This window comes from Drosophila elegans, unplaced genomic scaffold, assembly GCF_018152505.1.
Source record: "Drosophila elegans isolate 14027-0461.03 unplaced genomic scaffold, ASM1815250v1 contig_520, whole genome shotgun sequence".
Classification (NCBI taxonomy): domain Eukaryota; kingdom Metazoa; phylum Arthropoda; class Insecta; order Diptera; family Drosophilidae; genus Drosophila; species Drosophila elegans.
In genome coordinates, this window is record NW_024545903.1 from 2661700 (window position 1) to 3226220 (window position 564521).

Here is a 564521-nt window from a genome sequence, read left to right on the forward strand (position 1 = left end):
CAGCGCGGCTCTTGTTTATTAGTTGGAAATCAAAAGTACATCGACACCGCAGGATTGTAGTGGCCACACTGTGGTGGATCTAGCTGCTACACTTTTTGGCCTAAAGAGTCGGGCAACCTGTTTGCCCAACTATATGTGCCCGCAACAACCATCGATAACCAGGCCGGTTTCTGGCGCTAATGACAGTGAAATGTCTTCGATCTGCCGAGGCGCCAGCGAGATTACAGCAAGCGGGGGCGTACGGTACAGTAAGGCTAATGTTTACATTAACACGCGGGCACCGAAACAAACTTAAGTAAAATTATTTTTGTTTTTAATAAATAAAATATATGATCTCCTTTAAGTAATGATAATTTTTAAATGATTACAAATACTTTAAATTTAATAAGAGGCAATGAATAATATTTAACATACTATTTGTATTAACCTTGCAGCAACTCTATAACTATTAAATATAAAGCAAAATAATAATTATATAACTATAATATAAAACAATGCAAAATCGTTTATTCAGAATAACGAGTATAACATACGGACGGTCATCAAAGCTTAATTCAATTTTCCTAGTAAAAGCATTGCTTATAATAATAATAATTTATATACCAGGTAAAAATTTCTTCAGATTTCTTGCATATAATCATAAATTTTGTATAGAACTCTGGAGATCGTTGATGATTGTTTAATTGAGACTTACGTTAGGTGCATAATTATTTATCTTAATTTGTGAGAATCCGTATAAAAAATTTAAGTTGCAGATAATTTCCAAACTTTTCAATTCGCCAGTACCAGTTTGTTATACTCAATCATTGACGCCGATAAATAGCAGTTTCACTGCCATCATTCTTACAGTGTAATTTATCAATCAAAATTCCCGAACAGTGATCGAGTGTAATAAACTTGTAATGACGCAGAGGCAATGTTGGTGACTGTTACTGCGATGCTGACTTTGCAGCTAGTGTCGACGCACGCGGTACAGCGAAAGGTGCTCCAACTAATGGGTGTTCGTACACCCCGTCCACATCCAAACAGCCCGTCGCCTTTACTGGACCAGTCTGCAGATATCCGCAATCGCCAATTGGCATTACTGTGCGCATTTCGTTTTAATTGTTGCCTCGGCCAAAGTCAAATACAAATACAAATACAAAACACCCAAAACCGGCTGCGAAAACTGGCAATTGGAGTCCCCGCCCAGCCCCGCCCCGCTCCACTCCCCTCAGAGCTGGAGCCACACACACACACATTATTCAATTTGCTTATGATAGGCGCCATCGTTGAGGAACCCAAATCCAGAGCCTGGCTCTGACCATAAAATTGCGGGCTTAATGCAGTCGCAAAATGGGCAAGTCGACTGATAACTTTATGTATGGACAGATGTTAATGCTGCCTGATAAGTGGGTTTTGCCTGCGATTGGGCGAGGATTGTGTTTTCCTCTTGCAGTGCAGCCCAGGCTATCGCAAGTGGTTGGAGAAATCTACTAATTGGGCTTTGGGGGAAGTGCAAGTGGCTTTCAAGTTGCACAATGGCGAGCAGCTGGCCCAACACCTGTCATCTATGTATATATTTTTCGGCTTGGCATGATTTAACATTTTTAAAGCTCACAAAGAATGGTATAACTATGGAACAACTGGCAGTCATATTCCCTTTGCCATTTGTGCCAAGTTATCGCTGACGACTTTAAACGCTTAAAACGCTGACAATTAAAATCGTTTTCATTGCACATCGTTGGGCGCCAATAATTCCTCCCAATACGCGTGCATGAAATTTCACAGTTCAATTAATGCATTTTAATTTTAACTTTATTTTCCAATTTACTTCACACAGAAAAAAAATGGACGCAAGGAAGGCCAACAACGCGGCGAAAAGCGTGCAAAAGTATGAAAGAAAAAAACAGATCAGCCTGAAAATTGTAAACGCAAAATTAAAAATTGTTTTTGATTGATTGTTGCATGAAATTGGCTTTTGGTCTGAGGCACCACCGCACCGATTGGTCCCATTGATTGTAATTACCTTTTTTCCTCTTTTGCTTGTATATTTCATTTGCCCTGCGCACTTAATTAGCCGACTGCCACGCCCCCACCGACACCGCCTTATCCGGCTGACTGCGCTTTTTGGAGAAGTACAATAAGTAAATATGAGCGATGACGGCAACGAAATTAAGTGAATTGCTTTTAATAGATTTTTCCGCAATTTCTGTGATTTCCTTTTTGATTTTATTTCATTGTCCCATTTCATTTGCGGTCAAGGAATCCCCATGATTTCCTTTGCCAATTTTTCGACAATTTTGTAATGCTGCAGCGACAAGTTTTTCCAGGCGGAAGGAAGTCGACTTCAGGCGACTTCTGTTACACTTTTACCAAATGCTGATCCGGCGAAAATTAGCCAAGTAAGTTGCTGGTCACGGCAATTTATGGCTCGCATTTCCTCGGACTTCGGTTGGGAATTTTTCGGATTTCCTCGCCTCGCTTATGCAATCTCGCTCCCTGGCCTTTCATCATAATTGTCTCTGAGGTTTGGTGCGACTGGTGCGGAAAACGCCGGAGGAAATGCCAACCGAAAAAGCGATTTCGGCCCCAGTTCCAGTTTCAATTTTTCCATTCGAGCGTCATTGGTGAAAGTTAGATGTGTGTGCATGAGGCATGCAACATTTCTTTAATGAGATGCAGGCAGATAAAGAAGCTAACCGATTATGGAAGGCATAAATCGAGCCTAAATGATGGCTGGATCTATATCTGTGTTTAATAGGGGTATTAGCTTCGGAAGAACACCCACTTTCCCCAATTTTATCGTTGACAGATATTTTGTGGCTGAACTTGTTTGGTTTATATTCAAGAAAACTCTTCTTGAAATGCTTTATTTATGTGGAATATTTTGTTCTGTTTACTTATTTTTGAGATTTTATATACATTTATCGATCGGACATTTTCATTGGCAAGAAACACAAAAATTTAACTCAATAGTTTTAAAATACATTTTATATTTCTTTAACATAATTGTCTCTGAGGTTTGGCTCTTAGTAAAACAAGTGTTCGTTTTACCATAAATATTTTTGCTCAATAAATTTGAAGTGTAACAGCTTTTAAGCAAATTTAATAAAAAAGACACGTGTTTTTGATTTTCTCCTCCTTTTCTGTAAAACAAAATAAATTTCACTTATTGTAAAATATTTCTTTGGTTATATGTAACTTTGAAATACCAATCGATTTACTGCCATTTAAATATATATCTAGGCCTTTAAAACAGTTGCAATAGTTGCATTGTGAAATTCAAATGTATTCCCATTAAAATTCATGAAATATCTCAATTCAAACAATTTCCTCATAAAAATAAATATCTTCAAAACGCCAGTGGAAAAAAATAAAAGCGATATCATTAAATATGCAATAAATAAAATGAATTACCAAAGCATAAATAAAAAAGACGCATTTTAATAAATCAGAGAGAAATAAAAAACAAGTGCACCGCCGTCCGCAAACCGCATCCACATTAATCAATCAGCCGAAAACGTCAAACGCTCCACAACAACAGCGGCCTCATTAAAAATTAATGAAAATGCCTGGAAAAGCGGAGTAAAGCGGAGGAAAAGCGTATGAAAACAATGCGTTCGAAGGTGATCGAACCGACAGGTGTAAAATGAATGCGATAATTGCATCAGGTGTTATGGTGCAAGGAAATGCGGCAAGAAATTGTATGTCAACGAGCGGGATAGCTGGTAAAAACAGGTGGCAAAGGGCGTTTAGGTCATGACAAGGGCTTTCACAGGGGATTTCGCCATATGCCTTATGCCTTTGTCATTGGCTGGCAAAACCAGTTATAAAGTTTTCCCGCGCCTGCTTTTTTTTTTGTTTTTTTGGCAGGGTCAATGCTGCCGCCGTAGAAAGCCATAAAAACAAAAATGTCACTGCTCCAAAGGAGCGACAGAGACAGAGATTCGCTTGCGCAATCGCCGGCTGGACAAGTTTTGTGCTACACTTTAAGGATCGTAGCAGCAGCAGCAGCAACATCAGCAGCAGCAACATCAGCAGCAGCAACATCAGCAGCAACATCAGCAACGGCAGCAACTTGCAACCCACGACGATGAAAAGAAAACGAAATGTTCAGTGCCCGACGGTTTCACTTTCATTCGCAACGCGCACGCGCAGCTGGCAGGGTCGCAAAAAGAGCACCTGAAAACACTCGCCGAAATACACCTTTGTGCCATCCGCAGCTCAGAGAATTACAATTGTTTTAATCGAATAGAAAAGTGATTATAAGTGCGCTTTAATTGGACGGCAATCAATATAAATAATTGAGTGTTTTCATTTTATTCCGCTGCATCCAATCGAACCTACGGCACAATATATATATAAAAACTCCGTCGCGCAATACTTGATGGATGCAGGTAAATGAAAAAGCGAGGAAAATATTTTAAATGACCATTTAAATGTGCCAATTAATATTTCCTCTGTGGGCGTAATGCAAAAAAAAAAAAAACAATTTAAATGTGCAAATCGAGTTAGAAACGGATGAAATTGGTTTGTGACTCTATGTTCGATGAACAGGACTTTTGCATTTAAATTCAATGATTTTCAGTGAGGCCAAAGAAAGGTCAAATTCCCGACTAAACCGAACGTACATACGAAATGTCTTCCATTTAATAGCACAGTTCAGATCATTATCCATACCCAATTAAGGCCACAATTTCCCTAACGAAAGCTCCACTTTCTTGTGTTATTTGGCCAACAAGATAGCTAGACAGCCAGTTAGCCCGATAGCCAGATAGCCAGGCAGGGGACCTGCTCAAAAGAGCCCCGGGCCACTTAGCCATGAATATTGCAGGTGAAATATGTTTTGGCATGCATATTTAATGCCTATCAAAATACAGGCAGCGGCCAAACTATGTGAAAACCCGTACGAACCATTTTAAACGCCATCAATTTCAATTTTCCAAATTAAATGCGTGGTGCAGGCGGTGGGGGTAATTAATAATTCATTACGTTGCCAGTAGCAATGACATAAGCCGCAAGCAAACGCAGCCCCAAGTTCAACAACTTGCCAAGAAAAGCGACAAACGTTTTAGGGAAAATCTCTCGGCGAAAGAGAAAGAAAAGCGCCATCCGCCAAAAGTGCCAAGGCAGCCACTTAGGAAAAATCATCATCCAGCGACGTATCGGTTAAAATCAAACAGCCCGACAAGTGAGTGGCTATAATAGTCAGGAGTGTAGTGGATTCGATTCGAGTCGAGTGGAGTGGAGTGGAGTGCAGTAGAGGCTAGTGGATGGCCTTTGAAGCGGGCCCAAACAGGCTTGACGACTCCTCCATTTGTCGCTTGGAATTCGTCGTGGTCGCCGGGGTTATTCACACCACCACCAGCAGCACCAGCAACACCACCAGCACCACCATTCGCACACCAAAAGCCCAGCTAACTCTTTCTACTTTTGGCCATTTCCGCAACAGCTCCATGCGGCCCCACCGCCACCAACGACATCTGCTAGCGGCGGCAGCCACGCTCTGCTGTCTGTTGGCCATCATCGTCCAGCCGGTCCTCTCGGATGATCCCCCACCCCCACTCGCATTCGGACCCACAATTCCCACCCAGAACTCCACGGAACAGGCAGCCGAGTCAGCCCTGAGCGACAGCGGCCCCAAGGAGGTGAGTCCGAGTTTAGTGAAAGATTTTGACAGGCAATGAGCGTCGCTTTTGACAGCTTAATAAGCAGGCAGCCGGCCAACTCATCCGCGAGGTCATCGAAGGCACCAGTACCAGCACTAGCACTAGCCTGGGAAGGGAACTGCTGGAGGACACAGATCCGGAGAGGGAACTGGAGGCGTCAGTTACAGAAAAAGAAGACGAGTTCGTGGGGTAAGCCAAAGATCAAAGCAGAAAGTAAAGTTCGTTGAATATTCACATTCAAGGTACATTCATAATACTTTTCTTCATTGTGATCCTTTAGTCGAATTTCGGTGTACTGAAAGTACTTTAAATAACCAATTCGAATTCAAGTGGTTAATAATTCACCCGTAAACCATTATTTTTTGATGAATTGATGTCAAATCGGATTATAATCCGCATATATATAATCGCAGGGGCGAGATCATCCTAAGAAAAGAATTAAACAAATTAGACGAAAATGAACGAATTTAACTTAATTTTAAGTTTATTAAACCTCAGAAGCTGTGTTTTAAAATATAAAATATATACCTAATAACACTGAATAAAATTTAATAGTTTAATGTATCTGGCCTTTTAATTCAAAATTATATATTTCCTATTGAAAATAAATATGAAATCATACTTTTAACTATGTATAATATAAAGTGCGTGGTTATATATTCAAATATAGGAATATAAAATTGTATATTTGAAATTTAAATTAAATATAAAATCATACTTTAAGACCTTTATAATGCATATTAAAATGCATGATTTCATATTAATATATTGGAACAAAATATTTGAATGTTTTACATTAAGATGGGTCTTACGTCTTTTAAATACATTATATTTAAATAATTATACATTTAGTTAAATAATTAGTATAGTTATTTATAGTTATTTAAATAATTATAAATTAGTTAAGTTAAATTTCGAAATTCTAAATAACTAGAACAGCAATGGATAAAAATCAAATCGAAAAATATTTAAATTCCGTTTCTTTTTACAAGTGACTTAAACACAACTAATGGGTTCTTCCTGTTTCCAGTGTCCCAGGCTTTCTGCCCACCGTGCTGCCTCCGAGGGATTCGGATACTCCCGCCAATGGGCATGGCTACATCCAGTTCGACATCAACGATGAGCTGCCGGTGGAGGTGGCCCGTCGCCAAAGGCCCATTGAGCAGATTGTGACTCGCTCGCGAACGGACACCGTCAACGAGGTGCTGTCCAATCTGTTCCCCAAGGGATTCTCCGACATTTTCCGCTTTAGTGGAAACACGGAAGCATCTACATCCACCACGACGACCACTACCACCACTACCACCGATAAAGCGGTGGCGCGACCCACAGTGGTGGATGTGGTCAGCACCACCCAGGCCGTCACCACTGAAAAAGCTACAGAGGCTCCAGCTCCAGCTACAGCCCCAAATGCCACTTACTACAGCTACCAGACCACCGTGACGAAGGAGTACCGTCGGGAGCTGGGGCCGGGCCACACGGAGATCGTGGTGGAGCAGATCCGGGATCCGGGATTCCGGGACGGCAGCAACCACATTTCACGCGATGAGCTGCTAAGGATCAACCGGGCTGCAGTGGCTGCTCCCGTGTTGCCCAGTGTGCTACTCCAACCGGAGGGCGATGACAATGAGACGCTGGTGGCGGCAGAAAGTTCTCCCATCGTGATCCTGGGCGAGCACGAGGTGGAGCTGGAGGAGGGCCAGGAGATCGACGACAACCAGATTGCGGAGACGCGCCACGTGGGCAGAGAGGCGTACCAACAGCGCCTGCCAGCTCCGACCTTCAATGGCGTCGAGAGCTATGCCAACCAGAAGGGTCCTGGTCAGGATCAGGAGATCAATGTGCACATCGTGCACGACGACACTGTGGAGAAATCGCAGAAGGGACAGGGAAAGGTAGGAGCTTACTTTGGGATGATAACGGTTATTATACCCATAGCTATCAGAAGTTTGTAACGCAGTGAAGGACATATATATATTGTGGATCAGTATGACAATATATTGATATAGCCATTTCCGTCTGCCCGTCTGTTTCAATAGTACGCCAGCTCTGTTTAAAATCTAGAGATTTGAAACTTAATCAACTGTATTTTTTTTGTGTGTACGCAGAGCAAGTTGAAACACGGCAAAGAAAGGACGTCTATATATGCTTTATATGTTAAATTTTGCTGTTCTTTTTTTTATAATTTGAGTATAAATAGTCTGGTTTTTTTTTCCCTAAACTATATTTTTGTAGTTTTTATAACCTAATTATAGATATTAGATCAAAGTCGGTTGAATTTATCATATAGCAATGAGTAATTAGATTTTTGAAACCATCGAAATCATATTTAAATGTATGTCCAATGATCATTTTAAAGCTTAAAGCTTCTTAAGCTGCCATAGAAACAGTAAGGTAGCATTTTTTTAAATTTCGTTGTTTTTGAAGAACTCAGCTTATATCACGCTTTTTTGCTTTATATGGTTTTATATAATTTCGGGTCCATTTCTTGACTGCAAGCGCTTAAAACTTCGGCTGGTTGAAGATAACTTCCGATTCGTTCTGTAATTAAATGCAATGTATTTTTTAGGTACTTCAAGAGGAGGTCAAGTTGCAGGCGCCCCAGCACTCGCTTGACCACTTCCAGGTGCACAGTGAGCAGCGATTCCAGCAGCATCACCCCAGCCCCGAGGCTCCTTCGCGCCAGTTCCTCAAGAGCTTCAATCCCATCGTCCAGGGCAGTGGTGTTGGACCCCTGCCGAAGGGCAGTTTCCACTACGAGGGGCAGAGTCCTCCGCAGCGGCCAAATCTTCGCCAGCCAAAGGAGGAAGACTATGGAAAGCTTGTGAGACCTGCTGCCCAGTTGGCCTACCAACAGGAGTTCAGCCAGGTGACTCCACAGGTTCAAAAACAGCCGGAGCAGCAGAAGCCGGAATCGCTGCACACCAAGGCGATTTCCTCGCCCTTGCCGGCGGTGCCGCAATACTCCGGCTATGCAGGTCCCACTCCCGCGTCCGCCACACCCAATAGCCTGGTTTTTGTCACCTTGAACACGCCATCGCCACCTCATTCCTCGCCAGCTCCTCAGGTGGCTCATTCTCACACCCTCGAGCCAGGTGTCCAGATCACAGTCAATCATCCGTCTCCACATACGTACGTGGCGGAGGCAGCCGCCGAGCAATCCCAGCAACATGTCGTTCAAGCTCCAGTTCCCAAGAAATCAAGTCCCTACACCTTCGTGGAAGTGCAGAAATCCGTGAACATCCACAACAAACTGATCACGGAGAAGGATGGACGTCTGGTGGAACAGCACGAGACCATCTACCACCAGCCCTATCTGCTCAACCACCTGCCGTCGCCTGCTCCGGCTGATCCGACCAAGAGTTACTCATCTCTGGCCAAAAATCCCATCCACGTAGAGTACGACAGTTCGCCCCAAGAGGTGGCCATTTCGCATGCAGCCATTCATCTGGACACCGGCCATTCGGATCACTCTGCTCCAGGTCCCGTTCAGCAAACGGTTCATCCGGGTCCCATTTACACTCCGACTGAGCAGGAGCAGCAGGTGCATCATCAGGAGAATCATGTGCAACAGGTTCCTCAAGATCATCAGGTGCATCAAGATCATCAGGTGCTCCATGAGCCGCAGCTGAACCATGAACCTCAGATTCATCTTGAACATCTTGAACATCTTGAACACCATGACCACCATGATCACCATGACCACCACAACCACCATGACCACCATGAGCACCCTGCTCCACAACCATATCACGACCACGACCACGACCACAACCACCATGCGCAGCAGGTGGTGGAGAAGCATATACCGATTCCCTATGCCGTGCCACAGCCTGTGCCCGTGCCCGTCCACGTGGAGCACTACGTGGATCGTCCCTATCCGGTGGAGACGATTGTGGAGCACCCCGTGCCCTATCCCGTCGAGCGGGTGGTGGAGAAGATCGTGGAGAAGCACGTGCCCGTGGAGGTGGAGCGCATTGTAGAGAGGCCCGTGCATGTGGAGAAGATTGTGGAGAAGTTCGTGGACCGCCCGATGGCCATTCCGATTCACGTGCCCGTGGCCATACACATGCCCATGCCACCCGGTCACTCCTCCCTGGCCTTCGCCCACCACGGCCATCCCAATGCCCTGACTCCCTGGGCCCACTCCGTGGCCCACATTCCGCCGAAGGTGCTGCAGAACTACTACACGCGGATGCTCAAGAAGCTGTTGCCCCAACTGACGGCCAAGGCCCCAGCTGCCCCGCAATCCCCCAAGGCGGTGAAATTGAGCAAGCCGGTGGCAGCCATTAAGCAGCCGGTGAAGCCCGTGAGGGGAGAGGCGCCCAAGGTGGCCACCTTCAGTTTGGCCGACATGAAGTTCGACCTTCGCCCACCGCCGCCGCCGCAGGGTTCGCCTTGGCTGCAGGGTGCCCGCTACATCTACAACACCCTGCCCGTCGACCTGGCCACCGCCGCCGCCTCCTCGGCTCCCGTCCAGATGGTCAAATCCTACATTGGCCCCGTTCCAGCCACCACCTCCTCCGTTTCGGGCCCCGGCGATGCCCCGCTGACCAGCGAGTTCGATGAGTTCCAGCGATGGCGCAACGGGCACTCACTGAAACGCAGTCCCGACTTCGGGCGCAACCTTCAACTGGAGTACGGATTCAAGCCCCCTTTGGTGCCGTCCATGGAAATCGACGATAAGGGGAATCCCCTCAAGCAGGCGGAACAATCGGAGACGCAGTGATGGAATATGAGTGAAGAGCAAAGAGTGCGGAGACAAAAGCGTGCCAAAATATAAAGATATAGTATCTATTTATGTAACATATTTAAAACAAAGCATTTAATAAAATTATATTACACTTTATAATGCCAAGCCACTCTATTTTACACAAATTACAAACAGTTGATGAAAACCATTTGTATCACTGTTTTTATATTCTTGCAGAGGGTATTGTAATTTCAGTCAGAACTTTGCAACGCAGTGAAGGTGACGTGTTCAAACCTTTAAAGTAACATATACCTTCCATAAGAACAATCGAAATATTTCAAAAAATATTTTAAAAAATGTAACTTCTCAATTTTTTAATTTTTTTAAGTAGTAATTTGATAGTGCAGAACTACGTTTTTTATATTATTAATTTATCTGTCATAGAAACAACCGATGTTTTAGTTTTTGCAATACCTACAAGGGAAAATAAACATCGGCTTACCAAACTTTACTTCTCTTCTTGTTAAAAGTAAATTTTATTTAATTTCTTAAATTTAATCTTAATTTCTCAATTTAGTGAAACAATTTTCAGACGTCTTATATACTGTAAGCTGCGGATAACATCACAATTTAAAGCCTGAATTGTAAAACATGTTTATAAATATACGGGATAATCATTTTATTCATAAATAAATAATCGTGAATTATCTGCTCAGCAATTCAGTTCACTTCCAAGTAGTACAACTGTTTCTAGAATCCTTTTTTATATTTTTGTGATTATAAAACTCCTACCTAACTGTGGAGAACAAATCTCAGTCGAAGCCCACGCAGCACTTTGCAAATTGCCGACGAGACCCCAAGAAAAGTACACATGTGGCAGTCTGCATGTAAATGCTTAACTTAAATACATATATATGGCCCCTGCTTAGGGGAAATATTAATTAAACAAATGACAGTGAGAGCCCTGACATTTAGCCGGAGACGAGACTGTACCCAATTAGGGGCTGGGCCTCGCATAAAAATTATGAATTTCCTTAAGTAACATTCATGCAAATGAAAAATGCCCCCAAGAAAGTAAAAAGGGGTTCTCCTTAATCTCCCTTATCTACCCATGAACAGGCGCCACGCCCCTCCAATTTGGGGGCGCACACGTTTCGCATTCGGGTGCCCAAGTGCAAAGATTTATATGACAGCTAATAAATTTACAACACATGTAGCGCCCAGCAGATATTAGGAGATACGAGTCTTTTTCGGTGACAAGCCAAGGCCTCGCACGTCTCGAGTTTTGAATGTTATTGAAGCGTGTTTTCGCAGGGCCAAAAATAACAGCCTTGCAAATGTTTGCGCAGCCAGTCGAAGAGCACGTCTGTGCGAAATGCGAACTACGAACTGAGAACTGAGAACTGCGAAGCTGCAGTTGACATTTGACATTTGGGAGGCGCCGGGCGGGACAATGAGTGGGTGGGACCATTGGTGGGAGCGGGGGACAATTGGTGGGAGGGAGGTGCAGAAAAACCGTTTAGCACACGTGTCGAACGGCAACGGAAGCCAAAACTCTGCAGACAATTGGAAACTGCAAGGAGCCGAGTGGCTAAAAAAATGTATTAGTTTTTTTTTTTTTGAGGCCAGTACGCCTGCTTCTTAAACTAATAAACTTTTTGCGACTAAATAAATTGAAGTTTTTAGTGTGATCTCAGGAACAAAAAATTAAACACTTCGATGTTTTGTAGTATCAGAAACAAAAATTTTATTTAAATTGTCTTGGGACATATAAACAGGTTTATTGTATTCGTTAAAAAATATATAACAAGTAAAAGGAAGCCTTTCTGACCCTATTAAGTATACAAATTCTTGATCGGATTGTAATTTTGAAATTGGTTAGCTGAGTAACGGATATCTCGTCTATAGCTTGTATTCTTATTATTTTGTAATTATCTTAAAAGTTCTTAAAAGTCGGGCAATACATTTTAGATCACAATGTCTGTTTTGTTTATTTGCAAGCATGGTATGAGTGTACACGTTGGATAAGTTAACTTCTTTTGAGCATTAGCTCAAGTATAAAATCTTGATTTCCTAATTAGCCGTTTGATAGGAGCTTAAATAGTTTGAGCAGCTTCTTCAATGCAATAATTAATTTTAATCGTTGCAGCAAATATTGTATATTTTAAGCCAAATTAATTTAACAAATATATTCAAAGCAGCTATTCAGAATATCATTTGTTATTTATTTATTGATTGTACGAACTTCTTTGAGTCATAAATAAATCATGTTTAATTAGTGAGCACAGCAATATTCTTAAATGCGAATTAATCAACAGCATATCGAACTCTGCTTAAACTCCTTTCATTTTTGCACTGCCAAAAGTTCAGTAAATTCTGGACAACATTTGCCGAATTCGGAATCGTAAATCAAAAATTGTTTAATGCCACGCCCACAGATATCAAAAATCAATTGCGATTGCAATTGCAAATGCATTCTCGGCACTTGATAGACTCCCCGCCGGGGGGTCAGAAACGGAAGCCAGCCAACAAGAAAGATAAGCAAGGGAACAATTGAATAATTTATATGCAAATAAATAAAAGTACTTTCGGGCACAAAGAGCTTTGGCAGAAAGCGAGCAAAAAGCGTGTGAATATATATTCTCCGATCTGGCCACAAAAGGCGTGACACACGCTACAGCGGCCGATTCCAGGAGTTGGCTTTTTTTGGCGGCCTTCGGAGGCCTCCACCTATTGGCCCAACCCCCAACCACCACCCACCAACTACCACCCACCATCCAACACCCCCAAAAAGCTGTCGGCCTTTTCTGGTTTGGCTGAACGCTCGCTGCATGTCATTGTCAGGGGCTGCCAACTCTGCATTTGATATACGATGTGTTGGCAAGCCGCCCAAGTTGGCGGCATACCGCGGGCAGGGGGCGTGGCACTGCGAGACAAATGCAGCTGAACCGAAAATTGCATTTCCGCTTTGGAAATTGCGCAAACTTCCGCAAGCGAGCGGGGGGACAAAAAAAAAATGCGAACGTCGCCAGACAATTGGCAAAAATTGTCTATAAAAGTGTGAAATAGGCCGTCACCCCTTGGCCCACAAAAGTGGGGTTGGTGGGTGCTGGAAGGTGGAAGCTGGAAGCTGACAAGCCGTAAAGTGGCCCCACTGAACCACAGAAAACTTGTCACACAAAAGTGAACGCCAAAAATGTCAAAAGCACACAAAGATAAGGCGTGAAAAGCAGGAAACTCTAAAGGGAAATGGCATAAGAACGAATGAATGCAGTCGCAATTGCACAGAGATGTCTGGGGTACCACAAAAAAAAAAAACGATTCTAAGCCAATTCCCTTTTTTAGTAGTTCTAGAACCATTTTGCTAATTTATACTATTGCTGCCATATAAAAAATTCCTATAGCCCACTAGCCATTACAAATCCCAGGGTAAAAACGCAGGTTTCACTTGACAAGGGTGTTAGTTTCCGTGTCGCTTAGCTCGCTAATGGGCGGAAATTCCTGCGGCTGGCAAATCGATCCCCGTACAAAAAACCTCAAATAGGTAAAGGTGTGGCTAAGAGACCAGCAAATATTTGCGCAAGCACTTCGTCTAGACTGGGATTTCTACTTGCCATTGGCAGGCCAACAAACAAATAAATTCTAACACTTACCAGGCGACAACCGCAAGCAAACAGGAAACCAGTAGAAATTCTATTCAATCAGGAAAGATTCAAGTCGCCTGCACGTACATACAGGGCAAACAATCATAACTTTGCCGCATTGGAAAAACTAAGCAGCGGCCAACAATAGTCGTCTGGGGAAAAACGTGAAAACATGGATCTCAAACGAATAGTTTAAATGTGAAATCAAATAAGTTTTTTTGAGCTTTGGTTAGTTTGAAAACGATCCAAAGTCTGTTAACAGAGCCACACGAGCTGTTAACGGATGGTTGGCCTAAAAGTATTCAACACAAAAATAAAACTCGGTACTTTTAAATGTAAAAAGTAAATAGAGTTACAAAAAACTTAAGTCATTGACATAAAACTGAAAAATAATTCTCTCCGCAGCGCATAAACACTTTTGTTACAAATATTTGGGTTTTAAAATATATTAATCAAATATGTGAGCCAAATAACTTTAAAAATTCATAAAAATAAGCACAGTGGGATCAGCTATAGACCCTCTTAAAATAAACAACCATGGCCAAAAGTGATGCACACGATTAATTCAAATTTGCGAGACATGCTGTAGAGCCCTTTAAATTAAACACCCATGTATCATATGTTATAATTTGATTGAACATTTGTATTCACCTATTTAAGAAAGATACCTTTGTGAAATTAATAAACACAAAAACTAATAACGTAGTTTGCTTTGTAAGCTTTGGCTTCTCATCATTGCTTTTTTCACCCTAATCCTCTGTTGAAGTGAATGCAACACATCGTCGAGATATTAAATGGGGAAATATTTCATTCCGACCCAGCTCACAACACGGCAACAATAAGAATACGCAATCAATGGCTCCCCATTGCAATGAGGAGGTAAAAACTAATCAAAAACCTCAATTGCAGTGCTGAAATAAATGCAGAAGCAAAATATTGGCAAGTCTGTGGGAGAAAGCTCCGAAGAAGCAGACTTTATTGTATCCACAGCAGCAGCAACAACAATTAGAGCAAGTTGCATTGTAGTTTAAGGAAGTAGAAGCAATAAATACCCTTCTAAACTCATGTTTTCTGAGTGATACAAACGTTTAGTGAAAATCTAAATATTTGTGTTGTACAAGAGCTTTACCAAACTTTTCCAGAGAGTTTAGCAGGCTTTACATATTTACAGCCCTCTGAGCTCTTTACCCAAATGGCCATCTTATAAATAATAACTTTAGGGTATATTAAGAAGACATGGAAACGGACTTCCAGCTGGGATTGAAAAAGTAGTCTGATGCTGATGATAATAATCATAGCCCCAATAAAAACCATCCCGGTTGCCGAGAAAATTATTATAGGCAGCCAACGCAAAGCTGGCCGAGGAATTTCAATCAGTGGCTAAGACGATGGCAGCAGCAACTTTGTGATTGCATAACTGCGTTGCGGCCAAGCGAAGTGGTTCCTGGTATCTTGGCTCTCAGCAGGAGATTCTACGCACCGCACCGCACCGCACCGCACCGCACCGCACCGTACCGCACCGGCTTTTCCTGCAATTTCTGTCAAAAACAACGGCCGAGAACAACAAACTCCGGGCCGGAACTTTTGGCTGGGCCACAAAGTCACCGGAGCACCACCACCGAGCCACACCTTTTTGGGAGGTGCAACCACACTTTTAGCATGCGTGCGGTCAGCAGGTCGAGCATCGAGGGGTATTAGTTTTGGGGGGGGAGGAGGGGGAGGCACTGAAAGCTGAAAGCTGAAAACTGCAAACTGCAAACTGCAAACTGTAAACTGTTAACTGTGAACTGCAAACTGGCAACTGGAACTGCTGTCAGTATATTGGCAAAGTTTTCGTGTTCGACGGGGGGCCAAGGGGGTGAAGTCCAAGTGTTTATTTTGTACCATAAGAGTAGAGTGCTTGTTTGCTTGTGGCAAATTATTTAGATTGCGAAATCTCGGCCAGAGAAGCTACAGCGAGAAAATATTGAATACAATTTGTTCACGCCCCCCAAGGCGACACTAATCAGAGCTGCCAGCATCCAATTTTATAAACAGAAAACAACAACATCTTGGTCGACACCACAATAAATGCATTTAATTCATTAGTTTGTCAGTGATTTTAAGATTTATTTTATTCCAAGAAGCAAAGCATCACAAATCAATCTTTAAGAAAAACGTATTTAGAAAGGAATTAAATGCAGACATTATTTAACGTTTTTCTATTATTTAATGGCTTTGTCAACCAATTTTAAAAACAGGAAATATAGAAAAACACAAAAGAGAAAACTGAAAAAAACTGAAAAAACTTGTTGTTTTTATACCCTTGCAGAGGGTATTATAATTTCAGTCAGAAGTTTGCAACGCAGTGAAGGAGACGTTTCCGACCCTATAAAGTATATATATTCTTGATCAGCATCACTAGTAGAGTCGATCTAGCCATGCCCGTCTGTCCGTCTGTCCGTCCGTCTGTCCGTCTGTCCGTCCGTTTATATGCAAACTAGTCTCTCAGTTTTAAAGCTATCTGCATGAAACTTTCCCAAAAGTTGTCTTTCTATTGCAGGTAGTATATAAGTCGGAACGAGCCGGATCGGACGACTATAGCATATAGCTCCCATAGGAACAATCGGAAAAATAAATGAAAAAAATTATAACTTTGCTGTTTTTATACCCTTGCAGAGGGTATTATAATTTCAGTCAGAAGTTTGCAACGCAGTGAAGGAGACGTTTCCGACCCTATAAAGTATATATATTCTTGATCAGCATCACTAGTAGAGTCGATCTAGCCATGTCCGTCTGTCCGTCCGTCTGTCCGTCTGTCCGTCTGTCCGTCCGTTTATATGCAAACTAGTCTCTCAGTTTTAAAGCTATCTGCATGAAACTTTCCCAAAAGTTGTCTTTCTATTGCAGGTAGTATATAAGTCGGAACGAGCCGGATCGGACGACTATAGCATATAGCTCCCATAGGAACAATCGGAAAAATAATTGAAAAAATTATAACTTTGCTATTTTTTAATTTTTTGTTTAGTTCTTCGTCATATAGCAATGGTTAAATAATTCAGAATTATGGTTTAAATTTCATCAAAATCGGACGACTATAGCATATAGCTCCCATAGGAACAATCGGAAAAATAATTGAAAAAAAATTATAACTTTGCTGTTTTTTAATTTTTTGTTTTGTTCTTCGACATAAAGCAATGGTTAAATATTTCAGAGTTATGGTTAAAATTTCATCAAAATCGGACGACTATAGCATATAGCTCCCATAGGAACAATCGAAAAAATTATAACTTTGCTGTTTTTTAATTTGTTTTTTAGTTCTTCGACATATAGCAATGGTTAAATATTTCAGAATTATGGTTTAAATTTCATCAAAATCGGACGACTATATCCTATAGCTCCCATACAAATAATAAAAATATATAAAAGAAAAATCAAATAATTAAGCTGCAAATCTTCATAGCTTCAATGTTTTTAAACATATACGCAAGTAAATCATAATTTTAATGTTTTCAAAAATATTTAATTCTTGCGATAGCTGCAAGGGTATATGAACTTCGGCTTGCCGAAGTTTGCTTTCTTTCTTGTTTAATTTTTTGTTTAGTTCTTCGATATATAGCAATGTTTAATTATTTCAGAATTATGGTTTAAATTTTATCAAAATCGGACGTCTATAGCATATAGCTCCCATAGAAATATTAAAAATATATAAAATAACTATCTAATAATTGAGCTGCAAATCATCATAGTTTCAATGTTTTTCAGCATATACTCAAGTTAATCATAATTTAAATGTTTTCAAAAGTATTTAATTCATGCAATAGCTGCAAGGGTATATGAACTTCGGCTTGCCGAAGTTTGCTTTCTTTCTTCTTTTTTAAATAATATTTTTGACAAAGTCAAAATTAAATTAGTCTCCACTTCAACAGTTAACCAAGTCAATATATTTTCTCAATAGGAATAATGTTGCAAAGCTATTGCATAATTTTAGATTTATGTTGTTAGTACCACTTATTCAGCTAAGAGCAGTAGCAGCACTGTCACCAATTCACTTTACGGGTTCCCAGAGACACAAATCCTAACTTAATTTGCACAAACTCCCCGACTTCCATGGAGCGCATTATCTGGATTCTCATTACCGGAATAATCTTCTTTGTGCGGCGAAAACCCCAAACGACTCACGCAATAGTTAAGTATTTAACGACCCTTCTCAAGTCGGGCGTGTCAAGTGCAGTGCTCCCCTAATCCCGGCAGGAACTCCACTCCGAGCCAGCAATTGCTTTAAACTGTTTACACTTTACGTCGCCGAACAGCGTTGGTGCAAAGGAAAGCTTCGCTTTACTTGGGCCAAGCAATTTTCACGAAAAATCATTTCCATTTCCGCCCTGGCCCCACTCCATGTGAGTGGGCGCCATTTTGACACTTAATTATTTCAATTGGGCCTGAAAGGGAGGTTATCTCCCAACTCTCTCTTTGTGCGTCCTTTGTTTTTCAGGCCGTTTACCTTTTTTGCCCCCTTTTGAGGGTCTCGTTAACAGCTTTTTACAATATATATATGCAGATATTTATTCGTGTGTAGGGAGCGCAGGGCTTTGTTCCATTGCCGCCTTTGTCTGATGATTTTGTCGCAGTCTCATTTACAATATTTGCCACCCTGCCAGCAGAGGGCACAACAAATGAAATCAGCATTAGCTGCATTGGCCGTTTGTTTGGGTTCGTCCCAAATCCAAATCCATACCCAGATCCAGACTCAGATTCAGTGCCGACCCAAGAGCAGGACCAAAATCCCGCCCAGACGACAGCCGACAGACGACACATTGTACAATGCCCGAGGACCGCAAATGATAAAGAAAATCACTGCAAACCTTTCCCATTCCAGCAAACTAATGACGAATTGCGGCATTGCACGAAGGATGAATACACTAACAGAAAATAGAACAGTAAGCATAATAACAGTAATGTTTACTTAACCTCAATTGTGTACAATAATAACATGCTTAACTTAACATACTTAACGCTTATTTTAATAATGATGTTCTAAAGTCTAAATCCGGAAGAGAATAGAGGAAAAACATTAAATAGAAAACAAAATAAATTTGATTTGTTTGAGGTTACAAGGAATGATTCGGTAAAGTGTTACGGCATTTAATAATATTTAAGATATTTTAATATTATAAGAGAGATAATTGAACCGTAGATCTTGATCTTCATATTCTTAAAAATGCTTTAATAAGATAAGTAAAGATATCCAGAACATAATTTTTTTTTTGAAATTTTTTCAGTTTTTTTATGATAAAAATGTTATCTTTAAAGAAGTTATTTTCTGGAAATACCTATAACAAAAGTAAGTATTCACTTCACAATTCAAAAACTATAATAAAATAGGTTATGAATACTTAACTCAATTACTAAAGCATCAACAAAAAATAGATATATAATATTTTTAATTCAAATTTCTTTAAATTATCCAGCTAACGCCAAAAAAATAAAAATGCCTAAGAAAAAGTAAGCTAGTTTTAGGATACATGACTATTTCAGTATAAGGTTTTCAAAAATAAAGAAAATTGACTATAGTCGGAGATGCCCTGCCCCTGAAACAGAGTATATATCCACCGATGCTTTCGCCTCTTTGTCGGTGAGTAAAGGAAACGGCGACTTAACAATTTTAAATAAAATTGGATGTGATTCCGTTGGATTACACTTTACCGCCGATCGGAATGAAGCTAGGTGAAGGCCTAAAGTTGAGTGCCATGTTAGAGGGCCCCAAAATAGAAGCCAAAATGCCATTTGGATAACCATTTCTCGAATTGTCAAGGCGAATTTACAAGAACTCCAGCCAAATTGTGGGCGTGGTCGCAGACAAAAGACAATCGAAGTTAATGTGAGCCCAAAAACACTTGCCACGCCCACCGGCGTCCATCCACAACCACGCCCACGCCCACGTCCGATTGCAAGGGGGGCGGGGGTGGGGCCAGAGGCAGCTGGCCATTTGGATTCGGTATTTTACTTTGGGATTATTTTGTGATTTATGCGGTCTTCGAGTTGACATGCAGATTTAGATTAGGAGCCGGGCGAAGGACATCTCTCTGGGAGATGGAATGCAGCACGCGCATAAATCTGCTTTTGGCCAGGCCAAAACGAGGGGCGCTCGGTGGCGTATGAGTGATATTTTAGTTTTGTCGTTTGTCGTTTTGCGGCTGCCATTTTGTGTGCGGCATTAAAAGATTTCCGAATTCAGATTCTCGTTCTTGGCCCGCTCTGGTGTGCCCTATTACAGAACAAGGATTTGCCATTAAAGCAAATTAAATGTTTCCCAGCTCAACCGGGTTTGGGGCGTTCGCTTGGCTAGTGCCGATAAAAGTTTAATTAATTATATGGTCACTGGCCACTGAGTGATTTTGGTTTATTGTATCCGCATTTGATTAGCCACGGGGCAACTGTATATTTATCATTTGGCCATTGGCTTATTAATTTGGAGCCAACTTTGAGAGGATTTGGCCATGCAGTGGATTTGGCCTGAAGAATAAACAAAGTTATTAATGAACCGAGTGACAATTTTGGCCCATTAAATCATGAATTGTTGGCATGTATTTCTCGTAAAATTTCTTAGCTTTGCGATTCCACCTCTGACTCATGAAAAGCAATCATTTGAACAATTAGAGATTGTACTTAATATCAAATTGCTTGCAATTACAAAGCATTTAAGTGCGAACCGGAGGACACAGACAATAATGGAACGACACATGAGGCCAACACACATCACACACATACACACACAAATGACACCCTTTTGGCCAACATCGACCACAACAGCAATAACAACAACGATAACAACAGAGTGGAGGGCCCAGATCGTACGGTTCGGACCAAGTCGAGTGAATTTGACTTAAAAATGGGCAAAAAATTGCGGCAATTAAAGTGGCAAATTGTCTCGAAGAGGCAATGTTCGAACGGTTCTCCGACATTGTCATGAGCAGCCCCCTTTTCCCATTTCCCCTGCTGCTGTGTTCACATTGTGAAATGGAGCCTTAAATGAGTTTTCAGTTGACTTCGTACGGGCTGTTGTCTTTGGTCTCTCCACTCTCGACTCTCGCCCTCTAGTTCATCTCCATTTGGGTTTTGATTGAAAACCCCTTAAATGCCCTGAACACAGTCATTAACAGAAAATTGGGGGAAATACAAATAATAAAAATAAAGGGAACCTCATTTATGTGGGTTATTTATAAGGGGAGGCCCTGACTCTCGAAAGCATTTAGTTCTGGCAATAAAAGAACTCCTCGACAGCGACAATTTATGCATTCGTGCTTGGCCCAATCGAATCCAGACCACAGATTAGCCCTTTTGCATTTGCCAGGACAACTCTTTCTGGCCATCTTATCTCCGTCCGACTGGAATTCGATTTTTATGTGCATCTCAGGCCCAGATAAGCCCTGAAATATGGCCCGAACGGGCCTGGTCAGTGTCTTAAAGGCAATCGATTCGAAGTGGGACGCAGCTGCAGCTCCTGCCCGGGCTATCAGCCACCGAATCTCAATTAACATAATTCACCTAGACCAACGTGGAAGTGGGGGCCCTGACTGGCATTCCCGCTCATAAACTAACAGTTTCGGTAGGAATTGTCGCTCCCAGATAGCAGCTTCCCTAAACAGGAGCACAGTTCCATCCCGGACATGAGTTTGGCTCGAGGAGAAGGGGAGCGGCTCATCTGCCTGGAAGCTACACAGAGAAAATTGTAAGTTTATTGTATTATGCATTAAAATGCAGATTACAATTTCTTTAATTTAAATTGTATTAACTGTATGGGATATGCCTCACTGTATCAGATTTTTTGCTACTTTACCTAATTGAAACTAAGGCCTTGAAAACTAGTTGTTGCCAAAACAACAGACAGAAAATTATTTTATATTTCACATTTTATGTTTTATTTTTTATATATAACAATAAAACTTTTAAAAAGAAGATAATAAGTTTTAATAATGGTTTAGAAAAACTAAAATAAAAATCAAGCAATATTGTAGTGAAATCTTGAAATAACTCGATGTATAAGAACCTTTAAAATTACTTTGTACAATACAAATTATACACATTTTTCCATGAAAAGTATTTACGTTTAAAAAGTGATTATCCTTTATAAATTAAAATTAAATTATTGTCAATACATATACATATTTCAATAAAAACTATTTTAATTTGATGTTGAACTATACCTTTTAAGTTTTTTTAAAAAAATTTGATCATCAATTTCCGGAGTTCTGTACTACTATAAAGATTTAGTCAAAACAAAAATGGACAAATGTTTTTTTATGGTAACTTAATTGTATGAGGTAAAAGGGAAGTGTACTTCATATTTATTTATTTTTGTCTCTGCAGCCAGCGGCGAAGTGCTATAGAGTTAGAGAACTCGCTCATTGTCAAAGTGGAAATTGTGTTCATAAATCAGAAACTGTCGCACATGTGTGACACCCGAAACCTCCGAAACTCCCTTTACCACTTTGACTACCACTTCCACTCCCATTCGCACTCCCCTTTTGGCCTCCTGTTTATTGTGTTGTCAATTTGCTGCGCTCGTTGGCTTTCTGGCTGCGATGGCGTAATTAGATTTCGGCCTGGCCCAGTCGCTTCGGTTTGGTTAGCTTAGGTTGGGTTGGGTTGGGCTTGGCCAGGATAGATGGTGGTCGGAGGATGGGCTGATGGGAAGCAAACCACGAAAACGGGAAGTGTCGGACAATTAAGGCAGCGCTGGAGTCCAGCAGGGAGATCCTGATCTGGCGAATGAAGGAAGCTGCGAGCGAGTCAATTAAAACGTTCGATACGATCGCAATCGATGCTGCAATTTCCTCAAAACCAAATGACCAACTGTCCAAGTTTTAAACAAAACAATTTGATGGCAATTAAGTGGCGGTCTTTGCCATTGTCAAAACTGGACCAACGAATCCATCGGCTCAACCAGTCGATTAGTTGAGCGGGATGAGCGGGATGAGCGGCTGGAAGCGTCAACAGAGCCACACATTTGGCCAACAATTGTTGCCCCTGATTCAGGCTCGGAGTCACTTTGTTAGTTGGTTAAACTTCCGCACCACAGCGATGGCGTCTGGAGGAGATGGCGATGGAGCCGGGAGATGGCGACGACGACTGCATCCGCAATGCAACTTTCTGTGTGAGATTTCCGCCTGTCGCAGCTGCAACTGGCGACGCATCTGGCGACCGAAGGGGGTTCCCAGCGAGGGAGGAGCTCCTCCGACTTCTGGCGCATCTTCAGTGTCTGAATTTATTACGAGATTGCAAATCTCCACCGCGATTACAGCAATTATGTGGCTTTCGGAAGGAGGTTGGCACATTGCCCGAGGAACGTGGCAGTGGCGAAGCGTTAGAAAGTGTCAGAGGGGGTCGAAAAATGCTAAAGCCATGCGTGAAATCTGTATTTTTTGATTTGAAAAATAGCAGTGAGGAAACCTGATTTATTAAATATTATAACTATGCTGTTTTTTAATTTTTTCAAGATATGGTTTATTATTCTAGATTTAAATCTAGAAAATCGGACGACTATAGCATAATCTCCCATGGAAACAATCGAAATATAAAAAAAATAAATGAAACAAAATTGTAACTTCTCTAATTTTCAATTTTTGTTTGTATTTCTTTTGGACATATAAATAGTTTAATAATTCAGCATTACGTTTTTAATTTTATTCAAATCGGAAAACAATATCAAATATATCATATAGAATAATTGGGGTAAAAATCTTTATAGCTTCAATGTGTTTTTATTCGAAATTTGGATGTCTTAAAGATGTTTTTTTTATTTTTGCAATTGCTGCAAGGGTATTGAAACTAATATTTTGAATAAAAATTGTACATACAACTGTTAAATCTTACTATTTTTTGGGTGCAATAAAGGATGCTCGCCTCCCCCGTTAATAAATTTAGTTTACGCCCCTGCCCGCTTACATGGCTTTCCTCTAATAACTCAATTTCAACACTAGCAAAAACAAATGTGAAAGTGCCAAAAGCCGCCTCCTCCGGTAACCACCAATCATAGCCAAAAATACCCCAATCGGCTCAGCATCTGGCTCAGGTTTGATGCACTCTACCAGATAGCGATAGCCCGACCTCGGCGGCACTTGGAGTGCCGCTATAAAGTCCCACCATGGGCCGCAATAAAATAAAATGAAATAAAGATAATTTGTCAGCTACTTCATCAGCGGCAGCGCGTGCGTGACTTGTGGCATCGAGGAGAGCGTGCTTGAGTCGCGGTTGCCTGTTGCATAACTTCTGCTGTTGAACTTTCCCAGGGGTTAAGACCCCTCTCTGGGACGCCCCCTTTAAGGGGATAAGTTCTTCCTATAAATCACATAATCATCAGGGGCCGGGCCTCATAGGAAATGCGTGGCTATGCATTTCACTGGTTGCCATTAATAAATTAATTATACAACCATGACGCGACTGAGCTCAGTTTTATCCACAGTCGCACGCACACAATACGTAAAAAACAAAAAACAAAAAACAAAAATAAAAAACAAAAAAATGCACACTGATATAAGAAAAACTTGAACATTTTTGTCATCAGCGCAACAACAGCAAATATTGTGCAAATGTTGATGGTCAAAAGTTGGCTCACGCCTTGTCCAAAGCCATGGCCAAAAAAGCAGCTCGAAATGCAGTCAGCTAAAAGGCAAATAGCAAGTGAGTGGTGACGATGTTTTCCAATTTAAATAGTCGAAAATGGGATGCTCTTTATGGCAAAGCATCAAAATCAACGCAAATTTATATTAAGAAAAATTCTTGTAGACTGAAACATTTAAATTTATCAAGTCGCCAGTAAGTTGACAAATAAAAGTTAGTACAAGCTACTAATGGGGTCTTCAATTTGCATTTCTCCTAAGAGTTAGGAATGCAAATGCATTTCCCCGAACAAATCCCAAATTCGACTTCCTTCTGAGCGTTGCAAATTTAATTACCAGCATATTATGCCGCACACAAAAAAAAACAAAAAAAAAGAAGAAATATGGAAAATGCAACAGCCCCACACCACACCAGACCGGGCCAAGTCTACTGCTGACTGGCAAAGGAAAATGGGAAAATGGTAAAAGCGAAACAACAACAAACCGGGCGTCTCTGTGAAAACTGCGCGGCCCCGAACACACACAAAACTCAAGTGGCGCGAAAATTCGAGGCACAGTTGCAGCAGCAGCGCGCAAGCGTGCGGTTTTCCTCCACAGTTTTTCCAGCCAAAAGTAAACAAGGCAAAACGAAACGAAAACTCAAATTAAAAGTCGCATTAAATAAATGAGAAACGAACGAGGACTGCGACGGGCAAGTTTAAACAAAGCTCAAAGACAAAGTTAAATGATATAGCCAAAGTTTGCTTTTTTCCGCAAAGGATATGAGAATATTATTTTGCAAAAAAGACTTGTATTACATTTTTCACAAGTGCTGGCTAACAAGAATGTTAAATACCTGATAACAAGTGCAATACAAGGAAGATAAACGATAAAAGAAAAGTTGAACATTAAACTATTACAGGATTGTTGAGTTAAAGTGGCAAAAGCGAAAACTTATGAGTGGAGCACTTTGTGAATTTAAACCATTTAGGGAACACATTTTTTAAGGCTTAGCCAAAATAAGAGAACTGTATTTGTAGTGCATAAAAATATTGTGACAATTTTGGTAAAAAAAATTGAAATAAATGAATGCAAGGCTAAACATATTAAGGGATGTAATGTTTAGTTTTGATTCACTTTCTCAGTATCATGTTAGAGTTATTCGAACTGAAAACTCTTTAAAAAGAAAGGGAAAAGCTAACTTTTTTGCTTTTCGAGGTTGAGAAGTACAAGTATTCAAACGTTGAGTGTGGCAAGACAAAATGTTAACCTCACATTAAGAAGACGAATTTTTGGTTTCCGTTCATAATTATTTCCAGGAATCTTTTTCCACAGATTACAACCTTAACAAGACATTGAAAAACGGCCCTTAATTGTTTAGTTTCATTAATTGTTTTTCCTGTAAAAATATTGTTTAACAACAAACCAGATTGAAAATACACATTAGGTTAAAGAAAATGATATTTGAATTTGAAATGGTGTCGAAACCAAGCTTGTTAAGTTGCAAAACTAATATTTATATTTATTTTACACTCAGAAAACTAGATTCCTTGAATTCAGGAGAACATGGCCTAATTTTGGAAATAATTGCCGTAAATTTGTGCTTTTCATACAACATTTGGAAACATATGAGATAAAACTAAGTTTAAGGCCATAATGGCCTTGGGTGTCGTTTAAGGTCATGTTTTACTTAATTGAATCTTTAAAACTATTGCAGCATAAATATTAAGCTTAAAGAAATTAAGTTGAGATCTTACAAACAAAACTTTTTACCCCACAACACTTATGCAATATTTCCAGGCAAGACATTAAAAAAATTGTATTATTTTTTTTACCGCTGAGCACAATTGAAAAGTTATGCATTCACATTACCAGTTTAAAGATAATGACGTGAGGGGTCTGAAAAATAAGACGAGAGCTTAAAAAGCATTTTTCGCAATTAACTCCTGACATTGCCTGTTATATTCAACAAATACTTTTTGCAACATTTTCAGGCTATACAAACGAAATAGTTCAACGGTGAAAAACTCATTTACAATTTGCATTAAAAATACCAAGATAAAGAAAAGCAACGTGGGAGAATAACAGAAATTTAAACAACAATTACAAATTGAGCTGCCACTTTTGTGGAATCCGCGAGAAGAGCAACGTGCAACGTGCAACGCGCAACGTGCAACGTGCAACTTGACGCCTCATTTGGCCGAACTTCCGCCGACGTCCGACACGACCCAAGGAAAATGGCTATCTGCGGCGCCGGCCCCACCTTAATGGTAAGTGCACGGGGTTCATCATTCTGAAATTTTAATATAAATAACCGACAACTGCGAGGGCCATCGAGGCGTGAAAACAACAAGCGCCAGTGGAGAGTCTTCAGGCGAAAATGGCCAGGGCCTGGGAAAAGTGTCGGCCGTTGCTGCGATTTTGTGGACAGGAAATGGACGATCCACTCAGACCATGTGGAATGGTCTCGGTCTCCCCTTCCTGGCACGCACATTTTGCGAATAATTTATTTTCATTGCACTTGAACTTCAATTAGCCAGGAAACAACAGTGGCGCTTGGGGTCTGGGGCCGCAACTTTTTGAGCATCCATTTAATTACCAGCCATAAAAATCATACACCGTATGCGAATATTTCAAAGTCTTTTGGCCAAATTCGTTACGCAATTGGCATTGATTGTTTCGCTTTGTGGAAAACTCTGTTGATTTTATGACCTCGGCTTTATGGAAGGCCCGCTGTGGTTATCTAACCGAATCGCAATCGGAATCCATATCCAACTGCCCGGACGAAAGGAAAATGCAGCAACATTTGCAATCGAAACTGGAAATTTGCAATTTAAGTGGATGGAAAAAAGTTTGCGGCCATTTCTGGCATTTCTTTTGAGCCAAGTTTCCTTGTGGCCCAGGAAGTACCATCTCCCCATGCTCCCCGTTCTCCATACACGCCCCTCTAGACCAGTCAAGTCTTTTATGTGCATTGAACTTGACTTTGCCTTGGGTTTTGGCCAAAGAAAAAGACCAAACTGGTTCTAACTGCCGCCGTTGCAGCTGCAGCCACAAGCAGTTGGTAACACCCATCTCCCAACTCCCACTGCCAATGCCATAGCCAACAATTAGCCCAAGCTGTGCCTTTTGCCTGCTCCGCTCCGATTTCTTCTGGTGTCTCGACTTGGTCTTGGCCCACTCTCCTGCTCGTCTGAGCCACGTTTTTCCGCCTTGTTGCATACAACAAGAGGCGATGCCGTAAGCGCATATTGCAGCCAACAATTATACAAACTTGTGGCCAAACAGCAATTACAGAAGCCATTTAATGAAGCAACCTACTCGACATGGAAGAAAGCGAGAAGGAACAACGAAGTCCAGAGGGAGAAATGGATACATCGATTGGGTGTCCAGGAGCTTACATATATTTCACTTTAAGGAATAACATAATATTAAATCCATTTTCACCAGGAGTTTCATATCTTAGTTAGCCACCAATTTCTAGGTGCTGATTTTGACATTTAAATTATTTAATCGTTTGAAAATCGGAAAAACCCGCAGAAAATGAATTTAAATTTTGAGTATGACCCACAATAAAAGTCAAAAGCCACTCAACTAGGAAACGATCAAATTCCCTTAAACTCAAAAGTAATAAGGCCATAAAAAAAAAACATTAAAATCACTTTACAACTTTATCACCTCGGTGCAGAACAAATGCAATTTGTTTTCATTTAACTGAACAAGTCTTTTATTATTGGTTGTCTTGTAAAATAAACCGTACCAAATGCAACAATAAAAGTAGTTTAAAATTGTCAGCACAATAAATATATATATATTGTTGTCAGTTGTAAAACACAAAAGCCAATGGGAAAAACGTAATTTAATCAAAGTTTAGCTTTCACTGCAAATATTAAAGTTTCAATTCCAAACTAATGTCAAAACAAACGAAAACGAAAACTTTTTAAAACGGAATGCAGATGAACGAAGAAGTCCTGTGAGTGGAGTTGTTCCTTTGCCTCTTAGCGGGTCGTAAAAGAATTGTTAACTAGTTTTCGCAGCTCTTTTAAGGCCATAAAATCCAACTGAGCAAACAGAAACGAACGCAAATAGCAACAATTTTTATCGCTCTTTTCTATTGAATTTTAAAACGAATCCAGCGCATGTTCCAACTGTAATGAAAAGACACTTTTCCGGGGAAGGAAAATAAACCGAAAAGTGTTAAATAGAAAGCACATAAAATTTTATGCAACCCAACTGAGGTTGAGTAAATGTTCTACTCTCTGTGGAAAGACGAGAGTGGGCCGGATGCAGTGGCCAGGTTACTAGGCTCAAAGGGTGGGCGTATGGGGGCGTGGCACATGGTATAAATGGGGGCACAAGGGGCGTGGCTATATGACGCTGCCCGTTGACTGTGCCAACTTCATAAAAATTCACTCAGGCGCAGTTTTAACGGCCGTTAAATGTTTACGCGGTTGCATTTTTTACGACCGTTGACAGTTCATTTGGATTTAGCTCGATGAGCTTAGTTAAAGGACTGCTGGAAAGAGAGATAAGTCCCCTGGGTGCAGTTTTTTTTTTTTTTTTTTTTGGCTTAAAGGCCTTTTAAAACTTACCTAATATACAGCTGACTGGGTGGATTTAATTTATTTCCTGTTGATTCGCCAACATATTTCCACCACTTCTTATCGCAGTCCATCGCGAAATGTAAGTTAATGATACAGCTGGTGGCATTGCATCACAGCCGAACCAATTCGAATACCATAATTGGTCTTACGTAAAACGAGAGTGTAAGAAAAGCAATTGAAATCGAACATCGATGAGTTTAATGGCCATAAAAGCCAAGTTCAACATGTTGACGTGAAAGTGGCGGCGGCCAGGCGAACACCCAACTTCATTTGCGGAGAGCTCGTGCGCAACCCGTTTTATTTGTTGATTTTTTTTTAGAGTCCAAATCCGAGCCGAGAATCGAGCTGAGCCAGAGCCAGAGCCAGGTTCCAGTTGAAGCTGGAGCTGGAGCTGGAGCTCCAGCTTCCGTCCAAATGCGGCTTGGTGGAAAGTGAAAGTGGGCAGACGACCAAAAAGCAGGTGGACGGGTGGACATATACGGATTATTTATGGGTCTGGGCGGCCGCATATATAAACCAAAGTTGGTTCAACCCTCGCAGATGACCATAAATTACTATTTTTCTTGGCTCCATTGAGAAATTATCGCCATAAATGATTTATCGATTTTACTTACATCTGAGCGAATCTTAACCTCAAAATAAATCATTTTTATTTCTATAAATTTCTTTCTTATTTAAGTGCATTGTTTCTTAAAAACAAGCTAGATCGTATTTGACACAACCTAAAAACTTATAAGAAAGCTTAAAATCCAAATTTTTTTTAAAGGGTATGTTTCACGAACTAATTGTACTTTTCCATAATATCTGTGTGCTCCACGGTATTGCTTAAAATACTGAAATCCAATGTTTGACGACATTAAACTAATTATGTAGTCCATATAAATGCAGTTACCTAATTTTTTTGCTGACAAACACTCTAAGTACACCACCGTATTATAAAATAAAGGTCTCCGGCTTATATATATATGTATCATTTTTTTTGGAAATTTTTCCAATCTTTAAGTGCCACAAAAAAATATATCTTTAATGAATTCCATTTTAATTTCTTTTGAAATCTTGTAATTTTTAGTTGGATTATAAGTATATTTAGTTTTATTTTTTAAAGCATTTTTTATTTTTAACTACTACTTATTTTCTCTAATTATAAAAAAGGCATGGCACCCTTTAGCAAGTCTTAAAAAATGTAAGATAACTATTTTTACACATTTCAGATGATGATATCAATAAATTATAAGTTAAACTTAAAAGCACAGCTCGAGGTGGCAATATTTTTATAACTTAATTATTTTTCTTGTTCAGATACTGCTTCTAACTGTGATCTTGACTCTCGGCCAAGCAACGGATACTTGGCATCGTCTGCCCTCTCTGGAAACCTTTTCAACATATGAGGTAAGAATTGAAAGGCCAAACTTAAAAAAGGATCTAAATTTGAACCTAATGATTTTCAGGACATGCAGCGTTACTTCGATCAACGTAATTTCCGCGGCATGAGGCAAATTGATAACCCCACAGGGGACACATATTTGGCTGCCTTTAATCAGTATAACGAACAGCAGGAGGATAAGACTCCGAGGCGGGTGACCCAGTCCCACTCCAGGATAAAACGGGAGCAGCGCCAACTTCCCACCGCCCCGAGAATGCTACGTTTTGAATTGGCAGATGCCGTGGAACCTAGCCCAGAACTTAAGCAAATAATGAGGCAATATCATGCCAGGGCCTTGAAGGAAAATCCCACATCTGTGACTCCTCATAGTACAACTCAGGCACCCTTACCAGCTGTAAGCAGCACCAAGGGCCCAAAGATTAAGTCCCGGAAACCACGTCGTCAGAGAAGATCAGTCATTGGCGCCCAGCAACCAGCGGACTTTAAGGTCCAGATGATTCCCTTTCAAGAAACGGATGCGAGGGAGCCCGATGCCCTGACCGCTCAGCTGATTAAGAGGGGCCGCACCCTGGATCTGCAAAGTCAGGCCACGAGATCTGCTCCAGAGCTCCGCCAGTTAAAGCCCCAAGGGGCTAGAAATCAGCCTTTCCAGGTGCGGATTCGCAAGACGAAGCGCTCCAAACGCTCAGCTCCGCAAATGATCAAGTTTGAGTTGGCGGACGCCAAGCCATTGCCTCAAAGGGTCGGAAAACAGCTGTCATCCGAAGCGGTGCCCACGCTGCTGACCATGGAAGCCCAGCCACGGAACCAAACCCAATCTCCCCAGTTGACCACACCCTCTTCTCGGATGGAGGACAATGACATCCTGACGGGTGAGGCCACGGCGGAAACCAAGCGGATGTATGTTTACAAGGAGTCACCTTTGACCTCTGGACATGTGAAGACCAAGAAATCCCTCAGTGCCCTGCCCCACGAAGTTCAAAAGGTCATCGGCCAGCTGATGAAGGATGGATTGGGTGGCAAGGCGTATGTGAAGTATCTTCCCGCCCAGAAGACCGATTACGAGCACTACAAGACCAAGTCCGTAGCCTATGGGGCCAAGCCTCTGGGCAACTATGTGAAGTACATCAACAAGCCATTGGAGGCATCGGTAGCTCCGGCTCCTGTCCAGGTGCACATCCAACCCGTTCCAGTGGTGGAGCAACTGCGGTATGTCTACAAGCCCGCCTATGTGGCAGCTGCTCCCACAATAGCGCAGCCCATTGTGGTCCAGGAGGCACCAGTGCCCACTGCGGCAGTGGAGGAAGTGCACCACACCTACACCGCCGAGCTGGCACCACCGCCCACCCAGACTCTGGATGTGGTTGTGCCGCAATTCAGGCCCTCCAAGCCAGATCCCCTGCTGGCCGAAGCCCCCGCCATCTATGGCAAGCCCCTGGAGGCCTACAACTACGCAATCCAGCCGGAGGAACCCTCTCCTCTGATCAAGATCGAGTACCATGCCCAGCCGGATGGCATTAAGGAGCACTACAAGCAGCTGCCCGAGTTCCAGCAGCTGTCCACGCTCATTGGCAAGTCACCGGATGACCAGATTCACGGCCTAACCTATCTCCTGGCCAAGGAGATGCAGGCCAAGTTGCAGAGGCAGGGCAAGCAGCTGGTGGATCGGCCGCAGGACAGCACGGCACCGATCCTGTTCCACCCGGCCCAGGCTCCAGCTCCAGTTGCACCCACTCTAAAAACCCTTTTGGACCATGGATCGCTGGGCATCCAGCCGGGTCGCCTGATCGGCATGGCCAAGACTAAGCAGTATGTGCCCATCATCGAGCCGGGCAACAACGATGTCAAGGAGCTGCCGACGGTGGCCTCCAAGGTGCCCACACCCAGTTCCTACATCGACTACACCCACGGACATGGCCTGTCCAACGGATATGAGGGCGTGGCCCAAGTGCATGAGGAGCCGGTGACAACGGTGGAGCACGTGGTGCACCATCCCACGGTGGCCACTCACAGCCAGCACCTCAATCCGCACCAGCTAAACCAAATTCAGCAGCAGCATCATCTCCAGCAGCAGCAGCACCACCACCACGGACTGGTGGCCACTGTCCTGCCGGCGGAACTGGATGCGGACAAGGGCGAGAATGGCCTGCACTTTGCGCACAGCCAGGAGGACAAGTCGGTGAGTGAAGATTGCAGCCTTAAGGGCCTTGGGTTTAATCACCCTTCAAAACTTGGGCTTAGATTGCAGGCGAACTTCTCTAAGTTGTATTGCCACAACCAGAAGTAATTCCATGAGATTTCACCCAAAAAAAACATTATTCAATAATTTCTAGTAACATTTCCATCAGTGGATTAGTTTTAATAGTACCCAAGTTGATAATGAAGATGAAAAGGCAATTTCACAACCATAGTTGTAGAAATAAGTTATAAAATCGGAAATATGAGACACATTTATTCGCATTTTAAAACTTTGAAGCATTGAATTTCCCTCACAAACGCAAATAAAAGCTAAGGCTATAGTTTCATTAAAAACAAGAAAGAAAGCAAACTTCGGCAAGCCGAAGTTCATATACCCTTGCAGCTATTGCATGAATTAAATACTTTTGAAAATATTTAAATTATGATTTACTTGAGTATATGCTGAAAAACATTGAAACTATGATGATTTGCAGCTCAATTATAAGATAGTTATTTTATATATTTTTATTATTTCTATGGGAGCTATATGATATAGACGTCCGATTTTGATAAAATTTAAACCATAATTCTGAAATAATTAAACATTGCTATATGTCGAAGAACTAAACAAAAAATTAAAAAACAGAAAAGTTATAATTTTTTTTCATTTATTTTTCCGATTGTTCCTATGGGAGCTATATGCTATAGTCGTCCGATTTTGATGAAAATTAAAACAAAATTCTGAAATACTTAACCATTACTATATCTCGAAGAACTAAGCAAAAAATTAAAAAACAGCAAAATTATAATTTTTTTTCATTTATTTTTCCGATTGTTCCTATGGGAGCTATATGCTATAGTCGTCCGATCCGGCTCGTTCCGACTTATATACTACCTGCAATAGAAAGACAACTTTTGGGAAAGTTTCATGCAGATAGCTTTAAAACTGAGAGACTAGTTTGCATATAAACGGACGGACAGACGGACAGACGGACAGACGGACAGACGGACATGGCTAGATCGACTCGCCTAGTGATGCTGATCAAGAATATATATACTTTATAGGGTCGGAGATGTCTCCTTCACTGCGTTGCAAACTTCTGGCTGAAATTATAATACCCTCTGCAAGGGTATAAAAATGTACAAATGTACAAAATGTACAAATTTGTAGGTAAATAAGCTTAAATGGTAGAATATATATGACTGAACGCCTGCCTTCGTTGTTTTCTTTAATAATATATATATTTTTTTTAAACCAAACAAAATCGAAAAGTTTTCTCAAATCTGTTATGCTTATGCCAAAGCATTTGAATAGCAAAATATGTTAATATCGTAAAGTGGCGGTTGGACTTGTGGAAGTTTCACTGTGAATCCGGGGAGTTAGGCCCCCCCCAAATGCATTAAATTAAGGCATACCTTGGGGCGCTCAACAAAAGGCTTAGCGCTCTCCCGAAAGCGTGCCCCATTGATTGGCATAGGCAAAAACACAATCAGCATAAATAAGACGAGCTGGGGCGGCCACAGACAAACAAACACGGTGCCAGACGGATAGACACTCCACTGCACGACACTGCGGCAGTCACAACAATGGAATTCCCTGCAGCAGGGACCTTCACTTCCACACCAACATCCTCATCCTCATTCTCATCCACATCCACTTTCACAACCCTGCTACCTGCTCCACTGTGCATCCTTTTAAGGCCACCTTACCCCCGAGTAACCGCTCTGTGTGCAATTCAGTTTGATTGCCGATCCATGTCTCGCCGGTAATGCACTTAATCGAATAATTTTCAAGTTCGACAAGCATTTTCAATGTCGTTAGCCAGTGTTCCCCCCCATTTCTCCTTCAATCCATCGTCTACTACCTGGCAACACAGCCACAAAAGCAATGCAAACGACTTCGTCTTTCATTACTATATAGTACTAACCATTCGACTGCAGCTTGCCAATACACTTGGGAAAAATACTGAAATATATCAGTTCATTTATAAATTTATAAATATTAATTAAATATTTTCAATTATCATTTCACCTGATACAACTTACAATATTTTATTTAAATATAAATTTCAAATAAATATAAAAATAAATAAATTTAATTTGATATTTGTCCAAAAACCAAATAAGTTAAACTCATTAAAATCAACTATTTAATTTTTATTGATTTATATTGATCAAGATCGAATTTTACATCATAAAATGTAACTCATTAATTGAAACCCGTACTCGTTTCTAAGTGTATGTGTACCGGCCCGACATTTTGGGGCGCTGTCTGGACCAATTGATATAGATATATGGCAGCTGATACGGTATATATTCATTTGGCCAACCTCAAGCACTTGAAGCGTGTGCCAGGGAAATGCACTCCACTCTACATGCGTCTCGGAATTAACATTTTTCTTTCACTGGCGGAAAAACTTTCGCGCAGCTTGGGGTTTCCTGAATTTAATTTATCTGTATTTCTTTGGCGAACCAGAAGGTAAAGTCCCGGGCAATGGAGCGTCTTTGTGCGCAGCCAGGCAAAAGGCCACGAAAAGTGTCTTGGAAATGCGAAATGAGCAGAGAGTGTGTGCACAGCCACCAGACACACCTGAGTTGGGGGAATGAAAGGAAAGTACAGCAGGTGCGGGTAACCCCGCAAAATAGCGAGTTTAAGGACACCAAAGACATCGATACGTACATATTTGTATTAAAAGCGCACTTAAAAGGAACGAGCGGTGTAATCAATTTAAAGAAGAAATTTGGGTTTTAATTTTTTGACTTTTGATGATATTTTAAGTCGAAATAAGTTTGATATAAAACTCCCAAGTCGAAATACCGCTGCTACCAGATTATCAATAGAAATTTTGTATTTTACCAAATTTAATTTATTTAATTTATAAATATTTAATTTTGAAAGTGGTCAACCCGACAACGGCGTCTTTAGAAATGAAAATTTTTTTTTTATTTATTTTTGTTTTGTATTCTTAAAATGTCATACATTTCATTTCATTTTTATATTGAAAAACCCATCAAATTCAGACTTCTAGCCAAGAATACCCCCTTAATACTACTATGCTAAGATCCCCCTAAAAAAATTATCCACAACTTGACGCCGAAAAGTTTGATTTACTTGGAAAATATCAAAACAATATATAACACTTGGTCGCACATTGCGTCGGCCAGTCGTCCAGCACTGATCACCACACTAGTCCACCAGCCTCACTTCATTTCGGGACAGGCCATTTGGTAGACGAACTGCACGAGGGTGCGGGTGGGGCGTCCGGTCATGCGCTTTTTGGTGAGGTAGGGCACCAGACCGTACTTGGTAAGCAGTCCGGTGCCGCGGGTGTCCAGATGCGCCCAGTCCACGCAGGGCACCAGTTCGTGGAGGATGGCGGCCGCCAGGCAGGAGCTGGCCAGTCCCCGTCCGTTGTTGCTCAGATCGTAGGACCGCTCGTCGGTGACCTGCTTCTTGTAGTACTGCCACAGGGGCAGGCGCCACACGCGGTCCCCGGAGATGGAGCCGGCCCGCTGGAACTGCTTCCAGATGTAGTGCGAGTTGGACCAAATGCCGGTGGCGCCACCGCCGAAGGCCTTCTTCACGCCAGTGTTCAGGGTGGCTATGTCCACAACCAGGCGCGGCAGATAGGTCTTCTGGCCATAGAGCAGCGAATCGGCGAGCACCACCACGCCGGCCTTGTCCAGATCCCGCACAGCCATCGACTTGCCATTGAGCAGTGTGACCACGTCGCCGGGCTTGGCGCTCATGCCCGAGGGCATGTTCTCGCACAGCGGGATGATGCACGTAACGTTGATGGGCAGCGACAGGGCGGCGATGCAGCGCATCATGGCCACACAACAGGCGCCCGCCGACATGCTGCCACGGTACTCGTCCATGCCCTTGCAGGGTCGCAGGTTGAGGGCGCCCGAGTTGAAGGTGATGCCCTTGCCCACGAACAGGATGGGCTTGTCGTCGGGTGCCGCGCCGCAGTAGCTCAGCTCGAGGAGCACGGGCGGCTCACAGCTACCCTTGGCGATCATCAGGAAGGCGTTCAGCCGCTGGGCCTCGATCCAGTCCATGGTGCGTACCTCCACGGTGATGCCACAGGGACACAGGGCGTCCACAGCGGCCTGGGCAAACATGGTGGGCGTCATGCAGTTGGCCGGAGCATCGCTCAGACGCCTCGCCAGATTCTGGGCCTCCGCCTTGAAGATGCCACGCGTCCAGCCCTCGTGGTCCGGGGATTCGAAGAGCTCCAGCGTTGGCACATTTGGCATGTTCTTCTTGGACAGATTGTCCGGGTAACGCCACACAGCCAGTTGAGAACCCTCGGCCGCTTGCTCCGCATAGTCCATGCCGTCGACCAGCACATTGGTGATGCCCTGCTGCTGCAGCGAACGGGCGCCCACGCCGGCGGCCACTCGCACGAACTCCATGCCCTCGTCCAGCATCTCCAGTTCGTTGAAGCCGATACCCTCCAGGCCCACGCCCACAACGGCCACGGCAGCGAACTCCGTGTCGATGTTGTGGAACACCTTGCCGCGACCCAGACGGCCATCCAATTTGGTCTCGCAGATGGCCTTCATCAGCTTGCCGTGCACCCGCTGATCGATCTTCTGGCCCGCCGGCGTCAGTTTGGGGTCCTTGTCGCCCTCCTTCTGGTACAGGCCGACGACCACGCCCCTCGTTAACGCCCTGCCCTCGCCGCAGGAGAATCGCACTCCGGCGCTGGACAGGATTCGCGGCTTGCACAGGCCACTCGCGACTTTCAACGAACATTGGAACTGACGAAGCTTGTTCATGGTGACTTTGGCTTTGCTTTAATTGACTATATGGATATTATGATACTCCGAAAATCGGTTTAGGGTTTCCAAAAATCCCCTCCAACGAACGCTACTAATACTACGAATTTGGGCGATTAAAAAGTCCGTCTGGTTCCACACTCAAATTTTTTCAGGAAAACCGGGAAAATATGTTTAGAAAACAGAACAAAACTAACTCGGAAAGCAAAAACGGAAAATTTTTTCTGGGGACTTTTAAAACGAACGATCTGTTCTCTACCGGCGTACGAATTAAAATGATTCTGAGCATATTGAGGCCTCAGAGCTGGGAAGGCACCTGTCATACGGATTCCAAGGAGAACTTGATCCCAAATTTTTATATATTTATTTTTATAAAGTTGCTGAAAAGTACATTTAATCAAATTACCAAATTAACTAAGGAAAGAGAATTTTTACAAAGAAAAATGGTCTATTATTTTTATCATTAACAGTAATAAAAATTTAGGAACAAATTTATATTATTACATATATACACTGATTAAAAAAATAGAAAAGTAAAAATAAATACATTACTATTGGATTGCAATTTTTTTTAAATTATAATATTAAGTACAATTGCATATAAAATTACATGAATTAATATTACAAATTTCAATAAATGTGGAAAATATTAATTTTTAAGTAGTTCCTATTTTTTTAAATAACATTTTCAGATATTTAAATCACATAAAAAAAACTAAAAACTAAAAAATTCAAAAATATTTTAATATTTTCATATTCAAAATATCTAATAGCCGCAATGGATGAAAATCAAAGGGAAAGTATTTTAATAAAATACACGATATTTTGATTTACCACGTTTCTTTTAACAGTGTACTAAGGTCAACATTTTTATTAAAGTCTTCAAAATGACATGAGTTAAAAATGTAAACATAAACCATTATTTTTCCGAAATTCTTAGTGATTACATAATTGACCTAACATTTTGAATAGATATACATAGATATCTTAAAGGAATGGAAACAAATTTATACTTATTCATATTTTTTATTATTAATCATATTTTTGTAAATCTAATAAGGCAATAACAAGCCATTTGCAAGTGTTGAAAAAACCCAAAGTATATATAATAGTGCCATTGAAAAGCTTTTCGTCTAAGTAGAGAGTTGACGTGCAGTATACAAAATGCAATTGCCACAAAGAGGCCAAAAGGACCACTTTCCAAGCAAGTCGACAACAACTTCCCTCTCCTTAACTCCATTCAGTCGCTGCCAATCTACTTAAAATTGTTTTCGAGCTGAATTTTATTTTGCAGCGGGCAGCACTTTTATTTGACTCTCAATCGACAGAGTCGGAGGGTGCAAAAGCTGATTACATTTTATTTATTGGCATTGCCAAATTGCAATGGGGATATCTTGCATCTCTCGGCTCTCGACTTTGGCGTTAATGCGTATTAAGCCGGGTTGGCCAAGGCATCTCCATGCAGCTCCAATAAACAAGGAGTCAAAACTGGCCGAGAACTGGGCAACTGGGAAACTGGGAAACTGGTGCTGAAACACACATTGTTTTACTGCCGTTTAGCATGATTTTTAATAGGCTTTTGCCTTGTTCCTGTACGAGTTGTCATCGTACTAAGCCCCATTGCCCGGTCTGGTTGTTAAACCCCAAAAACGCCGCCTGATGGTCATGATGGGCTAGCAAAGGGATGCCCAGACATTGTCCTGCTCCTGCTACTCCTTCTGCTACTGCTCCTGGTTTTCGTCCGTCCAATACGTCCAATCCGTCCGTATCTGACAGGCAAACGACACTTGTTAGGCTCAAGTTTGGGTGGAGTTTAGGCCGCTCTGGGGCGGATTGGCCAAAAGGGGTGGGAGGGAGGAGGTGGCCGTGCCAACATGCCGTTGCAATGCTCGTCATGGGACTTGTTTGACGGCATCTGCTGCTCCTTCTAACGTGTGCGAACATGGTCAGATTTTTCGGGCATTTGTCATTTTATTGTGGTCGAAATGGTCGGTAATGGTCGTCACTCAGTCTTTCAAGCCCTTTACAGGGCAACTTCCAAAGGACGAGCTTTGGGTTTTACCATTTAGCACAAAGTAAAAACGTTCAATACTACGAAGAGTGTCAACCTGATACTAGCTGTCTATTTTTTCAACAAAAAATCAATTTATTTAAATTTAAAAATCCAGCATTAAGAATTTAAATTTTTAATTGATTTATTTTCTTACCCTAACTGTAAGCATAAAGCAAGCTTTAATTAATGTAAACTCATATGAAAGATTAATATGACTTTACTAACAAATAGTTAAATTGGCTTAAATTGCCCGATGTCTTTGTTTTGGGATAAACTGAACACAGACTTTGCTTCGAAATACTCTCCTCAACCAGTACAAGTAACCAAAATTTTGGCAAACCTAATTAAATTAAAACAAAGCAGTCACAGGATGAAACAAACCAGTAAATCAAATTAGGAATGAAATATTGACAGAAGCCTTTGAAGAAAATTTGATAAATTAAGGGTGTAAATTAACAATTAATGTATATTAATGGATGTCATGTTTGATTTGTATCATTTTAAAAAGTTTCATGATCTTTTTAATAAGTATGCTATACATAGCCTTCATTCTATACATAGCCTTTATTACCTCTTCATTAAAATGCCGTTTAATGCCATGCGGTCGACTGCAATTTTTATCATTATCGTGTTAAGTGTTAAAAATAAAAAAAATAAAAAAAAAAAAAATTTAAGTATGTAAACTATACAAAAAATTTAATTATATAAGGTATTAGCTATTCAAGCTCTACTGTAGAATGTTTGCGTTTGTTCGTGTGCTCGCTTGCCATCTGCAGGTGCAATATTTTCTAGCTCCCACTCACATATTTTAATTTCATTTTTATTTCAACCCCTTTGCTGTTGCTTGTTTTCTTTGGCCTTCTTCTTTTTGTTGCCAAATGTGGGGGCACAACATATTTTTGCAAGTGTTGAAAGAAGGATGCCTGGGATTTAAGTTTTATTTAATGGAGCCCTGCACAACATATGTTTTTGGGGATTATAAGTTCGGTTCAAGCATTGCGAATCACTCGACAAAAGGGTTTTCCACACAGCAAAAGGTTGGCTCCCAAGAAATCCCCTTGGCATGTGTTTCTAATGTGCTCCGAGTGCCTTTGTCCTGCAATTGATGGGTTTCCAGTGTGCTTTCCTTTTTAAGAAATTTGCAACTGAAAGAACCTTAAACAAGGCATCCAAAATTGGTGTCGATTTCCCCCAGCCTGCCTCAGCACATCTGACCCGATGGTTGACTTTAAATTAGCTTCACTTCATCCGCTACCCATAATAAACCACAGCCACCCGACTGCAACTACAGGGATGGCTAATATTCCGGCCCTCCCAGAAAGGGAAAAACTATATGTAGCCCATGTAGCTCCATGCCATTGCTCCTGCTATTCCTACTCCTATTCCTATTCCTATTCCTATTCCAATGATGTTTGCAACGTATTGACAGTCACATTCGCATAAAAATCACGTAGTTTGACATTTTTCTTGCTGCTCTGCCATTTCGTTAGATGGTTTTCTTTTTTTTTTTTTTTTTTTTTGTCAGCTGCCGCTCCTGCAGGTCCGATGTGGAGGAGCAGGAGTTCCAGGAGCAGCAGCTGTCACGCAATCAGTCCGAGCGCAGAGCCAACAAACTGATAACTCAATTTTGGTTAGAGACGCCTCCCCCGCCCCCTGGCTGGAAAAATGAAAATTGCTAACAAGCGAGCCATAAAAACTGTGGCCAGCGGTGGTGGTTGCATTTAAAATTTTTCACCATTTTCCGGCACTCTCCTGAAAATTATACAACAATTTTCGCAAAAAGGTCCGCCGGTCCGTCTAATCATCGCCCAGTGCTCTTTTCGGATCTGAAGCTGGAGCTGTAGCTGTAGGGGTCATAATTGCGTGGCCCAAAAGTTTCGTTGGAAGGCGGTGGCAATTGTGTCAATGGCTGCCGTGTGGCATCAACGAGCCCAGGACATCCATTTGCCTGACGAACGCTGTTGAACACGTTCCACTTGATGGGGCTTTTCACACTCCCACTCCACCGCAAAGTGGAGCGCCCAGCTCACCATTCAGATATCCACACCCACAAGCACATGGCAATGGAGCAGCTCCGAACGCATTACATTGTAAAATTGGTTTTTGTAAATTGTTTGGACACAACATTTATTTCCATTTAAATGCGATTTGGCCCGACTCGGTTGCTGACCATCCTCGGTTCCAACTCTTGTTCAATTTTAAATGAGCATGCAGCTGCAACTGCCACTGCCACTGCCACTGCCGCTGCCACTGCCACTGCCACATGCCACATTCCTGCCCCCAACACCCAATCCTTCCTCCTGGCCAGGAATCTCTGCCTCTGCCTGTGTCCCTTGAGGTTTTCGAGCTTCAGTACGAGGTGTTTGCAGCGCTTAAACGAATTGTGTGAATAATAAACGCAACACACTGGGGGCACAACCATCGGAAGGGGATTCTGGGCGACTTTAGTTACCCAACAAGGATTAGTGTTATGGCACTGAGGGGGGGTCGGGGAACGGAGTTCGGAATCCTTTCCGGCTGAGTGCAAATCATGAGCTAATTGAAGAGGGTAGCTAACGCAACGATTTGAATGGCTAAGAACGAGATTAAGTGGGGTCTCACCAGACTGGAGTCATGTGGAAATTTAATACCATAAAATCTAATGCTGTCTGCTATCCAATTTAATTTCTTGTAATTTATCTTACTGATTGGTGTTCCTAATATATGCAAAACAGATTCTATTAGGCAGTTGGTATACCATTCTTTACTTTTGTATCATTTAAATTATATTTATTTATTCAACCTTTATTAAAATAAATATAATTTAATTTTTTTTCTACACAATCCTTTGAAGTTAAAGAGACAATTATTTTAAATATCTTAAAAATAATTAGTTGTTAATGATAGAAATGAAAATTTTCAATAACTGGTAAAAAAATTAGTAAGCCCAAATATTTTTTATTCAATTTTTATATATTCCCTTTAATTTTTATCCATTGCGGTTTTTAGTTATTTTAAATATGAAAATATTACAAAATTGTTTCATTTTTTATTTGACTATTTTCGGATTTTATTTAAGTATACGAAAATTTAATTAATATGTAAACCATATTTAAATTAAATAAAATGCATTTATATCAAATAGGAGCAACAATTTTGAATCTAATAATATTCACATTAATTTAAATTTTCAATATTATGATTTCATATTTAATTTACAATTTTAGATTCAATAGTCAGATATTTCTCTTTACTATTCCGTTTTTATATCAATATATCAAGTTAACAAGCTACAGTTGTCAGTCGTTTGTGTTATTATTTTTTTAAACTTTTATTCGCTTACGTTTTATATTGATGGTCTCAGCTATTGTTATTTTTTATTGACAGCCCCAGGGGCTTAATAATTGTCAGTGGTTGGTCAACTTTTCTTGATGTTCCAACCGCAAAAACCTGACAGGCAAACAACAAATCGAATTAAGTGGAAAATCACAATGAAATCCAGTCGCACAATGATTTGGGCCACACCCACGGATAATGAACATCCTGGCCCCTCCGGCCGCAAGGGTTAACCACAAGGACAGCGATGGGTGGTTGGGTGGTGGGCTGGTGGGATGGTGGGGCTAAGGTTAAGGCCAGGCCAATGCCGCTGGGCAAACAAAAGGCAAAAACATTTTAATGAGCGCAGATGAAATGACAAAGCCACGGGGTTTTCGGGGAAAAAAGGCGGGGACAGGGCCAGGCAGTAACAATGCTGATTACATGCAAATTAAAAGAAATAAAAGTCAGCCAACGCCTTGGATGTCCGATGTCAAAGCATTCTCATTTTGGCCAAAAGGAAGTGGGTGGCGGCGGCTCGGAAGTGCGCATTAAGTTACCAGCGGAGCCGGGGCGATGGCTTATTGCTTTTCGCCATGAAAGAAAGTTGGAGCTGCTCGGCATGTCAATTTGGACATACTTTGGCCATCTGATCGCTCACTCGCAACTAAACGAACTCACGTAGTTTGGGCTGCAATTGCATTTTGCACTCGACTCGCTGCACAATTCGCTAAAAGCCAGCGCCAACAGAGACGTGTTAAATGCAAAAAAGTGTCCGTGGAATTCAGCAATAAACTTGGCTCGCAGAGGCACTTTTGTCATATTTGGCCAGCCATCTATCTATTTATCCATCCCATCCTTGGCAATCTCATGGCGACGGGGCGCAAAAAATTGGCCACGTCATCGGGAAAAGGGTCCAGTTCAATATGGCACGTGATCTGATTCGGATTCCACTTCGCTGGGCCCAACATTTTTTCCAGACAAACATTCGGACTCACCCCCCACCCGACATGTTTCATCTGCAATGTAATTATGTTCAATGTAATGAAACCAACTGGTAGTGAAATTCCAAACTGCAGAGCCGTGCAGTACAATGTTAAATCTTGTCTGGACTCTAGCCACAAATTTGCATACTCATCCGCTGTTGCGGTTTATTTTCACTTATTTTCACTTATTTTTTCCTCCAGACACATAGAAATCTATTAACATTTTTGCCGTGCTTCTAATGAAGCCCTTACCAGCACAGAAATACTTTTTTGCATTTCATTAGGAGATGAAGGAGATTGCAAATGTTGGCAAATTGCTGGAGCAGAGAATTTATTAATTATGTTTAACGCGTTGGCGGTAAAAAGTTGAAAACGAAGAGGGCAGACTGCAATCAAATCGAGTCCTTTCTTGAGGGGAAAACTCCGTAGAACAAATGTCAATCAGGCTTGCAATCAAAGGAAAACACTTCTGCTAGGTCTATACATTTTCTAAAGCCACGAGAAACTTTTGTTCTGTCACACGAAATAACATTTCCCCTTCGTAAGTTAAATCTAGTCAACAATGTAACTTAATTAAACTTAATTTACAACTCATTAACATATCAAAAAGTTTGCCACGCCCCCTTCTCAGCGCACAAATCTTATGGCCTGGCCATAAAAACCGCAGAGGCAGCCCAAAACATGTAGCGAAAGTTGCCAGCAATTGTCGTTGTCGTCGGGATCCCGAAAACATTTGAATGAGCGGAAACGGAAACGCACACTCACACCCGCGAACACACATCCACTTGCATATTTTATTCTATTTTCATCTGGCTGAAATGCGAAGTACTTACAAATAAAAGGCAAAGCCAAAATTGTTCAGGAAACAGCAAAACGACAGCCATGCTGCATACAGAATGCCACAGATTTTGAGGGGATTCAGATTCGGATTCAGATTCAGATTCGGATTCGATCGGGGACTCGGGGACTGGTCTCGTATATTGTTGCAAATTTCATTACGATACAATTTACAATCGCATGCATAACAAACCGAGCCGTGCGAGTGACAGACAACCTCATGTCCCCCACTCCCACTCAAAACCCCCCATCCCAATCCCAATCCCAATTCTCACCACCTCCAGCCGCCCCCGAAATCGGCTAAGACCCAATTCTGCTTTTGCACTCAATTGGGATATACCCTTGCTATCCTTTCAGCCTTTGCATTACCACAATTGGATTGCATTTCCGAAAAGTATCTTAATAAAGTAATCCTTTTTGACACTCTACATGTTACTTGAAAAGTAATTAAATTATATAATTTACATTTTGATTTTCCCATGTCGTTTGTACTTAATGCCTGAGAAAATTCCTAAAATTAAAGCTCCAAATTAAACTTCGTCCCTTGTTACTTAAATCTATAATTAAAGCCTTCGCGATACAGAGCGATGCTGTTGAATATAATTTCTATCAACATTTTATTTAATTGTGTTAAATTTCAAGTCGATAGGATAAATGCTTTCAGGAAACTAGGCCTTGGAAGGCTCCTTCTCAAATAAATTACGACTTAAACACTCACTTAAAATGTATTAAACCAATTTTATTCTTATTTCTTTTCATTTCACAAGTTCAATTTAAGATAATACTATATCTGTAATAGAGTATACTAAAATTGGGTTACAAAAAAAATTATTGAAAATATATATTAATAAAATGTTAAACAAGCAATTGCTTTCGGCATGAGAAACCATTGTAACCCCTTTATAAAGTGTGCACAATCTTGTAATCACGAAATGTTCTTATATATTCGCTTTTTTTTTAAGTAACAATTGTCACAGCGCGTCTTCCAGTTGTCGCTTTCAGTCTTCACTGTACATGACAGTGTGCTTAATGCATTTTGCATTTTGCATCGCATACTTTTTAGCATGCGCACGAATTCGCCACTGCAGCAGTGTTGAATGTGCATATGGGCGGGACTGGTGGCAGTCACTCCCTTTTGGTGAATGCGAATGCAACTTATCGGTTTACTGAACAATCTACGCAAATACATAACTAACTTATTTCCCGCCCCGCCCCCCATGTCCCTTTGTGCTTTCGTTGCAGCTGCAGCAGTACGCCTCAAAGTATGCGTTCGGTTATCGCATACGTGATTTCCATACCGGCAACGATTTTGGCCACAAGCAGAATCGTGATCTGCACGGAGTGACACGCGGCCAGTACCATATCCTCTTGCCGGACGGAAGGATCCAGAATGTAATCTACCACGCCGACGATACGGGCTTCCATGCGGACGTCAGCTTCGAAAGCGGCGCGAAACATTGAATCTGGTCTACACCAAGCGGCCTAATGTGCAATCTAGGTTAAGTTAGCCATAAGATCTTCTACCTTAACAAAGGAAGTACCCATGTCAGTTAATTGAAGACTCTTTATCGATAAAACGAGCCTTTTTCATTGACTCATTGACAAGGTTTTAAATTGGCTTATTGTTTTCGCACGCTATGCGAAAGAATTAAGTAGCCAAAATAAGCCAAGGAAAAAAATTTCAACATTTAAAGTCTCTTATTTTAATAGAAACAAACAGATCCGAATTAATACAGATAAAAACAATTTTAATAACCATAACTCAATTCAATTATATTTATACCTGGTTTAGGAACAAAAAAAAGGTGCAAAATTAGTTTAAATCAAAAATGTTTTTAAGCATACGTGTTTCTGTGTCTAAGATAAATTTGTTACTAAAAAAAATAATCTAAAAATGTATGTCTCCAATATTGTCATTTTTTAATAGAATGTAATATGTTGACTCTTTTTAAGGTAGAGTTATCTCACACCAAAAATGCAAGCATTAAATTTTCGCGCATTTAAGCATAGACTATTGCATTCAAAGTATGATAACAAAAAACACCATTTACAATTAAATATTCAAAATTCCACACAGAACACACGCCTCGAAATGGTCATTCATTGTTTTATTGTTCAACTAAATACCAAATAATGACATTACGATTGTTCTATTCTTGTGCAAATGCTATCATAGATGTTAAGTGATTTCCATCTCATTTATATTTACTTGAGCACTGCTCAAATTAGTTTAAGCTCATGAAAAATGTATTTTAAATTAAGAAGCCAGTGCAATAATGCAGGCAAACAATGCCAACCAATGTGTTTAATCGATGTGCAATAAAGTGAAATCAATAAATTAATGACAACATGCGTGAACGGAGGTCTCTGACAAATTGAGCAGCTTTCAGCAAGGCAACTGCGAAATGCCTGACGGAATCGATTCGAGGCAAACCTTCGAATATTGAATTGGCAGATGCGCTCTGCTTCGTTCGCCTTTTCTTCCATAATTGACTTTTAAATGTTCGTTATTGTGCGTTTAACGCACAACCTGAGCAATTATTCAAGCCTTGCCAGTGACCTTTCGCTTCCGCTTGGCCTTTTATGGTTTTGGCTTTTGTTTCCCACACTCAGAATAATATTTTAGATTAATTAAATTTAGCAATGCGGCCTTGAGTTTGCTAAGAAAGTCTTTGTTAAAGGTATATTAAAACATTTACACCAATCGATTAACCAAGATTCCAGTTTTATCTCACAATTTTAACTACCATTTTTATAAGCTAGCTGTGTTTTTAAAAAAGCTTAAGCTATTTAATGAGGATATTTGTTCCTTCGCTTTTATTTTGTCAATTAAAATTTTGAACATTTAGTTGAACTTGTATTTTTATGAACATTTATTACGTTCTTTATTAAATTTACTTTTATTTAGCCTTTACAACACTTAATTATAGGTTTGTCAGATTTTTATCTTCATCAGAATTTATTTCGTATTTTTTATTGCCCTTTTTTATAAATAAATGACTGCTTGAGAAAAAAACTGTTTCAAGCAAAGGTGAGCACCACCATTAGAGTAAATTAATTCCAGTCTTTATAAGTTAATGGTAGACAATTAGTTTTTTTTTCTAAGTGCAGTCACCTTTGCGGTACGAGTACTAACCAATTTTGATCCGCTCGCCGTCTTGTTTGGCTTTAATTAAAATTGTAGCAAAATTTCTTCTTGCGATCTTCGCCCATCCATTAACCATTTATCATCCGCCGAAGGTCAAGGTGTTTCTGCTGGGTGCTCTCAGCAATTTGTATTGCTTGTACTCCAAAAATTGTAGTTTAATTAATTTGCCTGCTTGGAAAATCGATCGATCGCAATGGCTTTTATGCCCCATCATCAACATCATCATCATCGCCGTGACGTACTTGGCCCGAGAGTCCGGGCCAATGGCTTCCAGTTTCGATGTCATCGCAGATACAGAAATATGTATGAAAAACATAAAAAACAAAAACAAAAACAAAACACAGATCGAGAATCGGAATCACATGTGGCTCTGCTACCATTTAAAGTTCAATGTTGCCAACAATTGTAGAAACAAATTTCAGTCTCGCTTACTTCTGTTGTTGGCTTGTTTCTGTCTTTGGCCAATTTGTTTGCCACTTTCCGACTCCGCACCTTTAAATTGCTTTTGGCATTATTCTTTGTATTTGTTCTGCTGACTTTGGCTTTGCATTTTTGAGTTTCATATATTTTTGTTTTTAAGGTTCCTCGGTTTTTCATGACGAACTCATGCAGAGCTCATTAACTAATTTAAGTGGCTGGCCCAGACAGTCAAGCAGATAAGTCTTCACATGGAACGGAAAAGCTTAAAATATTTATGGTTTCATCGGAAAAATTTCAGTTGCTCATTCTTCTTCCTTCTGCTGAATAATTTATTAAGCTTTGGAAAAATACCCGCAAAAGAATTTCAAATTATATCTCTTGGAGAGGAGTGGCAATACATTGCATTCACCAGTTTTTTGGTTGCCACTGTTTGGTACATGATCTTTTTATGTTTTTAATTTTCAATAGTTTAATTGTTTTGACATTAAAATGTATGAAAATGATTTATTTCGGCTTTCAAAACTGTACGTTCTCCTTCTTGGCTATTATGGCTTGAATGGCCTGCCGAAGTTGGTACCCGTATCTCACCAACTTGATTGACATTAATTGCCAACGCGACCGGGCCAAGAGATGCACACGTCACTCATATCGCTGCACTTCTTATGAGTTTTATGAGCAATTTTTTTGTAAGGTTTCTGGTTTTTTTCTCTGGGTAATTAAGCAATTCTTGAGTTAATTAAAACAAAAGTATGAAAGAATGCACAATTTTGACAAGATTTATGTGGGCTGACCTCAAAAGTTGTGGTATGAATTCTGTGGGGCAATCCATGAGAACCAAGTGCATTATAATTATGGTATTATATATAAATCAGCGCATTAGGCGTGGCCACAAAAAAAAAGAAGAAAAATTATATTCCACGCCCTCGCAACTCGAAAACCCTGAGACCAAGCCCATTCTCAGGCTGCATGTGAAGGCCCCCAAAAAAAAAAAAAAGATGCCGAAGGAGCAGCGAAGTTGAAGTTTTCGGCGACGATAATAAAATCCCATTTAAGTTTGACGATAAGTTTTGACCATTAGTCGCTTGCCAGCGGCTGTGAGGGGGCTGTCATTGGAAGTTAAATGCCTTAGATTTACCCTCCCATCTTGGTTATTTTTTCGTCGCCAACAAGTTATGGAGCCAACTTCGGTGGGCTCACATTGCAATTGATAAGCAACTTAGGGGCGTGGCTAATGCCCTGCCAGAACTTGGCCAAAATGCTGTTGCCCACTGTATTTGATATATAAATTCGGTGGAATTTATCTGCAGCTGATCAAAACGTGTGGAATTTTGGCAGCGAGAATTTGGCAGAGCTTTTTGGAGAATTTCCTTAATTTGAGGGTGTGAGGCATCTGATTTAGTTTGCGGCTTTCCTTAATTTGATGTCGTTAATTTCAGTGTTATTCAGGGAAATTATCCATGGAAAAGTGGTTTAGTTACCAATGAAGAAGATTTTAGATGGAATCTTATATTAATCCAAGGTGATTTAATGATTAAAGACCAGTTTAAAAATTAAAACTTGGCTTAAGTAATTTAATGTTATACAAAAGATTAAGTTTAACTTAAAACATTTAAAATTAATAATTATGCCTTAACTTTCTTTAGTTTTTTGTAATTTTCACAATTTTTAATTTAATTCGAAAGGTCTTAGTAAAAGTAAACACATTTTGGCTTTTTTAATGGCTAAGATGATTGTATATACTATTTGAAAAAGCAAAATACTTTAAATGTAATTTATAGTGAATTGAACCAGTTGATAAACTTGATTCAGAGCGCATTTAATTGACTACAGGTTAATACCCGTCTGCATTGGACGTGTGTCTCAATCAGATTTGTCCTTTGTCCCTCGTTTCCGCTTTACTTGTTCGCCGTCTGTTGCAGTCGGTTATTTGCCGGATGGACTACAACAGGTGCCACCCACAGAGAGCCGGAGTGAATCCGGGTACCCGGGCATCTGTATCTGTGCTTTTGTATCCGTGCTTCAGAGAAAACACGTAAACAAGTCAGCGCTGGGTTACGGCTCAATCGCTCAAGATCCTGAGATGAATCCTGGAGGGTAACGAGAGCTGAGGGATTTTTTCTTTAGCTGGCTAAATAAAAATTAACAAGGATAAATGATGCGAGCAGGCAGGAGATGTCAGGGAATGCGGGTAATTGACTAGCTGCCAGAGTTGCCATCCTCCACTATTTTGCAGTGTTTTTGCGTGGGTGGGTGTAAATTGATTAAATGCAAAATTGGAATATGCAAATGCACCCACACACACTGCGAATGGGCGTGGCCGAAGGGCGTGTAGAGTGGTCTGAGATGTGATTTATGTTAGGTGCAAAGTTTTCCACAACTTTTTCCTCCACTTGGCCTGCCTCGAATTCATTCTTCTTTCTTATTATTTTTTTTTTTTTTTGGGTGCAATGAACGCAAGTGCAGAAGATGACGATGACAATGAGGATGCACAAGTTGGGGAAGGTGTGAACGCAGAAAAAATTCGCTTAATTTGTCTAAAGAAAAGCCAAGAGCATGAAAATTTCCATTAAGAAAAATGGTGGCAAGTGTGGCAAGTGACAGGGAAAGCTCGACTTTAGCCCGAAGATTGTTGCAGCAGCGCTGGAAAAACTTATCACAGTTGCTGGCTGGAATAATGAGAGCAATCAACAGGAAACTCCGGCAAAGAGATCAAATCAAATCAGAAGGAAGGAGATGGCCGTAATGAAAGCAATCAAAGGAGCCTTTAGCAACTTTAAATGATCATTATCCTATAAGTTTTTAATGAGAATAGCTGGGCATCGTGATTCCTTAGAACTGAAAACCTCAAGAAAAGAACAACAAAATTGAGTTTACAAAATGTGTTAGTGGTCTTTATGAAACTAAACTCGATTCGAATCTCCAAAATTCGATATGTGATCTTGCAAGATGTCTTAAAATAAGCAAATTATTAAGAAATCCCATTTATTATTAAAAATTTTTCTAATTCATTTTATATTCTTAGTTTGAACATGAAAAGATTTTATAAGTGTTATTTTAGATATTATCTATAAATTATAATTTAATTTCGAACATTACCCTAATTATTTTCTGTAGAGCAGATATGATCATGTGAAAATGCCAAGCAAATCGAACGACATTTGATGCGCCTTCACCTAGAGACTATCGGAAACTCCATTTATTCCATCAAATGTCCAAGACATTTAGTCTATAAATAGCAAATGGTAAAAACGCGCCTCTGCGCCGAAAAAAATGCAAATCATTCGTCTGGACTTATAACAAAAATAAAACAAAGATCGCCGCGACTTCGACCACTTCTCACACCAAATTCAGAGGGCCACAGCGGCAACAACAGTTGAAAACACAGCAGCAACATTAAGCCACCACAGCAACAACAGAAGCTACAGCAGCAACAAAAACATTAGGCTTTGTTGCAACAATCGAGTCGAGGCAACAATAACAATGCCAGCCATGACAGCAGCAACAACAACAGCAAAAACAGCAGCAGCAACATCAGCTACAACAGCAACATCCATTGCTGGTGGCAATAAAATGCGGCAATTACATAGTTGGCTATTCTAATTCACTCATTTTTAGCTTGAAAAAGGTGCGCCTTGCAGAGGATTGGAATGTTTTTGGTTCTACAGCCAAAGCAACGGTATCAGCAACAACAACGTTACTTGCGGCAGCAACAACAAATCCAGCAACAACTATTAACAGGTGATTCGCCTGAATCTTGCACGAAATGGGTAAAACAAATTCGAGGAAAAATCATTTTAAATGCTTCTGCTGCAGAACTTGAGTCGATTCTTTTAAATGTTAATTTTTTGTTTCTTTTTCTTCTTGCCACAACAATTCAATAAACTTTAAAATGTCAACAGCTGGGCGACAAAAACAAAACAGAAATTGTTTTTTGAAGCCCACGAAATGTTTGACTAAGTTTTGCTTCCGTTTGGCTTGGGGCTCTCAAGTGTCCACTTGATGAATTAAGCGGGAAATTTGCAAAACTTTATTACTTTGGACATTTTGAAAAATGATCGAAAACCGAAGAGACCGAAACTGCAACGGCGGCAGCAGCTGCCAAGGCAATGACAGCGAAACAAAAGTTGCCCAATTGATGTCAAGTTATTGTTGAACGAATCAAAGGGGAATTTTCAAAACACAACTTGCACTTGGCGCCATTATATAAAATTCGCCCCATCACACTGCTCTAATTACATTTTAAGTCGAATCTTTTCGTAATCACAGCTACCACAAAATGCACTTCATTGAAGAGCCGCTCAAAGAAATTTCAGTGTGGCCGGGAGTGTGGGACATGAAACAATCGCCTGGTTGGCCCCGATTGTTAGCGGGTATTATGTTGTTAAGACAGTTTTGACAGTACGTTCGCCTCCACGTGAAGAAGTGCGTTCGAGGCTCACACACATGCCCGCAGCTCAAGTGTCACGGAAATCAAAAGTTAAAAGTAACCAAAAGTTGTTCAATTACTTTTCATAGCGGTCCATTGGACCATGGCAGCAGGTGTCTGAGGTGATGCGAGAGGTACACTGGTTCTATTCAGCAAATGGGGTACATGGTAAACGACTTTCAGTTACAAATTTATTGTAAATAAAATTTCAGTTCATTCTGAAAATATAAAATAGACTACAAGTTCAGGAAATTATATTAACTTGTTTTTTTAACTATTTCTTTTAGAAGGTTCAAAACCATCCCATCCTAGTTTTGAAATTTTAACATTTTGACTGCGGTCTTTGTTAAACGATTTTGGCTTAAGTTTTATAGACGTGCATTGCAAGTTTCTTTATTTTTTCTATAATAAAATAAATGTATAAAGCCTGATTTATAAAAAATTGCAAAGTCATTTAAAGATTATATTTGGTGACCCTGATTTTTATATGTTCAGAATTTTCTTACGTCAATTAATATAAATGTTAAAAGTTCATAATTAAGCCAAGGCAAATTCTTATTTTTGCAACTTAACTATTGGTGTTTTGTACTATCCTCACCATCCATAATAATACATTTTTATCATTCGTTTATTATAACTTCACACTTAAATAAAAATTATTTAAAATGTTAATATAGCTCTTGGTACCTAGGTACTCATATTTTTACAGCACTGACTGTAAGATGAGCTGTTTGAATGTGTAGTTATTTTTCAGTTGCTTGCTTCCCATAGTAATTTCAATATCTTTCTGCAATATCTATTTTAATGCCGTACGCACGCACACATCATCACCTCACAAGTGGTCAATAAAAATGTGAAGACACTCTGAAATCAGTCATCGAAAATAGATTGCTTTTAATTGTTATTTAATCTCGGCTCGTACTGAAAAGTACGATGATACATTCAAGGTTAATTGCTTATGGGATTTGATGTCTGACGGAAGGAAGGAAGGAGGAAGTCGGCTCGAATCTCTCGACACGTCTTCGAGCCTTGTGCAATGATGGCCAATGGATAAGTTTCGGGCCCTCGACTCTTTGGCATGAGCCTCACGTCATAGATTGCATTTTGGCTGAAGTAGAGGTGCTGCGGGAAATTGGGACGCCACATGAACACGTTTGCAGCTTGTGCAATTTTCCCCAGGCAGCCGCATCACGTATTTCTCACCAAACTTATTCTATGTTCTGCTTCTGCTGCTTCTGCCGCTTTCCCAAAAGGCAAACATACAAAAAAGAACAAGAAAAAAAAAAAAAAAAACAGAAAGGGCGACTGTATCTTTGGAAGCTAAGCCGCCGAAACCTATCATCTGACATTCCCAGTGACATTTTCGTCTCGTCTCGATTTCAACTGCAGCGCCCGAGGACCAGACTTCATAAAAGCTTAAATATCAAATTTGGCCGAGTATTTAATGGCCAAGTATTTAATGAAGTCATTTGGGGCGTTGCAGGCTCTAGCTCCAGCTCCATCTCCAGCTCCGACTTGTTATACATCCGCCCCGGCGGCTTCATCATCGTCTGGCCCATTCATTTATCAACGAGCTCCCCAGCAACGAAATGATCGTGCCTCGGCAATGCGATGATCTGCAACATTTTTCACCATCTCAACACTTGGCCAACAGAGAGCAGCGCTCTCTTGGCCATTCTGAGAGATCCATAGACCAGAGCCAGAGCGACTGGGGCAGATGATCTAGAAGTTAGGCGCTAGACTTGCCTCAATTGTTCAAACCGCTTTTTCGTTACTTTTAGGTGCAGTTGGCAACGCGGACGCCGCTGCTTCCGTCGCTGCCGCAGTCGCCGTCGCAGTCGACGCCGCTGCCAGCGTCTCGAGCGTTTATTATAAAAAGCAAGCGCATCTCCATTGTCTAACCTAATTCAAAACGTTCGTGTACTTCGTGCGGTTGACTAGAAAAATCAAACCAGCCGAACTTAAAAAACTCCTTCTAAATAGATTTTCATTTCTAAGACATTTACCCTCCAAAAAAAAACTAAACACCCCCCACCGCCCAGTGAAAGTAAGAGTCAAAGTTTTTTAATAAAACTAAAGTGCCAAAAGGACTGCAGATTAAATTACGTGCAATAAACAAAATATAAATAAATATAAAACCAAGCTCTGCTCTTAATTCCAAGACTCTAATAAAATTTAATTCAATTTCAACTTTAGCCAGCGGCGTTGTGGATACATTATTTTTTGCCATTGTTTGAACACAAATTCGAAACTCAACTAACAACATGATGTCCTTCAAGTCGTTCGTGCTGCTTGTAAGTATTTATAAACAAAACAAGGCCATCTATATTTTAAGAGAAAAATGCTAAGCCTACATAAATCAGTTGGTCAAACAAATCATATGAGATTTTGCAGACGAGTCCTTTGGCTAAAGCAAAACTATGTGGAAAGGCCAGCAAGCTAAGCTCGTTATATGTCAAATTTGTTTATCGCTGGCAGGAAAACGACTAGTGGCTAGTGGTGGTCACTCAGTGTCCTTTTTCGGCCACAATGTCATTTTTCTGCTGCGGCTTTGGTGGAACTTTAAATGGGATTTGCCAGGGAAACTGAAGGAAACTGAGGGAAACTACCCATCAAACTGGTAGTTTCAAGTGCCTGGCAAACAGTTCGGTTTTTTTTTTGTAACACTTGCCGTCAATGGCAACGAAAACGATTGCATAACTTGCCACACGTCATCATCATCAACTTAAGCCCAATCCAAATCCACATGCGAATGTCAAGTGGCGAAGGGGACAAAGTAACCCCGCCGATTGGAACAAATTGCAAATAATCGAAGACACTTAAGTGTACCACTCCGCTCTGGTTAATATATGTACTTCTCTGAGCGGATACAAATACAATATTTGGCAACATCTGTGCGTGCCAAGAGCCACGTAAAATACGCCCCAAATCTAAGCAATATTCCTTGATTGTTCCCAACTAAACACTTGACTCGAGGAGGCAAAAAGGTTAGCAGACGGGGGACACATGTTTGTAATATTTTTCCCCTTCTTATTTAGGTCCCATCTGAAGAAAATTGCAAACCTTTTTTCTACTTCCAACAAATGTAAATATAGCCTTGGCAATCTGAAGTTTTCTAACTCGAAATTTGGTTAGCAAAACTTACCCTTGCTCCAAGTAGAAATGCAAAAGTATCGTAACCAAATTATCAATCTATTACTGCGAATTTACACTTTACTTACTAGAATATCCTCAACACACAGTTTTAAAACATTAAATAGAGGGAAAAGTGAAAACAGTTTATTGATATTGATTTGTTTACATCCTTAATTCCAAGGACCATGGGTTTGCAATTACAAAAAAAAAACTTTTACATTTTTTCGGTTTTTTTCTAAGCTAGAAATTTTAAATCCACTACGACTTAGTAGAAAAGTTCCTCGCTATATTGAAAGTGATATTCTTGCACAATAACAAATTTGAATACGTTTTCAGGGAGGACGAACCTTTCAGTTATCACGAACTTAACCCGCAATCAACTCCACATTTACAAAACCCAAGATACTTTCGCTTTTGTTAAAGCGTTTTGAACCGCGTTGAGGGACGACGCCCTTAAGCAGGCAACAAAATAAAACAGACTCGAGTTTCGCCGGCTGCTCTTTTTGTTGTAACTGGGGCGTGTTAAATTGTTGGTGCGACACTTGGATGCAATGCAGGTCCAGACATAAGACCACACTGTCTGGGATCCATCCAAAGTCCCAGCCCTCTGCCCACACAACGTAACGCGAACACTAAGGAAAAAATATAAAAAAAAACAAACAAATTTATATCAGTTAAAAATAACAAACATAACTTATGCTTACCGTATTTCAAAGGGGATTAAAACAGTAGGCATAAATTAATTATTAAAGGATACGAAAAATATTATTTCTGCTTTAACGTTTTTATATTCAAAAAGCTCATCTAAAATAAGGAAATGAAGTGAAATTATTTTCAATGTAGTATTTCTGAATAAATAAGGGCCCATTTCTGCCAGTGTACTTCTCCAGCACTGGGCGTCTGGTCTTCCAAGCAGATAACTGCCAAAAGGTAACGCAGACGGTAGAAAAGAAATAGAGTTTGAGAGAAGAGAGTAGAACTCCAGCCAGACGCGTGTAATTTGCCGCTTGTAACTTTTTGACTTTTCACCAGCGATTCCGTTTCCCCAAAGCCCCGTTTTTTTTTTTTTTTTGCATTTTTGTTTTGGCCTGGCCGAGGCCAAAAACAGCAGACAAGGACCCGAACCAAAAATAAAAACCAGGAGCCCAACTTCCGCCCACCAGCGGCAGACACTCGATAGACAAATGGCCGCTGGCCAGTCGAGTGCACGGTCTTTTGAGAACATCATGGCGAGCATGTTTTACATGTTAATTTCAGCAGCTCCCCGGCAGCTGGAAAAGCCAACTACTCGCACAACCAGCCATACACCCATACACCCATACACCCAAACACCCACTCACCCAAGTGCTGCATATTAATGCCCATGATCCAGCTGCTCATTTTCGCACGCGAAATTCGAAGAGCCGGCAACTAAGAATCCCAGAAACGATTGGTGGCGATGGCAATGGCGATTGGCAGCCACCGAGTGCCGTTTGGGCACGCTTTTGAATTTCAAATGACAAAGCTAAAATATTCACAGTTTGATATTTGAGTCCGTTTGTTGATGAGCTGGCAAGCCGAAAGTCGAAGCTGCATTCTGCATTCTGCATTCTGCACTCTGCATGCCGCATTCTGCAAATGCTGCATTCGAATTGTTGTAATTTGGCCACAACGAATGGGGAATTGTGAATGCAGCCGGGTCAATGCTGCCTAGCGATTCTGATTAGAGCCGCCTGATTATGGCCAATATATCGCATGCCTGCTCAAAACCCTTTTATCGGCGTCGCTCGACTGCTGACGATTCGAGTGTGAGCAATTGCCCAATGAATGATGGAAATGTAAAGGGTATACGAAAATGGATAGATGCGTTATGGTAGGCTTTTCAAACATCGATAAATAAAAGCTGGTATTAGCTTTTTTATTTCATTTGAATATAAATTATATTTTGTTGATAAGAAGAAATTATAAATCTTCCCTCATCAAAAAATCAGGAATTAATAATCTTTACTAAATGTGAAATGAGAAAAGTGATATAACATCAACCACAAAATATGCTACTTAAGTGAAAAAGTAAAGCAATTATGTAATAAATCCCATTTTAGAGTAGCGTATTCCCCCTTCGATCATTTAGTATCATCGCTCCGTTGCATTACAAATTCAATTTTAATTGAAATAATTTGGCAGATTTGCCAGATTTTGCCTGATGCCGATTGGCATTGCCTCAAAGCTGATCTGTGCTTAGGTAATTGAGCCCGGGGGTCGTCGACGGGCGCTCAGACCCATTCTTCTGCATTCTGCCTTGGGAGTATGCAATTTTGCGGCTTCACCGATATTTGCTACATCTTTGTGCGGTTTTTATTGTCTTTGGCAATGGCTTGAATGCCGGGGGAAAAAAAATCCAACCGAAGTAAACCCAAATAGCAAAAAATTAATGACGCTTGAGCAAGCGGCAAGTGCAGCAGAATTGCCAGAAATTCAAGTGAGGGGCTTTGTAGGGAAAATGGTAACCAGCCAACCATCTGCGCCTTTGTGTGTGTGTGTGTGTGGTAATCTAATTAAATCGAAATTTCAGCTGATTACAAAAGCCCAGCCTCCGCCTCCGAATCCGCTAATTGCCCAACCAAAACCAGGGCGTCCAACGCGGCGTATGCGCAATGTGGATAAGAGGCACTATCTCCTCTATCCCTTGGGCGAGGAATTTTTAATTGCACTATTCGGGCTGCAAGTAGTATTTGGTCGGCGTTTTTGCGGGTCCACAACAGCTGGCAATTGGAAAATTAGTTCACTGGGGTTTTGACTAAAATGTTAACATTTAAATGGCGGAGAAATAACTTTCAGGCGGATGTGCGAAAAACTTGTCCAGTTTTGGGGAATTTCTTCTTTAAAATTAATTAAATTAAGTCATTCCAATTTAAAAAATTAAACTAAATAGTTAGGAAATAAAAATGAAATCAGTTCCAAATTTATTCTTGTTGTTTTGTTCCTATATAATAACAATAATAACATTTTATCTGTCAAGAAAAGTTTATACTTTTGAATAAACAATTCTTGTTAACTTAAATTAAAGAGAATAGATGAATTACATCGTAAACTCAAAATTAAATAACCATTTTTTAAAATTTGAGCGATCTCTTCAAGAAGCTCCCACATAGCTTGTTATAACATTTTAAGTAATTGCGTTTGAAGCTTAACAATTTGCAAATGCATAGTGGGCCATAAACAACTACTTGAAGTATTCGATCGTAGCATATAATTTATCCATTTTTTTCTCGCCCGTTTTTTGGTTATTTAAAAGGTTAATATCTTTATGCACTGGCGGGCTGGCGGCTTTGTTGTGTCGATGTGGGTGTGTTATTTAACTCGGGTTAAATAGGGTTAATGTGGTGTATGAGTGGGACCTTATAATTAATTAGCAAACTACCAAGATGCAGAGAACTTTCGGCTGAAGAAATTGACTTATCATTAACGAATCCCCAAGGAGCCGGAGTCGTGAGACAAGCTGGCCAACCTTTGATCTTTGGCATTGTCCTTGTGGCCGCCGAGCACGTGACTTGATGGCAAACAGCTGGGAACACTGCGCTCATTGCACAAGGAAGGAAAAAAGAAAATGAGTTGATTGAAATCGGCTGGCAAGTTGCTACAAAAGACTCAAGCAGCAAACTGCAATAAAAGTCATTTCCCATTGCAAGCTCTCTTCTCCCGCCGCCTGCCATTCACATGGCCCATTAACTTTTATTTTTGCCAAATTTGCATTTCAATGCCCCAAACTGGGGGAGAGCAGCGACAAAGAGGCGAAAAACCGCACAGCAATAGCAACATGCAACATGCAACAGAGCAACAGAGCAACGGAGCAACAGAGCGATGCAGATGCAGATGGAGATGATGATGGCGATGGCGATGGCGATGAAAAGGTCAACCAAATGTTTGTTGTTCTACTGAACGAGTCGCAACGCGACGCGACGCGACGCGAAGTCGTGTCGTGTGTTGCAAGTGCATGTTAATCTAACATCTATGTAGGGGACTTTTTTCGGTTGTTACTCTGGTAATTGCTGGGAAACAGCTGCGGTGAGATACAGTAAAAAATGTACGAAAATTCCATAAATTAAGAGAACATGGCATCCATAAGTAGGAAGCTTCAAGCCAAACCTCATCGTCGAGCAAGTGTGGGCGTTGCAGAATGCTGCTGGAGTTGTCTAAGGTGCCGCCGCTCCAAAATGATGCAATCATTGTAAAATCCATACGCTTCCAGACCCGATGACGTCTTAATAGCAGGCCCAGAAACAAACAAACAAAATGCCATGGTATAGTTCGAAAAACTAAGACCTCAAACAAAAGTGTAAACTCCTTTCCCACACGGGGGCCAATTAAATGAAATAAAATAAATGCAATGGCAGCATCTCCGTCTAGATTTTTATGAAGACGTTTTGGCGTAAACTTTTTTATTGCCACCATAAACTTCTTGACTTGGCCAATCGGCTTAAGCATATTAAATGCTAACCGCCCATAAATCAACTCGGCTTCAAACACTCGAGTTTGCCATTTAAGCCGCACTCAAAAGGCGATTGTCATAAATAAATGCATCTAAGCGGATCTCTGTAATTCGGCATCCGACTGTGTAAACTGGGTCGTGATCTAATGTGAGCGGGGAGTCCGACAAATGTGAAGATTTCCACAACTATTTTGTATTTATGGTATGCAAAACTCAACCGGAGGTGGGCTGACCTATAAGTTTAATGGAAAAAATCTACATCTTATTTAAAGTTTAATTTACTCAGCTTATCGCTTGCACATGGCGCTCACCTATAATTAATTTAAACAATATTCACTTTATGTTCTGGGTGGCCCTCAACTTGAGTGTCCAGTGGGCGGACACAATATTCTGTCTAGAACTGAAGTACAAGCTCATGCGAAAACATGGCTGAACATATTTCAACTTTTTGACAGACTTCCGCACATACACTTCCATTCTCAATGATTAATTATGGAACCGCTCGAACACAACTTGTTGATTTAATAAAACAAATTATTTGCAAAGAGCTCATTGATGTAATTAACAACTCAGCCTGGCCAACGGCAGCAGCATAGCAGCCATGTAGCATAATAGCTATTTAATAATTCCCGGACAAAGGCAAACAATTGTTAATTTATTGGATTGTGCACGATTAATGATGCTTCAATGCGAGCCGGCTCGTGCCTTTTGGAGTGGGGGAAACCTGCGTGCGATGAGCAATAAGAGTGCGGCCACTTGGCTGAAAATCTTAATCGTAGACTGCTATTTTGGTAGCAACACCGGGGCAAGATCAATGCCAGCCGTTCCAACGATTCAATGTGGTGCTTTTCTGCTGGCCACCGACCATGGCAAATGGGAAACTCACATACCATGGCAACCCAGGGAAAACCTTCAATCTAATAAACACTTTTCTACAATGAGACCAGAACTTGAACCACATAATGGTAGAAGACGTAATTATCACGGTTGCTGAGATTAAAGGAACATTTTCATTAACTGAATAGTCTTGCTGAGCTATAAATATATGCATTCTTTAATAAATATATGTAGCTAGAACTCCAATTATATTTTTCTATAATAATGGTTGGCTTATTTATATTTTTATTTCTTATACAAATTTAGAAAGTATAGGTTCAAGATTTCGACTAATAAAAAAATATATTCTGAACTTGAACTTGCTATTTAGTCTTAAAATAAAATAAGAAACTTTTTACAAATTTTTCAGTCAGGCTGTTGTCTCGATTCCTCCGCGTCTACCAACTTTACCTGTATCTTCTGTTGCACCTTGGTAATCCACAGTTTTTGGCAACTCTATCTCCCTCTTGTCCATTACATTTCCGCTGTCGTCAAGCTGCCGCAATTTATTTCGCGGCTCTATTGTCTCTTATTTAATTAACACGCAAATTATTTGCCGTTATTTTATTGAAGTCAACTGCACTGAGCGTTTTTTTGTTGTACTTGCTGGGCTACAGATAATTACATTTGTTTTACATGCAAAATTGCCGTTGACGTGCTTATTGGCCAGGTTTTTTTGCGCCTGTTGCCGTTTCCAGTTTTGTACTTGAAGAACTTGAAGGTTAGTACCACCCAGCACGGTAATTGCGGAAACTTTAGTGAAGTTAATTAATTTAAATTTAAATTCAGTGGATGGGTGAACAAAATGTAAAAAAAGCCGGAGGAAATTGTTTGATATACAGTGTTAATTTTAAGGATAATAATTAACAAAATAGATAGGAAAAGAAAACAAGGTTTTAGGAATATGGGATATCTTATTTATGAGATTTTAGGTATAATTTTTGAAGATTGTATAACAAAAATCACGTACAAAGAAAATAATTAATATTTTTAACAGGTTTTATATGCAATAGAAAAACCTCATCAAATATAAATAACGTTAAAATGCTCATTTTCGTTAAGTTAATGCATTTTAAGGTATTAAGCGCCTGAATAATAGATTAAAATTAAATTATTAAAATACCTGAGAAGGTAAACTGCAAATGGTTTCGTGATAAAATATATTTTAAGCATCGATAAAAACTCGAACTCGCCTGAAATGCGGTATATACAAAATTCAATTAAATTTATTTATATTTTCGCGAAAATAGCTTCCCCATCGCGATTAAACGATTCAAGTGAGTTTATCCATGGGAAAGCCTCGTGCGAAGCGGAATCCCACTTTCCTTGACCAAACAGATTCCCAAGCGGCTGAAGTTACACGTTTGGCCCACACGTCGTATGTGCAATTAAGCGATATGCACACACAACTAATCAGCAAACAATGTGAAGCAGTTCCCACCTGGGATGCTAATGATAATAATGATCAATGCCCCAGCAATGACCGCTTAGAATATATTCGCGGTCTGTGAGTAATTTAGTGCCAGTGCAGCATTTCCGCAATCCGTTGCAGCATGTAAATTGAAAAGTTGGCAGGCAGCAGCAAAAAAACAAAAAAAAAAACAAATAACAGGCATTAGATGACAGACAGAAGCCCCGCAGCTTGGCCAAGTGGTTATGGCAACTGGTTGACCGGTGGCTGTCAGCCAGCTGATGGATGGCTGCAATCTGCAATGTGGGGCTGCGTTGACGAGCTGCCGTCGTCACCAGCACCAACCATGTGATGTGCATGTGTCAATTAGCCGTGTTTAAAGAGCGGAATCAGCGGCAGATCGCCACCAACCACCAACCACCAACCTCCGCCATTTGTTGCCCTTTTGCGGGCGATGAGCAAACGCTAAACGCAAACGCCTTTTGGGCACGTTCTAAATAAATTGCAGCCGCTTTGGCTTTGGCTTTGGCTTTCGATGCACCTGCTCGGTGACTGAAGCTGAATGTCAGACGCGATCTTATCGCCACTTCTACATCCATTTGCAACCGTTCACTTTTCAATTCGCCCTCTTAATTTAACCTTTAAGTCACTGATATAATGTCGCACCACCTTCTTACACAGGAAAAAATATTAATAGTATTAGTATTAGTAATATTATTAGTATTGTAAGAGTACCAAAAACAGAAACAAATTTAATATTTTATTTGTATTATTATTTAGTATAATAATTTTAAATGCTTTTAAGGTACAAAAGAATCTACTATTTTTGAAATCGTTTTAAATAACTGATTTAAGCGGTCTGCATAATATAAAATATTAATCTAATTTATGACGAGAGAGACAATTTTTTTAGGATTGCAAACCTATAAAAATGTAAGATGTTCGAATAGTAATTATAGTTTGAAGACTTTGGTGGGAAAAGAAAAATGTATACAACACGAATTACAATACATTTTAAGAAAAGTTTTAAGTGTACAATTGTTTAGTAAATTGTATTTTATATTGTTTTGCAGAGTTTATCCCTCGCTGCCATCAGTGCCTTTGCCTACGCCCAGATCGCCCCTGGATCCAACGCATACCTCCCGCCCACCAAGAACGGCTACGACTACTCGGAGCCCAAAACCCCATTCGTGAGTACAGAAACAGATACAGATCCAATCTGAGTTATCTGGCCGTGTGGCCTGGTCAACCGCTCCAAATTGAATCCCAGTCAACGGACTAATTACGCCCATCATTCTGGGAGCAGTTGCAGAGGCAGCCAACTCCAGTCGGCAGAGGCAGTCGAGATTTGTCACCGCATTTATCACCCAGAGTGCTGTGGCTCAACTCAATAAATGCTGCATGTCATGCTGCTGAATGTCGGCCCAAAATGATGGCAACTTTTCGAATCGGTCGGTGAAGGGTTTTAGCTTTGGCAGTTGAAAATGACTGGAAGTTAACCTTTAGAGATCTCAATACCGAACGGCAGATCGTTGCGAAAATAACACAATGCAGGTGAACTTCCATAATGCGAAGTTCAGCCAATCAAGTTTCCTTTAGCTTACAAAAAATTGTGTGGCAAAATAAACTAGGTTTCGTTTGGAGTTATAAATCAGTCAGACAGCCATAATTTTTCAACTATAAATGGGTAGTTAGGCAAGTTTTCTTTGCCTTATGAGTTTTTTTTATTTTTTTACCTTATGTGTACCATTTCCGATTTTCATATTTTCTTGGACCATTTTTATAGTCTTCCATTTACTAAAATTTATGAAAATCCACAGAAGCCCGGCCCACCTGGCAGACCAGCAGCGCCCGGACCTCGGCCACCAGCACCACCCGGCACTCCTCGCAACATTCCCGGGCAGCCAGCCGATGTGAGTATACCCCCCATAATCATAAGACATTAAAAAAAGATCAAAGAGCACTTGTTTGTGTACTTACCAGTGTAATTGATTTTTCAAAGATCAATATTTATATCAATTTAATGTTCATCGCAATGTTCACTCATAATAGTCACTCAAAGATCAAAAATTTAAATGATATTTTAATGATCTTAGTAAAATTATATGTTTCAAACCTATCAAATAAGCATTTAAAATGATCTACCAACAAATCTCAAAGTTCAGTTATCTGTTTAAAAAAAATTGTTATGTAAGTTTGAAGACAAAAATCAGTAGTGCATTTAAATTTTTTAACCATAAATTGTCTGCTCTTTAAAAATAAGCAATAATATTTATGGTTTTATTCATTAACTTAGGACCATGTCCATGTGCCTGGCATGCCTTACGATTTCGCGTACGCCGTTCAGGACCCGGAGACCGCCAACGACTATGCGCACAAGGCGTCCAGCGATGGCGACGTGGTGACCGGCGAGTACCGCGTCCAGATGCCCGACGGACGGACCCAGATCGTCCGCTACACCGCCGACTGGAAGACGGGCTACCACGCCGACGTGACCTACGAGGGCGAGGCCACGTTCCCGCAGGGTCCCCAGCCAGGAGCACGAGGAGGCGGCGGCGGTGGTGCCGGTGGTGCCGGCGGGTACAAGTACTAGGCTTGGGTGTTGCTTCGACTGGGTCAGCTGGCGTCACATATCTTGCGAAACGTGTAAGCCTTACGATATACCAATAAAAAGTATTGATAAACTAAAGCGACCACTGGTGTTTGAATTCCTGGATTATAGTTTACTCCTCGAGCTTTACGATATAGAACAGCACGCCCTCTAGAGTTCATCATTGCTGAAGCTTTCGTTGAACCCCTTTTAGAAAAAACTTCAACCCCAACTTACAAGTATAAATTATTTAAAGAAATTGTACAGATTTAGATAAGTAGTATGTCTGCTATGGTCATGGTTATGAGAGCTTTGAAGCCATTCTACAACTTATTCATAATATTTATAATAGAACATTAAAGTATCTGAATCTGTTTATGATGTTTGTAGCCGTTTTTTATAAATTTTGAAAATGATTCCTATTTATTTGTTTTTTGATTTTTAGAAAGTCAAAATATTTTTATATTAAACTGGTCTTTGTAGCCCAACTGAAATATTTTATCATCTTGACTTAATATGTTATTGAAATTATTACAGCATATATGAGTATTTTGTAATTATGTTCCTAATAATATGCAATATGTGAAAATTGCTTCATTTTGCCTTACTCAAAAATGCATTAACAAAATAAAAACTACTTTTAAGTTCATAATTAAAGGGAAAATTTTATAGATAAACCATCTTAATCTATAAAGAATAAGTTATATTCCAAGATCCATATCCAAAATATATATATATATTATAGATAAACAATCTTAATCTATAAAGAATAAGTTATATTTCAAGATCCATATCCAAAAAATATATGTATATATATACGACTTTAAAATGGGCTAATAATAATATTTGCATTTCAGTTTGCTAGTATTAATACACTTTCCTTGGCTCAGTACAACAAACAAAAAATCCCTATCTTCCTACTTTTCAATAACCTCATTTGCAAGTCGCCCTCTGTTGGGCACTTGGGAAAGCTCAATTCGAATGTCACATTTGGCCAACGGCATCTGGTCTCCTCCCGCGCAAAATTCTCCGGACCGAAAGCTCCGGCTCCTGCCAACTGTCACCATTTGCCAGCTGGAGCAACAGATGCTCGGCCAGCTGCCAGGACACGCACGTCAACTTGGCCCAAACGCAGGCGCGCTGGCAGGTAAACAAACACCTGTGGGACGCATTCCGTGGATTCGTGAGGTAAACAAGTGAATGGCGCAGAATCGCTAAATGTCAGGGCAGGCGCACAGCGTCGCTAGAAGAGTGCAGCGAATGGCCAGGGTGGCCACTCAGGGGTCGTCCCTTTCTGGCCAACGGACTTCACGTTGGGGAGCTTTAAGCTAACCCAGAAACGTCAAAGAAACGTCAAAACGGGCCACGACAGTGTAGAGAGAAAAGTTTTCGCTGGCCAACAACACACACACACCGAAAGTAGCAGGGTCGCGCGAGAAAATTGCTGGAAAAAATTCATTGAAAAATCGTGAAAAGTGCCACAAAGAAAATGTTCTGTGCCTGAGGGACTGTGAGAGATATAGAGCCGCATCTGAAGTGGATCCAGTGACGCCGCGGGTGTTATGCTACCGGATGGCCAGTTCAGGTGGCCAAAACCGAGCTAACGGGATATGTGGTGCAAGCGAGTGCGTGTATGCGATAGCGAGTGTGTGAGTGTGAGTGCAGCTGCAAAGTAGGCTAAGAAAATCGCATCGCAGCCTGGTATTTATGTCGCGCTCCCGCTCGATCGACCTCCATCAATCAGCAGTTAGTGGATCATTGGAATCAGAGAAGGATCATCGGCATCGCGGGGAATCATGGCCTGGTCGCGACTCCTGGCCTGGTGGCGCCTCTGTTTGGGCCTGCTCTCCGTCCTGGTCTGTTTGGCCCCGTGCGTCAATCTGCAGCCAGCCGAGAACATCAACTACAATCTGTGAGTGCCCGCGGCAATTTTCCATTTTCCGGGCCTTTCCCCACTCAACCATAATACCCGTTTCGACTTTTCCAACTCCAGCGTTCATTCGTGGGCCGACAAACTGGGCACGGAGCTGTTTCATCTGGGCGATTTCATCACCAGGCGCAAGGAGGTGCAAGAGGTGAGACGAGAGCATTTTATCGATTTTTCCGCCGCTCCGTTTTTCCCCATTTTCCGTTTCCCATTTACCACCCTCCCCCCTCTCTATTGCCCCCCCGCTGTGTGTGTTTTCGGTTCTGTTTTTGTGCGCTCCTTGTTGACGTCTCTCTGAGGCTGAGACTTCGGCTCCGAATTTGGGTTAAAGGCTGCCCGAGCGGCAATTATAAAAAATGTAAAGCAGAAGCCAGATGGCAAGCTGTAAGGCAGTAGGTCGAAGACCCAATGCTCTAAAAATCTAGGCAGTAGACAGTAAATTAGTTATTTCAAACTCTATTTAAATGGTTTATAAACCAGTGAGGTTGTTTAAGTTGAATTAAACCGTAGTGACACATGATTAAAGAGCTTTTTAATTGAAATTAGTATTAGTATCTACTGGCTGATTTGTAATTTACTCAAGTCGGTAAACGTTATCATATAGCTGCCATAGGAACGATCGAGTTATAAAGCTGAATGTCATAATAGCTCAATGTTTGTTAAACATATACGCATATAAATCGAAGATGTTTTAAGAAATATTTAATTTTGCAATAGCTGATAAGGTATATAAACTTTGGCTGGCCAAAGTTTTCTTTTTTTCTTGTTTTTAAAAAACCAAGTTTAGTTTCAAAAGGTTTACATATAATTAAATATTCTGCAATGCTCAGTTAAAAATGAATATTAAACAAATATAAGTGCTTAATAGATGGTTTTATATTAAGTTGCCGTTTTATGAGCAAGGGTATCCATGTAAGCACTGAACCAGTAAATCATAATGTGTAGGCGACTTTCGGTCGCCATTATCTCCATTTGATGTCAGTTGCTGTCCGGCACAGCTGGTAATTTATTTTTAGGCATCGCAATTGGATTACAAATTAAATGTTTGTGCCTCATGAGTTATAACCGCATGTGCGCCAACTGTTTATAATATTCTATATGCATGTACATATATGTGTTAGCCGATGGGCCCTTTGGGACCTCTAAATGGGCCTTACGGGGTGGTTCCGCTTACGCTGCGTATACGTACTTTTGGTATGACAATGGTATGGGGAAATAATGAAATAATGCTTTTCTTCTTGTAACATTTGGCTAATATATTATTGATGTTCACACAGAGTTTCAAGGATGCGAAAGTCGTTTCGCGCAATGGCGCCTCCATCGTCGATTCGATGGCCAAGGAAATCGAAATGATGATGGACCTAAAAGTCAGTGCAGTGAGGGTAAGTACACCCCCCATAACTTGTCATATAATGTCTATTTAAATACTGTGTTACCTTTAGCGCATTATGGACACGGCTGAGAACACGGCTCTGTCGCATCAGAACGATATGGCGGACAAGATGTTCTCCTACTACAGTGCCAAGGAGATGCTGGAGCCCGGCGATCCCGTACCCCCCATTCCCACCCCGGCGCCAGATATGGATAAGGATATAGGCGAGCCGCTTATCTATGTCCAGCCGAAGGTGGTGGTGCTGGAACCGCGTCCCGAATTCCACAACACTCCGGTCAACTTCAGCGTCAGCTCGGTCCACGTGCCGGTCAATGTGTTCGATCGAGGTTTGGAATAATACTCATCACTATAATCCGTATACCTCTTCTCTCCGCTCTCCACCTATCTCTTTCTCTCTGTATTTCTCTCTCTTTCGCTCTACGTAATTGTAACCGTATTTGTCGCCTGTGTGTGTTATCTTTATTTGACGACCCTGTTTTTTATTCTGTTGCGGTCGAGTTTGGGGTACTGAGATTGTATTTCAATTTCAAAAAATATATTGGCGTTTCCCAAACGAAATTAACATTCTGGCAGATCATCAATTTTGTTTTACGTTGAGTTAAGAAAAATCATTCATTGGTATATAATTGTTAATACAAAAAATATTAACAGATAATAAATTAAACCTTAAATCTTCAATTATAATATATATAAGCACCCCAAACTCGATCAAACAGGGTTGTATTTAATGCTTTTAAGTCAAACACGAGCTGTAAACTAACGAAACACTCTTCGTCTCTGTCTAGCTGCCAGAAAGTAGAATTTTAAAATCGCCTCTAGCTAGCTCGCTCTCTATCTATCTCGCTCACTCGCTCCTTAGCTTTTGCTAGATCGCTTGACCGTAAAATTTCATTTTTTCGTATGCCATATAAACTTTATATTATAATACAAAATGTATAATATAAAGTCGTACGCTGCGCCTCCTTTATATTTGTTTTTGTTTCGATTTTCAAACCGCTTGCGTCAATGCGTGCGAGGGACGCGTGCACACGTCAAGCAGCGCATTGCGCCGCCCGGCCCACCCACAACTGTACCTAATGACCCGCCGACATTGGCAATCCTGCGATAGCTAACAACCGATAGACCGATCTTACCGATAGACCGATCATCCGCCGGGGCCGCTGGCGGTGCAATGCGCACGTTGACGACGCGCTCGCGTTTTGCGCCGGGGAATGCAAAATTGCGAATGCGAATGCTCCACTGCCGACACACGCGGAATGCTTGCCAAAAACCGTATAACACCCAACTTGAGCCACCAGAACACGTACCCAGAAAAACACCTGAGAGCCCGTAAAATAGACTCAACTAGGATTAAGTGCGCGAGCGCAGATCGCAGAGGAGAACTAATCGTGTTTCTTGCTAAATTCTTTCCATTTCTTTTGACATGATCCACACACACACACACACACACCCACACAAAACAACTAAACGATTATCATCATTACATACCCAATTAATACCAATCATACCGATCACACGACACAGCACCGGATGTGATTAAGGCAATTCAGTGGTCGGAGAATTTGGATCAGATATTCCGCGACAATTACAAAAACGATCCCACGTTGTCGTGGCAATTCTTTGGCAGTTCGACTGGCTTTATGCGTCAATTCCCTGCATCGAAGTGGCGCAAGGACGTACCGGTCGATCTATACGATTGCCGACTACGCTCCTGGTACATGGAGGCGGCGACGAGTCCAAAGGATATTGTTATCCTGATGGATGGATCCGGTTCAATGTTGGGACAGAGGCTAGATATCGCAAAGCATGTTGTCAATACAATACTCGATACATTAGGTACAAATGACTTTGTGAACATCTTCACCTTTGATAAGGAAGTGAGCCCAGTGGTCGGATGTTTCGAGGAGACACTGATTCAAGTATATATCGATTTTCTTTTATGCCTCATTTCTCTCCTGATTTTATGATTAACGCCAATTTGATTTCTATCTATCCCCACAACAACAACAAAACAACTAAAACATCACCACCAAATCTGAAATCTCAAACAACACACCCAATTGATGCAATCGAATACGAATACGAATACAAAACACGAACTACCAATAACCAATAACCAACAACCAACTACCAAAATCCCAAACACTTCCGAAATTCATCCAGGCGAATCTGGGCAACATACGTGAACTGAAAGAAGGGATTGAATCGTTTAAACCCAAATCGATTGCCAATTATACCGCTGCATTGACAAAGGCATTCGAGCTATTGGAAGATACCAAGTTGAGTTCGCGCGGGGCGCAGTGCAATCAGGCGATCATGATCATTGGCGACGGGGCGCCCGAGAACAATCGCGAGGTCTTCGAGTTGCACAATTGGCGGGACCCGCCGTACAAGCCGGTCCGCGTGTTCACCTACCTGATTGGCAAGGAGGTGGCCAATTGGGATGATATACGGTGGATGGCGTGCGAGAATCAGGGCTACTACGTCCACCTCAGCGACACCGCCGAGGTGCGCGAGATGGTCTTGAATTACATACCGGTTATGGCCAGGCCGCTCGTCCTGGGCAGGCACGATCACCCGGTGATTTGGTCGCAGGTCTATGCGGACATCGAGGTGGGTAGCGCCCCCCAAGGGGATGCCAAACTATATATATATATCCCCCCAACATTCGGTTAGCAATGTTTTTCCCCAAAAAATACCCATCTTATGTATGTGCGTAGGACACAAAGCTCTCCGACTATCTGTGGGACATCAACCAGTGCGAGTACCAGAAGGCAGACGTCCTCGAGTACTGGCAGGTGCACGACCGGATGCTGGAGCCCAACGAAATGCACCGCCGAAAATACAGACGGATGAAGGAGGTGAGTAACGATTAGTGGTAGGTATACCTATAACATGGATACCCAAAAAAAAGCGTCAGGTTCAAAGTAAATTGGATCGGGTGTAGTAAATTGAAACATGTGCTTTAGATTAAGGTAATTTACTTAACTGAAAAATAAAATTCAATGCTTAAAATTTAACTAAAACTTTTCCAACTCAAATCATAGTGTTTGATTTTATTTTTTTTTTTAACAGAGCAAAGCTTAGACTGAGGAAGTTTGTGTTCATTATCATGCTCTTTTGTAATTGACGGTCTTTAAAAATTTAAAACTGCAAGCAATTGAATCGTTTAGCTCAAAATTTAATTTTAGTTTAAGAAATACACATAGTTAATACAAGTTTAACGTCGAACTTTCTGTAAAAATTATAATAATTACTTATAAGCTCATAGATCAATGTCAAATGTCTTGTTTATCTTTTCAGACCTGGAACCAGCCGGTGGACTCGAATGTATACCAGTTTATGACCACCGTATCGATGCCCATCTACGATCGGCGCGAGAATGCGGTAAGTGAAATTGACCAGAAATCGATCGTGTCCCCTGGCACGGGGGAAAACCTATCGAATGAAACTCTATCAAGCGAGTTAGCACTGCCAAATTCTTAGCGGAAATGAAAGAAAGAAAACTGAAATCAGAATCAGCAGCCGCCGAAGCAGCGACGAATTCATTTTGCCCCCAACTCATTAACGATCGAAGCAAGAAATCGAAATACAGCAAACCAATCTGAACCTATCTATGTAACAACTCACTTTATACTACTACTACTACTACTACTATTACTACTGTATTAATAATTTATGCGTTATATATATAACACACAACTACCTACTACTACTACCAAACTATACACAACTATACCACAGAATATCACCGAAGAAGTTTTAATAAATGAAGCACTCTGGGAATTGCAAACACGTGAGGTACAAACTATAATGCCAAATTCTAACAAATAACAACCAAATCCAAACTTAATAAATTTCGAACGAAATTTTTGCGTATAACGTATTTACTGCTCTTGATGAAAGTTTTATATACGCCAATTAATTGCATATCGTATTGAGCTCTACCTATATACTCGTATATACATTATCCGTATATAAATATCAAAATAAAGTAAACGATTTGTTATACTTTGCGCTACATACATGCATACCTAATCCATATTTAACCGATATATACTATAACTAACTATACTATAACTCGTATATAAATCTAGCTAATATGGTCTAGGACCATGGCATTCTTTAGCAACCTTTTGACATTATAGTTGACCACGTATTGGGTTCAACGCCCAAAATCGAAACCAAATCCAAAAGTATTCTCATGTAATAACGAATTCAATTCGAATTGGTCCAGTATTTAACGATATCTAGATATTGATTTTCTTTATATAACCGTACTTGTAACATTATAATTAATATTATAACAAATTATAAAATTATAGCTATGCCTAGTTGATTACTTAACGTATAAATAGAACATTTTATATAGCATTTTGAGTAGTAGAATTTTCCATTTGTTGTTTTAACTAAGAAAGATTGGGTTGAGCCGCGATCGCCTAGAATCTATACTATACTATATATATAGTGCTAATTGGTAGTCCCACCCTGTCCAAAACAAAAAACCCCCGCCCCCTCCCCTAACGAATAAATGTTAGCAACCATTGATGTTTAGTAAGTACAATCATTGACAAAGCAAAAGCGAAAAGCAAGCAAAAATCGGAGAAATCCTAGGCTACTACTGAGGACCTATAGAGCACACACTATAGAGAACAACCACAACAAATCAATTTCTATATATAAATATAAACCAAAGACACATCTCAGCACCTCCCAAGCGAGGGGGCCCGATTCCGCTGGAGTTTTTATACCCTTCTGCTGGACAGGATGTACACACATACATGGTAGGGCCCAGATCAGATAGGACCAGGATAGGACCTTATACGCACCCCGCCGCGCTTCCCGCCCACCGACACCGCCACGCCTCCAACTCAACCTCCCCCTTTAATAACCCTATTTAAGTTGCTTTCGTTCCTAGAGATTGATTTATTAAATACTACAAATACAAATTCACAGCTCATTAATCTTACGACCGATATAAATCCGGCTGCGAAAATAAACCTTCAAGTTGTGAGTAAATTGTATCTAAATCAAAATCAAAAAAAAAACAACAGCAAAATCTAATAAAATGCAAAAGCCCATCCTAAATTTATCACTTTCGTTTGTCTAAGCCGCATGCGTGACTTGATCGAAATTGTTTGTTGCCTTTTGATTTCCGCCTGAGTTCTTGAAGCACTGAAGAGATTTGATTTTTATTTTCCTCCGTTTTGTGTAATGCCTACTTTAATCCATGCCACCAAACCCCCGCCCACAGCCAAGATGCAATAAATTATGATTTCTTAGCCAGTCCGATCAAGTGCTTGGTACTAACCCGAATGATTTATTTCTGCAATCCTAGACTAAGATCTCTACGGCACTTTCTCTCTCTGTATCTCTGTGTGTAAAGCTTCGCCAAAACTGATCGATCGGTGATCGAATCCTTTGTCTGTGCTCCTCCCTGTAACTCCTAATCTCTCTCTGGCAACTGGTATCTTGTAGATTCCCTGCCACCACCCAAAATGTTTATGTGAAGGGTATAAAAACTGTGAAAATATACACACTGCCAACACCGAAACACCAACAACGCAAACAGACACGCACAACTGTACTTTCTTCGAAACGAAGGTGCCCTCAACACGTGTAAACAGCTTCTTTCACACATTTTGAGTTAAATCTTTAAACCCTTCCGAAAACCTACCTTTAAAAAAAAAAAGAAAATTTGTAAAATACACTTTCTATTCTCAATTGTTTTTACTACATTCCAAAGCCTCTATCTTAACACTTAAGTTCCACATTTTGTTTCACACTGCCTTCCAAAACTCAACGCTCTCATACGCTCTTAGTACTACTCTGCTAGCCATGTAATTAGCCGCTAAAAACAGAAAAAACGCTTAACTAAATTCTTTGTAAACATCAATACAAGAAAAACAAAAAGCAAAAAAAAAAAATACAAATCTTTGAAACCGACTTTCTTGACTGTACTCGTAAGTTCTTGCGTAGTAAACGATGCTTCTCATATTTGCATTCGACATTGTTTCCGTTTTTATTTACATCTTTGTATTTTTCTTTGAGATGCCTTTAGGCGTTTTGTACTAGCAATGCCATTTATCGAATTCAAATTTCAAATTCATTTTTCAGTATTTGATTATCATGCAAAACCAAAAAAATTTACCTACCAATTCTCTGTACTTGTACAATTTAAAGTCCAATTTGTGTAAATGTTTCGTTTCCACTCACTTGACCCGACATTCCTCTAAATATATCTTAAAACATCTCACGCACAGACTAAAATTGCGAATATACTGGGCGTGGCTGGCACGGATGTGCCCATCAATGAAATCAAAAAGCTGCTATCGCCGTTTACGGTAAGTTAGAAAAAGTTATAAGCCTTACAAGTAATACCCATTTAATCTTTATATCCATTTCTTCGCACAGCTTGGCGTGAATGGCTATGCGTTTATAGTAACCAACAATGGTTATGTACTATTCCATCCAGACTTTCGTCCAATTGTAAGAAATCTTTGTATATGCTCTTTAAAAATATTTGGAATAACCCATGGCTTTTCGTTTGCAGTTCCAGGGCTACATATTAAAGCCATCATACAATAGCGTTGACATGATTGAAGTCGAGCTGTTGGATGACGATCGACCCGCCAGAGACTTTAATCCAGTGCTGATGACGGTATGTACTTTATTGAGCACCCTTAAACTGCGCAAAAAACTTAGCTAACGTATTGAAATATATCCAACAGATAAGAGATTCCATAATCAACCAATCGACTGGCAGCAAATGGATGTTGGTCAAGAATCATTTCGATGAAATGGTAAGTAAAAAATGGAGAAAAAGGAATATTATGGCAACAGTTCAGATACAAAAATGTTCTTTAATCTGAAATATTTTTTTTTTTACGCGACCGTTTTAGCTTAAAAAAAAATACAGAGTAACACATGCCCTCAATTAAAAACGGCAATTTAATAACGTAAAGCTTTTTCCTCATCTCCTCTTTTTGTTGTTTTATCAATTTTAAAAATTCTTGTGATATAAATATTTTTTTACTTACGAAACGTTTTCTTAAAATTGTAAAATATTCATTTTTGATTTTATTTAATTTAAAGAAACGGGTGGCTCGTATAAAGAGACAATACTATTGGACGGCCATCAAGAAGACCCCTTTCACTCTGGTAATTTCCTATCCGGAGCAATATGGCGTGAGTCACATGGACATACGAGCCGACCAAGAGATCCATAGAATAAGCATCAAGGGCACAAACTTACGCAGCGTCTTCAGTGGCAAGAGATGGAAAATACATCCCGATTGGTAAGCTTGGGGAGACTCTTCATAATTCTAGTTTTAGAGCAAGAAGATAAACCGGATACTTGCAGGCTATATTGCAAGCACAGCAACAGGACATTCAAAACGCCAGAGATCGAACTGCTGTACTTTCTCGAGCGAATGTCTGAGCCTGGCTGGCGATGGCCGGGAAGTCGAAGCGCTATGCCCCCGGAGCACGCGGCTGCCATGTTCTGTAAGTATATACATAGTTGCAACCCAGTTTCGGTTAGATCTATTTGCGAAAACTCGACTCGATCGCTTCGATAAGCCGCCGCTTTCCCAGACTCTGTTATGTGTTTTTGTGTTCGATGTGCCAAAAATTATGATTGCGATTTCAATGTTCATGCAAATTCACAGCTAACAACTCATCAACTGGCCGTTATCCATCAATCAATGAAAAAGAAAGCTACTATTGTGAGTAACGAATATTAAAAGTCATCACAGTCACAGTTGTGCACCCACCAAAAAACACACACGCACACAGTAGCACCGTTCTCAATTTTGACCTGCACTTGCACATCCGGCGGAAACGTCCGGTAAACGTAGTCTGATCCTAACTCAACTTAAATATAATAATTCGAAATACACCTGTGAACGGTCTGTACTTTTCGAGAATATCGTATTAAACTTGATCTTAACTGTTGCTTTAAGCCAAAGCACCTAAAAACCTTTAGCAATGGGAATTCTATAGTTCCCCAGCTTTGTCTTCATTGAAGACAATTACTAATAAATTTTACCAAATTAATTGGGCCAGTTTAAGAATCCCATTTGTTTTGAAAACTTTAAATTGGGTTTTCTAATTGAGTAATTATAGTTTAAATAAGCTAGTGTTTAAAATATACTGTAGTTAGCTGCGGAATTTGCACAGTCAAATCGATGCATGTCACACAAAACTTTGTCTTTAAATTTATATTATATACTGCTGCTCACATCAGGCCAGAAATTTTGTGTAATGGTTTCAGAAAACAAAATTTACTAGAGCCAGTAATGCTGCTGCAACCATTACCTTACCATTTTTAATCCATCTTGGATTGTTTTGACCCTTTAAATTTGATTTTCAGGCGATCGGCAGCTCATGCAGGCTCTGGTCTTTGATGCCCGAGTCACCGCGGGCTTCTCTAACACAACCAGTTTCAACTCCAAGGACGACAAGGGGTAAGTGTTGAGGATGGAGGACTTGGGGGACCTCTACAAATGCTAGGCTTGACTCGTCAGACACCCTCAGTACAGTCAACGCCATGCACTCGTGTTAACGCACCGGAAAAGCAGCACATATTAACCGTTTTTTATTTCTGTGTACGCCCTTCTTTTCTCACTTTTATTTGCATTTTATACCGATTTCTTTGTGTCGTCCTTGTCGCTGTCGTTTAATGTATATCTCATAATGAATTTTTGCACCCACCAACCACTCTAATACTACTACTATGTCTATATAAATATGAACTCTTGAATGTCTTCTGAACTTGATACCATAAAACATAATGCCTCTCCATTATGAAATACTAAACCATTCACAATCTAGCACAAGCGCATCAAGCCCAATAGCTGTTCTAATGGGTTTGCTGCCAAGGTAAACAACGATACTCAGTCCTGTTAACTAGTCTTAGTCGCAACTCTATTGTTATTTGAAATATTATGTTGTCTAGTTGTATAACTTAATACATCTGTTTGCACAGAAACGAATTCAAGCAGCGATTTGGAGTCACCGTCGCCTTTTTGGCCACCCACAGTGGCCTCACCCGCTGGCATGAGTTCCATTCGAATGCTGCCGAAGAATCTGGAGTTGGGTAAGTCTGGGGAACTGGGAAGCTGGCAATTTCAGGGGTATTAAACCAATTGGGGCTTGCCACATGCAGCGAGACTTTTAGCCAGAACAACACACGGGCCATAGATGAGATTTGGTATAAGCGTGCCGTGGACCAACATTTTGTGCGGGAGGAGAGCTTCGTTTACTCAGTGCCCTTCGATGCGGGTGGTAAGTTGACAAAAGCTTATTTGTTTAACAAATTTTATAATGAATTTATTCCGTAGAGAGCAACTCAGAGATCCTAGTGACGGCCAGTCATGCCGTTTTCCACAATGAAGGCGGCAAAACTGCCCCGGCGGCAGTTGTGGGCTTCCAGTTTCAACACTCGGCGCTCTACAAACTCTTCCACAACATCACCGGCAATGTGAGTTAATCGATCTAATAGTCAACTCACTATTTACTTACAAAATGTTTATTTAGGCCTGTGCGGTAGATGACAAAGACTGCTATATACTGGACAACAATGGCTATGTGGTCATTTCGACGCGAGTCCACGAGACGGGGAGATTCTTCGGGGAGGTCAACGGAGCGATCATGAAGCGTCTGCTGGAGGAGAATGTCTACAAACAGGTCACCGTCTACGATTACCAGGCGGTGTGCTTCGAGTCCAAGAACGATAACAATGCCTCCAGCATGCTGCTTTCGGTAGGATTGGTTTAATTGATTCACTTGGTAGATACAGTCAAAACTCTATAACTTCAAAACTTACTTGTAGATATTTATATTTTTAGGAAACATTTTTTAGAGAATTAATTATTTTAATTTAGTCATGTCATTTTCTAACTTTGTATTTAAAGAAAATGATTTTGGTCTTTAAAAAAAAGCATTGATCTTATCATTTCTTTACACTCTTTGGATCGATAGAGAACTTTTTAAGATGAGTTAGTTTAATAAACCTTTTCTTAAATCCCCATTTACCTACAGATCACAATGTTTATTTAATTATTATTCAACCAAATTGAATACTTAGTTCGAGTTATAGAGGTTTGACTGTACTTTTTAAGAAGAAGTGCTAATAACCGCATACTTTTTAGCCGATATTCCATCTACTGCGCGTGGGCAAATGGCTGCTGCATACGGCGCTGTGGTATATTGTACAACTGTTGCAGTGGGCGCCCGGAGTGTCCAGCCATTATGCGGACATGTACGGCGACTCCAACGACACGGAGCCACCGCCGCCGGAGCCTCATCCGGAGCACCATGCCCGCAACGGCAATGGGCACGGTAAGAAGGACGAAGACCACTGGCTGCGCTACTTGACGCTCCATCGCACCAGGCTCAAGCCGTGCGACATGAAGCGCGAACTTTACACGCTGTTCAAGGAGAAGGACAACGTTGTCTACAATATGACAGCCCATGCATGTGAGCGGCCATTTGTCGTCCTGCCCATACCGTTCAGCAACCTCATCCTGCTGGTCATCGACCAGCTGTGTCCCAGGGACGGCACCGTCGTCCTCACGGTCAATCCGCAGCCGATCGACTACCACTTTTCGGTCAACGACTCGCTGGCCTGCTACAAGCAGGCGCGCGAGTTCAACCGCATGCGACCCCACAGCTGCATCAGTCGACACGCAAACGTAAGTCCTTGGGGGTTCAGTCCATGGGAGCTACATAGGTAATGGGCGGCAGGGTCTACAAGTGCTAATGAGGTTGCCTCAGTGACACATATAATTAGTAATCTATTTTTAACGAAGCAGGAATTCTTGGCCTAAGTTCAAATGTTATAGCGGCGTTCATTTCGATTTATTTTAATAGGTATTAAAATTGTAGCTCAAATAAAAGGGAAATGGATGTCAAGAAAAGCTCCTTTTCAGCTGAAAATATCTTATTTATAAATGCCCAAAATTAATCAATTTTAAAGGCAAAACCTTTTTTATATTATGTATATTACTGTTTTGTAAATTATCAAAGCTATGCATTTATTGAAATGATTTATTATTTTTAATGCAATTTTCAAAACGTTACTGAATTCAGCTATAATAAATAAATATGTCTTTTAACCAGGACGCAGCTAAGTTTAGCCTTAACTCATTAGTTAAATAAAATCAGTAAGACTTTAAAAAAAAAAAGAATTAACTAACAAAGTTCTACATCAATGTTCTACCATTTTCAAAAGCGCTGGTTTTTCAGCTTAGGCGACCCCAACCAATCTAGCTTCAGCTTTAAACTTATAAACTTTACATTAAAAGAATATATATAGTTGAAATATTAGTTTGGTTTTAGCTACCAATAATCTCTTAAAGAGACTGTAATGCACCTCACTATTTCTCCTCCCGACTTTGGTGAAATCACAATCATCTGACCATATAGTTACTATATTATTATTAAATTAGTATAAACAACAATTTTCTATTCCAGGAAAGCGGCATCAAGCTGTGCGGAAAGGCGTGCTCGATCTACGTGAATCTGGGGCTGCTGCTCCTCTGCCACATACTGAGTCGTTGGCTGTAACGGCGGTCGATTGGTTTAGCTTAGATCTAGGCAATATGTTTTTGTATTATATACGAAGGGCAATCCAGGAGGTGGGAAATTTTTTACTCTAATGCTTGAGCGCAGTTCAATATTTTTGGTCACCTAGAGAAACTTTTCCAAATTAGTTCTTAAGTAGCTAAATACGAGTGTATCCGTATCCGATTCGACCTCTGCGTTTGCTGTCGAGCGGAACGAGCGGACACAGTGAACGCGGACAGTGTGTGCCGCCTATAAGGGACGGGGCGCTGGCTTATTGTAGACCTTCCAATAGACAGGACAAACATATATTTATTGCATACATATATATTATATATACTTAATACGTATAACTGAAAATTCCAACAACGGCCTTAAACGACTTGCAAACCTTCAAATAAGCTGAATGCAAAGCGCCCTCATCTTGGCGACAAAACTTATGGCACACACTGTACCAAATGCCGACTACTGCCCATGGTTATGTGTGTGAGTGAGTGTGCGAGTGTGTGGGTGCGTGTGTCCAGGTGTGCGTGGTGTGTGTGACTGTTAATCCTAATCTAAGAAGGCCACATTTGTAAGTAACAACTAGCTACGAGTTTATGTTTAAAGAACGGATCAAGAAACCTATCGGTAAAGGCGAATAATGGAACCATTTAATTATATATATACACACACACACACACACACACATATATATATACGATAATACGATATATACCTACGAGTACGCCCGGTACATGCTAACTAATTTAAGTAGCTTTTGTATATTTGCTTAGCCTAGCCCAGAGAAAAACTAAACAGAAGTTCAGCCTCGGAGCCTTGGAACACTACATACTTTTATAGACATTCGTTAAAAAATGATGTAAACCACTAAACAGAAACCAAAACCAAATGAAACAAGAAATGAAAAATTAAAAAAAAAGCGAGGAAACCGGATCTAAAGGCATTGTTTTTATATACACTGATGATGACGATACCTAGCATTACCCACAAGTACCTACATATATGAGAAATACTTTTTATTACTAACTACTTGATACGAGCCACAGAACTGAGCCGATGTCAGAGACGATTGAGTAAAAGCAACAGCATCTAGTGACTAAATTATTAATAAAATTACACATTAACATTGACTAGTTGAAATTTACCAAGACAAACTATCGTACATCTAGACAAATTCTCAGCCGAGAGGATATCTCCTCCGATCTCGGAACAGAAATTGCTAAGCTTTAGCCCCACATGTTCCCCATGGTAGTGTAATCAACGTGTGCCATTCGAACTGCCTAGAATTTGTTATTAACTATTTAATACTGAACTCATAAGCGCCGTTTTAGATGCGACTCCCCTCGCAGGTTGTTTCCATTCCTTATTCATTTTGTACATCCCGATTGAGCCCACAAGAATTGAATGTAGGGTAAAGCAATTATCAAACTAATACCAAGCTTGCAGGCCTTTTCACCAGGACACTAAGCCCGATCTCAAGTTAAAACTCTCCTCACCAACAAACAAACGAAACAAAAGAAACAAGAAACAACACACTCGCTGGCAGCCACAATTGTACTACATACATAAACATATTTCGAATTCAATCAAATACAAGTAAAACCTTTGTCTAATGTGCTAAAAGAAGAAACTGATAATAAACACAAAATAATTTCGAAAATCAAAATGATTGTTTTATTTGGCCTTCCAAGGTTATGCTTTAGACAAAATTGGTGATAAGGAATTCAATCCAGTACCAATTTGGTAAGCACTTTTCCAACCCATACAGCAAAAAGGTATGCGGATATTTGAAATGTTTGTTATACTTAACAATTTATTTTAACACAAGTTTATATTATTTTACACAACTTTCATCGTATTACAAAAATGCCTTAAGTTGATAATTAAAATCTAATTTAGCTAAATGACGAGTTTTGTTTTGTCAAAGTTTTCTTTTTTCAGCTTTTCAGTAGTTGCCGTGGTTTTAAAAAAACATAAATAGGTAATCAGTTTTAGCATTATCGTTTAGCTCGACAATATGTTTTGTAAATATGTGTGCTGAAGTGGTACACAGTTCTACATAATGTATTTCGTATGTATAGCAGTGACTTCTAATTAATTTGCGTATAATGTATGCCTATGTTGCATGCAAACAGAATAATAAACGTATTATACAAGACGATGTGTTAAAAAAATAAAAGAAACTAATATGATAGGTTACAGTTATTATAAGAAGTCTCTCTCTGTTTTGAAATCTCAATTCACAAAAGTAAACGTCAGGAATTAACGATCAATATGATGAAATCATAAAGAGTGCACCGTCCGTGATCCTCTTTTTGAAAAAGGAACGCCAGCGCTTAGGTTGAGTAGTCGACCGCTCCGCTGCCGTTCTGCTGCATCCGGACCGACCGACGACGCGTCAGGATGCGGGCGGGTGCCGTCGAAGCAGACGCGTCGTTGGCCTCGTTGGGAGCTCCTGCTCCTGCTGCCAGTCCTAGACCCGTTTCCGCGTTGTTGTTGATCAGTGACGCTGCAGCGGACGCCTCTTCACTGGCCATTCCGGCAACAGCGTTGTCCAGGAGCAGCGGCACGGCCACTGGCGTCGTCACAGGCTGATGCTCCTCCTCCAGCTGCGAGCTGCGTCTCGAAGCAATGGCTCGCAACTTGGATTTTTTGGGCGGCAGGGTTCGTGGGGCAATAACTTCCCTAATTGGCGCCGTTTCCTGGACGTTGTTGACCCCTGGCGTGGGCATGGGCACCACCGCCACCGCTGGCGTGTTCTCCTCCTCCAGGTAATTTCGTTTGCGCGCCAATCGCGCTGCATTCCCGTTGCTATTGCTGCCCTCATCCAGCGGCGGCGGCACCTGTTGCACAGCCATGCTCTGTTCGTTGTTAGTGCTGCCATTGTAACTGTCTGGATTGGATTGGTTGTTGTTCGCCAGGCAGGCGTTTTCATCGATGGTTTCCAGCTTGCTTATCGTCTTGTTGGTGCCCCCATTGGTGGCCGGCGGTGTCAGGAGCTCATCTTTGGCGCTAACCTGCTTTAGCTGGGCGTTCTCCTTCTCCAGCGATTGAATGCGATCGCGCGTGGTCTTCAGTTCTTGCTGCAGAAAAAGAATGGTGCTCTGCATGCCCTCCACATCCTCGTCTAGTTCTTGCAGGAAATCATCCAATTCTGTGAATCAAAGAGTTTACATTAGGTAATCTTTCTTATGGTATAGGTATGGGTTAACATCTAACAAGATTGAACTTTGAAGTTAATTGGAATGTTTTTAAACTTATACTACTTTTAATTTTAATCGGATCTACTTTAGAAATATTTAAAATCAAATTCTTATTCAAAACTAAGAAGAAGTATAGTTTTTTTTATAGATCTTAATAACGAAATGAACCTACCCGACTGCGACTTCTTGACCTCCTCGCTGAAGCTCTTTTGCATGGCCAGCTCGGTCTCCAGCTTGGCCAGTCTGCCGTTGGAGGTCATTTTACCCAGCTCCTCGTTCTCCTGGTAGAGCAGCCGGCACTTGGCCATCAGGCGCTTGCCGGTGTTCGAGTCTGGTGTGAACTTCCAGGCGGACAGCTCGTTCTGGGTCTCCTCCAGCTTGGCCTTGGTGGCCTTTAGCTCTTTCTTGAGCCTTTCGAAGAGCAGATTGACCGCAGGATCGAGGAGGGCGGTGCGCAAGGCCAAGGCAGTTGGCGCCTGCTGGGCCTTGTACTCTGCAATTTGGCTCTGGAAGGCATGGGACAAGCATTAATATTTAAGTATTTAAGCGGAATCAAAGGTCTACTCACCACATAGTCCTGGAATTCCTGTTCCTTGTTGGCCAGCCGCCGCATGAGGATCTTCTCACGACGCTGGGCATCCGCGCATTGCTGACCCATGCGGACCTGCTCCAGCTTGAGATTTTCGATCTCATCTGCGAAACGAAGGATAAGATTAGCTATTGAGGTCTAAGTGCGGGCGTTCCAAGCTGAGAGAGCCACTCTGTTTTTGGTTTGCACGAGTCATTACAATAGATATTTTACAAGTTCTTAATGGGCAAGGCAAAGTGTTTGATTTTTAGGTGGAACTTAATACGAAATCATACCAATGCGTTGCAATCATTCGTGTAAGTTCGTGACATGGTCGGTGGAAAAGGCCGCATCCCGTCGTCAATCTCTGGCTGATAATGATATTGATTTTGATTCGATGCGAGGGTCACAACCACTTGAACTTGAACACGATTTCGATATAGATATCGTTGGCATTATCTCTGGCACTTGAACAACCACACCTGCCAATCTTCTCATTTCTTGCATTTCCATATGCATTAGCATCGAACTCAATTGGCGATTGAAATTGAATCTTCGCGGCATTTTTTCATACACTGTGGGAAACAACGACTGATTCATACATTTTCTGTGGCAAAACTGAAAATATTTTTGAAAAACACTTGCAAAAAACTCGACGCACACACATTGGGCTCTCGAAAGCTTTTTCGTATACATATGGATTTGAAAAGCTTTTCCCCTTCTCTTTTTTGTGGCATTTTCGAACACTCTTTTGTCATACAAAAAGTTTATTGACTTCGCATTTGTTGTATTTGTTGTGCAAACACGTATTCTTTGTATTTGTATTTATTTAGTCGAGTATATTATTTTTGTATTTATATTTTGCTGAGGCAAACAGATGTGTGTGCGTGTGTCCCACATTACATGTTAATTGATTAATAGGCGGCCAATTGAGCGTTTAAAAATCAATTAAGTAATCTTATCTTAAGGCAAAACACACGCACCCACACATTCACCGCTTTTTGGCGCCATTTATTTAAATATTTCGCATTAAACACACGGGGTAAAGTTTTTGGCAATCACTTTTTCACCACAATTTCAAATGAAAAATAATTATACTTTATTTTCTTTTTCGTTATGCACTAGCACTTGTTTACTTCATTATTTATTATTTTTTAGGCTTAACAAAAGTAAGCGAGAGGGGCATCAAGAGGGAGAGAGATGAAACTAGTGGGTGTGGTGGGGGGCGCAGACACGTTGGCTCTCTCCTCTTCTCCTCCTCTCTTTTTCTTCTTCGGGCACGTAGGCAAACGAAAAGTGGTCGCAAAACGAAAACTGTACACCGCAAAGAAGACGACGAAAACAGCGAGAAAACGAGGAAATTGGATAACTTCGTTTCAGATTCTTTAATTATTTAAATTTATGTTATGGTTGTTACTAGGCTACTCCAGGCTTATTGGGAATCATGATTTCATTAGATTTGATTAAAGATTGTGGAAAATCTTGATTTGTTATGTTAATTTTTCTTTACATTATATTGGAAACTTTAGCTTTTTTTCAGTTCTATATTACTTTTAATTTAAAGCCTTAGCAAGTTTGATTTTTTCATTTCAAACCTTTGGGGGTTAACATATTTTTATTTTTGTTATTTTTTTAGTTATAATTATAATTTTATGATTATTATTATTATTTGATTATTTAACTCATATTTTAGACAGTTCTTTTGCACAACACTTCGTAAACACTTGTTAACTATTTAGGCTTTCGTTTGCCCTTTAGTTCGTATTAGGCATTATTTTATTTTTTATTCGTAGTCCTTTTAAAGCACTTTCACTATTTAGAAGATTTTTTGGGGTGGTATGTAAAAAAATAACTTAAAAATTAACCAAAACGCCGCTGAAAGAATGTTCTTTAAAAGAGTGTTCGCTTCGATTCGATTCACATAATATACGTTGAGTTCTTTTCCGAGTGTTTTTCATAAACAAATTCAATGGCACAAAAAAACCCAAAGGTGTGTGGGGACAGTAATAAACTAATTAAACTAAGACTTTTTGATTTTCGTTTTATACAATTTACACAGAGTTAACACTTTCGATCGTGGGTTTTTGAAACGAGTATGTATGTATATAGGGGGGTATTATATAGATCAGATCTCTGATAGCAGTGTACCAAAATGTGCAAAATACCTTCGAGCAAGCGTTGACGCTGTTCGGCGGCTGCAACAGCCTCTGCAACAGCTGCTGCGTGTTGCTGCTGCTGTTGCTGCTGCTGCTGATGCTGCTGCTGTTGTTGTTGCTGCTGCTGCTGCTGTTGCTGCTGCAAATGTTGCTGCTCCTGATGATGATGATGGTGCGGATGCGGATGGTGATGATGGTGATGGTGCGACGAATCCTCGAGACCCGAGGGCGTTGGGGAGGCGGGGCCGCCACTGGCTCCACTATTTTGGCTGCTGTTTATGATATTTAAATTTTGCTCGTATTTGGTCGGGGGCATTTTGTCGTAACTGTTCATCAAGGGTCTCTGATCGTCCATAGTCATTGCAGCGACACTCATTATTTGCTAATTAAAATGCTGTTGCGGTTCTTGTTGTTGTTGTTGTTGTTGTTGTTGTGGGTCCTTGCTGGCGTTGTTGTTGCTTTTCATAGGGGCCGCTCGCTCACACACACACACACACGCTCTCACCAATACTCCCTCACTCACACACACACTGGCACACACCAATGGCGACGCGGATGGCAAAGGTTTTGCAAAACCTCGATTTCGCGTACTTTTCGCGCTTGCTCAACGCTCAATTAATGACTTATCGCTGGATTGTCCTTTGATTCACACTTTATGTATGTTTGCGGGCGGTTGGGAACACTTTTACGGCGTTATTTCTTAATTTTTCAACGCTGCGTGAAATTTCTCGATTGGGGGCTGTTAACTGTTGTGCGGAATCCAACATGGCGGCGCTGAAAAATACTAAATTTGCCAGCATTTATGAATGCAGCTCTGGGTTCGAAACACGGCTTAAACTCATCCATTGACTCAAACCAAATTACTGGCACTATGTTAAGTGCTGGCATTCACAGAACTGTTAAGTGAACAAAATTAAAATTTGTAATTTATTATGTTGTATAATTTATTATTTTTCAAAACTTATTATGTTTCAAAATGTTTTTCAGTAATACTTATTTTAAATTTTGTTTATAATTTTCTTGTTGCAATGTTGAAATTCTTTGGCAATGATACCATATATCATGTTATATTTGAAGACTTCAAAAGTGGTCACACTTGACCAATGTTTTGGAAATTGTTTTGGTTTTAAGCACGCAAAAAACATGGCAGAATCCCCTCAGATACAGATAAAACTTGAGCAGCAAAATATCAAGGAGCGATTAAATCTTCACGTCAAGCGACGCCTTCAACAGGACACAGATAACCCCATCGAGAGTCCTGATTTGTTGCCAAGTGAACAAAATCTAAAACGCAACAAGGGAAAAGAAGTTCCCAAACCTCGAAAACCCTATCAAAAACGCACAGAAAAACCCAAAACAGAAGCCACAAAGTGCAAGAAAGGTGGGTGTTTGTGTTTACATATGTAGGGATAATGATTAATATGCGATATTTTAAAGTTGGACAACTTGGTAGTCCGGCGGGGGAAACGGATCCCTTGGACGATCAGGAACCGGAGGGCTTTTCCCCTGAGGCGGCGGACGGAAAATCGTCCAGCCGAGATCGCTATAAGAACGCCGACATACTCAACATGGTGTTGAACGTTAAAAAACGTATTTTAATGCAGGATCCCGAGGTCCAGGCCTTCTGGACCGAAATAATGTCTGCCATCAAGAGCTAAGGTCATAATAATCTATTCAGGTTATTCTTTAAGTTCTTATTATAGCTATTTTTAGTTTGTTTTTATATTTATACGTAGTATAAGATTTTTTATTAATGATGTGTAAATAAAACATAAGAATATTTTTTAAAACCGTGCTTTTAGAGGTCTAATAATCCGTGTCTTACAATATGAATTGTTGCATTTAATGTTAAAATTATAAGATTAAAATGGGTATTTTTCAAAATAACACTTGGCCTTTTTTAATATTTAAGCAATAAAAAATGACTTTTGGTACAAACCAATTTTATATTCAGTTAGAATTCCAACATATAATGAAGTCTTAATGAACTCATCATTAAAATACTTTAAAGTAGAAAACGCTTTTATATGATCGCTTTAGACATTGCTTGGAAACATCTTTGCCAGTCCCCCAAAACAAATGAGGTATATTAAAAAATCTTGATGAGATAATGTTGAATTTTGAGTCGCTTTATAACAATTTTAAAACGACATTTAAACCGTCGATTTTGAAATGGTGAAAACAAGAGTTATAAACTTATTTTTCACGAATGAGGAACGCCGAAATAGTAATTGATATGTTTTTACATCTAACTCTGATTTAGTTTAGAAAATTAAAAAAAATATATGAAGTGTCTTGGTCTTTACTGCGCAGACTCTCTCTGGGCGAACTCTTTCTCTATCGAGATTTCTCTCGGGAATCTCGCCGGCCGCCGAAGAAGCGGCCTGCGGACAGCTGCGGATTTGACGGAGCGCTCAGAAAGAATTTCACCGTGTTTGGGGTTGCATCGCGTCGCGTGACCGCAGAAAAGTCCACAAAAAAGTCCAAGTCCAATATCGACCATTTTGAGTCCGAATTCGATTGTGTGACCACTCAAAAGGTAGCCAAAAGTTCGAGTGCGACCGTAAATTGGCGAAATTACGCGATTCTGAGCTCATCGGGCCATTAAGCCGTGTTAGATAATCCCGCTTCAGTGGCGCGGTTCGCTATCGATTTAACTTTTTTCGCTTGGTTTCTCAAAAGGGCGCTCGCGCCCCCTCTCTTTCTATTGAAGACCACCCCCCTCTCTTTCTCTTTCTCAGGGTGACTGACGCTCTCTCCCTCTCTCGCAGTCCCGCTTTCTCTGTTTCTCTCGGTCGCTTTGACTTTGTGCTTCGTCCTTGCGAGAGAATTTGCACTGAAATCGCACTTAAATCAGCCCACCCCCGAGAACCCTTCGCCCACAACCAGTCAACATTTCACCCACGAGCCACCCCCTTTGCCCAACTTTTCCCAACCCCCGCTTAGCCCTTTCCCCGTTTTCCCTGGCATCCGCTTTTCTTTTCGCTTTTCATTTCGGGGCCCTTTCATTTCCACTCTGGTGTCATCAGCTTGAAATACTTCAAGAGCCAGGGAAATTCCAAATATCTCCACTCTTACGTAAATAAATAAAAGAGAATTGTTTCCGAAAGGAAAACGAAAACTTTTTGAAAAACTATCGAAAGTACTCGTGGGGGTCTGGCATTATATAACTGCCAAAGTAAAAGTGAAAAGTGACTTCAAAATAAAGGAGAACCAAAGTGCATAAGTGATTACAAAACAAGTGGGAACAGTTGGTGGTTCGGATGGAAAACGGACAATAAATAAGTGAAAATAGTATTAAAAGGATAAGAATTGCTATCGAAAACTGTACAATACCTAACCTTAAAGTGGCTAATTAACTGATAGCCAAGTCTATAAGCACCCTCCAACGACCACGGCCACGACAACGAATCCTTTAATCCTCGAGGTCTTCAACGGCATTACACAACAAAAGTGCAAAAACCCATCCCTGATAATTTTACCTGTGCCACCTGAGTGACTTTCTTCTCATGCCACTTGTTCTCCTCAATTTTTTGTTCGTTCTAGTTTTATTTTTTTAATGGCTAAATCGATATGCCAGATTCGTGCTTCTGCCAATTGTCTGGCTATTACATAACAACAAGAGGAACGAGCTCGAAGAAAAGCCCACGATTGGCAGGAAGGACACTGAAACTATTTCCCGCAGGAAATGCCAGAAGACGGAGACAGTTGATGGCAAAAATGAAATGAAGAGGGGGTTTTTGAAGAAAAGTGGGCTAAAACAGGACCTGAACTGGGTCAGTTATTGAATTTTCCGAGTAGAAAACCGGGGGAATGGGCAATGTCCTGCTAAATTCAACTGAACATCAAATGTTGATGGGAAACTAACATGAAATGGTTCCACTCAATCAAGGTACCCCCTCATATACATATTGGCTATATATATGCCCATCTAGCCTTTCGATTGAAACTCTTCCTGTTTCGCCTGTCAGTTGGCCAACAACAATCCAATTTTGTTGTGATTGAGTGGCCGACATGACAACGGCCCCTTGACTACCATATTGATTGGCTTTTCATTCGTCTTGCATATATGAAAAGGACCTGTGTTTGTGTGCCAGAAACCCGAATTTGTTGGCAAGAACGGGGCGTATGCGTAATATTTCTTACTCTGATCTGTCTACCCACTTTGCTTTCTCCCCCATCCTTTTGGGTCTGGACAATTTGGAGTGGGCCCAACTGCAGTGCTCTAGAATCAAGCACTATGGCTATGGCTTCAGTGCATTGCACTTTTTCCGATTACGTGCCATAAGGGGTTGGCACATAAGTGGGGCTTGCCTTGCTTGTTTGTGGTTAGATTTGGAGCGAAATGGCCAAGCCAACAGCAGGAAGTCTAGGAAATGGGCGGAAAAAGTAATTACTTGAGTGGCCCGGAAATTGGTTATTTAAATGCAAAATGAAGTCACTGTAGGGGTCATCAAATGAGTCATGTGGGGTCAATTATGTCTTATTTAACATTTCAATGTATTTCAAGGAATAAGAAATGCGAATTTAATACTTTGATACTGAATTTAAAATTATAAATATATATATATACATAAATATATATGTGAAGAGCCAATTTAATTTTATAATTATTTTAAAGATTTTTAAAACGAATATTTTAAATTTATAAAGTAGGTAAAAATGGTTTGGTAGAAGTAAAGTTTTTTACTAAAATCAATGTTCTTACTTTTTGTAATATTAAATAATTTTTAAGCTTAAAAATAGGTTTGCACAAAATAAAACTCTAAAAATCGTTTTAAATTAAAAAAAAATGGAGGGTTCTTGCGATCTAGCACAGTTTTTCTACAAATATAAAAATCATTGAATAATTTAAAATACTTCACTATTATAAAAAAAACCGTAAGTCTTAGCAAATGTACTATAAAAAAGGAAAATAGATTGAGCCATCAACTGGGAGGCCTATAAAGCCACTTGGCCACAAACCGCAAACGATGGCAAAACTATTAAAAGCCCCAAGAGACAGGGAAATCGAAGGGTTTTGCAGGGGAGGTACATATTGGTAATTTGTTACCTAGCTACCGAGAACCGTTAGCAATTACCCACCATCCACAAAACTGGTAGTGCTGGCTGGGAAAATCAATTGGCTGTTGGGCAGAAAAGGGGAGGAGTGCTGGGTCTGCGTTTGAGCAATCATTGCAATCCAATTAAATGGACAGTCAGTTCCAAGACAAGAAATACAAAAAAAAAATTGGGTAAAAAATGGAAAAAAACAGTCGAGAATGGGTTCCACTTGGGATCCACCAGCTCACTAATTGGGTCGCTAGAGGGCGCGCGTCATCGGGGAGAAAGAAAAAGAGATTGTGTGGGCAAGAGAGAGTGGGGGTAAAAGAGAGAGCTCTCTACTTGCATTGCGCCGTCGCCTTGCCGTCCCTTTCCCCCGCTTTCCAAACTGCAGTTTCTGCGTCCCACTTTGTGTTTTTGCCTCTTTCTTCTTCTTTTCCTTTGGATTTATTTTTGTAACGGCGATTTTCACTTTTCATTGCAGTCGTATTATATACAACATATATTTCGCTAATCTTCCACGGGCTATTAAGCAATCTATATACATATAGGTTTTTAAATTACTTTACACATTTTCCGGTTTTTTTACTTCGTCGCTTTCAGCCTAACATGCTAATGTAGCATCGAATCAGTTCGCAAATTGTTCAACGAAAGCGAAATCAAAACAAATTGTTGCTCCAGCCGCCGAGCGAAAAAGCGTGGACCCATTAAAAGAAAGGAGCATAAATAATTCATTTCAATAAACACCAATACATAATAAAATGTCGCCATTCATGGAGAAGATGTTGTTGTTGTTAGGCGTGCTCTGCTGCATACAAGGTAAGCCCCAAAGTTTATGCAATGCAAAAAAAACACACAAGCCACACACATACACACACTCGCCCGCTCGCACACTGACGCAATACCGAACCCTGACATTTGGCTATGTACATACATACATATGTACTATGCCATAATTCCACGGATCGGAGAAAGTGGTCCTAATGCTGCACAAAAATACGCTTAAAGCTCCAGGACCTTTAAGTTGTACATCATTAAAACCTTTGCTTTTCGATAAACTTATTAAATTATATCATTTTTTAATTAACAACCAAATGGTTTTCCTTCAAAATGTTGTTCTACTTTAAGGGGTTTTTTAAATTGAAGATTTTTAAAACAAGCCATACCATTCATCATTATTTTAATTTTTTTCCGGTTGGATTTCCGCCTTACAAAATCTTAAAGTATTTTTAGTTATTTATGTTTATAAACTTGAAATATATATTGAATTCCAATTTAGTTTACAGCTTTATGTTTTAAGAGGGTTTTCTGGTCTAGAAATTTGAAAAATAGTTTTTTTTGAGCATATTTTGAGCATAGGCTTCACAAAAAATACATATATACCACCACTAAGGCTTAGGTCATGTCGTTTAAAACAAACATATTTTTAAAAAGATTATAAGTACAATTTTAAAAATACTCAATAAACCGAAATAGTAATTCAAAAATACTTCTATCTTTAGTCTCCATAGGAAAATCTTAGAATAAATAAAGCTCAGACAACTGCAAAAATAGCTATTAACATAACATCATTTATTATAAATTGGTAAAGTCTGCAAAAGCAAACACCTTTATAGCTAAATATAATCCGCTCTTATCCAATTTAAGCTGAATACAAAATTCAGCTTTAAGTCAAAGCAAATTTCAAACATTTAAATCACCAGACGTGTGTTTTTATCCAATTAGTAAATTAAAAGATAACGAAATTTAAATCGCAACTTAAAACGATTAATAAATATCTAGATAGATTGGTAAGCAAACAAACATTAAGGGTTTCATAGCATTTACATATTTAATAAATAATAATAATCTTAGCTTATAAAATAATAAAAGGCTAAACATTAATAATCACATATTAAAAACGATGCTGTATTAAAATACTGATCATTATTTATTTTTGTTTTAATTTGTAGTGACCACTGCCCTGATGTGCTATGACTGTAATAGCGAGTTCGATCCCCGCTGCGGCGATCCCTTCGAGCCGTACTCCATTGGCGAGGTGAACTGCAGCAAACAGGAGCCACTGGAGCACCTCAAGGACAAGTACAAGCCCACCCTGTGCCGCAAAACCGTTCAAAAGAGTGAGTTAATGCCAGGCAGAGTCAGAAGGCCACATGATTACCATAACTTCCTCGTTCACAGTTTACGGGAAAACCCGGATCGTACGTGGCTGCGGATATATTCCTGACGAACACACCGACACCAAGTGCATTAGGCGCTCGGGAACCCACGACGTGGCCGCCATCTACTGCGCCTGCACCAAGGATCTGTGCAACGGAGCCAACTCGCCTGTTGCCAAGTGGATGATGCTGCCCCTCGTCTTCGCCGCCGGATTGGCGCTCCTGCTGAACTCGAGGCACACAATACGATTCCAGAGCTCGTAAATTGAGCTCAATTTAGCATTTCACTGAGTTCACTTGTACTTATCGTTTTCGACTTTGGTTTTAGTGGTTTTTCGATTCAGATCTGCAGTTAATGCTCATTTAGTTGCATAATTTACTTTAATGTTTAATTTAATGTGTTCGTAAGCGTAATAACAATAAGAATAATACGGAAATTATCTTACCTTATGGGTTTACATACATTACATAGAGGACAAGAGGACTTAAATAAGAAGGTAAACATACTTTTGGGGCAGTTATCAATCCACATTTTTTTAAGCCTTTGTTCGAAAGTTATTTTAAAATACAGAAAAACTGCCAGTAAATGTCTCCGCCTAATAAATTTCAACCTTTGACCCCTGAAACTAAATAAATAAACTATGCAGTACGCTGACCTATAACATAACTCCAAATAATATAAATTCGATTTTTATTTTGTTGCACTTTAACCATCTTTGCCTGAGATCAGAATAATCTCTATTTATTTTCTCTATCTGTTGTTTTGCCAATAATTTTATTGACCCAACACCTTTTATATATTCAATTTATAAATGGGGTGCGGCAAACCAAAAAGACAAGCCTAAATAAAATCTGTTAGTGCAAATTCTAAAGATAGAAAATATCTATCTTTACGGCAAAGAATTTGTAATAATTAGGATTCGGAACTTTTGCTGAGGCCAATAGCCCCAAAACGCAATACTTTATCAGTTTTTATGTAATTTAAACCAATAATTGGGGAAGGAAAACCTCAAAGGCAAACCCTTCATGAGCCTATTAGTGCAAACACTGAAGATGAACATCTATCTTTATGGCAAAGAATTTGCAACAATTAGGACTTTCATTAGTAACCAAAAAATTTCCATAGAGATCAAATTAATAAAATCGTATACAAATTTATACGAAGTAAATAAATGAATAAAAACTATCTGCAAAACAAAAGAGAATCCATTAAATATTGAATACAAAAAGAGGAAAATAAATTTTGTCCATTATAAGCTTCATGCGAACTAAACCAATGCATACTACACAGCCATGATCCCGATGCCATTTCCAAGGGATTTCTAAAGAAGTCTGGAGGAATTGAAATTGCTAACATGGCTGGTATAAATAAATCTTCCTAATACTTTAGACGGAAAGTGCATAAATATTTTGATTTGTGTCCCCAATACAAACACAAACCAAGGTACAGTCAACACAAAGCATGGCAAGATATTAATAAACAGAAACACTAGCCAACATATAAAAACCAGTTACAAACACATCATTTTGTGTAGAAAAAAAAAAGATATATATACATACATGAAAATTTGCATAAATTATAAAACATTATATTTGTTTAGTTATATATTATTAAGAATTATATGGAAAGATAATAAGATAAAAACAGAAAGGAAGCGTGAGCATATGTAGATAAACCTAACTAATTTTAATTTATAAAATGAATAACAAACACTAGCCGTTGTATCGTAATAGAAAAACAAAATAAGAAAAAAAAACTAATAAAGCGAAAATGAAAAATTTGAAATCCAGAATCCATTAAATAGTCAGAGTACTTAAGATTCCATAACAAAACCTCTTATGATGGATAATTATTTCAACTTTATTGTTTTCATTGGAAAGTTTGTTTTAAGAAAGTATCGCAAAAATATTGCAACTCAAGCACATCCAAACAAAAACAAAATAAACACAAGATCACGCAAACTTTATAAACTGAACAACAAGTATTTAAATAATAAAGAAGATATTAAAACACACCTTTCTGCGTGAATCATATCATTGAGCTTTGCTTCGTAAGTGACGGGAAGACATTCTAAATTAAAAACTGAACTAAAACAAAATGCAAACACAACGTACATACATATATTTGAAATTATTAAATACAATTGAAATATAATAATGAAAAAGTATGAATAATGACATGTTTTCAAGCAAGTTACTGAAACTTAAAAAAAAATTATCGAATAAGTAAACAATCTACAGAAAGAAGAACACAACACACCAAACAAACAAGCTTTTGTCTGCGCTGGCTGAGTCGAATATTCTATAACCATAAATATAATACCTAAATATATATCAATATTATTTCTTTTCGTTTTTATATCACAGCAACACGAATAGCAACAAAATGGGAAACTTATTTATTATGCAAGAAAACTATAACAGAAAAAAAACACAGCAGAAATAATAGAATAAAATTCATGGGCAGAATAAAGATGCGAAAAACAAGAAAGAAAATAATGTGAACTTGTTAATTTTTAGCATTTAAGTCTGTAAAGCTCCGCTTGTAGATGAAAAATCAATAAATAAACTAAATAAAATGGTAAATTCAATAAATGGAGACAAAAAGCTATAAGCTTTCACAACAAAAAACCAAACGAGACTTAATAGAACGATACAATTTTTTCAGCATTTTAAAAAGTAAGGGTGACAAAGGGTGGAAAGTTTTCCCAAAGTTTGTCTTGGAACTATAAATTGCTGAATTCCCGTAACCCTGCGAGGAAATATGAATTGTAAAGATTAGTTTTAGACCATATTCATGAGGCTAACATTAACTAGCAGTTAATGACTCTGGATGATCACTTCATTTTTGGTAAGACCTCTCCTGTTTATACCGCCTTAAGATTATGTATTATTTTAAGTCAAAGTCATTTATTTGAAATATGATTAGAAAGTAGTTATTTTTAGGCAAGGGCACTGGGGAAAACTGCATTCTTGGCAATGGGCTGGTTGGACCTGCGCACGATCCTAATGTAGCCGTCCTCGCCCCACGTTTCGCCAAACGAGTTCAGGCACCGCCAGTAGTCCAGATTGGAGTCCACGTCGTGGTCGTAGCCCACGACCACCAGGAACTGCGAGCTCTTCGCATTGGTGAGGGCCCTCGTCTCCTGCACATACACTCCACTGGAGTACTGCATGAAGCCAAAGGTGGCCGGATTGTACTCCACTATCACGGGGAATCCGTTCGACACGTAGCGCATGATGGCGTCATCATCGTTATCGGCCACCGACACATAGCTGGCCAACTTAACGCCCACGGCCACCGAGGAGGGTGGCTGGCACATGCCCGGAGTTTTCAGGCTATTGTCGTTGACGTAATCCACCTCCGGATACAGATAGGACTCGGCCATCTGGGTGAGGTAGTTGAGGGCGGCCAGGGGAGACTGAGTGCTGCATCCGGAGGCCATTCCCGCACAGTCGATTAGTTCTTGGGCGGACAGCGAGGCGGGCGTCGGATTGGCCGTCTGCACGGCATTCAGAATCTCCACGGCCTTGGCGGTGGCATAGGCCCAACTACTGCTGCAATTAACGCCCTGATCCTCCACCGCTACGGTTAGTCCAAAGTCCTTGATGATGTCGTAGGCTGTGGCTGTCATCTGGGTGGTGGGTGGATCACTGGCCGCCGCAGTCACCGTGGAAACGGCCTTGGGAAGCAGGGCCGCGAATTGGATCAGCCGGATGTCCGAAAACTGATTGACCTCCTCGCGAAAACTGCTGCGATTCCGATCCGCTTGGGCATTGTGCTGAGCCACCTGGTTGCGGTTGTAGATGAAGTAATAGTTGGCAAAGTTGCTGGCCGAAGTTGACGCATACGTCTTGTTGAAGGTTTTCTGAAAACAATTCATTTTTTTAGGACTTGTATCAATATAAAGTTTAAAGGTTAGTTATATAAAATATGAAATCAAAAATAATCTTTCTGACAAATGACTCTTTTAGAAGTCACTTTTCAATCGTAAGTTCTTGGTATAAAACTCAATAGAAGGTGTGGTTATCATTATAAGTTGCATATTGGTTACCAGTTTCTGACTACAGCTGAAAACTAAGCTTATATGTATGTATTCGTGACCAAAGGGCAGAGATTTAGGTGCCTTCTGACCTATTATTCTGCTGCCAAACTCACCACGTAAGATTGGAAATCCTTTAAATCCTGGCCATGATTAAAGGCCCATCCAGTGCCGGCGGCCAGCAGAAGACAGCAAAACAGCAACTTGGACATGACGAAACCCGAAAAGCGAACCAACTGATGCCCATAGAACCATGGAACGGTCTTTTATAGGCACTGGCAACTCTCCTTCTGATTGCAAAAGCAAATAGAAGTTTACCATATATGTAGTGCCATACAGACTTACATACTTTCGCAAGAAAAGTGCAAATAGATTTCTATGGGGCCTTGAATTCGCACTTGGCCTACAGCACTTACGAGCGTAGTATAAAGTAGTATCCATATTCCGGGCGGGTCTTCTCGATAAGCCCCCGTTAGAAGAAAAAGTCGGGGTGCGCTTTGTTTGCCCAATAAACTTGTCAAATGCGCTCTGGTTCGTATCGTTGCCATTCGCTGGGTTCTCGTATCTCTGTTAATTCGAAATCCCCACTGGCCCAGTTCAGATATACCCATACCCAAACCCATACCCATAGACATAGGCATCGTAAAAGCGACTCTAGTTCCAACAACTTGTCGTCACTTGTCTAGGTTTTGTCTTCTCCGCAAGCATGATTAATCACATTCATACTTTTATGGCGCCCATAAATATTGCAACACCGTTGGCAGGTCCGTTTGAAGTCTTGGCTAAATTGTTGTAAGCCAAGTGTTCAACGAGTTGCTTGGCAATTCCAATCGCGGAAGAATAAGCCCTTTAGCAGTCAATGAACTCTTTAGCAGCCAAACTAAAATATTTGGTTAATAAACGACCACAAATTTGTTAATTGAAATGCAAATAAAATTGACTAGGTTTTCTGTATCAGCTTGCTAACAAATGACTAATCTGTAAAAGTAATACGTACTGAAATGTTGATATACATATATACAAACATTTTTAATTTAATTTTTAAATATTTTTTATTCTGGTAATATAAACATTATAATTTAGACAGTGTCTTACTTCTTATCGCTTTTAATCAAATATGTATATTTTCGGGAATTAGTTTCCGAAGACATATTTTTAAGTCTTAAACAATTATTTAGTAGGCACTAATGGCACATAATAATATTTAATTACCTTAAAAATATAAATATTTTGTAAGCTTTCCTAGTTATGTGGCTATTGGCTTGTTATAGGCTGATAAGTAATTTATTAATCACTTTTTCATTTGTTTGCATATTATATTGGCTATTTGCTTGTTATAGGCTGAAAAGTAATTTATTAATCACTTTTTCACTTGTTTGCATATTATACACATGTTTGACCCTTTTTTTTGGTTTCAAATGAGTCAATATACATATGTCGTTAAAGCCACCTTCATATTGACCAATAAACAATTTCTAAACATGCATACAATTAAGATAGTTATGGACCCGTAAACCAGAAAGCCAGTCGGTTTTCGGTCTTCGAATAGTTTCAAACTGGGGCCCATCTGGTTTGGGCTGGATGTCCCACGGGCCAGGTTCGAACCATGGACCCTATAAAACCGAGGTGTGCGTCTCGAGCTCCGCTTATAACCTCGCCGGTCTTCGAGTCTGCGCCATCTTCGCTCAGATCTGTGAACGCGGACGATATTGCTCCCAGATATTCATAAAAGGTGATTAAGCCGGGCTTTCAACATATTGTGTGTCGTGTGTGTTTCTTCGGCTATTGTGTTCCATTTCGAGGAGCATCATTACAGGCAAATCAAAAATCGGACAAGAGAACTGCAATTGCAATTAAAGCTTACATTTGAATAGAAATCGGGACTTACGAGAGGAATCCATCGCCTTTCACCAGGCCCAGCATGTGATCAGTATTTATGCCATCGAAAGTGAAATTTTGGTCGGCGGTTGCCTAATCTAGATTTGATTTATTTGGCCCTCGGCCAGGCCAATCTTGGCGAAAGAAATAAAAGGAGAGGCCAATACACAATATGATAACCATTTCTTACTTCGAGCGAATCAAAAGCTTACACACACGTAATTATGTTAATCATATGCAAATGAACCTATTCATGCAATAATTATGCATATGTCATCAGTGATCGAACTAACCGGAAAAGTGAATTTCAAATGCTCTGATAATTTCAAAAGTCCACGAGCTAAGCCAAATAAGCATTGAATGAAGATGAGAAATTGAGACATGGTTAAAGCCAGTGTGTGATTAATTACCAATTAAGGCGATTGCGGGCAGAAGTGGATAGTCTGCGGGATAGGAAATTAAAATAATATGTTGTTTTTTCGCTAAACCGATCATTAAGTTGTTTTCATCTAAGAAACCATTAGCTTTTAACCACAAGGTGGTTAACACAAATCAAATTTACTGATTTGTTTGGGATATATGGTTTGAAAATTGATCGTTGAAATATTGTTAGTTATTTTTTTAGTTTTGTGAGAAACTGATGTCGTTTAAACCATTTAAAATCGTACGACTCGTAAAGCTACCATGGAAAAAATAAAAAAAAAACAAAAAAAAAATTCAATGTTTTTAAAAATATACGAAAGTAAATCATAATTTTAATGTTTTCAAGAATATTTAATTTTTGCAAAAGCTGCAAGGGTATATGAACTTCGGCTTGTCGAAGCTTGCTTCCTTTCTTGTGTTCAGTATATTAATAAACCTTGTTATCAAATTACGACCTGAAAAAGTATTTATAGACATTTGAGGCATATTTACCTTCTCCACACTGTATAATTTGGAAGTTTCATAATCGGCTTTATTAGCTAATAAATTAATATTAATAGCTGAATTTCCCTAAATAGTTGCAGATGTATTAGATATTCCACGAGACCCACGACATGTTAGTTCGGTTCGAGGTGAATGGACCGGCCAAATTTGCCTGCGATTAACGTTGACAGATGTGGCGGAAAAGAGGTCGAGGGACGGGGTTACTGTGTATTGGCCAAGTGGTTACTTAACACTTTCCACTCTTTCTGTTTTCCCCCGTTCCAGATGCGGATCGTGTGCTCATCGATGTGGCTGCAGTTGGCTCTGGGACTGGCCCTCCTGGGTGCTGCGTCATTGCAGCAGCTGCAGTCGTTCCCCAAGCTCTGCGATGTCCAAAACTTCGACGACTTCCTCCGCCAGACGGGAAAGGTGTACTCGGACGAGGAGCGCGTCTATCGCGAGAGTATCTTTGCGGCCAAAATGTCGCTGATCACGCTGAGCAACAAGAATGCGGACAGCGGCATATCCGGATTCCGGCTTAGTGTCAATCCGCTGGCCGACATGACCAAGAAGGAAATCGCCACCTTGCTGGGCTCAAAGGTCTCCGAATTTGGCGAGTGAGTAGCACCTGATTTTCTGACGCAATTCCCACCCAGCATAAGCATAAGGGCATGTTTCTCAAGCATAAAAGAAATTATCACCTGTCTCATAAATTTTAAACGGGTTTTGAATCTTCTGGTGGACGCTAGCCAAATGGACGCTAGTAAATTTACGTGATCGGTATTTCTTTGTGAATGCCATACTAGTTCAGCAAAATTCCCAAAAAAATCTCATTCATAGGTTTGCCATTTCCGAATAAAATTATTTCGGCGCAAGTAAACAAAAGCCATTCAATATAATGTAAATGTATATTTATTACTCACAATATATGAACGAGAGCCGTTTACCAAATCTTTATTATCTACTTGTTCAGATAATAAAATCATTATATATTTCACAATTTGTCACTGGAAACTATTTATTACTCATTAACATTTAATAAATACCTACCCATATTATTATGAAGTACTTTTTTTCAAAGCTCCAATTTCAGTGTTACACATTTTTTTTTTACCTTGGAGATGTTCATGACTAATAACCTATATGTCTGTATCTATACATATAAATATTGTATTTATATATATGGATATAAAGTATTGTTTGTATTTTATACAAGTTAATCTTTAATGTACCGACATATAAGGCTAAAATTTTCTTCAATTAGTTTTCTTGCATTACAAAATGAATAATACTTTATTTTATAAATTGTGTTTAACAAAGGTTGATTAATTTAACCTTAATTAACACCCACATTCATCTTAAATGTTTTGCCTTGCAGGAGATACACTAATGGCCACATAAACTTTGTGACTGCCAAGAGTCCGGCAAGTGCCAAACTTCCGGAGAAGTTCGACTGGCGTGAGAAGGGAGGAGTGACGCCGCCCGGATTCCAGGGCGTGGGATGCGGTGCCTGCTGGTCGTTCGCCACCACGGGTGCTTTGGAGGGTCACCTCTTCCGGCGCACGGGAGTGCTGGTTTCGCTGTCGCAACAGGATCTGGTGGACTGTGCCGATGACTACGGCAACATGGGATGCGATGGTGGCTTCCAGGAGTACGGTTTCGAGTATATCCGCGATCACGGCGTCACGCTGGCCAACAAATATCCGTACACGCAGACGGAGATGCAGTGCCGCCAAAACGAGACGGCCGGTCGTCCGCCCAGGGAGAGTCTGGTGAAGATCCGTGACTATGCCACGATCACGCCGGGAGACGAGGAGAAGATGAAGGAGGTGATCGCCACACTGGGCCCACTGGCCTGCTCCATGAACGCGGACACCATTGCCTTCGAGCAGTACAGCGGCGGGATCTACGAGGACGAGGAGTGCAACCAGGGCGAGGTGAACCACTCGGTCACGGTGGTGGGCTACGGCTCGGAGAACGGACGCGACTACTGGATCATCAAGAACTCGTACTCCCAGAATTGGGGCGAGGGTGGCTTTATGCGCCTTCCACGTAATGCCGGCGGATTCTGCGGCATCGCCAGCGAGTGCAGTTACCCGATTCTGTAGACAGCCAACTATGAAACTCAATTAGATAGGTAGTATAGCCAATTACAAACCACGAATTTATAACTTTGTTACTGTAGTATGTAGCGTTGCGGTGACGTCATGCTGTCCATGAGTCACCCGACTATTCAATAAAAAAGTGCCTTATCAGTGTAAATTTAAGTTGAGCTTTTCCCTACAACTGTGTAATGGAAATGGATCGCATAGAAACTTTACAAGACGTGAGTATCACACGTTTCAGCTTTTGAACTCTTTTAATTGTAAGTTACTAGTTACTGAATGAATGAAAGAGTTACTGAAAGAGAAAGTTTAGGATACCCTTGCAAATTAAACCTGATAATGGACATATAACATTTGAGTAAAACAACACCAGATCAAATGTCGGCTTAAACTTAATATTAAACTTTTTAAAGGAAACCTCTAAAAGAGTATGCAAAAAACACTTGAAGATCTCTTGTGAACTCATGCAATAAATAAACACAGGTAATTGCATCCGCTTCTCTTAACTGATTTATACCAAAGAGAAAAGAGAACGTTAATTCAAGGTATTCGAATCAATGGTTCTCGCGAGAGGTATTCCGCTCTTTTTCTCACAATGCAACTGACTTTATACATATAATTAGCAGTGCTCGCAGTTTGCAGTTCAGTACGAGAAAAGTTTTTGAGATGGGATCAGCTCTTCTTACCGCTGGCGTCCCACTGTTCCTGATTTTGATGGGCGTGGCTTGGGGCCTACCCACAATAACACCCAAAATCGAATCGGGAACAGAGGCGAATAGCACCATTGAAACCACAGCTCCACCAGGCGGATCAGAAGTGGAGAGTCAATGCCACTCTGCCTGGCAAAAGTTCTTGGTAAGCTCTGATTACCCATTTCCAAGAAATGATCGCTGAGAAAAATCTTTTGCTTATAGACCGATTTCGATGTGCACTACGAGAGCGAATCCGAAGCGGAGAAACGTCGGAATATCTTCTGCGAGAATTGGCGAAAGATTCAGAATCACAACTTACTATATGAATCGGGAGTCGAGTCCTTCAAGAAGGGTATAAATCAGTTTAGTGATCTTACCTTTGAAGAGTGGAAGCAAAAACAACGACCTCGTCTCAAGGTTGAAACCACTACAGAAGCATCTAAGGACGAGATAAATAAAACTAAATGCCAGGCTGCCTGGGAAAAATTTTTGGTGAGATAAGGTAAGGAGTACAATCAAATTTCGAATTTAACTATTGGCATTATAGACTGACTTTGGAGTAAAATACAAAGATCATGCTGAAACCGAGAAACGTCATAGTATATTCTGCGATAATTGGCGAAAGATTCAAGATCACAACTTACAATACGAATCGGGAGTAGAGTCTTTCAAAAAGGGTATAAATCAGTTTAGTGATCTAACCTTTGAAGAGTGGAAAGAGAAACAAAGACCTATTGTTGCCTCAGAGTTTTCTAAGCTTGAGAACACTACCAAAGATGATCCGGACACGGTTAAATGTCAGGCTGCCTGGAATAAGTTTTTGGTAAGATATGATAGAAACTATTAAGAATGTTTATATATGTTTAATGAATTGAATTACAGATTGACTTTGAAGCAAAATATAAAGATCAAGCTGAAACCGAGAAACGTCGCAAAATTTTCTGCGATAATTGGCAAAAGATTCAGAAACACAACTTACAATACGAATCGGGTATCGAGTCTTTCCAGATGGGTATAAATCAGTTTAGTGATCTTAACTTTGAAGAGTGGAAGATAAAACAACGACCTAGCATTAACCCAGAGCTTACAAAGGACAAGATGCAAACGAACCAAAGAATTTAACTGGATGGAGAATTTTTAAAAGTGGAATAAACTATTTTAGTGTAAGGGGAAACAAAAATATTTTCATAAACATTCCAGTCTCTTATTAAACCTTCCCCATATTTATAAATATACGTGTATACCAGGCAAAAAAACACTTCACAGGTTTTCAGGTTGGTTTTTAAAAATATTTATTTATATTTATTTGAGGGATTTCCAGTTGAGAATCTTGTTTGAGGAGTTTCTCTGTTACAATAGTGTTCGCAAATGTTCAAGCCGATTTCGGGCTGGGTTCGCTATTCTTTTCGATCTTAATTTTTGAAATGAGTAAATTTGGTTTTTTTGTTTCTTTGCCTACCATTTTAACGCACACAAATTCTACATGATTAATTTATACTTGTATATTTGCTGAGATCCCTATCTCCTTGTTGCATTTAACAGGGCGTTTCGTATTACACGTACAATCCGTAAATATATATAATATATATGTATATAGTTTTTAATTTAACAAATACATTATTAGGTTATCGCAAGTTGCTGCACTAAGTGAACATTTATGTAATCAATATGTTTACATTCATTGATATTTGAGTATATTAAAGGGGCCATTACACCCAGTTTTTCTATTTTTTTTTTTGCTTGGGTGAAACCGCCACTTTACAATGCATTATGGGTATTGTACACATAAGTATAATTCCATTTGTTTTGGGTATTTATAGTTACTATACAAATCGTTGGTAGGGAGGGGCAACAACAAGCCTTGAACAAGCCCTATACCATTTTCAGCGTGTTTGCGAACCATAACTAGAAATATTCCTTCAGTAACATCCCGAAAACTTATTCCCGCAAAACAATTCTACGGTTTAAAGATCGCTTACTGTTTAGAATTTACATATTGTTTGGCGTTTATTACTGTGGCTGCTTTTGCTGCTCATCTAACCAAGCTTCGACCCTGGCCGCAGGTCTATTTGTGGGTCTATTTGTGTCCAGATGGATATTGGATATGTGGTTTGAGCAGTGGTTCGTCTGTCCTTCCGGTGGCCAAATTGCTTCGTTTTTTTTTTTCAACTATGTGTTTGCACTGAACGTGTGTAAATTTATCTAAAAAACATCATGCTTCCCTCCGTCGCAAGCTAATGCCATCGTTAACAGGCTGATCGGAGGACCAGGGTCTGGCACAAATCAAAATCATATAATACGTACACGTAAACACTAAATAACTAACAACGTTGAAAGCGCGGGTAGCATGTATACATATGGGATATATAACTAGTTGTATATCTGTATAATATATTGCAACAAATGCCCACTACAAAAACTGCACACTCAACTTAAAGGGCTAGCTTAAGAGTTACTCGAACTACTCCGACATATCGCCTGATATATCTTTTTGGTAGCTTAAGCCAGTGCGTCGATCTGGATTGGTTTCTGTTGGTTTCTGTTGGTTTCTGCTGCTGCTGCTGCTTGCTTGTATCAACTGTTATTGTTTCGGTTACTCTTGTTATATGTTCGACATCGGTGTATATGGTAAAGCCAACTTGTGAGTTGCTGTTTAGTCGTGTAAAACCTTTGCCAGTTGCACTACAAAATCGAAGTGAGTGTGTGCGGACAACGGAGGAGCAATTGTGTGGAAATTCCTTAGTAGGTGTGCTGCGCGTACTCCATACCTGCGGCCTGCTGCTGATCCATGCCTCCTGCGAAAATGTACCAGAATAAATAGATGATTTGCGGGAGAAAATCTATTAACTAGTCAATTATGGAAACAAATTTTCTACATAATAGAAGAACTCCTGAGACATATTGCAATGTTTTGTTTGTTGTATAGAGCAATTGAGAATATAGTCGTGATATAAATAGTTATTTAGATATATCAATATTTAAATCATAAATTTTTGAATTATCGTAGTGCTGATTGTATTTGGCTTAATGGAAATACTTTACTGTAGGTAGAGAATTTCTAGTTGTGTTCCAAACTTTATATACAAATATATCAGTTAATTTAGTTAAATCGATATATCAATAGTTAAATTACACATTTATTAATTAGTGCTGATATTTTGTTATCTATGTACATGGAAATACTTTTCTGTATAGAATTTCTAGCTATGGAAGTTAACTTAAGTTCCTAACACTAATTACTAATATATCATATGATGTTACAGTCAAATTTCATTGAGTTGAATTTCCCTCGACATATTTTAAAGAAATTATTTCTTAATGCCATCTTACTCCAAATTTTATAGAATCGATCAGAAATCGTTACGAAATTTGGACTGTCAAACCTGAAATGGCCAAACTTTTTTTTTTGTCGTTTTAGCTAAGCCATTGCGTCTTTATAAAAGTTTTAACTCTGACATGATATTGATCCTTTAAATTTTTCCGAAACGAATATTCGACTCAATGTCAAAACCTAAAATGACATTGAGAAATCGGCTCTAAGAAAGTGTTAATAAAGAGATAATCTAATCTATAAATTATTTTTGGTAAAACTTTTGAGTTACGGACTCTTACTTCTTTAGGTAAATAAGGGTAGATGATTCCTAACCGATAACACTCTTGACACCTATTTACAAATTTATTAGACCTATGGACTTACCCTGCTGGGGCTGGCTAAACGGTGAGGCGCTGTACTGGTCGTTGTCGTTGTCCATCGAATAGCCGTAGGCCTGCTGGTGCACCACGTTGGCCGGGTCCGTTTCGAAGGCTGAGGTGAACTCATCGCCGGCGCCGATCAGGAAACGCTTGTAGGCCATCAGGGCGCAGAGGGCCTGAAGAAAGGAATGCCTTGATGGAAGGACACTAGGATAGAAGTCTTTGGCTACCCACCCAGCTGACAATCGAGAAGAGGCAGAACCAAATGGCGGTCTTCATGCTGCCAGCTCCGATTCCCAGGGGCGGCGGGGGTGAGGAGCTCCATTGGGACCACAAGTAGAGGAAGGCCACAAAATACATGAAGGTCCAGCCAGCTGCAATAAAATATTGCCATCAGAACTGGGACGTAAGCTACGGAACGGAATGCACTGCAGCTTACCAGAAAAACCCATGTCGGCCATGACGTAACGCTTTCTGCTCTTCACCGACGACATCCGCTCGAACAGGAACTCGCCGGCCATGAAACCCATGGAGGCCAGGAACCCAAAGACGCCCACCATGTTGCCATACTTGCAGGCCATGCCGTCACCATTATAAAGGCAATACTCCTTGCCGTCCTTCTCCGTCCAGCCCTCCGAGGATATGCAGCCAAAGACCACGACCGAAAAGAGCTGCAAAATCGAGAAAATTCCTTATGAGTTGGGATATACATTAAGATTTAATGTCGCTCTTATACGAACGCCGTACTGCCAAAGAATAAGCAGTTTTGTATGTGATGTTAAAAACCCCTACTTAGTGGTTACTTTTTAGCCCCGTAGTTGATTTAAAATCACCTTAAAATGTACCTAAAAGTATGCAGTAAAATGTATTTTTTTGTATCACGCTTCACTAAAATGCAATTTATAAATAAATTCTATAAATTTTGAAATTTATTTTAATATCCAATCATAAATTTGTAAGGGTCTTCTAAAGTATATTCTAAATTAAGATACTTTTTAAAATATATATGAACATATTATAAACACATCTTAGTTCTCTCTTTAATTTTTTTACATTTTCTTATATAGAAGGTAGCCAATTATAGTAGTAAGTAGGACATTTTTATACAATCCATAATCTGTTAAGTAAAAAGTAAGTAAGTATAGTAATATTTTATGATCGTAGAACTCCCACTCCACATTCGATTTCCTTAAGCAGGTGCAACAAACCAAAAGTTCAAGTACACAGACAACGAGGCAGACACGTACTTATGCTGTGACCCAATTTGCGGAATGAAGGCCAAGTTTAGTTTGTTTGGCCAGGAGAGCGGGAGCAAATCTTCAATCGCAAGACAGAGTCCTTGGTCAACAGAGTGGGAAAATATTACGTATACACAAATGGAAGGCAAACAGGCGCCAAACCTCGGCTATCGCATTTTTCCCACTTCGACCGCAATGGTGACGCACATCAAGACGGTGGTAAAATAAAGACCTAAGCCTGGTGGCCAATTGCCAGGACACTTTCCGACATTCAATAATAAAGCATTCATGGGCGTGAGAGTCTATATGGCCGTTCCACAGCTGAGCACTACTACTACTCCCCCCTTTGCGGGGCAAATCCCATGCGCCCCTGCGCAACTGGGGTAAACAAATCGGACAAAGCGCTACTCGGATATTTGAGTGGCACAGCGTTTATGTGGCGACATTCATGGTTTACTTATATTGCAACACACATATACGGTTTATGCAACATTTACGAGCACACACCATCGACAGGGAAAATGGCACATAAAGGTCACATTTACGGCCTCAATTTAAAAACAATATTAACTAGATTAAATTGGTAATTCCACAAAAATTAGGTTTATTATAAGAAAAAAAGAGTAAAAATCGCACCCTTATTCCTTAAAAAAATTATAATTTCTCTCCTCAAAGATTTCTAATAAATAAATTGCCAAGAGTTCTAGGTATAATTTAAGTGTTTCATTTAAAAATCTCCAAAAACATAACTAACTGAACTGCGAAAAAATAATACCTTTAAATAACTAAGCTTTAACTTTATTTTTGGAATGCTTTAACAATTAAGTGACTTGTCTCTAAAGTTTAGATTTCTCTTAAATTACGAAAACATTGCTTTATTCTATGAAGTACTATTATTGAGTTAAGAATATAAAAACACATCAATTGACTCTTTAAACTGAACTGCAGACGAAGAAATAATACCTCAAATTGAACTTAGCTTAAACATTATTTTTATAAAGTTATGAAAATCAAGTTATTTGTGATTTTGTGTGTTCTATGTTTCTAAAGTTTTGATTTTTTTGATTTTAAAAGTAAGCCTAATAAAGTTTTAAAGAAATATTCCATTGAGAACATTTTTTTATAACATTTTTGAATGCGGACATAGTTTACCTAATACTTTATTATGATTTTAGACAAATCTATATTTAATATAAAAGTTTAAAGTGTTATTTGATTCAGTTATAAGTTATGCAGTATAAAAGCTCTGTAAGAAATAAATGCTTTTAAAAAAGTTAAAAATAAATTGGAAAATAGAAAATTGTCTAAAATATCTAATCAAATATTATATAATATCGAGAATTCAGATGAGCTAGTGCTCAAGGTTTGTTGACCGTATATAAACGGTCTGTAGGGACTTGTTTCCTCCATTACTTCATCAACAATGCGTGTGCGTCGTCGTGTAAACAGTGTGACAATCGAGTCGTGTGAGTGGGGTGTGTGTGTGTCTTAAATCCCAGCCACTCCGATTCCGATTCCGATTTAGAATCCCCGAGCGGAGCTTGTGGCAACTCACCCAGCAGAGGGCCCTGATGACCACTTGGGGCTTCATGGCGAACGTGAGCGGGTCGAAGGCGCCGCCCGCCTTCCCGCCCCCGTAGGCGCCCCCATTATTGATGCTGAGTATTTGGTTGAGCATGTCCATGATGATGGGTGTAGATGGGTCTTCTGTCTCGGGTCCGTCGCGGTTCCACTGGCGATTTCACTGGCGATTTCACTTGCGACTATTGTGAAAAATCGAACGCTTCTTGGGTCCGTGGGGCCAAGGGCAATGTGGGGGCGGCTCACCCACAACTGTGTGTGTATATACCGTGCGTGGTGTGGGTGGTGAGTGCGCTCGAGTGCTTCTGCTTTCGCGCAATTATGGATTACGGAACGCAAAGAAAAATATATGTGTGTATATACGCCAATCCCTTTTTCGAATTCACTTTCTGTTAACCGCGCGCTCTCGCAATTCAATCCACATTCACTGTTCTCGCTCGCTTGCGTTAATCAATGCATAATTGATGAACAATTTTCAAGGGCCTGATTTTCACTTTTACTTTTTGCCAGCTTCGCTCTCAACGGAATTTCGACTGTCAGCGCGCAGGACTCTTGCCAAATACTATATATATGTCGAGGTGGTTGGAATCGAGCAGCGTTATCTTACGGCTCTGCTAGACGCACGTTTACAGCGTGCTGTTAGCCGCAGCCAGTGTGGCCATCCTTGATTTTTAATTCAAATTCTGATTTCGCTTAGGCAGTGTACAATAAATTGTTCGTTTTCAGGAGGATATTTGCATTTGGAATTGATACTATGGCTGCGTTCAAGAAATCCAACATCTGCTGGTGTAACTTTCAACCAAATTCCTATAGAGATATAGAGAAGAAGATGCAAAATTATTGTCCATTAAATGCCAAAAATGAATTCAAGCTTAGCTGTCCCCAGGTGAAAATTAAAGTCCTTACAACTTTTACTATTAATATAACTACAAAAAATTGGTATAAACACATATTCCAGAACAATTGGTTAAATATAAAATAGGGACAAATATACATACCTTTGGAATAAAAGATGCAGGAAATAAGTAACCAAAATATATTGCATTATTATTAATTATAAACATAAAACATATTACTAAACATGTGGTTTAATACAAAAACTAAAACAGAAAATAGGTTACCAAAATATATTAAATTATTATGTATTATTTTATATCTAAATATTAGTTTTGACTTAGCTAATTTGACACTTATCCGAATGTTATAGAGCTCCCGAGATCTACTGGTTGAAATCAAACCGAAGAAGCCTCAAGTTGGTGATAAAGACGTCTACGAAATTTGCTGTAGGCGCAGAAAAAGAAAGCCAGAGTATATTCAAGAGGTGAAAAAGTTTACCGGAAGAGAAAGTCGATCTATTCTGCCTGAATTAAAATCCCATTCGTACGACAAACCTACATTTATAGCCCAAAGAAGTCTGACTTTCGCCCAAGGACCAGCAATAGTTAAAAGAGAAAAACCCAAATGGCACGAGGAGCACGAAAAAAAGCTTAAAGAAAGAGCCAATGAGCAGGATTTGGAAAAGCAGAAAATCCTTATGCAGAATCTTACCAATAAAAGAGAAGGGCTGGACAAGTTTCAGCGTCACTTTGACTTTAACAAAACTCAGAACGTTCGTCGATACCTGCAATGGGAACAGAAGAAAGATAGTCCTTATCGTACCTCAACCGGAAATACTTCAAGAACAGTGAAACCGGAAAATATAAAGGATCAGAAACTTGATAAGCAGAATATGATGAAGAAACGTGAAGGGCTGGACCAGTTTCAGCGTCTATTTGACTTTAACAAAGCTCAGAACGTTCGTCGAAACCTGCAATGGAAACAGAAGAAAGATAGTCCTTATCAAACCTCTTCAAAAACAGTGAAACCGGAAGCGAAATTGGAAAAGGAAAATGAGCAGAAACTTGATAAGCAGAATATGATCAAGAAACGTGAAGGTCTGGACAAGTTTCAGCGTCTATTTGACTTTAACAAAGCTCAGTACGTTCGTCGAAATCTGCAATGGGAACAGCAGAAGGTTAGTCCTTATTATAACACTTCGGAAGCAGTAAAGACTAAGTCTGCTCACGAAAAGAAACAACCAAAATCATCTTCCGTAATTTCGGAGCGAGCCTTTGTTAAACAACTTACCAACCAACCACGACCTAGCAAGAATCGAGAAAAGATTAGATTTCAAACGACATTAGACAAATACCAGGAAAGCAAAAAGAAGCAGGGAAGTACAGATCTATTTGGCCCAATGCTTGATGAAGCAGCTGCTGTGGTGCCAGAAGTGCAGTCTACTTTAGGGAGCAGACACAACCTGGAAGTGCCCACGTTTGACCCTCGTAAAAGTTTAAATAGCAATTCTTTTGAAGGGAGTCAAAAATCAGACCAACACACACACCCATTTGATAAAATGCTTAAGGGTAACGCCGCCAAAGTACCCGAGCTTCAGCCACTACTAAAATCAAATAATCGTCCTAAGGTTTTAACATCAAAGTTTAATAGCAATGCCTTTGAGCAGAGTCAAAAATCAGACCAACACACACACCAATTTGATAAAATGCTTAAGGGTAACGCCGCCAAAGTACCCGAGCTTCAGCCACTACTAAAATCAAATAATCGTCCTAAGGTTTTAACACCAAAGTTTAATAGCAATGCCCTTGAGCAGAGCCAAATACCAGTCCAACATACAAAGCCATTAGGTGAAATGCTTAAGGGTAACGCCGCCAAAGTACCCGAGCTTCATCCACTACTAAAATCAAATAATCGTCTTAAGGTTTTAACACCAAAGTTTAATAGCAATGCCCTTGAGCAGAGCCAAATACCAGTCCAACATACAAAGCCATTAGGTGAAATGCTTAAGGGTAACGCCGCCAAAGTACCCGAGCTTCATCCACTACTAAAATCAAATAATCGTCTTAAGGTTTTAACACCAAAGTTTAATAGCAATGCCCTTGAGCAGAGCCAAATACCAGTCCAATATACAAAGCCATTAGGTGAAATGCTTAAGGGTAATGCCGCCAAAGTACCCGAGCTTCATCCACTACTAAAATCAAATAATCGTCTTAAGGTTTTAACACCAAAGTTTAATAGCAATGCCCTTGAGCAGAGCCAAATACCAGTCCAACATACAAAGCCATTAGGTGAAATGCTTAAGGGTAACGCCGCCAAAGTATCCGAGCTTCATCCTCTTCTTAAATCAAGTAATCATTTAAAAGTTTTATCATCAAAGGATATTAAAAAGATCAGAACGTCGCCCAAAAGGACATCAACTAAGGTGGGAGCAAAATTTTCATGGGCTTTTAAGAAAATTCTTAAGAAAAGACAACCTCCCGTATCAAAATTCTTTAAAGATTTAATAAAAAGCAGCGATGTCGATATGCCCGAACGTGTTTCTAATCTGAGAAGTGTTACTAGTTTGGCTGTAGCTCAAAAACATAAGAAAAATCAGATCGCAAAGATGGCTGAAGAAATGCCTTCTAGTCCTAAGAAGACCCATTCGACAAAAAAGGTAGAGCCAAATTACGGTCTTCGCGCTGCGGGAACTTATAGAAGAATGAATATAGGCTTGACAAAACCATTCCATAAAAAACTGAAGGGCAAAGAAATCACAATGCCAGAACTCAATCCGGCTTTGACAAGCAATTATCGAATAAAAACAATAAGTAAAACACTTAAAAAATCTTCTGCATCATCCATCGAGGCGGATTCTATAATTTCCGAACAAACTTTAAAAGACTTTAGTTTCTCAAAACTCAGGCCCGACGTTTCGAAACCTTTTAAGAATCGACAAAGCTCCAAAGATCGCAGTGTTTCGCGACCTTCTCACAAAATTCCGGTGGTCAAAGAGTCCCAAGCAAGTCTACTAAAGCGTAAAAAAAAGCCGCCCGGTGATCCACCGCAAAAAAACTCCATCCGAAACAGTAATTTTGATCAGATATCGGTTCAGTCCGGCATTCGAAAGATAAAGCTAAAAAAGTTCTATCACTACATAAAAAACTCCAAGCCGGATCAGAAAATATGGAGTAAAATGAACTCCAAGGATCCGATTTCATACCTGAAAAGCGATAAGAGTTTTTTCTATCACAAGTCATTTAGTCAAACCTCATCGGATAAGAACTTGCATATTTCCAGGTCTGTGATCAGCACAACGAATATTTCCAACTCTACGCATGGGAAGATGAGGGAGTCGAAGGAGGAGGAGGTGCCCCGAGATACGGACGCGTACTTATTTGACACCAATTTGGAGGAAAATTATGCGCAAAGTGGCAAGATCGGTGAGAGTCAGGCGCTCAGCTTTCAGAACTTGAGGGATGAGGTGCGTCAGAATTTCCTCAAGGAGGAGCGGGCTGCGGTGCAGGCACGTATACAAGAGCTGATGAAAGAGGTGGCCATACGTGAGGACTATCGCCCCCCAAAACCACCGAAGAATTTTGTGATGGAGAACATTCTCAGGCTTCAAAACATACGGGTCACGAAAACACCTCACGTAGTAGAGAAAATAAATCACCGAGGAAAGTTCCCCACTTTGAGAGAGACACTAACCGTGCCCGAGGACTCTGTAAATCTTTCAAGATTATCCCAAGGAGTGTACAACACGCAACCCCTAAGAATTCGTCGATATTCCGATAAATTGGGGAAGAGCCAGCTGGATAATAAACAACCTGAGGTTAAGGAAACACCCATGGCAGATAATGTTTGTAAGATGACTGAACGGAGAAAATGTGACTGCTATGTGTGCAGTTTGTTTTCACAAGGTAAATTCAAGCTGTTGTTTTCTTGATCTCCACTAATATATTATCCTCACTTAGGCAAAGAAGAAAAGGACTCGGATTTCATCCAGAAAGCAAAGGCCCAAAGGCGTCGAAGTGAACTCCGTGCTTATTACCATAAATTGCGAAGAAGGGAACGTGAAGAGGGGATATTGTGCCCAACAAAATGCTTAAATTTTGATTATAAGACCGAAGTTCCAAGAGCGGAAATCAATCTAGGGAATGTCATAAGGGAAGAACCAGGCACCTTATGATAATCCTTAGATTAATTAACGATGCCGGACTTTTTATGCTTCTCAAGACCATAAAATGTAATGTGCCTTCTTATTGGTGGGTGTCAATCCACATGCCTTAGAAAAACTAGGTAATTTTTTTAATTTTTTTTAGGTTTTATCAACAAAATTGCCTTTCAGCGATGAATGTTTTAAGTGCTCTGAAGACAAAGAAGCTGAACCTGCAGAACACCTGCACTTCCTACTACGACTTCTTGACCTGTGGCAACAACTGTCTGGATTCGTTGAGTTGCTCCACTCTGCATTCGGATCCTCCTGCCCAGCAAAAGTTGGAGAGGCCTCCACGCATAACCAGGCGTGGATTGAAGTACTTCGATGTGGAGGACAGGGCGGCAGAGTGGTATCTTCATACCCGAAGATCCACAGTCGAGCGGAAGCCGGGCAAACGGAAGTTCTGCTTCAGATTTCAGGTGCCCATAAGGCATGCCCTGCGGCTGAAGGACAAAGCGGCTTCTTATGTCCTTCCAGGACGAAGGGTCTCACCTGAATTCCTGGGCCTGCTCAAGCAGCACCACGCCAGGATGCAGCTGCAGCGTAAGTACCGGTTGTGTAGGCCAAACTTCGCCTATTACAAGTACGATGCGGCGGCCAAGAGACGGCACATGCGTCCGGGCATCGATACGGCGGCTCCTCTGGAGTTCCCCTGCACCAATGTGGCTTGCTTCCGTCACCGAGAGCGACCCATCTGCCCTTGTCCTCGAAAGCTGGATACTCCTGCTCCTACAGAGAAGATCAGAGTTCCCAAAAGCAAGCCATCTAGGTTGAGCTTTAAACTGTTTGCCAAATACCAAGGTAGTTCGGTCAAAAAAGAAAGTAATCAAAAGGATTTAGGGAAGAAAGATAACCATAAGACTAGGAAAGCTGATTCAAAGAATGAGAATAAGATGCAGTCAAAGGAAAGTCATTTGGAAGGGAATACCCTACATCGAATTTATGTCAGTAATCCATTGTTAGTTCCTCAGCCGATAAGCCAGCAACCTTCTAACCAGCCACCTGTTGCCAGATCCCAGAACAGTTTGGAGCCTAGTTGTCGATCCAAACCCATGATATCCAGATCCCAGGGAAGTTTAAAGCCCAGTGAAAAAATAATCGACTGTCCTTGTCCCATTGTTAATCCTAAATGGATTCCAAAGTCCTGCAATATTCAAATTTGTCCCAGTAAAAAGGCTCGATTGAGAAAGAGCCGAGATCCTCGCTTCATCGAATACGAAAATCGTCCTTTCTTTAAAGCCATTCAGGGAACTAGTTATGTAAGTGGTGCCCTTAAAAGTAACAAAAACCCCAGGAGCGGTAGTCAAACTAGATCAACCAGGGATAATAGGAAATGTTCTATTATATCCAGAAAAGAGTGCTCGAACATTTACCCAGATCAAGATCATTCAAAAGTTCAGGCAAATACTGAGGTACCACCTGATCCAGATTCAGAGCATGCCTTCTACGCCTCCATCTCCAATCATTGGCAACTAAGTGTGGAACGCTCTCATCAACCTGGCCTTAAAGATAAGTATGACATAGAAAATCCCCAGGGAGTAAGCACTGGATACAAAGGTTTCGTACACCACTCCGAAAAACAGAAAATAATTGATCAGTGCGGAGGTCCGATCCCTAAATGCAAAAGAAAGAAGCCACCACCGTATTGTTATCTGTGGTCAGCCGTCGATCCGGACATTCGGGGGGCGGAGAAGCGGCGTCTGGCGGAGCACAAGTCTTGCCAACGGCAAATGTTTCCGGACAGTAGGCCATACTCCTACTACTGGTCCAAAACGAATCCAGATGTAAGAGGGCAGGTGAAACGCAGATTGAGGGAGACTGATAGTCAACGCACTTATGGCTTGCCACAAACTCAATTATATATAGATTCTAATGAGGAAGCTTGTACGTGCAGCAGATCCACAATTACTCAGTCCGTTGGTAAAATCAGCTCCGATTTTGAAGAGCCTTGCAATTCTTTATCCATTTGGAATGCTTCGAATCGAAAGGAGGCCAAAGGTGGTTCCGTTTTTTGGGAGGACGATGACATTCCCACCAAAAAAAGAAAGCTCAAGTGGTCGGGAACCCTTTCTAGAAAGCTAACAACAGATTCAGATGGTCACATGCCAAAGAAGCCAAGCCTGCTGCCCCGACTACACGCCTTTGCCAAGCGATTCTTTTGGTCCAGCTTTAAAGATCTTCAGTTTAAATCCAATCAATCAGGGAGTGAAGAACCAAGGCATTCTCCCAGATCCAGAGATTCCAGTGCAGATGGTCATAGAAAAAGGGAAGGATCCTTTAAGCAAGAGCCTCGAAGTATAATTTGTAAAGAAACAAAGCCTTCTGTCAACAAAGGAATAACCTTCAGAGAACAACCTAGAATACAGGATATACGAGGACCAAGAGATCTTAGGCTATGGACAAAACAGAGTTGGAGTAATGAATCCAGTCCAAGACGACTCAACAAATCACCGCTTTCCTCCGCATCCGAAAGACAAAGATACAGTGAGGAACCATCTTATTCAAGGAGAGCACCAAAAGTCAGAAGGACCCAACATAAACAGATCAGAACTGAGTCCTATGGCAGCTGCAAGTGGAACAACACGTCAAGTGACCATTGTTTACTCACCCATCAACCGCAGCAGTATTCCTGTCGAGCTCCTCAGCCGCTGGTATCTCGTGCCCAGCGGGAGTGGGAGGAACGACGTGAACGAAAAAGGGCCAGAAGTCACAGAGACAAATGCAGGTACTGCACTGATTACTTACTTACCTCACGCCAGACTGAGCCACAAAACAAGGACATACGTCAGGGAATTGTCACATATCGCAACAAGGAGTTCTCTATTAAACTCAGTGATCCATGTTTGATTGAACCAAGGAGCACAGAACACTGTCCCTTGAGATCTAGAAATCGTCGACATCAGGCTGAAAGTTGCGATAATTCCGATGGCTCTAGTTACACCAAATGCCCTTCAAGATCCGGAAGAATGCGTGGAGGAATAGATTTCCGTGAGAATGCCTTCTCTCCACGAAGGCATCGCTACTCAGCGCACAGCTTTCCAACCTACTTGTCTTCCAAACTGCATGGCAATCAGCGATTGCATCATCAAAATCCATCGAAGACGCCTATGCACTTATTTTGTTTTGATTAGGAGACGGTCAGTGGAGCATGCTGTCCGACTGTCAAGTGGATATACCACCATACTGCCACCTGACAGCCGGGCTAGCATGCTGCAAATTGTGCCGTGGACATTTTCAAATTATCACGATAAAAGTTTTAATTGCGTACAAACAACTGATTTTGTAAGGAGAATATAAATGCATTGCTGGCTGGTAGGGATCTCTGGTTGAAGTCGTCCGACCTTACTCGTTGGTGAACTTGGCCGGGCGCTTCTCGGCAAAGGCAGTCATGCCCTCCTTGCGATCAGCCTATTAAGAGTCAAGAATCCAAAGATTAGATAGGGCAACACAGAGAGTTAAAAACCAAAACTCACCGTGGAGAAGGTGGCGTGGAAGGTGCGACGCTCGAACTTGAGGCCCTCCTGGAGCGTGGTCTCGTAGGCCGTGTTCACCGCCTCCTTGCACAGCTGCACGATCAGATTCGAGTGGGTGCCGATCTTCTCGCCCAGCTTGACGGCCTCGCCCAGCAGCTGGTCGGCGGGCACCACCTTGCTGGCCAGACCCAGTTTCTCGGCCTCCTGGGCGCCGATCATGTTGCCGGTTAGGCACATCTCCATGGCCTTGGACTTGCCCACGACGCGGGTCAGACGCTGGGTGCCACCGGCTCCGGGAATGGTGCCCAATGCAATCTCCGGCTGGCCGAACTTGGCCTTGTCTCCCGCATAGATGATGTCGCACATCATGGCCAGCTCACAGCCACCGCCCAAGGCGTAGCCGTTCACGGCGGCAATGATGGGCTTCTGGGTGCGTGCCACCTCGGTCCAGTCGTTCAGGAAGTTGCCCTGGATGCACTGCGAGTAGGTGTTGCCCACCATCTCCTTGATGTCGGCACCGGCGGCGAAGGCCTTCTCGCTGCCCGTCAAAACGATGGCGGCGATGCTCGAATCCCTGCCATACTGCTGCAATGCGGTGGACAACTCCTTCATCAGGCCATTGCACAGGGCATTCAGTGCCTTGGGACGATTCAGGGTGATCACGGCCACGTTCTTGCCCTCGCCCGCGACTTCGGTCTTGATGTACTCCCAGTTGTTGTTGGTGCCTATCAGGGGGGCGGGCGAAAAAGAGATGGCATCATGAGGTGATCGTGTGTGTATGTGTGTGTGTGTGTGTGTGGATATTACGCAACCAGTGTTTGGCTGGAAAAGTACCAAGTTCTTGTTGATGCAAACCGGCACTTCACATCTCGATTTTCCAGCTTAGGTTACAGCTGGGCTCCTCTGACCGGGAGTGGACTTTGATCCCCCATTTAAATTGCTAATATACTTACAGGAGCTGCTGAACCGGGTGGCCACCTGTGGCTGGCGGGCAGCTGCCTGCAGGACATTCTGGGCACGGGAGGCGAAGATCTTAGCAATGTTGGCCATTTTCAATGGGGAATCTGAGCCGGCTGCAAGTGCAATGCGTTATCTAATCAAGTGGGGGATCTGATATGGAGCCACTTCCAGAACAAGGTACTTACGCTGCGGAGCACTGGAGCAATATTGGCGCACTCGAGGCAAAAGTGTGACCGTTTGCTCGTTGCGGAGAAATATCACGGTTCCCGGTCACGGTTTTAGTCAAAGCAACAAGTGGTTCTCACTTCGTTGATTTTAAAAAAATCAAAAAATTATTAAGTGCAAATATATTTTTTTTTTAAATTTTTTATTGTATGTAAAGTGTTTTATAACTTAAATGTTGAGGTATAAAATGTGATGTTCTAAGGGATACAAAATACAAAATTAAGTTTAGAGCTATGTAATAGGGCTTGCAGGTACATATGTATGTATCTTACTTATTGATCTGGTAACTTCACTTTTTACTTTTAAAGAATTTTAAACTTAAAACGCTTTGAATTACTGTACTATAATTGTAAGTTATTAAAAAAAAAAAAGCCCATCAAGGTAAATGGGTTTATAAATGTTATTCTACTTGGTTTACTCTAACATTCGTTTATATTTTAATGGGATGTCTAATCCATTAAACTTACAACTAAAATACATAAATATAACTTACAATTACCTATCTTACTTTTCATTTTACTAATTTCTGAGTAATTTTAAACTTTAAAGCGCTTTTGATCACTGATTGTACAGACTTTTCAAACACTAAAACGGTTGCAATTTAAAACTTGAAAGCATTTAATACTCAGAGCATCAGAGAACTATTAACTGGATTACAAGTAGTCCCTAAACCTTTGGTATGTCAGATTGCTGGGCACGATTGGTGCTGGTCTCCACCAGCCAAATGTGCTCCTCACGTTCCCTTCTGTGGTCATTATCCCGACGAACCCGCCAAATTAGGATTAGCAGAACTACGATCAGGAAGGAGAATAATGATATCACCAGACTGAAGACAAAGGCTGTGGGTGCTAAAAGTAAAATAAGTAAATTAAATAAAATTAAGGGGTTCCTTGAAGTATACAACTTACTTTCACAGTAGGGAAATTTGTTAATCCACAAAGAGTCTTCACAAATGTTCTGGTGCTCTCCTTTGAGTGAGTGTTCCGCTGGGCACTCGTAGTAGATACGCGTGCCATTGGCTACTCTTGATCCCGCTGGAAGGATTGCATCGGTGAAGTGCTTAACTATCACATTTGGCAGCTGGGGAATCACGCATTCCCCGTTCTTCTGAATAGGATTGGCTGGTGGTCTCCTCGTCGTGGTCAATGTGGGTGTTATCATTATGACATCGCTTTCCTTGGCTGCAGTGGTGGTGGATCTGACCGTTGTGGTTGGTATGACGACACCTTCGCAAAGAGACTCCTGTTCGTCATCGCCGTCCCGGCAATCTCGGATGCCATCGCAAAGCTTGGAGTAGGGCATGCACTGTCCGGAGGAGCAGTACATCTCCCAGTTGTCGCAGTTGGCCTGCTGCATTTGAGCCCGGCACAGCCATCCCTGCTCATCCGATCCGTCCACACAGTCGCGCACACCATCGCAAACCGCCGTGCTGGCTATGCACGCTCCGTAGCTGCAGCGGAATCCATAGCCCGGACACCAGACCTTTTCGCACATGGCGGACGTCTCGTCGGTGGCATCCAAGCAGTCGGCTCTGCCATCGCAAAGCTGGTCCAGTTCGATGCAGTCGCCTCCTCCGCACCGATGGCCGCAGCTCGTGGCGTTCCACGATCCAGAGCAACTGGCGAACGCCAAGGATAGAACGACCAGCAACAGCAGAGATCGATTCCGATGCGCTTCAAACATTTCGAATGGCTTGCAATTGACAGACTGGCTGCTTTACGTCGTGGTTAAAGGGTATTATTAGGGAAGCCTACGAAACCAGTTTATTGATGACATGACGATAGCTGTGTAAATGTGTAAAGTCATGGGCTTTTCTGAGCGGCGATGATAATTATTTTGCATGTATCAATGGCCCAGCTCGTTTTATTTTCTGATAAAACTTATCTGGTGTACTTCCCATAATTTATTCCATTTAATTATTACTTTAATGGTAAATACACATGAACTATTCCCCCTTTCTCCGTATTACAAAAATATTGTAAAATTATCCAAAACACTCTAATGCGGAAATGGTTGACATATTTATGATCATGATAATAAAGACAATCAGTCTGCTTTAAAAACTACATATAAAAAGTAGGATAGAATTATTAGGCCCTTTAAGCAAAAAAAAAAAAAAAACAAACAAAAATCAGTTTCAGGGATTAAAAACCCTTATATTGTGTTCATTTATTAATCTAGTTGTTCATTGTTCTCTCATTGCTTTTCAAATGCATATTTTACTTTAGTTCTCAAAGTGAGTATACTTATGTTAGTACGAATAAAGTGCTTTAGCTTATAATCGAGCGAATTAATTATAAAGAAAAACGTTGTTAGTTGGGTACAAATATAAATACAGCTGGGGGATAGCTGGCCGGAAACAAAAAACTGCAAATACTTGAAGTAAATTTAAGTAACACGTCAAATGCTTTTCGACAAGAAAAGTCTACTTATTTCTTGTGGGCGGATGCCGGTGGTGTGCCCAAAAACTTTCGCTTTTTAATGGTGCCTCCTTTGAAGGGAGTGGCTGCAGGGGCAGATACATAGTTTAGAAAGAGAATCGTATAGATGGTGTATCACCTACCATATAGCGAGAGTAGATCATGTTTGCTGCTGGGCACCCGCTTGATCACTGTTCCCGGCGTCCGCGTCGTATCTATGACGATGTACTGCTCCCAGAACGAAACGGGCAACTCGAGCAGCGCCTTCATCACCTGCTTCTGTGTGAAGACCTCTGTGTAAATAGCGTGCTGATCGGGATCCGGCGTGGAATAGCCCACAATGGTGGGACCAAAGATGAGCGCGATATTATCGATCGGCATGAGCACCACTGGGCACTGAGCGATGCGCTGGAAATGCAGTATAAGGAAGGCCAGCGTATCCCGATTTGCCTGCGGCAACTGCTTCACCGACTTGTACAGCATCTCTTGGGCCGTTTTGGGATCGGGATTCTGCACTGCGTTTGCGAAATCCTTCCACTGGCTGGTCGGAATAAGCGGCTCTGTAAGAGACCGCAGAAAGTCCTTCACACAACAGCACAGCACATAGATATCTGTGTTGCCCAGATGCGGAGTGGCCTTGCCGCGCAGGAACTGCTCCTTGAGGGCCTTGTACTCCCGCTCCGACGAGGATACCCGATAGAGGCCCACCTCGCTGAGGCCACGGGCCTCAATCTCGTTTACACAGTGCACAATAAGGGCCGGAATCATGGGTGCAATGGACGGGGCAAAGTCGGTCACGTAGCCGGTCATGGTCTTGGTTGTGGGCGTTCCCGTCTGCGGCACACAGCTGACGGTAAGCAGATAGCGACAATCGATGTGACAGCGTACCGGGCAATCCCGACATCTCAGGCCAACGGCCCCGAACCGAATGCTGGAAAAAGTATAATATATTTAATCAATGAAGACTATAGGTACATCAAAACATGCTCCATACCGTTTCTGGCACTGAACACAATTGTCGCCGCGCAAAAAGGTCTTCTGGCTGAAAGTGTGGCTCCTCATCAGCGGACGGTGCTGCAGAGGAGTGCCGGATTCGGCGGCCACATGCGGCGCCATTGCATTCACCGGCGTCAGAGGCGGAGCGGTGGCCTCCTTCAGGACCGATCGACGTGGCGTCGAGGATAGACCCTCACAGATCCTCTCGTGACCGCCAATCACCGGCAGTGACTCAATGGTCGACTCCGCCCGGATCACGCCCTGCCCGTCCTGTGGTATGGTGACCTTGGTGGTGGCACAAAAGCGCTCAGCGCCCTGACCCACGTCCACCGTGTGCTGCTCCACTCCGATGCCGACGCCAGAGCGCCGTGACTTACTGGTGGTTGGGGTATTCCCGGACACACTGCCGTTGAGACCCGTACTCAGGCGCGATCTCTTATTGCCCACGCAAGGAATCGGGTTCTTGGGCAGCGAGGGTCGGTGCTCCCGCCAGGACTTCGATGTGCGCACGTCGAGGAAGTCGTCCTCGGAGTGGGTGATGGACAGATCGGACAGCAGCGAGCCGGTGGAGTTGATGTCGCCATAGGACTTGTCCTCACGCACGGCGTTCAGGGATTTGCGCTTCCTCGACGAGGGCAGTGTGTGTAGGAAGGCCAGCTTGTCGCGGGTCTCGTTGTTCAGATTGCGCTCGTGGCGCAGCAAATCGGCCACAGCCATTATCTTGCCCTCCATGGCGTCCCGTTCGTGCTCCGCCTGGCGACGCGCCTTGATCTCCATGTCGATGATGCGACGGGCGTGAAAGAGCTTGCCCTCCAGGTCGCCCATCTTGGTCAGCGACTTGTCCAGCTCGTTCTGGATCCTGGCCGTCTCGGCCGCATAGCCCGCGCACTTTTCGTGGTACTGCTCGAACATGCGCAGGAACCGCAGGAACTCTGTGTTGGAAACGCAGTTGTAGGGATTCCACCGCACCAATCACTACTGAGGCTACTTTACTCACCCTCTTCGGCAGTTCCATCGGTTAGCACTTGCATGCAGCGTCGCAGATCATCAAAGGACGCCAAGGCGGATAGCGCCATTTTCGGTTTGCTCCTTGTATCTCTGGATAGAATTTCACGTGCAGGGACTGCCTGCGCTGTGGATCCCTTGATTCAACACAAATTTCTATTGAAAATACGTTATGTTTTTTCAATAAATGAGATGCGAACGGAGCACGCTGCAAAGGACGCGATGATTTTTTTCAAGTTCCGTTGTTTTCAAATTGACGCCATACCCGCAGTGTGACCGTCTCGCGATAGCGCAAAGAAGGGTTGTCAAATAAAAATAAAATATCGGTATAAGGTTGTGTGCTATAGCTGGATATAAAATTAGTTAATCGATATAAATTTTTGTAACTGAAAAGATTTTACCACATTTGAGAGGACATTTAAGAAATCATTTAGAATAATCTTGGACAGAATGCCATCCGTTCAGTCAGTCAAAATAATCAGGCTGTTGCTTATCATCAAAAATCAAATTCGCAGTTTGATAATTGGCATTTCTCGGACCCGAGTAAATTGTCTTTTTAGTTATCTTCATCTTGGAGCCAAAGAGCAAAACAAGTTTCGGGAAATAAATCCACCATTCGCTGTAGAGAGATGAATGATTCCTTTTTCCCTTCGAAAATATTAAACATGTTATGATAGTGATTGATTAGATATTCACTAAAACTTATATTTACTTTCTTCCGTTTGGTTCGAAAGACATTCTCATATTGGGCACAACTTTTTATTTGTATTATAGAATTATATTAAAATTTCGTTGTATATTAGTACAATACTTAAACAACTTTCACTTATTGAAAAGTATCCATTTAATAGATACATTGCGAAATTAAGTATCGCCTCAAAATATCGCTACATTGTCGATAGGCAAGTGGTTGCGACAACTGGTCTCTCTTTTTGTGTACCATGTATTGTCTGGTATTTAAAGAGATTTTTTGAGAGCTTAAATGCATAATTTTAGTATATTTCTATGCCCGATGGTATTTTTCACCTTCCCAAGACGGTCACATTGTCTCTTTGCAACGCGATGGGAAAAGAGGGCGATAACTAAGTTAAAAATGTAAACGCGGATGCTAGGCCTGCTGAATAATAGTGCACGCGCGAGTCACCCGTTTAATCGCCGATTTTCAACTGTTTTCGCGGCCCACGTCGACGTCATCCTGCAGCTTTTGTTGTTTGCCAGCAGCTCCAGCATCACACACACCCACACAGCCACAAAACGCACTCACCTACACGAGCGAATGTAGATAAAAGTGAGAAAACACTCACGCACGCACACACACAGGGACACGCTTGGTCGTGGGCAAGCATTTAATTTAGTTGGTAGTTGGTGCTCATTGAAACACAGAGAGTTGAGCGAAAACGCGACATCAACTTGCACAAATTGTAAGAGGAGTGGGAGCGAGCGGTAGCGGGAGCGGGGATCGAGTGAGAGCGCCGATTAGTGCCAACACCCAAGCGCCGATCTCGGAGCGAGCAAACAATAAACAAACAGTGAAAGTAACAGTAAACGCAATCGCTGCAATTTGGCTTGCATTGATTGCATTTAACTCTCGGTCCGCCAGCAGAAGTCACTCATCCAACCAACAACAATGGGCAACTGCCTCACCACTCAGAAGGGCGAGCAAGCCGACAAGCCCGCCGATCGTGTCAAGCTGGACGACCCGCCCACCAACAGCGGCAGCGTGGGCGTGCCCCAGATCCCCATGCCCTTGCACCCCGGACAGCCGCCGGAGCAGATCCGTCCGGTTCCACAGATCCCGGAGGGCGACACGGCCAGCGCCAACGCCAAGATATTCGTGGCCCTCTACGACTACGACGCCCGAACCGACGAAGACTTGAGCTTCCGCAAGGGAGAGCACCTGGAAATATTGAATGACACACAGGTGAGTGCCACTTCGTTTACACGGACGCCCAATTCGCAAACCATTATGAATTCCAATTTGTAAATAAAGAGCGAACTCCTCGTAAAAGTAAACAAATAATTATGTTAACTGACAAAGATGTAAAAAGATTGAGGAGCTCAAAGAATTCCCATTGGAAACAGTAAAAATATCACTTAATTATAAATATAATCATTTAAAAGCTGCTTATTTATGGCAATTTAAAAATGTTAATCATTGTTAAATACTTATCTGGCAATGATAAACGAATCTGAATATATCGTTTAGGCAGTAGCTCTCGTATAAACATATTTTGAGCGAGTAAGTGATTCAGTTAGCCGGGAGGGAAGGTGTATAATGTAGGTGTGTAGGTGTGAGCGGAAGAATGCGGGAGAGAGCGCCTGATAAAGAGTGCAAAATTCTTGATAACAGCGCTTGCTTGATTGTTTGCTGTGTGAATTAAAAGAACACCTATCCATTTCTAATCATATTGATATGGTCACTTAAGAGTGAGTTAATTTGTATATACTTATTTCCTAATTGTACAGGAAATAATAACAATAACAATAAAACCCGTCATTTTTGGCAGTCATCATTTATAAATTACGTTTTAATCACTTCACAGATAGCCTTTACTCTTCAAAAAAAAAATACGCATAGAAACAATAATAATGACTTATATTTTTAATTTATTTCTGGGTCCAAAGCGTTATAAAAACATCATCAAATTTCCCCAAGAACATCGAAATTTAACAATTGTTTTTATGGTATCTTTCGGGTGTTCACTACTTCGCAAACATTAGAAAAAAGGAAAACTATAGCTGTACGGATTTTCCCTGTGATGAAGATCTAAAAAGATAAAACATGACATTTAAGAAAAGGAAACTCTTATCAAAAGCTCATTGTTTTGTTATTGTTCAAAATTAATTTTAAAATTAATAGAATTTTTTTTATTAATTTAAGAGCGATTTTGTAATGATTACAATCGAATTTTACGAGTGTAAACGGTATTTTAGCTAAAAATATCTCTACTGGTAATTACCTTTGTACATATTTGAAAACTTTTTAATTATGGCCTTAAACAATTTGCGTGTGTTTTAATTGCTCAATTCATTGAACGCGAAATGCGGCCCATGCAATGCACTATCGAGGATGAGATTACTTTTCAAACTGGCATTTAAAGTTGGTGAGCATTTCTTTCAAAATCTTTAATCGTGAGAATACCGTGCCGCAAAAGATAGAGTTTCTAAAAATTAAAAAGTGTGTATATATATCTATTTAACTATATGATAACCCATCCGGTTGACTTTTTTTTTAAAGCCGTTTACGGGGAAATTTTTACTAGATAGATTTTAATTGATAACATTCCAGCCAAATGATATTACAAATGTTTCAGACTATACATAGCTATACAAAATTCACAAAAATGTCAGACTATACATAGCTATACAAAAGAGGATGCAACAATTATAATATCGGCTACCAAAGTCGTAAAGCAAAAGAATTGTGTTTTCCACCCTTTCAAGTGTATGCATGTATTCTTGATTAAGATATTTAGCCCAGTTGACCCAGCAAAATTTGTTTGTCTGTCCGTCTGAACTTTAAGATCTCGTAAACCACGTATAAAGCTAGAGCGTTGGGAAACCATTATTTTGTGGCACACATGGTTGCTCCAAGTTTTTGATGGAATAGGAATATCCACCCCAAGCATGTTCCAAATAAAAAAGAAAAAATATTTTAGATGTTATTTAGAAATCAGGGTCATCTCCGGCAGATACATTTGCCTTCATCTACGTTTTTCAAATTCACATGCACCTATATTGTGGCGTTGTTGCTTATTTGCCATTGATTTTGTACATTGAGTAATGGGAATCACCCGACTATTGTTCACTGAGCAAGCTGTGCTTAAATGCTCAATTATTTATTGGTTATAATCATTATTTTTATACTGCATGATTTTCAGAGCTTATCGGTTATTTTCCAAACTCAAGTTCCACAGCACCAGTGCCCAACGGCTGCTACTTTCGCCCCACATCGATGCGTCATGTTGAATGTGCTGTCCAACCATAGCTCCATACTTTCCTCTTTGCTTACTTCGTTTCAATGTCGCCAACTTTTAAGAACACAATAAGTAAATGCTTTTTTGAGACGGTTTGTGCAGAACCGGACGCCGTAATTGCGGCCAACGGCGTCACATGCCAATTGAACCAACTCGAAAGCAGCAGCAATAGGAATCCCGGACTGCAGTTTGTTTAATTCCCTCACTAAGGTACTTTGAATTGATAGAACTTTTAGTTTCTATTAAAGTTTTTACTTTTTAAAGCGTTTTTGATTATGGAAAATCCAGTACAAAAGTTCTCAAATGCACTTTTAAGATTTTTTGCCATTTATGTGACTGTAAACTCTTAATCGAGAATGGTCTGGCTTATCGTTTATGCAGAAATTTATGGTGTGCCATTTAATGCATTCGAGATGTGCGAAATCGACACGTTTCTTTGCTATCTTTCGGTAGGGTATTCGTTGTTCGCTATTGAGTGCATAACATTCTGGGCAGCAGCATCTTTTCATTAATACAGATGAAGCTGTGTATACATTGTAAAACATAAACAATTAACCCAACTGCAACTCCTCTTGAAACCATAAACAGACGTCGACACATCTGCACTGGTTAAAGTAAATAAAACTCGGATAGTTTGACTGCTAAAAGAGTTCTATAATTAGCCAGCCATCGGAGGTCACCGCCCACAGCGGCCACCCATCCTAACTGACTATGTTGTGACATAAGTGGCAAGTGGGCAACCAACGCCCCTCCTCGCCGCCCAGGAATTTGTATTTAAAGACTTTACGTCAACATAGCCATGACCACCTTACAGTGGCAGACGGCGCTAGAACCATGACGTCTGCCATTGGCTGCTGGCCAAAAGTTGCGCACTCCCCGCATATTTGGATTTGAGTGGCAATCGGACTTATTAATTCAAAAGCAACGCGCAAGAGTTCTTATGATTTGTTGAGGCAATTCAAGGTGCATCTTAAAGCTTTTCACCGCTTTCCCCCCCAAACAAGCGGCAGTCATTACCCATGGTCAGTACTTGAGTGGCAGTTCCGTGGCTAGTGTTTCCGGTGAGGCAGTGTTTAATTAAGGTACGACACACACACACAGACACGCAAGACTTTCGACGTTGTGTATTTTGTACACTTTTATATACACGCTACCCGGCTTCCCCTTTTTATGGAAGCCTTTCGTTCGTCTTTCGCTTCTTGAGCGGTACACGCCAGGCATAGAAATCAAAATTGTATGTAAAATAATAAAAATATTTTATGGGAGTGCCTCCTGTGTGCTGTCAATGAATGTCTCTTCATTGTCATTGGACTCCCTCGACTGGAGCAGCGTTTTTTTTTTTTTTTTTTTGTGCCTGTACTCGTTTTTAGCACTCCTCCAGTTATGCGGCGGTTGAACATCCAGTCCCATCCCCTCTGGGGTCTGCAGGAGCAGGGAAATGAAACCCTTCAAGGATTCACTCGGCTTTGCCGGCCGTCGCCCCAGAAAAATGCATGCAAAACCTACTTTGTTTAGTTTTGCATGCCTCCTTAGTCGTAGATTATGCATTGCGTTGTGTTGTGTGGCTTGTGGCTCTCCAGAGAGTGCGACCTGCATAAAAGTTTCCGGCGTCAAGGGTTTCGCCTGCATCCATATACTTGTTGCAGTGACGTAGAGAGCATGTTCCCGGGTATTAAGGGAGAATATCTATACTTTTTGCAGATCTAAAAAATTGTGAAAAGATTTCGAGGGAAAATTTTTAAAAGTTTTTAAATATTTGTATATGTTTATACAGAATTTTAAAAATCTGTTTATAATAGGCAAAGCAGCTTTTTAATTTGGTAATGTTAGTTTTAAACATTTCACTGGTTTGTGGTGTTCCATTAAATCACAATCAAATGTATATGTACTATTTTTAAAACACCATATTAAAACTGAATTACACATGAAAATCTTTAAGCAATTTCTAAGTTTGTAGATTCACTTTTCTTTAGCATTTCAGCGATATTTTAATTTTAAAAATTGCGAAAAATTTTTACTAAGAAGCGTAGAAAGTATATGCAAGGGTGACACAGAAATCTTTTCTGTTGAAATTTCTATGTTCATTCTTCCAATCAAAAATATTTCTGTATATATTTCATAGAACACATTTATCGTTGTTATACTTAGTTATTTAAAATATGTTTTATCGAAGTCACTGTTTCAGAAGTGACACAGAAAGCTCTTCAGTTCTTCAGTTTAAATTCGCGTGAAATTTTGTATGCACATTTTATGTACATTCCAACCAAGCATTAACATTCTTTCCGAGGGTAGAATGTCAAACAATGTACTAGTTTTTACGACTAAAGCATGGTAGTATTTTAAACGCAAGTTGCCAACATACCTACATAATATTTCCAATAATATTACTACATTTCTTTGAGATATATGTACAATACAAAACGGCCAATGCTCGGTCTGCCGGAGCGTTGTCACAGTTAACTTCTATTTCACTTTCAAACTCTAAACCACAAAGAAAGCGTAGCTACGAGAATGAGTTGACGACCGAGCGGCGGCAGCAGAAATCACTTAACTTTTCATTGGAATCAAGGCAGTAGATTGGACGCTCGAAAAGCAGACAAAGCACGCGATTATGAAATGCACTTGTAAGAAAGAAGCGCTGTACACAGAAGAAGAGCATCCAAAATCCAACGGGGAATATAATAGATATGAGGGGAGGGGCTGGAAGCCAAAGCAGCTCGCCCATGAAATCAAAATCACAGCAACAAATAAACAATGAACCCTAAAATGTGTGTTCATTGACCTTACGCCACAGACTAAACACAATTACCATCGTAGCGGGCCAAGTGGTCTAATCATAGACATAGACCAGCATTATTAGGATGTACATGGGCGGATAGTGAGCGAGCACTCTTGATGCTTATCGCAGAGATAGCAGCAGTAAGCTATCAACGACTTTCCACGAACCGCTACTGAGATACTACTAGCTGGCCGCTCGATATCTGCTCTGCCATGGGTGAATAGCAGTATGAATATTCAGACACCTGAAGCAACAAACACAAACTGCTGCACAAATTCGGCAAAAGCGGGTTTCTGCTTCTGTTGTTTCGGCTTTGGCCAAAACCAGACACACTTGGAAAGCGCGTAACCACATGTCGAGCCGCAACCACGCGAGCAAATGTATAAACTTTAATTTCATTTTCGTTTCTTTTTTCCTTTACGCTCTTTTTGCAACGAGGATGCCTGTGTTCGTGGGCTTCATGAAAGTCTGTGCAAAATCGAAACCAATAAAAAGAAAAAACCTTACACATCGTATATCGTAATATGCATTTTTTCTGGGTGATATAACCATAAAAATACTGTACTAGAGTCCAGCAAGAGCATACTCAAAGAGCCCTTTGATTCCCTTTTTAGCTCGAGGTAATCAGCTCTTAAAAATGGTCGTTTCAAATAGCTCAGCTCCCAGCTTTTTACAATGATTCAATGATTTTCGATTCGATTATAATAAAGGGGTCATTGGAATCACAAACTTATGGTTTGCATGGGCTCAAGTAAATCAATCGAAGCTGAAAAATGTCATGTTGGAAATCAGTTTAAAAGCACAGCCAATAAGAATTAAAATACCTTGCAGACAACGTAATCTGTACCTACTTTTTATTCTGAATTTAAACAAATGTCTTGCGTTGTTTTAAAAAAAAAACACTATAAAATATATGATTAAAATGTTAAAGATGCCAACAAAACACATCTGTGGGTGTTGTGAAACTGATATCTATTTTTTTTTTTTAATTTTCAGCATTAAAGCTTATTAAATAATATTTGTAGGATTTCGATTAGAAAAATATAATAAGCGTTTTTCGTCTTTTATTATATTAACAGGGCGACTGGTGGCTGGCGCGAAGCAAGAAGACACGTTCGGAGGGCTACATTCCATCCAACTATGTGGCCAAATTGAAATCCATTGAAGCAGAACCGTAAGTCCGATTATTGCATATTTATAACCGAAACAATCTGTTGTTTTCTTACTTATTAATTTAATGTTTTTCTTTTTTAAATTAAATTCAAAGGCGCAGAAGAAGTATAACATTTAAATATTCTACCCTAAAACTATGGGATAATACAAAACAAAACATTTTTATACAAAGCACTTCTAAAGTGTAGATTAGTTTATCTACATGGGTTCAATTCGACATCAACTCAACTCAATGTCAATTCAAAAACATTTTTTTGTAGCATACTTTCAGATGTCTTGATATATAAATTGTCCTAAAACCACTGTAGATCCCAAGTGCTCTGTACATGCAATTTTAGGTATTGTTTGCCTTTCTAAGTGCAAACATTTTAGTTAAATCCATTTATTGGCTTTAATAATGGTTAACTGCACCGACTTCTGAGCTCATAGATTTAAAAACGAAAATTTCAATATTTGAGTTAAGTTTAGACGGATAAAATATTGTTTTTTAGCATTCTTAAGGCTAAATACCTTTTCCAAGAACAAGTATAAAAATGATAGATAGCTGGTACACTTCTTATTACAGCTAAAATTAATATCTTAAAAATATACAAACAGATTTTTTTATAAGGAACTTTAATCTCACCATTTTAAATAATGAATATTGGTATATTCAATTTTTTCATACAAAAAAAAACCACCCAAATGTTCATATGAGAACATTTCATTTTATTAATATTTGTATCCCAAAATGCTGATGCCTTACCTTGATTGAAAGTGGTCATTTATCAAAGCCTTAAGCGCTTTTAGTTTTAGTTAAAATCTAACTGAGATCACCTTGTTTGTTTTTAGCGCTGAGAGATAAGATAAATAAGATATAACCGTACAAATATATTCTTTATTGCATATCACTGTCTATTTTTATTTGGACAACCCAAATTAGGAAACTCACAGTCGCCGTAATTGGACAAGATGTCAGGTCTTTTTATTAGGGTTCCCTAGCCTTTAGCGTGAGCCCTTGCCAGAAACAATTAAAATTTTAACGAGCTACTTCATGGATAAATTTACGTATGTGAGCGAGCACTTACATTCCGTTTGTTTACACAGACTTCGATTACAATCGCAGTCAAATTACGATTTCTGTTCGGAGCGTAATATACTCACTCATGTTTTATTTTTGTTTGCGGCTTGGACAAATGTTCTGTTTCATTATTGTTATGTTTAATTGACAATTAAACTGCGGCTCTGAGGCTCGTGAGTGGCTAGGCTTTGCTTTGCTTTGGTCTGGCTCAGTATTAGTGTCAAGTTCATTAAACTTGACCCGATTCCGAGACAAGACTCTTAATTGTCTAGGAAGTTTTTTTTTTTTTTTTAATTTGGGCCTCGATTTTGTTGGCGGGGAACACACATTTCAATCAGCCAGCAAACCTTCGAAATATCGATATGCCGGAGAAATGCATTTCACATATTCGGAATGAAACTCAATGGAAAAATTTGAAAGAAAAAAGATCCAGCTGCATAAATTAAGAGAGAGACTGGACTCGATCGAAGCTGCGATCGGAGCTGCTGGCCTGCTGATCTGGTCTGGGCGTAGGGAAAAGTTCAAAAACCGGTAAATCGGACGAAAACAAAAATAAATATCATTGAAGCCGATGTCGATGCTGAAGCCAAAGGCAGAGCCATTAATTACATTCATCTCGCCGTGGTCGCGTGTAACTGTAAATGTATAGCATTGGAGATAGCTTTTGGCATCCATCGATCGGGAGCTGGTCGGGATGTTTGTTTTTTTGTGGCCAAGACTCAAGTGCATAAAAATGCATTTCATGTTTCGTTTCCTAATGCCCGTGCTTCCCAAATTAAACCAAACCAAACCAAACTAAACTTAACCCAACCCAAACCAGTGCGGTTTCAAGGGCACTCCAATTGGAGCAGCGCCCAGGTTTTGGGCTTAAGCCGAATGCCCTTCCACCCACAATCGCTGATATTATTTGAACCTAATTGAGGCCAGTTTTTGTCCGTTGCCTTGGACACTTAACCAAAATTCATAAATCAGCATTTACCGGCACAGGCGCATTGAGCACAAGCTGCGAACAATAATCAGCTCTCGTTCAATTTCTTTAATTTATTTGCAATGCAATAAACATTCACGCTCATTTAACTGTGCTTTCTTCTTTCTTCGCTTTAAGGATCTCCCCACTTTAACAATATTAATTTTTCTGAGAAGCCTTTCTGTCGTTGTGCGTTGATTTGGTTTTCGCTTTTCGATTTTCGTTGGTCATTGCCCAATTTAAGCCGCTTTTAGCCCTCTTCCGTATGGGTGTTTATTTTATACTTTTTTATAGCCGTTACTTGTAGGATAAATATTGGTGAAATATTTTATTTGCGAAAGCAGTTTCGATCGGCTTCGATCCAATACTAAATCTAGCGATTTTCCTTTTTTTTTTATTCCGTTTGAAAATCAATGTATTATAGTAAAAGGGATAATTTCTTTTTAATACACATCTGACTATATCTTTTCATTTAGTGTCTTACTACCTTTTGCAAAGTTTCACATTCTGTAGCGATGTTTTTAATTACTTAATCTTTTATTTACACTCTTATGTATTTTGTAAACATTTGAATTAATCAGCTATCATATTTTTGATATATGCTGTCAAAACGTATACAAGTTGCAAAGTTTCATCACTTCCGCATTAACACGCGACCAAAGAAAACTTTCCCATGTATAAATTGCATATTTATGGATATTCGTTTTGATTAAATCTGCCCGATTGCCACACGATTTTCATCTGAGGGCGCTGACCAATCTGCTCCAGAGTATTTCTGTGCAGCTCGGAATGTAGGTCAAACGAGATGTAAGAGTGCGTCAGGAGGTTCAATGACGTCAACTTACGACGGTAATGGCTAAGCGTTTTCACAGAATTCGCCCGAGACGAGGCTGAATCTTGAATTAATTCAAGTGAATTTTTTTTTGGGGGAAATACCTGAGGCTTGGACTTTTCGTTTTTGTCGTCTCGTCTTGTTTAACTTGCTTAACTTCCGTTGATGGGAAAAATGCGAATGAGTCGAACTATCATAGTTGGCAAAGTGCTAAACGTTTTAGCCGTAAATTCGCAATTGACCATTACCCAGCCACATAAATTGCTAATAATAAGCTGGCCCGCCCGACTACCAATGAGCCAACGGAATCAAATCAAATCACATCCCATTCCATTCCATTCCCAACGAGATTATGCGAGAAGCATTCGCGTCCACTCGGAAGCTCTCCTGGCTCATTGACCCGAAACGTGGAATTTTACAGTGTGTGCGCATCCGTGGACAATTCATAATTCCCAGCGCAAAGCAAAATGAGCAAGAACGTCTAGACCAGAGCCACCTACAGACACCGAAATCCATATAACCAATTTTTATTCGTTTCCAGTTCAGATCGTAAATCACTCGCCCAATAGAAACACATCAAAATCAGCAAACTCGCGAAAATATATTAATTGTTTTTTTGTTTGGTTTTTGCTTTATTTTGTTTTGTTTTGACTTGGAGCATTAGGCAATCGAAAGGCGTAGCGATTGAAATGCAAAGCCAAAGCGGTTGCAATCGTAAATCGAAATTAAAATTAAAATTTATAATGGAACAATTGTGATTTTGTTGATAGTCTCGCGTTGATTTGATAGCTGTCTATACTATATGTCCACTGTTTGTTTGTCCTACTGTTTTTGTTGCTCGTGCGTTTGTTTATTTCCATTTGATTTGTTTCATCTTCCGATACGGAAGACGACACCTGACTCAACGAGGCTTAGCTCCACTCAGCTCAGATCCGCTCTGCTCTGCTCTGCTCCTCTCCTGTTTGTTGTTGGCTTGAAATTGTCGCAGCGAAATTGATCGGTTTATGAGGTTTTCGTTTTTGGCAAATTTCAATGTCACTGGCACTAATTCGCTGTATGCATATTGATTTGCCTCGTTCGATTAATTAAAATGTATCAAAAGATGATCACTGAGTGCGATTTGAGCGGCAAATCATTCTCGTTAAAATCTGATAGAATGTGAAATATTAGTGGAAACTTGTCTTTTAAGTTTGCTTTTTGAAAATAAATCATTTTTTTAAATTAAATTCACTGCACTTTATTTTATTAAATAGTTTTTACAGTATCCCATTTTGTTTTGTTTTGTTTTGAATCACAAATTTTGCACCAAGGATTAAGTGTTTTTAAACCTCCTCCATTTATATATTTCCATAAATGCATTATTTGGCTTGGTTTTTTTTTTTTTTTTGTTACCGGCTGCAATTGTTATTGAACATGGCACCAGAAAATGTCGTTGAACCCGAAAAAGAGGAGGCAATTGTTATACCGGGCCACATGCAAGGCGCCGTGTCGGCCTTTTTTCATATTCCCCTATATGCATGAGGTACCGATTTAATTCAGCGTTCTTCTTTCGATTCATGTGACGTGTATGAGTAGGCAAAACACTCAATTATGTGGCATGTTAAACAATGCTCTCCATAGAAGTCGATTGTTTTAATAATTTGTCAGTAGCAGTAGCGGCAAAAACAAAACCGCCAGAAGCCTCGGGCAACGCACTTCGTGAAGGTCGACCGACTATAATATTTACTTGAATTAGTCAAATAAGTTTCAAATATTTAACTGACATATCCGATAAAGACTACAGTAATTAACGGTGGATATTTGTTTTTCGAACGAATTTGACACAGGAAGCGAACATTCAATTAGTTTAGCCAGTCATTAATTGGCAACTAGAGTGCGTATAATTTATTCACTGGTATTGCACATATTTCAATCGGGTTAGGCTAATTGAAGGAGACGTCGAAATTTAGTTGAATCGTTACGGTTACTTGCTGTCCATAATTTGATTTCTATTCTAGGACTAGTGATGAGCTTAATCGATTAAAGTGCTGATATAGTAGCAAGTATTTCCCATTTAAACAAGGAAATATTTTAAAATTAACATTTTTTTATAAGTTTAAAGTAATATAACAACTTGGAACTATTAACAGTAGTAACCGTGTTTAAAGAGGATATTTTAATATAAGCTTATCTTTTAAATTTTCATATTTTTATCACTATTTGTAATTCTTTATTTCTGTTTACTTTCTATTTCCAGGTAAGTCCCGATGTCTTAGTATTTAAAGAGTTTTGGAGACTGGAAAAAGTAATAAGTGCGGGTAATCTGATCTATCGGGGCAAACACCTGTGTTTATGTGTGGATTCCTATTTACACAAGATGTCGCAGGAACTATATTTGGTCAACAGCTGGAGCCCAGTGAATCTAATCATTTTGTTTATGGAATACGGTTAATACGAATTTTCACAGAATTTTCCCCTGAAATTCCTAGGTGCATGTAATTTAGGTCACAATCTTAGACACATTCCCTTTTCTGGGTCATAGTTTGCCATTTTCCATTTCCCTTAAAGGATTATAATCATTGTTTTTCAGCGGGTAAACATTCCGTATCAATGACGGGTTCAATATCGTTCACAAGAACTTAAGCGGAGACATTTAGAAACGCATAATTTGATTTCCAGCGACGCGACAACGACGAAGTTATTTTGGTTACGTGAACAAATTAATACAACCTGACATTTTGTCAGTAACAGCGACGAGATAATTGTTTTTAACTCGATTTGATCTTTGCAATCAACGCACTTTGTGACTAATTGTTGTCGTAATTGCTAAACTCTGTGCAGTACATCTCGGAGCGATCTAAGAGAGCATGATTTAAGGCCGAAGAGTGAGCCTGCTCTTCGCGATCAGCTGTTGGACTTCTTGGCAAAGTTATAAGAGACTAAGACTGAGACTGAGCTGGGCACACTCTTAAGACGGCTCAGAGAGTCAGAGAGAGAGAGCAACGGCAGCGAGCTTGACTTAAATGGTAAATGGCAAACACAGTGTGCGAGTGTGTTGGTGCGCTGGCAAGCCAAGCCAAGCGGTTAAAACCTTTCTATAAAAATTTCATAAACGTATCAGTTGTCTGCGAAGCGGTGCACAAAACGGACGTGTAAACGGAAGCCGCGCGAAAACGGTTCGGAAGACGGAATTGCGCCTGTACACGACGGCGCAGCAGGAAATCGAATTGATTTTGAATCCGAATCCAAATCGGCTAAAGCTCACCGACAGCGCGCTTACTAATTGTGTTTCGTTCAACGGATTATCCACTATCCAACTATTACACTATCTAAAAACTCGCTGCACGCTGCGGCGCATGCGCGACCTGTCTGTGTTGGTGGCATACTTCTAACAACAACCAGTGTTTCCTTTGTTCAAAAGTGCCTTGACTAGAGCAGCAGCAGCAACAGCAGCAGCAGCAGCCCCACTTTGATATGGCCAAGTGGCAACGAGAGCCGCAGCAGTAGCAGCAAAACTGGAAAAGGTACATGCCCGGGAAAGCTGCCATATGCGCACCATTCCCCAAGTGGATCCGAGATCCGAAAGAGATGGGAGCAGAACTTTCTATTTTCTTTACTGTTTCGCGTGTGCTTCGCTGGTCAAGTTAGACCCAAGTCAAACATATTCATATTTTCTTTGCCCATGGCACACGCTTCTGGAATTAGAATGGCCGCTTTCCGTGCGGAATACAAAGTGTAGCTTATTTCGTAAGAGAATTCCTGGGAGTCGCCGCGACACGTTATGGCTTGATCGGCGGAGGGGTTATGCAACGTCGCCACAGTGTCGTCCTCAAGTTTTTCGCGAACTTTATCGTTCGATATGTGCTAAAATGCACATGCTGGCCAGCCAAACGGGGGCGATACATTTGTGGGAGTACGGGTTACGGGTTGCGGGTTACGGGTTACGGGTTACGGGTTACGGGTGCGCCGAGTTCCGTGCACATGCTCAGTTTTTCCACAACGACTGCAGTTCAGTTTGTCGGTGATTTTTTTTTTTTTTTTTTTTTTTTTTCGAGCCACCATCCCGGGCCGCTGAAACCATATCAATTTTGACTTACGTGACTCGGACAGACTGCACCATTTCGCACATATTCTGTGCGTTCGAGCTAAGGTCTAAATTACGGTTCGAGATTGATATTAGCAAGCTGTAGGGCCTAGAGCCCATTCTTTTCCTGCCTTCTCTCCTTCTACCATGGTCATAAATTTCCTGCACGATGAGTCACAACCATCAGTCGGAGTCGGTTAACAACAACAGTGGCAGACAGCATACAGCAGACAGCAACAACAACAGCAGCAGCAGAAAAAAACGATAAAAATACAGATACAAAATGTTCAGTTGAAAACACATGAAAATTGCTTTCAAAGGTATTGAGTGCGGAGTGCCCAGAAGAGCAAAAGAGCAAAAGAGAGACGAAAAAGCTCATTGTTAATGGTGTATATTCGCTGAGTTGGTATCTGTGGTCCGCTCATTGTTGTTGGCAAAGCGAGCGGTAACCTCTGCCAGCGTTCCCCGATTATTATCGCTGACATTTTGCCATAAGTGCTGGAGTAATTTGCAGTCAAACTGTTCCTCATACCAATTGAATGGCTTCGCTCTGCATGTCCAGCCACTTCAGGCTCACAAAGATTTCCATGAACTTGGTGGGAAGTTCCCCGCAAAGATTGCAGTTCTTCGCGGAAACATCTCATGGCAAACATGGTTTCTACTCGAAATTTAGTCATCGATTTTTCGTTTAACAAAATTAAGTTAGTCATCTCTCTAAGACTGTTGGGTTTTTTTTTTTTTAAATGACGTGGTGCTCAAAGAGTTTTTAAATAAACTAGGAGGACTTCTAAACTATTTTTTCCAAAATGAATTATTATTCATAAATTGAAAACAGTGAAAAGTCCAAGATATTTTGATTGCACTTACGCTTCAACAAGTTTCGGCTTAAAACGTTTAGGGTTAGATAAATATAAGTTAGATCTTCGAAATTTTGAAAGTTAAAGATTTTGTTCATACTTTGCTAAGGTAACGTTTATTTAGCACAGGGCATACCAGTTCATTACTAAGTAACCACCTCGGGCTTTAAAATAGAAGTGTAAAATAGGGAGAGCACTGAATCTAGTGGAATGCCATGGGTGGAATGAAATGGCTGCTACTAAATTTAGTCAGTGGTCTCGTTACCATTGTGCAATGACCTAAATCATGGACACAAAATCAAAGCCAAACTCATTTTTGGCCATCAGTTGGTCGTTTTTTTGTTGTTTTTGTTGTTTTTTTTTTTTTGCTGGCTGGTGGTTGTTGGCTATGTTTTTGGCTTACTATTCATTTGCACATAAATGGGCAGCAGCTTGCGGACGACCAACTGATTTGCTGGCTGGCTTCGCGCTTCGACTTCAGTTGACCAGTGGTTGTTTTTTTTTTTTTTCGGAATAAAGTTGATTTAATTTGTGGATGCGCGGAGAAAGTACGGGCCGATGCTTGACTTTAGTCTGCATCGATCCCCTGCTTACTTCCTGCTGTCCGCTTGTACTAATTAACTGCTCATTAGTTTGGCCCTGCCATCTTTCACTGTCAGGTTCACAGCTTAATCACCTTATTTTGATTTCATAAGTGATTTCTGGAAGTGAGTGATACACACTCGCATCAAAGTCAATAAACAGCAGACTACCTAGCAACATATGCTTGAGCACAAATGTTGCAGCAAACAATCAAACATTCCGTTGGCAACAAGCGAAAGAGTTTGTGTTTGATTTTCGAGGTTTGCTACTTTTTTTTTTGGATTGGCGCACTAGAAGGAAACAAGAAAGAAGCAGACAAGCAGCAACAACAACAACAAAAAAACCACTAAACCGGTTCAAATTGGGTCGTAGTACTTTTGAGTGCAATTGTTACCTTTCCACTAACAACAGCAGCAGCAATGGCAACAACTCAACGCCAATCGCACTCGATCCACTCGCTGTGCAGCTCATTATGTCCGTTATTATTATTATGTTGGTGTCTTGTTCAGTTTTCTTGGCACGCGCTGCCAGCGAAAAAACCAACTCCCACACAAACAAACGAAAAAAAAAAAACCAAACCGAGCGATATTTTGTAATGACCATGTTTCGATTCGGTTAGCATAGGTCAGTCAGTTAGCTTGGCTGTGAGTTGAGCTTCTCTTCACTTCGAAATAAATTTAGTGACGAATATATTATTATATTATATTGTTATTAAAACATACAGTTTTGATTGGGTCAAATGTAGCCCTTCTGTAAGTTGTTGAAACTAAAAACCAACTCTTATAGTTCCTAAGTTCCCCATTAGTTCAATCAAACGAACATGACTAGCTCATCATTGCACGTGTCAATATTTACAACCTGTTATAATATTTCACTCTACAAGGATTGTTTGCATTTGGCTAACTTACTGTTAAGCGCATAAACATTAGAATAACGACAGCTAAACCACTTCTATAGCTACGCTGGGGTTAAAAAGGTACGCAGTACTCGACCAGACTAGTTTGTTGGCGTCTGGCGCTTGACAAAAACCAGCTGAAAGGAACACATTACCATGACCAGAGGAGCTTTCAATCTCCTTTCAAGAATGTCAGAGAAACCGAGACGGGTTCAACAGGTTTTGTACGTCGCCGTTGTTATTATGGTTATTATTGTTGGTGTTAATCATCAAAGCAGCTGTTTAATTTTAATACTATTAAACACTTGTTTGTATTAAAATATATACCCCACTTGAATGTGATGTTTATTGGGATAAAATATCGATTTGCATTTTAAGATTGTTGGTATACAAACCTCATTGATATGCAAACAAATTGAGTTACTTGCTTTAGTTCCCCGAAGTCATTTAGTATTCGCAAATGATTCACATATATATTTGGCTGTTAGGAAAATGAGTTCTTTTTTGTCAATTTGTAACTAAATGTAAATTTAGTGTAATGTAGCGGGTAACTTATAGTCGAATCACCAGCGTAACCTTTTTCATTTCGGTTTGTATTGCGGTTTTCTGTTGACATTGACATTTGCTGATGCTGACAGTATTGTGACGATCTACGATTCAGTGCAGGCCCACTTCATTGTTTCCGATGGCGAGATCAAAAGGGATTTCTCTGCAGGATGTCCAGCTGAATGCCCTCTTGGCCACTCCGTCTCAAGAGGCTCTTTGTCGGCTCGCCAGCAATCTGTTGCCTTGCCACCGAGCGTAACTCTCGAGTCAGAGTCGCTGCCTTGAAATCAGATTCCATCTCGAGGCAGATATACAATCTTGATTACGTGGTGCATACTCTACACATAAAAGAAGTTCAATGATCAGCTGAAAGACACCTTCATTCATTTTTTTAACCGTTGATCTGTCTGCCAGGGGTCAATGAATAAGCTACCTCGTGACATAATCACTGGCAATCAATTCAGACTCATCTGCCCACAACGAAATGGCAGCCAAATTTTCCACCGTTAAGTATTCTGTGTGAATCATGCTGTTAAAGTAGTTAATAGATTTATAATATAGATATGAACACACGTTCATCGGTTTATTTTAAAGGTTTATTCTGCTCATCTCAAGGATCATTACACTGGAAACTCAATGAAGACGACATTGTGGTCTCAGGCAGTAGATTTTGCTTATATTTGTCACGTTCGGTTCTTGCGTGTTTCTCTCGAAACGATCCCTGAATTTCGAGTGGCTTGCAATTCGCTCCAAATCATTCCATCACATTCAATTCGCATAAAACATTTCTAACGGCTCAAGTGTGTTCCATGCACACGCCTCAAAGTGTTTGAATATGTTTAAGGAGTTTTGCATGCTTGGCGAACCCTCAAAACAAAAATCCAAGGCTGTCGTAACCAGAATTAAAACAAACTAAAAACACACGATGGTGGAACTCATCGTCGTAATTTACATAAATATTTTCGGCCACGCATAATACGCATTGCTGTAGGTCTGAATTAAAAACAAGAGCCGGAATCGAATTTCTAGCCAATGATCTTGCCTACTTGTTTGTATCAATCAGCGGAGCATAGAAAAACAGTAAAGAAATCCCAAGAAGGCGACCCAATCTTTCCCAGTTTTGCCAGTACTCAAACGTTTTCTCTCCACACAGCCGCTAAAATCAGCAGTACCCGTTCACCAGAGGAAGCCATCATCATGACGGCCATGCCCGTGGTTTGGTGCACCGATCCCAACTCGGTGAACAACAAGCCCACGGCCTTCGCCCTGCACGGAATCCAGCTGCAGGGCAATGTGACCGAGAAGCAGGTCCATGCCCTCCGCGAGCTGGTCAACGCCGCCGCCGAGGGTCGCCTCATCCTGCCCTCGGACGGCACCTTTACGCTGCTGGACAGCGGGCTCAGCATCGAGAGTTCAATCGTGGAGCAGGAGTCGGGCAACTCGATGCCCATCAGTGCGAATGGTGAGCCAGGTCAGTTGGCCCAGGCGAAGAGTGCCAAGAACACGTACATCCTGATGCCCGTGAGCAAGGCGGAGGGTTCTTCGCGGCAGGGAGGAGTAGCAGGAGGAGTAGGACCATCGGGACAGGCCATTGCAGCCGCTGCCGCCCAACTGGAGTTCCTGCTGGAGCCCAAGTACTCCCCAAGTACGCCCCCCGAGACCCACTCCGATGAGGAGGCCAATGCGGAGGAGGGTGAGGCTGGAGGAACAGAAGAGATACTGTACGAGTTCCTGTGCTGCGCCAAGTGCATGAACGAGCAGCGCACCGGACCCACATGCGCCGGGCGTCGACTGCAGCGCTATTTGAGGACCAGCGTCGGTGCCAGCGGCAGAGGCAGCGACTACGAGCCGGTCAACGACCCGGCTACGTGGCAACTGCAACTGGATCCTGTCAGCAGCATTGCCAGCAAGTACGCCCGCCGACAGCAGCGTCACAGGCAGCACGGCACCGTCTCCATGGGCATTGCACGTAATCGAAGCCATCGCCATCACAAATTACCCATGCACAGTGTTAAAATCTTTCATAATCGCAGCACTTACACGCCAGCAACTGCAACTACAATGGCTACAGCAACAGGAGCAATGCCAATCGCTGTGGGCGGAGGCCGAGTGGTGTCGTCAGTTTCGTCGCCGATGGCGATGGCGTTGACGATGACGATGCCGATTCCCAGTCCGATTCCAATTCCGATTCCGAGCTCGAATCCGAATCCGAATGCGAATCCAAATCCGAATTCCAAGCCCAGTGCAGCGAATAGAGCGAGCGTTGGCAGTGAAGCGTTTAGTTTGTTAGCGACAGCGGCGCGATCTACATCTACATCGGTGACAGAAACAACGACATTGCTGGCGCATCTGCCCCTCTACGCTGTGGTAAATAAGAATCGCGACTTGGCGACCGGTGGCCAGAAGACTGAGACTGACTTATCCGCAACCACCATGCTGGCCGTGGTGCCCGAGGAACCGTCGTCGTCGCCATCGTCGTCGCCACCATTCACCATAGACGGACGCGATCTGATCAGCTTCGACGACGACCAGGCGCAAGTGTTGGGTGTTGAGGTGTCGGACTTGGGGCATGGTGGCCAGCAGGCGGCCGCCACTGCTGTGGACCTGCTGAGCGCCCCCAACGAGGAGGATATCCTGCTGGCCCTGCTGGAGACACCGCCCGCCACTCCGCCCAAGCCCTGCTCGCCGGGCAGCAACAACTCGAGCCGGAAGACGAGCTTCGACTCCACCAGCACCCTCAGCTCCATGGACTCTGGCTTCATGGAGATGCAGAACAAACTGGAGGCCCTGGCAGCAGCGGCAGCAGCGGCGGCGGCAGCAGCTGTGGCAGTGACCACATCTTCTGGCGAAGCAACGGCAGCAACATCGTCGTTACCGAGTGGCGAGAAAATCGAGCGACGCAATTACAAGGAATGTCTGACGCAGTCGCGAAATCGCCGAAAATCCTACGAGGAGTTCAAAGCCATGTTCGTTGAGGAGGCAACAGGGCCAATGTCCATGCCACCGACGGTGGCAACAGCGGCGGATGACGCAACAGCAACATCAGCAACATCAGTAACAGCCAGCAGCAACACTGTGATCCCACTTTCCTCCATTTCAGAACAAGAAACCACAGGCAGCAAACCGGATTGCGTAAACGAGTTTGCTGCCGCCGCCGCCGCCGCTGTCAGTGCCGATGAAATGGATACCGGCGACGGTGACAGCGATGGTGAAAAAGGCGCTGCTGCCGAAGGCGATCTAACAGCAACAACAACCGCAGCAGTAACAACACCTTTAGTAAGCAGCACCACCACAGAGGCGATGCGAAAGAATTCGGATTTTCTATCGCAGATTCTCGATCATCAATTTGCGGCCAAGGAGCGAGCCAAGGCGCACAAGCGTCGCACTTCGTACGAGGAATTTAAGCGTCTGGTTAACGAAATTGAGCCGCTGGAATGCCCATACACCCCGCCACTCGCCTCATCTGTGGTCGCACCCACAGCAGCAGCCGCATCAGCAGCCGCATCAGCAGCGGTAGCAACATCGCCACTAAAGCGTCAGAATTCGCGGCAGCGTAAGAGCTTCGCCAGTTACTTTCTGCCGCGCCGGCACTCGACCAAAGAACAAAAGACTGACAAGGAGAATGTACCGTCGCAGGAGCATCAACAGCAGCAGCAACAGCAGCAGCAGCAGTTGGCGTTGTACAACAAGTTGCCATCCTCTCGTGGCAGCGATAGCTCCAGCACCCATTGCAGGCGCAATTTCAAGATCTACGACAAGCTGGTGTACGGCACCATCTATGACATTATCCAGCGCAAGAACGACATCTACCAGAAGTACGACAAGTACATGACCTACGGCACCATCTATGAGATCCTGCACCGCAAATCCTCGCAGGGTGGCGAACGCTGGCAGCGCAAGAGCCTCAGCTCGATCCTGGAGGGCACTCGGTCCTCGGGCGACGTCATCTACGACATTGTCCAGCGGCGGGAGCGTGAGAGGCAGCGTCAGCAACGCATTCTGGAAGCCACCACTCCGGCCACTGTATCCGCGATCAGTCCCCACAAATACGGAACAATCTACGACATTTTGCAGGGTGAGAAACTGGATGCCAATCATGTCAGCAGTAAACCTCAAGACTCCAAGCCACCACAGGCCAAGCCAACGCGCTTCGTGGTCAGCCAGGTGGAGGAGTCCGTTCAGACGCCGCCAGTGGATCAGCCGGATGCCAGGGTCACGGATCCGGGTGTCGCAAAGTCCAGCAAGCCGCACAAGATGCGTCGCCTGTCGCATATCCTTAACTACAGCCGAAACACTGGCGATGATCAGCTGGATGCAGCTGGAAAGGAGGAGGCCAAGCAGAAGCGCAGCCAGGCCAAGCGGCGGATCGGGGTAACCAACCTGCTGCTGCCACTGGACTCCGAGGAGCTCTATACCCGCATCATAGCCCAGCAGCGGAGACTGGAAAAGGAGCGTGACCAGGATCCAGAGGCGGAGAGTGGCAGCGACGCGGAATTGTATCCTCGCGTGACCGCGCTGACCAAGTCCAGTTCGCTGGATGCCATCTCCCTGTCGGTGGCCATTTCGCCCGCATCCTCGCCCTCACCCCCGCGTCCCCGTCGCAGCCTGAAGCAGCATCGGTGCCTCCAGCAGCGCCAGCCAATTCCGCTGGTCAAGAAGCACTCCCTCGACAACTGCCTTCAGATGGCTTCGGCGGCGGCGGCGTCGGCGGCGATTCCCAGTCGCCAGCCGCTCCGTCGCTGGTCCAACCAGACGCCCCTGAAGTGCACATGCCATCACCACCACCACCACGCCGCCGCCGAGGAGCTTCCGCTGACCGCCAATGAGAAATCCCGCTCGCTGCCCACCGCCTGCTCCGCCCCCTGCCCCCATACGTGTCCAAGCTCAAGTTCAAACGATCATAGTGGCCCGGCCACAACAAAGTCCTTCGGCAAATCAACATCAACATCGACAACGACGACGACGACGGCCAAGAAAGGCAAATCGCGTCGACTTTCAGAATTTACGCGCGGTGAATTTTTAAATGAAAAATCGTAAGTTTAGCCCCCTATGCTCTGTCTCACTCACACTTGCTCCCTTCTCCCTCATCGAAAAGATTTTTGGTATTACAAACATTTATTTCTGATAAGAGAATATTGGGAATTTCTTCCCATTCCCATTTCCTTCATGAACATTTATTTGTTATAAGAGAATATTGGGAATTTTTTCGCATTCCCATTTCCTTCAGGAACATTTATTTCTGATAAGAGAATATTGGGAATTTCTTCTCATTTCTATTTCTTTCATTAACAATTCAAATTCAGTTGGCAGTAATTGGGATTTAAAGCACTGTTAGGATTTTCAAAAAATAACAATTTAAAGTTCAAGTACAGAACAATATACATTATACTCATTTCTATTCTTCTAACTCATTGGCAGTGGCATTTTAAGTTTTCCTTCGCCCTACAACATTGCTTATGCCAAAATTTTCCACTGCAACCGAAATTGGTGAAACAAACGTCAACTTCAAGGCCAAATCGCTTCAAATTGGTTCAGCGCTTGGAATTTGCATATGAATGCGAATGCGAGCAGAAAAAAATGTCTGAGCAAACTTCAAAACACGTGCTGCCCAGGCCAAACCGAATCGGGCTAAGTGAAGCACTCGCAGAGGCCAAAACATCCAATCCCAATCCCAATATCAAGCCAATCCATCGCCCACTTGACCACTTGGTTGGTGGGGGGAACATTCAAAACTGTGTGTCGAACAATGTTTGTTTATGGTTTAATTGGGGGGAAAAAAAAAACCGAAAAACGGTCACGACTTTCGTCGCCTAATGAACTTCTTCGTCGGCCTGTAAATGAACGGTAAATGTGGCCGTTCATTCGGTAGTCAAATATAGCAGGTTAATAACGTTAACATTAACGTTGGACGTGCCCGAGTGTCTCACTAACTCGCACCCACAATCACAAACGTACCCATGTGGTTACAACACTCGATCGAACTGGCCAATAGACGCATATACTGACGTTGGAGAGTGGAAAAAAGAGAAAGATTAACACATTTATATATAGCCAATTTTGGCTAAATGCCTATAAAGTCTCCTTCTTAAGAGTTGAACCCAAACTTGCGGTTCTTATTGATCCCAAATTCCAGTGTCTTACCATTTTGCTCATCTGTAATTACACAATTATGTTATTAAGCATTGAAACTATAGCAGCTTGTTATTATTGGCAATAGTTTTGCCATTACTCACCCTTGTTGTTGATTGATTTTCCCTAGAACGAACGAAATAAATTGCCAATCAAAGCTAATGACTTAGAACAGATGGTGAATTCCTTAATAACTGATTGTTTCTGGAATGAAGGAAATTCAATTTACTTAAAAATTCTATAACTTTGTAAAATGCAGTAGTTCTTAACTATTGTGTTTGAAAAGTGCCCCTTAAATTGCTTACTTGTTTGTACAAAGATGATAGCAGTTTCTTCGCAATTAGCCGACTATCTCTCGTTGCGCAACAAAGTTTCTGCTATTCTACCACCACTCCCACTAATGTCAATCATTTCAGTGACTGTCACTCGTAAGATTATGCACTGATCCACTGTTCTAGCGTCGAGTTATCAATTTTCTCCCAAATTAAAAAACCATTACAAGTGCAACGGCGAACCGTCGTCGATTGGCGTGCTAAAGTGCAGTTTCATTTCGGTGACAATGTTTCTATCATGCCAAAAACTAGCAGACCTGCCTAAACACTGTACTTAAATGCTATTGTAGCGGAACAACAAGCAATAGAAAATGGACTGGGTGCAGTTGCTTCGCCTGCGATTAGTATTTACTTTGTCAACGTGATCTAAAGTCGATCATTTCCTGTGGCTGCGTCACACCGTGGCTAATGCATTAGCATTAGCATTAGCATTAGCAGTGGCAGTGGCAGTGCTAGAAGTGCTCAGTAATAATGGGTTTCTGATGCCATCAGACGAAGGCATACTAATATCAAGTACACGCAAAGATAGCTTGGCTAATTATTTTTTGCGAGCGCACTCAAGCGGAATGCAGTTTTGGACCTGCCCAAAAAAGTGGCGAACGTAACGTAACTGCATTCGTATTGTTGTATTTCGATTCGTTCTGCTTTTGCACATGCTACTCACAGAAAAATCTCGAACGAGCATTCAAATCGTGTCGGGCTGTGGATAACGAAATTGACATTGAATTGCCTCATGTTTTAATCAGCAATCACGATTTCAATCAATTTTCCGCCACAAAAGTCGAGAATTTGCCAAAATCGTTCTCTCGCATGTTAGTCGCCAAATCACTTGGCGAATAGCTATGTAATTCTGGGAAAGTGACCACTGATATTATAGCCGGAACTTGATCATTTGCTAGTCTGCCATTTGCGATCGCATCGTTAAAGATGATTGGCCATGGCAGACGTGGCTTGAACGGTTCTGGAAAAATACGTTTTAAGGCGAAGGGAGGTACAGGTACAGGTACTGGTACTGGTACTGGTACTGGTACTGGTACTGGTACCCTATCCTGCTCGCAATCCTTGCATTAGCAAATAATTTATCCATAAAAACCAAATCTATTGCCCCGGCTGGACCAGACCACGCCAATCCAAGCCAAGCCAAGTCGAGCAAAGCCATGATGCCTGGCCATATTTATTTTTAGATGCATCGAACTGGTTGCCTTCCCAGCTGCTCGTCGTTGTCTGCACTGATTTGGAATTTGTGCAGCAAGTGTTTCTGTATGTTGTGTGCTGCGCACTCCGTCTTAGGCATCCAGGCATCCAGGCATCCTGTCCAGCCCGCAGTCTGGTTCAATTAAATGAGCCCCTTGCATCCAGCTCACATTTCACAGGCCAGGCAAGAAGAAAAACAGCATTTGACCAGGCACATTGTTATTATTCGATCGATCTATCCATCTATGTATGCTTCGCGGTGTATGCGTGTGCTTATTTAACCAGCATATCCCGATCCCGATCGGCTCCGCCGCCAGCTATGAAATTGCATTGGAAATTCACTGCAATTGGCGCCATCGCCATCCAACAATTATGTGTGGCTCCAATCGCTTTAACTTGAATTGGCTTGGCTTGGCTCGGCTCGACTTGGCTTGGTTTGGTTTGGTTTGGTTTGGTTTTAAAAATAGCCACATGCCTCGAGCAGCCAGTTGTGGTCCACAACTGTCAATTGCCGAGTGCGTTTCAAAGGCTCGTCGAGATGGCCAACAACAGTAGCGCTACCGCACTGGCAAACTCGAATGCCGGAAATGAAATTAGTTTTAAGCAACAGATAGACAATACAGCATAGTAATAGTATTTCTGCTTAAAAGCATTGAGGTTTTTCTAATGGAATGGGGGAAATCTCTTTCAATTTTCTTTTATTGCTTATAATTAAGAAATCGATCATTTTCGGTTTAAACAATTACACTGTGGTACAACTTTTCTGACTTAAAAAAAGACTTTTTAAACATAGTTATTTGCAGAAGAGTGCGGCAACTTTATTTTCCACACATTTCTTAAAACAACATTTGTATGGGTCCTCCCACTTTTCCACTAATGTTCGAAAGCAAAGAAATGTGGCTTCTGGTCATGTTTTCGAAGAATATAAAAACAAAATTCATTCACCTGTGAGGTTCACAATCGCAATTATTATTTTTATTTAACATTTATTTTGGAGTAACATAAAACGAATTAATAACTTAGACATTCAATGGATACCTTTGCTCATTACCTACTGTAAACATCAATTCATTGACTAACAAAGGATCAGTAAACAAAATTACTCTTCAATCTGCTTATCAATGCGCTTGTTGACCGCCATTAAACACGGCAGATGCAATCAGCAACTTTTGTTATGTTTGCTGAATACAAACTGAGTATATTCCGCCATCGAAACGCCATTCGTATCATTGTGGAACTCAATCGTGGCCGATTGCATGGTGTATTATCGCATTTGCAGTGTCCAGTTGCTGGCTGTTAATTAATAGCGGCTGAATGACGCAGCTCTGGAACGATATTTACACAATTTGCTCTGCTCTGCAGCTGGTGACTGAGCCCTCGGATTTCCTGGTGATTCAGTTGCGTGATCTGGTTTTTTCCCAGCGACGTCAGTTCTAGCCTTAATGTTTTTGTTAAATGTTTCTACCCTTAATGTTTTTCTTAAATGTAAATTTCTTTGACGCGTCAACGGCTATTCCAAATTCTTATCGAGGGAGTTTTTTTTTTCAACAAACTAAAGCCTCTTTATTAACTAACTAACTAACGAAACAATCTCTTATTCGGCTTACAGCAAATACAGTAACATCTTGAGTGAGCAGTCGCAAAAGCTCTTTTATGTTTTGAACAATAAATAATATATCTTTTAGTTGGAATTGTGGAATTTTCAATTTGTAACTAAGCAGATGTTTTAGACTGAGATTAGTGCCAGTAAACAGTTCATACATGTTCTAATTTCTTCCAAATTTTTAAGTATATGTTGTAAAATTGGAAAAGAGTTTAAAAATGCCAGCGAAAAAAAGGCTTCACTGTATCATATATTGACTTGCCGAGGGGCCACTATGATTGCCCAAACGCTTCTAATTAAGTATGTGAAAATAAATATGTAAGACGTTCAGCGGATGTTGGGTCTCTGTGGCCAGCAGCCAATTACAGAGAAAGTGACAGTGCAGCAGCAGTCCGGACTGCATGTCTACATGTCGTATCAGGTCCATTTTTCCCGGTCGACCAATAAAAATTGTACCCCAATTAATAGGCGTTTGAAAGAGGAGAGGCGGGGCCGCTTTTTTTCAGGAATTCACTAGAAATATCCAATAGGTAATAATACAAATGAAGTTCGGGGGAAACTACTTGGACAACAAATTAGCAAATGCAAATTTCGAGTGATAATGTTGGTAAAGATGGAGATCATCGCCAGCTGGGAAGTTCACACCATCTTTTAGCCATTCACGTGACGTGTTGAGAACCAAACCAAACCGAACCAAAACCAAAACCGAAACCGAACCAACCCGTTTCGATGGTGTCCGCTAACAGATTTCACAAACAATGCCGGACTTCGTCATGACCTGCTTCAATGAGTTTTAGCAAAAGGCACCTCCAGAAGGAAGGAGGAATAGAGAACGACCACAAGCAAGCGATTGACAGCGGCTGACGAGGCCAACCGTTGCTCGAATCCATGCGAGTTGCCAAAGTTAGTGGCGTCTGGCCCAATTGCCTCGAGTGAATGGAAACGGGTGCGAGGAAATCAGTCCAAAAGGCTCGGTCAAAACGAGGCGGCGGGCTAACTCATGTCAATCAAGTTGAAGTAGGCTCAAAGCTCGTCATGTGGGTCAACTAACTATCGGGCCAACCAAAAATTGGAGCAGGTTCTCCATTCATCCCAGTGTGAGGCCTCCAAAAACACGGACTTGCCCATCATGGCCAATCGATTCGCCAGCTAATCTAATTTTAACTCAAAAGTGCATGCGTTCCAGGTTGGTGCTGTGCAGGCTGGCCAAGTGCAATTAAGTTACCAGCTAAAAACTAGCCAAACTTGTTGCCACATAGATCGTACATGCATCTCGACATCGCCATCGGCATCGTTCCATTAGCCATGGCCAAAAAAAAAGGCCCAAAGCCATGTTTGGGGCGTAGAAAAATTGTAGAAGAAAAAACGAAAATCCTCCACGCCTCGAACGCTGTTTTGTATATATTTTTAGACAAAATCGAATAACATTGCGATGCCGTGTTTAAAAATAGCTGCAAGTGGCTGCCACTGCGGTAAGTCGACAGCCACAGACCACGATGTTATGGAAGCTGCGCATGCGCTCGCTTTGGTCATTTAATTTTGGCTCTACTCTGCCATCTTGTGCCAAGTTTGGTTTGCTCTCTATGCAGTTCACTTTGCCATTCTGAGTATGGGTAAAATCTTGCTCCAGAATAAGCTTCTATGAAAAAATAAGTTCTTGGGTTAGAAAATCACTTATTAGAAGACCTACATCTAAACCAATAATTTATGTAATTTTATTATAAGAAGTTATTTAGTTATTAAGGATTTTTCATTGTAAACTCCTTAATGTTTGGGTTTATTTCTCTAAAGAGCAGCCAGTATTCGCTGTTGTAGATCGTGTCAGTTGATCGTGAGGAGGTATCATGTTTTGTTTGCGCTTCTCATCCGGCTGGATCGCCGCGCCACCGGCATTAGCTAGCTGCTCCTAACAACTCCGACAGGATGCCCATTCCCGTCGTCGTCGAGTTGTCTTGTGTGTAATTAAATCGTGTTGCATATTTATGAAAGTCATGCATGCACATAAATGGTCGGACCAGGCCAACAGAGTGGCTATAAATACGCTCGCAGCCGGAGCAGCCTCCTCTACGAGTGGAGCAGCCAAACCCCTGGCAACGCACATTTAATGGCGTCTTATAAACGCTTATTGGCGTAATAGACACGTGCTGCCGAGGATTCAGGCAGCCCTGCTGCCCCCCGCGTCCATGGCTCGTCAATCAATCAAACCGTATGCAAACACGCCTTCCATTCATGCGCATGTTCAGCCAAGGCATCATCATCATCCTGTTGACTGGCAAATTGCTAGATGACTTTGTTGCAACTTCCAACTGGATGTTGATGATGATGATGATGGCAGTCAGGCATTCAGGCTGCTGGACAAACAGACATCAAATTAAAAGTGCCCGGCCTGGCGAGCACTTTGACTGCGGGAGACAAGTTCTGTTAATAATACCTTTAAATGGCTTTGCGCAATCAAAATTGGTTGGCTACAAGACTCGACCGTCACTGAATCAGTGCCAGAGTGGATTTCTATAGGGTGGTAGTTGACTTCCTGCCTTTTTCTTTTGTTCCGAACTGCCTCGTTTCAGATTTTGATATAGAGAAATTATTATCGTTCCTGTCGCTTTCACTTTTCGAGCCTCGTTCAGAACCAGCAACACTCTAGCTTAACGAACCCCTTTCCTCTTGTGTGTGTGTATGTGTGTGTGTGTGCATTGAAAAGAAAAGTCCCCCTTTTCATATACCCACTATATGTATGTATGTGCGAGGAGCGGCTAACCCATATAGAAAGCATACACATACACCATACACAACACCACAACACACGACTTCATCGTTTCTCGGCACACAGATTTGGCCACGCTTCTGTCATCATCCGTTATCTGGCGTTCGTCACGAACTCCAAAATTGTGAATTGGACTGTTATGTAAGAGATCTGTCGATCTGGCTGTCACACACATCATTTAATTGACCACCTCCTGCTGTCGAAGCGACAAAATGAAAGAAAGAGAGGTAGATGAAGAGAGGGGAAGACGACCGAAGACGATCACATCCAGTTACTTTTCTTTATTAAGGTCAATGTTAATGTTTATGCTGCATTAAATCGGATTGAAATATTTCGTTTGAAATGTTTGTTTTATATGCCGAAACAGAGTAATAAATCATGTCGAATCGATGGCAGCTTTGTTTAGCAAGTGAAATCTTTAGACTATATTATTATCATCTGCTGATTTCAACTTGCTAATTGCCAAGTTCAGATAGCGATCAATATGCATATCAGACACCTACAATTTCCTTCGTTTATAAATTGTGATTCGGAAGTGCAATTTTTACAGCTCTGCGACACCTTCGGTAGTAAATTTAATTTGAATGGGTTTTAAAATATTCACAGACCCAATTGTATAATGATTAAGTGAATAAAAAAGAGAACATTAAATGGGCAATTCCAAATAGGCAGCACGTACCAAATGATACTCATAGATGGAGAGTATCTCTAGTTCTCCCACACGGGAAAAATTGTCTGAGGAGAAGGCATGGAACGGTGTAACCTCGATAGAGCGGTTTCCTTAATAAAATTACCCGATTTATGACAAAAACTCAACACTTCGTGCTCTGTTAAAATATTTTCACTTACCTTCCATACTCATACTAATTTCCTCCTTCTCGGCGATTGTCGCTTTTTAATTGCAGTTGGTACTTCCGCAAAATCAAACGCATTGAGGCTGAGAAAAAACTTCTACTGCCAGAGAACGAGCACGGTGCATTTTTAATTCGAGATTCCGAGAGCCGTCACAACGACTATTCGCTATCAGGTGCGTGCCTAAACAAGGCATTCAATCAATTAGCATTATTGTGCATTATAATTGTATTGCGCGGGTTACTAATGTGTAGTGGTGTGGTGTTTTTTTCTTCTTTTTGAATGCATTTTGCAGTGCGCGATGGCGATACGGTTAAGCACTATCGCATCAGACAATTGGATGAGGGCGGCTTCTTCATTGCCAGACGCACGACCTTCAGGTGAGTTGTCATCAGCCGAAATTGCCAGTGAGCAGCCGCATTGACACCTCTTACATCTTACATCTTACCCAAAACCACGCAAACAGAACCCTCCAGGAGCTGGTCGAACACTATTCCAAGGACTCCGATGGCCTGTGCGTCAACCTCTGCAAGCCGTGTGTCCAGGTAAGATTACATGGCAAATGGGGTCCCACTGTAGCCATTGTTTGCTTTGGTTTAATCGCGCATTATACATCCGACTTGCCGCCAAATGTGTGGATGCGTGGTACAATGATAACATTTGCATTTGACATTGTTATGCCTTGGTTTCTGTTCATTTCGAAATGGCCAACACACGTGTATACTAAAGAACTGTTTTTATATATTTTCCTTGTATTTCTTTCATGTTTCTTTAATTAACACCTAATTATGTCTGTAAAATAATAACAATACAAAACGATAACCAAACCAACTCGAATATAAACAAAATCAAAAGACAAATTCTTTTTCGGGTGTCTTTGAGGTAGGATTTCTATCTAAAACGTTTATGATGTGCGTGTGTTTATATCCCATTAACACAACAGTACCAAAAACCAGAGTCCATTCTGTCACCGCCAATCAACACCCTCACAAAGAATTAAATTAACCGATCATATGCCATTAATGTAATATCGACTCTAATGCCGACAATCCAGACAAACCAGACATGAGCTATGGGCATGCAGTCAGCGTTCAAAAGCAGTTGAGACGACGATCCCTGGCACATGACATGACATTCCAAAGCACCACCCACCCTTTTACAATATAAATCACAATCAAATCTTAATATTGCGTGTTTAATTAATGCCAAAAGGCAGTGAAGGGCTTAAACGTTTTCAAGTGTGCACTTAACATCAATATGTATGCACGGGTTAAAACTGATATTTTGCACTCTGACTGTTTGCCTTTGAACCCCCCGAATAATGACCCTGCAATCGTTTCACATCCGTCCCAACCTTTAATGGAACAGATACAGATGCTTGTAATTTGTAAATAAGGCCTAAATGTACGCTACAATTCATTGCTCAATTGGCACAATCATTTCTCCAAGTCGAACACAGCTGCGCCTCAAAATGTGCAATAGAAAAGGCATTTACTAATTGATTTCTCTACCCACTACCATGCATCGCAGATCGAGAAACCCGTCACCGAGGGACTCTCACATCGCACTCGCGATCAGTGGGAGATCGACAGAACGTCCCTCAAGTTCGTGCGCAAACTGGGCTCTGGACAGTTCGGTGATGTCTGGGAGGGACTGTGGAACAACACGACACCTGTGGCCATTAAAACTCTGAAATCTGGTAAGTCCGATGGCTTAAAGCTTAAGACCAAGCTCTCTTCTGTGGTTTGCTAATATTCGCTTATGTTCTGTCTTCAGGCACAATGGATCCCAAGGACTTCCTGGCGGAAGCCCAGATCATGAAGAAACTGCGCCACACCAAGCTCATACAGCTGTATGCGGTCTGCACTGTGGAGGAGCCCATCTACATTATCACAGAGCTGATGAAGCACGGTTCACTGCTGGAATATCTCCAAGGTATGGCAAGGACCAAACCAGTGCGACAACGAGTCTCATACCGAAACTTTTGCTGCTTGCATTAACCAAATTCTGAATCGAACAGTCTCTGTACACCTTATTTCATGCCACGCAACGTCAACATTGCAAACAACCAAACAATCCAACAACCAACCAAACAAACGCTCGCTTATCATGTCATATGTCAATTGCTTATTTTTGTTTTTAATATCTTTTAGCCATTGCAGGCAAGGGTCGTAGCCTTAAAATGCAAACTCTGATTGACATGGCGGCGCAAATAGCTGCTGGCATGGCCTACCTGGAGTCCCAGAATTACATTCACAGAGATTTGGCGGCACGCAATGTGCTTGTTGGCGATGGCAACATCGTCAAGATTGCCGACTTCGGCTTGGCCAGGTAATTACCACACGAAGCTGCAAACTAAAGTAAATCCTATTAATATTTGAAAAATCAAACCTGCTCAGGCTCATCAAGGAGGACGAGTACGAGGCTCGAGTGGGCGCCCGCTTCCCCATTAAATGGACTGCTCCCGAGGCGGCCAACTACAGCAAATTCTCAATCAAATCGGATGTCTGGAGTTTCGGTATTCTACTCACAGAGCTGGTCACCTACGGACGCATACCATATCCAGGTGAGTCCAAACCCTTCCGAAGTTGTTGTACAATGTAATTAAACGAATCGTCTACTCGCTTAGGCATGACCAATGCCGAGGTGCTGACGCAAGTGGAGCATGGATACCGAATGCCGCAGCCGCCCAACTGCGAGATGCGGCTGTACGAGATCATGCTGGAGTGCTGGCACAAGGACCCGATGCGCAGACCCACGTTCGAGACGCTCCAGTGGAAGCTGGAGGACTTCTACACATCCGATCAGAGCGACTACAAGGAGGCGCAGGCCTACTGATAAATGCTTCGCGGAGTCACGGACGCGGCCAGCAGCCGTGACGAGAAGCCAGACAGCTGCAAATAATCGCCGGGCATCCCAACAACGGACAATTCTTACTAAGTTACTTACTTGAGTTTTGCATAGATTTTCTACTGTTCAATCGCACACCCTGGGTGCTCTTGGGTTCGCTTGGGTGTGCTTGGGAGTCGTCTAGGTGACTCCATACGATGATACGATGATTCATGTTATTAGCGTTTAAGCTAACAAATAGTTGCTAAGGTGGAATGCAATTTCAAAGGACGTTCCATTGGGACATTCGTTTTTGTTGTTTATTATGACAAACATATTGATAGTTGGTCGAATTGATGCGTTCTAACACCCTTGTCGTACTTTTCGGTTAGCATATCACATGTATTATTATTCATATAACGCATATAGCATATACATACGCGCATACACACTTATATATATATATATATACGAACACTTATATATAGTATATACAAACGTACAGTCAGACGTATGCCGATGCCCTTCCATTATTCAAATATGCAAGCACACACACCCACTTACCCACCCTACCCTATTTTTCTTTAGTTTATAGGCCAATCTGAGAACGATATTTGCAGCACACAAATATGAACGAATGTTTCGCTTTTAGTTAATTCATTACATACATACGTGTCTTACCCAACTCTCACTCAACATTATCAACGACATTATATGCTTTATCACAAATAGGAAAAGTAAAAAGCAACACAAACGCCAATCATCAAGTGCTAGCTATACGCTATACGCTACTTTGCCGCGCGCAACAGCAAAAATCCATATGATTAATTTTTTTAGACTTTAATTGTAATTTGTAACCATTTAATAATATTCAGCTTATGATTAAAACACATACACATATACGAAAACATGTACATTTAGAACCAAGAAAATAAATTTCTTCATTATTTATAAATCTAAAATCCAAGCAATTCTATGGAATCGAAATCGCAAGTCTTTACTTATTGTTACAACCTTTGAAAAACAGGCATTCAATAATTTCATTGATATTTTAATGACAAATTTCACTTGCAATCAGCTGTCATTTAAAAAAAAATAGGTTTCCTAATGAAATGCAAACTATTAAGATCTTAAAGAATTTTAAATTGATTTTTTTAAAATCCAATTTTAATTGTAAATTTGGGAAAACAAATACTTTAAATTGACTTTTAGCAAATGTTGCCTAAGTTTTGGCTTTGTTTTTCCCATTTTTCAAAGTTTTACCAATAACAATACTAGAAAACGTTTATTTAATAATACAAGTACACAAACAAATTTTTCGAATATCTTAAATCATGACGAATTTGAAAGGAATTTGTTTTAAGCTCTTATTATTTTTCTCTGCCATGAGTAATTGCCTATTCATAAATGAAAATAAGATAGCCGATTTTGCAAAACTTGGTTACGCAGGACCGATTGTATTAGATTTATGGGTGTACAAGCTTTAGATGGCCGTAATATGCTTTTTATTGATTTATACTGCTTTGGTGAGTATGTTTGTGAGTGGATAGGAGAGAGCGTCGGGCGATTCTGTTCTTCCAGAAAGCCAATAGATCCATTTAACCCATTTTCAATGCGTAATCTATTTACATTTACTTTGAAGAATGCATTAAACGAAGGCTGATTTTATTAATGTATGCTAACCTTAGAATGAGTTTTATGTAGTCTGTAAAAAGTACTCTGAAATCTGTCATTATAATCTAGATCTGTACTGAAATGCACAAAATATTTAAGTATGTGTTTAAAGAGGCGTAATACTGCCACTGAAGCAACTTTAATCAAAACATACCGAGTTCAGCGAACCTCTCGATTTATTTATCCAATTTGGTGCGCCATACGACATAAGAATGGTGATTAATGCAACTTATTTAACTTTTAACAAAGAATGTCATATTTAATATGTAAAGAAATTATATTGAACAAATAGTAATCATGTATAACGATCGATTTCAACGTCTATTTAAAGAAGATGGATGGCTAGTTTTCCAATCAAAGTAATGTAGAAAATAAGAACATATATATGCTTACCCCAACTGACACGATATATATATATATGAATAAAGTAATATAATTATTTTTAAAAAGTTCGCTTTGATCTATGTACGTACGACAAGCGCTCCAAGTATGGACATTGGCGGTCAACGCAAGTCGGCTCCACTTCTGGCCATAGTTGATTAAATTTGGTCAATGCGATTCCCCGGACCAGATCGATCACCCATAGTTTGTTTAGAGATCCCTCCCCCCCTCCTCCCCCTAAAATGTCGCTCTGTGCGCTTCACTCCCCATTCAGACAATGCGGATTAGGGGTGCGCCACGCTCCCGTACCGCTCCGCCCAGCCCATAAACGAACTCGAACAAACAATGCCAATTGATGACTGCGACTACTCCAAACATTCGTGAGTGAGTCAACAATGCGGCTTTGTGCTTTGTTTTCGCCTCGATTTGCGATTTGCAGTGGCCAGTGTGAGTGCGAGTGCGCGTGCGATTCTCCTCCACTATTTCCTTATAAGGCAATGCTGGTGCAGCTGTTTTTGGGGTTTGAGGTTTGGGGTTTCACTTGCAATCAATCAATGTGAAACTACCGCTAATCATGGGCGGGGTCGTGTGATAAGCGGAGCGAATCCAGGCTGATTCACCCACCCACCCAGCCATATGCATAGATATCCGTGGCCGGCGGAAATCGCCGGCAGAGAGCTGTCCACCAAGTGATTGGTTATCAACTCACTTCCTGCAAACCGATGCTTGCTCGCATCTGACTCAAACACACAAACACCAGAGCAGAGCAGAGCAGGCCGCCTTATTAGTAAGCGCTTTATCGGCGCTTAACGCCTTCGCCGTACCGCATGCCAATGAAATGAGCGCATAGTATGTATCAGATCGCCGGTTAGTCATACGTACATATTTTAGCCAAATGCTAGTTACTACAAAAGAATAATGATTAGACGGGGGGGTTTTTTCAGTTCTTTTCGTCGCTTTATTTTTTAAGAAGCGGTTACAAGTATTTTAGTGGTATGGTATGCTTTAGTTTAATACATATGTAGGAATGCATGGAAGTTGTGATGGAAATGCCAAATCTGATACAATTATAGAGGCCAATGTGCGTATGAACTTGAATTTGGAAAAGAACACAATATGGTTTGCTTATGCGTACATGCTACAATTGTGTAAAAAAGTGTTGTGGAATGCATTCTCCCGGAAGATGCGGGTATGTTGGGCGCTTGCTCCCGGTGTTAATGTACTCATGCCAATACTTCTGACTCCCGGCCTTTGTCTGTAGTGGGCGTGTTCGGTTGCGGTGCGTTGCGAAACGACCACGCCCAACTCGGCACTCCTGCTTAGAAGCACTTGCGATGGACAATGGAAGGGCCGGACTCGTCGTACTCCTGCTTCGAGATCCACATCTGCTGGAAGGTGGACAACGAGGCCAGGATGGAGCCACCGATCCACACAGAGTACTTGCGCTCTGGCGGAGCGACAATCTTGATCTTCATGGTGGACGGAGCCAGGGCGGTGATCTCCTTCTGCATGCGATCAGCAATGCCCGGGTACATGGTGGTACCGCCGGACAGCACAGTGTTGGCGTACAGATCCTTGCGGATGTCGACGTCGCACTTCATGATCGAGTTGTAGGTGGTCTCATGGATGCCGCAGGCCTCCATGCCCAGGAACGAGGGCTGGAAGAGCGACTCGGGGCAGCGGAAGCGCTCGTTACCAATGGTGATGACCTGTCCGTCGGGCAGCTCGTACGACTTCTCCAGCGAGGAGCTGGATGCGGCCGTGGCCATCTCCTGCTCGAAGTCGAGGGCAACGTAGCAGAGCTTCTCCTTGATGTCGCGCACGATCTCACGCTCGGCGGTGGTGGTGAACGAGTAGCCGCGCTCGGTCAGGATCTTCATCAGATAGTCGGTCAGATCGCGACCGGCCAGATCCAGACGCAAGATGGCGTGGGGCAGGGCATAGCCCTCATAGATGGGCACGGTGTGGGAGACACCGTCGCCGGAGTCCAAAACAATACCGGTGGTACGTCCGGAGGCGTACAGCGAGAGCACAGCCTGGATGGCCACATACATGGCCGGGGTGTTGAAGGTCTCGAACATGATCTGGGTCATCTTCTCGCGATTGGCCTTGGGGTTGAGCGGAGCCTCGGTGAGCAGGACGGGGTGCTCCTCGGGGGCGACGCGCAGCTCATTGTAGAAGGTGTGATGCCAGATCTTCTCCATGTCATCCCAGTTGGTCACGATGCCGTGCTCGATGGGATACTTCAGGGTGAGGATACCGCGCTTGCTCTGCGCCTCATCGCCCACATAGGAGTCCTTCTGGCCCATGCCGACCATCACGCCCTGGTGACGTGGACGGCCCACAATCGAGGGGAAGACGGCACGCGGTGCGTCATCGCCGGCAAAGCCGGCTTTGCACATGCCGGATCCGTTGTCGACCACCAAAGCTGCAACCTCTTCGTCACACATTTTGCTGTAGATTGGTTGGGATCTGCAATGGAGAACAACGCCAAATATGTACACTAGAATCGGGACAGCGGCTTCTACACCAAAAGAACAATGCCAAGTACAGGCAGGCAAAAAAAAAAAAAAAAAAAAACGCAGACAGACTCAACTCCACTCCACTCCACTCCGCTTCCCGGAAAACCAGGCGGGCGGAGTGGAACGGGGCGGAGCGGAGGACTCGCGCACGCACAGACGAACAAGGAGACGGGCAGGAATCTTACCTTTTATGGAAAAATGTAAAACGAGTAGCTTTTAGTTATCCGCTGCGCAAACTTAGCACAATGACTGACGCTCTAAGATTGAATTGACCGACGCCTACTTTTTCGACTTAAAGTGGTTGAAAAGCAGTGTGACCATCTGCCACGCAAAATAATGTGCTACTTCACCAAATGAAAATACCAGAAGGCCACCGTTCAAACAGCAATTCTGGTATTTTTTCTTTATCATGGTCGCTGATATAAACTTTAAAATAACAATAGAAATATTTTGATTTGGGCCAAGGGTTGGTTATTCCCTTTTATGGCATTTGCAATTCAGTCATGTCAAAAATTTACCCCAAGAACTTGACAGCGGCTGCACATTATCTTATTATTAAAACTTCCATTTTTAGTTATTATAAAATAGAATATTTATTCACAATAAGTATCTTTAATTAAGCGTGTTTATGTAGAGTGTGTTTGGCGAAATCACACCGCTAAACAGCAAAGGTAATTAGGTGCTAGAAAATAACAATTTGTTTCGTTTAAAGTTTTATATCAGTTGCCGAAAAAAAAGACTATTTTAAAAGGGTTTTTCTAAAAAAAAATTTAAAAGGTTGCAGGAACCACAATTCTAAAATGCACAAAACACTGGTAAAATCAAATTTGGCCCAGGACACTGTTTTGAGGGACCAAACAACATTGTTTTTTTAACACACTATATTGTTAGTAATAAAGTTTTTCAAAGATCGAAAAATTAAATAAATAGCTATAAATCCTTCGTACACATTTGACCAAATGTAAAAAAAAACAGTGTGTGCCAGTGGAATCCTGCTATTTTGTTTCGGCTTCATTCAGCTAAAGACATGGCGTTTTCCAACACCGAACCTCTTTGTTTCGGCCACCCCACCCGTGCAACCTTCCCCGCTGGCCAGACATCGTCGATTCCAAACTGATAGCGGCAGCCAGGCTAGTCATCATCATCAACAACATGGTGGACATCAACCTGGAGTGTGTGCACCAGATAGAGCCGAAGAGCCGACCCACGGGCCAGCAGCAGCAGGATCTGAAGGACGCCTACCTGGAGGCGGTGCGCATTCTGCTGGTGCTGCTGGAGAACGTCCTGGCTCAGCCGGAGAACTCCAAGTTCCGCACCATACGGCTGGAGAACAAAACGATCAAGGAGAAGCTGCTCAGCCTGCCCGGCTGCGAGCGGCTGCTGGACGCCATCGGTTTTGTCCGCTCTCCTGGCTCCAATGCCTACATCTTGCCCACCGATGTGTCCCTGCAGCAGGTGCAGAAGTATCGGGATGTCCTGAGCGAACGGCGCTCCGCCTGGCTCAGTGGAACCGTGCCCAAGAGTAAGCTTGTCCCTACGAGTGAGCATCCTAAAGTACAACTTAGTGTCTTTTATAGATCCGCCACAGACGAGCGCCGTCAGCATTCCGCCCTCGCCGCTGTTCATCAAACCCTCGGTGGAGTACCGCCAGCGAATCGCGTTCCCGCGTGTGCTGGTAAGCAATTCCTCGAACGCTATTGATCCTGCTGGCTGGCTGGCTGGCTTCTGACCTGACCACTTATTTTCAGCGCACCTCCAACAACTTTCTGCAGTCGCTGGAGTTGTACTCCGATGCCGTCATGCAATACGAGGACATGCTGCTGCTGGCCACCGGCCGTGCTCTAATCCCCGTGGACGAGCTGACCGACAGGGCGAGCGAGAAGCTGATAGAGATGCAGGAGCGGATTGCCGCGGGCGAGTGCCAGGAGAAGGAGCCCTGCGTTCGAGACCTGCTGCTCGTGGAGCTTGTCAACTGGTTCAACACGCAGTTCTTCCAGTGGGTCAACAACATACCATGTCGCGTGTGCGGCAGCGAGGAGAGCAAGCTGCGACGCACCCAGCGGGAGGGCGATGTCCGGGTTGAGGTGACAGTCTGCTGCGGTCAGGAGAGCAAGTTCTACCGCTACAACGACATCTCGCAGCTCCTGGTCTCGCGCAAGGGCCGGTGCGGAGAGTATGCCAACTGTTTTACATTCCTCTGCCGCTGCCTGGACTACGACGCTCGCATTGTCCACTCCCACTTCGATCACGTGTGGACCGAGGTGTATTCCGAGTCCCAGATGCGCTGGCTGCACGTGGACCCCTCCGACAATGTGGTTGACTCGCCGCTGATGTATCAACACGGCTGGAAGCGCCACATCGACTACGTGCTCGCCTACTCGCGGGACGACATCCAGGACGTGACTTGGCGATACACGAACGACCACCAGAGGATCCTACAGTTGCGCAAGCTGTGCAGCGAAAAGGAACTGGTGCAAACTCTGGAGGCGATTCGCACCAAGCGGCGGCGAAATTGCACCGCCGAACGAAGATTGTTCCTTGGTCAACGCAGCATGTTCGAGGTCATCGGTTTAACCGTAGAGCGGTAAGCTTTTAAATTCACTCTTTAACCAGACACCGAACTAATTCAATACCTTCCCTTTCAGCAAACCAACGGAGAACGAGCTGAAGGGCCGAAGTTCGGGTAGTCTATCGTGGCGTCAATCCCGTGGAGAGCACACATTCACCAACGTGAGTGAACTTCGATTGCCGGCTCGGTGCTTGTGACGACTTATTACTTTTACAGATTTACGTATTCACCCCGAACGAAGCTGAGTTGCAGAAACGACAGTTTAATTTGCGTTACAGCTGCGCCACCGACACATACGAACGGTATGCAAAAGGTGGGTAACGAATCTAACTCTATCTGTGTCGGACTACTATAAACTCCCATGCACGCAGATGATGGACGCATCACTATTCTGGATACGTATAAAACCTGGCAAAAGGCACAGTTTTCCTCAAAGAATATATTCCGAAAAGTGGAACGCGATTGGAAGATGGCTTATTTGGCGAGAGTAGAGGACACTGATGGCGCTGAAATTGTTTGGAAGTTCGATTTCAGCACATCAAACCTAAAGGTAAAGTCCTACCACTTGGTTTTTGAGACGAAAACTTTTGGAGAGGGAAAAATTGCTGTGACCGTGGAGGCCATCGATGGCAGCGCCTCCGTTGAAAATGCCAATGGATTCCAGATTGTGGCCAAGCTGACGGGTGGAAAGGGCGACGTTGCGTGGCAGCACACCCAGCTCTTTAGGCAAAGTTTGAACTCCCGCGAATACCCCTTCGAACTGCAGGTTGAGCTACACTAGAGCCCACTAAAACTATATTCCAAAATCAAACTATTATTGTAAATAAGCATGTACGATTCCCAGTTTGGATGAAAATGTTGAATATAATAATGGATAATTTATATTAAATGTAAGATCATGGCACATAGTGTCTCTGTAACTATACCTAAAGGCTAAGAGCTTTGCTCTTGGATTCTAAGAACGAAATCAAAGTAAGAACAACTTTGTACTCTGTGACTATCATACAACTTTTATTATTGTCGTTTGGATCGGGGTGGACTCACGAGGAAAAGATTGGCATCAAATAATACAGATTTTTAAGAAAACTACCGGTATTGTTGTTGGTGTGAAGTGTTGGACCTTTGCCACAGTTACGTACCCCATTAATACGTCATAGATTTGTCGATTTGCGATTTACGATAATTTAAATAATCAAAAACAAGAAAGAACCTAACCTAGCTCTATTGGCTCAACAAAAAATACAGCACCAACAAAAAATGATGCAGATTTATTTGACCTTTATTTTTTTGATTTGATTTCGGTATAACTAATAAAATAATTATTTGAATTTTATATTCACAAATTGTGGTGTACTATGAACTTTTTAATAAGATAGTTATTAATTATTTAAATACAAAACATTACTAGGTTTTTGACCTTTAACATAAGAAAATCCCTGTACGATAGGGTTTTCTTAGTTTAAGTAGGGATAATTCAAGAGTAAGAACTCGAAATGGACTTAGATGGGGAGTTCGAATTGGAATCTCTGTGATATATGGTCGTTTTTGACTCCTATCCCCTTCTTGGTTTTGTTTGAGAGAACTTCACACGCAAAATCATTTATACGATCGAAGCAAGACTACAAACATATATGGAGACCTTTTGTCTATAACAAAAGTTTGCTCAAATTGCAAACGAGCTGCGTGCTGCTAGTCACCAATTTGATAAGTTTTACTTTCTGATTTACTGATTTCGCACCAAGCGGTGTTCCCACTTTTTATCTACTGGCTTAAGGCTCAAGCACTGATAATGAATATACAAAAATACATCCTGTCTACTTCCACACCAACACTTAAGATAAAAGCCCAAAGTATACTTATCAGAAATCGATGTTGATTCTAATAGAACTATGTATGCATTTTATTGTTAGTGAATCACAACAATCATTAGCGCCCCCCGGAAGTAATTAAAATAATAATATTGTTTGTTTCCTTAATGGTCCATGTTTAAGATAAAGGAAGAGTTGTGGTACAAAATACTTTTACGGATCACATGTAATCTCCAAAAACGTACTTAGAGGTGAGTGTGCTGGTAACAGATGGGATTTGGCCGTCTCTGAAAAAAAAGGAAGCCCAATTATAATTGGCCTGAAATAGGACTCCATTTTGTCCACTCACTTGGTTTGCGCTTTGACCACCCGTCGCACGTCCGTCATTATGGTGTCGATGTCCGAGGTCTTGCCCTTTTGGTTGAGTGCCTCACACAGGGTCTGGATAAACGGAGTACCGTCCTCGGTGCGGTAGGAGACATACCCCTCGTAGGTGCTGTAGCACTTGAGGATCTCGTTGGGTGACCCATTGGGCTGGGCGGCGTCCGTCATGAAGCCGCCCAGCTCGTTGGCGCCCTTGCAGGCCTGGACGAACAGCAGCTTGGGCTTGTCCTTCAGCGTCTGGTTGCGCAGGATGGGAAAGAGCATGTCGTAGTCCAGGGAGTAGTCATCGTCCTTCGCCGCGAGTCTGTCGTTGCGCGTTCCATGGGTGAGGATCACCAGGACCAGAGCGCTCTTCTCCCCAAAGTCCTTAGTCTCCACTGTGACACATAATTGTTGAGATGTGGATTGACTTACAAAAGTGATCTCTGACTATACTTACGCATATGCACTGTTCGCTTGATGGTGGCCAAAGTGGCGTCCTTGATCACCTCCACCTTGCACTTGAGCTGCTCAAAGGAGGCGCGCAGGACCTTCACATCCTGGGCACTGCCCGTACGGTACTCATTCTTGCTGTCGAACCGCTCGTGATTGAAGATATACACCCTGGCGGGCTGCAGTTTCTTCTTGCTCAGGCTGAACTTTGAACTTCCCAGGCTGAGTAGATTGGTGCCCTGGGCGTCAAAGCTGCGTGGTGTGGTCGTAACCTTGGGCTTGGTTGCCGATGCGGCTAGACTGACGAAGGGTTTGGGCACGGCAGTGGAGGTCAGCACGGTGTCAGCTGGCTTGGGGGTTGACTTAAAGATGCTCGTGAACGAAGAGCTGGATGGCGTTGGCTTGGAAGGACTGGACAGACTTGTAACGGAGCTGGTGGCACTCGAACTGGTGACTCCTGTTGGAGCCTTGGCGTATGGAGATGTGTAGGTTATGGCCAGGCTCGGCTTCTTGGCGTAGGGAGAGACGTAGGTGGAGCTGGAGCTTTTGGCCGTGGAGGAGAACGGCGCCCAGGTGGGCTTACTGCCCTTCAGTTTCACGCGCTGCGTCTCCACATGCTGGGTGACCGTATTGCCGTTCTTCTTGGTCACGGTTGTCTGCTCGGTCTTAACTATCGTGCTGGACCGCTTGCCGCCATTGCTGGCCGTGGCCTTGAACGGCTGTGTGGAGCGGAAGGAGACCCCATTTAGGCTAGGCGGTCGGGAACGGGAGGAGGTGGTGGTCGTGGTAGTTGTGGTTGTGCCGCTGGCTCCGTCACCACCCATCCGCATCTGGGCGAGGAGCAGCTCCAGCTCCGCCTGGCTGGGCGTGCGACGTGTTACCATCTCTGTGACATTCGCCACTTGTGAGTGCGTCACCGTTTGCCGGGTGGACTGGAAGGTGATCGTCTGTGTGTTGCTGTTCGTGATCGTCGAGTTCTGCACGGCCGTGTTAGTCGTCGCCGTGGACGCACTGGTGGTCTTGACGCGTGTGCGCGGGTCCTGCACCACCAGCGCCTGGCTCTGGCTGGGCTGGCTGCGATCCGTCTCGGTTTTCTTGCTCCACCAACCCATTATCGCTCCGGTTTGGCGTGTGTTCGAAGCCTTCAATCTTTATCTCGCTCTGTTCCGCAGTAGCTATGTGTATGTGGCGTGTCGCACTTCTGCTCCGAACGGCGATTCTCGCGGGACTGAATGGCGAAAAGAATTCCGCATAAAGAGAGCGACGAGATAAGGTGGCTTATTCATCGGATGCCCCCCGCCGCTCTGATCTGATTTTATCCAGCTCCTCGACGACCCTTCACCAAAGCACACTGGGCCGCAAAACATTTGTTTTTTTAGCATAAACCAAACTTATTTTTAAAATCTTGTTTGTATTTTATTTATATGTATGTAAGGTAGATTGAATCAAAAATTAAAAATGTAATTGTAGTGTTAAACGATAGCAAAACTTTCACAATGCTTTGTGGATCTGTTGTATCTACACATCAAAAGTTTTAACAAATGCCGTTTTTTAATATCTTAACTTAAAATCTACATAAAAATATTTCAAATAACAGATACTTTAATAATTAAAATAAATATGCCTAATAAAATTTTCAAAATAAAATGTATTACTTATACGCCATGTTGGTTGTATGGCCAAACATGTAGACGTGGTGCAAACGTGTTAGTTAATTGGTTCCCAAGCCTAAATATATCATAATATATATTATTGATTGAACCTTTGCCAAGAGAAAGACAATTTGACCCACTGTGCACGGTGCTAATAGCACACCGTTGTATGTGTTATCTCCGAGACGGCTGATAACCAGAGCTCGCCATGGGTCTCTCTCTTTTTTCCTGCTTAGATAGTATCTCCGGGTATACCCCCGCTCACACACTTACTCATTCTACGCTCAAACTTTTTCAATTGCTGAACTTTTAATGGCAAATGATCTTTCCTGTTATAAACAGGCCAAACAACCTCGTTTACTTTAACAACACCTGTAGCGGAAGCTCTTTTTTTATCTTCAAGATTCCCCTTAAGAGTATCTACTACTCAGATGAACATGTGAAAGTTACTGGTATTCATCCGACTGCACTTTTGTTTGCATAAAGGGTTGCTTAATTATACGTATGTATTTTGTTGTCTTATTCATCGCTGCCGCTTTCTTTTGTTGACAAAGAGCAACAAATTCCAAGAATCATATTTAACGAAAACAAAAAGAAACAAAATCAGCTGTTAAAAATAAAACAAAACACTGTTCTCTTAAATATGTGAAAGAGACACTGCTCTTAACTTGCGTTCCAACATTAACTCTCTTTGGCCATTCAACTTACCAGCTTACTTTGCAAATGCTTTTAAACATTAGATAGTAATCTGCAAAAATCCAATTTGTAAGAAATTCTGGTGTTTAATGGTATTTTCGGCTATTTTAAGATGCTGATTTTTTCGACCATTGATCATTATTTAATGAAATTCGTTAGCTGGGGTAACATAAACTTTTGCACCATGCTCACATGTTTGCCCATGCAACCATCATGGCGAATGAGTAATCCTTCTGTTACATTTTTACCAGTATTTCATTTTGTTGTCCATATTGTTAAATAAAAAATAAATAAATGAATTAAAATGGAACTGAAGCTTATTTCGACAATCTGATGGTTTAACTTCCCTTGCAGTCAAGAAATGAATCCGAAATGCAAATAAGCAAAATAATTCGAAATCAACCCAATTATACCCGATTGTTCCTATGGAAGCTATAGGATATAGCTTTGGCAATGTTTGAAACATTATCAGTGTACATATAAACATTTAATCTATCTATTACTTTGCGCGAAAAACGGAATAGAACCATATAGTTAGTATGACAGATATAAAGCTGCTATAGGATATATGCAACCAATTTTGATTAAATATCTAGGGACATAAACATTCTATAGTAATAATTAAGTGCTGAATCCAACAAATTATAAAAAAAAATCGAAATTTAACATATTGACCTGAGACTATTGCGTTTTTCCAAAACAATCACGCATTCTAATCTCAAATTTGCTCTGTGCACTTTAGAAAAATATTTGAGGTTCATAGCTATACAAGTAATTCTACCTTGGATAAATCCTTGCATTTGCTTAGCACCTCAAGGTATAATCTTTTTTCTTCGTCAACATTTAAATTACAATTTTTATTAGCAAATGTAACGTAAATGTTAACTTCAATTTCTGACGACTGCCATTTAGGTTTTTTGGCTTAAATTAAGATCGGTACGATTGAATAAAACTTAAGGTGATTAGCTCCAAATGTCTTACGGCCAAACATAAATACTTTAAAACACTTGTAATACAACTTATTATTTTAAAAATAAAATATTTAAAAATTGATCTTCCTATTAAAATTTAAACATTTTATTAAGATTCATACTTTTCGGCGCATAAGTATTTTCAGTCCACGATTGTTCTTCTCCCCAAGACACAGCGAAGAAATGAATAAAAAACATCCGACAGCGAATTTTTTTTTTTTTTGTAAGTTTTACTTTTCATATAGAAAATTAAGCGTAGGTGATTCTAATAAATATAGTATTTAATTTAACATTTAGTCATTTTATGTTATGCTGAGGCGCTTTAAGACACTATGTAGTTAATATAGTTACGCGAAAATATATGTGTGTATATTCTTTTCTTATCTTTCCTTTTCATTTAGTTTAGTTCCTTAGCCTAGCGAAGTTTCAGCCAGCGGCTGTAACACTCAGTGTCCGAAAATTACAACTAAATCCTAGCGAAGCGTTACGCACACTTCTACTGTTAGAAAGTAAAATCCTGCGAGCCCTAACAAAGTATAAATTAGTGAATGCGTCAATGGCTTCGAGGCGATTGAGAGCCGAGAGTCAACTTATGCCTAGGGGCTAGCGGGCAAAGGTAATTTCATCTCGTCCTGCGCTTCAGTGGCACTTGTCAGCCACGATGGGAAACCGAACGACGCGGATCTCATTTCCGTAGTCGCAGACCACCGAGTCGCAGGCAAGCATCATAGTTTTGGGGCACAGCTGCAGATTGGCAAAGTCCAGCTTGACTTCGCGGGCTGGCTGTCCAGTGCGCACATCCCACACGATAAGGGACCCTGTAATATTATAAAAATTGGATTAATAACAGTTCGATCAAGGCGGCCGACAAGAGAAGGTCTTACCCATTTTGCTGGTTACCAGCAGGGACGGTGTTAGCATCAGCAGACTCGAATACGCGTTGGAGATGTTAAAGGTGGTCAGCAAGTTGCCCTGAAATCGCTCCCACACGCATATCCGCTCGTCCGTGCCCAGCGAGATCACATAGCTGGGTGCGCAGGCCAGGCAGCTGACGGCGCCATCGTGCGCCTGGATGTTGTACATGCACGCACCCGTGAACAGATCCCAAACGCAGAGCAGGCCATCCTGGGATCCAGAGCCCCCGGTGCCCGGTTGCCAGCGGTCCACAAACAGGCAGGTCACGGGCCCGCAGTGTCCATGCAGAGTATACTCCACATCGGCTTTGTTTAGACAATACACCTTTTGGGAACCAGAAACCAGTCAGAGTTAGAGAAATAGATTCAATGCACTTAGATTCGCACTTACCTTGAGAGTGTGGTCCTGACTGCCGGTGAAGACCATGTCGTTGACCACCTGCATGCAGGTGATGGGCTGCTGATGGGCCAGCCGCACGCCCTCCAGCGTGATTTTCATCTCCTCCTTGGTGGTCTTCTGGGCGGCATCCTGCTGGCAGCGCTGCTGCTGCATTATCAGCCCCAGACTGCCAGTGGATCCCGTTCGGACATGAGCTGAAAAGGGGGGGGGGAAACTCGTCATTCATAAGACTCACTTAAAGAGATCATTCGGGAAGACCTACTGCGTCTGTAGGCCGAGGTAAAACTCCAGTCGATCTGCTTTCCCTTGTAATACGTCTCCAAACGGTAGAAATCCAATCGCCCGTTCAGACGGGCCACAATCACCCGATCGCCGTTCAAGTGGATGTGGGTTATACCCTGGTTCCGTTTGGCGTCCTCCTGGTACGCACACTTCAGCAAGCCGGCCGGTGATTCCCACAGCTCAACGCGCCCATTGGCGCAGCCCACGGCGATGAGATTGTCAAAGTAGTCCAGACACCAAACCGGTGAGACGGGCAACTTGCGCACCAGCGTCTGTCCATCCGGTCGCGGCTGAGAGATCTGGATGTCGGAGCGGGCGATGCTGGTCAGCTGCTCGCCGCTGCGTGCGTCCCACACACGAATCTGGCCCTTCAAGCAGCAGCTGATGATGTAGGCCCCATCGGAGACCAGGCACTCGATGCGGTGCTTATGGCCGGCGATCTGTGTGGGCACACCCTCGAGGATCTGCTCGGTCTGCTTGTACGGTGCCTCCGATTCGTGCCAGCTGGAACGCCACTCCGCATAGTTCCTCGTACAGATGCAGCGGTAGAACACCACCATGGTGTAGCACAGCACAAAGATGCTGATGCAGCACAAAAGGATGGCGAAGAATATTTCCATGGGGCTCTTGGGGACCAGCGGCATGCCGCCGGCCATAACCATCGGCGACTCGCGGCGCACATCGTCGTCGTTGAAGTCCAGCGGATCGAGGGCGGCGGCCAAGGCCTTCCACTGAAAGTTCTGTTGCAGTTGCTCCTGCGGATTGCGCAGCAGGGCGGCCAGTTCCGGTGTGATGGCATGGCTCAGCCGAATGGTGGGCAGCAGGGTCACATAGTGGCCGCTCAGTGAGACATTGTATTGCTTCATGATCGTGGACCAGTGAAAGTTCGAGAGGAAATAGTTGAGGTCAAAGTTGGGGTAGCGAAGGCGCAGCATTTCCTCGGCCGTCTCGTTAATGTCCTTCGAGAGTGGCGCCTGTAGGGGTGTGGAAAAGCCGCTGCTGCTGGGAGCACTCGTCGCAGGCGGCTGCTGTCCGCCGGCCTGCCATCCCTCGAAAAAGCTGCTGACGGCACCACGGCCCGCCTGCAATCGCCGTTGCAGTTCAAGGGTCGCTGTCATCGTGCCGTTGCTCTGCATGCTGAACAGCTGCTCCAGGCAACCCGAGTTGTACACAATGGAGCAGATCCACACAATCATCCAGATCATAAAGGCCCGCTGAAAGAAGCGGGTGCGCGCCCAAAAGTTCACAATCTTGATGCGCTTGGGTATTCGCTGCTCCTGCGGCTGGTGGCCGTTCACCAAGCTCGTCCGTTCGCTGACAGAGGCGGCATCGGCAAAGCAGAGCTTCGGATGCGACTGCGAGCGCTGAAAGGTGCCGGGCACGAAGGGCGGCATCGTCGGCGAGGCGCCAAAAAAACGGAAATCCTGGCGACCAGCTCCCTGGGTGCAGCTCAGCAGCATCTTGGGTAGGTGCTTGGCCTCCGTCGTGTACTCGGCCCGCTTGATGTTCATGGCCAGGATGGTGGAGAAGAGCAGCATCTGCAGCATGAAGTCCGACAGCAGGCCGACTATGGCGAAGATGCAAAACTCCTGGATGACGGGCACGAACGTGGCCAAGCCAATGGTCAGAATGGTGATCTCCGTCAGCAGCGTCTTGGAAATGTGCCAACCCTCTTTGCTCAGAGCCTGTGCCACGCGGATCTTCACGTCGAACGTCTCGTCCATGGACACCACGCTCTTTGTGATAACCAAACTGTTTTCCAGTCCCACCAGGATCACCAGGTACGGGAATATGTCCTTGGACTGCAGTGAGATGGTCAGGCCGAAAAAGAAGCACAAGCCAAGCGACATGGCCAGGCTTCCGGCCGTGGTGATTACGCTGCACAGGGCCAGCAGGAAGCGGGAGCGAAAGACGTCGATTTTCCGGACTGAGAAGTAGACGTAGGCAAACACCAGCATGAAGGCCACCGTGTAGGGCACCAGCTCCCACATCCTGTACTCTCCCGGGTAGAATATGTACGTGACCGTCGATGGCTCCTCGACTGGCACACCCGTCGACGTGGCCAGTGGTGGCAGCGGCGGGTAGTGCCGCTGCAGCTTCTCCTTGAGCGTCTCCAGATACTCCACGTCGTTGTGCTTGAGGACCAATGTCAGGGCATACTGGATGATCCGCGAACGAGCCCGAAGCGGGTACCGCTTGAAACCCGTGTCCTGCATGGGCAGGCCAAAGAGCATTTCCGCGGCGGAAACCTTTGATTTTTGCAGGTTCTGAAAATAGGCGGGATTTATACAATAAAATGAAGTAACTTTTAACTCAAACGCCAGCAAGCAATCACTATATATTTTTCTATAGATAATAACAAAAGGGAGCGATATAGTTGACTATCAGATAGCCGATACTCTGTTTACCAGTTTCAAAATTTAAATTACTAAGTATTTTAATGGGTGAGGCATGGGCTGGCCGTTTGAACCTTATTTTGTAATAACTTCTTAAATATTTGTTTGATTTTAAAAAGGAAGGATAAGTCGATAGATAATGACCAAATTAATATATATGTATACCACCCAATGACCTTTCTCTAGCTTAACTCAAACGAATTAGATTAGATTTACATTTGTGGGTAAACTCTCAATACTTTCTATAGTGTTGATTCTAATCAGGAATACAAATACTTTACAGAGTTGGAAATGCTTTCTTTTACCTGTTACATACTTCTCAACGAATTCATTAAACCATTTTAGTCTCGAGGTAATGGGTATAATAATAAACATATGCGCTATTGATAACAATGCACTCAACATTTCAAGGGGTGTGTTCCTTTTTTGTTTAGAGCCAAATAAATAAAAGCGTTTTTAATAATTTTTCGATTTAGAATGATTCATCACCAGTAATCGACACTTGTGAGAATTTCCAGCTCGAATTAATCGATCTGATTTGCCAGTAAATTATCAAAGCGCTTATCAGCAGAACTCCCAATATATGCTTCCAATAGATTGTTCTTTTACTCCACAATTTTATCAATACTTCCCACCCTGATATAAATGAGGGTTTTAGCAAAAATTTTTTGTCAGATAGTTGTGTTTATCTGAGCCTTTAAGTATTTCCCCGATTTAACATAGACCAATTTCCTTGAACTTGACCATTATCATAACCCCGAAATCACTTTATTTGACGAGTACCTAAAATGTTCAATAAAAAACTTTCCGCAGTAAACATGTTTGTTGTATGATTGCACACCGAACACAAATTTGGGGACATCAGGTTCTTAAAATTTTTATTTGCAAGTTTTAAATCTCTATTTAAAAATACTAACATTCATTCACATTTATCTGCTTGTGTACAGAGCTCATTGAAGTAACCGTTGAAGCAAATCGTGTCAAGTGTGAATCACTCTCACTAGATCGAAGCGATATATGCGGTATCTGAATCTGAACGCTCGTCAGCGAGCACTTAGCGTGGAGAGCTATTACGCAGCGTGTGTGCCTTTCATTAGCTCGAAACCAATCGCCTAGACAACCCTATAGTGCACATCCAAATGCATGCATTTAAAAGACCAAAGGTCTAGCTTGCCCGCAGTCTAGACTGCAACACCCTTCTCGATTTCAACAGAGTGTGCTAAAATATGTACAGACTGGTGGTAATGTTGGGTGAAGCCCGCTGGCGATGACGTACACATATGGGTTATGCCCTAGAGCCTATGCCTAATCAGGCACTTCAATCGAAAAGCGACCAGCTGGTGGTTATTTCAACCCTACCCATTCCGGTGCCGGTGCAAAGGTAAAGCTAACTAATTTTCCCTAAGCACAGTTTATATGCATGGAATTTGAGTGGGGGTCAGGGAAAATATACTAGCCAACTCCGATAAAAGTGCACTATGGTGTTAAGTTGTCTAATTCTCACTAAGTACATACTAGTAAGGGGTTAGGGGTTAATTTACTTACATGATACTGAAATATAGTGTTCAGGATGTTCGTGTCCCGGGTGAAGTTCTGAGCATTCTGCGTCCAAAGGTTTGCCGGCGAGAGCAGCAGGCAGCCGTACTCGGGAAAGATCTGGTCCAGCTGTCCGTGGGTTCCCCTCTTCACGTTCTCCACATGCAAACAGTTGTGCTCCAGGGTGCGCTGGCTGTTTGCAAACAAACAAGTCCATTAACTTACTCCACAGAAAGGGTGTACTCCGCTTCGAGCTACTCACTTTTCGCTGCTCTGATGATTGCGCACAATTTCGAGCAATTTAAAAACTTCGTAGAGCGGCGCACGAAATGCATCCATCAGCTGCATGCCCTCGGTCCACGGGAGCACGCTTGCTCGGAGCGTTATCTGCTGGACGTAGAAGAAGGCGGGGCTACTCTGCGCCCACGGCAGCAGGGGAGGCGGGCTGCGGTCCGTGGCACTGCCGTTGAGAGCCTGAGCGGGTCCGGCGCCGGGCGGAGGTTCGCCGGCGGCAGGCGGCGACTGCAGCGGAATCGTGGAGCCATTGTGATGGTACGTTGTCAGAGAACCAAGACCAGCCTCGTAGGGCAGCACAATCTTGGTGGGTATTGTCCCGGGCAACGGTATGTTGATTAACGGATAGCTGCGGGAAAACGGGAGAGAGCGTCGTTAATGGAAGTGCTCGGCTAATTCGCTTAATTTTCTATTTTAAGATCGACGCGTGGCTTAAGCGATTGCGTGTGGAAGTGCTTCGTAGCCATCATCACCTATCAGTAAATAGCGTTTAGAGTATTCAAGGTCAGCGGGCCATTGGGCGTTTGCATGGGCCCAAGGCCCAAGCCCAAGGCCCAAGCCCAAGGCCCAAGACAACAGCGGCAAGCCGGTGAACGGCGCTGACCACGTCGCTCTCCAGTGATAAGGGCGCTGATAGCTGAGGAGAGGTGCCAAAACACTGGCCATGCAGCTACCGAAAAAAACAAAAAGCGTTTTCGATAAGGCCAGCATCGGTTTTCGAATCCCGCTTACAGGCGCCGGTTGACAACTCAAGTCGTATACGTTATCGTAAAACTTATCATGAAAATCACATTAATGGATTCTACATAATTGCTTATGAGCAATGAAGTAGAAGATACGACGGAAGTAATGAGTTCGTTTCGGATTTGTCTTAATGCTTTGACAAGCAAAGTAGTTAAAATGATTCAACCTTTTTTTTTTAATTGTGTGGAATTTTATTAAACAGAGAATGTGAAATGTTTCCATATAGTTTATACATTGTTTATTGAAAATCGGAAGCACAATTAAAACATTTACTTTATGTTCAACGCACATAAGATAACACATATAATATACAGTACGTTGATATGTTTTAAATTTTACAATTGATTTAGCGGGCTCCTCAAAGCTTATGTCTTTATCTACAACATCTCAAAATTATACAATTCCACAGATCGGTATACATAGCATGTGTGTATTGACGTACTTCGAACGCCCAGCGCGAGAGGTTCAACAAATTTCACTGATAATCAATGGCAATATCAAACTGCAAGTGCAATTAATCAACGAGGAGAGTAACTTATTCCTGTTTATTTTTTTGTTGCTGATTGGATTAAGGAAGTTTATATTTCAATATTTATTCATTTCATTTTGACTAGAGAGCTTAGTTTATAGTGTATCGGCTTTTGAAAGCAATTGGCCTGCTAGTAATTTTAAGTCACGCAATACTGATCGATGAGAAAATAGCAATTAGGGTTTAAAGCTCTCTGAGCAATTTTTCAACCCCTTAAAAATAACACCTCAGAAATACTTAAGCAAAAGTTTTTTGTAGAAAAAACCCTTTTTAAATCTTAAGTGGAAGCATAACCATTTCGTATATTAAAAAGATAAAGATTTTGTTTTATACAAAAAATTATAAAAAATAGTGTAATGTTTGGTCAAAGTTTTTTTTTTTGAAAAAGAAGTATTTTTTTAGATTTTTAAAATCTTGCGGAACGGGGTTTTTTTTTAATAAATTAGACCCATTTTAGAAACTTGAAGAGTTTCCTCAAGTTTTTGGCTGTGTCCGATTAAAAGCTAAAACCTAAAGAATACATTTGAGTGTCCCGAAATTACAACAAATATTTGCAATTTAGGTCCTGAAGGAATCTGGGACTGAAAGAAAAAGTTAAGAAAGTACATTTTTCCGGAACAGCAATATAATATAACCCAATATAAGAACATAATATAACTTTGGAAAATCGGTTTTAAATTTATTTCGTTATTTAAAGAGTTCCCCTTCAATCACTTTTAATCCTCCCCTGGATAAATACAATCTTGCTGTGATTGTGATTGCACATTTTTGGCACTGACCACGAGAGCAGAATCGCCATGAAGGCGATGCTGGAGGCGCACGTCGGGTAGCTGGACAGGAAGAGGCCGTGCTTGTAGTAGAAGTGCGAGACGGAGGCGGGAAGTCCGGCGGATGAGGCTGTGCCCGATCCCGCCCCCGCTGCTCCCGTCGCTGCCGATGATGAGGGGGCGGATCCGGGCGGTTTGCCGGTCAGACCGCTCCCGTTCGATGCTGCCGAGGCTGCTGTTCGCGGCGACGTCGACGCCGCTGCTGCGGCCGCCCTGGCAGAGCCATCTGTTGCGGCGGCCATGTTGTTGTTGGCAAAGAACTGACACTTACACCGGAGTAAACACACACACACGCGCGCACAGAGACGGTCACACGGACACACACACGTTAGAGATGAGACTCTGGCCACGAACTTTGTTCTAACGTTTTTAGCGGCGAAATACGAGTTGTTAGTTGGTTTTGGTTGTTGTTGTTGTTGTTGTTGTGGTTGTTGTTCTTGTTTTTGCGCGGACTCGGATTCGGAATCGGATTCGGCAATTACGCAACTTGGCGTTTGCAACGCATCATCTGCGTAGGCGACGCAGCGGCCGCCCCGATATTATTGCGATATTATTTATGTTTATTAATAGCGTCGACTCGCTGGCTTCTGCTCCTGCTGCTGGCGGTAGTTTTTGGCTTCGATCTGGGCTTGGACTATATGTATATCGATACATGTTCCCCGGCGATTTGCATTCTATTCCTATTGATTTTTCTTTTTCTTGCGCTTCATTCGCACCTTTTGGCCCCACGTTATTTGCGCCGTGCGGTTGTTGTTGCTGCTGCAATTAATTGACGTTTTCGCGCATCTTCAGCGCTCACTCACACACTCACAAACACACACGCGTCCAAGCATACGGGTTATTCTTATAAAAACCTGCGACGTTAACGTCGCTGCCGCCGCTCTCGATTTATTTAATTGAAATTAAGGCACCGCCGCCGCTTATTGTTATCAGATTAACATTTGCCAAGTCCCAAGAAACGAACAAATCACTGGGGGCACTTTTCTGGGCGGATGTGTCGTATTCGAGTGCAGTGCACTAGGAAACCGATCTGGGCAATTGCAGGATGGCCAACCACAGCACAGGTACAAGGTAAACGCGTTCGGACGAGTCCTTCGAACGGTTTTGAAAGGAAACTTTGCATTAAGCACGTTTTTTTTTTCGCCAAACAGCAAAAACGCTGCGCCGCGTCGTTACTCACGTTAGAACAAAATGCTCGCTCGTCGTGAGTCAGCGGAGCGAACTAGTTCGCAGCCGAACCAAAACATTGAACAGCTGAGTCAGCGGGTTAACGGTCACATTTTTTTTCTTTGCTACTTTTTAAAGAAAACATCTGCACGTTGTTTGAAAGTGCAAATAAAACGGTTAAAAGCGGATAATTATATCAAACTTTTATTATTGACTTTTCACAGCTACGGATAAATGGTTGATTGGTTCACAGTTCACAGCTCACTTTGTCAGTGCTGCCGGACCTACCGCCAACTTACAAAGTTGCCCAGCCCTTGGCGCTAAATTTGAATTTTAAATTTATTTGTTCGCTATGGACTTACAATTTAAGAAATGTACACTATAGTTAATCTTTGCAGTGTGGTAACTTTTGATTTGCCATCAAAATAAGAATTGGTTTCTATTGAACAAATATATAACTTTAAGTAGTGTTTTTTTTTGTTGTTGTTTTGTTTAGAAGTATAACCTCGATGAGCATGAAAATTAGCCTTAATTGTTATTATCTACACGTCCTTTGTTCAACACATTCCGCTGTCAGTTCTCACAGTATATCGGTATCGGGATACGTGGCTATCTGAAAAACAGGGACCAAAGTTGCCCTACGTGGTTCGTGAATTGACAGCCATAATAGACGCAGTAGGCGTTTCTAGGCCCCTTGCCGCTCCTGTACTAGTCGATCTTGGTTGTGGGCATAGTGTACTCTGCCGAAAGGGAGGCCATCTCGGCGGCGTCTTGCTGATGCTGATGTTGTTCCTCCGCCGCCTCCTGGGCGCTAAATCGGTGCCGCATCAGTGCCTCCCCCTGTGCAGCATATTCAGCTGTAGTCAGTTGTTGGTGGTACTGTGCCGCCTCGCTTCTAGACTCCGGCATACCACCCGATCCGTTTTGGCCGGGGTTGCTCTTACTCCGCCGGCCGAACAGCAGCACTGTTCCCTTACTCAGCAGCGGACAGAGCAGCATCTGGTGGCAGCAGGCGCACAGCCGGTAGTTTGGGCCCTGGAACGGATCCGACACCGCCGCACAGAGCATATGGTCCAGATTGATGCCAGTGAACTGCGGCGAAGGGAAATACATAATTATTTGGAAATGCAAAACAAAAAATACAAATTTTTTAAAATTCGAAAAGAGTTTCAGCACAATTGTGGTTAAGCTTAAATATCTTAAATTGCCATAATCAAATGCGATTAAGTCTCTAGAAAAATTATACTGACAATGGCAAACACTTCAGTGTTATTAATTGGAAAAAAATCTACCAAGAAAACCAATAAGTTTCCTAACATCTTTATGTTATTTACAAATAAAAATATTTAATATTTCTTTTTGCCCAGGTCGTAGAATAAATAATAGGCTAAGAATAAAGAGGAATAAGTTTAAGGCAAAAGTTACTCGAATTATATCATATTTAGAAAATAATGTGAAATGTACCCTTGACAGCTATAATATCGTTTCATTGGGTAAACCATCAATTAAAATAAAATTCACAATGAAAACAACAAAATAATCTAACTTTGAATGAATTAATTTGGCTAAATCACTTACTATGGATAGCGGTGAAAGCAGGAAAAAGTGGTAAAACAGCATGAAGGCTGTCCCTATGTGGGACCAGTGGAATTCGCTGAGGTCCTCGACAGTGTACGCTCCTGGAATATAAATAAAGAGTTAGTTCCAGACCGTACAATTAGCGTCTCGTAACTACCGCTCCGAAGTAAGTAAATCGGGATTATATAGAGCAGGGCGTGCTGAATCCAGTAAGTGGCCTGCTCGAAGGCATACGTGCGTCCCTCCACCTCGGGGAAGACGAAGGCGAGGAAGGGACCGTTAAGGTTGCTCATCTGTATCCGATAGAGCGCTGTCGTCGTCTTCGTGGGCTTGGCGGCCAGAAGATAGATCTGCAAAAATCATATGTAATGTCAATTGCTGTAGGCAAACCGCTTTGCTAATTCTCCAACCTGCAGACAGGACTGCACGTGACAAGGATTAAGTGCGAAAATCATAGACTGTCCGGTGAGCTTAAAGCCCATCTCGATGCCGAAAATCATGGACAAGGCGATTAGGAGGCACAGCCTCGTGGGACTGTGTGGCTTTTGGATCTCGTGGAGCGGCGGCAGTTTGATCGGCGCCAGGCGTTGCCAAGACCGATGCATTATGAAGATGAAGAGGGCGGACAGCAGTATGGTCTCCACCCAACGCCGCCGGTCTGTCATGTAGTTGATGCACTCTGGCCCCGTCGTTCTCGGAATCTCATCGGAGATGCCTCCGACTGCCCAGTCCCAGTCCCATCCCATTTTTAGACGGTGTTTATTGGCGAGGACGATAGCTTGGCGACGTCTTTGGTTTGTTTAAACTGATTGTTGCTAAGAAATTGAGCAGTTAAGTATTTATGAACGAAATGCTTATTGATCCGGTTCAACCCCTGTCCTATGGTTTTCATTAAAAATTAACTTGGTTGCGTGTCCCCGTATTCGAAATTGTAGAAAACTTTTTACAGTAGCTCCTGGCTTATAAAAAATTTACAAACTAAATATGCAACTATTTTTAAATAAAAGATTGGTATTGATATTGATTGAATCACGATAAGGCCTAAGTAGCAATGTTTCTACGATACCTAATTCTCAATAATAAATATATATTATTTTGGTTTGTTGAAGACCATCTCATTACACCTCACTACTGTTTACACTAAAGAATGGTCTGAGTAAGAACAGATCACTCTTCGCTATCCATGAGCTCTGATTCACGTGCGAATCGCCGCACGATGGGAAGGTGTTCAACTCTTGTTGAACAATGCATTGCAGCTGCAACGTGTCCTATTTTGCACTGGAGAAGGTTTTTACAAACAAACTAAATGGCCACTGGCCTGCCGGCAAAAAGTAAGATAAATGAATAAGAAATCATGTCGGCGTTGACAGTTGCCGCAGCTGTCTATTGGCCATTTGCCAAGGGCCAAAAAACCTACAGCGGAAACCGAAGGCCGAGACATTAGCCATTTTTAGCCAGCCACGTATTTCGAAGTACACTTTTTGGCGCTCGACCGCATGACGACTATGAATAATGCCAGATCAGGCCACAATACTGGCTCACAAGGTACAGGTGCCGGCCTTTATAAGGAAAATAGGCAGGGTCAGCCGCTGACATTGTGCTTTTCATTGTCAAGAACCCGGGGGAAGGAAACTGTTTGTTTAAACCCAAGCAAGTGGAAGCGAGACCAAAAGCTCTGATTCAAAAAGGACACTTCGGCAGAATGAGACTCATTTAGACCCTGATTTAAACAAAGTAATATTATTTTTGCATTAATAATATGTTTGTCCATCAGTTATCGTAATATACTTTCACTAATAACAACAAACAAAATATAGCCATTAAAGGGAGGGGGAATATTGATTAAATTTTACTCATTCGTAATCGAAGTGTTGCTGGAAAAGTCAAATAATCTAGTGCAACGTTTGTCAAATATCCCATTTGCAAACACTTAATTTTGTTTACATAACTTTAATTGGAAGTAAATTCAGACTGGAAACCTTTAACCCAAAGAATTTTTGTATTGATTTAACAGGTTTTAAGTGCTAACATCAAGGGTAACGTTAGCTCATTTATCACTGCATTAAAATCGTAACCTTTCGACGATTTCCTCAGAGATATGTACATATGTAAAACACAATTTTTGTCGATCTAATTGCCTACTTTAGCCGTCTGGCGACAGACGATTCGATTTTTCCACCCGTTACCTAGAGGTCCTCCGCCTTGAACTGCCACGTGGTCTAGTGAAAAGCTCGTCTCCTTTTCCCCCTTGAATCACCGCAGCACTTTCGACACTGTTCAGCGAAAACAGCGGCTATCGCACATTCTCTGTTCCTTTTTCTTTTTTTTTAATCACATTTCGCCTGCATATCTGCATTTAGCATGCAAATTGTGGGGCGAAGAACAACGGCGGAAAGCGAAATAAAGCGCGACGTTTCTGCTGGGCGACTGGCTGCGGGCGACTGAGGCTTTGAGTACCGTTGCCTCGCATTGTCCTTGTGCGAGCTTTCACCTTCTCCTCTTTCTCTTCGCGCAGTCGTTCCCGAGCTTTGCCTCTCTCCGACTCTCTCCGACACTCATGCTCTTTAGTAAATTGGGCGCCAAAAATTATGGTACCGGGGTGCAACAATATGATATTCATACGCCAAGTACTCGTGCATGCAAATGTGTTTGCATACCTACATACATACATACATACGGATGTGCATTTGGACTGCCAGACGGTCGCAAATTGGATTAGCGGTGGACGATGGTCGCGGGGGCGAGTGACCCAGAAAAGATAATACCTTGATGCCGTCAACCATATATAACATCATATTAAATACTGATTCATGTCTTTTTGATTATTCTATATGGCCGGAACGATTGATAAGATATACAAGCCCGACTAACTGATTAACTTGTTATAGTTTACGAAACTTACATACTTTAACAATTTGCTACCTGATGTGTAACTTGTTTAACTATTAGAAGTCTAAGAGAACTGGCTTAAGGTTTGCTCACCGAACCTAGTAAATGTCAGTTATTTTGTATACACGTACGAATATTGTTACCTTTCCCGACAAGCGAAAAAACCGAACTGTAATTAACAGAACCTGGTGATGTAACACACCGACAATGCCATGGAGGGATTGATCAAAGCAGTCCACTTTGGGCTATATTAGAACCGTGTAGCGCCATCCATCTAATTAAAAAAATTCCATATAATTGAGCATTAAAACTCTACATTGTGTTTACTAGTGTTTTATGTGTTACACACTATACCATTCGAAAAAAATGAATTTCACTGGTACTAAGCTTATTGATGTTCAGTTTATATTCTATTTAGTAAGTAGTATTTACGATTTTGGTATTTGACTCCGGAATAATGATAAGTTTTGAAAATAAATATATAAAATTTTAGATATTTTTAATAAAAAAATTAAAGTCGTTTAATTAAAATCATGACAGATTATTATATTATTAGTATTCTTTTACCGATTTTTTTTGTTATCGAGAAAATTAGACATTTTAGGTCGAACTTGTAAACAGTGAAGTACAATGTTACATGCTTTGTATGGAAATACCCGTTTACCCGTTCGTGTAACGGCTGTAATTTTTCAAAAATAAAAAGGAAGTCAACGGTATTTACGAATTATTGTTACGTTACGTTTTGTTACGTTACGTTGTAACTTTTGGTTCTCGCAGTGTGACCAGTCCCCGTTTATTATAGGTAATTCGTTAGCTTCCGTTTAGGGCCACACTCGACTAAACTAAAATAAAAATAACAGTTTGTGACTCAGAATAAAGGCTGCACAATAATTCCACAGCCCTAATTCTGCACCTTCCAGACTGTAATGTCGATGTAAAAGCGGGACAAATTAACCGGAGTTCGAATCGAGCACAAATTGGGAGCAGCTGCGGAATACAGACACAAAGGCGTGTGCGAGTGTGTGACTCGTGTGTACTTGTGTGGGAGCCGCGGAAACCACAAAAACAAAATCCATCGAGATGGTGGGCATTATCGATGAGGCGCAGCTGTTTTATCCGCTGGGAACTCGCATCAAGATAGCCGACAACTACGGCACAGTGCGCTATGTGGGAGAGGTAAGCTGCAGGAGAAGGGTTTCCGCAGACCAGAGATCTAACTCCGCTGCGTCTTTCGTGTTCCAGGTGAGCGGCCACATGGGCACCTGGCTGGGCATCGAGTGGGACGACGGGCTGCGGGGCAAGCACAACGGCATTGTGGACGGCAAGCGCTACTTCCAGACGCAGACGCCCACGGCGGGCAGCTTCATCCGGCCGGGCAAGGTGGGCCCGTGCGCCACCCTGGAGGACGCTGCCCGAGAGCGGTACCTGAACTACGACTCGAGCAACGTGGACGAATCCCTCATTCGAGAGGCCCAGGCGAGTCTGCAGGCGTCTCTCTTCGAGGTCGTGGGCATGGACAAGATCGCCCGCAAGCAGAGCAAGTTCGAGCAGCTGGAGGAGGTGAGCGTTGACCAAACGCCGGTGAATGCTGCCGGGTACCTGAAGGAGCTGACACAGCTGACCACGCTGAACGTGAGCCACACCTTGATCTGGAACTGGGAGATCGTGGCCAGCATCGCGCAGCAGCTGCCCTCCCTTACAGTTCTGAACTTGAGGTAAGTAGAATGCATATTCCTGTTGGCCTATTGACTGACCACTGCCCATTGCACTAACCTTCCAGCTCCAACCGACTGGTCCTGCCCACGACGTCCCAAATCGCGGATCTGGAGCCCTCCTTTCGGCAGCTCAAACGAATCAACTTGCGCAGTTGCGGCTTCTCCGACTGGAGGGATGTGATGCAGACGGCACTTCTCTGGCCCGACATTGTGTCTCTGGGCCTGCAGGAGAACTCTTTCGCTCAGCTGGCCGAGGTCGATCGGAAAAAGATCTTCAGGCAGCTGCAGGAGCTTGACTTGCATCGCACGAATATCATGGACTTTGATCAGGTGGCCAAGTTGGGCAACCTGTCTACGTTGCGTTTGTTGAATCTCATGGAGAACGGCATCGAGGAGATAAAGCTTCCCGACTGCGATCCGCAAGAGAAACTGAATATGTTTGTCTCGCTGGAGCAGTTGAACCTTCTTCACAATCCCATTTGGAATGAGGTAGGACTTGGCCACTAGCCGCAATCAAAATTAGTTTTATTAATATACTTTGCACAGGCTGATGCGTTCAACGAGTTGGACAAGCTGCCCCAGCTGAAACGTCTGAGTATGACGCCGCACTTAAAGTCAAATTTTGATGAAATGGCCTCCAAGGCCGTGGCTAGCATAGCCGGCCTACACTTCATCAATAGAACCGAGGTGACAGCGGAGGAGAGACGTGGTGCCGAGTACGATATTTGGAAGAAATACGCCCTGGATTGGATGCAGGCGACGCATCAAGGATCGGATTCCTTGCGTGAGTTCTGTCGTCGTCATCGCACCTATCCATTGTTGGTTAAAAGTAAGCTATTTTCTGACCAAGTGATTCGAAGACTAAAGTTTTCCTTTTTTTGTGCAGAGTATGGCTCCCCGGCAGACTTTGTACCGCGTATCCAAGCAAAGCAATCGAATTTAATTAATGTTCGCATACGGCATCAGCTGACGGGCGAGATCTGGGAGAAGAAAGTTCCACGAATGATTACTGTGCAGACTCTGCAGGGACTGATCATGAAGCGATTTCGGCTAGCCGGTAACGTTCCCCAGCTGTGCTACATTGATGCAAAGCATCCGGATCTGGTTGTTCCGCTGGACAATAATGCTAAAACGCTGGACTTCTATTCTGTGCAAGAGCACGACACTGTTTTGGTTCAATAGCGTCTCGCGCTCAAACCCATTTCCGTATTTATATGTGGTATTTTAATTTTAGGCAATTGGAAATCAAAAATTGTTTGTTCAATTTAAATTGGGCCCCCATCCACGCATTAAATTGCTAATGTTATCTCTAGGTACTGATAAGTTGAAATTTTCACTAAGCAATTATACGCGCATATTTATTTTTTTATTTTGCTTTTCAAAAAAGAAAATATGTTATTTAACCAAAGAAGGTTTTTTATTTCGCCTTCGAATGATATTTTGGGATATATTTACATTTTAACTTTGCGGTTGTTGTAATTTGCAGGACGAAATGAAAAATAGTTAAATGATTTAGCAGGATTTATGTTATATATGTGCAGAAGCTGACTTAAACTTAGTGGATGTTGGTAAGACAAAGTTCCACACACTGGATTGATATATTGGAATTGCATATAAGCCACTTGGACCCAATTGAAGTTTGAAAATAATATTGATAATTTGAAATGTTCAACTATTATATAAAAGCAATCTATATTCAAAAATTTGGTTAACTAGGAAGAAGGATGGAGCAAAGACACATTTTGAAACAAATATTATTATTAATCCTTTGGTTTATATTTAGGTTTCCTGTTATGTTCCTTTCTTATAGCCATTTAATTGAATGCCAAACTAATTTCGTATTCCACCTGTTGCTTTAATGTTTAATTCCGCAACCTATTCATAGATTACCCTCTCTCTGGTTTTAAATGCAAAAGCGACTACCAAAATGGTGGATATACTCGTCAACATGGCCAGCATTTGCATAATTCGGCTGCAGCAACTGTCGCCTGGCATTAGCATGGCTGACAAATATTTTCGACTTAATTGTTGTCATATTTAAAGTTGCTGCTGTAACAAAAGAAGCAGCGCCCACGAACTGGCAAGTAAACTTGTTTATGGCTCGCAGACAATGCATTATTAATGAGTGTCTACGGCGCGTGGCCAGGGAGAAAATATGCTCGCATAAGGGTGAAAAGGTGTATGGAATTGTATGGGGTTGCCCACAAAAAGGGTGCTTTTTACGTCGCTTTCCTGTTCTACATGACTCCCTGGTCAAGTGCACTTAATAACATCTCTGTATGCAAGTGGCGCAATGCCCAACCAAATATATTCGGGAAATTGGAATCTGGTCAACGAGTTATCGTTCAGGAATGGCAAAATTGCATGAAAAGTTGATGTAAAGTCATTCGTTGAACAATTCACAAAGGTATATTCTACCGATACTTCGCTCGAAAGTTATGTTTTCATTAAACAGCTTGAGCTAAAAATTAGTTAGTTCTTCCACTATTGAAAAAGCTACAAATAGTAAGACATTATATATTTTTCAGTTTTTTTTTTTAATTTGAAATGTAGATCGTACAGATCAGTTATGTCAAAAAAGAGTGATAAAAACTTATCTGTAGATTCGCAAGACTATATGCGTTTGGCATTCTCGTAGCCACGTTATCGGATTTTCTTAACAGTTTTATTAAAAACGTTTGCCAGCTCTAGCTGCCTAGTACAACAAAAGTTATTCCAGGAGTCTACAATAAAAAATTTACCTAAAAAACCAACACACATACAGCTGCGGTCAATCAAAAACTATATTTTTTTAAATGGGAAACATAATATTTTGAAAATATTATACAAAATTGTAATTTAAAAAATAGATCATATACAAGTATATATTTTTTATTTTATTTAATTTTTTGAAAATTAGATACTTGAGTATTTTAAAAAGTGAATTGTATATAATTTATAATAGTTATATTTTCTTTTTTAAAATTAAAACAATATCAAAAGTCTATAAAACCTAATTTCTTTAACTTAACATTAAGATAAATAAAAACAAAAGTTTTCTTATGCTTCAAAGGTAAAAAATGGCATATCAATCTTTTAAACAAATAACTTTTGAAATTGTTCATATGATTTGGTATTGCTCGACGCATCCTTTATTGCTGTTTTCTTTTAATTAATTTTTTTTACTTTCACCGAAATTTTTGAGAGCCAAATAGTATCTCGTAACAATATTTTTTGATCAAATTGGCAAACGTTTTATATGGTAGTCTCCTATCGCAAACTTCGTCACTACGTAGAATGTCACTCAAGAGATATTTTAGTACAATATACAACCAGGTAACAAAAGTTTAAACTGTTTGTTATGCATTAGGACACATTCGAGAACAATTAGCAGCCAAATGAGATTTATTCGATACCCGGCACATTCATGCATCAACGAATTCAATTTGTGACCGCAAAGATAATCGTGAATGTGAAATGTCAGATCGAGTTTTGTAGACTAATTTGCCTTAGGCAACCGTCACCGTCCCACACATCTGACATCAGCCGAAAAGTAATTTAATTTCGATGAGTTGAAAATGTGACAATTACTTGTGGGTAATTGCGTTTCAGCTGCTATGGAGTGTGCCTTGGGAGGCCTTAAAGGTTGCACTGCCCATGGGCGGTCCATTGCTGTGGGCTGGGCAAATGTTTACCGCCTGCGATTGGGGTCAAAGACATGCGACCAGGTCGCAACTGGTCAAACATGAACGGAGCCAGCCGCGGGCCTATAAATGGGCACTGGGCGCTCAGTCGGTCAACTTCCTCGCTTCAACTCGGAACCATGGATATCCCAGTGTTGTGGCTCTACCTGCTTTTGGTCTCAGTCCTGCTGATCTTCTTGGTGCCCACTGCCGAGTCCACACTGCTCCTGTGGGCCTGTTTATACCGGCTGCAGATATGTCCCTTCAGGACCACCACCACTTAATGATCGGGATGTAAATTATTGAAAATCAACGTTTCCATTGAGCCAACACAGAAATGTATGCCACCCAAAGTAAATAAACCTTCCCTTCTTAAGCACGATAGGATACATCAACCGCTCAAACAATATACAGCCCAAATATATCCCCTTTGCGTTCTGCTTGGCCAGTTTCTTGACTAAGAGCCGAAGTGTTCCGGCAAGTGCGAAGTTTGTCATTAGTTATTTGCACTAATTAAGTGCAAAGCTTGCTCGGCTGTGGCTTTCACTTTCGCCGCTGTCAGTACGTGTTCTGGTTGCGCAATTCCAAAGGCAAACTCCCACCCGGAGCTGCTCATTTCGGGTCATTTGAGGCGGTTGGGTGGGATTTAGCCCAGCTTCGTAATGAGCGAAACTTAGTCAAATTCAAAGCTTCGAATTTTGCGGAGATTTAATAGTCACCTTGCAACTTGGACGCTGTCATTTATGTTGCTTACTGTTTAAGCAATCTTTGTTTCAGCTTATTCAATTTGCAGGACTTTGTTTCGGGTGGAAATCCTATTGTAACATAAAACCTCTTCAAATATGGGCAAATAATTGTTATGTTATATGTTATAATTGTCATTATGACGAATTTATGCTTTACCAAGTATAAGTCCTTCTGGAATGTGTTTAAAAAATTGTTTTTCTTTTATTTTTATTTCACCTAAAATTACAAGCAAAGTTTTAATTTATTGTTGGGTTTTCAGTAATAATTTTTTTATTCCGATCTCGTGTGTGGAGAACAACTGGCACAAATCAAAGGAGTGGATTTTTAAAATTTTATTTCACATTGACACATTTTCAGAATAATTTATTTGACCAGGTTTCTTTTGTGGTTTGAATGCCTTAAAGGCTACTGGAGCTGGAATTTATTTAATATACATATGTCGGTTCATGTCAGCATGCTTCTCGAATTCCAATGAATGTGTGTGACAATTAGGCAATGTAAATTTCATTGCCACTTTTATTTGCCCAAACATCCATCTTCGAAGAGTCAGAGGAAAGTACTAAAAATGTGTGCGATTCGCATTGAAAGGAAACCGCAGGCTGTTTGTGGGCGGCTCGAGCCCTACCTCCTTTTCCACTTTGGTAAATGAAAATTAAATTTAGAAATCATTAGACGCCTCGGGCGGTTCACTTAATGTGGAAGATGAGCCAAGCGAATATCAATAAATGCCACGAACGTAGACATCATTTAATGGAACATGGATGGGCTTCCACTCTCCTCCAGTTTTTGCCCCCTAACGAAGATGAACTGAAGCAAGCCAATTGGCATTTAATTAGCATGGACCGAGGAATAACAAAATGCAGCCAACAATGGCCAGGTAACAATGCCCGTTTGACCCTGCAGGTGGGCGGTATAATTTCCGGTCGGGAGTTGGTACCTTTTCGCACACAAAGGATAACATTTTTGCGGCCCACTCTTGGGCTGAACAGAAGTGGAATTTAAGGCCCAGACCACACCGCAAACCGATTTGGCTCGGAAGGAAAAGCAACACAGAACACAAAAGAAACACAAGGCGTCCAAGCGAGCAAAAACCGAGAACAAAGTTTGGCTGAGAGAAGCGACGCTTTCGTGGCCATAAGTTAAAGGGTTTAAGTTGCTTACTAATGGCAGCATTGTACATATATTAGGGAGACACGGGTAACCTACCGACTTATGGTTAAACTTTAAAATTCTTTAATCCTTTCGAACGAACATGTGTTCTTCATCAACATTTGAGCCCATCGAGCCTGTAGCTCGCGATTACATGAACTTTATTATGTAAGAGAAAACTTAGGAATCAACAAATTCGGAAGACTTTAAGAGAGTAGTTTAAGGCAATTAGCCATGTAATTTAGTTTGTTTTTTCAAGAAAATGCCTCAAAACACACGGCCATCGCATTTATGACAAGAACTAACGATTTTGGGAACTAGTTTTCGTAATTTGGCATCACCGATCCCTTTCTCTTCCTTTCCACTCCATTGTTTAAAAGCTTAATATTTTAATTATAAAATAATGAAAATAAGGAAATAAAGCAATAATTTATATTATAGTTGTCAAAAAATGGAAAGCTATTTGAACAAGTTTTAATTAAAATTAAAATGTTGTGAGTGTAAAATGTTTTCAGTTCTGGCGCACTCGACGGTTGTCCCACTTACACAAAAACTTATTTTGATTTTCGTTTTCATTTATGAAGTGGACAAACGTCCACTTTTTACAAGGCTAAATCGATACTTTACAGTGTTCTCTAAAAATCAGCCCATGCCACATTTTGCCATTTTTAACAGACAATATGTGCAAACGATATTTTCTAATTTGAAGAGAAATGTTTATACAAGGTGGAACAGAGAATATATAAATACGGAAGATAATGTATAATTTAAAGCCACTTGAAATGTCAATGTAGGTAACGTTCCTACCTTCTATAAAGCTAGTTTTAACTTGCTATTTAATTTCACATCGCGCACAATGTTCGTTTCAATTTTTATGGTGGGAAAAGGTTTTCCAATTTCGGGGTGACAAATGAAGCAAATCATTGTTAAGTCAACTTTAAGTGTTCGAAAAGGTGTAAAAATCCGCAGTCTGCTGTAGCGGCATACTCCGAGGCGCCACAATGTTACAAGCTGTCGTCGCCAAGTCGTGTCAAAGTCTCCGCCCCACTCTCCAAACGACTTTTTGCTTGTCTAGTCATCCATGGGCAGACTGGAGCCTGCGGGGGGAGGTGCTGAGCTCCAGGGGGGGGGTGCGGGTCTATATCCACACGTGCGGAGGAAGGGGCGTGTATCACCGGGGGTAGCGTACACACATTGCTGTGTTGACTTTCCCGGATTGTAATTCAAATTTACTGAGTGCAAACAGCAGGCAGATGGCAATTAATTAAATATCACTCATACGTCAGGTATTGCGGCGTAGGCAGCCAGTAGTTGGCCAAACAATCGCTGGAAAGTCGTGGGCCCACGGTGCGAATGCGTAATGGGACGAAAGCGTAACAGAATTAGAGAATTCGTGGGCGACATAGAAGCGTAAGAATTAGTTTTAAGCACTAAGTTTTGGAAACCAAAATAGACACTGCCCAACGGATTTGTGTACTGAGCAAAACAGTATTTAAGAAACTAAGAACCTTTTTCGATAGTTCCCTCCCGCATTAAACTTTAAGGCTTTTATTTCTTTCATTTAAATCATGGTTAGGTATATTTTCTTAGTTATTAGGTGTGGGAAGGGGGTACACAAACAGTCACTCTATCATCCTAATGCAGTGGCGTTGAATGGACAATATGGCGAATTCAGCAGGCACGCCAGTAGGATAAAGCAACCTTCTGCCGTGGGCGACAGGAAAACCATGAGAATGGCCAAGAGCACCAGGTAAAAGCAAACCGTTGTGGCAATCATTTTCGCTTCAAACTGCAGGGTCGAATAACAGCCCTCCGGCCTTATATATCAGCCCCAATGAAGCTCTTTCGATCGCAGTCGTAATTGCATCTGCCGATTGGCAAACAACAACAAGGTGATGAACTTTGCTTGCTCAGTAAATATTTGTAAGGTTGATCTTAGTAACACTCGTTACGTGGTTGAAGCTGAATTTGCTTAGAGGGCTGTCTTCATTTATTTACTTCTTCCAATAACCAGCGGAATTAAGAATGCCACAAAATTACTTTAAAGAGTATCTAATTTGGATATGGTTTTTTTCAATATAAATTAAATAAGAATTTGAGGGGAATTTGGATACCTAGACAAAATAAGAAGTGGTTTGCCGCGACATTTCTTGAAAATCCACTTGGTTAAGGCTTGAAAAATGGTTTAATTACTGTGAAAGGAGTCAGTCAACCAAGGGAAGTCTTCCCACGCACCGGTTATCCAATGGAAAGGCCACAATAGCGGCTATAAATACAATCAAATCATTAAACATAAACAAAAGCGACGCGTGTGCTGGCAAAATATTTGTGGAAAAAGAATTTCCATTGAGAGCGCGAATATAATCGACCTCATGAATGAAATCGGCCGAGGAGCATCAGCAACAGATGGCTGCCAAAAGTAAACTCATTCCGATGAAAGGAAGGCATCGGGGGCACTTGCAAATGGAATTCACACAGCACTTGTGTTTTTTCGGGAGCAGCACATGCGCACATACGAGCACATGGTGGATGGCGTTCGAAATTCATTGCAGATTGTAATTTGGCGCACTTTTCAGAGGTCGTGGGCTCGTGTGGATCCCATCGAGCATCGAAATCGTCGACTTTGGCGCCGGTTCCGACGACTTGCCCAGGTTAGTCCTGTTCACGGATTCGACTGAAACGGTCGAGGTCGCTGGCCCGCTAATCCAATCGCGCCTGGTCGCGAAACGGAAATTCAAAATCCGAGAGTGAACCAAATAACCCGCATTCCGAACTCGCTCAAAGCCATTTTTCTGGTGGTGGCGAGTGTGCCAAAGCAAATAGTTTGAGTGCCAAATGTTTCTGGGAAATCGAGTGCCGAGCAGCTGCCTCTGCGTTTGATTTGGAAAACAAACAAAATCGAGACAAGTGCTAAAAAATAGCCAAACAATTGTGGTTGACTGGCATTCCCTTCGTTGTTGGCTGCTTTGTGTTCTCACATTATTTACGGTAGAACAGAGACTGACACCCCTGTTGGTGAGTATTTGGGATGTATGATATTTGGAAAAGGTTTTACAAGATCACTTGGCCAGAAACAATTTAGAGTGCTGCCAGAAAATTATGTGCTATTATTATAAGTGCTTTATTGGCCATTGTGGGCACTGCTTTCATTATAAAAATTCCATTAACCCTTTCCCCTGACGATACATTTCCCGACCCTTTTCCCCCCTTTTCCCCGGGACTTCCGTGACTGCCAACAGAATGTTAAAAGTTATTTCGCTGTCAGGCCAAAAGAAATTTTAAGTTGTTTATTTTCTTCTGGGGGAAGACAAAAACTCGTTGTTTGAATGCGAAAGAAAGTTTGACGAAATTAATTAAAGTACAGCAGAACGTGTCTTCGTTCGGAGGGCAAGGCAAGGATTCCATTATTATTGGGTCTGCCTTTTTGTCCTGATACTTTCCAGTCTGCAAAACTTGCGTCTTGTTTTTCTATGCGCCCAAAAACTGTTCAAATCAAGTCTTAACTTGTTACATTTAATTAGGCCCCTGATCAATTTGTCACTAATGAGCCTCCTCGGCGGATTTGAGTCCCATTTTGGCCGCCAATTATTCCATAATTTAGCCTAGAATATCCGAAATCTTCACTGCTTGGACCAGTGTTTCAAAGTCGGTCAGTGCAGGGCACAAACGGAAGTTATTGAGTTTCGCATCTAGTCATTGTGTTCTACCATTTCGCTTATTAAGCCAGCGGGGTCGCAAATCTAATTAACTTGGGACGTTCTTGGACCCGCACCCGAAGGCAAAACAAGCTGTTTCTTGGCAGTCTTGCCAAGTCGCCACTATATCGCTGCTGAATAAAGGAATTGCGACCGGGATAAGCCGCCTTGTGACATCAAGAAAATGTCTATTTCGAATCGACTTCGTTTGCGTCAGTGTCACATCAGTTGGATGAGTTTTTCGGATGAACTCCGATCTGCTGCCGACCGGGAAATTAGCATACTCGTTAGTCAATCAGTCAACACAAATCCGCAATGGGGACGTGACAAGACCACATCAGCAGAGATCAGATCAAATTTGTCACTCACCTGGAGGTGCTGTGAAGGTGTGCTCCACGTTTCAATGTGTAATTAGGCAGTACAATCAGTGGCACAGCCTGATAAACAGACCCTAAACTCATAAATTTGCGTAATTAGTGCGTACACTTTGTGTGTGCTTTGTGTGTGTAATTGTTCGTTGGTGGCGCCACAATCGAAAATATCACGCATACGCAGCGTTGCAGCATCGCGCTTTATTTAATGGCAAAAAGTTTCGCATATGCTATAGACTCATCTATGTCCCGACCATCTGATATCCTCTAAATGGCCAGAAGATTACACACTTTGCTGGCCTGATATCCCCCAAAATGATATTGCACGGTTGTCGCCACGCAAATATGGTTTGCTAACCCTTTTCATCTCGAATTGCTCCCCCCCCAAAAAACCTCACCTTTCGGTGCTAGAAAAGTTTTGCGGTTAATAAAATTGAAACAGCGCACGACGCACACAGCGCGTGTTGGTAATGTGCCCTTTGGGCCATATTTGTTTACCGCCTGCACTTGACTATCATTTGATTGGAACGTTTTCGGGTTTAGTATCTGTGTGGGACATATTTGCTCATATTTGACAAAATGCTGTTGCAAAAGAGGATTATTATTCGGGCTTTAAAGCTGCCCTGGCAGTTGTCAGCTACCAACTACGACCTCGATGTAAATGCACCACACGCATCCTCTGTGATGACATAAGCAAACATTATGGTTTTTCCATATCCGTGATGATTGAGTGGGTTTACGTTGATGGTAATGGATTACATGATGCTCAGGAAAGTGGATCCAGTGCATCCAGTGCATTCAGAGCTGGATGGACGATTAACGTAGGGATTTATTATGACACAAATGTGCAATCTTTCGTCGTAATGGATAAAGTTTCTTTGATTTCCATACCACAGCATTAATTGTCGGCACAGGAATTTTCACCAGCAATATGTCGCAACAAATTTCCATAGAAACTTTTTCACCCGCGGCAGTTGGCAGTTATCAAGGGAAGTTTGTCTTTGAACTTTTCCTTTTTTTATTTCTTACCATTTAATTGCCTACAATTTGCCGGAATTTTGTGTGTGGGTGGAGGTTCAATGTACAGTGCCATAAATTTGTAAAATGCTTTATTTTAGGTGTTGGCAGTTGTTTTCTTCGATTTCCACAGTTTTTAATCTCACGTCGAGTAAGTAATAATAAATTATATATTATTTACGGGAATGTCAATGCGACCCCACCAAATTGAAATTTATGTGTATACATTGCCATTTATAGGCTTTTATTTGGGATCCAAATGGCTGGCTTGCTGGCTTAAGGTTACGTCCCCCTGCCTTTATTATTTCGTTCGTAATTTATTGATGAGAACATTAAACGCTGGCAGCATTCCAATCTTCTTATTGAGTTCTTGTCCTGCTGTTCCGTTTCCGACCAGAGCTCTGAAAACTAAATTACAAGTTTCCTTTATGCCGTTGCCACGGATTTCTTTTTTTTTCAAACTGGGCACTTCAGATTGTTCTCCTAATTTGCCAACGACTTTAAAGTCAATTCGTTAAGCCTATATTTCTTGCTCAGCTTTACCAATTTGCTATATAAATATATTTTATTTATATACTTAAAAATAAATAATTTATTTATGAGTACAACAGACGCTGGCAGCTTATTGAGTTTTTGTTCTGGTTATTATTTAATGATGCTTTGTTAAATATCTCCATTTCGTTGGTATTTAAATGTACAAAATTCCAATCCTCTTATTCTGCTTTTTATACGTAAAGTCAAATTTCCTTTAAAGGTGTTCCCCGGATGCGTTTTTATACATTATTCTTATAATTTGCCAACGACTTTAAAGTAATTTTCGTTAAGCCTATTTTTCTTGCTCACCTTTAGCAATTAATTTGCTATATAAATAGATTTTAATTATAAACTTAAAAAAATATAATTTATTGATGAAAACATCAGACGCGGGCTGACTTATTAAGTTTTTGTTCTGGTTCTTAAAACGAAATGACAAGTTTTCTTAAATGTTGTTTAATGTCTCCATTTCGTTGGTATTTAAATGTACAAAATTGCCATCTTCTTTTTTAGCTCTTTAAACATAAGGTCAAATTTCCTTTTAAGCTGCGTTTTTCAGATTATTCTTATAATTTGCCAACGACTTTAAAGCCATTTCCGTTGGCCCCATATTTTTTTCTCTGCTGCACAAAGTGCTGTGGAATTAATTTGATATATAAAACTGATTAATGTCGGTGGTGATTATTTATAGCCATAAGGCAGGCTCGGGGTCCAGCTCGTGCTCCTGCTCGGATTGCGGTGAAGATCAGATTGAACGCCCGGCATAATTACGGTGGAGTTCTTGGCGCTGCGAGTCGTTTATTAACTGATGAATATGCAACAGCCCTTCAGCCATTGCATAAATGAATGCCATAAAGCGGTCATTAGCTTGATTCTCATTTAACGCAAGAATATCGGACTCTTAATTAGTTAGATTCCTGACTATTGTACTCCTGGTTTCCTTTCACTAGGCAGGTATCCTTGGTGCAGATTTGTGGCAACTTTTGCCAGCCCGTCTTCGGATGTCATACTACTGCAGCCTGTCGACACTGAATGGAATTCAATTACCGCTCCAGTCAGCCGTGCAGATGGTGAACGACGCATGGCATAAATAGGATATTAAATAAGCGAAGGAGATGAGCCCAGGAAGTGATGGGCACGATTCGAACTGACGAGCCGTCAATTCCTGACACCCAACACATGCTCGACGGAGATGGCAACTCAGCCTGTCAGGTGAAAGGAGTCGTCCTTTGTGCCGGCGACAGGATTCACCTGTTTCGCAAGAGAATATTACTCATTTCCCCCGATTTCTCCGCTTGCCTGATTTTAACCGCGTTATGCTGCTTGATAAATGACAGCTTGGCTGGTCGGCAGTCAATTCAATGAATTGTCTACTGCTAATGCCATACATTTGACTGAATCTGGGCGTTTGCCAAATGATTTATTGAAGGCACTTTAGGACTTAGGGAATGTTTCTGCTAATGTTGTCACATCGGGCTCAACTAGTTGAAGAACGATGACGATGATGATGATGAATTTTTGATTGACTGCAAGTTGCAAATTAATCAAAGTAGAAAAGGGCGACCAATCTTTTATTTGCTCAGTTCAGGTGAACTTGGTCGGAAATCAAAGCCGCACTTTTCTGCTTCACCATTCGAGCTGGAATATGAAGCCAGTTACCCTTCTCTTTTGTCCTTTTGTATTCGAGGATTAACCGGAGTCGTTTATCATAAAACACCCACTCCCCTCGCAATCTCTTGGGGCTGACTGGACACGGACCACAGGAGCCCATAAATAATCCCAAGGAGCTGTTAAAGAAAGACGTTTGTATCTTGTATCTTTTTTTCCATTTCGTGTTCCACACACTCCACCCCTTTTCCTTTGGCTAGCAAACAATGCGATGGCCGATTGCAGAGGGGAATGCAAATGAAAAGCATGAATCAAGTAAAAGAACAAATGATTAATTTGCATAAAGATTTCGATTTAAATTCAATGGAAGGTGACCAAGGCTCCCCATTGTGTGGGCTAACTTAATTTTCCATTAGACATTGAGAAAAGTGTTTTCATTTCCCCAAGCTCACTCGCCTGCTTGTTTTCTTGGGATCTAATTTATTTTGGCCTGGCCAAAAGTGTCTCCAGTTAGGTCGCAAACCACAACAGACTGAGCCCCAAATCGAATTTTCTTCTTGTGGAGCAACAATTTGTTGAAAAGTGCGGGGATAGCCATATGTAATGCTTTGCCAGGCAATTCATTCAGTTACTGCAGAACATTTTTATCCGGAAATCGTAAATAAAAAGACTTTTTTGTACTCGCGGAAGAACTTTTCAGTTTTTTTCTTTTGTCCTTTTTTCGCTAGATTTAAAAAAATGTATATTTAGGTAATATCCCTAAGAGTTCTCTTGTTTTATTATTTTTTTTTGGAATTGGGTCCAATTTTTTAAAATTGTTTTGTTTAACCAAAAAAGTTTTAAGACTCCCATTCTTAAATGTATTTTTAAAATAATTGTTTAGAGGAAACCAGAAATATAACCATTGAATAAAACATTTACATTGTAACACTTCAAAGTTCAGCTCATGTAAGAAAATTCATTCCTCAGCTGCTGTCTTAGAATGTTTTCAGACATCTTCTGCCCTTGTTTACGTTCACCTCCAGTATTTTCTTAGAAGACCCCCAACCCATCCTGTCATACCTTTCCCTTTGACTTCCCCCCTTCTTGTGTTTATTTTCCTGTTTTGCTATATAGGACTTTATCGCGAAAATTCAATGGCTCAGGCATTGCCACGCACCAAATATGTTTGCGTGTGGCATTTTCAGGCTGCGGAAAGCCAGAAGAACGACCGACAGCAAGTGCCAAAACATCCTTTGATACATGGCTCTCAAGGGGGCAACTTGTCATAGTTAAACAATTTGTAATGAATTTTCGAGTTAGTGTCTGAACCGCACGGTTTCAGCCTAGAGCGAACGCTTCGAAAAGGTGATTTAAATTATGAGCGGTGAAGGGTAACCACCGCTATCGACAGTGATTAAAATTCTACCAAGAAATATTTATGGGTGATGAAAGCAACTATGAACAATATAAAATATGATCAGCTGCAGCACCATGACCATTAGACGATCTGACATTAAGCAAATCCATTTTGGATAAACAGTCTATCGTAAACAACTCATTGGGATGGACATGAATGTCGGGGCGAGAAAGCAAATGTTTACAAAACACAATGCTTGGATGGGTCAGAGTCCTGGCCAAATGGCTGGCGTCGGCCACATGAAATCAATTAAAATATTTGGCCAACTGCTTGCAGCACATAAAACAGCGTTGAGGGGGAAACGGGAAGCGGGAAACGTGGCCCATCATAATAAAAAGTAATTGAAAGTACGCCGCGAGATGCGACTATACTCGTAAAAAATTGTGTATCCGCGTGGTATCAGCGTGGCAACATAAATGTACTGCTGAAACTGCGGGAAATATCGGCGATAATTGAAAATTATCCAAATAATGAAAATATTCGGAAATAAAGTACTTCGACCAAAGCCTCTTGTTTATTTCGAGAGCAATCACGCGCCAATGAAAACCAAAACAAAGCAAAAGTAAAAGGAAAAAGCCAAAAACCAAAAGCCTCAATCAGAACCGGGCCAGTGGGTCGTGAATAGGCGATTGTCGACTGTCGATTGTCGAGAAGGCGGCGGAGGAGGCGGAGGAGGCGGAGGCACTTGGCCCAGCTGTCCATCACATGGTCGATGGAATGCCCACTAGTCGAACGAAAGTGAAAATTAATTAAAATACTCAACGGTTTGGGTTTCCCTTCGTCCACCCCCTTGACACTCATAAAACTGCGAGTACGCATATATTTATGCTCTTACAGAAGGTGTTAGAATTTCATTTGGCAAGGCATACGTATATATACATAATCTTGATTAGCATCACTAGGAGAGTAGATCTAGCCATGTCCGTCCGTTCTTCTGTTTAAAAACGATCTGGCTAAAACTTTTCCAAAAGTTTTCTTTTTTTTTTGCAGCTACGACTGTTTAGCTCTCATACTAACAATCGCAAAAAATATATTTTAAGAAATTATAACTTTGTTGTTATTAAATGTAGTAATGTTTTATTAATAAAACTATTATTAAAATCGTAGTAAATCCAAATATTTTGCATTCAATTAAAATATTTCCCATTGAATTTCATCCATTGCGATTTTTAGTTATTTTTAATTGGAAAATATACAAAAATTGTTTATTTTTTAGTTTGTCTATTTGCGGATTGGATTGAAATATTATACATGAACAATTTTCTTTGAATTAAAAACCCTATTTAATTAAAATAAAAAATAATATATTATGCATTGTATTTAATATGATGTTTTCATATTTTATTTAAATATTTAATACACTATTTTAAATTCAATAGTGAGATATTGATCATCGGTATAGCTTCAATGTTTTTAAACATATGTATACGCAAAAAAATCGAAAAGTAAAAGCTGCAAGGGTATATAAACTTCGTCTTGCTAAAGTATGCTTCCTCTCCTATTTTTTTTTATGATTTTCACTAATTTCCATGGCAGCGCCAGCAAGCACGGCATTTCAAATATTTGCCAAATAATTAATCATGCCACTTTGCGGCCCAAAATCGCTGACAGATCGGCGCGGAATGCCTACGTCTGCCGGAGTGACTACACCTACACTCGCAGCTTCCAGCTTCCAGCTCCCAGTGGATACTGATTCCGATTCCGCTTCCGCTTCCGATTCCAGGCCACCGATTCGCCTGCGGGCCACTGATAAGGACACACAACTTCATCATCGCAGGCTGCTCGACTGCCCAGATTACGATGAATTTTTAAAATAAAGGCGACAGCTGAAGTTGTCTACACACCCCTCGTTGACTGATGGCCACCATGTCCTCACCTTAAAATGGAGGTGTCCAGCACTGGGTACAGCCATGTCCACCGATTAGTCAGCACCATGGTGAAATTAACGTAATCAATTACTGCCCACGCAGCTGCTCCCGCCCCCCAGACACACCGTGATTCAGACTACTGCCCATAAATCAGTTTATTTTGGCCAGTCAGCGGGATGGCGTGGGCAGGTAGAGGAACTCGCTGTCCGTCCAGAAGTCCACCAGCGTACGCTGCTGCGGCTGGGCGTCCAAGTGCTTGAGGCACCTGGCGAACAGCTGGCCCTGCCGCACATGCCGCATGTGCCCGGCAGCCACCTCGGCCATGAACTGCTCCACCAGGGCATCCTGGCCACTGCTGCCCCGCCGCGGCACTGCCCGCATGCGCAGGGTGTGCGTCTCGGCGGCGTTCACGTCGAGGAGCACGGTGCCGTTGGCCTTCAGGTTGTAGATACTCCGGTTCAGCTTGTTGTCCACGAAGAAGTCAAAGTGGTCCACTTGGTCTAGGTCGTGGGTGAACCATTTCAGCGAGAGCGCACCGCCATCCAGGCGGCTGGCTCCACAGATGCTCACCGGGTAACTGAGTCGCGACGAAGGATGCCGCCGAATGCCCAGCAGGTTGGCCCGCACCTGGCTGCGCACCTCGGCGAGGGCACACAGATCCATGAAGAAGTTCTTGGCCAGCAGTTTGGTCTCCAGCCGCTTCTGACCCTCCGGCGACTGGAAGAAGTCGGCCCTCTTCACCGCCCGCCGCATGTCCTGGCAGTGGTGGCACTTGCAATGCTCCTGGTACGTCCGGCAGCTGGTGGAGCCATCCTCGATCCCCCCGGCACTGCTCTCTCCGGGCTGTTCGCCACCCTCCTCCTCCGCCTGGGTGCTGACCAGGGCAAAGGCATGGTCCACCTCGCTCTTCTGCTCGGTTTGCTCCGGGATCTTTGAGGCACTGGCTCGGGATCCAGAGCGGGAACTTTGACGAGAGCTGGTCTTTGACTTAACAGATCTGGGTGACTGGCCACCACCAGACTTGTCTAGTCCCGGTTTTGAGACGGAACTGACCGATACTCTGGCCGTAACTTTGGATGATGCTCTGCCTGAGTCTTGGCTGCTCCTCCGTTGGGACCTGCTCGAACGTTCCTGCTCAGAGTTGGGTGCAGAGGAACTGACCAAGGCAAACACGGGCTCCACAGCGGGCAAAACATGGTCTCTGCGGGGTGACATCCTGGGCGACTTTCTGGAGGAACTAGGAACGGATGTCCGCCGTTTCTTGCGGATCGATCGACTGCTTGACCTGGAGCGGACCTGATCAGGTGACCTACTTCCGGCCTGTCCACTTCCCGACGGTAGCTCTTGCCCCAGACTTTTGGAGGCGGTCTGTATGGAGGCATCGGTTCGGTAGCCAGCCTCCTCAGATTTGGCCGTATAGCCCGTCAGCGGAGTGACGGAGTCAGTGAGAAGGCTTGTGCGGTCGTAAATGGCGTTATTGAAGGAGTAGTTCGAGTGCCGAATGCTCGTGGTCATCTGCGAAGTGCTGGGGATTGTGAGCTGGGGCGGTAAATCGGACAGGAGCGTGTCGTTGGACCTGCTAAGATAGGGATTCTCCTTCTTAATGCCTTGCAAGGAGTTTGAGGAGTCGTGAGAGGTCGAAAGATTGGAAATCGAGCCACTGCTGTTCTTGATAAACTTGTGGAAAAGACGCTTAACCGATGTGAAGGATTCACCTGCCCGAACGAGAGCAACTGTGCTGCGGAGGAACTGCCTTATCGAGGTGCTGGCCGATTCGTAGTTAGCCGTTTCCTGGGAGTTCGTCGTAGAGCCAGTTTTGACCAAGGCGCTGGATTCCGGAGTTGGAGCAGCTTCAATGCTGGATGAGCCTTCCCCGGATCCGGATACATCCTTAACCGGATTTGTTAGCGAGCTGATGCTTATCTGCTGACCTGTGCTCATCGAGCTTTGACTAGTCTGCGGACTAACGACCACAAACACCGGCGGCACAATGTCCGTTCGAACGCTGGAACTGCTCTTGATGGCACTCTTCATGGTTGGGCTCTGCTTTGGCGGCTTCTTTTTTCCCAACGGAGCCGAAGGCATCTCCTCCGGCAACACTATACTCACCCTCTTGGACATACTGATAATTTAAGTGCGATTTATGAAATCTGCCGGGATTGTTGACAAAGTTTATCAATCGGAACATTAAGTGTGTGTGTGTGTGTGTGTGTGTAGGCGAATCCCAGATTGTCATCTAACTCAGGGGCAACTTTTCAGTCCCAGCTGGCATTCTGCTGCCGGAAGTGCAGGAGCACGACCTGCCCTGTGTACTCAATCATCTCCGATGACGACTAATGGCTGGACCTTCGGGGCAAGGCAGGGATATCCATCCATGACTTGCCTCTGTCGCCGTGAATTACCGTCCAAGAGCGGCGATGGCGCATAATTTAGTCAATGTTTGTCGCCTTGAATGGGAAGGGTGGTAAATTTGCATAAGTCTCGCGGACCTTTCAACTCACATTAAGTATGACCAAGGCAAGCTCAGGGCATACCCAAATTTTTTGACTCCAATTAGAGCAGCAGGGTCCATAATGAGTTGCCGCCGGGCGACGGGGCTCTGCAGTGATGAACTCTGATTCTGATGCTGATTTCCACCTTAAAGAGTGCCAAGTACGGCTTTAAGTCAACCTCCGCCTGCTAGGCTTATTATTCGGCATGGCTGCTCACAAAATACGACATGCCACATTGCACATACGCCGGGTTGCCACAGCTACAACCGGAGCACGCAAGTGTATTAAATTATTTTTGCTATATGATTTATCTAACACGTATTATAGCGAAACGATGCACAGTGTCTTGTTTGTCTGAATTTCGGGGGCAAAATTCGGTTATTTTCAACGAGGTTTGGAATGAATAATATATGTTTTTGGCTACTCAGCCAACAGGGCGAATGATTAACCGACATCTTTCTCTCGAACAAAATACGCCAAGTTCCTTCAATAGCAGCACGCAAGTGTACTAAATTATATTTGCTTCTTGATTCGGGTAACATCTAACACGAATCAGAATCTTGGGAGAACAAAAATCGGTTTTCAACTAGGTTTGAAGATAAACATATTCAACTTCAATACTTCCGGAAAAATTAACCCCAAAGAAAGAGAGACAAATAAAAGGTGCATAGGAACACCTTAGTTCCAAAGCTTTTTTAATACCTGGCTGACTATTTTAAACTATATTTAAATAATTGTCTAAGTCAGTGAAATCTAAAGAATCTAAAGTCCTCTGTTCTTTAAAAAAAATGCTTATAAAATTCCAAATTAGAGTTGAAAACTCCTTATAGAGCTGCGAATGATAAAGCTTATCGAAAATAAAACTTTTTCAATGTAAAATGGGATTGTTGGGACATTTTTTTTTGGCAAGGAGCCACTGTGCTGCGGAGAAAGTAATACATCCCAGGCTATGCAATGTAATATCTGCCTTCGTCCTCAACTATGCGGTGGCTCACAGCGGGATGCCCGAGATATCCTCTGTTAGACAATGTCAGCGGGTGGCAAACGCCACCTCCGCTCGTCTTCCGACATTTGAAATTGCCTGACTGCCGGCTTTTATCTGCCGCACACCGAATGCGGCTCGAACAACAATCCTTAATCATAAATAAATGTTTTTACCTAGAAAGCCGCCCAAAACATTTTCTAATGGCTGCCGCAGATGCGATTTACAGTCTCACCACCAAATTGTTACACTCTTAAAGAGCTGAATTTAATAAAGGAAAAGCATATAAATAAATTCAATTTAAATGATTGAGGTCAATCGATGACATTCGGTCGTCGTGACTTCGGGGCGTGTCTGGTCAGTCAAAAGTTTAATCATTTCTCTTGTTGATGGCTGTGAAGATGATGACTATTGCCTGCCAACAATCCCCTGGGACAGACTCTTAAAGTAAATTGAACAGGCATGTCCACGGGCTCGGACCAAGCGGAAACTTTAACTTTTCCACTCTCGCTTAGAAAAAAACTTATTCAAAAGTTTCGCTCAGCCAAAAAAAGTTTCCTTATTTTTTGGGAAACAAGACTGATGTGTTCTTTGTCGTTGCCAGCAGCTATTTGATTTTTTGCTGGACGTTTTTTTTAGTGGCATAAATAATTGACTGGCGGAGTGAATTTATATGGGATAAGATGATTAAGTACGGCAAAAGGGGAGGAATCTTAAACGTAAACCCAAAAAGCATTTTCTCCTATAAATGTATAACAATCCCTTTCGTTTACAGGCCGTTGTTCAAGTTAAACTCATCAACAGAGGAAGGATAAAATCATAAAAAGTCAAGACCCCAAACGATTACATGTGCTTGACTGTGTGTGAAATTTTATTTATTTCCATGCCTTTCATCAACACATTTGTGAAGACTATTAAGCCTGGCCGAGAGTTCCATTTGCCGACACTTGGCCATTTTGGCTTGGGGTCAACGAGTGTTGTGCTTAATGAGAGGTCGGGGTCAAACCCGCTTATCGGGCCAAACATGCCATCTTATACATTGCTCTTAGCGGGTTACAAAATGGTTGCAATATTTTAGCTCTGGATGGAACGACTAGGCCTCTCCTTTAATTAAATTTTCTCAAGTATTTGCAAGTACTTTTCCTTGAAAACTATTTATTACTTATCCTGGTAGTGCACTTTCATACTGTCCGCTTGATTAGATTTTTCAGTAAATAGTCTCACGATCTGGAACTTGAGGGAATTTCATTTAACAAATGGGGAGACACGCACTCGTAGGCCACAATCAAAATAAATAAATAACGAAAACGAAAACGGAAACGGAATCAATAGCAGGCAGCCAAATGGCACCGATAGCTGGGGCAATCTAGTATCAAATTGAAATTGAAACAACAGCGAGTGGAGCAGAGTCCCTCGCAAGCTGACAGGAGCCAGGATAAACCCGGCTCTGTCGCCTCCTTGGAGTCAGACTCAGTGAAAGTCTAAGTCGGGCATCAGAATCAGCATCATCATCATCAGCCTCGTCTCGCTTTCTTATTGTGGGATAAACGCATTTGATTGCGACTTGAAAGTATTTGCTTCTACACGAATGATTTTGTATTAGTTTGGCGTGGGTTGGCGAAATTGCGGGTCCGGAAAGAACAACTGAGCGTGAGAGATAATCACGGTTGGGTGGGTGGGTGTCTACGAAGGAAGGCCAGAAATAATTGGATGTTCGAAAGACTGCGATTGCCACGGAACAAAAACCCTGTTAGCCGCTTAGGGGAAGTACTATGTATTTCGAAATTTATGATTATGGGCGCTGTAAAGTCGTGTTAAATGCAAACATGGTCAGCGATTGCATGTTAAGGAGATTCTTTATTATGCAGAGATACAGTTACGCACGCACACACACACGCTGCTGCTGGCTCATAAATCCTAACTGCGCACTCCGTTGCACACGTTGCGTATGCGTGATATTTATGCGCCTCGTAGGTAATGCACACGCCTGTCTGGATAAGCCGCAGCCATTACTTTATGTTCAGGCAAATGCACACCGCTTAACATTGTTCAAATTAGTCAAAACTGACTTTCTCCGCTTTCTTTTCCCCCAGCGAACAGCTTCCGTCGAAAATCATGCTGCAAAAGCAGACAGGCAGCGGTCACGACCAAACACAATGTGCAAAATAAAACACGGACCTGTGGCCACACCCTCAACATAAGCACAGAGAAGCGCTGGCTTTTGGCTTTCGGCGTTTGGTATTTGGCGTTTGGCGTTTGGCATTTGGTGGACGGAGGCACTGAGGCACGGACCCACTGACCCACGGAAACGGAAGTGGCCAAAAGCGAGGCCATAAAACGCCACGCCTCGCATAGCGACAGCAGTGAGACATCAGCATCCCGCTCCCCCGAAAAACATGTTCGCCGCCCTGATGGACGTGGGCCAGACTTTGGCGGGCAGCCTGGCGACGGAGGGCAACGACAGCGGACTCCTGGCAACGGGACAGTATGAGGGTGGAGTCGAAGTGGGCATGGGACAGCACAACTCCAGTGCCGACGGCGGCATGGTGCCGTATGTGCCCGTGCTGGACCGCCCGGAGACGTACATTGTCACCGTGCTGTACACGCTCATCTTCATCGTGGGAGTGCTGGGCAACGGCACGCTTGTCATAATCTTCTTTCGCCATCGCTCCATGCGCAACATACCCAACACGTAAGTGGATATCGGGGGCTCCCCGTCGAGCTCCCCAGAGGGCGGGCCGGGGAATAATATTTATTGACGGGCTTCCGCTTTGATAAGGCCTTCTTCCCCGGGGCCCATAAATAATAATGCCTTTATATGGCCGCACATTTGAAGGCGAAATGAGCTCGTCACTCCGCGAAAAAATGGTTTCAATTGCTACTTGACATTCATGGGCTGTCTTATGAGCTGCATTTGATTTTATTGCTTCGCCACAAATGACATCCTTCCCTAGACCGATAAGTAAATTTAAAAAAAGGCTTCTTAACTTTTCAAAAGCGGACAACAAACATAGTGTCAAACCATCTGCTGTCTGCCATTCCCGAATTTAGATTAGCAACGCCTGCGAACATAGTTCTTCAAATTTGAATTAATGCTCCTTCATCTCGACTAGCAAGTTTTCATTATTTATTCCTTTTACATTTAAACACCCTAAAAGTATGCCGCCGTATACGCAATGTGTGTCCCACAAATCCCACTTCACATCCAACTTAGAGAATCCCATGTTGTTTTTTGGCTAGCAAACTACGAGGCAAAGTCAAACCAACAGCTGGCGGCAAAACTCTGGAGGCAGGACGTCTGCTATGCAAATGTTTATTAACTTTTCCAAGTTTTGCAGTCCTCTAGCTGGCGAATTTCAAATGTATGTGCTCAAATGTTGATTCAATCAAAAGTTTTTGGGCCAAGATGCTGGCATGACGGCAGGAATTAAGGACATATCATTCGGTTGCTATTAAAGCTAGACCTCACCGCTTTTGGCTAAAACTAGCAGCCGCAGGTGGTCATAATTTGGCACTGATTGTCCGCAAATTGTCACTTTCAATTGAACTGGCTGATTGCAGTGGGTCAGTAGTAGGTCAGTAGTTGTAAAGTAATCGTCCTGCCATTGAAGGCAAAAATGGCAGCTTGGTGGCCGACTAAGTCGCGACCGTTTGTCTAGACACGTTGGCTGGGAAGGTAAAAGGTTGGAATTCATGTCACATGCAATCAGCCAAATCCAGCAGCTCTAATGATTCCCCCATCCAGAAAGCGAAGCTCTATGGCTCCATGGCTGGTTCACGGGCGGTCGTTAGTGTCAATGCCAAGCCGATTTGCTCTCAGTCTCAGTCGCTCCCCTAACTTGTAGTCAGAAATGGGTTGAAAACTTGGGCATCAGGAGCTGCTCGAAGGGTTCTCAACTTGCCATTGACACTAACAAAGGCATTCCAGGGCAAACCAGCCAAAGATCTCGTTCCGAGTGAGCGGACATCAAAGCAGAAGGGTAAAGTGACCCCGTTCCCGATTCCTCATACATACATACTTTCAGCTATATTCTGTCGCTGGCTTTGGCCGATCTGCTGGTGATTCTGGTGTGCGTGCCCGTGGCCACGATTGTCTACACGCAGGAGAGCTGGCCCTTCGAGCGGAACATGTGCCGCATCAGTGAGTTCTTCAAGGACATCTCCATCGGGGTGTCCGTCTTCACACTGACCGCTTTGTCCGGCGAGCGATACTGCGCCATTGTGAATCCCCTACGCAAGCTTCAGGTGAGTGGATGACAATGACAATGGCGATGACGATGACGACCAATGGGATAACACTAACTATCAATACACCCTTGCCGCTCAGACCAAGCCCCTCACCGTCTTCACGGCGGTGATTATCTGGATATTGGCCATCTTGCTGGGCATGCCATCGTTCCTGGTCTCCGACATCAAGTCCTATCCCGTGTACACGGCCAATGGCAACATGACCATCGAGGTGTGCTCCCCATTCCGCGACCCGGAGTATGCGAAGTAAGTTTTTTCCACTGGGATATAAGGGATCTAAGTAAGGTCATACAAAAAATGGTACAGTTAATATTAATATCTGGCTATTGAAATCATTTTAAAATAATCATGAATTCATAATATCAATGTATACTAAATATCATGTGGCATATTTGTGTTTAAAAAACGACCTATTTGTGTTATATGCTTTTTATTTGAGTTAAATATGGCTTTCATTTAAATTAATCAAATAGAGCAGTTGAAATTAATATCTGGCTATTGAATTTAAAATTGTATATTTCATGATGTTATTTTTTAATTTTTGGTTAAATATGGTTTAAATTTCAATTGAGTATTTCAGATATTTAAATATATTTTAGAAATTTTGTCAGAGTATTGTTTTCTGGATATCCGTAAATAAAAGTTGTTAATATTGCTTAGCAATTTGTATGATTTTCATGAATTTTGTAGGCAAGGCTAAGATTTGTTTTCCAATTTCACTGATTTTTATATACTTTTTAGACAAAAGCAGCACTATTTGTTATTTTTGAAGTTTTAAAATATAATATCCTTAGGCATTGTTTCCTGCAGAGACTGTAATTAAGCTTTTTTTGATATTTCGACTTTTAAAAGGGCTACTAGGATATTAGTTTATTTTGAATACCAATTTAACTGATTTTAATTCATTTTATAGGCAATCTTTATTTGTTTTTTCCAATTTCACTGATTTTAATATATACTTTCGACAAAAGCAACACTGAAACTGATTTTTTAAGTTTAAAAATATATACTATCCTTAGCCTTAACTCTTATTAAAGGTCCCTGGTTTCCTGTTTATAAGGTTGTGAGTCCATGGCGATCAATGAGGTTGAATCGAGGCAAACGGAACTCTGAATTTGCGACAACTGCCAAGTTGTGCCCCTTATATCGCTGCTGGTAAAAGCCACAGACTCTTCAAGCGGTGCTCATTTCCCCTTAAATGGTATTAATCATTAATGCACCCACATCCACGTACTGTTTTTCCCGCCATCTGATGCAGCTGCTTTCACAGCTTTCACCTGTTGTCCTGCCTGCCGCCACCTCTACCTCCACCTCCGACTCCGACTCCTCATTGACGTGCTTAAGCTTGGCAAGCCAACGGCAAGTTGAACTTAATTCCTTTTCCCATCAATGTAGCTGCTGTTGCGCAAGTTGGAAATCCTTTCGTGCGGCTGGCGTCAGCTGCTGCCACATAATCTGGCTGTGATGTAATTCACACAGATCCGGAAGCCGGAAGGGAGGAGATCCACAGCCACAGTAACAGCCGTGGTCGCCCTTCAACTGGTCGCTAATTTTTCATTTAAGGCATGCCGACATGCTTTATTTTTATGCCACTTGGTGGCATGTGTTTCGGTCACATTAAGAGCTGCAGAATAGAGAGTTGGTAGGTCGAGAGTCCTGCCTCTTCAGCTTTTATGGTCATCCTCTCGTGCGTAGGCACAATTTAATGTCGTTCGTACAGTCGGCCAGTTTTATAGTCACCCATGTAAATTCTGCTTAAAATGGAGAATGGAGAATGGAGAATGGAAAATGGAAAATGCTTACTTTAGTTGGATTTTGGCTAGCTTTATGGCCATGACGAATTTAGTTTATGGCATTCAATGGCTTAATGGCAATCCTCTTTTGGATCTCTTCTCCAGGTGCATGGTGGCGGCCAAGGCGTTCATCTACTACCTGCTCCCGCTGTCCATTATCGGCGCCCTGTACATCATGATGGCCAAGCGGCTCCACATGAGTGCCCGCAACATGCCCGGCGAGCAGCAGAGCATGCAGAGTCGCACCCAGGCCAGAGCTCGTCGTCATGTGGCCCGCATGGTGGTGGCCTTTGTGGTGGGTAAGTCATTGCATCTCGCATTCCGCATTCCGTACTCTGCATTCCTGGATGCGGTATTCCTGCATCCCGCAGCGGGAATTCCTAATCCTAGAGCACCAATGGACAAACTAATTGGCTGACGACTATCCTTGCAGTGTTCTTCATCTGCTTTTTCCCGTACCACGTGTTCGAGCTGTGGTACCACTTCTATCCCACGGCGGAAGAGGATTTCGATGACTTCTGGAACGTGCTCCGCATCGTGGGATTCTGCACAAGGTGAGTGGTGATGTGGTGATATGGGGATGAGCAGGTCGAAGTTTAGTCGCAGCAGCAGTTTCAGCAGTTTTCGGTGGCTCTTCATCACCAGTTACCCTCTTCAGAGGGACATTTTTCTTGAACGCCAGCAGTTGCAGTCGCCATCCGAGAGCATTCCTTGAGGGTTTCAGAATTTATGGCCAGCACGACACTCAGTCACGCCCGTGGAGCGAAAAAGAGCGTTGCTATTCTGGAGCGAATGCATATGGTTGTTCTTGGCCGTTAGTTTCCCTAAAGTTAAACCACACTCATTTTCGCTGCATTGCCCTTGGCATCGGCTTTTGGCATAATTTTTAATTGAAACAGATTATGCAAGCACACACCCCCTTTCCCCACCCTTCCCCCCCCCTCTTCCACCACGTCGTCTGGCAGTACATTTATTTCTGTTGACATCCCCACCCCACGGCTCCACTGGGAACCAATTTGGGCGTCACTTAGCGCGGTAAAACTGGGAAAATAATGTGTCAGCAATTCGGTGGCTGTGTTCGCTGAAGAGCGACGGAACTTTGTACTAAAAGCAATTTGCATTCTGCCCAAGTGGGTGGAAATAAGAGCCAATATAGGGGCACAAAATAGAACAGTCATCTGAGGAATGGTATTACCACTTTATAGTCAAGCGGAGAGGGTCAATGAAATTCGGAAGTTTTGATGGCCATTTGATATTACCAAATACCTTGTTAATACTACCAAATACATTGTTAAGTACATTAACAATACTTCTTATAAGAGCTAAAAAGGGATAATAATAATAACACCATTTTTAACATGATAGTAAACAAGAAAGAAAGCAAACTTCGGCAAGCCGAAGTTCATATACCCTTGCAGCTATTGCAAGAATTAAACATTTTTGAAAACATTAAAATTATGATTTACTTTCGTATATGTTTAAAAACATTGAAGCTATGATGATTTGCAGCCCAATTATTTGATAGTTATTTTATATATTTTTATTATTTCTAAGGGAGCTATATGATATAGACGTCCGATTTTGATAAAATTTAAACCATAATTCTGAAATATTTAACCATTGCTATATGTCGAAGAACTAAACAAAAAATTAAAAAACAGAAAAGTTATAATTTTTTTTCATTTATTTTTCCGATTGTTCCTATGGGAGCTATATGATATAGTCGTCCGACTTTGATGAAATTTAAACCGTAAATCGGAAATATGTAACCATTACTAAATGTCGAAGAACTAAACAAAAAATTAAAAAACAGCAAAGTTATAATTTTTTTCATTTATTTTTCCGATTGTTCCTATGGGAGCTATATGCTATAGTCGTCCGATTTTGATGAAATTTAAACCGTAAATCGGAAATATTTAACCATTACTAAATGTCGAAGAACTAAACAAAAAATTAAAAAACAGCAAAGTTATAATATTTTTTCATTTATTTTTCCGATTGTTCCTATGGGAGCTATATGCTATAGTCGTCCGATCCGGCTCGTTCCGACTTATATACTACCTGCAATAGAAAGACAACTTTTGGGAAAGTTTCATGCAGATAGCTTTAAAACTGAGAGACTAGTTTGCATATAAACGGACGGACAGACGGACAGACGGACAGACGGACATGGCTAGATCGACTCGCCTAGTGATGCTGATCAAGAATATATATACTTTATAGGGTCGGAGATGTCTCCTTCACTGCGTTGCAAACTTCTGACTGAAATTATAATACCCTCTGCAAGGGTATAAAAATATTTTTGTGTTTATTAACTGAATGAGTGCGGGCTATGAGTGCATTTTATTTATTAGAATAGTATTGTATAGTAGTAATATATCTTTTATTTTGCATTCTAGTTATAAATTTTAGACTTGTTAGAAGTAAGTTTTTTAACTGCCAGTTAATAGCTAACTTTTAGCCTATCATATGTAGTAGGAGTAGGTAATTAACTGAAAAAATGTTTGTTAGCTTAAAACCTAGTTTTATTGTGTTATGGGTAGAAGTGCGTTTTCACTAAAAATTACATTTGCTTTCCAAGTTTAAAATCTATTTTTAGTTTATCATGAGATACAGTAATAGAACACAATATTTAAAATATACCCTAGGCCTTAAACATCCAATTTCTAATTAAGATTAATTAATAAATATATCAAAAGAGTGTTAGACAGCTGTTGTGAATACATTTAGTAACCAATAACAGCCGAATTGCGCATCATTGATTGGCACTAACTGGGCCGTGCGTTTTCAATTTGCAGCTTCCTCAACTCGTGCGTGAATCCAGTGGCCCTCTATTGCGTGTCCGGGGTGTTCCGGCAGCACTTCAACCGCTACCTGTGCTGCATCTGCGTGAAGCGGCAGCCGCACCTGCGGCAGCACTCCACGGCCACGGGGATGATGGACAATACCAGCGTGATGTCGATGCGTCGCTCCACCTACGTAGGCGGAGCAGCTGCTGGCCAGCTGCGGGCCTCCCTGCACCGGAACAGCAGCAATCACGGCGGGGGCGTGGGATTTGGAAGTGGTCGTGTGGGCAGTTTCCATCGGCAGGACTCGATGGCGCTGCAGCATGGCAATGGGCATGGTGCTGCGACGGGCGGGGCATCCTGCGCACCTGGTTCCGGCGGACGTGGCCCGGCCGGGGGCGAGAAGAGGTGAGGCACGCTTATCGTGGAGCTGCTGGCCGAGGAGGAGGTGGTGGTGTCCGTATCCTTGCAGGCCGACGAGCAGCTCTGAGCGGGCACAATTGGCCCGTGATCTCACTTTGTGCTAGCACCACCCGCACCACCTTGCATCATGCACTAAGCACTCGAATCTCTACACTCGACACTCGGCACTTGGTACTTTTCCCCTGTCCCATTTGGCATTTGCCAGGTAATTGGTTTATTGGCGAGAAACTGGACTAATTTGTAATCGCAACGATGCCGAGGACAATAGGTTGACCCGATTTTATGTGCGCGTTACCTCGGCGTAAATGTACATATGCTTTAATTTTAGATACATACCATATTGTTCCTGACAGGAAGGGATGTTCGATTTAGGCACCACTAGCAGTTTATGGAACTCAATGCCATTGTATATACATATATGTTACAAACAAAGTTTTACCTATTAATACACATTTTATGCAATGTTATTATATTGTGTGTGCCAATACCTTAGTCGTACATATGTTTTGTGTTAATTAAGTAAGTCACTAAGCACATTAAATGTAACTCGTAATTACCTGCCCCAGTGCAATAAAATAGTATTAAAGACTCTGAAAACCAAAATGGAAACACAGTCCCAGCTTAATTATAGATTATGGAAGTTGCATATATCAATAGGCTTATAAGATTTAGCATACAATTACTGTAAATAAATGAATTCCATAAATGTTAAAAGCATAAGTGTTGTGTCGACTGCTGTGAAATTTCAGATTTGAAATGATGATGCAGGTATAAGTTTGTACATACACTCTTTTGGTTTGTTTGATCTATGATTGACTTGGATATGTTTTAAGAATAAGTGTTTTCTTGTGTTAAATAATTTCAGCCTCATAAATCGTTACGAAAGTGAACGTATACGTTACTAAACCATTTGATGACGATTTCCTAATACCGATGAATGAATAAGAAGCCCTCAATCCAAGTGAAATACATAAATCATGGCCGACGGATAGGTGCGCTTTAATATTGTGCTACTATTTGCTATTTAAATTGTAAATTGAAACCCAAAACGTAAATAAATCGAAATTTTATGTAAAATAGGATTATCTATTAAAATACCCAAATCGACATGTGCCATTCAAATGGGACAAATTCGTTGTTGTCGTTGGCGCAGTTAAAAAAGAATCCTTTGTTTGCGGAAAAATGTTGTTCCTTTTATTTATCTGTTTGCAACAGGGGCAATGAAAATGAGTTGAAATTCAGTTGCCATCAGTACTTGAAGTTATTTTTATTGTCTGTTGTGTTGGGCTTCCCATCAATAAGATATTAAACAAAAATAAAATAAGTTAAAACAAATAAATTGAAGAGATACATTTTGGTAAAATTAAAGTAGTTTGTTGTAGTATACCAGTGTTCAAGTGTTTTCGTTCTTATTTTCTCAAGGCTACAGTTTAAGGCAAACAAGTACAAGTTTTAATCACAAGCACAGTATTTTCTCTTTATATGTAAATATAAAACCCATCGATTTTGTATGAATATACCCTTTAAAAAAAGGTTTAAATCAAGCAAAATAGTTTGCATTTTGAGCTTGGCGAAAATTGCAAAATTCTTGCAATATGAAAACGGGTGCCTGTTTGATAGATCCAATTTGTGAAAATGTATGCGCCCACAACGCCCCTGAAAACCGGATAACAGCCTTAACTTATATCGTTACTTCAATTTATTTGGGAACATTGGTGGGGCAACCAACCTTATCGTGTGGAAATCGCAAAATTGCTTTGAAGTTTGGGCCACTCGAACAACTACAACTGCAGCCGGCCCATCACACTCACACTTTCACACGACGAAAGCAATTTGCTTATTTAGACAAAGGAAATCGACGGGACGAGACCAGAAAGGACAATAAATACAATCTGGCCCCCAACACACACACAAAATTTCATTATGGTATGCCAATCAGGAGGTCACAGGCACAGGCCACACACCACCGGAGTTGGTGTATGTAAATTGGCCAAACACGGCATGTATTATCTGAGGGCATCCCGATTGCACCCCCCCTTCCCCCACAAGCAGAGTATTCCCCGGACAATGTCGAGCCCATAGTTATTGGCATCCAATAAACGGGGGACTCGAAAAGTTCCAAACTTTGGGGGGAGCAAGGGAGCCTGTCCATCCGCGACCCTGGCAGCCGATCGACCTATCGCCCCCTCTAAATCACAACTGAAACTGGGCCGAGAGATAATTCCGGACCCTCACTGACATCACAACATTTTCGGGTTGCGGGGGCATGGGCATGGGCATTCATCGTCCGGCACAGCGGGAGTCAAAGGGCATCAGCAAACGGCATCGGCATCGGATTTATGGCATCGCAACGGAAAGGTAAATGCCACTGCCACCAGCTTTTGCCACAAATGCGCCGCTGATTCGCAGGCAACTGGGCTCCGATTCTGGGATCTGTGATGACCATCGCACAATTAGCTAATTATACTCTGAACCGCATTGAGTGAGCGGTTCAGAGCGGGTGGCTGGATAGGCTGAAACTGTTTAGGGCCAGTTTAGTTGAAAGTTTACGACCACCGAAAGACTGAAAGTCATTTAGCTAGTGAACCGGAAAGTAGAACAAGCTCATGCAGCACAAGTATAGCCCATTTCGGACAAGAGTTTATGCGGACAAGATATCTTTAAATGAGCAACACGTGCTAAACCAACAGACTTGCTTGCATGCAAATAAGGAGAGCGTGCGTTTCCGATGCAAGACCTGGTAATGAGATTATCAAGTGCAGAGCGGGACTCCAAAGACCCGGCACACACACGCACACACGCATACTCACACACACACACACACACACACACAAGTGGTTCTAAGTGATTTATCGACGGGCCGGATGAGCACATCCTTTATGGCATAGACAGCACGAATATAACTAACAATTAGTGGCCACTCCACCTGCTTGAATCTTATCTTTTATGTGTTCACGCATTCATAAGTCCTCATTATCCAGCATGTCCCCAGGAAAGCAGATAGACAGCCGCTTTCTCCGCAAAGGCTGTTACTTTCTCTTTTATGTTGGGCCAACACGCAGCCTGCTCCTCCGGTTGGTCTTCTTTGACGGCTGGTCCGTGGCCCATATACACTAGCCAGTGGTGTCATCCTTTAACTGAAGCGCTTACGGCAATGTGATTGCCTTCTTGACCAAAACTAAGTCTAATGAAAACCACAGGAGCTTTATGTGTGTGCTCCTTGTACTTGGACCCCTATAAATACACACACTTCATAGTTAGAAAAGTCACTTACATTTGTTTCTTCGTTTCATGATTACTCTCAAATGCTATTTTTATTTGGGAAACTTAACTTGTATTAACTGTATATAACAGTTAGAAGAATGAAAAAAAGCGAATTTTTAAACATTTTTTCTGAGTAAACTATAAAATTTAATTATCTTGCATTTTGTACACATATTATGTATTTTAAGACTAAGTATTGGAAGAAATATTTATTTGGAAACGAGCTGCTGCTAATCTCCGGGAGATCCTTTAAAAAAAAAGGCGTTTTGCGGTGACCACTATATCTTTGGACTGGATCCTCCAAAACTTACAAAATCAAAGAGGTGTCCTTAAAGTATTGTCTAATCTAGTAATTAATCGAAGGAATAAGAAAAATAACATCTTTTAACAAAATTGCGGTTTCTCAAAGAAAAGAAATAGATTTTTTAGCAAAATTTCGGTCTCAACTTGCTCATAAAAGAAAGATATTTATCAGATAAAAAAAAATCTTCAGTTAATACTAAAAAATATACTTAAGAATCTCGTGTTAAAATTTGAGAAATTTCAGCCGTTTTCGAGCTTTGTTGGTAACTGTCTTCAAAAACACCATTTTGAGTAATCGCTTTTAAAATTTGGGTGTCACTTCGAAAATATTCACCAGAACGATATGAAATTTTGAGTGTGTATTTTTAGATATTAGTATTTTTTAAAATTTCTAACTGTTTCTAACCATTAAAAGACTTGCTAAGTTCTAACCAATACCAGTGCATAAGTATACACTATATCCAAGGGCATTTAAGGTTCGGCCTGCTCTGATTTCGCCGCTTTTTGTCTTGTTAATTGCAATGCCCTGCTAAACAATTCAAGGAAGAGGAAGGAAGGAAGATGTCGGAACAGATGTCTAAGCAGGAGTAGAGGCTAGGTCCTCATCCTGTCTGGTTATGGTCCACTGCCGAATCGTGTTTTCATTGCGGCTAAATTCTTATTTACATTCCGGTCTGCTTAAGTCCATAGGCCAGCAAGTTGTTTCCGGCATTATTGCGGCTTTGCTTGTTTGCTTGATGAGATCTAATGAATTGCCTTAACTTGGGACTCGACTATTAAATTGGCATGAATGAAGCTTAAACAGAAAACATCATCAATATTTTCTTTATCCTCCGAACCATTTATCATGGCAATTATGTAATGAATTCTAGATGAACCAGACGTCGTTTCTATCCGCAGTCTACACTTTCAACTTTATTGAATTTCAATCCCTTGTATTTAATTTCGTTTGTGCAAATTCACCATTACCATTAAATTGAAATCAATAGAAAACGTTTGTCTAGGAGAGGAGCAAAGGCAGATTAACCATGTAGCCAGCGTATGGGCCCGTTAATTTTTGGGGCCCACACATTCCCGTAAAAAAAGTATAAGTTTAGATGAAAGTGTGAACATATTTTTTAAATCAATGTATTTGCAAATTTAAAAAAAAAAAGCTTAAAAAACAAAAAAAATAACAAGATTTATACAAGATGAGCAAGGGGTGTATTAACTAAAAAGTTTATATTTATTGCTGAGTTTTTTTAATTTCCACAAATAAAATTTAGATTAATCGAAATTCAATAAACTTGAAGAGAATCAAGGGCTCCTTGACAGAATTTGCTACAGGCCCCGCGCTGGCCTAATCCGGCCATGGAGTAAACAGAAAGGCCTGGCCAAAAGCGTAGGAAACGGTCCGTAACAAAGGAATTCACTGAAGGATGGTGAAGGGTGATAAAGAGTAATTTGGATGGAATGTTTCTGATGTAAGACCGCAACACTGGAGTCCACCTTCCCACCTTCCCATTTCTAGTACTATAGCTATTATAGTTACCCATATATCGCTGCGGTCAAGATTGTATATATTACCTTATAGGGTAAGCTTAAGGGCCGTATAAGATCTAGAACTCCTGTTCAGCAGCGACATCACATTAAATCAACAGCTTTTCTGCTCCAGCTACCTGTCGCTCTTTTTTCCCTGAAAACGGCGGTGGGGCTCACGTAATAGGCTTACCCGCCGCCCAAAGCGGCTTAAATGCACACACACATTATTTAGTGACAGTTTTAAGCAAAAACAACAATTACAATTAAAAGACAAGCGGGAGCAGCAGGTGGGTCAAGATGGTCGAACATTTCCCACGGTGGAATCTATGCAAATGATTTACCATAGAAAGAGGAGCACAAAGAAAAAATAAGACGAAATCAGTTCTAATTTGTCATAATTTTTTTTTTTATAAAGTAGCTTAAGGTGATTAAATCAAAGATTTTAGATAATCTTGCTATTCATAGAATATTTATGACTTATTTATCATAGGAAAAAAAACCATGAGTAAATAAATTTGGAGTAGCTGGAAACCTAATTAGGTTTTTTTCCCGTAAGTAAAAAAAATAAACTTATTTGCGAAACGGTGCCCTCGTCACCTGCTTCGGGCTTCATTGGAAATCAAATGAAAAGTAATTAGTCAAGACGTGTCCCCTTCCCTTCGTGTTTTCGCTCTGTTCGGCATTAATGGGATTTACTGGAAGAATTTCCAAGCAGATTTCAGCCATTCAGTAAGTGGCATTTCTGGGCCAGAAAGGGGCGGGGAGCAATGCCCGAAAAAAAAGCCTGCAAGCGGAGGCCGCTGAGTAAGAGGCTTTCTTTTTTATCTCACCCAAAATCAATTTCAATATTTTGCAACCCTTTTTTTCCTTTTTTTGTCCTTGCCTTAAACATTACGAAAGGCAGCCGAATTGGCGATTGTTGTTTCAGCCGCATCGCAGGAGTATGGAGCCATTAAAAGTCAATTGGGCCAGAAATGCAAAGTGCCAGACAGTCTGCCGTGGCACATTTGCAACTCACACAACTCTCCTTCGCCCATGGCTGAGCGCTGGTTAGCCCACATATTTTGTTTTGGCCACATTCCGCTAAATTAACTTCGATCTTACCAAAATTGGCACACATGCCAAAATATTTGGTACTTGGTAAGGGGCGTAACTCGTCCCGTATCGATTCACTTTAAAACAGTATATGGGAATGGCCTCCAATATGCTAACTACTTCATCGATTGATTGCGGCCCCAGGGTCCACGTTTTCCATGTAGCATTCGTTGGAGATCCTGGCTTTCGTTTCCATTTCTCCTCGGGTGTGGACGAAAGCGCATGATTTCCCTGCAATGCACATAATTTCCGACCCATCTTGGCAACTCCTTTGTGGCTCCTCCTCCTTCTCCTCCAAAGGACTGGCCAGCTGTCGAGCCACTGGCCAACGATACAAATCTTTGCCCGGAACTTGGGGATCCGCCAGTGGCAGTGGCAGTGCTTTTGCCTTGGCCAGAAACAGAGGCAGTGAATTGCTTGCCTTCTTTACGATTATGGGCCACTTCTCATTGTGTTCGAATCGTAATAAGGCTCGTTGTGGCTTTCAGCCTTCGATGTGTATGCAAATAAACGCGCAGCTCGTTTTTATGGCCGCGGACAGCTGACACTCCAGGCCAAGGATGGATATCCCTATCCCCCATCCGAAAAAAGACATGCCCAAGTGGTGTCCAAATGGGCAAACATCGCCATCCCAGAGCTCATCAGATGGGTTGATTTGATTGATTCGGGCCGGGTTGACTTACCATTAGGGCGATGAGCTTGAGACGCTACAAGGACATTGTTCAACTAATGCTGAATAAACACACACACACACACACCCCCGATGGGCAAAATAGTTTCCAGTTTGTAGTTAATTCAAATCCTTTGTCACTGCAACTTTTAGCCAAATATATAAGCTAAGCTATTTGCAAATTGCAACATAATCACGAGCACAAACTTTGCACTTACATTAAAAATTCCTAGCTCTGCTCCGGTGAAGTCCAACTTTGGCGGCGTCAAAGGTCACGCGCCGAATTTCCGATGACGATGATGATGGTAACCAGAGCGAGGCGCTAACTTTCGGAGCCAAATTATTTTTCGCCAAATAAAAAGTTTTTGCTGGCGCGTTTCCGAAACTACAAAAAACGGTGGGATAACTAACATTTCACGGGGAGGCAGTAAATGCCAAGATGAAATTAAAATTTTACCCATCGCTTTTTCCTTTCATATTTTTCACTGAAATCCAGGCTTCAATCACCGCCATCTCATTTTTGTGGCACGCTTAGCTAATTTTCCTAAACGCTGTGAGATTACAAACAGGCAATCTGGCATCAGCATTGGGTTGAGTGTGTTTAGGATGTGGGCAGGTGTTTAGAAGAGGAGGTGGCTGAGGGATGGAACTAGGGCTTCTGGCTTATCCTTATCTACCGGCAACCTTTATGACATCCCCCAAATCGGGACGCGTGCTCGCGATAGAAAGTTTGTTGTTTGTTGTCTGGTATCTCAGAATTAGAATTAACCTGCCCGACTTTTAGTTGCAAAGAAAAATGAAAAGTTTTCAGCTTGACTAACCCCCATAGCTCAAATTAAATTTTTCAACTTGCCAGTACCCATTTGCTTTAATCAACATGAAGAATTATCAACTTGCATTCACAGTGCAGGTGTCGTGGATCGTGACTAATTAAAATCCACTCAGAGCTATTGAACAATGACAATCGAGGACTGAGGACCTAAGGACTGAGGACCTAAGGACTGAGGACCTAAGGACGCCGGCAAATATTGAACTGAGTCAACATCTAGTCGAGGGCCTCCTTTTGCTACCAACTGCAGTTTAAAGAATGAAAAAAACTCTTCTAAATTGTTTCCCCCTGCTGCAACTTCGATTCAATGTTCTTTGAATGCTGGGCAAGTACAAGTTGGGAATTTTATTGTCCCGGCTTAGGGACTCCAGATCTCCAGATGCTGGAGATTTGAACACGCAAAACTTCTGGTTCGAGGAGGAGAAAGGGCTGGCTGGAAAACTGGGCCACATAGTTTGCCAACTTGTTTTAAAGGCATTTAACTTCCTGACTGGGAGTGTGAGCCCTTTAAAAGATACTTGAACTTGTTTTTGGTTTTGGGCGGGAAAAGTGGGGTAAAATAATGTGACTGAAAACGTGTTTCTGACTATATTAAATTAGTGGAGTGGAAGTATGCGCTTTCAACTGTCAGAAAACAAGCAAAAGAATAAGGAATTAAACTACAATGTATAACCGTTGAATTGAAAATCTGCTATTAACGTATAACTGTAAGCTATACAGCGAAAAAAGTTTAGTTAGTTTTGGTTGGTAAACCTAACAAAACCATTTTTTAGCCATATGTTAGTTTTCGGTGGTTGAGTAGCCAAAACAGAAAGGTACTGTGGTTCAACTTTTCTGTAAAACCACAAACAAATATTTTGCAACTTCAAAATTTTCTTTAGCTATTTTTAAATCCAACAATATCCTTTTCCGTTCTGAAACTTTTGAAAACCACATTTAAATGTAGAATGTAAGAAACGCAACCAAAGGACTGCTCATGCCACGCGGTTAACTTTGGAAGGTGGGCCACTGCCTGTTAATATTCTTACATATCCAATACTTCATCGGGCTTTCTGTCTCTTCTGGTTATTAGGGCCTTCCACTTACAATGTATTGCGAGGCTGAAAGGACTCTGCGACGACTCCTTCGTCATTTCTGCTCTTTCATCCTGCCTTTTTTGACAAGTGTTCCATATTTCTGCTTTTTTGGTTTCTGTGGTTTTTGTGTAGGTGTTACGACATTACCACGTCGTCCTCTTTTGTATTTGCGTTCATTTCATAACTTGTATTATATATTCATGTTACTCATGTGCCTAGGAATCCCTTTAATTTGGTGTGTCTTAAAATAAAAAAAGAGAAAATTGTTATGCCTCTGCTTGTTTAATTTTTTTCAAACAAAACTTCTAAACTTGCTTGGTCACAATTAAATTTCAAAGCCTGTCTTGGTCAGGACTACACATTAAATGATTCAAGCTCGGGCTGTATTATATCTATTTATCTACTGTCAACTCACGAATACTCAGCTTCCAAGAAATGCGGGAAAAGAAACTGTTTTCTATTATTAAACCTTAATATTTTATTTTTTACTTTAGGCTACTTATTAACAAGTAAACAGATTAAGCTTTAACTATTTACAACTTTTTCTTTTTTGTTTTCAAAGACTGATTGAGAGACTTTCGTTTCAGCTTGGTCTTTGATTGCTTGGTAGTTGTCTCCTCATCTCCTTCAGACTCATTGTCGCTGTCGCTGTTGGGGAAAAAGAGGGGAATTTTTATCTTATAAATAGAGTAGAATAATTAGAGCAGAAAACAAACTCACCCCACAGTGGGCATCTGGTCAAACAAATCCTCGTACTCATTGTCTACCGGTGTTGCCTTAAGGCTCTTGTTTTCCTTTACGTTGTTATCCACTTCCAGATCTGCGTCCTCTTCGGGCTGCTCACTGTCCTGTGGCTCGTTTTCCAGCTGACGGATTAGGATTTTGGTGGCCTTCGATTTGACGTAGCATTGGTAGAGCAGCACTGTGGATTCAGCGTCGTGGATGCGTACATATCGGTCTAGGCTGGCCGAGCTCAGATACCGACCGGTGGCATCCAGATGAAGGTCACTGATCCCGCCGGTGAATCCCTTATAGGTATGCACATGGGTCTTCATGCGTCGTGTGTCAAAGGCCTTCAGAGCGCCCATTGTGGTGCCTGTGTAAATGAAGTTTCCCCGCGCCACCAACGTCGTGAAACTCATTCCGTGCTCCTCGCTGGCAAAGCAGGCAACTGGACGGCGCTGCTTGCGCGTATCGTAGAGGCGAACGTAGCCGGTGCGCGAGCAGGTGGCCAGCACACTGGGCCCATCCACGAAGCCGATGTCGCTGTCCCAGACGGGCACCTCCAACTGCAGATAGTCGTTTGGCAGGTTCTTGGAACTGAAGATCTGCTTGCCGTCGCTGCTCAGGTCGTAGACCTTCAGATTGTTCTGCCGCTCCTTTCCGCCGGTGGCCACAATGTTCCTCACCTGCGCACACTGACGCAGGTGGTCGATTTGATTGCCGGCGGTGATGACCACAGGTTCGGCTTCCTCGTCCGCCTCCAGCTCCAGACTCTGAATCTGGCCGTTGCCAATGCCGGCAATCAGCTTGTCATTGTACCGGGCCAAGCCCACGATTGGTGCGGCAGTGAAGGACACCGACTTCCTGGAGCTCTTTCCCTCTGCAAAGGAGTGCAGCTCAACGGTGTTCTTGGCGCGACCGAGCAGGATTTCGGTCTGAGCCTCGTTGCCAAAGCCCAGCGATGTGACGCGAGAATCCTTGTCCAAGGCAACCAGGTCGCTCAAGTTACTTTGTCCATGCGGAGACTTTTCCGAAGCGGGCACCAAGTCTGAAAAACAGTTCAAATGATTGCACTGCCATTTGCAAAAACAACAAGCAGACTTACGTTTGAAGGAGCCCGTGTGCGTTCCCACATACAGTTCATGCTTTGCCGTGTAGTTAGCGTGCTTTAAATTCGCAGTAGTCCACTTCATTGCGACAAACTATTTTCTCCAGGATTTGGGCTGGAAATTAAAATTAACAAATTTCGGCAGCGGTGAGTAAAAACAAATTTTACACGTGCAGCGCGAATAATGTGACCAAACTGCGAGCGCCAATATAATCCGCTAAATCTTGCATCCAAAATGTAGCTACTTCTCAAGCTAAAATTGCGGAAAATAGCTTAAGAGCCTACAAACACGTTTGAAAAAAACCAAAATATCCATAGAAAATAGTTGGTTAACTACTTGTTTTCCTCGTGTTGTTTTTAAGTTTATTATATATTATATTTTGTTATTAATTTTTAAAAGAAATAAAAAACAAGTTTAAATAACACGGGTTGGCAGCCCTACTCCATTTCGATTAGGGCTGGATATTAGGATTGGCAGTCAGCTGTTTCTGCGTGCTTCCCAACACTATCCGTCTATTTGAAAACAAAAATATTCTTAGATGCGCTTAATTTATGTAATTTCTGAGGATAAATGGCTCTCACGAAGGTCTACGATGCTGCCACAGTGTTCAAGCACTTAAACGGCATTCTAAATGTGTATAAACCGGCCGGCATGAAGGTAAAACACGTGCGCAATGCCATTATCGGCAATATTTGCAAGGGTAAGGAGAAGTGACCGAAATCCCCAAATCAATGCTGAAATTAAAAATGGCTTTTATGTAGGCCTTAACGAAATGGAGCAACGGGAGCCTCGTAAATTGCCGGAGGACAGACCCCTTCTGGGGACAGGCACCGCCGCCGACCACGTGCTGCACAACATAGCCAGCCAGACGGATCTGTCGGACCACGTTCTGTCCGCCGGTCCGCGGTACCTGCCGCGGGACCTGATCTGCACCACAGTATCCAGCCTGGGCGAACACACCAGCGGCGTTTTGCGTGAGTCGATTGCGCAGCGCTAGTTTCCTTACTAATAACCACTTCTTTACAGTCTTGGGCATCAACAGGGGAACGGGTCAGTCCATCAGCATTCGGAAGAACCGACCTGTGCGAGTCTACCACATCACGGGCCGCCTGGGCAGCGCCACGGAGACCCACCTGCCAGACTCACGGGTCACTGTGCGCTCCAACCACCGACACGTTTCGGCGGACAGAATCAGCGGCCTGGCCTCCTCCATGCAGGCCTCGCATCAGCGCAAGATGTTCGAACTCTGCGGCGTCGATCTGCAGACCCAGGAGGCCTATGAGCTGGCCTGCAAGGGCCTTCTTCGTCCCGCAGACGACAGCCAGCCCGTTGTCTATGGCATCAAACTGATACAGTTCGAGCGGCCGCACTTCACGCTGGAAGTGCATGCCATCAACGAGACGCAGGAGTACCTGGCCATGCTCATCAATGACATGGCCTTGGAGCTCCGCACCGTGGCGCACTGCTCCCAGCTGCGCTGCGTGCGGCACGCCCACTTCGATGTGCGTGACAGTCTGTTGAGACACGCCTGGCACTTGCCCGGAATCGTCAAGAACCTGCGCCAGCAGCGTGACATCCTTCGAGCGCACCCACAACTGCTGCGACAGCCGCGAGTCGAGCTGCAAGCTGCACAGTAATTTAAGGATCAATCATTTGTTATATGTAAATAAATGTAGGTTTTAACGAAACCAATAGTGATCATTTTCTAATCCACATAGATTTTTTAAAATGAATTAATATATTAAGAAAACTAGGAATAATCCGCAGTTAAGCACAGCAACTGGGAATTTATTTCAAGCACAGAGCACTTGACACTCGTTTAAATTTGAAGCAACAGGCATTTTTAAATACTAATTAAAAAATTGCATAGGTTTGCAAACATTAAATAGTTGTTTTTGGTGTTATTAAACTTCATATAACTTAGTTCTACTTTTAACTACGAAAACAAAAACTAAAAACTGTTTGTTGAGAAATAGTTTAAATTGTATAAACAAACATTTTTAATTTGTGGTTTTATTTTTCATTACAAGTAAGTACTGAAATTAATGAAGAAGTTAAGCCAATTAAAAAATCAACTAATTAATTACTTTGGTAAAATATATCACTATTGCTTTAATTTAGTTACAATTAAGAAAATAAATGCTAATAAATAATATTTAATTACTTACGAAAAATGTCTTTAGGGCTGTCCCGTATATTGTATTGTTTCACATTCCATATAAAGAGTTTTAGCTTTATTAAAATGAGGCAACAACAACTTTTAGCTTCCATATGAACATTTAACTGAGAGGATATTTTATGTTTATGGGGTAAAAGATTGTGCGTTAATGCTATGCTGGTACTTTAAATTAGAGGATTAAATTCTGTATTGTTGAGTATATAAAAATTATTTTTGACCAACGTCACGTTTTTGGTTATAAGACAGCGTTAGCATTTGTTTTTCGCACTCAAAAATCTCGTTCTGCAGCTTGTCGTTCAACTTTTTGCCAGCCACCGAGTCTTGTTCCCTTTGCAGGATCACCTCCGCTTCCTTGAGACGAGCCTGTGCCAATTCCAGATGAGCGGATCCCTCCTCTCCGGGCGCCCTGCGCGCCTGCTCCTCCAGTGCGTGGGCCATCTCGATCAGAATGACCGTCACGTAGATGGCGAGCTTGATGCTGTACGGATCCAGTCGCCGGCAGACGTTGTACAGCTCATCGCACAGGCGCAGTTTCCGCTCCAGTTGATCGCTGCTTAGGCTGCCCAATTCCAAGCCCGCTTCGTTGCCGTACAGCTGGATCAGGGTGTGCTTCAGGTTGAACGTGTGAAAGTGATTGGGGTGCAGGATCTGGGACAGGCGGGCCAGGAGCAGTTCAATCTGATTGGCGGACGGACAGCCGGCCATCAAGCCGTCCACCTGTTCGGTCATGTGGGTCTGCAACTCGGCCACGTAGGCGCCATCCACGAGCATGGGACAAGTGTCGCACTTCCACTGCGTGTTCTCGTCCAGCGGATCCACGGGCAGGTGGATGCCACCGCACGTCTGGTTGACATCGCCCAGACATGCCAGTGCACTGACATAGGTCCCGTATTCCGTGGGATCCAGGCAGCGGCTGCAGCGGCAGCTAAAGTGCTTCGTCAGACGCAGATGGTGCTGCCGCAGCTGAGTGCCCCAGAGGATGTTGGTGTAGCTGATCCGCAGGTGGTCGCCCTTCCGCAGATCGCAGCCGGCTCGCACAGCAATTTGCTGAGTTATCGCATCGAACTGGAAGTCACAATTGGGCTGGCAGGCGTGCTCCATCATGCAGGCCTGCCGAAACAATCCGCTCAGCTCCACTCCCGTCGGCAGCTCAATGACCATGAAGTTGGTCTCAATGATGCCGCACAGGCGATGCAGTAGCTCCGCTCCGCAGTCGGGCAGTAAGTTTGGCTTCGTTTTCTTGAGCCGCCCCAGGAAACGCTGCTGCAGGTAGCTGACGACACGCTTTTCCGCCTCATCGTGCAGCTCGGTGCCCCTGCGATCCTCCTCGTGCGACTGCATCTCCAGCAGTGCCGTCCACTTGGCCGGACTCTGTCGCTGCAGCAGCAGGCACTTGAGCACCAGCAGGGCATCGCCCCTAAAGTGGTCGTTCAACGAGCGGGCATCCGTCCGAGGTGCCGATGCACCCGATCCCAGGCTAAGCACACTGCACTCCAGGGCCTCGTGTTCACAACCCGAACTGCAGACTGGCCAGCGGCATCTGCAAGAAATGGATGGATAGTTCTATTGGATACCTACTGGGGGGCAGGAGAAATGAGTGTTTCACCTGCGACACTGATGCTTGCCGAGACGGCAGGGCGTGCAGCAGCCCACGCACGCCACTATGGGCGCCTCCTTGTCCGCGTCGGAGTGATACCACTTGGGCCCAACCACCAGTGGCTCCTCGACGAACACCGTCTGGCCGGCTGCAATGTCCTGGGTTACCATTAGATACCTGCCCAGTTGGGCATCCTGCTGCTCGCTGATGGGCCTGCAACTGCGCTTGTGCTGCGGCCAGTGCTGCTTTTGGTGCTCCCGATCGCAGTAGCGCACCATTTTGCACCTGGTGCAAGCCTGCGAGGCAGCCACTCCACAAACGGGACAGTCTGTGCTCGACACCATTGCGCTGATCCCCAAATATGTATACTTTTCCACTGGCAGACCACTCGACCCGCGCAGTGTTACGTTGGCAAAGGAAATTTTCTTTTTGACTCGGTTGAGGCATTTCAGCATGCCGGCGACAGTGGGCTTATTTTTAGCACGCTTCTCCAAATACTATACTCTTGCTTTTAGTTAAGAGAAGGTGTTGCTCCCTTCGAAGCAGCGCCCTCCCACTGTTCTCTGTTTACGGTGGTTGAAGTGGAGAACGAGAGCACACAGGGTGCTCTTTCAAAAAGAAGCTCGAGAAAATTCCCTTTTCATTCGCACTTTATTTCGCTTTCTTCCGTGAAATACATACAAAATGGTATACCGTACAAAACAGGCGTCAATTGAGATAACTTAAGTTGAGTTTGAGTGTGTTTAGCAGTTAATGTGATAAATACAATTGATTTAGATTTAGATTTAGTTTGTGATCTGGGCACAGCTAGTTCTAGTACGGTTCTTGCGGCGCGTCCAAGTCCCGGTAGTGTGATCTGGGTCGATAATCAAAACCACCGGGTCTGTAAGCAACGAGAATGGATATAGATATTGGAATTATTCACGCAAGACTTTTGTGGGGGGGGCAGGGCAGATACATATGCAAAATATTACAGAGTTTCGTTTTTGATTAGTCTATGGATTCGCATTTATTTCGGGTAAATAAAAGTTAGCAACGTTCTTTGTCGGATTCTTAATACAATTGGCATGATATATATTGTACAGGAAAACGGATAGTCGGTAGTCGCATTATATAAACCATCTTTATATGCAGTAGATACTTTTGCTAGCATTGCTTGAATTGCATTTAAAACTTGAGCTCGCCAAAAAACGATAATTGCTGCATCGAGTGGGCCTGTTTGTTTTCATTTGTATTTGTATTTTGTATCGTATTGTGCTAATCAATTAGTTAGTCAAACATATCGGAATTGGCAGGCGCATCCAAATCATGGTAACCGACAAGCCGGCGCTGGTGTTCCAAAGGCAATTCTCTGCAAAAAATTTGCGACACAAGAAAGTTGTGACAAATTTCGATTTAGACCAACAAAAGAGAAATCAAAGTACAAAAACATGGGAAAAGAGAGAGAGGGTGTCGCCTAAATGCTAAAAAGTGTGTGCTTATCGAGGCGTGACTGTGGTCGAGGTTTTAATCCGCTGTAGTGATAAAATCACTCAATGTTTATGATGTCTAGGGTTCTGTAGGTTTCTCCTCACTAACTAAAGCAAGCAAAAGAATAGGTGGCCAGTTTAAGATCATTATCGTTACGATCCTTAAAGAAAGGTTGAGATCGATCAAATAGATCGAATTGATCTATTGATTGGTTCTGGGTAATACTATTGTGAATCCTATGGTCGCTAGCGCTCCTACACTGCAAGTAAATCTTAGGGCGATGTACTAACCTGCGAACGGGAGGAAAGTTGCGTCCTCCACGGCCACCGCCCATCATGGGTGGGCCAAAGCCGTAGGGCATCGCCGAAAAGGGTGGATACATGGGCGCTCGATAGCTATGTTAAAGAAAGAAGTTCATTATTTCAGTATAAGACAGATCATCGACTGCTGCACTCACCCTCCTCCGCCGCCGCGAACCGAATCCGATTCTGGGCGCTTAGAGCTGCCGGGATGCTCGGGCAGCTGGGGGCGTTTCGGATCGCGCAGGTAGTTGTTAAAGTACTGCACCTCTTTGCGCACCTCGTCGACCTTCTCTTCGTGCTTGTTCAAGATGTGCTTGCGAATGAACTCGGGACCCTTGAACTTCTTGCCCGACAGCGGGCACAGCCACTTGTCCTTGGCCAGCTCCTGGGTGTTCGCCTGCACGAACTTCTCCACCTCCGTTTCGGCGTCCTTGGAGCCAAGATCCTTAATCTCCTCGTCGCTGAGTAGGACAACCTTGGTGAGGAACTGCTGCAGCTTGCTCTCGTACGTCTTGATGTACTCCTGCACCTCGTTGCTGGTAACCCGGGCAGGAGGTGGACCCCGGGCATGTATGATGCCGCAGCGGTTGGGCATCTCGTCCTCGTACGGATACTCGCAATGGTTGTAATAGTCCACCGAGTGCACGATGCGCAAGTAAAGCACCAGTCGGTCGAGAACGGCTATCAATTGCTCGTCTCGCTCGATGGGTTCGCCCTCACTGTCCTTGTTTTCGCCGGTGAGACCGAGAAGCTCCTCCTCCTCGGCGGACGCCTCTTCGATGAGGTAGTCGGTAATGTTTTGCAGCACCGGATTCTTCGAATTGAAGCCATACGTGGAGGCGTTGCCATTTGCCGATGACTCGCCGGCAGAGTTTGCCTCGTTTGCCGACGGCTCCGTCCACAGTTTGAACCTTTCGTCCAGATTCATAGCGATCTTGGCGCATAGCTTAATGTCTGATCGCACCACCTGCTTGTGGGCGGTGATTCCGTTGGCTGGGCGTACCCGTCGACTCAGGTCTCGATTGACAATGGCACCCATTTCACAGTCTCGCAGCCGCTGGTTGTTCAGGCCCCAGCAAATCTCTTTGATGTTGACGTCCCGCATGAAGGTTATCCATCCGCGGCGATACCAACGGCGCTCAACCAGTGGATCTGCAATGGCCACCCTTAGGTAGCCGTTAAAACGGTTGCATACACCCTCGATCTCGGCCCTGGTTATGGAGGGGGCCAAGTTGCGCAGGAAAATGGAGGAGGTGCGGTGTAGGGCTCTTGGCTGGAATTCCTTAACTTTGTCCAGATCAATGGTCTCGGTTTCAGCGGCTTTGTTGTCATCAGCAGAAGCATTTTCTTCTCCTTCTTCTAGTTTGATGGCGTCTCCATTTTCCGCCTCCTTGGGCGCACTTGAAGCTGACTCCGGTGACTTTCCTGCCTCGTCATTCTCGGCAGGTTTGCCTTCTGCTTGTGGTTCTTCGGACTCGGGCGCTGGCTTTTCAATGGGCGCTTCCGGTTTAGGACTTTCCGGTGCCTGCTTTGCTTTGGCCGCTTCCTGCCTGTCCTTCTCCGCCTCGGCTTTTTGCTCGCTCCTCAGACCATCCTCCACATCGTACTTCTCTTTTAGCTTCTCATCGTCTGAGCTGGAGCTGGAATCGGAGTCGGATGAGGAGCTATCATCATCGCTGCTATTCCGTTTGCGCTTCTTCGTCTTTTTTTTATTCGCCTGCTTGTCCTCAGCGCTGGAATCGTTGGCCTTGGAATCCTCTGCCACCTCCTTCTTGGGTGGCGCAGTTTCGGCTTCCTCATCGTCCCAGTTTTCCTCGTCGGAGGCGACAGGTTTCACAGCTTTCCGCTGTGGTGACACAACCACTGGCAGCGAGTCCTCCTCGTTCTGCTTCTCTGCTTTGGGGCTCTTAATTGCTTCCTCTGGCATCTTGGCCGAGTCAGTGGGCTCCGTCTTTCGCTCATAGACCACCGGCTCCTTGGGCTTCTCGTCGAGCACTTTGAGGTCCTCGTCGGTGCCGCCTTCCAGCTTTATGACACATGTGTCCAATACACGGATCAGGGCATCGCCCTGCGAGGAATCCACCTTGACACCGCCAATAGTTCCGTTTTCGAGCAACTCTACAAACACATCGGTGCGTCTCTGTAACAAAACAAGTTTGAAAATAGCTGCGCGATACAAAGGTGAACAAAGTGAAAGTACCTGTAGGAAGCCACGTTGTTCCTCGCTGCGCTTTACACTGTCCTCCGGGTGATATTTGTTTTTGAACCTGCAGATAAATAATTGTTGTTTGTGGTAATTAGTGAGAAGCAGAAACAGGGTTTTTTTTTCCCCGATGACGATTTAGTTTCTACTTTTTCATTTCTTCGCCCGGGCGAAGACTATGGCGCTGTTGATAGTCAGTTTTGTTAGATTTTCACTGGTTTAGATAGGTTTTTTTTTTGTTGGTTTTAGTTATCACCCAAAATCTTACCTTGCAAGCTTTGCGCTTTCGTTATTTATGGGATTGTTTTTATAGTTATTTGGGCTTTTGCTCGACAATCGAATTTAAATAAATCGCGGTTTTAAAATATGAACACACCTCGGCATTGCTCGCCGGGTAATTTACAAGTTTGAATTTAGTAGATATCAGCAGCTCTGCGACATGGCGCAGAACCTCTCAGAGAAGTCTCTGTCTGTCACAAACTCAATAAGCTGCAGAGAAAAACTTAATATACAGAATGTTATGAGTGGCGAACAGGAGGGGCTCAGGAACAGGTCTAAAAAACGCAAGGGGCTGCACAGGCAGAGATATCAACAAGACCGTAGTAGTAGTAGTAGTAGTAGACGTAGATGCACCCTCTGGTCAGCTACTAACCATTCCTCGTCCTTGTGGGCCACGAAGAACTCGTTTAGCTGCTGCCGCTTGAAGTCCGTCTTGTACTCGGTGTATTTGCGCATCACCTCCGAATCGGAGATGTTCTCGTCCTGGGTGTCGAGAAACTGCTTCAGGGTGAGCATGGCCGGCTGGGTGAGCGTGTCGCCGCCGCCGCCGCCGCTGCTCACGGATTCCCGGGCAGGTGGTGCATGGCCGGCATGGGAATACGCCGAGTGCATGGACTGATAGTGATCGTTCCAGGCCTGCATCAAGTACGGATCATAGCCTCCGAAGCGTGGATTGGGACGCACATCGCTATCGCCCCAGTCGGGTCGCATCCGTTTGGCGGGCGGCAGATCCCGGCCAGGTGACCCATAACGCGGCCTTGCCCCCGGGCCCCGGTAGTCGCTGTAGTCCGGCCTGTGACGGGCTCCTCCTCCGCCGCCGCCACCGCCTGCTGAAGCCGCGCCCCTGAATGGATTGCTGTAAAGTCCAGTAATGGTGTCATGTCATGGCGCATAGGTGACCTCCACTTACCGCTCCGACCACTCGTCGCGGGCGCCGGCAGAGCCACCCACCGGGCGGCGCTCGTCGCGGCGTTCCGTGCGGTAACTGTCGCTGCGCTCCCCGCGGAACTTGTCCCGCCGCTTGCGGTCGTACTCGTCGTCCGAATCAGCCATTGTTTGGTTGTCTGCAAGGAGTTAAGAGGCTGCGTAAGTGAAAGTGGCTCGTCCATAACCTCACTTCTAGGCCGCTCTGTGCATTCACTTTTACGACTCCAAAGGTTTTATTCGCTCAATGTTGCACAGTGGCCAATTTGGGCTGGCAAGCCAGCATCTTCCAATTCTAGTTTGTGCAATTTTCTGTTTTTCATCGAGCCGACTTTAGCCGCCATCTTGCCAATTTGCGCAAAATCGCTTACGTGTTTCGCGGCACGGCTATGTAGTACGTTTAGTGCCCTTGTCGATTTACGAACGTAAATTGTAAGCTTACAACGGCTTTTTTAGGGTTTCCTCGCTATCAACAAATCACACAATTACCTTTTACTTAAATATAGTAAATTTTCCGCAGAACGGAGCGTCTATCGTTCAGTGTGACCGTTTTTGTGCAACGTAATAAACTTTTTGAAAAATTACCCAATTGAAAAATACCAAATTAGTAGAATACTCGGTTTCCACTGGAACTACGTTCATACTGGCACAATTCGCAACAACGGCTTCTTGTTGCGAAGCGTTCACACAGGTTTTCATTTCATTGGGCATATAATATTCTTTTAACATATAAGATTATATTATTATTTTTTGCCACAAATATTATTAAAGTTTTTCCGGATATCAAAAATTAGTTTGCATTAGAATAGCAACTGCTTAACTGAATAACTGAGAAACTGAACTGAACAACTGATCAAGTGAGCAAAAAAAGACCAATAATTGTAAACATGTTCAGTTCACTCACTCTAGTGAACAACTATAGTCCCAATAAAAAAATATATTTTCTGATCAAACCTTAAATTTTGCAATAAAACTTTCAAAACTTTTTAAGCGTCAAATTTGTATTTAGAATTTTTTAAACATTTTTTTAATTAAATTATTACTTATTTTTGTTTTTGTACTTTATGTAAAAAAAAAAAAAACTTTCAAACTGCCTTTAGCATTTATAGAAATGCGATCAATCTTGGTCATTTTCTGAAATACACAAGTGAAACAAAAGTTTTAAATATATCATTTTTATTTTATTACACGTTTCATATATCGTATATATAGACTTCTGTTAGATTTATGTGTATGTATATATTTACAACTTAGTTATACAACTATGCAAAGTGTAAGTGTATCTAGGCCTAAATAAATGTTAATTATGAAATAAGATCCAAAAATGTAATTATTAACGCCTTAAGTTGCAGCTTTAGCTGCTGACGATGCGTCAGACCCTCGAAAATGCCCTATTCCACAATAACCTGTTTATAATCGTCCCAATCTTTTTTCTGTTTCTCGTTCTTTAACTTAATGTAGTGTTTCGATTTTGAAAGAACAAAAGTTTCCAACTTGCTGTATTGCAAGATATTAGCAATAATATTAACTTTAGTAAACAGATTTTCAAATTAGATGTCAGAATCCGTACATTTAAATGAGTGCATCTAGATATATATCCCGAAAGTATATATTTTATGCACCGTGATTTTTGGACACCTCAAATGAATTCTTCGTATTGGTGCATCCAATGTCAAGTAAGGAGAAGGTAATGCATACGCTTGCATTTGCTTAATCAGTTTAAATGCTAACAATCTCTACTTCTCTCTCGTTATCAAAATCGGTATACGGCAATTCAGGGAATACTTGCAATATGGGAAGATATAGAAAGGAAACAATATTTGGTATTCGACTCAACACTTTCCGCGAATAAGTCTAAAAAGGTGAAGAAAAAGTTTGCTGGCAGTGTAGCATGTAAATAATAATGCAAGTGAAATAGAAAACTATTTCTAGACGATCCGTCCATACACACAATTTCCTCTGGAGAGGGTTGATCGATTTAAATCGGTTATTTTCGCTTTCCGTTTACTATTTTATTTCTTCTTACGTATCTCGAGTGTAATGGGCTTTGTTTAGAATATGCTGATTAGATTATCGACTTTGTTTGTATTTCTCGTTACACTAAAATGCCATCAATTCAGTTTTCAGTTTGTATTTTGTATTCTCTATTTGTGTTTTCCGGAAAAATGATTTTACTCGCTAAGTTCTTTGTCTTCGAATTGTGTGCGTTGTCAATCCATATACGTATAGGTTCTGACTTAAAGATATACTCGAAATCGTATCTTGAACTGCTTGTTATAATTGTATATATTTCGTAGATATTCATGTTACCATTTAGATTTATATTACTGATTGCTAGACATTGCAAATGAAATTAGACTTATGGCGTCTCCCCTTTTATTTTACTCTAAGTTCGAAAAATGGATGCGGCTCGATAACTTAGTCAATCTGCATGGTATTAGATCTCAATTTCGATTTGGCAGTGAGAAAAACTAAGCTACTCAACTCAAGTCAACTTATGAAGCTTCTAGCACGAGCTATGTCCTGTTCTCGCTTGCGTTATGAAAATCAAAAACTAAACTTCAATATCGCGTATTATAAGTCTGATTGCGCCTAAAGCTAGGCAATGGTTTTTTCGGAAAACCAGGTACCTCTAAAAAAGGCATGGGGTGTTTTTATTCTTAGTTCGAAACAATGTCGTCGTGGGCTGAGAGTGCGTGAAAAACAAATTTCTATAACGGAAATAATATCTTTGTCAAGGTATCTGTTTTTTTTTCTTTTTCTTTTCCTGCTCTTGCTCTGCTGCTAAGGTCTCGCTTGTAGTTACATTTATTTTTATAATGCTTAAAACCTTTCGATCACCCTACATCTGTTGCCCGCCTGCTTCATCATCATTTGTTTTGCTTGAGGTAGTTTTTCAATTCAGGATCAATATCTACAAGTTGAACACAAAATGCTTGTAATTGTGTGTGTGAGTGTCAATCAATTTCTCTTAGGGTTACAGGCTGTGTACACGGTCGTGGTCGTGGGTTCTACATAGTTAGGTCTAGAGATTGGGGGCAAAACAAGTTACACGAGTTTACACATAACAAAAAACAGTGCATAAAAATAAAACAAAGTTTCGAATTTCAAAAATCTACATAACGATTTTGTTTCACGATTCAGCTTTAGCTTTGTGTATTTGTTTTGGTTATTTTCTTTATATGAATGGATCTGTCAACAAATTGTTACTTTATACCATACAATCATTTATTTTCGTAATTCATCAGGTTGCATTATTTGTATTTTTGTTAGTCGCATTCTTTGTTTTCATTCTTATAGAGCGAGAGCTATAAATATATATTTATTAATATATGCATATGTACAGATCTTAGGCGAGCTATAATGTAATATTTGAAAGATTTAGCGAGGGTCTATCGAGGGTAATTATTATTTTCACTTATACTATATTCAACACTCGACTTGGGTTTGGAATTGCAAATCGAATATCTATAATAATGTTGAAAGTCATCCATATCCGGCCACATTCTGACTTTCAAAAATATATTTAGCAAATAAATTTGACTTAAACATTACATCTTAAAGCTATTTAATAGCTTTGTTGCTGTTTCATCCATTGAAAAGATAAACCAATCATAAACCAAGTGTCGAAAAGATACAAAACTGCTTTCTGCTTACTAATTCCTCCATTTTTCATCTGTTCCATTCGTTCTTAGCCAATTTCACAGCCATTTGCATCGAATGCAAATTTTGTTCAAATTCTGAATTTCTAGCTCATAAGTCTTTCACTCACATCCCAATAGTTGTTATCTTTTCCATAGTAAACGAAAATAAAACGCATTGAATATGACTGAAAAATATTTGGCAAAAATAAAAACACTGGGGATTTGGTTTATGTTTTTTGCAAATTTTTTTGTTGTCTTGTTTTTGTTTTGTTCAACATATTTTTTCATATATTGTATATATTTTGCTTGCTTTCACTTCTTCCACTTGCGGCAATTAGGTAAAAAGGTAAAAATATTCCGTATTACGATAGAGTTTGCTTCTTTACATTACGTGTAGAACTACAAAACAAGTTATGCATAAACGTAACTATGTATATTTTTTATAATAATAATTGAACGTGCTCGAGTGCATGCTAGAAAGAATCAAACTTAAACCGATTGTAAAAACGAAACTTATAATGAATTTGATGTGCGGGGTCATTGCTGGTTTGGATCTTCCCTTGCAGGTGCCCTCCGTCCAATTTCGAATATGATGAATAAATAATTCACTGCTTTCTGTTTGTCAAAGTGCAGGCTACATTTAATAAGAATTCTCTCCTCGAAAGCATTGCACTCGTTTGATTAGAGTTACTTCCATATATATCCTTGATTTCATCCTACTTTTAGTTCAACTTTACACAAATTCATCTTTATAAATTAAGTTTACTTAAATGTTTACATGTGTGGCTGTGTGTGTAGGCGTGTGTGTATGCGTTGTGTGTAAAATTATATTTAAATTAAGATTAGTAGTAAAAGTAAAAAATTGCACAATTCAAGTAGAAAGCTACGTAAGATGTTATGTTATCTTCTTTTTACACAATAAATGAATTCCACTTTTAACTTTATGTTTAATTTTATTAATATTTTACAATAGTTTCTTCTTTTTTTGTTTTCAAACACAAATTGCTACTAAAATTAGAATAAATTTGATTTAAGTTAAAATAAGGCCAACAATTTTAAAAATGTATTTCAAATGTACATCTCAAAGCAAAATAAAACTAATAAAAACTAGAAAAATATGTTTGAAAATCAATTGCATTTAATTTTGTTTAACATAAAATTGCCAAAGTAAAGAAATTTGCACGTTTTTTGTGTTGGTTTTCATTAAATTAATTTTGATTTCGCCAAATTTGTTGAATTTTTGTCACTCACACAAATTTTGAATTACCAATGTAAATTTTATAAATATATATTGAAGTCTTTTGGTGTGTGTGTGTGTTTGTGTATTTAAATTTATGTGGATGTTATCAAAGTGATTGAAAACTATTTTCCACCTAAAAGTGCTCGTTGAATTTGCAATGAATATTTATTTTAGACTTAATACCTTTTGATGCCTTTTGGTTTTCGAGTAAGACTCCAATCACTTTAATTTCATTTTCTTTTGTTAAAGTTCAATATAAAAATTTTGTTGAAAAAAATGTCTAAAAACGATGCCAATATTCAAAGGTTCTTGGTTTTTGCTTGCAAATATATTTTTGGGTGGAAATTATCAGAATCTTAGAATTTAAATTCTCGTTTTTAAAAAAATATAAGGCGGGCATAATAATATATTTTCGTTTTTGTTATTTGTTTAGTTTTGCTTTTTTGTAATTTTTTTACAGTTCGCCATTTGTTATGATTAAAAAATATTTCTAAAATCAGTCCAAGTTTTGCGTGTTTTTTTTTTAGAGTTTGTTTGTTTTGAATTAATTTAAATGTATTTAGTTATGGTGGATGTTAAATGGTATTATCATAACTATTACTTTCATTTAACAGATTTACTCGCTTCTCTAGAGTAAGGATTTAGAGTTATAGTTAGATATTATACAGTTGCTTTCATTAAGTTTACAGTTAGTAATTATTATTTTATATATTTTTAAAATATAAACAATCTTTATTCTCTTCTCTCTTCCCTCGGTCCTCGCTCTATTCTCTATTCTCTGTTCTTCTTTTCTGATCGGTTTTTGCATGCAGTTACGAGGATCAAATTGAAAAATATTGAAAAATTCGAGAATTAATCGTGGAGCAGAACATCTGCCCACAAAAGAATTGATTCTATATTTCATGATTTTCAATGGTTCTCTTTTCAATTTGTCTCTCTCTCTCTTTCTGTCTCTGTCCCTCAACGCGTTTGTCCAATTGTGGTTGAAGCTTGTTTCAAGAAAGCTTTTGTGTAATTGTTAATAGGCTGTATTATCAGTTAAATCGTATGGATAATGGCTAAACTCTAATATTTGCAGGCTTAAGACTAAATAACTGCATATTACGCTTGTCCATTAATTATTCACTTCTTTTTGTCCTTACTAAGTTCGCCCGGAACTCGGCCGCGGTACAGAACTTCCCCATTCCCATAGACCCGTGTGGGTTCAGCTGCGCATCTCAATCCAGCAGAACGCCAATGGTCTGGTGGTGACGCTGCGTTTGCTATGCCGTCGTCGAGTGCTCCGACTTGACCGCCACTCCGCCGATTAGTTGCTCCTGGTGCGAGTGCAGGGCCACGCCCATCAGGGCCATCGCCGTCTGGGCGTTCGCATACATGCTAACGTTGCCACCCACTCCCACTCCAACTCCACCCACCACTCCGTTGCCCATCGGCACCGCTGATGTGGTGGAGATGGCTGGAACGGCAGCCGCTATGTTGCTGGAGGATGTGGGCGCCGGCGTGGTGGCTCCAATGGCCCCACTGCCGCCAATGAAGTCGCTGCTCGTGCTGACCGCCGACACGGAACCAGAGCCGGTTACGTTTACGGATGCGGATGCGGGCACGGGCACGGAAATGGAAACGGGAAGGTGCTGTTGCTGCGGCAGAAGCTGCGGCTGAAGTTGCGGCTGAAGCTGTGGTTGCAGCTGAGCCTGCAACTGGGGACGCAACTGCGGCTGCGTCTGCCCCTGTCCCTGCGACTGATGTTGCGCCTCGTTCTGCGTCTGCGTCTGTGTCGAAGGCTGAGGTTGATGCTGGGATGCGGCTGCCGCCGCCGCCGAAGTGGAGGCGGACTCGGAATCGATGCCGGCGGTGATGGCGCCGCCAACGGAGGCGCGCATTCGCTCCGCCCGCTCGTGCCGCTCCGCCTCCTCCTGGGTGATCTGCAGGTGCGACTGGACCGAGGGCGGGATGGCGTGCACGTCCCAGATCTCCTCGAGGAACTTGGGCAGCTTGCGGTTCTTGAGCTTGAGCGAGAAGCACATCTCGGCGTTCTGGTTGCCCAGCGTGCGCAGCTCGGTGAGGATGGAGAGCAGCTTGGCGTAGAAGACGAGGCTCATAGAGTCGCCGCAGTGGCGGTTGAGTATATAAATGCGTAGCGTGTCGATGTAGTAGCTCTGGATCGCTTCGACTAGTTGGGCCTTCTCCAGGCCCGGCCGGTCCGAGAAGATCACAATGGCAGTGAGTAGCGCGTATTCGACGTTGTCCACCTTCATCGAGAACATTTGGCGGCAGAAATGCAGCAGGTCTTCAATATTGTCGGCCATTCCGGCCATTTTGTACGAGTCCCGCGTGTAGGATCTATTATTCGCGAAGAATATGGAATCCGAGCTGTGATCGTAACGGCGAGCCATACGCAACATCATCACCTCCGACGAGCAGGCCTATATAACATAATGGAGTGTTAGTCTTCTAGTCTTAAAAACCCATTTTTTGTAATTAGTACTCACCTTGAGTAACGTGATCTGATCCTCCTGGGGTATCTTTGTAAACGCTGGTAGACCTTTAGCAAACTCAACAATCAGCTGCACTGTGAGAATGGTTATCTCGGTGATGTGCCGAAAGCTGACGTCCGTCTGGCTCTCGTTCTCATCGGGTTGACTCTGCAGTGGAAACGCGTTGTAAGACTTTTAAGCATTTGCGGGATTTGTAGTAAGACTCACCATTATACGCCTGAGATCCTCTTCGGATGGCTGCTCATAGCCATCCTGGTACCAAATTAATTTGTATATAACGGCCAACTGATTGAACGTTAATGCAGGTATATTGTTCGCTTGGCACTTGGCCAAAATTTCATCAGGTAGTAGCTGTAGCGAAATAACAAAAATTGTTAGTGTTAGGTGGTATCAAAGGAATACATTTCATTAGCTTTCCATTCTTACCGGAATAGTGGGATGCTGTGGCGCATCGCATGTCATCAGGTCAAGAATCTCCTTCTTGACAAATTCGTGGGCGTGGCCGGAGCCCAAGCTGCCGCTGTTGCCGCCATGCTGCGAGCTGGGCGAAGTGGTCATCTTGTCCTTCTCCTTCTGAGCCTTCTTCTCGCGCCGCTTCATCGCACACTGGTTCTCCGGCACAACGCACTCCGGCCGCATGCCCACGGCCAGGCATTTTTTCAGACGACACTCCTGGCACTTGCGCCTCATGTACATGTCCATTTCGCAGGCGCGCCCGAATTTGCAGCAATACACGGCGCTCTTCGTTACGCTGCGCCGAAAGAAGCCCTTGCAGCCCTCGCATGTGAGGGCGTTGTAGTGGTAGCCGGAGGCCCGGTCGCCGCAGACCAGGCACAGCTCCTCCTGCACCCGCGGCGCAGGACCCTTCTTGCTCTTCTTCGCATCGCAGCTCTCGTTCGCCGAATATCCATTCAGGCTGCTGGAGGGCGAGAGATCGTCGCGACCTGTTGGCGAAACGAAGGGAAAAGGGAGGGAGACACATCTAGTTAGTATGTGTACTGTTCAGCAGTCGATCCATAAAACATTAGACCCAAATAAATAAATTTACTGTGACGGAGTTCTATGTTCTTCGTCATTTGCATGTTTTGCAAGCTCCAGATTCGACTGGAACACATTTTGCTTGCTTGCTAATCTGTTTCGCTGTTTCACTGTATCCGATAGCTGGTAAACGGAGTTTGGCAACAACCACCCCCGCCATTGTCCCTCGAGAAATTTAAAATTCAATTAACGTTGTCGCTCAAAGTCAACGGAATGAGGCACGAAATTATTCCCGCCAACCAAAATCGATCAAGGGAATGTTTGGACAGGAAAGTTAAAGCATCCGTTAGCGAAAGATTACGGCAAAAGTGGATATCGAATTTAACTTTCGAAAAATGTTTCATTAGGCTACTTGCTAAATCTTAAAAGTTAAGCCTTACTAAAAGTCTGGATATAAAATTTGACCAAACCCTTCAAGCTTGGTACTTTTTTTCTATTTCTACACATAAACCATCAAGACCCAAAATCGATTACGTTTATAAAGGGGAATTGAGTGGTGGATCGGTAACTATGAATGGTGCTGGAGAGACATTATACAAATAGTCACGTTCACAACACTCCCACAAAGAGATAAAAGAATATCAAGTGCAAGTTTTCCCCACAAAGACACTAACTATGTATGTGCCAAGGAGGGGCAGTTGGAAAGGGGCTGGATAGGTGGGAAAGTGGGCGTTGGCAGCGCTTAAGTACGCGCTGCTGTTGTCGCAACTGCAACAGAAACAGCCACAGGAATGACAGTGACAGCAGCAGCAGCAAAGGCCCAAGACACGTCTCAGACACTTGACTAAAGTACAAGGAGCAGGAGGAATCGAAGCCAAAGCGGCTAAGACGTCACTTGGCCACAAGTGCAACCAGCGCCTCCTGCTCCTGCTCCTGCTCCGTCTTCCTACACCACTTCACCACCCGGTCTGCAACTGCAACCGAGTGCAACGCAGTGCATTGTCGGCCTAACACAGTTTCTAGCAACCCCTTCTTTCCCCCTTCAGCCCACGAGGCGCATGACCATAAATATTACCCATACGCCCCGTTGTCTTGGCTCTTGGCTCACGGCTACTTTCCCTCCCCTGCTGCAGTCACTGCGTTTCAATTTCACTGCCAGCGAAGGAAGGAGCGCGGGACAGCAGAGAAAATGAAATAAACGACGGCGTCATGCAAACTTTGTCTGCTCCAGCGGCTCATGGAAAATGGAAAAAGGAAAATGGAAAAAGGGGAGACGCCAACTTGACTGCATTTTCACTGCACTCGAAAGCCGCGCTTGTGTGTGTGTCTGTGTGTGTGTGAGCGCCAAAGTAGAAATGTGGAAAATTGCCGCTGCTTTGGCAGGGAAATCGCGTGGCTTAAAGTAAAAACCTGCTGCAGTTACCGGCTCCTCTAAGCTGGTTGTAGTAACAATGTCATGGAAAAAAAGGGGGTTGACTACATCCCACGGGATGGCCACTGCCGCTGCAAATCCAATGGAGCACAGCTAAGTAGGCGCCAGGCGACTGGAAAAGCTGCACAATTACCTGCTCGCACACACAAAAATTCTTTGCGCCCCAGAGAGCGTGTATGTAACATCAACTTTATGACTGGTGGTAATTATTTCCCTACGCTAAAATGCAACTTGCCTACAAACACCAAGCACAGCACAGCCACATTTCATTTTCCATCCATGAAAAGACATTTTCCATCGCACGCAATGCCAGCAGAGGAGCGAAACGCCATCGAGCAAGAGAAACAAAGGCAGAACGGCAATGGATGAAACAAAAAAAAAAAAGGGACGCCAAAGCGGCAACAGCGTAGCGCGCATAAAAGACACCCCCGAGTCCACCCAAGGGCCACCCATTCGCCCCCTTTTGGAGCTGCCCACGTTTGGAGTTCATTGTGTTATTGTGCTTAGTCGCTCGGCCTCCGTTCGCCATTCCGCACTACATACCCACATAATCCATGTAAGCGACTCTGCCGACTGAGGGCCAAGGCAGCGCCATCGGGACGGACGGAGGGGGCGAAGCGGTGCCAGAAAGCTATATCCATATATACATGGCCACGAAATCAAACTGCAGCCAGAGCCCCACAACTTCCACTTTAGTGCTGGCAGGGCAGACTTTTCCGCTAGATGGAAAAAACATAGTGACTATCAAGTGAACACAAAAACTATGAACCAATAAGAGTACATAACTTTTTCATTTCAATGTACGTCATAAACGAATTGCTACAATTTATACTGTTATTTGTATTTACATCCCAATAGTTGAATAAAATGCCCTTTAAAGATGAACACAGGCTTATTTTATAAGAGCTATCTATGGATCCCACTGACATTTACTTTATAAGCTCTATTCGTTAGATATTGGGGCAGGTTGACTTTGCCCCATAAAAGTTTTTCAAGGACTAATAAAGGGCTTAACACTTTTTAACCTTTCGAAGACCCACTAAGTCGAGAAAACGGATTTATGAATAAACTTAATTTTGCTTGTCTAGCTTTTTTTGAGCTGTCAGCACTGGGCGCCCAGCAGCCTGCGCTCTCTTCGCACGCTATCTCTCTCTCTCTCTCTCTCACTCTCTTTCTTTCCCTCTTTGTGCCTCCTTGTCTGCTCGTGCTGTCTCCCTTGTGCTGCACGCCCTTGCTGAAAAAGCTGAAAAATGTTGATGTAGGCCTCGAAAATATGCAGTTTGCCTTTGGCATTGCCACTGTCACTGCGGGCAGCGCAGTCGGCGTCAGTGACCCCCCTACCCCACTTATGTGTGCGAGTGTGTGTGTGTGTGTGTGTGTGCGGGAGAGTGGATTGCATGTCGCACAAGTTTCCATAGTGGTATAGGTAAGTTCTCCCTTCTGGCTTCGTTTACTGCATTTCGCATTTTGCATTTTGCATCTCATTTCGCCCGTTCGCTTTGGCTTTTCAATGCTTTTTTTTCACAAACACTTTTTTGTTCTAGGCAAAGAAATATAAGTTTTTGTTACTGCTGCTCCTGTTGTTGCTGTTATTGCTGTTCTTCTTGTTTTTGTTCTTCGGCTTTATTCTATGGCGAAAATGTCTCTTTGAATGCATTTTGCAGTGTGCGTGTGTGTGTGCGAGTGCTGTGAATGCAATATTTTTAAGCGGCTTGTTTTCTGTGAATGCATAAAAAGAGGCAAATAAGAGAAGAGGCAGGCGGGCCTGTACAAATAGCGCCTTCTGTGCAGAGAACAGAGAAGCAATGTAAATACATAGGTTCCTTTCAAACCCCCCTCGCATATTAGCACAGTAGCTGTCTAGTAGATCCGAAAGTCGTGGAAAACAGTCGGGCTAGCCAAAGTTTGCTTGAACGATTTGCAGCCTCAAAATAAAAGCTGAATATTAACAGTCTCGTTTTTTATTGACATTTTTCTGATACAACTGGTATTGGTGAGCTGGTACTAAACGGTGCAGCGGCTGTACGTGCATCATTCATGTCTACTAGGTTTTCTTTATCCCATCTCAAGATTAAACTTTTAAAAAACGAATTATTCGCTGGCCTATCAAAACCCTAGTCCGAAAATTTGTGGTAAGCAGAGGTTTTCGAAATTTTTCTTTAAATACTCCATAACAAATTGTTCACAACTTGCAATTTAATGTGCAGCAAGCAAGAGAATACGAATTCTGTTTTGATAATGTGTAGATTTTTATTGTCTTATCCTGGCGCCACATCCATCGTTAATCATAACTCACATTGCAAATCATCCGAAATGGCTATTTGTGGATTTTTCTTTGAGCGGTGGGAATCTACTTGTTATATTTTAGTACATTATCCGCTTTGGTCAACATGAATTTACGTCATTTGCCTAACTGGTTTAAAGGAAAAGACAGTGATTATTTGATAATCTAAAAAAAATAATCGATTTGAAACATCAAATCTCCTAAGAAAATTCATATAAAGCTCGTCTCACATCATTGACACATTTTCTGTGTATATCGCTCGTTTTGTTTGCATTAACCTAGGGACTAAGAATTTGAATACGACGACATTGCAGGCGATTATATAATCGAAAGCCGACGACCCTAAATCAAAACAAGTTGAGCAGGCCCAACTAACCACCAAAACTGCAGAGTTTTCCCTCAAAGGGGATGATTGTTGCAGGTGGTTGGGGTTTTTTTATGGGGGTGCTCCACCTTGGCTTTGGCCGTAGCTAGGATGATTTGTGATGGCCAGCCGGTCGAGTAGCTAAGGCCAAAATCAACCTAGTCCGCCCAGCAAAACAAGCTGGGTGGGTTTCGGGTTTGTTTAAGCACGGTAAGCTGAAAAACTGTACCACAGAAAGCGCATGTCCGATGCACTGTCTGCAGTACTCTCTTTCTCTCTCTCTCTCTCTCTCAATACCCCGTCTCTTTCGCTTGTTTGGGGTTGCACACGTTTTTCTGTTTCAGGGGGGTTCTCTAGTGCAAGGCTGCAATTTATTTTGCACGAGTTTGTCAGTTGTTAGGCACGTTTCGCCACCCCCCCAATCCCCGATCAGCCCCCTTTCCGCCTTCTGTGGGCTTGGGATTATATGGTTGAAAAATTGATTTTTTCAGTTCGTTGGCATGTTGCCGCCTAGCCATGTACTTTCTTGTTTCTGACCAGGGGCAGGGACACGGACACGAATACGGACACGGATGCGGACACGGACACGGACACGGATTCGGAAGAAAGAAGGAGGTGAGGGATGCACTGTGTGCAATAGGTGGCTGAAAAATGATTTTTAACCTACTTTGAGCCCAGGTCGACATTTAGACGAGGGTCGTTGCATGACCTTTCGTGTGTTTCGGAACGCATTATATGGCTTTTTCGTTTCTACTTGCGCCAGATTGCTTGTTGTAGTTGCAATTGGCAAGAAAGCGCTCCTGAAATTTCATTTGGTGAAAGCGCCAACAGCACCGACAACTAGAAAAAGGTGACGCCATTTTCAAGTCTGCCATTTATAGCTTCAAAATGGCTACCTTGGCAAAGGATTGCGGAAAGGGGACAGTTTCCGTTTCCGGAGAATGTTTTATTCACAACTTGAAGAAACATTGAAATACGTAGAATGTCAACTTATTATGGTAATTCATGTACCTAAGTCTTTAAAAACGGATTCATTTTAGAACACTTGCTTATAATATCAAAGACTTAAAAAAAAATGACATTATTTATTCTTTATAAATCTTATTGACTGTAAAGTTTCAAGATCATTTTTATTAGTAAATAGCTTGTATTAGGTTCTACTCCTGATATAGTTTTATGCGGGTTTTAACACCCTTAATAAATTCTACTTGTACAATCCTTAGAACAAGCTTTTCCGCTCTCCTGTTTCTCGGTTTATATACATCAAATTCCCAACGCTATATGCCATTTCTGCCCCACTGAAACCCGCCCCCTTTTTTGCGCATTCCTGCCTTAATGATATGTATTTGCATTTGTGTGCTGCAACACATACACACACAAATAGAGTCTCGTGTAAAATTGCATTGGTGTGCGAGGCAACGGATTTGTTTACAATTTGCTTTTCATAGCCAACATATGTTCGACATATACCCATGTGCGATGCTTTATTTACGCGACTGTTCCTCACTGACACCGCTTACCAACACTGGCCAGCTGCAATCCCAAACAGATATTAACGTATGTATACGCGATCGAGTGCTGGAAGGGAAGGGCTTTTGAAGGCGGAGGGGGAGAGGCGAAGCTGTTACACTTATGGGCAAAAGAAAAGCAGCAGCCCAGCGAACAATGGAGCTCAAAACAAATGGCAATGGAGTGAAGCCATTAGGAACACAAAGCAAAAAGCGAGCTAGAAAAAAGTTAAACAAAAACAAGCCTGGAGAGAATAAGAGCTAAAATAGATGGGCAAAGAGATGAAGAAGTTTCAGGGTAGCCAACAAAAGCGTCACAGTCAGTGGCGTATTGTTGATTCTTTTTTTATTTTGGGTGTGGAAACCCTCCAAAATGTGCACAGACATATGTATATTACCCCCTTAATAGTAAACCTAGAAGGTGTGGACAAAACTAAGTGCTTAAAGTTACAGATAAACATAGAAAAAAAAAACAATCATATACTTTAAATTCTTATTTACATAAAATTATATGGTATTTTTGACATTTATGCAAATATCGTCATTTAGATTTTAAATTACATTTATAATATTTGTAAACTGTTTCTTAAATGGATTTCTGTATACTAAAAACTTCGTTAAATTTCATCTGTGTGAATCAACAAAAGGTAAAACTAAAAACAAAACACGTTCGTCCCAAATATTTTTGGATATACAAAATTTGAATCAAATATCATATTTAGAATCATATCATAATCGTTTTCATCAGTGTACAGCTTCCCCCCAAAAGAAAGCTCCTTTATATTTTCTCCGTCAATTACTATCTACTTCCCCTGTTCCACGTTATCACTACAAATCCCCCCTCGGCAGACCACACTCCACCCACTGCAGCGTGATTAATGCAAGCAGTGAAGCGTTCTCCTCAGTTGCTGTGCAAAATCAGGCACACCAACTTTGGTTCAAGTGCAGTTGGTGGGGTTGTGGCAGCCGCTTTTGGAGTTCCAGCAAACGGAAGTTTTTAATTAAATGTGAAAAAATAAAAACGAAATGAAAACGCCGAGCATGGCATACAACCATAACCATCGTCATAGTTGAGCTCAAATACGACCTTGTTGCGGTAGGTAAAAGTCGAGTTCGGCTTTGCCCCCGCCAGTGGGATCCCCACCGACCCGCCCATCGTCTGGAATTTTCATTTTATGGTTATTGTTATTACATTATCAACATGTTGTTATGCAGCATCCAAGCAGCCCAGCCAAGCAGCCCACCATTCGCTTCACCCACTCGCCCGCTGGCGATTTGTGTGGCTTTGTCGTCGTCTTGGCTGCAGACTTATTAAATATCAGCCACATTGTTGCTGGTCAGTGATTTTTATTGAGCGACACGGACAACGACAGACTTTGTTCTGGCTCTTGAGCGATGTACGATGTACGATACACAATGAACATGTACAAGTTTGTTGTTGCTGTATCTGCCTTTTATTATTATAACTGTCTGACGAGCGAGCGTGGGCTAGTCGTCTTCGTCCTTGAAAGTCATTTAAAGATTCCCGCAGACGGAGGGGGCGGATTGGGTGGCAGCGGGGATCGACAGGGCGTCAGATAATGCATTCAATGCGAACCGCATTAATGGAAATGCTGAGGGACACGGGGTGGCAGTCGGAGGGAATGTGAGCAAGAAATGGAGAAGCTCGCTTTCATAGGGAATGTGTAATATGATTTTCTACTTCTTTGGCATGCTCTTAAAGGTGGCAATAGGTAATTTAAAAATTACTTAAACGTGACGAATTGTCATTTAAGATAATTATTTTATCCGAAGCCACAAGTACATAATAAGTAATAAAATCTGAAGCCAATGCGCAGACAAAAAAACTCATTTTTGCAAGAAATAAATTCTTTACATTTTTTTTAAAACCTTGGAAGTCCCAAAGGTGGATAAATTATATTAAATAATTTGTGTTTTAAAATAAGTTTAAGTTATTTAGTTGCTGATTTTATATCCCATTTTAATTTATATCCCATAGTTAATTCATATCTCATATTAATTTAGAAACTCATTGGCATGTCTGTAACTCTAAAAATATTCAAAAAAAGATTTCCAGGTTATTTTAATTTTATATTAAACCGACACCCAAGCCATTGAACTGCATTAACGGCAGGCACAAAATTGTTTAACAAAAAAACAGCTAAGGGGAGCTACAAAGCAGACAATTGCAACAAATTATTCCAACCGAAATACGTAGGCCATTTGATGCTTCACTTGGCAGGCGAAACCACTGCGCGCTGAACGTTGCCGACGGCCGCCAACTGTGCGTATGCGCGATTTCTCTGGCTCTTGACATTGTGGGAAATTCTTTTGCCGAGTGCAGCAAAAACGTTTTTCGTTTGAGTGTGTATTTTTGTGTACGGTATATTACATTACAACGTCGCCTTTGGTTGTAAAACGAACCGAAAAACCCTCTCAAGTGGAAAAGGGAGGGTGTCGCTGGTTGAGGTAAGGCATTCGCTCGATATTACAAAATTCACTTCCAGGAATTTTGAATTTTAAGCAAGCATATTTTTCCCGATTAACAATTCGACTTTTGGTTTTTGCAGCGCTGTGCAAGAATAAATGAGAATCGGATGCCACAAAAAAGCCATCGCTTGGGGGCTTACTAATAAACAACCTGGTTCCTAGACTGATTTACGTTTAAAAGGCATTCAAATCTGTATTTTTGAAGAACACAAAAAAAAAGACAATTCTAATGATAACTAAGGTTTTTTGGGTTTAAAAAATGCTCAATTGGCCCGAACCATCTTGGTAGTATTTTTTATAATTTATTGTATTTAATCATACCTATGTTTTTATCACATAAGAAGCCTGAATTCAGGTATCCACCAAGTTCTTGGAATATAAAAGTTAGTTATGCCACCAATGTCAATTTATGAATTTAAAATTTTAAACGGCTACAAATTTTTTGTAGCTTTATTTCCGCTTTGTTACTTTTTATGATAAATAGGTAGCATCATTCTCTTGCCTCTGAATCCCCATACATACATAATCCTAATAGCCCTCATTTGCCACCTTTTTTTTAATGTGGACTAATCCCAACAGCCCTCATTGCCTCATTGTTTCCATTTTTTGTTTCATGTTTTTTTGTGGGGTATAATTTTTGTGAGCAGCCAAAATGTCTGGTTTGGACCAGTGATTTCAGTTTTGTGCCAATTGTTAAGCATACTCGTTTTCTGGTGTTTTTTATATTGAAAACAATTTATTAATTTTATTTTTGGCGTTGCTATGACAAAATGTGTGTCAAGGGGCAACTTGTCAGTCATAGGATTTCTGCCTGCCTGTCAAATGCTTTTTTGCTCATGAAAAGAAATTGCGCAAAGGCAGCTGCTGTGAATGCCTATTTTCGAGTGTGGGAGTCGATTGCCAAAGATAAGTTCGAATATAGGTGCGCAGATACCAGTACTTAACGCAATTACAGACAGATATGTACAAAACTGGCCCACTGTGTGGGCCTTACCTGCTCGCGAAAGGGAAAATTTCATTTGCTATTTTCAGAGCGTCGGTTGTCATGTGTCATTACCTGCAAAGAAATAGAAACAGAGATGTAAATGAGCAAAGGTTTCATACAGCATATGGTTAGGTGGTGGTAGGTCGACCTAGTGCATGCAGCTCCCATTACATTTCCGCGCCTAACCAGCGAAAACAAGCTGAACTTCACAGCTCGGCTCACTTCCGCTGGCCACTTTAATTACAGGCCATAGCCATAGCCATAGTCAAAGCCAAAGCCGTAGCCGTAGTCTAAGCCAAGCGATTTTCTTGGCCGGGTAAATGAAACCGAACCCCAAGGCAAAGCTCGAGAGCATCGAGAACTGAGCGAGAAGTCTGAAATCGCTTTCGGCTCGAGTGTTTCCACAACTAATTATAAACATGCGATCATCGCAGGCCGCTCTGGCATCATCACGATGGGCAGCAGAAAAAAGGCAAAATAAGCCCCAACACCAGAGCAAAAGATTGCCCTGTGAGGTAGCTCCTTTTTTTTTTAAAAAAGCTATCAAGTAAGTAAGGGGAGTTGGCACATTGGTAGCAGTTTGTCAAATGCTCCAGAGCACTGTGTAATTGCCCCCGAAGAAGCAGCATTAAACGAGTTCCGCCAAGGGGATGGCCGAATCTAGCCCCATTAATACCAACTTGTTGGGCTGGGCATGAAAGTTACTGGAGTTTGCAAAAAAATGCAAAAAAAAAATGCTATTCCTGACAGAATGGCTGTGGCCACTTCAGATTTCGTATCGCTTACGGTTCGCAGTCAAGCTCGGCCTGATCTTTAAGGCCAATTGTCATTACAGGCGACTTGGCTTGCCCACCTGACGGCAATTAAATAAAGTCCAATTAAATCCACGGAATGGAAACAAAATACGAATACAGATAAAGATGGAAATGCAAACAGAAATAAAAACATGAAGAGACAAAGCGAACAATTGCAAATAATTTACCATAAAATCATCATGGAAAATGAAAACCCAGAGAAGGAAAACGGTGAGCAAAAGTGGCCGTGGCAGCCTTTTTTCACATGGACCGGCTAAAATGGAAACCACTTTCAGCAATCCGCAACTAGTTTCAGTGTCTAAGTAGGTTTGGCAAGTGCAACGAGTGCACTGGGCAAGCGGAGCGCGCTGCGATCGCAATCTCTAGCTCGCTCCGCATATCTGCATCTTGCAGATACAAAGCCACAGCAGCAGCCGCTTTCTAAACACAACTCCAGACGCACATGATGCGGTGGGTAGTAGGGGGGGAGGCGGGGGGAGACCTGAGATCTGGTTGGTCTGGTCTGGTCTGGTCTGGTCTTGTCTTAACTGGTGTACGTGTACGTGCTTTCGTTTCAGCTCGTATCGTATCGCTTCAAATGCTCGTTTGTGCCACAACATGGCCTTGAATTTTTAATCAAGTTTCGCGATAGTCTCCGACTTGAAAGAGAGCCCAAAGGCATGAGCTTGGCTGCCCCTGCCCCTTTGCCACAAATTGCCTCGTCATGTTGGCTAAGTTCGTCTTAGGCAGACTTTGTGAGTGTGCGTTTTAGGCACTAAGATCGAAACACGTTCTTTTGAACTTGGCTCGGCACTGCTCTTCAAAACAGCAAATCAGAAACAAACAAAAATATTGCCTCGGTTTTTTGTATGATTTTCGGACTTTATTTTTTTTTGCAAAATGATTAATGAAATATCGGAATTTTGTCTCTCTTTTTTTTTGGCAACAACACTCGTGAAGTATATATGCACATATCTGAGTATGTGTATAATATATTAAAAAAAAAAAAAATATTAATTTACCCGACGGACCGAAAAGTAACAGCAACAAAAACTGCCCGCTGTGCACGAAGGATGGATAAATAATGCAAAAAAAAAGGGTAAAACATAAATAAGAAACAAAAAACCAAATTATTTTAACACCGAAATTATCCATGCACTTATTGTTATTTCCTATTGTTGTTATTAGCAGATATTTACTATTTAACTATTGCAAAATAAAACGTTTGCATTGTCAATGAGCATGCATATGAAATATAAAAGGAGAATAATTTTTAACTTCCCAATAATAATAGCCTTTGAATTGCCTTTTGCTTTCACATTCTTATGGTCAAATTTATTGTACCCCTTTACCAAACATTTTTTTGTTTATGCGGTCTGCATAAATATTGTCAGTGAGAGTTAATATCGAAAATGAAAAAAGCAAATTGAAAATGAACCAACAAAAGAAACCCAATGTCTTAATGTAAAGAAACAACCATTTCGGCGTCTGCTGTTCGTGTAGAATTTCAATTCTTCTTGTGTATTTCTTTTTCTTCGCGTAATTTTGTTTTGTTTGCAAAATCGAATTTCTTCGACAGAAAGTTAAACTGATTTTTAATTAAGTTATGAGAAAACATTGGCAAACATAAATATAAAAGTTAAAAGAAATGATTGCTTTACTACATTACATACATTTTTCGAGTGAATATTTAAAGGTGCTTCTATTTCCTGTTTAAACATTGTTCGCTACATATACATATGTAAACGTTGTTTAATATAAACAGACAAAAATTTGTCACACCGCAGTCCAAACAAGCGACAAATTTTCTCGGCTCTTACTCTTTTCTGTCTTTCCCTTTTTGTGTGTGCGCATTTTAATGACTTTGACTTTGCATTCGGGGTACAAAATACACATATGAAAATGACAGAGTCCGGTCCGTCCTTATGCCCATGTTTTTATATATATTTTATATGTGTTTGCATACTCAGATTGGACAGATCGGACGGGAGAGACAGACAAACAGGCGGAGGCCGAGTGGAATAAATGCCAAATGAGCCACAGTTTTGATTTATTGGGCCCTGCATATTTTTGCATACGCCAACCTCCAGCTTTTCTTCTCGAAGTCGCACTTTAAAATCTGTGCGACAACTCCTTCACTTTAAGATTGGGTCAAATTTGTTGGATCTACAGCTTCTACCTAAACGCATAATTTGCATTTCGGGCAAAAGTTCTCGATGGAGAGGCTTTACCAAATGATTCAATTTCAACGTTGACTGAAAATGCATTCCGAACCGATATGTATAAACCCAACCCATCTCAAAAATGGTTTTCTTGTTAAAAATTGTTTTATGTCGGTGTCTTCGTTTTTTTGGGTGTGTGCACAAATGTTAAAATGTAAGCGAATCGGTTCTGTCTGTTTGTCTCCCCCAGAGTGTTTTTTGGTATTAAAAGTCAAATGAATGCAAAGTCCACATCCTTTCCGATTGCTCTCCTCCAACCTCTGGCCCCGCGAATGTCACATTTTACATGTGTTGTCGACTTTTAACTCGCTTCGCTTGCCTTCTTCATTTGGTTCTCAGTATATCATGTTATGATTATAGGATAGGGGGGTTTATTCGTCATGAGTTGCATGGAATTTGGCCATTACTAAGCCGAGAAAGTCACGCCCGAAATATGTGGTAGTAATTAATCAAATCGCCAGAATTTAAACCAAGAAGGGAAGACAACTTTTATTGGTCCTTGAGTTTTAAATCGAACGATCATAGGTATTGTTGTATTTTTAAGGAAATGTTTGAAGCAATAAAAAATAATAATAATAACAAAGATATTTTTATAAGGTCATAAATCTCTATATTTAAAATTGTGGTTATTAGTAGTAGCCAAACTTTACTTCAACTTGACAATATTTTACACCATTTTTTGGAAGTCAATCTATAAGAATTATTCAAAGTGATAACTTGCTAAGTGTTAATTATGGGTTGCCACTTTGTACTCACTCAAGAAGAATAAAAATAGCTTAGCCTAAGCTAACATTTGGCGCTTCAAACCAATGATATTGTAGTATTGTTGTCCTCAAACATTTTCCTGTTGCGTGAGCTAACGACTTTCGTTTCATTTATGCTTTCTTTTATTCCTGCCGGCGACGCCTATTAAGTATGCGTAATACTTACTAATATGTGAGGATGAGTAATTGAGCGATCCCAATTTGACACTGAGTTGCGTGTGCTCGAGCGTAGCCTGATAAATGAACACTCTCTATGCCCGAAAGCCAATTATTAGTCAGATGCAGATAAGGCAGACCGGCAGGCTAAAGAAAAATTGCAAGCAAATGTTTTGCATTCGTTTGCTCTTGTTACGTTCTTTTGTCTGCTGCCAATTAAATTTTCAAATTCGATAAAAATCGCAAAAAACTCAAAAAACACAAAAAAAAAAACACAAAAAAAAAGGATCAAAAGCATTTGCAAACTACTTAAAATATAAATAAATGGCCGAGAGCCAGGAGCCCGAGTAGAAGTAGAAGAGCGAAGCGAGGCAGATGCCACAATGGAGACCGCAACAGCTGCCAATCCAAGGGGCAGGCAGCACTGGAGGGCCAAAACGAAGACAGAGGACGACAGCAATTGGAATCTAATTTAAAATTAGTGCTTAAAGGATTGAAATAAATTTAGTCAAGCGACGGCTGCCGCTTTCGGCCGTTTTTGCCTTTTCAGCCGACAGCAAAAAAGTAACAGCAGCAAACTCATTGAAAATGCGTCGTCTTTGAGCTCCGGTTCCGGTTGATGCGATGGCAGGTGGCTTGATCTTGATCAGGAATTATTGTGGGGAGCTCTTCGCAAACGGTTTCGGAAATTTGGTAACGAGATAAAAGCAAGCAGAGGCTAGCTTATGCCACTGAAAATGGATCAGTTTGGCTAAATTGTACAGACTTTAACAGAATAGATGTCATAATTGGCAGAATAGATGTCGTAATTGTTAGAAATATTATTGTTATAATTACTATGTGTCGTATTTTCCTACTACTGAATTAATTACTTTTATATTTGCTGTTTGTCTGTTTCGTTTTTTGGCTTTTAATCTTTTGTTTTCTTTTGCCGATTGCCTTCGTTCTTCTTGGGCTCTCTTTTTGCCAGCCTACGGATGTCAGTTTATAAATATAATTCAAAATTTATGGGTTCGAGCCATGGTATGTGCCAAAGACAATTATATACTTTTTTACCGGGTCGTGGAGAGTGCTTCAAATTTGTACTGCCCACGTGAAGAAAAGAGTTTATTGTTTCGACCAAACCTTAAATGTAGAGTAAATACCGTTAGTTGCCTACGCATATTCAACTGGTGGGTTGCTAATTTAATTATCGTCAGCATTAAGCTGCCTGTGACACATTTTTCCCGTCTATAGTTATTGTTGTTTTAAAAAGATTTAGCTGCCCTAAACATTATTGTATAATGATATTTAAAATGGTACAAATATTAATTTAAAATGCCAACCCCTCTTTTGGACTCTAACAAAATCAAAAGACTTAGACAACAAACTTCTGAAAAACTGAAAACTAAAAATGTCTAGCCCATAGCAACTAAAAACGTGATTTGTATACTTTTTGCGAATAAAAAAAGTACCCTTTTACTATACGAGTCTCGGGTAAAAAACACACATTCAAAACTGACCACTGCAAAGCAAACGAAAAAAAAAATTGTTTGAAAATTTAATAAATCACTTTTGATTGCGGCATTGTTATTTTAAATGAAAAAAAAAAACAAAAACACTCCAAAATTTATAATTTGGTTAGACAAAGGGAGAAAAAAGCGAACAGAACAAAAGCTCGGCTCACACATGGCTTAAAATCATCAAAACAGAGTGACAAAAAAGGGGGAAGTCTAAAAGAGGGGCACGGTGAAGCCATTCTAAAGTAAACAGAAAATATAATTTCGCTCTGGCATTGAATGGAAACGATAATCATCCAACATCATAATCATTTCGACCACGTAATTACAAATGAAAATTGTTAACAAAACCCGCGAAAGGGGCTGAGGGATTTATAGCAGTAAGAATAGCCAAGAGTAAGAACAAGAAGTAACAAAAACAGCAATAGCAAATAGAAATCGCGTGTGCGCTGACGCAGCAGAAAAATAACCAAGAACACATTCAAATACAAATTCTACTATTCAGAAAACCACGTCCGCCTTCCCTTTACCACCCCCTTTACCACTCCACCAATACTATAGTACAATTTTTCAAATAGTAAAACTATAGAGGGAGCGATACGGATACCACGCACAGAAGTTGTATTATTATTATTTCTATTTCTATTTCGTTTATTTTTGTGGCCCAGCACACACGTTTTGAGCCAAAAGTGTGAAACGTCTTTTGTTGTTCTTGTTGCCTTATTACGCATCAACATTCAACCTTGAGTTGGGGGGTCAACGGCCGTTTTGGCCAGCGAAAATTCTAACGATTTTTTGTTACCAGCCACAACAACCATAACAATCAGAATAAAAATAACAAAAAATAAGTGGTAAACCTGATGGGAATTACAAAAGCACAACTTGCTTTTGTTAGATGATCGTGCTGGTGATTCGCTTTTATCTGAGTTTGCAGTCATACCAGGCGTATGCGTAATAATTGAAAGTTTAATGAAGGGGTATATAAAATTTAATTTTAAATGGTTACGAACTAATTAGTCCTTACATTAGAATATCTTTTTTTTAATTTATAAATTTCTTAATAAATTTTAATTAACTTTTCGGACACTTCTCCTCTCAATTGAGATTGAGTAGCAGGAGATTGAGTTTGGTAAACAAAGAAAGCTCAACTTTGCAGATCTTCCGCCCTGCAGACTGACACTGACCTTGTCGTGAGCAGATCAAATTAATGATATATTGCTTCCCTTCCCACTGTCAAAATGAGATTGAACAAAGCAAACAAAACCTAAAAAATCAACTCAAAAATTAAACAAAAATTGTTAACGGTACATTAGCAATGCGATCATTGTATTTGCCGACAGCAAATTTTTTTCAGATTTTGACCTTTACCTAGACGGTGTTGTAATATGATATATGGCAAATGTGCGGTCGCAGATCTGTCTCTATCTCTTTTTGTCCTCCACTTCGATGAGGAACAGTCAAAGTCATCAACACGTGTCTTGATTAATACTCACTGATTTTTTCGCACAACGTTTTTAATGGTTGTTATTTCCCACCGAACGCTACTATGCCCTTCCCCATATTTCCCCTTAAACCACCTTCGAAATCGCTTACTTTATGGGTAAGGAAAAAATACTGCAAATAATGAAGGCGAAGCCCCAAAACAACAATATACAAAACAATGAATGTACATATGGACTGATTGTCCCTTTCCATGCCATCTACTTGACCACGATATTTCGGTTTGTGTACAGGTATGAATGTATTTTATATAATAACCGCATATGTGTGTGCGTTTAATTCAAGTTCGCAACGCGTTTTTTTTTTTGTCAATGCGAATCGAAAATAATTGTTTGACCCTGCTGACTTGATTTAAATTCACCAGCAGGAAAATCAACACAACCCACCTGTACAAATATTAAAATTCATGGTTTAACAAATTAGAAACGAATACTAAGAGTAAAACGGTTTTACATTGCCATAAGTGAACGCAAACTAATATTTCTTATTGATCATAATATGACAATAACTTTCTTTTGCATTAATGAAACATATTCTCAGTATTAATTTTAAGTCCTACATATCAAACATCAGTCAAATTCCACCCTACACCGAAGCTCAATTTGGTGTCTAAATTATAGGCAAGTAAAAAACAAAAAGAAAGTAGCTACCAAACTGGTTTGGTTTGTGTGTGTGGGAGTTTGGCGATTGCAATTACCCAGTAATTTCTTAATTGCTTTGCCACACTTCACTTGGGGCGAGTGCGTTTATCGTCATAATTATATAAAAATCGACAAACATACATACAAGTAAAAGTGGCTGAAACTGTGTCAGCTCTAACCGCAGGCATCAGTTGCCGGCTCAAAGCTGAAGGCTAACTCAACCCAAGTCCAAGTCTGAGAGTTTTGCGTTACAAATTTCTTTGATTCCATCGATTGTTTGTGGTGGGTGTTGCTCGTGCTGCTGTTTTTAATTTTGTTCGAAGCTATAGCTGTTGTTTCATGAAGGTTTTTGCAAAAAAAAAAAAAAAAAAAACAAAACAAAAACAAAATAAAAAGAAACAGCTCAGGCTAAACAAATAAACGTTAAGCCGCAAAATGTGTACACATAAAAAATGAAATGTTAAATAAGCACGCACTTACTGCTTATTTGTTTAGAAAAAATAAAAAAAAAAATACAAAAAATAAAATGTTACAAGGTTAGGCCCTGACAACGGCACGAATTTATTGTTTAAATTGAACAAACAAAACTTTTAGCACAGAAAAATAATGAGCGAAACCAAATTATGCGAATAATTGGGCTAATTGTTGACCGATTTTTGTTGGCTTAAAAAAATGAAAAAGTTCAAGTGATTGGTGATCTATAAAATTTTCTTCACATCACTATAGTTTTGGTAAGCTTTCTTGCACAGATTTAATTTCTTTAGTTCAAAAGAGTTTTAAATGCTAGGTTGCTTACCTTATAAAATCGATAAACTATTACTTTTAACTACCAACACAGTTGACTAAAAGTTATACCAATTTGAGTATGGACCGATCCCGATCAAAGCGTCAGTTGAATAAAAATATTTATGTAGCACCCTTTATACTTGATTGACTCTCAATTTCGACCGATAGACCTATTCCTATCTCTAAGCGAAATGTCTTAAATCAAATAAAAACCTTTATTTCCATACATTTGATCTCAAAGATCCAACTGTTAAATTCGCTTTCATTTGACTTCCCAGAAATTGTAGTGTGCATTCCACTTGGCTAAGGCAATCTGCGTTTCAGTCTGGGACAGCTCTATATGCGTTTTCCGTACATTTACTACAACCTAGTCGTCGCCTTATCTTATCAGGCTGACGGAGCCGAAGAAAACACGGGGAACAATCAAGGCGAGGAGCATACATTGAGGAGGAAGCAATGGAATATTGTTTATATTAAGAACAAGAAAAAGAGCAGTATTTTTATGGCAAAATAAATAGCACAAATGTGCATTATCAGCTAAGTGCTGGTATCTACAATGTGCACACGCACAGGCGCACACACTCTCCGGCCCACCAACACACAGGCACTAACCCCAATTTGAACTGAACGATTGTGGGGCACCGTGTTATCATCGACGCCCGAAAAAAAATAAACCCAAGCACACAAAACAGACAACGCCGCGAAAGAGAAGCAAACAAAAATGGGCAGCGAAAGTTGACAGTCACTTTTCTACTTCCCCTCTCTTAGTTTTGTATTACCCTGATTAGGTGTACCTCCAGAAAATGTATTTGGAGCAATTGACCAGGGTGGTACTAAAATATTGATTCCCTGCACGCAAATATCGCATCAACCTCAATTACAAACCACTGACCAACCTGCTGCGAACCCTGTCCCCAACCCAAGTTGAACGAACCGAATTAAAAAAAAACACCTAAACTCGCAAATTCAGTTCGTTTATGCCCTGCGACTAATTAAAATAATTATTGCTGGGACTTCCGTACTTCTCAGCCTGCAGTTTTAGTGGGCCCCGTCGACCCTGAACTTGAACCGACAACTATGAGTCAAATAAAAAATAAGCAACAAGCAAGCGGCATAGTGCAAATTAACCAAAATCGTTAAAAGTGAACACAAAACCCGGACTGCCAGTTCATGAACTCTTTGGCCAAGTGTGAAGGTTAAATAGCTTTGAACAAAGGAAAATAAACACGTTTGGCTGGCTTATAGGAAATGCGAGTATGATTTTTTAAAGCCCTATCATAAAGTAGTTAGTTCGTTGTCTCTTCTCGTCGCCATTTACATATCCAGATGTCAGAGTCGAGTGTATAAGTATTTGTCATTTGGTGGTCATTAGCAAAGTTAGCGATGCGTTCAATTGTTAGCTTTTTTATTAAGAAATATATAAATATATATTTCTTTTTTTTGTTAATACCAAACGTCATTTAATTTTTATAATGTAATAAAAATAATTAAGAAATCAAATGTATATAAATAAATACATAAATCTTCCCAAATGAGTGCTAGCCTAGTTCGAGCCTAGTGTTTTTGGCTTATATTCTCTTAAGACATTATAACGAGCGTTTTGAAGAGAACTTTTCGTGGACAGAAAGAGAAAGAGCATCGCTCTAGCGAGCTATTCCCATTCACATTTCAAATAATACGAAACAAATTCTGATTACGAAAAAGATTTGTTGGTTGTTGTAGTGCGTGCGGGTGAGTGGCTTTTTGGAGTGAGTTCTAGTTGAGTCAAATCACCTTAATCACCTTTCGGCCCATTACGAAAGAGTGAAAGATGACGCCCACGCACCAGAAATGCGTGTGCGTTTCCAATTTGGGTTATTATTCGTGTGCTGCCGAATGCTGCCCTACTTTCCAACATACAGATACGTATACCCGTGCGGGTGTAATAGTTGTTGCTGCCCGGCCGGCGATTGGAGTTCCGAATGTTTTGGGCCCGTCACAAGATGCGTTTCGGGCAACAAGAACAACGAGAACAACAATAACAACCGATAAGTGACCGACCGGCCTTCCCGACCTATTTCTCGGGCGGCACAGTTTTGATGGGTACCGAATTCGGTGTGTGCTTGCCTACCATATTTTTGCTCGTTCGTTTGGTTCAATTGACAGATTCAGGTCAGTGTATAGTGAGCGCTTTATTCAGTCGCCCTCGAAGAATAATAAATGTAAATATTGACTGCTTATATTTAAATGAGGAATACAAAAAATGTACAATAAAGAAATGAGCCGATTTTTAGTGTAAAGTTAACAGGGAAATGGAAAAAGAATTGGTTTTTTGGGAAAACCAAGTTTTAAAATAGTAAAATCACAGTACTTCTTGTTTTGTTTCACTTAACAACTCAGTGACACCTTTCACGCCTTCAATATATCAACATTCATTATATCCATTTTCAACGTACTATTAGGAATTACTTTTAAACGAGAATTTAATGAAATGGCGGAAAATAATATCCGCTTTTGATTCAGCCTATATTTGAGTTTGTCTACTCAGTAAAGCTTCACCGGACATGAGCTGGGTCTAAGAACTGAATTCACTACTCAACTCAGAACATAACATAAAACAATCCAGCAGATTTTCTTTACCAGAAAAGAAAACTCGTGTTCAATTTTCCAGGTCATTGTGTGCCTGATCAAGTAATACAATACAGCCCAAAACGATTGCGTTTATTTAGTTGGAGGGGGAAATAACTTCCTTAATTGATTGTGAAACCGTACGCCGCAAGAAATCTTCAATTGAAATTGCCACCAGCAGCAACTCTCATTTACTCAATCGTAGCAATTGATTGGGGAAAAGGCGAGAGAATTTAATGCTGCTGTGGAAAAGTTTTTCCAGCATTTCCCTAGGTGTTTTGCCTGCATCTCCTCAGCCATGCCTTTGCGGAGCGTGGGCCCCTCATGCTGAGTGAGAATTTATAGCTAATGCCTGTTGTCGTGGTCGAGCTAGCTGACCTAGTTTCTGGCACGCACTATCAGACGCACCGCCTCCAGCCGCCGCCGCAATTCCCCCCACTTCATTGGTCTTACTCGCTGACGCTCGGTAAGCGTAATCAGAAAAGCTTTGATAAGGTGCTTGCTCGTGGTTTTCACATACCTGTAAAGAGAGAAACAAATTATTCAATTAGTCAATGATATCTTTGATAGGGGAAAAGGGATTTAATATTTATTTAAAGTCACAATTACATTAAGATTTCGTTTGAAATATTCTTCTAACTTTGGATTCATAAAGTTAGTATTTTAATTACACGCATCTATTTTACATGAAGAAATAAAAAGTCTCACTTAATATACCTATTTTTAGCACCTTTTATTTTTGTTTAGCTGTTAAACTTTGCGTGACAACTTTTTACGATTTGCAGGGTCAAGGGTTAAGCTCACGTAATACTCTTAACTTAATGTGGAAATCCACCTCATTTTCGCCGGACGGGCCAAATTATGATCAAAAATGATTTTAATGAGCTCATCATAAGGGGTGTGAATACCTCATATAAATCCCAAAAGATGGCATATATATATATTTTTTTTTTCGATGATTAATCATATTTTTTTCGACTCAAATTAATTGGCACAAAGCAAACAATTTGACTGCTTAGCATGAGGTGCAAAACAAATTAGAAGCAAAAATTAAAATAATTGTAAAACGCGAATGTTTGAATATATTATTGCGGATATACATTTATAGTTATTTTTTGCGCATTTAATTGGGCTCGTATTGGTGTCAATGCCAAAGAATTGATTGTGCATTAAATGTAAAGATAAATTACATTTAATTGTGATACCCATAAACCAGACTTTAAAGAACAACTAGAAAAATGTTATCTTTAACCAAATGAATAAAATATTACAGTTTAAAAATGGCTTAGACATTTAAAATTCGGTAAACCGACAATATGAAATTCATTTGGTTTTGTTTTTTGCTTTGCTGTTGATCGATAGAAATAAAATCGGTATTTATTATTGCTAACGGTCAAATACCGTTTACCGCATTAACAACAATCCATCGAAATGATCTCTTACACGGATTTTTCTCGTGAACCAGGATCGCTGAAATCCACTTTGCATTTTCAGATCAATCAAGACAGAAGCTGCATTTGAGATTTCTCCGCACACTGTCTACATGATCCCCAAAAGCCTTTCGCCACATCCAATTTTGCACTTTCCTCCAAACGCTGCCCGCCAGCTGATTTCAAGTTCACAATCGACAGACAGACGGCAAACAATGGGAAATTTATGCAAAAATGATTATGCTGTTTTGGGGGAGTGGGGTGAGGGAGAAAATTGCCAGCAATCAGCGGCGCATAAATCAAAAAAATTTGATTTTGATACAGCCATCTTTTGTCTCTCTCTCCTCTGTGGCCACCTCTTTTTGCCGCGATGCAGCTGAACATGAACATGAAAATGAAAAAAAAAAGAGGGGCAAAGAAAAAGTGGAAAATCATGGCTCAGCGGCGAGCAACAACAACTTTCACCCGGCCAAGGAGAGCGAGATGGGGCAGAAAGAAAGTGAGACAACAACTTTATTGCTTTTATAGAAGCTCAAAGTGAAGAAGAAAGTTAAGAAGCAGAATTCCCATTTGAGTCTGTGTCTGTGTCTGTGTCTGTGTCCGTGTCGTAACTGAGTTTGTGTTAGTGCATGGCTGAAAACTCGTTTGGGGAGTAGAAGAAAGTTGCTTCGGCCGCTTTAAGAATGCTGCACTAATTGGACGGTGGCGAGAAAGAGATGGCAACTGACCAGGGCTGGCCAGTGTGTTAGTTGGTCGGCATTCAAACCTTTGATTGAGGAAGATGTATCTCTTACAACACTTTTCTGCCCCAAGGGTATCTCTATCCCTTGGCGTCTTTCTCTTTGCTATTGCCTAATGCCAAGTATTCTTGGAATATTTGGTTATTTCTCGCCTGCTTTTTGTTTGTTGTTTTCATTTATTTATGATCGCCCTGTCTCTCTCTCTCTCTTTCTTTCTTTTCACTTTTTATTTCTCTGCGGCTAATCGAGAATAGAAACAGACACTCACACTCGTTTTGGGCGTGTGTGTATTTTTTATACACAAATATTTCACAATCTTTTTTCGCTTTTTATTTGGACAACATTTGTGCATACACACTACTGACATAGTTCGGCCTTTTCTCTAATAATTGTCTATAATATTTTTAAACGCACAGTGGGGCAGAGCAGGGTTGCAATAGATGAATTTTAATATTTTGCAGTCGAGCTTTTTAAGTTTTTAACTAACTACTACCCATTAAAAAAAAAATCGACACCCAGAAATCGTCAAATAAGTCTATTGAATGAAAATAATGTAAATATAAAACTTAAAGCTTAAACTTTAAAAATCTTGGGCAATGTATTAATATCAATTTAACAAAAAATGTATTCATTAATGTCTTATTAAAACATTAACTTTTTGTTTCTCCAGCTTGATCTCGATCTTTTTCTTGCTCTTTCTTAGCTTTTTGAGTTGTGAACTGTTGCAGCTGCATTTGATTGTAGCTCACTTCAATCGAATTTTAAATAGTTCGCACCAACACACTCGGGCAGATGTGCTTGTATATGAAACATTTCTAGTAGCGTCGACTTGCTTTTAGTCACAGCTGCAGGCCGGTTGTGTCATTAACCTATAAAAACGTGTTCGCCTAGAGTGGCAGTGCAAGTGAGAGAAGAGTCGGAGTGAGTGAGAGAGGAAGTGGGAAAGATAACTAACAGTTGTCCATTGCTATATTGCAGTTGAGCGCCGCTCCCCTCTTTCTTTATTTAATTTCAAATTAATGCCAAGTCTACGAAAATAGCCAACAAGAATGCAGCACACATATGCACATCTATATGCAAATGCCGAATCACGACGTCACATTCGGTTGTGAGTAACTGGCAAAACGGCAAGTTGAATTTATAAATCTGTAGCACATGATATGAATCACGTCGAAAAATTTAGCGAAAAGAGAGCAATAACATTCCCATATTAAATATATAATCAAGATCTCTAGCTCGATGCATTATCTGATTCTTGGGTATTTCGGTAGCTAAGAAGCAAAATAATGTTAAAAAAAATGTTGATATTTGAATTGGATGTTTTAATTGTTCCAATGTTTAATTGTAATAGTTCGGTTGCAACGATAACAAGCACGTCCCTTACAATATTTTAACTGTCCTCAAATTACTTGTAATAAATAAATAATAAATAAATAAGTAGAGAAAACCTTTATAATTGTTTAAGTTATGGGTATAATAATAATTTGTGTTTGCTTTTTTCAAAATTTAAAGGATATAGGATATTTGTATAAAGTCTTTCAAAGTTAACGTTTATAGATCAAACCAAACCAGATTCAGTTAGTTCTTAAGAATTTTTGGAGCAGTAATTTATAAGTGTTATGGATGACGATTAATCGATATGCCCCCGACTCCGATATCTTAATGTCTTAATGACAGTTTTGCAAAAATATAAATAAACACGACTAGAAGTCAAAGTCAAGCGACTGTCAGAGGGACTTATCAATGTCAGTCGGCATTCTCGCACTGCAACTACAAACAAACAAAATAAATAGCCAGCCGCAACAACAACAATAACATCGAACAACTCGTTTACAGCAACTGTGGACACAATGTATCCGACTGGGGAAAGAGGGGGGTTGTGGGTGGTGGTTGGTCGCAGGCGAGTTGAGAGCGAAAACAATTGCAATTGAAAAAGAGAGAGAAAAAGAGAGCCGCTAATTAGTGGGGGCTCGGGTTCTTGGCGCTTCGCTTCGCTGGCACACGAAGTGCTTCGTGTTCGGTTCGCATGATCGCGATTGTCGATTGCTGACAGCAGCAGCAGCAGCAGCAGCAGCAGCAACAACAATAACATCGAAAACAGCAACTACGACAACAACAACATCGAAAACAACAAAAACGGCAACAACAACAACACTACTGTGAAATGGCGGCACAAAATCATTGACCTCAATTTTTTCGTCATGCGAACACAGACACACACACACTTCAATATCTGAGTACTCGCGGGTAATTGCATCGGTGTGAGCGCGAGTGCAAGTTGAAATAAAAAGCTGAAAAATACATATATAAATAGGAAAAACTTGTCAACTGGCGTTATCGTTTGCAAGTACGGGTATTTTATTTAAATTGTATGCCATTGTATAACTGCTATTCAACTTCATTTGCGGCTGTCCTTGAGCATCGGGATTCGCTTTGAGCAAATTATGTCATAGAAAAGTACGAATATCGAACAACCCCAGAGAGTTTGACAAAAGAAATGCAAATAAGCTAGCCGGAATGGAAGCAAAATGAAATGAAATGAAATAAAATGAGATGAGATGAAACGAGCAGCAGTTGTGCAAAGGCACGCACACACGATTTGTTGTTGCTGCTGCAACAACACCTCTTTTTCAGGGGGTAAGGTCATGTACTTGAGCTTTTGCTCCGTTAAGCACGTACGCCAGAACGGGATAGCAGGCTGTGCGAGAGAAACAGAGCTAACAGTCAATGTCCTTGAGGATTGTTTGGTTTTTGTCGGGTCTGGCCCAGTTGCAAATGCAGTTGTGACCCAGTTTGGAATTTTTGGGTGAATCGAGCTAAATCCGGTGCAGTAATAAAAAGGGTCAATGAAAACGTAATGTTGGCAATTGGAAATCTTTTTAATCACTAAGCGATAAAGATGAATCCTAAACCAAATAAAAGCTCGAAACATACATATGTACTTACAAATGTATATCCAGTTATTTTTAATGCTTCCATATAAAATAAAAAAAAATTAAGTCAGCTGAGAAGTGTTTTGCTAAAAATGCAACACTGCTTTGCTTTGTGATATGATCAAACAGTAAGAAAACATCACTTTAGGATATTTGCATTTGCCACAATTGAAATGTGGGACAGTCTCTTATCTTGTTTGCATAGTAATTTTTGTTTCAGAAAAACAACATTGTTTAAATCGAACTCAAACGAACAGCATTGCAGGAATGCAAATTCAAGAAAATTTATTTCAGAAATTAATAGATATTATTGGGCTTACATTTGAGAGTAACTTTGAAGTGCATTGTTTAAATTGAAATTGGTTTTTAGGAAATATGTGAAACTAACCAAATAATAAAAAACAACCATACTGAGCGTCATATGGACTTATACCATAAAAACTGCATTGCATACAACTGTCGTAACCCAGACTGGCCTTGACCTGCCCGACTCAGAAGTAGACCCAGTCCGGCAAAGAGACAAACACAAACCCATGACCCAGACGCCAACTAAGACGCATCGATTGCAGATACTGGCCTTGAACTCCCGCCCACATCCTCATACGATTTAGGTCAAATGCAAATGCCGTCCTGCTGCCACTGTCTCTGTTGCTGTTTCTGCTCCTGACCTGACCTGGTTTCCCCCATTTGGCACGAGGTCAGTGCCACAACAACGAGCGAGGGCGCGCACGAATCGCCCGAGGTGACGTCATAACAGCCCTGCTCAACAATTGCAGTTGCAACGAGCAAGCAGGAAGCAAAGAGTCGAGGAGCCGAAGAGCCCAACAAGCAGAATTCCTTCAGTTTCCCCTTTTCGGCTGCTCGCAGCGGGGCGGCCCTAAATATAGAACGACTTGAGGTAGGTTCGGGCTCGAAGGCAAGCGTTGCATCAGAAAGGCCACCAAACCGCCCTTATGGCTGCACATGGCCCGGGGAGCGTCTACATGACATGCACTCTTCCATGACGCTGCTGATAATGTCGAACAACAACAACAATGCTGGCTGAATGCTGGCTGTGTGCGTGTTGATTGCACTTTCCAGCGAACGCGCTCTGAAGATCCAGGGGAACCAAAGGAAAAAAAAACCATAAAAAGTGCTTCATAAAAGACGCTCGTCCAATAAAATATAATTAGTAAGCCGTGCACTCGGAATACAGAGAATGGGCATTGCTGACTACAAATGAAAAGGGAGAATGACGGTAGACTAAAGGTAAAGGCAGGGTAAGCTTTAAAAGTAAACCCAAATACTTAACATTATCGTTATATTTTTTCCCAATTATCTGCACTTTTGCAACGTGTTTTTGCTATTAGTTTTTTATTTAAATTATTTACTTGTTAAGAGAAAGCGTATTTAGCGGTGTATTATAGTTAGTAGTATTCAAAAGAAAGCGTTTTTGACTCTATCTGAATATGTATAGGGATGTTTATGTAAATAAAGTTTTAAAAAAAGCGGAATACAACATTAACAATTTTAATTTTAGAACTGGTTAAAGCCTGTCTGTAATACAAAACAATGAGTTTTACCCTCTGAATTTTTGGATAAGTTAAGGCACACTTGTTGATTTCGTCAAAACTGCATGTGCATATTTTACTTTACTTGTTGAATATTATCTCTGATCAACTAATGGTAAAACGATCTCTGAAAGGTCTATAGGTCTTACCTGATGAAATGGAATTCGCTGAGTCGCTTCGCGGCGTGTGCTGCATTCCCAGGCCACCCACTCCGACTCCGCCCACTCCGACACCACCTCCTCCGCCGCCTACGACTCCTATAATGCCATTGCCATTCGTGTGGTGGAGCAGACCCATTCCTCCGATACCGCCACCACCACCCAGCCCATTCTGCTGCAGGTGAAGCTGCTGGTTGCTGGGCGTCGTCGGGGTGGTGGAGTTGATGAGGTTGTGGCCATTCTGCATCTGCTGCTGCTGCATCCCGTTGTGCCCTCCATTGAGCATCCCGTGGCCATTGGCTAACGCACCCAGATTGGTGGCACCCGGCACATAGTGGCCATTGGCGGAGCCTCCATTCCCGTTGCCGTTGATCGGGATGATGGTCGTCTGGGCGGGCAAAGTGCTGGAGCAATTGTGCATGGCCAGCGTGATGACGCTCTGCTGCTGCTGCTGATTCAGGCCGTTGCCGTTGGGGGTGTTGTACGAGGCTGACTCGGGGCCGCAGAGCCAGAGATCTTGGTCGCAGTAGTCGTGCGAGTCCAGCGACGAGGGCGACATGTTCACGCCCGAGGGCAGGACGAGCCCGTTCGAGGAGGAGGTGACCTCCGAGGACGACTCCTCCGGAAGGCGCATGAAGCCGCCGTTGTTCGACCAGCGCCGCTTCATCCTCTGGTAGCCGATGGTCGCCGTTTTGCTGCCGTTTCTCAGATCACTTCACGTCGGCTGGGGACAAGGGGCTTGTCCCTGGCAGTTGTTCGATATTTACGGAGAAGTACTTTCTCCTGGTAAGATCCTTTTGTTGCTGTGCGAAGCTCGGCCTGTGTTGTCCGAGGTTCTGCTGCTTACTTGTGGTGGTGTTTTTTTTTTTTTTTTTTTTTTTTTTTTGTGTTTGATGGCTGCTCTAGTATTTTTTGCGCACTTGCTTGCGTTCAAAATACATTTTCGCCCGAATTCCTGCTCATTCAGTACGCGGAACAATCAGAGCTGCAATAAAGAGCGGGTACAACCCATAAAGATGACTCAAAAGTGTCCCAGAAAAACCCGTTCTAAGCTCGATTGTTGCTTCAACATTTTGTGGTCACACTGGAAAACGACGAGACGGTTCAACGCACCTGGGCGGGGGCAAGCTCATGAAATTTTCATTTCATTTAATTGCAAATTTGCGCTCTACCTTGAACACGACGCTGGGCTAAAGCTAAGCCAGCCCCCGGAGAGTGAGTGAAGTGAGCTAACCCAGGCGAAAGGAATACGTAATTCTTGAATAGATCAACCCCAGGCCGGCCCGACACATGTGGCGTATCTTGCGGGGAAATCTTCAGCTCGTTTAGCGGGAACTCTTCTGCAGAGATTGCAAACATTTGATAGGCCAACTCCAACTGAATTTATGGTCATATGTATATGAGTTGAACTGACAGCAGAATAGATTACTTCACTTTTCGCAACAATTAATCTGATTTTTTTTTTCTCACTTCTAGTACGATTTATGGTCTTTGCGAATCTTGGACACATAATTGTCGCCAAAATTGATGGTCTATCTGTGCCGTGTTCTCAAATTTCTACTGAATTTAGATCTGTCATGTTTATTTAGTCCAAGTCTATCTATCATTTAAAATAGAGTTTTTACTTCCTCATCCTAACCAATCAATATTAGTTCCCTATTTGCACACATTTTTCATGTGTGTTACTCTGTTTGAACACTTGTCATACTTATCTAAGCGTCTTGACAGCCGTTTCTGTTTACCATCTCCATCCTCAATGTCCGATGTGTGTTTGTAGCTCAAACAAAGTAGGAAACGCAAACAAAAACAGTTGGCGGGGAAATCGGCGGAATCTAGGCAGCTGAGGAAATTTCCCACCCTTCTATGCGATTCTCAATCACTTTACTTGTGTAGTTCTTTAAAAGCGTCCACTGCAATAAAAAGTTTTCCACCTCTCTTGTCTCCCTTGAAGTCAGTAACGCGGCAGTTATAAAGGGTTTATAAAAACAAAAATCAATGGTATTAGGATTTCCATTTCGGTAAAACATATTGTAATAAAGTCCAACAATTACAATTTAATTATTCCCAATTGCCATTGTTAAATGGGTTAACTATTTATTGACTGAACAATCTCTTCATCACCGCCATCATATAGTAACATTCGTCCCATTTGGAAAGCGGGCAATTGCTGGCACTTAATTAGTGAAAGTCAATCGATAAGCAAGACAATTGGCATAAATAAATATTTAATGCCACCGGCATATACTACATTGGCAATTGTTAAGCAATTAGTCATGGTCAGGTCAGTGAGAGATGGGCATTATTCGAAATCTTAAACACAAGAATCGTTCGAATTTCGATTGATTTTGCAATGCAGGGCGAACAGCGCGTTTGGATAGCCGCTTGACTCATTCCGCGACTTACAGGTGAATCATTATTTTGTGTACTGGATATCGACAGTTTCAAGCTGAGCGTCTCCACCCCCCCCGAACTCCCCCTCCCGATCTTCTTTTATGGGCTAACCACCATTAAGAGACCGGCACAATTAATAACGAGAGGGAAAGAGCCAAACGATAATAAAGCAAAAGTCTGTAACTTTTCGTCTCTTTGTGTTATAAAGCACCAAAAACTGGTTTCATGCCAACTCTGGTTGCCTTGGAGAGAGCGAGACCGAGCGAAAGCTTAGAACAAAATCGAAAAGAATCACGATCATACTCAAGAAGAAGAAGTAGAAGTAGAAGAATCGCTAAGAAACAGCCAGCAGAAAAAGAAAAGGGAAGACTAGTCTAAGCTTGAGTGGCGGGGGGGGTTTTAGGGGGAGGGTGGGGCATGGGCACTGAGCCGAGATTTGATTTTGGCCCGCATTAAGGAAAAAACCTGTCGCCCTCGCTGCCAACGTCGCTGCCGACTGAATTCGTCGAACAGCAACACAAAAACAATACAAACAGGTTGTTCTTTGGCGTTTTTGCTTTGTTGTCTACAAAAATATTTCTGAAAACATCAGAAGAAGCAGCGAACGGAGCGCGTATTTATCGCATCGGGAATATACTATACACACATTATATATATATATATATATACGGGGTGTATATGAGCGAGATGCGCTGAGATATATACGTATAAACGACATTTATGGCATTTTTGTTGTCTTGTTGTTTGCTGTTGATGTTCTCTGTTGCGTTGCTTTTTTTATTATTTTGCTCATTTTACTTTTTTCTGCGGTTTTCCCAGTTTTTGTTCTGCTTCTGGGGCTTGGTCTGGAGTACAAAAGGCGTTAAAAAAGAGTCGGAAAGCTAAACGCGCAGAATCAGATACCTTTACCTTTCTCCTGCTCCCCTCACTCACCCTTTCCCTCTACTATTCGCCTGAGCGCTAGAAGGGGTAAAAATAAGAACAAAACAAAACGGAAAATTCTTCTGCCAGCTGAAAAATTTGTTACGCCTTGAGTGATGGATGAATAGCGGAGGATGAGGGGTGCTATGAAGGGAAAGGTAGCATACACCTCTATTTTTAGCATCGTAGAATACATAATGGGAATTTGAACAGTCAACAGGTTGGGAGTTCTAAAGCTTACTTCCCTTCACGTTCAATTAGATGCCATGAGAGTTTTTGAGTCTAAAAACAAGGTCTGATAATATCTGAATTGGATCTACGGTCAATTAACTCAAAACAATCGTCATTAAAGGTTAAAAATGTACTTATCTCAGTGAAATCAATACAAGTTTAAAGAAAAATATTTCCAAAGAATGTTAAATGTACAAATTTATGGCAGATATTATTTGAAAACGCACTCGATCTAATATTTTGATTGAAATCTATTTACCATATGTTCATGCGCAAATTGATTCGAACAGTATAGGACTGCCATCGATTGTAGCTTTAACCCAAGTTGACCCCAAAAGCTTGGCTGACCCTTAAATGTTAGAGGGATTTCCTGCTGGAACGTTTCCACTCGTACAAAAGTATGTCAATGACTGGCACGCGACCAGCGATTGTCAGGAGTCCGCGCCTTTTCCCATACCCTTTCCATATCCTTTCCCTACCCACAGACTGCCCCAAAACAATGTTCTCCAATGCAATAAAGTTTATGAACATTGCGACAGTGCCAACAATTGTTGTACACGCTACTGAAATCGGTGGGTGGTGGACATTTAAGCCTCCTACTCTTGTAGAGCGAAAACAATTAAACATCCGCCATCGGCTTGTCCAGTAGGAATAATAGGCCCACAAACACAAATCCCCATCAGGGCACTCTCACACACAAAAACAAGTACGAACACTCCTGTGAGCGGATCCTTTTCATTTCCTGCTGTTATTTTCCTGCACGTAGAGCCAGCGCCGCGTGATTTCCATTTGCTGCGGATTCCAAATGGAAAAGGGAGTAATAACATGTGGGCGGTTGAAGCAACATATGCGACACATTCCCATAAACCCCTACCAAGAAAGAAAAGAAAACCAAATGATAATGGGCCTGAGGTCACCCAAAAGGCTTCAACTAATGTTCTGTGAAAGAAAAATAGCGAAACTGCCTAAGAGGAGCAAAAAGAAAGCCAGTTGTAGAGAAAAACCGCGTTCCCTAATGATGGTCATCATCGAAGACTATGTCTTCCAGCTCGCATCTAACTTAACATTTTACTTTAAACCCCGCAACAATCCGGATCAGTAATAATGCAATGGTGTATGTCGTTATATATTAATATATTAATTAAAACGGTCTAAAGATCATTTGGTTATATAAAATTATAACTTGTTTGGGCTTTTAAATATCAAATTTTCAAAGCTGGTAAAAGTCAATAGAACTAAATTAAAATAAGCAAATTGATTATAAATAAGTTAAAAGTCTCTCAGGGCAAAAATTTTTAAGAAACCACCCTACCAACACATAACTCTGGCGTTGACCTTCTTTCTTTTCTCTCAGTTGCTTTTTTCTTTCCTGTCATTTCTGATTGAGATTGAGGTCCGAGCAAACAAATCAGACTCAAGAGTGGCCAAAATAAAACTTTACATATGTGCGAATACGTGATAAATTCGCACATGTGTACATATATATGGTAAGCCGCTGACAACTTAACGGTTGTTCCTCTCCAATATCTACCTATCTCTGTCTCCCACTACCAATAACAACAAAATTTAACCAAAAACAGGTTGAGCTTTACTTTCCGCGAATTCAGTTCGCTGTGTTTTTTACGGTTGACTTTATTAAGTTGGTAGTTTTCTTTTGAAGTTTGCTGATTTGGATAAACATGAAAAATGGTGCCATTCAATTGACACACATCCAATACTTGGCTTAAGACAAAACCAAAATGAAAAAAAGGTGGAGTTTGGATCAATCGGTGCAAGTGAATCATAAAAAAAACTTTTTCTTCACTATAACTTCGCAATAAACTTCGTTAAATATCTCAAAAATCATTATCCACTTTTCATAAGCCGGCTATGACACGGAACCCACATTTCCCAAAAAGCTTTTCCAACTTTTTCCATCGGTATCCTTTCAGCTGCTCTCATTCCCAGGAATATATATTCCACATGGCGGATCCTCCAGTGTTTCCCAAGAATAATGCTCTATTCCACTCTATCGGCCACTGTCTTTTCACACAAAATCAATTAGCAATAAAAGCAAATCAAAAAAAAAGACAGAAACTTTTTAATGCCTTGGGCCGAAAGAGATTTATAGCATTTGGCAATGGCCCGTTTTCGGCTTTTTCGGAGCACTTAAGCCGCAAATATGTGCCAGGGCACGCGTTTCAATTAATAGCCTAGCAAATTAATAAATAAAAGACTGCAAGCGATAATTTAGAACTTAGGGTATTTTAGAAAATCATATCAGTACAACAGCCTTGAAGCATCAAACAGCTATCAATAAATATAAGAATATATATGTATTACGAGACAAGAGGAAAAAACCCCAAGCGAAGCGTCACCGTTCGCCCAATGTTTAGGACAACTGGTTGAGGTTGATTGGCCCGGCTCAAAAAATGCGCTTTAATCATTTCCTTTTCCGGTTAAGCGGCGTCTCTCTCTTTCCATTCTGCGCCGTCTACGATTTGCATTTATAATCGATAATACAATTTGCATATGTGGATCTGACTGATTGCCTGACCTTTTCGGCTGAGAAGAAGACTTTAATGTGTCTTCTTTTCGGCAGAATGACAAAGTAGCATGGCAAACAAATGTCCAAAGACAACATCATAAGAAAGCATGCGAAAACTTCCCTATCCACCATAATAATCGACCTTGATCACTCATTGTTTTTACAAAAAGAAATGTATTTGCTTGGCAGAGATTTGACCAACGACTATTTTCGAGAAAATCTGCCCAAAAGACATAACATTAAAAGGGCATTTGCTGTCAATTTTTGACATTAGTCATACATTTTAGTATTTATTTGGAAAAAAGTCTGTGCCGAGGTTATTACCATAAAAGTCTGACGACGCCACACACCTCTTGCCCACTAAAAAAAAAAAACACTGAGTCAAGTTGAACAAAGCATTTCAAGTTTTACGCTTGAGTATGAATTACAAATATCTTTGCGTTGCTCGGCTAATCAACAACAACAATAAAATTGTAGCATCTACTAGGAAAATAGTGGAAAGTCATGGAAAATCTTCGACATCGTCATCGTCTTCCACAATAGTCTGCGAAAGTGTTGACAGCTTGACTTTGTGGCCGGCCTGTGAAAGTACACAAAAGCGGTGAAAACTCGTTCCAAGCTCAACTGCTATATGGCAGGCTACTACTAATTGCACATGCACATACGGAACGGAGTGGGGTGAGTAGGGGGTTTTGGTCTCGAGCGGTCAGGAAAGCCATCCAGAAGAAGAGTGACAAGATAAGGCACTCAAAGCAATTGCCACAAGAGCGCTTACAATGGCACCTGTTTGCCATTCCCATTCCCCGGGGAAAACTGCCGTCTGGGGGTTGGGAAAACGAGGGTGGTGCACTGTCTCCTGACCCACTGGTCTGCACCCATCGATTCGGTCGGCCCCCAGCCGAGGTTACATTGAACCTTGTTGAATGGCAGTTTTACGTGGTTGCATGTTACACTTGGAAAATAGTTATAATGTGCAATGAATAGTGTGATAAGGGATGGTTGATGTTTTTTAATTGTATGAAATTAGCTAGAGACATTCTAATTTGTGAGGTTTTAATTTCAATTGTTGTAAATATATAGCATTTCTATATAGGATTGGCAGATAAAGAAAAATAAAACATATGTATACCTTCTTCTAAAGTTATCATTCTTAATATAAGTTTTTAACTCTAAAAAGTCACCAAAAAGGGACATAAACAACTTCCGAGTGCCATATAATGATATAAATTCGGCCATTAAGCACAGAACCTCGAAATGTGAGTGCAACGAGGAGGAGCCAGACGAAAAACATTGGAATCTCGGAATACTCAACGTGGTGGCCGGCATGGGTCGCAAAACATTCGGCCCCCTTGTATAGACATACATGTGTCTATATATTTGCATAAAATCGCATTAAAATTTGCCATTTTGCCAACTTTAATGTACCATAAAACACAAACAACAGCGGCGAAGACGATGACGATGACGATGTAGACGCCATAGGAAACAAGTAACTTTTTTGTGTTGTTTGCTTAGTGTCCAGAAAGTGTAGCAAAGGAGAAATAGCGAATAATTTAATGTGCAAAAAGTAGCGAAAGGGACGCGAGGAACGAGAACAAAAAAAATGAAAGAGCCAAGTCGAAACTTTAACCAGTCCCGCCCAGGAAACGAGGGTCAACGGGTGGCGGGGAGGTAGAGGCGACGGGGGGGCAGAGTCAAATTAATTGTGGGAGAGTCTAACTAATGTCGTGGACTTTGCTTTAGAGCTGGAGCCAGAACCCAAGCCACGCTGTTACCTAATGCCTCATTAGGCGCCTAAAATAGGGCAACAAAAACTTAAGAACCTAACGCATCGAAGGACTCGCTTTATATTAATTAAATATGTTTTGTCCCAAATTAAATAAGGAACCCTACAGTGTAATAAAACCTATCAAGCACAAACTGAACAACTACTTTCAAGTAAGATCTTGATCCTCGATTTATGTAATTAATAATGTTAACCAAATTAATAAATTGTAAATGAAAACTTAATTTGGTCAATTACCAAAAAGAAAATCGTTGATTTAAAAAGAGAAAAATTCCTATGAATATCTCAGGATTTAATTCAATAAAAAAAAAAAGAAAACAAGTTACCTTTAAAAGACTAGTATTAAAGCAGGAAATCAAAATCAAAAATCAACCAGGAATGGCAATACATCAAAAGAATGGAAAAAAGAGTGATATCAAAAAAGTCAATACATTTTTCGATTCCCAGTTGCACTTGTAAAACTCCATTCAATTGATAATATTTTATCGAAATGTTCTCAACCCAACTTCCGTCATTTAACGAATCAAATTTGTTTACACCGATTTGAACCTCATCAACAGCATACTTGCGTAAATCAGAGTAAATCGGCTGTTTGAGGACAATCAATACCCACTTGAACATATGCGAGTGAATTTATGGATATTCATGCCAATTACGCAGTCAAGTGCTTGCCTAGACCATCATAAATCCCCCTGCATCGATGAGCTGTGGTGCCCTAGCGATATATATTTATTTATGTTTACGCAGGCAAAATTTACAATTTTCAGCGTTCACTCTTTAATTGGCCGTCTGTCAGTTGTCATGACAATAATTAATGTACTACCAATCGAACGTCCATCTCCGAACATGTGTACCATTGTGGGACATCATAATGCGTGTATCGGCTATCTGAGTGTACATCCATTCTTATGCTATATGTACCCATATATTCCTATGCTATGTGTATCTTGGCATTGAAAAGGCCAAATGGTAATGTAGTTTTCATTTCGACTGGACGAAATAGAATTGGAAATTGACTTTGCTCACGCACGGGGTGACAAGTGAGCCAAGACAAACACATTAGGGTCGAAAAAATCCGAAAATGTTTTTCTTTTCAAATTGCGAACTTGTTGCTCAATTCACATCTATCGCTAAGCAGTTGACCACAAAATGTTGCAATGGAAATCGAGTCAGTTGGTTCTAAAATATTGGAGTCCCAGGTGCCCACACTCACCATATGCATCGATATAGTGCGCCAGTTCTGCTACTAATCCACAAGTATCCATCGGTTCACTGTGTTCTTGAATGGGAGATATTCCAGTTGCCGAAGCACGAATTGGAATTTTGGTAAATATCTTTTCACTTTTGAAACGTAACGGGGATCCAGAGCACAAATCCCTCACTCACACACTCGCGCACTATCTTCGAGATAATAATAATTTTGGGGATGCGATGGTGATGGTGATTCCGTCTCCTTGATTTGGGGAGGGGGACGTGCCACAGACGGCGACTAGACGAGAGTCTAAGCGTCTGTCCGTCGCTCTGTTTTGTTGATGTTAGATTTCGAGTTCTGTTTGTTTCGATTTCCGTTTGTTCTTGCTCTCACCGTCGAATTGCTTTGGGAATATATTCCTTTTTACATTTCGAGCTCTTTGAATTTCTTCACCCGCGATTTGCACTATGCAGCCACTATATAATATCTGTACAAATATGAATATATGCTCTCGATTTGCGTTATTTAAAGAACTATTTCCTCTGCCTTCTTCTTCACTACTTATTTTTCCTATTTTCTGGGGTTCAGCTACAATGCATTTGCACTTTATTTCAATTTTTGCCGTCGAATTGCACTTGTTGTTTTTGTTGTTGATGAGGGGCGGGGATTGGTATTATTTGGGACTTTCTAACAATTTCTCATCAATAGAGGTGTGTGTGTATATAGGCGATTTAAACATGTATATCATTTGGTTGCAACATTTTGGGTTTTTGTTTTGAAACGTTCGGTGTTTTCTGGGGAAACCGTTCTGGTTGGTTTTGTGTTTCGAACTGTGTGTGCTGTGTTTTGTATCTTGTAGTTAGACGAACGCGATCGGGCGAACAACCGTTAACAACAAAGTCCAAAAAAATACTAAATCAATGAGCGAAACGAGCAGAATGTTAAACGCGAAATTCTCCCAGTGGCAAACCAAAACCACCTCCAAGTCGTCGGCGTCGCTCGGTCGATGAGCGAACTCACCACATACTCTCACTCGCACGCACACCAACACGCGGAGAGAGGGTATAAAATGGAATCGGCGCTAAAGTTAAATGTGAAGCGCAGACAGCAGTCACTCACACAGAGATACGGACACACTGAGCGAGCGGCTTGAATGAAAAATGCCGATGCAATCGTGAGATACTCTTTGTTTGCTCTCCAAAACGTATCTGTGTATCCATGAGTACTTATATCTGTGAGTTGTGAGCGAACGTATTTAGGAGTGTATGCGTGAGCAGCCCACATTATACGCGTGTGTAAGTGCCGTCGTCGCTTTCCTTTCTCGCTGCCTTTATTTTCGGTTTCCTACACTTATTTGTTGTGTTTTTTTCGTTGATTTTTTGTCGCTACTTTCGGGTGCACAAGTGCAAATTCACACGTACATTCAAAATGTACGCGCACAGTGGGACAAAAAGCTACGAAACCTGTTGGGAAAAGTATGAATTGGAAATCGTGCAATGTACAAATGCCGTACGCTTTTTGTTTGTTTCTTACTTTTTTTTTTAATTTAATTAGTATGATTAATAGAATGTAAGGAAAGCGAGACGTTTCTTTAAAGCTTTTACAGAGATATTTGAATTCCAGGATCATGTGATTGTTCACATGTTGCTTTCATTTCCAAACCATTGGTTACAATCGCTATGCACCCGAGGTGTTAAGAAAATTAGCTTAGTTGGCTATATTAACACAATCCCATCAATAATACTGAAATTAGAATTTGGTTTTTAATACTTCATACCTCAATAGAGTTAAAGACAATTGTCCGTCATTTTACAAGACGAAAAGTAAAAGCATTACAAATACTCTCAATTTTTAAAGATATCCAAAAATGAATTCCAGATCAACAGTTGATCTTTCATAGCAGAGATCTAATCTTGAAGACAATGCAAACGTTTCACCTGACCAAAAATACATTCCCACGTCTGCTGAATGAGTAATAGACCATGATCGAACCTCACAAAGTTCTCCGTAGGCCTTAACAAATTGGACAGTTTCCAATTCGTTGCAAACGGAAACCAACTTAAGTCGGCTATAATGTAGACACCAGGAATCGAACGAGAATATTGACACTGCTGAGACGTAATTGATGGAAAGGCAAGAAGATCAGCAGGGCAAACAAAACGCCGAGCAAACTAACACAAATCATGCAACAGCCACAGAAGTATCTATGAAGTACATATACATATACACGTTACGCTGCCGTCTGTTGGGCGGCGTATAAATTGCACATTTCGAATACATTGTGGTTAAAAAGTAAGCGCAAAGCGAATCGAGATACTCAGATACAGATACGCACACATCGCTGCAGATAATTGTTCGTACCCCCGATCCCCGCCACCGGGCCCCCACCACCGGTACGTGTTTATTGAACGTGGATGTGTGCGTTGAGTTGACGCTGGGCAAGTTCAAGTGTAGAATGCAATAGAGAATTGCATTGGCCAGAGCGAGAGAGCGGACTCCGACAGAGAGCTGCTTTATCTCTCTCTACGCATACGCATAGAAAAGCCGGCTAAATGCAAGGGCAATAGTGCAGGGGTGTGGGTTTGTGGGGGTGGTGATGGTGATGGTGATGGTGAGCATGTGGTGAGTTTCGCTCTGTTTGGGGTTGGCTAGACACATTGAACCACAAAAGTTCAAGATGAAAACACAAAATATCAACAATGACAGCTGAGTAGTGGGAACGACATGGTTGTGGGGAGGGGTTGCGGGGGTGTATAGTGGTCTCTCTCGCTCTTTGTCTCTCTATTTGTTTGGGTGCGGGAGGGGGACACCAATACAAACACAGCTGCCTTCCATGACTGCGTCTATGATGCCTTTTCTTCTCATTCGCCCCACTCTCCTCATTCTCATTCCTCACCCATTCCTCGCTTTTCTCCACCCCCTCCCTTCTTGGCCGACTGCCAAACGACTCTCAGTTCAGTAGTACACTGGAGCAATTGCTTAGAGTATGGGTGCAACATGTATCTGTGTCTAGCTATATGTATCTGTGTATTTATATGTGTGGGTGAGAGAGTTTGTCTAGCTGCGGGGGTGAGGAAGGGAGCCGACCGAAGTCATGTGCATGCCGTTTGTTGGGGTAGTTCGCCGGCAAGTAAAAGAAATGTAAAAGAGCCGATATATATAGAGCCATATAGTCAAAACTTGCATCAGTCGTCATAAACAGACATCATACATTACAGAAAGAAAAGGGGATTTATCTTCGGATTGATTTCACTATTAGAAAAGAAAGTAATAAATCAATCGTAATATCATAGTTTTAATGATAGTATGATCTCGGTTGTTTTGTAACTATTATTGAGGAACAACACTTTTTAATGTTTTAGTTATCTAAGTTATGGCTTTTCTGTAAGTACATCTCAAAAATGCCTTAAACTGCAACACGGCTTTTAGTTACAGCTTTAAACCTATTGGTTCATTAAAATCATTTAAATTCAAGAACACGTTCTCATAAGATAAGATAAGATAGTTTTCCAACATCCAATTGGAATTAGTTAGCTCTAGGTCGGAACTAGTTCAATCTAATACGTTTTATCCCATGGGATAGCACCTTTATAACCGAAACCTACAGTTGTTGCAGCGCTCAGATACATAATGTATCTGTGCACCTCTCTCCAGCCATCTGGTCTATGTGTGTGTGTATGTGTAAGTATCTCCGGGCAATTGGCGAGCGAGATAGCTGGCTAGAAAAAAGAAACAACAAAGGAGAAAAACTTGTCTACATGCCTGTCGCACAAGCTGCAAAATTTATGCGAAGACACACAAATCCACTGAACGAGAGACCGACAACTCAGTCGATGGTTGTTGTTGCTGCAGTTTTTGTTTGTTGTTGTTGTTGTTGTTGTTGTTGTTGTTGTTGTCGTTGTCGGTGCCTGGTGTTTTTGTTTTCTTGCCCATAGACAGGCTGCACCAATCTGCTCCACAACACCCTGCCCCGCACCAGCAGCTCGAACCTTGTAGATGCATAAAACGCCGACAGTGGCACACAGAGAAAAACATTTTGATTCAATCAAAACCATAACAAAAACTTTTTTATTTTATCTAACCAATGAAATATATTTTATATGTTAGATAGTTTAGAAAACTTTGACGCTTTCCCTAAAAGCCTTATTATTTTAAAACAAAAAACAAACAACAAAAAAATGTATTTAATTTTGTTAATAAATTTATTAAAGTCTAGATTTAAGATAGTTGAATTGTTTTTTACCGTGCTCGGACATAATTTTATTTTATTGAATTTTCTTTGCCAGTCTGGTTTGCCTTGTTTGGCTTGGTTTGCTTCGCCTCGGATCGGATCGGTTCGGTTTGGCTTTTGGTATGATTTTGACTTTGAATCGGGTGCCACAAAGAGACAGAGGGCGGGCCAAGAAAGGAGGCAAAGTCAGGTTTAATGTCGTTCAGTGGCGCGGCGACGTTTTGCAGTTGAGGTAGTCAAAGCCACGAGGCTAAGATGGGGGGTATAGGTATAGCCAGTATTTGGAGGGGGAGGAACGGGCGGACGTTCGGTTGGGCGACTGACGACGACATCAAAAATGGGCTGAGGCCGCTCGTGGGCAAAAAGGAACACAGGGCACAAGACACCGCGCGACTGTGGGCAAATAGTTAAACATTGGTGGTTGTTTACCGATAAGCGTCTATGAATGGGTAATGTGGAGTAGTCGGTGGACCGAAGGAGAGGCAGCGCCATAGTTGTCCGGCCGGAGCGGACTGTATGTACTGCTATATAGGTACATGGCGCTATCGCAAATGGGTGGTGAGAAGGTCGTGTCCAGGCACAGTGGTTTAATTCTAACTGATGCTTTTCTTATAAAATAAGTTCTTTACATTTCGCCGAAAATTGTATTTTCTCCATTAAAAAAATACCCTTTTCCAAGAAAAAAATATAATAAAATTTTAAATAGTTGTCATAAAAACAAAACTCTACCGCCTTTAAATAAATATATATATATAAATATATATATATACATATATATCTATATGATTATTTTAAAATACTTAATAATAGTAGGATTTATAAACATTATAGTTTATTTGGTGATCGTTGTTATTTTTTTTATTATTCGAAAGATATCTTTATTATAAGTTTATTTATTGAATCCCGAAAATATAGTTTTATATCTTTATTTTTGCCATTGAAATGTACCTATCCCACACAACATTATCTGTATTGTCATAAGCATATCTTCAAGTAGTTTTCTGAGTACAATGTCCCTAATGCATTTCTCTTATCAATTTAATTTTTTTTGGTCTCCATCCGGAGGGTCCCCTCAATTGACCGACAGTTTGTTTCTTTTATACTTTGAATTTTTTTATGAGCTTGCATTAGGTTCACTTTAATAAATTGTGACTTCTGTCTGTCTTTTGAATGATATTTTTATTTCTGCATATTGACATTTCAATTGGTTTTTATCAGCGCAATTTATTTTTACGAATTTCTTTATGATACTGGTCTCTTGGAAAAAAAAGGAGGTTTGCTTGTTAAAAACATAATATGAAATTAATATGTAAACATTTTTATTATATCCCTTTCGTAAGTTAAAGGCTGCTCTTCTATTTTTTAAAGATATTACTTTATGAAACCTAAAAACAAATTCGACTTTAAAAACTAAATAAATTTTTTGCCGCATTCGCCCAATCAAGAATTTTTTTGTTTCGTTAACGATTCAAATGCTGGTCGAATCAAAGGCGAAATTTCTAAATCTTAGGAATTTATTTCTATGAGTGTATATTTACCCAATTGAGAACCAACACAGAAATAGGAGCAGAAACTTACCTGAAAAGAAAAAAACAGTGAGAAATTTGTTAATTAGCGTTTGATGAAAATATATCACATTTTGTATTTAATGATTTACAATTCAACCTAACGAAGGCCATTTCTGATTTCCAGATTTCATTAACCGACTCTATTCATTGACAAAAAATTAGCAACAATTCTCAACTTAACTTTCCGCTTAACACATATTCAACAACGTAACTGTCTTTTGTTTTTGCCTTATTTTTGTCGTCATATTTTTTTCACATTTTTGTTTGGGTGCGGAAAAACCTTGACTGAGTTAAGCGTTTCACGCTTGCCAAGCGTGCAATTTCCCTAACTCAGACAGCGTCTGACTAATTTGCATTTTTGAAATGCAGGAAGACTGTGGGGAGTTGAAGTCACTTTTGAGAGGTATTGAGGACTGGATTGAGGTATTATCCAGGCTGCAGGCTTCAGTTCAGTCAATCTAACTCTGAGCAGAGCACATAAATCTTTATTATTCGCCCGCGCAAGCGTCGGGGACGTAAGGCAAATTGAATTTGAAAATTGTGAACCGACACTTGACGGGCTGTCTACAAAAATAAAAAGTTAAATTAAATATATACATAATGCGAAAAACGTCAGAGGATGATGGAGGGGGAAGGGGGCTGTCTGCATCTCAAAAATATTAATTCCACAATTTGATTTGATTATTCAAATCGAGCTTCAGACGACCAAATTGTTTGCAGCTATAGACTTCTGTTCATGTGACAAAGTCAAGAAAAATTAACAAGTTTAATTAAAATTTAAAATTTTGACCACCGAATTTATGTCTTCAAAATACTTAATTTGATCATATCGCAAGCTTACATATTATCTTTCGAAATACCTAAGTATTTTACCAAATTGCTTTTAAATTAAGTGCTGTAGATTACATTAGCAGAACGCACTGTTGGTTCGTAATTAATGTTGCATGCCAATATTATAATATTTTGTTATTTATGTTGTCGTGCGTGACATTATTTCATTCAAAGTGACAATTCGAGGCGTTGCTGGCATTCGAATACCCACAAATGAGTTCCTAATCCTCCAGGGTGCCAACGATTCTGATCGTAATGCCCACTGACAGCCAGTCCCCTAGATTGCATACTAAGCAGAGGACCAGCGTCTGTGATGGGCGTGCCCTTGTGCCGCCAGTTATCGATAGCGATTTCCTGCACAGTTAAATAGAAACGCAATACGGCCAAAACAAAAATTCATCAGCATTCAGAGGGTGAGGGCTGGGGGCTGAGGGCTGGGCAAACTGGGGAAACTGAGCACTTGTTGCCGCCGCAAATTCCAACTTATTTTAGTTGTCTTACTGGCTTAGCTGTTATTGGAGGAGAGGAGGAGCGTGGTGTACGTACAACACGCGCTGCTATTTTTTTCCGGGGGTTGGGCATCTACTGATGCTCCAGTAAGCAGCTGACACTGCGTTGGCCGGTGAAAAGCTTCTGGTTACAGAAATAGCCACGCACTTGCCACAACACAGTCTGCGTTTTACTCAATTGGAGCCCCTATGCACCCACCGACCCACAGGCCAACCATCGAACTAAAGCAAACTTGTGTAAATTATTTTTAAATTGCACATATTTAATCAAGTGTGAAGTCTGCTGCGTTGCTGTCGCACCACTTTGTATGCATGTCAAACAATTAATTAGTGCACAATCCACTCACTGTTTGGTTTTTCGTTAATTTTGTTTTCTTATTCCAAAGTTGATTTGCCTTGAACTTGAATTCTTTTGGGGGTGGTTTGCTAAGTATGTATATTAGTTCTTTGCTAAGATTGAATTTTAAAACTTCAGCTATAAGTTAAAAAAAATTACCAAAACATTGCATTTAAATTTTTGTGCTTATTAACCAAATAGACATTTTACTCTTCGTTTTTGCATCAGCATCAATGAACAATAAACGCGATTTATTTCAAATTCCAGCGATCTGTCACCAGCAACTAATTTAGGCAGCCATATGTCGCATTTGCACTCTTGAAATGCATACACACATTCACAAGTAGGTATTTTATGTGAATAATCGCTCGCCCACCGAAAGTTCATTGTACGAGCCACGACGCAGTTGCTGCGGTTCTTACTCATTTTGGTTTCTGGCTTAGCGCCGAGTTTTACCTAATTAAGTCAACAAAGTGGAAACCCCCAGACAGACACACGCACATTCACGTTGCCGACAATATAATTAATACCTTTGAAAATGAAAAATAAAAAGCTTGGAGTGAGAAAGGTCGCACAGAAATATCCTTGCTAATTTTTTTTGTTTAGCGAGTTTCCAACATACTGACAAATTAAAATTGGTTTAAGAATACAAACAGTCTGGTAAATAAGTACTTAAAATAAAAAAAAAATTGAGTGTAAAGTATATTTTGTAGGTTTTGTTATCACAATTATATTTTTTATACTTAATGTTCGAAATTTTATTATCCGAACAGAAAAAACTTTTGACGAAAGTCGATATACCTTCTCTTTTAGAGCATCTAAACCAACCGTTACCGTCCCTCTATTAAAAGTAGAAAATCGAATCAAATACAATTAACTAGCCACCTATAACATAACAAAATTAAATCTAATTTTATAGATAAACAAATTAACAAAATTATACCAACATTTTAAAAGAACTCTGAAGGGATCATTGTCTGTGTGGACGAGAAATATTTTAAATAATGACGAAGTCAATTTGCCAATGAATTAAAATAAATAATTATGGGATGAACTTATAATTAAATATAAAATTCGTTTTTTAAACCAACCTTAATTTTGTTACAAGCAAAACAACACCACCCCAAATCTAAATTTCTGTTTACGATATTGATTTTGAAAATTCTTGAAATATATACGATACGTGCTTGTTGACCTTTCCCTGCAAATATAAATTATTCGATTCGAGCAGGCTTCGAGAACAGTTTCATGGGAAGACTTCGACTTTTTAAAATTCATACGTGATTTCACCATCATTATCACAAGTAAACTCAACATAAACACGAGAATTTCTAAGTATGGATAACTTAACATTAGGGGGACTGCTCGAATACGAGAGCGGCAAAGACGAGAGCTGCAGCGGTAGAAATTCCTTTGACCTGTACGTGAACTTCCTGTGGATCTTCGTCGGCATTTACGTTCTGTCCCAGCTGAACAAACTGTCTGAGCGCCTCATTGGCCAGCGGCTACTCGGCTTGAAGCAATGGTGCGATGTCCGCTCAATCAAAAACGAATGGGAGCTGACCCTGCAGCTTTACGAGAAGGACAAACGCCAGCTGGACGCACAGGTGCGGGAGCTGCGCCAAAAGAACCTCAATATGGAGCGCGTTATAAACGATTTGCGCGACTGCAACATACACCTGATCAGTGAGAACTTTATGCGATCCGTGATGCAGGAACAGGTTAACACAAAGAAAAAGGGCTTTATGAGCTAAGAATCAATTGATTTTATTCCCAGAAATATCTCCTTTTTAACATTTTAAACGAATATGCAAAACTTTATTTATTGTATATATTAAGACGCAAACGATACCTTTAATGATATTAATCCTACATTTAAAAAATTATAGCAAATTATGTGGAATAGATCAAATTGACCTCGAGACAAGCCCAATTTATATATAATCAAATGTTTTTTTTACGCAGAAGCCGAGGCCAGCCCAGTCCAACATCTACATCACCAACAGCCACTTCCACCTCACACGACAGGTGTTCGTGAACAAGAGTCTCGATGTGCATAATGCCGGCAGAACGGATCTCGACTCCATGGACTCGATGGCGACCGGAGAGGGACTGAATGTCTGGCTGCAGTACCTAAAGATGCGAAAGTACTATGTGGGCCCGATTGCCGATCCAAATTTGATAGCTCCCAGCAGCCCCGAGCATATGCAACCCATTGTTATGACAACTGAGCAGTTGGCCAGGTTGCAGGGTAAGAAGTTATGATACATTTGTTAGTTGGCAAACATTCAAATTCTTTGATTTCTTTTCAGGCATGATCTAGTTGATTTAACTTTAAACGCGAATAGCAATTGTTGTTGTTATATTAATCAAAATACAAAAAAACACCATAAAAATATATATTTAAATTTATTTGGTCATGAAAACATTTCAATGAAGTTTAAGTAATGGGATTATTTCTAAATGTAGGATAAAGTTATTGCGGGCTTTTTAATTATTGTAGCAAGAGAGAAATACTTGAGAACTAATAATAATCAATTTTATATATCTTAGTATCGTAGTAGAAACCATAGTCAATTTTGTTGTAGATTTTCATAACATAATCTATAAAATTTCTAAAAATATAAAACTTGAATATCTTTTTGACGCATTTTAAACGGAAATGTCAACTACTTCAGTCAGTTGATTTATTTTCTTTGCATTTCAAATTCAATTTCCGTTAAGTGCTGCGGAACAAGCCAAATCGTTTTTATTTGCCTAACCACCTAACACCCAGCGCTCCTTCTTTCGCAGTCTTCGTGTCAACATCTGGCGGAAACGAAATAAAATAAATGCAAAATATGCCAGTTTGCCAGTTTGCCAGTCAGTCGGTCGTCTGTTTGTTCCAACTGGAACTGCTAAGACGATGACTTATCAAGGCAGAATTAAGCGATTGCTTTCTTCAGCTCTCTTCCCACATTCTACCGCTCTGCCGGCACTCTCCATTTTATTTTCTTTGCCATGGGGTCAGTGGCAGTTATCGTTGCAATTTTGTAATCAGTTGCCGGCTCAAGGTTAAATGCTCGCGGGCACAGTGGGACAAAGTCTGTGGGTGCGGGGTCCTTTCCACCTCACATGTTTTGTCTTTCCCCCCGATTTCTGAATTTTTGTTTACCCATATCGAGAATCGCCATATTTGATTTACATTTGTTCGAGTGTACCACCGTTGTGGTTTTTTTTTTTCGCTTAGCGGCTACTTTGTGGGTCATTTGCCTGTCTGGCGGCTCATGAGTATACATATGCATGTGCACTCGTATTGGGTTTTTTCGTTTTTTATTTGCGATTGTCACTTTGTTGATTTAGATTTATGGCCATTTAAATGCAATTTCATTGTATTTTCTGGATCAGTATTGTGTACTGAATTGGGTCTTCTCCCTCCATCCCTCTGCATCCACATTTTCTGTTTTTACTGTCTGCTTTGACAATGATGACGCTGATGAAGCCTAAATCGATTAGCGGCGATTGCTGTATATGGAATTGAACTGATGAAGTCAGTGAACTAATACAATAATGTTGCCTTCGCTAGTATACGTTTCTTATCTCGTTTCAAGCAAATTATAACGAATTTTATATGTCACTTTACATATTTCAAAATCACATAAATTTAAATTGAAAAGAGAAATATTTACACAAGTGCCTTACAAACTAAAACAATATACAAACGGAATTATAACAACTTTAACTGTGTTTCTTAGAGTTTATAATTATTTTAATTTAGTTAATTACGTTTTTATAAAAGATTTATTATTTTGAAACTAGGTTATATCATAACCATTTTAAAAAAGCTTTTTAAGTTCTGTGTATTTCACATACTGCATTTTATTCCTGTTTCTATTTATATATTGGTAAAATAAGTTTTCAACTGAAAATACCTATAGAAATTTTAGGCTTTAATCCTACTTTTAGCTTACTAAGAAGACAAGAAAACAGCCCTAAGTAGGACAAGGTCTCGTAACCATATCGTAACCAACCAACGTCATTGGAGCACCCGCATCTTGTAATGCTGGCCAACTTTACCTAAACATTTTAATTGTTTAACGCGTGCTATCAATTCGAGCCAAGTCGGCGGACAGGCCACGCCCATAAAAACCTGGTGCAACATGAATGACGCATTACCCGGTGAATATTTGAATGGCTAGCTTCTTATGCCAGACCAACTACGCAAATGGGAGTCGTAAGACGGCAAGTCGCTTATTATAGTTTGTTATTTATAGATCATTCACAATGCGTGGTACTTTACACTTGACCAGCATCGCCTGACATTTGCATAGCTAATTTGTTTACCGCTTAGGCGAAGAATTAGAGTCCGCCAACCGCAAATAATTTCGCACACTAACCCACAACTTGGGCGTGGAGCAGTGAGGGAGCGTCGGAATAATCTAATCGTTAATTGGCACACTAACCCCAAATAGAAATTGCTCTGCCATTGGCCCCATTCCACTCTCACTGATAAAAATAGTTTACGTTTTATCAAGGTTATTTTGCCAAAAAATAGCAAATAGAAAAAAACCAAACAAAAGCGAAAACGAAAGTGGGAGCCAAAGCAAAAACGAGTGCGAGGGTGTGTGAATAGATAGTCAGCGCCGAATACAATTGGGAACGACCTTGAGATAATGCCCTCATTTATGCATTTGATATTTGTTTATTTACCGTCAAACAGTTGGTGAAATTGGAATTTGAAAAAATTCTCCGCATGCTGAGCAATACACTTAAAGATAATAGCTTTTTTATAAGTAAAATTGTTTAAAAAACACTTGAGAGGTGAACAAATGATCACCTAATAATAAACTATAAAACCATTCACTTTGTTTTGGATACACTTGATTAAGAATTGTGCTTGTTGAACAACTAATTCCCTTTTTTTTGCAAAATAAGAAATACTACAGCTAATTTAGGAAATTTACAAAGCCATTTTTTGAAGGTTAAACAATAATTAATATAAATCAAAATTCCTTATACAAAATATTCATCAAATCTTTACAGCGTCACGTTTCTGGCACAAACCCGTTTTAGGTTTTGAATCAATCTCCAAGATCTCAAAAAAAAACTTGAACAAATAAATCAAGCACAATCAAAATGTGTAAAAAAAGGTTAAATTAATACAACCAACAAAATTTAATTTTGAGCAAAACTGAGTTCGACTACACTAAAATAAAAAAATGTATTAAAAAATAAAGGAATAAAAATCACTATTAAACTTATTATTTATCCATATCCGAAAATAATTACACTTTGTTTCAATAAAATATATTTTTTAATACAACTTAAGATATAAATTAATTTTAAAACATAAAAAAAATTTTGTGTATTTATTTCTTAATTACGAAAACTCTCTTTACTCAAAAGTTACCACGACACTGCAAATATATATTGCTTGCGTAAATAAATTGTAAAGAATCAACACGTAAATTACAATAAACATTTTTTAAATTTTACGAATAATCTACGGGTTAAAAACGAGCCAAACGAATCTTTCCAATCAAAAGTTCAAAATATATAACAGTATTGATAGGTCAGTGTGCTGAGGTTTTTAGAAGATCATTGACACCTTGCCGATCGTTTAAAAAGTCACCTCAAGATTAGATCAGATTAGGTACCTGGCTTCACAAATCTGTCAAGAACTGGGCCAGCGATCCCCGACGGGGACCCTAACGAAATGTTTATTTACCCAAAAATTAGGGTCAGGGCTAGAGACGTCGCTATCAAGTGTCGTCTACGTTTTGTTCTCTGGTTGCAAACGTGTATCTGTGTCATGCGAAAGCGAAAAGATACACACACACACACACAGGCGCACACGGACAGTATCAGACGGGAGGGGAGGCAGCTAGGGGGCCAGTAAGTGTTCATGACTCCCATTCTAATTTCATTTAAATGCTCCGGACATTCAGACGTGCTGCCATCTCGCTCTTGGCCCTCGCCCTTTACTCCTCCGCCCCGGTAAACCAGACGAAAATTTCTATATACAAAATTGCAGCCGACGTCGGCCATTTTGTTTTTACTTTTATTTCGTCTGTTTTTTTTTTTTTTTTTTTTGGCAAAATTTCATGTTGCCTTTGTATTGCCGAATCGTTGTTTGTGGCTGATGTGACTGTGTCTGCCCTGCGCCTGCCACTGCCCCCTCTCCCACCCACTGTACGTGAGTGTTGGATACAGCGGTGACACGCCCCGCATGGCCCCCCACTCACACACGCCTTCATCATAATCATCGTCATTGTGTCTTGTTTTGTGAAGCGCAAAAACGTGTTGCCATCGTTTTATTTTTATTTTTCACTTTCTGTTGATATATTTTACGAACTTTTTTATTTGTTGCTATTGTTGGATAAATATTTGCAATTCTCTCGGTTTGCCTGTCTATGCCAGTACATTTTTGGGTTTTATTATTCTTTGCTGCTGTGCATTTGCAAAAAATACAAGACAAATATTTGAATTTAAGTGCCACTCAAATATACAGCATTTTTATAATCGTACCGCTTTATATTAATAAAAATTTCAGCCTTTGGTCTATAATAAATTAAGAATATTTTTTGTACCAAGTGGGGATCGCGTGCAAGAAGAGGGTATTTTAAAGACCGGTTTCCCTTATCAACGAATAGAAATAACAAAGCAAACGTAGAAAAGCTAAAGAATTTTCTAAGCAAACAGCAACTTAAAACGTCTCAAAAGCCGATTGGTTGCCAACCGGTCCTGTGGCGCAATGGATAACGCGTCTGACTACGGATCAGAAGATTCCAGGTTCGACTCCTGGCAGGATCGCAGACATTTTTTTTATTTTTTTTTAATTTATAATATTAAAATTCTAAAGAATTTTTAATTAATAAAACAGTAAAAAAATGTGGTTAATTAAAAAATATTAAATTCTTCCCAAATCAAAATTGAGGTCGTCTTAAAACTGCAATATAAATTGTAATTAATAAAACAAAAATAATATGAGGAAACAAAGTAACAAAAAGTTTAATTTCGCCCAACGTGGGGCTCGAACCCACGACCCTGAGATTAAGAGTCTCATGCTCTACCGACTGAGCTAGCCGGGCACTTGACTCGATTGCCGACAATAAGGCCCAGAAGCTTGTACAATTTGGCTAAGCAGCCACAAGACAGAAATAAGATAAATATATAAAGCTGCTAGATAAATACACGTATTTCGAGCATCTCCCACATGGCCAAAATGAGCTCACATTGCGTATGCGCATTCTAGTTCTTTAGCGAGAGTGATTCAGGTCAAACTAATTATCTTGACCGAGCAAATTGAATCAACTACTTTGATGACTTGTCCATGGCAAAGATAATCAGAATGAATGTGATCAGTGTATGTATTATTGCATTGCCCGACGCTATTACACGATAATTTGCGGACTCTTTTTTGCTTAATCAGTTGAGGCAACGGGGGAAAATTCCATTTCATTCAGTGTCGCGGCGGCACTCGCTCGCCGATTCTCTCTTCTAGTTGCTCACAACTATTCATAGATTTCTATTTCATTTTCACCCTGACCCACCGCAATAGTTTTTATATTGCTTCGTTTACCCCTTTTCTCAGTCGACAGCTGCAGCAACAATAACAATGCCAACTATTTATGGCAAAATTCATTCGCTTTGTTGGTGTTGTTGCTAGCTTTCTATCAGAGTTTTTGCCATTGCTGCTCTTGAATTAGTTTATTATTGTTTGTTGCTTTATTTTGTTTATTTCTCTCTTTTTTTTTGCTTCTATTTTGTTTTTTCCGTCTGCGGTTCATTGAGTTCCTAAAGCGATAACAGTCTGAAACCATAGTCACACGCACAATTTTTACGCACAGAACGTAAAAGCAAAAACAAAGGCCATTTATAGCAAGTGCGAAATTTTTTACTGCAGACGATGCGAATGTATTGGACGCGGTGCGTATACGTGGTGAATGAATCATATTACGCATACGCCACATTGTCTACGGCGTACGGTTCGCACATAAAAGCACAATTTAGGAAGACAAATACTGTTGAGGAGATAAATGTATTTAACTTTAAGGCTAATCTTACAAAGCCATACTTTTGTATAAGATTAAAATCAAAGTTCTATAAAAATCCCAAAAAATCTATAAATGACAAGATTTATATAAAATTTGTTGGCTCTTCTTTTCAACACTCGCCTTGCAGTCTCGTTTTTCTTTAATTTTTATTTTATTGCCTTTCATTGGCCTTTGTTCTGAAATTTTTGTTTTTTTGTTTTTGCTGCAGTGATTTGAAATGCTTTGTTCTCATTTCACTCACACGAATATACAAATATATTGCTTGAAGTACACATGCAGCTTATTTGTGTTATTTTTTTTTGGCAAATTCATTTTCAGGTATTATCAGAATTTATTGCGTTTTAGGTTCATTGTTTCCCCCAATTGAGCATTTGTTTTTCGCAGTAAAAAAACCGAAATTGTGCACCTACATCAAATGTTTTTTCGTATTGAATGGCACAACAGGTAAATAAGTTTAATTAATACATTGAACTTGATCAAAATGTTGGGGTTCTGTTAAAAACACTCTTAGTTTGTTCAATTTTTTCCTGAATGCATGTATATATCTATGACTTAAGATGGACTAACATTAGTCCAATTTAAATTTAATTACCTCCCAACTTTCGATTCAAAATGGAAATTAACAACGTAAAAAAAGTAAAAAATATCTTATCTCACAAAATGGCAAAGCGTCAAGTGCAACGAATATATATATACAAGAAGAAAATATTCCCTACTCACTGTCCAAATTTACTTACTTACTTTTAACAAATTTATATTTTTATTATAGTCTGAATTCGCGCCGTTTCGACGCCAATAAAAATTAAATTATAGGGACGTTTTGTCCTCCTTGTTCCAAATTTATCATGAAAGTAATATACCCCTTAACTCTACGTGCAAAGCGTATTGAATCTGTATAGATATATTTGTATAACACAAATAGAATAAAAGCAGCAGAGGGAAAGAGAAAGATATTCCAAAGCGTCCATCAATTAAAAGCAAAAATAAGAGAAGGAAAATGTGCACTAAAAGCGGTGGAGAGGGAACATACACTTCTACTTGTGTTTTCTTCTCGATATTGATTGATGTTTTCATAGCTACCCGTTTGCACAAACACAGAGGCAACTCGTATACAGGTGTGTGTTTATGATTAATCGCCAAATATTGTGGGGTACAATGCACTCATCGACCGCAAAAGATTTATGTTTGAATGTTAGATAGAGAAATGATAAATATGCATTTAAGACGTAAAATAAAGGTCAAAACTTGGTATGTGGTGAAGCCGAGGATTGTTAATATTGTTTACTTAACAAAAGAATTTTAAAATAGTTATTTTCTGAATTCTTAGTAAAATCTGTCGGTATTAGAGAATTAGTATTGTCATACATTCCTTTAATTTACTCCAGAGTCAGCAGAATATTAAACCAACATCGTATCCCTTAGATTCATTTTTGTATATATATTTCATACACTTCTATTTGTTTCGAACCATTTCTTGTAATTTGTAAGGTCCATTGATGAATTCCATTACAAGGAGTCTATACCCATTACCGTTTCGGCTGCAAATGAAACAACTAGAAAGTGAGGGCTACGTGTATCATAATGAAATGTATTTTTAGCTTCCTGGCATTTCAACTTGTTTTGCTCAGCGGCCATTTTTGATGACGTTGGGCTGAGCCATTTGGCTGATGGACGGGCGCACTGGCTGACTGACTGACCGTCTGACTGTCAAAGAGACGAGACCCCACAGCAAAAAAAAAACCGCACTCAGACAATTGTCTCACACCATCGCAATCACATTTACCGAAAAGAGGGAGAAATTCATCTGTATACGATGACGACTGATGAAATATACAAAGACCAGGGCCCCCTCGCGCCCCTCTTTCTCTTTCTGTACAAGTATATATGTGTTAATGGGTCTCTGACCTGATTTAATAATAATAAATAAACTGTCACGGGTAAAGCGAACAAAAGACGGGGCAGGTGGCGGGTGAAATCCGAAGTATGAACAATAAATACAAGTTTAATTAAAGTAAATAAGTAATAACATGGATAATTCTCGAGAGAAATGATGAGTCAATGAGAGTGAGAAAAAACAGGGTTTAGGTTATTTAGCAGCACAAAATTTGCGAAACAAATTTTTAATCAAATGCTTAAAATCTGTTTACACCTAAATTTATTCATTAAAATTATTTCAATAATCTTTTAAATACAGTTTTTACACTTTGTGTTACATATTTGCTTAACCAGCTGGCGTTTATAATTATGGCGTTAAGTTATTAATTTTCAATAATGCTAGCTATTAAAAAAAAAATAATATTACTTTTTATCAACCAATTTATGAAATCTACACTAACCTTTGTACTTTCGTGGTTTTCATTTAATATTCATCTTCATAGCCAATAATTATAAATTCATGTGACAATAGTTTAGTTTTTAAGCCAATTTTTTTTTCTTATGAAAATGAAATTTCTCTTAAATAAAAAAAAAGGTTTTAAACGTGAGATAATCTTGGGGTAGAAAATGGTACCATTAAGGTAAAGTAGATAGAAATAAGTAACAAAAAGTTGTTTTGTTAAAGTCACTTATAATATTGAATTATGTTTGAAAAAAAAACATCTTTAATATTGAAATTAAATTAATTAAACTTTCCGTTTTAATTAAGTGTGCATTTATTTGTAAAGTGCTTAGATTACAATTAATATCATTCAAACTGCGATTATCGCAAAACAATCTCTTACAGCATTGAACCGCACTGTACAACAAAACCGAAAAAATAATAACGCGAAAATTATCGCCACCGTCTGTTTATTGTTATTGTTTTTTTTTTTTTTGTTAATTTTTTGCCAAATTTGCCTTTTTACCAGTGTGAGTGTTTGAGTGAGTGGAGCTTGGATGAATGTGTGCGTGTGTGACCTTGAAATGGGTTGCGCTTTGTTGTTGGCACATTTTGGAAATTATCGCGCGTGTTTCTGTATTCGAATATAAGTAGTATATGTGAAGCGAACATCCCGCTCCCACTTCACACCCCCCGCGTGAAACGAAAGTCGCCCGTCGCTTTCATTTTGATCGTGTACGTCGTACAACGTCGGTTGACAAAATGCAACCAGCTAAAAAATATATCAGCAAATTCGAATGTGTGTGTGTGTAGGTGTTCGAGCCAAAACAAAAGAAAAAAGAAAAAGAGAAATGAAATGCGCTCGGTAATTATCAGAGCCGCTGCCATGAAATTAATTATCTTTTTACAGAGATGCACGATAAACTTGCGCGACTCGCCAAAAGCCAAAGTTCGCTGTATTAATTCAAGGCCAAGTGCGATACGCGAAAAAGTGCAAACAGCAGCGCAGCAACAACAACAGCGACTACAGTAGCAGCAATAGCAATGAGTGTATTCATGTGTACACAGGCGATATATATTTTATACATTATATATGTACACAAACAGACTTTCATGCCATCGCCAATATATCAGCAAAATCAGCACCGAGAATCACTGGCGAATGTGTTGCGCAAATGTTTTCTCTTTTCTTTTTTGCACTGCCTCTGCCACGACTGGTGAAAGAGAGGTGGGCGGAAAAATGGGTGGAGTTTTGAATACTGGCAAAATCTGCAATGCAATCCAAAGAGAACTTTTTTAAATAGCAATACACGTTTTCCTACTGAAATTCTCTAAAAAACGTGAGTAATATCAAAACAAATATCAGTATTGATCTTATGAACAAAGAGCATAGATGAATGCTTTTACTTGTTGGGAATCATTTTTAGCTTTCAATTTACATTATACATGTAATATATGTACATTCCTGTTTTTATTGATCTCATAAAAAACCACATTTGTAGAAGATTCTTTCCAGAAGCGGATATATTTCAAAGTAATTTAATCTTGGTTAAGAAGAGAAAAACTAAATGCCGCTTTTAAAAAGTTTGCTTTTTTTATAACATAAGAATTTAAAAAATATTTTATGTAGTTTTTTTTTAAGTCTAGTCCAGAAAGGAAATAAAAAATTTTAGAACAATTATGGTTTTAAAGGAGTGCAAAAGGATAAGAACGAACTTCAATTTAAAAAAACTTGAATTTATTTATTCCACGAGTCCTGAAATGTCCTAATCCAAGTAAAACTAAATGCCATTTTAGAATGCGATTTACCTTTTAAATAAAATTAGAAAATGTAAAATTTTTCAAAATAAGTACAAAATTATAGAACAAATGTGGTTTTTAGGGGATGCAAAATAATTTCAATGAACTTCCACTTAAAAAAATGTAATTTATTTCTGAGTTATAAATAATGTATTAATTCCACGAGTCCTGAAATGTCCTTTCTAACTCAAAATCCCCTTGCTTTAGAGGACATTCTCCCATTGAGAATAAACTTTATTAATGCCACGAGAATGCTAATCACCTGCCACAAGGAAACTCCTGGGCTTAAATGCAAATTGAGTTGTCCTTCGGACTCGATACCTCATTTTCGCCTGTCCTGGGAAAGGACTTAACCCCGAAGTCCATTTGCGGCACGTAGCTCACGTTTATTGGACTACATAAATGCGAGGGGATTAGAGGTAAAGTCTGGGCAGTACCGATCAATGTATCCATCAAAACAACAACGTCATGATTATCTTTGTCATAATCCGGTTCATTATGTTGTTTGATCGTCATCATGAAAGCGAAAATTTCACATGAATTTCAAGGACAAACTCAATGTGCACATATGTATGTATGACTGTTTGTGTATATCGAGGGAATTTGTTATTTTTTTCGGTTCTTCTTCTGTTCTCTCGCTTTGGTTGGTTTTTTTTTGTTTTGCAGGAATTAATTGTGCGGGTTCTGCATGAAGAACACACACACATAGCAACCTTAATATTGCATTTATATATGGGAAATGAAAAAAAAGAAAAAAAACGAAATGCTGAAAGCAAACAAGAACCCGCCACTCTGGATTCGACAGCGTCGCACGAGGCTCTTGTGCTAATGGCATTTGGCCTATTTATGCTTCCACGTATTGAACACAGATACACTCACTCACACACACACACACACACACACACACACACACACATGCACAGGAGCACCAATACCAGCGTGATGGGAATATTAGGTAACGCTTGCCAACAGGGTTTCAAATTCGTTTTTAACCCTTCTTCAGCGAAGCCTGCAGTTGGGAAGTTAATTGGGTTAAAAGCGCACTGGGTTAGCCACAGGGTGCTTCGAAAGTCCTGTGCTCAGGACTCCTGCTCCTGGAGTTTCCGAAAGACGCCTTCTACTCACAAGCTTTTCCAAATTTAAAATCTGATTGCATCTCTTTTAATTAAACCTTGTTCTACCTCATGCATAGATTCACTTATGAATTTTTTATTGTGACGAAGTAATCATACAAAGCTTAAGTTTACCTTTAAATACAGTCAAGCTTCCGTAACTCGAACTTTTATTAGTCGAACTTTGTTCTCTTTATTAGTAATAGAGAGTTCAAATGAAGTTATAACACATTCTATAACAAAAAGTCGCCTTATATATTTTTTTTGGTGGCAGATGATTTTAGTTTTGAAGGTTTATCATTATTTCCCTTTTACGTGATTAATTATCCACCAGGATTTTGCGTAGTATTATTTTAAGAAATTTAAGTAATAAGTTCATAACTTTTGTTTTCCATCCAAGCTAAATTAAATGTAATAGTATCCAAAGACCCTGTATTTTTTATCACATTTTGCTCTTCTCTTCCTTTTCCTCCCGCTGTTGCACTTACTCAATGCCGGTCTTCCTCCCAAAATGGTAAAAAACTTATTCATATACACGCTTATCGATATGTGTATATTTTTATATATATTCAAGATCAAGGTCAAACTACATATATATAGAAGCTTATGTACAGCGAATACAAGCAAATCATAAAGAGAACCGAATGGAAGAGAGAATTGCAAACATGTGCCGACTACTCAAACACAATGGCAGAGTCTTTGGTCTTGATCCGATATTAAAGTTCGCCAGACCGTACCGTACCGTCCCGTCCGTTCGTCCGTCCGTCCGTCCATCCCTCTGTCCGTCCGCTGTGGTTTAGCAACCCCTGCAGACCATTTGACACACTAAGGCAAGAGTTGTGTGTTTTTTTTTATTTTGGGTACACTCCTTTACCTTTTGGACAATGGCAGGCAAGTGTACCTGCTGGCTTGCAAAAAAAAAGCATCTGCTGTCCCTCCGCTTTTCGAGCCCAACGAAGACCTTGAATTGGCAATACCACCACCACTAGCCAAAGCAAGACGAACCAGAACCGCAGCGACAAATTTGAAAAAGACGAAGGATCGCATTTTGGTCAAGCTACAAATTCTAAGGCATAATCAGGAAATGCAAGCACGAGGAGAAGGGGGAGTGGCCGAAACCAGTTCTCCGGCTTTGATAGCCAGAGCCTTTTTAGGAGGCCAGACACCGAGCCAGACTGGCAACGGTGGTTATCATGTTTCAGGCGCATGATTGAAAAATCATTGTTTCGAAGCCTTGAAGAGCTTTGTCCATGGGTCTCCTTCTGTTCTTTTCATTCTTTCTGACGTTCTTGCCTTCGCATTGCGTGTCCTGCACAGATTAAGCTGAGTCTGGGCTTGGCCGTCTAGACATTAGGTAGGGCAAACCTAATTGCATACATTGCTCAATCGATGCGATCGATTCGATTTGGTCGGGCGGCTAAGGTTTCTCTGAAAAGTGCCTGCAGGCCAGTACCTTTTATGCTAATTTACGTGTTAGGAGAATTTCGGCTTCTGGAAATTTAAGAAAGAATTGGGGTTCTCTTATGCAATTAACAGTTACACCCGTAAGTCTGTATTTTGATGGTGTATCTTATAAGACTTGAGTGAATGATATAAGATATTTATCTGTTTTAGTTGATTTATTAACTAGATACAGACATGCTAAATAATTCTCATAAAATTACTTACTTACTTACATCTTAAAGCCTAGGTTTTCCCAGATTTATTAACAAAATTGACCTTGTACTTGTCAATAGCAGACTATTAACGAGCTTGATCCTTACACACTTGCGCATAAATCACTGATTCCAGCAGCCAAATAAAGCAAACGAGCAGAAACCACAAAAAGCTATAAAATTATACTGTCAAAAAAATGCTGGAAAATAGTCAAGAAATCAAGCGTGATAAAAAACAAAAAAAAAAGAAAACTGGGAAAACTGTTTGTGCTCACTTGATTTTCCCTTGGAGGATTGTTTGTGGAATTGCGCATACGCCACATTGCACACGTCCTTCTTCGTTCATCCCACAAGAAGAGAAGGAGAGAAACCAATCGCAAGTGAAATTGCTAAGAAAAATAACAGACGCCACAGACAGAGCCAAGGAGAGAATAGGGACAAGGGTTATGTCTGCTCGGTGTGTCCTTACAACGGCAACAGCCTTGGCATGATTTCATTACGCACCCACCCTGTCTCCAACGCTCCAACCCATCAACTCCCCATTTTCTGGTTGATTTTTGGGTCGTCGCAGCCCGCAGCCCGCAGCCCGCGCCCCGCCAGACATATCCCCAAGTTGAAGTAAGAGCAGAGTGAAAGCGAGGCAAGTTCAAGCGCGCACGCACAATTTGGGGGACTGGCTGTATAGGATCGATTATTTTCGGGCCGACAGTGGCCATTTTATTTTAGGAGCCGTAAAAGCACCCAAAAGCACCCAAAAGCACCCAGAAGGAACCTCCAGGGCCCAAAATGGAGGCTGCAGGGCGTTGGCTTGTGCGTGCGTCTGGCGGTGAGGGGTTTTGTGGGTGTTCCACCTCAAAGTCTCTTGTCCCCTCGTTCCACAATTTACGCCAGTAAAGTTTACGATGTCGAGCATTTAGTGCCAAAAAACGACGTCGACGCTGCTGCCACCGTCGCTGCCGCTGCCGCCCGTGTGTGCGTGTGTAGTCATCGTCTGGTGACCTTCAACTTTCAACTTTATTGCCATTGTCAGCCAGCCAGCAGGCCAGCCAGCCAGCCCACCGCCCACAGGCGCACCTCCCCCTCTGCCTAATCATTTGTCTGTCTGCTCGTCCCGACTGCGGCGCGTTTTGGTAATTTCGAGGCTTACATTCGCTCCACGTCTGGATGCGAATCGAGGCTCTGCGATGAGTGGGTGGCCATTTGGCCAGGGGGTTTTGGCCTTTTATTTGCCTTGTCTGTAGCGCCCATGACCTTGAAGCTGGCCACGTTTTCACGTGAAAGGTGAAAGGCACGTTCTCGGCTTATGGCTGCGTTTCGCATCGCTGTCTATGTGTGTGTGTGAACGTATCTTTGAGCGTGGGGGCGTGTTTTTCATTCCTTGCTGTGTGCCGTTCGTGCCAAATTCCCTGTTTGGTTTCCCTTTGTCCTACGTCATATATATTTTCCTGATTATAATCAATTTATATATATAAACATTGCACATTCGATTAGCTACTAAGAAAATGAAGATACATTTTAGAAGCTTATAAAAAATCATATAAAACCACTTAATCTAGAAATGTTCAAGAATTGTGATACTATAAGAGCTAGTGAAATTTTATAATCAAGTTGAATTAACTGAAAAAATAACAAAACATCAGGAAACTGCACACCGTCGAAAACTGTATTTTCAATGCAATTGTTCTGTGTAAAGTATATATTCTTTGAAATCAGCAACCGCTAAGTTCACTAATAACACTAGTTACATTATAAACATAATAGTTAGAGTTTGCCAGCAAAAATTTCAAAGTTGATGAAAAACTTTCCCAACAAAAGGTTTTTTATAAAAAAAATTTTAAGTGATAAATATTTTTGATCTGAAAACAAAACCTTTGCTCTCCTTAATTCTCTGTTAAATGTTTCTTTTCATATCGAAATTCAAAAATATTCATGACGAATTCGAACAATGAAAAGCGAGAGAAAAAAATGATAGGTAAATTAACGCACTTGTCGACATGTAAAATACGTGACTCCGAATGTAAAATATAAGCTAGCGACATCAGTGGTGAAAAATATAAGTAACAGCACATCTATTTACTCGTCTTGTGTTGCGCCATCTGCTACTGAGGTTATATTTAATAATTCCGAATTAAGTTTATAAACAGCGCCATCTGGTGTTGATTTTAACTTTGAATTGCAAGTTCTACGCTATTCTCATAGTTTCCCAGTTTGTCCTCTCAATTTTTTTTTTTTTTCGGACATCAGTGCTTTTAAAAAAGGGCTGAACCGGAAAAAAGGTAGATGTTCATTTGAAGTTACAATATGTTTCTGTTTAAAGGTTAAGCAAATACATTTGTAACTTTCTCATTAAAAGTCATGTTTTTGAAGAACAGAGACCCAAAAGTTCTCATTGGTTCATTTTGAATGATTGCAACAGTCTTCTTCTACACAGATACAGAAGTTGTTCCTTGAGTTTATTGAAAATCAGACAATGCTAAGATTTGCAATTTATTTACTCAGTATCAATATAAAACTTTCAATCGAATTTTGAAGTGTACGCTGAATAAGTTAAGGTAAACTTTTGGATCAGATATATACTTGAATATAATTGTGGTCGATTTTTGATTTCACCCTTTTGTTTTGTTCCACAACTCACCTGTTTTGCCGGTGGGACTGTAAGGATCATAGCTGCCGGCGGACATGGGCGATGCATAGCCGTTGGACATGTTGTAGCTGTGATTTTGCGAACCTGGCGAGGGCGAAAGCGGAGGCGCAGAGCTAGGCACGCTGCCTGGACTAGGAGTGGACATCCAATCCTCAGGGCTGCAAACAATATGAAAATGACAAAATTATTCAGTGTTTTAATTTACAGCATTCGTATTAATCAACTTATATTCGATTAGATTGACACTTTTCTGGTAGCCCCTCTTAACAATGACGGAATTTCTCTTTAAAGAAAACTAAGAGGAAAACAAAACAAATATTTTAAAAATTATTTATATATAAAAAAAAAATTAATAAAAAAATAATATTTAACCTATATCAAATTTGAAAATATTGAACAAACTGAAGTATATATGAACAATTTATTTTCGAAATGCATGTTTTAAAAGTTTTGATATTTAATCGGTGTTCTACTATATATTGTTAATATTCCCAACGTAATTTGAGTCAAAAGGTGTCAAATGTTTTGCATTTTGAGCCAGAAATTAATAAATTGTGGCTGATTCTGAATTTATAAGAAGTTGATTAATAAAATACTGTATACTTTTTCAACAGACCGAATTGAATGAATAATAAAAGTCTTACACATCTAATCGTGGCCTTTTGTTGGGCACGAGCACCAAATGCCCGTTCGCCGCTGCAGCCGACGTTGATGCCGCTGCTGATGAACTTGTCTTATTGGATGAGGTTGTTGCTGCTGCTGCGGGTGCAGCTCCTCCGGCTGCCGTGCTCACGGCAATGACGTCCGGCATGGGCTCGATTTTAATTGTCGTGGGTGTTGGCCTCAGTTTATCCTCGACTGCGGATGCAGATGTTGTCGCTGTTGCGCCGCCATTCGCACTGGCCACATGCAAGGTCAGGGCGGCATGGTTTCTGCTGGCGGACGAAGATGATGTGGGTGAGGAGGATGCGCCTGCAGTGGCGGCAAGTTGTTGTTGCAGCAGAATGTGGCTGGGTATTGTCGAGCGTTTTTGCTTTGTTTGTAGTTGTCCGCTCGTCGTCAACATGGCCACACCTTCATGATGTCCATTCGTTTAGATTACATAATTCCCTAAATTCTATGATCCTGCAAAGATCAAAATATAAAAGGCATTAGAAAAAAATCATTAAATAAAAAAATAGAGCCGCCCCCGGGTGGACTCGAACCACCAACCTTTCGGTTAACAGCCGAACGCGCTAACCAATTGCGCCACGGAGGCACATGCCAGCAACTGGTCAAATATCGTACGTAAGCCAAGCCCAAAGCTTTCGTTTCCAATGAATTACAAATTATTTATATACTTGATATGCCAACAAAATCCAATAATAATAAAAATAAAGTTGGATTTTATCTTCAAAACGATTTAGGTGTATTTTTAGTCATAGTTATTAGCTGGGTAAAAAGTACAAAATTCTAAAAAATGAATATAGCAAAAGTCCACTGTTACATGATGCAGGAGTGTGCAATGATTTTTAAAAGCAGAATGAAACAAAACTTTTTCATAAGAACCAACTATTCAAACATTTCCGGAAATTATGGTTTACAACGAGAGGTATAGCAAATACTCTGTTTTAATGTTGAAAATAACCTTTAAACTCCGTTGCAAAAAAGTGTGTTCCAATATGGCGACATTTTATTTTCAGAAACATTATGAAAAAAATATATGAACATATATTATCGGTACAAATTGTAGAATTATTAATCATCTTTATTTACTAGATTCTTTACTGGCACGACTGTAAATAAGCATTAATAATTAAATTTACTCTTTAATTCCAATTATATAGTTCTTACAAAAATTTCTTGAGATCTAGACTTCCGTACGGACAGAAAGGTTGACGGTCATGACTGACCAGGAAAACTGATCCTGGTATAAGTAAACTTTTCTGACAATACAAAGCAAATATTTGCTCTGACCGAGTAACTAATAAAAATTAGTTCCAGAAATGAAAAGATTCCTGTTGTTAATCTCCCATAATGTTGTTGCGATGAGTTACTTTACTTTTTGCACTACAGGGTATAAATGCATTATTTTGGTAGTCTAAAAGGAGTTATATTGCCGGCCAGATTCCATAGCCTCCGTGGCGCAATTGGTTAGCGCGTTCGGCTGTTAACCGAAAGGTTGGTGGTTCGAGTCCACCCGGGGGCGGTAGCTTTTTTTAAATTAAATTTATTTCTTATATAAAATTATATGGCCATTTTTTTTGGCCATTAAAAATAAAGATGTCTTTCACCTAAAACCTTAAATAATATTTAAAAATTATTTATTGATTTATAAAAGACTCTACAAGTAAAGATGTTTGACTCTTAACAATATAATTACCCGTTAGGGTACAAAAAAAATTAAATTTTGATTTTGAAAGAAAAAATAATCCGCCCCCGGGTGGACTCGAACCACCAACCTTTCGGTTAACAGCCGAACGCGCTAACCAATTGCGCCACGGAGGCTGTTGCGCACGGCCCGCCAGGTGGCTTTTTTGTAAAAAGGAAATGCAATTTGCTAATCTGAAAATAAATCTTTACTATCGCTTAATAAGCGCTAGGCAGCTACCTCAGAAGTATTTATTTGTCTTCATTCAATATCTTCCATTGATTGCTTCATTTACCTAATTAGGGAAATGTCTAGGCGCCCTTTGGCATTCAATTTTATTATTTATGTGCATGTGCTGGCGTATTAAATTGCATGACCATATGTCGATTACCTGAAGTCGAACGAGGTCAATGCAGTAGTTTAATGCACTTTAAGTACTGTGACATGCAACGGAGGAACTTAAACTAAAGCAGAGCCATGCGACCACCCCCTCAACTAAAGGCGGCGCCTTTGTTTTAGCGCAAAATTGAATTCTCAAGTGTACCACCCACAAAGCGAAACACCCTAAGCACAAGCCCTCCAATGTCCCTCACACGGAACGCAACCAAGCGAGGCGCCGACAAAATGGCGTAAGCATATTGACCCAGAATCCTTGATAAGGTCGTTTCACGTTGGGCAGCACCACTTACGAGTGGCCCAGCCGGACCGACTGGATCCGAGCGCTGTGACCTAATTTCAGCGGATGCTTATATAATCCATCTGAATCCTGTATCAGTACGATTATCAAATTTTAATTAACCCAACAGGGGCAAAAAAAAATACCCAATAAAAATGCGGAGCATGGCGGGAAAAAAGCGCAGCGAACGGCGAATGCAAAATTTTGGCGTCAGTTGCGCAGATTAAAATCTATTTGTGGCACATGAAAAATAGCACCACAGAAGCAGACTTTTATTCAGCTCCTCTCCTCTTCACTCGCCTCCCCCAATCGCCGTGCATTCGTTAGAGTTTATTCGCCTTTTGGTTCGTTTCGTTTTACTTCTGGCATGTTGCACTTGCACTAATTTCTCGGACCGGCTTGTTGTTGCTCGTGTTGTTGCGTTCCTTCTGTGTGTGGGTAAACAATCGGACGGACAACAACCACGGTTGACGACCGGCTGACCGCCGGAGGGGTGAGGCAATCGAGGGGGACGCACTGCAAATGATGCATTTCCGCTGCATACAAAAACAGGAGAATTCCGTTTGGGTTGTATTTTTCTAAAATGACCGGGAAAACTTGGTGAGGCGACCACAACTCATCTGCATTTCCAATTGCCACTGCCGCCGAGCACAAAGCAACTGCAATTTATGTACATATCAATTAGCAAAAAAAATCAATTTTTAGTTTGGTCTTGAGCGTAAAACTTTGTCATCTTAAAGTGCGATAGCGAAAGGCCACGGAAAACTTTTTTGTTACGCTACATTGAGGGGTACATCTCGATTTTAAGATTTCATGATTTTTAATGGGCAATTTTTAATTTAAATAGGAAACGGTATATATACTGTTTTGTATTGAAATAACACCATAAAGTTAGATGAAAATTATATTAAAAAAAATTATTATAAACACATAAATTTGACATAGTAACGCAATATTATATCTCGAAATATTTTCAAATAAATTGAAAAACAGAGAATGGTTCCTATGAGAGCTAAATATATGATATAGTCGTTCGATTTTAATAAAATTAAAACCCCACTTCTAAAATTGCTTAGTAAGTAAGAAAATTTCTCTTTGCAAACTTCTGACTGAAATTATAATATCCTCTAGAACCGTATCTAAACCTAAAAAAAAAACAAATTGAATTTGAATCTGGGATTTAAACCTGGGACATTAATAGTTATTTGATGTTAAAAAAAATAGTATGTACTTTTCTTCGTTTTTTTTTTTTGTTCTGAGTGTTCTTACACAAACACAATATTTCCCCAGAAAAAAAATCTGAGTCTAGGCTAAGCTGCGGTAGAGCATTGGCAGAGAACTTATAAACTCGATAGCTTCTTAAATAGTTATTATTATCATAGTTATTTTATCATTTCACACAGTCCACTAACTGCAATCTACCTTTGCCTTAAAGTGAATTACTAGAATCTGCACGTCAAATCCCAAATTGCTAGCTTTTATAGTTTCAAACGGACTTGACAATATCAACTCGGCTATTGATCCTGATCACTTTATAGGGTCGGAAATGTCTACTTTACTGCATTGCAAACTTTTGACTATTTGTATTTTGTTGCAGGCGTCTACTAAATGAATCGCTGATTAGTTGAACTTCGGTCAGCTGTTTTTAGGTGTTTCACATAAAACTCAGAAATTTCAGCAATTCAAAAACTTTTGGCTGTTGTCTATCATTTTCATTAAAAGTCTTCGCCACTGTGTAATAACTAGTATCACAACACGCTCTATTTAAAATTAGGGTGCATCACTTGAAAAAAAAAAAAATTGCAAAAGAATGCTGTTTTCAACTTTACTTAATAAAAGTTTTTTTTACCAAAAGTGGTGCCTGCTCGCAGGCGTGATGTAACAAATTTGGGTATTTTGTTTGGATTTTATATCAAAGAATAATTTACTTCATAAAACTTAAATCTGGGATCCTTTTCTTTTACAGTTTAATAATTTTTTCAGAAATTAATAAAAAAAAACAATTCTCTTGCTTTTATACAAAAGTAAACAAATTTAGAATTCGTCTTGACCTAACAATTTACAAAAATTTAAATTTTGGATATCGCCATGTTTTCGGTTGCAAAATGATTTATTTTTCATTGACCCACATGCACCGATACTTCGCACTGATTTCCGGATTTTGAGCTACAAACAAATGCATATGAGAAACGCTCCGACTCATTTTCAAAAAAAAAAAGAAAATACGCTCACTGTTACTCACTCACCCAGTTTTGCAGTTTGGCTGTATTCCTAAAATAATCCGCTGCAATGATTGTTTACCTTTACTTCTCACTGTGTTTATTGCTTTCAAATTATTGTTTGGAGTTCACTTAAAGCCGAAATTTGCTATTTCTAACACTTTTAAAAAAAGAAAACTCAATTTGATTGCTTACAGTTTAATAATGTTAAGTCATTTTCGGTCCACGGTGCAAATGCATTTTCTACAATAAGAAAGAGAAAGAGAGTGATTCGGTTGAAAACACCGCGGGGGTGAGAGAAAGCTGTGGAGAGCGCGAGAGAGAGAGTAGGAAATGCAGTGCCCAGACACGTGCATTTTTCGACATTTTAGTTGTTGCCGCAATTAATTCAAAAACACAATACTCAGCAAAAAGTTTGAATGAACTTTATGATTGGCACACTGCACTGTGGAAATCGCTGTAATAAGTTTTGGGCACAAACTGCTTTTCATTTCGTTCATCATATTGTCCAAAGAGCAGTTTTCAGTTATCCCGCTCTCGCAGTCTCTCCCGCGTAATCCCTCTCTCGCTGAGCGAGTAAACAAGCGCCAACTGCATGGAATGTTTGACGAAGGGGGCGGGGTGAAAGGGGGGACGTGTCACTCGCCACAGCAGCAGCAACAACAACAGTGGAAATCTAGCTCGGCACAGTTTTTGTGGCTTAAATAACTTATTTTCACTAAAAAATTGTAGTGCAATCAAACTAAGGTTTACTTCAATTGAGTAGAGATTGGGGGCTTTGCTTTTTTTGATTAGCAGACAAAATGCTGATTAATTTGAAAAGCTTTGTTTCAAAACATACAAAAATGAGGAAGTGTGTTTATTAATCCGAAATTGTTTACACTCTCCGCGTTGCTCTGCCGATTTTCTAGCACGGTCACCGAGTTTATTTTCGATTTTTCTGCATTTTTCCACCGACAACAGCGCGCGATGTAATTTGTAATACTCGAGAAACTCTGAAACTGAAACGTCAACGCCGCCGCCTCTGCCGCCTGCGGTGGCAGCGCTGCTCGGCCTTTGCCGTTGCTGTCAGGTGAAGCTCTCTCTCGCTCTCTGGCGGGCCCCCTTTGCCGCCCTCTCCGCAACCCCCTTTCTTGTCAGGGGCCAGCTTGTAATTGTTGCTTTTGCTGCGCAGGCGCTCTTTGCCGACTTTTTCGGCTTGGCAATGCCGCCCTTTTGCTCTGGAGCCTGACTTTTAGTTTCTGTGATTTTCTCAAACTCGATTTTGTTTTGGTACTTGGCTATTTTGACTCTCTAGAGTTGCGCTCGCTCAACTTTCGCGGCAGCTCGAAGCGGCCAGAGCCAGAGCCACGGCAACAACATCAACCATTGCGGTGCAGTAGCCACAGCGGCAGCACTAACGCACAGTGGTTGAAAACTAGCGAATTGCCCGAAATTTTCGACGCTGTTTTTTTTGTTTTTCATTTATACGAGTAAATAATTACAGACATTTATTTTGGATTTAAGCCACAAAAAAATGTCAAAATTCCTTGTTATATAGGCAGCACAAAGATTTGTCTTCTTTTTTTAATTTGACTATATTCGTTGATATGCAATATTTATAATTGATAATTACACTTTATATTTTATCCAAATCGGAAACCCACTATCGAATAATTGAGGTAAAAATCATCAGCGCTTTAATGTTTTCAAAAATATACATATTAATTTAAATAATATTTAACTTTTGCAAAAGCTGCAAGTGTTCATAAACTTCGGCTTGCCGAAGATCTTTTGCTTTCTTGTTAGTTTTTATAACTTAGTAATCTCCAAGAAACAAATTAAGCTTTGGTAAAGAAAAAAATGAATAAAAAAAAAGATTTAAATGTTTGCTTCAATACTTATTTTAGATAAAGTTGAACTTCCATGAACCAAACTTAACTAACTTCTTTTATTGGCAACTATGGATAAAAAAGGGAACAAAATAAACCAATTTGACAGGATATCTTTTGAGATAATATATTAAAGCCTAGCCTCAGCGTTTTTAAACTTCATCGGCCTACACATAAAAATACACAATTTAATGGCTTCAGTTGTGGCCCCACTGTGCGCGCACTTGGCCACACAAACGCGTTCTTGTTGTTGCTCTGCTGGCTTTGGCTTTGGGCCAGAGTGCGGAACTTTTGAGAAACTGAAAACTGGTTTCAATGCTGGGCTCATTGGCAGAGCTCGAGTCCGACTTGTTGTTGCTACTGCTGTTCAGTGTTTCTTTTTGCCGTGGCTTTTAAGCTCTACTTGCTGGCGACTGCGCTGCCGGGATTTGTTGTTCCTGCTGTTCTTGCTGTTTTTTGCGCTTCTGACTTTGTAACACACTTTTTGTGTTGATTTCGCTCGCTGTCGACGTCGCTGCCGCTTTGGCTGCTATGTGACTTTTGATTTTAATTCTTTTTCTTAATTTTTTTTCAATGGAATTTTGTTTTACTTATCCACTCTCGAATTGCATTGGGCTGGGAAAATAGCACGCACATCTCTTGTGTTTTGTGTAAGCCGTGGGAATTCAGATGTTATTGTTTGATTTGAAGGCAAAAACTGGGCAAAAAAACAGAAGAGGTTCAGGTTGGGGATGACCCTTTTTTAATATGACGTGCATTCGCTCGACATAACCTCACTGTTCACCTAAGCTAATTTGCAATAATCGTCTATTGAACCTATTAGCTAGGGGAATCCAATAAAGCGCATTCGACCCTGTGGGTGCCTCCAGCTCGCCATTTTCATACCCCCAAGAAGTCCGAGAGTGGGCGGGATTGACAGGGTGGTCAGGGGCGAAATCCACGCCCCAATTGAATGGCAAGACACGCGAGCAGCAAAAATGCAAGAGGCAACAACACAAAATGCTAGCGCAGCGATGACGAAAACGCTGAAAGCAACAACCACAACTACAACTGCAAACGCCGACAGCAAGTTGAATGACATAAAGCATCAACTGACCTTCAACTCTGAGACTGAACCTTAGAAAAAAAATGAATAATTTTACACTCGCGGCACACACACATGGCCACATGTAAATGCGAGTGTGAGAGCGGCGCATGCAACTTTACAGCTTTACAGCTCGTTTGGTGTGGGAGAGGGATAGTGGGAGAGGGGCGGGTAGCGGAAACCAAGAGGAAATCGCCAAAAGCACTGAGCCATGGCAATAATCGCTGTTGCAACTAGACCCCCGCTCTCTCGCACACACACACACACACACACTGCAATAGTGCACCCCCTCGAAACGACGCATGATACGATACGCTCTAGATTCTAGAGGTGGGAAAAAGTGGGGAGCGATGAATCACGACGACCTGATCAGAAGGTGATCCCAATACAGGAGCTTCACGACCCAAGGCATTTTTGACTTTATGAAACAGATTGAATTCAATTGTTCCAAATAGTCATTAATTGTTTCAACTCAAAAACTATGACCAAAAGTAGCAATAAGTCGTTTTGAAAAAAGAAAATAAATTTATTAACATTTTGTGTTGTCGATCATAGTTTTCCTAAAACTATTAGGGGTTTGAGCCAACCCTACGTCAGTATATTTTCAATTGTTTTTTGTAACAAGAAAAAACCTATTAAAACCGATAAGCTAAACTTTAAAAAAAAAAAAGAGTGCAGTCGTTCTGGCCATGTCATTCAGACCGTTTGTTATACGATTCACATCTGCAGAAGAACATCAGAAACTTTACAGTTTGTTATAAGGTCACGCAAATGAAGTTTGGTCTAAATAAAATAGAAAAGCTTTTAGTTGGGATGATTTTGCATTTAAATAATCCAAATTCAAAGATTGTAATAATTTTAACAAAAACTTTGTTAGTCCATTCTAGAGCCTTTTGGAATGCAACATATTCTATCCTCGCCGTACCTTTTTTTATTGGACTGCTGTGCAGATGGCATTTCGGAAGGAAAGTTTGGAGGGCGGTGGATCGAACGGCAAAAGGGGAGACTAAGAGAGTACTCCAAGTACCCAACTGCGATGACGTAAATTGCCGACCGATGCCGATGAGCGGAAGCTTGCTCTTGCACTTGGCGACTGCATCAGGTCTCCTGCGCTCTTTTTGGCGGTGAGAGGAACGGAGCGCCAACTACAACTACAACTATTATGGAAGATAGCTGCAGAGCTAAGTGAGAGCGGCCTATTTCTCGATGCATCATACATGTTTATTTTTGGCAGCCGCATTCACTCTCCTTTCTCTGCCTTGCTTTTATTTTCTTTTTTTGTTTGGACTTTTTGGTTTTTGTTACATTTTTACTTGTTTTAGGGCGTTGTACAATTGAGCGGATACATCATGTGACGAAGAAAGGTGGCGAGGGGGAGGGGTTTGGTGTTGGGGGAGAAGTTTGGTGGGGTGGGGTGCAATGAGACGATAAACATGGAATTTGCACTAGTGCAAATGACGCGTGTAGGTACATAGGTCATTTCTTGTTAAAAAATTGGATTGTGTTAAAATCATTTTGGTTTTAAAAACAACAAGGTAAAGTTTAAGTCTTGAAGTTTGATTACAATCAAATATTTTTGGGGCAGAAAGTAAGTTTGTTTTGTATAACCTATAATATATATACTATTCCCAAACTCATTTTTAAGTAGAACAAATTTAAAAAATGCTTAAATTTTTGGATGTGTTGACGAGAATGCTTTTTCAAAAAAAAATTATAACATTTAAGCTTAATTAACTTGAACTTTTCTAACTCGAAAGGTCTTCCAAGGGTGCCACAGAAATCTATTTCGGCCAAATTTCAACCCAAAAACAAATTTGTGACACGACCTGTTCAATTTTGACTAAAAGATTTTAAGACATAAAAAATTATGTAAACTTTAACTAATCTTCAATAGTGACTATAAATGTACGTGGACCTTTAGGATTATTTAATTCGAGCATTTATGGTTTTTGAGTTTTGGAAGCTTGACTGTATAACTTTCTTAATAATATTTTTGTTTTTTTAAAATTTGATACTGCAAAAAAGTATATTTAATAGTATTTTCAGCACTTCCTGAATTTGACACAACAAATATTTCTTTTTATTATTTTTCGATAAATTTTTATCCGTCAATAGTTAAAAACCGTTAAGAGGAAAGATAAATAAAGTCTTGTGAAGGCTTTTAAATAGATATTGCCCAAAACAAAACGGCATGTTATTTTGTATGCGCACGTTTTGGTTATGACAATCCTTCCCCCTCCCTCTCAGTTATAGGTGGCAGACTTTGCTTTATGTTTTATGCACGGACACTGGAATTCTTTAGCTTGGCGTTTGCTTTCCGATGAGGCGAGCTAGAAGCGTTTAACCTGACCTCAACGGAATGGAGGAATGTGGGGGATGGTAAACTGCTTAAAAGTTCAAAGCTTTCAGGCCAACACACCCTGAACAGTAGGAGAAACGCCCACAAAAAGAGCCCCGGGGCGCAGCATAGCGATGCAGTCATTGAGCTGCATCCTTGACCCAAACAATGCGCCAATTTGTGGGCCAATGGGCGGTGAGGGGATATCCTAGCCGTCTAACCAAGTGAAAATTTAAGTTGAACGTTAAGAAGCACTCAGGACTCAGATCCGAAAGGAGGCGGTCTGGCAATGACCACGTGATAAGGTCTACCACCTGCCAGCCAAAAGGGCGTCATCGAGCCCTCTCTTCTTTTGCAAAAAATGTTAAATGGAATTGAAAACTATGCTAAAAATCGATACACTTCACTTCACTTCTTGGTGACTGAAGGGGAGATATTTGCTGAATTGTATTGCCGATGCTAAATATATATTTCCCAGATTCCTTAATACCCATATTTACATAGCCATAACAATGAAAACCTAACCTTTTAACAGGGGTTATAGTTCTTAGTTGTTTTGATTAATTTGGGTAAAAATAACATTTTGGCAGAGTTTTTAAATTTATTTTTCGTTTATTGTGATTTACCTTTCCTTTCTTCCAGGCCGATATATTTGGCTAACTAAAATCTAAATTCCCGAAAAGGGTGACTTCGCAGCATGTTTGCAAACAAAAGGAAAACCGGAAACAATTTTTTTAAAAAACAAACGAACAATTTAAAAGTTACTAAGTTAGCTTAATTTTTAAGATATATTTCTTTAGTCTTTGGTTCTCTTAGTATTGTTTGCGAAGTTTATATAAATTAATTAGTTATATGTTAGCCGTTTCGTTCAAAAAAAGTATTGTTTCAAACATTGGCACAATGTCGATTTTTTGAAGTGTATGCAAGCCAGGGACAAGCAACAAACATACCAAAAAGAGTTCATATGATGTCACGAAAGGCAACAAACGGGTGTGGCCACTTCGACATTGATATAGAACATGGTGTTGAAGCAGTTAATTCTAAATTGTATGTGGCTGAACTCTGGCTAATCAATGCCCGCCCAATGGAAGTCGGCCCAGACTCAACTGTGTAAAGATTACGAGGAGTTTTTAAATCTCAACCGGGAAGTTAAGTGCGAACCAAAAACCAATAAGCCCAGCTTAATGGCTAGAATCTGATGGATGCAAGTTTTTGGTAACAGTATCTCTCACACAAATAATTACACTTACCTCAAACAAGTAGCGAGTTGAAGACTGCAAAATAAAATATAAACAAATTATTTTAAAAAAATTGCTTAATATATGTAAGTATACATAAGTAGTAATAAAGTTTAGGCCTCGAACAAAGCAATATATTTCTCAATGACTCTAATAATAGATTTTAGGCCCATTTATTTCAAGTTCATTAGCGTGCATAAATAATCAAATAAACCGACTCTTAAAGATCGAAGAAGATAAACAGCTGACAGGTTGAAATCGAAGTTGGTGTCGAGAGTCTGTTCCACTTTTTACAAAAAACAAACAAAAACTGAAACACACTAGCTTCAGTAGACTATTATTAGGCCTACAGTTGTTTATTAGGGAAAAAAATGACAGAAGATATTAACCGGTCCTGTGGCGCAATGGATAACGCGTCTGACTACGGATCAGAAGATTCCAGGTTCGACTCCTGGCAGGATCGAATTTTTTTTTTACGAGGTAAAGCAAGCACGTGGGACAACATAAAAACTTTAAACAGGTATATCCAGATCAGCTAAAGACGCCTTGAAAGCATAAGTCCAAGACGATTTTAACCATGATATTGTTCCAAAACAACGCGTTGAAGCTTTTGAAATAACTTCTTAATTGACCAAACTCAACGTGTGTTTCGTGTAAGAAACAGTCACAACTTATTAAAACTGGTAGTCTTAGTAAAGCCAGCTATGCTGACTTCGTCTTTGATAAAAATATCGCGGCCAGTATTGATGTGCCATGAAAATCGAGTTACCAAAGTTCTGAGGAGTTGGGCATTGCTCGAACCACTTTGCGAACGGAATGCAAACATACAGGACGGCGTTACAGGCCCAAGGTGCTGTTTAATAATCGATTTATTTTTACTGTTTCCAAGATAATAATTTATATTGAACTATTCCGATTACGACTTGCCGTCCAGATATCGTTCTACACGATACCATTTTCAATATAATTTTTTTATTTGTCGCTTTTTAGGAACAATAGGCCCACTTTAAATGACCTACGCAGTAATTTAATTTTTATTCTTTAAAAAATATATATTTCAAACTTTTTTTTATTTAAACCACAAAAAAAAAATAGTTAATCTATTCCTGGAAATATATTAATATTGGCGTTGATAACATGTAGGAAAATGGGTTACTTTGATCGAAAACGAACATCTGGTCCTGTGGCGCAATGGATAACGCGTCTGACTACGGATCAGAAGATTCCAGGTTCGACTCCTGGCAGGATCGTGATCTTTTTTTTTTTAATTTTCAATAGTTTTGTTTAATTTAGTTTACTTTGAAACGTATTGTTCCATAAAACTTACATTTATTATTACAACCGAAACTATCCGAAGTTTTGAATGCCTTCCAAAAGGTATTTAAGTTTTGGTCAGCGGCATTCCTAGTCAACCGATTTTAATTACAACTCAATATACTGTAAATGCATAATTTTGAACAAAAAGTAGTGACCTAGATACGTTAAAAAACTGTTAGTTTCTTTCTTGTTTTGGAAAATCAAATTACCTTATTTTTTACACAAATAAAAGCATTAGATACTGGCGTTAAGTTGCTCGCAACAGCAGATATTTTTGCATAACAGGTTGGTTAATATCCCAGGCTAAAAAAGCTAAACAACTTAAGCCGTTCTAAGTTTGTTATACAAAACTAAATATCTACTGCCTGAATTAACACAGATATTACGAATTTTTTACCTATAAAACAGCAATACTTTAATATTTAGACCAGAACATTGCCGGGCCATAAAAAACGGGTCCTGTGGCGCAATGGATAACGCGTCTGACTACGGATCAGAAGATTCCAGGTTCGACTCCTGGCAGGATCGAAATTTTTTAGATCATTAAATTGTTGGAATTATTTTAAGTATAGAAACATTAATTTTATTTCTAAGAAGCTCTAAAAAGGAATACGCCCCCGGGTGGACTCGAACCACCAACCTTTCGGTTAACAGCCGAACGCGCTAACCAATTGCGCCACGGAGGCCTTCGAAAGTCTGAAAAAATATAGGGAAATAAATTATAGAGATACCCTAAACTATTAATTTTTTTTATTTAAAGTGTTTAGCATGGTAACCACTGGAACTAAGCTGAGACTAAATATTAATCCTGTAGCCTCCGTGGCGCAATTGGTTAGCGCGTTCGGCTGTTAACCGAAAGGTTGGTGGTTCGAGTCCACCCGGGGGCGTATTTCTTTTTAGAGCTTCTTTAAAACAAAACTAATGTTTCTACACTAAAATTAATTCCAAAAATTTAATGATCTAAAAAATTTTGATCCTGCCAGCAGTCGAACCTGGAATTTTTCACCCGGGGGCGGCAGACTTAACTTTTTATTTTATTTAAGTGCATTAATTTGTTTAGTTTCTGTTGTTTTAACTTTGATCTATATGGTTTGTATGCCCTTGCAGACGGTATTATAATTTCATTCAAAAGTTTAAAACGCAGTGGTGTCTTACATACAGGTCAGCGGAAGAGCGTAGGCAGAGCACGAGAAGAGCAGTATAAAACTGCAGTCGTCACACACACACTGATAAGTTTAGCGTGCAAATTACTCACACAAAGAACTTTGAGGATTTTATAGTATTTGTGCACACAACAGCTGTAAAGTAAGCATATTCTTTATCAACTTCCCTAAATGAATCGATGTAGCTAAGTTCCTTTTTAAGCACAAAACTTTCACGAAAGTCTTCTGTGTATTGCAGGTAGTACATAGGTAAGTCGGAACCGGATGGAACGGTTTGATGCGACTTTGTAGTTTAAATCATTAAAAAAGGCAAAAAAATAAATTTAAGTTTTAAGACCGTTCTCAATCATATAGATTTTTGGCATCAAGTTGAGGGCTAGATTTACTTCTATTCTAAGCCGAAAATAGAAAACTATTATTTGGCACGGTTTATGCAAGTGCCTCCGTGGCGCAATTGGTTAGCGCGTTCGGCTGTTAACCGAAAGGTTGGTGGTTCGAGTCCACCCGGGGGCGAATACAACTTTTTGTTTCATATAATTTTTTTTAGACGCATTGGCTTACGTTTCTTTCCTTCTTCTCTACTTCATTTTAAGCTATTTGTTTTGTGTCATTAGCGTAAAAGCAGTAACAGATGGGAAAACCAATTTAAAAATGTATACTTTAAAACAGCGACCGTACATATATGACAATGCGCGGAAAGTGACAGTGTGCCATTGATCAAGAACGTACATAATTTGTAAGATCGAAAATACCTCCTCTTCCCTTTTCGCAAGAACTTTTGACAGACATTATATACATTCTGTATTGGAATAAAAACAAAAATGTTATTTCGCCCAACGTGGGGCTCGAACCCACGACCCTGAGATTAAGAGTCTCATGCTCTACCGACTGAGCTAGCCGGGCAATATGACGCATATATGAAAATATATTGATCTTAGTTTTACGACTTAGACGAAAAGCGATATCAAAGTCTTCTAACAGTTGTAGTCCAAAGAAATTTACAGATTTTTTAAATTTGTTTGTTTTTAAACCAACAAAAGCAACCAAAAATCTGTTCTTATATGATTTCTTGTATTTGTCTTTTTTACTTTAGTAATAAATATTTCATAAGAATGTTTAAATTTGCAAACAATTTCGGAAAGACCTGAATGGTCACTTCAATTAAATCTCAGTTTTCGGGGTTTCTTTCAAATAAGCAAATGTTATTAATTTAAAAAAAGGCTTTATCAAATCAGCTTTTTTAAAACAAAGATTAATTTTCACAACATAAATTACAGACATTCAAAAACTGCCAGCCCTGCTTTTAAATGTCGAATCGTTTTATTTTGCAAAATAATATAATTTAAGAATGAAACTTAAAATACTAATAAGTATTTAGAGCAACTGTATAATCTTGATTGATCGTTTCACCTACTTAGACAACTAGGCAGAAGCTCGGTGCTGAAGTGTATCCTACATCGATCGTGCAATGCCCGGCTAGCTCAGTCGGTAGAGCATGAGACTCTTAATCTCAGGGTCGTGGGTTCGAGCCCCACGTTGGGCGCATTTTTTGCACAAATTTGAATGAGGTTATTATGAGGTTAAGTATTTCAATTTTATCCCAGAACTGTATTTTTCCTTTCGCTTTGCTAAAGAATGTGTTTTTGTAAGACAACACCAATCTTTTTAACCTTGTTTGTCGCAGTCATACTACTGTGGTGGCAGTGGTATACTAAGTGTTGTTATGTAATATGGAAACAACAATGTCAAACATTTGATAAACAAACATTCAATAAAATGTCCCTAATGAATCAACGTAAAATTTTCGATCAATATAAACCTATAATTTTATTGGAATTCGAATTTAATTAATATTATTATTACTAAAAATCTATGTTGCCAATATTTTTGGTTTAAATTTACCTTTTTATTCGTTCTATTCACAATGCAAAAGCCCATCTGTCTGGATTGTAGGGCACATAAAACCGTCTACTGGGCTGATTATCTGCGCCGTCGTCACGACTTCCTTTCTTCCCCTGATGCTCCTGCTCTACTTCTTCTGCATTTTTTTCTTTTGTTTCCTTTCGCACATTGTTTCGTTTTAATATTTTATAGCAAATTACTTGGTAGCGGCAGGGCGGGGGACCAAGTGGTATTGTTAAGCTCCGCCCCTTAAGGCCTTCGGTGCTTGGATCCCCTTGCATTGAGGTAGGCGCGTTTTTTATACATCATTGCCATTAGAAAACAGTAAATGGGCTAAAGCTAGACAATGGATTCCGCCGCGCAACCCAGAAAACAATTACCGAGCTCAAAACCAAGGAAAGAGACAGCCGATTCGGATAGGAAAGTCTAATGGAACAAAAAGGAAGTTACAGATGTTACGAGATACCGGGGAACTGCACTTCGAAGAGCGTCTAGACGAAGCTAAAAATAAATCAATGTTTCGGCTGCCACGTTTGCAGAATTCCCAATGCGTTTACGAGAAATTTGGTTCTTTGGACACCAACAAACGCATTGCCCGGCTAGCTCAGTCGGTAGAGCATGAGACTCTTAATCTCAGGGTCGTGGGTTCGAGCCCCACGTTGGGCGAAATTTCTTTTTCAGTTTTTTTTTTCATCTTAATTTTTGTAGTTTCTTATAATATAAGCACATTAGTCGAGCGGATTCAAATTTTTTAAGAAGCATTTTAAGAGCGGAGCGCGCCGCTAAATTGTGTTTTCCTTTCACTCTGGCAGACCGTTCTGAAATTTTACATTTCCTATATATATGTACATATATCAGGAATTGCAAATTATAGTTACAAGATTAGAAGAAAACTAACTCCAAAAAAAATCGTGAAAAGGACTAATATTTTTGAAGGAGTTTATTTGTTTAATCTAGCATATATTTTATTTTTTGTCAAAAAATGAGCAAGTGAGTTATTTACGATTAGCATCAACAATTTATAAAACGATAACATATTTCTTTATGGGGTAGAATATGTCTTCTTTACGGCGTTGCAAAAATATAAACCCTCTGGGAGGATCTAATAATATCGGCATAATATCACCTTCTTTTTAAAGAAATGCTATTAAAAGGCAAGGTCAATCATCCTATTTTACTAAAAATAGCTTTCATTGAATAATTTAAAAAAAATTTTTGTTTAGTTTACCATAAAATAACAAGCGGTCTAAGATGACTTCTTACTTATAAGCATATGTATGTAAATTACCATAAGCCCTAATAGAGGTATCAGAACGATCATAACCTCTAGTTCCAGTTCCAGAGAAATATGTTTGTTGCTGATGGTCGCACAGCCCGGCTAGCTCAGTCGGTAGAGCATGAGACTCTTAATCTCAGGGTCGTGGGTTCGAGCCCCACGTTGGGCGAAAAATTTTTTTCTTGCAAACTAAATTGACAAAAAATTATACTTTTTATTTTTTCCTATTGCTTATATATGTTTAACCCGCTATCAGAATTTTATTGTTCAAGCTCAAAGGGCCCATTAGCTCAGTTGGTTAGAGCGTCGTGCTAATAACGCGAAGGTCGCGGGTTCGATCCCCTCATGGGCCAGAATATTATGTTTTTTTTTACCCATTAGTATAAAATAGAACATACATACAGGTGGACAATTCCAGGGTTTGGACGCGACAATATTAATATTCCAAATAAGTGTGAAGAAGTAGGCGTTTTTGATTTTTAATTTTTGTTTAATCATCTCTATGAATGGTAAAAAAAAATAAGCTAAATATATCCAGTAACTTCTTGGAGTTATAAAAAAAAATACATCCCAAAAATGGAACAGCAATTTACAAAACATGATAAAAACACAAAAATCTGCGAATCTGGGTAGAGTTTTTGCACATCCTTTTTTCAGTATACGTAGAGGGTGCTAGCATTCATCTAAGCAAGTTTTATTGAACATTTTCAAAAGTTTTTTTTTTAGTGATTTGAGATTTCGGACGCAGCATGTTGCTACTAAACAAAAAATTTAAAAAATTTGTTTTCCCGAAATGATGCAGGGATCGTCATAAAAAAATGTAGTTCTGGCCCATGAGGGGATCGAACCCGCGACCTTCGCGTTATTAGCACGACGCTCTAACCAACTGAGCTAATGGGCCATATGACGCCATCTTGTTTTGAGGACTCCAAGCTAAATGAAAAATATGTATTTTGAGTAAAAATGATAACCAGAAATAAAATTTAATGTGTTAGATGCCCCTATTCTCTTTAGGGACTCCAAGGAAAGTGAAACAAAACATTTTGACTAAAAAAGATAAACAGAAATATATATTAAAAAGTTAGTTGGCCCATGAGGGGATCGAACCCGCGACCTTCGCGTTATTAGCACGACGCTCTAACCAACTGAGCTAATGGGCCACATGACGCCATCTTGTTTTGAGGACTCCAACCAAAATGAAAAATATGTATTGTAAGTAAAAATGATAACCAGAAATAAAATTTTATGTGTTAGATATCACCTATTCTTTTTAAGGACTCCAAGGAAAGTGAAAAAAACATTTTGGTTCAAATAGATATACAGAAATTTATGTAAAAAGTTAGTTGGCCCATGAGGGGATCGAACCCGCGACCTTCGCGTTATTAGCACGACGCTCTAACCAACTGAGCTAATGGGCCTAAGTGAAGATTTTTTGTTTAAAGGACTTTGTTAAGCATATATAAAGTTGGTTCGGTATCAAAATAGATAATAAGAATTCAAAATAAAATTAGTTGGCCCATGAGGGGATCGAACCCGCGACCTTCGCGTTATTAGCACGACGCTCTAACCAGCTGAGCTAATGGGCCCACACAATACCGTCGGACAGGGGGTCCAGTTCGCGTGAGCTTAAACTTACCCTTAAGATTCGTATGGTTTGCCCTCCACTCCTGTCTTTAGATGTGACTTAGTTTCTTATTATTGCACTTTGAACCGATCGCACACTCCTGGGAGTTATCACTGAAATGAAGATGCAGAGGAAAAGAGCTTTGTAAAAAATGGAAAACAACCAAGTAGGTACTGAGAGGCCGGAAAATGCATCAATGAAACGTGTTTTCACACACGACACAAAGGCGGAGGATGAGAGAACTAATGAAGAAGTAAAAAATAAGTGAGACAGAGGCAAAAGGAAAGATAATGAGAGGAATGTATGCCGCGTAGATACAAAATAAAGCGATATGAGGGCTCTGTGATGGAACGACCCGACGCAATAACTTTTCAGTGGTGTAGGTTATGGCGAGCAGCTCCCCCACTTCTCGCACATACACAAGCAGACATTGGGGGTGGGGGCAGAACTTCAATAGGCCGTTCCGTCCCGTCCGACAACTTGCAATTGTCGAAGAATGAGAGTAGAAACAGGCAGACGGCGCAAAGGCTGCAAGAGATGGAAAGCTAAAAATGTTGCAGAATTGCAACGCAGCTGCGGCAGTGGCAGCGGCAGAGGAGGCCGGATGGCGGACGGACAGGCACAAGCATTCAGCCTGATGTCAGGGGCATGAAGTTGCAATGAAAATGAAATTGCAAGCGGCCCAAAGACAGGCGGGATATTTATACGAGACTGCATCGGTGTGAGCGCCGCACATTATATTTAGTTGCGCTAGTGTCTGGTTCTACTACATTCTATGTGGCACTTTTTAGATATGTATCTGCGAGATACATTTCAGACAGACAGAGAACACGTCGAAACCTCTGCCTCAGCACCATTCTCTGCGCTATTTTCGCTTTCAACGAATGTCCGCTGAAGGCTCTGATGGCAAAGTTGCAACCCAAAATGGGCGTCCATATCTTTTGACCAGCTAGACTTGTTTTCCGTATATACAAGTTAATGAAGCCTAAAATTTAGAAGAATATTTTAGAGAGAATAGTCTGCCTGCACTTTTCCAAGTTTCGGATTCTAGTCCTTTGTGTAAATAGAAAAAAAACATGTATAATTTTGTCCAAATAGATTTTTAAGAAATTGTATGACATTTAAAACCAAAGGGTATTGGTAAAAATATTATCGTTAAAAGATCATCATAATTAATTAAAACACAGAATAAAAACACAAAAGATTTGCGATAACATCATTGTTGTTTTTTTAAAGTTATTAATTACTTTTCTTAGTGACCTTTTAGTTAAAAACAAAAGGGAATAGAATATAAACTTAAAGTGTATTAAAGAGCTTAACAGTTATTTATTTTTTAAACTTATAATTATTGAAGCTAAGAATTTATTTGCATTAAATTTTGTAACATTTCATCGTTCATCGAAAATTACTTGACTATCTCCATACATTCCACCTGCGCGTGGCTTGTTTCCATATTCTTCATAGTTCCGACGGCAGACCTGCATTAACAACATTAACTGATTCGCTAAACGAGTTAACCGCGACGCCGGCAGTGGCAGAGTCTTCTGCGAAGGCCTACAAACTCACATTGGGAAGGAGATGGGAGGCAGATAAGGGGCGGAGAGAGAGAAAGAGAGAACCGCAAGCACTTACCAATACACACACGGGCGTATGTAAATGGAAAGAAGAAACGACAGCTAAACAAACAGCAACAAAAAGAACCAAGCAGACAACTATGGCCACAAGAAAACAAAAATAAAAGAAAAGAAAAGAAAAGGGGAATCAACAACAACGACGACGGCGACGGCGTCTGCTTGCCCCAATCTTTTTGCTTTCGGAATTACGTTTTGACTTCTCTTTTGGGCTCCAGCCGAAGCAGACGATGAAAACAAAAAAGCATGTGAAAAACTGAATAGGCGAAGCGCTGAAGAGAGCGAGAATATCAGCAAACGGCCAAGATGCAAGGGAGACGGATGGCTATTTTTTGTTGATTTACGGATTTTTAAGCTGCAACGCAACTTACCGGAGCTGAACACAATTTTTGTTTACTCTTGCCACTCTGTGTTTGCAATTTTTCTTTGCACACTCACTGAAACACATACACCCACGCACAAATCGTTGGTCCGCAATTCTAGCGATTATTTTAGTAGTAGTTTTTACCCAAAGGTTACGAGCCACAACGTCGATTGACCTTAAAAAAGTTGTTTAAACCTCAAAACACGCACTTTTCTGTTCCTTCCCTTCATCGCATCGGAAGTTTGGTCTTTAATTGGTTGCCCCACAACCATTCGCGATTACCGCGTTTGGAATCTGCACAGTTCGAAAGTCAACGACGAACTGAGACCAACTGATTTTCTCCCTTGCACGCTTTTTGGTTCGCTGCCGACGCTGCGTTGCACAGTGGCCGATTTAGCAAATTTAGCCAATTGTATTTGGTAGCATGCTAACTAAATTTGCAATAGTTTTTTAAATCCAATAAAAAATGTTGCTAAAAGTCAAAAGCAAATAATAAAAACAAAATTTATTTTTTTTATATTTTGTGATTAAGTATTTTGTGATTTAATTTTTACAAAAAAAAAAGCAAAACTAAATCCAAAAAATTTTTAACAATTTATTCAAAATAAATAAAACAAATATACATTCTTTTTATCGATTACATGAGAAAATAAATGACTTTGTATCGCGACAAAGGTTATTTATTTTGACACTGGACAATATACAATAACAATAATTTTTGTAACACAAAAAGTCTTAAGCCGGATTCGCCCGGATAACAAAAAAAAATCTCAAAAAAATGTATGTTACCACTAACACGAACAAAATCATGTCGCACATAGATTTTTTACTAAACACGTACCAGTTATGTTTCAGTTAAAAAATCATTGAAAATATATAAACGCCAACTTTTACGGTGCAAGGCAAGCACATTCAAAATGCGGGAAAAAATTAATACAGGCAGCATACTATCGTAAGCTTTGCCCCGCTCACGACTGCTTTACTATAGATAGAAACTATATATATACACTAGAATAATTATTATTGGCGCGGTGTTAGTTTTAAAGGAAATATTAAATATCAACAATATTTAAGTTTTTATTTTTGAGCTTTTTATCTGTCAGATTAGCAGAATTGACCACTGTGCGCTTGCGTCGCTGCAGGCTTTGTTCTCGATGGGGGTGGGTGGAGTTGCATTTTGTTCAACGCATTTCGATTTAAATGCAAAAAGCTAGCCCAATATTCTTTAAGAATGGATTTTTTATATAGGACCTGTTCAAGATAAAAAAACTGTCATTTGCACTCATTTGTTCAAAAAAAAAATATTCTTTTACTCCATACATCTATTATAAACTTTTCCAATTTGGTCAAGTCATTATTTTCCAAACTTTTAAATATGTCTATATAAAACTAGTCTAAGTATATAGAATTTTGCAATGAAAGTCAAACGTGAATTATTTTTTAGGCTGAGATGAATAATTTGAATAGACAAGACTTTAAATAGTTTACTTAAAATTAAAATTCACAACGTTCTAAGCTTGTTTAATGCACTGCTTTGACTTAAGAGTCGATAACAAAGTGTTCAAGTGATTTAAAGCTTCTCTTTTAAATATTAAGACTTTGCCAGCCGGCTGGCATGCGGTCCTGTGGCGCAATGGATAACGCGTCTGACTACGGATCAGAAGATTCCAGGTTCGACTCCTGGCAGGATCGGATTTTTTAGTTATTTTTTTGTTACCTTAAAATTAAAATGTTTATTAAGACTTAATAATTTGTATTACAAATAATCATATAGTAAATAAAATAATATTAATACTTAAATATGAACGTTGATGATATGTAGCGAAACTGGGCATTTCGACCACCAAAGAATATGTGGTCCTGTGGCGCAATGGATAACGCGTCTGACTACGGATCAGAAGATTCCAGGTTCGACTCCTGGCAGGATCGACTTTTTTTTATGTCAAATTAATTTAAAACCATTATATTAAAAAAACAGGTTTTGGGAAATCTGTAACGATGCTTTGATTAAATAATTACCTTGTGTAATGGGATCAACGTTTTTCGTGGCATTTCGCCTTTTTAATACAAGCGAATGAAGATAAGTCATATCAGAGTGATTCGATTATCAGATACCCCTTACTCAGATCACTTCCAGTATAAAGCCGCGGAAAAACAATAGAGATGCGGCGACACCTGGCTATAAGTCGCCAGAAATATATGATTTCACTAGAATACTCTGTATTCCAATTCCTCTTGTCCGTATAGATTTTAAGGTTTCGACGTTCATACGGACAGACATGGTAAGATCGCTCAGTATAATCCCAAATAAGAATATAATTAAGCCGGAAGTCTTTTTACCTGTAACATAAGTCTCAATGAATACAAACAATATAACCTTATAATATGCAATTAAGGGTATGATGTAATTAAACAAAAGTTATGTCGGAAGGGGTAAAAAGAATTGATTTCGCCCAACGTGGGGCTCGAACCCACGACCCTGAGATTAAGAGTCTCATGCTCTACCGACTGAGCTAGCCGGGCCATGATTGCATCGTCGAATATTACTAGTATCAACTTGTGGGGTTGTGTTTTACTAAAACAGAAAAAGCTTTTGTCATTGAACTTCTTTTAGACTTTCAGGCCACGAGTTCAAACATGGTCCTGTGGCGCAATGGATAACGCGTCTGACTACGGATCAGAAGATTCCAGGTTCGACTCCTGGCAGGATCGAATTTTTTTTTTCCTTTTTAGAAAAGGTTTATAAATGTGGAACTTCGTAAGCTTTAACGCTTTAGCCAAGACGTTTTTTAATTAACTTATAATCAAAAAACGCTACATTCGAATGCCTGGACGTAGCGAAAAGAAGCAATTGTAACATAACTTGCAGTAAGGCATATTTATTGATGTTAGTGAACATATATCTTTGAACAATTCTGAAAAGTTTTGATCTGTAAAATTTGGTACGTCGATAAATATAAATTATTCTCTACCATTTCTACTTATTCTAGAACGTACAACCAAATTTATAATATATTTTTTATTCGAATTTTAAACTGATTTTTTCCTTTTGTTTTGGAACTAAAAGTAAAATTTGGTTACTTATGCTTTCAGCCAAACAACTCAGTAACAATACACGAGCAATTATCAAAAATAAAGTATAGAGGTGATAACACATACTAGCTAGAATATTTAATTCAGTTTGCTTGAACACCAGTAATACTGGTCGGCGGAGGGGTGTTTCCTCGACGCCTGCTTCAGTCCAGCAGCGCACGCAGACTCGTTCAAACAAAATCTGAATTTGATTCGCGATTCATTCAATTGTTGCAGTGTCATGAGCCCTAAGCAAAATTGCTTTAAAAATTTTCGCCTAGTCAAACAATGAATGGCAATTTAAATACCCTTATCATGAACTGGGTGTAGATACACTAAAAAGGATCGAATGGTTATACCATTTATAATTAAATATACAAAAAAAAAACACACTTATTTTTAGTTAACTGTTCGATTTTGTAAAGCTTTCTTCTAAAAACTTGTTTTTTTAAACATAGATTGTCGTCAATTTTATTATAGTAATGTCAATGAATTTCATAGGTAAACAGATTTGGTTTAAAAAGGTTTTTTGCATAGAAATTTTTTTCATGTTCTTAAAAAAATAGTATTGGATTTCAAGCTTAGTTGCAAAGAATTTTTTTAGAGACAAAAAAAAATGCAACTGAGAATAAGGTATAAGGGCTTGGTGTTTGTTTTTCTGAGTGTTGACAGCCTTTTTGATAAGCGCTAACATTCAGTGGTATTGGAGCACTTACGCTTTGCCTGTATCCCTATATTATATGGTTGCTGCTGCCGGAAAGCTTTGGTGATCGTTTAAAAGCGTCTACGGAGGGAGGAATTCAATAGTAACTCCCGGCAGTCGAAGCTTCCAACATGTCGATCGAGCTACTGCTTCTTCTCGCTACGTTAGCGATCGTCTTTTGCATCTGGCAGAGGCGGACCTACTCCTTTTGGAAGCGCCATGGCGTAAAGTACATCAATCCACTGCCCGTTCTGGGCTGCACCCGTGAGTTTTTGACCGCACGGGTGCCGTTCTTCGAGCAGATCAAAAAGTTCCACGAAGCCCCCGGTTTTGAAAACGAACCTTTCGTGGGCGTGTATATGGCCTATCGTCCGGCTCTAATAATTCGAGATCTAGACCTGATCAAGACGGTGATGATTAAGAAGTTTCAGTACTTTAACAATCGTGTCCTGCAAACGGATCCTCACAACGACGCCCTTGGCTTCAACAACCTCTTCTTTGCTCGCAGTCCGGCGTGGAGGGAGTTGCGCACAAAAATCTCCCCAGCCTTTACCACGGGCAAGACCAAGCAAATGTATCCTCTGATGGTGCAGGTAAGTACAAGAATAATTGTGGATTTTTGTAGTTCCCAAACTAAATATTTTTTCCTTTTGTAGATTGGAAAGAACCTGGAGGCCAGCGCCGAACGCTTGGGCAGTGGATCGTGCATCCAGGTCAAGGACCTTTGCGCCCGTTTCACAACTGACCTGATCGCCACCATTGCCTTTGGACTGGAGGCAAACGCTCTGCAGAACGCCAAGAGCGAGTTCTTCTACCACAACAGGGCTATTTTCTCGATGACTTTAGGCCGGGCCATTGACTTCGCCATAATATTCATGCTGCCCTCCTTGGCATCGATAGCACGTGTGAGACTCTTTTCAAAGGAAACCACCAAGTTCATCCGTAAAAGCATTAACTACGTCCTGACGGAACGCGAGAGGACTGGTCAAAGGCGGAACGACTTGGTCGACATCCTTTTGGCATTGAAGAAGGAGGCTGCCGCCAATCCGGAGAAGTTTCAGCAGGCCATTGATCTGGACTATTTGGTGGCGCAGGCGGCCTTTTTTCAAACAGCCGGCTTCGAAACCAGCTCGTCCACAATGACTCTAACACTTTACGAGCTGGCCAAAAACGAGGAGCTGCAGGATCGCCTCCGGCAAGAGATCACTGAATTTTTCGGCGACGAAGACCATGTTAGTTACGAGCGCATTCAGGAGATGCCCTACCTGTCTCAGGTTGTTAACGAAACACTGCGCAAGTATCCAATCGTGGGCTACGTAGAGCGAGAGTGCTCCCAGCCAGTGGAAGGAGAACGATTCAACCTCGCGCCCTTCCACAACATGGAACTGCCGGACGGAATGCCCATCTACATGTCCACTCTGGCCATCCATTGGGATCCACAGTACTGGCCGGAACCGGAGAAGTTTGACCCAGAACGCTTCAGTCCTGAAAACCGCAATAACCTCAATATGGACGCATACATGCCATTCGGCGTGGGTCCGCGCAACTGCATCGGCATGCGATTGGGTCTGCTGCAGTCAAAACTGGGTCTTGTGCATCTTTTGCGGAACCACCAGGTGCACAACTGCGAGCAGACCATTAAGAAAATCGAGTGGGCTCGGACTAGCCCGGTTCTTGCATCCAAGCAAGAAATCGTCCTCCGGTTGGAAAAGGTTTCCGGTTAGTGGACTTGACAAGGGAGTTTGTTGATAACGTAGATGCATTATAAATATTGTTGATATTAAAGGAACTGCAATCTAAAGAAGCAACAGGTCACAGCTGTACTTTCTGGCTATTTGGGAATCTAATTAAAAACTAGGTCTGTGATTAGGCCAGTTTTAATTTAAATTCAATTGTTATAACTTAATTTTAATCTTTCCAAATTTAATTTGAGTTTAAAATCAATAATTTATTTCTGATGTGAATCAAAGACAAAGACAATAAATGTTTAATTTTATAGAAGCAAATGTTAAAGTTCTCGTTATTTCCGTGTAAAAATGGATAAATCCGGCATAGCATTTTATAGCGTCCTACTCCCCCCTCTGAGTTACATACATATGGATGTATGTATATATCAATGACAAACTTGTTTAAGTTACTTTTGACAAGGAAAGTGTTTACACAACCGCTTAACCTTCCCTAAAGATGGGGACAACTTCATTCCAGTGACAAGCCAAGGACGCCCTGTGGACAATTATCCTTGAAGGAAAATGTCATAATAGCAACTGGCAGCATACTGCAGCTAAAGCATAAAAAGTTTTGCTCACTCGATGGCTAAAAAAACTTCGACAACGGCTGTTGAGTCCTGAGAAAGGACCGCTTCATGACTTGCTGTTGCTATTGTGACTGGCTACCCACATACAAACACGCCGGCACTCATTCACGCTGAAGCACTTAACGCACTTAATGCAATTGTCAATTTACTCAGTCCTCGTTATGGGACTGCGAGTAGAACGGTGGCGGAGAGGGCAACGCCTAATGAGCGGTTACAAAAGTTGGGATGGATTACAGCACGAAATGGGTGTCTAGAAGTTGTCTGATAATACATGACTGGTGGCTTAAATTGTTGCTATTCAACATTTGAAACGGGATTTAAATATAGTTTCAAATCTGGTTTTAGCACTGGCTCGATTTGGAATTACATACATAAAAAAAAAGGAAAAAGAGGCAAAAGTCTGTAGCACTCAAAAGTTTTGATGCGATTGTTTTCTTAACTGATGTTAAATAAATAATGTTTATGATATGAAAACTATTAAAGTTTAATAAGCAACTTAAAATTGTAGGCTTTACAGTTATTGTTAAAAAAAATTGAATTAATTGTAACCGTCATAAATCCTCTACAATGGTTTTAAACGTTTTTCTTTAAAAATCAATGCTAGAAATATTTTTAGAATAATCAATATCAAATTGAAACCCGTTTTTTTGGATTTTGCGCTTTAAAAAGCTATTTTGATTGCGTTAACAAAAATTCGGTACCCACAATCTAGAGAAGTAGTAAATGTATTTAAACGTATTAAACATAATTTCATTAAAAACAAGTGGATGAAATAGCTTTGAGTATTGATTTGAATATGCTGGTCAACATTTTATTAAGATTGCATTAAAAATAATATAAACGCGATTAACAGTTGTGACAAAAAGTTGTAACCGAGGCCAACAACACGCGGTGTTCCCAAGCGGTCCCCCATCTAAGTACTAACCGCGCCCGACGCTGCTTAATTTCGGTGATCGGACGAGAACCGATGTGTTCAGCGTGGTATGGTCGTTGGCGAATGTCGCAGGGCTAAGCGTTGGACTTATACTCTAATTTCCTGTGCTGCCTAAAGAAACATAGCCTATTGACGAATAAATAATTTTTATATAAATGAAAAGGTACTCACCACAAAAAAATTCAACAGTCAGAGTATTAATTTTTTTTCCCACTTTGAGGTCCAGGAAGCTATTTGTGGGCAGATTCAAATTCAATACACCGATTAGTGAAATTTACCACACTAACGTATATATTTGAGTAGCACAGTGCAAAGTTTTAACACATATATAAAGAAAAAAATTCTATGTTTAAGAGCATGTTAACGTTTTGCACTAAGAATTATGATGTTGAAAGGTATTTAATTTAAATCCTTTAAGAAAACATTCGAGTGTGTAGTGCAGCTTTTGTATATAAAGAATAAATCACCACATCACGTACAGTTTCCATATAGGGCATCAAAAATTTACGTGCGATGCGATGCTACGTGAAATAAAATGACATCAAATTTAATGATAAACTGCAGTTAAGCCAATTTACAGTTGACTTGTTCTAAGGGTGCCACTGCAACTGCCACTGACAAGGGCACTGGCAAATGCGTGGCACGCAACTCAATGACTTTGGACTGACCTTCGTGTTGGGATTTGCAAGCGGCTTCTCTCCCCCTTTCGTATTGGAAAATCGCGTGCGACTTTTTTATCCGAATATTGCGTAACTTTTGCCACCTTTCGCGGGAGTGGCTTTTTCTTTCGATTGAATTGCAGCTCATCCAAGTCGAATCGAACAAGGAAAGCCACTCTGTTGGGGGAGATCCACCTGCAATCGCTGGCAGCTGACAGTGGGTCGTTACTGGCTTGGCTTGGCCATTAGTTTTAATTAGCCAGTGGCAGCCATCGAATAAATGTCTTTCTGGCAGATTACCCTAGCATCCAGCATCATAACTGAACTAAAACTCGGATAAAGCTTCGCCTTGAGCCAGAAATTGCATGCAAATCGACATAATATTAATAAACTCGCAAGTTCCGTAGCGTCCCCCTTTGTTGCTGGTTTTCTAATTAGCTGGAAACTTTTCACCCCTCCAAAACCTTTTGCTTGCTAAATCTGAAATTTGTTAATTAAGGAACTGGGCGCCTGGACGCCCCGACAATGTCTTTAGCTTTGATGGGGACATTTGGCGAAACAAGTGCATTAAAAATAGAACGATTTAATCTTGATGAAGCATTTGGCGGTACAGATTTGTCGGTCGTGTAGTACTAATTGAGCAATTCACCAGGTTGAAGAATTTGCCATGAAGTTAAGAATCATTCCAGGTGAAAACAAATGTTCGATCATTTCGCAACAAAAATTTACAACACAAAAACTTATACATGTTTGGCATTTGGCCAACAGCTAACCCAAAACCATTTACCATGGGCAAGGAATCAATTTTAAACCATTGGTGAAATAACTACAAATTAGTGGCCACAAAATACACTGTTGGTAAGAAGGTGCTATTGGAAAACAGTGTATTAACTGTCAGTTACAAGTATTTTTTTATTTTAAGCACAATAATTACTAGCGCTACGAAAATAAGCTTATGTTTGCAACGCTGGAATAATATTATATATAAATTAAATTAAAATGCTATTTGGTACTTATTTCCCTCTATTCAAAAGGGCTTCCGCGTTGAACAAGTTGTGGGAGCAACGATGAATATCCAAGCCATAAAACAAAGCTAAGCGTTTGACGACCTTCGCTTTACGTGCTGCGAAAATGTCCAACAACTGAAAGCCAAGCTCATTCCAGCTTGAAGCATAAATTAAGTTGAAGGAGGAACATCAGGAGTTGGGACACTCATTGGCCTTAGCCGAGGAACCTTTGGTGCATTTATCCTGCGTGACATTCTGCTGTCGGAGGGGTCCTTTTCATCTTGTCGGCGTCCTTTGCCCTCTGCATCCGCATCGGAGCAGCATTAGCCAACCAATTTAATTGCCATTTTTCCTTCTAACCAACCAAAGACAAATAACCCAAGCTAATAGATCATGTCATCTTGTCAACAAGTTTTACAATTTAATTGTGCGTTCAACATGGCACGACCAAGAACAGCTTAATTTGTAGCAACATTGAAAACTGAAAAGGATATGCATGGAATTGGTAAATTCTATGATATGTTATGATATTAATAGAAATTCTTGATTTAATTCTTTTATTGTTCGCGAGTTGCGTTGTGTCAAATACGTAATTTTCGAAATTGATCACGCAGCCCGGCTAGCTCAGTCGGTAGAGCATGAGACTCTTAATCTCAGGGTCGTGGGTTCGAGCCCCACGTTGGGCGACACTTTTTTTCTAAGATAATCTACTTTTTTTAACATATGATAAATTAATCCTAAATACATTTAATTAAGGTATCCAGATTAGACAAGTTTAAGTGAAAAACATAATACCAAAAATACATATGGAAATGTTAAAACGGAGCAGAATCATTAGAAAAACAACGTGTGATTTTTCTTTCATAAATCAGACTAGTTAGTGAATATGCATATCAAAACTATATCGAAAAGATGAAATAGAAAAGATAAACCATAAAAATGACGAACCATTAAATTACCTACAACTTTGAATTGTTGAAATGGTTTCTAGTTTTTTTTTTTAATGTTGCCAAATTGAAATCGCTAATAAAAAACATTTTTCTTCTTACAAATTTTAAAATAAGCGAAAAAAAGGGTAAATTGATTAGGAAATACAAAAAAATTGATTTTCGATCCTGCCAGGAGTCGAACCTGGAATCTTCTGATCCGTAGTCAGACGCGTTATCCATTGCGCCACAGGACCGGTTAAAATCTTCCAATTTTGTTTCCCTTTATGAGCAGCTGCCTTTCAAATGATAGTCTATTAAAACCAATGTGCTTCGGTTTTTGTTTGTTCTCCAAAAAAAGTGGAACAGACACTCGGTTCCACTTCAAACCAACTTTGATATCAACCTGTCAGCTGTTCTTCTGTCTACTCATTAATTTATTCAAGCTAATGGGCTTAAAACCAATGGCCTTCAAAATCTATTTATAAAGTCATTGGGAAAAATATATCAGGGTACTATTTTGGTTTCAAATCTAAACTAAAATATTTCTTTACTTATACAAAGATTGTTTTATGTAGCAAGTTGAAAAGTGAAAAGATGATGATTGCAATTGGTTAATTTTAAACTCTAAGACATCTTATTATTTTACTTTATAAATTTTTTTTCCAAATGGTATTTAATCCCATTCATTAGGAATTTTTTTATATTTTAAATAAATATGCATATCAAAATCGAATAGCTATACCAACTATTAAATCGATTTTTTGTAATGCTAAGAATTGCAAATTTTTTTAAATGTTACATTTTGTTGAGTCCTTTTTTATACAAAAGCAAAAAAAGATAAGAAAAAATAAAATAAAATTTACATTTCGATCCTGCCAGGAGTCGAACCTGGAATCTTCTGATCCGTAGTCAGACGCGTTATCCATTGCGCCACAGGACCTATATGAAAATGACTAAAAAAAACATTTTCACAAGCTTAAATAAATAGATAAACTAATAAGATATTCACTGATCTGATTATAATTATACCCTATCCCTGACAAAAAATGACCTTGTCTGCAATGCGAATCTTTTGTGCATTGTGGGGTGGCAGCATTGGCAAATGCAAATGCGAATCTGAATGGGAAGCCATTCACAGAAATCATATTACGCATACGCCCCACAGAACGTCACACTTACCACAATGTAGCAGAAATATTTGATTCTATGTCATTTCCCCCCCCCCAAGTTAAAGTCGAAAAAAAGAAATAGAGCGGAATCCTGCGATCTGTGCTTGCACATTTCGTTGCTGTTCAATCCCAGTGGGACTCGTAAACACTTGGCCAACAAGCAAACACACAGAGCACCACCAAAAGGAAATGTGCATCGAGATTGAATGGGGAAAAGTTGGACGAGGGTTTCGCTTTGGCAATTGGCAATCCTTGACCCGTCATAACGTCTTTTTTTCTCCCTCGTTTTCCCCCCAGCTGACAGCTGAGTTAAATGAGATATGCTTTTTACATTTTTTCGATAAATTTCCAGCACTTGCATTGGACCAACTTCTTTTGGGGGAAATGGCGGGATAAAATTATTAGCGAACGCAAACCTTAACATAAAAATGGCAAACGGATTTGCGCAGCGCTTAATATTGAGATTTACTGAGCAACAATATTTATGGGAAGCAGCAAGAAGCAAGCACGCTGAACCAATTTAGGGAAACTACTTAGTTGTACCCAGATTTCGCTGCTTATCTACTGACATTGATGAATGCCCGTGGCAATTAGTGCTTTGGCTATATAAGCGGAGCATTCTTCTTTGATTGACTCATACGAAGCAAGATGCGTTCCCTGTTCCTGATCAGTTTCCTCTTCGGCTTGGCTTGGGCCCAGCCGGAATTGCAACTCTCACCCACATCCCCGGCACCTGGTAACGAAACCGCCGAGGAGGCTGAGCAGGCCGAAGTGCCTGTTTTCTCACCTTTTAGCCTCCGCGATGGAAGGTTCGCCTTCGGTGGCTTTGCCAAGGTGAACTGGTTCCAGGCCCAGGCCACCTGTGCCGCCTATGGCTACACCCTGGTGAGCATCACTTCGGAGCAGGACCAGCGCAGCCTGCGCAACTTCCTCTTCACCTTCGCCCGGTCCCAGCAGGAGCTGCTGGCTGATCCCCTCTGGACCTCCGGCACTGACCTGGCCAGCTACAACAACTGGGTGTGGTTCAGCAAGGGTCGCACCATCAACTATCGCAACTTCCAGTACGGACTGCCCGGCGACCGAAGTGGAGACAGCAACTGCCTGGGTATCAACGGAATCACTGGACTCTGGATCAACGAGCACTGCTCGGAGCAGCGATATTTCATTTGCGAGAAGCGTTGTCAGTTCGACGACGACGTCAACTAATCTACATGACCAGTTAATTTTTGGTGTTGGTTAATAAATAAATCAGCAAAATATGTGCAATTAAAAAAATAGAATTTGAGTTTTTAAATTTGAAAGAAAAATAACAGCTTGGGTTATGTATCAATCTACTTTTGTTTGCAGATGGCATCGCCTTTTAGCGAGCTTTCAAAGCAGAAAGCTCTCGTTTATATTTGATTTTAAATGAACGCGGTATATGGTTTGGCAGCACATAAGTTATAAATCTGTTGAAAATTAAGTGTTCTTCTTACATAAAAAATAAAATTTAAAACTAGCCATTCAAAGGAAATTCAGTGTGCCATTTAAATTTACAAGTCTACTAAGTTACCAAATACTACCTTCCCTTTTAGTAAATCATATTTTGTTTGATCCCTTTAAAAAACTAGAAAACCGTTCATTCATTTGTGTTTGGTTTTTTATTTGCTTGTGAACTGCCTCCGCTCAGAGGTTTTAAGTTTTATTTTAAAAAACATATACAAAATTTTAAAATTCAAAACAGGACTTTTCGTCCTTTTATTAGCAGTGAAATTAAAATAGTTTAGTAACGAGTATTTTTAAGTATGGAATGAGATAAGGTATTTTTTTAATAAACCGTGGCAGTACTAATAATGACAACATCGAATTTATATATTCCTTTAGTTTGTACGTTTCTACTTGTGTCTCAGTTAAGAACATTCAAAAATGTTGTATAATAAGCTACTGATAGCATACCAAAAATTATCCAAAGAAGTAAGGAAGTCCCTCGGTTATTTGTAATTGCTTTTGTAAAATTGCTTTAATTTTTTGATTGAATTTTGTTAAGATCTTATTATTGGAAATGTTTTTCAATTGTAATTTTTATTTTTGCCTCTCAAGATAGAGTACTAGAGATATATTTTTTTGTCTAACGGTGTATAATTCAGCAGGCAAACGTTTTCACAGATGAAATAGTGTTTCCCATCACACGAAGCACTGTGCCAGGAATTGTCAGCTCCCAGGAGGAGGCAGGCATCTTTTCCACGTCGATCCGACCTGGGCTCTTTTCTGCCCCACTGTGCATAGGTCACGGGAATGCCAGTGCTCAGCCAGGTCCAGACATATCTTCGCTTTACCATATTTGTGGCGCCCAACCAGAAAGTCTTGTTTCCAATATTATCTTCTAAAAGCAGGTCAGAATTGAAATAGGGAAATTTAATCAGGATCAATCTTACCCTTCCTCTTTACATACTCAAGCATGAGCTGATGATGTTCCTCATTTCTAACAGTTGCTAGGACGGCACCAACACTATTGCATATTTGGTTAGCTTGAAACCAGTTCACCTAAAAACCGCAAATATTTATTTGAACACACATTTTGAAGCGTAGTAGGGCACAACTTAACCTCGACAAACGCAGCCACTGAAAAATAAGCATCGCACTGTTCTAGTGGATTGCACTTGGAAAACTCTGAGTTATTCGATGCTATTACCCACAAAGGTAAGCCACAGATAATGAACAATATGGTTAACATACTGAATAGAACTCCTCAAGAAACGAAGTCATTTATATGGCCTTGGTCATGACACATCCCATTAAAAGTAGCTCAAAAAGCCATTAGGCCAAACCCCATACACACAAAACATTATCCACTGACAGTGCACATTGTTTCTAGGAAAATATAAAATTTTTATTCAATAGAAAATATTGTAAACGCTTTACAAACTTGTCCCAAATGATCGGACCTTGATGTGGCCATTCTTAACAGTTAATAGTTATTAAATATTTACTCAGCGTTGATTTTGCTATACAAAACATGATTGAACAGACTCTTACACGCACTCGCACTAAATCTAAATTAATTTAAATAAACACTGATATGGGGGAACCCAAAGTCTGACTCAAGTAGCATACATGTTACTAGGTGTATAGTATATGTGTAGATGGTAACTTAAGTTGTCTGACTCGAGCTCTTATCGATGAAATGTTTGGGATAAATAGATCGAACCTGGATTAATAACTAACAATTTCGAGCTCACACCGAAAATAATTCTTTTGATCAATGTGAGCGTGGTTTGTCCAATTTGGGTATTCGTTAATGTGTATATTCTATGCCGGGCAAGCTTAAGAAAAGTGAAGACAGAAATAGTTGGGATTTCTTTTCAAAAAGGCCTAACTTAAATATTGTTTGACAAGACAATTTGCTCTGCTCTCTCTCTATGTCTCTTTTTTATTGGATGGGTTGACTGCATTGGATGTCGAAAAAAAAAATTTAACGACCAAAACATTGTGAAAGTAATCTATGAAACTTTTGACATGAAAAACAAAAATTATAGTTACCTGCTAAAAAGGAAATTCAAAAGTCTACTAAATGTCCAAATACTACCTCCCTTTTAGTAAATCTTTTAGAGGTCGACCCACCCAACTTTATATATATTAGGAATATTCCTGTCACATAACCACGAGTTCATCCCTCGCCTTCCTCACTGGTAGTAATCGCCGTACTGGTAAGTGGGTGGATGCTTTGACCCTTTCCCATTTGGCTGGTAAAGATTGTGGTGCGATGAGGAGCGGTAGGCGTAGCTGGGCGTGGCAGTCTCTGGGCGGTTGTGGGCTGGCGAGTGTGTGCGTCGCGCCCTCCTCTCCTCGATGTTCGCCGGCCAACGCTGATGGCGATTGGTTGAGTCCTCCGAAGAACGTCGTCGATGATAGCGCTTTGCCGGGGGCACACCACCTGTGGGCGGTGGCATCGCCTTCGCCAGGTGATGGCGATAGCTGCTGTCATCGCCACTGCCCGCACCGAAGGGCTCTGGCTGTCGCCGTAGACGTTCGTCCATGGAGGAGTTTGGCGTTCCGTGCAGATCGATAATGTCCCCGTGGGAGTTGCGTCGTGCCCTCTGCATGTCCATCTCCATGTCCATGTCCTGGTGGTAGTTATCGTAGGGACCTCCTCGCCGCTGTCGCTGTCGCTGCTGCTGCTCGTGGGTATCCAGGCGCTGGCGCCATTCGGCCGCCGAAACCTGTTGCCCGTAGAGATCCGGTTGGGCCTGGAACTGTGCCGCCGAACCCTGACCATAAATATTCTGGTAGGAGGAGCGACGCCAGCCCTCTTCGTACCGTCGGCGCGGTGTTTCCCGCACCTCAACTTCCTCCTCGGTGGCGGCCACCTGTTGCTGCTGGCGACGCTGCGATCGACTAGAACTGCTCTCCGAGGAGTCCTCGCCAGAGGTGCCCAGTCCCAGATCCTTTTCGTCCACGCCGTAAGCCTTATATGGGGCCCCCAGGAATCCCTTCGAGCAGTAGGGCCCGTTGATGCCCATGGTGGGGTACTGCATGTAGTAGGATTGCGAGAAGGGCTTCTCCAGCTGACGCTCATCCACACTGTCGTCCACTTCGGCATCGCTGCCGTCATCCTTTCCGGTCCAGGTGAGACAGGAACCAGGTCCAAAGAGCGAGAGCAGCACGGGCAGCAGGAAGAGACCATGCATGGCCCCGAAGAATATCACCAGGAAGACCATCTTGAAGAACACCAGGAAGATGTAGCTCTGGGCCAGCAAAAGGGCCACAATGCCCAGAATTGTTGAACTGGAGCCCTGGACAATCGGCAGACCAAGGGAGTGCAGGGCCTCACGGACTCGAGCCTTTGGACTGCGCTTCTTCGAGGACATGTACGTGTAGCAGATGTGAGCGGTGAAATCCACCGAGAAGCCAATACACATGATCAGGTTAATCATCGAAATCGAGTCCAAGTTAACGTCCCACAAGGCCATATAGCCGGCCACGCCCAGCTCAATGGAGATGACCGAGAAGGCCACCCACAAGGAGCACAGAATATTTGGTATAAAGACGAATGAAATGATCATCATGATGATGGCGCCGATCACCATCGCCTGCAGGGATACCGGTCGCACCAGCTCAAATTGATCAAAGAACACGAAATAGGGATGGAAGATCGAGGCATTCAGTGGCGAGTCCTTGCAAATCTGTCGCAGATCCCGCACCATTTCCTTTTCATGATTAGTGTCCGTGATGTTGACCGCCTGGATGAGAAACCGCGAGGCAATAATTTGCGTTTCATCGTCATTGAAGCGTACATCCAGCGAGAAGGGATTACCGGGGAACAGCCAGTGCTCCTTCACGGCCTCAATGAAATTCTGTTCGTCGTCAATGGTCACATTGAGCAGCTCATTGTTGCGCTCCAGGAAGGACAAGAACGAACGCAGCCAGGACTCTGTGTAGCGCCTGGAGGTCACGTACGAGGTGTGCTCAAGGGTGCTCGTCAAGTTCTCCACCTGCTCCTGCACCACAGGATCCGAGTAATTGAGTGGCCCAGCAATGATGACCTAATTTAGAGCAGAAAAAACATTTTAGTTTCTGTTACAGAGAAATTTGAAGTTGATTCCACTCTTAATGGTAAAACTATGACTAATGACTATAACTATGACTAAGTTTAAGGTTTTTTTGATTTGGCAATAACCAATTTTATATAGTGGTTGATTAACAGTTTTAAAAAAAAGTTTAGCCCAGTATCCAAGCTATAGAAATGGTTTTCACACCACAAAACTTTATTTAAAATGTTTATATAAAACATTATTTTCGTAAGAAAAGTTTAGATAATGCCCCTTAAAAATATATGTTATTTAAAACATCGAAATAAAAAAACCCACCTGCATTCTGTATGGAAATTCGCGGTAGTAGTCGTCTTCGCGATCGAAAAACTCCACCGAATAGGAGTCTTCCCGGGAAAGCTTCCTCCGTTCAAGGCCCTCTTTTATTTGCGTGATTCCGTAGCAGGCGCCAACCAAATAGCTGGCAAAGGCCAATATGATGATCGCCTTGCACCACTTGTTGTTAATGACTGCGGCCAGTTTGTCCTTGAAGAAGGCCATCAGCATGTGGTCCTTGTTGTCGATGGGGTTGTCTGGATCGTTGTGGTCGATGCCACCCGCCATGATCGCCTTGTACAGGAAGTTGCGTTTCTCTGCGGCAATAGAAAGAAGTTTTGTGAGACAAGTTCCCATTGGCCTCAATTGAGTCAATTGTACTCAGCACTTGTTGTGCCAAGACACAAACTAGTCTAGTTGTTTGTGTCTCATGATCAAGTTCATGTTGCAGCTGCTGCTGGTGTTAAGCCATCTTAACTGTGACTACTTCGATCCGGTTGTGGCTTAACTTGACCTTGCAGCGTGTACAATCTTTTAAAACGCAAAGAGATATTTTGCATTCTTTAATTTGATCATTTTATGAATTATTTTATTATTATTTCGTTTCAAATTGCAAAAGATTTCTTAAATGTGTTGGAAACATTCTGTTTTTAATAATATATTGATTAGCTAGCGGCTTGCAGAGTGTGCACACAAAAAATAGGTTACCAATACGATAAGCAAGAGACAATCGTAATTCATTTAGAAAATATATTGACAATTCATAAAGAAATTTAAAACTGTTTTTTTTTGTTTTTAAGAGTGCATAAATGACAGCGACGCTTAATCATCAATAAAACTCCACGCGCTTGCAGAACAACAATAGGCAATACCAATCGCAATCCCAATCCCATCGAATCCGGCAGTTCACTCACCTTTAATGGCAACCGACATTGGCTGGACCCGGCAGCCGAAAATGGAATGCAAATTCTTGCGCTCCCTGTAGCCCGAGATGGCCATGCAGGCGGCGAAGAAAGTGATGTGCCACAGGAACGTGAAGCAAACGGCGAACACCGAGTACGTGCAGAAGATCCTCACTGATCGAAAGGGACTGATGATGCCGATCAGAAACGAAATGAAGTCGGTGACCGAGGTAATTGTGATCGAAACGGCTGCCTCGGACATCATTAGGCCCATGCGCTCCGCTACTGGCATTTTGGCCTTGGTGCGGCGCCAACCCGCTAGCATTACAAAAGTGTCATCAATGCCGATACCTGTGGAATGAAATTAACAAATAATAAAGACAGTCCCTTAGAATATTTTTTATCGCATACATACCGATCATCAGAAATGGGGCAGCCAGATTAATGCCAATAAACTCAATTCCACAGTACATGGCCAGGCCAAAAGCTGCCAGAGTTGCCATAATTGCCGACACATTGCCCATGAGACCCAAAAAGGGTTTCGAGCGAACTGCATCACCCATCATGCAGGTGATTATGCTAAATAAAAAGTTAAAGCGTTAAATTCTTTTGAGTTTAGGGAATAGCTTTTAGGACATACCTAAACAGACCCATGAGCAAAAAAGTTGAGCTAAAATAGGGTACCACAGTCTTCGTATTCTTCTCGAGTTCGTGGTCCAGGGTGCGGGAGGCGAAGTACGAGACCGAGATGTGTTTAAAGAGCCCCGAGTCCTCTGCGTTACCAACTACCCTAAGGAAGGTTTCTTCCCATTCGGCACCCCTAAAATGGCATCATTTGTCTTAGTCGTGGTCCAATTTTTGAGTAATTTTTGGGTACTCACTTGGCATCCTGTCGTTTGGTGTCGGCGGTGACAAAATAGACCAACTGTATGGCCGGAACACTGATCACATGATTGTCCTCAGTCAGCTTGGTGCCACCAAAGAACACGGGAAACAAGTGAGCATCCCACGTGACTGGGTTAAACATGAAAGGAAATGTGAGATTCAGTTGACCCGCTTCGATCTGAAATCAAGGAATGCGAGAAAAAATATTAGCGTGGAGAAAACATTTTCAAAATTGCATGAATCTTAGCTTAAAAGATTTTTAGACTATTGATAAAATTAAACAGTTATTGACTAAATTTTTAAGAGAATGCAATTCTGGTTAATGATCACCATACTCACATCATCCATTAGCGCATCCAAGTTTAGAATATCGTTCTCAAAACACTCGCCCTCCCAGCGGGCACAGTTGTCCTTGTAGGTATAGGTGTCCCCATCGTATGTGGTGGTCGCATTCTGGATGAGATTATCCAGCTGTCGCAGCTCCTGGAACACCTCTCGTCTTATCATATTTTCGTCGCCATCCTTTGTTATCACAATGACTCGCCCGAAGCGACCTACAAATGCAGACGGATGTTGGATTAGTTGTGGTGACCATGGTTAAGTCCCCAGAAAACGCTTGGAAAACAATTAGTGACTTTGTGGACTTAGGCTTGAAGGCTAATGTGACTGCTGCTCTTACCCACACGCCAATGCGTGACAATAATTTTAATTGAATTCCATTTGAATTCGGTTTCGATCGATTATTTCATTTGTGTTTCTGTTTGCCCGTTTATCGCACTTCCACTTTATATTAGTCGATTGTCCCAATCGTTATTTGTATTTAATGCGCCATAACAATTGCAGCCTCGTGTACTTGCGTCACAGTATTGATGCGACTTTTATATTAGATATATTCAACTATACTTCATCGAAGAATTGTCAAACGTGCCAGATTTCTCGTACAATTTACGAAAAAGAAGAGAAGACACCTCACTGTTTACACTGACATTCATATTGAAGTTGTAACTGATATACACAACCACAATCCTTTTTTATATAAATCAACTTGCATTTATGTACCTTACTTAAATTTAACGATTCAAATAAAAATAGTAAAGTACTATTTTTATAGTATATTATGTATTATACATTTTTATAAAGTTTATAAATTATAGAAAGATTGAAATATTTATTTTTATATTAATACAATCGAATTATTAAAACAGGGTATTTAAAGCTTCGATCCCTGAGCTTTAATTTTAGTTGTGAATGAACTTGAATCTGATCAAATATTAGAAACCATCAGCAAACCATTCACGTTGTATAGCCATCTTTTTGTTATGAATGATATAAAAACGTTAACAAAGACAACCTCCATTGATTGCGGTCCGAAAAAACCAGAAGTCTTTACAATTCATCAAACGAATTGAGGAATCAAATAATATTAATTTTTTCTCCGGCAATTTCAACGTCCACAAAAAATTATCTCAAACACAAAAGTTTATTTGTGATAAAAGAGGAAAACAAACAGCCGGAAATCTATTGTCTTCCGGCACCAGGATCAACGGAAAAACTATTATAAATTAGGCTACGTTATACGTTGAAATATTTATGGGGTACATCAGTTTTTGTTTGTTTGTTTTTCTTTTGGCGAAATAACAAAGCGAGTAATTTAATTATTTTTTGGATTTTTCCTCTGTTGCGCTCCATAAACAAATTTCCCAAAGACAGGGGAAAGTTGCAGCTTGCACGCCTCTTGTGGCACATTTGGCCAAAGTGCAATCGAAGCGGAGCACTGAGTTTGCTGGCTAACTGGTCGTAACCGACTAAATGCGGTCTAGATAATACCGCTGAGAGCACGAACGTGGACGTGAATGTGGATGTGGATTTGTATCTGCACAGATTGCTGTGTCTTGTGGCCTCCACACACTCGACGGGTTTTTTTGTATCTTGGCTGAATGCCTATTGCCAGGCCGACTGTCAAAACAAAGTTCAATGATGAGCCGATAGATATAGATGCCTCGCTTGTATCCCATACGAGAGCTCGTCACAGTTTAATACTCTGAGACAGTTGCACTGATCTGCATGCATCTCAGGCCGAGAACTGCTCAGTGCACATTGAGATCATATACGCAGAATGGGGCTAATGATTTCGCAAGAACAAAATTGCAAGTGCTCTTTTTGAACAGCAAACATTCAAGCCGTTTTATGAGGCTTTCGCAAATAAACTTTATTTAATTCGCAGCCCATTTGGCTTAAAGCACACGTTTCTCCCATCTTTAGGCTAAGTCCGTATTGCTAAATTTTTGCAACAGGCAATTAAGTCCGTCCAAACGACTGGAAAAACGAAGCCTAAATTATGCAAATGTTAAGGGTTGGGTAAGCAATCTACTAGCTGACCTCTCAATTCGCGATGATAAAAATAAGGTTTGTGCTAACATTCAGTACACATCTAGACTTCCAAACAGGTAATGGGTGCATAGGGGCTCAGTTTTTATACAACATATTAGTTTGCACATATTTATAATTAATTTTTTTTTAAGTAAGTAGGGGTAAAATTTATTTAAACTGTAATGACAAAATAGTAAATCATAGAATAGTTTGCTAATCAAATCTCTACAACTGCTTAAGTTTTGATGACTCTTTGTCATTTGGCAATTATGCGATACTTTGGTGAAGTTAGCTTTTGACATTGTTGCAGCTGCAATTATTACTAATGTTTCTGTTGTTACTATTATTGTTGTTTGGCGTTTGTTTTTGTTTTTGCCCAATAAACCATTTAGCGAAGTTAATAGCCTGTAAAACGGAGCCGAGTTCAAGACCTCAATAAAAGATAAGATGTTATGTCTCCATCTCACCCGTGTGCTGAAATTATTTATTGCACATCTGAGCTGAAGTCAGTTCAGGGCGGTGACAAAACAAAACAAAACAGAGTTTGTTGGGATAGGATGAGATGGGTTGGGATGGGATGTAAAAAAAAAACGACCGGAAAGCCGGCAAGTAGCCACATTCCGCAAGGTGCAAAACGTTTGGAAACATTTAATTGACCAATTTTTGCCGCGGTAGTCACTGAGTGTACATATTTGCCGCCACTTACCGGGTCTCGTAATGCGTCCGACATTGAAGCGATGCGTATAATTCACTTTAAAGTATTGCTCCACGATGGCACGCTCAGTCTTGCCCTCCCCCGCAATAGGAGAGAATAGATATTCGGGATCGATTTGATACTTTAGCTGCTGGTAGCTGTTAAAATTAGTTTAAATATAAGTTAGTGATTTCCATCCAAAACTGACTTCACTTCACTTACCCCGTCATGCAAAGCAACGTCAGCAGCACCGGAATGATAATGAAATATCCAGGATGCTTGGCTATGCAGATCCCCAAATGGTAAAACGATTTGTTTAGTGTCTTATCGACACATGATATGCCGCAAGTCATCTGTGAAGAAAAACAGAATTAGAAATTAGCCAAGTCCAGAGTTCATAGAAACAATATAGATAGCAATAAATATTCAAACTCTCAACTCGCGTGCATGCCGAACCCTAATGCGATTTGTCTAGTGAAGGTGAAAAGACAAATGGCGAAGGCAAGATGGAAGACTCAATTATATATATTAGTAAAGTTAAATGTGTCTACAAAAATAGACAAACATGTGTACCGCGTGCTCGTTGCCGTGTCTACTTGGCTTTGTTCATCGACACCTTCAACTTAAACTTTAGACACGCATTGTTTTTGGTCACTTTGACTCACTTTGCTGCTGTTTGCCTAAACGAATCTCAACAAATGCCCTTGTTCATCTTTAAATCACTGAACAACAAAAAGCAAAAACGAAATAAAAAGGAAACCCCTAATAATGTTCATTAACACGCTTAAAGAACTCAAGTACGTAGCAATAATACTTTTAATTTTGTTCAAAAAAATTACATCACAAATGGATTAAGAAAACGGGTACAAAAAAGTTTGATTCGCCCCCGGGTGGACTCGAACCACCAACCTTTCGGTTAACAGCCGAACGCGCTAACCAATTGCGCCACGGAGGCCATGCGAGCACCGAAAAATTTCACTAAATTTGACAGCACGCACGAAACGGGGAACAAATCAGATAAGAATATAAATAAATTCTAATAGGAATGGCCCAGCAGCTTAATTTCCTGTGAGCCCAACAGCAGCCGTAAAGCAATCCCAATGAGCTCTACTAGAACATGCGCCAGCAAAGCACCAACTGCCTCCGTGGCGCAATTGGTTAGCGCGTTCGGCTGTTAACCGAAAGGTTGGTGGTTCGAGTCCACCCGGGGGCGGCACCCAAACTTTTTTATTTTTTTTTATGAAACTTGTTTTTAAATGTTCGGTAATTTTGTTCTTAAGTTTATTTTTATTGGTTTTTAACATTTTGTTAATTTTTGTACTTTTAAAATGTTAATTTTTTACTGGCTGACAATAGGCCATTCTCACCACTAAACATCAAATGTTTTGAAAAATATTTAATTTTTTTGCGGTACACAAGCTGCTCAATTAGTTTGAGCCATTTATCATGCCAAACACAGATTGTCACAAGCCAATTTGGGCGCATGGGCACTATGAATGTGTAGGCACAAAGGATTATCGTACTTAACATAAATAGAACATTAGCGTTGGCATTTGCCTAACGCATTAATAATCGTTGCCAACAGCCAATGAAAGGCAAGAATACATAAGGAAACCATTTAGACTCAGAAAATTAAGTAGAAATGGCATCAGAAGCTGTCTGATCATTGCGCTGAAACTACAATTCACATTACTAGTTGCATGCTAAGCGGCAGACCGAAAAATTCGATTTGTCGAGCTGCCACGACACGTAAAGTTGATACAAGTTTACTTTCCTTTTTTTTTCTGCTCTGGGGTTCAACGACAACTGACGCTGCACTTTTACCAAATTGTAACAATCTTGTTTTGCTTTTCGTACGGTAAACACTGGGTATTACAACATGCCCAAGCCGAGTAGTCCAGCCTGCGCTTAAGTCGAGCACTTCACTCGCCAAATTGAGTCACGGAGCCGTCTCAAGGTTATAGCACTGACTTCGGGTCCAACTTTGACTTCAATGCCCACTTGGGGCGCCCGGCCCTCCGTTGACATAACGGTTCATTATGTCAAAATGATTAAATAAACAGCGCGGCCAGGCCAGCTGCGCAGGTTTTTCTTTGCTCGGGAAGTGTCAGTGTATCAATATTGGAGTTCACATACTTGGAAAAACGGTTTTTGGACGTCTTAATTGGTTTGAAGTGAGGCGTAAAGGTATCATATAGTATCTGCAAATTTCGAGCAAGTTTCCATCTTTCTCATCCCTCTACTATCACCAATTAATGCCTCATCAATGGGGCCTCAAACTTCAAAGCCGTTATGCAAAAGTTAAATATAAATTTTGTACAATATGGGTAAGCTGGCATAACAAATAGCTTCAGATTCGGTTCAAAATCCATTAATGAACTTTAAAAATGCATGTCGCAAGATCGGTGTCGACTCATCCACGGTTCAGTTTTCATAACCATGTGGGTTCCCCTTTTTCTCCAGCTTGTTGAAGTCAGTTGTGCATTTGTGAATGACATTAAATGTGCCCGAAAATTTTTGCAAAATGCAATATCATGCTTTTTTTCCTTGTAGTCTCTATGACTAAAGCAATTTTTTGTAGCACCTTATGAAACTGGAGGCGAATTCAAAATCACAAAATTCCGTTTTCGATCGGTACCTGAGTCAGAGCCTAGGCACCTGCCTTGAACAACCTCAAAATGCGTGCTAAGAAAACCGATTTATGCCGGGCACTTCCCTCCCAGAAAGCTGTCAACTTATGTCTTTTAAGAGAAGAGTTTTTTTGTTGGCTTTGGTTTTTGCATAATTTCTAGGTCAAGACTGTATGATACAAGGCGGATTCTTTGCTTTTGCCAACCCAATTTTTGTATGCATATATTTTTTTATTAATACTCAACTTAATGCGTGTGTTTAGCCTGGGATTGGTATGAGTTTCAAAAGCTTTTACGTTTTGGCACGAGAAAGTTGATGACCAAAATGAGTTTGTCTCTTCAGTCTTTTGTTTTGTTGTTTTTACTTTCTGTGTCGAACCATTTGACGTTTTATTGTTTGCTTTTCTGGCTGACTTTTTGTTAATGTTTTTTTTTTTCCATTTCTAAAATTGATAGCTTTCTGCAAGAATTTTTAGTCTCCTAACAATACGTTGTCCATTTTCGGGTCAAGTAAAAGTATAACTCCTGATTTTTATATTAATGGATTTCTTCCCGTTCACTCAAAGAAAGCATTTCTTTCCCGTTCTTAGCCAACTGGGACTTTTCGACAGTTCACTGACACGTTTTCATCACCGTCTTAATCACTGTTTGCTTGGCCGGCTTACATAACTCCCGGTTTTGTCCAGCCCCGTTTAGATGTTTGCTGTTGCCGCCGTTGCTTGGCTTTAACAATTTATATAATGCATATTTACGGGCAGAAGAAGAAGAAACAGAAGGAGGCGAAAAACGGTCAGCGCAAAAATTGATTGCGAGCAAAACGAATGTAAGCTTTTGGCGAGTTTTTCTTTCTGACCAAGTCAACAACTTTCACTTTTGTGCGTTGCGGTGGCACAAAGCATAAATACCGAGAAATTACCAAATTAATATTAATTAATATTTAAATATATTTTGCTATTGGGAATTCGGTTTCGAAATGAATTTTTTGTTATTATCTACTTGACTGTGGGTTTTGCCTTAAAAAATATTGGGGTCAAGTCATTGAAGTAGAACACAAGAGCGATTGATGACCTTACCGTGTGGGAGTGACAATTCGACAAAAATATTTATAATTACTACGCATACTCGGCTTAAGCCGATTCAGTTTTATCTTTAAATTTATACATATATGAGCCGTCGATTTTTTGGCCACAGTTTGCTAGCTGAAAAAAGGTCGCTTACAATTGAAATTGGTTGCCACATATTGGTTTGCAATGAATTTTAATTAGTTTACTTGGGGGCTAAGCATTTAACATTGAAAGCCTTAACAGTTTTTGACTGTTTTTTTGTTTTTGTGTTTGGAAGTGCGATGGAAGGGCGGGTGGGGTCTTTCAGGTTCTGCCTCCAGCCAGAAGCCAAGATAAAAATTCACTTTCTACTTTTTCTGCGCCTCTTGACTGACTGACTGACTGACTAACCGACTGTATGGCCTGAACTGAACGGAACGGAGCGGGACGTGAGGGAACGATTCCAGCGGCATGCGTTCAACCTGGAACTGGGTCACACTGGCACTCACAGCTCTTGGCCCAAACACAAAGTCACACACACGGACACTAGGTGGCCGCTTTCAATTTGAATTCAGCTTTTTGATTTGTTTGCTTTGCATTAATTAACCATTTACCTGGCAAGCTGTTTAAGAAAATGTTTTGATTTTGAATTTATCGGCTCTTTGTTTAGTCACAGATCTGTAGGTCAGTGGAGCAGAGTCCGTAAGTATCTCAATCTGATTTCATTCATTAATTGCAGCTTAAAAACAGATTTAAAGGAAATTAAGTGCATCAAGATTTGGTAAAAATGTTAATGGCTAAGCAATTCCGGTGGTGTCAGATACTTGGAAAATTACTATCTCAAAAGGAAATGAAGTCTAATATTATATGTGTTTCTGAACACGCTTGTCATTGAAACTGTGCCAAAAATTACCTTAAGCCTTAGAGCCACAATTAAGAATTCACATTAAATTATTTATAAATATACGAAAGCTGTGGAAAAATCATGTTGAGTTTGGAAATCATAATTTTTACAAAGCGGTTTTTAGTGCTCAACTTAGGCTACAAAAAATGGTTAAAAATGACTACATATGTATATTTTGCTTATCTTTTTGTATTATATTGGTCTTCCTCTCTAGTAGAACAAGCTTAATCTTTTGTAATTTCTTTAACAATCGCTCTGTTATAATTAATTGAGCGAAGATAAGTCGTTTCCATAACTTACACTTTCTCGTTCACTTTTACTAGCCGACTAGGTTTACTTTCCTTGGAAATTAGTTAATTATGACAGAGTTTTTCCGGCCATCAACGGCGAGTTAATGAATCAACCAATTGACACACAGGCGAAGGCAAAAAGTCACAAGCGACAAAAAATCGAAAACTAACTCTCTGAGAAGAAATGGCGGTGAAGACACAAAGAGAGAAGCGAAGAAAGAAAAAGAAAGTGCAAGGCTGATCGCATATCATATGTACATATGTACATATGGCCGTTTGTAACGGCATTTCTGAACTGAAACCAGCTGAGAGCTTCTAAAAAAAAAAGAGAGAGAGACAGAGATAGAAGGGCACTTTTCCTTTCAAGATGCCCCCCTTGTTTATACTCTTTTCCACCCGTTTAACTATTAATTATAATAAGCTTGCTCGAGCACTTAGCAAAATGAACAATGCTTTGGGCTGAATATCGACATGGAGCTTCTCATTTTCACAACATGCCGTTTGCCGTTAATCATTTAAGCAAACATTCAATTATACTATGTCTGAATTTTTTTAGCAAATTATGAGCTGTTTGTGGAGTTGCTAATTGAACACTGTGAAGTACTAATGGAGCAATAAAACTTATTAGATTGCGATCAGGTATCCTATAGTGTCTGCGTACATTAAGCAATTTAAAAGGAAAACCCCAATAAAAATGAAAATCCCAGCCAAATAAAACCAGTTCAAAGCGGCATAGATTCGGTTGCAGTTGCAGACTACCTGCAGTTCAGTCCACTCACAACTGGTCAAGATGAGGGTGGAAAATCCAGCTACCTGTGGCTTTACCGGCTCAAAATCTTAATCGTGCAACTGTACGTCGTTACCAAATGTTCGTCTTTAACCTTGAGCATAAGTCAGCCAGTCACATGAAAATCGATTATAGGGATGAGCCAATCAACCGGTTTCCTTTTCGCCGCGAATTTCACTTAAACTTTCATTAACTGGGCCGAAAAACTCCCTCGGTTATGTCCGCAACTCAGTGCCAGGTCCATCAGCCAAACCGGATCACCAAAGTTCAGTTTATGTAATCACTCTTGCTTGTGAGTTGTATCCAAATTCGAAGATGCAAACACATGTGAGACGGGGCATCTGCAGTTTCCGACGAGGTTGTCTATTGGCCAATGTATTTACATATTTTCCTTGGCCATTTTCCAGTTAAATTTTAACGTGGTTTTTCGATCCGTGCCCCACTTTCTGTTGCTCAGCTGTGTGTTTCTTTAATTGTACGCTGTAATTGTAGCCGCTCTCAAATCGAGTTTCATTAATTTGCCTGTCAAAAGTTTTGAGTTTCTTTCTCGACTACCGATTGCAAATGAAAGAGTCAAGCGAGTTGGACTTGGCCCGCAGTGGCGGATTATTGTTGCAATTGCACTTGCAGTTTGGAACCCAACAACGACAATTATGTATATTTTATGGCTGATGCAAATAGAGACAAACTTGTACACTTAAATTTCGGACTCGAAACTACGATTGTGTTTGTTAGATGAACTCGTGTTTAAATTACCCATGAAATTGTTAAGAATGTCGCTTGCTTCTTGTTTGCTTCTGACATTACTGAACTGCTTTTCATCAACAAAGCGATGAATTACTGAGACCACTTTACTTCTATTGTTGCTCATAATTTGTACACAGTAAAAATTCGGAGAAACACGCTGCTTATTACTTTTGTGAAATAATCCCTGTCAATGAAAACAAATCACTAACCAGCAAACAGTAAATTAAATGAAAACATAAAGAGCGATATAGCTGACACAACCGGCCATTGAATACCCTCTGTTTGTTGCAAAAATATGTAGCATATGTAGCAGACAAATATTATTATTCAAATATTATATTCAAATATATTATATCAGCAAGTATTTTCCAAGACACTCTTTAAAGTATTAAAAAAGGATATCGTACGTTGTACGAATTTGTGAGCGTATTTTTCCCAACTACGCACTTTCCAACAAACATTCCAGAACGCAATTGCCCCGGCATTTGTCCAATGAATAAAGTAAATCAGATTTCAACCCCTGGACACCACAACCCCCATGGAAAAGTCTGCGCACTTATCATCTCAACTGCAACCATCAGGAAGCTTCGATATCTCACTCACCTTGTGGCACTGATATTTTTTGCTATATTATTTCGCCTCGTATCCAAGATAATGCTTTCCTAGCTAATTTATTTGGTGTGGAGTACTTTTCCAGCACTTTCGTTGAGGCAACAAATTATTCGCGAGCCTTTCAATTGCACTCGGCTCTGCGTGATTCGCCTTTCACAGAATTTCTTAATGATTTTTCAAAAATTGCACACTCTTTGCACTGAATTTGGCCATCGTATTTGATATTATTTTTTTTTTTTATTTCACCTGGTTGTCACGGATCGAAAAGAAACGAGGAGAAACGGAGGCGGTGCGACACGACAACCGATGACTTTGAGACCGAAACACGGACTGAGAGATCCACTCCGACTCCAGATCTTACGGATCGCGGCTTGCGTTGCCGCTTACGTAGTGGCCTAGCGATTTCGAATTCAGTAACCGTTAATGCGCGCCGATTTTCGACTTCTTTTGTCCACTTGTAAATTAACGTTGATTGAGATTCTCGCTGGCTATAGTGACAGCGCCTTGAAAAGAAAGACGAAAGTTCCGCGCACACGACCGCCTCGTACCACGTAACGGAAACGAATGAAAATTAGGTCTTACGTTTGGCTTAACGTGCTCTCACTGCGCTCAACTATGGCTTAGCTCTCTCTCACCTGCAGGTCTTGATCCCTCTCTCTCTGTCGCTCTCTTTGAATGTCTTACTCTCCCAGGTGAGTGCACCGGTTTGCAGCGGTTCGCACAATTTTTTGGGAAAAATCTGTGCCTCTCCTTTCTCTCCTTTGTATACCTGTTTTCATCAACAGGTGCGCTCGTGTTTCTACTGCAGTTTGAAGGTCGCATTTTCGCTCATTAATCGCCGCTTTCTTCTGCGCCTGCGCAAAAGTTTTACGGGAATTACCACCGCGATTCAGGTGAATTTTGGCTGGTTTATATGCGGCCCTAAAATCTATGGAAATGGGTTTCATTGGAAGCGCGCATCTGAACATTTTAGGGACTCAATGTGCAATTACGAGATGCAAATGTGTTTAAAGTGGTCGATGAATTTTAAAATAACACCGAAAATGGTTCATCTTGTTTTAGTTTATTTAAATTTGAATAAGCACTTCACTTTTACGTATATAATATTAAATTTGTCGGTTGTAAACTTCAAACTAAATAACAAATGTTTAAAAAATTAAAACGATTTTCCTGGCTCTTTAATTCAGTATTCTCGATATCACATTCTCAATCACTTTCTTTTATAAAAATCAGACGAAATAAATAAGGTACATATATTATATTTCCTCGTGGAAGAAAGCAAACCTAAATATTTAGAGACTAACCGGCATTAAACTATTTTATTTATTGAGTCAGGTCTTCAGTGTAGATAAATTGCAAGCTTTAAAAGGTTTAGTCATATGTGTCATGAGCAGGGAAATAAAAAATATGCGCAATAAAACTAATTTGAATAAAAGCGGCTAAATCATTTTCCGCAAGGAATTTCCAAATTAAAAAAAGGCAAACTTAGAAAAGAAAGAGCGTGAGGGGGACAGGGACCCAGATATTACCACTGAGAAATTTAAGCGGAAATTTTAATAAAAATCATTTACAATTTATTTCAAACAGAGAAAAGTGCACACGAGCAGAGGCAAAGTCGGAGGGACAGTGCGCGATAAAAATATACTCATGCGCAGCCACAAACAATGAACTATTGGAAGTGTACGGCTGTCGGCGAGTAACGATCCGATTCTCCATATCCATCCATATAGTATACGCTATAGTATGCTATATAGTATAAGTGGTGTGTGTAGTAATGTCAGCCGAGCACGTTCAACTCGGCCGAGGAGGATTTATATTGGATCGTTCGGGTAATTGAGTAGAGTAGGTGTATCGCACGGCTCGGCGGGCAAATGTTGAATTCAATTCTGGGCAATCAAGCAGCCGTGCGATCTATATATACACTCGTACGCTGATTCCAGCATTAACATTGTCCAAGGCGGCGGCATTAACGAGATACATATTTGATTGCCTCCTGAATGCGCCCGCCAAGACGAGGACAGCTATGGGCAGCTCGCATCGGGGAAACCCAAAGAGGGATCCTGCAGTTCGATGCCTTGGGATCGCAGCTGTTCTATGAACTCCGTCTCCATTTGGAAGAGGGCCTCCAACTCCCACTGACGGCGGATATCCTCCAAGTTCTGCAATCTCAGGTACTCTCTGATACGGAACAGCACATAAAGTATGACCACGTATAAGCCCGCCAGAATGTTGATTCCCCTCTCCCAGGATTCTAAAGTGTACGGACGGGGCCTGTTCTTCAGGTAACTCTCGTACGAACTCAGCACGAAGTCATCAATCCGATAGCCCGCAAATTGGACCGCGAGGAACATGAAAAATATATTCAGAGCTAGCACAACGCACAAGATCTTTACGACTGAGTTAATAGCAAGGTTTAGGCTGGAACCTTCCATGTTGATAATTGTGTTGGGGCTGGAAAGTAAGATTAGATATATTCTCGTCTGACAGCTTTCTCAAAGTGTAACAATCGTCGGATCAGAAATGGAAATAGTCATTACTTCCTGTGCCGACTTATTAAACCATACCTACAATAATAGGAAATCGAAGTAATAAGTCTTTATCCTCTACTTGCAACCCTTTTAAAAATTTCAATTATACTCAGTTTTTACGCCAGTCATAATCATTACATAAATAACATTGATGTTTTTCAATTATTTTTTTCTAAGCCAAGAAAGTAAAAAATACAATTTTTATTAAAATGTGAAAAACGTGTAAGCAACATACAAAAGTTATTAATTTGTATTTATACAATGTTTTACAGTTATTTTACCCTGTTTGAATATTTAAATAGGTAAGAATAACTTTGAATAGGTAATTATATTTTATACAACTTTTCTTTTAAGAAAACAAAACTAAATATTTGATTTATATATTTGTTTCTATTTCCCCTCATGTATATTTCTTTCTAAGAGAGTATTAAATAATCGACTTGCCGTAGTTAAAATTTCTTTCTGATTTTATTGTTAAACTTGTTACGTTTGGAAATAATTTGGGGCCATGATTGAGGTTCAAGTTCACACCAAGCATTATTAGAGGAAAATTTTAAGCTGGCGTTCTCCTTTCATTAAAAGCATACCGAAAATAGCTTTTATGATTGCCGATTGCGGGAAATGGAATGTGATAACATAATTTTTAAATACTTGTTATTATTTAATCTTTATCAAGAGTATAAGAACTTAGGAAAGAACTATGAACGCACTGGATTCTGATCTTGTATTTAATAAATGTATTTTAAGACAGATATTTTTGATTTCGAGCTTAAAGTCTTTACAGATGCTCAAGAAGATCAGACAGTTCTTAAAATTATTTACAAGGTTACAGAATCAGTTATGAAACAATTTAATTAAATATTTTTTCTAAGATGCTTTCGTGTTTCACTCTCAATTGTTTCTAAACGGGCTAAAATTAGATAACTTTGGCACCTTCTCCTCCTCAATGTTCTTTACATTGTACAACACTGGCTTTGGCCTGACAAAGCGCATGTGCAACCAAGTTCACGTTTCAGAAAACTTACTTCCTTTTTAACCTTTTTTTTTTGGATAATGATGTCGAGCAATTTTAATCTGCGGTCGAAGGTGCTGATGCATCCTTTGGTACTTTTTCAAATTATCGACGCTTACGAGCGCCGCCCCAGGGATGCCAATCAGGTGCGTAAAAAAAGGGTATTCCTGACCAGAAATTAATAAATCTGACAAACATTAGGTAATGGGCACTTTGCTGGGCCGCAACGACGGCAAGGATGGGCTCGTCGAGATCACCAATTGCTTCACGATGCTGCACAAGGAATATCCGGATATGGGTCGCATCGATCTGGACCTTTCGTATGCCACCGAAATCCTGGAACTAAATATGCTAGCCTATCCGCAAGAGCGTGTGGTGGGATGGTTCTCCACCGGGAAATCGGTTTCCCGATCCGCTGTCCAGTTGCACGAATATTATTCCAGGGAGTGCGGTGAAGGGCAGCCGCTACATTTGCTCGTGGATGCAACCCTGAAAAGCCAGCGACTTTCGACGCGACTGTACTGCGCCGTCGAAATGGGAGTGCCCGGCGGCACCAAAGGCCTGATGTTCTCGTTGGTGCCCCTGGAGATGACCAGCGGGAATGACGAAGCGGTGGCCCTGCGCCTGATGGAGAAGCAATCGCTGCAGCCGGCAACCAAGAAGTTGGGACGCATTCTACCCGAGTTGGTCCAAGTGGTGGATGAAACACGTGACTTGCAACAGCGTCTCGATTTGGTGCTGCACTACATCAACGATGTATTGGCCAGGAAGAGAAAACCGGACAATGTTGTGGGGCGGGCTCTTCACGACGCCCTCACCTCAGTCCCATTGCTGGATTCCGAGAGCTTTCGACTGATGTTCAATGCCAACTTGCGGGACATGCTCATGTCCATTACGCTCTCCATGATGGTCAAGACCCAGCTTCAGCTTAGCGAAAAGCTGTCCAGCATGCAAGATCAATAGATTTTAACATCCCCTTACCCGAACCTTGGTTAATAAAACGCCGCTTTTACGGGGGAACCCCGGATTAGTAAGTGCAGCTTTAATCTCGACTTTGGCTTGTATTAACAGGTCAAGCCTTATAAATAGTTTTATTTGAATAAAAATCTACAAGGAAAGCTAACTGCCGTAAGCCCTACTTTATATACCCTGTAAGTTATAGGGAAAATGTATTAGTTAATCCTAATTATAGAACTGTCTAAAACTTCTTTAAATTTACTTTTGCTTCCAAACCAGATAACATACAAAAAAAACGGATAAAATGACAAAAATGTTAATGCTAACGTTAAAAACGGATTTTCGAAGATTATCATAAAAATTAAACGATTGCTCATATTGCAGCTGTAAGATCGTTATATTTTTATACAACTAAAAATATATTTTTGATTGAGTTGCATATATGTTCAAAACACACAAATTTATGTCGATTTCCTTTTAATTTTTGGTTTGCTATAAAATTCAAGACGTCTTTCTGAAATCGTGAGTTCCATCTAGACGTTTAAAAACAATTCATTAATTTTCCGATTAAATCTAAGCCAGCTAATTGATTGTCTTTTAAATGTCTTCTTTACTGCGTTGCAAGGGTATAAATATTCGAAAGATGAACTTACTAAATGAAAAGATTTTGTCGCTCGGATCTTGTTAAAGTGAACAAATGTTATAATTCAATTATTTCTGAATAGAATCAAGATTAATTTTCAGACAAGCCTTCTATTATCTATTACTTTTAGTCTTGAAAATGGAAATGTTTACTAAATTTATGATTTTCAATTTGATAGTTGTGTGTGAACTTTAGAACCCAAAGGCATCATGCCCAGTCGAGATAATGAGTTCATCATGCCCAAAACAAATGATTTTTGTTGAGGCTTCCCCCGACGTCGCCGGCGTCTTCTTGTTGCCCTAGTCTGAAAGCCCTTAGGCTGATGCAATTTGTTGGCAATTATTGCAGCATGTGATGCTTAGTGACTTTGCTAGGGGATTCCCATTAATTGCAAGTCAGTTGGCCAACTCCTTGGGCCATTTTCGACTGCCCAAAGTTAGCGGTGAATACAACAACTGTGAGACAACTGGGAAACCCGCTGCGGATCGAAGATCTCAACGGACGTTGATAAGGTTCGGCTCAGGTCTATTTCGGTACGGTTCCACTCTTAATGATTAGGGCACGGCGCAGGAAGGAGATCGATGGGGGATGTGGATGTGGACCACCCAAATAACGACGAAACAGTAATGCCTTATCGCGGTTCAGGGACAGTCGGCGGTCTGTCCGCCGGGGTAATCAATTAGCAGGCACCAACTGGAAATTAGCAAACGTTGACGTTGACCGTCGATAGTAGCCCTACCCCGCCCACCTCTACGCCCCTCCCACTCCCCCTACCCCTGCTGACCCCTCTCCGCGAATGCTGCTCTTGTGTTGTTGGGTTCGGTAGTGTAGTGTGTGCCCCCACCCCTCCAGCCAAATCGACGCCGCCGCTGACTTATCGCCCAAGCCAAGGGCTATCTGGTGCGCCCCCGGTCACCATTCCTGATAGCCATCGCCAGTGCCGGCAGCACAGCTCTGGATTGAAATGGATCACCCTCAGAAGTCCAGCGACCGGCGATCCGAGCAGACGCATCAAGTATTAAACCTGGGATAAAACCGATTCGGGATAATGTCCTATTAAATAGATCGTGCTGAGATAAAAACCCAAAGAAAAAATCTATTATGAAAGTCAGTGCAAGTCAGTTGTTTTAAAATTAAAGTTACATTGAATATTGCAACCAAAAGTTAAAAAACAAAACCCGAAACCCGACCCTTGGTGATCGTTGTTAGCATCAAAGTATTATGTTTTCGCTGCTGCTGCACCATCCGCTCGTCTGCCGTTGCTGTCTGCTGGAGCAGCCGCCGCTCTACCACAGTCTCCATGACGCCTCCAGCCGCCTGGCCGAGGAACTGAAGGCTCTGGCACCCGCCCTACTCTTGGATCCCGGCGACAACCTCACCGACGTGATCTGCGAACTCTGCCTGCGCCGCCTGCACGACGCCCGCGACTTCCAGCTGCGATGCGAGCAGTCCGAGCAGGTGCTCCGCTCCCGGCACGAGCAGTGGAAGCACACGGTGGCCGTGGGCGATGCCCTGGGCCTGGACGACGTGCTCGAGTGCCTGGAGCGGGAGGTGGGCAGCCTGGAGGGACCAGTGTCCATGCCCCAGCAGCCCAGCAAGCCGGTGGCCTATGTGGCGCCATTGATGGAGACCGTGGATTTCGGTAAGCTAGACACTCACTCGAACGAATGTCATATACATTTTTAAAAAAAATAGCGAATTTGATTTTGAAAATAAATTTACGCAAATTGCCGATTAGATTTTTATTTGCGACTATCAAAGTTTTCGTACACACAAAAAAATAACAAATTAAAGTATTTATTAAAAAGCTGAACTATCGATATCCTGTAATCACTATCCCTTTACAATAATGTATATACCCCTAAAGGACATTGATAAGATAACCAAACAAAAATTAATACTTTTATTTAAAATTAATTAATACATTTAATTATAAAAAAATGTTGACTAGCTACTTTTCCAAAATGATCAGTTATTTAAGTTCTTGAGTTACCAATTGTTTTCGGTTTTTAGTGCTCGTATTGTATATGCCGAAAAAAGAAAAGAACAACATTTTTCATACATGCTGAAATATAATTTTTTTTGATTTTGTATCCCCTTTTTTACAACTTGGACTTTAATTTTCATTTAATTTCATATCCCAACATTTGTCTTACATGGTGAAATATAATTTTTTTTGATTTTGTATCATCACAGACAACTTGGACTTCCAGGAGAGCCCGGCCAGTGAGTTTGAGACTCCTGCCTACTGGGCATCGTCTGTGGATTCGGGTAGCCTTAACACCCCGCTCCACCGGCCGGAGACCCCAGAACCCTTTGAAATCGCTCAGCCAATGCTACCGGCGCCCCTAGAATGCGCTGAGGAACCAGCCCCAGCCCCAGCCACGAAACCTGTGGTAAAGCCCAAAAGGCGGAGGACCAAGCCCAAGCCGCGGACAGAAGGCCAGAAACCGAAGGCAGCAGGTACACCGCGATCCCTGCATCCGTGTGGCGAATGCGAGAAGAAGTTCACCCGTAACTTTCAGCTGAAGCTGCACATGATTGCGGTGCATGGAATGGGCGAGATGCGGTACCAGTGCGAGGATTGTGGCAAGAACTTCGCCTCGCGGCACAGCCTGCGGTACCACGTGAAGTCGGTGCACTCCACCGAGCGACCCTTTGGCTGTCAGCACTGCGAACGGCGTTTCGTCCTGCGCACCCAGCTCCTGTCCCACCTGCGCACCCATACCGGCGAGGCCAAGCCGCGCATCTTCGAGTGCCAGCGCTGCTCGAAAAGTTGGCCCACCAAGTCCGATCTACGCACCCACATGCGATCGCATAACCCCAACATGGAGCGACCCTTCAAGTGCGACACCTGCTCGAAGGCCTTCTTCACCCGTGGCCATTTGAACTCGCACCTGCTGGTGCACACGGGTGAAAAGCCATTCGCCTGCGAGTACTGCGACAAGTGCTACCAGAGTGTGGGCAACCTCAACAACCACATGGTGCGCCAGCATGCAGACATCATCGAGGCCCAGCTGGAGACCGTGGCCATCGAGAGCTGAGGGTCCCCCCGGACAGGATAGCGCGTCCCGAGGAGAGGCTGCATCAAGTATTAGGAGCGTGGCAGAGGCAATAACACCCAGTCGGACGCAAATAAATATCGTTACTAAGTGAAAATACTACACTGAAAACTGAATTAATATTAAATATTGATCCTATGATAATAACATAAATATATGCTTTTTCGGCAAGATTCATATTGCTTATATACCCGCAATATGCATTGTGGAATTGTTAATTTTAGTATTTAGTTTAATCAAATCATTTATTTGAATAACAATAAAAATAATGGTACATTAATAAACTATGGCTTTTGTAATGGGACATCAAAAGAATTATAAAGTATGACAACTTGCGTGGGAGAACATAAATATTCATATGTATAATTACATAACTATTGTTACACAGGAAAAATACAAGACCAATAACTGAACTAATATTTAATATTGATCATATATTAATAACCTATATTACTAGCTTTTTCGGAACGATACAAATACTTTATATACCTGCAATTCGCAGTGTCTAAAATTGATTTTTATTTTTAAATTAACCAATATATGGTTGGTTGGAACGTCAATAAAGACAAATGTAAAGATATGCATAAACAAAAATGCTGACTTTAGTGATAAATAGTTTGAGTTTAAACAAATCTAAATGGTAAACTTATTTAAAATTATTGGAGGTCTTGGTTGTAAGACAACCCTTAAAACATTCAGATAAATATTCATATGTCTAATTAAATAACTATTGTTACATAGTGAAATTAAGTGGACGTTTTGGTAGTAAGACAAACCTTAAAGAGCCCTTATAAAACCATAATTTAATTTTCTATTTTGATTATAGCTTCATTTATCACGAAAGATTGCAATATTATTGCGCAATCCAAGATTTGGCAAACATTTCTAAGGCCTGGCCGTCTTATCTTCCGTCACAATGTCGCAAGCCGCAAACGTTTGATTGCCAAACGCAGATGCAAGGTGAAAGTAGCAAAACACCCAACCAATAAAAAAACAACAGAGGTGGAAAAAACAAAACAAAAAATTTGAAATAGAAATCGTGCAAAAATGTGGAAACAAAAAAAAATAAAAATGCTAAATTTAGGCGATGACAATTATATATTTGCAGCACACAAAAAGTTATTAATACAAAGTTTAATCTTTAATCTTTTGTTAGTTAAAAAACTAAAAATCGGAAAGCTTTTTTGATGTAAAACTTCCAATGTAGATTTTTTTGTTAAGGTCCATTTTGAAAGGATTTACTTTACAATTCTGGCTTTGAAACATAATCATACAGGCTAACTGATTAAGAATAAATGTATTCTTTAAACAATTTTCTTTAACCTCTCCATATTTTACGACAACCGGTAGTAATAATTTCTAAGATTATAATCTTTATACCCTTGCAGAGGGTATTATAATTTCAGTCAGAAGTTTGCAACGCAGTGAAGGAGACATCTCCGACCCTATAAAGTATATATATTCTTGATCAGCATCACTAGGCGAGTCGATCTAGCCATGTCCGTCTGTCCGTCTGTCCGTCCGTTTATATGCAAACTAGTCTCTCAGTTTTAAAGCTATCTGCATGAAACTTTCCCAAAAGTTGTCTTTCTATTGCAGGTAGTATATAAGTCGGAACGAGCCGGATCGGACGACTATAGCATATAGCTCCCATAGGAACAATCGGAAAAATAAATGAAAAAAAATTATAACTTTGCTGTTTTTTAATTTTTTGTTTAGTTCTTCGACATTTAGTAATGGTTAAATATTTCCGATTTACGGTTTAAATTTCATCAAAATCGGACGACTATAGCATATAGCTCCCATAGGAACAATCGGAAAAATAAATGAAAAAAATTATAACTTTGCTGTTTTTCAATTTTTTGTTTAGTTCTTCGACATTTAGTAATGGTTAAATATTTCCGATTTACGGTTTAAATTTCATCAAAATATGGACGACTATAGCATATAGCTCCCATAGGAACAATCGGAAAAATAAATGAAAAAAAATTATAACTTTTCTGTTTTTTATTTTTTTGTTTTGTTCTTCGACATTTAGTAATGGTTAAATATTTCCGATTTACGGTTTAAATTTCATCAAAGTCGGACGACTATATCATATAGCTCTCATAGGAACAATCGGAAAAATAAATGAAAAAAATTATAACTTTTCTGTTTTTTAATTTTTTGTTTTGTTCTTCGACATTTAGTAATGGTTAAATATTTCCGATTTACGGTTTAAATTTCATCAAAGTCGGACGACTATATCATATAGCTCTCATAGGAACAATCGGAAAAATAAATGAAAAAAATTATAACTTTTCTGTTTTTTAATTTTTTGTTTAGTTCTTCGACATATAGCAATGGTTAAATATTTCAGAATTATGGTTTAAATTTTATCAAAATCGGACGTCTATATCATATAGCTCCCTTAGAAATAATAAAAATATATAAAATAACTATCAAATAATTGAGCTGCAAATCATCATAGCTTCAATGTTTTTAAACATATACGAAAGTAAATCATAATTTTAATGTTTTCAAAAATGTTTAATTCTTGCAATAGCTGCAAGGGTATATGAACTTGCTTGCCGAAGTTTGCTTTCTTTCTTGTTTTTATTTATAATTAAATTATTAATTAAATTTAACGGAAATTCATATTCAAAATGTTTTGATTTCTTTTTCATAAATCATTCTTGTATAGGAATTAAATAAAAGAGCCCTGTCCACGTTCAGCATTCATCTCAGGGTCTTATGAAACCCAGTTCAGGGCTTATCGCCATAAGGCTCAGTCTATTTGCACGCGTGTTTGAATATATTTGTGTACCTATTGGGTACAAAATTTAAATGTGTACACAAATCATAAATTAAATAGTAGAAGCGATTAACAGATAGAGGCCAACAAAGGGTCGATTTGGAGCAAGATTGTAAAAAAAAGCGCAAGTAAAATTTTCCAGAATATTATAAAACCATAGACTCGGTTCTCTCTGCTTAAAAACTCTACAAGATAGGTATATAAATGATATATCAACAAAATGGGATAAAAGGGTAGTTTATGACTATGATAACCTGACGCTTAAGGCAATAAAACCGCCGTTAAAAAGTCATTAGAATTTAATAAATAAATCAATAATTTCCTTTAAATAATCAAAATATTTATAATATTGTTTCTTATATTTGTGATTTTCTCTATTGAAAAATACATTACCTAAACTTCTGACCCCTTCAAAAATTAAAATCTCGGCTTTTCGCACATATATATGTATAGCTTTATTTATTAAGAGATAATAATAAATTCTTCAGAATCTTTTAAAACATTTAAAGTGATAACGGTAGTAGGCAATCAAATAAATTTAAGTTTAAAGTGTGTAAATAGTATTTAGGCATTGTAAAAACAAAATAGGTTTATATAAAAACTTTATCATTTTTAATAGGCAATAAACATAATTGATTCCATACTTAATCGTTGACTCAGAGTGTAGATCAAATTAAAATCAAAAATAAGTTATTTTTTAGAAAATCAAGTGTATAAGAGGTTACCAATATTGCTTAAGCAAATAAGATATTATTTATTGATTCTTAAAGTTAGTAAATTTATTAAATTATTAATAAAATATTCTTTTTTACTTTATGTATGTGTTTATACCTATGTAGTACATATTTAGATAAGATTCAGAATAAATTCCGAATTATTTACACCATCCAGCATCAGTGTCTCTGCGACCATAAAAAAAAACACCATTACTACTAAAGCCATGCTTGCACAAAATTTGTTTCAATTACAAAACCACCACAACAATTATGCACTTGAGCTGCTGAAACCGAGAAAGCCGTTAAAGTGTTAATCTAATTAACTTTGATAGCGACGAAAAGCTTGAACTGAGGAAGTGACCGCTGGCCTAGGTCGGCGATGAATCAGACTTGAGGCGGCAGTCCGATAACCTTGTCTCAGGTTGGGATGCATGTGCACCTCCTGGCTACTCACTCTGAGTATTTGCACATCCGGAACGTGATCGCTGGAGAACGAGGAGGAGGAGCTAAGAGGAGTCTTTGCTCTCCGGACAGTGACCCAATCAAGGCTCTTTAATCAGGGGCTTCACTACCTACCTACGTGCTCTGGAGTTCCTGGAGTAGGTTCAGGGTGGGGTTCACTTCATCTCCATAAACATAAACCAAGATTTGTTCTACCCCAACTTTCTCCCCCGGTTCCCTGTGGACTTAAGGTCTTTGTTATCGCCGTTCAATGAACGGTCCGCTTATTGTTTGCCACATCTTTGTACTCCAAATCTTTTTATCAAATTCCAATAATATGTTGGGATCGATGGATGACTCATACGACACCAAATGCACAGTAAATTAAACAAATAAAAATTGAACTGAAAAATAGTAAATTAAACAAATAAAAATTGAACTGAAAAACGTGATATAAATGAGGACGAATTTCATTTTAAAATTTTGTTTCTTAAGAATTTAATTGAATAAACGTAATAATATTTTAAGTGACCTAGGTATTACATATACAAACATTTTTTTTAAATTAATTTTAGATACACGGTAGGTAATGATAATGTAGTGATAAAAAAAATGATATATTTGCTGATGTTTTAAATTGAATGGATAAAAAGGTTTAAAGGTTTTGATAAATGTAATTTAATACCTATAATTACGTTATTAATTCTGTCAAATCATATAGGATATGTAGTATCAATATGTTGAGGAATCTCTACCACTAAAATTAATTTATTGGCTGAAAATTAAATAGTTTTGTGCTTAAAATAACAAAATGTGTCAAATATACCAAAGGAATACATGAAATAGATCTAACATACCTCTAAATGGTAAATTGAAATTGCATATCCAGAGATCAAACTAGTACCCCAACCAATTTTCTCACATCCGTTTATTTACATAAAACCAACAAACAATTTAGTATTTACATAACCACGTTGAGGAATGCATCATTCCCTGGAGGATTGATCGAAGAGCAAACGTCCCAGCTGCAGCTGCTGCTGGGCATACGAGTTGAGGGCCGGCGTATCCTGACCCATCGATCCACTGACAGCGCCTTCGGGCGTGACCGACTGGCGGACCAGCTCCCGCAGACTGGCCGAGATCTTGGCGGTACGGAAGCGGTCATCTTGACGCCGCTGGCGACACTGGACAAAGCGCTGCGACTGATGCATCTTGCGCTCGATGTCGCCGCGGAGCTGATCCCTGCGCAGTCGCTCCTCCTGCTGTCGCTCCCGCCAGTGCTCCTCGTGATGCACTTGCTCCAGATAGTTGTCGTGCTGCATCCGCTTTAGGTACGCCTCCAACAGCTGGTTACGCAACTCATCCGCCCGTCGCAGTCGTTGCGTGAGTCGCATGCAGATGTCGCGCTTGCGCAATGTCTCGTCCAGGTGCTGCTCCTCCTGCTGCACGGTGACTGCTTCACTGCGGCGCAACTCCTCGCACCGGCGCTGACAGAGATTGAGATCCCGCTCCAGACGCCTGGCCTCCAGCCGCTTCTTGGCCGCCGCGTCCTTGGCATCGAGGGCTCCGCGCAATCGCTTCAGCTCCGCCAGATCCCGCTCGGCCAGAGACTGCAGCCGTGCTTTGGTCACGAGGAAGTCCTGGAACTGCTTGTCGTGCACCGCCTGCTTGTACGCCTCCAGCTGCTCCACCCGCAGAAGCTGCCGCTCCAGTCGCTCGTTCTCCCAGAACTTTCGCGCCAGCCAGGCGGTCTCCTTGTCGGCGGCCTGCTGGCTCCGCTTACCCGCCATGCGGTTAAGAATCTTCTGGTCGTGAGTGGGCACCAGCTGGAAGGCGGCCCGCACCGTGGGCGCCAGACACAGGTTGGCCATCGAGCTGCACAGTGAGCTCTTCTTGGCCTGCGTTTGGCTAGGCCCCCTGACCAGATTCTCCTGCGACTTGGATTTGGCCCGTCCGACGATGGAAAGTGCGGGGGCGTCGTTCAAGGGACCCAGAAATTGCTATACAGATGGAGATGGATGCTGTACAGTTAAGTTAAGTTTGCAACGCAATGAAGCGCACTTAAAACACATACCTTATAAAATATATATATGTATATATATACAGCCATGTCTGTCTGTCCCCCTGTCCGTCCACTTTTACGCAAAAAAGTCCTTCAGTTTTACATTAAACTTTCCCGAAACTTGTATTTCTATTGAAGGTAGTATAAGTTGTACGAGCCGGATCGTACTTCTATATCATATAGCTTCCATAGGAACAATCGGAAAAGAAGAAAAAAAACTATAACCACTGTTTTAATATTTCAGAATTACGGCTTTAATTTTATTAAAATCGGACGATCGAATAATTCAGCGGAAAGTTATAGCTTCACTGTTTTACTTTCTGTTTTCAATGCTTGAACTTATACACATAAAAATCTAAAAATATATGTTTTTAAGAATATTTAATTTTTTCAATAGTTGCAAAATAAACGTCAGCTCGCTGGCTTCCTCTCATATATTAATATGTCATGAGATTTTATTGGGCATACTAAAATCCTCGGCAAATATAGAATTTTTCAACTAGCTTAAGACCATGGAAATCATGTGTAATTTATATGTTTAGAACCTGATTTGAAAAACATTATATAAAGTTGCGAATTATTAAGTCTCCATATTGCAGTAGTCAAGAATCAAAACGAGAATTCTTCTGAAGTCGATTAAAAAATATATGCGTTTGTACCGAAAATGTATTTCTTATCAGCTTACCTGAAGCATCTTGCAATCCCGTTGGGCACCGCGTCGTCGGCGCTCCAGAGGAATGGGCTCTGCTTTCTGCGGATGCTGCTTCTCCCGGGACTGACTCCTGTGGCTACCTGCACTTTTTGACCGACGACTCCGGCCGGACTCTGTACCTCTGGACCTCTTCTGGCAGTCGACAGATCCCCGTCTGCTGTGGGAGGACTTCCCCTCCGTCGGCGACCGGGACGCACTCCTGTGGCCCTGACTGCTGGCACTCCTTTTGCTCTTGGCACTGCTGTCCCGGCGCTGCAGTTGCTCCAGAGCCTGAATGTCCTTGTCCAGTTGCAGCAGCTCCTTGAGGCTCTCCTGCCGCTGAATGACCCGTCCGCTCACCGAGCTGCCGTTGTGGGAACTGTAGCAGTCGCAGTGGCAGATCTCGCAGCAACTGTCGGCCAACTCTAGCTCCTCGAGCAGTTGCAAATGCTCTGCCTCCGACTGTCCTTTGGCTTTGCTCCTGGCCCTCGACTCGCTGCGTCCGCGACGCTTTCGTTTGGGTGTCATAGTGCTTGGGCGGAACTAATCAGCCATCAAGATAAGTGGTCCTAATCCAATGGGGTCAAACTGTAAACTGGATCACTAGGGATTTTTTCTATTTTCTTTTTTTTTTTTGTGCCTGGCGTAATCAACCCAAATTCCTGTGCCTGCACTGCAACGACATTTCCGACTGGCTTGTTTATTTTTCCATTGATTGGCCATATGCTTGTTGTCCTTGGCAACGCCACATGTCCAAAAGCAACCCCAACTCAAAATAAACTCCTTGGCAGTTATAGAGGTCTGTTTTTGGCCTTTAGCACAGAATGCGGAAATTATCGCCTTCATTTAGCCTCTGCAGAAGTTAAAAGGTCTCGGGAAAATGGTAGGGCAATCAAATAAAAAACAAAACAAGGACACAAGAGTATTAGAAACAGAGAGGCTACAAAGAACACAGCGTAGGCACATCCAAACCGCTTAATGGATTTGAATCTTTTCCTTTTATTTTACAATTCTTGGACATAAACGTATACGCATGTATCTATGTTTTCACTTTGATTACAATATTTTGAAATGAATGAATGAAAGGTTGGCGATAATAAACAATAGAAAATAAATAACTGCCGTAATGCCCGATTGCTAAGTATAAAGAGTCATAGTTGGTGAAGTTTTTTATTTAATTTAAAGTAAAATTTATCTATATATCAATCAAATATTTATGCAATAATTAACATTCCAGGGACTAAAAGAAATAAGTTAACCAAACCAGCTCCAACCTGAACAAGTTTAAGTGTTGGAGCAAGGGAAGAAATACATTTTTTAATATTATATCGCATTCAACATCGCCTGAAGATGTAGGTCGGGACGTTTTTCATTAGTTTTTATACATATCAACTTTTAAACAATTGCTAGCTAATAATTTACAAGCACACGCACGCATATACAATATTTAAATCCTTTTTGTTCTAATACTGCGACACAACAATTAATATTAACCAAGGTAAGATATTAATAAGAGTGTGGACTTTTCAAGTTGTAAGTATATATATGTATGTATATATATAGTAAGTAATATTGCTGTTCACTTTGAGGTTAGTTGAGGTTCAATCTGCTACAAATTAACCAAACGGGAAGCCGAAGAAAGGTTCCTATTCAAAGACCAACGGTATTGAAGTGAAAGGCAGCACCGGACACGAAGGCTCTAGCTGCAGCGATGTGGCAAAGCAGTCGGCCGAAGCATGGAAATCGCCCAGGGTCTCCATCACCTTGCCCAAAGCGAACCTGTTAAATTCAACACAGTGAGTCCTGATTTGCAACCCAAATGAAACCCTTATAAAGCTTACCAGATCTTGGGGCAGCTGGGATCCAGCTTAGCCGCATCCTTCAGCATCTTCTCGGCCAGTCTAGGCTCGCCCAGTATCAAATGAGTCTGCCCCAGGGCGCGTAAAGCTTCCGTATGATTGGGATTGGCGGCCACAGCATTCAGAAAACATTGCTTGGCGTCAAACCATTGCTCCAAATAGACATGCACCTGACCGCGCTACAAAATAATAAAGAATAAAATTAGTTAGTATATTCTTTAAGCCTAGATGGAAACGTGAGATACAAATTTTGGTAGATGTTTGAGTTTAACATATATAAAAATTAAAAAAAAAAAAAAAAAACCAACACTCTGTTGTCAACGAGTATTTTGCATAATTGAAGAACGTACCATAAACATGATCTGATGCGAAAGCGGATATATCTGAGAAGCTTCGTGTATGCAGTTGAGGGCCTCGTTGGGTTGATCGATGCGCAGATAGACATCAGCCAGCAGTAGCCAGATCTAAAACGAATATGGTAAATCAGATTAACTTCTATATAATTTAGAAATTACAATCAACATACGCACCTCAATCTGGAGCATCCAGGGTCGTCGGGGTCCTGGTCGCTGGGTAAACGAGCTAAGCGAGCTGGCCGCTTCACTCAGAGCCTGTTCGACGCGTGAGACTGCAGCCAGGGATGCAGCGTATACGGAATCTTCAAAACACAAAAATAATATTAATCCGATGGCAAAAGTTAAATTACATGAGAAGAACAAAAAAACGGAAAGGAGTAAGAGTTGTAGAGGAAGAATGGACAACATTTTAAAGTACTGAAAGCATTGTCAATTGGGCCAAAAAAGTAAGATTTTGGCTTCAAATTTTTCCAAACAGCTACGGAACTAAAATCAATGAGTAACGTTCTCAATAATATATACATTTCATTGCAAAAGCTGATAAACTTTAACTTAAGCTTAGGAGAAATGGGCCTAAGAACAAAATATCACATTTTTTGTTCTCTAAGATGATGTCCTTAGTTTTTGCATTATAATTTTTTATGCAGGTTAGGAACTTTGCTGTTATCTATTAATTATCACATTAAAAAAACATATAAATTGATTTTAAAATAAATAAAGTACTGCGTAGGAGAAAAACAAGCAATGGCAGGCAGATATGCAATTAGCAATTAGCTACGAAACCAGGATAACTCAATGAAAGCGAATCTCGGTGTTAACCAAGCTCGATCAACATGCATGCGATCGGAGCTCATTAAACCGGGATATATTCTTAGCAAAACTTACAATTATTTAAGCGAATTTGATTGGTTTGTTATGTACACAATACACACATTCCGCAGAAGTTGGGATACATTAATATATATGTATATACACGAATGTATATACATAGAACATACACATTAATAGGGAGAGAGAGATATGAGTAAGTTAATTGCAGGCGGAAACTGGCGGAAACTTACTCGAATCCTTGTCGGACATCTGTGAGGAATGTGCCAAGTGAACGCCGCTCTTGGTATCGGAGTGTTTCTCCTCCTCCCCCGCCAACTGGGCCTCGTAAACGTCCCGCCACACGGCCAGCATGTGCTGCACAGTGCTCAGCGCCGTCTCTGCGTCCTCCAGGTGAAGCTGCAGATGTGACTTAACGTGCAGTAGCTGTAGATTATCGGGAAACTCGTGCAGAGCATCCTCCACCACTCCCAGTGCCTCTCGCGGACGCCGCGATGCTGTCAGCAGCAGGGCGAACAGGTGTAGGCAAGGAGCGTGCTCCATGCGCAGCGCCAGTGCGAAACGGATGTGGGTCAATGCCTCGGCCAGCTGTCCCAAAAGCGCATACTGCAACGACAGATAGTACTCGGCCAAATGATCGTTCCCGTCCAGCTGTACAGCCCGCTCCAGTGCGTCCAGAGCCATCTTGTGACACGCATCCCGCTCGCTCTTTAGATTTGACTGTATGGCCAGCTGCTGATGGCCGATGCCAACAAAGAGTTGACTGCGCGATGGTCGCAGGCCTGCAATTGAACGAAATTGAAATGGATAACTAAATTAAAGTTAATGCAAACTCACCCTTCACTTCGCGCTTAAGCGCTTGTTGAGCGTAATCCAGACCCTGCTTAACCGTTTCCAGACTTTCGTAGCAGAGGCGCGAGGCCAGCAAACAAGGCAGCGGATCGCCAGGCGTCAGCTTCATTGATTCTTGCAGAACTCTCAGTGCGTGCGAGTGCTTCTCGGCTGCCATTAGACTCAGTCCGTATTGCCGCCACACATGCTGTTCGCCAAAGCTGAATTTCAGTGCCTTTTCGAAGGACTCGTTCAGCAGCTGCACGAGGCCCCAGCGCACAGTGGCCAGTGTGAGGAGATCATAGACAGCCGTGACGTTACCCATAGCATGCTGACGGGCCTGACGGAACTCGGGGCTCTGCGATAGAACCGTATCCCTCACAGCCAGAGCCTCGGCAATGAGCAGCAGCAGTATAACCTCCTCCTGTTGGTTTCGCGGATTGAACTGCTGCCGGGATGCGTATTTTCGCGGTTTCCAGAGCTTCTTGGAGGCACCACCTCGCAGCGTTCCACCGCCCGATTTCCCGGTGAAGGGCGGGGTGTAGACCGTACCGGACACACCCCTTAGGAGCACTTCGGCCAGCTGGCGAGCGAGCGTGAGACGCAGCGATTGGGTGGCTCGCGTCTCGATGGCGTTTAACATGATGCGGTATCGCTCGACGGCCTCCTGAAGCTTTTCCGTCTTGATAAGCACTATTGGTGCCCGTTGTAGGGCCGTTTCCAGAATTGCGCCCATCCGACGGTTCACTTCAAGGCCGCTCGGGCCGCTTGCCGGTATGGTGCTGCTGATAGCGAAGCTGCTGCTTGACGGCTGCACACTCGCGTTCACATTGAGCGTGGAGCCAGCAGTCGAGTTGTTGGAACTGCTGCTTCCACTCACGATGTCATATTCCTGCAGATAAAGCAATCCCAGATCCGTAGCCCGCTCAAAGCAGCTGATCTGTGGGTAAGATTCAAAGTTAGTTTAGGGCTGCTTTTGAGAATGCATCTAGAATCTACCATCTCCGTGTCCTTTTCGGCCTTCTTGAACTTTGACGACGGCTTCGAAGTCTGCTGCTCCAGACACAGTCCTTTGATGGCATACGACTCGGCCAGGATCTTCAAACTACGCCTATTAAAGATTATATTTATTATTAGTAAAATAATGTCACAGAAATCTCTCCGAGAAAACAGATTTCTACGTATGTAGCTAACTTAAAATCTGTTTAAGCTTGCACGTAACTTACAGAGTCAGCTCCTTCTCGGCCAGCGTGTTGAGCTCGGCCTTTACGAAGTTGTCCAGGCTCTGCTCGTACTCGCCGCAGGCGAAGCACAGCTTGGCCAGCAACAGGTAAGCGTCCAGGGCAATGCCCGCCTTCTGGCCGCTTTCGCCAAGGGCCAAGTGGAGGAAGCGTCGAGCCTCGGCCAGGCCGGACTTGGCGCGCCCGAAATTGGAGTCGGCGGCAGGAGCATTGTCTTCCAGGTAGTTCTCCAGCCGAGCCTCGCCCACCAAAAAGTTGGCCAGGCACTCTAGTCCGGGGAAGAGAGGGGAATTATTGCAGGCAGGCGTAGTGTCATCAAACCAATCCGCTCCAGCTTACTCACCATTGTGCGGCGACCCGGTCTTCAGTTCATCCGTCAGCTCGATTACCCGCTGCCACTTGCCCTCGCTGCGGCAGCTCTCGATCAGAGCCTCCACTTTTGTGGTGTTCGTGTTACGCATGTTCCTGTTGGCCATGAGACCACCGGACAGTTGTGTTTCCTGGGTTCGTCAAACTCTGTGATTCCTGGGGAGTGGGAATGTGTGTCCTTTGGCTCCCTCTCTGCGCTTACAGCATTCTCGTTGAACGCTAATCGAATTATTTCACAAACATTGGAGTTTTTCGTGTTTTCTTCGCTCTTCCTCTTCGTCACATATGGCAGCTGCTATCGACAGGCACTGTTATCGATAGTTATGTTAACAGGGTGCTGCTAACAGATTTGTGAATCAGTGGTGGCACAGATAAATTAGTAATTAGAGCATTTCTAGCTTATTTTATTTAAGTCCGGTCTTGTCAAATAAAAACTGTAATCCGGGCGCAACAAGACGTGATGAAAAAGTTAAGAACGTGTGTTATAATTAAGATAACCAACGCTAAAAATTACTTCGAGTTTGAACTCCAATTATATGTGGAACTAAAACAAGATTTAAAAATATACCAAGGAATTTAACAAGCTTTTGTTTTGCTTAAGTTTTGGAAATTTGTTTCCTTTTGTTGAAGGACAACCATTTTGTTTCGATTCTCGTTAGAGATGAAAGCCTTGCCAATCATTATTACCGATGTTTTGAAAACATCGATGACATCAAAGTTAGAATCGATGTTTCCACCTCTAAAATATTTGCTAGTTTTCTCCGCGTCGACTCGAAAAACTATATACTTACGCGGCGTTTTGCGACAAAATTCTTTAAAATCGTACTTAACTAAAGAAAATAAATAAAATAAGAGTGCCCTATACTGTGAAAATAAAGCTCAATTCGCCGAAAAGAGTTTGAAGAATCTGCTGGGAAATTATTGTGGGAAGGTAAGTCATTCCGGCTTTTGTGCGTATACCTTTTTTTGTATTAATTTGACTAAAAGCACAGCACGTGTGACTTTGTATGTGTGTGCGACGGACGCTCAGCTGTTTAGAGGTTTCTGTTGTTGTTTTTGCGCACATACCCACGAAAGCAAGGGACGGATAAAGCCCAGGTAGAAAATGAATAAAAGTAAAAGTGATTTCAAGGTGTGTTATTTTTTGGAGTGCAACTCGATCTCTTATCCTCAAGTTCAATTGAAGTTTCGATGCCAATTTCACGCGTCATTTAAGCAATCAAATTTGTTTGCCCAGCCCCGCCTCTTCCGCCCACTTGCCGCTTTGTCATCTATAACTTTTATCGCGTGCTCGTCAGATGTCAAAGTTAATTGCCAGGCTTCTATTTTTTGCTGGGCTTTTATTTATTTGTTGCTTGTCAAAACTCTGCGAAATGGGCGTCCCATTAGCGATTCATGGCATGTACCAACAATAAAATAACAAATTATTACGTAAAGCAAACATTTAAATGCACATTAAAATAAGCGCGAAAGAGCCATCATAGATGCCCGGTTTCGGTTTCTGGCTCTTTCTCTTCTTTATTTATTGTCGGCCCCTCTCTTTTCCCGCAGAGAGAATCTCTACAGTTCTCCCCTATCGCATTTTCAGAAAATGGGACAGCGACGGAATTCTTTTAAGCGCACCAGCGACGCGCCAAATTAAAAGCCAAGGCGAATCAAAACAAAACCCCAGAGGGCGCCCGACTGAAGGGGCTAATGGTGGAGCGTGGGAGGCAGATTGGGAAGGGGGACGAGTAAGTGGGCTTGCAGTGCGGCGTCGCGTTTCTGCCTGCGTATGACGTAATGACAATAATTACAAGGCAAGTGCTGGTTGCGAATAAGTGGGAAATGGATAGTGGAAGTGGGAGCCGAGAAAAAAGGGTCTCACAGAATCGCACGGTGGGCTTTATTAAAAACTATCAGTAAATGCATTTTTTCTTAATAGACTTTGGGATATTATATATGTAGAGTTAGTCAAAATTTTATTGTTTTGTTTGTTAGCAATTTTTGTAACGCTTGTCATAAATAAATAAACGTAAGAAAAAATGAGAGCGACCAAAATGTTTTATATTAACTGCTGTTTCGTGTAAATGCAATATTGCAATAATAATTATTTGAATTAGCTTAAATATTCCTTTTGACTTTTGTAAAGATATCCACAGTTTTCGTTATCTGTACATCATTGAGATTGTATAAATATGTATGTATACAGATGTATCGTTTACGACTTTCAGACTAACATTTTCGATTCTACGCATAACATTCGGACCCACTGTTCGATTTAGTTGTTGTGCATGACCAGCAGGTGGCTGCTGGGTGGTAATATAAGGGGTGGTGTGAGAGACCAGACGAGAGGACGGCGGATAGTGACGAGAGACGCAACCGCGTCAAATGCACACATACTCATGGCGATTAAGCGTAACGGTACTCCAAGAGCAAGTAAAGTCTCTAGAAACACGAATAGAAGAGAGGAAGGTGATGCAGTGAGGAATTGGGGCAAAAAAGACTTTTTGATAAGTAGTCGACTCTACACAAAAAGAAAATTAAAATGCAATTATGATAATTTAAGAATTTGACAAACAAAAATATAATAATATAATTTTAACACAATCATTGCCTCATGAGCCAACCAAATAAAGATCTAGTCTGACATACGCATTTCAATTTGATATTGAGGTTTGTTTTTTTCTGTGTGCTTCTGTGCCTGTCAAGACTCACGCATAATGGCAAGAAAAATACAAAATAAAAATGCTTGAAAATTTAAACAGTTGGAGTTGCTGCTCGCCGCGAATCTTGCTTTTCCTCTCTCTTTGGGCGAAACAATTTGGCAACGAAACAAAATTCCAGAGGCCACATTTAACATTGTACTCTTTGTTGTTGTTTGGCTGCTTGCTAGCTTTTGCTGTTATTGCCTCTTTTCTGCTTTGCGTTATTTGTAAATTCGTTCAAAGTGTGCCCACTTTTTATGCCTCCCCCCTTATTGTTTTAGTTTTATTTTTCCGCTCTGCCTTTGTATTTTTCACCTTGCTTATGTTTATTGTTGCTTTTTGGCAAAGAGTGACCCGCTTCCCCTTTTGTCTAAATTTGGTCGCTCTCCCCTTTCTCCTCTCGTTTCATTTACGTCTCCTTATTACGAACCGCACTCTTTTTTTTGCGACGTCATATTCAAAGATTCACTTTGTCCTCGTCCTCGTTATCGCGCTCTTTTCCTTCGCCTCCTTTGCCGTTGGCGGCGCTTTGAGCTCCTTTGCAGTACCTTTAGCCTACAGTACAATGGCTGTGTGCATTTGGTAGGGATTTTTGACCTCATTGAAGTCCCAATTTGTATATAGTGCTCCCTCGAAGCATTGAACTAACAAATACAGAGGGTGTCAATAACTTAAGAAATAGAACAAATACATAAAAATTTTTATACAGTCTTTGTACATAAATGTTTTCCAAAACGTATTCATCGTTTTCTCATATTGGGCTAAAATAAAATACTCTTTAACTGACTTAAATTAACTCCGCGATTTCTGCATATAAGTGATTGTGATATTAGTGTTTCGCAAACCCAAAACTTTGACCTAAAGTAATTTTCAAAAATTACTTGATCTGACTGCGTCATGTCTCATTGTCTTGACATTACTTTTTGATTTGACTTTAAGTCACACGTACATTTATATGTAATCCGTTTTTGTTAGCTTTGGCACGTAACTCTTTCATCCAAGCGCAGTTTCATTCTTAAGTTAAATACATACAGTGACGAACTTAATTATTGGCACAGTTGGCATGTCTGACTTTAACATTGCTTTTCTCCACTAAAAACTAAGATATAAATTTAAAATAAATTTTATTCTTATATATCGATAAATTTACAACAAAGCAAACTTTATTTCATTCTTGTATCACATTTCTAGTAATTATAAAAATTAAAATTATAAAAAAACGCCTGATTTTCGTTGAACAAAATTATTGGCACACTTAGGTAATAGTGAACTATTTTGTCGAAATATCATCGATCTGGCTACATTTTTCTTCAAAAGTCTCGTTATCTTTATTTTCGGAATTGCGTGGCTATACATTTTCAAGCTAAAAACCACGCAGTGCCTTATTCTTAAACAAAATTGATCAAATTTTATTAAAATGAGCGGCAAACAAAAGGAAACCACTGAATCTCAACGGAAAATAATTTTATATTTGCATAATCAAGGCAAATCATATGCTGAGATTGGGGAAATGATGGATAGAAGCCGTTTTACCATTCGAAGCATTGTCCAGCGTTTTAAAGGAGCCTCACCGTTGGAGAGTGCTAAGCATACTGGTCGACCCAAAGCTTTGACTAACCGGGAACAGGCCAGGATTATCAGGAAGGTGAAGGTGAACCCAAAAATCTCTTCAACAAAGATTGCAGCTGAAGTTAAAAATGAATTTGGAAAAGATATTCACCCTATTACGGTTCAGAGGACACTGCACGAAGCTAACTACAAAAGCCGCGTTGCAAGAAGAAAATCACTTATTTCAAAAGTCAACCAGCAGAAGCGTTTGGCCTTTGCAAAAGAACATTTGAGTAAGCCAACAGACTTTTGGAACCATGTCATCTTCTCCGATGAAAGTAAATTCAACATTTTTCAATCTGATGGCCGCCAAACTGTTTGGAGAAAGCCCAATACGGAACTCCGTAAAGAGAACCTTGCTATGTCTGTGAAACATGGTGGTGGAGGCGTTATGGTGTGGGGCTGCATGTCCGCCGCTGGTGTCGGCGAACTGGAATTTATTTAAGGAATCATGAACAAAAAGTATTATTTAGATATCCTTAACAGAAAACTAAAAAAAAGTGCCGAAAAGTTGAACTTACCAGCCACATTCACTTTTCAACACGACAATGACCCAAAGCATACGGCTCATGATGCCCGTATGTGGCTCGCACATCATGTAAAACATACTTTGCCGCATCCGCCCCAGTCTCCAGATCTAAACCCTATCGAACATTTTTGGGAAGAATTGGATCGACGGGTAAAAAAACGAGCTATATCCACGAAGGCCCAGCTGAAGGTGGCACTGGTAGAGGAGTGGCACAATATTGGTTCAGAAACTACCCAAAACTTAGTTTCTTCGATGTTCAGGCGATTGGAGGCAGTCGTTAAGCATAAGGGCTTAGCCACAAAATACTAATTTTAATTTTAAAACGATTTTTTATGTTTATTTTTATCATTTTTGGCTAAGTGTGCCAATAATTTTGTTCAACGAAAATCTGGTGTTTTTTTATAATTTTAATTTTTATAATTACTAGAAATGTGATACAAGAATGAAATAAAGTTTGCTTTGTTGTAAGAATATCGATATATATGAATAAAATTTATTTTAAATTTATATCTTAGTTTTTAGTGGAGAAAAGCAATGTTAAAGTCAGACATGCCAACTGTGCCAATAATTAAGTTCGTCACTGTATGTCGGAGATGGCTCATTTATTTCCATTTTTCGGACGCAGCAAGTTCTGTTCGTTTCAGTGGCGTGATCGTAACTGAACTCACTACGCACATTCCAAGTTATTTCACAAGTTTTGCAGATCATAATGCTATCTCTTTTCTACGCCCCTACGAACAGACCTTACTCAACAGCAGAGGATGTCTCTTTTCCTTAGCTGTTGCGCGTTCTGAAAACCACCGTTAGCGACATCGTGTCGCCACTCAAACTGTACATGCATGCACAATGGTCAAACTAACCATTCTATGCCACACATATACAGTGGGCAAATTAATCATTCTACGACACGGCCTTCCTGACAAATCACACGTCCTCGTGTGTTTGATCTAGGATTTTCTCAATTATCGTCAAATGTTATTTACCATTTAATTCATTAACTTTTATTTATATAAAGTTTCAACTTTTATACCAAACAATCAAATTGGTTTTACAATGACATCACTTAGACGTTTTCATAACATTTTGTCTTAAGTCAAACTTAACAATTCTTCTTTTCTGTAATTCCATTATGTTGTGTAGTTATTCTAACTGATTTTAGCCATAACAAGTCCTTCTGTCATGGTGCTATCAACACTGACCCCCGCCACAGTAAGTCCTTCTACTATGGTGCGATCGATTGACCCCCGCCATAACAATTCCATCTGTTATGGTGCGGTCGATTGACCCCCGCCATAACAATTCCATCTGTTATGGTGCGGTCGATTGACCCCCGCCATAACAATTCCATCTGTTATGGTGCGGTCTCTATATCCCCTCTTGGGATTCCAAGGCAACTGCTGTGCCATCTTTATCTCTATTTCTCATTTCAGAGTCAGATGCATCTCCTCTTGAGTCATCTAGTTCTTCATCAATTTCTTTACTTAATTCTCTATTGGGCAATGCCCTCAAAAACTCATGTGCATACTTATAAGTTCTTTTGCTTGTTAAAGACTTTAAAACATATCTATCGCCATCTAGTTGTTCGATTATTTCGAACGGACCTTTAAATTTCGGATCAAGCTTAGTTTGGTGACGCTCTTCGTTTTTTATTAAAACATGGTCTCCCACATTATATTTTATTATCTTTGCTTTATTCTTATCATATCTATGTTTATCATAACGAGCATTAGCCTCCATATTTTCCTTGGCTTGTTTTCTTATAGACTCTCTATCAATTAAATTATCCTCTTCTTCACCTATTGGTAACAAACAAAGAGGTCTAGATTCTCTACCAATAAGCATTTCTAATGGACTAAACTTTGTGACTCGATTGGTGGTACAATTAATTGCCAATTGTACTTCGGTTAGAGCATCTTGCCACGACCTCTGACTGGTTTCGACTGCTGTCAACATACTCTTAAGCGTGCTCATTATACGCTCTACCTGGCCGTTTGCCCTACTCGCGCCTGTAGCAATTAAGTGTAGCTCAATCTTTTGGGAGGAACAAAATTCACGGAATCCTGAGCTTGCAAAATTGCGGCCCTGATCCACTATAATGCGTGTAGGCGCACCAAACAAACACACGACGGCCTTAACAGCTTTGATTGAACATTCAGTATCAATATTTAAGGTGTGATGTAAGTAAACAAATTTCGTGAACGCATCTACTAAGACAATTACGTACTCCTTTAGGTCATTCTTTCCACTCATCTTTCCTGTTATATCAATATGCACTGTGTGCCACGGGATGTCTACCTTAGGAATCGAATGCAATTCAGATTGAATTTTTCCAACTGGTGGCTTAGCTAATTTGCAAGTAATGCAATTTTCAACAAATCTACGAACGTACTTTGACATATTTTCAAACCAGTAAAATCCATAGACTTTATCCAATGTTTTCTCCCAACCTAGATGCATGATGGATTCATGAACATGATTAATCACTGCCCATCTAAATGCCCTAGGGATTACAGGCAAACATTTAGTCCTGCCATTTCGTTGTATCTTTCTATATAAAACTCCTTTCCTTAATTCATAGGTTTTTAATAAATGCTCTGGCAATTCGTTATTTTTGAACTTAGCTAATGTATCTGCTACCTCAGGGTCACGTTGTTGTTCAGAAATCAACCAGTTGTCAGTTACCTCGGTTAAATTAATGCGTTTTTCTGGAATTTTATTTTGACCATTATTTTTATCGGGCACTGGATTCCGAGATAAACAATCTACATGCGCCATACGATCACCCTTCCTGTATTCTATGTTAAAGTCAAACGATTGTAAAAATGCCCACCACCTATGTACCCTCGGCGTTAAGTCTAGCTTTGTGCGACTAGCCTTTAAGGAATTACAGTCCGTATATACGACAAATTTACGTCCCTGCAAGTAGTGACGGAAGTGTTTGATACCATTGACTACTGCTAGCGTTTCTAACTCGTACGAATGATATTTCGACTCGGCAGGGGATGTGCATTTACTATAATATTCTACCACATGGGGTTTCTCGTTAATTTTATGCAACAATATAGCACCATAGCCAATCGAACTTGCATCGGTGTGCAATTCTATTGCATGTTTCGGGTCGAATATAGTCAACACAGGTGCCTGCGTCAAAACTGTTATAATTTTAGTCCTTATTTGCTCATGTTGCTGTTGCCAAGAAAAATCAGAATTTTTCTTTGATGTGAGTTGATACAAAGGCTTAAGCGTTTCCGAGAATTTTGGAACGAACTGTCTAAAATACGAAGCCAATCCTATGAATTGTCGTAATTGCGACACAGATTGTGGAGGCGGTAAATCTAACAATGCTTTTACTTTACGTGCGTTTGGACTAATTTCTCCGTTACTTATCTCAAAACCTAGGTATTCTATGCGAGTTTTAAGAAAGGAGCACTTGGTTATGTTAAATGAAAATCCCGCTTTACTCAATGCTTCTAATACAATACGCAACCGTTCTAATCCTTCTTCTTTAGTTTCGGCTATAACCAACACGTCATCAATGTAAACGACAGCGCATGAGTGTGCCAGTGATCCCAATGCTCTTGTTATGGCCCTCTGAAAAACAGAAGGTGCATTTTTCAAGCCAAAAGGCATGGTCAAAAACCCGTACTGGCCCTCTGGAGTCACAAACGCGGTTCGTTCAATTGAATTTTCGTGTACTGGAATTTGGTAAAAACCACTAGCCATATCTAAGCACGAGAAATATTTTGCACCGCGAAGCCGGGCAATTTGGTCTGCGATAAGAGGCAATGGATACCTATCAGCAATGGTATTATCATTTAACATCCTGTAGTCCACACAAAGACGATCAGTGCCATTTTTCTTTTTCACTAACATCATTGGGCTGGCGAAAGGTGAGCAACTTGGACGGATAATATTTGCTTTTAACAACTCATCGATTTTACAACGCACCAGGTTTTTCTCTTCCTCGCCAAGCCTATAGGGACGTCGTTGCACTGTCTTTTGTGGATCTATTAACTTAATTTCCAACAGCCCTGTCGAGACTCGAGTTTTTGGTATTCCACTAATAAACCAGTCAGAGTAGCATTTTAGGATATTTGTTAAGACAATTTTATCGGAATCAACTAAATCTGTATCAGAACTTATAATATCCTCGTAATCAATTAAAGTCACCTTATTTATCATTTTCGTTTTATAAATTTGAAATTTATCAGCGTCTATCATCACGCCAAAGCCTTGGCTAAGAATCTCTCGACCAACTAACACATCGAATTTCAAATACTTGTCTAAAATTACGTGTAACAAAATCTCAAAACAGTATTGTTCAATATTTATTTTGCATAAAACTTGTTGAGCGCTATAAATTGCATCGTTACTTATGCCATTGAGTTTTACAACATTATTAACTCTTTTCCCTTTAAATTTATGGGCGACACTTTCCTTGACCAGTGAGCATTCTGCACCGGAATCGAAACAAAATGGAACAGACTCACCGGATGCCTTTATTGTTCCAGAGGGTGGAGCTACTGCGCAGATATCCACTCGCTTCTCAAAAATTCTTTCGCATCCACCTGATCGGACTTTAGGACATGCGGATGCAAAGTGCCCAATTTCGCCACATTTGAAGCATTTGACACCAGATCGATCTTTCACACCCGTCGTATTTGTGCCGCTGTAGGTTTTGCCTTTACTCTGGCCCTGCTGCAAACGTGCCCGACATTCGGCATATTTATGCCCAACCGCAGTAGTTGCATTTCACCAGGGACGGAGATTTGAACTTTTTGCGATCCGAGCCAGTTGCATCGTCTTCTATGCTACGCTTCATGAAGGAGTGTGCCTGCAACTGTTGTTGTAGCTCATTGCGAGTTTTTACATTGGTGGTAAAAATCCAGCGCGCCAACTTGCTGTCAACTTGAGCCATGTGAGCCAAAGTTACGGACACAGCTATTTCTTCTAAATCCTTGGCTTTCCATTTAGACATAAGCATCGTGACAATCCGGCTGCCGTATTCAGCAAAGCCTTCTTCTGGTTTCGGTCGACCCTTCAATACATTGAGAACCATGCCAGCAGAGGTTTCAATTCCAACAAAACGCTGAAGAAACAGTTCCCTGAACTGCTCCCAAGTGATGCCGGCAAAGCATATTTGTGAAAGCCACTGTGATGCGGTGCCTTCTAGTGCTTTACTTAGTGCTATCACCAGATTGCTACCTTGGAGATCGTTATCAGCAAATATAAGGTCCACCGTGCTGCACCAAGTGAGGGCTCCACTCCAGCCACGTCAGGGTTAAATTTTGGTAAGGTAATGTGCGAAGCTTTACCATCGGATTGCGGCGCCTTTGGAGTCTGCATGTTTTTAATTATTTCCATCAGGTTGCGATTTTGCAGTTCCAATGCTAACAAATGTGGATCAGTAGGCAAAGCAGATCCCACTTCTGATGTCGGAGATGGCTCATTTATTTCCATTTTTCGGACGCAGCAAGTTCTGTTCGTTTCAGTGGCGTGATCGTAACTGAACTCACTACGCACATTCCAAGTTATTTCACAAGTTTTGCAGATCATAATGCTATCTCTTTTCTACGCCCCTACGAACAGACCTTACTCAACAGCAGAGGATGTCTCTTTTCCTTAGCTGTTGCGCGTTCTGAAAACCACCGTTAGCGACATCGTGTCGCCACTCAAACTGTACATGCATGCACAATGGTCAAACTAACCATTCTATGCCACACATATACAGTGGGCAAATTAATCATTCTACGACACATACATATATTCTTGCTTTCTTACATCTAGTCATATCTTTTTCTTCTCATATGTATGTACACCCATAGGTACATGTACTTATAAAAAGGGAGCATTTCTTTTAACATGTTTTTTCGTTTCACTCTATCATTGTCATTTAACCTCAGGAATTACCAGCAGGCAGGCTGATAAACCATAAAAAAAGAAACCCTGTGTATGATGAAATATTGGCCATGATACTTATAAGTAGGTGGAAAAACATGAGTGGAATCCAGAAATTTCAAATCTTAAATGTTGAAAACATACAAAGAAATTAATAATAGAATAAATAGAAAAAAAAAACGTTTTTTTATATGATAATGAATTTATTTATTTTTAATAATAGTAACTTTCTTATTGTATTTTATTAAAAGCCGTGTCAAGGCTGGACAACTTTTATGGCTTTGCTGTTTAAGAAACGACTGGGTTTTGGACGTACTGCTTATCCTCACCCTAACTTCTCTCTCGGCCACTTAATATTTTTCTTCATCTGCTTTTGTCAGTTTCTTGGCCATAAACAAGTGCGAAGCATAAGCATGGCATACATTTTTCTATTGCATTCATATCACACAAACTCAAAATCAACAAGAGAGAACGCTAGTCTAGTTCCCCGACTATTAGATATCCGTTACTGAGCCAACAAACTTCGAACTGAGTATTTCCCCTACAAGGCTAGATCAACTCGGTTTGATCCTGACCAATAATATATATATTTTATAAGGACGGAAACGCTTTCTTCTACGTGTTACATACTTTCCAACGAATACAATATATCCTATTTACTCTACGAGTAACGGGTATAAAAATACGCCCACAAACATTTCTGTCAGCATCTCCCGCTGCCACGCCTGTTGCCACCCCCATTTTTTTTTATTGCCACAACGCGGCTATCAATAAAGTTCGATTTCTGTCGCTCCATCTGTGTGTGTTTCTAATACCTGTTATTCGTTGAATTCTTAGGGTATTTGCATGATTATCATCAACAGCCAAGTCCGTCTGTCCGCAAAACAGTTTGAAAAAAAGATTTCAGTAAATTTTTTCACATATTAACGTAAATTAAATGTTTGACAGTTCTTTGTCAATAAAACGATTTTGACTTAAACAGAACTCACATATTCTTTAACATTGCAGTGAGAAAGAGGTATCTTATAGTCGGGCCATGTTTTTTGTCTAGTATCCAGCTTTGTGGTGTATTTGTGTGAGGGCATTTGTGCTATAGCAAAAATATCTTACTACGGGCACACTGTAGTCATAAATCAAGTAAAACTAAACAGAAAAAAGATGAGCGAGACGAACTAAATTTATGCTTGTCCACGGTTACTTCCTCGCTTTATGCCAATATCTCTGATATCGAGACTAACACTTCACTTTAAAAAAATGCTGGCTCAGCACAAAGAAATATACAAAGTGGTACAAAAGCCAACTTTTCAGTTTTACCTTGTACTTGCTCCGCCGACTCGTCTCATATTTCAAGTTGAAAACTTTTTCGTTTTTCATTGAACAATATATGTATGTATATTTCCCTCGTTTTTGATGCGAATTGTACCGATTGCCAATTGCTCCTTCTTAACTTTTACCCACTTGTCCTTGCCTTAATTCTGCTTTTTTCTTCTACTTTTACAATATATAATGAAAATAAGTAACGAAAACTTCCATAATTACTAAGTTGAATTTACTTACACTGGTTGTTTTTAAGTATACTTAAGAAGTTTTAAATGGCGGCAGGCAATTATTTTTTTGATTATTCTAATACAAAAAAAAAAAACTAAACCTTCGACCTTGACAAAAGGATTGCTAAAGCTTTGATTGTTTTGGAACATTGTAACTTGTTTTTTTTTTCACCCATTATTGGAAAACCTGTTAAAAAACTTTTTTCATTCCCTTAGAAGCTGTTGAAGTAGCCTCAAAAACATAAAACGGCTAGAAAACTGGTATAAGGAAGTAACAAGAAAGGAAGGAAACTTCGGCAGGCCTAAGATAAAATTTTTTGGAAATGTTTCAAAAATTAAATATTATTTAATACAACAATATACCGATTTTGAACAACAATTAATACAATTAATATTACGCTTTTCCTATCAGTTTTCTTTAAGTTTTTCAATTCATTTCAAACGTCACCAACAACATTTCCCGGCATAATTCATGAAGACGCGGCGCGACAACAAAAACAATACTTGGTAGATATTAAAAAGAAAGGCGAACGACGCGAAATGAAAACAATTTGGGTATTCCCCAAACGTCTGAATCTCTAAATGGCTAAAAATTCAGCAGAAATACACTGAAATTCGGCCAGCTGTTCCATTCAAATTAAACTTGCTGAAATTTTAGAAATTTAGAGATTTATACATACGTTTTGGCAATACCCAAGATAAAGTAAGTTGAGGAAAACAAAGCAAAGTGAAGCAACTGAGGAAAAGCTGAATGAAAAGCTGCGTGGCTATTCAAAATACGAATATATGTATGTATGTACATAAATGCAAAACATTTTCAACCTTCCTGAGCTTTAACATCTTTTTCGACTCGAATAAATAAAAAAAAAATGTACATTGATAAAAGCAAACACTTATTCATATGTACGTCGATACATACATACATACATATGTGTGTACAATGTACATTTGTGGCATGCCTATTTATCCTCCGCAGTTCTCGTCATTAAATGACAGCGTGCTTAACCTGCTTATGTGTTAAGATCCTGTTAGTGTTTTTTTTTAGTTATGTAGTTCTAAAACTAAAAACTTTGGTTCATGATACACGGAACTTATCTATGATTATTAATAAAGTACTCTTGTTTCCAATAAGTTGACAACGACTGTAACATAACTGTACTAATAATATGACCATTATTGTACGCTCGTTATTGTCGAGCTTTCCTAACGACTGATTTTATTACCAGTCACGTGTAAAGTCAAGCTCAGCCTTTGGATTAATTAATTACACATTTAAACAAGTCATCAATATGCTAAATGCAGTTGCACTAAACGAAAACACGAACATTTCGCAGCATAAATTGATCGGCTTAATTACGATTTAAAACATTTTGCATGGCCCAGATTTACCGCTGTTTCATTTCCTCTTCGTTTTTAGCGGGAGCTCCATTTGTCGTGTGCGAGAAGGAGAAATAAGTAGAGACAGAAAGAGTGGGGGAGTTGGAAGATGACTGTTTGTTCCATTGTTTCTGTTGTTCCTGCAACGTCGTTGCATTTGTTTTTGTTGCTGCCAGCGCAGGCAGTTTGTGTTTGAGGGCCGCAATCTTTTGTTTGCATTTTGCACATTTTTAATCCACGCTAGTGCATCTGTCACCGAGCTCGGGCAACTCTCATTAGTGAAGCTTCGTTTTGTTGCTGTTCCTTAAAACCTCACTCGCTCAAATACCCACAACACTCTGACCTTGATGGGCAGCACCGAAAGAACTGGAGTAGGCAGAGAGCCCAAATTCAATGTCCATCTGGCAACAGAAAGCACCCGCAATGCATACCAAATACAGTGAAAAGTCGTAACTCCAACTAAGCCAAGTTGAATCTTCTGTAATACCTAGCCTCTCACAATGTTGCATGCTAATGGAGAAACCCCGACTATGAGATACCCGCTTCACTATATGGTACAAATACATTATATTAGTGTTGTGAACTTTATTTTATTTTCACTAAATTATTAAACACCTCCTCATTTCTTTCATAAAGTTCAAACAAAACTACTTTTAGGTAAGCAATGTATGTAGAAAGTATCTTATAGTCGAGACGGTCGATTACATTGTTTTGCCTTCTTTTTTTCTCTCTAAACGATCAATGGCTGGTCAACGAACCTGTTGCCGTTTGCCTTTGTTAACAAATAAACACTACTTGTTAGTTTTTATTATCTTAAAAAAAATTTTTAACTACAATAACAACGATAGATGGGCAATCCACAACGCCAAAGCGGGACAGAAATACGAAGAGCATAGCAGTCATTCGGAAACCATGAGCAAAAATTATCGCAGAGAGGTCGGAGAAGAGAGCAAGACTACAGTGGGACCACATATGTATAACCATCTAAGCATTTGAACGCAGTTAATAATTTTAAATCCAAAAAATCTAAAAATGTCAGCCATAGTGCAGTTGACATAGATACCTAGATATCAGTATGTTCAATAAAGTAAAATAAAGTATGATGATAAATACGCTTCTAAATATTAGGTACGCGATTTACTTTAACATCTCAAGGGGAACCTGATCAGGCATCAAGATTTAGTTGAATTTCACAAGAGTCGCTATAATGTTGTGCTGTAATTATGGTTCAAGCTCAAATTTTAGATCAAACTGGTCCAAAAAATTGCTCAAGCTAAGATTTTTTTTTATATTTAATTTATTTTTGCCTTAATTTGCTTATATTTCAAAACTTCCAACATGGACATTTTATATGGAATTTTTATACGTGTGATTCTACTTTTAATTGCCACTGTGCCTTAGAATGTCCCCCGCTGATGACGGCAGTTCGACAGCCCCAATGTCGACGTTTCGCCGTCGTCGAGCATGTGGGGCGATAACTTTGACAACCATAAACTGTGTTACGTTCAGTCGGATAAAAGGCTGGAGCCCAGAAATGGCTTCCTTTACGCTTTGCATACCAGAATTCAAAGAGTCCTGGCACTTGTCGCTGTTTTTGTGGCCACTGCTGTTGCTGTGTAACCTTAAGCATTCTCCTCAGACCCCCCCTCTCCTTCGGTCTACGGATGGCAACGGGAGCAGACCGCTCGACATTTCCATGTGTGCGCTTATCACATTGTGGTGCTATTTATAGTTTTGCTTGCAGTTTTTTCGCTCTGGCTCCTCTTTTCACTTCGTTTGCGGTTATATTGTTGATATTGCTCTTGGTAATGTTGCTTTTATGGTTGACAAAGTTGTTGTACACTGGAAAAAGTCAAATCAGTTTTAGACTTGATATTTATTTGACCCATGGTGTTAGGAAGCAGGTAAAAATATATACATTCAACAAATAATTTTACAAAACTTAAAAAAAAAGAAGAAGGAACTGACAAGTTCGTTACATTTTTTGATTTTAATACTTTTAAGTTTACCACAAAGACGAGAAAACAGGCCAAAACTTAACAAAATAATCAGCGGTGTTGCGGTCTTCACTTTACTTTGCATTCGCTACTATTTATTTACTATTTTATTTAATGTGGGAAAAAAAACAGGTTTTTGTTGCGTTTTCTTCTGAAAATCAGACCCGCTATCTTCAATTAATTCAACATTTAAAAATTTTAATTTTGTCAATTGACTTTTTATGGCATCCGTTATGACAACTTTTGTTCATTTGTTTATATAAAAAGGGCTCCAAAACTTAATTATCTCACATGTATAATAAATAGCAAAAGAGTGCTTAAATTTAATCAAGCCTGCAGAAAACATCTTTTGGTCATCTACATTTTTACTCAAAATTTTATGGAACAATGACAATAACATTTCACAACGGTTAGACAAGTTTTGAAATTTTCGTTTCTGCATTTAAAAATTAAATCACAAATAACTTGTTAAGGGTTAAAAGTGTCCCTTTTTCTTATTCTTGTTTTAATTAGAGAAATCAATTAAAAAGAGTGATTGAAACTGTCCTTCATTGTTTATATATAAAAAAATTGAACAATGTTAATTGTATCTGCAGCGGGGCTACTAACATGGTTTAAATTTAGAGGCACTCCCACCAATACTTTTCCCCAATCGAGGGAAGGCAACTACGGAATCTAAACACTGTATCTAAAACTTCACTGTATCTAAAACTTCACGCTCTAACGTGTACGTGCTCCGTAACGAAATTAGACGATCCTTAATTGCGTTAGTAAGTGCGTTATTTGTGAGACATTGAAAAAGAAAGCTAATCAGAAAGTTTTTCGCCATCACAACCCCCAACCCCATAACTTCAGTTACCGAAATAATCCGATTACCTTTCTCACGGCGAAAAATATTTACAAAGAAATTCTGGTATCTAAAAACCGTGGAGTGCACGTAACTCCACCATCATTTTATGCTAGAAGTTCCCAGATTTACCGCGTTGGCCACAATTTATTATAAATTTTCATATGTATGTTGCACACACTACTAAGGCAACAGCAACAAAACGACAAGATGACAACCGTCACTTCAGCTGCACCGCCGCTTTTGGCACACAAATCTCAATTTAAAACAATCAAACGCAATGAAAAACATAAAACCAAAAGAAAAAAGCAAAATACCCCATCGGGCAACATAATTTCAAATTGTAGATAAGCGACTTCTGAATGCCCTGCATTTGTTCTTTGATTTAAATAAAAAATGTACTAAACTTATAATTCAGATGACTACATTAATTGCGATATATGTATTTATCAAATTGACTTAATGCTGGCATAATTACATGCCCACATACATATATATCTGCCGAATCCACAATTGTTTTTAAAAGACCAATATCTAATCGTTTTGGAAATACCCTGCGACCCTTTAGTTTTATAATATTTTTTAAAAAAGTTCTACAACAAATTTAAATTATGTGAATCCTTTCTTTTTAGATTTTAGTTCCTAGAAAGCATTGAACAAGTATCACTTACTTTAAAAATTTAAGTTGGTAATTCAAATATGGTGAGGTTTTGCGGGTAACTACGCCCCAAAATTAAGAGGTTATAAAATACGACCATATTTTTCTTAAGTCATAGTTAAAGTAGCGAATTCGAATAAACCCTATAGCTTTTTGAATACAGAGCGCAAAAACGAAAAACTGTAAACAAACGAAATGTGCTCAGAGAGGGACACACACACAGATGCACAGGTACACAGCGATGGCGCAATACACACACACACAATTCTCTCACTGTTTGCTCACTACTTTCGGCGCAGAGAGCGGGAAAGACAGTGAGTCAGTCGGTCAGTGAGAGAGTGAGTGAGACAGACGGGGGAGAGCGACGAACGTATGGCAACGAACCAAACGACCGACCCGCCGACCCGTCATTCCGTCGCACAGTGGATCTTATTTTAAACTCTTTCCTGTTATACATACAAAGATTAACATTTTATCTTCTAAAAGTATGATATGTTAGAGCACATCTATGTATTGAAATTTTACCGTGAAAGACAATTGTTAGACAATAGTTATTGCATCACAGTTTAGCCTTTCATTCTTTAATACGTGTTTGTTTTATGTTATTAGTGTTCTGACATTTTGTATTGTTACTGGTTCATTTTTATTATTTTTACAAAAACACGGCAGTTGAAAACTCTTTTTTACCGCCCTCAGTATTAGAAAAGGCCCACTGTGTCTCGTTCCGTGCTGTTCCATATCGTTCCCTGCCAACCACGGCGCAACGCCTTGGCAGTGAAACGTTTCATTTGCTGAAAAAACGCGAACGCATTCGGAACACAAGTGATCGGATGTCTCGCAGCGAGTTAGCATAACAAAAAAATAACGCGAGCAGCAGCTGCCCACAGTGGAAGTAAGAAAAGACCGACGGCAAAACAATAGAGCACGGCAGATTAGTCGTGCGTAACCAAGTGACTAAACCCGGAGGAAAGTCAGTTCAAACAAACATAAGAAATCATTGCGGCTAATTAAAAATTCGTAAGTATTGCTGGAAAAAAACGAGATAATTCTTCCCTTTTCACCCCGGTGCAAGTGTCAAAATTGCAGTGCAGTTAGTATTATTATGTGTGTATGAGTGCTTTTGTGTCTGTGCGCGAGTTTAAATAGCGCACAACAACAACAATTAAAGATATTTAGCGAGCCGCCTCTTCTTCTGATTCGCTTTTGCAACGAAAACAGCAACAACGACATCGGCGACATTTGCACGCAGAGAGCGAACAGTGTGACGAGAGTCTTAAAAAGTCTGAGAAGTGTATGTGTCTCTCTATGTTCGCGCGTTCCGTGCAATAACTAACCACTGTGCGAGAAATAAAACTAAGTGGAAATGAAACGAGCGGCGAATGAACGGGGCAAACAGGCAACAACAACAAAATCAACCAAAATAAAAGGAAATCCTATAAATAACAGCAAGAAATATTTATCAATAGCGGATAGAGGTGCGGGAAAATAATTAAAGCAGCGAAATTCAAGCGATTTAAACTGAAATTGGCTTCAGATAGCTTAAAGGGTATTTAACAAGTTGTTAACCAAAAGGTGCAAGTCATGAGGATTGGTTTAATAGCCTGAACCAGCTAATTTCACAAATTGTAGTAAAGCAATTTGTGATTTTATACATGGTTTTTAGGCCACTTACCACGATAACTGAACATTAAATGGAAAATAAACCGCAAGTTTTAGATTTCGTACTGACCTGAATAAGTAAGCAATATGCCCAGTATCTTAAGTTATACAAAATTACCCACTAACAACGCCCCCATGCCGAAAGGCCCCCCCCCAACGAACCGCTTGGCATGTTTCAATTTCATTAAAATGTCTGGCGGCAATTAAATTTGCATAAATTAGACAAGGCAAGCGCATTTGTGTGTGCAACAAATTCTGAGAAACGAATAGAGAGAAAATATAGAGAAAAAAGTGGATAAAAAAGTGAAAATCACACTGTTACTGTAATTAATCATAACAAATTGTGGGAGCAGTTCTATAGCTTTTACTTAAATCCAATTTGGCGGAATTTTTTTACTATACATTTAATTGCGTTAAATTTGTAAGTTTGTCAAATCATATCGTAATATAAAAACCGTAATTCAATTTACTGAAATCGAGGCAAATTTTGTTTTGTTCTATTAAGGTAAAGCCTAGTTATGGCATTTCGCGCGTGTAATGTTCAACTTAATAGTTATTTAGATATAATTGTATTACTCACTTAACCTATAATCAAAATTAAATAAGTTCTCTATTTGTGTTGACATTAACTGCAAATCGAACTTCGATGTCATGCAATAACATCTTTGATAACGCAGAGCTAATTTATAATTAAAAGAATTATTAAAGCAGCAAACGAAATAAGGCAAACCAAGTTAGGGCAGATCCCGAAAAATCAGACTCTCAGCATCAACTGAGCAGGACGGGGAGATGCTGGGAGAGGGCGTGAGAAAGAGAAAAACCGCCAAGCTGCTTAGCGACGGGGGCAATAACGAGTTTAAAGCTTCCTCTAGCTCTGAGCTCGCCACAGTCATATATACCCACATTGGACCGAAAATCAGACACACTCTCGCAGAGTCGGATGTTATGGCGTAAAGTTTCTATACTTCTATACTTTTATACTTTTATTTTTGTACGCGCCAGGCCGGGCAGCCCAAAAATAATCGCATTATGATAAGAAAAAAGAGCGCAAGCGTCTCTCGTTTGTGTGTTAGTTGTGTAAAAAGAGGTAACTGAAAGAACGAAAGGTAAACTTTATCGAAGCTTTTGTACCCTTGAAATCAGATATTGTTTGTGCACTGAGTGCATGTGAATGTGTTGATCGATTGGGATAAAACACACAAGAGGGCGCAGTTAGATAGTTGGGGTTGTGAGAAGCAGACAGACTTTCATGTCGAAGATCAAATCAAACTTTTCGCATAGAAATTGTAAAATCTTTTTGCGAGGGTATAAGACTGGACAAGAGAGTCAAAAACCAAAACCAAAACCAAGAACCAAGTTGGGCAGCACACAATTTATATTTGCTTTTAATGCTTGTTGCTGTTGCGCTGCCTTTTTTGCTGCCTGCAAACAAATAAAACTGGTTTTCAAGTCAATTAAAAAAAAAAAAAAAAAAAAAAAGAAAAAACGAAAAAAACAGCATCTACAAAAAGGAGCATTGAAAACAAGCACAGAAGTGTGGTTGTGAAAGAACAACTTTTCCAGCGATAGAAAAAAAGGAAATTTAGGTAAACATGAAATCCCAGCAAATAAGAAGCCGCACTTGTCATAAAATGTTTGCATAATTTCGTTAACTAGACGGTCCCTACAACATGTATAAATTCCAATTAGAGCCAAAGGAAAATAAAAGTAATTCGCTTTATATTGAGCCACATTTAATTGCATTTTATTGCATTCCTTGTTCTGTGCACTCAAGTACTTAATCATTATAACTGACTTCATGTCTTGTTAAATTATAAAGGCTTACAGAAATACGCAGAAACATAGTCTGTAAACTTACGTTTTGTAATAACTACCATTGATAAGCATACCAGACAAACCAACAAAGTTCAACGAGGCATATTCACTTTTAAAATGGAAAAAACCTTAAATTTGCTTTAATAGTACAGAATGTATGAATTAATTCTGCTCCCATAATCCCGCTTAAGGCCGAACATCCTTGACTATGAATGTTCTCAAATGGATTTAAATGAATTTGCCAAAGAATCTTAATTGTTGCCAAGGTAGTCTCTTATACGTTTTCTAAGAAATAAATAAATAAAGTAAATTGTCATGCAGAGAGCTGAAACCGAATTAAAATGACTTGTCAAAATGATTTGTTTAAGCTTCAATTCAAAATCGGTTACCTGGCTAACATATAATGGCGGCAATATCAGATTTTAAATATTTAACAGAGACTAGTGGGCGAGTGTTGTGTGTGTATGCCCCGGTGAGTGTACGTGCGGGCTCATCCGGTCTCAATGGGCTTATCATTTCGATTTTCTGTTTCACACTCTCCTCGGCATAGAAATATCGATTTTAAAAGCTCTTGTTTAAATGAAGGCCTCAGAATGTGTGATGGGTGTCGAAATATTAAAAAAAAAGCAAGCGCATATACATGCAAGAACTTTTTTGCTTAACTCTTTCAGTTGCAAAAATGAAATGGTATATCAATTCAAAAATGTGTTTGGATTTCCGAAACGAAAAGAAAATGAAAAGCATGTTAAAAGCGTTTGGTTTCCTTCAAATTGCAACAGGAAAAATATTCTAAATAGCGTTGCTATTCAGGAGAAATAACGCCGACGCATAATTTGACTAAAAGCTACTGCTGAATCGAAAGCAAAAGCAAAAAATAGCACAAAAACGGCTAATAAAAGAGCAGGCAGATTAAAAAAATTCGAATAAACAGAAAGTAACTTAATACCGACGGCATTCTGAAGCCAACTGTCCAAGATTTTTATCGTGGGCTTTGTGACGTTTTCGCTCTGCCAATTATAAAGTCTTTTTTGGTAAGACTAAGGGGATCTGGCAGAAGACAACGTTTTTTTTTTTTATTTCAGCGTTTTGGAAAGATAGTATGTAAAAGTATGTGTACCGCTTGTGGTTACTCAATATCTGTTGCTAAACAAAATTTTAATTTCGTAAGCTATACAAATTAAATAAAATGTGTTGAACTCTATAATCTCTCAAAATTGTTTTTATAGAACTAAAAAGTATGTTACAAGAATTAAAGTGTTTAATTGGCAGCTTTAATATATATATACTTGCCAACAAAAAATTCGTATTTAACTATTAACACTCTGCCAGCAAAAGACCCGAGTCTCGTTTCGTATTTCGTCAATACTTGCCCATACGGGAAGGGACCACCTCCGGTTGGTGGTGGTGTCCTTGTCATATTTCGTTCCCATCAGAGCAACCTGTGCACCAAATAAGCTTAACCAATTTATTTTCCATAACAACTGAGAGCTGGGTGTCCAAGACAACATAAAAAAGGAACGATGTTGCTGAACTGTGATACACTTTACACTACACTACTCACAACGCGCTGTTTACCAATATGTTTCATAGCTGCAAAACTGTTATTAAAAAAAAACTATAAAAGTTAATTTTTATTTAAAAAAATTTGAATTCAAAATTTTTCAAAGTTGTTCACTTATAGAGGGTCTTATTATTATTTTTTGAAAAAGCTGAAAATATGAAAGTACCGGCATATAAAAAAAGGGAAAATTGTACAAAATTTTGTTGGCCTTCAACTATCAGAAAAATAACGAACGTCCGACGCTCCGAAAATTGGCACAGTCAAAGCGCTAGACGCTCTGTCCCCGTTCGTTTGCTTGATTTTTTGGCTTGGTTTTTGCGTTTTTTCCCCTCTTATTTTCCCTTTTCTAGGCCTCAATATGCATTACATTTACGTTGGGTGGAAGGCACATTCATTGCTTACAGCAGCAGTCCTGTTCGTTATATTGTGTAACAGACACAACAACGGCAACGAAAGCAGGCAGACTCATCTCGTCTGTCCTCTAGGCAGGCCAATCTGAGCATGTCGGATCCATGAAAATTTTTAGGTCGGCTTTTTAGTATGGAAATGAAGATGAAATTTTCCTCCACTCTCTTTTCCCTTCTTCTCTGTGTGCTCAATTCAGGCCGATGGCTGGCTACCCTTGCTTTACAGGGGAAACTCGGATTTACTGCATTTAAAGGATAGAGTCGATGTAAATTATTTCGAAATACCAAGTGTAAAATCTCAGATTTGTAACACAGAAAAGGTTTAGCAGTAAGATTAGGATGCATGCAATTTTTGAGTTCTTAAACTAAATCTTCAAATTAGTCTGGATACACTGTGCATCTTTTCACACAAAGCTTCCAGTTTTGTTCAAATTTTGTATTCAAAAAACAATAACTAAATGTTTTTGATAGTCTGTGCAGCGTTGAGATTGTGTATGTCAAATGGAATGTTATGTTATGTTATACTTGTTTACAAACTTTAAAAAAGGGTATATTTTATCCGTTAGTTTGTTTATTCTTGATCAGTAACATCAGCTGAGTTTGATCTAGACATATCTTTCTGCAGGCCCTCACGCCGAGATCTGAAAAAATAATTATTTATAACGAGTTCATATATTTTATCAGCTTAAACATAAGTGTTTTTTTTTCTTCCAAATTTTGTAATAGAAAAAATTGAAAAAATTAATACCGCAAGCCACCCTCAGTTTGCAAGTGATTTACCAAATGTGACAGGGAGGGTAGACAACTCAGTCCAGAAAAGTAATTTGTAAGCTTTGTTTTTTTGTGGGGTGTATTGAAAATATTGTAAATTTTTTCAAACACTTGGCTATCTTGGGTTTCATTATCTTCGTTGGCAGGTTTTACTCTGCTGAGAGAAGAGCTTCGTGGGCGTGATAGGGTGTTATTGATTTGGTTTGCAGGCAAAGCAAGGGAGTGGGTGAAGAGTGGAAAAGCGTTGTTGTGAATTTATTTGCTAATGAAATACCATTTATGGCCTCGTCTGTCTGCCGTCTCATTTTCCCTCTCCGCTGTTGCTGTTTTCTTTGAGATTGTATTTGTATGAGCGCAGGTGAGCAGGTCTTTTACATTGCGCCAGGAAAAAGATAGCAGGGAGACAGGTCGGAAGGACAGCAGGAAAATGTATTTATTATTTTTCTTTGCAAGACGAAATGATTTTATTGCATTTTTGCACAATTTTATTAAAGAATTTAGCAGTGGAAGGAATTTGAGTACAAAAGCATTATTTCAAGCCAAGGTTGACATTTCATGCTGCTTTAAAAATATTTGTATATTCCTTGAATTAAATGGCTATGAGATTTCCAGTTTACTTGTGTCTCTAGATATTTTCACATAATATCCGATTCTGGTATTTTTCAGGATAAACCCGATTATTTTATTTATCGCTCTTGACTTACAAGCTACAAAATAATGCCAAATTAAATAAAAACATCGTAAGGACGAGTCAAAACAAGCAATATAAAGCCCACCATTCCCTTTAAACGGATGCCCTCATAAAACATGCAATTACAAAGTACATGAGGGAAAACAATGAACATTGGGTGGTATAAGTGGGGTGTGAGATACTTGTTTGAGGGGGTTGGGAAGTGGATAAAGCATGCAACAAAATCGACAGCAAACCCTACAATATTGCGGAAATTGTTGGTTTGTAATTTGAATTTGCGCCATTTGCATTCAATGTGGCGTTCGCAAATGAGACACAATGAGTGTGTGTCCTGTGACCCAGGCACACAAAAACCGTGCACTGAAAACCCAGTTTTATTCAAATTTCTATCGGGCCAACAAGTTTTTTTCCGATAGGAAACTGCTGAAATTATTTATACCTTTGTGATTTAAAAGTCTTCCTGACAATAAACAGATAAAAGACTCTTCAATAACATCATTCTATTATATTATTATTCAATAAGCATTTTGAGGCTTTAAACAGACTTGCATTAAAAATTCGTATTAAGACTTACTTAATCTTATGAGTGTGGCTGGGTTTTCTCGTAGGATTTTTAATAGTACTAAATGTGTATCATCAATGATTTCGATACATTATTTGAATTACAAATCTTTTTTAATACGCTTAAATATAATAAATAATTTTAGTTTAAATATCACGCTTATAGTTGCTAAATAAGTAGCTTCGTACACTAATTTATTTGTTTACATTTATATACAGTTTTTAATTGTTTATGTATTTTTTTTTATTTTCAGAAATCGGCGATTAAAAAAATAACGATCAGGTATGTCAAAATATTTATTAATCGATCCGGAAATCTTCTATCAACTTTCCAACCAAAGATTTTTGAAACATGCTAAATTAATTGTTTAAAATATCCTTTTGATAGTGAAGGTAAAACGTTCACTCATTGCTTTAATTTCCCATAATTTCTTTGAGTGCTCATTTGTGTGTGAGTTGGTGTGCGTTTATTAGCTTTTGTAACGGTCCCCGGACGCCTTTGGGTTCTGACACGCAACCAGCAGCGATGCGCGGCGTCTCCAAACAGAAAGCGGATGTCGTCGGCAATATTTTCTTGGCAAGTTTTCCACCCACTCCTCCTGAGCGAGCCATGCCTGCCTAGTAGTCCCCCCTTTTCAATCCTCCGCTAGTTGAAACTTGTAGCAAAGTTGTGTTGTATCTTCAAGTCAATGAGCTTTTTTTATATGCGTATGTATGGGGCTGGTGGGGGGTGCTGATGAAGTTTGTTTACCGTGTTTGTGAGAAAATAAAGTTGCTCGGCTTTTGCTTTCCCGATTCCCGGCCAAAAGTGTATTAAGTCTGTGGTATATGAGTGGGCCAGAAGGAGATGTCCTCTGCTTGATAGGCATATAGTATAGTATGTACTTGTATAGCTGCGTCCCCACTGCGCTCCGTCTTTCAGCTTTAGTCACTTTAAGAGGATTTTACTATAAGTAGCTAAAAGTTATGTTAACGTTTCTGTATGTGTGTGTGTGTGTGTGTAAGTTTTGGGTGATGATCTAAAAGTTACGGGCATTTCGGTTTGCGACTTGCACACAAAAAGTTTGTCACGCGTTAAACAAGGAGGGGCACATCAGCTTTATAATTAATAGTTGCACTTGCTCCGCGATTTTTTAAACTTGTGTTGACCCCATCACAACACAAGTCGAGTTCGCCCGATATTAATGTGTATTCTCACTGTGAGTTAAACTTTACTTGAGCAGACACTTTATGAATTATAACTATTCGGGTCTAATATTCTAGAGAAATTAAATTTTCTTAAGTAACTTTAAGAGCGAATTTATTTTTATGCGGAAGCAATACACGGTGTCCTTTGACTCTGTTGTGTAGTATTCGCTAATAATGAGGGCAAAATTTTAAATAATTCCTAGAATTGTTTAGCTTTTGAACGAAGATACGCCCTTACTTTATTAGGACCGCGATTCCCTTATAAACTTACACAATTTCATGTTTTATGGCCTATCCCAACGATGACCGCACTGTAGGGCTTCGCTTTCATATAAATTTGGAACTTTCCAAACGACAATAAATTTAAGTGAACATAAATATTGAAGATGGAAAGCTCTGTGTGGGCATAAACTTTTTTCGTTTAAGGAACTAACCTTTAAAAAGCAGGCGCAAGGAGATGAAAATTTAACCCATGCCAATGGCGTGCAGTTAATGAGCGTTGCCTTCATTGTACACCCACCACCCATCGACACTTTTCCCTTCCGCTCTGCGGTTTTTCTGAGGCGTAGAACGCGTGCATTTAATATGTTCAGTTAGTGAAATGAGCCAAATTAATAGTGCACGCGTTGTAAGGCCGAAGGAAAATAGATTGAGGGGGCAAGGATATACATATGTACTTGTGTGGTACTTAAAGTTACCAAAAACATCAAAACAGATCCCCGCTTAAAGCTGTACGAAGAAAAACTACTTACTTCAATATACCACTGTTTGTGTCCGATATATGTAGTTCAACTACGCTCTTGTGTTCCTGACAGGAATGATGATTGACTGAACATGTTCTTTGATATGTTTTTTTTTTGTTTCGTTTCAATGCTATGTTTGTATTCAGAACCACAAAATTCCATAGAGTATGGAAATGTTTGCCTAAGAGTGACGGTACGGTATACACTCAAAATTTACACATGAAAATGTAGTGTTAATTGTGCAGTGCGGTTTCAACCCCTGTGTCATAAACCTTTATACATTTAGCATTCTGTGGTTTTACTGCTTAAAACGTAGAAATTTGGGGAAACGAAAAATACCTCGCAATTTGCTTTGCTGCCGAAAATGTAGGATGTTGGAGAAACAGATAGCTTCACATAACAACCCTTTTGCTATACTAGATTATAATCGAATAAGTTCAATAAATTACATAAAAGAAAAAACAACGAAAATCCACCTAGTCACTAACCTTAAGCCTTACTTTTGGGTGGTAATCAGCTTGTGCTTTCTTTACACAGAGATGATTAACAGTCTTTGATAAGATATTTGATGACACCGCTGCCCATTAAAGGAATTGTCCACATGAGAAATGGAATTATGTTCATGATTTATGAATTACAGTGGTTTCCTTTAGTGCGGTTTCTCTTGTTCAATTCGTGTTTGTTTTTCTGTGCGTCGAATTTACCAACTGAAAGGAGTTTTAGTCAGTGACGCACTATGTCTTACTCTGTGTTTATCTGTTTGACTTCTAGAAGTTATGGTTTGCTTAGAAAAGTTTGTTAATTTAGCTTCTATGCGTTTGGTCTCTGCCAACCAAGACTGGAATAATTGGGAAACCAAGGAAAATTGTACAAATATTCTGCATTTTTCGTCTCACAAATCGATTTGCTGTAGTTAATCTGGTTTCTAACTAATTTTGTTTTATTATTGTCATATATATGTATTTACTTACAATAGTAAGTTAAATAACTATGACAAAATAAATGTTTCTCTGCATTTCCATAACATGACTTTACCACAAACTTGACCAAACTATAGACATAAGAGCTTCCGTAAAATGTTGAACTTTAAAACCCTTGAGAAACTTAACTTCATGGAAAGCTTAAACTAAAACTTTATTTTCGCAGATTGTTCGGGCTGTTCAAACTATTTTAGGCTTTAAGATCTCTTTTTCTTTTTACTAAAATTTGAAGTTTTGGTAGTTTGTGACAAAGAATGTTTAATCAAATTCAAGCTCTCTGACTTTTGACAGCAAATAATTTTAGTTTTATTGTCATTTTGATGTTTGAGCACTCGGAACACAATTGACGCCGAAACAGAAACAAATTTCGAGAAGTACAGTTTTAAAAATTGTTAATCGCATTTAAACCCACACCAATCAAGAATGGGGAACGTGATGGCGTCTACCGCAGGCGTCGACAACTCCCGCGTTTCCGCCGGAATGCGTTTGCCGGAGGTGCCCCTCGCCCCCTCGGCCCAAATGCCGGCTCAGCTGGTGGAGGCGTTAGAAGCGGAGGTTCGCAGGAAGGAGTTGAGCAATCCCGGAACGGTAGAGGAGCTGCACAGTCGGTGTCGCGACATCCAGGCCAATACCTTTGAAGGGGCTAAGATCATGTTGAGCAAGGGCTTGAGCAACAACTTTCAAGTGACACACACCATCAACATGAATTCGTCGACGCCAAGTGGCTATCGTTTCGGAGCCACATATGTGGGAACTAAGCAGTACGGTCCAAATGAGGCCTTTCCGGTTCTCCTGGCTGAGATCGATCCTAAGGGTAACCTTAATGCAAATGTGATCCATCAGTTGACATCTCGGCTGCGTTGCAAGTTCGCCTCCCAGTTCCAGGACTCGAAATTGGTGGCCACCCAGCTGACTGGAGACTATCGCGGCCGAGACTACACAGTGTCTCTGACGATGGGCAATCCGGGCATTTTGAAGGGCTCCGGAGTGATTGTATGCCAGTACTTGCAAGCAGTCACCCAGAGGTTGGCCCTCGGCTCGGAGTTGGCCTACCAGTACGGACCGAATGTTCCCGGCCGCCAAGTGGCGGTGTTGTCGGCGGTGGGACGGTATGCCGTCGGTGATTCCGTGTGGTCGTGCAACTTGGGTCCCGGTGGCTTCCACCTCAGCTACTACCAGAAGGCCAGTGATCAGCTGCAGATCGGAGTCGAGGTGGAGACAAATTTGCGCCTGCAAGAGTCCACGGCCACAGTGGGCTACCAGGTGGATATCCCGAAGGCAGATCTGGTGTTTCGCGGCAGTGTCGATTCCAATTGGCACATTGCCGGCGTCCTCGAGAAACGTCTACAGCCGATGCCGTTTTCGTTGGCCATCAGCGGTCGCATGAATCATCTGGAGAACAGCTTTCGACTGGGCTGTGGTCTAATGATCGGATGAGTTGAATTGATTCAATTAAAGACTACTTATCTAACAAGATAACGATGCTATTAAACAGTAGGATTTTTTGTTCTTCTATTGCAAAAGGGGATATACTGAAGGGCACGAAAATTACAAGAATATCAAGTCAAGAAACGAAAAGATAAAGTACCAAGACTAAGCTAGTCAAAAACTGCCGAAACCTCATATGCTTTCCACAGTGTTCGGATTCGAAATTTTAAATTGAAATATATATAATCAAGTCGTATCAAATTTACTGTTGTTTTATGATTGGCGAAATTGGCGAAAAGGTTTCCAAATGTTATATTTCGAAACAAGAATGTTAAATACTAAGACTGAAGATTAAATATTTATTTTTAGTACAAACTGGTAATAAGGACTAGGGAGAGCCATTATCTAAAAAGTATATAATACAATGAAAAACATTCCAACTATTTTCCCTAGGATATTGACTGCAAAACTATTTTGCAAATAAACATGATACATCTGAATGTGTGCATGAATAAATTCATTTCCGGTTCGACCTTGCTTCCGCTTTGGCAACAAAAAAAAAAAACAAAAACATTGAAGTCCTGCAAAATGTATTGAGAGTCGAAATCAAGAACGACCTCTCTGATACTATCGAAAGGGTCCCTACTCTTGGCACGCCATCAAGGCACCAGGGAGATGGTTTTAATGGATGAATTGTAGGTCACATTACCCAAACCGCTTTATTTTTAGTGACGCCACCCCACCATCAAGGTCAAAGCAAAATGGCGTCGCTGCCCAAATACAAAGCGCCAAATGGCGTGTGCATCGCATTAGCATTCCACCCATTCCATTACGCTATGCAAAAAGTTCGAGTTTTAAGTGCAATGCGGGATTTGCCCAGCACTTGAACAAAAGTGCACAATGCTTCAACCATTTTTGATTTTGATTGCCAAACATGCACATGGATTGGACGACTATAAATTCTGTCAATCCTAACATCCGAAAAATAAATATATTTAAATACAAAATAAATAAAAATAAATATAATATATTTTAATTTGATATGTATATATATATACAAAAATAAAAGGATCTTAATTATTTTGTATTTATATTAACCGACTCTTTAACGAAATCATTAAAGCTTAAACGGATAATCAGAACTTAAAACAAAGTGTCTAACGTAAAGTTTGTTGAATTTATTAAGTTTATTTTGAATTAAAAACTAAGTTTAATTTGTTTATATGAACAACCCAGCTGTAGAACTACTCATTTTTTATTTCATATTCATTTCATTTGAGATGAATAATCTATTAATCTATTTAAAAATACCTTTTCAAAAGTGTAAAGGTCGAAATAATTTGCCCGCTTTGTCGACAATTGCGTTTGATATTTAACTAAAAGCAAAAGGATATACAAAATTAAATGCGCAGATTTTGACACGACAGATATGCTACATGCTCTCACTTTGAGGTTAATTAAAGTTATTCGTTATGTTTCGAAATACGTCGGCGAGGCTGAAGTTCATTGGGGTGTTAAAGCTGTCTAAGATTACCTTTCAACCACAAACCATACCTTACAAAATGACAGAATGTGTGTAGTGGAATTGAATGGAAGTGAAATCGAGATGGGGAAAAGTGTCTGCGATGGGAGTTTAGCACCATGTATACTTTCCATCCCCCGATATATATTTGCTTGCCTTTTGCGTGTCCTCCATCAGCCAGCCTTGAGCTGTCTAATCTCTATTCTGTGTATCCTTGGCATCATCAATTAAGATGTGCACAGCCAGGAAAACAAATTCACCCTCATATAGGCACCTCTTTGGGGGCGTTTTGTTTCCTTAACCTATTTGAGGTCCAATTGCATAAACAGATAATAAACACTTAGTTGGAAAACATTAGCATATTAATAATAATGCAGGTATTCTCATTTATAACGTTGTCCTTGATTACAAAGAGTTCTTATGACCGATTATTGTTATACAAATAATTGTAAGAACACTTTTCATAAGAAAGACTTAAAACGAGAAAGGAAGCAAACTTAGACAAGCCGCTATTGCAAAAATTAAATATTCTTGATTTATATACGTATATGTTTGAAAATATTGAAGCTATGCGGATTTTCAGCTCAATTATTCGATCGTTTCTATGGCAAATAAAATAATCAAATTATTATCATGTCCAAAAGAATTTAAAAAAAAATTAAAAAAAGATAATATTTTGTTATTTTTTTTTAATACTCCTATTGATGCTTATCAAGAATATATATACTTAATAGGGTCTTCACTGCGTTGCAAACTTCTGCTGTATTGATTAAATTATATTAAGCTTTTCTTATTCACTTTATTCTATTGATTATTCATCGCTGCTTCAGTATTATTGATCCTATTATTTAGATAATTACAAGATTTCTGCCATTTGATTAATTGCATTCAATGATAAGTCAATAAATCGCAAAAGCAATAAGCGTAAGGTAAACAAATCCATTATAATTTATGAACATCTCATCTTGAAATTTATTTAAATGGGTAGAGTGGTGAAGGGGGTGTTTGTGATGGAAGTTCCATCGCCGCGACCTTCACACAGAAACAATCCCCAAATTGCAAATGGCAAACGAACAGCAGCATAAATAATAAAAACAAATGGCGGTAAAGTTGATGCCCAAAAACAGAAAAATGAGAGATATAAATTGAAAAGAGTCAGAACCAACTGAGCGCAGATGTGAAGACGTTGATAAGAGTCAAAAACAAACGAAAAAAGGCCAAAACAAAAAAAGAGCAAAATAAAATAAATAAATGCTGGTAGAGTTTGGTCTCTAGGTCTCTATTCCCACATCCTCTCTGCTTGCTGACTGAATTCAATAAACAATGAGTTCATAACAGATTTATGGTCACTAAGCTTAATTGTTCAAATTGATTTTGAGGTGCAAAATATCAAGAGAGCCTTGTGCTGATCTCCTGTTACGTGTGTCATGATATGACAAACGCTGTTGTAAATCATTGACCCCAATCAGGTGTTTTAGTATACCGGAGTGATGGGGTAGAAAAGGGATAGCTAGAATTACAAAGGTGGCGCACAAAGGTCAACTGGATCGGCTCTAATACACTTCAAAAAATAAGTAGTGTTTTTTATACCCTTGCAGAGGGTATTATAATTTCAGTCAGAAGTTTGCAACGCAGTGAAGGAGACGTTTCCGACCCTATAAAGTATATATATTCTTGATCAGCATCACTAGTAGAGTCGATCTAGCCATGTCCGTCTGTCCGTCCGTCTGTCCGTCTGTCCGTCCGTCTGTCCGTCCGTTTATATGCAAACTAGTCTCTCAGTTTTAAAGCTATCTGCATGAAACTTTCCCAAAAGCTGTCTTTCTATTGCAGGTAGTATATAAGTCGGAACGAGCCGGATCGGACGACTATAGCATATAGCTCCCATAGGAACAATCGGAAAAACAATTGAAAAAAATTATAACTTTGCTGTTTTTTAATTTTTTGTTTTGTCCTTCGACATAAAGCAATGGTTAAATATTTCAGAATTATGGTTAAAATTTCATCAAAATCGGACGACTATAGCATATAGCTCCCATAGGAACAATCGGAAAAATAATTGAAAAAAATTATAACTTTGCTGTTTTTTAATTTTTTGTTTAGTTCTTCGACATATAGCAATGGTTAAATATTTCAGAATTATGGTTTAAATTTCGTCAAAATCGGACGACTATATCATATAGCTCCCATACAAATAATAAAAATATATAAAAGAACAATCCAATAATTAAGCTGCAAATCGTCATAGCTTCAATGTTTTTAAACATATACGCAAGTAAATCATAATTTTAATGTTTTGCGATAGCTGCAAGGGTATATGAACTTCGGCTTGCCGAAGTTTGCTTTATTTCTTGTTTTTAAATATTATTATTTGAGAAACAACATTTTCCAAGAAAGAAAGCTATTAAATATATCGTCAAAGGATTTTAAAGGAATTTAAGCGATAATAACCACGGCAACCTCTTTTTTTTTTTTTAGATCTCAAAACTACAATATAAGATGGGATTTGTAATTGAACATGCTGTTTTTTCTTTTACATTTTTTGATTTTTAAGAAATGTTTGTGAGTTTAATATGTATTCACACAAAAGTTTAACGTTATTTTTATATGTGTATCCCCCATATGGTTGAAATGAAAAACCGTTTTAACGATTCATCCAGCCAAGTGCAAGCCACCAGAATGCTTTTAGCCAACCTAGCATTTCATGATGGAGGTGCACAAAACGCGAAAACTCTCACCTCGTGTATAGTTGGGATGGCCGTTGAATGGGGCTCTGAAAGTCTGGATCTCTGTTGTCTTCCTTTTTGCCCTGCCTTTTGTTGCCAATTTCTCCCAATTTCCACATCTCTCTTTGGAAAGAGCCCGTTTAATAGGGCGTGAACAACAGTTCACTCGCTCATGCGGTTCTGATTTTAGTGTTTTGTGCTTGCCTGTCTCCACATCCGTCCCTCGATTTGGCATTCAGGTCGTTTATCGCTAATATTAGTACCTGTATTTTCAACGATTTCAATTTGGTTTCCATTTAACCCCGAAAATTGAACCATGCCATTCGCTCGCCCTCAAACAACTTTTCGCTCCGCAATCGCTTTTCTGTGCAATTTGCATGTGCACTATAAATTTTAACGAATTCATTTGTTTGTGAAACGTGTCCAGACAGACTGCAAAAAAGGGGCGGTGGTTGGTGGGCGGCTTGGGGCAGCGCAAAATCATCAGGAGCAAAGAGGGGGAAACAAAGAGGAGGAATAGCGCATAGCATTTGCGGCCAACAATTGTTCTTGCCGTTGTTGACACAATTGAGCGTTGTATTTATTAGGTTTTTTTCTCTTCTCATTTTCCCATTTCTACACTTTGTTTTGTTTATTTGTCACATTTTATTTAGTTTCTCGAATTTATTTGCGCTAAAAACTGGCATGTTTGCCGCTAAAGCAGAGCAAAGAATATAAACATTTTTAGCATATGCTTGAACATATTCAAATTGTATTCTGTTTTTTTTTCGGTTTAATTTCATGTGTGACTGAGATTTTATTGTTGTCATGCGGCGGGGCATAAGATGTTTCATTATTGTCTTTGGGAATGTGCAATTGATTATTTTTAGTTTATGGGCACCGAATTCTTTTGGTCTCACACTCAAAACTACATATTTAAGGGTACATTCTTTTTACTAAGTAGATATATTTTTAAACTAGAAAATGTGGTATAATTGATGTGAGGGTTAATTTTCGTGTGTTCGTTATCTTTAAGAGGAAAGTAACTAAACTACTCCCAAAACATTCTTGAATTTTCATATCAAACGTTTCTTTGTAACTTAATTTTCCACTTTATTGGCGTGCCACGTCTCTCTGCAACCATTATAAGCACCTTAGAACTCAGTTAAACAGAAGAGAAGCACCAAGGGAAACAAAAAGGGTTGGAAGAACTCTTTTGTGGGGAAAACAATTTTCAATTTGACCTTCAGCCCCAAGTCAACCCAAACAAATAGAAAAGCGAATGTATGTGCAACACAAATAGGATTTGGTTCAACTGGTTTCTGCTTTTCATTTTGTGCAAAATTGACTAAGGACAAATTAAAGACAAAGTTTCGGACTGTAAAACGGATCTAAATAAGTCAGTGTTTTTTAAGAAACTATTGCATTTGAATTACAAAATAGGAAAATTAATCTGACCCCACCTAAGAAATCAGATATCAGACGTTTGCTGCCTCTTCCGAAATAAGTTCTTTCAATACGTTATCATTTTGTACAAAATAAAAGTTTGTTTATTTGAGTTATTAGCCGAACAGTTTGAAAAGTTTCCTCGTAAAATATTTTGGCTAAAAAACTTTTCATTTATTAAACCGAATTAAAAATAAACGGCTTATAAAATCACTCAAAAATAGAAAAAACTTATGACGACCGAGTTGTAGTTCAATTGTTAAGCATACTAAAATCGACGTACCGGAAATAATCAATTTAGTCTTATCGCAAATTAAATAAAGTGGATCAGCTCTCAATATTATTAAGTGCAATTTTTAATACTGGTACTGGTATACCTTAGCTAGAACTTGAAAAGAAAGTTTTTTTTTTATCTATAACAAAAGTTGCAATCCTAATGTAATATTACTATTCCAATTCAACAGATGAAAACTTCATCCGCAAGAAGGTAGAAAGTAGAAAAAAAAGTTTTTCTCTATGGAGCAGACAAAATGAAAAAAAAAATACAAAAACGCACCAGCAATAACAACCAAGAAGCCAAAAACTGTTGATAAAAGAAAAAAAATAAAAACAGGCACACACACTCGAACCAACCAGCGAGCATTGAAAAGTTTCAATGCATTGAAGAGAAGATAGTACGTGGCATGTTTGCCCGTTGTTGGCCTCGAAATGCAGCAAAAATAAATCAAACAAAAAGCTGAAAAAGAAGCAATAGCAACCACACAGCCAGTGGGGTAACAGCAAAAACAAGAAAGGAATAGGAAAAAAAAAAGAATTCTTTCCACGAGAGAACCTAAAGAGTGGTTTCCAAAATGTATTACAAAAAGGCAGAACGGAAAAAAAAAACAAACCAGAAAACTCGATATTGCGTGGGAAAATCTTAAAAACTAACGATCAAAACTATGACAATTTGTACAAGTTCAAGTAAAATAACTACAAACTGACACTCGAAGATGTTTATGCTATAGAAATCACAAAATCTTTTATACGCTGCCCATTGAACTAGTTTGCCTGATTAGTTTAATTTAATTTGCCGAACATTGTATTATATATTTATGTTAGTAAACATCTGCTTTGATGTGTGTGCAATGTTTTGATAAATGAGTAGAGCATAAAGAGAACTGAGAAATCATAACTATGTATTAAGTGTTCGTGAAAAAGTATGCAAATTAAGTGATTTTCTCTATTTATAGTTAGAAATCCCACAGATCTCAACCTTTTTTCAAATTGGTAGTTTTAATATTAATGGACGGCAAAAGAAAACTTGCCAAAAATTTCAATGAATATACAATTTGCGAGTAAAAGAAACCATTTGGAAAATATAATCCAATTTATGACTCTGCTAGCTCCATAATTTCCCTCTTTTCCTCCCGTTAGCATTCCACAGTTGCCATATATATTTATATACCATACACATTTATAACGTTTGCTTGCATTTCAGATATTTGTTTTCCTTGACTTGTTTTTCGATATCTCCATCTCGTTTCCACATCTTTTCGCCAGTTTTCCGTTGGGTGGGTGGAAGCGATTCGCTCTAGAAAACTAAGCTCATCGCGGGTGGCATTGACAGCATTTTTTGACTCAAGGAACACCAAAGCTTGGTGGGGTTTTCCATTGGAGAGAACCAAAGGAAGAGTATGGCGCAACGTTTTAATGTAAACAAGTAGTGACGACGACGGTGGCGCAACGCCTTTCGCGTGTGGAAGAGTCGGGTAACTGAACTTGCTGCAATTAATTTATCTGGGCTTTCGAACATTACAAAAACGTTTAGGTGACTTCTTTTTCTCTTCCAACTTTAATTTTATCGTTTATTATTCACTCAAAATTTTTACTGCTTAAATTTGTCCAATGATGTTCAACCACGCGCATAGAACAGTCCCATGCTATCGAAAAAGGTCGGTCTAACCCTTTTGAAAACTCAGAAATACCCACACCCACTCAATCCGTTTTACTCGACGTCGGCAATTAAATTACACAAAAGCTTGGTTGAGTTTAACGAAAGGAAAACGCTTTCAAAAGAGAGGCAAGGATAAAAAAAAAGGAATTTTCCGTATTTTCTGCAGTACAAATATACGTAACATAAGCCTAAGAAGCTCATGGCATTTTAATTTGCCTTGCCATAAGTGAAAAGACAAGAGTTTGCCGAAAATAAATTATGTACTGTAAAATGTCTCTTTGCGGGGTTTAATAGATTGTAAATAGGGTTCCAAACAATTGAAAGCAATTTCAATCCTTTAAAGAAAAACTCTTTAATAAGAATAACCTAATCAAAAGCAGTCAAGAAGATATTTCAAATTTTACGATTAAATAGAATAGGTTTATAAAAATTTTAAAACCAATTTGGTCTGCATTGTCAGCACATACATATGCTGGAAACGATTTCTAGATTTGGCATTAATATTTGTTCTGTTTATTAACATATTAAGATAAAGCTGTAATACCTTAGTTTCACTATATACACTCTTAATATGGTTAATAAACATATATTTTATTATGATGCGGTTAAAGAAGGGTATTTTCAGAGGTAACTGAGATCATTTCCCAGCAATTAATCCGCTTTTTGTGCCAACAGAAAAGACTCCGTCATCGTGTATAAGACTGCTGCCAGTTCTCCATCGAACCTAAAACGGCGTTTCATTGGGCGCGGGCTTAGTCATAAACAAATTATAAGTTGTGACACAGTGAGTTCCATCGCCGCCTCCTCTTTTTATTCTTCTAATTCATTGTAATTTGTATACTCTTTTAGAGTGTTCACATGTTTGTTGTGGGTTTAAAAAAAAAAAAAACATTTTGTCTATTAGTGTTAATTTAAAGGTAATGGTCATGTCGAGTTTATTTATATTTGTCTTAGTCAGTATCACCGTAAGAGTAAATAAAAATGGGCCCGACAAAGTTATTACGCTTCCTCTGTTGTTTTGTCATGGTCATTTTCATAATTTCATAGGCGCCTGTGCTGTTTCTGTTACTCCCCTTTTACCCTCTCTTTTTTTCCACTCATTTTCATTAATTTGTCATTGTAATTTTATTCGCCATTTCTTCGGATTTTTCCCTACAGTCTTGTACATAAATCAGCGTTCAGTGAGCCGCTCATAATCAGTCAATGGCCTTGCAAAATTATGCAGCCTGACCAAACCTCCTCTTTTATTTAGCTTTCCTTACTGCATTACATTTTGTTTTATTGCTGTGACAAGCAAGTTCCGTATTTCGCCTTTTGTGCTCTTTCCTCTTGGCCTTTTACATAATTGATTATCTGGCCTCTGACTAGACTTCAATTCCTGCACCTTTAACTGACTTCGTCGCTCTGATTACCATTATCATTGTCGTCATTATCAGCAATTTGGGTACAATCTCCTCCTTTTATTCTCCTCTTACCTGTTTTCAGCGCTTTCTTCAATTCGATTTGAACTTTTAGAGATTCTGCCTGCCATCAACTGTATTTGACAAAGACTGTAATTTTACTTGCTTTACAAACTATGGAAAAACAAAATGGGTAGAATAAAGAACACGAATAAGAAGTGGAACCATATCGAAGTAGAGTTAGTGGGAAAATTCAGAGCAGGGGGGTGGGCGAATTACTTTTCCAACGAACTCAACCGAGAACAACTGACAAAAACTGACAAAGTGCAGTCGGAAAAATAGTATCCCTCCCTCTGCAACTTTAACTCCAACTTATTTTTACTTTATATTAGTACCAGTCTTGTTTTTCTTAAATTATTTGCAATTTCTGTAACCAATTTTGGGCAAATGTGTCAATTTAAATTGTGAAAAATATCAGTTCATGTAGCCTGAGAATGAAAATCAAAGCACAGAAAAGATTCTCTGGAAAAAGCCGAGAATTGTGGGTTGTGGAATTGCAAGCACACACACACCGCCGCACACTCGCACACTCGACATATTAAGGCACCTGTGCCATATGACAGATGCCTTTGACTGCCTTGCGGGTGAGGCATCTGCTGGAGACAATTACGCGGGCGAAGGCGGATTGAGGGGAGCCAAGTCGATGGGAAATGGTGCCAAAGGAAGTGGATAAGCAGTTCTTGGAGCCGACATGTTGACAACCGTGCCAGAGTGTCAGGGGGAAAGGATACCATGACATTTCAAAGAATTGCCATCTCGAAGGAATCCGGAAAAAAGGGAAAAACGAATGAAGCGGAAACTGCGGTGAGCAATGTGCTGATATCGAACGGCATTAAGCTCGAAAAAGTTTATTAAGGATTTCGTAAAAAATTCCTCTTACTTGAAGTTTGTGCAATAGTTCAGAAACTTTCGTTGAAGTAATTTTTTTTTATTTTATGGAAGCAAAGGATTAAAATTTATAGTCTATTCCTTGCCTTTTCATTGTAAAATCAAACAGTAGTGTGTTTTGAACCCACAATAGTTTATTACTCATTCAACCTTTTTACCTCAATCTACAAGCTTACACAAAATATTAAACTTGTACCAGTCTCTTCATTGTTAAAAAATTGTATGTCAAGAAAACTCGTGTATATATTGTGTTAAGGTCAGGCGTAATGGTAGCATTTATAATAAAAAGTCCTTTATTATAAAACTCTATGAGGAACTGGTATAAATACAACAATTTAAAAAATAACTTATATTTTGTAAGCAGCACCGTTAGCGTGTTCGTTTTCGCCTCACATTTTAAATCTTTATTTATGTTCCTGTGTTGTTTTTGCATGTTTTGAGCCTTAAATATTCATTTTATTACCGATCATTACCTGCAGCACAATGTGTGCACCTCATATGCCATGCGAATACTTCTCTCTACCTTTTGGTTGGACTCATAAATATTTAAAGGTTTACCATATGGTGGAAAAGCGTACTTACGCTTTTCGTTATTATCGTCGTTCTATGCAAATCCTCATAATGCTATGACATTAAATTAGTCTTTTCCTTCGAATTTTCCATTCTCTCTCTGTCTCACTCACTCAGTGAAGAACTAGCAGTTCATGTCTCTTTCTAGCACCTAAATAGGTGTTAAGCTGAGCTTCATAATGACGTACATTACATATGCAAGGCGATCATTTGATTCCGCCCCTTCTCCGCCCTTTTGTGGCCTGGAGGCGAAAAATGTTTTGCTATTTGTTTTTGCTCATGTTTAATGCTCGCCTGACGACATTACAGAGAGAAAATGCGACTACAAATTTTATAAATTATAAAAAAAAATAATAGGTGAATACAAATAAGAGTATTTCCAGGTTTAAGTTTTGGTTTTTTTTAAGTTTATTTCATTTACAATGAAGAGGTTTTGATTAATCATACACATTAATAATATACACATTTTCTCTTAGTGTAGCTCAGTTCCGTCACTCACACAAACAACCGTGTCGTATCTGTGTCTTTATTTAGCGTTGAATTTGTTGCACACCCAGAGGACTCGATTTGCCATTCAAAACACCTGTGCCACGTGAAGCATTTGTTTATCCCCGCAGTCCTAGTTGTCATTGTTGTCGTTGTTATTTGTTTTGCTCCCAGCAACGCCGCTTTCAATCTGGCTGGTGGGTGGGGGATATAGCTACATCTTCACCAACTCACCATCTTTAAACACTGTCGGGCAAAAGTTGAGAGTGTTCTTTCCTCTTAAAGAAACTTGGCCAAATTAACTTATTTTTATTTACATGCAAATCACATTTTCAAACAACTAAAAACAGCAGCGACAACAACTTTTCTTCATTAAATTGTGTACAAAAATTAAGAAAATTGACAATTTCCGGCGTCCAGAACGCAAAAAGCAGTTGAAGGAAAATAATACAAATTGAAACTTGATGGCGCTCCACCTTTAAGAGGGTCCTGCAATTGTTTTGACTGCCTCGCGCCGCTTTCCCGCTTTCCCCCTCTCCATCGCTCGGTGTTCCAGTTTTCCGGCTCGACCCTCGAGGGGCGGAGGTAGGGAGTAACCTTTTGGCACGGCAACAACGCGCCGCATATTTAAATTTTAATTAAAATTTTCTCAGGGCCTGCCGCCGCACCGCCCACTTTTGGCTCTCTCTCTCTCTCGTGTTTTTCCTCCTTCCGGCGAGCTATACGCGTTGTGTTCCCATTTCGCATTCGCGCGCCTAAAAATATGCAAATAAAAAATTGCCTTTGTGCTGCGCGAGCCTCGTCAGAGGAAAAAGGAGCCAAAGGGACATAGAGCATGGGGGGTTGCGAATCCTGCTCTGATTTCTGATAACCTTTTTGTCGAGAGTTTCGTGACTTCCCCAGGGAAAAAATGGAAGCTACGAGCTTGTGGCTCTGCAACAAGCAGAAATTAATTATATCTTGCTGACGCGTCAACAGAGCTATCTAAAACTTATAATTCGATCGTTAAATCGACCTATAACAAATTGTTTTTAGAGGGTGGCCAACCACCCCATTAGATTACTGACAGGAAATCTCAGAGTTGTGCTTACTCGACTGTTTTATCATTATATATATATATATATATATATATATATCGATTACATTTTCTTTATTTCTCACAACATTCAGTCATATTTTCATTACTTATCTATCGAAGTTCATCTGTCGAACAGCAGGTATATGCATTCAAGGGCTGTTTTCAACAACTTAGGTTGACATGCTGCAACGATGTGAGGGAAATTGATATGGCAGTTGCTGCGGTCCTCGTTTTCCTACCCCGCCCTTGCCCTTTTCCGCACTGCAACTGCAAAAGAAACTTATTCCCTTTTGCAATTCGTTACGTTTCTTCTGTAACTTGTTTTTCCCACCCCCGTCACCATTTTACTCTTCCAAATCTGTTTTCGACTGGTGGAATTTTTTGGTTAACTTTAAAGGGGTGGCAGAAGGGGAGAGGAAGGGTGTTCTTCTGTCTGTCCTGGTTGTTAGTTGCAATCCACAAAACCGCCAAAACGAACGAGGCAAGGACCTAACTGGGGTAAGAGGAGAGCTTCGAGAGAAGCCTCTCAGTTCCAGCCACAATTTGCCATGTAAATATTAATGCCGGGCTAGACACGGCCACAAGAAGGGAGCGGAAGGGGGGTAGAGAGATGAGGACGGAATCGGGTTATATAGCTTCGTCTGCACTCCATTTTTCAAAGCTCGTTTGTGTCGTTAGCTGGCTGGCTGGGTTTCGGGCTGCTTTGACTCTTTCTCTGCTGTTCTGCTCCAGCTTCAGCTCCCATCCTATTTTGGTCTATGCAAATAATGAATGCAAAATGCTGTTCAAGTGTTGAAAATCAGCTAGCACAGTATACTCCCTTAAGCATTCTATTGAGACGCTATAAAAATACAGGATTAATTTTACCAATTTATCTTTCTACTCTTTTCAGGCATTAACAAAACGAAGTGGATACCGAGAAGAGCTCAGTTCGTGAACAATTTGCATAAACCCAAACTCCAAAATGGATAATTTCAACAAAATATTTAACAGTGAAAGTGAAAATGGTTGAAATATCAAAGAAAAAATAAATTAAAGTACTCGTTATCCCAAAGAATGCAATTTCTAGTGATGCCTAAAGTTGAGCACCCAGCAGGCTGCTTTAACGAAAAGTGAATATATTTTTGCATTGATGGACATTCGAGCGTTATCAAATAAAAACACAAAGGAGCAAGGCTCTCACAGAAAAGTTCATAAAGTGTTGTGTTCAAGTGAAATTAAATATCTTTTATGATAAAAAAAAGGGATTTCAGAGCACATCGATTAAGTGAAAATCCAAATAAAATATTCGAAAAGTGGTATTAAAGTAATAGTTGAAAAGAAAAACAGAATTGATAAAGTAAGAGCTAGGAGCTCACCAGTAGAATTTAATATTTAGGGTTAAGCTATGCCAAGTGGCCACTAGAGAAATATGGATAAGCGGCTCAGCGACAGTCCCGGAGATTGTCGCGTAACCAGATCCAGCATGACGCCCACCCTGCGCCTGGCTCAGAGTCCCAGGCAGGAGCCTCATTCCGCACAGCCGGACACCATCGGCCCAGCAACAACACCAGCAGCAGCAGCAGTAGCAGCCGCAACTGGCAAGTCCAAGTCCCCCACTCCGCTGCCCGGCAAATCGCAGGCGGCACAGCATCACCAGTTTCGGGCTCCGCAGCAACAGCAGGGCCCCAAGAACCGGAACAAGGCGTGGGGCAAGCGGCAGCACAAGGCCGGCGGGAAGCACAATGCCAGCGCCTGCGTCGGTGCCAGTAGCGCCCAGACACAGTCCACCGGCTCCTCCGCCCCAGCCACGCCCCTGCTGCCCACGACAGCGGCGGCGGCAGCCCACAAGGCCGATCTCGAGAATATCCAGAATATCCAGAACAAGAATCAGAATGCCGGCAGTGGCAACAACCATCACGGGAGCACCGGAACCGCCCATCACGGCGGCGGCGGCGGCGGCGGTGGAGCTCATCATGCCGGCGCGGGCGGAGGTGGACACCATCACCATCATAACACGCGTCTGGCGCAGAACGCAGCCGCTGGTGGAGCTGGCGGAGGAAGCACGATGCAGCTCTACAAGAAGATGCTGCCACACAGGTGAGTAATCTATGTAGTAATGCTGTTTGGCACGTTGCAGAGGGGTTATCAAAATCATTAAAAAAAAAAAAACACCCTCAAGTAAATTCTTTCACCAAACTCCGGAAGATTATTACATTTCCGGAAAAACATCCTGCTTTTGATAATGGTTTCAGAACCAACGAAAGCTTTAGTTAAATATATTCTCAGTTACTCAGAAATTTTTCCGGTTGATTTGGAATTATTTGAAATTTCCACCGAAGAGATTTCCCGGATAGAAACAAAATATTTAAAATGAATAACATTGATGGAATTTTGTATATCCGTTACTCGAAGGATTATTGTTTTGTCGATATTTTGTTTTAATGGTATTTAAACCTAACAGCAATTTAACTTAATGCTAAAGCTTATCAAGACATTGAGAAATCAGTCCTAAGAAATATTTGTTGGTTGGGTTGTGTAAAATTCAACGAATTCTTAAAATTTTTTGATATATAATCTTTTACTACAACGAATCCTTAAGATTTGTTGATATAATATTTCACAACATCCTTAAAACATCAGGCTATGTTTTAAAAAACGACAAAAAATATAGCTAACAATGTCTTTAGTTAAGTTTTGAGTCCTAAATACAAATCTGTTTTTTTTAACTCTTTTTCAGGGGTCACCACCCCCACGTGTTGTGCGCCGGGAACAACGCGAACCACACGTGCTGCCTGGGCACCGGCTGCAACGGCGGCTCTTCCGGTGGAGCGGGCGTGGCGGGGGGCGCAGGCGGCGCGGCAGGAGGAGCATCGTGCAAGGACGCGCAAAGCAACAAGGACACCAGTTCGCTGAGTGGCAACAGCAGCATCGCGGGCAGCGTGGGAGCGAACAATGCGGTGCACTATTGCTGCGGTCGCTCAAAGTTTTTTCTATCGGAGAAGCGGCTGCGCAAGGAGGTGATTGTGCCACCCACAAAATTTCTGCTGGGCGGCAACATCTCCGATCCGCTCAACCTCAATTCGCTGCAGAACGAGAACACGTCAAATGCCTCATCCAGCAACAATACGCCGGCTACCACGCCCCGTCAGTCGCCCATCACGACACCGCCGAAGGTGGAGGTGATCATACCGCCCAACATCCATGATCCGCTGCACCTGCTGGATCCCGTTGATTCGATGGAGTACGAGAAGCAGCTGACATCGCCGATGAAACGGGGAGGGGGCGGCGGAGGCGGCGGCGGGGGAATGCTGCACCACCGGCAGCACCATCATCGCACGCGAAAGAATCGAAAGCGTCGGCGCTTCGATTCCAACAACACTTCGCATGCGGGCGATGAAGCAGGGGGCGGCGGGGTTGGTGAACTTCCCGACGAACCGCCGCTGCCCACGGCCACCTCTTCGCTGGCGGCGTCACCGGTGGCCGCGCCGCCCGCCAACGTTGGCAGCGGCGGCGGCAGTTTGCTGCTGAGCGAATCGGCTGCACCGGCCACGGGCGAAACGGCGGAAATGGGCCACCACCAGCAGGCGCATGTGCGCTCTCCGCAGTCGGCGGCGACGTCAATGGCCACCGCAGAGATGCCCACGCCGACGCCCACCGAGGCAGTGGCTGCGACGGCGGTCGAGGAGCAAGTGGAACAAGCAGCGTCGGCGCCGGCAGCGACGTCCTCACCGCAGCGGCAGCAACATGTGGCCGCTGCCGCCGTGGACGAAGCTATTCCAACTCCTGCCGCTTCTGCTGCTGAGCCACCGGCTGATGAGATGCTGCTCAGTTGCTCGGCCACGTCGTCGGCCACACAGGCGGTGGCGTCGACGCTGGCAGAGCGGCGGGCGCAGGCCAGCCGGGATTTGCGACTGGATTTGTCGAGCACGTGCTACGGCGTCGGCGGCACGGGTCTGAGCTTCGGCGGCAGCAGCGCAGCCAGCGTGGCCAGCGGCGTCGGGGGAGGAGGCGGCGGAGGCGGTGGCAGGAAGAGAAAAATTAGCGAGAGTAACAATTCGCAAAAGAGCAAGGTGAGTACGAGTGTGGAATGTGGTGGAATCGAAACTGGTTCCAAGTGGGCAGGCAAACATGTTAGAGATAGAGAGAGAGCGAATTAACAGAGAGCGGGGTGGTTGTGGTTTGGCCACAAGTCAATCGCTGCTTTTGTTTTGATTGCTTCTGGCAGTTTCCCGTTTTCCCCATTTCGGTGTTTTGGCTTTGCCAATTTATTTTTGTGTTTACACCGGATAAGCGAGTGTATATATCTATGCATATACATATTTGGAAGTGGCCGGCCAAACCCTCAAACTTCTGATATCACTTACTTAATTTTAATATGAATTTTAATATTCATATTCATAAATATTCATATTCAGGGTAAAAAGTTGTAGGTATTTCACAGTCTTCATTCTGTTTTTACTTTGTCTTTAAAAATAAAGTTCAACTCTCCATAACTCAAATACTCTTAAAGTCCAATTTGTATGGATACCATAACCAAGAATATTTTAATTTTGGCTAGGTATGTATTTCAATGGAGGCATTAGGTAACTTAAGTTTAAATATTCTTGATTTGTCTTAACAGGTGATTAGGACTTAGTTTGGATTTAATATTTTACTATCACAAGGTATCTTTTATTCTGCCAATTCAATCGTACTTATTTTTTTTCTCTTGCTTTTTATCGGTTTGGGGTTAGAAAGTCATGGCCCATTATACGAAAGAGTCCTCAAGGCAGGAACAATCCCAGCACGATTTAATATTAATGACATTACTTCTCTCACAACCAACCGGCACTCAAACCAGTTTTGTCTACTTTCCTCCATTTTCACAGAAATTCCATCGACACGATACCATGGACAAAATCGTCAGTCCGGTGGTTCCGCAACCAGGCGCCTGGAAACGACCACCGCGCATCCTGCAGCCCAGCGGAGCCAGGAAGCCCAACTCACGCCGTTCGACGTCCTTCAGCGAATCGGAGTTGCTAAGTCCCGTCGAGGAGCTACCGCCCAAGCAGCTGCCCCTCATCGAAGGTGAGTTCGCTATCCACCGATCATTAGATCCCGACTTGATGCAGAATTCTTGATTTTACAGTGGAAATACCTCGTGATGACACGCCCGATTTGCCGGAACACGGACTGGGCAGTCCGCTGAGCACCACTTCGGCGGCCACCTCGCACACGGCTGGCGAGCAGGATTCCCTGGTCGGGGTGGACACCAGCATGACGGATGCCAGCATGGCGTCCGCCGGCACGACCTTGGCACCAGTGAGCAGCAGTCTAATGCTAGAGCCAGCGCTGATTCCGCCACTCAAAGTGATGCCCAAGTTCCGGGCCGATGGGCTGAAATACCGGTACGGAAACTTCGATCGATACGTCGACTTTCGGCAATTGAACGAGTTTCGGGATGTGCGGCTGCAGGTCTTCCAGCGCCATGTGGAACTGTTCCAGAACAAGGACATCCTGGACATTGGCTGCAATGTTGGCCACATGACCATTACCGTGGGCCGACATTTGGCGCCGAAGACCATTGTCGGCATTGACATCGATCGCGAGCTGGTTGCCCGGGCGCGGCGAAATCTATCGATCTTTGTGCGCATACCCAAGGAGGAGAAGCTGCCGGAGATCAAGGTGGAAGCAACGTTGGAGGTGAAGTCGGAGTCAACGCCTCTGGAGAAGACGGAACCAGTGGACGAAGAAGAGGCTTCTGGATCGACTCATAAGAAAACGAGACGCGGAAAGAAGCGACGAAAGATGCAACAAGCTCTCCACCACAATCATCAGCACCATCACCACCACCACCATCATCATCATCATCATCATCATCATGATGTGGAGCAGCTGCAGCAACAGCAGAAGCTGGACGCCCTGCTTGTCAAGCCGCACGAATTCTTTCCCATCTCGTTTCCGCTTACCTACGGCGGAATTCCCCATTTGCCAGCATCGAACAAATCACCCAACATGTTCGGCAACAAGAATCAGTTCCCGGCGAACGTCTTCTTCCGACACACCAACTATGTGCTCAAGGATGAGTCGTTAATGGCCAACGATTCGCAGCAATACGATCTCATACTGTGTCTCTCGGTCACCAAGTGGATCCATCTCAACTTTGGCGATAATGGCTTGAAGATGGCCTTCAAGCGGATGTTCAACCAGCTGCGTCCAGGTGGGAAGCTAATACTCGAAGCCCAAAACTGGGCCAGCTATAAGAAAAAGAAGAATCTGACGGTGAGTGTTTGAAACTTAAATCTAGAATTTGCCAAAGGTGAAGATTTTCTTAATAAACAATGTTTTTCTACCATTGCAGCCGGAGATCTACAACAACTACAAGCAGATCGAATTCTTTCCCAACAAGTTTCATGAGTATTTGCTCAGCTCGGAGGTGGGATTCAGCCACAGCTATACTCTCGGTGTGCCCCGCCACATGAACAAGGGCTTCTGCCGACCCATTCAGGTTAGTACCGACTGAAGTTGAACTCCAAATCCATAGCTAATGTTTGATTACCCCCCAATAAAGCTGTATGCGAAGGGAGATTATACACCGAATCATGTACGTTGGAGCGATGCGTATTATCCGCAGACACCGTACGAGGCATATCGCGGCATCTATGCCACCCTTCCCGCCCATCGGATGGGCGGTGGTGGGAGCAGCGCCGGCGGTAGCCACAGTGGGCATGCTCACATGCTGCATCTGAGCAGCTCCAGTCGGTCGCAGAACTACGATACGCCGCACTATGCGGGCAGCGCCTCGGGGTCGGCCAGTTGCCGGCAGACGCCGATGTACCAGCCCACATACAATCCCTTGGAGACGGACTCGTACCAGCCCAGCTACGACATGGAGTATCTCAACCACATGTATGTGTTCGCCTCGCCGCTCTACCAGACCGTCTGGTCGCCGCCGGCTTCGCATCGCAAGAGCAGCTCGCATACGCCGGTATTCGGTAGCGTACGCGAAGCGGAATTGGACGGCGATGGCAGCGGTGGCGGGGGCAGTGGCGGCGGCAGCTACCATCGGCATGTCTATCCGCCCAATGACGACACCTGTTCGCCCAATGCCAATGCCTGCAATGCGTTCAACTCGATTCGTGACGCGGACGCGGATGACTCCAACCAGCCGCCCAGTGGAAGTCGACGGCATGTGTATGCCACCAATTGCGGGGAGAGTTCGTCGTCGCCGCAGGTTAATCATCACGAGGCAGCCGGCGAGTTTGTGGACGCCCTGATGGACGATGAGCAGAAGGCGCCATCAAGTGGTGGAGGAGGGACTGGTGGCGGCGCAGCTTATTGTGATCTGTCGGATGCCTAGAATAGGGATGGTGGATTGGATGGAAAAAATGTGTCAAAAAGAAAAAAAACTAAAAAATCGAAAAAATCGAAAAAGCTTAAGAAGACCGCAAAGGGTTTTCGAAAAGAAAAAAATTCAATGTAACCGTAAACGAGACGCTTATGATTTTCTATGGTATAATGTGCGTATATATTTTTATATATTGTAATTTAATGGAATGAATATATATACAAATATATACAGATTTATATATACAATTTGAACAGAGATGCATGTGTTTAGGTATATTGTAATCTTAATAGTTAAGGCTAATCATTTTTGCTAAAAATGCTTTATAGTGAACACTTGATTTGATCCTGTTGGCAGTTCAATTGTAATCCTAGTTTTAAATCCACCATAAGCAATACAAACACAAACACTCTCACACGTATATGCATACATGCATATACAGGCACACCACACCCACCACGCCCACCAACACACACACACACACATACAACAAGCTGTAGCTTTAAATGATATACTTAAATTGTGCTATAAAAATGTTTAGGAAACGTGAAAAAAATCCCATGAAATTTAACTATTTTTGATTAACATTTTGGCAAAGCAAAAAATATTTAAATGCTGCAAGGGAATGTGAAAACAAAAATGAAATAAAGTAAACACAATGGCAAAGCAAAGAAAATACAATACATTATTATGATAAGCCGTTAGCAAAGGAGAGAGTATGCTTAACATTATTTACATTAGGTTCAAGCCAAGCCTATGGTTATAGCTAAGCAAGTGTAGCACTATATTTCAACTTTGATCAACAGCAAGAACCGATCTTAAATCTTTTCCACATTCTATGGAGAAGCGAAACCCATGAGTTATATCTTTGCTATGTTTTTGAAACATTTTAATGGAATATTTTACTTTTTTCTGAGAAAATGAAAATTAATGTAGTCGAAAGAATTAAAAAGATAACTATATATAGAAAATAAACAATATTATATTGCAAATTTTGCCAAAAATGTTTTTTACTTCTGGGAACATTTAAAACATATTGAGGGTGTTTAAATAAGCATTTAGATTTAACATCAACTCCTTATTTTACTATAACACTTTTGCTTGTCTTCCTTTACAATCATGTCCTTATTTATATAAAGATGTCTAGAAATTATAACAGATGTGTCCAACCAGTTTGTTGGTAATAATGAGGACCCTAAAATCAAGGAAGCCAAGCAACTAGTTCTGGACAAAACGAAAGGATATATTCTGGCAATATATCTACTTTTAATTTTGTTCCGGATACAGACTTTGAAATTCAACGGCTCAGTGGACAGTTTGAGCTTCGTATAACAGTTTGCCTGATCAGCTGATCGATCGACTCGCGCATTATTTTTCTGTTATGTCTGGCTATCTCGCTCGAACGTCAAGCTTTTAAGGTGAAAGCTCTCTCTCGAAATGCCAGTCACTTAAGTCAGTAGAGTAAGTTGTGCAGCGTGGAAAACGACAAATGCGCCCGGAAGGTCTAAATTTAAATTAAACAAGAAAGGAATATCTGAAAAAAAATCAATTTTGTGTGTAATTATAAAAATAAAAAAATAAATAAAGTCTATTAAACTGAGGCAGTTGAAATGCGAAGAACGCGTGCCAAGCTTCAGACACTTTCTCTCTGTCGCCCTCTCTGCGTCTCTCTTGCTTCCAGTGAGAAATCTGTGCTGATCGGTCACTTTGGCACGTTTGTCTGGCGTTTACTCAGTTTCCAATTTGACTTTTGACGGCGCTGATCGCCAGTTTCGCTCTCTCCGCAAACACAGATTTCAAGTTTGCCAAGAAGGTCTCCTTCAAAATCAATAAAAAAAAGTGCCGGGACAGAAGTGTGTGTGTGTGCTATTGATTAACATTTTACTAATTTTAAATTGATTTTCCTATGTGTACAACGTAACGTGTTCGTGTGGCGCCTCAATTGAATTGCTCTTATTGCATTAATTAACATAGTGTTAAGTCATATACGTACATCTGTAAATATATATTTAACCCACTGCCCATGCTTATGGATGCAGTTGTGTGTGAGTCACTGTACAGTTAGGAGTCGGAGCTGGAGAAGTTAACCCACAACTTCTGACATCAGATTACGAATTTAAATTGTTTTCATCGCTTTGCGCGAATCGCTATGTAAGTGCAAATAAATTTATAAACCTAAATTGCAAACTTTTACTTAAATTAATAAACTGTGTTGTATCGCCAAGTGGAAATTAGGATTGCGTAAATTTATCTCAAGAAAGCGCTTTGTTTACGGGTACGTGTGTGTTTGGGGAGAAAGTACGGGCTAGTAAACTCAGTTCATGTGACTTCTTCGATTTCAATAAACGCGATATCGAAGGTGATAAGGAATCAATAAATACAATAAACAGCTATAAACGGGGATATACAAAGAAACTTGAAATATTCAGACTTCTCGCAATGTACTGCTCTTGCCTCACTTTATGTGAGCTTTTGTAACGCCACGATCTAATTTCTCAAGCAACGAGATTTATTCTAGAACCGCCACTCAAATTTACATAAGAGTACATATATTCCAGGCGGAAAACTTGGGCGTGTATAAATTAACTTTACAGTATTTATAGGTTAAGGGTAACATTTTCAAACCACTGATTATTAAACTTGGCGAAATAGTGCACATGTCTTTTTATATATGTATGCATAAACAATTTATTTTAAATATGTAAATCTAGCATATCTTAATACATACCGAGTATATTTAAAAAGAAGGTTTAATATTTAATCTTGTAGCTTATAATAATAATAAATAAAGGTATGTTATGACGCGGATCAAAAAGTACGTTTTTAGCTAATACAAAATTATGGATTAAAACTTTACTATAATGGCGAAAAGAAGGCCTTAGTGTTCTAAATTTGAGAAAATAAGATAAATGAAAAAAGTAAGAGTAAGACTATCAATTTTGAAAGGAAAAAACATACAATATTTTTGAATTTTTGTTCTGTACTCTGCAAAGTCCCATTTAGTCAATATTTTACAAATCTTTGAGATGTCAAGAAAAAAACCACAACGGAGATATTTTAGTTAAAGGATTAAACTCTAGATACAAAAAAATGTCCACCCAATACGATATATTTTTTTTATTTTTTGCAAGGAAATGTTTGTTTTAAGCTTTTAAACAAAATGCTAAAATAATATAGATTTAACGGTATAACAAAGGCAATATGTACTGTATGTTTAATGCTAGGAGTGTAGTCTTTAGACACTTATCTTATCTGACCTTAAACTTCACAAGTGTCATTTAGGTTGTTGCTATTTACTATAATCAAACCACATGCTCTTAGAAACTGTATTTCTGCTAAATTGTGTATGATTTATTTTTTAATTACGATCGTTAAAACACTATCATAAATATTTTGAGATGTTCATACATAAATTTATTATAAAATGATAATGACCAAAATTGCTACATAAAAATAAAATCTTTTCAATTATGTTTATGTCTTATGTTTCCATGGGCATATGTGAACCTAGTATATTATTCAATCAATTATGTCGTTGACACTAAGTTATTCCTCGTGGGCCAATCTAATCGAAAGCATAATTGTATTTCGGTTTATTTAGCCAGCGCAGCTCATTGGGGTCGTTCAAATAATGAGTGCTGATTACAGCGATTGCGCCTCAGTCTAGTGGCGCTGATAAGATAGCCAACAATAGATACAATATCGGAGTTACATGCTCACTAAAAGTGCTGTTTGTGACTCATCGAGAAGGTGGGCTCACGACTCTCAACCTTTGTTGCTGGTCCGACAATAGAACTCGTACTCGATCGGCATTTTCAAAAGGTTTGTGAACCCCACAGAAAGCTTTGAAAAGCTTATTAGGCCCAACCTTCCGCTGGATAACTGGTTCTTTGGGGTTGCAAATGGAATGACCTTGTGACCAGAACTAAAGAGCTTGATTTTGCGTAAGATCTTGAGATCGTGGAAAGGTTTTTAATTGCCCGCGGGGAATTACAGAAAGCTTTGCCAGCTGTTTTGAAGTTCGCAGCTGTTGGCCAGAAAACTCCTCTCTTTCGCCCTCTCTCGTGCCAAGATAGCGAAACTGGTCGCTCTCTCGCCTTAACCGTTAACCGTTTTGAGCTTTGGCCGCCGGCGCGAAGTTTAGTTAATATTATTAACCGGAGTGACGGCAACGTTGTCGCAACGTTTCTCGCGGATCGCTGCTAGTTTGGCGGTAAAGAGAGCTTTTTGGCGGGGGCTTCAAGTGTGAGTGCGAGTGCGAGTGCGAGAGTGCGAGGTGGTGTCTTCAGACTTGTTCTTGCTTTCGCGTGGCACTTCCCTCTTTCTTTCTTTCTTTCTTGGCGAATTTAATGCGACGTCGCGCTAATTTCGGTACTGCAACTTCCGTTAGTCGGCGGCTCGAAAAGTAAACAAAACAGCTTACTTATCACACGCAAACGTGACAATTCTCTTCAACTTGAAATGCATCTGTGAGATACAATTTCAAGATACGGCCAAGATTCGAAAACCACCACATGCTGCCACCATTACGAATCATTTTACTTTGATGAAGCCACTTTTGGCACGTGAAATATGCAAGAGCAGAAAAATATCAAAATAATTTGTGCGTGTGTTCATTGGCCAGGCCATTGTGCAAAACATTTATGAGCTGGAAGCGCCAAAAGCCAAAAGCCAAAAACCAAAAACGTATAAAATATAAACAAACATACAAAACATTCAGTGCTTTTGTTGTATTTGCACAACTCGAGCCTTGTGTTTACGCAAAGATAACGAAATGCCATGATAAAAAAATTAATTAATTATTTTTCAATGTAAGGGATTTTTTGATGTGGCCGGAAGACCAAAATAAGTAACCGAAGTCCATTTTCAGTAAATGAGATAGGAACAATTTTTTGAAAATGATTGGAGCCTTCTAAATAAAAAACCGAGTTTAAAAAATATTAGAAACAAACAAAAAATGGAGTTTACACAAAAATTAAAATATTTATCAAATATTCTGGTCATTGTAATATTAAAAAATCATATATTTTGATCTTGTTAAAGAAAAACATTTCAACAAAGCCTCAAATTTAGTTAGCGTGGCTCTACTTCACACACTTTTTATAAGTACACGATGGCACATCAATTAGTCATTCCCTCCATTAATTGGTAAACACAAACGCGGTATTTATTTTTTTTCCTGGCCTAATTAGCCACCGCAGGCCGCCCAGAACCAACATCGTTTACAAATGCAGACCGCGAATGCGAATGCAAAAATGTGCTGGAGGCGACAACAACAGGGAACCAATAAAACCAAAAAGTGATTGCCAAATATAAAATAAAGCTAACTTAATTTCCCCAACAAAATAACGCACATTCAACAATGATGGCCAAGTCGGCGGATACGAGAATAAGCATCAGCAACAACGACGAGTCGCAGCAATTGCATCTGACCCCGGATGCGGCGGTGGCGGCCAACCTGCAGCATTTGCAGGTGCGACGTCATCGCCGCAGCATTTCACAGCTGATGGCCAGCATGGGTAATTTTCATCTCCAATCTCCAGATAGAGATTCATAGATAACGATAACTATACTAGAGCTTGTGCGGCGATGAGTTCTCGAGATTTTGCGTCATCGTGAGATAAGACTGAACCAGTTTTGTGGAATATAAGCAACCTTTAGAACTGGTTAGCTATTCTATTTTGATTCGCGAAAGTGAAAAGTCTCTAAAGAGAAGAATTTGTATGAGCTGCTCAGGCAGGGGAGTGTTTGAATCGAGGGTGCAGTCCAAGGCAAAACCAAATAATTGAGACAACAAAGAACTGATAACGTTTTAAATTGGCCTTATAATAAATTAACAAAACATTAACCATTTCCTTTGGCTTATATAAGCCACCACCAACCAAACTCAACCAAGTGCCCCTCCAGTTGCGTGTTAGGCGGAGCCCCAGCCTAACGGTGCCATTAGTAAATGAATCATAACCGATTTTAAAATGCATGACACGCCAAAAGTAACGATACTTATCCATAATGTTAAAAATATATATGGAGTCTGATTTACATTTGCACTCACACTCGAGTATTGCAACAGGAAGTTTCGATTTCTTCGGCATTGTGTGTAGGTCAATATGGAATGATCGTTCGTTGGGTTTAAAGACCTTTTCAGGGGGACTGTTTTTTTTGCATTTATTACACCCCAATTACAAAACCCGCTAAACAAAAGCGTTTCAAAAAAATTGTCCTCGGGTTTTAAACTTTCTGTAAAGGCATATGAGATAGCATGCAGTCAACGAAATATTCCAAACGTTCCCGGGAAAGAGTAATTGTTTCTACTTTTAAATTGAGTTATTGGGCTAACTCTTGATACTTGGGTTACTAATAAAGTAGTTCTTCCCCCTGAATGAGTTTAAAAATTCACACAAAAGATGCTAATTTTTTAAATGGAAGTATTAAGTTTACAAATTTTTACATTTTTTGTTTGGCGTCGATAAAGAATTACGAAATTTCCATTTGGACCCCTTATCTCTTTTTTTACAATCGCTTCCCTCAAAAACCTCGAAATTCTTTTGGTTGGTATTTGGCTAAGTGTTTTTTTTTTCAAGATAAAAATGTATTTATGTGTTTACCGCTAAATCGTTTTATTACTTATACATCTTATCTTATTGGTAAATAAAAATGTGTCGGCTTTTTATCAACCAATTTTTGAATTCTCAACTAAACGTATGTGTTAATAAATTCCGCAAAAAAATGTGCTATGAAAGTGAAAAGGTGTGAAGAACGCAAAGTGTTTTATTGAATAGGCTGTTAACCTTTATTAGACCCTCATTAAGTTCACATAATCGAGGTCGATGACATAAGAAGTGGTCCAATTTAAATGCTAATGCAACCCCTAATTAGTTTATCGAACCGGCTACTAAATATAAAAACGTTTATCAGCTTGAAGGTGTTTCAAATTCCACTTTCTATCGCAAATCTTAGAAATGTCAAGCTATACAAAGAACACCTATTTCTAGCACTCGGTTCAAGAAGTTTTTGTTTGGTAATTTTAAACTGATAACAAAGAGAGCTCGACGATAAGGAACATATACAAAGCCAAGAACTCATTCTGTTCGCTACCTCTAAGTAAACGAATTTATACTTCCAAGAATGTATGGCTTGCTAGACCAACCTGCAAAAAAAAGGTTTGTTTTGTGGCAGTTTTTCATCCATAAAGATAGGGTAATGTTGTAATCCTTTTGCTGTCAAACTTCATGCAATTCAGTATTAATTTGATCCTTTGAGAATATCATATTTTGACTTACTGCCCTATTATACAATAAAAACGTTGATATGGTCGGGAATATGTAAGTTTAAATTTATGTATCCAAGCAATACATAGAATATAAAATATAAAAAAAAACACAAATTAATAAATTGACAAGCACTTTGTTTATTATAAATATTTGTCTACCGATTGTGGCTTGGCATCCAGCAGACATGGGACATCCCTGTGTAAGGCACACCTGTTACTGACTGCTAATCAAAGTACTCGACTAAATACTGATTTATGTAGTTTATTACTGTCGACGATAGTGGGTCGCACTATTCTCTGTGCTCTTTTGTGAAGCAATGCCACATCCATAAACCCACTTAACCATCGGTGTATGGTTCTACCTACTGTGCAGTATAACCCTAATCTATCAGTTGCGCCGTTTTATTTGAGCTCGCTATCTAAATGTCATTCAGTTAGAAGCGTTATCCCGAACTAAAAAATATGGCTGAGGTACAAATATGAGTGAGGCAAAACCAGGGGCAAAATATATGTTTGAGTTTTATCTCGAACTAGGCATAACACTCTTTTAGATCCTCCTGTCATTTTTTTTATCAGTCAGCAGACGATTCACGTGCACTTAACGAAAGAGAACCATATATTTACGGATAAAATTATGGTGTTGTGTTTATTTAGCTCGAAATAGCCCCAAGGTTCGCGGAGGGTTCCTATGCCAAGTTCAACCGAGGTGTACACTGAAAATTAACTTAAACTTAACTACAACACATGTCGTAAACTGGCCTTGAGTGAGCTTCTGTTTCGAATGGAGATAACATGGGCTAATTGTTACGATTAAATTGTTCCGACTTACAGAGGTTAAGGAAAGCCAAAAATACTTCGGCTGGAAATACAAAATTCCCCATCCACTCAACGAAGTTATCTGTCGGCGTGTGGTTGAATAACAAAACAATAGTTGCTTACTTGTAACTTGTGGTAGCCCACACTTAAAACGTAATTTCTGCTAATTGAAAAAAATGGTTGAACTTCGAAAGTCAAGAAAATATTGATAAACCTATCAAGATAGAAAACTTTTTCTTGGGTAATGTTTGTTGATTATTTTAGTGTTAGATTACGATTATTTTAAATTTAAGTCACCATATTTTCCTGGATCTATAAAGGGTCTTGAAAACAATTTTTTTGTTTTGTAAGTTTGTAAAAAACTATGCAAGTTTTTAAAATATTTGCAAAAGAATTGAAATAAATGAAATTAATAGAAAAGGCGTTCGTTTCATTTTTTTTACTGGGCATTTTTTAAAGTTACCTAGGCAGTTATATTAAAGTATACCCTAGTACTGATACCTATTACTATATGGGCTTGTTTTTAAAAAGTCGTTTTAACGATTTAAAGTGCCACTTATTTTGCAACAGGGCAAAGAGCAGTGGATATTTTATAGTTCAAGCACTTGTCTTAGGCTTATGTTCCTACTTAATATATAAATGCAATATGTTAAATAAATGTGTACTCGTACTCTTATTTACATAAGCAATAGTTCTGACTTTGTTTAAATTTGCTGTCTTTTTGATATCTAACCATTGTTTATGTCACCTTGCAGTTGAATACCCCACGGACGATGTGTACCGACCCACGCACTACGGCGGTTACGTGAACAGAGGCTACGATGATATAGATAGTTCCTACCACTTTGCCCAATTCGAACGGATGGCAGGGGTTCATGGCGGGGGAGCAGTACTCCCACCCTACGCAACTACGAACTCGGAAATGGAGCACGGCAGTGGGGAAGCGGATGCCTCGGCGGAGGACTCCAACAACGAGGGCGAAGAGGAGTTCCGCGATTGCACGGACGACGCGGTGGACGAGCATCGAAACCGCTGCCTGCCCGAGTTTCAGTTCTCGCTGGTCGAATCGGAATACGACGAGACTTTGGGATTCCCCGATTCGGTGACCATCCTGTCCGACGTAGGTGACAAGCCGGTGCTGGTGGAACGTAAGGAGACGGACGATGACGAGGAGGAGTTCGACGACGAGGAGAACAACAGTGTGGTGCTGCGCCACGAGATTCCATTCACCAGCATCTACGGCCCGAGCGTCAAGTTCAACTCGTTCCAGCGCAAGGTCTTCATTCCGGGTCGTGAGATTCATGTCCGCATCGTCGATACGGAGCGTAGCGTCACAACACATCTGCTGAATCCCAACTTGTGAGTAAAAGGGATTTTTATCCAGAGTGGAAATTGGAGGCACCAGTGAGGGAAATGTTTTTTTTTTTTATTAAGAAGCTATAATTCACAAATAGTTCTAGCTGTGTATTGGTTTCGATTGCTGATAATCTAGATTGACTAAGCCATCTCTCAGATTTACCTTTTATCTAAGTCGACACTTGATCTCGAGTTGACTTAACTTTTCACATCCTAACGATGTTTAAAAACGTACCTTTGCAGCATTATAAAAACCTTATAGTTTTGATTTTATTACAGTAGTATGATTTAGTTTCTGAGTGCTACAATTGCCAATAAATTCGCAATTTCAATAAACTTATTGTTTATTCCATTCTCACGCGTTTTATTCCTCTTGCAGGTACACCATCGAACTGACCCACGGTCCCTTCAAGTGGACGATCAAGCGACGCTATAAGCACTTCAACTCGTTGCACCAGCAACTCAGCTTTTTCCGCACCTCGCTCAACATTCCCTTCCCCAGTCGCAGTCACAAAGAGAAGCGTACGACGCTGAAGGCTACTGCCAGTCAGATGGCCGATGAGTCCACCCTCAAGGACCTGCCTGCCCACACCAAGGTCAAGCAGACCAGCACTCCCATGGGTGGTGAAGGCCAGAGCAACAAAAACACCATCAGCAATGGTCACAATGCAATGGCTATCGTTAGTCCCAGTCACAGTTCGATTCTGGCGGGATTCACACCCAAACGCATTCAGAAAAAGCGTAAAAAGAAGAAAAAGAGGAAGCTACCGCGATTCCCCAACCGTCCTGAGAGTCTGGTCACCGTGGAGAATCTTACCGTCAGGATCAAGCAGCTGGAGGATTACCTATATAACCTGCTAAACATCAGTCTTTACCGATCTCACCATGAAACGGTAAGATATTGATTTAAAGTGGGAAATATTTAGGGTTTGATTTACTTGAAATTGGGTTATGTAGTTGACTGTACCTGGTGGTATTTTTGAATGTACTTACAACTTTCCACCCAAGAGATTTCTCTGTCATTCTCGTCATAAAAAAGGGGATTGCGAAAGACGAGATACCGGCCCAAAATTTTCTGGGAATGTCAATCATTGTCATACAAATGTCTATTTTGTTTTAAATAAGTAGGCTAAAATTCCGATTGAGGTTTGACTGATTGCTGATATGACAAAATAAGATAAGAATGATTGCCAACAAAAATAAATTGCTAAAGAAATGTGAGGGTGTGGGGAAATAAATTTGTTACAAATTTCTTAGCAATTTGTTATAAATTGGTTATAAATATGTTATAAATTTGTTATAATGCCTTGAGCCTTGTCTCTAATTCAAAATAGGGGGTTTAGTGTGGTAAAGATTTTTCGTCAAAAAAGATCAATTGTAAAGTCAAAGAAAAATTGTTTTGTTTGGAAGAAAAATTACTACTTTAGGGATGATTAATTAAAATAAAATATGTCATAGAAGGATTTTTGTTTTAAAATTAAGATCATGTTTTTAGCTTAGATATACATATATATTTTGCCAAAATTTTTCTTTCTATTATAAGTTTTGAAAGTCTGCTTCCTTTTCATAAGTACAAAAATGTTTGCAGATATTAAAAATTTGTATCTTTGTAAAACTGGGCTATATGCTTGTAAGAACTTGACTAAATTCTAAATTATTAATTACAGCTGAACTTTGCTGAGGTATCGAATGTGTCTTTTGTGCCTGGTCTGGGCATCAAGGGCAAGGAAGGCGTGATCCTAAAGCGAACAGGCTCAACGAGACCCGGCCAAGCTGGATGCAACTTTTTTGGCTGCTTTCAGAGGAACTGCTGTGTGCGCTGCAACTACTTTTGCTCCGACGTGGTCTGCGGCACGTGGCGCAGCCGTTGGTTCTTCGTGAAGGAGACATGTTTCGGCTACATCCGTCCGACGGACGGCAGCATCCGAGCGGTGATCCTGTTCGATCAGGGCTTTGACGTCTCCACTGGCATTTACCAAACCGGCATGCGCAAAGGTCTGCAGGTGCTGACGAACAACCGGCACATTGTGCTCAAGTGCTGGACACGGCGCAAGTGCAAGGAGTGGATGCAGTACCTCAAGAACACGGCCAACTCGTATGCCCGCGACTTCACACTGCCCAATCCGCACATGTCCTTTGCCCCGATGCGCGCCAATACGAACGCCACGTGGTATGTGGATGGCGCCCAGTATATGTCCGCCGTGGCCGACGGCTTGGAGGCCGCCCTCGAGGAGATCTACATCGCCGACTGGTGGCTCAGCCCCGAGATCTACATGAAGCGACCCGCACTCGACGGCGACTACTGGCGCCTGGACAAGATACTGCTGCGCAAGGCCGAACAGGGAGTGCGCGTCTTCGTGTTGCTCTACAAGGAGGTCGAAATGGCATTGGGCATCAACAGCTACTACAGCAAGTCCACGCTGGCCAAGCACGAGAACATCAAGGTGGGTGGGACATATACATAGTTCCCTTAACTTTGGAAGTTAGAAGTTGGGACGGGAATTTTTAAAAAAATAAGTCACATTTCTTATTTGAGAATATCTATATTCTTTTTTAATATCATTCTAAAAAACCCAATTAATGGTAAAGTTCTTCGATTTTAAATTTAAAGCATTCATGTTATAATTCTAAAAAACAAAAAAAATATATATTCTATATTTTTTTTTACCCTCCTAAGAAGTATGACCGAACCATCAGTAATAAAAAAAAAGTATAAAGTAAATGAAACTTGCTCACATATCATTTAAAAGTATATGACGTCTGACTTCAGAAATAGGCCGGTGCATTATTGTTTTAGCATTTTAGGATCTGACCTGTGGATTTTAACTTTAAACGCAGAGGTTACCCTTAATCCAATACCAAATTTAATTTTTGAGACGACCACACAGAGTCATTCATTTGTAAGTCATATATTTTATTTTTAAAGGTAACAATTTTGCTTAATTTGAGACAGTTTGAAGTATTTTATAGTTTTTAATTTTTTTTTTCTTTAGACAGTTTTTTGAATTACAAGATTAAATGTTGTTGTTACAGGTCATGCGACATCCGGACCATGCTAGAGGCGGTATTTTGCTGTGGGCTCATCACGAAAAGATCGTTGTCATCGATCAGACCTATGCCTTCATGGGGGGCATTGATTTGTGCTACGGTCGCTGGGATGATCACCACCACCGCCTCACGGATCTGGGCAGCGTGTCCACATCCTCCTTTTCTGGCAGCACGCGTCGCACGCCCAGCTTCTACTTCAGCAAGGATGACACGGACTCTGCTTTCGGCTCCCGCAAGTCCTCGCGAAATGCTCACTACGAGAAGTCGGGCCAGGAGAGGCCACCGTCACCGTCACCACCGCCGCCGCCGCCGCCGCCGGAAGAGCCGAGTACCAGCATAGAACTTAGGAGCCTGAAGCCCGGCGATCGCCTGCTAATACCATCGATGTTGGTTCCCAGTCCGGGAGAAACGCCCGGTGAATCGAGCATTGCCCTGGAAGGCATGAAGCTCAACACCCCCGAAATGGAGCGTAAGAATGTGCTCGATCGTCTGAAAAACAACGCGATGAAGGGCGCTCGTATGGGCAAGGACTTTATGCAACGGCTCACAACTACAGAGGCGGCGGAGGAGAAGGCCGACGAGGTGTTCACCGTTGAGTCCCAGGACGTCACGGACTACGAGGCTAACCAGAACATGGCTTCCGGCGGCGAGGATGGGACGCATAACGCCGCCAACAGTACGCAAATACTCAGCGAGTTCTGCGGCCAGGCCAAGTACTGGTTTGGCAAGGACTACTCCAACTTCATACTCAAGGACTGGATGAACCTCAACTCGCCGTTCGTGGATATCATCGATCGGACGACCACGCCGCGGATGCCATGGCACGACGTCGGCTTGTGTGTGGTGGGTGCTTGCGCCCGGGACGTGGCCCGCCACTTCATCCAGCGCTGGAACGCCATGAAGTTGGAGAAACTGCGTGATAACACGAGATTCCCCTACCTGATGCCAAAGAGCTACCACCAGATACGGTTGAACCCTCATCTGCAGCAGCGTCGCCAGCAGCGGGTCACTTGCCAGCTCCTGCGCAGCGTCTCCGCCTGGAGCTGTGGCTTCATCGAGGCCGATCTGGTCGAGCAGAGCATCCACGATGCCTACATCCAGACGATCACCAAGGCGCAGCATTACGTGTACATCGAGAACCAGTTTTTCATCACCATGCAGCTGGGCATGGGCGTTCCGGGGGCGCACAACAATGTGCGAAATCAGATCGGGGAGACTCTCTTCAAGCGGATAGTGCGGGCGCACAAGTGAGTTGCTAACAATTATACCTATACTCTAGTCACATTTCTAACTCTCATCTCGTCTAGGGAACGAAAGCCCTTCCGTGTTTATGTGATAATGCCACTGCTGCCGGGCTTCGAGGGCGACGTGGGTGGCAGTACTGGGATAGCAGTGAGGGCCATAACACATTGGAACTATGCATCCATTTCCAGGTGAGATTTTACCAGGAGTTCTCCTGTGGTTTTATTGAAAACTATAAATCAAAACAGTCTATAATATAATATTCTTTCACTTTTTTAGGGGGCGCACTGCAATATTGAACCGCCTTCAGGAAGCAGGTGTTGCCGATCCGCAGAACTACATTTCATTCCACAGCCTGCGTAACCACTCCTTCTTAAATAACACACCAATCACGGAGCTGATCTATGTGCACTCAAAACTGCTCATTGCCGACGATCGCGTGGTGATTTGTGGCTCGGCCAACATCAACGATCGCTCGATGATCGGCAAGCGGGACTCCGAAATTGCGGCCATCATCATGGACGAGGAGTTTGAAGATGGCCGGATGAACGGGAAAAAGTATCCAAGCGGTGTGTTTGCCGGACGTCTGCGCAAATATCTGTTTAAAGAACACTTGGGTGGGTTGTTTAGCTAATATTCTATTCCCGATTTCTATATTAATCGGTTTATCTTCTTTATGCCAGGCCTTCTAGAAGGCGAGGGCTCAGGTCGCTCTGACCTCGACATCAGCGATCCCATCTGCGACAAGTTCTGGCACGGCACTTGGCGTAGCATCTCCACGAGGAACACGGAGATCTACGACGAGGTGTTCAAGTGCATTCCCACGGACTTTGTGAAGACGTTTGCCAGCCTGCGCAAGTACCAAGAGGAGCCGCCGCTTGCCAAAACGGAGCCTGAGCTGGCCGCCAACCGAGCCAACGAAATTCAGGTAAGAGGCTAGAAATATAATTTTTTAAATTTCTTGTTAAATGTATTTATTAAACTTCATTTGCATTATCAGCTAACAGAATTTTCGTTTATCCTTTTGTATAGACTTGCTAAAGCGAACTTCCTTTGTAATATTTTGTTTTATTATTCCAAGCATAATTGTGTTTTTATTTTAAATCTAATAATAAACTTACTATTTCAGGGTTACCTGGTAAACCTGCCATTGGAGTTCCTCAACAAGGAGGTGCTCACGCCGCCCGGAACCAGTAAGGAGGGCCTAATTCCTACCTCTGTATGGACATAGTCTGCCAAAAGTCTCCAAGAGGCACCTAGATTTTAGATCCCTATGGAACCCCTCTTACCGTTTACCACCCCACCAAAAGCGCTTAAACCTAACGCTTGTCATTGCCAAGTTACAACCCTTCTATATTGTATATAAATACCCGTAGATAACTCTAGATACTACCAAACTACTTGTAGTTATGCCTTACCAATAGTTAATTTATTTTACGATGTTTGTCTATGTCCTTGTTGTTATACTTTTTTTATGATGTTTAAACAGTATTTGAGACCGATTTACACAAGTTTATTAAAGTGATATGAAGTGCAACTGAAGAAACGCGGGATATTTTTATCCACACAGGATGGGGGTGGTCTTCTAAAATGGAATTAGCTTCTTTTATATTTCAATAAATAATAATTAAATTCAAATAATTACTTTATGATCACAAATTAAATAGGAAATTCAAAAGATAACATAAATGAGTACATTCTTAATATTTTTAAAAATATCTTAAATTATTTGAACTTGAACTAAAACATATACAAGTTTTAGATGTCAAATGAGTTCTTAACTAATTCTTTGATAATGATTCTAGAAAATAAGACAAACGAATTTTCAAAACTGTGCGCAATGTGTTCACATTTATTCAAATTTATGGTCATTGCTGGACCAGAAGACCTACAAAATATTTAAATCAACAATCAAGTATCAGAAAAATGTAATAGGAGCCATAATTTTAAAACCCAACAAATTGTATAGACTCAGTTTAACAGAATAAATAAATAGCATTGTCAGACCTAGTTAGCTTTTACGGAAAAGCCTAAACTATTAAAAACCTCCAAATACTACTAGTTGGAAAACCTTTCTTTTTTAAAGTTATTTTTTCATTTGGCAATTTTAGACACAGTGTTGCAAGTCGAGCAAAGACCTACCAGGGCTGCGTAAGCAAAGTTTCGTATGAAAATCACAAGTTTTGCTGATTGAATATGGTTGTTGTCTTGGAAATTCATATTAGAATGGTAAGTGTCTGGGATATGTGCATAGTTTTTCAACGTGAAAGAATGGAAATGTAAATTTCCCCAGTAAATCAAAATTTTCTCAACAACTTTCGAAAGTTTTAGCTCTAAACATTTCCCGGAAAAAGTGTTTTCAATTTTTTGTCAATCTCTGTGAGTGCATTAAGAATTATTTTAGTTTTAGCGTCGAAAATAGTTATTTTATTGTCTTGTTTCAAAGTTATGAAATTGGCGACCATGTACTTAACCACTGCACTAAAAATGTCAAACATTTTATTTGATACTTTTTAGGAACTTTCTTTCTCCGCCTAATGGGAAACAACCATTTCTGATTGTTATGTTTGCTGAGTACATTTTATTTACGATTTCCTGGTCGCCATATTGAGTTCTTAAATTTTAATTCTCTTTGCTATTATATTGTTATTTTTACACACGTGTATTTTTCATCAGAGTTTGACTTACCAAATGCATTTAAAATTTAAGAAACTTGTTTTTTTGATTTTTTTACTGTCGGTGGAATTCTGTGACGAATCAATTTAGTTCAGGGCCCCCACGGAGATTTTGTCCAAATTGTTAAAAATATTATATTGTGTTGTATTTTAAACTACGACTATCTGTATCGCCAAAATGAAATTCTCAAAAATGTTGCTTATTTTCACCGAATGAATATATTGTTGGCGTGGATTCCTAATGCATGAGACGACTCCCAACTTGAGCAGCGATTCAAACATTTGGCAGGTGCCACTAGAGCTAAACTCAAAACTTTCTTCACCGGGAGGGCGGGCACACGTCTCAAATAAATAAAATTTTCACAATTTGTTTTGCAGATGTAAAGTTGTTAAATATGCGAAACATGTAGCTAACGATTAACACGCAAGGCCGGCACAATCTTAAGTTCAACAAAAGTATAAAATGTTTATCTGTTTGCTTTTAATAAAACATAAAGTATTTGGTTAACGAATAAATACTTGAGTACTTGTGTTCAAATTTCTAGAAGCCCTAAGAAATTCCAATCTGTAATTCATTTTTTGGGGATAGTAGATATAAAATGTGCAAATGTATAATAAATAAGATATAATTCCTAAAACAAAAAAAAATTCAATCAACTTCTTTAATTACAAACTTGTTTCATTTGACCTAATATTTGGTTATGCTTCTTTTAAGAATATGTACAAAAATTTAAAGTAAAATATTCTATTTAAAGTCATGGTTTTTTTATCAGACGATCAGATTGCAGCAATTATGGCTTATAAAATAGTTTTGTGGGTATGTCTTAGTCTCAGACCAAAGCCAATATTAGACTGCCTTTTTCCGTTTCAAAAGGATCGAAATTAGTTTTTCGATATCTATTAAAACCAGACAAGTCAATAAAATAATGGTTCTTGTTTCTAAAACGATTTATCACACTATACTACTGTGTACAGTGACTTAAACCAAACAATTGTAGAGGCTAGATCGGTATGAGTGCCCTGCAAATGCCGGCATTTCGTGGAACTTTCGCTCTCGGTTGATGGCTGATAATTGCCGGTCATTTGCATATGACCGCCCGCCTCCCCTCTCTCCACCGGGCATTGTTTATGGCGTGTGGGAGCCAAAGTTCGGGCCTCGAGTGCGTTGCAAGTGCATGTCGTGGCTACAACTCGAGATCTTTGGCAAGGGGCATATCATAATTTGTACGGTTATCACGTACTCGGACGGGGGTCATGCGTCCGGATTATCAACACGATGCGATCACCTGCGGAGCGCCGGTCCTTGGCTTGAACTTTCACATGCAATTCACATGGCGGTAATGGGCCTCGGCAGATTGGTGGATTACCTGGCAGGCGATGATCCTCCGGTGCGATTAGCTAACTGAATCAAGGTAATAGGCTTTCGCCTATGCGCCTAGCGAAAGTGAAAATTTAACCGATTTAATCTACGTTTGGTCAGGCTGGTCCATTTGAATTAATTGGTCAACAAATTGGGGGATTTATGACATTCGATGGCTTTATTTATGGCGTGCTTTACGCAACACAGAGTGAAATTTCCACCACCTTGCATAAGAAATGGGTGCAAAATTTGATTGTTATTACTATAGCTATTGGACGAATTGTAATAAAGTAGCGGAAAGCCTGCTCGAACAAAATCCAGAGCATTCCCATGGAAAACGAAAGCTATGAAGTAACTGAAGAGTCTTGCATTTAATTTCTAAAGAAACGTTGCACAATTAAAACGCTTCAAGCATCATCAAAAGCCGCAAACACACACACACACGACACCACAATAAGTGAGGGGGCGAGTGTCAGGCTGAGATCATGAGGCTTTGGCTTCTGGCCCACAGATGACCACCAACTACTCCGCGGGCAGTTACCCGAACCGAATGCACAATGACGACTTTGGAGTTGTTGGACTTTCCCAGCACGCCATATACAATGGAAATTTCTTATTTTCTGGGCAAAAAGATTTATAGGAACTGCCGGCGCAGCCACTTGAGAAGCAAACAAAAAACGAAAGTCCAAGTGCTACAATAATATAAAATCTTTCTCCAGATTTATAGGCCCATCTAGGGAAACAATTGAAAAGTACTCATGGACAATATTTTCCCTTTTTTTATTCAATTGCTGGAAGAGAGAAAAGGGGGCTGGGAAATGCCAAATGCCACCGTTCTGGTGGTAGCCCGGATAAGAGCCATCTCTCACCTCTTCTCCGGTATCGCTTAATGAAATCGCACAATATCCAAACCCCAAACCCCAACCCATACTCAAGATGGTCATTAATTTGACGGGCCTGGCAGGCCATTTGAAACGTAACCCGTAGGAAATTACTGCTCATCCGGTAATTATTGGTCTGGGGTCTGGTTGGGATCTTGATAGATCGATTGGCGGCCAGATATTCAGTGTTTTTCGGATGCAACCAGCGTCTTCACACCGCCACCGGCTCTGATAGATCTTCATTTTGGGGGGTGGGGTCCGCTTGTTCACAGGTGTGTCGATCGAATGTATCTAAATATGGAAGTCTCGAACATGAACCCATGAGAATTGCGATTTTAAATCTCGTTAAGCTTGTGGTTAAACTTTTTATCCGCCTGCAAGACTTCTCCATTTCACCAGCAGCCAAAGTAAATCATTTACCCGTGGCCTCAGGCCACCGAGGCTTCCCTTTCCTTTTCCAAAATGTAAACCTTTTTCTGGCCTTTGCCCCTCGGACATCAAAAAAAAAAAAAAAAAAGTGAAGGCAATTGTAAAAATATATATAGTTTTCAGGCCAACATTTATCAAGAAAAAAGTATACATTTTTCCCTCTGCCGCCTGCCATCTCGCATAATTTTAATGAATTTTTTAGTTTCGCTTTCTAATTAATTGCATTAGCTGCGGTGGACGCCTACACAAAACGTTTTTGATGTAAAGTGTTTTCCCTTTTTAATTTTCGCCAATTAAATGTCCGCACAGTCAAACCTTGATTACCAGCCGAATAAATAACTAAATAAAATACAAGAAAAGAAAATACATACACATAAACATAGGCAGACTGGAGAAAAAAGCGGTGACGGAAGTCGAATGGATTCTGTGAAAGGTGCAAAATTTTTATGGAGAGCCGCCAAACAAACAATGTGCGGAAAAAACGAACCTAATGAAGACGAAAGTCGTTGCGCAAATGGAATTAAATTAAAATGGCATCAAAATGAAATAATAGTGCAATTAGCCTGGAGCCCAAGCTGGCCGATTCGACCACCAACAAAGTTGGTGCCAAGAAATGCGAAAAGCAAATAATGCCAAGCAAAATACTCTTTAGTCTAGTGTTATAAGTCTAGTTAAAAGAAAATTTTGTGAAGCAAACTTAAGCAAACTACTGCACAAAATGTTTATCAAATTGTGTATTACTTGTACCGAAAATTAAATTTAAAAAGAAAATGCAAATACCACAGGCTTTTAAATATATATCAGCTGTAACGATAAAGAGCAAAAAAATGATAGATTAAAAACAAAATATAAATAAAAATATATAATAAAATATTACAAAAAAATAACACAAAAAATTGAATTAATTTAAATTTATTTAAAACGCTGCAGGTATAAAACTTATAGTTCAATGCGCTAGTCATGAAGAACAAGCTTTTTTTATAAACTGTATTTAAGTATAGATTAATTAACTTAAATTTTAGATGAACTTAGTCTAGGAATGCGTTCAAAAGTACATTTCATAAAAACATAGTAAAACATTGCCAAGTTACAAGTTAAACAGTTGTTTTCATTAATTTATATGATATTTAAAAACAAACTAAGTGAGAAAAAACAAAATAAGAAATATAAAACACAAATCAATTATGTGTAATATGTTACCAAGCCGATAGCAAAGCCAATAAACTCTTAGCCTGCCCTGAAAGTCGTGTCAAAAGTTTCGACCGTTTCTCTAATCGCGAGCGGGTCCGACTTGTTTACGATTATATTGAATAACATTTGCGTAATTAAAGGTGTGCGAAAAGAAACCGAAATTAAATCATAGGTGTACCAGCTAGCCAAGTCGCCTTTGGCGAGGAGACCCTTTTTTTCGGCGTCCAATGACACGCGCTAATTGAAAGCGCAAGTCGTCAAACGGTGGCGTATGCGTGATTTGTTGTCGTTTTAGAAAACAAGAGTTTGTTGGCTGGCTAGCAGGGGAAGGGAAGGGAGGGGGATCTATTTGATGGGGGTAGTCCTAGTCACCGCCAACATGTCATACATTGGCTTAACAATCATTGACTGTATGTCACTTGTACTTGCTGCTGTTGGCTGCTACTCACTTTCATTTATTATGCCGAAGTTTCTTTTCTGCCCTGTCTTGTTTGGCTTTAGTGGGCAAACATGGCTCACAACTTGCTAAAAGTGAAATTATTGCCTTTTCAATTAGTCACAGATCCCCCAAATACCCATCCGTTGGGCTACTGAACTCCAAACTACGAAGTTCGAACCCTTTGAAGCTGTGAAATGGAAAGCCAAAGATGCGCAGTCAGTTGGGAATGAGTTTTTATGTTTAATTTGCAGGCAATAAATCAAAAAACATGTCGACGCCTCATTTTGATTAATTGGATCCTAATCCAGCAACGTCTTTCAACCCAGACAGACTGGAGACCATTGGCCAACTCATAAGAGGCCGGCATTGTAAACTTGATGACTTTCGTTTTCAATCGCCGCCGTTAAAAACAAATTAATGCCAGTTAATAAAGTATAAGCCAACGGGGGAACCTGGCGAATTGGCAATTTGGTAGGCGTTGACATGGCAACATCCCTGTAATGTTATGTTGGCCAAAATCGAACCTTCACTTTCTGGAATTGGGCTGAACGAGCGTTGCCAGTTTTGGAAATTCAATTTCTCACACTTGTCGCTCACTCACCGATCATTATGTTGATGTTTTCATCGAATGCTCAGCCCCCCTGTCGATATTTCTGCTGAGTTTGCAAATTATTTGGTCAGCTGTGAAATAGAAATTTTGACGGCTCATCATTGGCAGATATCTCTATGCAAATCGCAAAATCAAGAGACCATTGTAATTATCATGATAAATCATTGAAATATTTCGTTGAAAAATAAAATGGGTCAATTTACTGGTTTTATGAAACATGTTTATGAACAATTTACATTTACTGTACTGAATCGAATTGAAATTTTAACGAGTATTGGATGTATCTTTACAAAAATTTTTTCTATTTTTAAATAAGGTTTTCAAGGTTGCTATATTTACAGAAACAAAATATTATATTCTTCAGCCTTGTTAAATTTTCTGTTTTGCAAGCCAAGTTTAAGAAACATAGATTTTCCAAACTTTATCTAAACAAGTTATTAATGAAAATGTTAATATCACAACTATTCAAACAAATTTAAAGTTCTGATTCCCATTGTCGAAGTTTGCTTGCAGACTAAGTTCGATCTACCAGTGGGATCTTGTTCGCAGACCCTCGTCTAGCGGTTATATAACCCAATATAACCTGGCAAATTGGTGGCGGCATCTTAAACAGATGCGATCGAAGAATGGCTTCGAATGTTTCATCATTTGTTTTGCGGATCGTTGGGTTCGCCCCGTTGCCATTTATTAAAAGTTCGTTTTTGGGTTTTGTTATTGCTTTATTTTGGCACCTTCTTGGGCGAGCTCCATTGTCCAAGGGGCGAACTGGCCAATGGAGAGAAAGTCCATGCTTGGCAGGGCCTTTGTCTTTGATACCATACCGTTGATTATGCTAAAATCATTTAAAATCGTTCATAATTCGCCGTGAAGTCGGTGTCGTAATACCGCCTCTAATGAATCATGGGAAGAAGAGAGGTTAGCGACAACTCAATGAGAAAGCCATCATTAACTCCAACCCCAACTGGTTCTGGCCGAGCTTGGGCCACCTCCAACACCCACGTGACCGGCATGCCCAAATCGGTCGGAGTCCGCGGCTCTCGCTGCGTTTTCCATTTCGATGGGCTGACCACAAGTAAATAAACCAAAAAATAAACCATGAAATGCACAGAAAAAATATGTACAGAAAAACATTAAATGGACGGACCAAAAAAAAAAAAAAGAGGGGAAAAAACGGCAAAAGACAAACGGCAAACGGCGACAACAATAACGAAAGTGAAATTCTACAAAAAGATCGTGATGGCGGAGCGGAGACCACGCTTGGGCAGCCACCGGTGCCAGCCTGGTCAGGCGTTTACGTTTACCCCCGACATTATAATGCCGACCAGGCCAAGCCCAGCCAAGAAAGCCAAACAATAACAAACCGCTATCGTCGCCGGATTTTCCAGTCGCGTCTCATGTGCGCGCAGTGAAATTTGGGTCAAGGAAATGCCAATCGACAGGTTGCACCTTCTCGCTGCAAGTGGCCACATGACCACATGACCACATGGCCAGAAGACCGTTATTAGCCGCCAACTTTTGCTGGTGTTTTGCGGGACACTAATTGCCAGACTCGCGGGGGGAATAACCCTTGTTGACCCGCTGCGTACCGAGGTAATTTACGTGAATCTGTAACATTAAAAAAATTTGTACTTTCAAGATTCAATAATTTGAATAGTATTTCTGGGGTAACGCAATGCTTATTATTTTACGAGGTAAGAAAGTAAGATTAAGTCGAGCCCTGCACGTATGTTCCGCATCCAATGCTCAATATTGATTCCAGTTTATTTAGTTCCTCATGAAATGCTGTTTCTTCCGCAAATCCACTTTAAAAGCAACATATTTATGGGGCTGCCAAAATGTTTACAAATATTCGTTTCAATTGAAGTTCAATTCGACAACTCCTTTTGCTTAACTATAGTTAATATTGCTTATATAAGCTTTCCAATGCTATCATTATTTGCTGAAATTAACCATTGAACTTAAAACGTTGAGGTTTAAATTCTGTGGTTTGAGAAAGCATTCAAATACTTCTAAAGAAGTCTAATATCAAAAAGTTGAAGACTTAAGTCAACACTAACGAGCTTACATTTATCACTTGAAGACTGAATGGCGACGTATACTTTATTTATGTGGGCCTAAACTATTTTAAGCTTAAGTTTTTTGAATTGATTAAAATTGGATTAAGATGGGGTACAAAATTAAAATTTCAGGAAATATATATTTATTCAGGTAATTTTTTTTACCAAAAGCATTTACATTATTTTAAAGGTTTTGTGTTCAATCATATATTATCAGAACAGGAAAAAGGAAATAATTAAATATATTTATTTAAAGATTTTTAGTTTAACTAGAAGAGGTCCAAGGATGGATAACTACTCAAGACAAACAACAAATAACTCCCCCATCAAGTAACATCGCTTCAATATAACTTCTTCAACATAATATGGGTTAAACAAATAAAGTAGTCATTTTATGATGTTAAGTACTTTATATCGGTTACATCGCTGCAGGCGAAAGCTGCAACGCTCTTGCTGGGGTGACATCAACGTCAACATTAACGGTGCCGCATCCCGGCAACAGCCAGTGGCACTGTTAAGAGGGGAACGCGATCGCAATCGCAATCGCTCTTAACCGCAAAGCCGCGCTGTAAACCGATTCAGTTGTGTTTGAGACGCGCACGCGTACGGACGCCGAATAAGAGAGAGAGAGAGAGAGAGCAGCGAAAGAAAGCAGGCGGCGAAAACAGGAATCGGTGGGCAAAGGCAGCAACTACAACAGCAGCAACAGCAGCAGCAGCAGCAGCTGAAGCGGCTGAAGAAGAAGCCGAGCAGACGCCGAATTAGAAATGTTTACCATTTAAGCGACGCCTAATAGAAATACTCTCACGTACTGCTCACTGGCTCTCCTCTCTCCGAACGCGAACGCTCTCCCGCGCTTTAAAGTGAAAGTTTTCCCCACAAAAGTGGCGAAGGTCCGTTATCTTGGCCGCCGTTCGGGCCAAGGCGCAATCAGACAGTCAGACACACGCGGAGCGTTCAGTCGACCGGACGCATGGTCGCTGATATAAGATATACGATACAAGATATAGATACTCGCTTCCAGATACTATATGTGGTGCAGTGTGTTAGTGTTTTGGTGCGAGCAACTGTAAATTCGCAGCTGACCAAAGAAAGTGCGGTCGTCGCAATTAAATTGAATCAAATTGAAATCGGATCGGATCGGAGCTATTAACCACAGTTACAGTTACAACTTAATTCGCGTTCGTTGCCTAAGTCATTCGTTTTTAGCAGCGCGCGCGCTCCGTTACAACACTATTTTCGCACTTACCTGCCCGACTTTTTTGGTGGCGATTTCGAAACACGAAAACGCTGCCAGACGGTCTAGGCCAAGAACTCCCCGCAAGTGTCGTCCGGCCAGCAGCAAACATGTTTAAGTGGGTTACGCCGGCCTCAACGGCGACGTTGTCCCGCTGCACAGAAACAACAATAATAACTAGAGCAACAGCAACGGCAACGAGAACAGCAACGACAACGACAACAACGAGGAGAACAACAAAACCACAACTACTTTCCATCGCTTTAACAAGTTTAATAATAATAGTCGCATCATTTGTGCCGACAACAAGTGGATTTAGATCAATTGAAACGAATGGCGGTAAGTGACAGACCATTTAGCTCATTGACTTGCCCGAATGAGTCGATGGCGATGAAAGGCCTTTCAGCAGCACATAAAGAAGAAAGTTTAGCACACAATAAAATGTAGAATTATGGCAAAGAAATTCAATTTGCCAAATTGCAAGCTCATGTCGCTGCAAATCGAATCGTGTCAGTGGCTTTTGCTGCCTCACTTTGGCTCACTTTAGCCATCCCCTCCGACCGGTGGTTTGGGCTTTCACTCAATGCCTTCTTGGCCTGACCAAGTTGACAATGCTCATGGCAAAAAATACAAAATACAAAAACAAACACGCACACACAATCTATGCCTTTGTGTCAATAAATGAATCAGAAAAACTTTGGCACAGAAAACTGCGGCTGTAGCTGGTGCTAGTGCTTCTCGAATGACTTTCCACACTCCACGCACTTGGCAATTATTTGGTTCGTTTTATGCTACATTACGGCCACAAAGCAGCCACAAAAGACCTCGAGATGTTAGGCACAGACGTCGACTTTCCTTGTGACAGTTTTTACTATTTTACGATCTTACGAGTGGTTAGTGCTGGCTTTCGGCCCGCAGCTCAGCATCCCATTGCCGTTAATTGTCGAGGTCGTTTGGCTGATTTAAAAAGTGAAACAAATTTCTAGAGTACCTGGTTATTAGTTCGCATCGGCCCCAACTTGAGCCCATTCAATTCAGATTGAGCCCAAGTGCCAGCCAACAAAAGACTTGAGGTGCAAACTCATCAGAAAGCCAGACACAATCAAAAGCGGGAAAACAAACTATTTGTGATAATCGGCCCAGTTCCATTTATTGCACCAAAAAAAAAGGTTCAAACTTCTTTGATATGTGAAATTTCACACACCGTTTTCGTTTCTCTAACATCATTAAATTGGTGAAAACATTCATAAGTATGTTGTTAAGATTTTATGGCCCCTATAGAGGAACCTTTAGAAAAACTGAAAGCTGTCTGCAATCAATACTCTTCTTCAAGTTCAAAACTCATATAAAGTGAATCTTTTATTTATGCAGCTTACCCAGCAAAAACCACCTGCAGCAACCAAGTCCTTCCATAAACACTTTAATAGAAACCTTTTCTAAAAAACAAGAGGAGTCATCGTAGTTTGCTGTACCCTTGCAAATAGTATGAGTTACGTCGAATGAATGCATTTTTATTGAGATAAACTTGTCCTTGTTTTTGTTAAGAGCATTCTAAATTTATAATTAAATAAATAATCTTTCTGTAAGAACAACAGGAAATTATTTGAATTTATAATATATGATATTAAATAACGGGGGAGTATAGTAGGAATACGGGAAACCAAATAAGTAAATAAAGTCCCACAGTAATTACGACTTCTTGGGATGCAATGGCTTTTCTTTGAGGTCTTTTCCTCTGCTTGCCTTACCCTATCCCAAAAGGTTTGGGAAAATCTAAGAAAATCATCGAAGAGAAAATCAATACTTCCGCTCGCCAGCAATCGCAGAACTGTGCTGCGTCAGTGAGGTGGAAGTCAGCAAGTGCCAATCATCGGACACATACACACCTGATCATTAGTATGAAACACGTAAAACAATTTTCAATTTCTATTCAAGCGTTGTTTGAACAGAAAGCAAACCAGGAAAGCGGTTCAGGAAAAACGCGTGCGAAATGAAAATGTCTTGGCCAGTTGCCGCAGTAGTGCAGAGCACCACATTGCACACTGCACACTGCACACGGCACACTGCACACTACACACTGCACACTGCACACTGCACTCTGCACACTACACACTACACACTACACAGACTCTGATGGAAGCGTGTGCCAGTTTGCGGCTTTCGTGTCGCTGTCAGTTGTGGCTTTTAGCCATGGCCAAGACTGCCGCTGCACTTGTCGACGCTGCCTGCAGTTGACTTTGCGGTAATTTGAGACTCGGCCTGCGGGAAGGAAGCTGACTTCGATTTCGCCTTCAAGTTGGAGATGGAGTTGGAGTTGGAGCCAAAACCCCCTGCTGTCGATGCTCGACAGCGATGTAATTTCAAGATCACGTTTTTACCGCTGCCCGATCATCGACTTGGTCAATTGTTGCTCCACATAGATCTCGGCATCTCAATCGCTCTCGGCCGACTGTTGCCTGTCGGTTGGCTACTTAAAAATCAATTCATAACTCTTTTCTGCTCGTTTGGCTAATTGTCGTACCCGTTATATACGCACATATACACTCACTCGGCTTCAGATATTCTCAGTTTATGCAAATTACAAAATTTTATAATTCCACATATTTTTCGTCTTTTCCTAACCCCCGACCGACCGTCCGCCCGCCCGCCAGCCACATGCAATTAATGTGAAAGCGACATTTGACTTTCTTCTGGGCCGACAAGAGGGCCAAAACGATTTTCCCACAACCATTTTACACTTCATAAACTTAACACAATCGCATTAAAACTGTGACAGATCATGAACATCGAGTGCCGGGTGAGCATTTCACCTGGGCTAAGTATGGGTTGCACTTCCTACCACCGAGCACCCGAGTGAAACTACAGTACAACTTCGCCAGCAAGAACAAGCTTTAAATTCTTGAATATATCTTTGCAAAAGTAACACATTTAGTCTAGTTTGAATAATTTGTTAAAGATTAATTTCAACTAAAATAAAATTAAGAAAATATAATTTAACTAAACTATATTTATATATTTAGAGAAAGAAAAAACTTCCTATAAAGCTTCTAATATTGTAATTTAGTTTGTTAGAAATTCTAAGGTTTAATTTATTTAAATAGTTGACTATGACTTTTGAAATTCCTATTAGTTTTTCTGGTTACGATCGTTATCAGCAATTGTTCCTAATTTTCCGAGTCACAATCAACCTAGGAGAGATGAGTTTGAGTTACAGATATTCGACTGTAGCGGAGCATGTGAATGGAGTTGAAACAGTAGCTACTGATTTGGTACTCACACACATTTGTTGTCCGCTGACTTATCTTTCAAGCTCATCGGCATTATTTCGAGTGCTACTGCCTTATATCGATGCCGAGCGGCTACAAATTATCGGGCTGTCAGCACCGGCTCGAAGCGAAAGAGTTGTGTTATGGGATGCGCTCGTCGAACAGGAAATAGACGGCAAACTTCGAATTGGTTTTGACATGTTTGGCGGTGAAAGTGAAATTCTCCGCACTGAGCTGGCTTCCGCTGCATGGCCCACACACACACATACACACATTCTTCGGAGCATGGAAATGAACCAAACGCATTAAAGTTTGGCCCGATCTGCGTGCATCCATAAAAACGAATTGAGATTCTGCGACTGCTTCCGCAGACATTGTATGCTCATTGCTGGTGGGTATGGGTATCGATGGTGGGCATTGAAATCGGAATCGGGGCTGTTGCCGAAAATGATGTCATTTATTGCGGCCAGGCAACTTTCACTGCTCATTCACACCGCTTCTTTTTCACAACAGCTCATCGTGTTTGATATGAATTTTCAACAAATTGGCTGGCAAAACGTTTCCCTGTTTGATTTATCTCGCCGCAAACCGTTTGTCACCTGGAAAGCGTTCAATAAGTTTCCCATTGTGCACAATTTTCACCAAATTGAATGTTTCCCTGCCAGCCATTGTCTGGCCGAACAATCGGAGACCCCGAGCATCATGACCTGGCAAAAAGTGACCACCGAAAGAATAACAATGGTAATGCAAACAATTCAAAGTGGTGCACACATGTAACAGTGGCAGCAAACGGGGGCCAAAGTTATACTAGCTATACTACCACCCAGAAAAGATTATTTTCTCTTCTATTCTCTTCTCCAATCCATTGCAAAACACTGGTGGTGTTACTAGAACCTGTTCCAGGTGAGTCGAGCTGAACCCAGATGAGCTGGACTCGTGGTTGACACCGTGTGATTACCTTTCTTATTACGGCCAGCAAAGCGAGCCAACAGCGCTGCCCACGTGAGAAGTGCCCAAGTTATGCCATCAACAAATGTGGAGTGTTACCCACAAAAGTAAAGCATAAAGCAATTTGTATTTATGGTCTTGTAGCTGCTAAACTGACCGCATTCGACTGCTTGGCTAAGCAAACAAAAGACCTGGCTTGTAAGCCCAAAGCCAAACCGCATAAAATATTACAATTCTATTAGATATTAAACATATAGTCAAGACAAAATATATTAATTGATTTTGTCAGATTAATAATTAGTTTTTAAAAATATTAAATACCATTTAGTACATGTTGTGCTCACTAAAGCTTGTTTTATTTTAATAATTTACTTTATTACCTCTCTAATTTTTTCTATAACAACTTAAATCTAAAATCATAAAAGTAAAACAATTATTAAAATTTTTTTTAAAGCGGATAATTGTTGATGATGATTGAAGTAAATAATTTTTAAATTGACACTTGCGCATCTCTGATGATGATTGTCTTAAAATCATTCTGGTTTGGCCAGTGGAAAATTACGGTTTCCATTAGAATTGCATGCGTAAAATTCGTACCTACACCTGTGGCCACGACACTAGTGCCAGTTCCAGTTTCAGTACCAGTGACTGTGTGTGCGAGCGGAGACAGACAGCCAGGCACTTGCACATTCACTGTTAGCTTTACCGGTCTTTTCGGTCGCCCGTCGCCGCAATTTTATTTGGGTCACTGTTACAATTTTACACTATGGAAACTGGTGGCCACTAGCCATTGGCCATTGGCCACTGGACACTGGGAATGGGAATTGAAATCGGAATGGGAAGACACTGGTGTGCTCACGCTCGGATGCTGATGCTGTGGCTGTGTGCCCAATTCGCAGCGGCGACACCCAAGCAGATCGGAGCAAATCGATGGAAATTGTAGACGCTCGCTGATCGGTGCGACTTTCAAATCCAATTTTATGTAATTCAAGGTGGGCTGCCCAAGCTCGGGAGTGAGTTCGCGTGCAAATCGGTTATAGTCGGTCCTAGTTATATAGCGCATGCCACAGTCCAATTCGCAGAGAGCGTAGTAGAGCATGCAGCGGGTAATGTTTATGCTGATGCTGATACCCATACCCATATCCATACCCATACCCAAACAATTCAATTACAATGCGATTAATGGGTATGTTCGGTTGCAGATCGGCTGCCATATGGAGTGGTATGCGTGCCAGGCCCAGCGACTTCGGAATCGGATAACCAAATATGCTGTTTAAGCCGAGAAAGGTCAAGACTCGGAAAGAAACTTTCCATTTCTCTCACGCAAAGCGGGAAATCTTCTTGCGTGATGACATCGCGGAACAGAGCGCTTGAGAAAGATATTTTTTTTAGCAACGCACAGCCGCACGTAAAGGCCATTAAAATTAATAAAAAGCCAACATTAAACAAAGGCAAAAAATAACAGATAGCATAAAACCTTCAGTAAACTGCACTCGCCACTCTCGCTTCCACCATCCAAAGTCATAATTAGTAGCCCAAATCAAGCGATTCATGAAAAGTAAACAGTTTTTCTTCGCTTTTGTGTAGGAAAAGTGAAATTAAGTTGGAATGAATGAAAAGATTTTTTATGCTAATTCCATGAAAAGTGACATTGGTTATTTTTTCCACTTCGCCGCCATCGTCCGCTGGTCATTAGATGGGGCCTTTCTGCAGTCAATAAATCGTTAGGGAATTTTTTTTTCCTGTCAATAGTAAGAGTTTCTCTAATTAATTTGTACCAGGGTAAATGAAAGGAGATAAAAGAAATAATTTATACAATTTAAATGTATCAATGTGTTCTCTCCAAAAATATTTATGCCTTTATTAAAGACATCTTTTCTTAAGAAAGAATTAAAAAATTTCAGAATCCTTTTTTAAAACTTGTCTTTAATTATTTATGATAACCAGTTTGAATTTATAGTTTATTTTTGTGTCTGGCTAATCGAACACTTCGATTCTTCGATTTCACTTAACTGGTGTTAATATCGTGTGCCAATGTAGTCCAAGAATATTTAACACTTTCACAACGCAATTAGAGCAAGATTCGTTAAAGGCAAAACTGGCCAAGATCCAAGATGCCCGATTCCGAACCCACTGTGATCTGTGAAACACGTGGAGTTGCATGTTGCGGCAAGAAAGTTTTTTTTTTAATTTTTATTTTATTTTTTTTTTTTTTTAGATTTTTGCAGTCTTGGGCTAATTGATCGATAATAATTTTCCATTTACCGTTAAAGCGCCTCGTTTGTTTACATTCTTTGGAGTCCGGCACGTCGAACGGTCGGAGATCGGGCATGAAAACAAGTTCTACGAAATCTCTGAGCTGAGCAGAGCCGAGCCGAGCAGAGTAGCTCTCTTCTCGGATCTTAGCCAGCATCAGCATCAGCCTCAGCCTCAGCAGCATGGTCATGATTTAATTAATTTCCATTCCATGGCTTTGCGCATAAATTTCACTGCACGGACGACAGCACAGCCGATAACTGTTCCGTTGGCCAAAAAGCAGTATATAATATACATAAGCCATATAGAGAAGTCAAGCCACTGCCACTGCCCCAAGGGCCAAGTGACACACTGGGGGCATGCAACCGACTCAGAATTCGGCTATTGGGCCAATTTTCTTGGATGATTAATGGCATTGCCACCAACAACAAGAACAACTTTGATACGACTTTTTGTTGGGAAGACAAACTTGTTATCTCATTTTGCAGCTGCTTCCTCCGTTCGTATTTTTTTCCGATCTTTTTCCCCCTTTATAATAAACACCGAAAAATGTTTTAAAGCGGCGCGAAATTATTCAGGCGTTTGACACACTTTCGTTCGGTGTGTTGTGTGTTCGGTGTTCAGTGTTCAGTGTTCAGTGTTCAGTGTTCAGTGTTCAGTGTTGAGGTGTGTGTGTTGTTTTCAGCCGGCTGGTTGTTGCTCTGGCTGTTTTTCTCAGGTGCGATTGCGATGCTGTAACCTATTTTGCATGCGCCGCCTGCGATTATGGGACTGCAGCGCGCGTTGACTTGATTTTCTCGATCCAACAATTAGGGTCAGAGGATTGGCGGATTATAATCAGTAAGCCGCAAGAAGGCTCTTCAAAACACACGTATTTGTATGCGGCAAATGGCAGGTGCGGTGTCGTCTCTAATAGGGGCGTGCCTGAGAATTCTCAGCCTATTAGATTTGAGACACCCAAAAGTGTTAGTGTAATCTCCACAGGAAACGTTTCATTTTACAGTAGGTATCCAGTAAATTCAAAGCCCTAAAAAGTGTTTTACTTATATTCGTATTTAAAACAATTCTTACAAAATCAACAGTAGAGGTATTTATTTACAAATTTATTTATTTCAACTTTAAGTTAGTTTAAAAAAACTTTAATTTTTTTTTATACTTTTAGTAAACAAAAAATGATGACCTAATTTTCAAGATTCGGCTTGAATGAACATTTTTGTCTTCACTCAAAATCTTTTTTATAACTTTATCAAGAGGTTCAGAAATATATTTTACTGTTACTTCTTCTAAGACAATATGTATTTATAAGACTAGAGTTATAAACGCATTGTGTTAAAAAAAATTTTGTTTAAGATTAAAAAAGATTTTAGTTTTGTATCATTTATGCAAAAAGTAAGCATGTTTCAACTAAACTTTGCTAAGTGTAAAGAATTTTTAAATAAATAAATATGCACAACCTTACGTTTTTTATTAATCAGAAAAGTTGTTATAGTGAAGCTCCACTGTGTGGGCGTGCTCGTAAAGCTAAAATTTTTAGGGTAACTTTCAAACTGCATAATCATGTACTACAACATTCAATTTGCTCGGGCTAGATCAAATAAATTATGTTAAACTGCATAATTATCGCCGGTTGGTCGTGCTGCCTGCCATACTTCATTAAGTCGGCCCCAGGTTGGTAATTAATTCATTGAATCCGCAAGCCGAGTTTGAAGTCTCTTGGGAGCTCTGTTAGCCTTGGCAGACGGTACTACCAATGTGCCTCAGCCTCTGTTAGGGCCAATGATTCTGTTAATCGGCTCTTTCTTTAGAAACAAGAGCCTTTGTTTTGGCCCAACTCCAGACTCGCAACCGCCTGCGGCCTTTTCTCACGTCTCTTCGCCGACTCTCTTTCGGTCCGTGTTTGCGCCCGCTTTTAACGATTTGCGGAAGAATACTTAAGAGCACTTAAGTGTCTAATCGTAAAAACGCGAAATGTCTGCAAATAATAAAGCTGCAAAAAACATTATTGTTATTTTATTAGTAGACGCCACAAAAAAACGAAATCGCCTTTGAGAGATGAATGGGCCGAGCGAAAATAGAGATAGAAATGGAGAAAAGGCGATGGAGAAACACTATCACTTTTACTCAATTATGCATGTATGAAGATATTTTGACTGCTATTCTAATGGAGGCTTTTGCACTACTTTTTCACTACCTCTACCCCCAAACACTTGACTTCGCAGTACTCTGATTTACTTTCACTGACGCTACGTGTCCGGCATACTCTCAAAATCTTGGCTTGAGTCATGATGATTGCCTCCATTTCGTGGGCCGTTCCCTGCAATTTCGGTTTCGTTACCTTCTGATTTTCATTTAATTAGCAGTAAACTAATTGCCAGTAAGCCTCCGAAACTAGTTCGTTGGCCGTGTTTGCACTGGGCTCTCTTATGCTCCAATTTCACGACCAAACATTGACACAGTCCCAGTCCGCGTTGCGGATTGGGGTCGCCACCAGTCGCAAGTGGAGCGTCCGCGAGGTGTTAATTTGTCAGCACAAACCCGTCAGAAGTCGGTGGCCACTGCTTTCCCACTTTTGGTTTAATTGCTGCCAAAATCAATTTCGTTCCAAATGTCAGGAGGCGCGATTTAATTGATTCTCTTTCGAGGACTTTAAACGCCGGTCGTACTCTCTATAACCACATACACTGCACGAACGACTTTTGGAACCTTGTTTTTAAAATTCGAATTTCTATTTTTTTTGACTTTAAAAAGAAACCACCACAAAGTACTTTACTATTAACTCTTAACTTAATTACTCTACTTACTTAATTATTAACTCTATTTCTTTTAAATTATTTCCCCATTCGAAGCAATTAAATGTATTTTTTGATTGAAAATATTCTATATTATAATAATTAAAAGTACTTGCAATTAGAATTATACTTTATTACTAACTTTCTTTCTATTTAATTATTTCCCCATTCGCAGCAATTATCTTTATTTATTACGCCGTATACATAATGATTTCAGAGGATCATTAAAAACGAAGCGTTCTAGTTCTTTTTAAATACAACTAAAATATAATTATTAATTTTAACGATTATTAAATGGGTTTTAAGGCAGTAAACAATTTTTAACAACCGATAAATCTAAATGGGGAAATTGCTGTCAATAAACTTAAGAGCAAGATAATTGAACCATGCAAACAAAATAAATTTATTACAGAAAATTGGTACCTATGTTTATATTTGAAGGTTATTTCAAATAACAATGGGTATGTATTTATATTTGTCTATTTTAAGAATAGACTTCCGAAAGGGTTTTACACCCAGAGTAAGTCCGAGCCAGCCTTTCTCCATTTCTTTCAGACTGCCTGTGGTTGCTGTCGTCATTTGGCAAATGAGGTGTAAAACCACTCAAGTGCATTGCCCACACCTGGGCCGCAGATGAACTTTGACACGGCAAGTGGCTGTGGCTATGTGAGTTGGTAGTTCGTTGGTAGTTGGGCTGCGATACCGACCAGGGCCACTTTCACTTGCCGGTTTTCGAGTGGCCTTTTCAGTGGGTTTCTTGGCTTTGCTTTACTGCCCACAAGAACGGGGAAAATATGGCCGCTGTTAATTGAGTTTATAGGCCTTATAGTTGATGTTTGTGTAGCGGCTGCTGTTGATGTTTGGCCCAAGGTTGTTCCTCACAATTAGCACTGAAAAGAGCAATTATATGGATGGCATTTGTGCGACATTTGTGCGGCATTGATGCGTTCGCTCAATGTTGTCACTTTCATTTAAGGAATTTCCCACATTTTCACTACCCCCGCCAGCTATAATCCAATTAACTACAGTTGAGCGAAAAGAGATGCCTGAATGACATGTTAATTAAACTTTGGCCACGGGGAATTTGACAGTTGGCTTTCAGATTATTGGCAAGCGAAATCTGTTTGAAAGTCTATGTAGGCAAACTGAAATCGAATCTTTAATTGAGCTAACCCCAAACCCATTGTACGAACTTGTTGGAAAATTTATGCATGCTGAGCTGACAATCAGTACACAAACTCTAGAAAGCCAAAAACAGGCTGTTGAAATATATTTGTTTGACTTGTACGCCACAAAATATTTGGGTTTTAACAAACATTTTCGGAATTTTCTTCTTTAAATCAGGGACCGAATTAATAATGTTTTTAAACAAACAAATCATGGCCGCAGAAAGCCAATACAATATTTAGGCATAAAAGTTTTGAAATGTAGTAAAATGTTTTTTTTCTTTTTTAACGTGATAATAATTATTTTTTTAAGTGTTATGTTATGTTATTTTAACTCAAGAAAAATGTTTTATATTGCGATTACAAAAAAATTTACAATGCGAAAGTAGAACTCACAGAATAATCATTATTTCTGGCAATGAAATAAAAACTCAAAAAATATCCCTTAAAAAAATGACTGCTTAAATAATTATTAATATGAAAAATTAAATTAAAATTATGATTTTTTTTTATAAAGTGTATAATTTTTGAATAAAGTGTATAATGGTCGCTTACTAATAATTTTCCGTTTCGTTTACAGCCAACGGTCGCAAGCTGTTTGGTGGCTACCGCATCACCCCGAAGCACTGCAGGGCCACCAAAACGTTGCCCAGTTCGGATCCGCGGGCCAATGGACCCACCATCTGCATGTTCAACCATGAGTGCGCCCAGCGGGGCGGCGAGGTTGTGGGCGCCTGCATGGATGGCTTCCTCTTCGGAGCCTGCTGCCAGATTCCGCCCACCCACGAGTTGGCCAGCACGCTGATCAACGAGGCCCAGAACGCCTATTTCCAGCAGCACCAGCAGCAGACGAAGCTCCAGCAGGCAGCAGCCCAGTCCTCCTTCGAGAGCTACGGCGAGCAGCAGCAGCAACTGCTGAGTGAGGAGCAGGTGTCCCAGCAGCCGTCGCAGAGCATCTACGATCAGCAGAACCTGGACAAGGTGTACCAGCAGCTGGGCAGCAGCAGTAGCATCAGTCCACCCAGCGGCGCCTATGGAGATGAGCCCCAGCAGCAGCAGGAGCAGCTAGAGGATCAGCCGGAGTCGGAGGCACCCGCCTACTCCAGCAGCAGTGCTTCCACGGAGACTTCCACCCAGTCGCAATCCTCCTCCTCCAGTGTGGAATTCGAGCAGGAGCCTTCGCAGCAGGCCGACATCTCCAGTGATCAGACCACCCAGGAGATCACCAAGCAACCCGTTCAACCCGTTCAACCACCCATCCAACCACCCATCCAACCACCCAACTTCCATGTGCACAAGCATTCCGTGACGATCAACTCACCATCGTCGCCGCCCCAGAACGATGACTTTGTGATGCAGGTGCTGAGCACATTGCCGCCAGAACATGCCGACGACCATCACGTGGTCTTCACCACCGAGGTGCCCATGAAGATAGCCAGCGGTTTGCAGGATCAAACGAGCTCCGAGTCCAACTCCTTCGAAGAGGTTTCCTCAACGCCAGCGGCCACCCAAAAACCCAAGACAAAGCCCACCCAGAAGATGACTCAGAAGCCCACACAGAAACCCACTCCGAAGGCTACTCAGAGACCCAAGCCGAAACCCGTTCCCCAATTGGCGGAGAGCATGAAGCGACCCGTCCAGCAGGCGAAACCCAAGCCGAATCCCAAGCCAGTCCAGACTGCTGCCAACAATCATCATCATAACCATTTGATCCTGGATGGCGGAGAGTTCACGCACAGTGACATCACCCACCCCGGAGCAGATGCCGATCTCGTGGAGGATCTGCAGTTCTCAACAGGATATGGACCGCAGCCTGTGTACGCGGAACCACCAAAGCAGCAGCAGCAGCAGCAGCCGCAACAACAAGAGCAGAGCTACATCTCCTCCAGCACAAGTGCCAAGCGTCCAACGACGGGTCAGAGTAGCCCCACCACTGTTTCATCGATCACCACCCATGTGGACTCCATCGAGTCGATCATCCTGCAGCTGAACAACACCAGTCATGGGCCCAGCTACAATGTGGTGAGCCAGCAGACTCCCTCCTACGGCTATCCTGGCGTGGGAGCAGTCCACACTGAGCCAGCCACCCAGCCGCCCACTTTCTACAACGAGGACAACGAGGCCGAGAAGGTTCAGGAGCAGGACTCACAGTCGGACTATGGCTACTCCACCACGGTAAACTACGAGCCATCGTATGACAAGGTTTCGAATGAGCAGGATGCGTCGGCATCGGTCAGTCAGTCCGCTGAGATGCCCACCGCTCGTCCTGGCTACGGAGAGGATGTGTCCGCCGTTCTGGAGGATCACACGCTGCCGGCCAATGGCTACCACGATGCTATGGCTCCAGTTGCTCCGCAGACCTCCGAGTTCAACAAGATGCCCGTGATGGGCATTGCCTATCCCGTGGACATGTCCTACATGGAGGAGGAGGAGAATTCGCCGGCCACCGCGGCTGGCTATGGCCAGGCCATAAGCAGTGACTCCTACGAGGCCAGCACCGAGTCCACCTACCAGAAGCTCTCCACCGTCCAAACGGAGGAGCCACAGCCAGTGCCCACCTACGTGCGTCCCACCACCAATGCCAACAAGCAAAATCGCCCGGTGGCCTCGTACATTGGAATGGTGACCATGCAGCAGTACAGCCCACGTCCGCAGACCAGTGGAAATGCTGACTATCAGGCCCAAGTGCCCGCCGAAGTGTCCGTATCCTCGCACACCACCAAAGTCCAGGAGCAGTACGACGAGACCTCCAATGTCTACCAGCAATCGGAGACCACCTCCGGCTATGTAGCCCCACCAACTGCTGCTCCGCCGGCAGCACAGCGTCCTCAATATGACGCTGTGCCGGAAGATGCATCCTCGGAGCGACCCGTTTTGGTGACGGCCAGTCCGACCAGACCGCGCCCCAAACCCATTACCAAGCGACCTGCCGTGAAGAGACCCATCAGCGGGGAGAACACCAAGAAGAAGCCCCAGCCGCAGCCAAGTGCTGGTGCCTACAACCAGGACAAGATCAGCGAGCACAGCAGCACGAGGAGGCCGGTGTCCAGTGGATACGACAATGTGCCCGAGTCCCCCATCACGCACATTCAGATCAAGAAGCCAGCAGTTGATCATCACAAGGAGCAGGAGCAAACGGGCTACCCCAGGCCAGCCAGTGGAGTGTACGAACAGACCACCGCGGCATCTGCTCCGCCAGCTGCTCTGCCAGCTGCTCTGCCAGCTGCTCCATCGCTCAGCTACGACAAGCCAGATGCCCCAGCCAGCCAGTATGACCAGCCATCGGCTCCATCCGTCGGCTACGATCAGTTGGCGCCGATGCCATCGCTCAACTACAACGAGGAGCACGTGGCCAGTTCGCCGGGTAGAAAGCCGTCGACGGGCAAGCCCGTGTCCACCAGCTATGTGACCGGACCCAGTACCCCGCGACCACCGGCCACCGTTGACTATCACTACGACAATGTGCCGCCTCTGTTCATGGCCGACGACAAGCTGGACGCCTTCATCCAGAGCACGGCGGAGAACATTGTGGGCTCCACGCCGGGTAACTATCAGCCCCCGCTGGTGGCCACCGCCTCGACGCCCATCTACGCCCACAGACCAACAGTCAGTGGGAGCTATGGCCACAAGAAGCCCGGCTTCGTGCAGATCAATGGAACACCCAAGCCACCCAGACCCACGGTTCTCATTACGCCCAAGCCCACGACCATCAATCTTCTTACCTACACCTCACTGAGTGACGACAGCAACAAGCTGGCCACCAGCACGGGAGCGTATGTGACCGGCCGACCAGGAGCGCAGGGTGTGGGTTCCAACGATTTTGAGGATCCCGGCTACTTTGGCAGCAGCCCAGTGCATGCGGCCTTCACCCAGTCCACCACAGAGGCCATCTATGCAGTGCCCTCCGACGACAAGCCGGCGTTCCCTGGCTACTTTGGGCCCACGCCCTCGTACCCCGCCTTCTCCGTTCCGGGCGAGAAAGTGGGTCAGAACGTGGTGGAGGAAACCTACACGTCACCCAATGACTTTGTCAACTTCCCGCCGGTGAGGAACCCCAATCTGAACATGTCCGCCGCCGCCTCCAGTGCAGTGACCAGCGATCTGGACCTCTCCACTCCCGCCTTCGTGGAGGATGTGGTGCTGAAGGACAAGATGCACACGCTGGTGCACAAGCTGGTGGCCTCGCTGCAGGGTAACTTCGAGGCCCTGGCCGACATGATCGATGAGCCGGGTAGTAATAAGACGGTGGTCACCTACCAGGCCGGAGCAGGAGGAGCTGGAGGAGCAGGAGGAGCAGCCAAGCCCGTGAAGGTAGCAACCACGCGCAAGCCCGTGAGGATAGCCACCACAACCAAGCCAAAGGTCACCACCAAGAAGCCCGTGTCCCGGGTCACGACCAAGGCGCCCAACAAGAAGACCTCCGCCGTCAGCAGCACCACTCGCAAGCCCGTAACACGTCGCACCACCGTGGCTGCCAAGGTGACCACCACAACGCGGAAGCCAGCGACCAAGAAGCCAACCCGCCGGGTGAGCAGCACCGTGAAGACCACTACCGAGAGCTCGGCTCGTCCGGCGGACGATGAGATCGTGGACGAGGAGGACGAAGAGGACGTCAATCCCAATCCCAGCGACAACGAGATCGACCAGGGCGCCACGCTCAGCTCTTACGGCGGAGCCAACGGACGGAAGATTCGTAAGTGTGGACTGAATGTAGCATGGACTAGCATGGACCCGAAACAACTGTCTTTCTCTCTCTATTTCTTGTTCTCTCACCTGCCCTTCACCTGTTCCTAACCCCTCATGCACTTAACCCCACGCTTCCTCAAACCTAATCCTCCATTGCATTTTTGACTGATCCGAAATTTATAGCGCGTCGCAAGCACAAGCGGCGCAACCAGAAATCCACTTAGCCGATTCCCGAAAAGAGAAAAATCCCTCCTAGTTTTACTGACCCCCATTCCAATTCCACTCCCATTCCCATTCCCACTCCATGAAATTGTCCCATCAGTTCTATGCTTCCCCCCAGCTCTCAGACTCGACTTCTCGAACACTCCCCACTCCTAACCTCGCATTTCACTCCCCATCAACAGAGTGCGGTGTGCGGCCCCATGTCAAGTCCGGCCGCATCGTCGGCGGCAAGGGCTCTACCTTCGGCGCCTTCCCCTGGCAGGTCCTCGTCCGGGAGTCCACCTGGCTGGGCCTGTTCACCAAGAACAAGTGCGGCGGCGTCCTAATCACCAGTCGCTACGTCATCACCGCCGCCCATTGTCAGCCCGGGTAAGATATTCATTGCAGTCTCGGATTGGATGGTACTTAAATCGTTCTGATTTCCCCCTCCTCTACAGCTTCCTAGCCTCGTTGGTAGCTGTTATGGGTGAATTCGACATCTCCGGTGATCTGGAGAGCAAGCGGTCTATCACGAAGAATGTGAAGCGTGTCATCGTTCACCGGCAATACGATCCGGCCACGTTCGAAAACGATCTGGCCCTGCTGGAATTGGACAGTCCAGTGTCGTTTGATACACATATTGGTAAGTGAAGTATAGAGATAATAAAAGTGGCGCCCATCAAGGGATCGCATAAATTAAGGATTTTCATTCCATTTAAATGAAACACAATATACATTTTGTAAAACTAAATTAGACCTTAAAATGAAAAAAAGAAATTAACTAACTTTAAGAATATTTGGCGCCCGAGCAGGGACCGAATTAAGTTCAGTTTTTCATCGAACCAAAACATCGATTTCTAAAGACCAAAAGTTCCATTAAAAATTGTCCATCTTTAACATTGTTAATTTGAGTATTTATTTTCCTCCTTTGCAGTGCCCATTTGCATGCCTAACGACGTTGCGGACTTCACTGGACGCATGGCCACCGTGACCGGCTGGGGACGCCTCAAGTATGGCGGCGGAGTGCCATCCGTTTTGCAGGAGGTTCAGGTAGGCACTCTCAGCCATCACAATCTGCTTTGAAACACAAACTAACCCGGGGCCAATTTAAATTAGGTGCCGATTATCGAGAACAGCGTTTGTCAGGAGATGTTCCACACTGCTGGCCACAACAAGAAGATTCTCAACTCCTTCCTGTGCGCCGGCTATGCCAATGGGCAAAAGGACTCTTGTGAGGTAAGTTTTGCGATGTATCCAAAAATTCAAGCATATATTATTTGTGGTTCATTTAAAATTAGTAAAACTATAGTTTCGTCTGCTTTAAGTACCAACCATTAAAAATATTTTGGAATATTAGTGATCTATAGAGGAGTTATTTTAAAAATATTTATTTTTTATTTTTCTGATACTTCTTAAAATGTTTAATATTCGTAACTCCATAGGAGTAGTAAATCAAACATTTATATTTTTATCTTTCTACTACTACTTAAAAAAAACATTTGATAATCAATGCAGTTCGACAGATGGCGCCACCTAAGCCACGATTGTTTTGTGGGGCTTTAGTTTCGAAAAGTTGGGAAACACGACTTTAACGTTCCATATGGTTTTATAAATTTAAATTACTGTCTCCCACTATTGCAATGTTTTTAAATGGACTCTAATCTCTTCCATTTTTCCTGCAGGGTGACAGTGGTGGTCCGCTGGTGTTGCAGCGCCCCGATGGACGCTACGAGTTGGCCGGAACCGTGTCCCACGGCATCAAATGTGCGGCGCCGTACCTGCCCGGCGTCTATATGCGCACCACCTTCTACAAGCCCTGGCTGCGCAGCATAACGGGCGTGAAATAAGGTGGAGGCGACATCGGCATCCACAGCCTTCATGGAAGCAGTGACCCCGAGGTGGCCAAGTAGCTGCTGGGGAATGAGCAACAAGTGTAAATAGAACGTAGAGTTTTAAGAGTCGTGGACAGAAGCGTGAGAAGAGTTGGCTTAACTTTTTTGAAACGTCGCATTTTTCGAATCCTGCCCCCCAAACCCTTCTCCTACCATGCTACCATCATTTCATTAGCTTAATTGAAAATCAACTGCAGCAACTTCAAGCGAAATGCGCTGGGAATTTCCGAATTCTCAGATTCTGATATTTTGTTTGAGCAGGCTGTAGGTTCCGTTTCTTTGAGTACGCGTGCCTAACACTTGTAGAGTCTGAATGAGAATTACGCTAATTGCAAGCCGTATGCTTAAGAAATATTTATTCTAGTTCTAAGCCTATTTATTTGACTATTTATTTATTTATGTGGCGAAACGAAACGATTTGTGCGTTTGATTCAACTAAAAAAATTGTTATTTTCATAGGCAAATTGTTGTTATGTTCAAATGAAAGCGAGAGCAAATGTTTTTAGTTCAATTGAATTTACTAATTTATCGATTTATTACATTAATTTTTTTATCTAATTACGTTTTATGTTAATTGTTAAGCGAACGAACAAATCGAAAAGAGATCGAAATAAACGAAATAAATATTAATATAAATAATACAATGGGTTTGTTATTTGACATTTCAAAATTTAAAAATTTTAAGTAGTCGGACTTTTAAGAGAAGTAAGTTTCATGTCTGCATTTCAGCATTAAAGTGTGCTTATTTTACGACGCTCGCCGTCAGTTCCATAAAAATAAAACAAAAGCAATGGAATTCTAGATATATTCTGACACGGTAGCCTTGATGCAATTTCCGCCCCACGAAACACAGTTTACATCTTTCTGAAAATTGCCACAGCACTCAGCCAGCACCTTTCCCCGCATTCGGAAATTTCAATGTGCCAGTCCGTGAGTTTCTGCTCTAGCATCACCAGGTGCCAACGCTACAGGTAAATATAAAAACAAGGTTTACACTCTTAGCTTTATTCTCTTGCCAGCGTCTTGCTAGCTATGATTTTGCCATCTATAGGTCGCTTCAGAAAATCAATCAGTTTAAGACTTTATTTTATGACCAACTACCAAACTACTTGATTAAAACAAAAGGCGAAGAATCTAACCATCAATATTAAGTATCTGCCACTGCACAACTAAAACCCTTTGGGAATTACAGCATCGTAGGAGTGACTTTACCACTAAGAGTTTATAATGATAGTCAATCAGATATGTAGGCAAAATGACTATTGCATTATACAAGAATAGTGGCTCGCGGCTCTATTATTAAAACCAATTTATTTTTCAGCTTTAAACATTTTTACGCAAAAAAATTTCATTTTTCGAGCATGTGAGAACGTAAGTTTTTTTCTGTGTAGGAATTTTATAGAAGAGAAACTTTACTCTTCCAGGAAAAACTCAATACAAACGTTACAAAGCAGCTTACACGCTTTAGAAATTTGAAACGAAAATGTTTTTAATTAAAACTAAAGTTTCTTTCCAGAAAAAGTAATATTTTTTTGGGGCCAACAAAAAATATGTTTATTGTAGCTTAAATTAAGAATGCCAAAATTAAGTTAAATGCTAAGAATTTATATTATTTAGTATACCAGAAAGCAGCTAAAAAGACGAAAGGTTAATTTAATGCAACTCATACAGCATTTTCAGAGTAATCTTGTCCAACAAAAATATAAATTTATTACAACTGCTACGGGTGCACCCCCACTTAGCCACATTCCATTCAACCGCAAATGCTCTAATTGGGTAAAATCATTTGCATATTGAAAGCTGAGAGCTAAGGGAGCAGTGGGGTGCGTGGCATGGACACAGAGTTCTCATTATCCTGATGCAAGAAATGTCCTAGAGGGAAGGCTCTTTTCATCTCGATTTGGCTGGCCAGTTGCATGTTTTTCGTCAAACAGATTTGCCTGCAGGATCCCTTGTTGGTTTCATTGGGTGAGATGTGCTCATTAAATTTGCACTGCTACCACAAATCACAGTGACGTCATGGCCAAAAAATTCAACGTCTTATTACACATATAGAAGCAGGATTCCTGGAAGCTTTGCCAGTGCCACAAACACACTTAATTCATAAAAATCCAACCGAAAGCTCGACGGGCCAAAAGCTTTGCGGCAGCAGCTAGCCGACAGGTGTTGTTTAAGCCAAGCCAAACAGTCAGTAGCCGACAGGACGAGCAGCCAGCAGGTATGTTGTGTGCCACACAGATCCCATCCGCCGCCGAATCATTCGCGAGCGGTGAAAGTGAAAGTTGACACGTGTATCGTACCTGGATGTTTGTGGTGTATATATCGGGACGTGGGGTGCGGCAATGTGGTGCAACTAATGCATATGCACTTTAAATTCATCTGCGGGCGTGTCGCAATCAACTCTGGCAAATGACGTTCTAATTTTCCGTTAGAACGGTGTTCTTTTTCAGGCACTTGTCTACGGGTAAAAGTGGGGAACTGCTCGGCATTTGATCAATTTTCCCCCCTGACTTCTGAGTAAGTTTCGGAAATGGGATATGGTATAAAAGGAACACAATTAGCGGCAAAGTGTGCCATTACAAACCAATTTGGCTAGAGTTTTTTCACCTCAAATTAAATCCTTTCTTTCGCGAAAAGCTAAAGCTGATACTTTGGTTAATTCAGGCCAAATTTGCTGCTTACAATTACGCCTAATAATACGTGGTATTTTTTATAGTCATATTATTATTGGATACCTACCTATTTACCTATTTTATTTGCATTTTAAATGTAAAATACATTTAGACATCAATTAAAGGCAAAATACAGTTAAATTTGACTAAAATTAAACTACACTTGTAAATTACAGCAGGTAATTTATCAATGTTTTGTTTAATCCTCTTAACGAAGCATAAACGTGTTAGTTAGTTACAAAGGCCAATATCATAGTAAGAAGCTTGTTTTCAATTTACAGAGTGCACACCAAGCATATTTCTTACAAAAGGTCAAGTGGCACAAGTGGCTGCTCAATTAGGAAACTTTTATCAACTCATCGCTTAAGCGCATCAAAACTCAAACCCCCTTGCAGTTATTGGCAAAGTTTGACCAATTGTGTAAAATATTACACGAAACTAACTAATTGCCAAACTTTGAGATGACCCTAAAGCAATCAGCCACATTCAGCGAATGGAAACCAAAGTTTTGCCATCGGTGGAAATAGCAGTTTGACACTTTTTACCTGATAAGAATTCGAACCTTAAGAGACTCCAACTTCAACGGCACTTTAGTAAATTAAGAAACGGAAAACAACTGGATCAATTCTCATTTACCTACCTGGCAATAAAAAAGCTCGCCCAATTCCAGCTAAAACGCAATTAGTCAAGATTTGATAACCGACTATGGACGGTTAATTGTAATTACTGAAAAGGGGCAAAATGCCAGGCAACAGACCCGCGGAGTTAGACGACAAGAACTTTGACAAGCCACCTCACTGAAAGTAGAAGAAAGTAATTAACAAAATGCTAAAAGAGAACCAAAAAGGACTCTATCTGGTGCCGTCTAGCTCATTTGTCCGGGACACCACCTTCAGGAGCAGGAGTAATAACAAAATTGCACTCCCACCTCGGAAGAATTCCTGCGACCGGCTGGAAAATGTTTTTCTTTGCCTTGAGCTTGTCAACAGCCTTTCTTCATTCATTTACTTATTATTACCACAGCAACAACAAATATTGCCAATCGACCATTTAGGTAAGGTCAAAGGTTGAAATTGAATGTCTGTCGACAAGGTTAGCCAATGCAGTCTAAAATAAGAACTGTCATCCCAATAAGTAGGCAATTAAATCTAACATGTTGTCTATTCTTAAAACAGCTCATTGTTAATATGGCAATCCACGGTATTATTGATTAAAATGTCCAAAATATTCTTTAGACAGGGAGAACAAAGTCAGGAAATATCCAGCTTAAGAAGTAATTAAAATGCTATGTTTTAACTTTAAATTCATTGCTAGAAGCTGTTACACAAATTGTTTTAATTACTTTTCCCAAGGATAAGCCATCAAGGAACTGAATACAATTAACATACATTTTTAAAATGAAAGGAAAATTCACTTTGTGTTTTTGTATTCCCCTAGGCAAGCATGACTTTCAGGGTTTTTTCTGGCTTGATAATAATAATCTACTTTTAAAGGTATTATAAAAGATTAAAGGAATTTAGGGGAAAGAAATGCATTCTATCACCTAGTTTCGTGAGGGATTATTTTAATTAAGCTAATACTGATTTTCTACTTTGGCAGCTTATTCTATTTAAATTGAAAATTAGTATTCATAATTTAATGATAAAAGAATTCTCTAAATTGAGGTTGATGGTCAAATTTGGTTAAATCAAATAAAGTAGACAGTATTCGAAATGGTTATAATTTGCCCATTAGGATTTATATATTCGAATTTCATCCGGTAGTAAAAACAAAGCAATGGAAGCGAGTCCGGGGTCTGAGAATACATAAATAAAGTCACAGCCGGTAATAACACTAAAAGCAAGCCGACAATTTTAATGAGCTGCCTGACGGAGATATGGCCCGGAGTGGTTCAAGGAGCCACGAATTGTATGTCAGGATGAATGCTTTGTTTAAGCGCAAATATAGGGGAATTTCTCATCCCAGAGGAGGGCAGTGCACGGCTCCTGGGCAGGCATACGTTTCAATTAAGCCAAGACTCGGTTCTCGTTTTCACAGTTGACCGGTCAGCAGCAACAATCATTCCACGGGCAAAGATGTACTAACGTGGCCGCCATGAGCAACATTCCGAGGTGGGCAGCCCTGCTGCTGCTCCTGGTTTTGGCCCATCACCTGGACCCCTCGCTGGCCACGCCCCCATCCTCGTCGTCATCTGGAAACGCCTGGCAGCGCGCTCTATTCGGACGCGATTCGCGCAACCTGATGCACCGCAGAGCCCCGTTTGCCGTCGCCGGAGATCTGGCCCTCAACGATTACCTTGGCCCGTACTCCGGCGTCGAGCCGGAGCAGCACCAACCGCTTCCGCCGCCACAGCAGGTGAGTGTGGTGGGTGTGTGTAATTACAAGTAATTGCAGAGCGTATAACCGCTGACAGCATGGATACATAAAGGCTGCCGCCAGATAAATTCATTATATCAATCGAAAGTGTGAGTGTAACGTATATAAATCGTAACAAGCTAAATTACATGGAAACAATTTAAATCAGTTTTAACGATTAAGCAAAAACAGTTTGAGTTCTTTAAAATCGTTAAACATTTTTTTTTCTTTTGTTCTCATACTTTTATTGAAACTTCTAAAATTAAAACAATATCAATTTTTAGACGTCACTCTCCAGTGGAATATTTAATTAGCTGAATTAATAAAGTTTATGGACTAAGTTTATGGATTTAATATTATTAGGTTGGTAGTCAGAATTTCATACCTAGAAAAGAAAAAAAAACAAAAGTATACATAATTTAAGCATTTTCTGAAGGTATTCAAAATAATTTTTTTCATAAACATTTTTTTTTATACAAATGAAGTTTATGTTTTGCATATAAAATATTTTGAAAATTTGTTTTTTTTTTTAAGCAATTCCCTAAAATTGCTTTGTATGTGCACATTTCAATGAGTATACGCCATGTTGGCAAGCCACAAATAGCCAAAGGCATTTGGAGCAGTGCTTTAAAGCAAATTGAAATTGAATCCAGAATTCTGGTATGGCTTTATTTGCCACTTGGTTCATGGATTCCAATCAAGGGAAAAGTTCAGAGTTCACTGCGAAGCTCAAATTAATTAACGCACGACAAGTGTCAGCGTTATTGATAACTGACTGACTGCTGCTGGTGAAAATATAAAGCATGCTGAACAAATGCCCCACTAATTGCCACCGCTTTCAACCCATTCTTATACAAACGTAGATGCGCCAACAGACCGAAGTTTACGGAATCGTAGAGCCGCTGATTGAGGACACGCCCTGCGCCGACCGCGCCTGTTTCATCAACGAGGATTGCTGTCCCTCCGGGGTCTGTTCCAGCACATACGGCGGTGAGTTGGCCTAATTGCATTCCATCCACCACTTCAATTATCCTCGCGCTTTAAGTCGTCTCTTACGGGGAGTAGGGCTTTAAAGTTTTATTTTCTATTTTATTTTGTCATCTAAATGAATACATAATAACTTAAGAAGGTTTTGTCTGAAGTTCGATCGAAGAAAAGTTGACGAAGATATGGCTGTTTTTATTCTTTAAAGCGTTTTTCAAAACGTTTACTGCAACGTTTTCAAATTGTAAGTACTATGTATTTCTGTACATTAGCTGCTAGGCATGGTCATTTTATACCCTTGCAGAGGGTATTACGATGTCAGTCAGAAGTTTCCGATCGTATTAAGTATATATATTCTTGAACAGCATCACTAGGAGAGTCGATCTAGCCATGTTCGTCTGTCTGTTTGTCTATCTGTCTGTCCGTCCGTCTGTCCGCTTCTACGCAAACAAGTTTATCAGTTTTAAAACCTTGTTTAATTCTTTACAACATTTTTTACGTTACGATTTCATGAGTTTGTCAACATTACATCCTGTGGTTTTATGCCTAAAATCATATTGTCCGCTGATGACCTGTATCTGTTTTTATACCCTTGCAGAGGAAGGAGAGTAAGTAAATCATAATTTTAAGGTCTTCACGAATAATTAATTTTTGCAATAGCTGCAAGGGTATATGAACTTCGGCTTGCCGAAGATTGCTTCCTTTCTTGTTAAAAATCAATTTTTTAAAGAAATTATTTTAGACCAATTTTTGCATTTTTCAGCGATGTATGACATTCCATCATTTGACTATTACTTTCAGCGTTTTGATAGAAAAACTGATTTTTTAGGTATTTTTCTTTTAGTTTTTTGGAGACTTGTAAAAAAATAAAACACGAAAGAGTCCTTTCGTTGTAACTTGGACAAAATTAGACGTATAGCCATAAGAGTGGCTGTTTTATATAGTTTGCGACCTACACTATACATCCACAATCGGCTTAGAAAAATGAATTTTGTTTTGGTGTAAAAACAGATTTTTAAAAATCGATTTTTTGAAGAAATTAATTTTACGACCAATTTTTGCATTTTTGATAAGGGTCATCAATTTTTTGAAAATTTTGAAAATCTGAAAAATTTTTAACTGCGAATGCCATTTGATAGGCAATTTAATGACGAACAACATTTGACTATTACTCATCAGCGTTTTGATAGAAAAACTGATTTTTTAGGGTTTGTTTTTTAGGTTTTTGGAGACTTGTCAAAAAACAAAATCCGAAAGAGTCCTTTCGGTGTAACTTGGACAAAAATAGACGTACAGCCATAGGAGCGACTGTTTTGTATAGTTGGCGACCTATACTACTTAACCACAATCGGTTTAGAAAAATAAATTAAGTTTTGTTGCAAAAACAGATTTTTAAAAATCGATGTTTTGAAGAAATTAATTTTACGACCAATTTCTGCATTTTTGATAAGGGTGGGGGTCATCAATTTTTTGAAAATTTTGAAAATCTGAAAAATTTTTAACTGCGAATGCCATTTGATAGGCAATTTAATGACGAACAACATTTGACTATTATTCATCAGCGTTTTGATAGAAAAACTGATTTTTTAGGGTTTGTTTTTTAGGTTTTTGGAGACTTGTCAAAAAACAAAATCCGAAAGAGTCTTTTCGTTGTAACTTGGACAAAATTAGACGTACAGCCAAAGGAGTGACTGTTTTGTATAGTTGGCGACCTATACCTCCCAACCACAATCGGTTTAGAAAATAAAATAAGTTTTGGTGCAAAAACAGATTTTTAAAAATCGATTTTTTGAAGAAATTAATTTGATGACCAATTTTTGCATTTTTGATAAGGGTGGGGGGTCATCATTTTTTTCAAAAATTTGAAAATCTGAAAAAATATTTACTGCGAATGCCATTTGATAGGCAATTTAATGACGAATTCAGCGATGTATGACATTCCAACATTTGACTATTACTTTCAGCGTTTTGATAGAAAAACTGATTTTTTAGGTGTTTATTTTAGGCTTTTGTAGTCTTGTAAAAAGATTTTTATCTTGGTCATAAAATTAATTTCTTCAAAAAATCGATTTTTAAAAATCTGTTTTTGCACCAAAACAAAATTCATTTTTCTAAACCGATTGTGGATGGATAGTGTAGGTCGCAAACTATACAAAACAGTCACTCTTATGGCTATACGTCTAATTTTGCCCAAGTTACAACGAAAGTAGTCTTTCGTTGTTACTTAAAATTTATCAAGGAAATGCTGGGAAATAGTTTAATATATATCAAAATGAAGCGTATTAAATGGCTTTTAAAATAAATATGAATGACTATTAAATTTATAAAATAACCATTTTCACAAATAGGCTTTTATTTATATTTAAGATTTTATTAAAGCAAGAAATGTTTAGTGACTTAATTGTTTTCCACATCAAAATGCAGCGTAATTATTCCAATTGAAAATGATATTTTGTGATGTTCTTATAAAATAAGAAGCAAAGACCCATCATTTATTTCGTTGAGTGTAAAATATGTTTTACAGAAGGCAAATGCGTTTATATGTTCGGACAGCGGGACGTGTGCCAGCGGCATGCGGACTGCCCACCGGGCAGCGCCTGCATGCTGGTCGCCCAGGAGGGCGTCTGGCGGTGCGAGTCTGATCCGGAGTCGGGAGGTTCCACCTCGCTCCTGAGGGACATATTCGGACTGAGGCAGAGGCAGCCACTAGGCAGCGAGTGCAGCAGCAGCAGCGACTGTCAGGTGATCAAGTAAGTATGGTATGGGAAAGTCGATTTCTTGAAAAAAGATATAAATACTACATTTTTCAGTGGCATGTGCTGCCAGCAGCAGCGGTTGCACCACCGTGCAGCCATTAAACTGAGCTGTGGCTACTTCCGTGATGCCTTTGACTGCGTCGACATGGTTGGATCGGAAGTGAGTGGTCAATGCTGACCTAATTAGCACCAAAAATAATTTATAATTTCATTTCGCAGAACCACCGCAATTGAAAATCTATGTTTCTAGCTCAGCGAAACGGATGAGGGAAAAAAGTGAAGCCAAGCTGAAATTGATCCAACTAAATGAAATACAAAAAAAAAAACATGAACCGAATTTTTTCAATATTGCAACATATCAAATTGTTAAACAAATTCATATCAAATTGATATTGCTGTAGCTTAGAGCATTTAAATTTATAATCTGCATATGAATATTTACTACAACTCAAACGATCTAAGATATCTAAATGTGTTTTTAGTAGAAACTCCAAATATACTGACTGAGGCATTCAATGTTAATAACAGCAAGAAGAGTATTCCAATGCAATTAAATCGTTTCACGTCTAAATGTTAATCGACAACAATAAATTAACTAGCAAAGATTGTCATATGTATGCACTTAATATCATCGAAAAAGGTTTTTTAAAAGCGGGATTCTAGGAATTTACCAGGTAAGGTAAACTTACTAGCGGCAATGATCAGCGTAATGTTTGTTGATTGTCTTATTTTTACAAGGGCCTTTTCTTTAACAAAAACCGCAAAAAATATACATTTATATACAAATACATATGTATATATAAAACGTTATCTCCAGACTTCCTCTCTTTGCATAAAATGAGTTTATGGCACACAACAAGAGCAGTGTAAAATTGTGCATATCATTTCCCTTTGCCAAGTCGGAGTTTTAATAAAAGCTTTCCACACGCTTGGCACCAAAGACAATATGCATACAACCACCCACGCTCGTTAAATATGTATATTCACTTTCTTGGGGTTTAAGCTTTTTTGTTTTGCAAAACACTTTAAAACCAAAAGCTTAAGGCACAGAAATAATTATGAGATTGAGTGGGCAAAACAAAACACATAAATTAAACTTCATATACTTCACATAACCCACACCATAACTAATTAATTAGGTTTACGCCTGGAATAGAGAAAATAAACAACAAACGAAGTAAGTTGTTTTACAAATATTTTCGGTTGCTTTTATGCATGTATTTTTATTTAAAGTGCCAGTAAAAACGCAGCTTAAAGCTAAAAGTTAAACTCTGTTTACACTTTTAACGCTTTTGTTTTGAACATTACACCCAAGTAAATCATTCCTCGTTTCTCTATCTCTCTCTTTGCCTTTCTATATATCTCTCATGATCCAATCCATTTACGATTAATACACATTACAAATCTTTCGCCTATTTCCTTTATGGCTGAGACACATTTTGCTTACTTGAGCCTAACATAATTCGCAAAAAGTTTTTCGTTTTAGTATTTTAAATCTTTGAAATGTTGAACCAAAATTCTATTTTGCAGCAAAATAGGATCTTTTTTGTAAAATTAATTTTTATATGTTTTTGCGCATTGTTAAAGTCTTTTGTTGAATTTGTGTTCTTCGGTTTTATTGAATCTTAAACTCAGTTCAATGTAAGTTGTTTTTGGTTTGGATCAGGGACTAAGGTCGTGGGTTTTAGGAAATGCTCCACATTGTAGGTTGTTTTGGGGTTTGTCTTAGAAACAACTTTCTGCTTAAACTTAGTTTGGAGCACTGACAAACAATTATCAATAAACGCACTTCATTGAAATTTTGTTTCTTTTTTTGTGTTCGACTCGCACAGACTATTTACAGATTTTACAATTACAGGAATAGTTTCAGAAACTAAATATATGTATGCAAATACAGCTTAAAATATTTTGCTTAGATTTGTTTTTCCCAAAGAAATCGATTGTGTTCGTACAGGAAATGATTAACTTCGGAAGGCTTAAAATAAAATAGGAAATTAAATTTCGCAGGCCGAAAAATAACAATATGCATTATATAATCATAACCCTAATTACAATCTTGCATGCACTTGTAGCTTACATCCAAATGATTAAAATGTTAATTAATGTTTACTTTAATCTCTCAGCTGGCGTGTGTTTATGGGTTGTGGGAACATGGTTTGTGTTGAAACTACTATTGCATTTCGATAATGGTTTTGTGTGTGTACAGGTATATGTTGATAACGGACTCATTAAGCTTTATGGCATTTGATGTGAAAAATTAATTATTTTACGATGTTAAACTTATTGTATGACCCGAAATTAGCACACCAAACTGTGTGTTCACATACTTAAACTAGTGGTTTAGCTTTGTTCACGAAACATTGAGTTCCTTTGAATTTACAATAGAAGCAAATATAGTATACAATTCATATACAAATATACCATAAATCTTTTTAATATTTTATATATATATATATTTTTTATTTTAATAGAAAAACTGATTTTTTAGGGTTTTTTTTTTTAGGTTTTTGGAGACTTGTCAAAAAACAAAATCCGAAAGAGTCCTTTCGGTGTAACTTGGACAAAATTAGACGTACAGCCATAGGAGTGACTGTTTTGTATAGTTGGCGACCTATACTACCCAACCACAATCGGTTTAGAAAAATAAATTAAGTTTTGTTGCAAAAAAAAGATTTTTAAAAATCGATTTTTTGAAGAAATTCATTTGATGACCAATTTTTGCATTTTTGATAAGGGTGGGGGTCATCAGTTTTTTCAAAATTTTGAAAATCTGAAAAATTTTTAACTGCGAATGCCATTTCATAGGCAATTTAATGACGAATTCAGCGATGTATGACATTCCAACATTTGACTATTACTTCTCAGCGTTTTGATAGAAAAACTGATTTTTTAGGTGTTTTTTTTAGGTTTTTGGAGACTTGTCAAAAAACAAAATCCGAAAGAGTCCTTTCGGTGTAACTTGGACAAAATTAGACGTACAGCCATAGGAGTGACTGTTTTGTATAGTTGGCGACCTATACTACCCAACCACAATCGGTTTAGAAAAATAAATTAAGTTTTGTTGCAAAACAAAATTTTTAAAAATCGATTTTTTGAAGAAATTCATTTGATGACCAATTTTTGCATTTTTGATAAGGGTGGGGGTCATCAATTTTTTCAAAATTTTGAAAATCTGAAAAATTTTTAACTGCGAATGCCATTTGATAGGCAATTTAATGACGAATTCAGCGATGTATGACATTCCGACATGTGACTATTACTTCTAAGCGTTTTGATAGAAAAACTGATTTTTTAGGGGTTTTTTTTAGGTTTTTGGAGACTTGTTAAAAAACAAAATCCGAAAGAGTCCTTTCGTTGTAACTTGGACAAAATTAGACGTACAGCCATAGGAGTGACTGTTTTGTATAGTTGGCGACCTATACTACCCAACCACAATCGGTTTAGAAAAATAAATTAAGTTTTGTTGCAAAACAAAATTTTTAAAAATCGATTTTTTGAAGAAATTCATTTGATGACCAATTTTTGCATTTTTGATAAGGGTGGGGGTCATCAATTTTTTCAAAATTTTGAAAATCTGAAAAATTTTTAACTGCGAATGCCATTTGATAGGCAATTTAATGACGAATTCAGCGATGTATGACATTCCGACATGTGACTATTACTTCAAAGCGTTTTGATAGAAAAACTGATTTTTTAGGGGTTTTTTTTAGGTTTTTGGAGACTTGTTAAAAAACAAAATCCGAAAGAGTCCTTTCGTTGTAACTTGGACAAAATTAGACGTACAGCCATAGGAGTGACTGTTTTGTATAGTTGGCGACCTATACTACCCAACCACAATCGGTTTAGAAAAATAAATTAGGTTTTGTTGTAAAAAAAAATTTTTAAAAATCGATTTTTTGAAGAAATTCATTTGATGACCAATTTTTGCATTTTTGATAAGGGTGGGGGTCATCAATTTTTTCAAAATTTTGAAAATCTGAAAAATTTTTAACTGCGAATGCCATTTGATAGGCAATTTAATGACGAATTCAGCGATGTATGACATTCCGACATGTGACTATTACTTCTAAGCGTTTTGATAGAAAAACTGATTTTTTAGGGGTTTTTTTTTAGGTTTTTGGAGACTTGTTAAAAAACAAAATCCGAAAGAGTCCTTTCGTTGTAACTTGGACAAAATTAGACGTACAGCCATAGGAGTGACTGTTTTGTATAGTTGGCGACCTATACTACCCAACCACAATCGGTTTAGAAAAATAAATTAAGTTTTGTTGCAAAAAAAGATTTTTAAAAATCGATTTTTTGAAGAAATTCATTTGATGGCCAATTTTTGCAGTTTTGATAAGGGTGGGGGTCATCAATTTTTTCAAAATTTTGAAAATCTGAAAAATTTTTAACTGCGAATGCCATTTGATAGGCAATTTAATGACGAATTCAGCGATGTATGACATTCCGACATGTGACTATTACTTCTAAGCGTTTTGATAGAAAAACTGATTTTTTAGGGGTTTTTTTTAGGTTTTTGGAGACTTGTTAAAAAACAAAATCCGAAAGAGTCCTTTCGTTGTAACTTGGACAAAATTAGACGTACAGCCATAGGAGTGACTGTTTTGTATAGTTGGCGACCTATACTACCCAACCACAATCGGTTTAGAAAAATAAATTAGGTTTTGTTGTAAAACAAAATTTTTAAAAATCGATTTTTTGAAGAAATTCATTTGATGGCCAATTTTTGCAGTTTTGATAAGGGTGGGGGTCATCAATTTTTTCAAAATTTAATGACGAATTCAGCGATGTATGACATTCCGACATGTGACTATTACTTCTAAGCGTTTTGATAGAGAAACTGATTTTTTAGGGGTTTTTTTAGGTTTTTGGAGACTTGTTAAAAAACAAAATCCGAAAGAGTCCTTTCGTTGTAACTTGGACAAAATTAGACGTACAGCCATAGGAGTGACTGTTTTGTATAGTTGGCGACCTATACTACCCAACCACAATCGGTTTAGAAAAATAAATTAAGTTTTGTTGCAAAACAAAATTTTTAAAAATCGATTTTTTGAAGAAATTCATTTGATGACCAATTTTTGCATTTTTGATAAGGGTGGGGGTCATCAATTTTTTCAAAATTTTGAAAATCTGAAAAATTTTTAACTGCGAATGCCATTTGATAGGCAATTTAATGACGAATTCAGCGATGTATGACATTCCGACATGTGACTATTACTTCTAAGCGTTTTGATAGAGAAACTGATTTTTTAGGGGTTTTTTTAGGTTTTTGGAGACTTGTTAAAAAACAAAATCCGAAAGAGTCCTTTCGTTGTAACTTGGACAAAATTAGACGTACAGCCATAGGAGTGACTGTTTTGTATAGTTGGCGACCTATACTACCCAACCACAATCGGTTTAGAAAAATAAATTAAGTTTTGTTGCAAAACAAAATTTTTAAAAATCGATTTTTTGAAGAAATTCATTTGATGACCAATTTTTGCATTTTTGATAAGGGTGGGGGTCATCAATTTTTTCAAAATTTTGAAAATCTGAAAAATTTTTAACTGCGAATGCCATTTGATAGGCAATTTAATGACGAATTCAGCGATGTATGACATTCCGACATGTGACTATTACTTCTAAGCGTTTTGATAGAAAAACTGATTTTTTAGGGGTTTTTTTTAGGTTTTTGGAGACTTGTTAAAAAACAAAATCCGAAAGAGTCCTTTCGTTTTAACTTGGACAAAATTAGACGTACAGCCATAGGAGTGACTGTTTTGTATAGTTGGCGACCTATACTACCCAACCACAACCAGTTTAGAAAAATAAATTAAGTTTTGTTGCAAAAAAAAGATTTTTAAAAATCGATTTTTTGAAGAAATTCATTTGATGACCAATTTTTGCATTTTTGATAAGGGTGGGGTCATCAGTTTTTTCAAAATTTTGAAAATCTGAAAAATTTTTAACTGCGAATGCCATTTGATAGGCAATTTAATGACGAATTCAGCGATGTATGACATTCCGACATGTGACTATTACTTCTAAGCGTTTTGATAGAAAAACTGATTTTTTAGGGGTTTTTTTTAGGTTTTTGGAGACTTGTTAAAAAACAAAATCCGAAAGAGTCCTTTCGTTGTAACTTGGACAAAATTAGACGTACAGCCATAGGAGTGACTGTTTTGTATAGTTGGCGACCTATACTACCCAACCACAATCGGTTTAGAAAAATAAATTAAGTTTTGTTGTAAAACAAAATTTTTAAAAATCGATTTTTTGAAGAAATTCATTTGATGACCAATTTTTGCATTTTTGATAAGGGTGGGGGTCATCAATTTTTTCAAAATTTTGAAAATCTGAAAAATTTTTAACTGCGAATGCCATTTGATAGGCAATTTAATGACGAATTCAGCGATGTATGACATTCCGACATGTGACTATTACTTCTAAGCGTTTTGATAGAAAAACTGATTTTTAAGGGGTTTTTTTAGGTTTTTGGAGACTTGTTAAAAAACAAAATCCGAAAGAGTCCTTTCGTTGTAACTTGGACAAAATTAGACGTACAGCCATAGGAGTGACTGTTTTGTATAGTTGGCGACCTATACTACCCAACCACAATCGGTTTAGAAAAATAAATTAAGTTTTGTTGCAAAACAAAATTTTTAAAAATCGATTTTTTGAAGAAATTCATTTGATGACCAATTTTTGCATTTTTGATAAGGGTGGGGGTCATCAATTTTTTCAAAATTTTGAAAATCTGAAAAATTTTTAACTGCGAATGCCATTTGATAGGCAATTTAATGACGAATTCAGCGATGTATGACATTCCGACATGTGACTATTACTTCAAAGCGTTTTGATAGAAAAACTGATTTTTTAGGGGTTTTTTTTAGGTTTTTGGAGACTTGTTAAAAAACAAAATCCGAAAGAGTCCTTTCGTTTTAACTTGGACAAAATTAGACGTACAGCCATAGGAGTGACTGTTTTGTATAGTTGGCGACCTATACTACCCAACCACAATCGGTTTAGAAAAATATATTAAGTTTTGTTGCAAAAAAAAAATTTTTAAAATCGATTTTTTGAAGAAATTCATTTGGTGACCAATTTTTGCATTTTTGATAAGGGTGGGGGTCATCAATTTTTTCAAAATTTTGAAAATCTGAAAAATTTTTAACTGCGAATGCCATTTGATAGGCAATTTAATGACGAATTCAGCGATGTATGACATTCCGACATGTGACTATTACTTCTAAGCGTTTTGATAGAAAAACTGATTTTTTAGGGGTTTTTTTAGGTTTTTGGAGACTTGTTAAAAAACAAAATCCGAAAGAGTCCTTTCGTTGTAACTTGGACAAAATTAGACGTACAGCCATAGGAGTGACTGTTTTGTATAGTTGGCGACCTATACTACCCAACCACAATCGGTTTAGAAAAATAAATTAAGTTTTGTTGCAAAAAAAGATTTTTAAAAATCGATTTTTTGAAGAAATTCATTTGATGACCAATTTTTGCATTTTTGATAAGGGTGGGGGTCATCAATTTTTTCAAAATTTTGAAAATCTGAAAAATTTTTAACTGCGAATGCCATTTGATAGGCAATTTAATGACGAATTCAGCGATGTATGACATTCCAACATTTGACTATTACTTCTCAGCGTTTTGATAGAAAAACTGATTTTTTAGGGGTTTTTTTTAGGTTTTTGGAGACTTGTTAAAAAACAAAATCCGAAAGAGTCCTTTCGTTGTAACTTGGACAAAATTAGACGTACAGCCATAGGAGTGACTGTTTTGTATAGTTGGCGACCTATACAACCCAACCACAATCGGTTTAAGTTTTGTTGCAAAAAAAGATTTTTAAAAATCGATTTTTTGAAGAAATTCATTTGATGACCAATTTTTGCATTTTTGATAAGGGTGGGGGTCATCAATTTTTTCAAAATTTTGAAAATCTGAAAAATTTTTAACTGCGAATGCCATTTCATAGGCAATTTAATGACGAATTCAGCGATGTATGACATTCCAACATTTGACTATTACTTCTCAGCGTTTTGATAGAAAAACTGATTTTTTAGGGGTTTTTTTAGGTTTTTGGAGACTTGTTAAAAAACAAAATCCGAAAGAGTCCTTTCGTTGTAACTTGGACAAAATTAGACGTACAGCCATAGGAGTGACTGTTTTGTATAGTTGGCGACCTATACTACCCAACCACAATCGGTTTAGAAAAATAAATTAAGTTTTGTTGCAAAAAAAGATTTTTAAAAATCGATTTTTTGAAGAAATTCATTTGATGACCAATTTTTGCATTTTTGATAAGGGTGGGGGTCATCAATTTTTTCAAAATTTTGAAAATCTGAAAAATTTTTAACTGCGAATGCCATTTGATAGGCTATTTAATGACGAATTCAGCGATGTATGACATTCCGACATGTGACTATTACTTCTAAGCGTTTTGATAGAAAAACTGATTTTTTAGGGTTTTTTTTTAGGTTTTTGGAGACTTGTTAAAAAACAAAATCCGAAAGAGTCCTTTCGTTGTAACTTGGACAAAATTAGACGTACAGCCATAGGAGTGACTGTTTTGTATAGTTGGCGACCTATACTACCCAACCACAATCGGTTTAGAAAAATAAATTAAGTTTTGTTGCAAAAAAAGATTTTTAAAAATCGATTTTTTGAAGAAATTCATTTGATGACCAATTTTTGCATTTTTGATAAGGGTGGGGGTCATCAATTTTTTCAAAATTTTGAAAATCTGAAAAATTTTTAACTGCGAATGCCATTTCATAGGCAATTTAATGACGAATTCAGCGATGTATGACATTCCGACATGTGACTATTACTTCAAAGCGTTTTGATAGAAAAACTGATTTTTTAGGGGTTTTTTTTAGGTTTTTGGAGACTTGTTAAAAAACAAAATCCGAAAGAGTCCTTTCGTTGTAACTTGGACAAAATTAGACGTACAGCCATAGGAGTGACTGTTTTGTATAGTTGGCGACCTATACTACCCAACCACAATCGGTTTAGAAAAATAAATTAGGTTTTGTTGTAAAACAAAATTTTTAAAAATCGATTTTTTGAAGAAATTCATTTGATGACCAATTTTTGCATTTTTGATAAGGGTGGGGGTCATCAATTTTTTCAAAATTTTGAAAATCTGAAAAATTTTTAACTGCGAATGCCATTTGATAGGCAATTTAATGACGAATTCAGCGATGTATGACATTCCGACATGTGACTATTACTTCTAAGCGTTTTGATAGAAAAACTGATTTTTTAGGGGTTTTTTTAGGTTTTTGGAGACTTGTTAAAAAACAAAATCCGAAAGAGTCCTTTCGTTGTAACTTGGACAAAATTAGACGTACAGCCATAGGAGTGACTGTTTTGTATAGTTGGCGACCTATACTACCCAACCACAATCGGTTTAGAAAAATAAATTAAGTTTTGTTGCAAAAAAGATTTTTAAAAATCGATTTTTTGAAGAAATTCATTTGATGACCAATTTTTGCATTTTTGATAAGGGTGGGGGTCATCAATTTTTTCAAAATTTTGAAAATCTGAAAAATTTTTAACTGCGAATGCCATTTGATAGGCAATTTAATGACGAATTCAGCGATGTATGACATTCCAACATTTGACTATTACTTCTCAGCGTTTTGATAGAAAAACTGATTTTTTAGGGGTTTTTTTTAGGTTTTTGGAGACTTGTTAAAAAACAAAATCCGAAAGAGTCCTTTCGTTGTAACTTGGACAAAATTAGACGTACAGCCATAGGAGTGACTGTTTTGTATAGTTGGCGACCTATACAACCCAACCACAATCGGTTTAAGTTTTGTTGCAAAAAAAGATTTTTAAAAATCGATTTTTTGAAGAAATTCATTTGATGACCAATTTTTGCATTTTTGATAAGGGTGGGGGTCATCAATTTTTTCAAAATTTTGAAAATCTGAAAAATTTTTAACTGCGAATGCCATTTCATAGGCAATTTAATGACGAATTCAGCGATGTATGACATTCCAACATTTGACTATTACTTCTCAGCGTTTTGATAGAAAAACTGATTTTTTAGGGGTTTTTTTAGGTTTTTGGAGACTTGTTAAAAAACAAAATCCGAAAGAGTCCTTTCGTTGTAACTTGGACAAAATTAGACGTACAGCCATAGGAGTGACTGTTTTGTAAAGTTGGCGACCTATACTACCCAACCACAATCGGTTTAGAAAAATAAATTAAGTTTTGTTGCAAAAAAAGATTTTTAAAAATCGATTTTTTGAAGAAATTCATTTGATGACCAATTTTTGCATTTTTGATAAGGGTGGGGGTCATCAATTTTTTCAAAATTTTGAAAATCTGAAAAATTTTTAACTGCGAATGCCATTTGATAGGCAATTTAATGATGACACAAAATTAGACGAAGAGGACGTACAGCCATAGGAGTGATGTTTTGTATAGTTGGCGACCTATACTACCCAACCACAATCGGTTTAGAAAAATATATTAAGTTTTGTTGCAAAAAAAAATTTTTAAAATCGATTTTTTGAAGAAATTCATTTGGTGACCAATTTTTGCATTTTTGATAAGGGTGGGGGTCATCAATTTTTTCAAAATTTTGAAAATCTGAAAAATTTTTAACTGCGAATGCCATTTGATAGGCAATTTAATGACGAATTCAGCGATGTATGACATTCCGACATGTGACTATTACTTCTAAGCGTTTTGATAGAAAAACTGATTTTTTAGGGGTTTTTTTTTAGGTTTTTGGAGACTTGTTAAAAAACAAAATCCGAATGAGTCCTTTCGTTGTAACTTGGACAATATTAGACGTACAGCCATAGGAGTGACTGTTTTGTATAGTTGGCGACCTATACTACCCAACCACAATCGGTTTAAGTTTTGTTGCAAAAAAAGATTTTTAAAAATCGATTTTTTGAAGAAATTCATTTGATGACCAATTTTTGCATTTTTGATAAGGGTGGGGGTCATCAATTTTTTCAAAATTTTGAAAATCTGAAAAATTTTTAACTGCGAATGCCATTTCATAGGCAATTTAATGACGAATTCAGCGATGTATGACATTCCAACATTTGACTATTACTTCTCAGCGTTTTGATAGAAAAACTGATTTTTTAGGGGTTTTTTTAGGTTTTTGGAGACTTGTTAAAAAACAAAATCCGAAAGAGTCCTTTCGTTGTAACTTGGACAAAATTAGACGTACAGCCATAGGAGTGACTGTTTTGTAAAGTTGGCGACCTATACTACCCAACCACAATCGGTTTAGAAAAATAAATTAAGTTTTGTTGCAAAAAAAGATTTTTAAAAATCGATTTTTTGAAGAAATTCATTTGATGACCAATTTTTGCATTTTTGATAAGGGTGGGGGTCATCAATTTTTTCAAAATTTTGAAAATCTGAAAAATTTTTAACTGCGAATGCCATTTGATAGGCAATTTAATGAACAAAAATTAGACGTACAGCCATAGGAGTGACTGTTTTGTATAGTTGGCGACCTATACTACCCAACCACAATCGGTTTAGAAAAATATATTAAGTTTTGTTGCAAAAAAAAAATTTTTAAAATCGATTTTTTGAAGAAATTCATTTGGTGACCAATTTTTGCATTTTTGATAAGGGTGGGGGTCATCAATTTTTTCAAAATTTTGAAAATCTGAAAAATTTTTAACTGCGAATGCCATTTGATAGGCAATTTAATGACGAATTCAGCGATGTATGACATTCCGACATGTGACTATTACTTCTAAGCGTTTTGATAGAAAAACTGATTTTTTAGGGTTTTTTTTAGGTTTTTGGAGACTTGTTAAAAAACAAAATCCGAATGAGTCCTTTCGTTGTAACTTGGACAATATTAGACGTACAGCCATAGGAGTGACTGTTTTGTATAGTTGGCGACCTATACTACCCAACCACAATCGGTTTAGAAAAATAAATTAAGTTTTGTTGCAAAAAAAGATTTTTAAAAATCGATTTTTTTAAGAAATTCATTTGATGACCAATTTTTGCATTTTTGATAAGGGTGGACGTCATCAATTTTTTCAAAATTTTGAAAATTTGAAACATTTTTAACTGCGAATGCCATTTGATAGGCAATTTAATGACGAATTCAGCGATGTATGACATTCCGACATGTGACTATTACTGCTAAGCGTTTTGATAGAAAAACTGATTTTTTAGGGGTTTTTAGGGGTTAGGTTTTTGGAGACTTGTTAAAAAACAAAATCCGAAAGAGTCCTTTCGTTGTAACTTGGACAAAATTAGACGTACAGCCATAGGAGTGACTGTTTTGTATAGTTGGCGACCTATACTACCCAACCACAATCGGTTTAGAAAATTAAATTAAGTTTTGTTGCAAAAAAAGATTTTTAAAAATCGATTTTTTGAAGAAATTCATTTGATGACCAATTTTTGCATTTTTGATAAGGGTGGGGGTCATCAATTTTTTCAAAATTTTGAAAATCTGAAAAATTTTTAACTGCGAATGCCATTTGATAGGCAATTTAATGACGAATTCAGCGATGTATGACATTCCAACATTTGACTATTACTTCTCAGCGTTTTGATAGAAAAACTGATTTTTTAGGGGTTTTTTTTAGGTTTTTGGAGACTTGTTAAAAAACAAAATCCGAAAGAGTCCTTTCGTTGTAACTTGGACAAAATTAGACGTACAGCCATAGGAGTGACTGTTTTGTATAGTTGGCGACCTATACTACCCAACCACAATCGGTTTAGAAAATTAAATTAAGTTTTGTTGCAAAAAAAGATTTTTAAAAATCGATTTTTTTAAGAAATTCATTTGATGACCAATTTTTGCATTTTTGATAAGGGTGGGGGTCATCAATTTTTTCAAAATTTTGAAAATCTGAAAAATTTTTAACTGCGAATGCCATTTGATAGGCAATTTAATGACGAATTCAGCGATGTATGACATTCCAACATTTGACTATTACTTCTCAGCGTTTTGATAGAAAAACTGATTTTTTAGGTGTTTTTTTTAGGTTTTTGGAGACTTGTTAAAAAACAAAATCCGAAAGAGTCCTTTCGTTGTAACTTGGACAAAATTAGACGTACAGCCATAGGAGTGACTGTTTTGTATAGTTGGCGACCTATACTACCCAACCACAATCGGTTTAGAAAAATAAATTAAGTTTTGTTGCAAAAAAAGATTTTTAAAAATCGATTTTTTGAAGAAATTCATTTGATGACCAATTTTTGCATTTTTGATAAGGGTGGGGGTCATCAATTTTTTCAAAATTTTGAAAATCTGAAAAATTTTTAACTGCGAATGCCATTTGATAGGCAATTTAATGACGAATTCAGCGATGTATGACATTCCGACATGTGACTATTACTTCTAAGCGTTTTGATAGAAAAACTGATTTTTTAGGGGCTTTTTTTTAGGTTTTTGGAGACTTGTTAAAAAACAAAATCCGAAAGAGTCCTTTCGTTTTGTTGCAAAAAAAGATTTTTAAAAATCGATTTTTTGAAGAAATTCATTTGATGACCAATTTTTGCATTTTTGATAAGGGTGGGGGTCATCAATTTTTTTCAAAATTTTGAAAATCTGAAACATTTTTAACTGCGAATGCCATTTGATAGGCAATTTAATGACGAATTCAGCGATGTATGACATTCCGACATGTGACTATTACTTCTAAGCGTTTTGATAGAAAAACTGATTTTTTAGGGATTTTTTTTAGGTTTTTGGAGACTTGTTAAAAAACAAAATCCGAAAGAGTCCTTTCGTTGTAACTTGGACAAAATTAGACGTACAGTCATAGGAGTGACTGTTTTGTATAGTTGGCGACCTATACTACCCAACCACAATCAGTTTAGAAAAATAAATTAAGTTTTGTTGCAAAAAAAAGATTTTTAAAAATCGATTTTTTGAAGAAATTCATTTGATGACCAATTTTTGCATTTTTGATAAGGGTGGGGGTCATCAATTTTTTCAAAATTTTGAAAATCTGAAAAATTTTTATCTGCGAATGCCATTTCATAGGCAATTTAATGACGAATTCAGCGATGTATGACATTCCAACATTTGACTATTACTTCTCAGCGTTTTGATAGAAAAACTGATTTTTTAGGTGTTTTTTTTAGGTTTTTGGAGACTTGTTAAAAAACAAAATCCGAAATTAAATTAGAGTCCTTTCGTTTTGTTGGGTAAAAAAGATTTTTAAAAATCGATTTTTTGAAGAAATTCATTTGATGACCAATTTTTGCATTTTTGATAAGGGTGGGGGTCATCAATTTTTTTCAAAATTTTGAAAATCTGAAACATTTTTAACTGCGAATGCCATTTGATAGGCAATTTAATGACGAATTCAGCGATGTATGACATTCCGACATGTGACTATTACTTCTAAGCGTTTTGATAGAAAAACTGATTTTTTAGGGGTTTTTTTTAGGTTTTTGGAGACTTGTTAAAAAACAAAATCCGAAAGAGTCCTTTCGTTGTAACTTGGACAAAATTAGACGTACAGCCATAGGAGTGACTGTTTTGTATAGTTGGCGACCTATACTACCCAACCACAATCAGTTTAGAAAAATAAATTAAATTTTGTTGCAAAAAAAGATTTTTAAAAATCGATTTTTTGAAGAAATTCATTTGATGACCAATTTTTGCATTTTTGATAAGGGTGGGGGTCATCAATTTTTTCAAAATTTTGAAAATCTGAAAAATTTTTATCTGCGAATGCCATTTCATAGGCAATTTAATGACGAATTCAGCGATGTATGACATTCCAACATTTGACTATTACTTCTCAGCGTTTTGATAGAAAAACTGATTTTTTAGGTGTTTTTTTTAGGTTTTTGGAGACTTGTTAAAAAACAAAATCCGAAAGAGTCCTTTCGTTGTAACTTGGACAAAATTAGACGTACAGCCATAGGAGTGACTGTTTTGTATAGTTGGCGACCTATACTACCCAACCACAATCGGTTTAGAAAAATAAATTAAGTTTTGTTGCAAAAAAAAATTTTAAAAATCGATTTTTTGAAGAAATTCATTTGATGACCAATTTTTGCATTTTTGATAAGGGTGGGGGTCATCAATTTTTTTCAAAATTTTGAAAATCTGAAACATTTTTAACTGCGAATGCCATTTGATAGGCAATTTAATGACGAATTCAGCGATGTATGACATTCCGACATGTGACTATTACTTCTAAGCGTTTTGATAGAAAAACTGATTTTTTAGGGGTTTTTTTTAGGTTTTTGGAGACTTGTTAAAAAACAAAATCCGAAAGAGTCCTTTCGTTGTAACTTGGACAAAATTAGACGTACAGCCATAGGAGTGACTGTTTTGTATAGTTGGCGACCTATACTACCCAACCACAATCAGTTTAGAAAAATAAATTAAGTTTTGTTGCAAAAAAAAGATTTTTAAAAATCGATTTTTTGAAGAAATTCATTTGATGACCAATTTTTGCATTTTTGATAAGGGTGGGGGTCATCAATTTTTTCAAAATTTTGAAAATCTGAAAAATTTTTATCTGCGAATGCCATTTGATAGGCAATTTAATGACGAATTCAGCGATGTATGACATTCCAACATTTGACTATTACTTCTCAGCGTTTTGATAGAAAAACTGATTTTTTAGGTGTTTTTTTTAGGTTTTTGGAGACTTGTTAAAAAACAAAATCCGAAAGAGTCCTTTCGTTGTAACTTGGACAAAATTAGACGTACAGCCATAGGAGTGACTGTTTTGTATAGTTGGCGACCTATACTACCCAACCACAATCGGTTTAGAAAAATAAATTAAGTTTTGTTGCAAAAAAAAAATTTTACAAAATCGATTTTTTGAAGAAATTCATTTGATGACCAATTTTTGCATTTTTGATAAGGGTGGGGGTCATCAATTTTTTCAAAATTTTGAAAATCTGAAAAATTTTTAACTGCGAATGCCATTTGATAGGCAATTTAATGACGAATTCAGCGATGTATGACATTCCAACATTTGACTATTACTTCTCAGCGTTTTGATAGAAAAACTGATTTTTTAGGTGTTTTTTTTAGGTTTTTGGAGACTTGTTAAAAAACAAAATCCGAAAGAGTCCTTTCGTTGTAACTTGGACAAAATTAGACGTACAGCCATAGGAGTGACTGTTTTGTATAGTTGGCGACCTATACTACCCAACCACAATCGGTTTAGAAAAATAAATTAAGTTTTGTTGCAAAAAAAAAATTTTAAAAATCGATTTTTTGAAGAAATTCATTTGATGACCAATTTTTGCATTTTTGATAAGGGTGGGGGTCATCAATTTTTTCAAAATTTTGAAAATCTGAAGAACTTTTAACTGCGAATGCCATTTGATAGGCAATTTAATGACGAATTCAGCGATGTATGACATTCCAACATTTGACTATTACTTCTCAGCGTTTTGATAGAAAAACTGATTTTTTAGGGGTTTTTTTTAGGTTTTTGGAGACTTGTTAAAAAACAAAATCCGAAAGAGTCCTTTCGTTGTAACTTGGACAAAATTAGACGTACAGCCATAGGAGTGACTGTTTTGTATAGTTGGCGACCTATACTACCCAACCACAATCGGTTTAGAAAAATAAATTAAGTTTTGTTGCAAAAAAGATTTTTAAAAATCGATTTTTTGAAGAAATTCATTTGATGACCAATTTTTGCATTTTTGATAAGGGTGGGGGTCATCAATTTTTTCAAAATTTTGAAAATCTGAAAAATTTTTAACTGCGAATGCCATTTGATAGGCAATTTAATGACGAATTCAGCGATGTATGACATTCCAACATTTGACTATTACTTCTCAGCGTTTTGATAGAAAAACTGATTTTTTAGGGGTTTTTTTTAGGTTTTTGGAGACTTGTTAAAAAACAAAATCCGAAAGAGTCCTTTCGTTGTAACTTGGACAAAATTAGACGTACAGCCATAGGAGTGACTGTTTTGTATAGTTGGCGACCTATACTACCCAACCACAATCGGTTTAGAAAAATAAATTAAGTTTTGTTGCAAAAAAGATTTTTAAAAATCGATTTTTTTAAGAAATTCATTTGATGACCAATTTTTGCATTTTTGATAAGGGTGGGGGTCATCAATTTTTTCAAAATTTTGAAAATCTGAAAAATTTTTAACTGCGAATGCCATTTGATAGGCTATTTAATGACGAATTCAGCGATGTATGACATTCCGACATGTGACTATTACTTCTAAGCGTTTTGATAGAAAAACTGATTTTTTAGGGGTTTTTTTTAGGTTTTTGGAGACTTGTTAAAAAACAAAATCCGAAAGAGTCCTTTCGTTGTAACTTGGACAAAATTAGACGTACAGCCATAGGAGTGACTGTTTTGTATAGTTGGCGACCTATACTACCCAACCACAATCGGTTTAGAAAAATAAATTAAGTTTTGTTGCAAAAAAAGATTTTTAAAAATCGATTTTTTGAAGAAATTCATTTGATGACCAATTTTTGCATTTTTGATAAGGGGTGGGGTCATCAATTTTTTCAAAATTTTGAAAATCTGAAAAATTTTTAACTGCGAATGCCATTTGATAGGCAATTTAATGACGAATTCAGCGATGTATGACATTCCAACATTTGACTATTACTTCTCAGCGTTTTGATAGAAAAACTGATTTTTTAGGGGTTTTTTTTAGGTTTTTGGAGACTTGTTAAAAAACAAAATCCGAAAGAGTCCTTTCGTTGTAACTTGGACAAAATTAGACGTACAGCCATAGGAGTGACTGTTTTGTATAGTTGGCGACCTATACTACCCAACCACAATCGGTTTAGAAAAATAAATTAAGTTTTGTTGCAAAAAAAGATTTTTAAAAATCGATTTTTTGAAGAAATTCATTTGATGACCAATTTTTGCATTTTTGATAAGGGTGGGGGTCATCAATTTTTTCAAAATTTTGAAAATCTGAAAAATTTTTAACTGCGAATGCCATTTGATAGGCAATTTAATGACGAATTCAGCGATGTATGACATTCCAACATTTGACTATTACTTCTCAGCGTTTTGATAGAAAAACTGATTTTTTAGGGGTTTTTTTTAGGTTTTTGGAGACTTGTTAAAAAACAAAATCCGAAAGAGTCCTTTCGTTGTAACTTGGACAAAATTAGACGTACAGCCATAGGAGTGACTGTTTTGTATAGTTGGCGACCTATACTACCCAACCACAATCGGTTTAGAAAAATAAATTAAGTTTTGTTGCAAAAAAAGATTTTTAAAAATCGATTTTTTGAAGAAATTCATTTGATGACCAATTTTTGCATTTTTGATAAGGGTGGGGGTCATCAATTTTTTCAAAATTTTGAAAATCTGAAAAATTTTTAACTGCGAATGCCATTTCATAGGCAATTTAATGACGAATTCAGCGATGTATGACATTCCAACATTTGACTATTACTTCTCAGCGTTTTGATAGAAAAACTGATTTTTTAGGGGTTTTTTTAGGTTTTTGGAGACTTGTTAAAAAACAAAATCCGAAAGAGTCCTTTCGTTGTAACTTGGACAAAATTAGACGTACAGCCATAGGAGTGACTGTTTTGTATAGTTGGCGACCTATACTACCCAACCACAATCGGTTTAGAAAAATAAATTAAGTTTTGTTGCAAAAAAAGATTTTTAAAAATCGATTTTTTTAAGAAATTCATTTGATGACCAATTTTTGCATTTTTGATAAGGGTGGGGGTCATCAATTTTTTCAAAATTTTGAAAATCTGAAAAATTTTTAACTGCGAATGCCATTTGATAGGCTATTTAATGACGAATTCAGCGATGTATGACATTCCGACATGTGACTATTACTTCTAAGCGTTTTGATAGAAAAACTGATTTTTTAGGGGTTTTTTTTAGGTTTTTGGAGACTTGTTAAAAAACAAAATCCGAAAGAGTCCTTTCGTTGTAACTTGGACAAAATTAGACGTACAGCCATAGGAGTGACTGTTTTGTATAGTTGGCGACCTATACTACCCAACCACAATCGGTTTAGAAAAATAAATTAAGTTTTGTTGCAAAAAAAGATTTTTAAAAATCGATTTTTTGAAGAAATTCATTTGATGACCAATTTTTGCATTTTTGATAAGGGTGGGGGTCATCAATTTTTTCAAAATTTTGAAAATCTGAAAAATTTTTAACTGCGAATGCCATTTGATAGGCAATTTAATGACGAATTCAGCGATGTATGACATTCCAACATGTGACTATTACTTCTAAGCGTTTTGATAGAAAAACTGATTTTTTAGGGTTTTTTTTTAGGTTTTTGGAGACTTGTTAAAAAACAAAATCCGAAAGAGTCCTTTCGTTGTAACTTGGACAAAATTAGACGTACAGCCATAGGAGTGACTGTTTTGTATAGTTGGCGACCTATACTACCCAACCACAATCGGTTTAGAAAAATAAATTAAGTTTTGTTGCAAAAAAAGATTTTTAAAAATCGATTTTTTGAAGAAATTCATTTGATGACCAATTTTTGCATTTTTGATAAGGGTGGGGGTCATCAATTTTTTCAAAATTTTGAAAATCTGAAAAATTTTTAACTGCGAATGCCATTTCATAGGCAATTTAATGACGAATTCAGCGATGTATGACATTCCAACATTTGACTATTACTTCTCAGCGTTTTGATAGAAAAACTGATTTTTTAGGGGTTTTTTTAGGTTTTTGGAGACTTGTTAAAAAACAAAATCCGAAAGAGTCCTTTCGTTGTAACTTGGACAAAATTAGACGTACAGCCATAGGAGTGACTGTTTTGTATAGTTGGCGACCTATACTACCCAACCACAATCGGTTTAGAAAAATAAATTAAGTTTTGTTGCAAAAAAAGATTTTTAAAAATCGATTTTTTGAAGAAATTCATTTGATGACCAATTTTTGCATTTTTGATAAGGGTGGGGGTCATCAATTTTTTCAAAATTTTGAAAATCTGAAAAATTTTTAACTGCGAATGCCATTTGATAGGCAATTTAATGACGAATTCAGCGATGTATGACATTCCAACATTTGACTATTACTTCTCAGCGTTTTGATAGAAAAACTGATTTTTTAGGGGTTTTTTTTAGGTTTTTGGAGACTTGTTAAAAAACAAAATCCGAAAGAGTCCTTTCGTTGTAACTTGGACAAAATTAGACGTACAGCCATAGGAGTGACTGTTTTGTATAGTTGGCGACCTATACTACCCAACCACAATCGGTTTAGAAAAATAAATTAAGTTTTGTTGCAAAAAAAGATTTTTAAAAATCGATTTTTTGAAGAAATTCATTTGATGACCAATTTTTGCATTTTTGATAAGGGTGGGGGTCATCAATTTTTTCAAAATTTTGAAAATCTGAAAAATTTTTAACTGCGAATGCCATTTGATAGGCAATTTAATGACGAATTCAGCGATGTATGACATTCCAACATTTGACTATTACTTCTCAGCGTTTTGATAGAAAAACTGATTTTTTAGGGTTTTTTTTTAGGTTTTTGGAGACTTGTTAAAAAACAAAATCCGAAAGAGTCCTTTCGTTGTAACTTGGACAAAATTAGACGTACAGCCATAGGAGTGACTGTTTTGTATAGTTGGCGACCTATACTACCCAACCACAATCGGTTTAGAAAAATAAATTAAGTTTTGTTGCAAAAAAAAAATTTTTAAAAATCGATTTTTTGAAGAAATTCATTTGATGACCAATTTTTGCATTTTTGATAAGGGTGGGGGTCATCAATTTTTTCAAAATTTTGAAAATCTGAAAAATTTTTAACTGCGAATGCCATTTGATAGGCAATTTAATGACGAATTCAGCGATGTATGTCATTCCAACATTTGACTATTTTTTTAGGTTTTTGGAGACTTGTTAAAAAACAAAATCCGAAAGAGTCCTTTCGTTGTAACTTGGACAAAATTAGACGTACAGCCATAGGAGTGACTGTTTTGTATAGTTGGCGACCTATACTACCCAACCACAATCGGTTTAGAAAAATAAATTAAGTTTTGTTGCAAAAAAAAAATTTTAAAAATCGATTTTTTGAAGAAATTCATTTGATGACCAATTTTTGCATTTTTGATAAGGGTGGGGGTCATCAATTTTTTCAAAATTTTGAAAATCTGAAGAATTTTTAACTGCGAATGCCATTTGATAGGCAATTTAATGACGAATTCAGCGATGTATGACATTCCAACATTTGACTATTACTTCTCAGCGTTTTGATAGAAAAACTGATTTTTTAGGGGTTTTTTTAGGTTTTTGGAGACTTGTTAAAAAACAAAATCCGAAAGAGTCCTTTCGTTGTAACTTGGACAAAATTAGACGTACAGCCATAGGAGTGACTGTTTTGTATAGTTGGCGACCTATACTACCCAACCACAATCGGTTTAGAAAAATAAATTAAGTTTTGTTGCAAAAAAAGATTTTTAAAAATCGATTTTTTTGAAGAAATTCATTTGATGACCAATTTTTGCATTTTTGATAAGGGTGGGGGTCATCAATTTTTTCAAAATTTTGAAAATCTGAAAAATTTTTAACTGCGAATGCCATTTGATAGGCAATTTAATGACGAATTCAGCGATGTATGACATTCCAACATTTGACTATTACTTCTCAGCGTTTTGATAGAAAAACTGATTTTTTAGGGGTTTTTTTAGGTTTTTGGAGACTTGTTAAAAAACAAAATCCGAAAGAGTCCTTTCGTTGTAACTTGGACAAAATTAGACGTACAGCCATAGGAGTGACTGTTTTGTATAGTTGGCGACCTATACTACCCAACCACAATCGGTTTAGAAAAATAAATTAAGTTTTGTTGCAAAAAAAGATTTTTAAAAATCGATTTTTTTAAGAAATTCATTTGATGACCAATTTTTGCATTTTTGATAAGGGTGGGGGTCATCAATTTTTTCAAAATTTTGAAAATCTGAAAAATTTTTAACTGCGAATGCCATTTGATAGGCTATTTAATGACGAATTCAGCGATGTATGACATTCCGACATGTGACTATTACTTCTAAGCGTTTTGATAGAAAAACTGATTTTTTAGGGGTTTTTTTTAGGTTTTTGGAGACTTGTTAAAAAACAAAATCCGAAAGAGTCCTTTCGTTGTAACTTGGACAAAATTAGACGTACAGCCATAGGAGTGACTGTTTTGTATAGTTGGCGACCTATACTACCCAACCACAATCGGTTTAGAAAAATAAATTAAGTTTTGTTGCAAAAAAAGATTTTTAAAAATCGATTTTTTGAAGAAATTCATTTGATGACCAATTTTTGCATTTTTGATAAGGGTGGGGGTCATCAATTTTTTCAAAATTTTGAAAATCTGAAAAATTTTTAACTGCGAATGCCATTTGATAGGCAATTTAATGACGAATTCAGCGATGTATGACATTCCAACATTTGACTATTACTTCTCAGCGTTTTGATAGAAAAACTGATTTTTTAGGGGTTTTTTTTAGGTTTTTGGAGACTTGTTAAAAAACAAAATCCGAAAGAGTCCTTTCGTTGTAACTTGGACAAAATTAGACGTACAGCCATAGGAGTGACTGTTTTGTATAGTTGGCGACCTATACTACCCAACCACAATCGGTTTAGAAAAATAAATTAAGTTTTGTTGCAAAAAAAGATTTTTAAAAATCAATTTTTTGAAGAAATTCATTTGATGACCAATTTTTGCATTTTTGATAAGGGTGGGGGTCATCAATTTTTTCAAAATTTTGAAAATCTGAAAAATTTTTAACTGCGAATGCCATTTCATAGGCAATTTAATGACGAATTCAGCGATGTATGACATTCCAACATTTGACTATTACTTCTCAGCGTTTTGATAGAAAAACTGATTTTTTAGGGGTCTTTTTTAGGTTTTTGGAGACTTGTTAAAAAACAAAATCCGAAAGAGTCCTTTCGTTGTAACTTGGACAAAATTAGACGTACAGCCATAGGAGTGACTGTTTTGTATAGTTGGCGACCTATACTACCCAACCACAATCGGTTTAGAAAAATAAATTAAGTTTTGTTGCAAAAAAAGATTTTTAAAAATCGATTTTTTGAAGAAATTCATTTGATGACCAATTTTTGCATTTTTGATAAGGGTGGGGGTCATCAATTTTTTCAAAATTTTGAAAATCTGAAAAATTTTTAACTGCGAATGCCATTTGATAGGCAATTTAATGACGAATTCAGCGATGTATGACATTCCAACATTTGACTATTACTTCTCAGCGTTTTGATAGAAAAACTGATTTTTTAGGGGTTTTTTTTAGGTTTTTGGAGACTTGTTAAAAAACAAAATCCGAAAGAGTCCTTTCGTTGTAACTTGGACAAAATTAGACGTACAGCCATAGGAGTGACTGTTTTGTATAGTTGGCGACCTATACTACCCAACCACAATCGGTTTAGAAAAATAAATTAAGTTTTGTTGCAAAAAAAGATTTTTAAAAATCAATTTTTTGAAGAAATTCATTTGATGACCAATTTTTGCATTTTTGATAAGGGTGGGGGTCATCAATTTTTTCAAAATTTTGAAAATCTGAAAAATTTTTAACTGCGAATGCCATTTCATAGGCAATTTAATGACGAATTCAGCGATGTATGACATTCCAACATTTGACTATTACTTCTCAGCGTTTTGATAGAAAAACTGATTTTTTAGGGGTCTTTTTTAGGTTTTTGGAGACTTGTTAAAAAACAAAATCCGAAAGAGTCCTTTCGTTGTAACTTGGACAAAATTAGACGTACAGCCATAGGAGTGACTGTTTTGTATAGTTGGCGACCTATACTACCCAACCACAATCGGTTTAGAAAAATAAATTAAGTTTTGTTGCAAAAAAAGATTTTTAAAAATCGATTTTTTGAAGAAATTCATTTGATGACCAATTTTTGCATTTTTGATAAGGGTGGGGGTCATCAATTTTTTCAAAATTTTGAAAATCTGAAAAATTTTTAACTGCGAATGCCATTTGATAGGCAATTTAATGACGAATTCAGCGATGTATGACATTCCAACATTTGACTATTACTTCTCAGCGTTTTGATAGAAAAACTGATTTTTTAGGGGTTTTTTTTAGGTTTTTGGAGACTTGTTAAAAAACAAAATCCGAAAGAGTCCTTTCGTTGTAACTTGGACAAAATTAGACGTACAGCCATAGGAGTGACTGTTTTGTATAGTTGGCGACCTATACTACCCAACCACAATCGGTTTAGAAAAATAAATTAAGTTTTGTTGCAAAAAAAGATTTTTAAAAATCGATTTTTTGAAGAAATTCATTTGATGACCAATTTTTGCATTTTTGATAAGGGTGGGGGTCATCAATTTTTTCAAAATTTTGAAAATCTGAAAAATTTTTAACTGCGAATGCCATTTCATAGGCAATTTAATGACGAATTCAGCGATGTATGACATTCCAACATTTGACTATTACTTCTCAGCGTTTTGATAGAAAAACTGATTTTTTAGGGGTCTTTTTTAGGTTTTTGGAGACTTGTTAAAAAACAAAATCCGAAAGAGTCCTTTCGTTGTAACTTGGACAAAATTAGACGTACAGCCATAGGAGTGACTGTTTTGTATAGTTGGCGACCTATACCACCCAACCACAATCGGTTTAGAAAAATAAATTAAGTTTTGTTGCAAAAAAAGATTTTTAAAAATCGATTTTTTTAAGAAATTCATTTGATGACCAATTTTTGCATTTTTGATAAGGGTGGGGGTCATCAATTTTTTCAAAATTTTGAAAATCTGAAAAATTTTTAACTGCGAATGCCATTTGATAGGCTATTTAATGACGAATTCAGCGATGTATGACATTCCGACATGTGACTATTACTTCTAAGCGTTTTGATAGAAAAACTGATTTTTTAGGGGTTTTTTTTAGGTTTTTGGAGACTTGTTAAAAAACAAAATCCGAAAGAGTCCTTTCGTTGTAACTTGGACAAAATTAGACGTACAGCCATAGGAGTGACTGTTTTGTATAGTTGGCGACCTATACTACCCAACCACAATCGGTTTAGAAAAATAAATTAAGTTTTGTTGCAAAAAAAGATTTTTAAAAATCGATTTTTTGAAGAAATTCATTTGATGACCAATTTTTGCATTTTTGATAAGGGTGGGGGTCATCAATTTTTTCAAAATTTTGAAAATCTGAAAAATTTTTAACTGCGAATGCCATTTGATAGGCAATTTAATGACGAATTCAGCGATGTATGACATTCCAACATGTGACTATTACTTCTAAGCGTTTTGATAGAAAAACTGATTTTTTAGGGGTTTTTTTTAGGTTTTTGGAGACTTGTTAAAAAACAAAATCCGAAAGAGTCCTTTCGTTGTAACTTGGACAAAATTAGACGTACAGCCATAGGAGTGACTGTTTTGTATAGTTGGCGACCTATACTACCCAACCACAATCGGTTTAGAAAAATAAATTAAGTTTTGTTGCAAAAAAAGATTTTTAAAAATCGATTTTTTGAAGAAATTCATTTGATGACCAATTTTTGCATTTTTGATAAGGGTGGGGGTCATCAATTTTTTCAAAATTTTGAAAATCTGAAAAATTTTTAACTGCGAATGCCATTTCATAGGCAATTTAATGACGAATTCAGCGATGTATGACATTCCAACATTTGACTATTACTTCTCAGCGTTTTGATAGAAAAACTGATTTTTTAGGGGTTTTTTTAGGTTTTTGGAGACTTGTTAAAAAACAAAATCCGAAAGAGTCCTTTCGTTGTAACTTGGACAAAATTAGACGTACAGCCATAGGAGTGACTGTTTTGTATAGTTGGCGACCTATACTACCCAACCACAATCGGTTTAGAAAAATAAATTAAGTTTTGTTGCAAAAAAGATTTTTAAAAATCGATTTTTTGAAGAAATTCATTTGATGACCAATTTTTGCATTTTTGATAAGGGTGGGGGTCATCAATTTTTTCAAAATTTTGAAAATCTGAAAAATTTTTAACTGCGAATGCCATTTGATAGGCAATTTAATGACGAATTCAGCGATGTATGACATTCCAACATTTGACTATTACTTCTCAGCGTTTTGATAGAAAAACTGATTTTTTAGGGGTTTTTTTTTAGGTTTTTGGAGACTTGTTAAAAAACAAAATCCGAAAGAGTCCTTTCGTTGTAACTTGGACAAAATTAGACGTACAGCCATAGGAGTGACTGTTTTGTATAGTTGGCGACCTATACTACCCAACCACAATCGGTTTAGAAAAATAAATTAAGTTTTGTTGCAAAAAAAGATTTTTTAAAAATCGATTTTTTGAAGAAATTCATTTGATGACCAATTTTTGCATTTTTGATAAGGGTGGGGGTCATCAATTTTTTCAAAATTTTGAAAATCTGAAAAATTTTTAACTGCGAATGCCATTTGATAGGCAATTTAATGACGAATTCAGCGATGTATGACATTCCAACATTTGACTATTACTTCTCAGCGTTTTGATAGAAAAACTGATTTTTTAGGTGTTTTTTTTTAGGTTTTTGGAGACTTGTTAAAAAACAAAATCCGAAAGAGTCCTTTCGTTGTAACTTGGACAAAATTAGACGTACAGCCATAGGAGTGACTGTTTTGTATAGTTGGCGACCTATACTACCCAACCACAATCGGTTTAGAAAAATAAATTAAGTTTTGTTGCAAAAAAAAATTTTAAAAATCGATTTTTTGAAGAAATTCATTTGATGACCAATTTTTGCATTTTTGATAAGGGTGGGGGTCATCAATTTTTTCAAAATTTTGAAAATCTGAAAAATTTTTATCTGCGAATGCCATTTCATAGGCAATTTAATGACGAATTCAGCGATGTATGACATTCCAACATTTGACTATTACTTCTCAGCGTTTTGATAGAAAAACTGATTTTTTAGGTGTTTTTTTAGGTTTTTGGAGACTTGTTAAAAAACAAAATCCGAAAGAGTCCTTTCGTTGTAACTTGGACAAAATTAGACGTACAGCCATAGGAGTGACTGTTTTGTATAGTTGGCGACCTATACTACCCAACCACAATCGGTTTAGAAAAATAAATTAAGTTTTGTTGCAAAAAAAGATTTTTAAAAATCGATTTTTTGAAGAAATTCATTTGATGACCAATTTTTGCATTTTTGATAAGGGTGGGGGTCATCAATTTTTTCAAAATTTTGAAAATCTGAAAAATTTTTAACTGCGAATGCCATTTGATAGGCAATTTAATGACGAATTCAGCGATGTATGACATTCCAACATTTGACTATTACTTCTCAGCGTTTTGATAGAAAAACTGATTTTTTAGGGGTTTTTTTTAGGTTTTTGGAGACTTGTTAAAAAACAAAATCCGAAAGAGTCCTTTCGTTGTAACTTGGACAAAATTAGACGTACAGCCATAGGAGTGACTGTTTTGTATAGTTGGCGACCTATACTACCCAACCACAATCGGTTTAGAAAAATAAATTAAGTTTTGTTGCAAAAAAAAAATTTTAAAAATCGATTTTTTGAAGAAATTCATTTGATGACCAATTTTTGCATTTTTGATAAGGGTGGGGGTCATCAATTTTTTCAAAATTTTGAAAATCTGAAAAATTTTTATCTGCGAATGCCATTTCATAGGCAATTTAATGACGAATTCAGCGATGTATGACATTCCAACATTTGACTATTACTTCTCAGCGTTTTGATAGAAAAACTGATTTTTTAGGTGTTTTTTTTAGGTTTTTGGAGACTTGTTAAAAAACAAAATCCGAAAGAGTCCTTTCGTTGTAACTTGGACAAAATTAGACGTACAGCCATAGGAGTGACTGTTTTGTATAGTTGGCGACCTATACTACCCAACCACAATCGGTTTAGAAAAATAAATTAAGTTTTGTTGCAAAAAAAGATTTTTAAAAATCGATTTTTTGAAGAAATTCATTTGATGACCAATTTTTGCATTTTTGATAAGGGTGGGGGTCATTATTTTTTTCAAAATTTTGAAAATCTGAAAAATTTTTAACTGCGAATGCCATTTGATAGGCAATTTAATGACGAATTCAGCGATGTATGACATTCCGACATGTGACTATTACTTCTAAGCGTTTTGATAGAAAAACTGATTTTTTAGGGGTTTTTTTTAGGTTTTTGGAGACTTGTTAAAAAACAAAATCCGAAAGAGTCCTTTCGTTGTAACTTGGACAAAATTAGACGTACAGCCATAGGAGTGACTGTTTTGTATAGTTGGCGACCTATACTACCCAACCACAATCGGTTTAGAAAAATAAATTAAGTTTTGTTGCAAAAAAAAATTTTAAAAATCGATTTTTTGAAGAAATTCATTTGATGACCAATTTTTGCATTTTTGATAAGGGTGGGGGTCATTATTTTTTTCAAAATTTTGAAAATCTGAAAAATTTTTAACTGCGAATGCCATTTGATAGGCAATTTAATGACGAATTCAGCGATGTATGACATTCCGACATGTGACTATTACTTCTAAGCGTTTTGATAGAAAAACTGATTTTTTAGGGGTTTTTTTTTAGGTTTTTGGAGACTTGTTAAAAAACAAAATCCGAAAGAGTCCTTTCGTTTTAACTTGGACAAAATTAGACGTACAGCCATAGGAGTGACTGTTTTGTATAGTTGGCGACCTATGCTACCCAACCACAATCATCAATTTTTTCAAAATTTTGAAAATCTGAAAAATTTTTAACTGCGAATGCCATTTGATAGGCAATTTAATGACGAATTCAGCGATGTATGACATTCCGACATGTGACTGTTACTTCTAAGCGTTTTGATAGAAAAACTGATTTTTTAGGGGTTTTTTTTAGGTTTTTGGAGACTTGTTAAAAAACAAAATCCGAAAGAGTCCTTTCGTTGTAACTTGGACAAAATTAGACGTACAGCCATAGGAGTGACTGTTTTGTATAGTTGGCGACCTATACTACCCAACCACAATCGGTTTAGAAAAATAAATTAAGTTTTGTTGCAAAAAAAGATTTTTAAAAATCGATTTTTTTGAAGAAATTCATTTGATGACCAATTTTTGCATTTTTGATAAAGGTGGGGGTCATCAATTTTTTCAAAATTTTGAAAATCTGAAAAATTTTTAACTGCGAATGCCATTTGATAGGCAATTTAATGACGAATTCAGCGATGTATGACATTCCAACATTTGACTATTTTTTTAGGTTTTTGGAGACTTGTTAAAAAACAAAATCCGAAAGAGTCCTTTCGTTGTAACTTGGACAAAATTAGACGTACAGCCATAGGAGTGACTGTTTTGTATAGTTGGCGACCTATACTACCCAACCACAATCTGAAAAATTTTTAACTGCGAATGCCATTTGATAGGCAATTTAATGACGAATTCAGCGATGTATGTCATTCCAACATGTGACTATTACTTCTCAGCGTTTTGATAGAAAAACTGATTTTTTAGGGGTTTTTTTTAGGTTTTTGGAGACTTGTTAAAAAACAAAATCCGAAAGAGTCCTTTCGTTGTAACTTGGACAAAATTAGACGTACAGCCATAGGAGTGACTGTTTTGTATAGTTGGCGACCTATACTACCCAACCACAATCGGTTTAGAAAAATAAATTAAGTTTTGTTGCAAAAAAAGATTTTTAAAAATCGATTTTTTGAAGAAATTCATTTGATGACCAATTTTTGCATTTTTGATAAGGGTGGGGGTCATCAATTTTTTCAAAATTTTGAAAATCTGAAAAATTTTTAACTGCGAATGCCATTTCATAGGCAATTTAATGACGAATTCAGCGATGTATGACATTCCAACATTTGACTATTACTTCTCAGCGTTTTGATAGAAAAACTGATTTTTTAGGGGTCTTTTTTAGGTTTTTGGAGACTTGTTAAAAAACAAAATCCGAAAGAGTCCTTTCGTTGTAACTTGGACAAAATTAGACGTACAGCCATAGGAGTGACTGTTTTGTATAGTTGGCGACCTATACTACCCAACCACAATCGGTTTAGAAAAATAAATTAAGTTTTGTTGCAAAAAAAGATTTTTTAAAAATCGATTTTTTTAAGAAATTCATTTGATGACCAATTTTTGCATTTTTGATAAGGGTGGGGGTCATCAATTTTTTCAAAATTTTGAAAATCTGAAAAATTTTTAACTGCGAATGCCATTTGATAGGCTATTTAATGACGAATTCAGCGATGTATGACATTCCGACATGTGACTATTACTTCTAAGCGTTTTGATAGAAAAACTGCTTTTTTAGGGTTTTTTTAGGTTTTTGGAGACTTGTTAAAAAACAAAATCCGAAAGAGTCCTTTCGTTGTAACTTGGACAAAATTAGACGTACAGCCATAGGAGTGACTGTTTTGTATAGTTGGCGACCTATACTACCCAACCACAATCGGTTTAGAAAAATAAATTAAGTTTTGTTGCAAAAAAAGATTTTTAAAAATCGATTTTTTTAAGAAATTCATTTGATGACCAATTTTTGCATTTTTGATAAGGGTGGGGGTCATCAATTTTTTCAAAATTTTGAAAATCTGAAAAATTTTTAACTGCGAATGCCATTTGATAGGCTATTTAATGACGAATTCAGCGATGTATGACATTCCGACATGTGACTATTACTTCTAAGCGTTTTGATAGAAAAACTGATTTTTTAGGGGTTTTTTTTAGGTTTTTGGAGACTTGTTAAAAAACAAAATCCGAAAGAGTCCTTTCGTTGTAACTTGGACAAAATTAGACGTACAGCCATAGGAGTGACTGTTTTGTATAGTTGGCGACCTATACTACCCAACCACAATCGGTTTAGAAAAATAAATTAAGTTTTGTTGCAAAAAAAGATTTTTAAAAATCGATTTTTTGAAGAAATTCATTTGATGACCAATTTTTGCATTTTTGATAAGGGTGGGGGTCATCAATTTTTTCAAAATTTTGAAAATCTGAAAAATTTTTAACTGCGAATGCCATTTGATAGGCAATTTAATGACGAATTCAGCGATGTATGACATTCCGACATGTGACTATTACTTCTAAGCGTTTTGATAGAAAAACTGATTTTTTAGGGGTTTTTTTTAGGTTTTTGGAGACTTGTTAAAAAACAAAATCCGAAAGAGTCCTTTCGTTGTAACTTGGACAAAATTAGACGTACAGCCATAGGAGTGACTGTTTTGTATAGTTGGCGACCTATACTACCCAACCACAATCGGTTTAGAAAAATAAATTAAGTTTTGTTGCAAAAAAGATTTTTAAAAATCGATTTTTTGAAGAAATTCATTTGATGACCAATTTTTGCATTTTTGATAAGGGTGGGGGTCATCAATTTTTTCAAAATTTTGAAAATCTGAAAAATTTTTAACTGCGAATGCCATTTGATAGGCAATTTAATGACGAATTCAGCGATGTATGACATTCCAACATTTGACTATTACTTCTCAGCGTTTTGATAGAAAAACTGATTTTTTAGGGGGTTTTTTTTAGGTTTTTGGAGACTTGTTAAAAAACAAAATCCGAAAGAGTCCTTTCGTTGTAACTTGGACAAAATTAGACGTACAGCCATAGGAGTGACTGTTTTGTATAGTTGGCGACCTATACCACCCAACCACAATCGGTTTAGAAAAATAAATTAAGTTTTGTTGCAAAAAAAGATTTTTAAAAATCGATTTTTTGAAGAAATTCATTTGATGACCAATTTTTGCATTTTTGATAAGGGTGGGGGTCATCAATTTTTTCAAAATTTTGAAAATCTGAAAAATTTTTAACTGCGAATGCCATTTCATAGGCAATTTAATGACGAATTCAGCGATGTATGACATTCCAACATTTGACTATTACTTCTCAGCGTTTTGATAGAAAAACTGATTTTTTAGGGGTTTTTTTAGGTTTTTGGAGACTTGTTAAAAAACAAAATCCGAAAGAGTCCTTTCGTTGTAACTTGGACAAAATTAGACGTACAGCCATAGGAGTGACTGTTTTGTATAGTTGGCGACCTATACTACCCAACCACAATCGGTTTAGAAAAATAAATTAAGTTTTGTTGCAAAACAAAATTTTTAAAAATCGATTTTTTGAAGAAATTCATTTGATGACCAATTTTTGCATTTTTGATAAGGGTGGGGGTCATCAATTTTTTCAAAATTTTGAAAATCTGAAAAATATTTAACTGCGAATGCCATTTGATAGGCAATTTAATGACGAATTCAGCGATGTATGACATTCCGACATGTGACTATTACTTCTAAGCGTTTTGATAGAAAAACTGATTTTTTAGGGGTTTTTTTTAGGTTTTTGGAGACTTGTTAAAAAACAAAATCCGAAAGAGTCCTTTCGTTGTAACTTGGACAAAATTAGACGTACAGCCATAGGAGTGACTGTTTTGTATAGTTGGCGACCTATACTACCCAACCACAATCGGTTTAGAAAAATAAATTAAGTTTTGTTGCAAAAAAAAAATTTTAAAAATCGATTTTTTGAAGAAATTCATTTGATGACCAATTTTTGCATTTTTGATAAGGGTGGGGGTCATCAATTTTTTCAAAATTTTGAAAATCTGAAAAATTTTTAACTGCGAATGCCATTTGATAGGCAATTTAATGACGAATTCAGCGATGTATGACATTCCAACATTTGACTATTACTTCTCAGCGTTTTGATAGAAAAACTGATTTTTTAGGGTTTTTTTTTTAGGTTTTTGGAGACTTGTTAAAAAACAAAATCCGAAAGAGTCCTTTCGTTGTAACTTGGACAAAATTAGACGTACAGCCATAGGAGTGACTGTTTTGTATAGTTGGCGACCTATACCACCCAACCACAATCGGTTTAGAAAAATAAATTAAGTTTTGTTGCAAAAAAAGATTTTTAAAAATCGATTTTTTGAAGAAATTCATTTGATGACCAATTTTTGCATTTTTGATAAGGGTGGGGGTCATCAATTTTTTCAAAATTTTGAAAATCTGAAAAATTTTTAACTGCGAATGCCATTTCATAGGCAATTTAATGACGAATTCAGCGATGTATGACATTCCAACATTTGACTATTACTTCTCAGCGTTTTGATAGAAAAACTGATTTTTTAGGGGTTTTTTTTTAGGTTTTTGGAGACTTGTTAAAAAACAAAATCCGAAAGAGTCCTTTCGTTGTAACTTGGACAAAATTAGACGTACAGCCATAGGAGTGACTGTTTTGTATAGTTGGCGACCTATACTACCCAACCACAATCGGTTTAGAAAAATAAATTAAGTTTTGTTGCAAAAAAAAATTTTTAAAAATCGATTTTTTGAAGAAATTCATTTGATGACCAATTTTTGCATTTTTGATAAGGGTGGGGGTCATCAATTTTTTCAAAATTTTGAAAATCTGAAAAATTTTTAACTGCGAATGCCATTTGATAGGCAATTTAATGACGAATTCAGCGATGTATGACATTCCAACATTTGACTATTACTTCTCAGCGTTTTGATAGAAAAACTGATTTTTTAGGTGTTTTTTTTAGGTTTTTGGAGACTTGTTAAAAAACAAAATCCGAAAGAGTCCTTTCGTTGTAACTTGGACAAAATTAGACGTACAGCCATAGGAGTGACTGTTTTGTATAGTTGGCGACCTATACTACCCAACCACAATCGGTTTAGAAAAATAAATTAAGTTTTGTTGCAAAAAAAATTTTTAAAAATCGATTTTTTGAAGAAATTCATTTGATGACCAATTTTTGCATTTTTGATAAGGGTGGGGGTCATTATTTTTTTCAAAATTTTGAAAATCTGAAAAATTTTTAACTGCGAATGCCATTTGATAGGCAATTTAATGACGAATTCAGCGATGTATGACATTCCGACATGTGACTATTACTTCTAAGCGTTTTGATAGAAAAACTGAGTTTTTAGGGGTTTTTTAGGTTTTTGGAGACTTGTTAAAAAACAAAATCCGAAAGAGTCCTTTCGTTGTAACTTGGACAAAATTAGACGTACAGCCATAGGAGTGACTGTTTTGTATAGTTGGCGACCTATACTACCCAACCACAATCGGTTTAGAAAAATAAATTAAGTTTTGTTGCAAAAAAAATTTTTAAAAATCGATTTTTTGAAGAAATTCATTTGATGACCAATTTTTGCATTTTTGATAAGGGTGGGGGTCATCAATTTTTTCAAAATTTTGAAAATCTGAAAAATTTTTAACTGCGAATGCCATTTGATAGGCAATTTAATGACGAATTCAGCGATGTATGACATTCCGACATGTGACTATTACTTCTAAGCGTTTTGATAGAAAAACTGATTTGTTAGGGGTTTTTTTTTAGGTTTTTGGAGACTTGTTAAAAAACAAAATCCGAAAGAGTCTTTTCGTTTTAACTTGGACAAAATTAGACGTACAGCCATAGGAGTGACTGTTTTGTATAGTTGGCGACCTATGCTACCCAACCACAATGTTTATAGTTTGTGTAAAACGTTAGCTGTTTGTGTTCATCAATTTTTTCAAAATTTTGAAAATCTGAAAAATTTTTAACTGCGAATGCCATTTGATAGGCAATTTAATGACGAATTCAGCGATGTATGACATTCCGACATGTGACTGTTACTTCTAAGCGTTTTGATAGAAAAACTGATTTTTTAGGGGTTTTTTTTAGGTTTTTGGAGACTTGTTAAAAAACAAAATCCGAAAGAGTCCTTTCGTTGTAACTTGGACAAAATTAGACGTACAGCCATAGGAGTGACTGTTTTGTATAGTTGGCGACCTATACTACCCAACCACAATCGGTTTAGAAAAATAAATTAAGTTTTGTTGCAAAAAAAGATTTTTAAAAATCGATTTTTTGAAGAAATTCATTTGATGACCAATTTTTGCATTTTTGATAAAGGTGGGGGTCATCAATTTTTTCAAAATTTTGAAAATCTGAAAAATTATTAACTGCGAATGCCATTTGATAGGCAATTTAATGACGAATTCAGCGATGTATGACATTCCAACATTTGACTATTACTTCTCAGCGTTTTGATAGAAAAACTGATTTTTTAGGGTTTTTTTTTAGGTTTTTGGAGACTTGTTAAAAAACAAAATCCGAAAGAGTCCTTTCGTTGTAACTTGGACAAAATTAGACGTACAGCCATAGGAGTGACTGTTTTGTATAGTTGGCGACCTATACTACCCAACCACAATCGGTTTGAAAATAAATTAAGTTTTGTTGCAAAGATTTTTAAAATTTTTTGGGTTTTTTTTCATCAATTTTTTCAAAATTTTGAAAATCTGAAAAATTTTTAACTGCGAATGCCATTTGATAGGCAATTTAATGACGAATTCAGCGATGTATGACATTCCGACATGTGACTATTACTTCTCAGCGTTTTGATAGAAAAACTGATTTTTTAGGGGTTTTTTTTAGGTTTTTGGAGACTTGTTAAAAAACAAAATCCGAAAGAGTCCTTTCGTTGTAACTTGGACAAAATTAGACGTACAGCCATAGGAGTGACTGTTTTGTATAGTTGGCGACCTATACTACCCAACCACAATCGGTTTAGAAAAATAAATTAAGTTTTGTTGCAAAAAAAGATTTTTAAAAATCGATTTTTTGAAGAAATTCATTTGATGACCAATTTTTGCATTTTTGATAAGGGTGGGGGTCATCAATTTTTTCAAAATTTTGAAAATCTGAAAAATTTTTAACTGCGAATGCCATTTCATAGGCAATTTAATGACGAATTCAGCGATGTATGACATTCCAACATTTGACTATTACTTCTCAGCGTTTTGATAGAAAAACTGATTTTTTAGGGGTTTTTTTTAGGTTTTTGGAGACTTGTTAAAAAACAAAATCCGAAAGAGTCCTTTCGTTGTAACTTGGACAAAATTAGACGTACAGCCATAGGAGTGACTGTTTTGTATAGTTGGCGACCTATGCTACCCAACCACAATCGAGGTTAAACAATGTATTTATAAGGTATAATTTTTTCAAAATTTTGAAAATTTGAAAAATTTTTAACTGCGAATGCCATTTGATAGGCAATTTAATGACGAATTCAGCGATGTATGACATTCCGACATGTGACCATTACTTCTAAGCGTTTTGATAGAAAAACTGATTTTTTAGGGGTTTTTTTTTAGGTTTTTGGAGACTTGTTAAAAAACAAAATCCGAAAGAGTCCTTTCGTTTTAACTTGGACAAAATTAGACGTACAGCCATAGGAGTGACTGTTTTGTATAGTTGGCGACCTATACTACCCAACCACAATCGGTTTAGAAAAATATATTAAGTTTTGTTGCAAAAAAAAATTTTTAAAAATCGATTTTTTGAAGAAATTCATTTGATGACCAATTTTTGCATTTTTGATAAGGGTGGGGGTCATCAATTTTTTCAAAATTTTGAAAATCTGAAAAATTTTTAACTGCGAATGCCATTTCATAGGCAATTTAATGACGAATTCAGCGATGTATGACATTCCAACATTTGACTATTACTTCTCAGCGTTTTGATAGAAAAACTGATTTTTTAGGGGTTTTTTTTAGGTTTTTGGAGACTTGTTAAAAAACAAAATCCGAAAGAGTCCTTTCGTTGTAACTTGGACAAAATTAGACGTACAGCCATAGGAATGACTGTTTTGTATAGTTGGCGACCTATACTACCCAACCACAATCGGTTTAGAAAAATAAATTAAGTTTTGTTGCAAAAAAAGATTTTTAAAAATCGATTTTTTGAAGAAATTCATTTGATGACCAATTTTTGCATTTTTGATAAGGGTGGGGGTCATCAATTTTTTCAAAATTTTGAAAATCTGAAAAATTTTTAACTGCGAATGCCATTTCATAGGCAATTTAATGACGAATTCAGCGATGTATGACATTCCAACATTTGACTATTACTTCTCAGCGTTTTGATAGAAAAACTGATTTTTTAGGGGTTTTTTTTAGGTTTTTGGAGACTTGTTAAAAAACAAAATCCGAAAGAGTCCTTTCGTTGTAACTTGGACAAAATTAGACGTACAGCCATAGGAGTGACTGTTTTGTATAGTTGGCGACCTATACTACCCAACCACAATCGGTTTAGATAAATAGTTTTTTGAAGATTTTTAAAAATCATTTTGAGAAATTCATTTGATGACAATTTTTTTTGATAAGGGTGGGGTCATCAATTTTTTCAAAATTTTGAAAATTTGAAAAATTTTTAACTGCGAATGCCATTTGATAGGCAATTTAATGACGAATTCAGCGATGTATGACATTCCGACATGTGCCTATTACTTCTAAGCATTTTGATAGAAAAACTGATTTTTTAGGGGTTTTTTTTTAGGTTTTTGGAGACTTGTTAAAAAACAAAATCCGAAAGAGTCCTTTCGTTTTAACTTGGACAAAATTAGACGTACAGCCATAGGAGTGACTGTTTTGTATAGTTGGCGACCTATACTACCCAACCACAATCGGTTTAGAAAAATATATTAAGTTTTGTTGCAAAAAAAAGATTTTTAAAAATCGATTTTTTGAAGAAATTCATTTGATGACCAATTTTTGCATTTTTGATAAGGGTGGGGGTCATCAATTTTTTCAAAATTTTGAAAATCTGAAAAATTTTTAACTGCGAATGCCATTTCATAGGCAATTTAATGACGAATTCAGCGATGTATGACATTCCAACATTTGACTATTACTTCTCAGCGTTTTGATAGAAAAACTGATTTTTAGGTGTTTTTTTTAGGTTTTTGGAGACTTGTTAAAAAACAAAATCCGAAAGAGTCCTTTCGTTGTAACTTGGACAAAATTAGACGTACAGCCATAGGAGTGACTGTTTTGTATAGTTGGCGACCTATACTACCCAACCACAATCGGTTTAGAAAAATAAATTAAGTTTTGTTGCAAAAAAAGATTTTTAAAAATCGATTTTTTGAAGAAATTCATTTGATGACCAATTTTTGCATTTTTGATAAGGGTGGGGGTCATCAATTTTTTCAAAATTTTGAAAATCTGAAAAATTTTTAACTGCGAATGCCATTTGATAGGCAATTTAATGACGAATTCAGCGATGTATGACATTCCGACATGTGACTATTACTTCTAAGCGTTTTGATAGAAAAACTGATTTTTTAGGGGTTTTTTTTTAGGTTTTTGGAGACTTGTTAAAAAACAAAATCCGAAAGAGTCCTTTCGTTGTAACTTGGACAATATTAGACGTACAGCCATAGGAGTGACTGTTTTGTATAGTTGGCGACCTATACTACCCAACCACAATCAGTTTAGAAAAATAAATTAAGTTTTGTTGCAAAAAAAGATTTTTAAAAATCGATTTTTTGAAGAAATTCATTTGATGACCAATTTTTGCATTTTTGATAAGGGTGGGGGTCATCAATTTTTTCAAAATTTTGAAAATCTGAAAAATTTTTAACTGCGAATGCCATTTGATAGGCAATTTAATGACGAATTCAGCGATGTATGACATTCCAACATTTGACTATTACTTCTCAGCGTTTTGATAGAAAAACTGATTTTTTAGGGGTTTTTTTTAGGTTTTTGGAGACTTGTTAAAAAACAAAATCCGAAAGAGTCCTTTCGTTGTAACTTGGACAAAATTAGACGTACAGCCATAGGAGTGACTGTTTTGTATAGTTGGCGACCTATACTACCCAACCACAATCGGTTTAGAAAAATAAATTAAGTTTTGTTGCAAAAAAAGATTTTTAAAAATCGATTTTTTGAAGAAATTCATTTGATGACCAATTTTTGCATTTTTGATAAGGGTGGGGGTCATCAATTTTTTCAAAATTTTGAAAATCTGAAAAATTTTTAACTGCGAATGCCATTTGATAGGCAATTTAATGACGAATTCAGCGATGTATGACATTCCAACATTTGACTATTACTTCTCAGCGTTTTGATAGAAAAACTGATTTTTTAGGGGTTTTTTTTAGGTTTTTGGAGACTTGTTAAAAAACAAAATCCGAAAGAGTCCTTTCGTTGTAACTTGGACAAAATTAGACGTACAGCCATAGGAGTGACTGTTTTGTATAGTTGGCGACCTATACTACCCAACCACAATCGGTTTAGAAAAATAAATTAAGTTTTGTTGCAAAAAAAGATTTTTAAAAATCGATTTTTTGAAGAAATTCATTTGATGACCAATTTTTGCATTTTTGATAAGGGTGGGGGTCATCAATTTTTTCAAAATTTTGAAAATCTGAAAAATTTTTAACTGCGAATGCCATTTGATAGGCAATTTAATGACGAATTCAGCGATGTATGACATTCCAACATTTGACTATTACTTCTCAGCGTTTTGATAGAAAAACTGATTTTTTAGGGGTTTTTTTTAGGTTTTTGGAGACTTGTTAAAAAACAAAATCCGAAAGAGTCCTTTCGTTGTAACTTGGACAAAATTAGACGTACAGCCATAGGAGTGACTGTTTTGTATAGTTGGCGACCTATACTACCCAACCACAATCGGTTTAGAAAAATAAATTAAGTTTTGTTGCAAAAAAAGATTTTTAAAAATCGATTTTTTGAAGAAATTCATTTGATGACCCATTTTTGCATTTTTGATAAGGGTGGGGGTCATCAATTTTTTTCAAAATTTTGAAAATCTGAAAAATTTTTAACTGCGAATGCCATTTGATAGGCAATTTAATGACGAATTCAGCGATGTATGACATTCCGACATGTGACTATTACTTCTAAGCGTTTTGATAGAAAAACTGATTTTTTAGGGGTTTTTTTTAGGTTTTTGGAGACTTGTTAAAAAACAAAATCCGAAAGAGTCCTTTCGTTGTAACTTGGACAAAATTAGACGTACAGCCATAGTAGTGACTGTTTTGTATAGTTGGCGACCTATACTACCCAACCACAATCGGTTTAGAAAAATAAATTAAGTTTTGTTGCAAAAAAAGATTTTTAAAAATCGATTTTTTGAAGAAATTCATTTGATGACCAATTTTTGCATTTTTGATAAGGGTGGGGGTCATCAATTTTTTCAAAATTTTGAAAATCTGAAAAATTTTTAACTGCGAATGCCATTTGATAGGCAATTTAATGACGAATTCAGCGATGTATGACATTCCAACATGTGACTATTACTTCTAAGCGTTTTGATAGAAAAACTGATTTTTTAGGGTTTTTTTTTTAGGTTTTTGGAGACTTGTCAAAAAACAAAATCCGAAAGAGTCCTTTCGGTGTAACTTGGACAATATTAGACGTACAGCCATAGGAGTGACTGTTTTGTATAGTTGGCGACCTATACTACCCAACCACAATCGGTTTAGAAAAATAAATTAAGTTTTGTTGCAAAAAAAAGATTTTTAAAAATCGATTTTTTGAAGAAATTCATTTGATGACCAATTTTTGCATTTTTGATAAGGGTGGGGGTCATCAATTTTTTCAAAATTTTGAAAATCTGAAAAATTTTTAACTGCGAATGCCATTTGATAGGCAATTTAATGACGAATTCAGCGATGTATGACATTCCAACATGTGACTATTACTTCTCAGCGTTTTGATAGAAAAACTGATTTTTTAGGGGTTTTTTTAGGTTTTTGGAGACTTGTTAAAAAACAAAATCCGAAAGAGTCCTTTCGTTGTAACTTGGACAAAATTAGACGTACAGCCATAGGAGTGACTGTTTTGTATAGTTGGCGACCTATACTACCCAACCACAATCAGTTTAGAAAAATAAATTAAGTTTTGTTGCAAAAAAAGATTTTTAAAAATCGATTTTTTGAAGAAATTCATTTGATGACCAATTTTTGCATTTTTGATAAGGGTGGGGGTCATCAATTTTGTCAAAATTTTGAAAATCTGAAAAATTTATAACTGCGAATGCCATTTGATAGGCAATTTAATGACGAATTCAGCGATGTATGACATTCCGACATTTGACTATTACTTCTCAGCGTTTTGATAGAAAAACTGATTTTTTAGGGTTTTTTTTTAGGTTTTTGGAGACTTGTTAAAAAACAAAATCCGAAAGAGTCCTTTCGTTGTAACTTGGACAAAATTAGACGTACAGCCATAGGAGTGACTGTTTTGTATAGTTGGCGACCTATACTACCCAACCACAATCGGTTTAGAAAAATAAATTAAGTTTTGTTGCAAAAAAAGATTTTTAAAAATCGATTTTTGAAGAAATTTATTTGATGACCAATTTTTGCATTTTTGATAAGGGTGGGGGTCATCAATTTTTTCAAAATTTTGAAAATCTGAAAAATTTTTAACTGCGAATGCCATTTGATAGGCAATTTAATGACGAATTCAGCGATGTATGACATTCCGACATTTGACTATTACTTCTCAGCGTTTTGATAGAAAAACTGATTTTTTAGGGGTTTTTTTAGGTTTTTGGAGACTTGTTAAAAAACAAAATCCGAAAGAGTCCTTTCGTTGTAACTTGGACAAAATTAGACGTACAGCCATAGGAGTGACTGTTTTGTATAGTTGGCGACCTATACTACCCAACCACAATCGGTTTAGAAAAATAAATTAAGTTTTGTTGCAAAAAAAGATTTTTAAAAATCGATTTTTTGAAGAAATTCATTTGATGACCAATTTTTGCATTTTTGATAAGGGTGGGGGTCATCAATTTTTTCAAAATTTTGAAAATCTGAAAAATTTTTAACTGCGAATGCCATTTGATAGGCAATTTAATGACGAATTCAGCGATGTATGACATTCCAACATTTGACTATTACTTCTCAGCGTTTTGATAGAAAAACTGATTTTTTAGGGGTTTTTTTAGGTTTTTGGAGACTTGTTAAAAAACAAAATCCGAAAGAGTCCTTTCGTTGTAACTTGGACAAAATTAGACGTACAGCCATAGGAGTGACTGTTTTGTATAGTTGGCGACCTATACTACCCAACCACAATCGGTTTAGAAAAATAAATTAAGTTTTGTTGCAAAAAAAGATTTTTAAAAATCGATTTTTTGAAGAAATTCATTTGATGACCAATTTTTGCATTTTTGATAAGGGTGGGGGTCATCAATTTTTTCAAAATTTTGAAAATCTGAAAAATTTTTAACTGCGAATGCCATTTGATAGGCAATTTAATGACGAATTCAGCGATGTATGACATTCCAACATTTGACTATTACTTCTCAGCGTTTTGATAGAAAAACTGATTTTTTAGGGTTTTTTTTAGGTTTTTGGAGACTTGTTAAAAAACAAAATCCGAAAGAGTCCTTTCGTTGTAACTTGGACAAAATTAGACGTACAGCCATAGGAGTGACTGTTTTGTATAGTTGGCGACCTATACTACCCAACCACAATCGGTTTAGAAAAATAAATTAAGTTTTGTTGCAAAAAAAGATTTTTAAAAATCGATTTTTTGAAGAAATTCATTTGATGACCAATTTTTGCATTTTTGATAAGGGTGGGGGTCATCAATTTTTTCAAAATTTTGAAAATCTGAAAAATTTTTAACTGCGAATGCCATTTGATAGGCAATTTAATGACGAATTCAGCGATGTATGACATTCCAACATTTGACTATTACTTCTCAGCGTTTTGATAGAAAAACTGATTTTTTAGGGGTTTTTTTAGGTTTTTGGAGACTTGTTAAAAAACAAAATCCGAAAGAGTCCTTTCGTTGTAACTTGGACAAAATTAGACGTACAGCCATAGGAGTGACTGTTTTGTATAGTTGGCGACCTATACTACCCAACCACAATCGGTTTAGAAAAATAAATTAAGTTTTGTTGCAAAAAAAGATTTTTAAAAATCGATTTTTTGAAGAAATTCATTTGATGACCAATTTTTGCATTTTTGATAAGGGTGGGGGTCATCAATTTTTTCAAAATTTTGAAAATCTGAAAAATTTTTAACTGCGAATGCCATTTGATAGGCAATTTAATGACGAATTCAGCGATGTATGACATTCCAACATTTGACTATTACTTCTCAGCGTTTTGATAGAAAAACTGATTTTTTAGGGGTTTTTTTAGGTTTTTGGAGACTTGTTAAAAAACAAAATCCGAAAGAGTCCTTTCGTTGTAACTTGGACAAAATTAGACGTACAGCCATAGGAGTGACTGTTTTGTATAGTTGGCGACCTATACTACCCAACCACAATCGGTTTAGAAAAATAAATTAAGTTTTGTTGCAAAAAAGATTTTTAAAAATCGATTTTTTGAAGAAATTCATTTGATGACCAATTTTTGCATTTTTGATAAGGGTGGGGGTCATCAATTTTTTCAAAATTTTGAAAATCTGAAAAATTTTTAACTGCGAATGCCATTTGATAGGCAATTTAATGACGAATTCAGCGATGTATGACATTCCAACATTTGACTATTACTTCTCAGCGTTTTGATAGAAAAACTGATTTTTTAGGGGTTTTTTTAGGTTTTTGGAGACTTGTTAAAAAACAAAATCCGAAAGAGTCCTTTCGTTGTAACTTGGACAAAATTAGACGTACAGCCATAGGAGTGACTGTTTTGTATAGTTGGCGACCTATACTACCCAACCACAATCGGTTTAGAAAAATAAATTAAGTTTTGTTGCAAAAAAAGATTTTTAAAAATCGATTTTTTGAAGAAATTCATTTGATGACCAATTTTTGCATTTTTGATAAGGGTGGGGGTCATCAATTTTTTCAAAATTTTGAAAATCTGAAAAATTTTTAACTGCGAATGCCATTTGATAGGCAATTTAATGACGAATTCAGCGATGTATGACATTCCGACATGTGACTATTACTTCTAAGCGTTTTGATAGAAAAACTGATTTTTTAGGGTTTTTTTTTAGGTTTTTGGAGACTTGTTAAAAAACAAAATCCGAAAGAGTCCTTTCGTTGTAACTTGGACAAAATTAGACGTACAGCCATAGGAGTGACTGTTTTGTATAGTTGGCGACCTATACTACCCAACCACAATCGGTTTAGAAAAATAAATTAAGTTTTGTTGCAAAAAAAGATTTTTAAAAATCGATTTTTTGAAGAAATTCATTTGATGACCAATTTTTGCATTTTTGATAAGGGTGGGGGTCATCAATTTTTTCAAAATTTTGAAAATCTGAAAAATTTTTAACTGCGAATGCCATTTGATAGGCAATTTAATGACGAATTCAGCGATGTATGACATTCCAACATTTGACTATTACTTCTCAGCGTTTTGATAGAAAAACTGATTTTTTAGGGGTTTTTTTTAGGTTTTTGGAGACTTGTTAAAAAACAAAATCCGAAAGAGTCCTTTCGGTGTAACTTGGACAATATTAGACGTACAGCCATAGGAGTGACTGTTTTGTATAGTTGGCGACCTATACTACCCAACCACAATCGGTTTAGAAAAATAAATTAAGTTTTGTTGCAAAAAAAGATTTTTAAAAATCGATTTTTTGAAGAAATTCATTTGATGACCAATTTTTGCATTTTTGATAAGGGTGGGGGTCATCAATTTTTTCAAAATTTTGAAAATCTGAAAAATTTTTAACTGCGAATGCCATTTGATAGGCAATTTAATGACGAATTCAGCGATGTATGACATTCCAACATGTGACTATTACTTCTCAGCGTTTTGATAGAAAAACTGATTTTTTAGGTGTTTTTTTTAGGTTTTTGGAGACTTGTTAAAAAACAAAATCCGAAAGAGTCCTTTCGTTGTAACTTGGACAAAATTAGACGTACAGCCATAGGAGTGACTGTTTTGTATAGTTGGCGACCTATACTACCCAACCACAATCAGTTTAGAAAAATAAATTAAGTTTTGTTGCAAAAAAAGATTTTTAAAAATCGATTTTTTGAAGAAATTCATTTGATGACCAATTTTTGCATTTTTGATAAGGGTGGGGGTCATCAATTTTTTCAAAATTTTGAAAATCTGAAAAATTTTTAACTGCGAATGCCATTTGATAGGCAATTTAATGACGAATTCAGCGATGTATGACATTCCAACATTTGACTATTACTTCTCAGCGTTTTGATAGAAAAACTGATTTTTTAGGGGTTTTTTTTAGGTTTTTGGAGACTTGTTAAAAAACAAAATCCGAAAGAGTCCTTTCGTTGTAACTTGGACAAAATTAGACGTACAGCCATAGGAGTGACTGTTTTGTATAGTTGGCGACCTATACTACCCAACCACAATCAGTTTAGAAAAATAAATTAAGTTTTGTTGCAAAAAAAGATTTTTAAAAATCGATTTTTTGAAGAAATTCATTTGATGACCAATTTTTGCATTTTTGATAAGGGTGGGGGTCATCAATTTTTTCAAAATTTTGAAAATCTGAAAAATTTTTAACTGCGAATGCCATTTGATAGGCAATTTAATGACGAATTCAGCGATGTATGACATTCCAACATTTGACTATTACTTCTCAGCGTTTTGATAGAAAAACTGATTTTTTAGGGGTTTTTTTAGGTTTTTGGAGACTTGTTAAAAAACAAAATCCGAAAGAGTCCTTTCGTTGTAACTTGGACAAAATTAGACGTACAGCCATAGGAGTGACTGTTTTGTATAGTTGGCGACCTATACTACCCAACCACAATCGGTTTAGAAAAATAAATTAAGTTTTGTTGCAAAAAAAGATTTTTAAAAATCGATTTTTTGAAGAAATTCATTTGATGACCAATTTTTGCATTTTTGATAAGGGTGGGGGTCATCAATTTTTTCAAAATTTTGAAAATCTGAAAAATTTTTAACTGCGAATGCCATTTGATAGGCAATTTAATGACGAATTCAGCGATGTATGACATTCCAACATGTGACTATTACTTCTCAGCGTTTTGATAGAAAAACTGATTTTTTAGGGTTTTTTTTAGGTTTTTGGAGACTTGTTAAAAAACAAAATCCGAAAGAGTCCTTTCGTTGTAACTTGGACAAAATTAGACGTACAGCCATAGGAGTGACTGTTTTGTATAGTTGGCGACCTATACTACCCAACCACAATCGGTTTAGAAAAATAAATTAAGTTTTGTTGCAAAAAAAGATTTTTAAAAATCGATTTTTTGAAGAAATTCATTTGATGACCAATTTTTGCATTTTTGATAAGGGTGGGGGTCATCAATTTTTTCAAAATTTTGAAAATCTGAAAAATTTTTAACTGCGAATGCCATTTGATAGGCAATTTAATGACGAATTCAGCGATGTATGACATTCCAACATTTGACTATTACTTCTCAGCGTTTTGATAGAAAAACTGATTTTTTAGGGGTTTTTTTAGGTTTTTGGAGACTTGTTAAAAAACAAAATCCGAAAGAGTCCTTTCGTTGTAACTTGGACAAAATTAGACGTACAGCCATAGGAGTGACTGTTTTGTATAGTTGGCGACCTATACTACCCAACCACAATCGGTTTAGAAAAATAAATTAAGTTTTGTTGCAAAAAAAGATTTTTAAAAATCGATTTTTTGAAGAAATTCATTTGATGACCAATTTTTGCATTTTTGATAAGGGTGGGGGTCATCAATTTTTTCAAAATTTTGAAAATCTGAAAAATTTTTAACTGCGAATGCCATTTGATAGGCAATTTAATGACGAATTCAGCGATGTATGACATTCCAACATTTGACTATTACTTCTCAGCGTTTTGATAGAAAAACTGATTTTTTAGGGGTTTTTTTAGGTTTTTGGAGACTTGTTAAAAAACAAAATCCGAAAGAGTCCTTTCGTTGTAACTTGGACAAAATTAGACGTACAGCCATAGGAGTGACTGTTTTGTATAGTTGGCGACCTATACTACCCAACCACAATCGGTTTAGAAAAATAAATTAAGTTTTGTTGCAAAAAAAGATTTTTAAAAATCGATTTTTTGAAGAAATTCATTTGATGACCAATTTTTGCATTTTTGATAAGGGTGGGGGTCATCAATTTTTTCAAAATTTTGAAAATCTGAAAAATTTTTAACTGCGAATGCCATTTGATAGGCAATTTAATGACGAATTCAGCGATGTATGACATTCCAACATTTGACTATTACTTCTCAGCGTTTTGATAGAAAAACTGATTTTTTAGGGGTTTTTTTAGGTTTTTGGAGACTTGTTAAAAAACAAAATCCGAAAGAGTCCTTTCGTTGTAACTTGGACAAAATTAGACGTACAGCCATAGGAGTGACTGTTTTGTATAGTTGGCGACCTATACTACCCAACCACAATCGGTTTAGAAAAATAAATTAAGTTTTGTTGCAAAAAAGATTTTTAAAAATCGATTTTTTGAAGAAATTCATTTGATGACCAATTTTTGCATTTTTGATAAGGGTGGGGGTCATCAATTTTTTCAAAATTTTGAAAATCTGAAAAATTTTTAACTGCGAATGCCATTTGATAGGCAATTTAATGACGAATTCAGCGATGTATGACATTCCAACATGTGACTATTACTTCTAAGCGTTTTGATAGAAAAACTGATTTTTTAGGGGGTTTTTTAGGTTTTTGGAGACTTGTTAAAAAACAAAATCCGAAAGAGTCCTTTCGTTGTAACTTGGACAAAATTAGACGTACAGCCATAGGAGTGACTGTTTTGTATAGTTGGCGACCTATACTACCCAACCACAATCGGTTTAGAAAAATAAATTAAGTTTTGTTGCAAAAAAAGATTTTTAAAAATCGATTTTTTGAAGAAATTCATTTGATGACCAATTTTTGCATTTTTGATAAGGGTGGGGGTCATCAATTTTTTCAAAATTTTGAAAATCTGAAAAATTTTTAACTGCGAATGCCATTTGATAGGCAATTTAATGACGAATTCAGCGATGTATGACATTCCAACATGTGACTATTACTTCTAAGCGTTTTGATAGAAAAACTGATTTTTTAGGGTTTTTTTTTTAGGTTTTTGGAGACTTGTCAAAAAACAAAATCCGAAAGAGTCCTTTCGGTGTAACTTGGACAATATTAGACGTACAGCCATAGGAGTGACTGTTTTGTATAGTTGGCGACCTATACTACCCAACCACAATCGGTTTAGAAAAATATATTAAGTTTTGTTGCAAAAAAAGATTTTTAAAAATCGATTTTTTGAAGAAATTCATTTGATGGCCAATTTTTGCATTTTTGATAAGGGTGGGGGTCATCAATTTTTTCAAAATTTTGAAAATCTGAAAAATTTTTAACTGCGAATGCCATTTGATAGGCAATTTAATGACGAATTCAGCGATGTATGACATTCCAACATTTGACTATTACTTCTCAGCGTTTTGATAGAAAAACTGATTTTTTAGGGGTTTTTTTAGGTTTTTGGAGACTTGTTAAAAAACAAAATCCGAAAGAGTCCTTTCGTTGTAACTTGGACAAAATTAGACGTACAGCCATAGGAGTGACTGTTTTGTATAGTTGGCGACCTATACTACCCAACCACAATCGGTTTAGAAAAATAAATTAAGTTTTGTTGCAAAAAAAGATTTTTAAAAATCGATTTTTTGAAGAAATTCATTTGATGACCAATTTTTGCATTTTTGATAAGGGTGGGGGTCATCAATTTTTTCAAAATTTTGAAAATCTGAAAAATTTTTAACTGCGAATGCCATTTGATAGGCAATTTAATGACGAATTCAGCGATGTATGACATTCCAACATGTGACTATTACTTCTAAGCGTTTTGATAGAAAAACTGATTTTTAAGGGTTTTTTTTTTAGGTTTTTGGAGACTTGTCAAAAAACAAAATCCGAAAGAGTCCTTTCGGTGTAACTTGGACAAAATTAGACGTACAGTCATAGGAGTGACTGTTTTGTATACCCAACCACAATCGGTTTAGAAAAATAAATTAAGTTTTGTTGCAAAAAAAGATTTTTAAAAATCGATTTTTTGAAGAAATTCATTTGATGGCCAATTTTTGCAGTTTTGATAAGGGTGGGGGTCATCAATTTTTTCAAAATTTAATGACGAATTCAGCGATGTATGACATTCCAACATTTGACTATTACTTCTCAGCGTTTTGATAGAAAAACTGATTTTTTAGGGGTTTTTTTAGGTTTTTGGAGACTTGTTAAAAAACAAAATCCGAAAGAGTCCTTTCGTTGTAACTTGGACAAAATTAGACGTACAGCCATAGGAGTGACTGTTTTGTATACCCAACCACAATCGGTTTAGAAAAATAAATTAAGTTTTGTTGCAAAAAAAGATTTTTAAAAATCGATTTTTTGAAGAAATTCATTTGATGACCAATTTTTGCATTTTTGATAAGGGTGGGGGTCATCAATTTTTTCAAAATTTTGAAAATCTGAAAAATTTTTAACTGCGAATGCCATTTGATAGGCAATTTAATGACGAATTCAGCGATGTATGACATTCCAACATTTGACTATTACTTCTCAGCGTTTTGATAGAAAAACTGATTTTTTAGGGGTTTTTTTAGGTTTTTGGAGACTTGTTAAAAAACAAAATCCGAAAGAGTCCTTTCGTTGTAACTTGGACAAAATTAGACGTACAGCCATAGGAGTGACTGTTTTGTATAGTTGGCGACCTATACTACCCAACCACAATCGGTTTAGAAAAATAAATTAAGTTTTGTTGCAAAAAAGATTTTTAAAAATCGATTTTTTGAAGAAATTCATTTGATGACCAATTTTTGCATTTTTGATAAGGGTGGGGGTCATCAATTTTTTCAAAATTTTGAAAATCTGAAAAATTTTTAACTGCGAATGCCATTTGATAGGCAATTTAATGACGAATTCAGCGATGTATGACATTCCAACATTTGACTATTACTTCTCAGCGTTTTGATAGAAAAACTGATTTTTTAGGGGTTTTTTTTAGGTTTTTGGAGACTTGTTAAAAAACAAAATCCGAAAGAGTCCTTTCGTTGTAACTTGGACAAAATTAGACGTACAGCCATAGGAGTGACTGTTTTGTATAGTTGGCGACCTATACTACCCAACCACAATCGGTTTAGAAAAATAAATTAAGTTTTGTTGCAAAAAAAGATTTTTAAAAATCGATTTTTTGAAGAAATTCATTTGATGACCAATTTTTGCATTTTTGATAAGGGTGGGGGTCATCAATTTTTTCAAAATTTTGAAAATCTGAAAAATTTTTAACTGCGAATGCCATTTGATAGGCAATTTAATGACGAATTCAGCGATGTATGACATTCCAACATGTGACTATTACTTCTAAGCGTTTTGATAGAAAAACTGATTTTTTAGGGTTTTTTTTTAGGTTTTTGGAGACTTGTTAAAAAACAAAATCCGAAAGAGTCCTTTCGGTGTAACTTGGACAAAATTAGACGTACAGCCATAGGAGTGACTGTTTTGTATAGTTGGCGACCTATACTACCCAACCACAATCGGTTTAGAAAAATAAATTAAGTTTTGTTGCAAAAAAAGATTTTTAAAAATCGATTTTTTGAAGAAATTCATTTGATGACCAATTTTTGCATTTTTGATAAGGGTGGGGGTCATCAATTTTTTCAAAATTTTGAAAATCTGAAAAATTTTTAACTGCGAATGCCATTTGATAGGCAATTTAATGACGAATTCAGCGATGTATGACATTCCAACATGTGACTATTACTTCTAAGCGTTTTGATAGAAAAACTGATTTTTTAGGGGTTTTTTTTAGGTTTTTGGAGACTTGTTAAAAAACAAAATCCGAAAGAGTCCTTTCGTTGTAACTTGGACAAAATTAGACGTACAGCCATAGGAGTGACTGTTTTGTATAGTTGGCGACCTATACTACCCAACCACAATCGGTTTAGAAAAATAAATTAAGTTTTGTTGCAAAAAAAGATTTTTAAAAATCGATTTTTTGAAGAAATTCATTTGATGACCAATTTTTGCATTTTTGATAAGGGTGGGGGTCATCAATTTTTTCAAAATTTTGAAAATCTGAAAAATTTTTAACTGCGAATGCCATTTGATAGGCAATTTAATGACGAATTCAGCGATGTATGACATTCCAACATGTGACTATTACTTCTAAGCGTTTTGATAGAAAAACTGATTTTTTAGGGTTTTTTTTTAGGTTTTTGGAGACTTGTCAAAAAACAAAATCCGAAAGAGTCCTTTCGGTGTAACTTGGACAAAATTAGACGTACAGCCATAGGAGTGACTGTTTTGTATAGTTGGCGACCTATACTACCCAACCACAATCGGTTTAGAAAAATAAATTAAGTTTTGTTGCAAAAAAGATTTTTAAAAATCGATTTTTTGAAGAAATTCATTTGATGACCAATTTTTGCATTTTTGATAAGGGTGGGGGTCATCAATTTTTTCAAAATTTTGAAAATCTGAAAAATTTTTAACTGCGAATGCCATTTGATAGGCAATTTAATGACGAATTCAGCGATGTATGACATTCCAACATTTGACTATTACTTCTCAGCGTTTTGATAGAAAAACTGATTTTTTAGGGGTTTTTTTTAGGTTTTTGGAGACTTGTTAAAAAACAAAATCCGAAAGAGTCCTTTCGTTGTAACTTGGACAAAATTAGACGTACAGCCATAGGAGTGACTGTTTTGTATAGTTGGCGACCTATACTACCCAACCACAATCGGTTTAGAAAAATAAATTAAGTTTTGTTGCAAAAAAAGATTTTTAAAAATCGATTTTTTGAAGAAATTCATTTGATGACCAATTTTTGCATTTTTGATAAGGGTGGGGGTCATCAATTTTTTCAAAATTTTGAAAATCTGAAAAATTTTTAACTGCGAATGCCATTTGATAGGCAATTTAATGACGAATTCAGCGATGTATGTCATTCCAACATTTGACTATTTTTTTAGGTTTTTGGAGACTTGTTAAAAAACAAAATCCGAAAGAGTCCTTTCGTTGTAACTTGGACAAAATTAGACGTACAGCCATAGGAGTGACTGTTTTGTATAGTTGGCGACCTATACTACCCAACCACAATCGGTTTAGAAAAATAAATTAAGTTTTGTTGCAAAAAAAGATTTTTAAAAATCGATTTTTTGAAGAAATTCATTTGATGACCAATTTTTGCATTTTTGATAAGGGTGGGGGTCATCAATTTTTTCAAAATTTTGAAAATCTGAAAAATTTTTAACTGCGAATGCCATTTGATAGGCAATTTAATGACGAATTCAGCGATGTATGACATTCCAACATGTGACTATTACTTCTAAGCGTTTTGATAGAAAAACTGATTTTTTAGGGGTTTTTTTTAGGTTTTTGGAGACTTGTTAAAAAACAAAATCCGAAAGAGTCCTTTCGGTGTAACTTGGACAAAATTAGACGTACAGCCATAGGAGTGACTGTTTTGTATAGTTGGCGACCTATACTACCCAACCACAATCGGTTTAGAAAAATAAATTAAGTTTTGTTGCAAAAAAAGATTTTTAAAAATCGATTTTTTGAAGAAATTCATTTGATGACCAATTTTTGCATTTTTGATAAGGGTGGGGGTCATCAATTTTTTCAAAATTTTGAAAATCTGAAAAATTTTTAACTGCGAATGCCATTTGATAGGCAATTTAATGACGAATTCAGCGATGTATGACATTCCAACATGTGACTATTACTTCTAAGCGTTTTGATAGAAAAACTGATTTTTTAGGGTTTTTTTTAGGTTTTTGGAGACTTGTTAAAAAACAAAATCCGAAAGAGTCCTTTCGTTGTAACTTGGACAAAATTAGACGTACAGCCATAGGAGTGACTGTTTTGTATAGTTGGCGACCTATACTACCCAACCACAATCGGTTTAGAAAAATAAATTAAGTTTTGTTGCAAAAAAAGATTTTTAAAAATCGATTTTTTGAAGAAATTCATTTGATGACCAATTTTTGCATTTTTGATAAGGGTGGGGGTCATCAATTTTTTCAAAATTTTGAAAATCTGAAAAATTTTTAACTGCGAATGCCATTTGATAGGCAATTTAATGACGAATTCAGCGATGTATGACATTCCAACATGTGACTATTACTTCTAAGCGTTTTGATAGAAAAACTGATTTTTTAGGGGTTTTTTTAGGTTTTTGGAGACTTGTTAAAAAACAAAATCCGAAAGAGTCCTTTCGTTGTAACTTGGACAAAATTAGACGTACAGCCATAGGAGTGACTGTTTTGTATAGTTGGCGACCTATACTACCCAACCACAATCGGTTTAGAAAAATAAATTAAGTTTTGTTGCAAAAAAAGATTTTTAAAAATCGATTTTTTGAAGAAATTCATTTGATGACCAATTTTTGCATTTTTGATAAGGGTGGGGGTCATCAATTTTTTCAAAATTTTGAAAATCTGAAAAATTTTTAACTGCGAATGCCATTTGATAGGCAATTTAATGACGAATTCAGCGATGTATGACATTCCAACATGTGACTATTACTTCTAAGCGTTTTGATAGAAAAACTGATTTTTAGGGGTTTTTTTAGGTTTTTGGAGACTTGTTAAAAAACAAAATCCGAAAGAGTCCTTTCATTGTAACTTGGACAAAATTAGACGTACAGCCATAGGAGTGACTGTTTTGTATAGTTGGCGACCTATACTACCCAACCACAATCGGTTTAGAAAAATAAATTAAGTTTTGTTGCAAAAAAAGATTTTTAAAAATCGATTTTTTGAAGAAATTCATTTGATGACCAATTTTTGCATTTTTGATAAGGGTGGGGGTCATCAATTTTTTCAAAATTTTGAAAATCTGAAAAATTTTTAACTGCGAATGCCATTTGATAGGCAATTTAATGACGAATTCAGCGATGTATGTCATTCCAACATTTGACTATTTTTTTAGGTTTTTGGAGACTTGTTAAAAAACAAAATCCGAAAGAGTCCTTTCGTTGTAACTTGGACAAAATTAGACGTACAGCCATAGGAGTGACTGTTTTGTATAGTTGGCGACCTATACTACCCAACCACAATCGGTTTAGAAAAATAAATTAAGTGTTGTTGCAAAAAAAGATTTTTAAAAATCGATTTTTTGAAGAAATTCATTTGATGACCAATTTTTGCATTTTTGATAAGGGTGGGGGTCATCAATTTTTTCAAAATTTTGAAAATCTGAAAAATTTTTAACTGCGAATGCCATTTGATAGGCAATTTAATGACGAATTCAGCGATGTATGACATTCCAACATTTGACTATTACTTCTCAGCGTTTTGATAGAAAAACTGATTTTTTAGGGGTTTTTTTTAGGTTTTTGGAGACTTGTTAAAAAACAAAATCCGAAAGAGTCCTTTCGTTGTAACTTGGACAAAATTAGACGTACAGCCATAGGAGTGACTGTTTTGTATAGTTGGCGACCTATACTACCCAACCACAATCGGTTTAGAAAAATAAATTAAGTTTTGTTGCAAAAAAAGATTTTTAAAAATCGATTTTTTGAAGAAATTCATTTGATGACCAATTTTTGCATTTTTGATAAGGGTGGGGGTCATCAATTTTTTCAAAATTTTGAAAATCTGAAAAATTTTTAACTGCGAATGCCATTTGATAGGCAATTTAATGACGAATTCAGCGATGTATGACATTCCAACATGTGACTATTACTTCTAAGCGTTTTGATAGAAAAACTGATTTTTTAGGGTTTTTTTTTTAGGTTTTTGGAGACTTGTCAAAAAACAAAATCCGAAAGAGTCCTTTCGGTGTAACTTGGACAAAATTAGACGTACAGCCATAGGAGTGACTGTTTTGTATAGTTGGCGACCTATACTACCCAACCACAATCGGTTTAGAAAAATAAATTAAGTTTTGTTGCAAAAAAAGATTTTTAAAAATCGATTTTTTGAAGAAATTCATTTGATGACCAATTTTTGCATTTTTGATAAGGGTGGGGGTCATCAATTTTTTCAAAATTTTGAAAATCTGAAAAATTTTTAACTGCGAATGCCATTTGATAGGCAATTTAATGACGAATTCAGCGATGTATGACATTCCAACATGTGACTATTACTTCTAAGCGTTTTGATAGAAAAACTGATTTTTTAGGGTTTTTTTTTAGGTTTTTGGAGACTTGTCAAAAAACAAAATCCGAAAGAGTCCTTTCGGTGTAACTTGGACAAAATTAGACGTACAGCCATAGGAGTGACTGTTTTGTATAGTTGGCGACCTATACTACCCAACCACAATCGGTTTAGAAAAATAAATTAAGTTTTGTTGCAAAAAAAGATTTTTAAAAATCGATTTTTTGAAGAAATTCATTTGATGACCAATTTTTGCATTTTTGATAAGGGTGGGGGTCATCAATTTTTTCAAAATTTTGAAAATCTGAAAAATTTTTAACTGCGAATGCCATTTGATAGGCAATTTAATGACGAATTCAGCGATGTATGACATTCCAACATGTGACTATTACTTCTAAGCGTTTTGATAGAAAAACTGATTTTTTAGGGTTTTTTTTAGGTTTTTGGAGACTTGTTAAAAAACAAAATCCGAAAGAGTCCTTTCGGTGTAACTTGGACAAAATTAGACGTACAGCCATAGGAGTGACTGTTTTGTATAGTTGGCGACCTATACTACCCAACCACAATCGGTTTAGAAAAATAAATTAAGTTTTGTTGCAAAAAAAGATTTTTAAAAATCGATTTTTTGAAGAAATTCATTTGATGACCAATTTTTGCATTTTTGATAAGGGTGGGGGTCATCAATTTTTTCAAAATTTTGAAAATCTGAAAAATTTTTAACTGCGAATGCCATTTGATAGGCAATTTAATGACGAATTCAGCGATGTATGACATTCCAACATTTGACTATTACTTCTCAGCGTTTTGATAGAAAAACTGATTTTTTAGGGTTTTTTTTAGGTTTTTGGAGACTTGTTAAAAAACAAAATCCGAAAGAGTCCTTTCGTTGTAACTTGGACAAAATTAGACGTACAGCCATAGGAGTGACTGTTTTGTATAGTTGGCGACCTATACTACCCAACCACAATCGGTTTAGAAAAATAAATTAAGTTTTGTTGCAAAAAAAGATTTTTAAAAATCGATTTTTTGAAGAAATTCATTTGATGACCAATTTTTGCATTTTTGATAAGGGTGGGGGTCATCAATTTTTTCAAAATTTTGAAAATCTGAAAAATTTTTAACTGCGAATGCCATTTGATAGGCAATTTAATGACGAATTCAGCGATGTATGACATTCCAACATTTGACTATTACTTCTCAGCGTTTTGATAGAAAAACTGATTTTTTAGGGGTTTTTTTTAGGTTTTTGGAGACTTGTTAAAAAACAAAATCCGAAAGAGTCCTTTCGTTGTAACTTGGACAAAATTAGACGTACAGCCATAGGAGTGACTGTTTTGTATAGTTGGCGACCTATACTACCCAACCACAATCGGTTTAGAAAAATAAATTAAGTTTTGTTGCAAAAAAAGATTTTTAAAAATCGATTTTTTGAAGAAATTCATTTGATGACCAATTTTTGCATTTTTGATAAGGGTGGGGGTCATCAATTTTTTCAAAATTTTGAAAATCTGAAAAATTTTTAACTGCGAATGCCATTTGATAGGCAATTTAATGACGAATTCAGCGATGTATGACATTCCAACATGTGACTATTACTTCTAAGCGTTTTGATAGAAAAACTGATTTTTTAGGGTTTTTTTTTAGGTTTTTGGAGACTTGTCAAAAAACAAAATCCGAAAGAGTCCTTTCGGTGTAACTTGGACAAAATTAGACGTACAGCCATAGGAGTGACTGTTTTGTATAGTTGGCGACCTATACTACCCAACCACAATCGGTTTAGAAAAATAAATTAAGTTTTGTTGCAAAAAAGATTTTTAAAAATCGATTTTTTGAAGAAATTCATTTGATGACCAATTTTTGCATTTTTGATAAGGGTGGGGGTCATCAATTTTTTCAAAATTTTGAAAATCTGAAAAATTTTTAACTGCGAATGCCATTTGATAGGCAATTTAATGACGAATTCAGCGATGTATGACATTCCGACATGTGACTATTACTTCTAAGCGTTTTGATAGAAAAACTGATTTTTTAGGGTTTTTTTTAGGTTTTTGGAAGACTTGTTAAAAAACAAAATCCGAAAGAGTCCTTTCGTTGTAACTTGGACAAAATTAGACGTACAGCCATAGGAGTGACTGTTTTGTATAGTTGGCGACCTATACTACCCAACCACAATCGGTTTAGAAAAATAAATTAAGTTTTGTTGCAAAAAAAGATTTTTAAAAATCGATTTTTTGAAGAAATTCATTTGATGACCAATTTTTGCATTTTTGATAAGGGTGGGGGTCATCAATTTTTTCAAAATTTTGAAAATCTGAAAAATTTTTAACTGCGAATGCCATTTGATAGGCAATTTAATGACGAATTCAGCGATGTATGACATTCCGACATGTGACTATTACTTCTAAGCGTTTTGATAGAAAAACTGATTTTTTAGGTTTTTGGAAGACTTGTTAAAAAACAAAATCCGAAAGAGTCCTTTCGTTGTAACTTGGACAAAATTAGACGTACAGCCATAGGAGTGACTGTTTTGTATAGTTGGCGACCTATACTACCCAACCACAATCGGTTTAGAAAAATAAATTAAGTTTTGTTGCAAAAAAAGATTTTTAAAAATCGATTTTTTGAAGAAATTCATTTGATGACCAATTTTTGCATTTTTGATAAGGGTGGGGGTCATCAATTTTTTCAAAATTTTGAAAATCTGAAAAATTTTTAACTGCGAATGCCATTTGATAGGCAATTTAATGACGAATTCAGCGATGTATGACATTCCAACATTTGACTATTACTTCTCAGCGTTTTGATAGAAAAACTGATTTTTTAGGGTGTTTTTTTAGGTTTTTGGAGACTTGTTAAAAAACAAAATCCGAAAGAGTCCTTTCGTTGTAACTTGGACAAAATTAGACGTACAGCCATAGGAGTGACTGTTTTGTATAGTTGGCGACCTATACTACCCAACCACAATCGGCTTAGAAAAATAAATTAAGTTTTGTTGCAAAAAAAGATTTTTAAAAATCGATTTTTTGAAGAAATTCATTTGATGACCAATTTTTGCATTTTTGATAAGGGTGGGGGTCATCAATTTTTTCAAAATTTTGAAAATCTGAAAAATTTTTAACTGCGAATGCCATTTGATAGGCAATTTAATGACGAATTCAGCGATGTATGACATTCCAACATGTGACTATTACTTCTAAGCGTTTTGATAGAAAAACTGATTTTTAGGGTTTTTTTTTAGGTTTTTGGAGACTTGTCAAAAAACAAAATCCGAAAGAGTCCTTTCGGTGTAACTTGGACAAAATTAGACGTACAGCCATAGGAGTGACTGTTTTGTATAGTTGGCGACCTATACTACCCAACCACAATCGGTTTAGAAAAATAAATTAAGTTTTGTTGCAAAAAAAGATTTTTAAAAATCGATTTTTTGAAGAAATTCATTTGATGACCAATTTTTGCATTTTTGATAAGGGTGGGGGTCATCAATTTTTTCAAAATTTTGAAAATCTGAAAAATTTTTAACTGCGAATGCCATTTGATAGGCAATTTAATGACGAATTCAGCGATGTATGACATTCCAACATGTGACTATTACTTCTAAGCGTTTTGATAGAAAAACTGATTTTTTAGGGTTTTTTTTAGGTTTTTGGAGACTTGTTAAAAAACAAAATCCGAAAGAGTCCTTTCGTTGTAACTTGGACAAAATTAGACGTACAGCCATAGGAGTGACTGTTTTGTATAGTTGGCGACCTATACTACCCAACCACAATCGGTTTAGAAAAATAAATTAAGTTTTGTTGCAAAAAAAGATTTTTAAAAATCGATTTTTTGAAGAAATTCATTTGATGACCAATTTTTGCATTTTTGATAAGGGTGGGGGTCATCAATTTTTTCAAAATTTTGAAAATCTGAAAAATTTTTAACTGCGAATGCCATTTGATAGGCAATTTAATGACGAATTCAGCGATGTATGACATTCCAACATGTGACTATTACTTCTAAGCGTTTTGATAGAAAAACTGATTTTTTAGGGTTTTTTTTTAGGTTTTTGGAGACTTGTCAAAAAACAAAATCCGAAAGAGTCCTTTCGGTGTAACTTGGACAAAATTAGACGTACAGCCATAGGAGTGACTGTTTTGTATAGTTGGCGACCTATACTACCCAACCACAATCGGTTTAGAAAAATAAATTAAGTTTTGTTGCAAAAAAAGATTTTTAAAAATCGATTTTTTGAAGAAATTCATTTGATGACCAATTTTTGCATTTTTGATAAGGGTGGGGGTCATCAATTTTTTCAAAATTTTGAAAATCTGAAAAATTTTTAACTGCGAATGCCATTTGATAGGCAATTTAATGACGAATTCAGCGATGTATGACATTCCAACATGTGACTATTACTTCTAAGCGTTTTGATAGAAAAACTGATTTTTTAGGGTTTTTTTTAGGTTTTTGGAGACTTGTTAAAAAACAAAATCCGAAAGAGTCCTTTCGTTGTAACTTGGACAAAATTAGACGTACAGCCATAGGAGTGACTGTTTTGTATAGTTGGCGACCTATACTACCCAACCACAATCGGTTTAGAAAAATAAATTAAGTTTTGTTGCAAAAAAAAGATTTTTAAAAATCGATTTTTTGAAGAAATTCATTTGATGACCAATTTTTGCATTTTTGATAAGGGTGGGGGTCATCAATTTTTTCAAAATTTTGAAAATCTGAAAAATTTTTAACTGCGAATGCCATTTGATAGGCAATTTAATGACGAATTCAGCGATGTATGACATTCCAACATGTGACTATTACTTCTAAGCGTTTTGATAGAAAAACTGATTTTTTAGGTTTTTTTTTAGGTTTTTGGAGACTTGTTAAAAAACAAAATCCGAAAGAGTCCTTTCGTTGTAACTTGGACAAAATTAGACGTACAGCCATAGGAGTGACTGTTTTGTATAGTTGGCGACCTATACTACCCAACCACAATCGGTTTAGAAAAATAAATTAAGTTTTGTTGCAAAAAAAGATTTTTAAAAATCGATTTTTTGAAGAAATTCATTTGATGACCAATTTTTGCATTTTTGATAAGGGTGGGGGTCATCAATTTTTTCAAAATTTTGAAAATCTGAAAAATTTTTAACTGCGAATGCCATTTGATAGGCAATTTAATGACGAATTCAGCGATGTATGACATTCCAACATTTGACTATTACTTCTCAGCGTTTTGATAGAAAAACTGATTTTTTAGGGTTTTTTTTAGGTTTTTGGAGACTTGTTAAAAAACAAAATCCGAAAGAGTCCTTTCGTTGTAACTTGGACAAAATTAGACGTACAGCCATAGGAGTGACTGTTTTGTATAGTTGGCGACCTATACTACCCAACCACAATCGGTTTAGAAAAATAAATTAAGTTTTGTTGCAAAAAAAGATTTTTAAAAATCGATTTTTTGAAGAAATTCATTTGATGACCAATTTTTGCATTTTTGATAAGGGTGGGGGTCATCAATTTTTTCAAAATTTTGAAAATCTGAAAAATTTTTAACTGCGAATGCCATTTGATAGGCAATTTAATGACGAATTCAGCGATGTATGACATTCCAACATGTGACTATTACTTCTAAGCGTTTTGATAGAAAAACTGATTTTTTAGGGTTTTTTTTTAGGTTTTTGGAGACTTGTCAAAAAACAAAATCCGAAAGAGTCCTTTCGGTGTAACTTGGACAAAATTAGACGTACAGCCATAGGAGTGACTGTTTTGTATAGTTGGCGACCTATACTACCCAACCACAATCGGTTTAGAAAAATAAATTAAGTTTTGTTGCAAAAAAAGATTTTTAAAAATCGATTTTTTGAAGAAATTCATTTGATGACCAATTTTTGCATTTTTGATAAGGGTGGGGGTCATCAATTTTTTCAAAATTTTGAAAATCTGAAAAATTTTTAACTGCGAATGCCATTTGATAGGCAATTTAATGACGAATTCAGCGATGTATGACATTCCAACATGTGACTATTACTTCTAAGCGTTTTGATAGAAAAACTGATTTTTTAGGGTTTTTTTTAGGTTTTTGGAGACTTGTTAAAAAACAAAATCCGAAAGAGTCCTTTCGTTGTAACTTGGACAAAATTAGACGTACAGCCATAGGAGTGACTGTTTTGTATAGTTGGCGACCTATACTACCCAACCACAATCGGTTTAGAAAAATAAATTAAGTTTTGTTGCAAAAAAAGATTTTTAAAAATCGATTTTTTGAAGAAATTCATTTGATGACCAATTTTTGCATTTTTGATAAGGGTGGGGGTCATCAATTTTTTCAAAATTTTGAAAATCTGAAAAATTTTTAACTGCGAATGCCATTTGATAGGCAATTTAATGACGAATTCAGCGATGTATGACATTCCAACATGTGACTATTACTTCTAAGCGTTTTGATAGAAAAACTGATTTTTTAGGGTTTTTTTTTAGGTTTTTGGAGACTTGTCAAAAAACAAAATCCGAAAGAGTCCTTTCGGTGTAACTTGGACAATATTAGACGTACAGCCATAGGAGTGACTGTTTTGTATAGTTGGCGACCTATACTACCCAACCACAATCGGTTTAGAAAAATATATTAAGTTTTGTTGCAAAAAAAGATTTTTAAAAATCGATTTTTTGAAGAAATTCATTTGATGGCCAATTTTTGCAGTTTTGATAAGGGTGGGGGTCATCAATTTTTTCAAAATTTTGAAAATCTGAAAAATTTTTAACTGCGAATGCCATTTGATAGGCAATTTAATGACGAATTCAGCGATGTATGTCATTCCAACATTTGACTATTTTTTTAGGTTTTTGGAGACTTGTTAAAAAACAAAATCCGAAAGAGTCCTTTCGTTGTAACTTGGACAAAATTAGACGTACAGCCATAGGAGTGACTGTTTTGTATAGTTGGCGACCTATACTACCCAACCACAATCGGTTTAGAAAAATAAATTAAGTTTTGTTGCAAAAAAGATTTTTAAAAATCGATTTTTTGAAGAAATTCATTTGATGACCAATTTTTGCATTTTTGATAAGGGTGGGGGTCATCAATTTTTTCAAAATTTTGAAAATCTGAAAAATTTTTAACTGCGAATGCCATTTGATAGGCAATTTAATGACGAATTCAGCGATGTATGACATTCCAACATGTGACTATTACTTCTAAGCGTTTTGATAGAAAAACTGATTTTTTAGGGTTTTTTTTTAGGTTTTTGGAGACTTGTCAAAAAACAAAATCCGAAAGAGTCCTTTCGGTGTAACTTGGACAAAATTAGACGTACAGCCATAGGAGTGACTGTTTTGTATAGTTGGCGACCTATACTACCCAACCACAATCGGTTTAGAAAAATAAATTAAGTTTTGTTGCAAAAAAAGATTTTTAAAAATCGATTTTTTGAAGAAATTCATTTGATGACCAATTTTTGCATTTTTGATAAGGGTGGGGGTCATCAATTTTTTCAAAATTTTGAAAATCTGAAAAATTTTTAACTGCGAATGCCATTTGATAGGCAATTTAATGACGAATTCAGCGATGTATGACATTCCAACATTTGACTATTACTTCTAAGCGTTTTGATAGAAAAACTGATTTTTTAGGGGTTTTTTTTAGGTTTTTGGAGACTTGTTAAAAAACAAAATCCGAAAGAGTCCTTTCGTTGTAACTTGGACAAAATTAGACGTACAGCCATAGGAGTGACTGTTTTGTATAGTTGGCGACCTATACTACCCAACCACAATCGGTTTAGAAAAATAAATTAAGTTTTGTTGCAAAAAAAGATTTTTAAAAATCGATTTTTTGAAGAAATTCATTTGATGACCAATTTTTGCATTTTTGATAAGGGTGGGGGTCATCAATTTTTTCAAAATTTTGAAAATCTGAAAAATTTTTAACTGCGAATGCCATTTGATAGGCAATTTAATGACGAATTCAGCGATGTATGACATTCCAACATTTGACTATTACTTCTCAGCGTTTTGATAGAAAAACTGATTTTTTAGGGGTTTTTTTTAGGTTTTTGGAGACTTGTTAAAAAACAAAATCCGAAAGAGTCCTTTCGTTGTAACTTGGACAAAATTAGACGTACAGCCATAGGAGTGACTGTTTTGTATAGTTGGCGACCTATACTACCCAACCACAATCGGTTTAGAAAAATAAATTAAGTTTTGTTGCAAAAAAAGATTTTTAAAAATCGATTTTTTGAAGAAATTCATTTGATGACCAATTTTTGCATTTTTGATAAGGGTGGGGGTCATCAATTTTTTCAAAATTTTGAAAATCTGAAAAATTTTTAACTGCGAATGCCATTTGATAGGCAATTTAATGACGAATTCAGCGATGTATGACATTCCAACATTTGACTATTACTTCTCAGCGTTTTGATAGAAAAACTGATTTTTTAGGGGTTTTTTTTAGGTTTTTGGAGACTTGTTAAAAAACAAAATCCGAAAGAGTCCTTTCGTTGTAACTTGGACAAAATTAGACGTACAGCCATAGGAGTGACTGTTTTGTATAGTTGGCGACCTATACTACCCAACCACAATCGGTTTAGAAAAATAAATTAAGTTTTGTTGCAAAAAAAGATTTTTAAAAATCGATTTTTTGAAGAAATTCATTTGATGACCAATTTTTGCATTTTTGATAAGGGTGGGGGTCATCAATTTTTTCAAAATTTTGAAAATCTGAAAAATTTTTAACTGCGAATGCCATTTGATAGGCAATTTAATGACGAATTCAGCGATGTATGACATTCCAACATTTGACTATTACTTCTCAGCGTTTTGATAGAAAAACTGATTTTTTAGGGGTTTTTTTTAGGTTTTTGGAGACTTGTCAAAAAACAAAATCCGAAAGAGTCCTTTCGTTGTAACTTGGACAAAATTAGACGTACAGCCATAGGAGTGACTGTTTTGTATAGTTGGCGACCTATACTACCCAACCACAATCGGTTTAGAAAAATAAATTAAGTTTTGTTGCAAAAAAAGATTTTTAAAAATCGATTTTTTGAAGAAATTCATTTGATGACCAATTTTTGCATTTTTGATAAGGGTGGGGGTCATCAATTTTTTCAAAATTTTGAAAATCTGAAAAATTTTTAACTGCGAATGCCATTTGATAGGCAATTTAATGACGAATTCAGCGATGTATGACATTCCAACATGTGACTATTACTTCTAAGCGTTTTGATAGAAAAACTGATTTTTTAGGGTTTTTTTTAGGTTTTTGGAGACTTGTTAAAAAACAAAATCCGAAAGAGTCCTTTCGTTGTAACTTGGACAAAATTAGACGTACAGCCATAGGAGTGACTGTTTTGTATAGTTGGCGACCTATACTACCCAACCACAATCGGTTTAGAAAAATAAATTAAGTTTTGTTGCAAAAAAAGATTTTTAAAAATCGATTTTTTGAAGAAATTCATTTGATGACCAATTTTTGCATTTTTGATAAGGGTGGGGGTCATCAATTTTTTCAAAATTTTGAAAATCTGAAAAATTTTTAACTGCGAATGCCATTTGATAGGCAATTTAATGACGAATTCAGCGATGTATGACATTCCAACATGTGACTATTACTTCTAAGCGTTTTGATAGAAAAACTGATTTTTTAGGGTTTTTTTTAGGTTTTTGGAGACTTGTTAAAAAACAAAATCCGAAAGAGTCCTTTCGTTGTAACTTGGACAAAATTAGACGTACAGCCATAGGAGTGACTGTTTTGTATAGTTGGCGACCTATACTACCCAACCACAATCGGTTTAGAAAAATAAATTAAGTTTTGTTGCAAAAAAAGATTTTTAAAAATCGATTTTTTGAAGAAATTCATTTGATGACCAATTTTTGCATTTTTGATAAGGGTGGGGGTCATCAATTTTTTCAAAATTTTGAAAATCTGAAAAATTTTTAACTGCGAATGCCATTTGATAGGCAATTTAATGACGAATTCAGCGATGTATGACATTCCAACATGTGACTATTACTTCTAAGCGTTTTGATAGAAAAACTGATTTTTTAGGGTTTTTTTTTAGGTTTTTGGAGACTTGTTAAAAAACAAAATCCGAAAGAGTCCTTTCGTTGTAACTTGGACAAAATTAGACGTACAGCCATAGGAGTGACTGTTTTGTATAGTTGGCGACCTATACTACCCAACCACAATCGGTTTAGAAAAATAAATTAAGTTTTGTTGCAAAAAAAGATTTTTAAAAATCGATTTTTTGAAGAAATTCATTTGATGACCAATTTTTGCATTTTTGATAAGGGTGGGGGTCATCAATTTTTTCAAAATTTTGAAAATCTGAAAAATTTTTAACTGCGAATGCCATTTGATAGGCAATTTAATGACGAATTCAGCGATGTATGACATTCCAACATGTGACTATTACTTCTAAGCGTTTTGATAGAAAAACTGATTTTTTAGGGTTTTTTTTAGGTTTTTGGAGACTTGTTAAAAAACAAAATCCGAAAGAGTCCTTTCGTTGTAACTTGGACAAAATTAGACGTACAGCCATAGGAGTGACTGTTTTGTATAGTTGGCGACCTATACTACCCAACCACAATCGGTTTAGAAAAATAAATTAAGTTTTGTTGCAAAAAAAGATTTTTAAAAATCGATTTTTTGAAGAAATTCATTTGATGGCCAATTTTTGCATTTTTGATAAGGGTGGGGGTCATCAATTTTTTCAAAATTTTGAAAATCTGAAAAATTTTTAACTGCGAATGCCATTTGATAGGCAATTTAATGACGAATTCAGCGATGTATGACATTCCAACATGTGACTATTACTTCTAAGCGTTTTGATAGAAAAACTGATTTTTTAGGGTTTTTTTTAGGTTTTTGGAGACTTGTTAAAAAACAAAATCCGAAAGAGTCCTTTCGTTGTAACTTGGACAAAATTAGACGTACAGCCATAGGAGTGACTGTTTTGTATAGTTGGCGACCTATACTACCCAACCACAATCGGTTTAGAAAAATAAATTAAGTTTTGTTGCAAAAAAAGATTTTTAAAAATCGATTTTTTGAAGAAATTCATTTGATGACCAATTTTTGCATTTTTGATAAGGGTGGGGGTCATCAATTTTTTCAAAATTTTGAAAATCTGAAAAATTTTTAACTGCGAATGCCATTTGATAGGCAATTTAATGACGAATTCAGCGATGTATGACATTCCAACATGTGACTATTACTTCTAAGCGTTTTGATAGAAAAACTGATTTTTTAGGGGTTTTTTTTAGGTTTTTGGAGACTTGTTAAAAAACAAAATCCGAAAGAGTCCTTTCGTTGTAACTTGGACAAAATTAGACGTACAGCCATAGGAGTGACTGTTTTGTATAGTTGGCGACCTATACTACCCAACCACAATCGGTTTAGAAAAATAAATTAAGTTTTGTTGCAAAAAAAGATTTTTAAAAATCGATTTTTTGAAGAAATTCATTTGATGACCAATTTTTGCATTTTTGATAAGGGTGGGGGTCATCAATTTTTTCAAAATTTTGAAAATCTGAAAAATTTTTAACTGCGAATGCCATTTGATAGGCAATTTAATGACGAATTCAGCGATGTATGACATTCCAACATGTGACTATTACTTCTAAGCGTTTTGATAGAAAAACTGATTTTTTAGGGTTTTTTTTTAGGTTTTTGGAGACTTGTCAAAAAACAAAATCCGAAAGAGTCCTTTCGGTGTAACTTGGACAAAATTAGACGTACAGCCATAGGAGTGACTGTTTTGTATAGTTGGCGACCTATACTACCCAACCACAATCGGTTTAGAAAAATAAATTAAGTTTTGTTGCAAAAAAGATTTTTAAAAATCGATTTTTTGAAGAAATTCATTTGATGACCAATTTTTGCATTTTTGATAAGGGTGGGGGTCATCAATTTTTTCAAAATTTTGAAAATCTGAAAAATTTTTAACTGCGAATGCCATTTGATAGGCAATTTAATGACGAATTCAGCGATGTATGACATTCCAACATTTGACTATTACTTCTCAGCGTTTTGATAGAAAAACTGATTTTTTAGGGGTTTTTTTTAGGTTTTTGGAGACTTGTTAAAAAACAAAATCCGAAAGAGTCCTTTCGTTGTAACTTGGACAAAATTAGACGTACAGCCATAGGAGTGACTGTTTTGTATAGTTGGCGACCTATACTACCCAACCACAATCGGTTTAGAAAAATAAATTAAGTTTTGTTGCAAAAAAGATTTTTAAAAATCGATTTTTTGAAGAAATTCATTTGATGACCAATTTTTGCATTTTTGATAAGGGTGGGGGTCATCAATTTTTTCAAAATTTTGAAAATCTGAAAAATTTTTAACTGCGAATGCCATTTGATAGGCAATTTAATGACGAATTCAGCGATGTATGACATTCCAACATGTGACTATTACTTCTAAGCGTTTTGATAGAAAAACTGATTTTTTAGGGTTTTTTTTTAGGTTTTTGGAGACTTGTCAAAAAACAAAATCCGAAAGAGTCCTTTCGGTGTAACTTGGACAAAATTAGACGTACAGCCATAGGAGTGACTGTTTTGTATAGTTGGCGACCTATACTACCCAACCACAATCGGTTTAGAAAAATAAATTAAGTTTTGTTGCAAAAAAAGATTTTTAAAAATCGATTTTTTGAAGAAATTCATTTGATGACCAATTTTTGCATTTTTGATAAGGGTGGGGGTCATCAATTTTTTCAAAATTTTGAAAATCTGAAAAATTTTTAACTGCGAATGCCATTTGATAGGCAATTTAATGACGAATTCAGCGATGTATGACATTCCAACATTTGACTATTACTTCTCAGCGTTTTGATAGAAAAACTGATTTTTTAGGGGTTTTTTTAGGTTTTTGGAGACTTGTTAAAAAACAAAATCCGAAAGAGTCCTTTCGTTGTAACTTGGACAAAATTAGACGTACAGCCATAGGAGTGACTGTTTTGTATAGTTGGCGACCTATACTACCCAACCACAATCGGTTTAGAAAAATAAATTAAGTTTTGTTGCAAAAAAAGATTTTTAAAAATCGATTTTTTGAAGAAATTCATTTGATGACCAATTTTTGCATTTTTGATAAGGGTGGGGGTCATCAATTTTTTCAAAATTTTGAAAATCTGAAAAATTTTTAACTGCGAATGCCATTTGATAGGCAATTTAATGACGAATTCAGCGATGTATGACATTCCAACATTTGACTATTACTTCTCAGCGTTTTGATAGAAAAACTGATTTTTTAGGGGTTTTTTTAGGTTTTTGGAGACTTGTTAAAAAACAAAATCCGAAAGAGTCCTTTCGTTGTAACTTGGACAAAATTAGACGTACAGCCATAGGAGTGACTGTTTTGTATAGTTGGCGACCTATACTACCCAACCACAATCGGTTTAGAAAAATAAATTAAGTTTTGTTGCAAAAAAAGATTTTTAAAAATCGATTTTTTGAAGAAATTCATTTGATGACCAATTTTTGCATTTTTGATAAGGGTGGGGGTCATCAATTTTTTCAAAATTTTGAAAATCTGAAAAATTTTTAACTGCGAATGCCATTTGATAGGCAATTTAATGACGAATTCAGCGATGTATGACATTCCAACATGTGACTATTACTTCTAAGCGTTTTGATAGAAAAACTGATTTTTTAGGGTTTTTTTTTTAGGTTTTTGGAGACTTGTCAAAAAACAAAATCCGAAAGAGTCCTTTCGGTGTAACTTGGACAAAATTAGACGTACAGCCATAGGAGTGACTGTTTTGTATAGTTGGCGACCTATACTACCCAACCACAATCGGTTTAGAAAAATAAATTAAGTTTTGTTGCAAAAAAAGATTTTTAAAAATCGATTTTTTGAAGAAATTCATTTGATGACCAATTTTTGCATTTTTGATAAGGGTGGGGGTCATCAATTTTTTCAAAATTTTGAAAATCTGAAAAATTTTTAACTGCGAATGCCATTTGATAGGCAATTTAATGACGAATTCAGCGATGTATGACATTCCAACATGTGACTATTACTTCTAAGCGTTTTGATAGAAAAACTGATTTTTTAGGGTTTTTTTTTAGGTTTTTGGAGACTTGTTAAAAAACAAAATCCGAAAGAGTCCTTTCGTTGTAACTTGGACAAAATTAGACGTACAGCCATAGGAGTGACTGTTTTGTATAGTTGGCGACCTATACTACCCAACCACAATCGGTTTAGAAAAATAAATTAAGTTTTGTTGCAAAAAAAGATTTTTAAAAATCGATTTTTTGAAGAAATTCATTTGATGACCAATTTTTGCATTTTTGATAAGGGTGGGGGTCATCAATTTTTTCAAAATTTTGAAAATCTGAAAAATTTTTAACTGCGAATGCCATTTGATAGGCAATTTAATGACGAATTCAGCGATGTATGACATTCCAACATGTGACTATTACTTCTAAGCGTTTTGATAGAAAAACTGATTTTTTAGGGGTTTTTTTAGGTTTTTGGAGACTTGTTAAAAAACAAAATCCGAAAGAGTCCTTTCGTTGTAACTTGGACAAAATTAGACGTACAGCCATAGGAGTGACTGTTTTGTATAGTTGGCGACCTATACTACCCAACCACAATCGGTTTAGAAAAATAAATTAAGTTTTGTTGCAAAAAAAGATTTTTAAAAATCGATTTTTTGAAGAAATTCATTTGATGACCAATTTTTGCATTTTTGATAAGGGTGGGGGTCATCAATTTTTTCAAAATTTTGAAAATCTGAAAAATTTTTAACTGCGAATGCCATTTGATAGGCAATTTAATGACGAATTCAGCGATGTATGACATTCCAACATGTGACTATTACTTCTAAGCGTTTTGATAGAAAAACTGATTTTTTAGGGTTTTTTTTTAGGTTTTTGGAGACTTGTTAAAAAACAAAATCCGAAAGAGTCCTTTCGTTGTAACTTGGACAAAATTAGACGTACAGCCATAGGAGTGACTGTTTTGTATAGTTGGCGACCTATACTACCCAACCACAATCGGTTTAGAAAAATAAATTAAGTTTTGTTGCAAAAAAAGATTTTTAAAAATCGATTTTTTGAAGAAATTCATTTGATGACCAATTTTTGCATTTTTGATAAGGGTGGGGGTCATCAATTTTTTCAAAATTTTGAAAATCTGAAAAATTTTTAACTGCGAATGCCATTTGATAGGCAATTTAATGACGAATTCAGCGATGTATGACATTCCAACATGTGACTATTACTTCTAAGCGTTTTGATAGAAAAACTGATTTTTTAGGGTTTTTTTTTAGGTTTTTGGAGACTTGTTAAAAAACAAAATCCGAAAGAGTCCTTTCGTTGTAACTTGGACAAAATTAGACGTACAGCCATAGGAGTGACTGTTTTGTATAGTTGGCGACCTATACTACCCAACCACAATCGGTTTAGAAAAATAAATTAAGTTTTGTTGCAAAAAAAGATTTTTAAAAATCGATTTTTTGAAGAAATTCATTTGATGACCAATTTTTGCATTTTTGATAAGGGTGGGGGTCATCAATTTTTTCAAAATTTTGAAAATCTGAAAAATTTTTAACTGCGAATGCCATTTGATAGGCAATTTAATGACGAATTCAGCGATGTATGACATTCCAACATGTGACTATTACTTCTAAGCGTTTTGATAGAAAAACTGATTTTTTAGGGTTTTTTTTAGGTTTTTGGAGACTTGTTAAAAAACAAAATCCGAAAGAGTCCTTTCGTTGTAACTTGGACAAAATTAGACGTACAGCCATAGGAGTGACTGTTTTGTATAGTTGGCGACCTATACTACCCAACCACAATCGGTTTAGAAAAATAAATTAAGTTTTGTTGCAAAAAAAGATTTTTAAAAATCGATTTTTTGAAGAAATTCATTTGATGACCAATTTTTGCATTTTTGATAAGGGTGGGGGTCATCAATTTTTTCAAAATTTTGAAAATCTGAAAAATTTTTAACTGCGAATGCCATTTGATAGGCAATTTAATGACGAATTCAGCGATGTATGACATTCCAACATGTGACTATTACTTCTAAGCGTTTTGATAGAAAAACTGATTTTTTAGGGTTTTTTTTTAGGTTTTTGGAGACTTGTTAAAAAACAAAATCCGAAAGAGTCCTTTCGTTGTAACTTGGACAAAATTAGACGTACAGCCATAGGAGTGACTGTTTTGTATAGTTGGCGACCTATACTACCCAACCACAATCGGTTTAGAAAAATAAATTAAGTTTTGTTGCAAAAAAAGATTTTTAAAAATCGATTTTTTGAAGAAATTCATTTGATGACCAATTTTTGCATTTTTGATAAGGGTGGGGGTCATCAATTTTTTCAAAATTTTGAAAATCTGAAAAATTTTTAACTGCGAATGCCATTTGATAGGCAATTTAATGACGAATTCAGCGATGTATGACATTCCAACATGTGACTATTACTTCTAAGCGTTTTGATAGAAAAACTGATTTTTTAGGTTTTTTTTAGGTTTTTGGAGACTTGTTAAAAAACAAAATCCGAAAGAGTCCTTTCGTTGTAACTTGGACAAAATTAGACGTACAGCCATAGGAGTGACTGTTTTGTATAGTTGGCGACCTATACTACCCAACCACAATCGGTTTAGAAAAATAAATTAAGTTTTGTTGCAAAAAAAGATTTTTAAAAATCGATTTTTTGAAGAAATTCATTTGATGACCAATTTTTGCATTTTTGATAAGGGTGGGGGTCATCAATTTTTTCAAAATTTTGAAAATCTGAAAAATTTTTAACTGCGAATGCCATTTGATAGGCAATTTAATGACGAATTCAGCGATGTATGACATTCCAACATGTGACTATTACTTCTAAGCGTTTTGATAGAAAAACTGATTTTTTAGGGTTTTTTTTAGGTTTTTGGAGACTTGTTAAAAAACAAAATCCGAAAGAGTCCTTTCGTTGTAACTTGGACAAAATTAGACGTACAGCCATAGGAGTGACTGTTTTGTATAGTTGGCGACCTATACTACCCAACCACAATCGGTTTAGAAAAATAAATTAAGTTTTGTTGCAAAAAAGATTTTTAAAAATCGATTTTTTGAAGAAATTCATTTGATGACCAATTTTTGCATTTTTGATAAGGGTGGGGGTCATCAATTTTTTCAAAATTTTGAAAATCTGAAAAATTTTTAACTGCGAATGCCATTTGATAGGCAATTTAATGACGAATTCAGCGATGTATGACATTCCAACATTTGACTATTACTTCTCAGCGTTTTGATAGAAAAACTGATTTTTTAGGGTTTTTTTTTAGGTTTTTGGAGACTTGTCAAAAAACAAAATCCGAAAGAGTCCTTTCGGTGTAACTTGGACAAAATTAGACGTACAGCCATAGGAGTGACTGTTTTGTATAGTTGGCGACCTATACTACCCAACCACAATCGGTTTAGAAAAATAAATTAAGTTTTGTTGCAAAAAAGATTTTTAAAAATCGATTTTTTGAAGAAATTCATTTGATGACCAATTTTTGCATTTTTGATAAGGGTGGGGGTCATCAATTTTTTCAAAATTTTGAAAATCTGAAAAATTTTTAACTGCGAATGCCATTTGATAGGCAATTTAATGACGAATTCAGCGATGTATGACATTCCAACATTTGACTATTACTTCTCAGCGTTTTGATAGAAAAACTGATTTTTTAGGGGTTTTTTTTAGGTTTTTGGAGACTTGTTAAAAAACAAAATCCGAAAGAGTCCTTTCGTTGTAACTTGGACAAAATTAGACGTACAGCCATAGGAGTGACTGTTTTGTATAGTTGGCGACCTATACTACCCAACCACAATCGGTTTAGAAAAATAAATTAAGTTTTGTTGCAAAAAAAGATTTTTAAAAATCGATTTTTTGAAGAAATTCATTTGATGACCAATTTTTGCATTTTTGATAAGGGTGGGGGTCATCAATTTTTTCAAAATTTTGAAAATCTGAAAAATTTTTAACTGCGAATGCCATTTGATAGGCAATTTAATGACGAATTCAGCGATGTATGACATTCCAACATTTGACTATTACTTCTCAGCGTTTTGATAGAAAAACTGATTTTTTAGGGGTTTTTTTTAGGTTTTTGGAGACTTGTTAAAAAACAAAATCCGAAAGAGTCCTTTCGTTGTAACTTGGACAAAATTAGACGTACAGCCATAGGAGTGACTGTTTTGTATAGTTGGCGACCTATACTACCCAACCACAATCGGTTTAGAAAAATAAATTAAGTTTTGTTGCAAAAAAAGATTTTTAAAAATCGATTTTTTTGAAGAAATTCATTTGATGACCAATTTTTGCATTTTTGATAAGGGTGGGGGTCATCAATTTTTTCAAAATTTTGAAAATCTGAAAAATTTTTAACTGCGAATGCCATTTGATAGGCAATTTAATGACGAATTCAGCGATGTATGACATTCCAACATGTGACTATTACTTCTAAGCGTTTTGATAGAAAAACTGATTTTTTAGGGTTTTTTTTTAGGTTTTTGGAGACTTGTCAAAAAACAAAATCCGAAAGAGTCCTTTCGGTGTAACTTGGACAAAATTAGACGTACAGCCATAGGAGTGACTGTTTTGTATAGTTGGCGACCTATACTACCCAACCACAATCGGTTTAGAAAAATAAATTAAGTTTTGTTGCAAAAAAAGATTTTTAAAAATCGATTTTTTGAAGAAATTCATTTGATGACCAATTTTTGCATTTTTGATAAGGGGTGGGGTCATCAATTTGTTCAAAATTTTGAAAATCTGAAAAATTTTTAACTGCGAATGCCATTTGATAGGCAATTTAATGACGAATTCAGCGATGTATGACATTCCAACATGTGACTATTACTTCTAAGCGTTTTGATAGAAAAACTGATTTTTTAGGGGTTTTTTTAGGTTTTTGGAGACTTGTTAAAAAACAAAATCCGAAAGAGTCCTTTCGTTGTAACTTGGACAAAATTAGACGTACAGCCATAGGAGTGACTGTTTTGTATAGTTGGCGACCTATACTACCCAACCACAATCGGTTTAGAAAAATAAATTAAGTTTTGTTGCAAAAAAAGATTTTTAAAAATCGATTTTTTGAAGAAATTCATTTGATGACCAATTTTTGCATTTTTGATAAGGGTGGGGGTCATCAATTTTTTCAAAATTTTGAAAATCTGAAAAATTTTTAACTGCGAATGCCATTTGATAGGCAATTTAATGACGAATTCAGCGATGTATGACATTCCAACATGTGACTATTACTTCTAAGCGTTTTGATAGAAAAACTGATTTTTTAGGGTTTTTTTTAGGTTTTTGGAGACTTGTTAAAAAACAAAATCCGAAAGAGTCCTTTCGTTGTAACTTGGACAAAATTAGACGTACAGCCATAGGAGTGACTGTTTTGTATAGTTGGCGACCTATACTACCCAACCACAATCGGTTTAGAAAAATAAATTAAGTTTTGTTGCAAAAAAAGATTTTTAAAAATCGATTTTTTGAAGAAATTCATTTGATGACCAATTTTTGCATTTTTGATAAGGGTGGGGGTCATCAATTTTTTCAAAATTTTGAAAATCTGAAAAATTTTTAACTGCGAATGCCATTTGATAGGCAATTTAATGACGAATTCAGCGATGTATGACATTCCAACATGTGACTATTACTTCTAAGCGTTTTGATAGAAAAACTGATTTTTTAGGGTTTTGAAGACTTGTCAAAAAACAAAATCCGAAAGAGTCCTTTCGTTGTAACTTGGACAAAATTAGACGTACAGCCATAGGAGTGACTGTTTTGTATAGTTGGCGACCTATACTACCCAACCACAATCGGTTTAGAAAAATAAATTAAGTTTTGTTGCAAAAAAAGATTTTTAAAAATCGATTTTTTGAAGAAATTCATTTGATGACCAATTTTTGCATTTTTGATAAGGGTGGGGGTCATCAATTTTTTCAAAATTTTGAAAATCTGAAAAATTTTTAACTGCGAATGCCATTTGATAGGCAATTTAATGACGAATTCAGCGATGTATGACATTCCAACATTTGACTATTACTTCTAAGCGTTTTGATAGAAAAACTGATTTTTTAGGGGTTTTTTTTAGGTTTTTGAAGACTTGTCAAAAAACAAAATCCGAAAGAGTCCTTTCGTTGTAACTTGGACAAAATTAGACGTACAGCCATAGGAGTGACTGTTTTGTATAGTTGGCGACCTATACTACCCAACCACAATCGGTTTAGAAAAATAAATTAAGTTTTGTTGCAAAAAAAGATTTTTAAAAATCGATTTTTTGAAGAAATTCATTTGATGACCAATTTTTGCATTTTTGATAAGGGTGGGGGTCATCAATTTTTTCAAAATTTTGAAAATCTGAAAAATTTTTAACTGCGAATGCCATTTGATAGGCAATTTAATGACGAATTCAGCGATGTATGACATTCCAACATGTGACTATTACTTCTAAGCGTTTTGATAGAAAAACTGATTTTTTAGGGTTTTTTTTAGGTTTTTGGAGACTTGTTAAAAAACAAAATCCGAAAGAGTCCTTTCGTTGTAACTTGGACAAAATTAGACGTACAGCCATAGGAGTGACTGTTTTGTATAGTTGGCGACCTATACTACCCAACCACAATCGGTTTAGAAAAATAAATTAAGTTTTGTTGCAAAAAAAGATTTTTAAAAATCGATTTTTTGAAGAAATTCATTTGATGACCAATTTTTGCATTTTTGATAAGGGTGGGGGTCATCAATTTTTTCAAAATTTTGAAAATCTGAAAAATTTTTAACTGCGAATGCCATTTGATAGGCAATTTAATGACGAATTCAGCGATGTATGACATTCCAACATTTGACTATTACTTCTCAGCGTTTTGATAGAAAAACTGATTTTTTAGGGGTTTTTTTTAGGTTTTTGGAGACTTGTTAAAAAACAAAATCCGAAAGAGTCCTTTCGTTGTAACTTGGACAAAATTAGACGTACAGCCATAGGAGTGACTGTTTTGTATAGTTGGCGACCTATACTACCCAACCACAATCGGTTTAGAAAAATAAATTAAGTTTTGTTGCAAAAAAAGATTTTTAAAAATCGATTTTTTGAAGAAATTCATTTGATGACCAATTTTTGCATTTTTGATAAGGGTGGGGGTCATCAATTTTTTCAAAATTTTGAAAATCTGAAAAATTTTTAACTGCGAATGCCATTTGATAGGCAATTTAATGACGAATTCAGCGATGTATGACATTCCAACATTTGACTATTACTTCTCAGCGTTTTGATAGAAAAACTGATTTTTTAGGGGTTTTTTTTAGGTTTTTGGAGACTTGTTAAAAAACAAAATCCGAAAGAGTCCTTTCGTTGTAACTTGGACAAAATTAGACGTACAGCCATAGGAGTGACTGTTTTGTATAGTTGGCGACCTATACTACCCAACCACAATCGGTTTAGAAAAATAAATTAAGTTTTGTTGCAAAAAAAGATTTTTAAAAATCGATTTTTTGAAGAAATTCATTTGATGACCAATTTTTGCATTTTTGATAAGGGTGGGGGTCATCAATTTTTTCAAAATTTTGAAAATCTGAAAAATTTTTAACTGCGAATGCCATTTGATAGGCAATTTAATGACGAATTCAGCGATGTATGACATTCCAACATTTGACTATTACTTCTAAGCGTTTTGATAGAAAAACTGATTTTTTAGGGTTTTTTTTAGGTTTTTGGAGACTTGTTAAAAAACAAAATCCGAAAGAGTCCTTTCGTTGTAACTTGGACAAAATTAGACGTACAGCCATAGGAGTGACTGTTTTGTATAGTTGGCGACCTATACTACCCAACCACAATCGGTTTAGAAAAATAAATTAAGTTTTGTTGCAAAAAAAGATTTTTAAAAATCGATTTTTTGAAGAAATTCATTTGATGACCAATTTTTGCATTTTTGATAAGGGTGGGGGTCATCAATTTTTTCAAAATTTTGAAAATCTGAAAAATTTTTAACTGCGAATGCCATTTGATAGGCAATTTAATGACGAATTCAGCGATGTATGACATTCCAACATTTGACTATTACTTCTAAGCGTTTTGATAGAAAAACTGATTTTTTAGGGTTTTTTTTTAGGTTTTTGGAGACTTGTTAAAAAACAAAATCCGAAAGAGTCCTTTCGGTGTAACTTGGACAAAATTAGACGTACAGCCATAGGAGTGACTGTTTTGTATAGTTGGCGACCTATACTACCCAACCACAATCGGTTTAGAAAAATAAATTAAGTTTTGTTGCAAAAAAAGATTTTTAAAAATCGATTTTTTGAAGAAATTCATTTGATGACCAATTTTTGCATTTTTGATAAGGGTGGGGGTCATCAATTTTTTCAAAATTTTGAAAATCTGAAAAATTTTTAACTGCGAATGCCATTTGATAGGCAATTTAATGACGAATTCAGCGATGTATGACATTCCAACATGTGACTATTACTTCTAAGCGTTTTGATAGAAAAACTGATTTTTTAGGGTTTTTTTTAGGTTTTTGGAGACTTGTTAAAAAACAAAATCCGAAAGAGTCCTTTCGTTGTAACTTGGACAAAATTAGACGTACAGCCATAGGAGTGACTGTTTTGTATAGTTGGCGACCTATACTACCCAACCACAATCGGTTTAGAAAAATAAATTAAGTTTTGTTGCAAAAAAAGATTTTTAAAAATCGATTTTTTTTTGAAGAAATTCATTTGATGACCAATTTTTGCATTTTTGATAAGGGTGGGGGTCATCAATTTTTTCAAAATTTTGAAAATCTGAAAAATTTTTAACTGCGAATGCCATTTGATAGGCAATTTAATGACGAATTCAGCGATGTATGACATTCCAACATGTGACTATTACTTCTAAGCGTTTTGATAGAAAAACTGATTTTTTAGGGTTTTTTTTTAGGTTTTTGGAGACTTGTCAAAAAACAAAATCCGAAAGAGTCCTTTCGGTGTAACTTGGACAAAATTAGACGTACAGCCATAGGAGTGACTGTTTTGTATAGTTGGCGACCTATACTACCCAACCACAATCGGTTTAGAAAAATAAATTAAGTTTTGTTGCAAAAAAAGATTTTTAAAAATCGATTTTTTGAAGAAATTCATTTGATGACCAATTTTTGCATTTTTGATAAGGGTGGGGGTCATCAATTTTTTCAAAATTTTGAAAATCTGAAAAATTTTTAACTGCGAATGCCATTTGATAGGCAATTTAATGACGAATTCAGCGATGTATGACATTCCAACATGTGACTATTACTTCTAAGCGTTTTGATAGAAAAACTGATTTTTTAGGGGTTTTTTTTAGGTTTTTGGAGACTTGTTAAAAAACAAAATCCGAAAGAGTCCTTTCGTTGTAACTTGGACAAAATTAGACGTACAGCCATAGGAGTGACTGTTTTGTATAGTTGGCGACCTATACTACCCAACCACAATCGGTTTAGAAAAATAAATTAAGTTTTGTTGCAAAAAAAGATTTTTAAAAATCGATTTTTTGAAGAAATTCATTTGATGACCAATTTTTGCATTTTTGATAAGGGTGGGGGTCATCAATTTTTTCAAAATTTTGAAAATCTGAAAAATTTTTAACTGCGAATGCCATTTGATAGGCAATTTAATGACGAATTCAGCGATGTATGACATTCCAACATGTGACTATTACTTCTAAGCGTTTTGATAGAAAAACTGATTTTTTAGGGTTTTTTTTAGGTTTTTGGAGACTTGTTAAAAAACAAAATCCGAAAGAGTCCTTTCGTTGTAACTTGGACAAAATTAGACGTACAGCCATAGGAGTGACTGTTTTGTATAGTTGGCGACCTATACTACCCAACCACAATCGGTTTAGAAAAATAAATTAAGTTTTGTTGCAAAAAAGATTTTTAAAAATCGATTTTTTGAAGAAATTCATTTGATGACCAATTTTTGCATTTTTGATAAGGGTGGGGGTCATCAATTTTTTCAAAATTTTGAAAATCTGAAAAATTTTTAACTGCGAATGCCATTTGATAGGCAATTTAATGACGAATTCAGCGATGTATGACATTCCAACATGTGACTATTACTTCTAAGCGTTTTGATAGAAAAACTGATTTTTTAGGGTTTTTTTTAGGTTTTTGGAGACTTGTTAAAAAACAAAATCCGAAAGAGTCCTTTCGTTGTAACTTGGACAAAATTAGACGTACAGCCATAGGAGTGACTGTTTTGTATAGTTGGCGACCTATACTACCCAACCACAATCGGTTTAGAAAAATAAATTAAGTTTTGTTGCAAAAAAAGATTTTTAAAAATCGATTTTTTGAAGAAATTCATTTGATGACCAATTTTTGCATTTTTGATAAGGGTGGGGGTCATCAATTTTTTCAAAATTTTGAAAATCTGAAAAATTTTTAACTGCGAATGCCATTTGATAGGCAATTTAATGACGAATTCAGCGATGTATGACATTCCAACATTTGACTATTACTTCTAAGCGTTTTGATAGAAAAACTGATTTTTTAGGGGTTTTTTTTAGGTTTTTGGAGACTTGTTAAAAAACAAAATCCGAAAGAGTCCTTTCGTTGTAACTTGGACAAAATTAGACGTACAGCCATAGGAGTGACTGTTTTGTATAGTTGGCGACCTATACTACCCAACCACAATCGGTTTAGAAAAATAAATTAAGTTTTGTTGCAAAAAAAGATTTTTAAAAATCGATTTTTTGAAGAAATTCATTTGATGACCAATTTTTGCATTTTTGATAAGGGTGGGGGTCATCAATTTTTTCAAAATTTTGAAAATCTGAAAAGTTTTTAACTGCGAATGCCATTTGATAGGCAATTTAATGACGAATTCAGCGATGTATGACATTCCAACATGTGACTATTACTTCTAAGCGTTTTGATAGAAAAACTGATTTTTTAGGGGTTTTTTTTTAGGTTTTTGGAGACTTGTTAAAAAACAAAATCCGAAAGAGTCCTTTCGTTGTAACTTGGACAAAATTAGACGTACAGCCATAGGAGTGACTGTTTTGTATAGTTGGCGACCTATACTACCCAACCACAATCGGTTTAGAAAAATAAATTAAGTTTTGTTGCAAAAAAAGATTTTTAAAAATCGATTTTTTGAAGAAATTCATTTGATGACCAATTTTTGCATTTTTGATAAGGGTGGGGGTCATCAATTTTTTCAAAATTTTGAAAATCTGAAAAATTTTTAACTGCGAATGCCATTTGATAGGCAATTTAATGACGAATTCAGCGATGTATGACATTCCGACATGTGATTATTACTTCTAAGCGTTTTGATAGAAAAACTGATTTTTTAGGGTTTTGGAGACTTGTCAAAAAACAAAATCCGAAAGAGTCCTTTCGGTGTAACTTGGACAAAATTAGAAGTACAGCCATAGGAGTGACTGTTTTGTATAGTTGGCGACCTATACTACCCAACCACAATCGGTTTAGAAAAATAAATTAAGTTTTGTTGCAAAAAAAGATTTTTAAAAATCGATTTTTTGAAGAAATTCATTTGATGACCAATTTTTGCATTTTTGATAAGGGTGGGGGTCATCAATTTTTTCAAAATTTTGAAAATCTGAAAAATTTTTAACTGCGAATGCCATTTGATAGGCAATTTAATGACGAATTCAGCGATGTATGACATTCCAACATTTGACTATTACTTCTCAGCGTTTTGATAGAAAAACTGATTTTTTAGGGTTTTTTTTAGGTTTTTGGAGACTTGTCAAAAAACAAAATCCGAAAGAGTCCTTTCGGTGTAACTTGGACAAAATTAGAAGTACAGCCATAGGAGTGACTGTTTTGTATAGTTGGCGACCTATACTACCCAACCACAATCGGTTTAGAAAAATAAATTAAGTTTTGTTGCAAAAAAAGATTTTTAAAAATCGATTTTTTGAAGAAATTCATTTGATGACCAATTTTTGCATTTTTGATAAGGGTGGGGGTCATCAATTTTTTCAAAATTTTGAAAATCTGAAAAATTTTTAACTGCGAATGCCATTTGATAGGCAATTTAATGACGAATTCAGCGATGTATGACATTCCAACATGTGACTATTACTTCTAAGCGTTTTGATAGAAAAACTGATTTTTTAGGGTTTTTTTTTAGGTTTTTGGAGACTTGTCAAAAAACAAAATCCGAAAGAGTCCTTTCGGTGTAACTTGGACAAAATTAGACGTACAGCCATAGGAGTGACTGTTTTGTATAGTTGGCGACCTATACTACCCAACCACAATCGGTTTAGAAAAATAAATTAAGTTTTGTTGCAAAAAAGATTTTTAAAAATCGATTTTTTGAAGAAATTCATTTGATGACCAATTTTTGCATTTTTGATAAGGGTGGGGGTCATCAATTTTTTCAAAATTTTGAAAATCTGAAAAATTTTTAACTGCGAATGCCATTTGATAGGCAATTTAATGACGAATTCAGCGATGTATGACATTCCAACATGTGACTATTACTTCTAAGCGTTTTGATAGAAAAACTGATTTTTTAGGGTTTTTTTTAGGTTTTTGGAGACTTGTTAAAAAACAAAATCCGAAAGAGTCCTTTCGTTGTAACTTGGACAAAATTAGACGTACAGCCATAGGAGTGACTGTTTTGTATAGTTGGCGACCTATACTACCCAACCACAATCGGTTTAGAAAAATAAATTAAGTTTTGTTGCAAAAAAAGATTTTTAAAAATCGATTTTTTGAAGAAATTCATTTGATGACCAATTTTTGCATTTTTGATAAGGGTGGGGGTCATCAATTTTTTTCAAAATTTTGAAAATCTGAAAAATTTTTAACTGCGAATGCCATTTGATAGGCAATTTAATGACGAATTCAGCGATGTATGACATTCCAACATGTGACTATTACTTCTAAGCGTTTTGATAGAAAAACTGATTTTTTAGGGTTTTTTTTTAGGTTTTTGGAGACTTGTTAAAAAACAAAATCCGAAAGAGTCCTTTCGTTGTAACTTGGACAAAATTAGACGTACAGCCATAGGAGTGACTGTTTTGTATAGTTGGCGACCTATACTACCCAACCACAATCGGTTTAGAAAAATAAATTAAGTTTTGTTGCAAAAAAAGATTTTTTAAAAATCGATTTTTTTGAAGAAATTCATTTGATGACCAATTTTTGCATTTTTGATAAGGGTGGGGGTCATCAATTTTTTCAAAATTTTGAAAATCTGAAAAATTTTTAACTGCGAATGCCATTTGATAGGCAATTTAATGACGAATTCAGCGATGTATGACATTCCAACATTTGACTATTACTTCTAAGCGTTTTGATAGAAAAACTGATTTTTTAGGGTTTTTTTTTAGGTTTTTGGAGACTTGTCAAAAAACAAAATCCGAAAGAGTCCTTTCGTTGTAACTTGGACAAAATTAGACGTACAGCCATAGGAGTGACTGTTTTGTATAGTTGGCGACCTATACTACCCAACCACAATCGGTTTAGAAAAATAAATTAAGTTTTGTTGCAAAAAAAGATTTTTAAAAATCGATTTTTTGAAGAAATTCATTTGATGACCAATTTTTGCATTTTTGATAAGGGTGGGGGTCATCAATTTTTTCAAAATTTTGAAAATCTGAAAAATTTTTAACTGCGAATGCCATTTGATAGGCAATTTAATGACGAATTCAGCGATGTATGACATTCCAACATTTGACTATTACTTCTCAGCGTTTTGATAGAAAAACTGATTTTTTAGGGTTTTTTTTTAGGTTTTTGGAGACTTGTCAAAAAACAAAATCCGAAAGAGTCCTTTCGTTGTAACTTGGACAAAATTAGACGTACAGCCATAGGAGTGACTGTTTTGTATAGTTGGCGACCTATACTACCCAACCACAATCGGTTTAGAAAAATAAATTAAGTTTTGTTGCAAAAAAAGATTTTTAAAAATCGATTTTTTGAAGAAATTCATTTGATGACCAATTTTTGCATTTTTGATAAGGGTGGGGGTCATCAATTTTTTCAAAATTTTGAAAATCTGAAAAATTTTTAACTGCGAATGCCATTTGATAGGCAATTTAATGACGAATTCAGCGATGTATGACATTCCAACATTTGACTATTACTTCTCAGCGTTTTGATAGAAAAACTGATTTTTTAGGGTTTTTTTTAGGTTTTTGGAGACTTGTTAAAAAACAAAATCCGAAAGAGTCCTTTCGTTGTAACTTGGACAAAATTAGACGTACAGCCATAGGAGTGACTGTTTTGTATAGTTGGCGACCTATACTACCCAACCACAATCGGTTTAGAAAAATAAATTAAGTTTTGTTGCAAAAAAAGATTTTTAAAAATCGATTTTTTGAAGAAATTCATTTGATGACCAATTTTTGCATTTTTGATAAGGGTGGGGGTCATCAATTTTTTCAAAATTTTGAAAATCTGAAAAATTTTTAACTGCGAATGCCATTTGATAGGCAATTTAATGACGAATTCAGCGATGTATGACATTCCAACATTTGACTATTACTTCTCAGCGTTTTGATAGAAAAACTGATTTTTTAGGGGTTTTTTTTAGGTTTTTGGAGACTTGTTAAAAAACAAAATCCGAAAGAGTCCTTTCGTTGTAACTTGGACAAAATTAGACGTACAGCCATAGGAGTGACTGTTTTGTATAGTTGGCGACCTATACTACCCAACCACAATCGGTTTAGAAAAATAAATTAAGTTTTGTTGCAAAAAAGATTTTTAAAAATCGATTTTTTGAAGAAATTCATTTGATGACCAATTTTTGCATTTTTGATAAGGGTGGGGGTCATCAATTTTTTCAAAATTTTGAAAATCTGAAAAATTTTTAACTGCGAATGCCATTTGATAGGCAATTTAATGACGAATTCAGCGATGTATGACATTCCAACATTTGACTATTACTTCTCAGCGTTTTGATAGAAAAACTGATTTTTTAGGGGTTTTTTTTAGGTTTTTGGAGACTTGTTAAAAAACAAAATCCGAAAGAGTCCTTTCGTTGTAACTTGGACAAAATTAGACGTACAGCCATAGGAGTGACTGTTTTGTATAGTTGGCGACCTATACTACCCAACCACAATCGGTTTAGAAAAATAAATTAAGTTTTGTTGCAAAAAAGATTTTTAAAAATCGATTTTTTGAAGAAATTCATTTGATGACCAATTTTTGCATTTTTGATAAGGGTGGGGGTCATCAATTTTTTCAAAATTTTGAAAATCTGAAAAATTTTTAACTGCGAATGCCATTTGATAGGCAATTTAATGACGAATTCAGCGATGTATGACATTCCAACATTTGACTATTACTTCTCAGCGTTTTGATAGAAAAACTGATTTTTTAGGGGTTTTTTTTTAGGTTTTTGGAGACTTGTTAAAAAACAAAATCCGAAAGAGTCCTTTCGTTGTAACTTGGACAAAATTAGACGTACAGCCATAGGAGTGACTGTTTTGTATAGTTGGCGACCTATACTACCCAACCACAATCGGTTTAGAAAAATAAATTAAGTTTTGTTGCAAAAAAAGATTTTTAAAAATCGATTTTTTGAAGAAATTCATTTGATGACCAATTTTTGCATTTTTGATAAGGGTGGGGGTCATCAATTTTTTCAAAATTTTGAAAATCTGAAAAATTTTTAACTGCGAATGCCATTTGATAGGCAATTTAATGACGAATTCAGCGATGTATGACATTCCAACATTTGACTATTACTTCTCAGCGTTTTGATAGAAAAACTGATTTTTTAGGGGTTTTTTTAGGTTTTTGGAGACTTGTTAAAAAACAAAATCCGAAAGAGTCCTTTCGTTGTAACTTGGACAAAATTAGACGTACAGCCATAGGAGTGACTGTTTTGTATAGTTGGCGACCTATACTACCCAACCACAATCGGTTTAGAAAAATAAATTAAGTTTTGTTGCAAAAAAAGATTTTTAAAAATCGATTTTTTGAAGAAATTCATTTGATGACCAATTTTTGCATTTTTGATAAGGGTGGGGGTCATCAATTTTTTCAAAATTTTGAAAATCTGAAAAATTTTTAACTGCGAATGCCATTTGATAGGCAATTTAATGACGAATTCAGCGATGTATGACATTCCAACATTTGACTATTACTTCTCAGCGTTTTGATAGAAAAACTGATTTTTTAGGGGTTTTTTTAGGTTTTTGGAGACTTGTTAAAAAACAAAATCCGAAAGAGTCCTTTCGTTGTAACTTGGACAAAATTAGACGTACAGCCATAGGAGTGACTGTTTTGTATAGTTGGCGACCTATACTACCCAACCACAATCGGTTTAGAAAAATAAATTAAGTTTTGTTGCAAAAAAAGATTTTTAAAAATCGATTTTTTGAAGAAATTCATTTGATGACCAATTTTTGCATTTTTGATAAGGGTGGGGGTCATCAATTTTTTCAAAATTTTGAAAATCTGAAAAATTTTTAACTGCGAATGCCATTTGATAGGCAATTTAATGACGAATTCAGCGATGTATGACATTCCAACATTTGACTATTACTTCTCAGCGTTTTGATAGAAAAACTGATTTTTTAGGGGTTTTTTTTAGGTTTTTGGAGACTTGTCAAAAAACAAAATCCGAAAGAGTCCTTTCGTTGTAACTTGGACAAAATTAGACGTACAGCCATAGGAGTGACTGTTTTGTATAGTTGGCGACCTATACTACCCAACCACAATCGGTTTAGAAAAATAAATTAAGTTTTGTTGCAAAAAAAGATTTTTAAAAATCGATTTTTTGAAGAAATTCATTTGATGACCAATTTTTGCATTTTTGATAAGGGTGGGGGTCATCAATTTTTTCAAAATTTTGAAAATCTGAAAAATTTTTAACTGCGAATGCCATTTGATAGGCAATTTAATGACGAATTCAGCGATGTATGACATTCCAACATTTGACTATTACTTCTCAGCGTTTTGATAGAAAAACTGATTTTTTAGGGTTTTTTTTTTAGGTTTTTGGAGACTTGTCAAAAAACAAAATCCGAAAGAGTCCTTTCGTTGTAACTTGGACAAAATTAGACGTACAGCCATAGGAGTGACTGTTTTGTATAGTTGGCGACCTATACTACCCAACCACAATCGGTTTAGAAAAATAAATTAAGTTTTGTTGCAAAAAAAGATTTTTAAAAATCGATTTTTTGAAGAAATTCATTTGATGACCAATTTTTGCATTTTTGATAAGGGTGGGGGTCATCAATTTTTTCAAAATTTTGAAAATCTGAAAAATTTTTAACTGCGAATGCCATTTGATAGGCAATTTAATGACGAATTCAGCGATGTATGACATTCCAACATTTGACTATTACTTCTCAGCGTTTTGATAGAAAAACTGATTTTTTAGGGTTTTTTTTAGGTTTTTGGAGACTTGTTAAAAAACAAAATCCGAAAGAGTCCTTTCGTTGTAACTTGGACAAAATTAGACGTACAGCCATAGGAGTGACTGTTTTGTATAGTTGGCGACCTATACTACCCAACCACAATCGGTTTAGAAAAATAAATTAAGTTTTGTTGCAAAAAAAGATTTTTAAAAATCGATTTTTTGAAGAAATTCATTTGATGACCAATTTTTGCATTTTTGATAAGGGTGGGGGTCATCAATTTTTTCAAAATTTTGAAAATCTGAAAAATTTTTAACTGCGAATGCCATTTGATAGGCAATTTAATGACGAATTCAGCGATGTATGACATTCCAACATTTGACTATTACTTCTCAGCGTTTTGATAGAAAAACTGATTTTTTAGGGTTTTTTTAGGTTTTTGGAGACTTGTCAAAAAACAAAATCCGAAAGAGTTTTTTCGTTGTAACTTGGACAAAACTAGACGTACAGCCATAGGAGTGACTGTTTTGTATAGTTGGCGACCTATACTACCTAACCACAATCGGTTTAGAAAAATAAATTAAGTTTTGTTGCAAAAAAAGATTTTTAAAAATCGATTTTTTGAAGAAATTCATTTGATGACCAATTTTTGCATTTTTGATAAGGGTGGGGGTCATCAATTTTTTCAAAATTTTGAAAATCTGAAAAATTTTTAACTGCGAATGCCATTTGATAGGCAATTTAATGACGAATTCAGCGATGTATGACATTCCAACATTTGACTATTACTTCTCAGCGTTTTGATAGAAAAACTGATTTTTTAGGGGTTTTTTTTAGGTTTTTGGAGACTTGTCAAAAAACAAAATCCGAAGGAGTTTTTTCGTTGTAACTTGGACAAAACTAGACGTACAGCCATAGGAGTGACTGTTTTGTATAGTTGGCGACCTATACTACTTAACCACAATCGGTTTAGAAAAATAAATTAAGTTTTGTTGCAAAAAAAGATTTTTAAAAATCGATTTTTTGAAGAAATTCATTTGATGACCAATTTTTGCATTTTTGATAAGGGTGGGGGTCATCAATTTTTTCAAAATTTTGAAAATCTGAAAAATTTTTAACTGCGAATGCCATTTGATAGGCAATTTAATGACGAATTCAGCGATGTATGACATTCCAACATTTGACTATTACTTCTCAGCGTTTTGATAGAAAAACTGATTTTTTAGGGGTTTTTTTTAGGTTTTTGGAGACTTGTTAAAAAACAAAATCCGAAAGAGTCCTTTCGTTGTAACTTGGACAAAATTAGACGTACAGCCATAGGAGTGACTGTTTTGTATAGTTGGCGACCTATACTACCCAACCACAATCGGTTTAGAAAAATAAATTAAGTTTTGTTGCAAAAAAAGATTTTTAAAAATCGATTTTTTGAAGAAATTCATTTGATGACCAATTTTTGCATTTTTGATAAGGGTGGGGGTCATCAATTTTTTCAAAATTTTGAAAATCTGAAAAATTTTTAACTGCGAATGCCATTTGATAGGCAATTTAATGACGAATTCAGCGATGTATGACATTCCAACATTTGACTATTACTTCTCAGCGTTTTGATAGAAAAACTGATTTTTTAGGGGTTTTTTTTAGGTTTTTGGAGACTTGTTAAAAAACAAAATCCGAAAGAGTCCTTTCGTTGTAACTTGGACAAAATTAGACGTACAGCCATAGGAGTGACTGTTTTGTATAGTTGGCGACCTATACTACCCAACCACAATCGGTTTAGAAAAATAAATTAAGTTTTGTTGCAAAAAAGATTTTTAAAAATCGATTTTTTGAAGAAATTCATTTGATGACCAATTTTTGCATTTTTGATAAGGGTGGGGGTCATCAATTTTTTCAAAATTTTGAAAATCTGAAAAATTTTTAACTGCGAATGCCATTTGATAGGCAATTTAATGACGAATTCAGCGATGTATGACATTCCAACATTTGACTATTACTTCTCAGCGTTTTGATAGAAAAACTGATTTTTTAGGGGTTTTTTTAGGTTTTTGGAGACTTGTTAAAAAACAAAATCCGAAAGAGTCCTTTCGTTGTAACTTGGACAAAATTAGACGTACAGCCATAGGAGTGACTGTTTTGTATAGTTGGCGACCTATACTACCCAACCACAATCGGTTTAGAAAAATAAATTAAGTTTTGTTGCAAAAAAAGATTTTTAAAAATCGATTTTTTGAAGAAATTCATTTGATGACCAATTTTTGCATTTTTGATAAGGGTGGGGGTCATCAATTTTTTCAAAATTTTGAAAATCTGAAAAATTTTTAACTGCGAATGCCATTTGATAGGCAATTTAATGACGAATTCAGCGATGTATGACATTCCAACATTTGACTATTACTTCTCAGCGTTTTGATAGAAAAACTGATTTTTTAGGGTTTTTTTTTAGGTTTTTGGAGACTTGTTAAAAAACAAAATCCGAAAGAGTCCTTTCGTTGTAACTTGGACAAAATTAGACGTACAGCCATAGGAGTGACTGTTTTGTATAGTTGGCGACCTATACTACCCAACCACAATCGGTTTAGAAAAATAAATTAAGTTTTGTTGCAAAAAAAGATTTTTAAAAATCGATTTTTTGAAGAAATTCATTTGATGACCAATTTTTGCATTTTTGATAAGGGTGGGGGTCATCAATTTTTTCAAAATTTTGAAAATCTGAAAAATTTTTAACTGCGAATGCCATTTGATAGGCAATTTAATGACGAATTCAGCGATGTATGACATTCCAACATTTGACTATTACTTCTCAGCGTTTTGATAGAAAAACTGATTTTTTAGGGTTTTTTTTAGGTTTTTGGAGACTTGTCAAAAAACAAAATCCGAAAGAGTCCTTTCGTTGTAACTTGGACAAAATTAGACGTACAGCCATAGGAGTGACTGTTTTGTATAGTTGGCGACCTATACTACCCAACCACAATCGGTTTAGAAAAATAAATTAAGTTTTGTTGCAAAAAAAGATTTTTAAAAATCGATTTTTTGAAGAAATTCATTTGATGACCAATTTTTGCATTTTTGATAAGGGTGGGGGTCATCAATTTTTTCAAAATTTTGAAAATCTGAAAAATTTTTAACTGCGAATGCCATTTGATAGGCAATTTAATGACGAATTCAGCGATGTATGACATTCCAACATTTGACTATTACTTCTCAGCGTTTTGATAGAAAAACTGATTTTTTAGGGTTTTTTTTAGGTTTTTGGAGACTTGTCAAAAAACAAAATCCGAAAGAGTCCTTTCGTTGTAACTTGGACAAAATTAGACGTACAGCCATAGGAGTGACTGTTTTGTATAGTTGGCGACCTATACTACCCAACCACAATCGGTTTAGAAAAATAAATTAAGTTTTGTTGCAAAAAAAGATTTTTAAAAATCGATTTTTTGAAGAAATTCATTTGATGACCAATTTTTGCATTTTTGATAAGGGTGGGGGTCATCAATTTTTTCAAAATTTTGAAAATCTGAAAAATTTTTAACTGCGAATGCCATTTGATAGGCAATTTAATGACGAATTCAGCGATGTATGACATTCCAACATTTGACTATTACTTCTCAGCGTTTTGATAGAAAAACTGATTTTTTAGGGTTTTTTTTAGGTTTTTGGAGACTTGTCAAAAAACAAAATCCGAAAGAGTCCTTTCGTTGTAACTTGGACAAAATTAGACGTACAGCCATAGGAGTGACTGTTTTGTATAGTTGGCGACCTATACTACCCAACCACAATCGGTTTAGAAAAATAAATTAAGTTTTGTTGCAAAAAAAGATTTTTAAAAATCGATTTTTTGAAGAAATTCATTTGATGACCAATTTTTGCATTTTTGATAAGGGTGGGGGTCATCAATTTTTTCAAAATTTTGAAAATCTGAAAAATTTTTAACTGCGAATGCCATTTGATAGGCAATTTAATGACGAATTCAGCGATGTATGACATTCCAACATTTGACTATTACTTCTCAGCGTTTTGATAGAAAAACTGATTTTTTAGGGTTTTTTTTTAGGTTTTTGGAGACTTGTTAAAAAACAAAATCCGAAAGAGTCCTTTCGTTGTAACTTGGACAAAATTAGACGTACAGCCATAGGAGTGACTGTTTTGTATAGTTGGCGACCTATACTACCCAACCACAATCGGTTTAGAAAAATAAATTAAGTTTTGTTGCAAAAAAAGATTTTTAAAAATCGATTTTTTGAAGAAATTCATTTGATGACCAATTTTTGCATTTTTGATAAGGGTGGGGGTCATCAATTTTTTCAAAATTTTGAAAATCTGAAAAATTTTTAACTGCGAATGCCATTTGATAGGCAATTTAATGACGAATTCAGCGATGTATGACATTCCAACATTTGACTATTACTTCTCAGCGTTTTTATAGAAAAACTGATTTTTTAGGTGTTTTTTTAGGTTTTTGGAGACTTGTTAAAAAACAAAATCCGCAAGAGTCCTTTCGTTGTAACTTGGACAAAATTAGACGTACAGCCATAGGAGTGACTGTTTTGTATAGTTGGCGACCTATACTACCCAACCACAATCGGTTTAGAAAAATAAATTAAGTTTTGTTGCAAAAAAAGATTTTTTAAAATCGATTTTTTGAAGAAATTCATTTGATGACCAATTTTTGCATTTTTGATAAGGGTGGGGGTCATCAATTTTTTCAAAATTTTGAAAATCTGAAAAATTTTTAACTGCGAATGCCATTTGATAGGCAATTTAATGACGAATTCAGCGATGTATGACATTCCAACATTTGACTATTACTTCTAAGCGTTTTGATAGAAAAACTGATTTTTTAGGGTGTTTTTTTAGGTTTTTGGAGACTTGTTAAAAAACAAAATCCGCAAGAGTCCTTTCGTTGTAACTTGGACAAAATTAGACGTACAGCCATAGGAGTGACTGTTTTGTATAGTTGGCGACCTATACTACCCAACCACAATCGGTTTAGAAAAATAAATTAAGTTTTGTTGCAAAAAAAGATTTTTAAAAATCGATTTTTTGAAGAAATTCATTTGATGACCAATTTTTGCATTTTTGATAAGGGTGGGGGTCATCAATTTTTTCAAAATTTTGAAAATCTGAAAAATTTTTAACTGCGAATGCCATTTGATAGGCAATTTAATGACGAATTCAGCGATGTATGACATTCCAACATTTGACTATTACTTCTCAGCGTTTTGATAGAAAAACTGATTTTTTAGGGGTTTTTTTAGGTTTTTGGAGACTTGTTAAAAAACAAAATCCGAAAGAGTCCTTTCGTTGTAACTTGGACAAAATTAGACGTACAGCCATAGGAGTGACTGTTTTGTATAGTTGGCGACCTATACTACCCAACCACAATCGGTTTAGAAAAATAAATTAAGTTTTGTTGCAAAAAAAGATTTTTAAAAATCGATTTTTTGAAGAAATTCATTTGATGACCAATTTTTGCATTTTTGATAAGGGTGGGGGTCATCAATTTTTTCAAAATTTTGAAAATCTGAAAAATTTTTAACTGCGAATGCCATTTGATAGGCAATTTAATGACGAATTCAGCGATGTATGTCATTCCAACATTTGACTATTTTTTTAGGTTTTTGGAGACTTGTTAAAAAACAAAATCCGAAAGAGTCCTTTCGTTGTAACTTGGACAAAATTAGACGTACAGCCATAGGAGTGACTGTTTTGTATAGTTGGCGACCTATACTACCCAACCACAATCGGTTTAGAAAAATAAATTAAGTTTTGTTGCAAAAAAAGATTTTTAAAAATCGATTTTTTGAAGAAATTCATTTGATGACCAATTTTTGCATTTTTGATAAGGGTGGGGGTCATCAATTTTTTCAAAATTTTGAAAATCTGAAAAATTTTTAACTGCGAATGCCATTTGATAGGCAATTTAATGACGAATTCAGCGATGTATGACATTCCAACATTTGACTATTACTTCTCAGCGTTTTGATAGAAAAACTGATTTTTTAGGGTTTTTTTTAGGTTTTTGGAGACTTGTCAAAAAACAAAATCCGAAAGAGTCCTTTCGTTGTAACTTGGACAAAATTAGACGTACAGCCATAGGAGTGACTGTTTTGTATAGTTGGCGACCTATACTACCCAACCACAATCGGTTTAGAAAAATAAATTAAGTTTTGTTGCAAAAAAAGATTTTTAAAAATCGATTTTTTGAAGAAATTCATTTGATGACCAATTTTTGCATTTTTGATAAGGGTGGGGGTCATCAATTTTTTCAAAATTTTGAAAATCTGAAAAATTTTTAACTGCGAATGCCATTTGATAGGCAATTTAATGACGAATTCAGCGATGTATGACATTCCAACATTTGACTATTACTTCTCAGCGTTTTGATAGAAAAACTGATTTTTTAGGGTTTTTTTTAGGTTTTTGGAGACTTGTCAAAAAACAAAATCCGAAAGAGTCCTTTCGTTGTAACTTGGACAAAATTAGACGTACAGCCATAGGAGTGACTGTTTTGTATAGTTGGCGACCTATACTACCCAACCACAATCGGTTTAGAAAAATAAATTAAGTTTTGTTGCAAAAACAGATTTTTAAAAATCGATTTTTTGAAGAAATTCATTTGATGACCAATTTTTGCATTTTTGATAAGGGTGGGGGTCATCAATTTTTTCAAAATTTTGAAAATCTGAAAAATTTTTAACTGCGAATGCCATTTGATAGGCAATTTAATGACGAATTCAGCGATGTATGACATTCCAACATTTGACTATTACTTCTCAGCGTTTTGATAGAAAAACTGATTTTTTAGGGGTTTTTTTTAGGTTTTTGGAGACTTGTCAAAAAACAAAATCCGAAAGAGTCCTTTCGTTGTAACTTGGACAAAATTAGACGTACAGCCATAGGAGTGACTGTTTTGTATAGTTGGCGACCTATACTACCCAACCACAATCGGTTTAGAAAAATAAATT

General features: G+C 39.2%; 50 protein-coding genes, 1 long non-coding RNA gene and 30 other non-coding genes across 109 annotated transcripts; 43 read left to right on the plus strand and 38 right to left on the minus strand.

Annotated features, from left to right (window-relative positions):
- The first annotated feature begins 4197 nt into the window (after nt 1–4197).
- On the plus strand, nt 4198–10418 carry LOC108149849. The gene is made up of 5 exons (XM_017277725.2): nt 4198–4379; nt 5435–5630; nt 5686–5840; nt 6682–7546; nt 8221–10418. Exons 2-5 carry the CDS (start codon nt 5439–5441, stop codon nt 10378–10380), a joined length of 3372 nt encoding a protein of 1123 aa, XP_017133214.1. The 5' UTR covers nt 4198–4379; nt 5435–5438; the 3' UTR covers nt 10381–10418.
- Nucleotides 10419–26805: 16387 nt separating this feature from the next.
- LOC108149846 lies at nt 26806–46150 on the plus strand. The gene is made up of 4 exons (XM_041709894.1): nt 26806–26838; nt 30472–30561; nt 30621–32735; nt 45932–46150. The coding sequence occupies exons 1-4, from the start codon at nt 26806–26808 to the stop codon at nt 46148–46150; spliced, it is 2457 nt and encodes an 818-aa protein (XP_041565828.1).
- On the minus strand, nt 35823–37799 carry LOC108149847 (cytosol aminopeptidase). The gene has a single exon (XM_017277724.1). It carries the CDS (start codon nt 37517–37519, stop codon nt 35936–35938), a length of 1584 nt encoding a protein of 527 aa, XP_017133213.1. The 5' UTR covers nt 37520–37799; the 3' UTR covers nt 35823–35935.
- Nucleotides 46151–54599: 8449 nt separating the features above from the next.
- On the plus strand, nt 54600–65262 carry LOC108136418 (pro-resilin). Its single transcript, XM_041709895.1, has 5 exons — nt 54600–54730; nt 54880–54977; nt 63647–63763; nt 64394–64486; nt 64870–65262. The coding sequence occupies exons 2-5, from the start codon at nt 54948–54950 to the stop codon at nt 65164–65166; spliced, it is 537 nt and encodes a 178-aa protein (XP_041565829.1). The 5' UTR covers nt 54600–54730; nt 54880–54947; the 3' UTR covers nt 65167–65262.
- Nucleotides 65263–66535: 1273 nt separating this feature from the next.
- LOC108136430 (voltage-dependent calcium channel subunit alpha-2/delta-3) lies at nt 66536–81720 on the plus strand. 9 transcript variants are annotated; one of them, XM_017257602.2, is made up of 24 exons: nt 66872–67075; nt 67157–67238; nt 68368–68472; nt 68533–68809; nt 70008–70402; nt 70647–71096; nt 71204–71344; nt 71787–71870; nt 72228–72284; nt 74747–74827; nt 74898–74972; nt 75037–75144; nt 75215–75286; nt 75579–75781; nt 75847–75989; nt 76154–76210; nt 76858–76951; nt 77319–77366; nt 77473–77583; nt 77653–77771; nt 77828–77967; nt 78024–78248; nt 78638–79180; nt 79962–81720. In XM_017257602.2, the coding sequence occupies exons 1-24, from the start codon at nt 66960–66962 to the stop codon at nt 80052–80054; spliced, it is 3819 nt and encodes a 1272-aa protein (XP_017113091.1). In that variant the 5' UTR covers nt 66872–66959; the 3' UTR covers nt 80055–81720. The 9 variants fall into 9 exon arrangements, with proteins under 9 accessions (XP_017113063.1, XP_017113083.1, XP_017113074.1 ...); XM_017257611.2 differs by lacking the exon at nt 72228–72284 and adding an exon at nt 73440–73493; XM_017257574.2 differs by lacking the exon at nt 77319–77366 and having other exon boundaries at nt 66536–67075; nt 68370–68472.
- Nucleotides 81721–81840: 120 nt separating this feature from the next.
- On the minus strand, nt 81841–86747 carry LOC108136463 (pre-mRNA-splicing regulator female-lethal(2)D). Of its 2 annotated transcripts, none has more exons than XM_017257659.2 (4): nt 85991–86747; nt 83826–83950; nt 83430–83763; nt 81841–83208 (listed from the first exon to the last, which is right to left on the minus strand). In XM_017257659.2, exons 1-4 carry the CDS (start codon nt 86355–86357, stop codon nt 82391–82393), a joined length of 1644 nt encoding a protein of 547 aa, XP_017113148.1. In that variant the 5' UTR covers nt 86358–86747; the 3' UTR covers nt 81841–82390. The 2 variants fall into 2 exon arrangements, with proteins under 2 accessions (XP_017113148.1, XP_017113157.1); XM_017257668.2 differs by lacking the exon at nt 85991–86747 and adding an exon at nt 84122–84234.
- Nucleotides 86748–87063: 316 nt separating this feature from the next.
- On the plus strand, nt 87064–87868 carry LOC108136424. Its single transcript, XM_017257561.2, has 2 exons — nt 87064–87362; nt 87419–87868. Exons 1-2 carry the CDS (start codon nt 87125–87127, stop codon nt 87637–87639), a joined length of 459 nt encoding a protein of 152 aa, XP_017113050.1. The 5' UTR covers nt 87064–87124; the 3' UTR covers nt 87640–87868.
- A 516-nt stretch (nt 87869–88384) lies between these two features.
- On the plus strand, nt 88385–93628 carry LOC108136475. Of its 2 annotated transcripts, none has more exons than XM_017257681.2 (4): nt 88385–88520; nt 91628–91843; nt 92977–93144; nt 93206–93628. In XM_017257681.2, exons 2-4 carry the CDS (start codon nt 91786–91788, stop codon nt 93445–93447), a joined length of 468 nt encoding a protein of 155 aa, XP_017113170.1. In that variant the 5' UTR covers nt 88385–88520; nt 91628–91785; the 3' UTR covers nt 93448–93628. The 2 variants fall into 2 exon arrangements, with proteins under 2 accessions (XP_017113170.1, XP_017113180.1); XM_017257691.2 differs by lacking the exon at nt 88385–88520 and adding an exon at nt 88969–89059.
- Nucleotides 93629–96125: 2497 nt separating this feature from the next.
- LOC108134656 (zingipain-1) lies at nt 96126–97438 on the minus strand. The gene is made up of 2 exons (XM_017255049.1): nt 97343–97438; nt 96126–97052 (listed from the first exon to the last, which is right to left on the minus strand). Exons 1-2 carry the CDS (start codon nt 97436–97438, stop codon nt 96126–96128), a joined length of 1023 nt encoding a protein of 340 aa, XP_017110538.1.
- Nucleotides 97439–98855: 1417 nt separating this feature from the next.
- LOC108134668 (procathepsin L) lies at nt 98856–102272 on the plus strand. Its single transcript, XM_017255063.2, has 3 exons — nt 98856–98958; nt 100296–100627; nt 101389–102272. Exons 2-3 carry the CDS (start codon nt 100296–100298, stop codon nt 102116–102118), a joined length of 1062 nt encoding a protein of 353 aa, XP_017110552.1. The 5' UTR covers nt 98856–98958; the 3' UTR covers nt 102119–102272.
- Nucleotides 102273–102759: 487 nt separating this feature from the next.
- On the plus strand, nt 102760–104525 carry LOC108134669. The gene is made up of 4 exons (XM_017255064.2): nt 102760–102970; nt 103030–103299; nt 103355–103630; nt 103690–104525. Exons 1-4 carry the CDS (start codon nt 102782–102784, stop codon nt 103927–103929), a joined length of 975 nt encoding a protein of 324 aa, XP_017110553.1. The 5' UTR covers nt 102760–102781; the 3' UTR covers nt 103930–104525.
- On the minus strand, nt 104083–109978 carry LOC108134670 (synaptogyrin). Its single transcript, XM_017255065.2, has 5 exons — nt 109294–109978; nt 106940–107171; nt 106735–106874; nt 106505–106676; nt 104083–105602 (listed from the first exon to the last, which is right to left on the minus strand). Exons 1-5 carry the CDS (start codon nt 109420–109422, stop codon nt 105547–105549), a joined length of 729 nt encoding a protein of 242 aa, XP_017110554.1. The 5' UTR covers nt 109423–109978; the 3' UTR covers nt 104083–105546.
- Nucleotides 109979–110073: 95 nt separating this feature from the next.
- LOC121467698 lies at nt 110074–114247 on the plus strand. The gene is made up of 4 exons (XM_041709885.1): nt 110074–110205; nt 110527–111333; nt 113086–113997; nt 114113–114247. Exons 1-4 carry the CDS (start codon nt 110074–110076, stop codon nt 114245–114247), a joined length of 1986 nt encoding a protein of 661 aa, XP_041565819.1.
- On the plus strand, nt 114243–117507 carry LOC108134655. The gene is made up of 2 exons (XM_017255048.2): nt 114243–114403; nt 114461–117507. Exons 1-2 carry the CDS (start codon nt 114324–114326, stop codon nt 117486–117488), a joined length of 3108 nt encoding a protein of 1035 aa, XP_017110537.2. The 5' UTR covers nt 114243–114323; the 3' UTR covers nt 117489–117507.
- Nucleotides 117508–117596: 89 nt separating this feature from the next.
- LOC108134666 (probable enoyl-CoA hydratase, mitochondrial) lies at nt 117597–119026 on the minus strand. The gene is made up of 4 exons (XM_017255062.2): nt 118976–119026; nt 118784–118903; nt 117831–118555; nt 117597–117765 (listed from the first exon to the last, which is right to left on the minus strand). The coding sequence occupies exons 2-4, from the start codon at nt 118878–118880 to the stop codon at nt 117700–117702; spliced, it is 888 nt and encodes a 295-aa protein (XP_017110551.1). The 5' UTR covers nt 118881–118903; nt 118976–119026; the 3' UTR covers nt 117597–117699.
- A 110-nt stretch (nt 119027–119136) lies between these two features.
- Nucleotides 119137–120921, minus strand: LOC108134665 (modular serine protease). The gene is made up of 2 exons (XM_017255061.2): nt 119924–120921; nt 119137–119863 (listed from the first exon to the last, which is right to left on the minus strand). Exons 1-2 carry the CDS (start codon nt 120696–120698, stop codon nt 119682–119684), a joined length of 957 nt encoding a protein of 318 aa, XP_017110550.1. The 5' UTR covers nt 120699–120921; the 3' UTR covers nt 119137–119681.
- A 225-nt stretch (nt 120922–121146) lies between these two features.
- On the minus strand, nt 121147–123707 carry LOC108134664 (rac GTPase-activating protein 1). The gene is made up of 4 exons (XM_017255060.2): nt 123429–123707; nt 122430–123363; nt 121579–122366; nt 121147–121521 (listed from the first exon to the last, which is right to left on the minus strand). The coding sequence occupies exons 1-4, from the start codon at nt 123505–123507 to the stop codon at nt 121445–121447; spliced, it is 1878 nt and encodes a 625-aa protein (XP_017110549.1). The 5' UTR covers nt 123508–123707; the 3' UTR covers nt 121147–121444.
- A 783-nt stretch (nt 123708–124490) lies between these two features.
- Nucleotides 124491–157832, plus strand: LOC108134659 (tyrosine-protein kinase Src42A). 3 transcript variants are annotated; one of them, XM_017255053.2, is made up of 10 exons: nt 124491–125357; nt 131272–131366; nt 154095–154216; nt 154337–154421; nt 154508–154586; nt 155572–155740; nt 155818–155976; nt 156195–156372; nt 156441–156607; nt 156671–157832. In XM_017255053.2, the coding sequence occupies exons 1-10, from the start codon at nt 125064–125066 to the stop codon at nt 156877–156879; spliced, it is 1557 nt and encodes a 518-aa protein (XP_017110542.1). In that variant the 5' UTR covers nt 124491–125063; the 3' UTR covers nt 156880–157832. The 3 variants fall into 3 exon arrangements, with proteins under 3 accessions (XP_017110542.1, XP_017110540.2, XP_017110541.2); XM_017255051.2 differs by lacking the exons at nt 124491–125357; nt 131272–131366 and adding exons at nt 137324–137727; nt 142321–146200; XM_017255052.2 differs by lacking the exons at nt 124491–125357; nt 131272–131366 and adding exons at nt 137324–137727; nt 142321–146200 and having other exon boundaries at nt 156204–156372.
- Nucleotides 157833–159860: 2028 nt separating this feature from the next.
- Nucleotides 159861–161761, minus strand: LOC108134657 (actin-42A). The gene is made up of 2 exons (XM_017255050.2): nt 161633–161761; nt 159861–161397 (listed from the first exon to the last, which is right to left on the minus strand). Exon 2 carries the CDS (start codon nt 161373–161375, stop codon nt 160245–160247), a length of 1131 nt encoding a protein of 376 aa, XP_017110539.1. The 5' UTR covers nt 161376–161397; nt 161633–161761; the 3' UTR covers nt 159861–160244.
- Nucleotides 161762–162495: 734 nt separating this feature from the next.
- Nucleotides 162496–165019, plus strand: LOC108134671 (peptide-N(4)-(N-acetyl-beta-glucosaminyl)asparagine amidase). Of its 2 annotated transcripts, none has more exons than XM_017255067.2 (6): nt 162496–162969; nt 163013–163122; nt 163196–164031; nt 164093–164177; nt 164233–164329; nt 164388–165019. In XM_017255067.2, the coding sequence occupies exons 1-6, from the start codon at nt 162600–162602 to the stop codon at nt 164795–164797; spliced, it is 1908 nt and encodes a 635-aa protein (XP_017110556.1). In that variant the 5' UTR covers nt 162496–162599; the 3' UTR covers nt 164798–165019. The 2 variants fall into 2 exon arrangements, with proteins under 2 accessions (XP_017110556.1, XP_017110557.1); XM_017255068.2 differs by having other exon boundaries at nt 162498–162969; nt 163025–163122.
- Nucleotides 165020–165892: 873 nt separating this feature from the next.
- On the minus strand, nt 165893–167880 carry LOC108134661 (cell death protein 3). The gene is made up of 3 exons (XM_017255056.2): nt 166648–167880; nt 166174–166585; nt 165893–166111 (listed from the first exon to the last, which is right to left on the minus strand). Exons 1-3 carry the CDS (start codon nt 167750–167752, stop codon nt 166045–166047), a joined length of 1584 nt encoding a protein of 527 aa, XP_017110545.1. The 5' UTR covers nt 167753–167880; the 3' UTR covers nt 165893–166044.
- Nucleotides 167881–170188: 2308 nt separating this feature from the next.
- On the minus strand, nt 170189–179071 carry LOC108134660 (sterol regulatory element-binding protein cleavage-activating protein). Its single transcript, XM_017255055.2, has 7 exons — nt 177834–179071; nt 175750–176130; nt 175497–175680; nt 171536–173822; nt 171265–171467; nt 170844–171198; nt 170189–170777 (listed from the first exon to the last, which is right to left on the minus strand). Exons 1-7 carry the CDS (start codon nt 178121–178123, stop codon nt 170599–170601), a joined length of 3879 nt encoding a protein of 1292 aa, XP_017110544.1. The 5' UTR covers nt 178124–179071; the 3' UTR covers nt 170189–170598.
- LOC108134663 lies at nt 178856–179520 on the plus strand. The gene is made up of 2 exons (XR_001773836.2): nt 178856–178945; nt 179273–179520. It is a non-coding gene; the product is annotated as an uncharacterized LOC108134663 (long non-coding RNA).
- Nucleotides 179374–183079, minus strand: LOC108134662 (transmembrane protein 164). The gene is made up of 5 exons (XM_017255057.2): nt 182813–183079; nt 181037–181441; nt 180784–180976; nt 180627–180727; nt 179374–180140 (listed from the first exon to the last, which is right to left on the minus strand). Exons 2-5 carry the CDS (start codon nt 181370–181372, stop codon nt 179757–179759), a joined length of 1014 nt encoding a protein of 337 aa, XP_017110546.1. The 5' UTR covers nt 181373–181441; nt 182813–183079; the 3' UTR covers nt 179374–179756.
- A 1241-nt stretch (nt 183080–184320) lies between these two features.
- Nucleotides 184321–186638, plus strand: LOC108143633 (tubulin-specific chaperone E). Its single transcript, XM_017268147.2, has 5 exons — nt 184321–184691; nt 184758–185230; nt 185296–185719; nt 185777–186059; nt 186117–186638. Exons 1-5 carry the CDS (start codon nt 184596–184598, stop codon nt 186410–186412), a joined length of 1572 nt encoding a protein of 523 aa, XP_017123636.1. The 5' UTR covers nt 184321–184595; the 3' UTR covers nt 186413–186638.
- Nucleotides 186639–189032: 2394 nt separating this feature from the next.
- Nucleotides 189033–189221, plus strand: LOC108143632. Its single transcript, XM_017268146.2, has one exon. The coding sequence runs from the start codon at nt 189033–189035 to the stop codon at nt 189174–189176; it is 144 nt and encodes a 47-aa protein (XP_017123635.1). The 3' UTR covers nt 189177–189221.
- Nucleotides 189222–192320: 3099 nt separating this feature from the next.
- On the minus strand, nt 192321–192602 carry LOC108143631. Its single transcript, XM_017268145.2, has one exon. The coding sequence runs from the start codon at nt 192563–192565 to the stop codon at nt 192419–192421; it is 147 nt and encodes a 48-aa protein (XP_017123634.1). The 5' UTR covers nt 192566–192602; the 3' UTR covers nt 192321–192418.
- An 858-nt stretch (nt 192603–193460) lies between these two features.
- Nucleotides 193461–215052, plus strand: LOC108143630 (neuropeptide CCHamide-2 receptor). Its single transcript, XM_041709917.1, has 7 exons — nt 193461–193803; nt 206848–207446; nt 208780–208999; nt 209082–209248; nt 210901–211094; nt 211229–211349; nt 213594–215052. Exons 2-7 carry the CDS (start codon nt 207151–207153, stop codon nt 213991–213993), a joined length of 1398 nt encoding a protein of 465 aa, XP_041565851.1. The 5' UTR covers nt 193461–193803; nt 206848–207150; the 3' UTR covers nt 213994–215052.
- On the minus strand, nt 201421–203512 carry LOC108143634. The gene has a single exon (XM_017268148.2). It carries the CDS (start codon nt 203399–203401, stop codon nt 201449–201451), a length of 1953 nt encoding a protein of 650 aa, XP_017123637.2. The 5' UTR covers nt 203402–203512; the 3' UTR covers nt 201421–201448.
- Nucleotides 215053–223215: 8163 nt separating the features above from the next.
- Nucleotides 223216–224794, minus strand: LOC108138385 (WD repeat-containing protein 74). The gene is made up of 3 exons (XM_041709936.1): nt 224591–224794; nt 223483–224533; nt 223216–223410 (listed from the first exon to the last, which is right to left on the minus strand). The coding sequence occupies exons 1-3, from the start codon at nt 224676–224678 to the stop codon at nt 223296–223298; spliced, it is 1254 nt and encodes a 417-aa protein (XP_041565870.1). The 5' UTR covers nt 224679–224794; the 3' UTR covers nt 223216–223295.
- A 287-nt stretch (nt 224795–225081) lies between these two features.
- On the plus strand, nt 225082–226282 carry LOC108135967 (mitochondrial mRNA pseudouridine synthase Trub2). The gene is made up of 3 exons (XM_017256925.2): nt 225082–225294; nt 225356–225568; nt 225621–226282. Exons 1-3 carry the CDS (start codon nt 225165–225167, stop codon nt 226229–226231), a joined length of 954 nt encoding a protein of 317 aa, XP_017112414.1. The 5' UTR covers nt 225082–225164; the 3' UTR covers nt 226232–226282.
- Nucleotides 226283–226813: 531 nt separating this feature from the next.
- On the minus strand, nt 226814–228816 carry LOC108135966 (SET domain-containing protein SmydA-8). The gene is made up of 2 exons (XM_017256924.2): nt 228380–228816; nt 226814–228313 (listed from the first exon to the last, which is right to left on the minus strand). Exons 1-2 carry the CDS (start codon nt 228712–228714, stop codon nt 226981–226983), a joined length of 1668 nt encoding a protein of 555 aa, XP_017112413.1. The 5' UTR covers nt 228715–228816; the 3' UTR covers nt 226814–226980.
- A 186-nt stretch (nt 228817–229002) lies between these two features.
- Nucleotides 229003–234112, minus strand: LOC108135964 (serrate RNA effector molecule homolog). 5 transcript variants are annotated; one of them, XM_017256923.2, is made up of 7 exons: nt 234038–234112; nt 233535–233688; nt 232998–233468; nt 232343–232409; nt 230298–232282; nt 230131–230235; nt 229003–229253 (listed from the first exon to the last, which is right to left on the minus strand). In XM_017256923.2, exons 2-7 carry the CDS (start codon nt 233675–233677, stop codon nt 229184–229186), a joined length of 2841 nt encoding a protein of 946 aa, XP_017112412.1. In that variant the 5' UTR covers nt 233678–233688; nt 234038–234112; the 3' UTR covers nt 229003–229183. The 5 variants fall into 5 exon arrangements, 4 of the variants coding, with proteins under 4 accessions (XP_017112412.1, XP_017112410.1, XP_017112411.1 ...); XM_017256921.1 differs by having other exon boundaries at nt 232998–233480; XM_017256922.2 differs by lacking the exon at nt 229003–229253 and adding an exon at nt 229354–229721.
- A 5060-nt stretch (nt 234113–239172) lies between these two features.
- LOC108135959 (ecdysone receptor) lies at nt 239173–308301 on the minus strand. Of its 3 annotated transcripts, XM_017256911.2 has the most exons (7): nt 308109–308301; nt 303481–303961; nt 302828–302994; nt 241354–241871; nt 241135–241278; nt 240922–241074; nt 239173–240855 (listed from the first exon to the last, which is right to left on the minus strand). In XM_017256911.2, exons 2-7 carry the CDS (start codon nt 303900–303902, stop codon nt 239695–239697), a joined length of 2565 nt encoding a protein of 854 aa, XP_017112400.1. In that variant the 5' UTR covers nt 303903–303961; nt 308109–308301; the 3' UTR covers nt 239173–239694. The 3 variants fall into 3 exon arrangements, with proteins under 3 accessions (XP_017112400.1, XP_017112399.2, XP_041565791.1); XM_017256910.2 differs by lacking the exons at nt 302828–302994; nt 303481–303961; nt 308109–308301 and adding exons at nt 268740–269733; nt 277818–278710; XM_041709857.1 differs by lacking the exons at nt 302828–302994; nt 303481–303961; nt 308109–308301 and adding an exon at nt 277818–278710.
- On the plus strand, nt 286488–287682 carry LOC108135960. Its single transcript, XM_017256912.2, has 3 exons — nt 286488–286993; nt 287238–287523; nt 287585–287682. Exons 1-3 carry the CDS (start codon nt 286610–286612, stop codon nt 287593–287595), a joined length of 681 nt encoding a protein of 226 aa, XP_017112401.1. The 5' UTR covers nt 286488–286609; the 3' UTR covers nt 287596–287682.
- Trnar-acg lies at nt 291992–292064 on the plus strand. The gene has a single exon. It is a non-coding gene; the product is annotated as a tRNA-Arg (tRNA).
- On the minus strand, nt 292270–292342 carry Trnak-cuu. The gene has a single exon. It is a non-coding gene; the product is annotated as a tRNA-Lys (tRNA).
- Trnan-guu lies at nt 304021–304094 on the minus strand. The gene has a single exon. It is a non-coding gene; the product is annotated as a tRNA-Asn (tRNA).
- Trnan-guu lies at nt 304951–305024 on the plus strand. Its single transcript has one exon. It is a non-coding gene; the product is annotated as a tRNA-Asn (tRNA).
- Nucleotides 305250–305323, minus strand: Trnan-guu. Its single transcript has one exon. It is a non-coding gene; the product is annotated as a tRNA-Asn (tRNA).
- Nucleotides 308302–315002: 6701 nt separating the features above from the next.
- On the plus strand, nt 315003–315075 carry Trnar-acg. Its single transcript has one exon. It is a non-coding gene; the product is annotated as a tRNA-Arg (tRNA).
- Nucleotides 315076–315789: 714 nt separating this feature from the next.
- Nucleotides 315790–315862, plus strand: Trnar-acg. Its single transcript has one exon. It is a non-coding gene; the product is annotated as a tRNA-Arg (tRNA).
- Nucleotides 315863–316384: 522 nt separating this feature from the next.
- Nucleotides 316385–316457, plus strand: Trnar-acg. The gene has a single exon. It is a non-coding gene; the product is annotated as a tRNA-Arg (tRNA).
- An 84-nt stretch (nt 316458–316541) lies between these two features.
- On the minus strand, nt 316542–316615 carry Trnan-guu. Its single transcript has one exon. It is a non-coding gene; the product is annotated as a tRNA-Asn (tRNA).
- Nucleotides 316616–316742: 127 nt separating this feature from the next.
- Nucleotides 316743–316816, plus strand: Trnan-guu. Its single transcript has one exon. It is a non-coding gene; the product is annotated as a tRNA-Asn (tRNA).
- Nucleotides 316817–317531: 715 nt separating this feature from the next.
- On the plus strand, nt 317532–317605 carry Trnan-guu. The gene has a single exon. It is a non-coding gene; the product is annotated as a tRNA-Asn (tRNA).
- A 317-nt stretch (nt 317606–317922) lies between these two features.
- On the minus strand, nt 317923–317995 carry Trnak-cuu. The gene has a single exon. It is a non-coding gene; the product is annotated as a tRNA-Lys (tRNA).
- A 567-nt stretch (nt 317996–318562) lies between these two features.
- Nucleotides 318563–318635, plus strand: Trnak-cuu. The gene has a single exon. It is a non-coding gene; the product is annotated as a tRNA-Lys (tRNA).
- Nucleotides 318636–319587: 952 nt separating this feature from the next.
- Trnak-cuu lies at nt 319588–319660 on the plus strand. The gene has a single exon. It is a non-coding gene; the product is annotated as a tRNA-Lys (tRNA).
- Nucleotides 319661–320366: 706 nt separating this feature from the next.
- Nucleotides 320367–320439, plus strand: Trnak-cuu. The gene has a single exon. It is a non-coding gene; the product is annotated as a tRNA-Lys (tRNA).
- A 110-nt stretch (nt 320440–320549) lies between these two features.
- Nucleotides 320550–320623, plus strand: Trnai-aau. The gene has a single exon. It is a non-coding gene; the product is annotated as a tRNA-Ile (tRNA).
- A 474-nt stretch (nt 320624–321097) lies between these two features.
- Nucleotides 321098–321171, minus strand: Trnai-aau. The gene has a single exon. It is a non-coding gene; the product is annotated as a tRNA-Ile (tRNA).
- A 185-nt stretch (nt 321172–321356) lies between these two features.
- On the minus strand, nt 321357–321430 carry Trnai-aau. The gene has a single exon. It is a non-coding gene; the product is annotated as a tRNA-Ile (tRNA).
- Nucleotides 321431–321614: 184 nt separating this feature from the next.
- On the minus strand, nt 321615–321688 carry Trnai-aau. The gene has a single exon. It is a non-coding gene; the product is annotated as a tRNA-Ile (tRNA).
- Nucleotides 321689–321782: 94 nt separating this feature from the next.
- Nucleotides 321783–321856, minus strand: Trnai-aau. Its single transcript has one exon. It is a non-coding gene; the product is annotated as a tRNA-Ile (tRNA).
- Nucleotides 321857–325508: 3652 nt separating this feature from the next.
- Nucleotides 325509–325581, plus strand: Trnar-acg. Its single transcript has one exon. It is a non-coding gene; the product is annotated as a tRNA-Arg (tRNA).
- A 164-nt stretch (nt 325582–325745) lies between these two features.
- Nucleotides 325746–325818, plus strand: Trnar-acg. Its single transcript has one exon. It is a non-coding gene; the product is annotated as a tRNA-Arg (tRNA).
- A 521-nt stretch (nt 325819–326339) lies between these two features.
- Nucleotides 326340–326412, minus strand: Trnak-cuu. The gene has a single exon. It is a non-coding gene; the product is annotated as a tRNA-Lys (tRNA).
- Nucleotides 326413–326528: 116 nt separating this feature from the next.
- On the plus strand, nt 326529–326601 carry Trnar-acg. Its single transcript has one exon. It is a non-coding gene; the product is annotated as a tRNA-Arg (tRNA).
- Nucleotides 326602–327781: 1180 nt separating this feature from the next.
- On the plus strand, nt 327782–329670 carry LOC108135968 (probable cytochrome P450 6w1). The gene is made up of 2 exons (XM_017256926.2): nt 327782–328257; nt 328321–329670. The coding sequence occupies exons 1-2, from the start codon at nt 327796–327798 to the stop codon at nt 329386–329388; spliced, it is 1530 nt and encodes a 509-aa protein (XP_017112415.1). The 5' UTR covers nt 327782–327795; the 3' UTR covers nt 329389–329670.
- A 1184-nt stretch (nt 329671–330854) lies between these two features.
- On the minus strand, nt 330855–330973 carry LOC121467705. Its single transcript, XR_005977776.1, has one exon. It is a non-coding gene; the product is annotated as a 5S ribosomal RNA (ribosomal RNA).
- Nucleotides 330974–333191: 2218 nt separating this feature from the next.
- On the plus strand, nt 333192–333264 carry Trnak-cuu. The gene has a single exon. It is a non-coding gene; the product is annotated as a tRNA-Lys (tRNA).
- A 424-nt stretch (nt 333265–333688) lies between these two features.
- Nucleotides 333689–333761, minus strand: Trnar-acg. Its single transcript has one exon. It is a non-coding gene; the product is annotated as a tRNA-Arg (tRNA).
- A 613-nt stretch (nt 333762–334374) lies between these two features.
- Trnar-acg lies at nt 334375–334447 on the minus strand. The gene has a single exon. It is a non-coding gene; the product is annotated as a tRNA-Arg (tRNA).
- An 851-nt stretch (nt 334448–335298) lies between these two features.
- LOC108135956 (macrophage mannose receptor 1) lies at nt 335299–335953 on the plus strand. The gene has a single exon (XM_017256906.2). It carries the CDS (start codon nt 335325–335327, stop codon nt 335880–335882), a length of 558 nt encoding a protein of 185 aa, XP_017112395.1. The 5' UTR covers nt 335299–335324; the 3' UTR covers nt 335883–335953.
- Nucleotides 335954–336670: 717 nt separating this feature from the next.
- Nucleotides 336671–337404, minus strand: LOC108135962 (macrophage mannose receptor 1). 2 transcript variants are annotated; one of them, XM_017256916.2, is made up of 3 exons: nt 337261–337404; nt 337091–337199; nt 336671–337035 (listed from the first exon to the last, which is right to left on the minus strand). In XM_017256916.2, exons 1-3 carry the CDS (start codon nt 337387–337389, stop codon nt 336764–336766), a joined length of 510 nt encoding a protein of 169 aa, XP_017112405.1. In that variant the 5' UTR covers nt 337390–337404; the 3' UTR covers nt 336671–336763. The 2 variants fall into 2 exon arrangements, with proteins under 2 accessions (XP_017112405.1, XP_017112404.1); XM_017256915.1 differs by having other exon boundaries at nt 336685–337038.
- A 116-nt stretch (nt 337405–337520) lies between these two features.
- Nucleotides 337521–352933, minus strand: LOC108135961 (patched domain-containing protein 3). The gene is made up of 10 exons (XM_017256914.2): nt 352375–352933; nt 345593–345723; nt 345383–345528; nt 342646–342860; nt 342303–342484; nt 342062–342241; nt 341837–342000; nt 341434–341772; nt 340523–340836; nt 337521–340198 (listed from the first exon to the last, which is right to left on the minus strand). Exons 2-10 carry the CDS (start codon nt 345721–345723, stop codon nt 338339–338341), a joined length of 3531 nt encoding a protein of 1176 aa, XP_017112403.1. The 5' UTR covers nt 352375–352933; the 3' UTR covers nt 337521–338338.
- Trnan-guu lies at nt 346252–346325 on the minus strand. The gene has a single exon. It is a non-coding gene; the product is annotated as a tRNA-Asn (tRNA).
- On the plus strand, nt 346510–346583 carry Trnan-guu. Its single transcript has one exon. It is a non-coding gene; the product is annotated as a tRNA-Asn (tRNA).
- A 1011-nt stretch (nt 352934–353944) lies between the features above and the next one.
- On the minus strand, nt 353945–355057 carry LOC108135958. The gene has a single exon (XM_017256908.2). The coding sequence runs from the start codon at nt 354813–354815 to the stop codon at nt 354405–354407; it is 411 nt and encodes a 136-aa protein (XP_017112397.1). The 5' UTR covers nt 354816–355057; the 3' UTR covers nt 353945–354404.
- Nucleotides 355058–355865: 808 nt separating this feature from the next.
- LOC108135954 (eukaryotic translation initiation factor 3 subunit F-2) lies at nt 355866–357046 on the plus strand. The gene is made up of 2 exons (XM_017256905.2): nt 355866–356069; nt 356125–357046. Exons 1-2 carry the CDS (start codon nt 355965–355967, stop codon nt 356884–356886), a joined length of 867 nt encoding a protein of 288 aa, XP_017112394.1. The 5' UTR covers nt 355866–355964; the 3' UTR covers nt 356887–357046.
- A 1470-nt stretch (nt 357047–358516) lies between these two features.
- On the plus strand, nt 358517–360869 carry LOC108135970 (zinc finger protein 425). Its single transcript, XM_017256927.1, has 2 exons — nt 358517–359165; nt 359720–360869. Exons 1-2 carry the CDS (start codon nt 358745–358747, stop codon nt 360565–360567), a joined length of 1269 nt encoding a protein of 422 aa, XP_017112416.1. The 5' UTR covers nt 358517–358744; the 3' UTR covers nt 360568–360869.
- Nucleotides 360870–365478: 4609 nt separating this feature from the next.
- Nucleotides 365479–367962, minus strand: LOC108135957 (trichohyalin). The gene is made up of 2 exons (XM_017256907.2): nt 367284–367962; nt 365479–366536 (listed from the first exon to the last, which is right to left on the minus strand). Exons 1-2 carry the CDS (start codon nt 367815–367817, stop codon nt 365523–365525), a joined length of 1548 nt encoding a protein of 515 aa, XP_017112396.1. The 5' UTR covers nt 367818–367962; the 3' UTR covers nt 365479–365522.
- A 481-nt stretch (nt 367963–368443) lies between these two features.
- Nucleotides 368444–372984, minus strand: LOC108135963 (tetratricopeptide repeat protein 7B). 2 transcript variants are annotated; one of them, XM_017256919.2, is made up of 9 exons: nt 372748–372984; nt 372390–372672; nt 372163–372274; nt 371170–372103; nt 370566–371114; nt 369679–369776; nt 369499–369612; nt 369131–369327; nt 368444–369068 (listed from the first exon to the last, which is right to left on the minus strand). In XM_017256919.2, the coding sequence occupies exons 1-9, from the start codon at nt 372878–372880 to the stop codon at nt 368936–368938; spliced, it is 2553 nt and encodes an 850-aa protein (XP_017112408.1). In that variant the 5' UTR covers nt 372881–372984; the 3' UTR covers nt 368444–368935. The 2 variants fall into 2 exon arrangements, with proteins under 2 accessions (XP_017112408.1, XP_017112406.1); XM_017256917.2 differs by having other exon boundaries at nt 369679–369806.
- Nucleotides 372985–373608: 624 nt separating this feature from the next.
- On the plus strand, nt 373609–422093 carry LOC108149895 (7SK snRNA methylphosphate capping enzyme bin3). 4 transcript variants are annotated; one of them, XM_041709904.1, is made up of 8 exons: nt 373609–373704; nt 397641–397669; nt 414709–415895; nt 416536–417868; nt 418667–418865; nt 418927–420059; nt 420139–420285; nt 420349–422093. In XM_041709904.1, the coding sequence occupies exons 3-8, from the start codon at nt 415228–415230 to the stop codon at nt 421135–421137; spliced, it is 4269 nt and encodes a 1422-aa protein (XP_041565838.1). In that variant the 5' UTR covers nt 373609–373704; nt 397641–397669; nt 414709–415227; the 3' UTR covers nt 421138–422093. The 4 variants fall into 4 exon arrangements, with proteins under 4 accessions (XP_041565838.1, XP_017133281.2, XP_017133282.2 ...); XM_017277792.2 differs by lacking the exon at nt 373609–373704 and adding an exon at nt 390698–390938; XM_017277793.2 differs by lacking the exon at nt 373609–373704 and adding an exon at nt 397375–397385.
- LOC121467702 lies at nt 382227–382754 on the minus strand. Its single transcript, XM_041709906.1, has one exon. It carries the CDS (start codon nt 382654–382656, stop codon nt 382324–382326), a length of 333 nt encoding a protein of 110 aa, XP_041565840.1. The 5' UTR covers nt 382657–382754; the 3' UTR covers nt 382227–382323.
- On the minus strand, nt 382755–383362 carry LOC121467701. The gene has a single exon (XM_041709905.1). The coding sequence runs from the start codon at nt 383151–383153 to the stop codon at nt 382788–382790; it is 366 nt and encodes a 121-aa protein (XP_041565839.1). The 5' UTR covers nt 383154–383362; the 3' UTR covers nt 382755–382787.
- LOC108149896 (mitochondrial import receptor subunit TOM40 homolog 2) lies at nt 400567–401986 on the plus strand. Its single transcript, XM_017277795.2, has one exon. It carries the CDS (start codon nt 400721–400723, stop codon nt 401732–401734), a length of 1014 nt encoding a protein of 337 aa, XP_017133284.1. The 5' UTR covers nt 400567–400720; the 3' UTR covers nt 401735–401986.
- Nucleotides 422094–422592: 499 nt separating the features above from the next.
- LOC108149897 (phospholipase D2) lies at nt 422593–436399 on the plus strand. 3 transcript variants are annotated; one of them, XM_017277796.2, is made up of 10 exons: nt 425290–425370; nt 426318–426644; nt 429967–430570; nt 430947–431460; nt 432235–433011; nt 433601–434862; nt 434923–435048; nt 435137–435474; nt 435541–435785; nt 435987–436399. In XM_017277796.2, exons 2-10 carry the CDS (start codon nt 426488–426490, stop codon nt 436086–436088), a joined length of 4125 nt encoding a protein of 1374 aa, XP_017133285.2. In that variant the 5' UTR covers nt 425290–425370; nt 426318–426487; the 3' UTR covers nt 436089–436399. The 3 variants fall into 3 exon arrangements, with proteins under 3 accessions (XP_017133288.2, XP_017133285.2, XP_017133286.2); XM_017277797.2 differs by having other exon boundaries at nt 425298–425338; XM_017277799.2 differs by lacking the exons at nt 425290–425370; nt 426318–426644 and adding an exon at nt 422593–423276.
- Nucleotides 436400–445091: 8692 nt separating this feature from the next.
- LOC108149899 (serine protease filzig) lies at nt 445092–463572 on the plus strand. 2 transcript variants are annotated; one of them, XM_017277800.2, is made up of 7 exons: nt 445092–446075; nt 456742–460854; nt 461252–461438; nt 461507–461691; nt 461983–462098; nt 462165–462284; nt 462731–463572. In XM_017277800.2, the coding sequence occupies exons 1-7, from the start codon at nt 445847–445849 to the stop codon at nt 462893–462895; spliced, it is 5115 nt and encodes a 1704-aa protein (XP_017133289.1). In that variant the 5' UTR covers nt 445092–445846; the 3' UTR covers nt 462896–463572. The 2 variants fall into 2 exon arrangements, with proteins under 2 accessions (XP_017133289.1, XP_017133290.1); XM_017277801.2 differs by lacking the exons at nt 461252–461438; nt 461507–461691; nt 461983–462098; nt 462165–462284; nt 462731–463572 and adding an exon at nt 461031–461233 and having other exon boundaries at nt 445093–446075.
- A 1545-nt stretch (nt 463573–465117) lies between these two features.
- LOC108149894 (ITG-like peptide) lies at nt 465118–472313 on the plus strand. 2 transcript variants are annotated; one of them, XR_001774646.2, is made up of 6 exons: nt 465118–465158; nt 467650–467967; nt 468831–468957; nt 471476–471701; nt 471781–471867; nt 471927–472313. XR_001774646.2 is itself a non-coding variant. In XM_041709938.1 (6 exons), exons 2-6 carry the CDS (start codon nt 467707–467709, stop codon nt 471939–471941), a joined length of 735 nt encoding a protein of 244 aa, XP_041565872.1. In that variant the 5' UTR covers nt 465118–465158; nt 467650–467706; the 3' UTR covers nt 471942–472313. The 2 variants fall into 2 exon arrangements, 1 of the variants encoding a protein (XP_041565872.1); XM_041709938.1 differs by having other exon boundaries at nt 471762–471867.
- The last annotated feature ends 92208 nt before the right edge of the window (nt 472314–564521 follow it).

Excerpts from the sequence above, each read along its gene's own strand:
- LOC108135961 (XM_017256914.2), bottom strand. The coding sequence starts at position 345,723 with ATGACTTGCGGCATATCATGTGTCGATAAGACACTAAACAAATCGTTT. Across the intron at positions 342,485-342,645 it reads TGGATGCGCTAATGGATGAT|ATCGAAGCGGGTCAACTGAA; the intron begins GTGAGTATGGTG and ends CCTTGATTTCAG. Across the intron at positions 342,001-342,061 it reads TTGCTCATGGGTCTGTTTAG|CATAATCACCTGCATGATGG; the intron begins GTATGTCCTAAA and ends CTTTTTATTTAG.
- LOC121467698 (XM_041709885.1), top strand. The coding sequence starts at position 110,074 with ATGGCTGCGTTCAAGAAATCCAACATCTGCTGGTGTAACTTTCAACCA. Across the intron at positions 110,206-110,526 it reads TCAAGCTTAGCTGTCCCCAG|AGCTCCCGAGATCTACTGGT; the intron begins GTGAAAATTAAA and ends CGAATGTTATAG. Across the intron at positions 111,334-113,085 it reads TGCAATGGGAACAGCAGAAG|AATCGACAAAGCTCCAAAGA; the intron begins GTTAGTCCTTAT and ends AAACCTTTTAAG.
- LOC108143632 (XM_017268146.2), top strand. The coding sequence starts at position 189,033 with ATGGATATCCCAGTGTTGTGGCTCTACCTGCTTTTGGTCTCAGTCCTG.
- LOC121467702 (XM_041709906.1), bottom strand. The coding sequence starts at position 382,656 with ATGGTTCTCAATGTATTGAAGGGTCGACCGAAACCAGAAGAAGGCTTT.
- LOC108134671 (XM_017255067.2), top strand. The coding sequence starts at position 162,600 with ATGGTGGACATCAACCTGGAGTGTGTGCACCAGATAGAGCCGAAGAGC. Across the intron at positions 164,032-164,092 it reads ATCGGTTTAACCGTAGAGCG|CAAACCAACGGAGAACGAGC; the intron begins GTAAGCTTTTAA and ends CTTCCCTTTCAG. Across the intron at positions 164,330-164,387 it reads ATACGAACGGTATGCAAAAG|ATGATGGACGCATCACTATT; the intron begins GTGGGTAACGAA and ends CCATGCACGCAG.
- LOC108143630 (XM_041709917.1), top strand. The coding sequence starts at position 207,151 with ATGTTCGCCGCCCTGATGGACGTGGGCCAGACTTTGGCGGGCAGCCTG. Across the intron at positions 209,249-210,900 it reads CGCGACCCGGAGTATGCGAA|GTGCATGGTGGCGGCCAAGG; the intron begins GTAAGTTTTTTC and ends TCTCTTCTCCAG. Across the intron at positions 211,350-213,593 it reads ATCGTGGGATTCTGCACAAG|CTTCCTCAACTCGTGCGTGA; the intron begins GTGAGTGGTGAT and ends TTCAATTTGCAG.
- LOC121467701 (XM_041709905.1), bottom strand. The coding sequence starts at position 383,153 with ATGATCTGCAAAACTTGTGAAATAACTTGGAATGTGCGTAGTGAGTTC.
- LOC108136475 (XM_017257681.2), top strand. The coding sequence starts at position 91,786 with ATGTCGCCATTCATGGAGAAGATGTTGTTGTTGTTAGGCGTGCTCTGC. Across the intron at positions 91,844-92,976 it reads CGTGCTCTGCTGCATACAAG|TGACCACTGCCCTGATGTGC; the intron begins GTAAGCCCCAAA and ends TTTAATTTGTAG. Across the intron at positions 93,145-93,205 it reads CCGCAAAACCGTTCAAAAGA|TTTACGGGAAAACCCGGATC; the intron begins GTGAGTTAATGC and ends CCTCGTTCACAG.
- LOC108136424 (XM_017257561.2), top strand. The coding sequence starts at position 87,125 with ATGGCAGAATCCCCTCAGATACAGATAAAACTTGAGCAGCAAAATATC. Across the intron at positions 87,363-87,418 it reads AGCCACAAAGTGCAAGAAAG|TTGGACAACTTGGTAGTCCG; the intron begins GTGGGTGTTTGT and ends GATATTTTAAAG.
- LOC108136418 (XM_041709895.1), top strand. The coding sequence starts at position 54,948 with ATGATGTCCTTCAAGTCGTTCGTGCTGCTT. Across the intron at positions 54,978-63,646 it reads TCAAGTCGTTCGTGCTGCTT|AGTTTATCCCTCGCTGCCAT; the intron begins GTAAGTATTTAT and ends ATTGTTTTGCAG. Across the intron at positions 63,764-64,393 it reads CGGAGCCCAAAACCCCATTC|AAGCCCGGCCCACCTGGCAG; the intron begins GTGAGTACAGAA and ends GAAAATCCACAG.
- LOC108135967 (XM_017256925.2), top strand. The coding sequence starts at position 225,165 with ATGGCTCTCACGAAGGTCTACGATGCTGCCACAGTGTTCAAGCACTTA. Across the intron at positions 225,295-225,355 it reads TATCGGCAATATTTGCAAGG|GCCTTAACGAAATGGAGCAA; the intron begins GTAAGGAGAAGT and ends GCTTTTATGTAG. Across the intron at positions 225,569-225,620 it reads ACACACCAGCGGCGTTTTGC|TCTTGGGCATCAACAGGGGA; the intron begins GTGAGTCGATTG and ends ACTTCTTTACAG.
- LOC108149899 (XM_017277800.2), top strand. The coding sequence starts at position 445,847 with ATGTTTAAGTGGGTTACGCCGGCCTCAACGGCGACGTTGTCCCGCTGC. Across the intron at positions 446,076-456,741 it reads ATCAATTGAAACGAATGGCG|CCAACGGTCGCAAGCTGTTT; the intron begins GTAAGTGACAGA and ends TTTCGTTTACAG. Across the intron at positions 462,285-462,730 it reads GGCAAAAGGACTCTTGTGAG|GGTGACAGTGGTGGTCCGCT; the intron begins GTAAGTTTTGCG and ends TTTTTCCTGCAG.
- LOC108149895 (XM_041709904.1), top strand. The coding sequence starts at position 415,228 with ATGGATAAGCGGCTCAGCGACAGTCCCGGAGATTGTCGCGTAACCAGA. Across the intron at positions 417,869-418,666 it reads ACAATTCGCAAAAGAGCAAG|AAATTCCATCGACACGATAC; the intron begins GTGAGTACGAGT and ends CCATTTTCACAG. Across the intron at positions 420,060-420,138 it reads AGAAAAAGAAGAATCTGACG|CCGGAGATCTACAACAACTA; the intron begins GTGAGTGTTTGA and ends CTACCATTGCAG.
- LOC108135962 (XM_017256915.1), bottom strand. The coding sequence starts at position 337,389 with ATGTTAACCATATTGTTCATTATCTGTGGCTTACCTTTGTGGGTAATA. Across the intron at positions 337,200-337,260 it reads CAGTGGCTGCGTTTGTCGAG|GTGAACTGGTTTCAAGCTAA; the intron begins GTTAAGTTGTGC and ends TGCGGTTTTTAG. Across the intron at positions 337,039-337,090 it reads TGAGTATGTAAAGAGGAAGG|AAGATAATATTGGAAACAAG; the intron begins GTAAGATTGATC and ends ACCTGCTTTTAG.
- LOC108149896 (XM_017277795.2), top strand. The coding sequence starts at position 400,721 with ATGGGGAACGTGATGGCGTCTACCGCAGGCGTCGACAACTCCCGCGTT.
- LOC108134661 (XM_017255056.2), bottom strand. The coding sequence starts at position 167,752 with ATGGGTTGGTGGAGCAAGAAAACCGAGACGGATCGCAGCCAGCCCAGC. Across the intron at positions 166,586-166,647 it reads CAAGCGAACAGTGCATATGC|TGGAGACTAAGGACTTTGGG; the intron begins GTAAGTATAGTC and ends TATGTGTCACAG. Across the intron at positions 166,112-166,173 it reads GTGGTCAAAGCGCAAACCAA|AGACGGCCAAATCCCATCTG; the intron begins GTGAGTGGACAA and ends CTTTTTTTTCAG.
- LOC108136463 (XM_017257659.2), bottom strand. The coding sequence starts at position 86,357 with ATGAGTGTCGCTGCAATGACTATGGACGATCAGAGACCCTTGATGAAC. Across the intron at positions 83,951-85,990 it reads GCGTCAACGCTTGCTCGAAG|ATGAGATCGAAAATCTCAAG; the intron begins GTATTTTGCACA and ends TTCGTTTCGCAG. Across the intron at positions 83,764-83,825 it reads AGGAATTCCAGGACTATGTG|AGCCAAATTGCAGAGTACAA; the intron begins GTGAGTAGACCT and ends CATGCCTTCCAG.
- LOC108134668 (XM_017255063.2), top strand. The coding sequence starts at position 100,296 with ATGCGGATCGTGTGCTCATCGATGTGGCTGCAGTTGGCTCTGGGACTG. Across the intron at positions 100,628-101,388 it reads AAGGTCTCCGAATTTGGCGA|GAGATACACTAATGGCCACA; the intron begins GTGAGTAGCACC and ends TTTGCCTTGCAG.
- LOC108143633 (XM_017268147.2), top strand. The coding sequence starts at position 184,596 with ATGGTGGGCATTATCGATGAGGCGCAGCTGTTTTATCCGCTGGGAACT. Across the intron at positions 184,692-184,757 it reads CAGTGCGCTATGTGGGAGAG|GTGAGCGGCCACATGGGCAC; the intron begins GTAAGCTGCAGG and ends TTCGTGTTCCAG. Across the intron at positions 186,060-186,116 it reads CTATCCATTGTTGGTTAAAA|AGTATGGCTCCCCGGCAGAC; the intron begins GTAAGCTATTTT and ends TTTTTTGTGCAG.
- LOC108138385 (XM_041709936.1), bottom strand. The coding sequence starts at position 224,678 with ATGAAGTGGACTACTGCGAATTTAAAGCACGCTAACTACACGGCAAAG. Across the intron at positions 224,534-224,590 it reads GCACACGGGCTCCTTCAAAC|ACTTGGTGCCCGCTTCGGAA; the intron begins GTAAGTCTGCTT and ends ACTGTTTTTCAG. Across the intron at positions 223,411-223,482 it reads GACCAGATGCCCACTGTGGG|CGACAGCGACAATGAGTCTG; the intron begins GTGAGTTTGTTT and ends TTTCCCCAACAG.
- LOC108134666 (XM_017255062.2), bottom strand. The coding sequence starts at position 118,880 with ATGGCCAACATTGCTAAGATCTTCGCCTCCCGTGCCCAGAATGTCCTG. Across the intron at positions 118,556-118,783 it reads CACCCGGTTCAGCAGCTCCT|GCACCAACAACAACTGGGAG; the intron begins GTAAGTATATTA and ends CCCCCCTGATAG. Across the intron at positions 117,766-117,830 it reads TCCACGCCACCTTCTCCACG|GCTGATCGCAAGGAGGGCAT; the intron begins GTGAGTTTTGGT and ends GACTCTTAATAG.
- LOC108134669 (XM_017255064.2), top strand. The coding sequence starts at position 102,782 with ATGGGATCAGCTCTTCTTACCGCTGGCGTCCCACTGTTCCTGATTTTG. Across the intron at positions 102,971-103,029 it reads CTGCCTGGCAAAAGTTCTTG|ACCGATTTCGATGTGCACTA; the intron begins GTAAGCTCTGAT and ends TTTTGCTTATAG. Across the intron at positions 103,300-103,354 it reads CTGCCTGGGAAAAATTTTTG|ACTGACTTTGGAGTAAAATA; the intron begins GTGAGATAAGGT and ends TTGGCATTATAG.
- LOC108135960 (XM_017256912.2), top strand. The coding sequence starts at position 286,610 with ATGGATAACTTAACATTAGGGGGACTGCTCGAATACGAGAGCGGCAAA. Across the intron at positions 286,994-287,237 it reads GATCCGTGATGCAGGAACAG|AAGCCGAGGCCAGCCCAGTC; the intron begins GTTAACACAAAG and ends TTTTTTACGCAG.
- LOC108136430 (XM_017257574.2), top strand. The coding sequence starts at position 66,871 with ATGTCGCGCTCCCGCTCGATCGACCTCCATCAATCAGCAGTTAGTGGA. Across the intron at positions 67,076-67,156 it reads GAGAACATCAACTACAATCT|CGTTCATTCGTGGGCCGACA; the intron begins GTGAGTGCCCGC and ends TTCCAACTCCAG. Across the intron at positions 74,973-75,036 it reads ATCCAGACTTTCGTCCAATT|TTCCAGGGCTACATATTAAA; the intron begins GTAAGAAATCTT and ends TTTCGTTTGCAG.
- LOC108134660 (XM_017255055.2), bottom strand. The coding sequence starts at position 178,123 with ATGGCCGCCGCAACAGATGGCTCTGCCAGGGCGGCCGCAGCAGCGGCG. Across the intron at positions 173,823-175,496 it reads ACACTATATTTCAGTATCAT|AACCTGCAAAAATCAAAGGT; the intron begins GTAAGTAAATTA and ends GCCTATTTTCAG. Across the intron at positions 171,199-171,264 it reads GTCAGGACCACACTCTCAAG|GTGTATTGTCTAAACAAAGC; the intron begins GTAAGTGCGAAT and ends GGTTCCCAAAAG.
- LOC108134656 (XM_017255049.1), bottom strand. The coding sequence starts at position 97,438 with ATGTCCAAGTTGCTGTTTTGCTGTCTTCTGCTGGCCGCCGGCACTGGA. Across the intron at positions 97,053-97,342 it reads AGGATTTCCAATCTTACGTG|AAAACCTTCAACAAGACGTA; the intron begins GTGAGTTTGGCA and ends AATTGTTTTCAG.
- LOC108149847 (XM_017277724.1), bottom strand. The coding sequence starts at position 37,519 with ATGAACAAGCTTCGTCAGTTCCAATGTTCGTTGAAAGTCGCGAGTGGC.
- LOC108134659 (XM_017255051.2), top strand. The coding sequence starts at position 142,365 with ATGACGGCCATGCCCGTGGTTTGGTGCACCGATCCCAACTCGGTGAAC. Across the intron at positions 154,587-155,571 it reads TCTGCAAGCCGTGTGTCCAG|ATCGAGAAACCCGTCACCGA; the intron begins GTAAGATTACAT and ends CATGCATCGCAG. Across the intron at positions 155,741-155,817 it reads CATTAAAACTCTGAAATCTG|GCACAATGGATCCCAAGGAC; the intron begins GTAAGTCCGATG and ends TTCTGTCTTCAG.
- LOC108134664 (XM_017255060.2), bottom strand. The coding sequence starts at position 123,507 with ATGGCGCTATCCGCCTTGGCGTCCTTTGATGATCTGCGACGCTGCATG. Across the intron at positions 123,364-123,428 it reads CGATGGAACTGCCGAAGAGG|AGTTCCTGCGGTTCCTGCGC; the intron begins GTGAGTAAAGTA and ends TTTCCAACACAG. Across the intron at positions 122,367-122,429 it reads TGTGTTCAGTGCCAGAAACG|CATTCGGTTCGGGGCCGTTG; the intron begins GTATGGAGCATG and ends TACTTTTTCCAG.
- LOC108134655 (XM_017255048.2), top strand. The coding sequence starts at position 114,324 with ATGATAATCCTTAGATTAATTAACGATGCCGGACTTTTTATGCTTCTC. Across the intron at positions 114,404-114,460 it reads TGTAATGTGCCTTCTTATTG|GTTTTATCAACAAAATTGCC; the intron begins GTGGGTGTCAAT and ends AATTTTTTTTAG.
- LOC108135958 (XM_017256908.2), bottom strand. The coding sequence starts at position 354,815 with ATGGAAGGTTCCAGCCTAAACCTTGCTATTAACTCAGTCGTAAAGATC.
- LOC108134665 (XM_017255061.2), bottom strand. The coding sequence starts at position 120,698 with ATGTTTGAAGCGCATCGGAATCGATCTCTGCTGTTGCTGGTCGTTCTA. Across the intron at positions 119,864-119,923 it reads CAAATTTCCCTACTGTGAAA|CACCCACAGCCTTTGTCTTC; the intron begins GTAAGTTGTATA and ends TTTTACTTTTAG.
- LOC108149897 (XM_017277796.2), top strand. The coding sequence starts at position 426,488 with ATGATGGCCAAGTCGGCGGATACGAGAATAAGCATCAGCAACAACGAC. Across the intron at positions 435,475-435,540 it reads TCTGTTTAAAGAACACTTGG|GCCTTCTAGAAGGCGAGGGC; the intron begins GTGGGTTGTTTA and ends TCTTTATGCCAG. Across the intron at positions 435,786-435,986 it reads ACCGAGCCAACGAAATTCAG|GGTTACCTGGTAAACCTGCC; the intron begins GTAAGAGGCTAG and ends TTACTATTTCAG.
- LOC108135968 (XM_017256926.2), top strand. The coding sequence starts at position 327,796 with ATGTCGATCGAGCTACTGCTTCTTCTCGCTACGTTAGCGATCGTCTTT. Across the intron at positions 328,258-328,320 it reads TGTATCCTCTGATGGTGCAG|ATTGGAAAGAACCTGGAGGC; the intron begins GTAAGTACAAGA and ends TTCCTTTTGTAG.
- LOC108135966 (XM_017256924.2), bottom strand. The coding sequence starts at position 228,714 with ATGGTGTCGAGCACAGACTGTCCCGTTTGTGGAGTGGCTGCCTCGCAG. Across the intron at positions 228,314-228,379 it reads GGCAAGCATCAGTGTCGCAG|ATGCCGCTGGCCAGTCTGCA; the intron begins GTGAAACACTCA and ends CATTTCTTGCAG.
- LOC108134670 (XM_017255065.2), bottom strand. The coding sequence starts at position 109,422 with ATGGACATGCTCAACCAAATACTCAGCATCAATAATGGGGGCGCCTAC. Across the intron at positions 106,875-106,939 it reads GGCCGACATGGGTTTTTCTG|CTGGCTGGACCTTCATGTAT; the intron begins GTAAGCTGCAGT and ends ATTTTATTGCAG. Across the intron at positions 106,677-106,734 it reads TCTTCTCGATTGTCAGCTGG|GCCCTCTGCGCCCTGATGGC; the intron begins GTGGGTAGCCAA and ends TCCTTTCTTCAG.
- LOC108134662 (XM_017255057.2), bottom strand. The coding sequence starts at position 181,372 with ATGGGATGGGACTGGGACTGGGCAGTCGGAGGCATCTCCGATGAGATT. Across the intron at positions 180,728-180,783 it reads GATTTACTTACTTCGGAGCG|GAGCGTACACTGTCGAGGAC; the intron begins GTAGTTACGAGA and ends TTTATATTCCAG. Across the intron at positions 180,141-180,626 it reads TGCTTTCACCGCTATCCATA|TTCACTGGCATCAATCTGGA; the intron begins GTAAGTGATTTA and ends CCTTCGCCGCAG.
- LOC108135964 (XM_017256920.2), bottom strand. The coding sequence starts at position 233,677 with ATGGCTGATTCGGACGACGAGTACGACCGCAAGCGGCGGGACAAGTTC. Across the intron at positions 232,410-232,997 it reads GCCCACAAGGACGAGGAATG|GTTCAAAAACAAATATCACC; the intron begins GTTAGTAGCTGA and ends ATTTATCTGCAG. Across the intron at positions 229,722-230,130 it reads AACTTTCCTCCCGTTCGCAG|AGAATTGCCTTTGGAACACC; the intron begins GTTAGTACATCG and ends AATTTTTTGCAG.
- LOC108134657 (XM_017255050.2), bottom strand. The coding sequence starts at position 161,375 with ATGTGTGACGAAGAGGTTGCAGCTTTGGTGGTCGACAACGGATCCGGC.
- LOC108135970 (XM_017256927.1), top strand. The coding sequence starts at position 358,745 with ATGTTTTCGCTGCTGCTGCACCATCCGCTCGTCTGCCGTTGCTGTCTG. Across the intron at positions 359,166-359,719 it reads GATGGAGACCGTGGATTTCG|ACAACTTGGACTTCCAGGAG; the intron begins GTAAGCTAGACA and ends GTATCATCACAG.
- LOC108149846 (XM_041709894.1), top strand. The coding sequence starts at position 26,806 with ATGGCTATCTGCGGCGCCGGCCCCACCTTAATG. Across the intron at positions 26,839-30,471 it reads GCGCCGGCCCCACCTTAATG|ATACTGCTTCTAACTGTGAT; the intron begins GTAAGTGCACGG and ends TTTCTTGTTCAG. Across the intron at positions 30,562-30,620 it reads AAACCTTTTCAACATATGAG|GACATGCAGCGTTACTTCGA; the intron begins GTAAGAATTGAA and ends AATGATTTTCAG.
- LOC108149894 (XM_041709938.1), top strand. The coding sequence starts at position 467,707 with ATGAGCAACATTCCGAGGTGGGCAGCCCTGCTGCTGCTCCTGGTTTTG. Across the intron at positions 468,958-471,475 it reads CTGTTCCAGCACATACGGCG|AAGGCAAATGCGTTTATATG; the intron begins GTGAGTTGGCCT and ends TATGTTTTACAG. Across the intron at positions 471,702-471,761 it reads AGCGACTGTCAGGTGATCAA|TGGCATGTGCTGCCAGCAGC; the intron begins GTAAGTATGGTA and ends TACATTTTTCAG.
- LOC108143631 (XM_017268145.2), bottom strand. The coding sequence starts at position 192,565 with ATGATTGCCACAACGGTTTGCTTTTACCTGGTGCTCTTGGCCATTCTC.
- LOC108135954 (XM_017256905.2), top strand. The coding sequence starts at position 355,965 with ATGATGTCGAGCAATTTTAATCTGCGGTCGAAGGTGCTGATGCATCCT. Across the intron at positions 356,070-356,124 it reads GCCCCAGGGATGCCAATCAG|GTAATGGGCACTTTGCTGGG; the intron begins GTGCGTAAAAAA and ends GACAAACATTAG.
- LOC108135956 (XM_017256906.2), top strand. The coding sequence starts at position 335,325 with ATGCGTTCCCTGTTCCTGATCAGTTTCCTCTTCGGCTTGGCTTGGGCC.
- LOC108135957 (XM_017256907.2), bottom strand. The coding sequence starts at position 367,817 with ATGACACCCAAACGAAAGCGTCGCGGACGCAGCGAGTCGAGGGCCAGG. Across the intron at positions 366,537-367,283 it reads GGGATTGCAAGATGCTTCAG|CAATTTCTGGGTCCCTTGAA; the intron begins GTAAGCTGATAA and ends CCATCTGTATAG.
- LOC108149849 (XM_017277725.2), top strand. The coding sequence starts at position 5,439 with ATGCGGCCCCACCGCCACCAACGACATCTGCTAGCGGCGGCAGCCACG. Across the intron at positions 5,841-6,681 it reads AAAGAAGACGAGTTCGTGGG|TGTCCCAGGCTTTCTGCCCA; the intron begins GTAAGCCAAAGA and ends TCCTGTTTCCAG. Across the intron at positions 7,547-8,220 it reads CGCAGAAGGGACAGGGAAAG|GTACTTCAAGAGGAGGTCAA; the intron begins GTAGGAGCTTAC and ends TGTATTTTTTAG.
- LOC108143634 (XM_017268148.2), bottom strand. The coding sequence starts at position 203,401 with ATGTCCAAGAGGGTGAGTATAGTGTTGCCGGAGGAGATGCCTTCGGCT.
- LOC108135963 (XM_017256917.2), bottom strand. The coding sequence starts at position 372,880 with ATGGCCAACAGGAACATGCGTAACACGAACACCACAAAAGTGGAGGCT. Across the intron at positions 372,673-372,747 it reads GACCGGGTCGCCGCACAATG|AGTGCCTGGCCAACTTTTTG; the intron begins GTGAGTAAGCTG and ends TCCCCGGACTAG. Across the intron at positions 369,069-369,130 it reads CCCAGCTGCCCCAAGATCTG|GTTCGCTTTGGGCAAGGTGA; the intron begins GTAAGCTTTATA and ends TGAATTTAACAG.
- LOC108135959 (XM_017256910.2), bottom strand. The coding sequence starts at position 269,415 with ATGAAGCGGCGCTGGTCGAACAACGGCGGCTTCATGCGCCTTCCGGAG. Across the intron at positions 241,279-241,353 it reads CACAGCATCCCACTATTCCG|CTACTACCTGATGAAATTTT; the intron begins GTAAGAATGGAA and ends ATTTCGCTACAG. Across the intron at positions 240,856-240,921 it reads ATCAGATCACGTTACTCAAG|GCCTGCTCGTCGGAGGTGAT; the intron begins GTGAGTACTAAT and ends TATGTTATATAG.